This window comes from Moschus berezovskii, chromosome 9 (genome assembly GCF_049115385.1).
Source record: "Moschus berezovskii isolate FMDL1 chromosome 9, NW_MosBer_1.0, whole genome shotgun sequence".
Classification (NCBI taxonomy): Eukaryota; Metazoa; Chordata; class Mammalia; order Artiodactyla; family Moschidae; genus Moschus; species Moschus berezovskii.
Genome location: NC_142468.1, coordinates 17748702 through 18196770, shown reverse-complemented (window position 1 = coordinate 18196770; position 448069 = coordinate 17748702). Strand labels below are relative to the sequence as shown.

General features: G+C 42.8%; 10 protein-coding genes and 1 pseudogene across 26 annotated transcripts in view; 6 read left to right on the top strand and 5 right to left on the bottom strand.

Moving 5' to 3' along the window:
• The first annotated feature begins 50987 nt into the window (after window positions 1-50987).
• On the top strand, window positions 50988-77405 carry PTGR2 (prostaglandin reductase 2). 4 transcript variants are annotated; one of them, XM_055436487.2, is made up of 10 exons: window positions 50989-51143; window positions 54850-54934; window positions 56307-56425; window positions 66479-66670; window positions 69190-69360; window positions 70386-70595; window positions 72906-73027; window positions 73823-73910; window positions 75439-75478; window positions 76355-77405. In XM_055436487.2, exons 2-10 carry the CDS (start codon window positions 54898-54900, stop codon window positions 76429-76431), a joined length of 1056 nt encoding a protein of 351 aa, XP_055292462.1. In that variant the 5' UTR covers window positions 50989-51143; window positions 54850-54897; the 3' UTR covers window positions 76432-77405. The 4 variants fall into 4 exon arrangements, with proteins under 4 accessions (XP_055292464.1, XP_055292462.1, XP_088695588.1 ...); XM_055436489.2 differs by lacking the exon at window positions 66479-66670 and having other exon boundaries at window positions 50988-51143; XM_088839461.1 differs by lacking the exon at window positions 54850-54934 and having other exon boundaries at window positions 51000-51143.
• Window positions 63927-64763, bottom strand: LOC129562969 (eukaryotic translation initiation factor 3 subunit J-like; annotated as a pseudogene).
• A 1807-nt stretch (window positions 77406-79212) lies between the features above and the next one.
• ZNF410 (zinc finger protein 410) lies at window positions 79213-118696 on the top strand. Of its 4 annotated transcripts, XM_088839459.1 has the most exons (13): window positions 79217-79505; window positions 88589-88800; window positions 92853-93038; window positions 94569-94704; window positions 98028-98246; window positions 99737-99928; window positions 103320-103470; window positions 103953-104134; window positions 108213-108302; window positions 110844-110969; window positions 111701-111841; window positions 113240-113367; window positions 117931-118696. In XM_088839459.1, the coding sequence occupies exons 3-13, from the start codon at window positions 93006-93008 to the stop codon at window positions 117967-117969; spliced, it is 1437 nt and encodes a 478-aa protein (XP_088695585.1). In that variant the 5' UTR covers window positions 79217-79505; window positions 88589-88800; window positions 92853-93005; the 3' UTR covers window positions 117970-118696. The 4 variants fall into 4 exon arrangements, with proteins under 4 accessions (XP_055292461.1, XP_055292460.1, XP_088695585.1 ...); XM_055436484.2 differs by lacking the exon at window positions 88589-88800; XM_055436485.2 differs by lacking the exons at window positions 88589-88800; window positions 111701-111841 and having other exon boundaries at window positions 79214-79505.
• Window positions 118697-119087: 391 nt separating this feature from the next.
• On the bottom strand, window positions 119088-133152 carry FAM161B (FAM161 centrosomal protein B). Of its 2 annotated transcripts, XM_055436483.2 has the most exons (9): window positions 133038-133152; window positions 129895-130208; window positions 128035-128588; window positions 125980-126326; window positions 125121-125248; window positions 122920-123084; window positions 122602-122701; window positions 121074-121216; window positions 119088-120297 (listed from the first exon to the last, which is right to left on the bottom strand). In XM_055436483.2, exons 1-9 carry the CDS (start codon window positions 133089-133091, stop codon window positions 120159-120161), a joined length of 1944 nt encoding a protein of 647 aa, XP_055292458.1. In that variant the 5' UTR covers window positions 133092-133152; the 3' UTR covers window positions 119088-120158. The 2 variants fall into 2 exon arrangements, with proteins under 2 accessions (XP_055292458.1, XP_088695584.1); XM_088839458.1 differs by lacking the exon at window positions 122920-123084.
• Window positions 133153-133387: 235 nt separating this feature from the next.
• Window positions 133388-149726, top strand: COQ6 (coenzyme Q6, monooxygenase). Of its 4 annotated transcripts, none has more exons than XM_055435778.2 (12): window positions 133388-133597; window positions 142362-142496; window positions 143824-143882; window positions 144188-144311; window positions 146072-146202; window positions 146904-147011; window positions 147102-147164; window positions 147361-147468; window positions 148446-148648; window positions 148725-148840; window positions 149007-149173; window positions 149594-149726. In XM_055435778.2, exons 1-12 carry the CDS (start codon window positions 133432-133434, stop codon window positions 149621-149623), a joined length of 1410 nt encoding a protein of 469 aa, XP_055291753.1. In that variant the 5' UTR covers window positions 133388-133431; the 3' UTR covers window positions 149624-149726. The 4 variants fall into 4 exon arrangements, with proteins under 4 accessions (XP_055291753.1, XP_088695582.1, XP_088695583.1 ...); XM_088839456.1 differs by having other exon boundaries at window positions 147310-147468; XM_088839457.1 differs by lacking the exon at window positions 149594-149726 and having other exon boundaries at window positions 149007-149230.
• A 124-nt stretch (window positions 149727-149850) lies between these two features.
• ENTPD5 (ectonucleoside triphosphate diphosphohydrolase 5) lies at window positions 149851-185745 on the bottom strand. Of its 5 annotated transcripts, none has more exons than XM_055435782.2 (18): window positions 185660-185745; window positions 183438-183516; window positions 178332-178397; window positions 175622-175731; window positions 166450-166522; window positions 164552-164831; window positions 163831-163910; window positions 161743-161886; window positions 161476-161551; window positions 161177-161212; window positions 160747-160835; window positions 160360-160439; window positions 159606-159667; window positions 158542-158643; window positions 157697-157837; window positions 156915-156971; window positions 156090-156205; window positions 149851-153451 (listed from the first exon to the last, which is right to left on the bottom strand). In XM_055435782.2, exons 6-18 carry the CDS (start codon window positions 164766-164768, stop codon window positions 153365-153367), a joined length of 1287 nt encoding a protein of 428 aa, XP_055291757.2. In that variant the 5' UTR covers window positions 164769-164831; window positions 166450-166522; window positions 175622-175731; window positions 178332-178397; window positions 183438-183516; window positions 185660-185745; the 3' UTR covers window positions 149851-153364. The 5 variants fall into 5 exon arrangements, with proteins under 5 accessions (XP_055291757.2, XP_055291758.2, XP_055291756.2 ...); XM_055435783.2 differs by having other exon boundaries at window positions 175622-175727; XM_055435781.2 differs by lacking the exon at window positions 175622-175731.
• Window positions 185746-185895: 150 nt separating this feature from the next.
• On the top strand, window positions 185896-218417 carry BBOF1 (basal body orientation factor 1). The gene is made up of 12 exons (XM_055437160.2): window positions 185896-185984; window positions 188057-188285; window positions 194154-194219; window positions 198540-198683; window positions 205783-205863; window positions 206594-206664; window positions 207753-207897; window positions 208940-209433; window positions 211552-211653; window positions 217695-217769; window positions 217930-218044; window positions 218382-218417. The coding sequence occupies exons 1-12, from the start codon at window positions 185911-185913 to the stop codon at window positions 218415-218417; spliced, it is 1632 nt and encodes a 543-aa protein (XP_055293135.2). The 5' UTR covers window positions 185896-185910.
• ALDH6A1 (aldehyde dehydrogenase 6 family member A1) lies at window positions 216469-238767 on the bottom strand. The gene is made up of 12 exons (XM_055436328.2): window positions 238613-238767; window positions 230806-230865; window positions 229157-229231; window positions 228824-228985; window positions 228536-228614; window positions 227844-228146; window positions 226636-226757; window positions 225065-225254; window positions 224685-224866; window positions 223231-223410; window positions 222865-222963; window positions 216469-221067 (listed from the first exon to the last, which is right to left on the bottom strand). Exons 1-12 carry the CDS (start codon window positions 238667-238669, stop codon window positions 220963-220965), a joined length of 1614 nt encoding a protein of 537 aa, XP_055292303.1. The 5' UTR covers window positions 238670-238767; the 3' UTR covers window positions 216469-220962.
• Window positions 238768-239142: 375 nt separating this feature from the next.
• LIN52 (lin-52 DREAM MuvB core complex component) lies at window positions 239143-365941 on the top strand. Its single transcript, XM_055435493.2, has 6 exons — window positions 239143-239273; window positions 244512-244586; window positions 245305-245342; window positions 249249-249315; window positions 251776-251859; window positions 363123-365941. The coding sequence occupies exons 1-6, from the start codon at window positions 239243-239245 to the stop codon at window positions 363176-363178; spliced, it is 351 nt and encodes a 116-aa protein (XP_055291468.1). The 5' UTR covers window positions 239143-239242; the 3' UTR covers window positions 363179-365941.
• A 38374-nt stretch (window positions 365942-404315) lies between these two features.
• VSX2 (visual system homeobox 2) lies at window positions 404316-423817 on the top strand. Its single transcript, XM_055437296.1, has 5 exons — window positions 404316-404685; window positions 405999-406083; window positions 409853-409976; window positions 422566-422746; window positions 423492-423817. The coding sequence occupies exons 1-5, from the start codon at window positions 404316-404318 to the stop codon at window positions 423815-423817; spliced, it is 1086 nt and encodes a 361-aa protein (XP_055293271.1).
• Window positions 423818-436128: 12311 nt separating this feature from the next.
• ABCD4 (ATP binding cassette subfamily D member 4) overlaps window positions 436129-448069 on the bottom strand; it is a 14803-nt gene continuing 2862 nt past the window's right edge. For 2 of the 3 annotated variants that reach the window (XM_055436690.2, XM_088839453.1), the window contains 16 exons: window positions 448015-448069; window positions 446354-446470; window positions 445873-445998; window positions 445188-445238; window positions 443346-443440; window positions 442963-443084; window positions 442773-442864; window positions 442501-442590; window positions 440443-440651; window positions 440193-440284; window positions 439454-439490; window positions 439036-439085; window positions 438533-438585; window positions 438136-438212; window positions 437190-437305; window positions 436129-437031 (listed from right to left, as the gene is read on the bottom strand). The exon at window positions 448015-448069 is cut by the window's right edge and continues 85 nt beyond it. In XM_055436690.2, coding sequence (XP_055292665.2) covers window positions 436963-437031; window positions 437190-437305; window positions 438136-438212; window positions 438533-438585; window positions 439036-439085; window positions 439454-439490; window positions 440193-440284; window positions 440443-440651; window positions 442501-442590; window positions 442773-442864; window positions 442963-443084; window positions 443346-443440; window positions 445188-445238; window positions 445873-445998; window positions 446354-446470; window positions 448015-448069 — 1451 coding nt within the window. In that variant the 3' untranslated portion in view covers window positions 436129-436962. Of the gene's footprint in view, window positions 437032-437189; window positions 437306-438135; window positions 438213-438532; window positions 438586-439035; window positions 439086-439453; window positions 439491-440192; window positions 440285-440442; window positions 440652-442500; window positions 442591-442772; window positions 442865-442962; window positions 443085-443345; window positions 443445-445187; window positions 445239-445872; window positions 445999-446353; window positions 446471-448014 lie in introns of those variants that run through there. The other variant, XM_088839454.1, reaches the window with a different exon arrangement.

Below are 448069 nucleotides of genomic sequence, written 5' to 3'. Positions count from 1 at the left end.
GGCATAGAGAAAGAGGCAGGGTCCTAGACCAGTCCTAAGTGTAACAAGCAAACCCTAAGAACAGAAGACCCAGGGGTCATCTTTAACTTTAAAATAGGTCAGAGAGTATGTGTTGCTGCTTAGTCCCTGGCAGCCCTGGTATTGAGTGTCATCACCCTGCTAGGAAGAGCAGATGTCTTTGTGTCACAAGAATTGACATCTGCCCAGATGTCTTCTTCCTTCTCCTCAGGGCATCTGCTCTGATCCCCAAGGCCTTGGCACACCCAGTGAGTGTGGAGTCGGACCCTGGTCCTGGAAGGGAGCTCGAAAGACAGGCCTTCAACCCTGGCAGCCAGAAGAGATAGGTCCAAATGTGGGGACACAGAAGGGATAGGGGATTTCAGCGGGGGGTCTAAAAGAAAGACATGAGGTCCTGCTGTCGTAGGGCAAGCTGTGAACTATCTCTGATAAGAATTGTCTCCACACTGCTTCCAGGACGACCAAGAACTTTCTGTCCATGTGATGGCTATCTTTCTCTCAGCATCACTTCCTCTCTGACTGGAGCTAATTATTTGAAAACACAAAACAAAATTTTAGGAAGCAGGAAAGTTGTTCTACTCCTTTGCCCCTTTCCATGGCATCTACTTAGGGCTGCTCCCTGCCCGCCATGTTCCCCTGCCCTCAGCCAGTCCCACAGAAGCTGGCAATTGTAGAAGCTGTTTCTGTTTCCCTTGCAGCGACACTAAGCTCTGATTCTTCTCATGTGCAGTGGCCGCAGCTGCTGTGTTGCCATGCCGTCATCCGGTTGCTATGACTTATGAGGTTGTGGATGTGCCAGAACGTGAATCTATTAATTTAACAGGAACTAGGCTCAGCACATACATTCCTTGTTAGGTCATTTGCTTTGCTACCTAAACCACATCCAATGTGTTCAGCAGTGGGAACGTTTCCTAGAGCCTGGCTTTGCAAAAATGCTAAATGCCCTGAATTTTGCATCTGCACAGTCAGTTTTATATTATGAAATTTTTGTGGAGGACATAAAGACCTTCTAGCAGGGGTATGCAAAGAGATTAGCTCAGGGGAAAAAATTAAGGGGAGGGAAATAGTAAAAGTCTCTAGTCTTCATCCTCTACTCACTGAGGTCCTTTCTGCAGGAGCTGTCTGTCCTCACTTCTGTAGAAATCCTGTCCTGAGCCCGGGCTGCTCAGTGACAAGGTCTAAGCCCTGGAACACTGGTGATGGGTGCCACAATAAGAGAAACTGCTGTCCTCTTCTGGGGCGCCCGCAAGCAGGCATTTTTCATTCACCCCTTCAGTTAACACTTACTGAATGTCTACTGGTGGGTGTGCAAGAGAAACAAAGATGAAAAGGACAAAGTCTCTCCCTAGTGGAAGAGAAAGACACATAAACTAGAATGCAACCTAAGAAGTATAATAATCGAGTTCTACCTCAGGTACTATGACCTTCCAGAGAAGGAAGCAAGTCTGTCTGCAGAAGTGGGTTATGGGTCACTGCCAGTGTTTTTCTTTTTAAAAAATTGTTTTCAAATTATCAGATGCATTGCATTAAGTAATAACAATATTATTTTGTATAGCTTTTGCTTCACTTGTGTACAATAATACATATTTTTGCATGGAATCATAGTGTAAAACATATTTCCTGCATGCAGTCAAAGAAGTGTGAAAGTTCTGGGTTTAAAGAGTAATGAAGAACTATCAGAACTGCTGACGGCCTACGATGGGCCAGGCCTCAAGGTGTTGTCCCATTAGATAGTTGAAGAGACAGTCATGACTTGAGACAGTCTCCAGATCCTTCTGAATTCTCCTTTAGTAAATCAAGGCCAGGCCTAAAGAACCAGCTCCTTGAGTCCTCTCTGAACAGAGCAGAGACCCCTTCCACCCAAGCCAGTTAGGCCACCTCTAAGGCAATGAAAGAGCAGCCACTGCCTTTCTGGCCTGCCAGACGGTGGGAGGGGAAAGAGGAAAGTGAGAAGAGGGTCAGAAACGCATCGTGGAGACTTCCCTGCTGGTCCAGTGGCTGAGACTCCATGCTCCCAATGCAGGGGGCCAGTTCAATCCCCGGTCAGGGAACTAGATCCCGCCAGTTCCAGCTAAGAGTTCACATGCCACAAATAAAGATCCTGCATGCTGCAACTAAGAACAGGTGCAGCCAGATGAATTTTTTTTCTTTTAAGTATTATGCTTTTCCTTCTCTCCAGGTCTCAGATGGGAGTGGGGAAGGTACATCACCTAATGAGTGCACTTCAAGCAGGGGCTTCCTAGGCGGCACTAGTGGTAAAGAATGCAGTACAGGAGACACAAGAGACGCGGGTTCGATCCCTGGGTCGGGAAAATCCCCTGGAGGAGGGCACGGCAACCCACTCCAGTAACCTTGCCTGGAGAATCCCATGGACAGAGGAGCCTGGCGGGCAACAGTTCATAGGGTTGCAAAGAGTCAGACACGACTGAAGCAACTTAGCACACACGTACAAATGCAAGCACGAGGTGGGAGGGAGTGGTTCTCACCCAGCACCCCCCAATGGAACTCTGAGATGAAGCTGCCTCCCAAGTGGTTTTGTACCCCATAGAGGGCAGCCATTTCAAAGTGAACCTGGTGGTCAAACTGGGTAGGCAGAGCCAGGCCTGAGGCTTAGTGCTCCTGAGTTCCCACGGTTTCCACGTGGCATAGCTAGCCGGTTGAGAGCCAGCAGCCTTCCGTGGAACTGCCCTGGTGGAGCAAGGTGACCCTGCAACAAGCTCAGGGGAGACATGGGTCCACAGTAGGGAAAACACAGGGGAAAATGAGCACCAAGTTGCAAAGCGGGAGATGCCAGTGCTGGGAGGCAGGGGGTGGCTTTACTAAAGAATCCACAAGTTTATGTGCTGTAACTGGTACCATCAGGGGCCTGCCCAGCCAGCAGAAACCGAGAGGACGAGGCATCTTGATATGATGGTTGGGAACAAGGATCTGGGGCTGCCCACACACTGCCTGGTTTCAAGTCCCATCTCTGCCACATGCTACCCATGTGACCTTGGACAAGTTACTTAGCCTTTTTGCCCCTCAGATTTCTTGTCTATAAAATGAGGATAATTGCACATACTTGATAAAGTTGTTATAAGATTTAAATTAGTTTGATTTTTTTTTTTTTGACTGCACCAGATTTCAGTTGCAACGCTTGGGATCTTCAATCTTCAGTTTGTGGCATGTGGATCTTTAGTTTTAGCATGTGGGATCTAGTTCCCTGTCCAGGGATCGAACCTGGGTTCCTTGCATTGAAAGTATGGAGTCTTAGCCACTGGATCACCAGGGAAGTCCCAAGAATTAGTTTGTAAAGCTCTTACATATGTGTTCCTTGCTGCTGCTGCTGCTGCTGCTAAGTCACTTCAGTCGTGTCCGACTCTGTGTGACCCCACAGACGGAAGCCCACCAGGCTCCCCCTTCCCTGGGATTCTCCAGGCAAGAACACTGGAGTGGGTTGCCATTTCCTTAAGTGTCAGTTATATAAGGAAATCATTCACCAAGCAAAAGGAATTCTATAGGGATGTCATAGGACTCCAAGGCCTCCGAATAGGATTTTTAGTAAAAAATCCCCCCAATCATCAGCTCATGAGCAAAGTTGGATCAGCTGTAGACTGTACATTTAAGATATGGTGTGAGTTAAAAGGTTTGTCCCCTCTGCATAGTCTGGCTGAAAAGATAGACACAGCAGTTTTTTAAGTAAGACATTACTTACCTTCAATTGTCCAAATGTAATTCAAGAGGGGATTGTGGTTGGTTAACAGAATAACAGTCCTCCCCAAAATGTCCATGTCCAAATTCCTAGAACCTATGAATGTTAATTCAGGGGGAATTAAGGTTACTAATTGTGCTATGCTGTACTGGGTCACTCAGCAGTCTGACTCTTTGTGACCCCATGGACTGTAGCCTGCCAGGCTCCTCTGTCCATGGGGATTCTCTAGACAAGAATACTGGAGTGGGTTGCCATGCCCTCCTCCAGGGGATCTTCCCAACCCAGGGACTGAACCCAAGGTTGCTAATTAGCTCATCTTAAAATAAGGAGATTATCCTGGATTGTTGGGATGGGCCAATGTAATCACAAGGATCCTTAAACATAGAAGAGGGAGGCAGAAGAGGAACCAGCCAGAGGGAGATTTTGGAAGAATGGTCAGAGAGATACAAGGTTGCCAACTTTGAAGATGGAGAAAAAGTGTCATGAGCCTAAAACAGAGGTGACTTCCACACACTGGAGAAGGCAAAGAAACAGATTCTCTCAGAGACTCCAGAAAAGAATGCAGCCCTACTGACACCTTGATTTTAGCCCATTAGATAAAAATTTAATAAATTTTTAAAATTTATAAAATTTAAAGCATTGCTTTAAGCTACCAATTTTGTGGTAATGTGTTACAGTAGCCATAGAAAACTCTTACAGGAGCATTTTCTAAGTGTAGTATTTTCTGGGAAGTATTTGCATCATGTGTTAGACATATGTGTTACAATGTGTATTAGAGCCCCCAGTTTTCAGATTACAATTTGAGCAGGAAGTCTGGCTGGGTGGGCCAGGCACAGTACCAGAATGTCAGCTCCCTGGGAGGTTCCCAGAGTAACAGGCCCCTTGAAACTCGGGGACAGGTCCTTAAAAGTACAATGGTATACAGTTTCATCTGCTGCTTTAGGGATGAACTCCCAACATCTTGGAGCTTATTCTCAGAAGTGGTAACTGTTGGTGCTCGCAGGCCACAACGTGGAGGGCAAGTGTCGAAATGGTTAACGAAAGTAAACCAGAGTCAGCTGTCAAAAGCTGCTGTGGAAATTCTCTGTGCATTTGATGACCACACTTCCCCAGCAAGGTTGTGTTACCACCCAGAGTTTGTAAATGAATCTTTCTTTTCACAATGAAGAGGAAAACACAAACCCAAGAGTCAAGGCGGTTTACACAGCATTCCTGGGATCTGGGTCAGCCAGCAATGCCAGACTTCATTCACTCTGCACAGGTTGCTTTTTCCTGTTCATAGCTCAAAGGTTAAGCTCCCTGCATGGTGGGGAGGAAGTCTTGTCACAATCCTTTGCCAGTAATAAATATTGGTCCTGGGACATCAGTCTTAGCAGTAACGTAGGAGGTGTCATTCGAGTTCTCAGGCCAAGAAGTTGCTAGACATTCATGAGATTATCTTAGGTCTCATGAATTATGGGAAAAGGAAGTCCTCCTATTCTGGGTGTGGTAATATCTGGGGATTACCACATAAGGGACCACATACTGTGGCCATATATAGAGTCTGTGAGCTCTTTGGGGAGTCTTTGTGAACTGGAATTTTTTACAGTATCTCCAAGGAACTGTGTTAGAAAAGCTGTAGTTTGTGGATTTCTTACATAGGGCACAAGACCCTGTGGACTCCCTAATGTATCCCCTTTTATTGATACATCCTAATTTCAAATAGTTTTCCAGAGGGCATTAAGGTGGAAGGACCACTTTGGATGACCAGGTCTACACTTACATTTAGAGCAGCCCAGGCCATCAGCTGGACCATTTGTGGCCTCTCTATCACTCTTGTATTTTTCTTTTTTTGGCTGCATTGGGTCTCTGTCGCATCGTGTGGAATCTTTCATTGAGGTACATGGACTCTCCAGTTGTGACACACAGGCTCCAGAGCATGAGGGCTCAGTAGCTGTGACATGTGGGATCCTAGTTAACCGACCAGGGATCGAACCCACATCCCCTGAATTGCAAGGCTTATTCTTAACCACTGGGCCACCAGAGAAGTTTCTCTAGCACTCTTTTAGAATCACTCTTGAAAGCTATCCCATTTGAATAGCTTTGCCCTGCACTGTGGGACTTTGCCTGTTTCCTGACATAATTTTTCCCTTTGCCCCTAGTAGGAGGGTGTGGTCACTGACTCACCTTCCAGGCTCTCCCCATCTGAGTTCAGTGAATTGTTTAACTTCCACCTAATGTGGTTGCAAAGAACTGGAGGCCCTATAGAATGCCACTGAACCGCCATGTGGACCCATACTCCAGGTTCCTGGTGTTCTGACTATGTCTATGAGCTCCTGTCCTGAGCTGCATTGACCTTCCTTTAGCCTAAGAATTCATCCTCCCCTAGGCAGAGTACCCAAACCAACAGCCCTGATGCATGTAACAATTAAAGGCGGATTTGGTGACCCATCTAGTCCTGGTTTCAAATGAGGGACTAGAACAAGTTGGGGGGGGGGTCTTGTAGACTGTATTGTGGTGACTGGCAAACCTTACCTCATTTATTATAGGTATTGATGGATATAGTGCAAGAGATGGGTATACATCGATACTTGACTGCAGTGTGGCCCTCACGGCTCTCCCAACATGCCCTATTTCCAGGAAGCTGATTTGGAAGGCCACATTCTTCTCCCTTCTGTGAAGTTATGGAGCATCTAGAGGTTTCTAACAGCTGTGCAAAGGAACACTTTGAATTGCCTAAACCCTGTCAAGGCAGTGAATCAAGGGCTACAGGCATCAAACAGTGAGACATGTGCCAAAATCCACAAACAAACCTCCACATGTTCTTTCCACAACTAAAACCAATAGGAATCAATAGAGCAAGGACAGGATTAACTGACCTGCTCTTCCACTCGCCCGTCTTCCCCATCCCTAGCCTTCTGGTGTAGCTAGAGGACCGTGAGCTCACGCACATCACATTGAGCTCAGGCACATCACATTTCTGCATGCCTTGTGTGTGTCCCTTGTGAGCAGACTGCCCTTCGTCCCAAGCTATCTTTTTCAGATAGTGTCTTTCTCAGAGCAAAGTACAGGCCTGCTTACTAACTACTACTTCAAATCTGGTTTCCTAAAGCTTAGGATTCCTCTCTTGCAATGGGCCTCACTGTATGGGCAGGTCACCTGGCCCTTTTCGTCTTGCCTTTGGGAACTGGGACTCAGGAATCACCACAGGAAAATGTCCATACTCTTGCTACTGTTGCTGTGGATAAAGAAGTCCTTTGTTTCTGATGCAGAGGTATTCTGTGTTCTGCCAGCATCCGTGTGGCAAGTTAACAAGTTAACTTGCAAAGTGGGTAAAAAAAATCTGAGAGCCTTCACAGTTATTGACAACTTATTTTTTTTTTTTTCCCTCATATAACACTCCTCCTGACCCACCAGCTCATGCCCCTCAGGCCTGTGATCCTTAAAGCCACTTTGGTAGTTTGGAGCCAAGGGGAAACTACTCCTACAGAGGTGGAGACAAACCAAAAAACCAAATTAAAGAGCAAGGTTGAAGTTAGGGCAGGACTGAGATATCAAGAAGTTTGGTTTAAACCCAAGACTGGGGACAGCTTGTACTTCTGGGCTGTTTATAGCTATATCGTTGATTATATATTCCAGTCAACTGACAGGCAATTCTAAACCTGCTTAGGTAAACAAACTCATTGATTTTCTCATATGTAAAATAAAATGAGTTGGATTACATTATTTCTGAGGTTCTTTCCAGCTATGATATTTGTGCTTTATGAATGTATAACAGAGCTACCTAGTGCACACACTAGGCACTCGACCTAATTTAAAACAATGATTGCAAAGAAGACTGTGATATAGTAGAAAGAGCATAGCATTATAACTTAAGAAATCTGAATTCCAAAATGAAAGGTAATATGTTCTGTGCTGTGTGTTTAGTCACTCAGCTGTGCCCGATTCTGGGACCCACGGACTGCAGCCCGCCAGGCTCCTCTGTCTAAACGTGTATAAGGTCTTTTAATACTCAAATAACCCATTTTTTAATTTTTTGAGACAGAAAAGAAATATTTATAAAATCTAGCTAAAAAGTGGATCACATTGTCTCTGGTTTGGGTTTCGATGAAAACACTCCTTTCTGCTAATAAAGTGAATACACTGTTGGGAAAAAAGGAAACCTGAATTCCAGGCCCATTGGAGAAGTGACTTGGCTTAGATTGAGGAAGCAAGATGCTTTTAGGTGGCTCAAGAGTGTGCATTAAATCACAATGAAAAAGTAAGTCTTTTTTCAATTCTCTTTTTATTTTTCTGATTATGCCAAAGGGAGTGAGTGAATGAAAGTCACTCAGTTGTTTCCAACTCTTTGCAATCCCATGGACTATACAATACATGGAATTCTCCAGGCCAGAATATTGGAGTGGGTAGCCTTTCCCTTCTCTAGGGGATCTTCCCTACCCAGGGATTTAACTAAGGTCTCCTGCATTGTGGGCAAATTCTTTACCAGCTGAGCCATGAGGTCTATTTACTGTTAGCATGTCTTTGTGTTTAGTTGCTAAGTTGTGTCCCACTCTTTTATAACCCTGTGGACTCTAGCCTGCCAGGCTCCTCTGCCCATGGGATTTTCCAGGCAAGAAGACTGGAGTGGGTAGCTATTCTCTTCTCCAGGGTGTCTTCTCGACCCAGGGATGGAACCTACGTCTCCTGCACTGCATTCTTTACCGCTGAGTCACCAGGAAAGCCCTAGTGTGTCTTTAACAGCTTGTTAATATGCACTAATTTTGCTTTTCACAAAGAAAGAGAGGTCTCAAGCTCAGACACTTCACAGACTGCACTGTTCCCTGACCCACAAAATGGAAAGAGTAATAATATGTCCCTCAGTTTGTTAAGAAGGAAATAACATAGCACCCGAAACCCTCAGCCCAAGGCCCAGCTGGTAGATGGCTTCTGATAAAGAAGAAAGGTTGATAACTTGGCTCAGCATCCATCCCAGTGCAGCCCTGGCCCTTCACTCCCACATCCTCATGATAACCCTGTGCGGTGGGCACTGTTATTCCTGCTCAATAACCCCACGAAGTAGATATGGTTCTCCTAGTGGAACAGATGAGTGAGCTAAGGCTCAGTGAGGTTAAGTAACTTACCTGGAGTTTTAGAACTGGTAAGTAGCTCCAGGTGAGGTTCAAACCCCACTCTCTCTGCCCATAGAGCTCTACTCTTTCCCTTCCCACCAACTGTGACACCAGACCTGATTAAATAGAACCCCCCTGGCTAGCGGGTTCATTCTGGGAACAGGGGGTCACAGGAGGAACTCTGAATCCCTGTCTCGCTGGTGAGCATCCTCACTTCCACTGGGACAGCCTCAGGGACCCTGGTCCATGGGCCTCTTTGCCCAGTGTCTCCCCTGTCCCCGTTTGCCCAGTGGAAAATTCTGTCTTCAATAAGTGATCGGAGTTCTTTCATTAGCCTCTTAACTGTGTTGCTGGGTCTCCACCACCTTCTGCTGGGCTTTTACTCTACAGCCATCTTGCCTGTTTAGACTTTGGCCAGTTGCCTGGGACTGGATCCATGGAACCTCCACCTCACTTTGTTCCAGTTTGTCACAAGCAGGTGTGCGGGCAGCATCTCGTCTGCTTCTCTCTCTGAGTCCACAACTCAAGCCACCATTGGCTCTTGACTGAGCAACTGTAAGAGACTCCATTCTTGCTTAACTCCCTTCCTTCTCCAAAGTACAGCTAAGAAAAGTTTCCTGACATGCCACCCAATTGTGAAACTCTCCTGTTTATCCTTCAGCATTTCCTTTGGATTAAAATCTCGACCCCTCAGTCTGGTTTTTAAAGACCTTTGTGAACTGGTGCCTGCTGAACCCTTCAGCTTATTCTCTCTGCAGTCTTCGTTCCCTATGAGCTGGTCATGTTGTCACTAGGCTCAGCATGCAGGCTCTGAATGCTTCTGGATGTCCTTGGCACACAGTCAGTGCACCTTTACATGCTCCAATAGTATACTGCATCATCCACTATTGTAGTAAGGCAGAACTATTCTAGTGGAGGAGCTAGGAGCCTAGGCTTTGGAGTCAAAGTATAGATTGAAATTCTAGTAATGCCACTTGCCTGAGCTGTATGACCTTGGGCAAGTCACTCAACCTCTCTGTGATTCCATCTCCTTGTCTGTAAGAGGAAGATAATAATAGTATCTACTAATAGGATTCTTGTGAGGACGACATGAAACAATGCATGGTCGATGACTTAGCGCAGAGTCCAGTGCATAGTGAACATTCAATAAATACTAGTTATTGTTATGCCTTTCCCTTGTAGCTCAGTCGGTAAAGAATCTGCCTGCAGTGCAGGAGACCTAGGTTCGATCCCTGGGTTGGGAAGATCCCCTGGAGAAGGAAATGGCAACGCATATCCTTGCCTGGAAAATCTCATGGACAAAAGAACCTGGTAGGCTGCAGTCCATGGGGTTGCAAAGAGTCGGGCATGACTGGGCGACTAACACTTACTTACTTATTGTTATGTCCCCACACTCTATAATGTATTGTAAAGATCAGTCCCCTGTTTTGTCTTTTTTCCAGTGGTCATGTGTGGATGTGAGAGTTGGACTATAAAGAAAGCTGAGCGCCTAAGAATTGATGCTTCTGAACTGTGGTGCTGGAGAAGACTTTTGAGAGTCCCTTGGACTGCAAGGAGATCCAACCAGTCCATCCTGAAGGAGACCAGTCCTGGGTGTTCATTGGAGGGACTGATGCTGAGGCTGAAACTCCAATACTTTGGCCACCTCATGTGAAGAGTTGACTCATTGGAAAAGACCCTGATGCTGGGAGGGATTGGGGGCAGGAAGAGAAGGGGATGACAGAGGATGAGATGGCTGGATGGCATCACTGACTGGAAGCACATGAGTTTGGGTGAACTCCGGGAGTTGGTGATGGACAGGGAGGCCTGGCGTGCTGCGATTCATGGGGTTGCAAAGAATCAGACATGACTGAGCGACTGAACTGAACTGAACTGAACTGAAGCATCTTGAGGGCAGAGAATGTCTCATTCACCGTTAAATCTTTGGGTGCTGTGAGGAAATTAACAAGATGGCACCAGTCAGGCTCTCTCAGCTCACCTTCTCATGCCTTCTCGCCCCATGTTCTGTAAACAATGACTTTGCACGGCTATGTAACAGCTGAGATCACTTATAGCACTGAGCATGTGTGTCACGAGCTACGCACTTGGTCACGAGCTACGCACTTGGTCACGAGCTACCTTGTGCCCTAGACCTGGATGAGCTTCACCATGAAAGCCCTGGCTGCTGCTGCTGCTACATTGGAATGGCATCACGATTATGTTATATGAGGTTATGTTATGGCTCCATTATGGTTATGTTGTGGCTGCTGCCACAGCTGCTGCATCAGCCAGGAGAGAGGCTGTCTTATGGCTGCCATGCCAGCCAGGAGAGAACAAATCTGTCTGCAGTTCCTACGGCTCCTCGTCTCCTTCCAGCCTCTTAGGTCAAGCCTTGCCTACCATGGGTTCAGTGAATAAGGCACACAGTGTGAACAGCAAGGCAATTGGCATCATGAACAGGATCAGCAATACATGTGACCAGCATAGAAGCTGACACTTAGGGTACTCAGTACATATTTACTGAACAAACGCATGAATGAATGGATGTCTCGCTCCCTGGTTTGGTTAAGTCAACTTTGCCTGATCCCTCTTAGGTGGTGTTGGACTTCCCTGGTAGTCCAAGGGTTAAGAATCTACCTGCAGAGATCTGGGTTAGGTCCCTGCCCCTGGTCCAGGAAGATTCCTCATACTGCAGAATCATATTGAGCAACTAAGCCCATGCACCAAAATGACTGAGCCCACCCTCTAGAGCCCAGGAGCCTCAACTACTAAGCTCAGGTGCTGCAGCTACTGAAGCCCTCAAGCCCTGGAGCCCTGGAGCCCACGCTCTGCAACAAGAGAAGCCATGGCAAGGAGAAGCCTGTGCACTGCAACGGAGAGTACGCCCCACTCACCGCATCTAGAGAAAGCCCGCATTCAGCAAAGAAGACCCAGCACAACCAAAATCAATAAATAAGTAGCGTCAATCAAGGTAGAAATACCCCCCAGGAAGACTAGAAGGACAATCTCTCACACCGTTTGTCCTCTCAACCTCCACCTCCCTTTGCTCTAGTTTGTCATGACGAGGTGTGGGCAGCACCGAAGCAGACCAGGCCAGTCATGCCTTCGATGGGGGTTTGCTGGACCACTCCCTGTTGGGTGCTGAGGATACCCAGGGAGGGGGGTAGGGTATGAGCTCTGCCTCCAAGAGCTTCCTGAGGGGTGGCCGGGTCTCAATCTGACTGGCCAGGCAAGGAGATGGGCAGTTCCAGTGCGGGATGCACTCAGCAGACCAGAAGAGCTGACCTAGCTGCACAGCTGGGAGTCAGGGCGTAAATGCAGGACCAGCAAATCTGGTTCCCAGGATCTGGAGCAGCAAGTCAAAGGTTAGGGCAGAAGGTTAGCCACACTGAGAAGAAACAGAGTTGAGGCCAGCAAAGTTTGGAGTCCAGCAGGCAAAGCCCTGCATCAGTGTGGGGGCTATGGTCTTCTTGCTCTTTATTTGTTTTGTTTTTCTTCTTCTCTCAAGGCAAAGAGAAAGTCACTCAGGATCTCTCATCTCAAAATTAAAGTGAAAGTGAAGTCACTCAGTCGTGTCCAACTCTTTGCAGCCCCATGGACTCTAGCCTACCAGGCTTCTCTGTCCATCGGATTTTCCAGGCAAGGGTACTGGAGTGGGTTGCCATTTTGTTCTCTCATCTCAAAAGTTCAGTTCAGTTCAGTTCGGTTCACTTTAGTCGCTCAGTCGTGTCCGACTCTCTGCGACCCCATGAATCACAGCACGCCAGGCCTCCCTGTCCATCACCAACTCCCGGAGTTCACTCAAACTCATGTCCATCGAGTCGGTGATGCCATCCAGCCTTCTCATTCTCTGTCGTCTCCTTCTCCCACCCCCAACCTTTCCCAGCATCAGAGTCTTTTCCAGTGAGTCAACTCATTGCATGAGGTGGCCAAAGTATTGCAGTTTCAGCTTTAGCATCAGTCCTTCCAATGAACACCCAGGATTGATCTCCTTTAGAATGGACTGGTTGGATCTCCTTGCAGTCCAAGGGACTCTCAAGAATCTTCTCCAACACCACAGTTCAAAAGCATAAATTCTTCGGCGATCAGCTTTCTTCACAGTCCAACTCTCACATCCATACATGACCACGGGAAAAACCATAGCCTTGACTAGACGGACCTTGGTTGGCAAAGTAATGTCTCTGCTTTTTAATATACTATCTAGGTTGGTCATAACTTTCCTTCCAAGGAGTAAGCGTCTTTTAATTTCATGGCTGCAATCAGCATCTGCAGTGATTTTGGAGCCCAAAAAAACAAAGTCTGACACTGTCTCCACTGTTTTTCCATCTATTTCCCATGAAGTGATGGGACCAGATGCCATGATCTTTGTTTTCTGAATGTTGAGTTTCAAGCCAACATTTTCACTCTCCTCTTTCAAAAGTAAGGGTAATTAAATGAACAGCAGCAGTCACAGGCCAGTATTCAAAAGCAGCTTTGGGTCTTCCAACTCCTCAGGAAGGCAGTAGCTGTGGGGTTGGCCCCTGGGACCTGCTCCTGGGCTAGCTGCTGGCAGCAAGGAGATGCAGGAATGCTGAGTCCTGGAGCATGAGGCTGGGGGCCTGATGTAAAGCAGCTCTGCAGCCTCGTGTAAGTCACTGGACCTCTTGGGCCTCCATTTCTCCACTTAGAAAAGGAGGGTTTGGACAATGAGAAGGCATTCCAACCTTCAAATTTAAATACTTCTTTTTCCAAGCAAAAAAATTTCAAACACTCCACAGGATGGCAGTGGTCATTTTGGTAGCTGTGGATCAATGCAAAATGATAAAGAACAATCACTTTGCTATCTTTTAAAGGAATTTGCATTTTATCAACCACAAGAGCATCTGCTGTCATTTACAGGACTGCAACACCTTTAAAGGCCCAGAGTCTGATCCTTAATGAAAAGCTTCTACCCAGACTCAACCAGCAGAGTTGTCATCTTCCTTAGGACTCATGGAGATTAGTCACCTATACCTCTCACTTGAAAACTGTGAGGGACACCACAGCACTGGGTGAAAGTTTTTCAGACTTATTCATTATGAAGTCCATCAATAATGTTAATATGATGCAACAAAATTTGTGAAAGCAGGGGTGATGGGTGACGTTTGTCACTTTTTGGCTGCCCAGCTTCAGAATCCCTTCGCGGGTGTGTGGAAGACTTCATCTTAAGTCTTAGTAGACATTAGATTATCATATTGTGCTTGTAGTCAGTCATGTCTGACTCTTTGGGAACCCCTGGACTGTAGCCCCAACCGGCTCCTTTGTACATGGGATTTCTCAGGCAAGAATACTGGAGTGGGTTGCCATTTCCTCCCCCAGGGGATCTTCCTGACCCAGGGATTTAACCTGCATCTCCTGCTTAGCAGGCAAATTCTTTACCACTGAGCCATCAGGGAAGCCTGGAAATTAGAGCCCACTGTTCAACTCTTGACTGAGCGACTTCACTTTCACTTTTCACTTTCACACATTGGAGAAGGAAATGGCAACCCACTCCAGTGTTCTTGCCTGGAGAATCCCAGGGACGGGGGAGCCTGGTGGGCTTCCGTCTATGGGGTCACACAGAGTCAGACACGACTGAAGTGACTTAGCAGGAGCAGCAGTTCAACTCTCACCACAGAGGCTGAAAATGCCAGATGCTTGCTTCCCAGCTTCGTTTATAGCCAGAGCTTAGACATGTAACCTGGACTCAGCCAATCAGGTGCGGTGCCCTGAACTCTGAATAAGAGACCACAGAGTCAGCTCCTCAGATAACCTTTTGGGGTGGGGTGGTAATGGCTGCAGGGACCGTGTCTAGATCCAAGGGTATCAGGAGCAGCACGGTCATCACTCAGGCTCTGACCCTGGTTGTGCACAGGTCTCCCAGGTTTCTGAGGCCAGGCCCAACTTCTGTGCTACGTTCTGGCCATGTTCCTGGCTACTTACCCACATCCCTGGTCTCATTCACGCCCTATGCCTGGCTCTCCTGCCTTCCCAGAGATTCTGTGGGTTATTCAATACCCTTCCCATTAATTCCTCTTTTGTTTCACTTGTCCAGAGTCAGTTCCTATTGCATTTTTAAAGTTAGGGTGCATGCTAAGTCGCTTCAGTCATGTCTGACTCTTTGCAACCTCACAGACTATAGCCCGTCAGGCTCCTCTGTCCATGGGATTCTCCAGGCAAGAGGATTGGAGTGGGTAGCCATTCCTTTCTCCAGGGGCTCTTCCTGACCCAGGGATCAAACCCAGGTCTCCTGCATTACAGGCAGATTCTTTTACCGTCTGAGCCACCATGAAAGCCCTTTACAGATGAGAAAACTGAGGTACCAAGGAGTGGAATAATTGGCCCAAGGTCAAGATTTAAATCAAGGCAGCCCCTGCACCAGGGTTTGTGTTTGTAACTCCTGCTAACAGTATTTTTTCAAGTTTGTTTTTTGAGATTAAAATTAAACCACCTTAGAAAGTAGAAAGAGAAGTGGAAAATTTTGTTTCAAAATTGAATGAGTAAGTATCAAAATATCCAACAACTGTTCTTTATCGTCATCATAAATGTAGAAGTCAGGCAATTAACAACTAAAACTTACAACATGTACTAAACAAACACGACACTTTTATCACTCTGTATGCACTGTTACAAGCCTGCTGGTTTATGGAGTCTCGTGGACCCCAGAGCAGGAAGTACTCAGCTCTTCATTGCTCTGACTTGGTAAGCAGACATGCTCAGGCTAGCACGAGGCACACCCACTATCAGGACCAACCTAGGCTTAGAGACGCCAGGAGGAACTTGTGCCAAAGTCCACACAAAAATGAGTTTACTAAAAAGTATACTGCAAGGAGATCCAACCAGTCCATTCTAAAGGAGATCAGTCCTGGGTGTTCATTCGAAGGACTGATGCTAAAGCGGAAACTGCAATACTTTGGCCACCTCATGCGACAAGTTGACTCACTGGAAAAGACTCTGATGCTGGGAAAGGTTGGGGGCGGGAGGATAAGGGGACGACAGAGAATGAGATGGCTGGATGGCATCACCGACTCTGTGGACATGAGTTTGAGTGAACTCCGGGAGTTGGTGATGGACAGGGAGGCCTGGCGTGCTGTGATTCATGGGGTCGCAGAGAGTCGGACACGACTGAGCGACTGAACTGAACTGATCACATCAATGGAGGTGTGTCACAGGGCACAAGAGTTAAATGAAAGACCTCGAATGGCCAAAGCTTGAACAATTTGAGGAACAAAATTAAGTTGCATCAAATTATAATCCAAAGTATAAAATAAATATCCATGAGTTCATACCTGCATAAAATCTTTAAAAAAAAGACTTTATCATGGGGAAATTTAGCAAACATTACTTTAGGCAGGTATGGACATGAGTTTGAGTGAACTCGAGGAGTTGGTGATGGACAGGGAGGCCTGGCGTGCTGTGGTTCATGGGGTCGCAAAGAGTCGGACATGACTGAGCGACTGAACTGAACTGAACTGAACTGTACTTCTGGCACGATCATTGTCAACAGTCATAAATCATATTGATAGCATGTACCTTTGATATGATGTGATGTAAATGGCACTTTACCTCTGTGAGCATCCTCCCCAAAACCCATAACCCTAGTCTACTCACAAGAAGAATATCAGACAAATCCCAACAGAGGGATTGCAAATAAGATAAAAAGCTCAGCTAGTACTCACAGGCAACAAACACAAGGGAAGTCTGAGGAACTGTTACAGCCAAGAGGAGCCGAAGACATGACACTTTAATGTGGTTTCCTAGGTGGGATCCTGAAACAGCAAAAGGCCATTAGGTTAGAAAAATAAATAAACAAACCAAGAAAATCTGAATAAACTATGGACTTTAGCTAATAATAATGTCTCAATATCAATTCACCAATGGTGACAAATATACCATACCAATATAAAATGTTACTAATAGGGAAGAGTGAGAGCTGGAGACAGGAGGGTAAGTTGAGAATTCTATTCTGTTCAATTTCTTCATAAATCTAAAATTTTATTTTAAAAGTCTACTATATAAAAAGAATCATAAAATTGACTAAAAGTGAAAAAGCAAAAAGTGTTAGTCGATCATTTGTGTCCAATTCTTTGCGACCCCATGGACTGCAGCCCACCAGGCTCCTCTGTCCGTGGAATTCTCCAGGCAAGAATACTGAGGTGGGTTGCATGACCCACTCCAACTTTTTTGAAGGGCCCTCCCCTCAAAAAAGTTCATTTACCTGACGATGCAATTGAAATCACTGAAGTCTTGACGGGCCAAAATTGTCTATTTAATGCATTCATGTTGTTATAGACTGCTGCTGCTGCTAAGTCGCTTCAGTCATGTCCGACTCTGTGTGACCCCATGGACTGCAGCCTACCAGGCTCCTCCATCCATGGGATTTTCCAGGCAAGAGTACTGGAGTGGGGTGCCATTGCCTTCTCCGGTTGTTATAGACTAGATACCTTTTAATAGCAGTTTTAAAAATACTTATATATATATATATATATATATATAGGCTGCACTGGGTCTGTTTCTTTAAGTGGGCATTCTCTAGTTGCAGGGAGCTCTTTTCTGTGCAGGGTTTCTCATCAAAGTGGCTTCTCTTGATGTGGAGCACAGGCTCGAGGGAGCGAAGGTTTCAGTAGTTTCAGTGCATGGGCTCAGTAGTTGTGTTTTGTGGACTTAGTTGCTCTGTGGCATGTGGAATCTTCTGGGACCAAGGATTAAACCTGTGTCCCCTGCATTGGCAGTCAGATTTTTATCCACTGCGCCTCCAGGGAAGGCCACTTTGATATTTTAAAAATGAAATTTGAATCCTCATATTGCATTCCTGAATCTCCTTAGAGTGGTTGAGCACAAGGTTGAGCACAGTTTGACCTGCTCTGACGGAGGGGAAATCAGAGGTAATGTTTTTGTTTCTGTCCCTAAAACCTTCTGGATCTCTGAAATGGAGAGAAAACTCCTTACCTTCAGGCGAAGCTCTTCAGTAACTTCAGGCGAAAACAACGCAGTAACTTCCCATCCCCCCAGCTCCACCCAAGACATTGTGTGAGCAACTGTTTGAAGCCAAGGCTGCAGTTGTCTTTGTCCTGCATTTGCCTGTCAAGCCCAGTCCTTCTCCCCAGTGGGAAGGGCAGAAGGCTGGTATGAAGCAGGGCAACAGATGGCTGGGACATGTCCTCTTGAAGTTCAGCTGCCCAGGCCAGCCTGCCAAGCTGTGTACATTTCAAACGTTTGAGATTCAACCAAAAGAGACAAGTAATGATTTTAAATCACTTGTTGAAACACATGGCTAATCCTTGGGTAGCCAGAGAAGAGCGCTTTAAAAACTCACTTAAAGCCAGTGTGGGGGACAAGGAAACTGTGCTGTTTTGGCTTTGAACCCAGATCGGGTCATCCTGGGGGCAGCTGAGCATTTGTCCAGGATCCCAATATGCATCCTGCTTTCTCTGCTTTTGGATAGGGTGTGATGTTTCGGTACATGTGCTTATTTGGGGTGGGAGTGAGGAGGGGAAAGGCTGTTAACAGGTAGGTTTGGATCCTGAGAAATTATGCACCCAGGCATTTGCCTCTGGTCTAAAACTGGGAGCTCTCTAAGTTAGCTTGCTTTGTAAGTTCAGTCAGTTCTATTTTGCTGTCTGGGTTCAGGTCTTTCTTATTACTTGGCTGACTTACACGAACAGTTTCCTACAGTTGCTTTGCTGTCCTGCATCCTTAGAATCTCCCGCCACATAAGTCATCTCCATCATTATACAGCGACTCCGATTTTGAACATATTTCCCGTGCCCCCACATCTCCCTCCAGCTACTGCTCCCATTCATTTCTCCTTTCACCACAGAGCTTCTTGAGCCAGTCATCTGCTCTCCCTGGTTCCAGTCCTCACTTCCTGTTCATTCACCTGTTCCTCCTCTACTACTGAAACCTCTCATGTCAAGGTCACCGGCAACTTCTGTATAGAAAACCCAGTGAGTCTGTCTCTGCCCTCATCAATGTTGATCTGCCAGGAGCATCTGCCACAGTTGACCACTTCCTCCTCCCTTTCACTCTTCTTTCCTGCTTTTAACAATGATACTCTCTCCTGATTTTCCTTCAGTTTCTTTCACCTCCTCTTCTCAGTCTCCTTGGCAGGCTTCTCCTCCTTCTTCCGGTCACTCCACATTGGGATATCTCAGGAATTGGTCCTAGAACAGCTTCTAGTCTCTGTCTAAAGCTCTCAAGATGACCTCATCAGGTCACAGAACTCTGAATGCCACGCTAATACTGAAGACTCCTGATTTTACACCTCCATCCCTAAGCCAGGACTCAACTGCCTGCTTTATGTCTCCACTTGGCTGTTAATAGACATCTTAAATGATATAGTTCCAGGATGGAGCCCTTGATTCTCTTCATTCTCGAACTCTGCCCCCTTCTCTCCTCTCTTACCCCTCTTAGCTTCTTTATCCTTTTGCTCAGGCCAAGATTCTAGAAGCCACCTTTCGTTCCTCCTTTTTCCTCAACCCCTACATCCAAGCCATCCCTGTGTCCAGTCAGTTCCACCTCCAAGACGGTATAACTAGTCTTTTCTCTCTGTCTCCACAGACACCTTCTCAGCTTTAGCCACCAACATTTATCACCAGAACGACTGAAGGAGATGCTTGCCTGGCCCCTCTGCTTCACAGTGGTACCTCCCCAGTTCACTTTCTCATGTTCTAATGTGAGAACCTGTAATCCAACGACATTCTTTCACTGAAGGAATATCTACTTAGTGCCTACTAAGTACAGGCAGTGAACAAATAAAAGTTTCTGCCCTCAGAGAGTTTACAATTTAGTGGTGAGAAATGGGCAATAAACATGACAAAGTAAACAATGTGATATGTTAGAAGATTGATAGATTGTATGGAATAAAATAAATCAACACAAGGGGATGCCAGGGGATCCCAGGAAGCATATGTTTTTGTTATGGGAAGTTGTTATAACTTTAAATAAGGGAGTCAGAAGTATTGGATCTCTACATATCATTTCCCACTAAAGGGGACTGATTCTAAGAGAGATGTTTGATTCCAAACTTGAATTTGGGTCAAAAATGTGTAAGATAAGTCTGGAACATCTCATTGCATCAGAAAGCAAAGAAGATGACAAAGACATCAAGGATGGCATTACAAGGCCTCAGAAGTCAAGTTCAAGGGGCTCCCACTGGCTGAAGATGGGACAACTTGAGTATTTAAAAGAATACTGATGGCAATGGATCAAAAGACAAACCTGTCAAAATCCCTGAGTCCATAATGACTCTTTGAAATCAAAGAACCCAACTCATTGGTCACCTTCCTAGGATGCTAGGAACCAATTATTCTGAAAACTTGCAAATGAAGGAAGTAAGCAGGTGTCCTGCCTTTCCTGTGTGAAAGAGCCCAGGTAAATAGTTGCTAAGGGGAAGTTTCTCTTTATAGCCATATTCCATCTAAGAAGTGAAAAAGAAAATAATTAGAACATCACGATTTTATAACCCCTAGGGAAATAACCAATCTAGGTCACGATCATCAACAGCTGCTAACACTGCAAAAAAAAAAAGAGCAAGCAAGATACTATGTGCCTCTTGCTGGACAGGTACAATGCCTCTTATAAAGTAGTTAGAGGTGAACTTCAGATAAATAAAAAATAATGCTTAGTATAAATAGATCTCAAATATTCCATGAGGTATTTTTATACTAAAAACTGTTCATTATTTGTATGAAATTCAAGTTTAACTGGGAATCCTGTACGTCTATTTGCCAAGCCTGGCAACCCTAGAAGTAGTCTAGCCAAAAAAGTCAGACCTAAATCTCATTAAACCTCAAAATCTAACCACCAGGAAGTACAGTGAGACAGTGAAACATGCTTAATGATACCATCACGGCAGTGTCATCAGTGATATATGAACTGTAAGCACAGACTGTCCAATTTTTTTTTTTCAACAAATAGGGGAGGAAGGAAGAAGGAGGCAGAAGAAAAGTTTATTGGATTTTTGTTGAAAAATCAAGGGTAGTTGCAGCAACTGTGAAAAATAGTCTGACTTCTAAAGTCCACATTACTCTGACTCCCAGCTTGGTCTCTGGTCTCACGCCCTGCCTTACACTTTATAGTCCAGCTGCTGCTGCTACTAAGTCGCTTCAGCCGTGTCCGACCCTGTGCGACCCCATAAACAGCAGCCCACCAGGCTCCTCCGTCCCTGGGATTCTCCAGGCAAGAATACTGGAGTGGGTTGCCATTTCCTTCTCCAATGAATGAGAGTGAAAAGTGAAAGTGAAGTCGCTCAGTCGTGTCCGACTCGTAGCGACCCCCTGGCCTGTAGCCTACCAGGCTCCTCCATCCATGGGATTTCCCAGGCAAGAGTACTGGAATGGGCTGCCATTTCCTTTTCCATTATAGTCCAGCAGCACCAGACATATTGAATCAAGGCCTCCTAGAAGCAATCTGAGACACTTGAAATCAAGTCTTGTGTTCCTAAGCCAGGTTGCTAGTGGAGGGGTCATGTGGGGAGGAGAGAAAAAACTAAGATCCTACTTTGAGGGTAAGACAAGATGAGAGTTGCTTTGGGAAAGTAGCAGAGATGCATCAGAGAGGTGAGCAGGAAGTTTTCTTGGTGATGAGTGGTGTATGCCTCTTCCTGGCCTGCTCGTGAAAGGCCTTTGAAGCAGGGTGATCTGGATGCAGGGATAGTCCTTCAAGGTATTGCAGGGTGGTTCAAAGTCCTGGTTACATTCAGACCACATAGCGCTAGCTTCTGTTTCTAGCTCTCTCTTCTCCATGAGCCCCTCAAGACTAGAGACTGTGTTTCCAGCTTTAGCTTTCCCACTGCCTGTCAACATGCCTGTCGCTTCATACTTCTCTGGTGAATGAATGAAAGAGTGAATCCCCCTGTATCCTTTGCAGAGACGGTTGTCTTCTTCTGATATAAAGGATTATAATTTATATATATATATACAATTGGGCTTCCCCGGTGGCTCAGGGGTAAAGAATCCACCTGCCAATGCAGGAAACACAGGTTTGATCCCAATGCAGCAGAGCAACTAAGCCCATGTGCCACAACTACTGAAGCCCATGCGCCTAGAGCCCAAGCTCTGCAACAAGAAAAGTCCCTGCAATGAGAAGCCTGGGCATGGCAACTAGAGAGTGGCCCCTGCTTACCGCAATTAGAGAAAAGCCCACTCAGCAACGAAAACCTAGCACAGCCAAAAATAAATAAAATTAAAAAATTTTGAAATAGATATATGATTGCGACATGGAACACTGAATTTAATCTTGGCCATTTCTAGACAGCACAAAGGAATATTTTAAACTGAGAGCTAAAGGTCAGCTTCCTGAAGCAGAAGCTTAGGACACTCTCCCAGGCATCTTGAGATGTTTCCCTCCGTAATGGAAAGCCCAGCTTGCTTCCTGTTTTCACTTGCAGCTTCAACTCTGAGCATCTGCTCTGAATGTGTCTTGTGACATGTTGTGGCAGCTGTGATGAGGCTCACATCACAATGAGATGAAAACCTTGGAAGAAGATCCCTGGACAAGTCAAGAAAATTAATGAGGGCAATCAAGAGTCTCACCCTGGGATGCGCTCACTGGCTGTTTTGAAAGTTCTGAGCCCTGCATTCATCACCATCTATTTACTCAAGATCAACATTCATTCTAAAGGAGATCAATCCTGGGTGTTCATTGGAGGGACTGATGCTAAAGCTGAAACTCCAATACTGTGGCCACCTCATGTGAAGAGTTGACTCACTGGAAAAGACTCTGATGCTGTGAGGGATTGGGGGCAGGAGGAGAAGGGGACGACGGAGAATGAGATGGCTGGATGGCATCACCAGCTCAATGGACATGAGTTAGAGTGAACTCTGGGAGTTGGTGATGGACAGGGAGGCCTGGCGTGCTGTGATTCATGGGGTCGCACAGAGTCGGGCACGACTGAGCGACTGAACTGACTGAACATCAAGATAAAAAAGAGACAGGGAGGAAGAAGAGACAGAAGACCCTGCTCCTTCACCCGGCCCTCTATCTAGAGCAAAGGAACGACAAAGAAAGGTGAGTGAGGCTACTGAGTGAGGACTTGAGGTAAAAGCATCTTCTTATATGACCATGATGTTATATGATATTTCAAAAATATCCAAATAGCATTGTTCTTCCACATCATCACCTTCTGAGTTATGAAGCTATCCCATTGTTAGCAAAATTTGGGGGTTTTGTTTTTTCTGAAGTTATTAGGGGAAAAACAAAGACCTAGACTTTTTTTTTTTTTTTTCAGTTTAATTATACACCTTGTTCCCCAGACACGACTATGAGGACTCTGGGTTGTCCAAAAATTCATCTCTTCATTTCAGAGATCGAATTTGTCACCACTGATACACTATGAGTTAGGTAGGTGTTCCTCAGTGAGGAAGCCTGGAAGGGTTTACAGACAGCATCAGCAGCAGTGGAACCATGTGAGACTGCCCCTAGACAAGAGCAAAGTCCTATCTGCCCATCACTGACACGCTGCTGGTATGCAGTAAGGGTTTAATGAATGACTGAGTGACCGAGAAAGATTACCAATGCGTACAGAAGTGTAAGTTGGGCAACGTGTGTGAAAAACTAGAAAAAAGAAGCCCAGAATCGTAGAACCTGAAATTGGCATTTCCAGGTGCTTCTCCAGGAAGCTGAGCCCATGTCGTGAGAGTAAGAGGAATTAGAGCCAGCACTGGACTGTATCTTGACATTCCAACACTTTCAAAAGCAGCACTGAAGTCCTGGGGGGATTTGAAAAAAAAAAAAAATCAGGGAAAAAAATGCCAAATTTCAGCCCTTCAAACAAAGACTACAAGCTGTTTTTTTGTGCATACTGAGAAAATATCAGCCTGGGGAGGATGTATTAGTTTCCTAATGTTGCTGTAACCAAGTACCACGGTGGCTTATAACAACAGACATTTATTGTCTTATAGTTTTGGAGTCTGGAAGTCCAAAATTGAGGTCTCAGCAGTGTCACACTTCCTCCTAAACAGGCAGAAGAATCCCCCCAGACTCTCCCTTGCTTCTCGGGGTTTGCAGGCACTCTCTGGCACTCTTTGGCTTGTGGCTGCCTCTCCAGCCTCTGTCTTCTTCACATCACCTTCTCCCAGCACATCTGTCTTCACGTGACCATCCTCTTAGAAGGACACCGGTCGTCTTGGATCAGGAATCCTTCCTACTCCGCTTTGACATCTTAGCTAATCACACCTGCAGTGAGCATTTTCTAAATAAGGTCAGATTCTGAAGTGCTGGAGTTAAGATTTTAACATTTTTTTAAAAAATAAGAAACCTCTAACTTAAAACAATCTGTTTATTTTTAATTGAAGGAAAATTGCTTTACAATATTGTGTTGGTGTCTGCCATACATCAACATGAATCAGCTGTAGGTATATACATGTCTCCTCCCTCTTGAACCTCCCTCCCACCTCCTAGCCCATCCCACCCCTCTAGATTGTCACAGAGCACTGAGGAAACCTCTAACTTAAATAAATATATATATTCATATATATTTATTTATTTTGACCGCTTTGGGTCTCAATTGCAGCTCGCAGATCTTGCCAGTGGCTTGCAGGCTCAGTTGCCCTGTGGCATGTGGGATCTTAGTTCCCTGACTAGGGATCGAAACCATGTCCATTACATTGGGAAGCAGATTTTTATCCAGTGGACCACCAGGGAAGCCCTCAACATACATTTTTGAGGGGAACACAACACAATTTCTGACAGGATGCATTTTTGGAACATGGCACAATTAAAATAGGGTTCAGGGACCCAATTGACCCAGAGAATAAAATTGTTACCTGCTTGGCCACTACCTCCTGAAAGTCAGCATGAATCACCAGGTCCCAGTTGACCAAATTGCCCAGTGGATTAGCCAAGCCAAGCCTGATTGGACAAACACTTCTGGCCTGCTGGTTTATAGAACTCTAACCCCAGGGTCATGCTAACTGTAGATAATTCTCTGCTTTCTTCCTAAGCAAAAACTCTATGACCAAAAATGCATCACTAGGGCAAAAACATTTACTTGTCAATTTTTGGCCCTTTGTGGAAAGAAATAGTTTGAGTTCTAAGGTTGGCAATGCCACTGATGGTAGGTCATGCTTCCCCTTCTTACTTACATCATGACACACAGAGGCAAGAAAGGTAGCATTTATAACGCTTGGGGAAAGGGACAGGCAACTCTAGCCACCTCAGATCCTGTCCAGCTTTCTGAAGACTAAAGAGATGACCACCCCAGGCCACCAGGCATCTACTGACTCATGGACCCTGGGAGGGAAGCCTGGGTCTAGACAACTGGACTCAGATGTCCTAGGGGCAGGACTCTGACTCCACCACCACCATTCCTCACCTCGGTGGATCTTTTCTGTTTCTTTATCTGGCTGTGTTGGGTCTTAGTTGCAGCACACAGGACCTTCGCTGGGTCATGAGGGATCTTTCGTTTCAGCACACAGACTCTCTAGTTGTGGCTCGCAAGCTCGGTAGTTGCAACGTGTGGGCTTAGCTGCTCCGCAGCATGTGGGATCTTAGTTCCCTGACTATGGATTGAACCCATGTCCCCTGCATTGCAACATGAATTCTTAACCACTGGACCACCAGAAAAGTCCCTCAGTGGATCTTCATTTGGTGATTCTAGACTTTCCTCATATATATGAACATCTGACTCACCTGAATAAAAGGAAAGAATTGAGCAAAATAAAAGGAAAGAACTGACCTCCATGAAGAATGACCACAGTTCTTATTCCTTAGGGGAGGAAATTGTTCACAGGTAGAATAGATCTGAGGTGTCTAAGATCAAAAAGCAGTCCAATGCCTGGATCAGGACTCACAGCTAGAACCCATGGCCACATTCTTCTTCTCCAGGTTGGAGCCCTTTCTCATGGAAGATAAAAGTTGCAGCACAGGAGAGATGGCTGGTTTGTGAGCCGGGAATGGGCTCTATCTTGGATCGTCGGCTTCCCAAGGCTGCGGTTTCCTGAAGTAGCAGTACCTCTTGAAAGGCATGGATTCCTCTCAAGTGCTTCCTCCTCCAAGCAGCCCTCTTTGACCCTCCTGCCTGAATCTGGTGACCTGTCTCTGTGCTCTGGAATTTATTTTCACCACGGCACCTATTGTACTATAGAGTAGCTGTCTGTCTCTTCCCAGGCAATGTGGTGAGCTCCTGGCTCTTACTTTCCTTGTATTACCGGCAGTTATCCCTGGGAGGCACACAGTCTTACTGAACAAAATGAATGTCACAAATCACTTTGAGGATAGTGGATGCCTACTTCCACAAATCAGCCTCCCTAAAAACCACACAATTTCTGCTTGGTGCCCTTAACCTCTCCCTGTTTGCTCACAGCTGGTTCCAGGCAGCTGTAAAACTGGCCGTGCTTTTTATTTAACTCAGAGAATACCCTGCCTCCTCCTCCTACCTTTCTGCCAAGCCCTCTTGTTCAGTTCAGGTTTTCTCAGTTTCCATGGGTCACTACTTACCAGGATCTTTACACTGAAAGGCGACGTCCTGAGAGGCACTGGTGACACCTCTGCCCGTGGGTGTCTTCTCCTGCTCATTCCTCCCTCTTCCCTTCGCAAGTTGCACATGGGCTAGAGCCTGGCTACCCCACCCACGTCAGCACCCAGGGCCTCGGGCTCTTGCTTATCGGGGAGAGGGAGCTGAACTGTCACCGATCTCCATTCACTTATTCATGTCTTTCCTAATTTATGTATCCACTGTAATAACTTTATTGAGGTAGAATTCAGATACCATAAAATCCACCCTTTTAAAGTATGCAGTTCAGTGGTTTTAATACAATCACAGAATTGTGCAAGCATCACCACTATCTAATTCCAAAATATTTTCATCACCCCCGAAAAGAATCCCCACAGCCATCAATAGTCCCTTCCCATTCCTTCCTCCTGCAGGCCTTGGCCACCACTTGTCTACTTTCTCTAGATTAGTCTCTATGGATTTGCCTATTCTGGATCTGTCATATAAATGGAATCATATTTGTGGCCTTTTTATGTCTGGCTTCTCTCACTTAGCACAATGTTTTCAAGGTTCATTTACTGTAATATTTATCAGTAGTTCATTCCATTCTAGAGATGACTAATATTCCATTGTATGGGCAAAATGCATTTTAATAATTCATTCATTAGTTGGTGGACATTTAGGTTGAAACAACCTGTTTTTTGGCTATTAGAGTAATGCTACTATGAATATTCATGTACAAGTTTTTCTGTAAACTTATGTTTTCCATTCTGTTGAGTATATACCTAGGAGTGGAATTCCTGGGTCACAAAGTAACTTTTGGTTCAACTTTTTGAGAAACTGCTAGGCTGTTTTCTAAAGAGAAAACATTTCACAGTCCCATCAGCAATGTATGAGGGTCCACTTTCTCCAGATCCTTGCCAGTATTTGCGATTATCTGTCTTTATTATTTTAACTATCCTAGTGATACGAAGTGGCATGTCATGTTGCTTCTGATTTGCCTTTCTCTGATGGCTAATGATGTTGAGTGCATTTTCATGTGCTTATGGACATGTCTATTTAACTCATCTGCCTACTTTAAAAACTGAGTTGCTTTTTTATTGTTGAATTGTGAGGGTTTTTACATATTCTGGCTACAAATCCTTTATCAGAGATAAGATTTGCAAATATTTCCCTCCATTCTGTGGGATATCTGACACTTGTTTGATGTCCTTTGAAGCACAGAAGTTTTTATTTTAATGAAATCCAATTTTTTTTTTTCTTTCGTCACTTGTGCTTTTGATATGGTATCTAACAAACTATTGCCTAACCCTTGGTCACAAAGATTTGCTTCCCTCTTTTCTAAGGTTTTTATAGTCTTTGGCTGTAACGTTTAGATTCATGATCCCCTCCCCTCACTGGTTTATCATCTCCCAAGGATGAATGCATTTTACAGCACATAGGCTGTAATAGGCTATGCAATAGGCTCTGCATCGTCTGTTGCCTTTATACTGGGATGAGACAGTTCCTTTATAAAGTTATTCATATTCAGCAGTTCTGTGAAACAGACACTTACCTTCAACAACCTTTGGCTTCCATTATGCCAAAAACAAACATATATGTAATAAAATAGGTCTTCCAGACTCCAATCAGGCTATGCCCTACCACAGAAAAAGACTAGAGATATCCTAGACGTTGAAAACTTTGGAGGTGTTTGGGAGCTTGGCAGTTTAAACCAGCTTGAATAATCTCCTGTGACCTCGATCCTGAGGAAGAAGGAATGCAACTTGCAGAACTCTTCATCTGGGGGCTTGATGCTTGCCAAGCAGTCACCTCACCACAAGCCCGACCACCCAGGCCCTTTTTACATCCGCCTGTGGTTCATTGCTCCAGCTGTTCTGATTATTCGATTCAGCCATTGTCTGGGCCATTGTCTACCAAGATGTTGGGGTTTGGAAATCCTTCATTATACCTCTGAACAAACGATATCTCATTTTCTTACAAATCTTGCAACTGTCTTTGACAGTTGGTGACAAAACTACTTGTAGTTTCCTTGGACATTGGTTTTGTGTGGTTGTTGATCTTCAAAGGGTATGTTTGTTCCCCTCTTTGTCAGCGAATCCTTTGACTTTCTATTTATTTGAATTCCTTCTGAAACAAGAAAGAAATTCGTTAAAAAAAAATCAAACTCTGCTTTTCATCTGGTTAAGTTTCTTGGGATTTAGATTTAGCAGGACTGGAAGAATAGTGCCAAAAAGAAAGACAGTATAAATCCAACTTATCTTTACTTTATCCTTTTTTGCATTAAACCTCCACCAAACAATGTAATTAGCCAAGGGCTTACATTTATAAATTCCTACAATGAGATAATTACCTTCCCTAGAGAGAAAGTGAAAGTGAAGTCGCTCAGTCGTGTCCAACTCTGCAAACCCATGCACTGTAGCCTACCAGGCTCCTCCGTCCGTGGGATTCTCCAGGCAAGAGTACTGGAGTGGGTTGCAGTTTCTTTCTCTAGGAGATCTTCCCAACCCAGGGATCGAACCCAGGTCTCCTGCATTGGAGGCAGACGCTTTACCATTTGAGCCACTAGGGGAGCTCCCTAGAGAGAAACAGCTAAAAATCTGGCCATCCAAAGTCTTCGCTTTCTAGTAATTCAGCCCACACAGTAGGCAGAGACAGCTTGGTCATCCTTCCAAGAGAGATTTTGAAACTGATCTGTGATTATCTTCTGTTATCCAATAAATAGAAATAACATTTATCACCCAGGAAGCCACGTGTAGGGAATCCTACAAAAGACTACAGAACACATAAGCTCTTGGCTGGCAAAACTCCATGCCATTTTGAGGTGTAGATCCAGAGATGGACTTGGATTCCTCTGCTGTTGATTTTCTCCTAGAAATGCCAGGCTCTCCTGGTCAGAACAGAACCAGACCCAAATCCCAAACAATAGCATAGGATCTTGTTTCCTCTCAGTGTCAGGATACTTTTTAACAGAAATAACTAGGTTAATAACATGTCTATAAACTTCATTTAATATTGAACCCTTAAAAGATGCCTATGAGATCATATTTATCTAATTAAAAGGAGCAGCTACAAAACATATATGTATATCATATGTATATATGATGGCCCTTTTAGTAAAGTGTTTATATATGTTTATAAAAGTCTAGAAAAGAGATACAGTATTTTCTCCAGATAAACTACATGTTTTCCACTTTTACTTTAAAAGAAATTGTGATGAATATATTTTACTTTCATAGTAAAAAATTAATTTGCCAAATCTATTTTTTTAAAAATAGATCTTACCCTGAACTCAAATGCATGTTCAGAATTTTTAAAATATTCTGCAAAGAGTGCATATTCTAATCTGCTACTCTGCAGGAAAACTTTAATCAGCCTTTAATGGTGGAGAACCAGGCCAAATGTCTGCTGCTCAAGCAGGCCGGGCCCAGCCCTAAATTCCAGGTCACTGGGCAGTTTGCCAGGGCAGCTGGCTCATGGTGCTTTTGCCCCCTGCTGGATAACTTAGGGAAGGGCGGTCTCAGGTCCAGAGTTTCTCCAGGGCTAGGACAGTGGAGAGATGAATGTTGAATCCAGTGGCACTCGGAAAAACTGGCCTTATTCCTCAAAACTATTCTAAAAGGTCTTGTCACAGGGAAATTAATCATGTAGCAACCTTTTCAAGTTCCTTCCCTCCTTCTCCCATCTCCCTTTTTTAACACGTATATGTATCTTTCAAATGTCCCAGACCTCATTCTAGGTATTTACATGTGCATAGAACTTAGATTTGGTTTTGTGCCCCCCTGTTTTATAACATAAATTGTATTGCATTGTACTTTTGATTTTTACTTGCTTTTTTCAGCGGTCAATGTATCCTCGCAGGGTTAGGACAGGTCGACAGAAAACTGCATGACTGACAGTGGCCTCCGCATTTTGTGTCCTTTGTCAGTGCATACAGGCAAGCTTCACTCTTTTTGACCCCTAAAGAGTATTCTATGGTATGCTGCTGCTGCTAAGTCGCGTCAGCAGCGTCCGACTCTGTGCGACCCCATAGACGGCAGACCACCAGACTCCTCTGTCCCTGGGATTCTCTAGGCAAGAATACTGGAGTGGGTTGCCATTTCCTTCTCCAATGCATGCATGCATGCTAAGTCGCTTCAGTCCTGTCTGACTCTGTGTGATCCCATGGACAGCAGCCCACCAGGCTCCCCTGTCCACGGGATTCTCCAGGCAAGAATACTGTAGTAGGTCTATGGTATGAATAGGCCACAATTAACCATTTCTCGCCTGATGAACCTGTAGGTCCTTTCCAATTTTTAGCTATTGCTGAAATACTGTGTTGAAATCCTGATAGATGCCTCCTTGTGGATATAGTCAAATTTAGAAATTTTCCTTTATCAGTTCAGTTCAGTTCAGTGGCTCAGTCGTATCTGACTCTTTGCAATTCCATGGACTGCAGCATGCCAGGCCTCCTTGTCCATCACCAACTCCTGGAGCTTGCTCCAACTCATGTCCATTGAGTCAGTGATGCCATCCAACCATCTCATCTTCTGTCATCCCCTTTTCCTCCCACCTTCAATCTTTCCCAGCATCAGGGTCTTTTCAAATGAGTCAGTTCTTTTCATCAGGTGGCCAAAGTATTGGAGTTTCAGCTTCAGCATCAGCCCTTCCAATGAATATTCAGGGCTGATTTCCTTTAGAATGGACTTGTTGGATCTCCTTGCAGTCCAAGGGACTCTCAAGAGTCTTCTCCAACACCACAGTTCAAAAGCATCAATTCTTTGGTGCTCAGCTTTCTTTATGGTCCAACTCTTAACATCCATATGTGACTACTGGAAAAACCATAGTTTTGACTAGATGGACCTTTGTTGGCAAACTAATGTCTCTGCTTTTAAATAAGGTGTCTAGGTTTTCCTTTATGGTTTGTGTCTTTGGGGGCTTCCCAGGTAGCTTAAATGGTAAAGAATCTGCCTTCATTGCAGCAGACCTGGGTTCAAGCCCTGTATCAGGAAGATCCCCTGGAGAAGGGCATTGCAACCCACTCCAGTATTCTTGCCTGGAGAATTCCATGGACAGAGGAGCCTGACAGGCTATACAGTCCATGAAGTCGAAAGGAGTCGGACACAACTGAGCGACTTTCATTTTCTTGGGTCTTTTATGTCTTAAGAGGCCTTAGCTATTCTAAAGTCACACAGTGTCTTCCTATATTTTCCATTCTTTTTTTTTTTCATTTTTGAATCTCAGGTGCAGAGCTGACTTAATCATACTCCTTGCCTCCTCAGTTCATACTCCACATAGTCCTCACTGGTTTGTATAAGACAAATTTTTTTAAAGATTCCCTTTTCTCCCTGTTTTCCACTCCCATTCCGCCTCCCCACTGTAGACATTTGTTTTGATATGTTTAATAGCTATAACAGTATTTGTTGTTTCCTTATAAGATATGTAGTATACATATGGAATATTTATATAAGTGATATTGTGCCATATTCCACTGTTTTACAGACTATCCACATGGCTGTGGTACATGCAATTTCTTGCTCCTAATTGCTCGACTCATCCTTTCCCCCAGTAGTGAGCCCCTGGAACCTTCAAATCCCAGTAGCAGAAACAGCCCTGCAAGGGAAAACCTCATGTATATGGTTGGTCCTATGTGATTGTTTACAGATTGCTTACGTTCTCGTCTAATATATTTTTAAATTTATTTATTTATTTTTGGCTGTGCTGAGTCTTTGTGGCTGCTTGGGCATTTCTCTAGTCGTGGTGAATGAGGGCTACTCTCTAGTTGTGGTGCGTGGGTTTTCCATTTCAATGGCTTCTCTTGTTGTGGGCTCTAGGGTGTGCTGGCTTTAGTAGTTGCAGTGTGTGAGTTCAGTAGTTGCGGCTCCCAGGCTCTAGAACACAGGTTCAATAGTTGTGGCACACAGGCTTAGCTGCTCCGTGGCATGTGGGATCCTCCCGGACCAGGGTTTGAATCCGTGCCTCTTGCATCGGCAGGTGGATTCTTTACCACTGAGCCACCAGGGAAGCCCTCGAATACTTTTTTTTCTTCTATTCATATGTCCATCCACATTTGGTTAGTCTGTCTGAATGCATTTAACTTTTGCTATGATCTTGACTCAATTAATTCTTGAAATTTTCTTTTGGCAAAAAGCATTCTTAATTTCCATTTTGGTCATGTTTCTTTGACAGGGTTTAAGTTAGGGTCTGGGGTGGGGAGGCATTTGTTTGATTTGGTTAGGTGATAATAATATGACTTTGTCTGTGCTCAGTCGCTCAGTCATGTGACTCTTTGTGACCCCACGGGTAGTATAGACCTCAAGGCTCTTTTGTTCACGGAATTTTTTAGGCTAGAATACTGGAGCAGGTTGCCATTTTCTGCATCAGGGGCTCTTCCTGACTCAAGGATCCAACCCATGTCTTTTGTGTCTCCTGCCCTGGTAAGCAGATTCTTTCCTACTGCACCACCTGGGAAGACCCTTATGACTTTGTTTGGGTCCCTCCTAAAGCAGAACTGAGACAAAGACTTTGGTGACGATAGTTTATTTGAGAGGATATCTTAGGAAGACAATGGGGAACAGGGGGGACTGATACGAGGGAAAGGGAAAGCCAGTGAAAGATGCGTTCCTGAGTTGCCTATCACTGTGAGCAATTGGCACAGTCTCCCTAGAGACTCTTTGAAGAACCAGGTAGAAACCACCCAGAATTGTCCCTCTGAAGAATGAAGGGTGGGACATTTATCTGTCAACCTTCATTCTTCATTGGCTGAGAGCTGCTCCTTAGGACAGACAGATAGGCAGACACACACACACCCTTTGCCGCTGTGGCTATGCCTGCAAGTGGAATGACCAACTTCTAAGTTAAGAGAAAAGCTGAGTGACTCACTGGTACTTGAGATGGGTGGCCATCAGCTCCCACAGGAGCAGTGACTTTCAGCCGCTCTGAGGGTGTGCACGCCCTTATCTGTTAACTGCTGTCTGCCCCACTTCTTTCCCTGCAGTTGCTATTCATGTATTGACTCTATCTGACCTCTCTGTCCTGACCTAGCAAGACCTGCTCAAACGTCTCCCTGGTCTGGACCTGGCCTCCTGCCTCCCTGGCCTCAGGCCTTCCGCTCACACCACTGGCTGGCCTTCAGCAGCCCCCACTCTGAAAATTCAGCACTTTCCTCCCACCTAGCAGATGTGCCCATTTCATGTCTCACTCCAGCTTCACTTTTGCTTTCTTTTCCTCTTCTCTCCCCTTTGCACTGTAAGCTTGCCAGGATCCCCAGTAGCATCAGATCATTTGCTTACTTGCTCTCACAGAAAGAACCCCTGCTCAACTTCAAATAATAAAAATATGCAGAACAATATCTAATACTATTTGAGCACTTTATTAAGTGGCAAACACTATGTGAAATGGAATTTAGTTGTTTCCTTATTTTAGCTTTGCAACAACTCCATAAACTAAGTACTACCATCATGTTGATTTCACAGTCAAGGAAACCAGCTTGGAATAGATGACTCACTTAGCTGATGGAGCTGGGCCTCAAGCGTGGGCATTTGGCCTTGAGGATTTCTTTTTGACCACTGCAGTCAGCTCAACCATTATCTGCCAACTGACCCTTGGAGAAGGGACTTGACTACTTGTGCCTGGTTTTTGACTTTTCAAACAGAACAGTCTTTATGGTTCTTTTTTCCTCTCACAAGATTACTGAAAGTATGAAGTGATATTAAAAAAAATAAATCAATATAACACCTTGGCGATTTTTTTTTTTTTGCTTCACAGCATTATCATTATGTGATACTTTCTTCCTAGGGCCAACCCTAATGAATTTCTCCCCTGGCCTCCAGATACCTGAAATTCTACAAGTAGAAATTTATTCATTTGCTGTCAGCTCACAGTTCTATGAGAGAGGATAGAGAGTAATACTTCTCAGCCATTCCTACCTTAGCATGAGTGAATTTATGACCTTTTCTGAGGGCTAGTTTTGAAAGAGGAGACAGGCAAGAAGCATGAATGCACTAAGGCTGGATTAAAGGGAAGTCACACTAGGTCATCACCCTAGAAAAGCTCTTGCACCTGTGCACCAGGATTTATGTGCAAGAATGTTCTTGGCAGCTTTGTTCCTGGTAGCCCCAAACTGGAAACAACACTCTCCATCAAGAACAGAATGGAACAATGCACTGTATCGTAGTCATATGAGGGAATACAATACAGCCATGAAAAGGAGCAGCCTATAGCTACGTGGCCAGTGACTTGCTTCACTTTCATAAACATAACGTTGAGGGAAAGAATGTTGACACAGAAGAATGTATTCAGTAAGAATCCATACGCATAAAGTTCAAAGATAGGTGGTAACATTACAAAGAATAAGAGAGCAGTTGCTATCAAGAATGTCAGGATAATAGCAGTCAATTCTAATGGGGAGAGAGGGGGTTGTGACTACTCAGGGGACATACACAGGCTTCTTGGAGGCCAATAGTTACTATTTCTTGATCTAGGTGTTGCTTACACAGAGTTGCTTTGAAATTATAGTTGGTCCCTCATTATCCATGGATGTTGAACCGCAATCCAGAGGGCTGACTATACTACACCACCTTACATCAGGGAACTTTGCATCTGAGATTTTGGTATCCATGCTGAGTCCTGGAACCAATGCCCTACAGATACCAATGGACAACTGTGTGTTAAACTGTCCAGGTATGTTCTATGCATTTTACACATGCATGTTTTATCTCTCTCTTTTGAAAAAAATGAAAGAGAAGGATGCGAGGAAAGAAGGGAGGGAGGGAGGGAAGGAAAACCAGTCTTCCAAACCAGACCTCATTTCTTCATATAGCTAAACCAGGTCCAACAGGTCCTCAGAGACCTGGAAGATAAGTGGTCAGGTTTGGGACAGATGGTGGAAGGCTCTGTACTCAGCATCTATGCATATTCAACTTACTAGATATTGTCAAAGGGCTTTTCCGAATTAAACAGATTTATTCTCTAACCAGCCAAGAGTTCCCATTGTTTTGCATCCTCAGTATCATTTGATTTTATCAGATGTTTTATTTCTTGTTTCTTTTGTAAGATGTGGAAAGGTGTCTCGTTATTGTCTGAAGTTGCTTTATTCTAGTAATTAATGCACTTGAGCATCTTTTTCACATATTTTTAAATTTTATGAAATGCCTATTCAAGTCTTTTGCCCATTTTTTCTATTGGGTTATTTTTCCTTTTCTTACTGACTGACTGGAGTATGTATATTTTGGATATCAGGGCTTTGCTAGTGAAAATATCTTTTCCCACTTGACAACTCGTTGCCTGCATTTTTCTAGGTGGGATGGAACAGAGGCACAAGCATTTGCTGCCTCTGAATTCCTTTGCCTATTGCTTGGGTACCTTAGGGAGTTTGCTCAGCCTTCATGGGCAGTGGCTGCCATTTCTGATGCAACTTAGAGTTTCTGTTCCCACAAGCAGTGGCCTTGCTGTCCCCACCAGAGGCAAGCTGCCCAGAAAGCAAGGGAGCCCCTGTGAGAAAAACAATGTGAGCCCTGTTTTTGTGTTTTCTTTTCTCCGCTTCCTCTCCAGTAACAGAGAAAATGAAATTTTGGCACTGTCTCAACTGCATAAGCCTTTACTTCATACATCAGTGCCAAAGAGAATAAAATAGGAAAGGACTTAGAGGTCGGCCAGTTTCAGAAGGCCTGTTGTAGTTGCCTGGATTTTACTGTCTGGCCAGTAGTAAATGCTACCTGAGAACTGTGAGCACGGCTGTGCCATGGTGAATAGAGACACTCACATCTTGCCAGGGGGCAATGGGTCACGTTACCTGCATCAGCTGGTGAAGCCGACTTAAAGAATGTTAGTAATGGGCTAGGAGGTCATTAGCAACCCTCCCTGTGGAACCTATTTGAACTTAGAACTGGCTTCCAGAGGAAGTGAGAGGAGCTTGAGAGGTAGATGTGCTGTTTTTTTTGGTCATTTTTATTTTTTTACAATTTTAATGGGAGGGTAATTGTTTTACAATGTTATGTTGGTTTCCGTCATACAGCAACATGAATCAGCCGTAAGTCTATGCTAATTGTCCCTGAGAGGAGGCCTGACTTTCTGGTGAGGAGGGTGTGGTGAATCCTGAATTTATGGTCAGTTTAAAGCATTAATTGTCACATGTGACAGGGACAAAAACTTTTGAAGTATAATTCGTCAGCAAACCCTCCTCCCATCCTTACTCCCCTACAACATTATCCATTCTCTTACTCAACCTCTTGAGGACAAGTCTTGGTTTATGTGATTTGGAAACCCCACTGGCCAGTGCAAACTAGGTGACTGGGAGATGGTAGAAGAGAACCCAGCATAGGCTAGAGCCCTGGAGATCTTCCTTGGGGCAAGAGAAGTTGCTGTCATTCAGGTAATATGGATAATGTTACTTCTTCCTCAACTGACCTCTCTGAGGAGGTTTAGTAAAGGCTTGGCAGATCGCAGAGATATTTAGTAAAGTCTCTGTTGCTTTCAGGGCTGTCTGGAGTCAGATTTGTGTTTCTTCTTCTGTTTTCTTTTTTTAATAAACTTTTTTTTTGGCTGCACTGTGCAACATGAGGGACCTTATTTCCCCCACCAGGGGTCAAACCTGCGCTCCATGCAGTGGAAGCCTAGAGTCTTAACCACTGGGCTGCCAGGGAAGTCCCTTGGGTTTCTTCGGACCAGGATATGGTGCTAAGGTAGGTCTTAAGGAAGGAAGAGTGTGTGTGTTAGTTGCTCAGTCATGTCCAGACTGTAGCTGACCAGGCTCCTTTATCCATGGAATCCTCCAGGCAAGAATACTGGAGTAGGTAGCCATTCCCTTCTCCAGGGGATCTTCCTGACCCTGGGATAGAACCTGGGTCTCCTGCACTGCAGGCAGATTCTTTACCATTTGAACCACCAGGTCTTTAGGAAGGAGACGGGGACTCAGATGACTCAGATGGGTCACACTCAGGTGCCTCTCCTTATCTGCACCAGTAGGACCTCTACACTAACAACACACATTCTACTGGAATGCTGGAAGGGATGTAGAATTCTTGGAGACCTGGGACCCATGGACACCCCGGGACTTTCCCACAGGCAGAGCCAGAGGTCAGCTCCAGCTCTGAGACCTACAGCCGCCCTGGTGTCACCCACGCTGCAGCCATGATTAGACCTTGTGGGCATCTCCCCATACACATGGAGATGGTTTCTAAGACCTTGGGACAGAAGTTTACCTTGAACCTTGTCTGACTCAGTACATTGCTCCATTCAATGAGGGCTGTTTTAGGTTGGTTTTTCTCGAAAGCCACCCCAGAGATGAGGATTTGAGTGCAAGTCCTTTATTTAGGAAGCACCCTGGGAAGGAGCAGCAGGCGCTGGAGGAAGCGTGGGCTCAGTTGCAGCCCCTCAATAGTGAGGTGAGCCAAGGAGGTCGGCAATCGGGAGTGTGAGCCCAGCAGCACCCAGACCCCAGACCGACCTCCAGAGCATCTTGGCCACCACTTTGCGTCTGCTTTCCAAATCTCTCGCGATTTTTCTCTCATGGCCAAGCCTAATGTGTACAATAGAAAGGGAGGAAATTCTGGAAAATGCAGTTCCAGCTGAGCTATGTCGACAGGGTACAAAACCCTGTACAATTCTCCCAATGACTGTACAGAGAATACATGTTCTCAGTCCACAAAGTCCAACTCGCAGTCCAGCAGTTTCTTTGTTTTCCAGATCAATGGAGTTTCTGCCTCTGAGAGCCGTTCTGACAGACAGGCCAAATACAGTTGTCCCTCGGTATACCTGGGGGATTGGTTCCAGAACCCCCCACAGGTACCAAAATCCATGGATGCTCAAGAGTCTTGTATAAAATGGCTAGCACAGCTGGCTCTCAGTGTTCCCAGGTTCCACATAAGGTGAAGGTTCCACGATCTTCCCCAGTTCCAGTCAGTGACTATGGAAGGTTAACACCGAGGCAGACGTTGTACCATTCCCAGGAACCCCTCAGATCTGGTGACACCTTTGTTCCCCTGCCCCACCTGGGATATGGGACCTGTGTGCAATGCTAAGGGTCCCGGTGCCTTTCCTCTCTGGGGCTTTACCTCCTTCCTGCAGCCCTGCCAGGAAGCCAAGACTAAAGGCAATCAGTTCCCTTCAACTTTCTTACTAAAGACATTCCACTGTAAAGCAAGATTGCCTTCTGCTCTTTTATACACCTTCACTGAGGCAATAAAGCATTAAAGCTCCCTGCTTAATGGGAAAGACTAGCCAGGAAGAAAATAAATTAAACTTTTAAGATATTATCCAGGGACCTGGGGCTGTGGTGGCTCATTTTTCTTTTTAAATTTATTTTATTATCTATTTTTGGTTGTGCTGGGTCTCCAGTGATGCACACAGGCTTTCTCTAGTTGTAGTGAGTGGGGGCTACTCTTTATAGTGGTGTGCAGGTTTCTCATTGCAATGGCCTCCCTTGCTGCGGAGTACAGGCTCTAGGCACATGGGCTTCAGTAGTTGCAGCATGTTGGCTCAGTACTTGCGGCTCGCAGACTCTGGAGCGTAGGTTCAGTGGTTGTGGCGCAGGGGCTTAGGTGCTCCTGGGAACGTAGAATCTTCCAAGACCAGGGGTCCAACCCATGTTCCCTGTACTGGCAGGCGAATTCCCATTCACTGTGCCATAGGGTAGCTATTCTTCTGTGTCTAGATGAGGACATTAAAGTGACAACAGCAGCTGGAGGCCTCCAGGAAAAAAGCAGCAAGTTTCCAGAGTTCTAATGACGCTGATGTGCAGTGAGCTGGGCCTCATGCTATTGTTTACAGTAAGAGATAATGCACTGTAGGTACACACTGTAGGTACACATGTTCAGTTAAGTTGCTCAGTCGTGTCTGACTCTTTGCAACCCCATGGACTACAGCATGCCAGGCCTCCCTGTCTATCACCAACTCCTGGAGTTTACTCAAACTCATGGCCACTGAGTCGGTGATGGAATCCAACTATCTCATCCTCTGTCGTCCCCTTCTCCTCCCGCCTTCAATCTTTCCCATCATCAGGGTCTTTTCCAATGAGTCAGTTCTTTGCATCAAGTCAAAATATTGGAGTTTCAGCTTCAGCATCAGTCCTTCCAATGAATATTCAGGACTGATTTCCTTTAGGATGGACTGGTTGGATCTCCTTGCCGTGCAAGGGACTCTCAAGAGTCTTCTCCAACACCACAGTTCGAAAGCATCAGTTCTTCGGTGCTCACTTTTCTTTATAGTCCAACTCTCACATCCATACATGACTACTGGAAAAACCATAGCTTTGACTACATGGACCTTTGTTGGCAAAGTAATGACTCTGTTTTTTAATATGCTGTCTAGGTTGGTCATAACTTTTCTTCCCAGGAGCAAGCATCTTTAATTTCATGACTGCAGTCACCATATGCAGTGATTTTGGAGCCCCCAAAAATAAAGTCTGTTACCGTTTCCACTGTTTCCCCATCTATTTGCCATGAAGTGATGGGACTGGATGACATGATCTTAGTTTTCTGAAGGCTGAATTTTAAGCCAGCTTTTTTACTCTCTTCTTTCACGTTCATCAAGAGGCTCTGTAGTTCCTCTTTGCTTTCTGCCATAAGGGTGGTGTCATCTGCCTATCTGAGGTTATTGATATTTATCCCGGCAATCTTGATTCCAGCTTGTGCTTCTTCCAGTCCAGCACTTCTCATGATGTACTCTGCATATAAGTTAAATAAGCAGGGTGACAATATATAGCCTTGACGTATTCCTTTCCCGATTTGGAACCAGTCTGATGTTCCATGTCCAGTTCTAACTGTTACTTCCTGACCTGCATAGGGATTTCTCAGGAGGCAGGTCAAGTGGCCTGGTATTCCCATTTCGTGAAGAATTTTCCACAGCTTATTGTGATCCACACAGTCAAAGGCTTTGGCATAGTCAATAAAGCAGAAGGAGATGTTTTTCTGGAACTCCCTTGCTTTTTTGATGATCCAACATATGCTGGCAATTTGATCTCTGGTTCCTCTGCCTTTTCTAAATCCAGCTTGAACATCTGGAAGTTCACAGTTCATGTACTGTTGAAGCCTGGCTTGGAGAATTGAGCATTACTTTGCTAGTGTGTGAGATGAGTGCAATTGTGCAGTAGTTTGAACATTCTTTGGCATTGCCTTTCTTTGGGATTGGAATGAAAACTGACCTTTTCCAGTCCTGTGGTCATTGCTGAGTTTTCCAAATTTGCTGGCATATTGAGTGCAGCACTTTCACAGCATCATCTTTCAGGATTTGAAATAGCTCAACTGGAATTCCATCACCTCCACTAGCTTTGTTCATAGTGATGCTTCCTAAGGCCCACTTGACTTCACATTCCAGGATGTCTGGCTCTAGGTGAGTGATCACACCATCGTGATTATCTGGGTCATGAAGATCTTTTTTGGACAGTTCTTCTGTGTATTCTTGCCACCTCTTCTTAATATCTTCTGTTGCTGCTGCCGCTGCTGCTAAGTCACTTCAGTCGTGTCCGACTCTGTGTGACCCCATAGACGGAAGCCCACCAGGCTCCCCCGTCCCTGGGATTCTCCAGGCAAGAACACTGGAGTGGGTTGCCATTTCCTTCTCCAATGTGTGAAAGTGAAAAGTGAAAGTGAAGTCGCTCAGTCGTGTCCGACCCTTAGCGACCCCACGGACTGCAGGCTACCAGGCTCCTCCATCCATGGGATTTTCCAGGCAAGAGTACTGTTGCTGTTAGGTCCATACTATTTCTGTCCTTTATTGAGCCCATCTTTGCATGAAATGTTCCCTCGGTATCTCTAATTTTCTTGGAGAGATCGCTAGTCTTTCCCATTCTATTGTTTCCCTCTATTTCTTTGCATTGATCGCTGAGGAAGGCTTTCTTATCTCTCCTTGCTATTCTTTGGAACGCTGTATTCAAATGGGTATATCTTTCCTTTTCTCCTTTGCCTTTCACTTCTCTTCTTTTCACAGCTATTGTAAGGCCTCCTCAGACTATCACTTTGCCTTTTTGCATTTCTTTTCTTGGGGATGGTCTTGATCACTGCCTCCTGTACAATGTCAGAACCTGCCTCCACAGTTCTTCAGGTACTCTATCATATCTAATCCCTTGAATCTATTTGTCACTTTCAAATAACAGGGAAGGAACACAGCCCTGCCCATCAACAGAAAATTGGATTAAAGATTTACTGAGCATGGCCCCACCCATCAGAACAAGACCCAGTTTCCCCCTCAGTCAGTGTCTCCCATCAGGAGGCTTCCATAAGCTTCTTATCCTTCTCCATCAGAGGGCAGACAGACTGAAAACCACAATCACAGAAAACTAACCAATCTGATCACATGGACCACAGCCTTGTCTAACTTAGTGAAACTATGAGTCATGCTGTGTAGAGCCATCCAAGACAGACAGGTCTTCGTGGAGAGTTCTGACAAAATGTGGTCCACTGGAGAAGGAAATGGAAAATTATTTCAGTATTCTTGCCTTGAGAACCCCATGAACAGTATGAAAAGGCAAAAATATAGGACACTGGAAGATGAACTCCCCAGGTCAGTAGGTGCCTGAATTACTACTGGAGATCAGTGCAGAAATTACTCCAGAAAGAATGAAAGCCAAAGCAAAAACAACACCGAGTTGTGGATGTGACTGGTGATGGAAGTAAAGTCCGATGCTGTAAAGAGCAATATTGCATAGGAAACTAGAATGTTAGGTCCACGAATCAAGGAAATTGGAAGTGGTCAAACAGGAGATGGCAAGAGTGGACGTTGACATTTTAGCAATCAGCCAACTAAAATGGGCTGGAATGGGTGAATTTAACTCAGATGACCATTACATATACTACTGTGGGCAAGAATCCCTTAGAAGAAATGGAGTAGCCATCATAGTCAACAAAAGAGTCCAAAATGCAGTACTTGGATGCAATCCCAAAAATGACAGAATGATCTCTGTTCATTTCCAAGACAAACTACTCAATATCACAGTAATCCAAGTCTATGCCCGAACAGTAATGATGAAGAAGCTGAAGTTGAAGGTTCTATGAAGACCTACAAGACCTTCTAGAACTAACACCCTAAAAAGATGCCCGTTTCATTATAGGGAACTGAAATGCAAAAGTAGGAAGTCAAGAAATACCTGGAGTAACAGGCAAATTTGGCCTTGGAGTACAAAATGAAGCAGGGCAAAGGCTCATAGAGTTTTGCCAAGAGAATGCACTGGTCATAGCAAACACCCTCTTCCAACAACACAAGAGAAGACTACACATGGACATCACCAGGTGGTCAATATCGAAGTCAGATTGATTATATTCTTTGCAGCCAAAGATGGAGAAGCTCTACAAAGTCAGCGAAAACAAGACTGGAATCTGACTGTGGCTCAGACGTGAACTCCTTATTGACTGTTTCTCAGATTAAGCACATACGTACATACATGGTACATGGGGACTGTGTATGCACAGGGATCTCTGTAGCACTGCAGGCACCACAGAGCATGGAGAACAGAGTTGGGTGCTTCTATCATCTATTGATGCTGATGCTGAGAAAGACTGAAGGCAAGAGGAGAAGGGGACGGCAGAGCACAAGGACAAGGTGGTTTGACGGCATCGCCAACTCAATGGACACAAGTGTGAGCAAGCTCCAGGAGATGGTGAAGGACAGGGAAGCCTGGCCAGCTGCAGTCCATGGGGCTGCAAAGAGTCAGACATGACTGACCGGCTCAACAACGAAAATCACCTATTGAAACACCTGTCACTAAAGAGCTGCTTAATGAGTTTCTTCTGACTTAGCTGTAAACCAGCAAATTCTTAACGATTTACTCAGAGCGATACAACTTCCAACACACAAAAATGCTTACATCTTTATACATATGTTAATCTATCCATTTTGACTACATAGCTGTCATTTAGCTGTTTCTCAGGGTGATGTTCAGCAGTTTGCTGCTTAGCCATCCTTTTCCAACTAGTTTCTGAAAATAGTGGCTTAATTGAATGTTCTGAAAGTAATTTCATCCTGTTGCCAAGGATTTGGCTGCACATTGTGTTTTAGACTACTTACACTCGACACCCTTTTCAGTTTATTTTTATTCCTGATTTTATTGCACATACCTCTTCCCCTTGCTCTTGCCTAGGTATACTCTTCACCTCCCCCACATCCCGTCTGTGTACTCAGAGGCTTTGTGCTGTCATAAGATGCTACTGTGAGTGAAAGTGAAAGTCGCTCAGTCGTGTCCAACTCTTTGTGCCCCCAAGGACTGTATAGTCCATGGAATTCTCCAGGCAAGAATACTGGAGTGGGTATAGCCTTTCCCTTCTCCCGGGGATCTTCCCAACCCAGGGATCAAACCCAGGTCTCCCACATTGCAGGCGGATTCTTTACCAGCTGAGCCACCAGGGAAGCCCACTGTAGTACTAGTTTAATGATTCTCTGGTTCAGGTTGATGAAATCAACTAAAGGAGGTACATTTATAACAATATTTTTATTAGTGATATCAGAAAAAAAAGAAGAATGACTGTAGTTGTGAAGGGATAACTGATTACAAACCTGAGTTTGCTGCTTGTGTGATACATGTGCTGCTCAGGGGCACACCAGTGAGCATGTCCCAGGTCCAGCTACTTTTCTCCTTTTGAATAATGACAGCATCATTCAGGCATAAAGACACCTAAATGGTACTTTAAATTTAGTCTTTAGCTATTTGTACTTCTATATAATCTTTATTGGCATCCCACATGGCACTAGTGGTAAAGAACCCACCTGCCAACTCAGGAGATATAAGAGACATGGGTTTGACCCCTGGGCTGGGAAGATCCCCTGGATGAGGGTATGGCAACCCACTCAAGTATTCTTGCCTGGAGAATCCCATGGACAGAGGAGCCTGGCAGGCTATAGTCCATAGGGTTACAAAGAGTTGGATACGACTGAAGCAACTTAGCACGCAACACATAATCTTTATATCTCTACATCTTTTTATTGTCTCTTGCCATGATAAACACTGAAGCAGGTGTTGATTGCCTCACCAGTGAGTCTGGTTCCAATGAGAACACATGCTGAGGTGTGAATCAGCAGCTCTGAGTTCACTAGCTCTTGCCCACTATTTTCCCAGCTGCAAGGAGGAGTTGCTGGGCAGTCCTCTCCAGAATATAGGCGGGTTCACAAGCACAGCCTCACAGGATTGGTGGAGGCTTGTTTCTCAGGGAGAAACAAGAACTATTTAAAAGAAGTGTTTGAGGGACTTCCCTGGCAGTCCAGTGGTTAAGACTCTGAGCTTTCACTGCAGCGGGGCACAGATTCCATCCCTGGTTGGGAAACAAAGATCCTATATGCTGCACCATGCAGCCGAAAAATAAAAATAAAAGAAGTGTTTGACAAATGAATTTATCTACAAAACAGAAACAGACTTACAGATAGAGAACAGACGTGTGGTTGCTAAGCACGGAAGTGAGGGGGGAATAGATTGGGAGTTAGGGATTAGCAAATACAAACCATTATACATAGAATGGATTAAAAAACAAGGTCCTACTGTATGGCACAGGGATCTATATTAAATATCCTGTGATAAACCATAATGAATATATATATGAATATATATGAATCATTTTGCTGTACAATAGAGATTAATACAACATTGTAAATCAACTATACTTCAATAAAATAAATTAAAAAAAAAAAAAAGATGGAGAAGGCAATGGCAAGCCACTCCAGTACTCTTGCCTAGAAAATCCCATGGATGGAGGAGCCTGGTAGCCTGCAGTCCGTGGGGTCGCTAAGGGTCAGACACGACTGAGCGACTTCACTTTCACTTTTCACTTTCACACATTGGAGAAGGAAATGGCAACCCACTCCAGTGTTCTTGCCTGGAGAATCCCAGGGACAGGGGAGCCTGGTGGGCTTCTGTCTATGGGGTCACACAGAGTCGGACACGACTGAAGTGACACAGCAGCAGTGACTATATAACATCCAGGGGGGTACTCTTTCTGCCCGCTTCTGATGTCTATGTTAGAAGCTTTCTCTATCTCCTTTGTACTTTTATAAAACTTTATCACACACACACACACCCCCAAAGAAGTATTTGAGACTAAAGGATGCCAGGCTTACTCTTATCCTGGCTTCCCGCAAATCAAAAGTGGAAAAGAAGAGAAAAAGGTAAAAACAAAAAACAATAGTATTTAAAGATGTTCCTGCGGCACATGCCTTTCTTCTGAAGGTTTCTCCTCTAAGCAATAATTCAGCCAAACCCTGGTTTTAAGATTCTTGTGAAATGACAAGATCACAGTGAGGATACTATTACTGCAATAATGTACGCTTCATTTTTCCATTACTGAAGGAGAAAACTCTTTGGGGAGTGAAATTCAATACTCAATTTAACAAAAGCACTGCATACTAATTCACAGTGAAATGTGAAACCAATTCAATGAAGAAAATGTCCAGATAAAATAAAATGGGCCATGATAATGATATGGTCTTTTAGTTATAGGTCTCATATTGTGAGGATTACAAATTCTGTCCTAAATGTTAATTAAGATTCTCAATATCTCTGGCGGTAAATATAAAGGCAGTCACTTCACAGATGAGAAGATTAAGACAAGGGTCCCTGTGACTGATCCAGAGATGAATAAGAAGTCCCAGAGAGAAGCATGCACGCGTGTGTGCTCAGTCATGTCTGACTCTTTGCAACCAATAGACTGCAACCTGACAGGTTCCTCTGTCCACTGAATTTTCTAGGTAAGAATACTGGAGTGGGTTGCCATTTCCTCCTCCAGGGGATCGGTTCCTCTGTCCACTGAATTTTCTAGGTAAGAATACTGGAGTGGATTAACCATTGGTGATGGACAGGGAGGCCTGGCGTGCCGTGATTCATGGGGTCGCGGAGAGCCGGACACGACTGAGCGACTGAACTGAACTGAACTATTTTAATTAGCTACAATTATTTAATTAGTTTGAATTAATATAAATATAATCTGAACAAAGACTGCAAGATAAATACATAGAACCTTGAATATTTCAAGGACACGAGACTCCCTGGTTGTATTTTACAGTCAATACCTACTTCCTAGAATGAACTCCTCTTCCATCTTCTATCAGTATACATTATAGTTACGTTTTTTTGTATTTTGCACATACATTGAATCACGCATTTAAATAAAAGAGTGTATAGTGTGTTACAATAAGGAAGGCGAATGTGGAGCCTAGGAGAAGGGAGGATGGAGAGGAGGAAGCTGGAAATGAGTCTGATTGAAACCCCCCAACTACTTAAATTTTTTATATCTTACAGTGGGTGTAGATATGGTCTTACTCACAGAAAAAAAAATATTTTATTCAGTTCAGTTCAGTCGCTCAGTCCTGTCCGACTCTTTGCGACCCCATGAATCACAGCACGCCAGGCCTCCCTGTCTATCACCAACTCCCGGAGTTCACTCAAACTCATGTCCATTGAGTCGGTGATGCCATCCAGCCATCTCATTCTCTGTCGTCCCCTTCTCCTCCCGCCCCCAACCCTTCCCAGCATCAGAGTCTTTTCCAGTGAGTCAACTCGTCGCATGAGGTGGCCAAAGTATTGGAGTTTCAGCTTTAGCATCAGTCCTTCCAATGAACACCCAGGATTGATCTCCTTTAGAATGAACTGGCTGGATCTCCTTGCAGTCCAAGGGACTCTCAAGAGTCTTCTCCAACACCACAGTTTAAAAGCATCAATTCTTCGGCGATCAGCTTTCTTCACAGTTCAACTCTCACATCCATACATGACCATGGGAAAAACCATAGCCTTGACAGCTAGTAATTATATTGGAGAAGGCAATGGCAAACCACTCCAGTACTCTTGCCTAGAAAATCCCATGGATGGAGGAGCCTGGTAGGCTGCAGTCCGTGGGGTCGCTAAGGGTCGGACACGACTGAGTGACTTCACTTTCACTTGACTAGACGGACCTTTGTTGGCAAAGTAATGTCTCTGCTTTTTAGTATATTATCAAGGTTGGTCATAACTTTCCTTCCAAGGAGTAAGCATCTTTTAATTTCATGGCTGCAATCAGCATCCACAGTGATTTTGGAGCCCCAAAAAATAAAGTCTGACACTGTTTCCACTGTTTTTCCATCTATTTCCCATGAAATGATGGGACCAGATGCCATGATCTTTGTTTTCTGAATCTTGAGCTTCAAGCCAACCTTTTCACTCTCCTCTTTCACTTTTATCAAGAGGCTCTTTAGTTCCTCTTCACTTTCTGCCATAAGGGTAGTGTCATCTGCATATCTGAGGTTATTGATATTTCTCCCAGCAATCTTGATTCCAGCTTGTGCTTCTTCCAGCCCAGCGTTCCTCATGATGTACTCTGCATAGAAGTTAAATAAGCAAGGTGACAATATACAGCCTTGACATACTCCTTTTCCTATTTGGAACCAGTCTGTTGTTCCATGTCCAGTTGTAACTGTTGCTTCCTGACTTGCATACAGGTTTCTCAAGAGGCAGGTCAGGCGGTCTGGTATTACCTGCTTAATAAAAGATGTTTTTACATTTCCAGTTTGAGGGCAAGAGGAGAAGGGGGCAACACTGGATGAGATGGTTGGATGGCATCACTGACTCAACTGATATGAGTTTGCAAAAACTCAGGGTGATGGTGAAGGACAGGGAAGACTGGCATGCTACAGTCCATGGGGTCACAAAGAGTCGGACACGACTTAGCAACAACATCAAAGAGAGCAAAGAATCAAAGTTCAAAATCGATTTTTGAAAAAGCATCTAACATGGAGGAGCAAAAAGAAGAGAGCAGGAGGGAAATAATAACAAGACCAAATAATTCCAACGGGCCAGCATCTTAGCCAAGGAGGAGTTGCCTCATGTGTTCTGTAATATGTGTGGTTTGACAGAAATGGGAGTCCTCTTCCCTCCTGTTAAAGGATAACTATTTTTTAAAAAGTAAAATCATGACTCATATAAATGTAAAATTAGCATATGTCCAAGATTTATTTAAGTGAAAGTGAAAGAAAGTTGCTCAGTTGTATTCGGCTCTTTGCAACCCCATGGACTGTAGCCTGTCAGGCTCCTCTGTTCATAGAATTCTCCAGGCAAGGATACTGGAGTGGGTTGCCATTTGCTTCTCCAGGGGATCATCCTGACCCGGAGATTGAACCTGGGTCTCCTGCATTACAGGCAGATTCTTTACCAACTGAACCACCAGGTAAGCCTGTAAGATTTATTTAACTCATTAATTAATGAAGAAAATAGTAAGATATTAAAACTGATTTAAAAGATAATCCAGAGAGTAGACACATACAAATTTTAGCAACACTGAAATTAATCTACTTAACAGACACAACACTGGTTTTTTAGGTGTGGGGGAGAAGGGTCAATTGTACTCAAGGAATAACTTGCATTTATATTTCTATGGACAAGAATCATTTAGACTGTTATCAGTTTTTTTTTACAGCTCACAGAGTTGGAAATTAGCTCAAAGACAATAAAAGGTGGAGATATGCTGAATGACTGGGTACCTAGTAACCTTTCACACCAAGTTCCAAGTCTTTCACATTTTTTCTTGACGTTAATAAACCCTGCAACTTATCCTCCAACATAAGGCTTCACTGTGTGAAGTGTTCTGTTTTTTTTTTTAAGATTAACCACACAAAGCTAAAGTTTCTGGGCTACATGAATACAATAACTGAGTGGAATAAAAATCCCAGTTCTATATAGATGCTTGCTGCTGCTGCTGCTAAGTCACTTCAGTCGTGTCCGACTCTGTGCGACCTCATAGATGGCAGCCCACCAGGCTCCCCCATCCCTGGGATTCTCCAGGCAAGAACACTGGAGTGGGTTGATATTTCCTTCTCCAATGCATGAAGGTGAAAAGTGAAAGTGAAGTCGCTCAGTCATGTCCGACTCTTAGCGACCCCATGGACCGCAGCCTACCAGGCTCCTCTGTCCATGGGATTTTCCAGGCAAGAGTACTGGAGTCGGGTGCTATTGCCCTCTCCATATAGATGCTTATCTGCCCCAAAAGCCAACATGATTTTTTTTAATATAACTCTCATGTCCTCCTTAAAATAATATATCTGGTATTTAACTTTTTTGTTATAATGAAATATATTATGAATACAGCAAGTTTACAGGATAATATAAGAAACATCCAGGGAATTCCCTGGCAGTGGTTAGGTCTCCATGTTCTCACTGCAGAGGGCCTGGGTTGGGAACTTAGACTGAGCAAGCCCCACAGAGCAGTCAAAATGAAAAAATAAGAATGAAAAAAAGAAATATCCAGATACTCTTTACTCAGTTTGAGAAATACAATTATATTTTCCCCTTTTCTGGATGGTATTTCTCTCCCTCCAGAAGTAATCATTCTTAATGTGGATTGGGAGTTTACCATTCCCTTGCATGTTTCTATGCTTTTTCAACAGAAATTGTACCCATAAACAACACACAGTATTGTTTTGCATGTTTTAAAACTTTAAATGGAATCATACTGTTGTTTCTTTCCTTCCTTTCCCTGCTTTTTCTGTTCAACATTATGTTTCTGAGGTTTTAGATTTGATATTTGCTCCCCTCCATGCCTCTTTTGATGCACACAAAAACCTCAAGCCCTTCTTTAAAATTATTTGGAACTAAAAAATAAAACTAAATAGACTTCCAGGGACTTACCTAGTGGTCCAGTGGTTAAGACTCCAAGCTCCCAATGCAGGTGGCACAAGTGCGATCCCTCCTTGGGAAACTAGGTCCCATGTGCCACAACTAAAGATCTCACACACTACAGTGAAGATCCTTCACAGCCAAATAAAAATAAATAATATTCTTCTGATTATAGAAAAATATGAGATTGGCAAATCCACTCCCCACAAAACCAAACTATAAAGTGGGACAAAATTAACATAAACAAGCAGCTTGTGCTCTGGAAAGTGACCAACGGCATATAACAATCTGAGAAACATTTACACTTGCGGTAACCTGCTAAAGTTTCAGGTAAGAACAGTGGAATCTGAAGTGTTTCGTCCGGGAGCTACTCCTATCTCCTCCACCACCGCAGCTCAATTTTTGGGAGGTTCTGCCAGGATAGGGCAGGCCATTAGTAGCTTTTCTGCTGTGGCTGAAGGGAGACACTTTCTCTGGAATAGTGGTCCTTCCAGCGCTTTCCAGAAGCTTTTCCAAAGAAGTAAAAAGCTCAGAGGTGCAACTACCAAGCGCTCCAGCCTGTTTAATGATTCTTATACCCGTGCTCACCATCCTAGTCATCTTTCAGCTTCTAAATACTGTGATTTATACTGAGCTATTAGCTCTGACTTGAATAAAATATAAATAGCAATCATTTCACCAGTCTAATTTAGAATGGGCTCCCTTAGGGTTTGAAGTCCTTGGAGATCCCAGGTCTCCCAGGAACAAGCCTTGCTCAACCTAGTTCAACACAAAACAAGGTAATTAAGAACTATGAAATTGAGAAATCAATTCACGCTGCGTAATCCATCTTTCAGCAAATTGGGATTCTTTGGGAAAGTAAAGACAGCCCTGTTGTAAGGGAAGGGGTCCTGGGCCAGCTGTCTGGAGAGACTATATATAAACTCCAGCACTGCCCCTAACCAGCTGAAAGGTGGATGATCCAATCACAGCAGTTCTCTGAGTCTGTTTCCTCAGTCTATAAAAAGGGTAGACTTGTCAGGCCTGTGAACTGGCTGTGATTTTTCAATCCGAGGCTCAGGGAGAAATCCATAAAACAAAATTCCTTCTAAAGCCTGCTGGAAATGAACCCACTGGTCAAGAATGAACGGTTTGTTCTTTGTGTCTTGGCAATAGGGGCAGCCACAGGGCACCAATCCCGGTTAATTTATTAATACACTTCGCCCAGACATGTGACTAGTTCCCAGATCTCCGCGCCGTCCCAGCCTAAATTCCAAAAGCCCGCCCCTGGGCAGGGACAGAAGTGAAGAGCCGAGGTCTAGTCTTGCGCCTGCGTACTGCGGCCGGAGGGCAGCGGTCGCCCGGCTAGACCCCTGCGGATTTCCGCAAAGCGCGCGAGACTTCCTCCCGAGCTCGGCAGCGGTGAGTGAGGCGCTAGGGGCCGCCGGCCCCGGCTGTTAAGGGTGGGGTTCCCGCGTGTGGGTCGGGCCTTATGGGGGAGGAGGATCAGGAAACAGGGGCGGCGGGGCGGGCCCCTTACTGACCGGGAGGACCTCCCGGCTTCCTACCGGGGCTGCCGAGACGCTGGCCTCATTTCGTAGGTCACTGGGATAGGGAATGCTTGAGGAGAAGCAGGGCTTTTCTTTTTCTTTTTTTTAAAAAAGAATTGTTGGTAGTGAGCAACTGGCGTGCTGCAGTCCATGGGGTCGCAGAGTCGGACACGACTGAGCGACTGAACAACAAAAGCCACTTCAAGTTTGGCCAGAGCCGTGTCTAAGGTGCCCTTGGGACGTTCATTTAGCAGATATTTAATGGGCACCTGGGCTTCCCTGGTGGCTCAGTCAGTAAAGAAAGCACCCGCAATGCAGGAGACCTGGGTTTGATCCCTGTGTTGGGAAGAACTTCTGGAGAAGGAGATGGCAACCCACTCCAGTATTCTTGCCTGGACAGCCCCCATGGACAGAGAACCTGGCGGGCTACAGTCCACGGGGTCGCAAAGAATCGGGATACAACTGAGCGACTAACACTGATGGGCACCTACTATGTGCCAGGCAGAGGGTGAATATAAATCACTGAACTAAACAGGCATGAGTCCCTTGTGTTCGTGGTGCTAACATTCTGGGAAATCAGTTTGGAATTCTGGGCTGAAGATTTTTTTTTTAGTAATTTACATAGGAGTGAGGAGATCCAACCAGTCCATTCTAGAGGAGATCAATCCTGGGTGTTCATTGGAAGGACTGATGCTAAAACTGAAACGCCAATACTTTGGCCACCTCATGCGATGAGTTGACTCACTTGAAAAGACTCTGATGCTGGGAGGGATTGGGGGCGGGAGGAGACAGGGAGGACAGAGAATGAGATGGATGGATGGATGGCATCACCAACTCTATGAACATGAGTTTGAGTGAACTCCGGGAGCTGGTGATGGATAGGGAGGCCTGGCGTGCTGTGATTCATGGGGTCGCAAAGAGTCGGACACGACTGAGCGACTGAACTGAACTGAACTGAGTGGTAGGTGGTGGGAGCCCTAGAGGAAGTTGAGAAAACAAAATCCAATCAGGAATCCGTACGTACTAGACTTGGGGAAAGGAAGAAGGAATCCAGAAATATCAAAGGAGAGGAGAGCCGCCATCTCAAAAAGTGGAGGAAATCCCAGAGATTTACACCTTTGGTAATAATGCCCCAGGCAATAGTCATTTGTGGTGGAATAATTGAGCAAGATCATGATAGTGAACCTTTTTTTTTTTTAAAGGAAAGGTTAGGAAGCTCCTGTTATGACAGTGGTGTGTGTTACATTTGCAGCCTGTTGGGCAGCAGTCTATGGGGTTGCAAAGAGTTGGAAAGGACTGAGAGACTAACACACTAGTGTCTTCGTTGGGTTTCCTGGGTGGCGCTGGTGGTAAAGAACCTGCCTGCCAATGCACGAGACATAAGAGACTCCGGTTTGATCCCTGGGTCGGGGATCCCTGGATCTCTCCTCTTAAAATACATGGAGGAGGGTATGGCAACCCACTCCAGTATTCTTGCCTGGAGAATCCCTTGGACAGAGGAGTCTGACCGGCTACAGTCCATAGGGTCGCAAACAGTGGGACAGGACTGAAGCGACTTAGCACATGCAGTGTCTTCATTATCAGTTGTGTGATCATGGGCAAGTTATTCAACCTCTGTGCCTCCTTTTCCTCCTCTATAAAATGGGAACAGTGATAGTACTGTCTTCAGAGGGTCGTTGGATAAGCCAATGGCTATTAAGTCCTTAGTCCTGGCACTTAAGAACATTCAGGAAACAGGTTGAGAGAAGGAACTTTCCCCAAATCCCAAGTGATTAGAAGCAGGATATGTAGTCTGCTTTTCCTAGTTCAGTGCCCTTCCCTTTATATTAGGCTGCCAGGTAGACATTCAGATAACACTCTCTTTTTTAGGGGTGCTAGACTTTTTCGGTTGATAATTGATCTTGTATTATTTTGGAATATTGTGCTGTGCTGTGCTTAGTCGCTCTGTCGTAACTGACTCTTTGTGACCCCGTGGACTGTAGCCCGCCAGGCTCCTCTGTCCATGGAGATTCCCCAGGCAAGAATACTGGAGTGGGTTGCCATATCCTTTTCCAGGGGATCTTCCCAATCCCGGGTTTGAACCCAGGTCTCTTGCATTGCAGGTGGATTCTTTATGGCCTGAACCACCAGGGAATATTGCTTACCACCAATTAAGAACCTACTTAATGTCATACCTGGTGAATATGGTTTGCTTGATGTCAGTCAATAAGGACTTCTGTTTTTCTGCTCCCATTTGGGGTGATTTTAACACCACTATCACCCTTCCTTTCAGATCTAGAGCTGGTGTATCATATTTTAGATTTTAATTTTGGAATTAAATATCTTTATGTTTTAAATGTGTTGTTTGTTGTGCTATTGAGAAATACTGCACGATTATCCTACATTAGTTAATTGTAGTGTTTGGCACTTGAAAACTTTCTAATTTAATACAAAGGGAAAGACTAGTAGTTTAGTTGTCATGCTGATAAGTAGTATTTGGTCAAGTCTACCGTGTGCCTCATTTGAAGAAATAAAGCATACATTGGAAGTAATTAGAGAAAAGGGTGACAGATATGAAACCTCATTTGAAAAGACTGGTTGAAAATTTAGCTATCATGGTGCTGTTAAACACCACTTAATGTCAGTTTTCTTTGGATCCAGTGTCAGTTTGGAAAACTTTGTTTTTTAATCCCTGCGTAATTTATACAAAAGGTGATTCAACAGAAGATTTTCTTTTAAAATAGAGTTCCTGCTGTGATGAAACAGAGTGCATACAGCACCAGCTTAGAAAAGTGCTTAAACCCATTAAGACTCATTTTCCTCATCTATAAATTGGGGATAATAATAAAAACATCTAATAGAATTGTTAAATATATTAAATACTATATGAATATGTATATGCATGTATATATGTATATTTCATAGCATAACAGCCCTTGGCACACAGAGGAACATTAACAGTCAGTTCGTTTTTAGTGCTGGATAAAGTAAGAAGGTCCAAGTCAGATAATGCCAGCACTGGAACTTCATTTACTTCTTTCATTAGTTCAAATTGTAAACCCAGAGTAAATTGATCTTTTTTCATTTACTTAGCCATCCTGTGTTACATAACTTCCTAGAAGGTGAAGATTTTAAAATGCTTTTGATATGTTACTTTTATAATCAGCAAAACTATTAAGAAATTTACATTTTGTTAAATAAAAGAGTTTTTGAAAATGCGGTTCATCTCATTTAAGCAGTAGATTAACTGGCTAACTCCAGAGGAATATATAATATTGTTTTCTTTTAATCAAGCCACAGTAGGAGCCTTAGTCATGATGACATGAAGATAAGTGTGCTTGAATTATGAGGCCAAAACATTTTGTTCCACTCAGTCTTCAGTAAATTTGTTCCTGTTAGCCAAATACTCTAATTAGATTTAGTCTTTTTCACATACTTGCTTTAGGAGGCAAACTCTGACAGGAAACTATAATCTTTTTTGGATCCTAAATATGATTTTTCCTTTCCTCATTCAGAAACACAAGTGTACTTTTTTTTTAGCTTTTAAATTGTTGAATATATCATTACTTTCTTGTGATTTAAGACATTTCTGTTTATAGGAGTTATTTTATACAGAAGTCTTGTGAGACCACTGTGCAAACAAGGTGATGATTGTACAAAGAGTGGTATTGAATTCCAGACCTGGTATGTCTTTGTGATGTCTGTGATGTATTTGTCTGTATTTGTCTGAACAGCTGTGGTCCTTAATAATTATTAATGCAAATGAAACTCCAATACTTTGGCCACCTCATGCGACGAGTTGACTCACTGGAAAAGAGTCTGATGCTAGGAGGGATTGGGGGTGGAAGGAGACAGGGACGACAGAGAATGAGATGGCTGGATGGCATCACCGACTCGATGGATATGAGTTTGAGTGAACTCCGGGAGTTGGTGATGGACAGGGAGGCCTGGCGTGCTGTGATTCATGGTTGCAAAGAGTCAGACACGACTGAGCGACTGAACTGAACTGAACTGAATGCAAATGGAGTAACAAAAAGTAAAAATATAATGTCGATGTGGTAAATGAAGGAAGGAAGATACTAATCCTAGTTGAGATCTTAGAGGAAATTCTTTAAACAATATTATCATTTTTAAAATAATTATCAAGGCCACTTGCTGAAGAAATAAGGTATTTTAAAGTTATTACAATATTTAGAAGATTGTATTACAAATATATTTGGCTTTTGTTTTTTGTTTATAACGTGTGATATTGATTCTTAAGATGTGCTTTTCTGTTTTACGTGAAAAGCACTAACCTGTTGCATCATAAGTCAGCTACCAGACATCTAACCTGAACCACAGAAGCTTAGGTGTGGAAGTAACCTGAGAGGTTTGGGCCTATGCTCCCTTGGTTTTGGTGTTTACCTAGCGTGTGGCCTAGGGAAGACACTTACCTTTTCTCAGTTTTAGAAAGAGAGCCATTTGATTAAAATGTCTGTGTTCCGTTTTCGTTTTGGAAATTTGATGATTCAATGAATAGGAAGTTTTTCATGTTGATGTTTGATAGACACCAAAACAATACTATAAAGCAATTATCCTTCAATTAAAAATGAATCAATTTGAAAAAATGAATAGGAAGTTTTGATTATATTCATTTAAGTTTCTGTTTTCATCTTAAAATGAGGCAGGATAGTTTACCAGTTTACTTTGGCTAATGTGGTGTTTCTGCTATCTTGTAAATTTTAATTTTCCTAGTTAAAAAAAAGCTGGCTGTGCTTTTATGCTTTTTGAAATCCTTTTATAATTTTGTAACAGATGAGGTGATTTACCTGTTATCACCTTAAAAAAGATTTTGACATTGACAGCAACATGCCAAAGGAACTTATTGGAGAAAGCCAAGAGCAGTTGAAACTATTTGAAGAATTTATGCTGAGCTAAAGAGAAATTTCAAAGCAATAGATTTATTCACGTGTGTATTTAGGGAGTGCTGTAAGTCCTAGAGTGACCATGTAAAGAATAATAAATAATTCTATGGGAAAGTACCTTTTTGATTTTATATTTTTGTCTAATATTTTAGGAAAAAATGGTCATCCAGTGGCAGAAAATTTCCGAGTAGAAGAAGTAAACTTACCAGATTGTGTCAATGAAGGACAAGTACAAGTCAGAACTCTTTATCTTTCAGTGGATCCTTACATGGTAAGAATCAGGGTTTTGTGACTTTGTGAAAATAATTTTATATCCATATTTTTTCATGTTGCATCTGAATTTTATTTTATTTTTAAAACTTTATTATTTTTATTTTTAAAATATTTATTTATTTTGACTGAGCTGGATCTTAGCTGCAGCATGCTGTATCTAATTCCCTGACCCAGGTTCCCCTCATTGGGACCGCAGAGTCTTAGTCACTGGACCACCAGGGAGGTCCCACATTTGAATTTTATTGTATAATCCTGATGATTAATAAATATTTGAGTCATATATCTTGATACCTTTAAATTACAAATTCAGTTCAGTTCAGTCGCTCAGTCGTGTCCGACTCTCTGCGACCCCATGAATCACAGCACGCCAGGCCTCCCTGTCCAACACCAACTCCCAGAGTTCACTCAAACTCATGTCCACAGAGTCGGTGATGCCATCCAGCCATTTCATTCTCGGTCGTCCCCTTCTCCTCCCGCCCCCAACCTTTCCCAGCATCAGAGTCTTTTCCAGTGAGTCAACTCGTCGCATGAGGTGGCCAAAGTATTGGAGTTTCAGCTTTAGCATCAGTCCTTCCAATGAACACCCAGGATTGATCTCCCTTAGAATGGACTGGTTGGATCTCCTTGCGGTACAAGGGACTCTCAAGAGTCTTCTCCAACACCACAGTTCAAAAGCATCAATTCTTCGGCGATCAGCTTTCTTCACAGTCCAACTCTCACATCCATACATGACTACGGGAAAAACCATAGCCTTGACTAGACGGACCTTTGTTGGCAAAGCAATGTCTCTGCTTTTTAATATATTATCAAGGTTGGTCATAACTTTCCTTCCAAGGAGTAAGCGTCTTTTAATTTCATGGCTGCAATCAGCATCCGCAGTGATTTTGGAGCCCAAAAAAATAAAGCCTGACACTGTTTCCACTGTTTTTCCGTCTATTTCCCATGAAGTGATGGGATCAGATGCCATGATCTTTGTTTCCTGAATCTTGAGCTTCAAGCCAACCTTTTCACTCTCCTCTTTCACTTTCATCAAGGGGCTCTTTAGTTCCTCTTCACTTTCTGCCATAAGGGTAGTGTCATCTGCATATCTGAGATTATTGATATTTCTCCCAGCAATCTTGATTCCAGCTTCTTTCAGCCCAGTGTTCCTCATGATGTACTCTGCATATAAGTTAAATAAGCAAGGTGACAATATACAGCCTTGACGCACTCCTTTTCCTGTTTGGAACCAGTCGGTTGTTCCATGTACAGTTCTGACTGTTGCTTCCTGACCTGCATACAGGTTTCTCAAGAGACAGGTCAGGTGGTCTGGTATTCCCATCTCTTTCAAAATTTTCCACAGTTTATTGTGATCCACACAGTCAAAGGCTTTGGCATAGTCAATGAAGCAGAAATAGACGTTTTTCTGGAACTCTCTTGCTTTCTCCATGATCCAGCGGATGTTGGCAATTTGATCTCTGGTCCCTCTGCCTTTTCTAAAACCTGCTTGAACATCTGGGAGTTCACTGTTCACATATTGCTGAAGCCTGGCTTGGAGAATTTTGAGCATGACTTTACTAGCGTGTGAGATGAGTGCAATTGTGCGGTAGTTTGAGCATTCTTTGGCATTGCCTTTCTTTGGGATTGGAATGAAGACTGACCTTTTCCAGTCCTGTGGCCACTGCTGAGTTTTCCAATAGTTGTTCTTAGGATTGCCTTATAATCCTTCCTTAATTCTGAAAGGTAAGTAGTAGTAATGTCCTTTCTTTCATTTCCTGATTTTAATAATTGAAATCTTGTTTATTTTTTTCTTTGTCAAGTCTAGCTAAAGCTTTGTCAATTTTGTTAGTCTTTTCAAAGGACCAACTTATGGTTTTGTAGGTTTTGTGTAGTGTTTTTTTATTGCCTGTTTCATTAATTTCTGCTCTTCTTTGTCCTAGTTTTGTGGTACAAAGTAGTGGCTGTGAGTATTTATTAAAATAAAAAGAGAATATCATAATTGCTTATTCAATAAACTGTGTTAGATCAGTTGACTGATTTGGGGGAAAAGATTACATCCTTCGCTTAACTCCTGCATCACAATAAATTCCAACAGATAATGAAAAGTTAAAGGAAAAAAAGAAACCATGAAGAATTTTAGGAAAAATATAGCTGAACAATTGAATAATGTTGGAAAATGAGAGACTTCCTAAAATGACAGCAAATCCAGATAATATGAAAAAACATGATTGATAAATGTGACTTTTAAAAAATACTGTATTTAAACACAATAAAACAGCACGTACAAAATCAAAAGTTAAATGGCAAACTTGCAGTAAAAATAACAACGACAAAAAGATAATAATGTCTGATATGTAGAAAGCTCCTATACATTGATCTGTGAAAAGTAGAAGTTGGGCAAAGAGCCTTACAGTTTCTGTGCATATGTTTTGCTTCTTCATTTTGGCTTCTACAGTGCCCTTGTAGAAGATAAATAGAATCCTGGCTTATCTCTTCTCAGGCTGCACTTACAATGGGGACCCAACTGGCAGTACCACCTTGTGCCAGAACAGTTGGAGCCTCTGGAAGGTTCCTCTTCCTTGGGATCCATGACTGTAGTTCAGGCTTTATCTTCCAGTTTTAGACCTGTCACACTTGCTTATGCTTACAGTGGACTGCATCTTGATGACTTCATTCAGAATTCTTCCTGGGGCAGCAAGTTTTTCTTTATGGGCTAGGGAAATGAGGTGATTATTGGCCTAATACGTTCTAAATAGACAAATTTTCAAGTTGAAACAGAGGAGTTAAATAGGTCACTCATTTCCCACAGACGTAAAGATGTGCCCTCTTTCAGCCAAGGCAAGGTCAGGCACGCTATGGGCCTTGTCACACTAGACAGTGCAGAGTGGATCACGTAAGGAGACTAATTATCACAAATTCATAAGGAAAATGACAGTGCAGTATCTAGTATTCAGAGTCAGTTCCTGATGATGACTGGCTCAGATTTTTTAAGACTTTTTTATACTTCAGTGTATAAACACCTAGCTCAGAGCATCTAAGTATTACTCGTGCCCTAATGAACTGAACTGAACTGAATGAACACAGTGTAAAGAATATCACTTAAGCCCAGGATAATAAATACAAAGTAAATTAAGAGAATAAAATAAAATTTCCAAAATAAAGCCCAGGTTCCAAGTTAGAAGTGTTTGGGTTTTTTGTCTTCTTCTTTTTTTTTTAGAAATGTTTTAAAAATCAAACAGAGCAGATAGTAGTACAGTTGATCCTTGAACAACACAGATTTGAGCTGCAGGGGTCTACTCATGTGGGGATTTTTTTCCACTAAATATGTACTGCAGTACTACACAACGTGAATCCAAGGATGCAGAACCACAGCTAGAGAGGGCTGACTGTAAGTTACAAGTGGATTTACATGGATTTTTGACCTAGGGTGTTCCTAACCTCTTGTGTTGTTCAAAAGTTAGCTGTAGTTGAAAAACAAAAAAGGAAGTGTTCTTCACAGAGTTTTTTGAGTTGGAACAAACTTCCCATTTAGCAGAATTTCCTCTGAGACTCTTAGAGTGAGAGAAATTTATGACCCAAAGATTTTAGGTGAGGGGAAATGATGACACAACAAGGATTATGACATAAATTAATGATTTTTACTTCTAAACACCCCAAACTCAAAACAGCAAGCAAACAAAACCTCTTTTACCTCCAGGGAAGTAAATAGCTCCTCCATCTACTCATTTCATGCTAGAAGGCACTGAATCCTTCTTGAGAAGTTTGTCTTTTCGTTCTCTGGGTCCGTCTCTCAATCTTCACGTCCTGTTCAGTTCAGTTGTTTAGTCGTGTCCGACTCTTTCTGATCTCATGGACTGCAACTCGCCAGGCTTCCCTGTCCATCACCAACTCCCGGAGCTTGCTCAAATTCACGTCCATCTAGTTGGTGATGCCGTCCAACCATCTCATTCTCTGTCATCCCCTTCTCAGGTCCTGTAGGTCCCCTGTAATAAATCTTTCTCAGTTCAGTCCACTTCTCAGTAAACTCGAAAGATATCTACCTAGTCTAAATCACCATTGTTTCTCTCCTGTTGGGGTATCCTTGCATAGGCTCTTTGACCTCTTAAACAGTCTTTCACACTGCAGCCAGAGTAATGTTTTTGTAATAATGTTTTGTAATAGCAACTATTCATGTCAGCTTGCTTAAAATGGTTTAATGTTTCCCATTAAACCATTAATAATTGTTAGTCTTTATTAATGGTTTAAATAATGGATAAGTTACTTAACTTATATGATAATGGTTTATAAAATTTATAAGATTATAAGTTACTTAACTTATAAGATAATGGTTTAAGTAATGGTTTACATAATGGTTTTAGTAATGGATAAAGATTAACTTTCTGGATATGGTCTAAGACCCTGGCCCCTGTTTGCCTGCCCAGCCTCTCCATATCCTTTGACCCTTACCTCGTTGGACTTCATTCTTGTGTAACACACCAGTATGCCTTTTGGCTTAGACCTTGTATTAATCATGTCTTTCTGTATTTTATGATTTATCATAAAATCATTTTCTGTATTTTATGATGTTTTGACATCTTGGGGGCCTTGCTAATCCTGGAGAGACTGCCCCTCCCAGTGCTAGCTGATTTTTAGAGATAATAAACAATTTTCGTGGGACACACCTTTCATATGTAAACCAGTCAACTTAAAACACATATTTCCAGCCACTTCCTTCATCTCTCACATACCACATCAATATTTCCACCCAGCCCTGAATCACCCAAGGGCTAGGTGCCAGACAATAGGAACACCTCCGTGAGCCAGAGCCCACTGAAATTATTCAGTCTGTCCAATTCTAATGTACTCAAGCTTGCCTACCCTACCTTACCCACTCCTTTTCCTGGAAGCCCCAATAAAGAGTGGGCCATGCTGTCCTCTCCCCTGCTTTTGCCTCCAAACTCTGGTGCTTTCCCATGTGACCCTGTGTGATATGATATGCCTTTTCTCTAGGGTGTTATAATACATTCTTCTTTCAAGGCAATTGTCAGTTGTATCTATATCTGTCATATTACAAAAACTGAATAAAACAACATTCTGGGAACTTCCCTGGTGGCTCTGCCTGCCAATGCAGGGACACAGATTTGATCCCTGGTCCAGGAAGATCCCACATACCTTGGGGAAACTAAGCCCAGGTGCCACAACTACTGAACCCACACTCTAGAGCTTGAACTCTGCAGTAAGAGAAGCCACCGCAACTGGAAAAAGCCAGCATGCAGCAATGAAGACCCAACACAGACATAAATAGATAAATAATAATTTAAAAAACCCAAAATTCTGGGTTTTTTACAAATTAAAACAAGCCTCCATATCTGAAAACTCCTTTGCCTGTACCTGACCAACCCCTCTTATTCCCTAGAAGCCTGCTTTATGTTTTAAAGAGATTTACTTTGGCAAATCACCCTTAACCCTCAGACTATTCCACTCTATTAGATTTTCTCGAAAATACCTTGACCTTCAGCATGTATCCTAGTTTTAATTAATAATTATTTGTTTAGTTATCAGATGTTTGTCTTCCCTAATAAAAACTTATTAAAACAGAGGTTTTATTTATCCCTGTATCTCCAGTGACTAGCATAAGTGCTTATTAAATATGAATTAAAAGAAGGAAGAAAATTACTTTGGTTGCTTTCACTAGACACTGTTCATAAAAAAAAAAAAGACATAAGTGGGACTTCCCTGGTGGTCCAGTGGCTAAGACTCTGAGGCTTCCTGCAGGGAACCTGGGTTCAGTCCCTGGTCAGGGAACTAGATCCCACATGCCACAGCTAAGACCTGGTGCAGCCAAATAAATATTTTTTTAAAAGTATTCTTAAAAAAGACATAAGGATTTTTAAAGGGAAAAAAGGAATCTGCTGAACATTAAATTATTGAAATTTTATATCATTCCAAATTTATGACTGATTTTAATCACTGTGTATGTACTATATTTTACATGGATATATTTAATATGTATATACTATTTTGATTTCATATTTATGATTTTATATTCATATCTTCATATGAGAAATTAGTCCAAATATTATTTTGCTGGCTGTATAACATTTTATCTTATTGACATCATTTACTTACCTATACTCCTTTCCATTTTTTCGATTAGCCTTAAGAATCAGGTACTTGGTGTGGCCAGTATCCAATGGCTGCTATACTTGCTTTGAAGAATATATGGGAACTTTCCTGGTAGTCTAGTGGTTGAGTGTCTGCCGCCAATGCAGGGGACATGGGTTTCATCCCTGGTCTGGGAAGATTCCACATACTTGGGGTAACTAAAGCCCGTGCGCCACAACTACTGAGCCCACATGTCCTAGAGCCTGTGCTCCACAACAGGAGAAGCCACAGCAATGAGAAGCCCACACACCGCAACTAGAGAGTAGTCCCCACTCTCTGCAACTGGAGAAAGCACCTGTGCAGCAACGAAGACCCCGCACAGCCAAAATTAAATAAATAATTCCTCTTTAAATCTTAAAAAAATTAAAAGGATATATGGGAGGGGCACACAAGAAGAAGTGTAGTATATTCCCACAGGAGCTTTGGCATCAATATGCCATGTGGTCTTTTACCCTGGTGAACTGAACCAGACCATGTAGGTCCCCTTGATGGAGCAGCCTTCCATCCCTTCCATCTCCTGGACCACACTCTAGGCTTGTACATCTTGGCCTTCGTAAGAGAGGCAAGAATGAGCCACAGAGAGGAAGAAAGCCTTGATTGCCTCCCAGAGAAGTCTTTAGCCCTATGAAAGCCTTCTATGGAAGGGTGTGGTACTGTGGTGACACTTTGTCTTTGAATAAAGAGAACATCCATCTGAAGTTAGGGGGAATGATGTAGTACTTGGTCTGAAGTTTGATGAACAGCTGTATAAAAATTGTTTCTCTTTTGGGTTATTTCCATTGTGGAAGCAGTATTGCTTAACTGAAGAAATGAGTAGTATTATGGTCTATATGTTGCAGGTCTGTTTTCTATTAAAAATGGATGTTTTATAACATTATCAGCGACATGTCAGTGTACCTGATTTGCTCCAACCCATTGAAACTATTGACACAGAATCTTGTATTATGCTAGCATATAGGACATAAATTTCTTTAATTATTTAAGAGGGGCTTCCCAGGTGGCACTAGTGGTAAAGAACCTTCCTGCCAGTGCAGGAGACATAAAAGACATGGGTTTGATCCCTGGGTCAGGAAGATCCCCTTGAGGAAGCAAGGGCAACCCACTCCAGTATTCTTTTTTTGTTTGTTTGTTTTTTGTTTTTTAAAACTATGATTTAGTAGCAACAGAGGTTCCCAATTTTAACCCCTTGGCAACAAGATCCAAGTTCCCTCATTTGCACACTAGCACCTAAGTGTCAAGGGATTAAATAACCAGCACAAAAGATACTGCACTTCTGATTGTAGCATTTGGCAGAACTGAAAGGAAAGGAAGTTGTGCTACATGTTGAAGGGACTGTGGGCAACAGAAAGAAGACAGAGAAAGGAGAAGATGAAAGGTCACATGAAGTTTTCATTGTCTTGTACATATCTGCCATCATAACCACCACAATCTGCCAGATCATCTTTCATGGTGGCCTTTAATCCCCCTCCGGGAACCACACCTTTCTTCTTCTTTTTGGCTTTGCTTTGCTTTTCTTGCTTCTGTTTTTCACTGCAGAGTACAGTCAGTGAATTGGTAATCTTTTTCAAGTCATCAATTTCCAATGAAATACAAACATCTCGAACTAAGGCTTCCAAAAAATTGGCATAATATAGTGACTTCTCATATTGTGTAATTTTATCTTTTAGTAACTTTCCAAACTCTGTGAAGTCATCTCTTGAGGATGGGTTCATAGCATCTATTCCATAAACTGTGTTATTAACACCAAAAGTTTCTTTGGCTAATTCGAGGTCAGACTCTTCCTGTAATTTCTTAAGCCGCAGTTTATCTGCTAATTGTTCTTCTGGTGTTAGCACTTTAGGTTCTTCAGGTTCTTCTAATCTCTTTTTAATTTCTTCTTGCCTTTTCTTCTGCTGCCGTTCTTTCTCTTTTATTTTCTCTATTTTTTTTCTTTCCTGAAATTTTTACTTCTGGTTTTACTTCTGCTGCTTCTTTTTTTTCATCATCATCATCATCCCAGTTATCCTGAATCCTGAAGTATAAATGTCTGAGAACTAGGTCCCTCCACATCAAAATTGTTCTTTCAGTTAGTCCTGGAATGGAGTCCCCTTGACGTCCTCGTCCTCGCCCTCCCAGCGGTCCCCGCAGGCGGTGCCGCCGCCGCCCACTTTCCGCACCGGGTCCTCCACCGAGAACGCGTCAGCGTCCCAGGAGTCCCCAGCCGCCGCCGCCATATCGAGCCGGGCGTGAGCGTGTGTGAGGGAAGACGGGGGAGAGTGAGCGCGGCGGGGACGAGTCACCGGATCCGCGCTCGCCCGCGCGGGGAACGCTGGGACCGCGGCTCCACTCCAGTATTCTTGCCAGGAGAATCCCCATGCACAGAGGAGCCTGGCAGGATATAGTCCGTGGGGCCGCAAAGAGCTGGACACGACTGAGCGACTCACACACACAATCTACATGTCATACGGTTCACACATTTAAAATGTATAATTCAATAGTTTTTAGTTCATTCACAAAGCTGTCTGTTTACCACAGTCTAATTTTAGAATGTAAATTCTTTTTTTTAAAGGGCATAGAATTTGCATAGAAGCTACACATATCCTCTCAAATACTTTAAAAATCATTTATTAATTCATTTTTGGCTGTGCTGGCTCATTGTTGCTGCACAAAGGCTTTCTCTGATTGCAGGGTTAAGAGTGGGTTTGTGGTGTGGGGCAGCAGGCAGGGTGTTGGTCTACTGTTTGTTGCAGTACTCAGGCTTCTCATTGCGGTGGCTTCTCTTGTAGTGGGGCACGGACTGTAGGGTGCTGAAGGCTTCAGCAGCTGTGGTAAGTGGGCTCAATAGTTGCTGTTCCTGGGCGCTAGAGCACAGGCTCAATAATTGTGGCACACAGGCTTAGTTGCTCCATGGCATGTGGAATCTTCCCGGACCAAGGATCAAACCCTTGTCTCTTACGTTGGCAGGCAGATGCTTCACCACTGAGCCACCAGGAAAGCTCCTTAAATTTTTTTTACTTTATTTTAAAATTTTTATTTTCTTTTTAATTGGAAGATAATTACTTTTCAATATTGTGATGACTTCTGCCATACATCAACATGAATCAGCCATAGGTGTACATATGTCCCTTCCTGCTTAAACCTCCTTCCCACCTCCCTCCTCATCCCATCCCTCCAGGTTATCACATAGCACTGGCTTTGGGTTCTCTGCATCTTACAGAAAATTCCCATTAGCTATCTCTTACATATCATAATACGTATGTTTCAATACTACTCTCTCAAGTCATCCCACTCTTTCCCTCCTGCACTGTGACTGTCTGTTCTTTACATCTGTGTCTCCTTTGCTGCCCCCTAAATAGGATCATCAGTACCATCTTTCTAGATTCCATATATATATATGCGTTAATATATGATATTTGTCTTATTTATTTCATTCTATAAAATAGGCTCTGCTGCTACTGCTGCTGCTAAGTCGCTTCAGTCGTGTCCGACTCTGTGTGACCCCATAGACGGCAGCCCACCAGGCTCTGCCGTCCCTGGGATTCTCCAGGCAAGAACACTGGATTGGGTTGCCATTTCCTTCTCCAATGCATGAAAGTAAAAGTGAAAGTGACATCTCTCAGTTGTGTCCGACTCTTAGCGACCCCATGGACTGCAGCCCACCAGGCTCTTCCATCCATGGGATTTTCCAGGCAAGAGTACTGAAGTGGGTCGCCAGTGCCTTCTCCAAAATAGGCTCGAGGTTCATTAAATTCTTTTTAAATTTCACTTCTTGTTTTTTTTCAGGATAAAAAATAACTGAAAGGAAGAGAGAAATTAAGATGAGTTTTGTTTGGCTAACACTGTACTTAATATTACTGAATTACATACTTCCTTTTAATCACTGGGTAAATATGTAAACTGGTTCAGTATTATCAGACAGAAGTACCCCAATCTGTGCTTCTTTGTTTAGCGTTGCAGAATGAATACAGACACTGGCACTGACTATATAACACCTTGGCAGCTGTCTCAGGTGGTTGATGGTGGAGGTGTTGGGATTGTAGAAGAAAGCAAACACACACATTTTACGAAAGGTGATTTTGTGACTTCCTTCTATTGGCCCTGGCAAACCAAGGTTATTCTGGATGGAAATATCCTTGAAAAGGTGATGTACAATATAAAGTATCTGATTTTTCTCTCTTGTTATTCCTTCTTTGTGCATTTGGTGTTCGGTTTTGTTTGCTGTCAGGGAAAAAATAAAAGCATATGTTTTCTCTTTAGATAGCTGTCAGAATGTGAAAAGACTTTATTCCTCTTCTACTGTTGGCTATAACTATATATGACAGTTCTTAGATTGCCAATGAGTGATGATTTCCATATTTAATTCTCAAATTTTACATGTATAAAATAAAACCTGAGCTATAAGCATCACAAACTGCTTTATACTAAGAACCAGAATGCCCTTTATAGTTAAAAATTTCCTAAGAAAGCTCCAATACTTGGTCCACTTGATGCAAAGAGCTGACTCATTGGAAAATACCCTCATGCTGGGAAAGATTGAGGGCAGAATGAGAAGGGGCGGACAGAGGATGAGATGGTTGCGTGGCATCATTGACACAGTGGACATGAGTCTGAGCAAACTCCAGAGGTAGTGAAGGACAGGAAGGCCTGTCATGCTACAGTCCATGAGGTTGCAGAGTTGGACACATCTAAGTGACTGAACAACAACAAGCAGTTACCGCTTGACTCAAGAAATCCATTTGGTTTGTGCTTGAAATTCTATCTTGTGACAGAAATCTTGAGTTCGGTTTCTACTGTTTGGTTGAGTCATGTGAAATTACCAGTATTTGTCTGTTTTCACCTACAAAAACTGGCAGCTTCATGTAATTCAGCCTAATAATTGTCATCAAGGAAGTTACGGTATGTCTCTAACCTCAGTTTCCTCATGTGCAAAATGAAAACAATAGCTATCTCACCAGTGAGTGTGAGAATTAAATTAGAATTAATTTAAATTTAGTTTTAATAAATGTGATTAAGGCTTTGTAAAAAACTTTATACGATTTTACTATGTTTTATGATTACAAATTCTTACAGTTAGTTAAAGGTCTCTGTTAAGATACAAGTGATATGGGAGACATTACACAATCATTTTATCAATGGTACTAATAAATGATGTTTAATTAGAAATTTCTTAGTAGGAAGTGAAACAGAAACATTCAGCCGTTTCTAGCTTTCCCTGTCACAGTGATATAGTGGGAAATTGAGCAGTTGGGGAGAGCTTAAAAATGTTTGGGGAGTAGGTATTAGAAATGAGGAAGAGGAATTCAGAAAGGATAGAAAAATGATATTTACTAAACACAACTTATCTCACAATGTTTTTTTTACTGGCTTTACTAATAAATAACTGCTACCTACAGGATACATTTCTATGTCTGGAGAAGGAAATGGCAACCCACTTCAGTATTCTTGCCTGGAAAATCCCATGGACAGAGGAGCCTGGAAAGCTACAGTCCATGGTGTCACAGGAGTTGGACACGACTTAGCAACTAAACCACCAAACCACCATATTTCTGTATAGTGTACTGTAGACCTTTCTGTGTATAGTAGACTTTAATATTTACATTACCTTTATCTACACATCAGACTTGACTGATAGCCATTTAAAACTGATTACAAACTGCCATTTTTTTCTTTGTGGCAGTTTAATTGCAAATCAAGGTGGTGAATCTTGATTACTTTTGGTGGTTTGTTACATTTTTAATCTCTAAAATTATTATAAAACTTTTATGGTAGAGAGTCTTTCTATATAATTTTTTTTTCATTTTCCCTTAATGTTACAGATAAGAAAACAGACAGAAAATGTAAGAGATGTACAATTAACTATTGATTGGGCCTGGTAAACATATAAGTGTAAAATGGTGAAAAGCTGAGAGACCTCATTTTACTCTGTAATTATATGGGAAGAAATTGTATCACACCTTCCTTATATTTTCATGAAACATTTGAAGTATCAGTCACGAGAACCGTTAAAAAGTTTGAACTGACTTTTATGTAGTTAAGTGTTTACTCTGAAATTGCTCAGAGATTTTTAAACCTTCCAATTTTGTGTATAGTGTTTTCCTGTTAGGTGTTTCTTCTCTTTTGATACATTTGAGACACTGGCAAGAATGAAAAATGGTTTACTGTTCATGTTGGGTTGTTTATTAGTCTGCTTAAACCGCTTGAACTGTTGTTACAAAATACAATGGACTGAAGTTTATTATTACAGCAGAAATTTATTTTCTTACAGTTCTGGAGGCTAGAGGTCTGAGGTCAAGGTGCTGGAAAATTTGGTTTCTGGTGAAGCCTCTCTTCCTGGCTTTCAGATGGCCCTGTTCTCCCTGTATCCTCACACAGCATCCAGCCTTTCTTCTGTGTAACTGCTGAGAAACAGATCTCTGGTGGCCCTTTCTCTTCTAAGGCCCTAAGTCCTATCAGATTAGGGCCCCTCCCTGATGCCCTCATTTAACCTTAATTATCTCCTTAAAGACCCTATCTCCAAATACAGTCACACTGAAAGAGTTAGGTCTTTAACATATGAATTTGGGGAGTTCATGTTCATGAAGTCATATGTTGTCTCTACTTTGTTGACTTAAGACAGAAATTCTTAATACTATTTTTTTAAAGGTATATATTTTATTTTAGGTAGACCCACAGCTTGTGGATGGACACCTTTCATACTTTCTTGGAGCTATAGGGATGCCTGGTTTGACTTCCTTGTTTGGGGTACAGGAAAAAGGTCATATAACTGCTGGATCTAATCAGACAATGGTTGTTAGTGGGGCTGCTGGTGCTTGTGGATCCTTGGCTGGGCAGGTAAGCTTTTGGAGAATTATGTGATATTCTAAAAAACTGGTCATAACTGAATCTCTGGATCTGTATATATAGTTTAAAATACACCGTTGAACAAATTTGTAATGTTATTTTACATATATTTGGTAGAAATGATATTATTGCATGCTTAGACTGTCTTCCTAACAATGTAGAAAAAGTTGTAGATTTTTTATATTTTATTCTCTTTTAACCAAAAATGACATGGTAAATGCTGGAACATTGTTCTAATCTATATGAAGGAGAAAAATCACAGAGGACCTGTCTGGAATTCCATGAATTGAAAAAATAAATTTATATTTTAAAAATATCTTCAAATAAGAAAGCACTCATTGGGCTCTAGAGATAGGTTAATACATTCCCAGGTGACTCAGTGGTAAAGAATCCGCCTGCAGTACAGGAGACGCAGAGACATGGGTTCAATCCATGGGTTGGGAAGATCCCTTGGAGAAGAAAGTGGCAACCCATTCCAGTATTCTTGCCTAGGAAATCTCATGGGCAGAGGAGCCTGGCAAGTAACAGACCATGGCGTCGCAAAAGAGTCAGACATGACTTAACTACTGAAAAACAGCAACAGAGATATAGTAAACATGATACAGTTTTATAAAGTACATTATTTTCTGAATAATGCCTTCAAAGTGTGAAACCACAGAAACAAACATTTTGTCTTAATAGTGATTTTAGTTCCTCCCAGGCCCAAAAAATATTGAATTGCAAGATAGAGATGTTTTTGGTTTGACTGTTCCTTTTATGAGCTCATCTTTAAATTGTGAGATTTTAACATTCAAACTAAGTCTAATTTTTTTCAGTCTTAATGTTTTTAAGAATGCTGTTATATCTGTTCTCAGTTCTTTTGGTTTCAAATTACCTTTCTCGAAAAGACTTACAAAAGCCTAAATTGTGATGAACACTTTCATATAGGTATTTGTATTATCTTTCATATTTTCACATTTTTACACTTAAATTGTGACAAGAGAAAGTTGTTTAATTTTCAAAAATTTCTCCCCTAGATTGGCCATTTGCTAGGCTGTTCCCGAGTCGTGGGAATTTGTGGAACACCTGAGAAGTGCCTCTTTTTGACTTCAGAATTGGGCTTCGATGCTGCAATCAATTATAAAGAGGGGAATGTTGCAGAACAACTCCATAAATTATGCCCAGCTGGAGTGGATGTTTACTTCGACAATGTTGGCGGTGACATCAGTGATACAGTGATAAGTCAGGTTGTTTTCTGATTTGTTGGTTATAAATTTGAATGCTACATTTTATTTGATGTCATATCTTTTTACCTGATAGAAAGAAAAAAAACTTTATAAACTTGTAGGGTTTATGGTGAAAAACAACATGATGGTCAGTATTCTAATTAAGTGATACAGAAGAGCTTGATGACACTGTTTCCATTTGTTTGCAGATTTGCACTATGAACATCAGTTTTAGTTCTTCGCTAGCAATGTTGTATTTTCACCTTTATTTCTGTGAAAAATTACAGTTGTATTATACAAGTGAAGTTCTAAGCTCTAACTCACTTCTAACCATCTCCTCTCAGCCATCATGCTATGACTTTGGGTTGGGAAAGGATTTTTATAGTTTACAGGTATTTGCATATTTTAATTGACAGCTTTATAATTTATCAACATTAGCTATTGACACTGCCTTGTCCTTTCCTATATGTAAAATTATTTTCTTTTTTTTAATTTATTTTTTATTTATTATTTTTTTAAATTTTTATTGGAGGCTAATTATTTTACAATATTATATTGGTTGGTTTTGCCATACATTGACATGAATCCGCCCCGGGTGTATATGAGTTCCCCCTCCCGAACCCCCCTCCCATCTCCCTCCTCCCCTTATCCTCCCTCTGGGTCATCCCCACATACCAGCCCCGAGCATCCTGTAACATGCATCGACCCTGAACTGGAGATTCGTTTCACATATGATAATATACATGTTTCAGTGCCATTCTCCCAAACCATCCCACACTCACCCTCTCCCACAGAGTCCCAAAGACTGTTCTATACATCTGTGTCTCTTGCTGTCTCGTATACAGGTTTCTCATTTGCATCTTTCTAAATTCCATATATATGCGTTAGTATATTGTATTGGTGTTTCTCTTTCTGGCTTACTTCACTCTGTATAATAGGCTCTAGTTTCATCTACCTCATTAGAACTGGTTCAAATGCATTCTTTTTAATGGCTGAGTAATATATAATCAGAGAAATGCAAATCAAAACCACAATGAGATACCATTTCACACCAGTCAGAATGGCTGCTATCCAAAAGTCTACATGCAATAAATGCTGGAGAGGGTGTAGAGAGAAGGGAACCCTCTTACACTGTTGGTGGGAATGCAAACTAGTATAGCCGCTATGGAGAACAGTGTGGAGATTCCTCAGAAAAAAATAGAACTGCCATATGATCCAGCAATCGCACTCCTGGGCATACACACCGAGGAAACCAGAATTGAAAGAGACACATGTACTCCAATGTTCATTGCAGCATTGTTTATAATAGCCAGGACATGGAAGCAACCTAGATGTCCATCTGCAGACGAATGGATAAGAAAGCTTTGGTACATATACACAATGTAAAATTATTTTCAATTGAGGTTGAATTATTTAAACCCAAAGAAATACTCCACCAATAATAATGGAAGTAGCAACAATGATGACAATGACAACTAGTGAAACTCTTTTGCAGATTACCAAAATCTTATTGTTTACCTCTGTATTCCTTTCAGTTCAGTTCAGTTCAGTCGCTCATTCGTGTCCGACTCTTTGTGACCCCATGGACTGCAGCACACCAGGCCTCCCTGTCCATCGCCAACTCCCAGAGTTTACTCAAACTCATGTCCATTGAGTTGGTGATGCTACCTGGCCATCTCATCCTCTGTCGTCCCCTTCTTCTCCTGCCTTCAATCTTTCCCAGCATCAGGGTCTTTTCAAATGAGTCAGTTCTTCGTGTCAGGTGGCCAAAGGATTGGAGTTTCAGCTTCAGCATCAGTCCTTCCAATGAATATTCAGGACTGATTTCCTTTAGGATGGACTGGTTGGATCTCCTTGCAGTCCAAGGGACTCTCAAGAGTCTTCTCCAACACCACAGTTCAAAAGCATCAATTCTTTGACATTCAGCTTTCTTTATAGTCCAATTCTCACATCCATATGTGACTAATGGAAAAAGCTTTGGGGTAGATTTATTTGCTAGCTAATTAAAACTCTTTGATACATATATTGGGTGAGTCTTTAGAACAAGATCAATTAATTGGCATTAAGGGATTAAATACTATAGGGAATTCCTTATAGTATTTAGTCTTAACACACAGTGTTGTTAGAACTGTGCACTTTCGCTGCCGAGGGCACAGGTTCAATCCCTGATACAGAAACTAAGATTCCACAGACCGTGTGGTGCGGCCATTAAAAAAAAAAAGAAAGATTAAATACTAGCGTCAAGGAGGCTTTCACTGAGGCAGCCATAAGATCATTAAATACAGGGAAGGTATATATCTTAAGGTATAATCATCAATTTTCTCTGAACAGATGAACCAGAACAGCCACATCATCCTATGTGGTCAAATTTCTCAGTACAACAAAGATGTGCCTTATCCTCCTCCACTACCCCCTGCTATAGAAGCAATCCAGAAAGAAAGAAACATCACAAGGTATGTTCTACACTTTCCCCATGTTACCAGATTCAACAGGTTTAAAGATCACAGATGTATATGAAATATGTTGTTCTTCATATATAATTGTTTCCTATTAAATAAAATTTGAAAATGTACATTTTAAGGTAGTTCAATATTTAGGTTTTGGTTAACTAGCTCCCTGGCGAAAACTTTTTGAAAAATGCGCCTGTTCAGTCCATCTTTTTTTGTGAGTGTTAGAAATTCAACTCATATTGGCTTAAGTGCAAAGGACATTTATTGGTTCATGTATTGAGAAGTTCAATATTAGTACTGGCTTAGATTTGGCTGGATAAAACGTTGGCATAGTGGTGTCCCGACTCAGTTTTTCTTCACCCGGACTGTGCTTTTTCCTGGGTTGGCGTGGCTCCCTGTGGACTCTCCTCTTGCAGTAGCAACAGGATGACTGTTATCTTTGCTCTTACATTTCACCAGGTTAGCAATCCAAGCAAAAAGAGAAGAGCTCTCTTCCTGCAGTTTTATCAAGTCCCAAAGCTGATATGTATTGGCTTAGACTGGCCTGGCTTTCATCACATGAGGGTGGGGACAAGATGCAACCCACAAAGTAAAACCACAGTGTTACTATTACATGGGACTGTAGATCCTGAGCAGACAAAACAATAGAAGTCCACTATATGTATGCTTGTAATTGCACCTAAAGCTGTATTTGACCAGACTCTATGTGATTAACAAGTTTCTGAATTCTGGAATTATTTGATATGAGCTTTCTCCCTCCCTAGTCTCTGATCATTATCCTTTTCTTCCCCACTACAGAGAAAGATTTCTGGTGTTAAATTATAAGGATAAATTTGAATCTGGTATTCTCCAACTGAGTCAATGGTTTAAAGAAGGAAAGCTAAAGGTAGAGCTTACATCTATTCTTGATCAATATCATTCTTCCTGCTACTTGATATACTTTTGTATTATTTGAATTTAATATTAGCTTCATAATAAATATTTCTGTAAAATAAAAGTATACTGAATATCATAAATTAACTTCTTCTACCAGAGGGGTGTAATCCTCCTGATTGACAAAACTTCTCATCATTCCCTTTATCTAAAATTTTATTAAACTTTACTTTTCTCAGATTATATGACAAGATGAATAGGCTTTTATCTTTTCTAAATTGTAATATTCATTAGCAAATATTTATGGAATATTTCTATGTGTTAGAAGTTCTTCTTTCTTGAAAATCTTTTGAGCATTTCTTAGTACCTCTCCACCGCCCTACAGCCTGCCCCTCCTGGACCTTCTGATAGGTCTCTTGGTTGTGGTTGGAAATCAGCAGTTATCACCCTGAGGTCCAGAGACCCCTGACCTAGGATGTTGTTGAAACATGCAAATGGCAGGCAAAGGTGTATGTGTGCTTATATAGTCTGTTTTTTGAAACGAGGGTGTACAGCATATGACGTTACGAACTGAAGATTAGACAGTGGGAAAATAGGATTGTATTTTTTTTTTTAATGTTTTACTCCACACAATTTATTCCACTTTGTTCCACTAGGTAACAATAGACAATGGCAATGTAGATGCACACAGCTAAATATAGCAAGCCACAGAGGAATACAGTACTGTATAGAATAGCCATGATTGATCCAATGTTTTTCTCTTGCCTTGATCTAGCCATGTCCTCAGTCTAAGAGATGGAATTCTCCCTGATATTTGTTTATTGAATTCTTGTCTCCATAAATCAACAGCCACAACTTGTTTTTTTTTTAATTGGAGTATAGCTGATTGACAATGTTGTGTTAGTTTCAGGTGTACAGCCAAGTGAATCAGTTATACATAAATCAACTCTTTTTTAAGATTCTTTTCCCATATAGGTCATTACAGATAGTACAGTACAGGAGGTCCTTATTAGTTATCTATTTTATATGTAGTAGTGTGTGTATTCAACTTGTTCTTTTTTTTTTTTTAAGGGTACAGAATAATTGGGTGTCAAGAGCATTTCACTTGCTCTTTTTTTTTCTTTTTTTTGGTAGTTATTTTTTATTGGAGGCAAATTATTTTATAATATTATATTGGTTGGTTTTGCCATACATTGACATGAATTCGTCCCGGGTTTATATAAGTTCCCCCTCCTGAACCCCCCTCCCACCTCCCTCCTCCCTTTATGCTCCCTCTGGGTCATCCCCGCACGCCAGCCCCGAGCATCCTATAACATGCATCGACCCTGAACTAGTGATTCGTTTCACATGTGACAACATACGTATTAATATTTTAAAATCAATTGATAGGAAACTTTTCTGATCTTGCTATATAAAATGAAAAATATCTGTTTTTAGACAGAAAGTGCTAGATAATATTGCTGCCTTTTGCAAAAATGCAAACCATTAAGTAGAAACACTGAAGTCTAAACAATATAAAATATACCTATTTCGATTTACAGATCAAAGAGACTATGATAAATGGATTGGAAAACATGGGAGGTAAGATGAATGTAGATTTATTTACTATACACATCAGTTCAGCACAAATACTGTCTTTTTTCTTTTAACTCTACTTTTCAGTTGTTTTTTTCTCTTTGAATCACATTTCTTTCTTGTGAAACCTTAGATATCTTAAACTCTATGAAAGTTCAACTTAGTGGTATTTAAGAGCTATTGTTTTCTCATTTCAAATTGTAAAATTTTCTTTGTTTTTGTAAATAATTATTAAAAATGGTAAGAATTGTGAAAGTTATCTAGCCTCTAGGTAACTTTCTCAGATTCAATGGTTCTAAGTAATCAATCATTAGATTACATTAAGCAGATTTTCAGTATTTGGGTTGCTTTTTTTTGGCTAACATACAGATTTCAACAACCTCTTTTATTTTAAATGAAGAGAATTAAATCAAACTGCTAATTTTTCCTTTTTGAGAAAAAAATTTAATGTATTTGGTTAATGTGTTTACCAAGCTGAAATATAAAATTCACTCACATGATAGATGTTCATGTCACTTAGTAAAACTTTATGATTAGATTTCTAATATTTTTTAAGCTATTAAAATTGTTTTTTCTGACATTTATCCTCGTACTTATTTTGCTGTAGTCTTCAGACTCTGTAACATTGAACATGGATGTAGATGCCAATTAAACACTTATAGTTTGGGTAAAAAACACATTTTTAAGATGTTAATTGGGTTGGTTTGTCCTGTAACTTTGCTAGTGTTTTACTAGCAGTTTCTTTTCATGAAAGTTTACTTCGGTACTTAAAATCATCAAAGAAATTATTCACATTAATCATATGTGCCTGGTCTGCTGACAAACATGTATGATGATGACATTATGTTGTCAGATAACTTCATTTTTTTTTTTTCTTTCCAGCTGCATTCCAGTCCATGATGACAGGAGGTAACATCGGAAAGCAGATAGTTTGCATTTCAGGAGATACCTCTTTGTAATCTCCATAAACATCTTCATCAAGGAAATACACGGATTTCTTTCCATTCTACTGCAAGATTTCAAGATACATTAAAAACACCCCTTAAGAGTATAGATAGTCTTTAAGTGTGATAATAGGTGATATCTTCTTAGTTGCACAACATAATTCACTCCTATATCTTCAATATCATATATTTACTCTACATCCTATGATTATTTACAATAATAGATTGATGTCAACATGACCTATTTTTCCTTCTTTTGCTAAAACTAATATTACATTAAATTTATATCAGATATTCAGAAACTGTTGGAGTTTTAATGTAACTTTAATAGATCATACAAAATATTTTTTAAAGTTTTTATAACTTTATAATGTTTAAAATAGAATGCTTGAAAAGACACTTACAATTACGTATTCAATTGGAAATGCTTTACATAATTCTTGAACTGTAGCTTGGTGCAAGAATAAATGGGGTGGTGTTTCCATATTGTGTTGATGGAAGAGGGACTTAATGGCAGGGTGTGTGTGTGTGCAGGAGTTTGGGGAAATTCCGAGCTTGTGGAACAGTTTTTGGAGTAGAATAGAGGCTTTGTGTTGGAAGTAGTATAAGTTAAATAACTGAGGCTGGTTAAGTTGATGGAGGGACTTACTACAGAAGATGATCTATTTGTGTTTTGCCAAGTAGTCCACAGTATAGCCTAAAAACCCAAATCTATATTGATAAAAGCCTATGTTTATTTTAGGTTTGTAGGCACATACTCTCAAATAGTTACAAAGATTTCAAGAGAAATAGGTATAGACATCACTTCAAGTTTTAAGTGATGAAAAAGATTTAAACAATATAGCTTCAAAAAATGATAGGACTGAGCAAAAGTAACAAATGGTTGTAAACATGAATGTTCAGGACCTATTAATGTATCTCTATGTAAGAGCATTTGTTTTATTCATTGTAATCAACCCTTTAATACAGTAAAATTGAGGATTTTTTTTTCTGAGTGTTGTGCTGGTTTATGGTCAGCAGTTTACAAACTGTAGTATACTTTTGTGTAGATTTGAACTGTGTTATAATCAGTCACTCCAGTTGACCTCAGTGGCCTTCAGTTTTTTCTGTTGTATATACTTTTCCATTTCATCTCCAGAGAGAGCTTCATCTCTTGTCTAAGTGTTGATAACTCCCAAATCTGTATCTTATTTCCAGTCTCTTGAGCTAGGTAGGCCCTTCCCTGGTGGCTCAGACAGTAAGGAATCTGCCTGCAATGCAAGAGACCCTGGGTTTGATCCCTGGGTCAGGAAGGTCCCCTGGAGAAGGGAATGGTAACCCACTCCAGTATTCTGCCTGGAGAATTCCATGGACAGAGGAGCCTGGCAGGCTATAATCCATGGGATTGCAGAGTCAGACACAACTAAGCGACAAACACTTTCGCTCTTGGATATTTCCAAGTAAATATCCCGCTTGCTCCTTAGAAGAAAAGCTATGACAAACCTAGACAGCATATTAAAAAGCAGAGGTGTTACTCTTTCGACAAAGGTCTGTATAGTCAAAGCTACGGTTTTTCTAGTAGTCATGTAAGGATGTGAGAGCTGGACAATTAAAAAAGGCTGAGTGCTGAAGAACTGAAGCTTTCGAACTGTGGTGCTGGGGAAGACTCTTGAGAGTCCCTTGAACAGCAAAGAGATCAAACCAATCAATCCTAAAGGAAATCAACTCTGAACATTCATTGGAAGGACTGATGCTGAAGCTGAAGCTCTAATACTGATGTGAAGAGCTCTGATGCTGGGAAAGATTGAAGGCAGAAGGAGAAGAGGACAACAGATGATGAGATGGTTGGATGGCATCACCGATTTAATGAGTTTGAGTGGACTCCGGGAGATGGTGAAGGACCAGGAAGCCTGGTGTGCTGCAGCCCATGGGGTCACAGACAGTCTGACAAAACTGAGCGACTGAACAACAAAAAGAAACCCATAGGCACCTGGGATAGATAAACTCGGCTTATCTAAGGAGGAATTACCTTCCCTTGAAAGGTGTTGCTTCTTTTCAAATCACCATCCTTTGTGTAGGAAACTACTGGTTTCTTCAACTCTGTATTCTTGAAAACGCCCTTCTTAGAAAATGCCTTTTATTCCCAGGTGGCTCAGTGGTAAAGAAACTGGCTGCGAATGCAGGAGATGCAGGTTTGATCCCTGGGTGGGGAAGATCCCCTGGTGAAGGAAATGGCAACCCAATCCAGTATTCTTGCCTGGAGAAGCCTGGTGGGGATAGTCCATGGGGTCGCAAAGGAGTTGGACATGGCTGAGCACGCTGGCACGCCACTATCTTAGCCGAGTCTCTCCATCCTTTGGGACCCAGCAAGTATTCAAAAATTACTAATCTCAAATACTCAAGTCAGACACATAAAGCTGTAAGTTGTGGCATCCGGCCTGAAACTCAAGGGTTCTAGCCCCCTGTGGACATCCGAGAGCTGTTTACATCCGAATGTACTGACGGAACGAAGACTCTAGGGAATCCACATTACAAAAAAAAGTTATACACCTGAGTCTCAAATTTTTACGCCGCCCGGTATGCAATGCAGAACTGTTCTGGAAGTTCCCTTCTCTGGCACTTAAGCTTCAAAGTCCTCTTCACTGAGAGAACTCTGATAAATGTTTAAGTAGTGATCTTTTCTTTCTCGCTTGCCTCCACTGCAACCTGCACTGATCTCAGCTGACAGGAAAATCTACCCCGTCCGTTGCAGCAGGGAAGCAGTGACGTCACGACTAGAATTGCCTGACCCCGTTTTTGCGGGCTTCGCAGACCACAGAGCTACAAAGGCCGAGAGGAAATGAGTGGGATGCGGGAGAACGCAGATCCTACCCTCACAGAGCCCAGCCCTGCGCTACCAGCGTGGCCCGCACAGGCCTGAGGACCCCTGGAGGGAACCCTCTTCGGCGTTACCGGCGCCCGGCGGGGAGGCAAGCGAGTGGGCGTGTGCGTGGGGGGCGGCCAAACTTCCTGTCCCGCGCTCAAACTGCTTCCGGCAGGAGCCGGAAGACGCTCTGTGTGGACAGAATTCGGGACCGACTGACGGCCGGACTGCTGCCCAGGACTGGAAGGTGAGTTCTGGGGTGGTCCCGACCATACCCGCCCGGCTGGGTGGCCTCCGAGAAGGAGGAAGTCAGCGCCGGCTTCTCGGGGCCGGGGGCCGAGTTTGACCCCGAGAGGACCGGGAAACTGCCCCCGGGGCACCCCACCCGGATCTGGAGCGGCGGGTCTGAAGCCCTACGGCTTCGGCTTTTCTCCTCGAGGGCTTCTGGGGCCGGTGTTTCGGCTCCTTTCCTTGGTTTGGGGGCCGGGGACATGGGGACAAGACCGACCTGAGAAAGCTGGAGCCAGCGAGTGCCCGGGGTGGGGGCTCGCAGACTGCACCCGCGGCGAGGCCCGCCCGCCAGCCTTGGGGCCCTTCACTGGGCCGTTGTAGTCGGGGAACGATGATGCCAGGGCAACTCTGCCCTGGATATTTCAGCCCCAGATCTACCCTCTTCTTCTGTATGTCCACTTTCTGGGACTAGAAGAAGGAAGACTGCCGACTCGGAGGGGCTGGGCCGCCGGTTTCTCCTTCGCGTGTCATTTGAAGGCGAGGGTGTGGGACTGTGAGTGTTTACCGCCTGTATTCGTTTCTAAGGTTGTATTTATCCTCTGAAGTCTCTTCGGAAAAAATAATTCAATTAGTTTATTAAAGTTTGTCCCTCTTGCTCATGAGGCTCTCAAATGCACTTAGGATTCATTTGAAAGTTAAAATTATTAACTTGGAAGTTAAGAATTTGTACTTCTTCCTCATTTTGACCCAAGGGTCGATGCAACATATTTGTAAAGAGGATGAAAGAAATATTTTAAAATAAAACCAGGGGCATTTTGTTATTGTTAGAGAGTGAAAAATTTCACTGTCTTCGTATGAGACAAAGTGAGGTCAACTAAGCTCAAAAGATTTAGGTTCTAGTTTTTTAAATTTTGCGTCTAAGTAGAGGTCTCATTTTTGGCAAAGTACTTAATCTCTAGCTTTGACACCCCCGCCCGCACCCCCTGTAAATAAAGAAGGTTACCTGTTCTTTCAGCAAGTATTTCCTAAACGCTTAGTTTGTGCAAGCACCTTGCTGAGTTAATGGGAGGATGAATAAATTCAGTGAACCTTAACCAGTGAGAAAAACATGCTGGAAGACAACTAACTCCCAAAGCAGGGTGAGATAATTGTTAAAGAGGGGTTAAACTGTGTTGTGGGAACACCAGGGAAGGGTAGATTTGTTTTGACTGGAGGGAAAAGATGAGTCTTTATGGAGAATGGCATATGAGTTAGATTTTAAAGACAGGAAAGGATTTCAAAGATCACAGCTGGATTGCAGTGTTTATTACTGGAGGGTCTTATTACTGAAGAACTATCCCAAGGGAAAGATCTTGAACACTGAAATAGGTTGGAGTGTTCATTTAGTAGCCAATCCAGTGTGTACTGGAGAAAAGGGTTCATTGAGGAGTATAGTGGATGCTTTAACTGAAACAGTATTTGAGGACATATTGTTGAATATTTAAAATGTCATGCTTAGGGATTTGACTGTTAATTCTGAGGCACTGAACTTTGGGCAAGGGAAGTGACATAAACTTCTCTGTGTTTTGGAAAGATAACTCAAGTGGCTGCATAAAAGATGGATTGGAAAGGGGAATCTTAAGGGCAGGGTGGCCAGTTAGAAGCTTGTTTTCATGTTGGAGTTGAAAGATAATGAAAAACCTAAACAGTGCATTATGGTAGGAATAAACTTGGAGGAATCAGAACCACTGGGATTATTTAGATATGGAGGATGAGAGAGATTGTTCAAGACCTAGAGTTTGTAGCTGAGTGGGAGGAAAATTGGGCAATAACTGAAATGGATAATATGGGAAGAAGAACAGGTTTGGTGGGGAAGATGACAATCTGGATTTTGGACATTGTTAAAATTGAGATAAACATCCACTTGGATATACCTGGCAAGCAGTTAGAAATAGTTTGGAGTTCAGAGAGAGGTCAATAATAGAGACAAAAATTTAGGTATCATTTGTGGTGTCATTCATTCAATATGCAGATATTTATTTAGTGCCTGCTGCTGCTGCTGCTGCTAAGTCACTTCAGTCGTGTCCGACTCTGTGTGACCCCATAGACGGAAGCCCACCAGGCTCCCCCGTCCCTGGGATTCTCCAGGCAAGAACACTGGAGTGGGTTGCCATTTCCTTCTCCAATGTGTGAAAGTGGAAAGTGAAAAGTGAAAGTGAAGTCGCTCAGTCGTGTCCGACCCTTAGCGACCCCACGGACTGCAGCCCACCAGGCTCCTCCATCCATGGGATTTTCTAGGCAATAGTACTGGAGTGGCTTGCCATTGCCAAACCCACTCCAGTACTCTTGCCTGGAAAATCCCATGGATGGAGGAGCCTGGTGGGCTGCAGTCCGTGGGGTCGCTAAGGGTCGGACACGACTGAGCGACTTCACTTTCACTTTTCACTTTCATATTTTGGAGAAGGAAATGGCAACCCACTCCTGTGTTCTTGCCTGGAAAATCCCAGGGACAGGGGAGCCTGTTGGGCTAACGTCTATGGGGTCGCACAGAGTCGGACACGACTGAAGCGACTTAGCAGCAGCAGCAGCTGCTTACAGCGGAGAAGGCAATGGCACCCCACTCCAATACTGTTGCCTGGAAAATCCTATGGATGGAGGAGCCTGGTAGGCTGCAGTCCATGGGGTCGCTCAGAGTCAGACACAACTGAGCGACTTCGCTTTCGCTTTTCACTTTCATGCATTGGAGAAGGAAATGGCAACCCACTCCAGTGTTCTTGCCTGGAGAATCCCAGGGACAGGGGAGCCTGGTGGGCTGCCGTCTTCTGGGGTCGCACAGAGTCGGACACGACTGAAGCAACTTAGCAGCAGCAGCTGCTTACAGAGAAGCTTGTATAAAAGCCCTTAAAGCTCATAGTAAAGACAATCTCAGAGCTTCATAGTATCAGAAATGACTCTTGGAGACCTAAATTCTTCATGAATTACATACAGTACTCCGCCAGGCACCAGGTGTTGGGTTCTGGGTGCTAGGAGATAAAAGTAGTGAACAAGACAGACTAGTTCTTGTCCTTGTTTATGGAGCTTACAATTTGTAAACAAGCTTGCCCTTTTTTATGACAGCTGACAAAAAGTGAATACTATATAAAAACAAAAGAATTAGAAATTGTGATGGGTGCTGTAATGGAGACAGTAGGGATGGATAGAAAGTAAAACTGGGGTTATGGGGAACCTTCCTGGGATAAAGGGATCAGGCATACATAACCTTTTTATGTGAGTTGATTGTTGAACAGAACCCTAAAGAGTAAAAAAGCAGCTAACCAATTGAAGAGAAAGCATTCCTAGGTAGAGGAAATGACACGTGCAAATCACTAGCATAGAAAAGAGCTAAATGTGTTCAAGGAACTAAGGGAGAGCCGTTTGGCTGGAGCTTGGTGAGCAAGTAATAGAGAACAACTCTGGAATGTCTTTGGAGAGGCAGGAATGGATCACATAGGTCCTTATAGGCCTGGATAAGGATTTTTGATTTTTTCCTAGATATATTGGGAAGCCACATGAAGAAAATGTGAAAATTCATAGTTTAAGATGATATTGAGTGATGTGAAGAGAACAGAATGAAGGGAGTCAAAGAATAGAAGTAGGGAGACCAGTTAGGAGGCAGTAACGGTACTTTAAGGCAAAAGTTGATGGTGGCCTGGAGTAGAGTAGAGGCAGTAGAAGTAGGTGGGTTAGAGATAGACTCAAGTCCAGACTTGTAGCTGAACTGCATACTGGGAGCAAAGGAAAGAAGTTATCAAAGTCACTTCTAAATGGGGTGAATGATGGCCTTCCCTTGAGTGGAGGGTTGTAGTCAGAGGGGCTGGCAGGGGATGATGGGAAACAGTTGGGAGAGAATTCATTTTGAATATGTTAAATTTGAGATATCAAAACATCAGGTAGAGATGTCAAATAAACAATTATATGTACAAGTTTGTAGCTCAGAGGAGATATCTAGGCTATAGGTTACAGTTTTGGAGACCATGTCATTTAAAGCCATGCGTTCACACTAGGAAGAGAATATAATATAGTAAGAGAAGAAGGCCTGCAAACTCCTGAGGAGCATTAGTATTTAGAAGGTGAGTGGAGGAGGAATATAGGAGTTATCAGAGAAGACTGGAGGAGTGGCCAATGAGGTAGAGAGAGAATGAGAATCTTAGAAGCAAAAGAGAGTAAGTAAAGTGTTTGTGGAAGGAGGCAATACTTCTAAGGGAAAGTATCAGTTACGACTCTGGTTGCAAATGACCAATGTACTTGAGGAGAAGAGGAATTTATGACAAGGATGTGGGAAGCTCACAGGATCAAAAGAAATGCTGAAGGCCCTGGCTTTGAAAAGGACAGAAATCTGAGCAGCCCCCGGGGGAGACTGATAATTGCAGTACTGGAATGAACAGGTTGCTATAGCAGTTTTCACCTTTTAGTTAGTTAACTTCTTTTAGAATTCATGTTCTAAGTCAAAGTATATGATGAACAAATCAGTTGAATGCCCAACAGTTGGTTAGGATAGGAAAGAACACCTTACTCTACAGGCCTACCAAGAATGTATCCAGTGAGAGAGGGGTAGATCCCCAAACAAAATGTAGATCCTGTCACCTAAACGGGGAATGAATGTGGAACAATCAAAAATAATAGTTGTCCCTTGCAAAGGTTAAGTAAGATGAAGATAGCAAAGTATCCATTAAATTTGGCAGCATGAAGATCATTGGCTTTAAATTTGTCTCTGAAGGATTGCAGAGAAATGGGGAGGTGACTGGAATAAAAATCAGGGCTGTAGGAATGGGGCAACCCAGAAGATCCCAGGAAGAGAAGAAGGAAGGCCCAGGATGGACGTTACAGTTTCTGAAATTCATTCTGGTTTCACAGTTCTGTGTTCCTGATGTTTCAGATCAGTCCTCATTACCACTTTATCATTAAAATGTAATTAACTCTCATGCTGTATCTTATACTAGATATGATATTAAAAATAAAAAGTTGCTTGATTTTTTTCTTTCTCTACCATTTTATACCAAAACTTAAACTGCTCTTTTATAAATTTTAATTTTTGGTCTTTGTAATTCATTAGCATTAGTAGAATTTTGTTTTTGTTTTATAAGTATTACTGAGTATTGTTCCCTTCTGTATCTGTGATCAGCCACAGGTAGAATCGGAGGGAGCTGAGAAGCAGATTGGGCACATGGGGAGAGAGATTAGTCTTCTCAGTTGAACTTTTGTGCTTTATTTTAACCTTTGTGAGGAGTGACCAGCTGAGGGAGCACAGTGTTTTGCAGTTTCTTCTCTTTTTTGTCATCCTCTCTCCCTCTTCCCCTTCTTTACCAAACCGAGTTAAGGTCAAGGCATTTTCTGCCTCCCTCAGAGGATAAGAACAACGCTGGTATTCTGGGCTTTGTATTCTAGAGTGGAATCACATTGCTTTTTGGAGGCTGGCACAATGATTTTCTGTTTCCTTCATGATGCAGAGTATTAAAAGCCCCTGGTCATCTTTCCATTTGGAATACATGCCCTTCTGTATGGCAGTCAGGACTGAGGCAGGAGACCTGTATCAGCTCTATTCCTGTATTGCTTGCTTAGTTTACTTTGGTCTGGTTTTCCTTCCCAATATTTCTCTATGTAGCCTGCATTGGTTATGGGCCATATCTAATCTGGGAAATGGTGTTAACACTAATTCCTGTCTAACATATGAGAGTTCTTCACTGAGGTGTGGGACCAAAAACTGGTTAATTATAAAGATATTTTATCTTTCTTTGCTGATTGTTGTCTAGTGTGTAGTATTTTCCTTTGCAGACGTTTAGGGAAGTTTGAAACCACTAGACCATTCAGGTATGACCTAAATCAAATCCCTTATGATTATACAGTGGAAGTAAGAAATAGACTTAAGGGACTAAATCTGATAGAGTATGTGATGAACTATGGACAGGGGTTCGTGACATTGTACAGGAGACAGGGATCAAGACCATCCCCAAGAAAAAGAAATGGAAAAGAGCAAAATGGCTGTCTGAGGAAGCCTTAAAAATAGCTGTGAAAAGAGAAGCAGAAAGCAAAGAAGAAAAGGAAAGATATTCCCGTTTGAATGCAGAGTTCCAAAGAATAGCAAGAGATAAGAAAGCCTTCCTCAGTGATCCATGGAAAGAAATAGAGGAAAACAACAGATTGGGAAAGACTAGAGATCTCTTCAAGAAAATTAGAGATACCAAGGGAACATTTCATGCAAAGATGGGCTTGATAAAGGACAGAAATGGTATGGACCTAACAGAAGCAGAAGATATTAAGAAGAGGTGGCAAGAATACACAGAAGAACTGTACAAAAAATATCTTCACGACCAAGATAATCACGATGGTGTGATCACTCACCTAGAGCCAGTCATCCTGGAATGTGAAGTCAAATGGGCCTTAGGAAGCATCACTACGAACAAAGCTAGCGGAGGTGATGGAATTCCAGTTGAGCTATTTCAAATCCTGAAAGATGATGCTGTGAAAGTGCTGCACTCAATATGCCAGCAAATTTGGAAAACTCAGCAGTGGCCACAGGACTGGAAAAAGTCAGTTTTCATTCCAATCCCAAAGAAAGACAATGCCAAAGAATGCTGAAACTACCACACAGTTTCACTCATCTCACATGCTAGTAAAGTCATGCTCAAAATTCTCCAAGCCAGGCTTCAGCAATACGTGAACCGTGAACTTCCAGATGTTCAAGCTGGTTTTAGAAAAGGCAGAGGAATCAGAGATCAAATTGCCAACATCCACTGGATCTTCGGAAAAGGAAGAGAGTTCCAGAAAAAAACATCTGCTTTATTGACTATGCCAAAGCCTTTGACTGTGTGGATCACAACAAACTGTGGGATATTCTTAAAGAGATGGAAATACCAGGCCACCTGATCTGCCTCTTGAGAAATCTGTATGTAGGTCAGGAAGCAACAGTTAGAACTGGACATGGAACAACAGACTGGTCCCAAATAGGAAAAGGAGTACATGCTGTTGCTGCTAAGTCACTTCAGTCGTGTCCAACTCTTTGTGACCCCATAGACGGCAGCCAACCAGGCTCCCCCGTCCCTGGGATTCTCCAGGCAGGAACACTGGAGTGGGTTGCCATTTCCTTCTCCAATGTGTGAAAGTGAAAAGTGACAGTGAAGTCGCTCAGTCGTGTCCGACTAGTAGTGACCCCATGGACTGCAGCCCACCAGGCTCCCCTGTCCATGCGATTTTCTAGGCAAGAGTACTGGAGTGGCTTGCCATTGCCTTTTCCGATTCGGCTGTGTCAAGTATGCAATTTGTGGCATGACACAAACTACCACAATCTGTCTTTCCAGAGCGTAAAACATTGCATTTTAAGGACGTGAGATATTATGGCAAAGAACTCTCCCAAATGGAACCTCGCATCTCATCACTAACTTTAAAATCTCCAACCAGGTAGCATCCAATCTACTTGCAAGTTAATCAAAACAACTTTCATTTAAACATACTCAGCTAAAAAAAAAAAAAAGACACCCATGAATCAAATAATACCCCTCACCTCCGTCAGCACAACTGGTCATTAAAGATAAATGTCTAAAATAGAAACTACTAGAGAACACAGATTTCCTTCAACATCTGCTGCTGCTGCTGCTGCTGCTGCTGAGTCACTTCAGTCGTGTCCGACTCTGTGTGACCCCATAGACAGAAGCCCCCGTCCCTGGGATTCTCCAGGCAAGAACACTGAAGTGGGTTGCCATTTCCTTCTCCACAACATCTGCTACTCACATAAAATGACTGGAACAAAAGAACCTCTGCAGTCAGAGTGACTTACTGTCACAGACTTGAGAGTCATCCCATAGTAGGTACCCATAGTGTCAATTTTGAAACCTTCTGTTTCTTCTTTTCCTTTGAATCTTTTTGCATATTGTCACCCGGCTTATTTAACTTAAATGCAGAGTACATCATGAGAAATGCTGGGCTGGAAGAAGCACAAGCTGGAATCAAGATTGCCGGGAGAAATATCAATAACCTCAGATATGCAGATGACACCACCCTTATGGCAGAAAGTGAAGAGGAACTCAAAAGCCTCTTGATGAAAGTGAAAGAGGAGAGTGAAAAAGTTGACTTAAAGCTCAACTTTCAGAAAACTAAGATCATGGCATCTGGTCCCATCACTTCATGGGAAATAGTTGGGGAAACAGTGGAAACAGTGTCAGACTTTATTTTTTGGGGCTCCAAAATCACTGCAGATGGTGATTGCAACCTTGAAATTAAAAGACGCTGACTCCTTGGAAGGAAAGTTATGACCAACCTAGATAGCATATTAAAAAGCAGAGACATTACTTTGGCAACCAAGGTCTGTCTAATCAAGGCTATGGTTTTTCCCGTGGTCATGTATGGATGTGACAGTTGGACTGTGAAGAAAGCTGAGTGCCGAAGAATTAATGCTTTTGAACTGTGGTGCTGGAGAAGACTCTTGCGAGTCCCTTGGGACTGCAAGGAGATCCAACTAGTCCATCCTAAAGGAGACCAATCCTGGGTGTTCATTGGAAGGAATAATGCTGAGGCTGAAACTCCAATACTTTGGCCACCTCATGCGAAGAGTTGACTCATTGGAAAAGACCCTGATGCTGGGAGGGATTGGGGGCAGGAGGAGAAGGGGACGACAGAGGATGAGATGGCTGGATGGCATCACTGACTTGATGCACATGAGTTTGAGTGAACTCCGGGAGTTGGTGATGGACAGGGAGGCCTGCTGTGCTGCGGTTCAGGGGGTCACAAAGTCGGACACGACTGAGTGACTGAACTGAACTGAACTGAAGGAAGTTTGAGGATGGGCGTCAAGTAATCTCAGTTTCACCAAGACTTTCATCAGGGATAATTGCTGGTTGTTGGATAATATATATTTATAGCGGGTTTGTATCTATGGCTTTATATTTTTATGACTGACTCTTTGTTAAACATATGTATTTTAGACACTTGAATGATTTTCAGTCTTTGGAACATAACCTGTTAATAGCTTTGTGAGATAATTTTAGTGAATCTTATCATTTTAAAAAAAGTGCATGAGATTAGTGTACTTTAGTATTTTATTGTTTTATGAAAATATGCTGTTTTTGTGTACCTTTGTGTTTATTTTAGGGCTTCCTAGGTGGCACAGCGGTAAAGGATCTGCCTGCAATGCAGGAGATGTGGCTTCAATTCCAGGGTCAAGAAGATCCCCTGGAGGAGGAAATGGCACCCCATTCCAGTATTCTTGCCTGGAAAATTCCATGGACAGAGGAGTCTCGTGGGCTGCAGTTCATGGGGTCGCAAAGAGTTGGATATGACTGAGCGTCTGAGCACGCACGCAGGCATGCTATGTGTATTTCACTCTCTAGGTTATGATGGAAAATGTATCTTATTGTGGGTTGCAATCAGAAAAGTTTGAAAACTACTGCTTTATAGGAAATTTGGACTCAAATTTCTTAACAGTTTATAGTATACTAAGGATTTGATAGATTTGCTTGTTTCTTAAGCACTTATGCAAAATTTTGCTTCTGAAGAATTTTATCATTATTTCTGTTAACTGATACGTAAGTATGCTTCAGTTCAGTTCAGTCGCTCAGTCGTGTACGACTCTCTGCGACCCCGTGAATCACAGCACGCCAGGCCTCCCTGTCCATCACCAACTCCCGGAGTTCACTCAAACTCATGTCCATCGAGTCGGTGATGCCATCCAGCCATCTCATTCTCTGTCGTCCCCTTCTCCTCCTGCCCCCAATCCTTCCCAGCATCAGAGTCTTTTCCAGTGAGTCAACTCGTCGCATGAGGTGGCCAGAGTATTGGAATTTCAGCTTTAGCATCAGCCCTTCCAATGAACACCCAGGATTGATCTCCTTTAGAATGGACTGGTTGGATCTCCTTGCAGTCCAAGGGACTCTCAAGAGTCTTCTCCAGCACCACATTTCAAAAGCATCAATTCTTCGGCAATCAGCTTTCTTCACAGTCTAACTCTCAAATCCATACATGACCACAGGAAAAACCATAGCCTTGACTAGACGGACCTTTGTTGGCTAAGTAATGCCTCTGCTTTTTAATATGCTATCTAGGTTGGTCATAACTTTCCTTCCAAGGAGTAAGCATCTTTTAATTTCATGGCTGCAGTCAGCATCCGCAGTGATTTTGGAGCCCAAAATAATAAAGTCTGACCCTGTTTCCATTGTTTCCCCATCTATTTCCCATGAAGTAATAGGACCAGATGCCATGATCTTAGTTTTCTGAAAGTTGAGCTTTAAGCCAACTTTTTCACTCTCCTCTTTCACTTTCATCAAGAGGCTTTTTAGTTCCTCTTCACTTTCTGCCGTAAGGGTGGTGTCATCTGCATATCTGAGGTTATTGATATTTCTCCCGGCAATCTTGATTCCAGCTTGTGCTTCTTCCAGCCCAGTGTTCCCCAAAGAATAGCAAAGAGAGATAAGAAAGCCTTCCTCAGCGATCAGTGCAAAGAAATAGAGGAAAACAACAGAATAGGAAAGACAAGAGATCTCTTCAAGAAAATTAGAGATACCAAGGAACACTTCATGCAAAGATGGGCTTGATAAAGGACAGAAATGGTATGGACCTAACAGAAGCAGAAGATGGCAAGAATACAGAGAAGAACTGTACAAAAAGATCTTCATGACCAAGATAATCACGATGGTGTGATAACTGACCTAGAGCCAGACATCTTGGAATGTGAAGTCAGGTGGGCCTTAGGAGCATCACTATGAACAAAGCTAGTGGAGGTGATGGAATTCCAGTTGAGCTATTTCAAATCCTGAAAGATGATGCTGTGAAAGTGCTGCACTCAATATGCCAGCAAATTTGGAAAACTCAGCAGTGGCCACAGGACTGGAAAAGCTCAGTCTTCATTCCAATCCCAAAGAAAGGCAATGCCAAAGAATGCTCAAACTACCACACAATTGCACTCATCTCACACGCTAGTAAAGTCATGCTCAAAGTTCTCCAAGCCAGGCTTCAGCAATATGTGAACCATGAACTCCCAGATGTTCAAGCAGGTTTTAGAAAAGGCAGAGGCACCAGAGATCAAATTGCCAACATCCGCTGGATCATGGAGAAAGCAAGAGAGTTCCAGAAAAACATTTATTTCTGCTTCATTGACTATGCCAATGCCTTTGACTGTGTGCATCACAACAAACTGTGGAAAATTCTGAAAGAGATGGGAATACCAGACCACCTGACCTGCCTCTTGAGAACCCTGTATGCAGGTCAAGAAGCAACAGTTAGAACTGGACATGGAACAACAGACTGGTTCCAGATAGGAAAAGGAGTACGTCAAGGTTGTATATTGTCACCCTGAGAAAATATCTGAAGAGATAATGGCTGAAAACTTCCTAACAGGGGAAAGAAAGCAGTCACCTAAGTCCAGGAAGTGCAGAGAGTCTCATACAGGATTAACCCAAGGAGGAACATTCCAAGACACAGTAATCAAAATGACAGAAAGTATAGATAAACAAAATATTAAAATCAACAAGGGCTAAGCAACAAATAACATACAAGGGAACTCCCACAATGTTATCAGCTGACTTTTCAGTAGAAACTGCTGGTCAGAAGGGAGTGGCATGATACACATTAAGTGAATAAGAGGAAGAAACTGCAAACGAGAATCCTCTACCCAGCAAGGTTCTTGTTCAGATTTGATGGAGAAATCAAACTTTATAGGCAGGCAAAAGCTAAAGTGATTCATCACCACCAAACCAGTTTACACCAAACACTAAAGAAACTTCTCTAGGTGGAAAAGAAAGGACCACAACTAGAAAAAAAAAATTACGAAATATGAAAGCTCACTGGTAAAGGCAAACATCCAGTCATGGTAGGAAATCATCCACACACAAACTAGTAGGGAAGTTAAAAAAGTAATGAAATCATCTGTATCCACAATAAGCAGTTAAGGGACACACAAAGCAATTAGGTGTAAAATATGATATCAAAGCCAGTAATCGTGAGAGGAGGAGAGTAAAAATGCAGGATATCTAAAATGCATTTGAAATTAAGATATCAACAACTTAAAGCAGTCATGTGTGTGTGTGTGTGTATAGAGAGAGACTACTTTACCAAAGCCTCATGGTAGGGGCTTTCTTGGTGGTCAGGTGGTTGAGAATCTGCCTTCCAAAGCAGAGGGTGCAGGTTTGATTGCTGGTCCAAGAACTAAGATCCCACAAGCCGTGACAGCTAAACCACGAGCTGCAACTAGAGAAGGTTGTGCTCTGCAGTGAAGAGCTTGCACACTGCAGTAGAGACCCAGCACAGCCAAAAAGCAAAATGAAATGAAAACAAAACAAAAACAAACCTTGTGGTAATCACACACCAAAAATCTATAATAGATAAATACACACAAAAAATGAAGAAGAAATCCAAACACAACACTGAAGATAGTCATGAAGAAAGTAAGAATTTAAATTAAGTAGGGGAAACAGCTTCATTAGGGTCCCAAGAGTTCTGTTTTTTTTGGAAACACTGTTCAGATTTTGACCGTATAACTATCTTTTATACAAAATTGAGAAATTAAGAAAAATGTTACACCAGTCTACCACAACCCACCCAGTACAGTGACTATCATGGCTGTGTGAATTTCCTTTTACTTTTTCCTGTGTACTTTTTCCTGTGCATGTTATAACTGGTTTTAATGACAGCGAATGTATCATTTTGTATTTTGTTTTTGTAATTTAATATCATTAGCATTTTTTGTTGTTGCTTTGTTTTCATAACTATTTTTAAGTGACAGTGTCATACCATAATCAGCCATTACTTAAATGAATATATATGTGTATTTATATGTTGCTTATAGTGTTATTTATTATCACAGATGATAAGGTGAAATTCTTTGGACATATAGCTTTTTCCATACCTTAAGCCTTTGCTTATTTTTTATTTTATTTATTTATTTAAAAATTTATTTTATTGAAGTATAGTTGATTTACAATGTTATGTTTCTGCTGTAGAGCATAATGACTCGTGTATATATATGTATATATACACGTGTGTTCATATTTCTGTTGTGGTTTATTACAGGATATTGGATATAGTTTTGTGCTATACAGTAGGACCTTGTTGTTTATTCATTCTGTATATAATCGTTTGCATCTGCTAATCCCAATCCATTTCTCCCCTACCTACTTCCCACTTGGCAACCACAAGTCTGTTCTCTGTGTTCTTAGAATAGATTCTTAGTAGAAATTCTGCCTTGAAGTATGACTTTTTATAGGTTTTGATACATGTTGGTCTTGTTCTATTTTAAAACAAGTTTTTGGGGCTGAATTCTTTACTTGCTGTTGTGATTTGGGGGACTATAAAGTAACTTTATTTTTTTAGCTACATTTTCCTCCTGCTCTGAAGTCTCTTGCTCTCTTTTTTCCTTTTTTAGGCGGCATTGATTCCCCAGCCAGCACAGCGTCTTGCAGGGAAAGCTTTACAGCACTTCCTAGAGGAACATGAGCACAGCAGGAAGGCGTCACTGACTCTGAGTTACAATTTTAACCTGCCCCCTGAACAGCTGCAGAATTCGGAAGCTGAATCAATGTTATCAGATGAGTTAGAATCCAAACCAGAGGTGAGACCAGACCCCTGGTTTCTTTTTCTTTTGTTGGGCTGTGTTAGAGAGTTTGTTCTTAGTTCAAGAGTCAGCGAACTTTTTCTATAATGGGCGAGGTATTAAATATTTTAAGTTTTGTAGGTCATATGGTTTTGGTTGTAAATACTAGTTTGTTATTTTTCTATTACTAATTACTTTCTCAAAAATTTAAAACTTCAGTTCTTACCTTTTATGACTTTTTATATTTGTTAGTTTTGGGGCTTCCCTGGTGGTTCAGCTGTTAAAGAATCCGCTTGCAATGTGGGAGACCTGGGTTTGATCCCTGGGTTGGAAAGATCCCCTGGAGAAGGGGAAGTCTACCCATTCCAATATTCTGGTCTGGAGAATTCCATGGACTGTTTAGTCCGTTATTCTGGCGTGGAGAATTCCATGGCCTGTATAGTCCATGGGGTTGCAAAGAGTTGAACACGGCTGGGAGACTTTCACTTTCATACTTGTTATTTAAATAAGTATAAATTATTATACATTTAGATAATATAATGACATAATTTATTTTTATATGGCATATATATATATACATATGTAAATCTTTACTACCACAAACCATGTTAATTAATTTTGTTTTCAGTTCAGTCGCTCGGTCGTGTCTGACTCTTTGCGACCCCATGAATCACAGCACGTCAGGCCTCCCTGTCCACCACCAACTCCCAGAGTTCACTCACCCTCATGTCCATCGAGTAGGTGATGCCATCCAGCCATCTCATTCTCTGTTGTCCCCTTCTCCTTCTGCCCCCAATCCCTCCCAGCATCAGAGTCTTTTCCAGTGAGCCAGCTCTTTGCATGAGGTGGCCAAAGTATTGGAGCTTCAGCTTTAGCATCAGTCCTTCCAATGAACACCCAGGACTGTTATATTGATTATATAATTGTATATATCAATAAGTTTTCTTTTTAAATGTGATTAAGGGATTTAAACACTTTTTAATCATTTTTCTCATTCTAATTTTTTTTTATTCTAATTTTAGAACATTTGTGTTGTTTAGTAGAAAGATAGCTAAATTTGGAATCATGTTACCTGAGTATGAAGACTGACACTGCTCCTAACGAGTGATGTGACCTTGGACTAGTGACTTAGTGTTTTCATCTTGATTTCTTACCTTTAAAATACATGTTTAATTTTACTGAGTTCAGTGAGGATTAAAAGAGTCAATACACAGAAAAGTGCTTTATAAGGTATATTATAATCATACACATTGTTGCAGTTGAATTTGTAATAACCACCATTTATAACTATAATTACTTTTATCATTTCTTTGTTTTGTGGAAGGCTATTACTTTCCATATCATTCAATTTTTGTCTAGAATAGAACATTTATTAAAAATAACAATATTTTTTAGTTAATCTGGTTTTGCTATGAATAAGGCAGATAATAGTGAGCAGTCAAGACTTAATTATCAATACATAGTCTCCTTTTGGTAAATTCAGAAGTTTAGATATATTTCTGACAACCTGTATTATTTGTTGTCTCCACCTCCCCCTGTCCCCTCCAGCTCCTGGTACAGTTTGTTCAGAATACGTCCATCCCCCTGGGACAGGGGTTAGTAGAATCAGAAGCTAAAGACATAACTTGCTTGTCCCTACTTCCAGTGACTGAAGCCTCAGAATGCAGTCGACTAATGTTACCAGGTAAAAATTAGTGTCATCAAAGATAAGATAAACAAGACTTAAAAGAACTTAGCCTTCTCTGTGGTTCTGGTGGAATGGGATAACTGACTTTATAACTGACTGGTAGAAACAGTAAAAATTAGAAGAGTCATGGTGAAAGGCAACCACGGGAGTCATAAGTGCACTGGTAGTTTATTTGTTTAATTTTTTGGCTGTGCAGTGCAGCCTGTGGTATCTTAGTTCCCCAACCAGGAACTGAACCTGGGTCCTCAGCATTGAGAACATGGTGTCCTAACCACTGGACTGTCAATTCCCTGCAACGGTAGTTTAAGTCATAAGAACAGATATGAACACCCATAGAGTGAGAGTGAGAAGAAAAGGAGGCCAAGGCAGAACTGCATGGGACTTAAGGTACCTGTTCAAGGTACAGGGTGAGGCAGGAGAGCCTGTGAAGGAGGGGATAACGAGAGGCTAGAGCAATAGGAGGAATACTGGCATGAAGTGCAGGCTTGGAACCCAAGGGAATGGTCAAGTTGACAAATGCTTCTAAGAGGCTAGGGATACAGGGACCATCCCAATGAGATAGGCTTCCCTCATAGCTCTGTCGGTAAAGAATCTACCTGTAGTACCGAAGACCCGGGTTTAATTCCTGGGTGGGGAAGATCCCCTGGAGAAGGAAATGGCAACCCACTCCAGTATTCTTACCTGGAGAATTCCATGGACAGAGGAGCCTGGCAGGCTACAGTCCATGGAATCACAAGAGTCGGACTAAACCACCACCAGTGCCATAGGATCGGTGAAGTCATTATTGCCCTAGGCAGGACATGTTCCTTGGAGAGGGAATGGAAAGCCAGGCTGTAGCAGGTTGAGATATCACTGCAAGGGTGGGTCTAGTTGAGGAAGTATACTTTCTAAAGTTCGTCTTGCTGTGGGAAGGAAAAAGAGAAGGACACGGAGTAGATTAAAGAGGTAAATTTTTTTAGGATTTGAAGTACTAGAGGGTGGTTTTGTGTTAAGGGGAAAGAACCCATTAGAGAAGCTGTGAACAGAAAGAGTGGGTAATTGGTAAGGAGGCTCCAGGAGAGGTAGGAGGAAGTAGTAGAATGCTGAGCATGAGTAGTGAAATTAGCTTTGTATGAGAAGGAGATCCCATCACTTGACTACCAGCAATTTAAGTATTATTTTTGGATGCAATGAATTCTTTATTTTCTGGAAATTGAAATATTTAAAATTTGGAATATTAATGTTAAATCAGGGAAGGGTCATCTGTTGTGACAACTCATTTGTTGTAAAATCTTTTGGTTACTATCCTCTAGCGGTGTTCTTTTCTCTTTGATTTTTTTTTTTCTCTCTGATTTTTGAAATGACTTAAGGGCAGATATATTCAACCAGTTTGATTTAAAGTGTTTCTACCTGGCTCCTATCTTTCCCACATCTTCTGTCTCTCAACTCCCATTTTTCTACTGGTATGTTGGTAGTCTTTCCAAATCCTTGTGGATTTTCAGTATGTGAAAATTTCCATGTGCTAATAAGTGTCGATCTTCATTAGGCTTTTCCCCCTAAATTTTCTCTCCTAATTTTAATTTATTGAATAAATATTTTTTAACAATAATGAAGTGAAAACAGAAACAAGAGCATCCATATTCCTTTCTACATTACCTTCTTTTAGTTTTAACTTTAATTTAAAATATTTTAGACAGCCAGATATAGATAATAGTAAAGGAAAACCCAAGTACTCACCTCCCAGCTCATGAAACATATTATTAGAAACACAAACATATTTGTACATACCTCACTAACCTCATTCCCCTCCCTCCTAAATATATGTGGATATATAACCTACATATTTTTAGTTAGGATATGTGCTAGACCCAAAAAAGCACAAAACTATATATGGATATACATTTTGAAGAGTTATTAAGGAAGGAGATAGCCACCACCCAGTCAAGAAGGAGAACATTGCCAGCTTTCAGGCCTTCCATGGGTTTCTCCTTGATAAAGAAAACCTCTGTTCTTCCATATGTCACCACTGTCCTCAATTTTTTAACAATTAATTCTTTGTTTTCTAAGTCCTAGAGAAGGGAAAGGCTACCCATTCCAGTATTCTGGCCTAGAGAATCCCATGGACTGTATAGTCTGTCGGGTCACAAAGAGTTGGACACAACTGAGCGACTTTCACTTCACTTCACTTTTAAGTTTAATCCCCCAAGTCTCATTCCAGAAAATAAAGAATTCATTGCATCCCAAAATAATGCTTTCCTTGCTAATAGTCAAGTGGACTTTAAATGAGTGGAATCATATGAGTGTATCTTGTTGTACCTTTCTTCTTTTACTCTATATTTGTGAGATTCATCCTGTGTATAGCTGTCGCTTGTTTGTTTTCATTGCTGTATACTGTTCTATGAGTGTACCACAACTTCTTGATCCATGCCACTGTTGATGAATATGTAGTTATTTTCCAGCATCATATTATGGCAAACAGTGCTGCTATGAACTGTATTTAAGAACAGGCTTTTTGTGTGTGTGTGGTAAAATATATATAGAATAAAACTTAACATTTAACCAATTCACTGGCATTAAGTTCATTTACTTTGCTGTGCAACTTCATTAGGCTTTAGAATGGCAGTGCTGTGCCTAGGCTTCTACTATATTCCTATAATCTTATCGGTTACCTCCTTCAGAAAGAGAAAAATGTAACCTGCATTCTATGAAGATGAATGAAACCCCTGAAAACATTGGATGCTTTAGCGCAGTAGTGTAATTCCTCATTATGTTGCAATTAGAATCTTTGGAAATTCATCCCCTCCCCTAGAATAGAGCTCTGGAAGCAGGTCTTCTGAATTATTTCTTTACATCTGGTATAAGTCAGAACCCTAATGAGACATGTTGGTGATTCTGTACAGTTTCAGTTGTGTTGCAGGCTGCGATTTTTCCCTTAGTGACTCACCAGACCTCGCATCCATGTTATAAAAATTAAAGAGTGGCATCTTTTCCCAAGAAAAACAGTTTAAAATTTAAATCCTATTCTTGAGTTAATATTTTCTTTGCTTCAAAAGGACAAAGGTCTTTAATGTCCAAATGTGGATGGTTTTTTATTAGTTACTGCCAATCGCCAGAGGAGTCTGCCCCTCACGTTCTGATTGATGTCCTTTAGAGCTTTAGCTGCCTTTCACACTCTGTTCTTTTCTGAGCAGATTTTATATTCATAAAATGAAAATGCTATCTGCTCCTGTAAGGGTGTTAATTTCTAAGTGATGTTACAAGGGTGTTAGGTACTGTGTATCAAATGGTGAACTCCTTGGAGATAGCTACTACATAAAGCTGTGGTATTTTCCCTTTACTAGATGATACTCCAAATCATACGAACTCCTCCAAGGAGGTTCCTTCCTCGGCTGTGTTGAGAAGCCTTCAGGTGAATGTGGGTCCAGACGGAGAAGAGACGAGGGCTCAGACTGTACAGAAGTCTCCAGAGTTTTTGTCCACTCCAGAGTCCCCTAGCTTGTTGCAAGATCTACAGCCAAGTGATAGCACTTCCTTTATTCTTCTTAATCTAACAAGAGCAGGTATTCTTTATTTTTTTCTGACCTCTACTCATGCTTAAGAAAAAATCTTGGAGGCGGGGCGGGAGGGTGGGGAGGAATAATTAACTTAGTCATACTTAAAATGGAAAGAAGCTATTATTTTATTATTTTGGAGAATTGGTATAGTTTGGTGATCAATTGAACATATAGAGGGAAAAGGCAGACTCTAAGATGACTTAACATTTTCTTCTTTGGGGGAGTTAAGTGGTGTGTTTGGCTAGATGGTGCACACAGGAAGAACAGGATGTGGGGAGAATGCTTTGTGCCTGTTGATGTTGAGATTGCACAGGAACACTTAGGAGGAGGGTTAGAAACAGGAATCCAGAGTTCTAGAAAGGGGTGGTGTGAAACAAGTAGTTTTTAGTGCTTACCAGCATTTGGGAGGTATGTGAAACAATGAGCATGAATTCTTTGATTCAGGAGTAGTCTGGAGCGTAAACAGAAACGAGGGCACATCCGGGACCCTGAAAAAAGTTTTAAGGGCGTGATAGAAGAATGGGAAGGAGCCGGTAGAGAGGGATCAAGAAAACTGGATGAGAATGATGTGGGGGAAACCACATTTAATATCTTTTTTTCTGTAAGTCATACCAAATAACTACAAATTGGGCCGGTGAGTTGAGGACTGGGAAGTGTATGTCTGGTGAACTTAGCAAGAGTAGTTGTTACTGAGGTGGGAGAGATGGAGCCTAGAGTTAAACGAGGTGGGGAGTGGACAGCAGGTGAGGAAGTAGATACACAAGTTAGAAGTTAAGAAACTTCAAGAAACATGACTTTGAAGGAATAGGTGAGAGGGTGATATTTAGAGTCATACTTGAGATTTTCTATAAAAAAGAAAAATGTGGGAGAGGCTTGAGCTAAGACAGATTGAAAGGCTGAAAGGGGAGCTGTAAGGTGGCCACTAAGGAGGAATGGCGGAGAAGGCAATGGCACCCCACTCCAGTACTCTTGCCTGGAAAATCCCATGGATGGAGGAGCCTGGTAGGCTGCAGTCCATGGGGTCGCTAAGAGTCGGACACGACTGAGCGACTTCACTTTCACGCATTGGAGAAAGAAATGGCAACCCACTCTAGTGTTCTTGCCTTGAGAATCCCAGGGACGGGGGAGCCTGGTGGGCTGCCGTCTATGGGGTCGCACAGAGTCGGACACGACTGAAGTGACTTAGCAGCAGCAGCAAGGAGGAATGGGTTGAAGGTGGAGAGGAGATAACTAAAAGATAGGATTGGATCCTAGAGGTAAGGGTTAGCCGGGTTGCTGGGAAACATACTTTGCCTCTGAAACAGGAGGAGGTAAGATAAAGACTAGTCTCTCAGCTGGGAGTAGAGTTGATAACCTAATCTTGCATGAGAACAGAAGCTTGAGGTGAGACGTGAAAGTCTGGATTAGCTGATTCAGGACATGGAGAGTTTCTGAGCCAGGTCAATCAAAGGGATTACTGGATGGCTAACTTGCATATATCCTCTTGTTTCTTCCAGGTCTGGGCTCTTCAGCCGAACACTTGGTATTTGTACAAGATGAGGCTGAGGATTCAGGGAATGATTTCCTCTCCAGTGAGAGCACAGACAGTAGCATTCCCTGGTTCCTCCGGGTTCAGGAGTTGGCCCATGACAGTTTGATTGCTGCTACTCGGGCACAGCTGGCAAAGAATGCAAAAACCAACAGCAATGGTGAGACCCCTGTGTTACTTTCCTTTCCAGTATTCAGAGATTTTGGTAGAGAGTGGCTATCTTTTGAGTTGCATATAATCCAGATTACTTTATTGATGAGAGAAGAAGCCTAGAAATGTGTAAATTGCTTATCTTATTTTCTATAAAATAACTCAGCCATGCCAGGTTCATATGCAGAATCAACTAACAGTTGTCAGCTTTAAATAATATTACCGAAGCCTTTTTAACAGAAAAAAATTTTTCACAGATCTTGGTGTTATCTTTAGTTGATTTTGTACTGTTCTTTATACTTAGAGATTTTATACCATTATGAAATCAAATGGCTTTATCAATAGAAATAAAACTATAAAACATTAAAATGAAATTAATATTAAATCATTGTGGCAGATGGCAGTGTTTCACTGAAACTAAATTGTTGCTCATGGCAGTTTAGCAGTTATCATCTACCACAGTGCTGCTTTTGCGGGGCAGGCAGGGCAAGGAGGGTGGAACCAGTTCATCAGAAGACCTCTGAATATCCAAATAGGGTATAGTGTGGTTTTTCTTGAGTTCAGCATGCCTGTACTATTTACTCTGGGCCACTTTTTCTCTATCTAGTAATTTTTCAAAGTGTGGTCGCTAGGTCATCTGCATCACCAGTGATTTAGAAATGCACGTTATCAGGTCTCATCTTACTGAATCAGAAACATTTTTAGTTTTTAGTAAGCCCTCATTATAGTTAACAATGCATGTTAAAGCTTGAGGACCATGGCTCTATTCAAGCCACTCCTAAACCACTGCAGAACCTTTGCCATAATATTTCTTATATTAGATCTGCCTCTGTCTTTTCTCATTAACCTGTGACAATTAAGGTAATATAACAGATGGTTGAGGTAAGGTACATACTGTCTTTACCACAAACATACGATCACTTTCATCTAAGTTGAAATACAGAAATATTTTAGTTTTGTATGTGGTGCTGTGTATCAGGAGTCAGCAAAGGGCCAAATAACCACCTGTTTTATAAAGTTTTATAAATAAAGTTTTATTGGAACACAGGCATGCCCGTTAGTTACAGATTGTCTATGGCTGCTACTATGGCAAAGTTGAGTAGCTGTGACAGAGACCATATGGCCTCAAAGCCCATAATATCTTCTGTCTGGCCCTTTACAGAAAAAGTTTACTGATTCCTGCTCTGTACAATACTACTTTCACTGAAAATTTTATCCCAAATGCAAAGACCTTACCCACATAACTGTAGAGTCTTTGAAGTGTTTACAGTGTTCTTCAATATGTACAATATAAGGGGTATTGAACTTCTTTGTCTCTCTTGCTCTTTTGTTTGGGGTAGTGTGCAAAACCAGGTCATAAGACAGTTCTTCAAACAGTGCTTTGTTTTCAAAAACAAAGTAGTTTAGAGAGCACTTCTTTGGGAAATTTTTTAATGACTTAAATACAAGGCAACTCACTCTTTTCTGAAGGATTTTTTCCCCCTATTTTATGATTATATATATGCAAAATTGAATGCACAAAGCCCTAACTGTCACTGGTTTAAATCTCTGGATTAGCATGGGTTTTTACAGACCTTTTGTTAGAAATTAATTAGCTAGAGTTCTGGAGTTATTGGAAAATTTTCTTTATGGTATATGCACTTGTGTGCTGTCTGAAATTTACCCATGTTTGGATTAAGCAAACAAAAAAACTGTGGGACAGTATTAAAAAGGAACAAGTTAATTAATATTAACTAGCAAAAGTCATCTTGGGTTCTGCTTCAACCTGGGAGCAATTAGTTCTACAGTTAGTATTTGGTGAAGTGCAGCAAGGAAAATGTAAGATGGGAAGAAAATGAGATTAATAATAGATGGGAAAGATACTGCCTTTGATCAACTGTCAGTTTCCAGGAAGTATGGTAGATATAACATATTATCCTACTCTTGGGTTTTGACAGGGGAAATTTGGAAATATGAATCTTATTCCTAAGGTATTTGTAATGGAAAAATAAACTCCATATTTTTATAACAGAATTAAGTGGTTGTGAATATATTTCTCTAATGATGTCTAAAATCAATGCGGACACTGACTGCAGCCACAAAATAAAAGATGCTTGTTCCTTGAAAGTTATGACAAATCTAGACAGTGTATTAAAAAGCAGAGACATCACTTTCCTGACAGAGGTCCATATCGTCAAAGCTATGGTTTTTCCAGTAGAAGACTGGAGCACTGAAGAACTGATGCTTTTGAACTGTGATGCTGGAGAAGACTCTTGAGAGTCCCTTGGATAGCAAAGAAATCAAACCAGTCAATCCTAAAGGAAATCAACCCTGAATATTCATTGGAAGGACTGGTGCTAAAGCTGAAGCTCCAGTACTTCAGCCACCTGATGCAAAGCGTCGACTCATTGGAAAAGACCCTGATGCTGGGAAAGATTGAGGGCAAGAGGAAGGGGCGACAGAGGATGAGTTGGTTGGTTGGCATCACCGACTCAATGAACATGAGTTTGAGCAAACTCAGGGAGATAGTAAAGGAGAGGGAAGCCTGGCATGCTGTAGTTCATGGGGTCACAAAAAGTTGGACACGACTTAGCAACTGAACAACGACAACAAGTGGTTGTGAATATTTTTCTCTGTTGATGTCCAACTGTGTATTGAAGAAAATGAGAGAAAGGATGCACCACCTGCTAATCTTGAATTTATTTAAAGATTTAGTTAACTAATTTCATTTAAATTTAAGGAAGTCACTGAAGTGTATGTTCCTCTCCTCGCTGCTTTTTATTCTACTGAACAAAAAACTTGATCAGGTACTATCTCTAACTTTTAAAAATATGATTAGAAAGTTTAAAATGCACTGAGTTTTTGCATTCTTAAATATTTCTTAACTGAGGAGGAGTGGTACAGGTAATGAGAAGGTGGTTCTTATTCTCTAGAGTGACAAAAACAGCCAACGTGACTTCAGGAGATAGAAATCTTAGACTGGTTGTCTACAAAAGAAATTACTACTATAAGTCCATGATTAAGCCAGACTGACTGCTCCTTCTTAAAATACAAGTTTTGATTACTTGGAGCATCAGGTGATCTTCTGTAGGACTCCACTTTTGGTGTTGCCATACCTGCTTTCTCACCAATGTGTAATGCAAAATAGGTTGAATGCAGCTTTTTTTTTAATTAAACTATTTTGGATATTTCTTACATTTGTCAAAGAGGCCTAGTATCGTGGCATTTGGTAGTTCTGTGGAGTAAGTAAGGAGATGGGGATGCAGAGCACAATCACTTTCTGTTAAGTGATTATGCAAAGATCACTGGGGAAGGTGACGGTAGATATGTGATTAATGATCACTAGCAGTGGTTTTATTGTTTGAACCAAAGTATCTGAGCAGACTCCTTCCCTGGATTACAAATATGTAACTCTGTTACAGGAGAAAATGTCCACCTTGGTTCTGGTGATGGGCAACCCAAAGATTCTGGGCCCCTTCCTCAAATGGAGAAGAAGCTCAAGTGTACAGTTGAAGGCTGTGACCGGACATTTGTGTGGCCAGCTCACTTTAAGTACCACCTCAAAACTCATCGGTGAGCAAACCCGAAATTCCATATTTGGAACTCAAGAATTTTGGTGTTTCTGAAGGAACTTGACAGAAATCCCCCCACTTGACAGATTAAAGGAAAACAGGGGCTCCAGCTCACTTGTGGTTAAGATGTCTTTTGTTCTTTAATAGAGACATTTGCATTGTCTCATTTACCTTGTTCTTGACAAATATTTAATAAGATATTTGTCACCTAAATGTCTTACAGCAGGAGTTCTCAAAATCTCATCGTAAAATATAATTTCTTGGAGAACTTAATAATACATAAACTTAAACTCTACTCTGAACTTATGAAATCAATATTTTCAAGAAGTAGGGCATCTGTAGTTTTTAACAAACTTAAAGTGATTCTCATACATTCAGATTTGGGATTTACTATATTTTGAGAGTCAATAGGAGCTTTGACTTGTTCTCTCTAGCAAAGAGCATTTTCAGGCTTTGCTGATTATGTGATTTTTTTTCCTCCAGAAACGACCGCTCCTTTATCTGCCCTGCAGCAGGTTGTGGGAAAAGCTTCTATGTACTACAGAGGCTGAAGGTGCATATGAGGACCCACAATGGGGAGAAGCCCTTTGTGTGCCCTGAGTCCAACTGTGGTAAGCAGTTCACTACAGCTGGAAACCTGAAGAACCACCTGCGCATCCACACAGGTGTGTGCAACCTCAGCACTCCCGCAGGCCATCTGCTGCTTGGCTCAGTGCTTGCTGACTCTCCTTAGTAGATGAAGATTGGGGCTGTTGCTAGAATTCTGAAGATGAAATTTCTTTTTTTCAGATGCCTCAGGGCACCTCTTCGTGAGAATGAACAGTTTGATTTCTGCCTCTAGTAGCCTTAAACAGAAAGGGGATATAAGGCCTTCTCTAATAACAATGATTTGATGAGATATGGACAGAAGTGAGTCTTTCCAGATATCCTTAAACATTACACAGTTTTAATTTTATTCATTAACATTTACTGAGTTACACAAACTACACAGATCCTATTTTAGGCACTAACTGGGGTAAGGTGAGGGGAAGTACAAAAGCTAAGATTAATCCCTGATTTTGAGTTAACTTTTTTGTTAGAGCCTCACAGCCTGAGAAACAGAATGGAGAAGGGCCTTGTTCTGGGGCAAACAGCATGTTAATATCAAAGGAGCAGAATAAAGATACCCTGACTTCTCAATCTAAAAGTTTAAGGGTGACTTTCCAAACCCTTGACCAAGCTGTGCTAACTCTCTTGCCACAGCTTAATCATTAAACCTAAACTACTACCATAGAATGTGTAACTATTCTTCCCACTTTCTTGCTATCTTCTCTTTGTCTTCCTTGTTTATTCTTGCATTGCTAAAATGACAGCAGGTACAAATAAATGGCATTTAGAAAGTGAAAGCCAAGGTGAAGCCACATATGTTCTGGGGATTTCCTCTAGATTGTCATTACCACTGGGATATGTTTTAGGAAAGAATAGTTCTGTTCTCAGCTCGTTCTTGAAAGGATAAACTATTCTTGCTCCAAGAAAGCAGTTTGAATAAAACAACAAGAAAAGCATCTAGCTGAATAGCTAAGGAAAGTAGAATTCACTATGCCTTATTAAATTCAGTAACCTCTTTATCCTTGTGCCTCTCATCTTTGTAGCATTTGATAAAACTGAACATCATTTATTCAGAGTGTGACCTGATTTTCTCTCTTCATTCTGACTCTTGTTAGCTCTCCCTTGTTAATCCAGTTGTGGACCAGTTTCAGAATTTTGAGTTTCTCCCAATCATTTCTTCCTGGATGCCTCACAGATCTGATTCTCAATAATTAGCATAGTAATAAAAATTAGGATTTATTGAGACAATTTAATATATACCAAGCACATACACATTGTCTTATTTAATTTTCAGTGTACCTTCATGCTTTAGATATTGTGTTTATTGATGGAGAAACAGAAGGATAGAGAGTTAAGGAACTTGTCCAACATTATGCAACTTGGAAATGGTAGAGCTGGGATTTGAATTCTGGTATGACCCCAGAGCTCTTCCAAGTATTTTATTTTTAAGTGCTGACAACTCATTTTATCTCAGATGTCAGAATTGACCTCAACTCTTTTTTAGTAGTAACGATAGTAATTAAAGCTGCCAGTTTTAGTGGTTTAACATGAAGACTGCTGTGTACCAGGCACTATGCTTAATATATTTAACTTGTATCATTTCGTTGAATCCTCAAAGTAATCTTTTGAGGTTGTATTATGTTAATTTTATAGATTTTAAAAAAACTCATTCTCAGAGATTTTAAATATTTTCCCCATACTGATAAGTGGTCATGGCAAGACTGGGACTCAGGATTAACTGGCTCATGCTCTTTAACCATTCTACAGCAATGTCTCTTGAACCTCCAGTCTTTATCTCAGCAAAATCACCATCCTCTCAGTTTCTGAACAGGAGGGCCATCTTACCTAAGCCAGCTTGATGAAGAGATTTGTGCCACTAGATTCTGGTGAATCGTTTTTGAAATCCTCTTTTTCTTAGGTTCTTGAGTTCATCTTGTTAAACATCTAACCTTATTTGTTAACTGGAATTTTCTGTTTTCCTGATATTCTATCATATATATGAGTATATTTTTTATTCATTTGGCAACTTTTGGAGTGCATAGCATTCTGAGGTTAGTGTGAGTATACAGATACGCTTTCCAGAAAGTTACAGACCACTGGGAAATCATAAACCTTAAACTGTGTGGTACAGTCTGAAAGAACAGTGCAGTCTAGAGCTGTGCTCCTCCTTCCGTCAGGGCCCAGCTCCTGTCTTGTCACCATGCCAGCCTTACTTGCTGAGTTTCCATGTTTCTCCTTTACTCTCTCACACTGTCACACTCATAACATTTCTGATACTGGATGCATTTTCCTAAACCAAGGAGTCCTCTGCAACACCAGCTGGGTGTCTACAACTGAACAACTGAATTCTGACACTATCTGAAGATAGCGTCAGATCCCACATGCTCAGCCTCACAAGACTGCCCCTTACTTCAGATGTCAGTTTCAACCTCAGTCTGACTTGGCTACCAGTTGGAGGTTCCCATGACAACCTCCTCCCCCACTTTGGATTTGATTATTTGCTAGAGCAGCTCACAGAAATCAGGGAAACATGTTACCAGTTTATTAAGTAATAAAGGATATGATAAAAGATACAGATGAGTAGCCAGATAAAGAGATGCATAAGGGTGAAATCCAGAAGAGTCCCAAGCACAGGAGCTTCTGTCTCTGTGGAGTTGGGGTGTACCACTTTCTTGGCACATAGACCTGTTCACCAGCCCAGAGGCTCTCTGAACCCTGTACTTTTGGGATTTTTATGGAGGTTTCATCATGTAGGCATGATTCATCATTAACCCATTTCCAGGCTGTCTCTCCTCTCTGAAAACAGGGTGGAGCTGAAATTCCCAAGCGTCTAATCTGGTGACTAGCTCCCATCCAGGAGCCCACCAAGAGTCATCTCATTAGAACAAAATACATTCCTATCATCTAGGAAATTCAAGGGGGTTGGGAACTCTGTCAGGAATCATGATCAGAGATCAAATATTAGAACAGCAGATTATCCTAGTGCTGTTATCACTGAAAAAATTACAAGGGGTTTAGGAGCTCTGCGTTAGGAGCTGGGATCCAAGTCTAAATGTTAGAACAAAAAGTTCTCCTAGCACCGCTGTGTACAAGTATTTTAAGAGCTTTATGTCAGGAACCAGGGGCAAAGACCAATATATATTACTTATTTCACACTTGGCATTTTCTGAACTTGCTTTGGGCACTCTGAGTTTCAAGGCTGTGTTCATACTAGTTCTTGTGCCTGAAATTTCCTTTCATCCTTGTCACTTTTTAAGAGCAACTTAAATTCTGCTTTTTAAAAAAATTTAACCACAATAGGAATTTCTTCCCTTTATAAATACATGTAAGCAGTTTTTTATAAAGGAATTTATATTAAAGTTATTTATGAATACATTTATTTTGTCACTAGGTTGTGACCCTTGGGAAATATGGAATGCATCTCTTATTTTTTTTATTTTTTATTTTGAAATATTTATAGATTCATGAAGAGTCACAAAAAAAGTACAAAGAATTCTATTTGTGCTTCACCCAGCTTCTGCCCAAAGTGACATGTAGCCATAGTACAGTATCAGAGCCAGAAAGTCAATAGTACCGTCTGTCTTCAATTTTCACTATGCATCTTTCATTTTTAAAATAACAATAATGTAGAAAATGAGAATTACAGAAAAGCACAAAGAAGAAAATAAACCATAATACCACTATCATGATATAACTACTGTTAACACATTGTAACAGATTTCTGTATATCTCTGACTAGACAATTGTTTTTATAAGATGGGATTATGTAATACCTATTTTATAAGCTTCAAAAATATGTGTTCTTAATCTTAAAACTGAATCTTGAAGAACTGATGTAAGGTAAAAATTCTGAGAGCATATATACTGTTTTCTTGATTTCCTCAGAAGGGATGGGATAATGTAAGAAGGTGGCTCAGTGCAGCTGGGGCTCAGCCCTTGAGGAGGGAGAAGGAGGTATTACGTTCAGAGGCAGCCACTCTAAAGAAAATGGGGGTGGTGGGGTGGAGCTGTGTACCAGAAGATCACTGAGAGTTGATATATATAACGTGAGTTCAATAAATCAAAGTGATTGAAAACAGGAAAAGATTGGTGGGAAAAGAGAATAAAAGTCATTTCATCAAAAGACTGAGTCTTTATCTCATTTTCTGTCTCTAGGAGAGAAGCCTTTCCTTTGTGAAGCCCAAGGATGTGGCCGTTCCTTTGCTGAGTATTCTAGTCTTCGAAAACATTTGGTGGTTCACTCAGGTACCATTCATAGATTTCAGGGAAGATGGAGAGCCAAAAGGGTAAAAGGTTAGGGTAGTAGTATAAAGAAATCTAAAGAGAAACAGATGCCTTGCTTTCCTCCCTTTCTTGACAGAATCAGAAATCAAGGTCCTTGATGCTTACTTACATCAAAGGATCATATAATCAAGGGGAAAAGAACCTAATTATTATTTTCAGCTGAGCTATTGAACTGCGTTCTCTTTCTCTGAGGAAATCAATAAATTTACTTGGCAGTACGCTGGGCACTTCTACATTACCTCAGATATGGTACATGGAGTTATTCAGAGACTTGCCAAGGCAGAAGTGAACTCGAAGTAGAATGAGATTCTAGAATGGAATCAGGAACTTGTTCAAATGGCTAGCCATGGAAAGCAAAGGGAAGCCAGAATGGGAGAAATGGAGAGAAGGGACTGGAAGTTATTTGTCATGAAGACAACAAAGCAGTTAAATGGGAGCAAGGGAGTTGGAGAGGTATAATAAGTCAGGGATGTGAATTTCAGAGCTGAGATCCTAGGTGTAGAGCAGGGTTTTAATATGACAAATTCTAAGCAGAGGTAGCAAACTAATAGTGGGTTAGATGTAGACTTCCAGGTGTGTTTTGTTTGGCTTGTAGAGTGTTTTCATTTTAGTGTTCTTTATTTTGTTATGTAAAATTTTGTTAAACTTACATAAAAATAGAGAAAAATACTTTTTTACGTAACAATAATGCCATTACCGTAATCTATCAAAATTAACAGTAACACCTTGGTTTTATCTCAGACTCAGTCCATGTTTAATTTTTTTCCAATTGTCTCAAAAACGTCTTTTAAAGTGGATTTGTTTAAATCAGGACCCCAAAATGGTCCAGTTGTTGCACTTGACTAGTGTAGATCTATCTATACTTTCTGATTTTCACGTTCTAGATTTACTGCACAACAGAGTCAGTCAGGTCCTATAGCTCATCTCATGTTCTGGATGCGTTGGTTAACCTCATTTTGTGTCATTTAACTTGTTCCCCTGTATTTCCTAAAAGGTTCAAAGGTTTTGGCAAGGATATGTTATGTGTGGTTTTATGTGTTTCATTTTGCATCACCTCAGGAGGCACACAGAGCTTGGTTGTCACAATTGATCAGTTGGTTCAGGTGGTTAACACGTTAATCCCCTCATTGTAACATTCCCTTGCATCCTTTTGACTTAATGATTTCATCTTTGAATGATGCCTAAATTCGTTACTTCATCAGGGTTATAAAATGTTAATTTTTCTAATTTTGTTATTCACATTTGTTAGCTGGAATTAGTCTGTATAATAGATCTCTATTGACTAGGATTATTTGGTAATTTGCCCATGAAAGGATAAATATGTTTTCTTTTAGCTGAGCTTTCAGAATAAGAAGTTGGTGCCCTGGTTGCTTCTAGTAGTGTTATTTTCACTGCTTTCTCTCTCTTGCTAGCATCCTTTTGAATTCATGTGTTTCTGTATGTTCGCTATATTCAGTCTGTTATAGTTATTTTTAAAAATTAATTAATTTGGCTGCACTGCATCTTAGCATGCAGTCTTCGATCTTCACTGCAGTATGTGGGATCTTTAGTTGTTGTGTGTGAACTCTTAGTTGTGGCATGTGGAATCTAGTTCCCTGACCAGGGACTGAACCAGACCCCCTGCATTGGGAGCTTGAAATCTTAGCCACTGGACTACTGGGAAGTCCCATTATAGTTACTTTTTAACAGCTTTTGGACCTATAATGAGTATACCTTAAAATTCACCTATTGTAAATATACACATCAGTGATTTTTTAGACAATATATAGGATTATACGGTCATCCTCACAAACCAGTTATAGAACACTTGTATCACACCAAAAGTTCCTTTGTGCCCCTTTGCTGTCAGTTCCTCCTCCCACCCCACATCCAGGCAATCATTGACCAGCTTTGTGCCTCTGTAGATTTTGTTTCTTCTGGAAATTTTCTGGTCATTTCACTTAGTTTTTGCTATCTACTACTTATATGTAGGCCAAGAGTCTTTGACACTGACCTCAGTGTGGTTGTCAGCGTAGGTAAAATGTACATTTAGGGTTTCAGACTTGAGGACATAGGGGATAGTTCAGATCACCGTGTACAAGAACCACCAGTGTGAACGTTGAAGACTGAGAGTTGTGGCAGGAAATGAGATAAAGGTATATTATGAATCTAGGGTTGGAATCCTTGAGGATAGTGCATGTCCTTGAGGTTCATGGAAGACTGTATCTGAAAGGAGTAGGAAATGTTCTGTCTCTCCCATGATCTTATACCAAAGAGGTTGTTTTGTGGAAGCAGCAGTCCAGGGGGTCTGGAGAGCCTCGGAGGCTGGGAGCAGTGAGTATGCTAAGCCCGCCTGGTGGCTTCCAGCCTTCCCCCGGGGACTGACGGTTGAGAGCCTGGGGAACGCGAGAAGGAGCAGCCTCTTTGTGTTTAGTTTGACATCCTCTGGGCTTCTCCATCTAGGGCTTGAGTCCATTCTCTTGCTGTCAGAAATGCACCCTGTCTTTCTGGTCTGTGTTTCAGGAGAGAAGCCACATCAGTGTCAAGTCTGCGGGAAGACCTTCTCTCAGAGCGGGAGCAGGAACGTGCACGTGAGAAAGCACCACTTGCAGATGGGAGCAGCTGGGAGCCAAGAGCAGGAGCCAGCTGGTGAGGGGGAGATAGAGCGAGGGCTATATTTTGGGGGTTCAAAGAGGCAAATAACTGGCCTGTCTAATATGGAAATGTTCTGCTTCTGTTTTGGGTAGAGAGACTGGTCTCATTTGGTAGACTAGTGGTTGCCAAATACAGCTGTACAGTAAAATTCTTTGCAGGTTTTTAAAACATACATTTTATATTGCTTGTCCACCCCTCCCATCCAGCAACACCAAACAACCTGATAAATGAGATTCCTTGGGAGTAAAACCCGAGTCTATAGTTTTAAAACTTCTTCTAGTGAATTTGGTGGTAACTGTGCTGATGCACGAACCAGCACCTGTGGTGAAGATTTCTGTATGACAGTAGTTTAAGCATTTTTTACTTATCAGTTATGACTCCCTTTTTTTTTAACCCTGACTTAAATTTGATAATACATTTTATTGTTACTCCTTTCCATGTCTTTCTTTAATCATTTTATTCTGAGTACTCCTTTTTAGGGATGCACCAATCCTATTTCATGTTAATTATCCAGATGCTGATCACAAGGGTATTTATCTGTGAGGCTCATTTCTTCCCTTCTAGGTTTATTTTTGCTTCCCAAAAGTAAGTGAAATAGGAGGTGGCATCCAAGATACAAGTTAACTTTTAGTTCTGAAAGAAAAGGCCAGCTTTCCCTGAAGGAAAATGGGGACCAGGCACAGCCTTGAGTGCTGTATGTCTCTCACATCCTATTCTCTGTGCAGCTGAGCCACTAATGGGCAGTAGTTTGCTTGAAGAGGCTTCAGTAACCAGTAAAAACCTGGTGTCTATGAATTCTCAACCCAGCCTTGGTGGAGAGTCCTTGAACCTACCAAATACCAATTCTATCCTAGGAGTTGATGATGGTAAGACTTTCAACTCGCCTTTATTTGGGGAAACTGGCTGCAACTAGGGACTAAGGAATGGGGTTGTCTCCGAAATGGAGGTTTTAATTAATTTCCTTTCTTGTGAGTAGAAATGGCATGATTGAGTACCATTTGTGTTGTCTCTGAAGTGGATAAGTGAATCTTTAAAAAAAATTTTTTTTTTCATTGAAAAGATAATGTAACAAAAGAATAAAAAGTTTTAAGAAGAAAATTAATCCTAGCATCCTAGCCCAACTATTTCTATCTTTCCTATTGCAGTTATGGAAGAACTTAACTTTTAAAACATTTAAACAGAACATAACCAGGTTTTACAGAGGAGAATTAAAGCAATTTCTCCATACCTTCAAAAGCCATATCTTCTGGAGAAAAGAAAGGGCTCTGTAGGAAACAGTTGCTCCTCTCTGGTATAGAAAGTTCACCCAAGTTACACAGGCCAGGCCCTCTTCTCTGAAAAACTTAACAGGTGAGGTCAGCATGCATTTATTCAGTGCCTACTTGTGTACCTGGCACCATGGGAAAGATAAAAGTAGAAGACAGGGACCTTTAAATCTAGTTGAGAAGTCAAAACTTACATTTGGGAAACCACACTGAGTGAGTAGAAAGTAGTGTTTTAGGCAGACATTAAGTTATGTGGTATCCTGGAAGAGCAAGGTTAACTAGAAAACCACTCTTAATTTATTTCAGAGCTACGTGGTTTATGTGTAAGCTGTTTCCAGAAGATCTTAGTGGTGATTTTGCTGATAAACATTTTAATAAGTCAGATCCTGTGTTTTCCTTACTCATACCCCAGTCAGTTTTGGGTATAAAGACCATGTTTGTGTAACTTACGTATGGAGTGTACAAGGCCCAGAGTGTGCTTCCACAATAAGCCTCTTCTGTTTCATAAATGATACTAGTGGATAACTGAAGCATGAGGCATAGAAATGGCATGGAGCTCCTTAGCCAGCCTTAAGGAAGGTCTCAAAGGAGGAAGAGACAATGAGCAGGAACCTTGGAGCCAGGTTTAAGCGCTTGACCAGCACTTACTGTGCTGTTTCCATTACTGGTGACTGCTTTCAGGTTGGCCCTGGTTCCCTGATTCATATGCAGTTTAGTCCAGTTAATAGTGCTGAAGCCATATTACTCAAAATTTGCGTATTGAGAAATGGTCAGCGGTTTTATATCAAGATTTTTTACTTTTTCTTCCCATCACCCTTTTGTAATACTTTCCAAATTCACTGATAATGATTATCAGGCAGGAATTAATTTGGAAGAAACACAGGAATGTGGGGTTCAGTTTTTCGGGAACAGTTTGAGCATTCTTAATGAGAGAATTGATAATAAAGGTAGGGAAATCTTTGGATTCACTTGCACTGAGACCTTTTTCTGCTGTTTCAGAGGTGCTTGCTGAAGGGTCCCCACGTCCCCTGTCTTCAGTGCCTGATGTGACACATCACCTGGCGACCATGCAGTCAGGGAGGCAGTCGTATGAGGTTTCTGTCTTAACTGCTGTAAATCCGCAGGAGGTAAATCTGTCTCTTGCCCTTTGTTTCTGTGGAGAGTAAGGTGGGGAATGATTGGGAATCTACTTCAGAGGATCTGAAAAACATTACTGTTTCCCTTTCCTGGAGACTTTGACTGGAATATCTTCCTTTAAGCTAACCTGAGTGTTTGGGTCTCCTGAATTGACAAATTGGTCATTCACATCTGGGGCTGTCAACTTTAGTTTCCTTGATACACATGCCCTAATTTATCATTCATTTTGCCAGGGTTGTTTGTCTGAGAGATAACCAGGCTGAACCAACTGAGCATGTGGGAATGTGTCCACTTGCTTGTTGAGTAAGAACTATTACCTAAATCAAAGAGGGCTTTCAGGTTGATTCTAAGCACCCCTTACTCTGTTTGTTTGGTTCTGATCCAGAAAACAGAATGAAAACCAGTCGGGCTTCTAGAATCTTTGGATTGTCCTTTTACTGGCCTTGTGTTGTGGAGGTAGATGACTTCATCATGAGCTTATTTTATATGCACACGCTTTTCCCAAAGCCTGTATATCCTGGCTTTGGCATTAGAGTATCTTTTACTTTTCATTATAACTTTTAGACCACAGTCCACCATTACAGCGTTCAAATGACCCTGCCTCCTGTTTGAGTAGCCTCAATTTTTCTGTAATGTTTCTGAGGATACCCAAGTTCACAAGGCTTGAGCATGCTGTTTTTGCCAGAACCCTTCCTTCTATTTATCATTCTGACCCATTGTTTCATTCTTGCTTATGTTATATTGAAAGCTTTTGTTATTTGTTATCATTGGTTCTTTCCTAAGTCTCCTTCTCCTGGTGACTGCTTTGGAACATGTCTCATGTGGAGCCTTCCTTTATTTTTTCCCTGCTTCATATATCTGTCTAAAATTTTTTATTATGGAAGTTTTCAAAAAGTATATATACTGAGGAAGAGATTAGTATAATGAACCCAGGAAGGTATCAACCCATCTTCAACAATTAACTGTCTACAATTCTTATCACTTCCCTCCTACTGTTTGCTGCTGTTGATGTTTTTATTTACACTGGAGTATTTTAAATCAGATCACAAGACATTTCATCTGTAAATATTTCAGTATATACCTCTAACAGATAAATAGTTTTTCATAATTATATCTGTATTATACCCAATAAAATTAACAACAATTTATTGATATCTTCTGATACTTAGCCTTTTAAATTTTTTCTCAGAAATACCTTTTTATGGTTGGCTGGTTTGAAAACAAAGCCTATATATTGAATTTGGTTAATAATTCGTTTTTTATTTCTAATAGTCCACCCCTCTTTTTTTCAGTATAGCTGTCTATTTAAGGAATTGGATTATTTGTTCAGAATAATTTCCCACACTTTTATTTTAGCTGGTTGACTCCCTTTGTTGCTTGATACATTTCTCTATCCACAGATATCCTGGAAACTGGTAGTTACATTTAGGGGTTTGATTAGGTTCCTGTTTATTTTTCCCTTGGTAAGAATATTTTGGTGGTGGTTCTCTCACTTCCTACTAGGTTTCATCAGGAGAGACATGATATTCAGTTGTTCTCTTACAGAGAAGATTGACCACTGGGTTATGTAAAAGCTTTCGCAACCATTAGTTATCATGGCCTAGATCTGTTTTTTCATTAGGGCTTAAACAGTGATATTCTGATTCTCTTTTTTCCTTCTTTTATTAACTGTGGTTCTTCTATAAAAGAAATACTTTCATTGACCATTGGGTTGAATAGTTCAGGAAAATCATTTCCTTCTCTTTGTACTTAGTACAAATTACCTGACATACCAATCCACAACACTCAGTGTTTTCTTTTTTTTAATGTTTGAAACTTTGGAGCTTTTCTCTCCCATACTACTAAATACCATTTTTAATTGAAGCACTCCATATTACCCCAAATAAATGCCAAATGTATGAAGACTTAATTCATTCAACAGATACTAATATATGTATCTGTAAGTATTTCAGTATATACCTCTAACAGATAAATAGTTTCTCATAATTATATCTTTATCATACCCAATAAAATTAACAATTTATTGATATCCTCTGATACTTAGCGCAAGGCACCCTGCTGGGTACTAGTTATACAGTAGTAGATACAATCTCTGCCTCAAAGAGCTTATAGTCAGAGTTAGGACCTCTACCTTTTATAACACCATAGCTATATAAATAATGCCCCTGCAGTTGTGCTCTGCAGAGAGTTTAGAATGGGAAGGGCAATAACCAGCAGATTTTATTCAGGGTAGTGGTGCTAGTCTTGGGGGAAGTCATGGAATAAATTTTAGAGCTTAAGTTGAGACCTGAGGGATGAATAGCAATCATCTTGATGCAGACGTGGGAGGGATTTGGAAGAAATTTAACATGTGTAAAGGTAGCAGTATGTACAAAGGCAGAAGGTGAGAGGGAGCATGCCCAGCTATGGAACCACAATGGGTTGAGTGTAATGGACTTGGAATGGAGAGAAAGGTGTGGAATGGAAAAATGAGAGCAGGAAAGAGAAGCTGGTTCCTCTCTTGGAGGGTCTTACAGGACATGATTTTATCCTGGGGGCACTGGGGAGACACGCCATGTTTTTAAATGGGGTATGACATGGTCAGTTTTGTGTATGCATAAAGTCCAATAATAGTACATTTGTTCTCTTGAACATGGAATTGGCTTCAAATTGTCCTTGTCTGGGTGATGCTCACTGACAGCCTCAGGCAGACACAATAACACAAACTGTCTGAAAAAAAGAAAATTTGGCCTTCACCCCAGGAGAACACAAGGGCCTATAATGGAAGCCTCAGACGCTTAATTGTGGATGCTGCCAGAGGAACGTGCCACTCTTAGATGCAACTGAACATCCTGCACGGTCACGTTTTCCTCACGGATCCTTGTGTGTATACAAATATAACTTCTGTCTGAGCCTCACTTATTTTATTTTCCTTTACCACTGTTATTTTCCTGTCATCAGGGCATTTCCATTGCTCATCCCCTCCTTTTCCTTGTCAAGGTAGGCTTCTCACATTCTCCAGTACCTTTCATTTTTTTTCAGGCTATCAGCCCTCAAAGGTTCCAGGCTTCATCTTTTTCCTCATCCAGGGTCTAGCTACTAACTGACCATTCTACCAGTGAATGAGGAATATTGATTCCTTAGGGATTATTCTCAGATGCCAGAGCAGGAGAAGGCAGTAGCAAATCTTAAAACAACATATAGCCATTCCAAATTGTTTCTTAAAGATCACCATGCATTGTAGATCAGACCTATAAGAATCTGTTGATGGAGTTCTAATTGGATTCCTGTAAATATGCTCTAAAAATAAAGATAACTTATCAAGAATATCAGAGAACAACCAAGTCAAGTATCAGAAATTGTCATGGAAAATATATGAAGAACTATAAGTTAACTCTCACTCAGATGGTTCAGATTGGACAGTTTTGATTTTCCCTCAGTGTGACCAGGTCTTCTGAGAATCAGAGGGTTCACTGTGCAGACCCAGCAGAGACCCAAGGGCTTTTGACCTCTTATAGACTAAAGGTCTTCCCAAATGGGGTTCTGTAGCCCCACTGAGTTTACATTCTTGAACTGAAGAACCAGTATAAATGATTGCCAGCTAGCTTTGACTTTATCTTAGAATATTTCCCAATTAAAAAAAGAAGGAAAACAGAAATTACCAATTCTTTAACATTTCTCAAAAGTGCCATTGCTAAGTTTGAGTGCAAACATGTGGCTCTTGGTCTAGATTAAATACATACCATTCTTAATGTCTACCACACATCTTCAAATCAGATTTGTAGTTTCTTTCTGTACGTTTTATGCTTTTCTTTAAACTTCTTTAACTTCCATACCATTAAATCCTACTATGTAAATTACCTTCATCTAAATTAAGATCACCAAATATATCTCCAGCTCAGAATTTGATTAGATTTTATAACAAACTCAGTGTTTATCCTGTTTTCACTGTATTATTCCCATCTCATTTTGTTTTCATAATAAAATAGAACTCAGTTTCATCAATTATTATACAAAACCACTTTACAGTAGGAACCCTGGGTATAGAGTGGAATGTCCATCCTATTGGAGACTCTCAGGCTTGTCTTCCTCATCACAGGAAAGGTATTTTAAGGCCAGGAAATCTCTGATTTTTCATGACTGGGTTGTAGTTTTCATGCAGAACCCCATTCCTTTTACTTCTACTTGAACCTGCAGCCTTTGGTTAACTGACTTTGGATTAATAGTACTTTGGTTAACTGATTGATGTAAGATATTTGGTTCCACCAGTTCTGATTTGCCTGAATAGTGAGTGTGATTACACAAATAATAATTTGGCTTATAGAATATTATCATCAGGATATCTTACTGCCATAGTGGAAATGACAGCATCAAGTGGTCAAAGTGCTGTCCCAAGGTCAGTATATAAATGAGATCTATCAGTCTGTGCATGTCTCTTGCTTTGGAACTAGCTGTCCCTGACTCACCCTTGTAGTGTATTCCCCACCCCCAGTTGTAAACCTTTCACTTAGTATGAGTTATTTTTCCTATTATTCACTGGTAACTATTCCAGATTTGTTTTTAATCTCTTACAGTTACTAAACCAAGGAGATTTAACTGAAAGACGGACATGAGCCATGGGTGCTGACTCCTGGAAGAGCAGCTTTGTCTAATCCCAGAGTGCATTCAGTGGGAACAGGATCGTTATGGCTCACAATTTGCCAGAACCAAAACAATAAAGGACCCCTCTTTGTCTCTGTTCATCTTTCCTGGCCTAGAAAATGAATGTAGGAGAGCTTCTCTTCAGTTACCATCCGATGCAGACAAGGAAGAAAGCAGTGAATATGGGCTGGGTAACTGGACCTACCTCTCTTCCCACTGCACAGTTTTGGGATAGACTTCTCCCAAAAGTGAGTTTGATTACGTGTTGGCTGTGGTTTCTCAGTAAGACTGTTGAGGGGAGGTTTTCCTTTGAAGAGTTTTCATCCCAGACTGAGCTGTCTTTTCACTTGGGTGAATTGAATCCTGCCACCAACCATAAAACTTCACCAAGAAGTTCAGCTTTCAAGATGCCTTGTTGCTTTGGAGAAGGGTGTGATGTCAGTCCTGTTGTGACATTCTCCCTTTAGCAACCTGAGTAAGAGACTCTCCGCCACTGGGCTGCAAAAAAATAAATTACTTGAATCCCTGCTTGGCCCAAGCTGAGGTACTATCTTGTCCTAATCACCTCTACTTGGCCACTTTGCTTTCTTTGTTTATGGAACATACAGTAGCATGTTGAGGTTGTTTTTTTTTTTTTAAGTTAAAAATATGATTCAGAGCTTCAATTGTTTTTCCTTTAAATAAAACAGCTGGTCAGTTCTTTGGCTCCTTGTTTTAAACAAATTTGTTTTCTTAGTAGATTAAGAAAATAATTCAGCCTTTCCCTTTAAGATGGGGCACTGATTTACCCTTAGGAGTCCATGCAGGTAAAACTGAGCTCAGAAGTCTTGGGGCACCTCATATGAGCATCTTCATCTCCAACTAACAAACCCAGATGGTAGTTACTAGAGTATCACTCTTGTCATCACCAAAAGGACCATGTTTGAGTCTGGAAAAATGGCAATAATAACATATATTCTTGAAACATGATCAAAATTCTCCTGTTAGAGCAGGCACTCTTGCTATCATCCTGTCTTTATAGTTACTGAACGAGAATATCTAATTATTATTGCTGAGAAGAAAAGCATCCAAAGATCACCTACTAGTAATGTCATGGCTGTCAGAAGAAGTTTCCAATTTATTAAAATGAACCTCATGCTGACACAGTACATACATGCACACAGTGGCATATTCTGAGCAGATACAGCAAATAATTAACTGCTGTTTTAAATAATTACAGTGATAGTTCTTAGTTTGTTAATGACATGCATAATTACCCTGAGTTCATACTTCTAAAATGCCAGTTTTATACTAGAACTTACACTTATCTTTATACTAGAACAGTGATCTTCGACCAAGGACATTTTGCCACCCAGGGGGCTTTGCAATATCTGGAGACATTTTTGGTTGTCAAAACTGGGGAGAGGGATGCTATTGGCCTCTAGTAAGTACAGGCCAGGGGTGCTGCTAAACATTCTACAGTGTATAGCTCCCTCACCCAAAAGTGTCATCTGGCTCAAAATGTCAGTAGTGTTGAGACTGAGAAACCCTGTATTTTGGGTTGCAAAGGTGTCATCCCCCATGGGCTGAATTTGATACACAAATGTGAATTGCTTTGCCCACACATTATTTCCAAATAATTTTTTTTTTGGTGGGGGTGGCCAGGCCATGCAGCTTGTGGGATCTTAATTCCCTGACTAGGGAATGAACCTGCATCTTGGCAGTGAAAGCAGAGTCCTAACCACTGGACCACCAGGGGATTCCCAGTAATTTTTAAATTAGTTGCCAACATGCAAATTTCTGGTTTCTGTTGAAAATGTGGTTTATCTGGCAATGCTAGGCCGATAGTCCAGCAGGACAATATTTCGCAGTCTCTTTTCTATCTCCTGCTGTCTTATAGTTATCCCATATGACCCATTTGTTTCCTAACCAGGAAGGCTTAACACCTTTTTTCTGTACATATGCTCAAGTGTGAGGCACAAAGAATGAACCATTAATCAGCTCTGATCTGTCCATCTTGAACTTCTCACTTTGATTTAACTTGGATCATTCTCTGTTATCTACTTTTCTTTCCCCCATTCTCCAGAAGTAACCATGACTCAAAATCCAAGTTTTGCCCGCCTTGACTCAACCCCAAGTTTGCTGCTTGATGTTATTCAAAAGCAGTATTATAAGTATCCTATTAAGCAAGTGTTCTGAGATTATCTGGTAATTCGTAAGACAGCTCCTCCAGTTCTTTCTTGGGACTTGAAAGCTGTTCCAGAGATTCTTCTAAATCCTGCTGTGGGTTCCTGATGCCAAGTTTTATAGTTTCATGAGTGCTGCAGAATAAATTAAAGCATTATACAATTTTAACTTTTAAAGGAACCATCATGTAAGGCATAAGCATGGTTTCAACATTATTATTCTGTATGGGGTAGAAAGGCAAATTTCTAGGGGGAAAACTGAGATAGGAATTAGGGGAAGGGCTGCTAGGACTTAACAAAATTTGAGAGTAATGGAGATACTATACTTTTTCCCCTTTGACTTAGATGATATCAATGGAGGAGTTGGTGCTAATGAGTTACTTTTTTAAATGCTAGATTTGAACAAGCCATGGTGACTATGCTAAAGGGAAAATAAAGGCTTTGATCAAGATTTTACAGCTTTTATTGGGCTCTATAAAGGTTTCTACCTTCACTTGTCAAAGAGAGTAATTTAACACATGAGTTTGAGTGAACTCCGGGAGTTGGTGATGGACAGGGAGGCCTGGCGTGCTGTGATTCATGGGGTCGCAAAGAGTCAGACACGACTGAGCAACTGAACTGAACTGAACTGAAAAGTATACATGATTTTTCTTCAAACGTGAAGGCATTGGACTGAAATTGGAAATATGATCTGTTTCATATTGAAGGAATCTAGACCTAATATACAATGGCTGTTACATTTTATTCACAATTGTACTACGCACCAAATTTAAATGTGTTACTTGGAGATCCCTGTTTTAGTATACTGTTAGTATAGGATTGTGACCTCAGAATATGAATGAGTGTTCTAAAGCTTCCTCCCAGCGGCACTGCTAGAGATGCAGCTTGAGAGCTGCAGGATGACCCCTCACCTGGGACAGTCACCGACTTCCCACTGCTCCTTCCACTGTAGAGCCTGGCTGCCCTGACCCTTGTTCCTCACAAAGTCTTCATCCAGCCCAGCCTGCTTCAGGGTGTCTCGATACCGCTGTTCTGCTTCCTTCCTGGCAAGGTCCTGTGGAATAGAAATGAATCTGCTATAGCTGAATTACCAGAGTAATTCTAAACTGCCTGTTTAATCTGTATGCTTTAATACTTTTTTCCCACCCCACCACCCCACTGTTAATGCTGTACACAGATTTGTATGAAAATTACTTAGAGCCTCGTTTCCAAGCTTCAAAGTACATCGGAACTACCTGAAGATCGGATTACAACGCAGATACTCATTTGGTAGTTCTCAGATGGGGCCTGCAACTCTGTATTTCTAATACTCTCAGGAGATGCCAATTGCTGTTTTGGGAACCACACCTTTGCCAGCCAAGGATTCAGATTTTTGGAAGACCAAGTGAGACAACAATGAAAAAGATGGACTAAAAACATTTAAGATTCAAAAGCAACCAAACCATCATCAGGAACACTTACACATAACAGACTGAAAATAAGCTGTACTAGTAACATTCTTAACAGGATGGATGGTCTGTATGTAAACCAGAAAAGGGTTATTTTTTGCTTATTTAAGTGATATTTTTCCCAGGGTGATGAAAGATCTTTTGAGATCTAAGAGTGAGCTTCCTAGGAAAAAGCTAACATAAAGAGCAAAAGTCATTATGAGAAATTTTTACTTAGAAATCTAAGTTGCTAAGTAAATCTAAGACAATCCAGTGTATGTGTGTGTATGTGTAATACGCAGGGAGCTGGGGACGATTGGACCCAGGAAATGCCTCAGTAATGCACTGATAATGCCCAGCATTTGGAACCAGGTCATTACAGAAGGCCAACTTTTGTTTGAAACTCTGGAGAGAGAGAGCTACAGGGCCTGATGCATCTCAAAGCTGTCTGGGATGGTGGCCTTTCTAAGGCTGTTCAAGTAACCCCAGAACTTCCTTAGGGAAATCTCAACTGAGTCCAACTTCCCTAAAAGTCTCGAGAACATCTTAAAGAGAATCTTGTAGTCGGAAAGCCACTTAACCTGGAAGAGGCCCTGTGGGGTACTTGCGAGCATCCCAGCCCCTGAGGACCTATAAATGTGCCACAGCTCTAGAGGCTGGGGATGCCTGGGGCACCAGCGCTACAGAAGGAGAGGTGACGTTAGCAAGTTAAAGACACTTCCACAGCGCCAGGCCATCAGTTGTATGTCTAGGATCTAACCTCCATTCTGATTCAAACTGGAAACTATAGTGAAAACCCCAGGAAGAGAAACAGCCCTTTATAGATGCCTTTGGATCCAGTCTTGGATGAAATCAGTCCAAACAGTGTTCACCAATGCACTGCTTACTTTGGGAAAGATAGTAGTAATATAGAATCTTCTGAGCCTAAGGGAAGTGTTTAATACCCAGATATTGAACTGTTTCATAATTTCTAAGAGCCATCTCATCCAAAACACAAAATAAATAGATTTACCTTGGTAACCTGTTCAAAGAGATACGGCCGCCTTTGTATTCTTTTCTTCATTTCCTCCAGTTCTTTCTTATACTCTTTAGCTCTTTTACGGTCATTGTTCCTGAAATTAACAAGACTTTTAGAGTGAATTCCAGGTTTTTCCAATCTGGAATACCTTTAATTCCAGTTAAATGGAATAATACCCATAGACATTGGAAATTCCTAACTGTGCCTGGCAAAATTCTTGACTATGATTACAGGAGCCTACTGTAATAACCCCATTTTCAAGGCAAGTGGCTCCCAAGATAGGTATCCCTTTGACACATGGGGGACACTGACCGATTCTCTTTCAGCTTTGCTTTGAACACCTCCTCCAGGCTTTTATGGGGATCCATGGCTTTTGCACGCAAGGTGACAGATTTAGATATTGCCTGACACTTCTTTTTGTGCATCTCCAACCACTGAGTACTTTCATCTGCTTTGTCCTTTTTCTCAAGTGAACATCTAAAGGGAAGAGGCAAGAAAGAAATACAGGTGACTAACCTGGTGGCTCAGAGGTTAAAGCATCTGCCTCCAATGTGGGAGACCCGGGTTCGATCCCTGGGTCGGGAAGATCCCCTGGAGAAGGAAACGGTAACCCACTCCAGTATTCTTGCCTGGAGAATCCCATGGACGGAGAAGCCTGGTAGGCTACAGTCCATGGGGTCGCAAAGAGTCGGACACGACTGAGCGACGGAACGAACGAAACGAACGAAACCTGGGTATAATTTAAAGCAATCTTAGTAACCTCTCTGGAAAGTCAGTTGGTTTTTTCTATGAACAGGTGACTAATTTACCACACTGGGATTTCAGAAAGAATAAGATTCTGTGGTTAAATGCACTGGCAGATGAAGCCTTTCCAGCACCATGGACAGTGAGTTTCTACCCTAGGAGAAATTCATCAGTTGAACTGGAAAACATGAGATAAAATACTCTTACACTCAGGCTTCCTGCTATCTGGAAACAGTAATACTAATAACCACCATTTGCTGAGCTACCTACACTGACCCAAGTACAAACAGGCACCAATAAGTACTTTATAGTCATTAGCTTTTGTAATCCTAACAGCTGCCATCTGAGGTAAGGACAGTAGGTCTCCCTGTTCATAGGCAACAAGACTGGGCCTCAAGGAGGGTAAGCTACTTGCTCAAAGCTACCCAGCATGCAAGTGAAAGCCAAAGTTAGAAGTAGGATGTCTGACTCCCAAGCCTCTGCCCTTGACAACTGTGCTGTAAATGGTAGATCGGAAGGTGCCTGAGTTCATGGTTCTTTGGGAATACATATCTGCGTTTCCACAGAGACCTGGAAATGGGTCTCCTTCAATGCACAGACAATTTGGGGTCAACGTGCAGCATTTAGTTGGTATAAATATTCTACAAGGTACTATGGAGAATTCTACAAAAAAAGTCAAGACTCTTGCAGTTGGATGTTTATATTCAAATGGACATACTAGGAAGGAGGGTGGGAAAGTTTAATCTGCTAATATGTCAAACTCCCTATTGCCAGAATGCAGACGTGGACATCCTCTGCGGGTGGGCCACCCTCTGGTTCATGAGACCTATCATAGTGAGACCTCAGAATACTGATGCACTGAGCCTTGATGTAGCAGCTCTGACTGAAATTTGAGGAAGAAGGGAGTATCCTTTAGATTCTAAATACATTTCTAAAATCCCTGTTGTGGGTCTTCAGCAGCCAAGTAGATTCTGTGCACTCCTTGAGCCCCACAGGAAAGCACTGAGATGCCAGTCCTCCCAGGGTTAAGCCACCTATTAAACTGTGACCGCTCCTGCTGTCTTCAGCTCAGAGGCCTGGTGGAGGAACTCCTGCTGGGGGCACCGGCTGGATGAGACCACCACCAAGACAGTCAGGTCAATTAAAGAGTTAAAAATAAGGAGGCTCCTGTTTCCCAACTGACTTATAATAAAGATGAATCAGAAAATCTCAAATCTCCGCCATGGATACCTCATCTTCTTTATGGCAGGGTCACACACACAGGTTCAGGCTTCTCTGAATTCCTGTTCTGTAGCGTCCTCTTTCACCAATGGATCTTCATCTGTTTGGAAACTTCTTTCTTTCCAGCCTTTGACTCCTCATTCTTCAGGTCTCACCTTAGACATCTATTACAAGAGACCCAGGCTGCCCAGTGCCCCTAAGTTCCCCATATCCCCCATCATTATACTGCTCACAAGATGATAATAGTTGCTTCTTTGCTTTTCTGTATTTCAGACTAGATATTACACTGTAGGTTCCATGAGGTATCTCCACCTTCATCACTGTGCCCAGCACAAAGTCAGTCCCCCAAGGCTGACTGAGTGATGGCTAGGCATTCTGCAGCACTCATTGTGTGAGGGTCACATGAATTCCTGTCCTGATCAGAGGTTCCCCTTCCACCCCTTTCTCGGTCTCTCTGATAACAGGAGAGGAGGCTCAGCAGATGGGTTCATTCTAGCATTTGGGCCAAGATCCGAGCACCATGAGCCTCATGTAGCCTGACCACTCACCGGACCGCAGATTCCCGCTTCCTGGTGGCGTCTGTGATATGTACGGGGAGGGTGTTGGCAGAGAGGGAAGCAAGGCCATTCAGAGAACGACTCCTCGACAGGCGTGTGGCGGGTGGCGGTGGAGATTCCTAGAAGAAACAAAGGCTGATGGTGGGACAGCATGTGCAATTAGTTTCTTCACTGGGATTCAACTGCAGTGAAGTACTAGTCAGTCTTCATTTCTTTCTTGGGATTAAAACAAGGGTATGGAAGGACTGATGCTAAAGCTGAAACTCCAATACTTGGGCCACCTCATGCGACGAGTTGACTCACTGGAAAAGACTGATGCTGGGAAAGGTTGGGGGTGGGAGGAGAAGGGGACGACAGAGAATGAGATGGCTGGATGGCATCACCGACTCTGTGGACATGAGTTTGAGTGAACTCTGGGAGTTGGTGATGGACCGGGAGGCCTGGCGTGCTGTGATTCATGGGATCGCAGAGTCGGACACGACTGAGTGACTGAACTGAACTGAACTGAACTGAATGAGATCTAAGGGCCAAGACTTGGATATCAATCCCAAAGTTTTTAATTAGATGAGAAGAATTCTTTGGAATTGGTACTGGGACATGGCTAATGGATCCCAACTCCCTTGCTTCCAGACTTGCTTGGACTTCTTTCTGCAAAGTCCCTCTATTGAGGGAAGGAAGGGAAGTATTCTTGTGGTCTTAAATTTTTAGGATCTGTGAATCTGCTTACAGCTGAGCCAGTATCTTTTTTTTTTTTAAAGATAGAAAAATGTTGAGAGAAGTGCCTTCCATTGAGACTTGGCCCCTCCTGTGTTTTGTGCCTTGGCCCTGGCTCTCCTGCCTGAGCTCTCACCTTTCTCCCTTCAGAGGCGGCGACATCACAGGGCCTACGAGTGTGACACAGGCTGGCGGTTCTCAGCAAGAAGGGCTTGTTGCGCGTTGCCTCCCAGGTGTCTCTCCTCTTGGCAGTTCGCTTCTGGAAGGCCTTGTAAAGTTCTTCGTAATCAGGGACAGCAGGATTCACCCGAGGCTGGAATCCAAAGTCAGTGTGCAGAAACCCAAGCTTTTCCTCCCGGGTCCGTGTGGCTGTTCGAGGCTGTGGGTCAGCCTGGCTACTGGAGGGGGCAATTGGGGAGGAGGCCTTCTGGAGCGTGTCTAGGGCTCTCATGTGGATGCGAATTTTCCTAAGGAGCTCAGCTTCTGTGGAAGAGAAGTCAGGGTGGCAGTGGGTGAGAAGGGACCAAGCTTCATACCAAAAGGTTTGGAGAGCTTTCCCTCTTAAATACTTGCAGTGATGGAGTGTAACGAGGCTGAAACCCGTGATTAACTTTCCAGGAATTTGCAAGCCAGTTGGCACCGTGTGGAAAGCTTGAAATTGGCCAGGATAGGAGTATTTACTCCATGAAAATGGCAAACACTACAACTTCCTTTTTTTTCTTTTTTTCTGGAGAGTGCCCTAATGAATGTTGACTAGGACACTACTGCTATGTGCCAATCAGGCTGCAGAAGCAGCTACCATTTACACTTACTGAGCACTTTCTACAGTGCCTTCTTCAGAGATGAAGCAGGAGGGGTGGGCCAGACCCCGGCTCCTCTCCCAGGTCTCCCTTCTTGGGCAGAGGTCCCACTGTCCACTCAACTGCCCAAGCCCACATCACTTGTGCTGCCTCCTCTCTCATTTCAATCAGACACAGGTTCTGCCATCTCCTCCTCTTTAACCTCTCTCTGGGCCAGCCTTTTTTCGTCCTCTCTGCTTCATAATTTCTCACTTGAGTCACTGAAATAGGCTTCTGTAGTTCACAATCTCTCTGGACTCGCCCATCCCCCTTTATTATCCCCAGAGCAGAGTGAGCTTTCTGAACTGTGTATCTGACCACGAGCCACCCTAAAACCCTTCAATGGGGACTTCCCCGATGGCTAAGACTCCACACTCCCAACGCAGGAGGCCCAGGTTCAATCTAGATAACAGATCTAGGTCATAGAACTAGATCCCACACGAAAACCCTGCACAGCCAAATAAATTAAAATCTGAAAAACAAAATGCAACCCCTTCAGTGTCTCCCTGCTGCCTTTGGGATGAAGGCCAAACTCCCTCCCGTGGCCTACAAGGCCGCAGGCCTGGCCTGTGCCTGTCTGCCCCACCCCTCTGTCCCCTCTACATTTCCATGCCTTGAATGTACTCAGCTTTCTTACCCTCAATGCTATTGTCTCTTCCCGATACACTCTTCATTCCTTTTCTTCTAATTCCCCACGGCTCCTTCCTCAGGGTCAGCCCCCACGCTCACTTTTCTCTGGGGACCTTCCCTCACTTTGCACGCCTCACCACACTCTAAGTCAGGAACTCTGTTACATGTTCCACAGGATCCCCCAGGCGTCCCCCTTCATTCCCCGCAAGTGACTCGTCACATGTGTAATGATTTGTCTGTCTTCCTCCTTTGTCCACAAACTCCATGTCTGTTTCTTCACACCTGGGGTGTGGCACGTTGTTACTCAATGAGCGAATAAAGCCAGAGTCCTTTAACTGAGCTTTGCTTCTTGAAATAAGTACCTCACAGGAGGTGGGAGGGGGCCTTTCCTTGGGGGCAGCTGGCCTAGGCTGGTCCCCGGGCGTCTCAGTGGTTCTCTGCCTTGCTGCCGCAAAGGTTTTGGCATCCACTCACTGATACAGACGAGGTCATCGGGATGAACCTGGGGCCTCCCACCCCTCTGCTGACCAGGCACCCCCATTGTACCGGCCGATCCAACCCCACCCGTGGCCTGGGCCTGCACTGAGCAAGGTCTCTGGTGGGTCCACCCCCGAACAGACCATCTCCAAGCCAGGCTGACCCCTGACCCCGACTCACTCCCCAACAGCACCCGCTCTGTAACTCTGTGCGGGAGGGGGCCAGGAGGTTAAGGATGTCTTTACCCTGGAGTTTGTCCCCGAGGGCTGGCTCCAGAATGGACTTGGGGATCCTCCTGGTGGCCTTCTGCTTGGGGACTTTGGCTGTAGCGGCAGCGGCAGCCAGGTCCCTCTGTGAAGCAGCTTGCTTTCTCTGCTCCTCCTTCTCCAGGAAGCTGAAGGGCTTCAAGGAAGAGAGGAGCAGCTCCTTCCTTTTCTGGATCCCCGCCCGCCTGCGCGCCTCGTTGCGCTCCATGACCTCCTGGTAGAGGGGCAGGTAGACGTGGGCGGGCACGGGCTGGGCCCGGAACTGCCGGTGGCACTCGGCCTCCTCCCGGCCCTGCTTCTCGGCCTGCTGCCTCTCGGGTTCAAAGGAGGCAGGGGAGGCCAGCCACTGCGCCTTTTTCCTGGCCTCACGCAGCGTCATGCGGAACGGCTGAGGGACGGTGATGGACGATGCCCAGGAGCTGATGCTTCTGTGCCGGGAGGAAGGCCTGGAGCCGGATGGTGGCGGCGGCTGAGCCTTGGTAGTACGGGAGGGCAGGGTACCCCAAGAGCTGCAGCGCCTCACGGAGCCACACCTGGGGGACAGAGCAGCTGTGTGCGTGGAGGCTGGGGCAGCCAGGATGCCCGGCTCCTCCAAGGTCCTCCGCCTCCCCCGCCCCGACTTCCAGCAGGTCACACCTAGTTTCTCAGCCTCACGTCACAGCCCCACAGGCCTCTGGTTTGGTGGCTGGTGGTTTTAGTCGCTAAGTCATGTCCAACTGTTGCGACCCCATGGACTGTAGCCTGCCAGGCTCCTCTGTCCATGGGATTCTCCAGGCAAGAATACTGGAGTGGGTTGCCATTTCCTTCTCCAGGGGATCTTCCTGACCCAGGAATCGAACCCAGGTCTCCTGCATTGCAGGCAGGTGACTTACTGACTGCCTCTGCTGCTGCCGCTGCTGCTAAGTCGCTTCAGTTGTGTCCGACTCTGTGCGACCCCATAGACGGCAGCCCACCAGGCTCCCCCATCCCTGGGATTCTCCAGGCAAGAACACTAGAGTGGGTTGCGATTTCCTTCTCCAATTCATGAAAGTGAAAAGTGAAAGTGAAGTCACTCAGTCGTGTCTGACTCCTAGCGACCCCATGAACTGCAGCCTACCAGGCTCCTCCATCCATGGGATTTTCCAGGCAAGAGTACTGGAGTGGGTTGCCATTGCCTTCTCCAGGGGATCTTCCCGACCCAGGAATTGAACCCAGGTCTCCTGCATTGCAGGCAGATGACTTACTGACTGCCTCTAGGCCTGCCTTTTTCTCAACCCGGCCTCTCTCCTTCCCACAGGCCAACCTGGCAGCCCTAGGAAGGAAGTCTCAGAACTGATCTAAGAATTTTCCACTTTGCACTCTAATCTTTTCATTTGGTAGAGAGAAGAGGGCAGTGATGAGGAGGAGGGCTTTAGAGTCAGGCCCAGGTTCAAAACTTGCTTCAAACAATTACCAGCTGGTGACCTCCAGCAAGATTCTCCTGGAACCTCAATTTCCTCATCTGCAGAATGGCAAAAATGATACCTGCTTACAGGATTATTGGGAGGAGAAAAGAAATACTACAAGAGATAAAGTATAAAGGCACAGAGCAGGGCTTGGCAAGGTAAATGGACCTTGGTGCCATTCTCAGGGAGGCAGCATATTTGGGAAAGGCATCTCTTTAATCGATCCCAAAGTTTCAGTTGACTAGGGGTTACCCAGCGTGATTAAGGACTGCTGGATAGGAATCACAACACATGGCTGATGCTGAGCTGGAGCCCGGGTAAGTGGCACTTGCAGAAGGAGGTCTTTGTTTTACTGAGGAGGAAAATGAGGCCTAGAGTCACAAGGTGGCTTGGCCAGAGCTGTGCACTGCCTTACCTCGCAGATGGGGGGTACTGCACCTGTGGCTCCCCTCTGTCTTTGTCTTGGAAGAAATGCTCCAGGTCCTCATCCTCTTCAGAGATGCTCTCATTACTGTCTGGGTCCGACGGATAAAGGGATTCCAACAGGCACCACCTGTCTTTCTGCCTCAGTGCCTGCAGAGTCTCGAAAAAACTCCCAGTTGAGTCAGAAGTAGAGTCTGTCTCCTCCTCTGGACCGAGGAACTCACTGAGTTTGCTGGCCCTGGGCAAAACCAGCCCATTCCCGTTCAGCTCCTCGTCTGTGTCTGAGGAGGACTGGGGGGAAAATATCTAAAACAAAACAGAATAGACTGTGGGTCAAACTATGATTTCAACACGTAACTATTACTTTCATGTTAAATAAATCTATATATTAGGGACTGGGGCAGGGGACCAAGGAAAATGTGTTACTTGCTTTAAAGAAATTTCATGTCTCAGGATATAGGCTGTGCTTGGTTGGAGGGCAGGAAAGGGAATCAGAGCTGAAGTTGGTTCATGCAGTGTGGTGAGCATTTGTGGAGTACCTACCTTCACCATGCACCCCTGTGCTCCAGGAATCCTACCTGTGACCTTGGCCACACTCTGGGACCTGCCCTTTGGGGGTTTTACCTACTAGTTGCCAATCTCCCTTTTCCTGCTTCCCCTGTCTACACCTCTGCTTTTCTCATATGCTAGCTAATTCCCACCCTCTTACTAGGAATGAGTAATTAACAGGAGAGACAGTGTTGTTTAGCTGAAACAGTCCTAGAAAGTGGGAAATCTAACTGGGTTTAAACACTCCTTTCATTCACAAAATATTTACTGGTGTCTAACTGAACTGAATGTGCAATGCTGGGAAAGACTGAAAGCGGTAGGAGAAGGGGACAGAGGATGGATGGTTGGATGGCATCACCGACGTGATGGACATGAGTTTGAGTAGGTTCTGGGGTTGGTGATGGACAGGGAGGCCTGGCGTGCTGCAGTCTATGGGGTTGCAAAGAGTCGGACATGACTGAGCGGCTGAACTGAATGCGCGTTGGGCACTGGGTTGAGAACAAGACAAACAAGGTCCCTACTCTCATGAAGCTTACATCCTAGTGAAGGGAGAAAGACAACATAAGACGTTAATAATTCAGTGAAAGCCACAAAACTGTGACAGACTGAGATAAAGACCACTAGGAATGTACCTGTGATCAGAACTAGGTTTATTAACTTGTTACAGAATACCTTCTGAAGGGGCTTCCCAGGTGGCACTAGGGGGAAAGAATCAGCCTACCAGTGCTGGAGACGTAAGAGACGTGGGTTCGATCCCTGGGTCGGGAAGATCCCCTGGAGGAGGGCATGGCAACCCACTCCAGTATTCTTGCCTGGAGAATGCCATGTACAGAGCAGCCTGGTGACCTATAGTCCATAGCATCGTAAAGAGTTGGACATGACTGAAACAGCTTAGCACACACTTTGGGAAATTAGGGAACTTGGTTGGGGTGGGGGTTGAGGGCTTTTTCTAGGGTTGGTTTGTCCTGAATGATTCTGAGGAGGGTTAGGGGACACAGGGATCAACTCTGGATGGATGCTGTCATGAAGACGGCAGTTTAGTAAGTGGGTGAATGAGCCATTTTTATTCAAAGGTGGCAAGAACAAAGTAGGACTGGGTAAGCAGTTGGTAAGTAAGCATAATGATTTAGAAGTACAGGGTATTAGTTGTTTTGCAGGTACAATGTGGCCCCGTGAGAAATACTGATTTCTGCTGATCTTGCTGCTGGCCTCATCTGGGTCTATTACAGTCTGAGTTGTACGTTCTCAGTCCTGGGACTTTTTTCACTTTCTCACTGTGGAGGACTTTCAGGTTGACACCTGATTGGTAAGAAAAATGTCAGACTTGCCAAGATGTGGGGAAAGAGGGTTTGGGGTTCAAAAAAAAAGAACAGGTGCAAAGGCCTTGAGGCAGGGACCTGAGGCAGGAACAAATGACTCTTGGAGAGGTAGAAAGAGGGTCAATGTGGTTGGAGGACAGTAGCAGAGAAATCCTTAGAGAGGCAGGCTGGGGCCATGATGAGTCGGCACAGGCTAACTGGCTGCAGTTGGGGGAAGGGTTGTTTCCGGCCTCCAAGTGACACCTGGCAACGGCTGAACTGGGTACTCACAGATCTGGCTCTTATGCTGAAAAAGAACACTGGATTCTGAGTCAAAGGTATGTGTGCCCTAGCCCTCATTTTGCTACTGAAAAGCGTGTAACTTTAGGAAAATTCTTTTCTAAAAAACGACTTTATTGATATAATTCATAAATATTATACAATTCATACAACTCAGTGTACAATTCAGTGGGTTTCAGTATATTCAGTTGTGCGGCCATCACCACAGTCAATTTTTAACCAATTCTCAAAACACCTCATTCCATTTAGCAGTCACTTCCTATTTTCCCTAACCCGTCCCCACTCCTCAAGCCCTGAGACCACCAATTTACTTTCTGTCTCTGAATTTGGAGGGCTTCCCTGAAAGCTCAGTTGGTAAAGAATCCCCCTGTAATGCAGGCGACCCCGGTTCAATTCCTGGGCCGGGAAGATCTCCTGAAGAAGGGATAGGCTACCCACTCCAGTATTCTTGGGCTTCCCTTGTGGCTCAGCTGGTAAAGAATCCTCCTGCAATGCGGGAGACCTGGGTTTGATCTCTGGGTTGGGAAGGTCCCCTGGAGGAGAGAAAGGCTACCCACTCCAGTATTCTGGCCTGGAGAATTCCATGGACTGTAAAGTCCATGGGGTCGTAAAGAGTCGGACACGACTGAGCTACTTTCACTTCACTTCACTTCTGAATTTGGGGGCAAATTTCTTAATCTCTCTGTGCCTGTTTTCTCTTCTATAATACAAAATGGAGACAACAATCCTGGAGGTGGTTGAAACAATAAGCGAAAACTGAGGGTCACTGCTACGATTCTATGAAGAGCCTGACGCAAGGGGCAAGCGGTTCATGTCCCGGAGTTAAGAGCCCGCCTTCGCGTCTGCAAACACTGCGGGCTAGAATCCCACGCCCCGGTGACACGCCCAGGTCGTCTGTCTCCAAGGCAACGTTTCAAACAGCTCCCTTTCTCAGGGTTTCCTTTCCGGGGTGCAAATCTGATCCCTCTCCTTCTTTTTCTCCCCTCACCTGATGGCTCCACTGAGGGCCGCCGGAGGCTCCTGCAGACCTCCCCACGGTCATCTCCTCAGCCGGGTAGAGAGACAAACGGCGGTGACAGCGGCGGTGGAGGAGCAAGCGACGCGGCTCAGGTTCCGCCCCTTTCTAGCGTGGGCCTCTGATTGGCTCCCAGGCGGATACACGAACCATTCCCCTTCCCAGGCAGCCTCTCATCTATCCCGCCCAGGCAAGGAGGGCTCGCTTTCTGATTGGCCTATTCTCTTCGCACTTTATACTTCCGGTTTTAAGATCGTAGGTCTAGCGCCCGGTGATTGGACGGCTCGTCTCCGGAAGTGCTGCCTAAGGCGGGCCTGTTCAGTTCAGTTTCAGTTCAGTCGCTCAGATAACGTCGCAGGTCAGCGACATGGCGGCCCAGCTGGCTAGGGTCCGGTGGGGCGGTGTGTTTGCCGCTGCCCAGAAGGGCCCTCGGGTCTCCTGCCGGAGGTGGGCTGGCGCCTCGGCGGACAACGTGTACGATGTGGTGGTGTCAGGGGGAGGCCTGGTAGGCGCCGCTATGGCTTGTGCCTTAGGTAAGCGCATCTCCAGGCCGGTATTTGCGGGAAGCGAGGCCGTGAAGGAAGATTGAGGAGTGTGGGAGCCCTGGCACTGTTTGCCCAGAGCCTGAGTGGTCCATCTTGTGGTCCATTCCCTGCCCAGAGGAACCGCAGGACCCCGGGGGCAAACGTTTGTTCCTTCGGAATTCCGAAGGGTCAAAAGTGGGAGGGACCGTAAGAGTCCTTCCAACACGTGGGGACACAGACCCGTCCAGGGTTATTTCGGTCTGGACACCGAAGTCATCCGGCAGTTGTCTACTGAGCTAGGTTCGGCGGTTTTCCTGTTGATGTTTTTAGACCGGCTTCATTGAGATATAGTTTGCATACCATAAACTTCACTCACTTAAAAGCAAAGAATGTAATGATTTTAGTTTATTTGTAGAGCTGTGCAGCCACTGCCACAATGAAGCATAGAACATTTTTATCACCGCCCCAAAGAAACCCGAACCCGTTAAGTAGTCACTGCCCACGCAGCCCGCCCTCTCCCCCATCTCCTCCACCCTAGTACCCTGCTGCTGCTGCGTCACTTCAGTCGTGTCCGACTCTGTGTGACCCCATAGACAGAAGCCCACCAGGGTCCCCCGTCTCTGGGATTCTCCAGGCAAGAACACTGGAGTGGGTTGCCATTTCCTTCTCCAATGTGTGAAAGTGAAAAGTGAAAGTGAAGTTGCTCAGTTGTGTCCGACCCTTAGCGACCCCACGGACTGCAGCCTACCAGGCTCCTCCATCCATGGGATTTTCTAGGCAAGAGTACTGGAGTGGCTTGCCATTGCCTTCTCCGCCCTAGTACCCTAGACAACCACTTATGTACTTTTTCGTCTCTATAGATTGGCTTTTTCAGGACTTTTTCATATACGTGGAATCTGCTTAATGTTTTCAGGAATCATCCAGGTTGCAGTATATGCCAGTGTGCGTGCTCAGTCGCCATGAACGCTTGGCCGCCACAGGCCAGTTATCCCTGTGGTAACTTTTCTGACACCTCCTGCTTAAAACTCCAAAGGTCAGAAGGATCGTGAGGCCCCGCCTTTGCGATCCCATGAACTGTCGCCTATTAGGCTCCTCTGTCCATGGGATTTTCCTGGCGAGAATATTGGAGTGGGTCGCCATGCCCTCTAGCGGATCTTCCCAACCCAGGGATCGGTCAAACCCGAGTCTCCTGCATTGCAGGTGGATTCTTTGCCGCTGAGCCATGGGGGAAGCCCAGGATGTGCCATTACTTTGTTTCTTTTTATTGCCAAATAATAAGTAATATTTTGGGTAGATATATATATATAGCATATTTTGTTTATTCATTCACCAAGTGATAGACATTTGAGTCGTTTTCACTTTGGAGCTGTAACAAATAATGCTACTAATTTCTCTTACATGCTTTTGTTTGTGTAAACATGTATTTTTGGTTATCTTGGATATAATCTTAGAAGTGGATTTTCTGGGTCATTTGGTAAACTCTGCTTAACGTTTTGCAGAACTACCAGTGTTGTAGAGCGGCTGCACCATTTTACATTCCCACCAGCAATAAATGAGAGGTCTCATTTCTCCACATCCTGGACAGCACTGTATTGTCTTTTTGTTACTAGTTATAATAGTGAGTGTGAGGTAACATCTGGTTTTGATTTGTCTTTCCCTAATGATGGACAGGGAGGCCTGGCGTGCTGTGATTCATGGGGTCGCGGAGAGTCAGACACGACTGAGCGACTGAACTGAACTGAACTGAACTGAACTGAATGCCATGAAGAGGCTTTTTAGTTCCTCTTCACTTTCTGCCATAAGGGTAGTGTCATCTGCATATCTGAGGTTATTGATATTTCTCCCGGCAATCTTGATTCCAGCTTGTGCTTCTTCCAGCCCAGCGTTCCTCATGATGTACTCTGCATATAAGTTAAATAAGCAGGGAGACAATATACAGCCTTGATGTACTCCTTTTCCTATTTGGAACCAGTCTGTTGTTCCATGTACAGTTCTGACTGTTGCTTCCTGACCTGCATACAGGTTTCTCAAGAGGCAGGTCAGGTGGTCTGGGATTCCCATCTCTTTCAGAATTTTCCACAGTTTATTGTGATCCACACAGTCAAAGGCTTTGGCATAGTCAATGAAGCAGAAATAGATGTTTTTCTGGAACTCTCTTACTTTCTCCATGATCCAGTGGATGTTGGCAATTTGATCTCTGGTGCCTCTGCCTTTTCTAAAACCTGCTTGAACATCTGGGAGTTCACGGTTCACATATTGCTGAAGCCTGGCTTGGAGAATTTTGAGCATGACTTTACTAGCGTGTGAGATGAGTGCAATTGTGCGGTAGTTTGAGCATTCTTTGGCATTGCCTTTCTTTGGGATTGGAATGAAGACTGACCTTTTCCAGTCCTGTGGCCACTGCTGAGTTTTCCAAATTTGCTGGCATATTGAGTGCAGCACTTTCACAGCATCATCTTTCAAGATTTGAAATAGCTCAACTGGAATTCCATCACCTCCACTAGCTTTGTTCGTAGTGATGCTTTCTAAGGCCCACTTGACTTCACATTCCAAGATGTCTGGCTCTAGGTCAGTGATCACGTTATCGTGATCTACCCTTATGGCAGAAAGTGAAGAGGAACTGAAAAGCCTCTTGATGAAGGTGAAAGAGGAGAGTGAAAAGGTTGGCTTGAAGTTCAACATTCAGAAGACAAAGATCATGGCATCTGGTCCCATCATTTCATAGGAAATAGATGGAAAAACAGTGGAAACAGTGTCAGACTTTATTTTTGGGGCTCCAAAATCACTGCAGATGGTGATTGCAGCCATGAAATTAAAAGACGCTTACTCCTTGGAAGGAAAGTTATGACCAACCTTGATAGTATATTAAAAAGCAGAGACATTACTTTGCCAACCAAGGTCCGTCTAGTCAAGGCTGTGGTTTTTCCAGTGGTCATGTATGGATGTGAGAGTTGGACTGTGAAGAAAGCTGAGTGCTGAAGAACTGATGTTTTTGAACTGTGGTGTTGGAGAAGACTCTTGAGAGTCCCTTGGACTGCAAGGAGATCCAACCAGTCCATCCTAAAGGAGATCAGCCCTGGGTGTTCACTGGAAGGACTGATGCTAAAGCTGAAACTGCAATACTTTGGCCACCTCATGCGACAAGTTGACTCACTGGAAAAGAGTCTGATGCTGGGAAAGGTTGGGGGCGGGAGGAGAAGGGGACGACAGAGAATGAGATGGCTGGATGGCATCACCGACTCTGTGGACATGAGTTTGAGTGAACTCCGGGAGTTGGTGATGGACAGGGAGGCCTGGCGTGCTGTGATTCATGAGGTCACGGAGAGTCGGACACGACTGAGCGACTGAACTAACTGACTGACTGATTGACTGACTGAATGCCATGAAATTAAAAGACACTCCTTGGAAGGAAAGTTATGACCAACCTAGACAGCATATTAAAAAGCAGAGACATTACTTTGCCAACCAAGGTCCGTCTAGTCAAGGCTGTGGTTTTTCCAGTGGTCATGTATGGATGTGAGAGTTGGACTGTGAAGAAAGCTGAGTGCTGAAGAATTGATGTTTTTGAACTGTGGTGCTGGAGAAGACTCTTGAGAGTCCCTTGGACTTCAAGGAGATCCAAACAGTCCATCCTAAAGGAGATCAGCCCTGGGTGTTCATTGGAAGGACTGATGCTAAAGTTGAAACTCCAGTACTTTGGCCACCTCATACGAAGAGTTGATTCACTGGAAAAGACCCTGATGCTGGGAGGGATTGGGGGCAGGAGAAGGGGACGACAGAGGATGAAATGGCTGGATGGCGTCACCGACTTGATGGACATGAGTTTGGGTAAACTCCGGGAGTTGGTGATGGACAGGGAGGCCTGGTGTGCTGTGATTCACGGGGTTGCAAAGAGTCGGACACGATTGAGTGACTGAACTGAACTGAATGGCTAATGATGAATATTCTTTCATGTGTTTATTGGTTATTTGTGTATCTTCTTTGGAGAAATGTCTGTTCATAACTTTTACCCATTTCTAAATTGGACTATTTGTCTTTTTATTATTGAGTTGTGTTTTTTATATTGGATTGGACAAAAAGTTCATTTAGGGTTTTCCATAACATCTTATGGCAAAACCTGAATGATTCTTTTGGCCAAGCCAGTATATTCTGGGTACAAGCCCCTTATCAGATAAATGATTTACAGATATGTTCTCCGATTTTGTGAATTGTTTTCTCACTTTCTTGATGGTTTCCTTGGAAGCACAGAAGTTTTTAATTTTGATGAAGTCCAGCTTATCAGTCTCTTACCACTTTTACTTTTGGTATCATGTCTAAGAAATCATTATCTAACCTCAAATCAGGAAGATTCGCTCCTGTGTTTTCTTCTAAGAGTTTTATAGTTTTAGTTGTTACATTTCAGCCTGTGATCTACTTTGAGTCCAACCTTTGCAAAATGTATAATTTAGACTGCTCTTACCTTGTGAAGTAGATATTTTCATCTTTTATATGAAGAAACTTGCTTGGCAAGGTTTAGTAATGACCAGAGTCTCACACCATGCAGAGACAGAATTTGAACCTAGGCCAACAAATTCTTTTGCTTTTAACAATTGTACAGTGACTTTCAGAAATTGGATTTGAGTTTTCTGGCTTCCATGGTGGCTCAGACGGTAAAGAAACTGCCTGCAATACAGGAGACCTGGGCTCAATTCCTAAGTTGGGAAGATCCCCTGAAGAAGGAAATGGCAACCCACTCCAGTATTCTGGCCTGGAGAATCCCATTGACAGAGGAGCCTGGTGGGCTACAGTCCATGGGGTCACAAGAGTCGGACACGACTTAGTGGCTAAACCACCACCACCAGTATTCTTGCCTAGAGAATCCGTGGACAGAGGAGCCTGGCAGGCTATAATCCATGGGATGGCAAAGAATCAGACACGACTGAACAACTAACACTTTCATTTTTCAATAGTGAGAAAGTCTTTGTTGATTTCAGTGTGAGGTGATAGTCACATTTTCCCTAGGAAGTGGGGAAGTATCCTCTTCTAGGCGACTGGTGGCAAACAGTGCTTTATATAAGCTAATGGGCTTGAGTCTCAAAATCATTTTATAAAATACAGTTATTAGCACTTGCTATAGGCATCTTTTAAAAAGTATCTTGCATATACTTTTTTTCCTCTGTGCCAAGCAGCTTGTGGAATCTTAATCTTAGATCCCTACTGAAGGTTGAAACCTGGGCCTGGCCGTGAGAGCACCAAGTCCTAACTATTGGACTGCCAGGGAATTCCCTATATTCCCACAGTTTGAGAATAAGAAACAGAGAAGAGCTTAATTGTCTTGTAGTGACTTTGCCTCTTAACTTTTTATACAATTTTGTATGATATATACTTGAAAAGTTTTTTAGTCTTACTGAGTTTTTGCTAATTTCATTAATATTTCGTGTTGTGCTGTTTTCTTTGTTTAGGTTTTGTTCTCTTTCTCACCCTATTTGCCCACATCCCAAGGATGGAAAGTTTTTATAAGCGTAGAGAATTCTGTATTGTAATTGTTCATTTTTCTGTTTTTTTTTTCCATAGAAGTATAAATTCCTTAATTCAAGGCTGACTTTAAGCAGATACTTGCAAAACAATTTTCTGTGTAAGTTTACGAAAGAGAGGTCATAGGCTGAGTACACCAGGTTATGAGTCGCTGCCTCTAAATAACTCAAACCTACCGAGCGTAGGTTTTCCCTAAAAAATTCACACACCAGCTAATTTCCTGTTTTAAAAGCTCAGAGAAAATACTGAATGTTAAAACATGAAAATTGAAGCTCAGAGGGAGATTTGTAAGTCTTTGGTACAGTTTATTCAGTGAGCAAGCCTCTACTTTTTTCATGTAAAATATGAACAGAGAAATAAGGAGACTGTGTCCTTGGGCAGGTCCTACTGAGTCAAGTAAACAACCTGCTTGAGATTTTGTGCTTGCTAGTGTCTCCCCTTGATCATGGCCTGTATCCCCGAAAGTATTCTTTGTTAATAGTTTATTTGGTGATCAACTTTTACATTTTGACATCCACTTAATCTTGGATAGCTGCTTTAAAAGTGAAAAATTTCCATGGCCTCTTCACATTTCTTTATAGACCAGTTTATGTTTTCCTTGATTCTTTTCTTCTTTAAACTCAGATTAGTTTATGTTTTAGGCTTGAAATGTGTATTTCCCTCTCAGCACTGTTACTTGTAAATTATATTCTCCAGTAATTTTTTTCCAAGAGAGTTTCCCAAAACATGATATTAAATAGCTAAAAATAAAATACTGAAAAGTAAAGTATTGACCCTAACTATTTATGTGCTTGGAGATCTAATTATTTTGACCAAAAGAAATTTATAAAGTGCATAATGTATACATAAATTTATGCATGCATTCATAGGTGATGAAAGCTAGAAACTGTGAGAGTTGGGATTAAAATTCAGAGTTTCTGATTTTCGTTTCCAGTCCAATGATTGTTTTAAATAAGAAGGAATCTTCCTTTAAAGGAAGTTAAATGATGAAGTGACTGGTCTCCATATGAGATTGCATGTATTTAAATCCTTGGTCTTGTCTGTAATTCTATCTGGGTAGAATTGTATAAATTACAATTTCTGTACATTGATTTTTCTCATCTCTAAAATTAGGACAGAATAGCTTTTTATTCTTCATAAAATTTTGTTATGGATTATATCAGAAAGTACTATACTAAACCATATATAATTGCACCAGGCATATAGGAGTTAATAAACATTAGCAGTGATGATAACGATGATAGTGATTCTATGGAACTTTGCGTTTAGATATGCCAGAAAAAGTAAACTATTAATGTAATCTTGTTATTCATAAAAGTGACAAATTATTATGGCACTCGGTTGTCATTTGATAAAACTAACTTGAATTCTTTATAGAGTGAAATGATTTCAAGGTTAAAATTTAGATATTCACCTATAATTCATAATTTCATTTAATTGAATCAACAGCTAAGTCATATATGTTTATGCTTTAACATAAATATTATAGAGGCTATAATGATATTATAGCCTAAAATATGTATTTTTATTATTTTTTCTATTTTTTTTCCCCTGGACAAGTATGGGATGGAAATCTGACTTCCTAAATGTTTCCTGGTCTCTCATTGAACAAAAATGTCTGTTAAGACATTGAGTATCTTTGTGGGTTGAGGAGATAACAGCGTATACTGCTGGGGACATTATCGCAATAAGAAAAGAATTCCTAGCCCCCAAGAAGTTTAGAATCCAGCAAAGGGGAACGATCTGTAAATAACGAACAGAACAAAGATTTAAATGAAAGCTACCCTAGAGGAACAAGGAACTGACCTCTCCTGGGGGCGGAGGTGTACGGGCACAGTATGAAGAACACTGCTGTGGAGGCGAGGCTTCAACGAGTAGGCTCCACAGGGAGCAGGTGGCTGGGGCTTTCGGTGGGGGAGCGGCTACCGTTAGATCAAGGCCGGAGAAGTGATGGACCAGAACCACCCGCTCTGCTGAGCATGGCCATGGCCAGGGCTCCCATCCTTCTAGCAGAACCGCTGCCGCACGGCAGGGGGCGCCATCCGGGCTGGTGGATTCAGCGCTGCTCACTTCCTTTCCCACTGGAGCTGCCCTTGATTTTCACCCTTTCTTTGTTGTATGTTACAATAGCGCCTTTTTTTGTCATTTACATTCCAAAATAAAAAGAGGAGTCAAGGTTTGTGGGGTTTCCCTGACCGTTACTAAGTAAAGCCTGCAGTGTTTCTTCTCTGGTAATCCCATCACAGGTGTTTTCTCCTTTCTTGGCAGCAGCTCACTGCTTATCTTTTCCCTGCATCTTTTTTTAGGCCCTGTGGAGGGTCTTGTGTCTGTGCTAGTCACCCAGTACCAAAGTCTCCAAATCCTCTTTGTACTTCACTATACATATGTTTTTGAACTGTGGTGTTGGAGAAGACTCATGAGAGTCCCTTATACTGCAAGGAGATCCAACCAGTCCATTCTAAAGGAGATCAACCCTGGATGTTCATTGGAGGGACTGATGCTAAAGCTGAAACTGCAATACTTTGGCCACCTCATGCGACGAGTTGACTCACTGGAAAAGACTGTGATGCTGGGAAAGGTTGGGGGCGGGAGGAGAAGGGGACGACGGAGAATGAGATGGCTGGATGGCATCACCGACTCTGTGGACATGAATTTGAGTGTACTCCGGGGGTTGGTGATGGACAGGGAGGCCTGGCGTGCTGTGATTCATGGGGTCGCGGAGAGTCGGACACGACTGAGCGACTGAACTGAACTGAACTGAACTGATACATATGTTTTAGGATCAGAGTTTTCGGCACCACTGGTGTAGTTTTTGGCTTTCTTTTCTTTTATAAGCTCTTTTATCTTTGACAGTCTTGAGGCCACGGTGAATTTTGTTTGTTAGCTTTATTTTTCTGTTGAACAGGATTTGTCATTTTTAGTGACTTAATACTTTTAAGGTTGTAACTATCTGGTATCTAAATACTGCTGGGGCATTCTATTCCCTTGTTACGGGTTATGCCATTATTTGCTTCTTTGCGCATGGCAGGGGTTGGTCTGGAGAGTTCTTATTGCCACGAGCAGGGTGGTTTACATGACTGAAAATGTGCTGTATGTTACTGCTTAGGACTCCGTATGGTGTTCCCTTTTTATGTGTCCTGTAAGAAATTGTTATTCTAAGCACTAAGGAATTAGTTAATATGATACTTCTCTTGGAAATGAGAGAATAAATTGATTTTTCTAAAATGATATCACATTTTTTTGTTTCTTTTTTTTTTAGGACATGATATTCACTTTTGTGACAAGAAAATCCTGTTGTTAGAAGCAGGTCCAAAGAAAGTACTGGAGAAATTGCCAGAAACTTACAGCAACAGGGTCAGCTCCATCTCCCCTGGCTCTGCAACCCTTCTCAGTAGTGAGTAGAAGATCCTCTGACACAGTGCCGGCCTGGCCTCCTGTCTTGACTTTCCAGATGTCCCGCAGGGCAGAGTCAGCGGGGCACCTGCCTAGGAAGGAGCGCACCAAGATGCCTGGGAGAGGAGGGTGGGGTTGGTAAGTCTAGTGCACAGCTGAAGATCCCAAGAATTGTTCATGTGTCAACTTCTAGTCTGAGGAAAACTTCCAGCAGACATGTGGGCCCATGTAGACATCATTTGTGATGTTGGGTCATTATAAATTGGTGGAATTGAAACTATGAACTAATTGTGACCCTTCACTTAGTAACAGCATCCTCTTTATTCCCAGAGTCAGCCTTCTGTGGGGCTGGAGAGCCTGAATTCTAAATGCTTTTAGGGTGTAGATGGATGTGTGCACATTGTCTTCAGGTCTCTGCCAGATGTTATTCCCTCAAGCCAGCCTATGTGGAACCATCCCATCTAAAATGAGACTCTTGCATCATTCTCTAGCCCATTATACCGCTTTATTTTTCTTTATGACACTTAGTACCTGATATTATGATTTTTTTTTGGGGGGGGTCTATCTCTCCAGCTGGAATGTCAGCTGCGGAACGGCTGAGATTTGTCTGGTTCCCCACTTTGTGCTCAGTGCCTGGAAGTGTATCTGGCACATACTAAGTGCTCAGTAAATATCTCACTGAATGAATTGCTTTGGTTCTCTAGATTTAAACAAAAAATCATCTTTATCCAGGAAGTTTGTAACCTCAGTGGGCTTCCCTGGTGCCTCAGACAGTAAAGAATCTGCCTGCAGTGAGGGAGATCTGGGTTCAGTCCTTGGGAAGATTCCCCTGAAGAAGGGGATGGCAGTGCACTTCAGTATTCTTGCCTGGAGAATTTCATGGACAGAGGAGCCTGATGGACTAAAGTCCATGGATTCATAAAGAGTCAGATAGGACTGAGTGACTAACACTTTGTAGCCTCGTAGGTTGATTTTTGTAACACTTTTTTTGTACCTCAGTAGGATGACTTGATAACACTTTGTAACCTTAGTAGGATGGTGAAGAGAAAGTACAATATGGATTTAATTTCCTTTATTATTTCTCCCTCTTAATGTGATTTGACCTTTGATCATGAAAGCTGGGTCTTTTTTCATGCTGTGTAATCAAAACTGGGAAACAGTAGCTTAGCTCCTAGCACCAAACAGGTTAGAAGTGGTGAGTATTTCTCTGTTATTGAACACTGAGAACAATCTCTCACTTAACAGGAAGAAGGGACAAAGGGAGACCCAGGAGGGATGTAGGTCCCATGAGATTGCTCTGGTCTATATGTAGCTCTTTTCTCTCGTAGGTTTTGGAGCCTGGGACCACATCTGCAACATGAGATACAGAGCCTTTCGGCGAATGCAGGTGCCTCCTTTATCACTTTTGGCAAGATATCTCGGTCTGTCTTGAGTTAAAATAATGGAGTACACATTCTCAGGTTTTCTGTAAATGTGGGAAGAATTCAGGCAGAGTTTACACTCTGTCTCAGGAAGTAGGAGGGAAGCATTCACAAGAGAATTTTCTTCTTTACTGTACATCTCCCACTAGAGGGACTGACACCTTGGGGTTTTTCTGCTTCATTCCCTTGGGAAAGCAGTGCTCAGTTTCTGATTAGAGTAAGACCTCCTTTCCCTTGGACTGTAATACATGCTTTCCCTTTGTGTTTCCAGGTGTGGGATGCCTGCTCGGAAGCTCTGATAATGTTCGATAAGGATAATTTAGATGACATGGGCTATATAGTGGAGAACGATGTCATCATGCATGCTCTCACTAAGCAGCTGGAGGCTGTGTCAGGTGAGGCCCCTGACTCTCCCATCTTCCAGTCACTCTTTGGAAGGAGAACTGTCTTAGAATTATTCTGGGACTAACTGGAAGGATCCCTCCTACAGATAACTGATATTCACCATAAAGAAGCCCTCTGAGGGTTATTTCAGGGTTGTTCTTTCTCTCTCTTTTTAAAACAGCTTTACTCAGGTATAACTTACCTACCAGTAAGTGTCCAGCCATTTTAAGTGTACTATTCAGTGACTTTCTGTTTTTCAGAATTTGCCTCTTCTGGACATTTCATTTAAGTAGAGTTATACAATGTGTATTTTTTGTGTGTCTGACTTCTCTCCCTGAATATATTTTTGACATTTATTCATGTTGTAGCATGATTCAATACTCCAGTCTCATGTGCATATATCACACTTTGTTTATCCATCCATCAGCTGGTGGTCATTGGGTTGTTTCCACTTTTTAGTGGTTGTTAATACAGCTAGGAACATTTGTGTACAAGTTTTTGTGTGGATATATGTTTTATTTCTTCTGGGTGGATACTTAGGACTAGAATTGCTGCGTCATGTAATAATTCTACGTTTAACATTTTCATAAATTGCCAAACTTGAAAGAGGCTGCACCATGTCACTTTACTGCCAATAATTTTAAGAATTCCAATTTCTCCACTCCTTGCCAAAACTTATTCCCCTTAGCCTTTCTTTTTTTTTTTTTTAAATAGCCATCCTAGTAACTGTGAGGTGGTGTCTCATAGTTTTGATTGTATTTACCTGATGACTAATAATGTTGAGTGTCTTTTCAGATGTTTGTTGGCTATTTATGTATTTTTTTTTGGAGAAATGTCTATGCAAAATCTTTTGCCCATTTAGAACTAGATTGTCTTTATTTTTTTAGTAAAGGGTTCTTTGTGTAGTCTGGGTATAAATTCCCTTTACATATATATATATATATATGTTTTATAAGTATTTCAGGGTTCTGGAGGGAGAAAAATTGGAAGCAACTTAAATGCTTTTTGATATGAGATAATGGTTCATCCATGGAGTGAACTTCCATGTAGTTTTTAAAAATCACTGAGATCTAATAGTCACTTGGAAACATGTCCCACAATCTACTGGTGTAAAAGTCTGTGTTGTATGATCCCACCTGTATGTGTGTGTGTAAGGGGGAATGGTGTGTGTGCATGTGCAAACATAGGAAATTACCTGGAAAGCAATAGAACAAAGCTTTGACTATAACTCTATCTGAGTGGTATGATTAAAGGTGATTCTCCCTGCCCCCCACCTTTTAAACCTTTATTTGCAGTTCAGACTTTTACACCAAGTAAAAGTAATAAACATAATTTTTATGATCAGGAAAGTAAAATGTCTTCCAGGGGCAAGGAAAACCTTATGAAATCTAGAACCTGTTTGAGCCTGTGGTATTCCCCACCCTGTTTGCTCTGAAAGCACATGTGGGTTCATTTGGACACAGAGTGAAAAAGAAACTAGAGGAGCAGGAGTGTGGGGAAAAAAGAGTGCCTGGTCAGGTGATAAGTCTGAGAGATTCTCCCCTCAGACACACACTGATTCATCCCTGTGGCCTCTGTCTTTTATTAGCTGTTAGACCATAACATTGATCATGTGGGGTTTTTTTTAGGTCTTTACCTTTCTTATTTAGGAGTCATTGATAAGATAAAGATAAGCTGTCTTGTGACCTTGCTTTATTTAGTTACTGAGTTTTTTCCTCAGCCTGTGGGCCAACTGTCTAATGTTTTGTTTTCTCTCTTCTGACCTCCCTAGACCGAGTGACCGTTCTCTACAAGAGCAAAGCAGTCAGCTATACCTGGCCTTATCCATTTTCCATGGCAGACTCCAGCCCTTGGGTTCATATTACCCTAGGTGATGGCAGAACCCTCCAGACCAAATTGTTGGTAGTTGAAGATTCTTATTTTGCCAGGGGTCTTGCATATCCGCATCTTATTAGAGTCTGTGGTCTCTCGTTTTAGATCTTAGCTATAGTTGAAGTTGATTGGAGGCAAAGCTTTTGGCTATAAGGACCTGGACCCACTCAGACCAGCTCCAGTTAGGATGGCCCTATTGTAAATGCTGTACAGGAGGCAATCTCTCAGACCATCATATGTCTTGAAATAAAGGATAGCTGGCCTTACAGGAACAGGAATCAGAGGGTCAGAAAATGAGCCCTTTCCTTACCTGTCATGAATCCTGTGGTAAACTCATCTTGCATGTCCCATTTTTTTTCTTTTTCTGCTCATCAGCTTCCCCTTTTACATGGCAGCCATTCTCAGCCTTACATCAGGACTGTTCGGCTCCAGTGTCTGCCTTACTGCTTCCTAGTTCAGTTTGAAGAGACTTTGGCTGAGTTAAACCTACAGCTGGCCCTTCTTTGGTCAGATGTCCGGCTGTGGTCTGTTCACTGAAGCTGGGATTGCTTATGTAGGGCTTCTCCTCTAGGGGCTGGGAGTGAGGCAGGCGTGATAAAGAGTTGCCTGCCCCAGATGGGCTTGCCAACAGTTGGAACTAGAGAAAACTTTTAGGAGGCAGGGACAACCTTCTGGAATAGTTTTGTTAATTAAGAGGTTGGCAGACTCAGCAGGCTCTTGTCTGCACGCAGATTGGGGCAGACGGTCACAACTCAGGAGTGCGGCAGGCTGCGGGAATCAGGAATGTTAGCTGGAACTATGACCAATCTGCTGTCGTGGCTACTCTGCATTTATCGGAGGTAAGATCCTGAGCCCACCATCGGGAGCCCTGCTCATGCCTAACTGGTACCAGGCACTTCTGACAATTACCCTTCTCCTGTGTGTTGTAGGCCACCGAAAATAATGTAGCTTGGCAGAGATTTCTCCCCTCTGGGCCCATTGCTCTGCTTCCGGTAAGAAGTCCTTCTGGCTTGTCTTCTTAAACATGTCAACCCTTCTCCTTCTAGAACCTCACTTCACTTAGCCTTTTGCTGGTTGCGATGGACTATGCCCAGACTAACTTTGTTACCCCTTCTTATCGTCTCTTGCGCCTGAGAGCTCTCAGCAACCGAAGTGTCAGCCCTTGGCATTGATGTTCTTTCGACACAGCTCTCAGACACTTTGAGTTCCTTGGTTTGGTCCACATCCCATGAACATGCAGCAGAGCTGGTCAGCATGGAGGAGGAGGAGTTTGTGGATGCCATTAACTCCGCCTTTGTGAGTATCACCTGCCGATGATGTGTTGAGGGGATAAATACAGAAAGGTGGTTCTGAGTAAGAAGAAAGGAATAATCAACACACTGCTCCTTTGGACCTGTACCACTTGATCTGGATTACATGGGGGAGAGGCTTCAGGAAAACGTAAAACCACAGAAATTGGCTTGTGTGCCCTTCTGAGGGTTGTGGGCTGCTGCTCTGCTGACTGAAACAGCTGCCTGGGTGGAAGTTACTTGGATAAGTAACTTTTTTTGAAGCGATAATACTTTAATTTTTAATAGCAGGCAGCAAGAACAAAAGGAACTAAATGTATTAAAGGGGCTTCCAAGATAAATGATGACCCTTTCTGGGTCACTTAGTATATGTTCCTGGCATAAGGCCTTTGCAGTACATTCGTCCAGCAAGTTATGAGTGCTGTTCCGTAGATGGCGCTGGAGTCAGACAAGTGAGATACAGTCCCTGCGTTCAGGAAGCTCCAAGTGAGGAAAGGACACAGAAGTGAGTTAGGGCCCAGTGGTAGAGTTTGCATAGGGAGCGATACTGTGGGGCTTGGAGAACGGCAGATGGCAGCCACAGAGCACCGTTTGGAGGGAGGCTTACAAAGCAGTGGTGGCTTCTGGATACTCCTAGGTGTTACCCTGGTGAACGAGAATTGAGGGGACATTCTAAGCAGAGGGCTGTGTGGGATCAAGAGCATGCTGTAGAGAGAGCTGCTTTGTGGCTGGCACGTGCATTTTGAGGGTCAGGAATGGGGAAAGATGAAGCTCAGAGATAGGCAGGGGCAGCTCATGAGCAGTTTGACTTGATCCTACAGCTTGTGGGGAGTGATGGGGAATTGCATTTTGCATTCGAGGGGCTCGTCACTTGTGGTGCCACTCCCCATGGCTGTGGTTATAAAATGGTTGCCTTGAATGTTTTAATTCCCTGCTGGAATCGCTGATGAACTTTCACTTTGTTTTGTGGTCGATGCTGCTCAGTGGAGTGACGTGAACCACACAGACTTCATTGACTCAGCTGGCTCCATGCTGCAGTCTGCGGTTGCCTTTCTGAAGCCCGCTAGAGTCTCAGCTCGCCAGCTGCCCCCCAGTGTAGCCAGGGTGGACGCCAAAAGCCGAGTCCTGTTTCCTCTTGGGTTGGGACATGCTGCCGAGTACGTCCGGCCTCGGCTGGCCCTCATTGGGTAAGACGGTTAACAGCAGAGCTGCTCCCTTTTCCCTCTGGCTGGAGGCCACACCTGAACTCTGCTTTATTCTTAGGGATGCAGCCCACAGAGTCCATCCACTTGCAGGACAAGGTGTCAACATGGGCTTTGGGGATATCTCCAGCTTGCTCCATCACCTCAGTACTGCAGCCTTCAATGGCAAAGACTTAGGTAAGGATTCAGTGTACCTTGGAGAAGTATCCTGAGCTCATAATATGGGAAGATCAGGAAGATGGCTTCTCAGGAGCCAGATATAGTGGGCATAAATGCATCTGGTTTGCTCAGAAAGAAAACAGCACCACAGAATCAGGGAGGTAACCTTGCCTTTTCCCTCCAGGCTCCATGAGCCACCTCACAAGTTATGAAACAGACAGACAGCGTCACAACACTGCTCTTCTGGCTGCTACGGACCTACTGAAAAGGCTCTATTCCACCAGAGCCACCCCCCTCGTGCTGCTCAGGACCTGGGGCTTGCAGGCTACAAATGCAGTGTCTCCACTCAAAGTAAGAGAACTCTCCCAGATCGCCAAGAATCTTGCTCACTGAGGAATGACTTGGCCAATGACTCTTTAATTTCCTTGGCCATTAAATTATCATCTTTATCTGAATACCTTCCCCAGTGGTTATGAGCAGAAATGTCCCTGCTGGGCTTTTTGGTACTAGCCGACATGGAAGCAGTAACTTTATATAAAATAGTGAACAGGGACTCTTAAAGATTCTTATACTCCTTTTGCTGCTGTCCAGCTTCTTTCCTGAGAAACCTCCATTAAAAGTTACTTTGGAGGGACTTGGAAGGAGAATCTGTCTGGAACTTTCGCCAGTTTTTGTTTCAATCACTTTAAATATTTTAAAGTATTATCTTCACCTGCCTTCATACCTTAAAATGTCAAGAGTATCACTCATTTGACTTCATTTTATCTCTAGGAACAGATTATGGCCTTTGCAAGCAAATGAATACTCTTCTTCTGGAGATTATGTTGATGAAAAATGAATATTGAACATCTTTTTCCAAGACCATCACATCATTTCAAAATTTAATAAATTTACATTAGAATTCTGGAGTCTCTTCTTCTCCTCTGTTTAATGAACTTTTGGAGCCCAAATAATGAGTGATAATTTATGGTGAGGAGGGTATATCAGCCAAGCCAAGGGGAAAAAACCAAAGGACGACTATAACTTACTTGGTTGAAAAGAAATTTTTATTACTTAAAAATTGCTAAGGTGCCGTCTCATTCACTTTGACTCGTTAGCAATTTTTTTGAGAAAGAAGATTTATACAACTTAAAAATGCTGGTTGTAAATTTATACAGTTTTTTTGATAAAGACAAGAATTGGAAAGTCAATTGGTGCATTTTTGTTAGAATTGCTATTTTAAAATTAATAATGCTAGAATGCAAAATAAGACAAATTGCTTTAACCTTTGTTATAGGTATATTAGACTTTCTTAAAAGGAAACCAGATTTTAAAATGCTAGTTATTACTTCCTTATCACAGCACCATTTTTCATCAATGGCTCCTCTGTGGGACACCACTGTATTCTGTCATAAAACAATAAATAATTTCATTGCACAGGTTAAAAGACCTCAGGAACCAGGTCAAAAGAAAAGAATCTGATTAGCAGCAGAGCAGAATTTGTTCATGTTTGATTGCAGACTGCTGGCCGACCTGGGCAGGTGGCAGGTTGCTTTACTCTGCAGTTTTGAAGGGCTTACCTCACAGTACCTGAGATCCCTATCAAAGAGATTTTTGGATCCATTGGATTTGTATGCCATAAAGAACATCTTGCCCAGAAGTCTGATTTGACGATGAAAGGAGAAGATAACAGTCTGCTTTTGACCCAAAGTAAGCTTTTTTGGGGGAAATATTTTTGAAGGAGTGGGAAATGTGTTACCACGGGGGAGCTTTTCAGGTAAATGCAGAAAATTTATAAGATCCTAGAGTAAAAACGTGAATGTTGCAAGTCTTCCTGGAATCTCAGGGAAAATGTGCCCAGAATGAAAGATGGCAGCTCTGGGAAAAGCTGGGTGACTACTGGCAAAGTCCAGAAAGGTCACTGTAGGGAAAAAAGGTCATCTTTCATAAGAAAATGGAAAGGTAAAAAGAACATGGACTCTACAAAAGTACGCAAACAAAATCAGGCAAGACGTGAATTTTAAGGCACACCTTGCAAGGACCTCCATAACCCACAGAGGATGTTTTGATGAAAACACACAACATCCACTATGTGCCAGGCCTTGTCCTAAGTATTTGAAATATATAACATATTTACAGAAAGGAAACCTAATCACCAATATTAGACCCTGTAGGACCTCTTAGTAAGAGGCTCAAAAAGTATACTAGCAGCACAAAGAATACTACAGACAAATTTTTTTGTAGGAAATAAAAATTCGCATTCCAAGTTGCTCCTATAATGGATAAACTGGTTAATTCTCCAGATGTTCTAATCAAGATTATCAGAAAATATGTAGCTACATTTCTGGAGTTATAATGCATCTACCCAAGAGTTCTGAAAGTATTTGGGATGACTCAAGGAGTCAGCTGAACAACTTGTGGCCTTTATAAAAAAAGTTTCAGAGATAAACTGGTGATAAAAGACCAGGAAATCTTACTCTTCTGAACCCATCAAGCTGGAGGAGTCTTTAGTGAACACAGCTTATCTCTTGGGAAAACTTGGTTTCTAATGTGAAATGGTCTCCCCCAGTGAAGTTTATGGGATTTCAATTCTCAAACCAGGAACTGAACCTGGGCCCTTAGCAGTGAGAGCATGGAGTCCTAACCACTGGACCACCAGGGGATTCCCTGTCCCTAATCTTGAAGAATATTTAGTGTATGAAGATTGGTTCTAATGGCCTCTTTGGACAAAGATGCGAAGGTCCAGAGGTCACATGGTATGCTAAAGAGGGTGTAAGGGATTTAGGAGGTGTTTTCTTCAAAACACCAAAAGACTGTGGAAGGAGAGATTAGAGCAGAAGTGAGACTATGGAGGAGGGATTTATTTTTAACATCAGTGCAGTCCAAAGTGGAATGAGTTGTCTGGAAACATGCCTAAACAGAAACAGTGATAACGAGTTAGAAGCTTAAGGGACTGCAGTGGGTGGAAGACTGGATTACATTTTTCAGCTGTTTCCAACTCTAAAGATTCTATTATTTCATTCTGTTTTAGCATTTTTGGAGGAACAGAATAGGTACAAAGGTGACCTCAGTATAATTTAACATTAGTGTGAAGAATGAAAAAATGCCACATAGAATTGAAAAAACAAATTTGGGGGGGATAAGTATACAGAAATTGGCCTAGTTGCGCATATCAGATGTTAAATATTTCTTGACTCAATGGAATACCTTTAAAAATAAGGTTCCCCGGGAACTGGTATGAGGCTGAGTATATTTATGTGAAAAAGCTGAGTCTACTGTGGAAGCTACAAGTGTGTGAAGATACAATTCTGCTGGTAGGAAGCTGGAGGTAAAGAGCCAGACTACAGGAAGATCTTCCAAGTCCAAGAACAATCAAGTGGGTAGACAAGCAAATGATGGTCATGCGGGAGAGAACAAGATAATGGCCTTTAGGGGAAATAATTCACAGAATCGAATGCTGACTATTTAGTGAGCACCCACTATATGGATGTGGGCCACGATGGCCAATCAAGTCAATGTTAGGTATCACCAGGAAGGGCATCAGAAACCCGGGGACTAGACAACTATGTAGAGGATGCTAGCTAAAATGATCAGGGGGGCAGCGCAGAAAGAGACACTGCTATAAAGAGACTAAAAGGGCAAGCTGAAAGGGGCTATTACCAAAATCTAGATCCTTAGAAAGCACACCCACAGGCCTCTTACTAGAAGCCAGGGTATAGCTGTATTAGAAATGCAAAGAATATAGGTTTAGGATGCCAAATCAAACACGAGCATAGGAGGAGGTATTTGCACTGAAAACACACACATACTCATATAAGATTGGGTTGACTGACAAAAAGTTGATTAAAAGGTGGTTTGTACAAGGCAGCCACACCCTCCCAAAATGTGTCCCCTTAACTGGATGTCCCCCTTCTGGCCAGTGAGGAATTGATCTCCATCCTGCTGAGATTTAGAATGGCTGCTCTCAGCTGGCTGGGTTGGCGCTAACACAAAGTGGATTGAGTTACTTCAGATACGGTGTTTTTCTCTTTGAATTACACATGGAAAGCAAAGCCTTTTTTTTTAAGGGCAGGTGAGTGGAAGTAAAGGTGGGATAGGGCAAAGTGTAGGAAAATACCGGTGTCAATAGGTCATGGGACTGTCATCAGTTTAACATTAAGAGGATAATTAAAATGTTCAAAGGGATGAGGCACTAAAGGGCTGAAATGAGATTTTTCTTTGGTTGCCACGGTTCCATCCCTGGGTTCCCCAAGGTTAAGTTCCAAAGCTGTTACTTTTGGCTCTCTGATACACAGGGAACCTCAAAGATTTAGATTCTGGTACCAGCTGTGCACGAAGAGTGGTTAGGAAAGAGTTCACATTTGATGTGTAAAATTAATTAAACCCAAATCTCTAGACCCAAGGGCAAGACCTGTCTACAAAAGCCCCTTCCTCTTGGTGAAACCAGCTGCTGGGCTTCAGTCCAGGTGGCCCCCAGACTAGCTCAGAACACAACAGAATCCTCTCCTCTCTCATTCTCCCTTTAAAAATGGCAAATGCAGGCCTCAGAGGAATGCTGTGGCCTCAGTGGGAGATGCCCAGAGACTGCAGCAGGTGAAAGGTGGCCCCTAAGGCCCAGCCGGTCTCAATGTTGTTCACTTTCTTCGTGAGCTGTGGGGAAGGAGAAAAAAAGCCTTCACATTTTTGTTCCATTTTCATCTCTAGCAAGCACAACAAGCAGAGAGTATCTTCCCAGATCATCTACATGGCCAAACCAAGGCAGCAGTAGGAGTAGCCAGTCTCTGGAGGTCTCCCAACCCTCCCGGCAAGTTCTCCTCCCACCACTGTCCACCGCCCCTACACCTGCCCATCTGATCCCTGAATCTTCTGGCCCAGGAAGTGGTCTCAACTCAGGACTTCTGAAAAGGACCTTTTAGATAGGCTTCTGAACTCTCCCTAGTCCTGAAACTAAATATATAACAGGAGTTAGCAGTAGATTTAGGGGTAGGAAAGAATGTATTAAGCTTCTCAATTCATACTTGGTAATTAACCTCCTCTTCTTAAGCACTCGTTAATAACCAACCCAGGGATCTGAGGCATTCTAGGCCAGATTGTGCTTCAGTTGGTTCAGTGACTTTTGGCAAAAGTTTTTCTCAACTACATAACAGGATTAGATTAGCATTTATCAAATTGTTTCTTCAGAATCCTAGGGGTTCCTTAGAAGTGCTTCAAAGGAGAAAGGAGGCAAATGGTGGTGCTCCAGGCTCCCTACCTCTGCTTCAACCAGATAACTCCATTTTTATCAGTTTTACTGGAATGCTGCATAAGCTATTATAAAGATGATATGCCCAGGTTTGCCAATCAGTGGACTGGTTTTAATTTTCTAACTTCTATGACACAATACTTCTGTGTTAACTTAATAAAATTAATTCAACAGTCAATGTGCCAAAAGCTGAGAAGAATGGCGTGTGCATCATTATCTTGAGATTTAGTCTGCGATGCCCAAGTCACACTGGGAGTGCCCCCTAGCCCCAGCACCCTGAAATGTCCCTCTGTCCTCAGGACCTCGATGCCAAAGTGAAGCCATCTCTGGAATAGGGGACTGCCCACCCCTGATGCAAATTCTGCTGCCACTGAAATGAAGACTAAAAGGATGCCAGAAATGGAAATGGCAGAAAATTGTCCTTGATGATTTGGTTACTGTTGATGCTTAAGTACAGGTAGTAGTTAACTTAGTATTGAGGGCTTAGGATGACCCCAAGCCTCCCACTGGTGTGAAATGCCTACACTAACAATAACTTACTATGTGCCAGGCACTGTACTTTATCTCCGTTTTCATAACAGCCCTAAGAAATGGGTACTCTAAGGACCCCCGTGTTTTGAATGAGGAACTTAAAAGAGGAAATAAGTCATCTAGGGCTACAGAGCTAGTAAGCTTGCAGAATCAGAGCTTCAACCCAGATCTGATGGAGAACAGAGCCCATGCCTTTAACACTACGCTTTACTGACTATGGGCAAGTAACTCCTTAAATGCCATATTCTCAGCGGGTATAACAACACATTAAATCCAAATACCTTTGTACAAATGAATTTCTGAAATCTGTATAACACAAGAAATGAGGCACTATAAACTGATCTGGAAATGAAGAAACAGGAAGAGGAAGTGACACAAGAGAAGGGAACTTCACAAAGTACAATCTACGAACTTGACCTTAGAATTCAAAGTTGCCTTGGGGCATAGTTGTATGTTACATCTCCTCTAGTGGTCTGTACACTATTACTATTTGAGGACAAAGATTACATCTTAATCATCTTTGTAACTAAAATGAGCAATTACTCAATTATGGTACAGAATATAAAAAGTACGGGATGGGTGAAACTTATAAGATGTGTTTGGAACAGATAACAAGCTGCTACAGATGAAGTAAGGAAGACAAAGGGACCCAAGACGCAAGAGGCACTAAATGTATGAGACACACACAAAATACAATGACGCCCTGCGCAAGGCGTTCAGTACTCATGAGGTCCCAGTAAGCCACTCACTGGTGACACCCTTTGGCAGAGGTCCCTCATGTCCTCTGCCAAACAAAATCATCAAACGGACTAATGAGCGAGCTGATGCTACTGACCGGTGTACTTGCCCCCTGCCCCTTCAAAAAGGGCAGCTTTGCCCCAGGCACCCTGTCCTTATGCTCCCTTGACCAAACTTTACCTACAGTACTTGAAACCACATTGTCAGCAGCAAAGACAGGCAGGACATATGAACCCAGAATTCAGGAAGTACAGCTCTGCTTGCACCCCATCCTGTGTGTTCCCCTTGCTTCTTCTGACTTTTGAAATTGATTTAATAAACCATGTGACTTGGGCATCTTAACTTGGGCCGCAAGTCACTCTGCTCTATGACCTCTGGGATAGCTTGCCTGGTAATATAGAGTCGACCCTTGAACAACAGGGGGTTATAGGTGCCAAACCCTGTGTAGTCAAAAACCTGCATATAACTGTACAGTCGGCCCTCTGTATCTGTGGATTCAATGAACCACAGATTGTGCAGTACTGTAATACTTACTACTGAAAATCCATGTTATTCAGCCTGTATTATTCAAGGGTCAACTGCACTTAGAAGCTGCTCCTGCATCAAGCTAATTTCCCATATTCATGGTGCCTTGCACACTGCCTTGTCCATAGCCTGAATAAAATTATCTCAAAATTCCACCTGCAGCCACTTTGATTACTAAACAAGTTTTTAACTCTTTATCTGCAACTGTGAAGTGAGAGGACTGTTATGTGACACTGGTGTCCTCTCTCTTACCTGTAAGACAGTGCTGCTTGCAAAGCCAAAGCCATCCTTCAACAAGGCTGTGATGTAACTGAGATCCATGCACAGGAAAGGACTGCCTGAGGTGAAGTTTTCCAGGTTATCACACACTGGTGGTGAGAGAAAGAAGAGTGCAATTCAAGTCTGCAGCCATCTGAGTGCGATTTTCTTTAAATACGGACTGAGAATAAGCACAGCCAAATCTTCTCCCAGATGCCTGGGAGTCTCAGGGGCTAGAACTGTGCACTGACAGCCTCTGCAGGACCCCAGCTCATCAAGAACCTGCACAATTTTGATGTGACATCTCATATACTCAAAGGTACATGGGTCCTACCTAGTTCATTTGCTATGACATGTATTTCTATGACCTAATGTTGGGGCTTAATTCAACTAAGTCCCTTATACAGTGTTAACGCTGAGGCCCAAAAGACAGGGAAATACCAGTTAGTCCTATTTCACGGCCTCTGGGTGAGATCAGTTATTTGCATTTATGATGGACTCCTTCAGGGAAGCCTCTGCAACTATTTCTCGTATATTCTGGTGGTTAGAGTTTCATTACTACTGATAACACTATTTCAACCTCTTTTAAAAAAGGAAGAAAGAAATGTAGTAAGAAGAAAAGGTTTCCACCATTTGTCCAAGTTCTTGTATTCTCATTTTTTCTTTGACACTTAATGCTTTTAACTCCTGGCAAAGATAGGAAACCAGCCTGCTGAGTGGCTTTCTGCTGGCTGAGGTGCATCAGGTGACCTTAAGGTCACTGGGGTTGGCAGGCACAGCCTCACGGGCTTGCCTTCAGTGGTTTCCACTGACACTCACCTTCCCTTGCTTTTCTCTCAAAATCTTCAACTTTTAAAACACCCCCCTTTTCATAATCTGAAATGAAACAGAACAGCAGTTGAAGTCAAAAGGCCTTCCAGGAAACATAAGAAAATTTATCCTAGTGATATTTATAATAATGAAAAAGTAAAAAATTTCCAATATTAAAAATGAGATAAACAAACATGGCATATCCCTACAATATAATCTATGCTATTTATTTTATTTATAATGTTATGTATGCTTAACTACAGCTAAAAACACTGGCCCATTAAAGAGGGGCCATTAAATAGAGTAGAAAATAAAAAATTAATTCATATCTCAGGCCATGACTGATCACATATATGCACTATCACAGCTAAATAAAATGTGTTACTATTATGATAAGAAAAACAGTTATAAAGCGGAAAGAGGAAACATTTTGGGGTGATGAATACGTTCATTATCTTGAGTTTGGTGATGGTTTCGTGGGTGTTTACACGTGTCAAAACTTACCCAATCATATACTTGAAATATGTGCGTTTTATTTTATGTCAATTATACCTCCATAAAGATGTAAAAAAAAAGACTTCATGTATACTTATTTAGTATATACTTCAAGTATACTTGTTTAGGCCACCTAGCCCCAAAAGATTCTAAACCATACTCTCCCACTTGAGTGACTTGGGAGAAAAGCAGGGTGACCAGCTCAACAAAGCATTGCAAATACTCCCTTGTCCCTTCCCTTCCCCACCACAGCCTTGTCCAGTTCCCCGCTGCACTGACACCCGGCGTGAACTTACCAATCATGTCTGTGTCCACGGCTCGGTCATAGTAGTAAGAGAAAGCGTAGAAGGAGCCTCTCTGGACCTCATCTGGTTGATGCAGTTTTCCTTGCACCACCCTCAGCACTTCCGCATAGCAGGGCTCAAAGCCCACCTCTCCTGTGGGGCAAAGGCGCATAGGGGCAGGGTGAGCAAGTGAGAGGCAAGCTGCTGAGGGAGGAGCAGGAGGAGGACGGAGGCGAGCTGAGGCTTGGGACAAAGCACTCACAGACAAAGAAGAGCAAACTTCTGTGGCTTCATCCCTCTGGAGAACCGGTACCTGCTTCTCCACAGAGGCTCCCTCCCTATGCTGTGTTCACCAAAGAAGCCACGGCCCACCTTGAGCTGCCACCCAGCACTGTGTTTCACGGTAGTTATGATAAGTATGCACAGGCTCACCTGCTTCCTTCACTGGAAAAATTAGGTTGCTCCCTTGAGTTGAATGTCTATGCCTTTTCCAATACCTAAGATCAATTACTGTTTTATCATCTCAATTCTCTAACTGAAACAGCTAAACATTAATTGAATCTGAGACAGTTTCACCCTGCTGAGGGCCGAGACCCTTAATGCGTTAGATGCCAGCTGAGAAGAGGTTTCTAATGGAGCCACACACTTGGGCAGGGAAAGAGCTGCCCAGAGAGTGACAGCTGCCGTGTTCACTGTCATGATACACTACTCCTGGAGGCACACCAGCATCTCCTTGGAATTAGCTCCTGCAAAAGACAAGCTTCTCTTCTCTTGAGCACCGGAAGAAGTTTCCCATGGGACTTTCCCAGACTTCTATTATAAACGTAATTTCAACCAGTGGAAAATATACCACTTGCCTTCTTGATTGCCACCATACTGGTATTTCACGCCCCCAAAGATCCATTCTGCTTCCAACCATCTCGGCAGACAGGCACTTCGGAAAGTGTGTCCATCAATTCCTGGAAGAAACCAGACCACAAAGTAAGAGGCAAGGGTGTGAGAGAGAGAGAGAAAGGCAAACAAGAAGTCAGTAAGGTTAAAAGCTATTATCAAAGTGGCTGAGCCTTAAAATCATACGGAATTAGTTCCATGACTGCATCCTATGATATGAATTCTTACTCGGGGTTCACAGATGGGCTTGGTGAACCCCCTGAAACTCCAGGCAAATTTTCATGCTTATGTCTATTTGGCAGAGGGGTCGTTGGCTTTCATCATATATTAAATCTAAAACCGATAATGGAATAAAGTTCCCTCATTTCTAAAAAAAGGGAAAAAAATATTGGTCTACTCTTCTCATTGGTTGTTGTAAGACTTAATACACCTGAAAATGTTAACTCTGAAATGTCAAATCGTCATCACAATAACAGCTTACTGTGAACCACATGCCATACAAATTGAATTAAATGCAAAATCTCTTTTAAGGTGAAGAAAAGGGGCACAAGAAGTTTAGTTAACTGGCCCCAAATCACAAGATTGGTACTGAACCTGGTTCTGCCTGACCCCAAAAGCTGAACTTTTGACCCCTTTTCTGCCTATGAAGAAAGGAATGGAGCTGTTCGGTTATTCTATCTGGTAAGTGGACTGGTGCCTGCACCTCCCACATAAAACTTAAGGGCCTGAGCGAGCTCCTGCCAAATTTACTCCTTGAGTCTTAATTTCTGCAGATGCTTCAGCCTTCTGGTCACAGACCCTCTATACCAACAGACTTCATGCTGGAAATGGCTAATATATATCTATAAAAATATCTGAACTCATAAAGTAGAAAGGGAATTTGCCATTATTATGTCCATTATACAACATATGTCTCCTACTTCAGCATAACCCCTTCTGCCACAGAATCACTGCCAAGGTAGGGAAAAGGCAAGCTGAATACTGGTGTTGCTATCACCACACCCCGACCAGTACAGGCACCCAGACGAACCTTCCGTCTCCAGGGCTCCCAGGGTTGCTAGTCTTGCAGCTTTCAATCCAAATCCCAAGTAACTGTAAAATACAGGATTGACTAATTTCATGCAGGTCCTGAATTCTCCAGCTTAGAAAGATCCTTCTTCCAAAAGTAATATGGTTTCTCCATCTCCCTTTGGAGGGAGGAAAACCTTGTTCTCTGTGACCTATTCATCTCATGCGGACAACATGCAGTAATTCCTGCACAGTTCAGATCAAGGCTCTGCAGTAAGAACTTTCCATGATTTAAAGGCCAGAGATAGTGACACTTCCTAGGCTCCCACCCTGGGAACCATCTGCAGAAAAGCTCTCATTATCTTAGCTTCTAGCCCAACTGTGATGAAATTCTAGGCTGGATTTTGAGCATCTGAGGTCAGTTTAAAAGAAGCTGACACAAAGCTTTGGCTGAACCTTCTCTGAGTGTTCTGTCTCTAGAGAAAGCTTGACTTATATTACTTTCACTTTTATATTACTTCTCTTTTACTCTTTATATTATTTTTAAAAGCCTTATATTATTTTTTATTTTATTACTATTACATGTTTTTAGGCCAAGAATAGAGAATCTTGGGTCCCCTGGGCTTTGGTAAGTGGCTTGGGTTTCAGTTAACGCCTTCGGGGACTAGCAAAGATTTTGAAAGGCTGGTCAGGTGCAACAAGATGTGAAAATGCTTTGAAAAGTTAGGAGAATCATACAAGGCAAAATATTATTGCTCCATGTCCCTCTCCCTCACCTATGTGTATAGAGCTTATAAGTGCTGTTAAACATCTCAAAGGAAGTGAGGTAGCCCCTAGGGGTTTTTTCCAGGGTTTTCTGCAAAACAGAAAAAGCAAAAAGACTATTCAGGATCCACAGTCGTCTGAAGATGTTATCCTCAGTATTCCCTCCCTCTCCTCCCCTCTAAAATCAGAGATGAAGAAGACAGATTACACTGCTCATCTCACAAGGCTTGAAGAATCAAAGGGACTCTGAACAGTGAAAACAAGTTCAGTCAGTCATTAACTGACACTACTCAGCCTGCTCATGGTGGAGCCTCTGTCTGAAATGGGGCCCTTTCTCAGCACCATGATATGTCTGCCAAGTGGAATGGTAACCAGACCCTTGTATGTATATGACTCACCTCGAATTGAGGCAGGAACGTGATTTGGGTGGAGGCCCCTCCCAGGTCCAGGGTCCCCACAGTCTCCTGGTTGTGGCCGTGCAGCTGACCTGTGAATGACAGTCAGCTCTGAACATCTTGTGCTTCCTGGATAGCCCAACACCCCTCTGTCTGCAATTTCTCTCCTACTGGCATATACTGGAGGCATTCTGTAAACACTCCACTGCTCCCCAGCACCTAAGGCTGCAAGCAAAGGCTAACCAGGAAGGACTCTTGCTGCAGCTGAGGTCCTGAAGGCAGGTAATAAACATTAACTTCCTGTCTTTCCTCCCCATCCTCCTTTTTTTTTTAACAAAAGAAAGAACAATATGAAGAAAAAAGGTATTGATATTTGTTCCCTACCATGTGTGAAACCCAGTTAAGTTCTTAGATAAATGTGAGAATGTGTTACCTGTCAGAAAATTCACAGTAACCCAAGCTAATATGCCTAAAAAAGGAGAGAAAGACAAGATTACATCCAGAGCATTTTTTCCACTCTTCCTGGGCCCAACCTTTGTTCTTTTTATCTCTAAATTTCGTGTCTAAAGCACACAATTTCCTGCTCCCCATCTTTCCATTTCCTGCTCTCCCCTTCCTCCTTGCTTTTTTGTTCCTTTTTCTTCAGCACCCCTACCCGTCTCCCCAGTGCCTTTAATCAGATATTTATTAACCTTGGCCCTCTCCCCCACCATACATCAATACCTCGCCCACCTTCATAGGATCCATCCATGATGCTAACACTGTCATCTGGTACCAGGAAAGGTGATTTCTTGAAGATCTCTTTTACCTAGCAAAAAAAGGAAAGCAATCTAGATTCCCTAACGCAATAGAACAGATTCCGAATATATAATACTTAGAAAACCACACTCTTCATTTTCCCCGGATAAAGTTTTAACAGAACTCATTCCTTTTCCCTAAGAAACTAGGTAAGCCATCACTGGTTTCTTGTAAAAACAAGCAAACAAAACAACAATCTACCTCGAAGAGCAGTGCCTCAGCTTTCTCTTCTGGCAGTAAGCGTAGCCCGGCTGTTGCCTTCAGGACCACTGGCGTTCTCTTCCAGTGACTTGAAGGGATTGAGTCTTTGGCCACCTCTAAGAGTTCTTGAACAGTCTCAGCACCCTTTAAAAGACACGATTCATGTATCATGTGAACAGTGCATTTAGTGGAGCATGTCTGCTCCCTCGGCATGCTCTGGGACAGTACCAGGAGCGAGGGGGCCGAGGGCTCCCATCAGCCTTTTCCACTCTGAAGAACAGAGACCCTGAGAAATGGGCTTCTTTGAAGGAGGAGAAGCCATTTCATTTTGATTAAGCCCTAATAAAAATGATTCTTTTATAGTGTGGTCATTTTAATTGTTCTTTTGTGTCTCATATAAAAATTAGCTACATGGGGGCAGGCAGTTTCCTGATGGCCGATTGGTTAGGATTTGGCACTGTCACTGCTGTGGCCCAATTTCAATCCCCAGTCAGGGAACTGAGATCCTGCAAGCAGCACAGCACAGCCAAAAACGGAAGAGAAGAAAAATGGTATCTGATATTAAAGAATTTCATATTCATTCATTAATAAAAACATTTTTAAAAAGTAGCGTCAGGCCAGAAAGTTGGTATAGTGAAAGAAACAAGGCTTGGAGTTAGATGGCTTGCTTGCTAGTCCTGTGGCCCTCCTGGGGTTTGTGTTCTCAGCTGTGAGATGGAGATAACGGTCACATAAAACTGCTGTGTGCATTAGATGAGGCAGACTGGACTTCCCTGCTGGTCCGATGGTTAAGAATCCTCCTGCCAATGCAGGGGACATGAGTTTGATCCCTGGTCCGGGAAGACCCCACCTGCTGTGGGGCAAAGCCCATGCGCCAGAACTACTGAAGCCCACACGCTCTAGAGCCTGTGCTCTGCAACAAGAGAAGCCACTCCAATGAGAGGTCTGCATCTGGAGTGTAGCCCCCTGCTTGCTTCAACTAGAGAAAACCTGCGTGCCACCACAAGACCTAGCTCAGCCAAAAATAATAAATAAATGTTACAGTTAAAACAATTTAAAAAAAAAAGCAGAGCTGCCACACAAACGCTAGCTGCAGCTGCCATTATGCTACACTGTTTACGAGTCCTGGCAGGACAGGACACATCAGGTTCATTTTTGCATTACCAGCACCTACATGCATGGTACACATGTTCAAATTACGATAAGTTAGAATCCATTATTTTAAATCCATTGTTTTTCTGAGTAAGCATCTGTTCTGACAACACACTGCCTCTTAAACATTATAACCACAACACAGTTTTACTCTCCAAATGTCAAATCAATTTCTAATGATGCAATTATTTTCAACAGCTCCTAGTTTTATATAGCACATTTGCCATTTCATAACAGCAAACTGAGAAAATAAACATCCTCTTGGTTCTTCAAGTTCAAGCCATTTTTAGCATCAGGTTTTCCTCTGGTTAATGATTACACTTGTGACACTGAACAATATCTTTAATATATGCTACCAGAGTTCAACATTCTGCCTTATTCTATTTTATATCAGTGTGGCCCCTGACACATGCGGTGTTGTATGCTCTGAGAAATCACATGTGAAATACAGCTATGACAGAACTCTACATTCATCTTCTATTACTGAAGACTTTTTGTCAAAGGTTTTGCCCAATTTCTAGAATATAACCATGGTTCTGTGCTGTATAAGGGCACTCTGAAATGGAGTTCACCTCAATTGCCATGTGTATACCTTCTACTTTATAGAACTTCACAACCATTTTCTGCATCTACATTAATTAATGCAGTTGATGGCTTCAAATAAAAATCTTAAACAGTTAATACAAATAGCACAATCTCCTGAAAGATGGTGCTCTCCCAGCGTGGTGACAAGCTATTTACACACCTCCTTCCCCCAAGCCCTGGTGAACCCAGGGTATACAATTACTGTTATCCAGGAGATTAGCTGAGGACAGAAAACTGATCTCACACATGACCTCAATATCAGCAGTGAACAGCATAAAATATTTAACAGCAGTGGTGTGGTCAAGCTATCAAGGCATTTGAGAATCTAAACATCTGTTGTAAAAAACTCACCTGCTTAGGTTGATCTACAAAAGCAGAAAGTCCTGGCTTCACAGAATCAAAAATTTCCCCTTCCAGAACTGGAAGCTGTCCTATGTTGTCCACGAGCAAAACAGAAGAGAGATGGCCGGTTATCAACAGTCAGACTCTTCCTGATCCTGCGCTCTGTATCATACTAACCTGTTATTTCCCCCCGCGAATCCAAGTCATCCCACCTGCGAGGAATGGCTTGAAGGAGTATTGGGTAGGGGGAGAGAGGATGAAAGTAATCACCGAGGGTCCCACTACCATTTCCCTGGTGGGCACCTCACTTTTACTCCTTTCCCTAGACTCTATGTGTAACCTGAGAAGACTGACTATTCAGAAAACGTTCATCTTCGGGGTCCCCTCATTCCCTTTTTCAAGGGTGGTAGTGGTTTTCTTCTCAAGACCACTCTCAATATTCTGAACCCTGGAGTATTAATTCACCTTTGGAGAAAAGTAAAGACAAATTATAACTACACTTCTTAGACACATGGGTTCAGACTACAGGCAGTCCTAATCGCTTTTAATTTTACACCAAATTAAACCATATGTGTTCAGTTATAGTCCAAAGTTTTATCTGAAGAAAGACATTTAGTGACTGTAAGATTCTGTAACTGACATCACACACTCTCAGCACATCTGTTTCTATAAGGAGGAGATGCTAAAGTGTGGATTTAAATGTGCTGGTGAGGGTACCAGTTGTACTCACCTGGTACTTTCTGCACAAATGTGTAAACATGAATTCGTGTTCCAGTGCTCCCTGCATCAAACATAATTCCATACAGGGTGCCGGCGCTGACATTGACAGGGCACATGGAAGACAGGAAGACCCCCTCAAACCAAGTCTGCTGCTCTCTGTGGAAGGCAGTGCTGCAGACACAGGACGCTGCCAGCATGAGAAAGGCTGCCCCCTGGGAAACGGCCATTCTCCTCCAAGACGCAGCGAGGCTTCTGTCACAGAAGCGATGCTGCTAACACACCTGCAGTGGCTTCCAGGACAAAGACATGCAAGGTTAGGCCAACCGGCCTCTTTGTTTACATTTGTAAAAGATGAAACACCCATTACAGAAATCCCACCCCTTTCCCCAAGCTGGTCCTTCTGTTCCCAAACACCTGCATAACAAGCCAGACTAGGGTGACAGAGGCTCTGAGCACCTTTTCGGAAGGGTATCTGGTTGCAAGAGGAAACTGGGATTTAAAATATATTTCCCCATGCTCTTTTTTTCCCCCTCTATTTTTTGGCCATAAAAAATCTTAGTTCCTTGACCAGGGATCAAACCTGCATCCCTTGCCCTGTTTTTAATAGTAGGATGGATCACACATACTCAAAGGCTCTCTCTGTCATCCTGCTCCTAATGTTGCATCTTATTTTTTTCTTTCCATTTTGACAATTTCGTCTTTAGATCATGAACCATGTGCCTTGCAGGATCTTAGTTCCCCAACCAGGTGTCCCCTGCAGTGGAAGTGTGGAGTCTTAACCAGTGGACGCCAAAGAATTCCCTCTTTATTCTTTTTGATTGATAAATAGAAGCTTCAATTTCTGAATTAAAGTTATAAAGTTACCAAAAAAGTTACAAAGTCCCTGGGGGCATTGGGGGTGTTCACAGCCTTTAAAAATCAGGCCACATGTGACCAATATTGAATTGGCTTGCACATTCAACCACATTTTAAGGAAATAAATCAGTCAGGATGGCCGAGCGGTCTAAGGCGCTGCGTTCAGGAAATAAATCAACTTAATTCAAAAACACTTAAATAGACCATTATGGTTTTTAAAACATGCTTCACAGGTTTCAGGCCATGCTATCTCCATAAGCACTTAAGAGCAGAAGGGCAAATAAAGACAGAAAGGCTCAATGACCTGCTGAGTCATAAAGTGATGCGTTATGGCCAGTTACTGCCTGTATTTCTTAATGTGCTTATAACAAAGACAAAAAACTTATAAGTGCTCAGCATTATTTACTTTGGATTTTAGATACAAATGATGCAGAAAAACTAGAGTAAGGTTACATGGAAAAATGTCTCCTGCATAGGGTGCGTTTTCTCCTGGTATTACTGAGGAAGGTCACATCTATATCCTCCAACATTTCAGGCTTCCTTAGTTGCCTCTTATGTACTTTGCTCAAAACAGTTCTGGGTCTTCTGATTCACCTTTCACCTCTGAACTTCTTATGTAAGTCATGGTTACTAGTTAAACAAGATCTAACTCCAAAGTCCTCATTCCCCCGTCCTTGAATCTCAATAGAATACTCAGTATGCTTGGAGTACAGATGAGGACTGTTTATCATTCTCAGATTTGTTGATCTGCCAGGATGCGTTTTATCAAAATGTCTCTCTCCCTCCCTAGGTAACATACTACATAAAATAAAGCAAATTCAAGTTAACTGCATTTGGAATAAAGCTATTTGAAGTAGATGGAGTTGTTCTGAAGCACCTCAAAGACAGTGTGAGAATTACCAGTTTGAACACTCTTCAAGACTGAACTTCTATCCTGCAGTGAAGAATGAAAGCTATTGGCTAAGGAAAGCAAAGCTTAGAATCTCAAATGAAACTCGTCTCAGAAAATCAACCACTGCAACAGGTCAGCTGCCGGGCAAGATTCATACTCACATCTTCAATCACTCCCTCTGGTGGATTTTTCCTTTGCAGCAGCCAGGCTGGTCGTGTAGATCAACCAGAAGAACTAAAGACAAAAACAACCTTTCAGATTCTGAGTGTTAACAGACTGTGGCCCTGTCCAAAGCCCAGACCACATTCCACACTCTCCGGAAGTGTATTTAGGGGCTCTCCAGACACCAGCCCGCTTCCACCACTGTGACTGACTGCACAGCAGCTTCTTCAGGGCTCACTCATATTTTTTTCTATTATTGTGGTTTCTGGGAAAAAACAAACAACTCTCCAGCTTCTATTTCCATTAAGCAAACCTTTGTTTTTCTTCCAAAAGAAATTAAGGGGAAAAAAAAGGATACCAGATATCCCTTTTCACAAAGTGAAAACTGTAGCGTCATACCAGGTGTTCAGTGTAGAAGTAAACAGTAGATTTTAGAGAAAGCAAAGGATGAACACAAACTGCACCATCTGCTCTCAGCATTTACCTTCTAACACCACTTCAAATCTCACTTTTCTTTAAGATTAGCTACTTTAAGGTTGGCTTTAGAAAGGCTTACAACAAACAGCTTAGAGCACGCAGAAAGGCACCCTATTTCACAGGACACCAGCCTACAGGCTTGCTCACTCACTGCTGGTCTCTGCTCAGGTGTCACCTTCTCAGAGAGCCCTTCCTTGTCTACTGTATTTAAAATCGCAACCCACCTGGTCACATGCATCTTCTATCAATACCTTCCTTCCCTGTTTATTTTTCTCCGCAGCACTCCTCGTCTTCTAACACACTATATAATTTACTACTTCTGGGGTTGCTTCTCATACTCCCTGCTCCTGATTCCCCCTGTCCTTCATGAGCTATACATAGGCAGATAATTTTGTCTGTTCACGGATGTGTTCCTGGCACTGGAATGATACTGCCACATAGTAGGTACTGAATATATTCTCTGAAGGGATGAATACGGATCCAGTGATTCAAGGACTGGATCTCATCCATTTAATAAGAATATATAACAAGTGACTTATTTCCTAAAGGAGATTCATTATCCACCCACTGGAAAATCATGATTCCAAACTTCCAGGATGGATGGTTTCTCCAAATGTGTCAATTATATAACAAGTTTTATATGCTACTCAAAATAATGTACGTAGACTGGAGAGAATACATCAGTGTATTTAACTTCACTCCTTCAGAATTAGTCTTCTCAACCTCTCCTGCTATCTCCTTATTCACCCCCAACAAAGCCCTCTCTTCAATTCTTTTGAGACTCTGGTGCCAGCTAGGGTCAGTCACTATGCCCATCTCTTTCGAAGGTCTTTTCAGTGCATCTTTGTCTCTGTAGTAAACACCAGTCTCCCTCAACTCAGCCTCCCTGGAGCATCACACTCTGGATTCCCTTCTTCCATGTCTCCCAGAGCTTCAGAGACCACAATCCCACAGGACCTGGGCCCCCACACTGGGTACTCACCTGCTCGTGTCTGCCCAGTCCCTGGGATTCCTTGCTTTCACTGTTGATTGCCTTTTGCTCTTTGCCCCTATTTCAGCCTTTTTGACTCTAGCTAGTTTCATCTGAATCACTTTCACCTTTGTGCTAGTTTGCAACCATGTGGCATTTTGCTAACTCACTCCCTTCTTTATTCTTCACTCCTCCCTTATCCACCTTTATTCTGAGTATACATGATCGTCTGATTCATCTACTTTTATGATAGCTAAGTGCCAACTGGCAGAATTACTGCTTATAGGGCTTAAGTTGCCAAGGAACTGAATTCTGTGTTGTTTTTACACAGGAGATCAAAATTTATGTTTTTACAACATTATTTAGTTATGCTAAATTTACAAAATATGTAGCCTTGTAAGAATATTACCTATCCCCTACTAATTCATGTTTTTACAATATCATCCCAATAGTAGAGAAGTGAATAGCACTCCTCAAGTTTCCATCTCTGTGATGAACTTAGGAGACTAGCATTGGATTGTCTAATTTATAAGCATCACTGAGTGTCTAATATATACCAGACACTGTGCCAGCTTCTAGATACAAAGTTCAGTTCAGTTGCTCAATCATATCCGACTCTTTGTGACCCCATGAACCTCAGCACACCAGTCCTCCACGTCCATCACCAACTCCCGGAGTTTACTCAAACTCATGTCCATTCAGTCGGTGATGCCATCTAACCATCTCATGCTCTGTCGTCCCCTTCTCCACCTGCCTTCAATCTTTCCCAACATCAGGGTCTTTTCAAGTGAGTCAGCTCTTCGCATGAGGTGGCCAAAGTATTGGAGTTTCGGCTTCAGCATCAGTTCTTCCAATGGACACCCAGGATTAATCTCCTTTAGAATGGACTGGTTGGATCTCCTTGCAGTCCAAGGGACTCTCAAGAGTCTTCTCCAACACCACAGTTCAAAAGCATCAATTCCTCGGCCATCAGCTTTCTTCACAGTCCAACTCTCACATCCATACATGACCATGGGAAAAACCATAGCCTTGACTAGACGGACCTTGGTTGGCAAAGTAATGTCTCTGCTTTTTAATATGCTATCTAGGCTGGTCATAACTTTCCTTCCAAGGAGTAAGCGTCTTTTAATTTCATGACTGCAATTACCATCTGCAGTGATTTTGGAGCCCCCAGAAATAAAGTCTGCCACTGTTTCCACTGTTTCCCAATCTATTTGCCATGAAGTGATGGGACCAGATGCCATGATCTTAGTTTTCTGAACGTTGAGCTTTAAACCAACTTTTCTACTCTCCTCTTTCACTAAGAGGCTTTTTAGTTCCTCTTCACTTTCTGCCATAAGGGTGGTGTTGCCAGGCTATCTGAGGTTATTGATATTTCTCCCAGCAATCTTGATTCCAGCCTGTGCTTCATCCAGCCCAGTGTTTCTCATTACGTACTCTGCATATAAGTTAAATAAGCAGGGTGACAATATACAGCCTTGACGTACTCCTTTTCCTATTTGGGACCAGTCTGTTGTTCCATGTCCAGTTCTAACTGTTGCTTCCTGACCTGCATATAGGTTTCTCAAGAGGCAGGTCAGGTGGTCTGGTATTCCCATCTCTTTCAGAATTTTCCACAGTTTATTGTGATCCACACAGTCAAAGGCTTTGGCATAGTCAATGAAGCAGAAAAAGATGTTTTTCTGGAATTCTCTTGCTTTTTCCATGATCCAGCAAATGTTGGCAATTTGATCTCTGGTTCCTCTGTCTTTTTAAATACCAGCTTGAATATCTGGAAGTTCATGGTTCATGTATTCCTGAAGCCTGGCTGGGAGAATTTTCAGCATTACTTTACTAGCATGTGAGATAAGTGAAATTATGCAGTAGTTTGAGCATTCTTTGGCATTGCCTTTCTTTGGGATTGGAATGAAAACTGACCTTTTCCAGTCCTGTGGCCATTGCTAAGTTTTCCAAATTTGCTGACATATTGAGTGCGGCACTTTCACAGCATCATCTTTTAGGATTTGAAAGAGCTCAACTAGAATTCCATCACCTCCACTAGCTTTGTTCGTAGTGATGCTTCCTAAGGCCCACTTGACTTCACATTCCAGGATGTCTGGTTCTAGGTGAGTGATGACACCATCGTGATTATCTGGGTCGTGAAGATCTTTTTTTTACAGTTCTTCTGTGTATTCTTGCCACCTCTTCTTAATCCCTTCTGCTTCTGTTAGGTCCCTACCATTTCTGTCCTTTATTGAGCCCATCTTTGCATGAAATGTTCCCTTGGTATCTCTAATTTTCTTGAAGACATCTCTATAGTCTTTCCTATTCTGTTGTTTTCCTCTATTTCTTTGCACTGATCACTGAGGAAGGCTTTCTTATCTCTCCTTGCTATTCTTTGGAACTCTGCATTCAAATGGGTTATCTTTCCTTTTCTCCTTTGCTTTTTGTCGCTCTTCTTTTCACAGCTATTTGCAAGGCCTCCTCAGACAGCCGTTTTGCTTTTTTGCATTTCTTTTTCTTGGGGATGGTCTTGGTCCCTGTCTCCTGTACAATGTCAAGAACCTCGGTCCATAGTTCATACTCTATCAGATCTAGTCCCTTAAATCAATTTCTCACTTCCACTGTATAATCATAAGGGATTTGATTTAGGTCATACTTGCATGGTCTAGTGGTTTTCCCCACTTTCTTCAATTTAAGTCTAAATACAAAAGACAATTCATATACAGACCCAGCTCCTGGGGAAGATTTCAGCTTACTAGAAGAAACAGACAGATAAACCAATAACTGTACTATACCGTGGAAGTTCTCTGACAGAACTATGTACAGGTATAGTTCTGTGCATATGGCAGGAGTGGATATAAGGGACAGGTAACTCATCATAGAAGAAGGATGGAAGTGGGAAGGCAGTAGGAAGCTTTTTAAGAGATGAGAGGTATAAGCTCGGTCCTGAATCAGAGGCAGGAATTACCATGTGAAGTGACACAGGAGAATTCTGAGAACTTCAACTACTACAAGTTCAGTATGTCTGGAATGCAGAAGTGTAACAGAATAGAGGACAGGCGTGAGAAAGAATTGTTCTGGAGGTATCAGATCAGATTTCCAAACGAGTGGCCTTGTTTTCCTTAAACAGTTCCCTGGTGACACCTGACTGCTATTAATGTCTTTCTAGTCCCTCCTTAAGCAAATATCACTACTGACTAACAGTATTTCCCAACAGTGTAAAATAATGGAATGAGAGAGGTGATTAGGAAGGTCTACCGAAAAGTCTGAAAACACCGAAATGTAAAAGCTCCCACTGCCAATTCTTCTGAGTTCCACAGCAAAGTTGACTGTAACAAAGTAAAAATTGAACATAAAGCAAGCTTAAAATGTAACTGAAGAAATTTTGAAACAATAAGCTGATTGGAATGAATTAGCCCAAACACCTAGAATATAAGTTAGGTAAAATAAAACCAAAGTGGGTCTAACTGGGTAAGTCTGGGACAGATTTCAGCACAGTGAGCAATGCCTCATTTGAGGATATAACTTAGGACTTACAGATCCAATACCAAGGGCCAAAGCCCCAGAACACCTTGCTATTTGAAGGGTGTATAGGGGAAGGAAAGAAATAGCTTTCGTACTCCTAAAGCCAACTACTGAGCCTGGAACATGTCAGACTTCAGCAAATACATTCTGAATGAACCTGGGACAATTGGGCTGATGGTATCTACAGACAGGAGCACTGGGGCAGGGAGCACCACTTTCCCCAGTGTCTTACTATGGCTATGTATCACATCCCCAACTCTATTCCCTCCAAAGCAGCCCACAGGAGCGCTGTTCTGGGAAGTCTATTCACATATGTATTCATTCAGCCATTCCAGAAATGATCAGTTGCCTAATGCTACTTACAAGTACAGCATGAAAAGATGAGTCATCTTAGATCTGTCCTTTAAGAGACTAAAGTAAACAGGAAAAATTTAATTACCTTTGTGAAGTTAAAATGTGACAAGCAGCACAGTTCTATGCTCTGAGATTTCAAAGCAGGGAGAGATTATTTCGAGCTGCATGGTCAGAGAAAGCTTTGTGAAAGGGGAAGCTTCTGAGAAGGGTAATGAAGAGGGGAATTAGGACATGGGAGGAGTGCTTTTCAGGAAAAAAATAAAATATGAATCAAGACCTGGATGTAAAGAGGATGGAGGAACCCCAAGGGATAGTAAATAGACCAGACTGTTGTAGAAAACAAAATTGGAAAGGCAAACTGAGATCAGATAGTAGAATACACCAAATGCTCAGCTAAGGAATTCAGACTTTACTTTGCAGGCGATGTGAAGCCACTGAAAATTCTGAGCAAGGGAGTGTCACAAATATGAATCTGGCAGTACATGTAAGAATCAGGGTGGGGAGCCTTGGTAGGTTCCACTCACTTATCTAATAACCACATCTTTTAAAGTGAATAATAAAAATGGTAAAGGAGCCCAATGCACAGATGACTAAATCTAGAGGATTAGGAAAGGCATCATGAGATGACATTTGAACTGATTACAAAAAGTGAACAGAAGTAACTACATAAATAAGAGAGACATGTGGACAAAGAGCAGAGGGACTATAGAAAGATGAAAACAGCAAGGGAACTATGGATAGTTTGATTTCATTTTTAAATTTCCTCAAGAATTTCTTGTCAAAGGTTGAGAAACAAAATGAAAATAAAAAATAGATTAGAATGGAAGAGATTACAGGGAGGTTAGCATTTAATGCAGAGTGATCATGTATGGATGTGAGAGTTGGACTGTGAAGAAAGCTGATCGCCGAAGAATTGATGCTTTTGCACTGTGGTGCTGGAGAAGACTCTTGAGAGTCCCTTGGACTGCAAGGAGATCCAACCAGTCCATTCTAAAGGAGATCAATCCTGGGTGTTCATTGGAAGGACTGATGCTAAAGCTGAAACTCCAATACTTTGGCCACCTCATGCGACAAGTTGACTCACTGGAAAAGATTCTGATGCTGGGAAGGATTGGGGGTGGGAGGAGAAAGGGACGACAGAGAATGAGATGGCTGGATGGCATCACCGACTCGATGGACATGAGTTTGAGTGAGCTCCGGGAGTTGGTGATGGACAGGGAGGCCTGGTGTGCTGTGATTCATGGGGTCGCAAAGAGTTGGACACAACTGAGCGACTGAACTGAACTGAAAGACTAGCCAAAGGAAAACAACCTGAGGTAATAACAGCTATCATTTATTGAGATCTTAACATCCGCCAAGCACTATGTGAAGTATTTCACATGGGTTATCTCATTTAATTTCACAATACCACTCTGTGAGGCAGATTTTATAATTAACATCCCCATTTTAGAAATAAGAAAACTGAGGCTTATGTAATTTAAGACCACGCAGCAGTTAAAAGGGTCAGAAATCAAACTCAGATGGTCTAATTCTAGAGCCCAGTGTTACCTGCTAGGTCACAGGAAGGGTCAGCTGATATGGCACTAGGGAAAGGTAGCTGTCCGGTGGGGAAGAGCACAGAGCCGAGAAGGATGGTCAGAGATTAGTTGGAAGTTAGACTGGCACCAGGATGTGAAAGTCTTACAGCAGCTTGGTCTCTTTCCTCTGTATGACCAAGAACCTCTGATTTGTGTCCTGTTGCTCCACCTTTATTATGTTTCCAGAATCTGTTTCTGACCTCTTCCACCACCACTGTCTTGGCCCAAGCCACCGTCATCTTTCATGTGATTTATTCTAACATTCTCCTATTGGATCTCTGCTTTTACCCTCACTCCCCTAGGGTTTAACACACCTTTCTATTGCAAAGTCCAGCAATCATTTCCCATTTCCCTCAGAGTAGCAAGGTCCAAACAGGATTCATGGATCTACCTGCTCTGCCTCCCACTTCATTACCTCTGACCTCACTAATGGTTTTCATCTAACTCGCGCCACCCACACTGACCTCTGTGCTTAAATGTCACACATGCTCCTGCCTTAGGGCCTTGCTCTAGCTGACCCCACTCTCTGGAACCATCTTTTCCCAAACATTCACTTGATCAGCTTATTGTTCAGATGCTGTTTCCTTATAGACATCTATCTCAACTACTATAACTATCTCCCTCATGTGTCCCCTACTTCCATCTCCTTTCTCAATCCTCCTTACACTGATTTACTTTTTTTCTCCATACCACTCATCAATTCTAACACACTAGATGGCTTATTTACTATGCTTGCTATATGTGTTTCTCTGATATAAACTCCTTAAGAGCAGAAATCTTTTTTTTGTTTGTTTTGATATAACCCAAGCACCTAGACGGAGAAGGCAATGGCAAACCACTCCAGTACCCTTGCCTGGAAAATCCCATGGACGGAGGAGCCTGGTAGGCTGCAGTCCGTGGGGTCGCTAAGGGTCGGACACGACTGAGCGACTTCACTTTCACACATTGGAAAAGGAAATGGCAACCCACTCCAGTGTTCTTGCCTGGAGAATCCCAGGGATGGGGGAGCTTAGTGGGCTTCCGTCTATGGGGTCACAGAGAGTCGGACACGACTGAAGTGACGCAGCAGCAGCAGCAGCACTGACACATAAACACTATCATGTCTAAAACAGATTAACTAGTGGGAAGCTGCTATATATACAGGGAGCCCAGCCATGCTCTCTGTGATGACCGAGAGGGATGGGATGGGAGGGGAGAGAGCAGTACAAGAGGGAGGGGATATATATATATATAAAAAAACTGACTTAAGCTGATGTATCGCAGAAACCAACACAACACTGTAAAGCAATTATCCTCCAATTAAAAAATAAAAAAAGAAGTGACACAGTAATAACAAAGTGACATAAAAAGGGAGAATACTTTCATAAGTAAACATTTAAGAGGGAATATAATGATTAATGAATACCTTCAATTTGTGTTAGGAGAAACTATAATTTTCTTTTTCTGAATCTGTAAGTTCGATAGCTAAACTGAACTTCTTTAACCAAACACATTCAACTGTTAAAACTGTTATAAGGTGGTACTAGTGGTAAAGACGGAGAAGGCAATGGCAAGCCACTCCAGTACTCTTGCCTAGAAAATCCCATGGATGGAGGAGCCTGGTAGGCTGCAGTCCACGGGGTCCCTAAGGGTCGGACACGACTGAGCGACTTCACTTTCACTTTTCACTTTCATGCATTGGAGAAGGCAATGGCAACCCACTCCAGTGTTCTTGCCTGGAGAATCCCAGGGAAGGGGGAGCCTGGTGGGCTTCCGTCTATGGGATCACACAGAGTCGGACACGACTGAAGTGACTTAGCAGCAGTGGTAAAGAACCTGCCTGCCAATGCTGGAGACCCAAGAGACATGGGTTCGATCCCTGGGTTAGGAAGATCCCCTGGGGAAGGAAATGGCAACCCACTCCAGTATTCTTGCCTGGAGAATCCCATGGACAGAGCAGCCTGGTGGACCACAGTCCACGGGATTGCAGAGTCAAACATGACTGAAGCAACCTGGCACAAATGATAGTAAGCACTGTTTACATTGTCCAACTTCTCTTCTACATATAAAACCAGTAAGTATTTTAGAACACTGTACCTTAGTTATCTATTGCTGCACAACAAACAACTCCAAAACTTAGTTGCTTAGAATGATAACAGACATTTATTATCTCATCGTTTCTGCAGGTCAGGAATTTGGGAGTGATGTAATTGGATAGTTCTGGCTCAGGGTCTCTCCTGATACTGTAGTCAAGATGCAGGCTGGGACTGCACTCATCTGAAGGTTTGGCTAAGGCTGAGGACCCACCTTGGTGGCTGGCAAGCTGATTTCTTGGCTGTTAGAAAAACGCCTCAGTTGCTCCCCACGTGGACTCTCCATAGGGCTTTAAATGTCTTCATAATATGGTGGCTGGCTTCCTCCAGAGTGGGCAATCCAAGAAAGGGCAATGCAAAGGCAGTAATACTTTGTATGACCTTGCAGGTCATAAACTATCACTTCCCTGTATTTCATTGGTCAAACAGAGCAATGCTGATACAATGTGCAAGGAACTACACAAACATATAAATAAGTGGGGATCAATGGAGGCCATCTTGGAGACTGGCTACTTCCAATTATAACCAGTATTTGTATAATATTTTGTGTTCAGCTTTTTTTCACAGTTTATATATATTTCTATTAACACAACTTACATACTTCTTGCTTTAGAAACTATGTTATTCCAATGACATGAACCCTTGAAAATTAAAAATGTCATGGACTTTTAACTGTTCTGAAAATATCATATCCCACCAGTTGAAGCCATCCATTTATGTTACAGTTCCAATATTTTACTTAAGGAAAAGAATTAAAGTCAGAAAAACCACAACTCAAACAATGTCCTGCTTGTTCCTAAGAGTGAAAACAAATTTAAATACTTCAAATAAAAGTCAAATAATTTTAGAAACAAGTAGGAAGAAAAGAGTCACTACATTTCAGATTGCAGACATCAGTTAATAACTGAATAATAAAAATTAAATACTGAATTAAGGAAAATAGAGAGTGAAAATAATTATACTAACAGAATAGCAACTTAAACAGAGAAAAAAATCCTAACACAATGGTAGCATTAGTTATTAATACGTAGGTACTGAAGACATATTTGGTAGAAAAGGTTAAGACTGACAACTAGCATAGATTTGAAAACCACAGAAAAATTTTATAACCAGCATTTTTTAAATATTAACTAGATAAAAGAAGGTTTATTAAAAAAACAACTTTTGTTAGATCATTGCCAAGGAGCTATAATAAGACCTGTGAGCATGGAAACTAAAGGGGAGCAACTGAACAGTAAGAAGAATTTCCCAATAATATGCACTGTCTCATGTGATGGGAAGAGGAGAATTCTGACCCGAAGGCTCAACCCACATCTGATCACATTGTCCAGATGGATTCACAGATCAGAAGGCTGGTGGAATGAGAGTTCTTTTAAAGTCCCTCCAACACTAAGATCAAATACTCTCCTGAAAAGGAAGTAGAATTCACGCACTGGTAGTTACCAATAAATATAAACTTATTTCCTATGAACAGATTAGTTCTTTCTATACTTCATTCCATTTTAATCAAAACATTATTAGACATGTGTCAAGAAGGGCAGCTCTGTACAATGAAACATCTGAGTCTAATACTGAAATGAGATGAGGCAGTGCATGACCTCATTCTTCATTGTCTCAGGCCTGACTTAGCTACAATAATCACTGTACAGGGAGAGCTCTTGCTATTGCTGCCTTGCTTTCTTCACAAGTCACAAGGCCTTTTTTCACCCATTCATTATAAGTAGAAACACCTTTAGGTAAGAAGATACTATTAATCAGGAGGGGATTAATACTGCCCCAATAAGCAAATATAATGAAAATCTACAGTGATAAACTATCTCTGCCTCCAAACCCATATCCACCGTGGGAGGCACTTATTTGCAGAAGAGTAATTACAAGGATCAGTGCCATTTGTCACTGGTTATATTGGAGTCTGTGAAAAGTGAAAACGTATTTCCCTTTCTTGTTATTAAGTGAAAAACAGCTACTCCTTCAAACATGTTGAATCAAAATGAACAACTTGAGAAAGGTAAATATTACAATGACATCTCATGAATAAAACCAAGAACAGGGGCTCCACATATGTACATTTCCTCAAATATGTCTTTATGATACATCTTCTCTAAATACCACAACATTTTTATTTTAATAGCGTTTGGTAAAAATGTTCCTAAAGTGACATATTTTATTCATGGTCCAGAGTTATGATTTTGACCATCAGTTACATTTTTCTGTAAACTTGGGATGCCTCTGGGGACTATAGGTCTAGAGGACTGTTTGCCCTTCTGTCAACAAATAGTCCCAGACTGCTATGCTTTATGAGCTAGTTTTCCTCCATATCATGCTATCTATTATCACTGATCAGTGCTGTCATGTGCCTGCCTCCATCGGTAAGCTGCTACCATCTAATTTTGAAAACTCTTTTGTGGGACATGAATCAAAGAGTCACAATTACTAGACTTTTATGTCAACTTACACAAATGAGGGCCTCTCCAACAAGGATTGTGGAATTTGTGACAGTTTTTACTGGCTCATTAATCTCTTCCCATTTACTGTGAGCTCTCAGCTAGGAATAAAAAAGCAGAAATCTGACCTATGGGACTTCCCTGGTCCAGTGGTTGAAAATCTGCCTGCTAAGGCAGGGGGTGTGGGTTTGATCCCTGGAATACTCTTCATGACTCGAGGCAACTGCATGTACCATGTACCCATGTACCAAGTCCTTGCTCTAGAGTCCATGAGCTGCAACTACTGAAGCCCACAGCTTGCGCTCCACAAGAGAAGCCACCACAATGAGAAGCCCACTCACCACAACTAGACAGAAGATCCCGCTTGCTGCAAGCAGAGAAAGAAAATGCCTGCATGTAGCAACGAAGACCTAGCATGGTCAGATAAAAAGAAATCTAACCAATGGAAAAAGAGGGTATTACTTTATATAAATTACTTACCAATATTTTCTTTTCCTTCTGGGCTTTCCACTTTGTTTCCTTTAACTAATGTATCACTTTTTCAACCTGGAGAAGATGGATACAGATACTCATAAGAGCAAAGTTCTTTTTCCTTTTTTTCCTTTCTCCTGTTTTTGATGCAATTATCTCTTTCTGTATTTCTATTTCCAATCTATTTAGGCTTTCGAAAGTGGATCATCAACCTAATCTCCTAACTTGTAATCTAGTACTCTTGGCCTCTTTCTCTTAAAATTTCTTTTCATTCAAACTATAACTGTAGCCACTCTAATAAAACCACTTGTTTACAAAATCAGCGATAACAAGAGAAGGCATGTTACACTTCCTGTAAAAGCTAGAGATATATTTTTGAGTTTATGCTCTTTGTGAGTTTTTTTTTTTTTTTGCTGTGAAGAACTCAAATACCAGTTGTGTCTTCCACAATATGACTGAGAGTGGCACTCTATTACAAATGAATATGTGGTCAAAAGGGACCTAGTCAATCCCAGTCACAGGTACATACCTACAAGACTGAAAACAGGGACTCAAACAGTATTTTTACATCAACGTTCACTGCAGCATTATTCACAATGGTCAGAAGTGGAAAAAACCCAAGTGTTCATTAACAGATGCACAGATAAACAAAATAGGACACATACACAAATACAATGGAATATTATTTAGCTATAAAAAGCAAAGACTTTCTGATACATGCTACAACACGAACCTTGAAAATGTTATGCTGAGACACACAAAAATACAATTCCACTTACATGAACTATCTAGAAAAAGCAAATCTGTAGAAACAGAAAGTAGATTAGAGTTTACCAGGGGTTGTGGTGAGAGGAGAATGTGAGCTATTGCTTAACAAGTCCAGAGTTTCTTCTGGGGTGATGAAAAATGTAAATAGTTAATAGTGATAACTGTACAACAGTGGTGAAAGTAATTACACCACTGATCTGCACACTTAGAATGGTTAAAACAACAATTTTTATGTTATATATATTTTACCACAGTAAAAAAAATTCTTTAAAAGCAGAGGGAATAAAGTACTGCAAATAAGCTCATAAGAGGAACGACCTGGGCTATTATCTCAACATAGCAACAGTTATGACACTCCTCACCCTTGAACTACCTCATGAGCCAATTATGACTTAAATTCTGATACTCAGAAAATGTCTTTAAGCATTTTAAGTTTATATAGTATCTTCTAGTCTCTCAGAAATACAAAGTTAAACTTACCAATGAACATAAACCTGAAAACTGTATATTCAAGAGAAGATAAAAACAACGTAATAAATTGTAACTATAGGGCCTCCAAAGCAATTATTTTTAATAAAGATCCTCTTATAGGTTGTTGCCTACAACTTTAACACTTCTCCACATAGTCTCTTGGTTTCCCAGAATGGAATGAGTGACATCTACCCCTACGCATGCAATCCTAACCACAGTTCTATTACGTTTTCTTTTTAAAAACACTCATATTGTGTACATGCCAATACCCGAACTCAAAACAAGAGACACCTCATCTGGTATCTCCATACAACTCCATTCCTCAGTGCCCCTGCCCAATTAAGAGAGGGTTAAATGGATTCTCTAATTTCCTATTCCTGTTAATGGTACCACAAGTTTCCTAATTTATGATGCAAAATTTTCATCATCTTTGCATTCTCCTCTCTCACACCCAATCTCTTATCAAGGACTAATGATTTTTGCTTTGCAATATCTTTCCCATCTCTTTCTCTTTCTTCCCTCCTAGCCTCTTACTGATTATCTAAAGTCTGGTCTTTATCACTTCAGACTTTAGACCACTATAGCCTCTTAGCTGGTTTTCCAGTCACCAAAGTCTCTCTTCTCAAACCCATACATGATTGTTTCTAAAATGTTATTTGCATCATTTTCCCACTAGACTGTAACTATATCATGGTAGGGATTCATTCACCTTTGAACACTGAACAATCTGGCATGTAATACATTTTTAATTCATCAGTGTTTATTGAATGAATTGATGAAACCCTAAGTCCTAACACTTTCCTTCTAAAAACTTTCAATTTTCCACTGCCCATAACAGAAGTTACAAACTCAAACACTGAAATACCTACTGGGGCCAGGCAGAAAATATAAGTGAGTAAAGATGTCTGTAATCAACAGGAAGTGGTAGGGACTGTGCAAACTGGAAAGCACATGTCCCATCTAAAGGGTAAGTTACTTGCTGTTCCCACAAATTGCTGCCATGATGAAATACAGGCCTAGTATGTTGCCAGGTCTTCTGATTTTCCAAGATAAGGAAGAGAACAGATTTCTATGTAGAATCTGGTTTTTAAATGTGTGTATTCGTCGCTCAGTGTCCAACTCCTTGTGACCCCATGGACTGCAGCCCGCCAGGCTCCTGTCCACAGAATTCTCCAGGTAAGAATACTGGAGTGAGATGCCAGTGACAACTAATACCATTTAAAAAAGACCAAAACACCATGCAGGCAAAATGAAACATATCTATGGGCCGAATCCAGTCCTCAAGCTATAAGTTGGTGACTCCTTGCTCTGTAGGATAAAAAACTTCTTGCCTAACATTCTAAGTCCTTCTAAGTCCCAGGCTATTCTGCCAAAGTTTATGCCCACTACTTTCACACAAGAACACGCTGCTCTAAGCAAGCATCAGAATCACCTGCAGGGCTTGTTAAAATATATAACTTGATTGCAGGCTTCACTGTCAGGATTTCCAGTTCAACACAGTAGGTCTCAAGTAGGGGCTGAGAATGTGCATTTCTAACAAGTTACCAGATGATGCTGACACTTACAGGTGCATGGACCATCCTGTGGAAACCACTACTCTGGTTAAATTACACTCTGTCTCAAACACACTGATTCTGCTCATTTGTTTCACCTTCCCAGAAAGTCTTCCCTTTTAATTTCAGCCTACCTCCTCCTGTAAACTTCCTGTGACAGTCTTTCATGCCTCCAAACTGCTGTAGCATTTAAAGTTCACACCATCTCCCCTAATTCATCACTGCTTGGTGGAGATGCATAGCTTCCAATTGAGGTTGCATAGTCTCAGAGATCAATGATCAGGTCAGCATCTTATACACCTGATTGTAAGCCATTTGAAGGCTGGGGCCCTGTCTTCTCGAGCTATCAGAGCCTGGTATTCAGTTGGTACTTACTAAACATTTCTTAGGAGAAGGCAATGGCACCCCACTCCAGTTCTCTTGGCTGGAAAATCCCATGGGTGGAGGAGCCTGGTAGGCTGCAGTCCACGGGGTCGCTAAGAGTCGGACACGACTGAGCAACTTCACTTTTACTTTTCACTTTCATGCACTGGAGCAGGAAATGGCAACCCACTCCAGTGTTCTTGCCTGGAGAACCCCAGGGACAGGGGAGCCTGGTGGGCTGCCGTCTATGGGGTCGCAGAGTTGGACACGACTGAAGCAACTTAGCAGCTGCAGCAGCAGTAAACATTTCTTAAACGAATGAAAACTGGACAGGCCCATCAAATGAAAAGTGCAAAGAAGTGGACCTCAAATTTGGGTATATAACCTTTCTTAAAAAACTGACTTTAAGTATTGTGTAATGGTTTTTCAGAATGGACAATAAAAACTAAACATTTTGCAAATAAATTGTCAATAGATAATAATCATCTGTGGCAACAGATTTTCTATGTAAATAAAACAGTGAATGTTAAAAAAAACCCTGAAAATTTGTAAGATTAAATTTTTTATTTGTACCATATGGCTTCCCTGGTGGCTCAGTGGTAAAGAATTTGCCTGTCAATGCAATGAAATGCAGGAGACATGGGTTCAATCCCTGGGTCTGGAGGATCCCCTGGAGTAGGAAATGGCAACCCGCTCCAATATTCTTGCCTGGAAAATCCCATGGACAGAGGAGCCTGGCAGACTGTAGTCCCTGGGGTTGCAAAGAGCTGGACGTGATGAGACTGTGCATGCATGCAACAACAAAAAACAATGAAAAAGTAAGATGAAATTAACTAATCCTCCATAATATTCAGAAATAGTGATGAGTCTCCTTCAGATAGAGTTTGGATGACAATATATTTATTCAAGATTCTAGAGGCTGTGTAAAAACAAAGATCAGAAATGGTTCACCTAGCTTCTCCAACTTATAGAACAGCATCAGTACTATCAGGCAATTTCAAGGATGACTTACGAGTAGAAATGATACTGTGCAGGCCCTATAAGGCTCCTGGGCACAAGGCCTTTCTGTGTTCCCCATTTCTTTGATGATAAGAAACAGCCTTCATTCACCCTCCTTGACATTCCCTGAGTTTCAAGGGGCAGATTCAAGAAGTAGTTAATTAGGGAAGCGAGTGAATGAATGTGAGACCGGGGTTAAACAGCCAGGAGCAGCCTTGGGTCAAAGTCTTGTTTCCCATCAATGGATACACGCAAAGATATCGTCGAGCTATTGTGCAGATATTGAAACTCCCTCCAGGTGGGAGAAGTTATGATATGCTGCCCACCAGCATGTAGACGCCAGATCAGTTAAACTTGAGGCTGACGGATGTTGACTCCTACTTACCAACTCACCACCAAACCATCAGAAGAATGTCCACAAGCTGATCACATCCTCTTTTACTATAAAACTTGTCACTATCTGCCCCACAATGGAACACATGGTTTCAAGAGCATAAGCCTGCTGTGTCCCCCTTAGACTGGCAAAGCAATAAAGCTCTTCTTTTTTACTTCACTCAAAACTCTGTCTCCGAGATCTGATTTGCACAGGTGGAAAGAGAATCTGAGAATCTGGTGTCAGAAACTCGGTCTCCAAGCTAAACCAGAATAAAGCTACAGAGTAAACCTAATTTTGGGAACTACTGGTAGAAAAAAAAAAATTAGAAATAATAACATGTAGTTTTAAAATAATTTTGAGATAAAGTCTTAAGTTTTTATTTGGCTTTTTGAGCAACTCCACACTTGATGATATTAGAATCAATGGGACAACAGAAAAGTTGACATTATTTGGCAAAGACAGAAAATTCAATTTGGGAAAAACAACAACAACGACAACAAAACAACCCAGGAGCAAAAGAAGCACATTTACAGCTGTAAGATAGCAAGAGATGTTACCTTACATTCAGATACCTGCCCTACCTACCAGGACCATAATGATCTTGTCTGCGTGAGGATTCAGCCAAGACACTCCGCATTTCTATGTTAACCAGGAACTATGCACCCTGAGCAGGGGGAAAAAAAAAGAATTACAAAACCCAGTAAAAAAAATACCAACTGCTTATCCCAAGTTTTAAAAGCATTAGCATTCTAAACAATAAAACAAAGCAAATTTATTTAATGAAATAAACCTCATAGTAAAACTACAAGAATATATGAAAGGAAATGCTACCAGATGAACTGCTAAATAGCAACTTCCTACAGATGATTGAATAATAACATCTAGTTCTTTGGCAGCGAATGTGGAGGTTCAGAAGACTGTAGACTCTAGAACCAGCTCTACTACAGTGTGAATCTGGTCATTTCTCTTAGCCATATTCAAGTCACAACAGTTTTAACTACAAAGTCAAAAACTTAAAGTCAATAAAAAATATTCTGTATGATAAAATAACTAAGAAGTACATGTAACTAAAGTATTATGCACATATATTAAGAAATAATCTTACTACAGTCAAGTTTTCATGTTTATAAATGAGTCTACAGGCAACAGATGACTTGGACTGACTTTCAGGTTCACAGTAACCAGTTTTTTAGAATGAATTCCATCGCTTCTCGGCCTTTTGGCTAAGATCAAGTGTAGAATGAATTCCAAATATAAAGCGTCTAACAGGAGATATCCTACACTCTCTTTTCTGCAAGTTATCAGTAGGGTACATTTTCAGAACCCTGGACATATCAAGTGGTAAAGAACCCGCCTGCCAATGCAGGAGGCATTAGAGAAGGTGTGTTCCACCCCTGGGTGGGTAAGATCCCCTGGAGAAGGGCACTCACTCCAGTATTCTTGCCTGGAGAATCCCATGGACAGCGGAGCCTGGCCGGCTACAGTCCATGGGGTCGCAGGGTTGGACAGGACTGAAGCCACTTAACACGCAGACATATAAAATCAATCATAACTTTATAGATTCTATATCAGAATAAACCCCTTCAATGTATGGTAATTCCATCACGGACCCACGGAAGTGTGACCTGCAAATGGCGGGGGGGGGAGGGGGAAGCACCAGGAATAGAGTAAGCCACTATCATGACAGCAGATGGCATGGCTAAGATTTTCAGTGCTTGTTAATATTAACAATCAGCAAGTTCCCTCATAACCACTCAATTCAGAAACATCAACGACGTAGCTGGGAAAAAAAGAAGGTGAGGGGGAAGGTTTGAATCAGGGACATCTGGAAAGGCTGCAGGGATTAAGTTCTCCTTAGAGAAATGGAGAAGATGCACAATGAAGTTTTTAAGGAAATTTTTACATTCAGTTTGAAAGGGAGACTAATGCACAGCAGAGCTTCAATCGCAAGTTTCCTAACTGTTGTCTCGGCCCCCAGAATTCCGTCTTCCTCGATGACTCACGGACAAACTCATTGAATGAAGACGGCATGATCACAGAGCTCCTCCTCTGAAAAAACGCGAACCACCCTTTTGAGTACTACACCTTTTCACAGGTGTGCGCGGGGTTGGCTGGGGCGGGGGGGGGGGGGGAGGTGACGACACCAAAGCAAAAACAACACAGCAAAAGGCCAGAGCTTTGAACATCACACGACTCGCGGAAAAGGGAGGGCAGCACGCGCAGGAGGTTATTAGCAAATGGGAATCTGGGGACCGCAGCGACAGGACAGAACGGGACCTGACGCCGGGATACTCCTCTCCAAGGATTCTCCAGGAGGCCCCCGAGCCTCTCCGACCCCCAGGCTCCCCGACACCCGCGCGCCGCCCGCCTCACACTCCAAACTACCCACCCTCGGACAAGTCCTCAACCGCCTCATCAAAACATGTTTGGCCTTGGAAGCCCGCTGGCTGCGCCATCCCTTACAGAACCAGCAAGGGTTAGGAGCCAGGAGAGGGAGAAGGAAACCAAAAGAGCCGGGGTGGCCTCGGGAGGGGCGGAGCCGGGACGAGAGCTGGGCGGCCGCGGCCACGCTGGCTGCGGCGCGAGGGAAGGAGAGGACTTGCTGGCGAGACGCGAAACGCTGTGAACCCGGCGGAGGCGGCGCTCCGACGAACGGGGCGCGGCGAATCCAGCCTCCTCAGAGGAGAGCGCCCCGACGGTCGCGCCGCCGCCGCCGCCGCCGGCCAAGGACTGTCCGGCTCCGGCCTCCTCGCCCGCCCAGCCCAGACCCCAGTCAAGCACCGGCGCGCCTACGCTCGCACACTCACCGGGCGCGCGCCGCCACGGCGCGGCCGCCCGCCGCCCTCAGCCGGTCTCCGCCCCGCCCCCCGCGCCCGGCCACTGGACTGGGCCCCGGGGGCGGGGCGGGGCTACGTCACGGGCGCGTGCGCTCTCTGCGCGCCCGCAACGGCTCGCGTGGTTCGTTACCTGCGCGGCTCGGTGGTGTCCTTGGAGACGAAGCCGGGCCTGGGTGGCGCGGAGACAAGACCACGGCAGCGGGGCCCCGGGAGAGGCCAGGATGCCGGCTAAGGGGAAGGACAAAAAGAAAGGGAAAGGCAAAGACAAAGGCAAAGATAAAGACAAGAAGAAGAAGTAAGGGGAAGCACGCTGGGGTCCCTGCTCCAGGGCCTGCCCTCCGGAGATTCGCAGGCGCCGGCCAACTGGCGCCCTTTCCCCGCTCCCTTCCCGGACCCTCCCCTCGCACTCCCAGCTTCTGAGAAGGACGGCTCCGTTGCTCAGAAATTCCCCAAAGGCATGCCATACCCGCCACTGCTTCAACTAAGACCGGAGTGTTGAGATTTGGGACCCTGAAATCTTTTAGACACAGCCCCTGACTATATGGAGTGTAACGAGGAGGCAGATAAGTTCCCCAAGAACAGCAGTAACATAGGACCGAACTGACTCATTTGAAAAAACCCTGATGCTGGGAAATGTTGAAGGCGGGAGAAGGGGACGACAGAGGATGAGATGGTTGGATGGCATCACCGACTCAATGGCCATGAGTTTGAGTAAACTCCGGGAGTCGGTGATGGACAGGGAGGCCTGGCGTGCTGCAGTCCATGGTGTCACAAAGAGTCAGATACGACTGAGCGACTGAACTGACTGACTGAGGACCGAATGAAATAAGTGCTGCTGCTGCTGCTAAGTCACTTCAGTCGTGTCCGACTCTGTGCGACCCCATAGATGGCAGCCAACCAGGCTCCCCCGTCCCTGGGATTCTCCAGGCAGGAACGCTGGAGTGGGTTGCCATTTCCTTCTCCAATGTGTGAAAGTGAAAAGTGAAAGTGAAGTCGCTCAGTCGTGTCCGACCTTTAGCGACCCCACGGACTGCAGCCTACCAGACTCCTCCATCCATGGGATTTTCCAGGCAAGAGTACTGGAGTGGGGTGCCATTGCCTTCTCCAGAAATAAGTGCTAGTGGAGGGGAAAAGAACTAAAAGTGAGGAGGAAGGGTTAGTTCTGACACTGGAATTGAAGGTCGGAGATCCTCTAGACCTCTGCTGTCCAATAGTGTCGTCACCGGTCATGTGTGGCTATTAAGATTCGTTAAAATTAAACTAAAAATTCAGATCCTCGTTTGTACCGGCTACATTGCGTGTACTCAGTAGGCCTGTGTGTCTAGTGGTGACAGTATCGGACACTCTAGATAGCATTAACGTCGCAGAAAGTTCTATTAGATAGCACTGCCCGCCACCAGTGATTCTTAGCTGTGGAGGGGGGTAATTTTGCCTCCCTGAGAACATTTGTCAAGGAGACATTTTTGGTTGTCACATCTGGGGACCCCTAGTGGATAAGAGACCGAGTGAAAGTCGGTCAGTTGTGTCCAGCTCTTTGCGACCCCATGGATACACTCTATGGAATTCTCCAGGCCAGAATACTGGAGTGGAGGAGATCCCTTCTCCAGTGGATCTTCCTGACCCAGGAATCGAACCGGCGTCTCCTGCATCCCTGGCAGATTCTTTACTAGCTGAGCTATCAGACCAAGGATACTGTTAAATATCCTACAGTGTACATTAACAACCTCCAGCCCCACTCCAGACAAAGAATCATGTGGCTCAGAATATTAGTAGTTGGGAAATCCTGCTCAAGGCCCCAAGATGCTCTAGAATAGGCACTAAACGTTATTCACCTTATCTCCAGCACCTGGAAGAGAGTCGGAATCATAGAAGAAGCTTAATATTTGTTAAACAAATTAAGATGTCTGCTCCTGTAGGCTTCAACTTGGATCTCCCCACCCCCACCCCCACCCCCAGGCCCCATCCCTGCAAGAACTGTGCTGTAGTTTCTTATTTTTTGCCTGACCCATCTCAGCTGTGTTGTTGAGAGGCATTTAAACATCCTGAAGGATAAGTATTCTACAGTATGATTTAAATAACTGCATGGTTAGCCTTGCATTTTCTGAAAGTGCCAATGGCTTGTCACATTCCTAGAACTCACTAGCATGTTTTCTATTTTTGCCCATTCATCTACAGTGCACATATCCACAATGAGAAACACTGAGGGCAACAGACCATATATATTTCTTACTAACTCATTCATCCAACAATATTTGCTCATATGTGCCAGGCAAATGCCAAGCAAAATAAATTCTAATAAAGAGAAAGGTATAATACTAATATAGTAGAGAAATAGTTATATGCTATTGATGTCCTCTTCCTGTGCAGGAAGATCATAAAACTTGAGGAATCTGTTGTGGAGAGAGCCAAGGCCAATGCCTCCCTTTGGGAGGCCAGGCTGGAAGTCACAGAACTCTCTAGGATTGAGTATCGTGATACTTCCCGGAGACTGGCAAGATGTAATGAAGAGTTAAAGAGACAGCAGTATAAAATGGAGAAAGACACAATGTCTGTATTGAACTATCTGAAGAAACAGGATCAGGAGAAAGATAATCTGGTAGGTAGGTAGAAACCCTCCCAAGCCTTAGTAACTATCTCTTTTGTTATACTGATGTGGCTATGTATTTCCAGTATTTTAATTCCTTGAAACCTCATCCCACAGTTAAGACATTTCAGTTGACTTTTAACTCTCCTTTGAAGCAACATGTTATTTCAGAACGACTTTACAGTCAGAATTGACTTTTATTTTCATCCTTGTCCCATGTTTTCTTGGCTGAAACAAAGATGATGCTAATGGAACATTATGATTAACTTTGTTTTAAGAACAAGAGCATGGTGTATGATCTATATATTTTTTTATATTGATAACTATGAGTAATTAATCTATAAAGCAATTCATTGATAATCCATGATCACGTGGTTATGAACCCAGAAAATTGATTCTCTTCTGTTGGACCTGTTGAATCTTTATCTTATTGAACCTTGTTGAAATGTTGAGCAAAGAGCTATCATTTTATTTTAGATCTGTGGAATGAAAGGAAAGGAACTAAAATTTTGGGACTCCTGTTTGTGCCAGGCACCATGTTGGGTACTTTACCTCTGCTATCTCATTTAGTCCTTTTAATAACCCACGGTAGCCACAAATTGTCATTCCCATTTTACAGATAAAGAAATTGACTGTCAGGGCAGGTAACTTGCCAGAGTCTCACAGCTAGTGGGTTTTAACGTGTGAATTTAGGTGTGACTTAAATTCATCTCTTTCCTAGCTGCCTTGGTGACCCAAGGAAATTTGTATCATGCTTCATTCCCATGTATGTTTTTTGTATTTTTACTATAATAAATAGTAAAAACCTCAGATATGCAGATGACACCACCCTTATGGCAGAAAGTGAAGAGGAACTAAAAAGCCTCTTGATGAAAGTGAAAGAGGAGAGTGAAAAGGTTGGCTTGAAGCTCAACATTCAGAAAACAAAGATCATGGCATCTGGCCCCATCACTTCATGGGAAATAGATGGGGAAACAGTGGAAACAGTGGCAGACTTTATTTTCTTGGGCTCCAAAATCACTGCAGATGCTGATTGCAGCCATGAAATTAAAAGACGCTTACTCCTTGGAAGGAAAGTTATGACCAACCTAGATAGTATATTAAAAAGCAGAGACATTACTTTGCCAACCAAGGTCCATCTAGTCAAGGCTGTGGTTTTTCCAGTGGTCATGTATGGATGTGAGAGTTGGACTGTAGAGAAAGCTGATCGCCAAAGAATTGATGCTTTTGAACTGTGGTGCTGGAGAAGACTCTTGAGAGTCCCTTGGACTGCAAGGAGATCCAACCAGTCCATTCTAAAGGAGATCAGTCCTGGGTGTTCATTGGAAGGACTGATGCTAAAGCTGAAGCTCTAATACTTTGGCCACCTCATTCGATGAGTTGACTCACTAGAAAAGACTCTGATGCTGGGAGGGATTGGGGGCAGGAGGAAAAGGGGACGACAGAGAATGAGGTGGCTGGATGGCATCACCGACTCGATGGACACGAGTTTGAGTGAACTCTGGGAGTTGGTGATGGACAGGGAGGCCTGGCGTGCTGTGATTCATGGGGTCGCAAAGAGTCAGACACGACTGAGCGACTGAACTGAACTGAGGCACTTATTAAAAATATTTTTGTATGCATGAATGAATGAATGGGTTGTGATTCCACTGATGCTTTGAAAAAGCAATCAAAACTTAAGTTCAAGATGATTTGGAAGCATATTAGGGAAATCAGACAACTGAACACTTGTGTGGATTTTGTTTTATTAAAGTAATTTTTTGGTACAGTATTTTTTTAAACCCTCTTTCCTAGACAACTTCCATTTTTAAAATTACTCTTTGATAATAGCATGCATTATCAAAATTATCTGCTATAAAGTATTATTCTAAAATAAGCCTTTAGGCCAGCCATGCAAATAATTTTCAAAATTCATTGTATAAAATATTTGTGGACTGCATTAGCTAATTGATATTGGTCTGCCTTTTTCAGTATCATTTGTATTTCTTGATTTTCATCTGCCTCCATGTATCATAAGCCAGCATCTACTGTGGCAAACACATGATTTTCTTATAGAAATGGATATTCATTAAAACCAAAGAAACTTTCTTTGGGAGGAAGAAACAAAATAAATTATTCAATATACCCTGGTTAACTAGCTCTCTTATAGTTTTGTTACTCCATCAGTTCAGTTCAGTTCAGTTCAGTCGCTCAGTCGTGTCCGACTCTTTGCGACCCCATGAATCACAGCACGCCAGGCCTCCCTGTCCATTACCAACTCCCAGAGTTCACTCAAACTCATGTCCATCGAGTCGGTGATGCCATCCAGCCATCTCATTCTCTGTCGTCCCCTTCTCCTCCCGCCCCCAATCCTTCCCACTATATCCTAGAAACGCATTATTTGCTTAAACTTTATTTAAGCTGTTTATAGTCTTCATGTTAATTATAGAAATATTAGAAGTGAAATGTGTTTTAGAAACTATCATATTTTAGACAGAATTAGGAGATTTCCCTTATGGTTTTTGTATTTAAGGCTTTATTTAGTCAGCACAAAATAAATCTATTTTACACCTGTTCTACATGACTTAGGTCTGTCTGTATTTCTTTTAAAACATTTTTAGGTTTCCCTTGAGCTATTCTAAGATTATTTACAACAGTATTTCACTTCTGTATCCTCTGATTTTTTAACCATGTCAAGGAACCTTTAAAAACTACAGTATTTTGGCCACCTGATGTGAAGAGCTGGCTCATTGGAAAAGACCCTGATGCTGGGAAAGATTGAAGGCAGGAGAAAGAAAATGATATGGTTGAATGGCAACACCGAATCAATGGACATGAGTTTGCACAAACTCCAGGAAATAGTGAAGGACAGGGAAGCCTGGCATGCTGCAGTCCATAGGGTTACAAAGATTTGGACACGACTTAGTGACTGAACAACAGCAACAACAAAAAGCTACTCAGATTTCCTACTAAAACATGCCAGCATCCTTGGAGAAATGATGGATTATAAGACTTGAGCAAGGAGAGTAAGAGATGAACTTGAATATCTTATTGTGACAGGAAGTAAGTAACAAAAAATTAAAGGACACAGAGGGTAACTTGAAGGGGCTTCCACTGGCCAAATCTGGGATGGTCAAAATAAATGACAGTAATCAGTTATAGCTTATTGAATAAAATGAGATCATGAGTATATAAAACTGATAAATATATACCTTAATAAATATGGGAGAATAGAATGCTTTTCGTTAAAGTGGAATGTAGTAAGTAAATTTCCAAGGAATGATGCAATAAGAAAAATCACCATTTGGCATCAGAGTAATAATTGATTCAGTCAAGAACAGAGTGGATGCTGAAACTAGTGGGTGAAAGTTTAATGAGCAAAAAGATATTTGCATAGTCTTAAAATATAGTCTTCCAAATTTATTAATAATTATAAAAGGGAAACTTTCAACTGGAGAAACCTGGCAGACACAGGCTTAACCAGTTGATTACACTTAATGTCAGTCACCTCATGCTGTGATGCAGTGACAAGGATACATCATCACTTAAGCAGTGTATGCTTGCTGAAAAGCCATAACCTGAATCTTCTGATGAAGAAACATCAGACAACTCCAGCCCTGGCCAGTATTCTTCAAAAACGTTGGTGTCATGAATGACAAAGACTGAGAAACGGCTCCAGTTTAAAACTAGAATATATGACAACTAAATGTAATCATAGTCAGGGATTATATTCTAGACCAGAAAAATGAAAGTTACAGTGAAAGGACATCATTGATACAGTTGATGTTAAATTTAAATATGGACTATAGATTAAATAATAGTATTTTATCAGTGTTAAATTTCCCAATTTTGATCATGTACTACTAAGAGATTGTTCTTTTTCTTAGGAAAGACCTAATGAAATATTTAGTACAGGAGTATGATGTTCTAAACTTATTCTCACATGCTCCAGAAGAAACAGCTTCAAAGTCTACATCATATATATATATATGTATGTTGGGCTTCCCTGGTGGCTCAGAGGTTAAAGCATTTGCCTCCAATGCGGGAGACCCGGGTTTGATCCCTGGGTCGGGAAGATCCCCTGGAGAAGGAAACGGTAACCCACTCCAGTATTCTTGCCTGGAAAATCCCATGGACGGAGAAGCCTGGTAGGCTACAGTCCACGTGGTCACATAGAGTCGGACACGACTGAGCGACGGAGCGGATGTATATACACACACGTATATATGTATATAGACCTATCATAAAGGGAAAACAAATGTGGCAAAATTGAGTGAAGAGTATATGAGAATTCTTTGTACTCTCCTTGAAACTTTCCTTTAAAAATTTACTCATTTAAGAGAAATGCAAATCAAAACTCCAAGTTATCACTTCACACTTATTTAGATGGCTACTGTCAGAAGAACAGAAAATAGCAGGTGTTGGTGAGGATGTAGAGAAACTGGAATCCTTGTGCAGTTTGGTGGCAATGTGAAATGGTATAGCCGTTATGGAAAACAGCACAGAGATTCATTGAAAAATTAAAAATAGAATTATCATATGATGCAACAATCCCACTTTGGAGTACATTTCCAAGAGAATGTAAAGCAAGATCTTGACAAGGTAACTGCACACCCAGTGTTGTTGAAACCCTATTCATATAGTCGAGAAGTGGAAACAACCCAAATATCTGTTGGTTGATGAGAGAATAAAGTAAGTGTGGTATACAAATACAAGAATATTATGCAGCTTTAAAAGGGAAGGAAATCCTGTCGTGTGCTACAAAATGAATGAACTTCAAGGCCATTATGCTAAGTGAAATAAACCAGTTACAAAAGGACAAATACTGTATGATTCTACTCATAAGAAGTATCTGGACAGGGAGTGTTGCCCCACATTCCAGTAAAGAAAGAATGTTGGCCACCATTCCAGTTCTACAAGAATCAAGCCATCAGCCTTTGCAGCCCCCAACCCTCGCCTGCCATCTGCCTCCTTCCACAGTGCGTCCTGAGGGGAGGAAATTCAGGCTGGAGCAAAACAGGAAGCATTCTGAGCTTTGGATACTTGGCTCTAGATAATTAACATACATATCTAAGGAATAATTTCAACAACCCCAGATCTTTGCATCTTCCCTGACACAGAAAAGCACTAAAATCATTAACTCAAAATACCTTTTCCTTGTGATTACTAGTAACATTTTGATGTCTGACTACATGTTTTTTTCCAGCAAGAATCTGCTATATATTCTGCCTGCTCTCTTAACTCTTCTGAGCAGTTCCTCAGAGCTTTCTGAGAGGCTGTTTCCCAGGCTATAACCCTCAGTATAATCCTGGAATAAAATTTCATTCACAACTTTTGGGTTGTGTGGTTTTTCTTTCGTGGACATACCTGAAGTAGTCAAAATCATACAAACAATGTAGAAAGGCTGGGGAGGGGAGGAGGAGTTAGTGTCTCATAAACATAGAGTTTCAGTTTTGTAAGGTGAAAAAGTTCCAGAGATCTGCTGCCCAACAATGTGAATTAAAAATTGTTAAGATGGTAAATTTAAATTTTTTTTTAACCATACACGTTACCCAGGCAATTATGATAGCCGAGTTTTGGAAACTGGCAATAGCAAGTTAACAGTATAAATAATGTCCTCTCTTCTTGTCTTCCCACCTTACTCCACCTCTCCAACACTATGGTTTATTTTATTCCATTCTGTTCTGTTCTATTGGCTGTGCTGTGCAGCGTGTGGGATCTTAGTTCCCTAACCAGGAATCTAACCCATGGTCCCTGCACTGGGAATATACAGTCTTAATCACTGGACTACCGGGGAAGTGCCCCTTAATGGTTTTAATATCACATGAAAACTGAGCTATATAATTAAGTTAGGACACAGAGAAATTTCTTTACCTTCCTCTTTATTTTCATTTTCTACAGATTGAAAAACTGAAACAGCAATTGAACGAAACAAAGGAAAAAGCCCAAGAAGAAAAGGAAAAATTGGTATGTACACTGATGCCTCACTTATTGGTGGTCAGGTTTCTGGCAAGTTCAGATATTTAAGACACGAGAATAAGTAAGTCCTCTTGAGAACTCAGTGATCTTAAAGCTCATACACTTGATTGTACAGAAGCTCAAAAATAACATAAAACTATGTTATTGTCGAAAATCATCTCATAGTAGTGGTAGCTTACTGATCTTGAGCTCTAGGGCTTTTCAGTGGACAGCACTGGGAAACATATTTTTTGAAGATTAAAATATATCATGAGCTCATGCTAATACTTTAAATTCGGATGCAAGAGTACAGGATTTTTACTTAACCCTATCTGTGTCTTCTTTCTCCCTCACACAAAATCCTGGTCCTTAATGATACCAATGTTACTGTGTATTTTCTTCAAACCTCAATACATCATTAGGCACAGAATACTAATATGATACCAATGTAACTGTGTATTTTCTTCAAACCTTAATACATCAATAGGTTCAGTTCAGTTCAGTTCAGTTCATTCGCTCAGTCGTGTCCGACTCTCCGCGACCCCATGAATCACAGCACGCCAGGCCTCCCTGTCCATCACCAACTCCCGGAGTTCACACAAACTCATGTCCACAGAGTCGATGATGCCATCCAGCCATCTAATTCTCGGTCGTCCCCTTCTCCTCCCACCCCCAACCCTTCCCAGCATCAGTCTTTTCCAGTGAGTCAACTCGTCGCATGAGGTGGCCACTAATATTAATACTACTACCCACATAAACTGGTGGATACAGTTTAGGATTTGAGTTGGGAGGTGGGACTTTTCCCATTAGGATATATACCAATAGTGATCTACAGTCAAATTCAGTTCAGTTTAGTTCAGTTGCTCTGTCGTGTCCAACTCTTTGTGACCCTACAGACTGCAGCACGCCAGGCCTCCCTGTCCATCACCAATTCCCAGAGTTTACTCAAACTCATGGCCATTGAGTTGGTGATGCCATCCAGCCATCTCATCCTCTGTCGTCCCCTTCTCCCACCTTCAATCTTTCCCAGCATCAGGATCTTTTCAAATGAGTCAGTCCTTCACATCAGGTGGCCAAATATTGGAGTTTCAGCTTCAGCATCAGTCCTTCCAATGAATATTCAGGACTGATTTCCTTTAGGATGGACTGGTTGGATCTCCTTGCTGTCCAAGGGACTCTCAAGAGTCTTTTCCAACACCACAGTTCAAAAGTATCAATTCCTCGGTGCTCAGCTTTCTTCACAGTCCGCCTCTCACATCCATACACGACTACTGGAAAAACCATAGCTTTGATCAGATGGACCTTTATTGATAAAATAACGTCTCTGCTTTTTAATAAGCTGTCTAGGTTGGTCATAACTTTTCTTCCCAGGAGCAAGCATCTTTTAATTTCATGGCTGCAGTCAGCATCTGCAGTGATTTTGGAGCCCCAAAAAATAAAGTCTGACACTATTTCCCCATCTATTTGCCATGAAGTGATGGTACCAGATGCCATGATCTTTGTTTTCTGAATGTTGTTTTAAGTCAACTTTTTCACTCTCCTCTTTCACTTTCATCAAGAGGCTCTTCAGTTCCTCTTTGCTTTCTGCTGTAAGGGTGGTGTCATCTGCATATCTGAGGTTATTGATATTTCTCCTGGCAATCTTGATTCCAGCTTGTGCTTCATCCAGCCCAGTGTTTCTCATGATGTACTCTGCATATAAGTTTAATAAGCAAGGTGACAATATACACCCTTGATGTACTTCTTTCCCAATTTGGGCCAGTCAGTTGTTTCATGTCCAGTTCTAACTGTTGCTTCTGATCAAATTCAGTTCAGTTCAGTTGCTCAGTTGTGTCTGACTCTCTGCGACCCCATGAATCACAGCACGCCAGGCCTCCCTGCTGCTGCTGCTGCTGCTGCTAAGTCGCTTCAGTCGTGTCCAACTCTGTGCGACCCCATAGATGGCAGCCAACCAGGCTCCGCTGTCCCTGGGATTCTCCAGGCAAGAACACTGGAGTGGGTTGCCATTTCCTTCTCCCAGGCCTCCCTAACAAGGTCTAAAAACAATTTGAAATAATTCCTTTCTGTGAGGTTATGCCACCAACTCAGCAATACATTTTGCTTTTGATTTTTTAGGAGTTGCTTTAAAAAATTAATCTTAAATGATGTAATTATATAATTGTAATTATGTAAAATAATTCCCTGGTGATTCTGTGGTAAAGAATCTACCTGCCAAGTAGGAGACACCAGTTTGATCCCTGGGTCAGGAAGATCCCCTGGAGAAGGAAATGGCAACCCAATCCAGTATTCTTGCCTGGGAAATCCCATGGTCAGAGGAGCTTGGTGGGCTACCATGAGGTCACAAAAGAGTTGGACATGACTGAGAAACTAAACAGCAGCAGCAATTATGGAAAATATTTATGTGTTTACAAAGTAAAATCTATCAAACATGGTCTATTCTGAGAAATGTAACTTCTGTCCATGTCTCCACAGTATACCAGAGTATATTGTCAAAATGGGTTTCAGTCAGCATGATAGGTAAGAAATGATATTTTAGTGTATTTCAGTTTGCATTTCTCTTATTCTGAGCTCGACTGAGCATTTTTTTCACATGGTTAAGTGTCTTTTGCATTTCTTTGGATAGCTCTTTTCATTTGTTAGTTGTGTTATTGGCCCTTTTTCTCCTCCATTTCCCTCCCCCTCTTTTTTTTCTCTTTACTCTCTCCTCTTCCTTTTCTCCTCATCTCTCTTTTTCCTTCTCCTCTGTCTTCCTCCTTCCTTCCTCTTTATCTCACCTTCTTCTCTATGTATTTAAGAGATATTGGCCCTCTCCTTGTCTCTTTGCTTACTGATTTTAATTTAGGATCAGTTCAGTTCAGTTCCGGAGAAGGCAATGGCATGCCACTCCAGTACTCTTGCCTAGAAAATCCCATGGATGGAGGAGCCTGGTAGACTGCAGTCCGTGGGGTTGCTAAGGGTTGGATATGACTGAGCGACTTCACTTTCACACATTGGAGAGGGAAATGGCAACCCACTCCAGTGTTCTTGCCTGGAGAATCCCAGGGACAGGGGAGCCTGGTGGGCTTCCGTCTATGGAGTCACACAGAGTCGGACACGACTGAAGTGACTTAGCAGCAGCAGCAGCAGCAGTTCAGTTCAGTTCAGTAGCTCAGTCGTGTCCGACTCTTTGCGACCCCGTGAATCACAGCATGCCAGGCCTCCCTGTCCGATGTTATTTATCTCTCTTACCGATTTTTGGGCTCCAAAATCACTGCGGATGCTGATTGCAGCCATGAAATTAAAAGACGCTTACTCCTTGGAAGGAAAGTTATGACCAACCTAGATGGCATATTAAAAAGCAGAGACATTACTTTGCCAACCAAGGTCCGTCTGGTCAAGGCTATGGTTTTTCCAGTGGTCACGTATGGATGTGAGAGTTGGACTGTGAAGAAAGCTTATCGCCAAAGAATTGATGCTTTTGAACTGTTGAAGAAGACTCTTGAGAGTCTCTTGGACTGCAAGGAGATCCAACCAGTCCATTCTAGAGGAGATCAGTCCTGGGTATTCATTGGAAGGACTGATGCTGAAGCTGAAACTCCAATACTTTGGCCACCTCATGCGAAGAGTTGACTCACTGGAAACGACTCTGATGCTGGGAGGGATTGGGGGCAAGAGGAGAAAGGGACGACAGAGAATGAGATGGCTGGATGGCATCACCAGCTCGATGGACATGAGTTTGAGTGAACTCCGGGAGTTGGTGATGGACAGGGAGGCCTGGCGTGCTGTGATTCATGGGGTCGCGGAGAGTCGGACACGACTGAGCGACTGAACTGAACTGAACTGAACAGATTAAAGATTTGTTTAGTCTTCTCATGATGATTTCCCAGGTGGTGCTAATGGTAAAGAACCCACCTGCCAATGGAGGAGTCATAAGAGACGTGGGTTCAATCCCTGGGTTGCAGAGAGCCCCTAGAGAAGGGCATGGCAACCTACTCCAGTATTCTTGCCTGGAGAATTCCATGGACAGAAGAGCCTGGCGGGCTATAGTCCATAGGGTCACACAGAGTCAGACACAACTGAAGCAACTGAGCATGCATGCAGTCTTCTCATACCTCTTTTAAATAATATCTACTTTTCTATACATTGTCAGGTCATTTTAGAATTTTCTCCTTATTCAAGGCACTTGGTCTCTTTTAATAAAAATTAAAACTTTATGTGAAGGTAAAAAGGGAGATTTTTCTTCAAAGAAGGAAGACAAATAGCTTAAGGCTTCAAATGGAACAGGACTTTGTGTGACCTCTATTCTTTTTCCTATGTCATTTACCTTTTTTGTTGTTGTTGTTAATACAGGAACAAAAATTTACTATGCAAGTAAGTGAGCTGGAGGGACAGTTCCATCAAAAGGCCAAAGAAATTGGCATGATTCAGACAGAGCTCAAAACAATAAAACAATTCCAGAAGAGAAAAATCCAAGTGGAGAAAGAATTAGATGATGTAAGTTTCTTTCATTCTTTCTTTCTTTAAAAAGAAGACATTAGAATTAACTATTTATGTCTTCAAAGGCCTTCATAGACATTGACTCCTGTGAGATGGTAAAGGATTCCCTTTGACATTGTAGAGATTATCTGAGAAAAACAGGGACGACATATCAGTGTAGGACTGAATGCAGAAAGTCTTAATAGACTTTTCTTTTTCTAAGCATTGATTTATTTGTGAATTCACCAGATCTTAGGCAACACACCCTCTTGCATTTATCACCAGTTAAACCTTTGGAACTACTACTGCTGTGGAGAAACATTAGCGGCAAAGTAGTGAAGTCCTAAAAGAAAATATATATAGACTGATGAATGATAACTTCAGAAAATTTTAAGACACACTGGGTAGGGGTGGATGGAGTGAGAAAACCTGAGTACTTTCAGAAAGTTTCTCTGACATTGCATACTCTTTCTGTTCCCTCAGTTCAGAATATAGTTTTACTGCATTAATGACAGTGCAATAAATGGCATAGATGAGGGCTGGACACAAGTAGCTGAAATCAGTTTTGAGGTTTGGGCAAGTTAACCTTCTCTATACCTAGGGCTTCCCTGGTGGCTCACAGGTTAAAGCATCTGCCTCCAATGCAGGAGACCCAGGTTTGATCCCTGGGTCGGGAAGATCCCCTGGAGAAGGAAATGGTAACCCACTCCAGTATTCTTGCCTGGAGAATCCCATAGATGGAGAAGCCTGGTAGGCTACCGTCCACGGGGTCGCAAAGAGTCGGACACGACTGAGTGACTTTACTTACTTACTTACTTACTATACCTAGGTTTCCTCATCTCTAAAAATTGGGGGTGATAAGAGTTACTGGCTCATAGCATTGCTGTAAGGATTAAATGAGTTCATATTTGTAAAGTGAAGTTGGTCAGTCATGTCTGACTCTTTGCAACGCTATGGACTCTAGCCTTCCAGGTTCCTCCATCCATGGGATTTTCCAGGCAAGACTACTGGAGTGGGTTGCATTTCCTTCTCCAGAGGATCTTCCCGACCCAGGGATCAAACCTGGGTCTCCCACACGTCAGGCAGACTCTTTACTGTCTGAGCCACCAGTGCTTAAAATAGTGTATGTCACATGGAATTAACAGTGATGTATCACTTCAGTTCAGTTCAGTCGCTCAGTCGTGTCCGACTCTTTGCAACCCCATGAATCACAGCATGCCAGGCCTCTCTGTCCATCACCAACTCCTGGTGCTAAGTCACTTCAGTCGTGTCCAACTCTGTGCTACCCCATAGACAGAAGCCCACCAGGCTCCCCCATCCCTGGGATTCTCCAGGCAAGAGTACTGGAGTGGCTTGCCATTGCCTTCTCCGACCAACTCCTGGAGTTCACTCAAACTCATGTCCATCGAGCTGGTGATGCCATCCAACCATCTCATTCTCTGTCGTCCCTGTCTCCTCCCGCCCCCAACCTTTCCCAGCATCAGAGTCTTTCCCAGTGAGTCAACTCGTCGCATGAGGTGGCCAAAGTATTGGAGTTTCAGTTTTAGCATCAGTCCTTCCAATAAACACCCAGGATTGATCTCCTCTAGAATGGACTGGTTGGACATTGGTGTTGGACAATGGACAGTGGTGTAAAGCTCTCTGCAAAAAAACCCCCAAAAAATCCTGATTTGTAACATTTACTGATTTCCTTGGTATAAATACTTATACTATGGCCAATTTCAACCAAGCCACAATGCAACCAAAAAAAAAGAAACTGAACTCAGAGTGGTTACTTGTGCTGGAGGAGAGGGGAAGGAGAAATGGGGAGATGTTGGTCAAAGGGTACAAACTTTCAGTTATAAGGTTGATAAGTTTTTAGGAATCTAAAGTATATTGACCTTAACTAATAATACTATATTATATACTTGAAACTTGCTGAAAGAGTACATTAAAAGAGTTCTCACCAAAAAAAAAGTAATGGTAGTTTTATGACATGATGGAGGTGATAGCTAATGCTATGGTAGTATTCATTTTGCAATATAGTGTATCAAATTAGCAGATTGTACAGCTTAAATGTACATACTGTTAATATGTCAGTTATATTTAAACTAAACTAGAAAAAAGAAAAAAATAAAATGATTAGCAAAAAAGTGATTTTTTGTGTGTTTCCATGTCTGCCTGCAATGTGGGAGACCTGGGTTTGATCCCTGGGCTGGGAAGATCCCCTGGAGGATGGCATGGCAACCCACTCTAATATTCTTGCCTGGAGAATTCCCATGGACAGAGGGGCCTGGCCGGCTATAGTCCATGGGGTCGAAAAGATCAGACATGACTGAGCAAATAAGCACAGCACATAGTGTTTTGTGTTTCTCTTATACCACTTAGTCCAATCTATCTTGATATTATATTTATCATTTGTCTTATCTCCCCTGCTAGATGGTAAATTTTTTGAGGCATGAAGAGTATTGTACTTTGTATTTATTGAAGTACAAGATACAGAGTAATGCTCAATAAATCTGTGTTGAATACTAAGTGCATCTTTCATTTAAAATGTAATTGAAGGAATATCAAGTTTTCTACTAACTAGATGGGAAGAATCCTTTCACAGTGTATATGTATATCAAATCATTGTGATGTATACTTGAAATAGCATACATTTGTCAACAATGGGTTAGGAAGATCCCCTGGAGAAGAGAAAGGCTACCCATTCCAGTATTCTGGCCTGAAGAATTTCATGGACTGTATAGTCCACGGGGTCGCAGAGTCAGATATGACTAAGCGACTTTCACTCACTCACTCCTCGATAAAGCTGCAAAGTTTTCTAGAAAGAATATCTGGTTTTGTTTTATATGAAAATATAAAACTGAATCAAGTTAAGTTCCTTAACTTTTCAGGAACTCTCAAAATAGCCATCGTAAGGTGTAGGTATACATTCTGAATCAAAGTGAATGAAGAACTAGTTCATATTTGATTGGGCCTTGGTGTGAATTTTTTTTTTAAAGAACATTGTTGCCACCTAGTGGAGAAATGGATTTCAGACCTTTCAAAAGAGGGTTGGTTGGTGGGCCAGGAAAACTTAAAATTCAAAAATAAAAGATCCTTGCTAATGTGAATCATAAGGTGGTTCTGTGAAATCCCAAATATGGAAGAATTAAGGCATGTGTGGGGCTCATGACTCAAGGGAGGAAAATTATACTGTGCATATAGGATTCAATATACAAATTTAAAAGAGGATTAGCTTTAGATTGCCAAAAGGTATTCAAAGCATAAATTTAAAGAAAAAGTAATTTCCATCTACCTGATTAACAAAAGGAACATTAACCTTATTTCTGCACTTTACATATTGTGAGCTATTATGTATTTTTCAATAAAACCTTTTGACTGGATGCATGGATTTCCATTGGGTTGATATATCATGATTTATTAATTGGTTCCTTGTTGGACATTTGGAATTTTTTTCTAATTTTTCCCTATTATAAACCAAGGGACATCTGAATAACAAAATATTTTTCTACATTTTTAATTGGTTTTTAGGATAACTTCTTGGAAGTTACAGTGAGATTTATAGATTAAATTACATGAACTTTAAAGTTTTTGATATGCATTGCCTAATCATCTTTCAAAAGATTTATTTATTAATTTATAGATTTTGGGGGAGTCCAATGGCAAATGAAAGGTTTACTGCACCCTACCCTACTAAGACGGTAGACTTCTCCACACATTTATATATTGATAGTAATTCTGAAAGTCTTTGACAGTATAAGAGGCCTTTTTTAAATGTATAAAAAATACAAGAAGAAAGAAGAATAGATGAAAGATCATATGATATGGATCAAATGGAGATTTAATACTGTTACAACAGAGATCACAGTAAGGAAAATTGTTAAGTATAAGGAAGGACAATATTGGAAACAATAATAATGATTCTGTGAAAACCTACAAGACCTCCTAGAACTAACACCAAAAAAAGATGTCCTTTTCATCCTAGGGAACAGGAATGTGAAAGTAGGAAGTCAAGAGATTCCCAGAGTAATAGGCAAGTTTGGCCTTGGAGTACAAAGTGAAGGAGGGCAAAGGCTAACAGAGTTTTTCCAAGAGAACACACTGCTAATAGCAAACACCCTCTTCCAACAACACAAGAGACGACTCTACACATGGACATCACCAGATGGTTAATACTGAAATCCGATTCTTTGTAGCCGAAGATGGAGAAGCTCTATCAGTTCAGGGAGAAGCTCTATATAGTCAGGTAAAACAAGACCTGGAGCTGACCATGGCTCAGATCATCAGCTCTTTATTGCAAAATTCAGGCTCAAATTGAAGAAAGTAGGGAAAACTACTAGGCCATTCAGGTATGACCTAAATCAAATCCCTTATGATTATATAGGAGGTGATGAATAGATTCAAGGGACCAGATCTGATAGACATAGAGTACCTGAAGAACTATGGACAGAGGTTTGTAACATTGTACAGGAGGTGGTGACCAAAACTATCCCCAAGAAAAAGAAACGTAAGAAGGTAAGGTGGTTGTCTGAGGAGGCCTTACAAATAGCTAAGAGAAGTGAAAGACAAAGGAGAAAGGGAAAAATATACCCAACTGAATGCAGAATTCCAGAGAATAGCAAAGAGAGATTTAAAAAAGCTGTCTTAAGTGAACAATGCAAAGAAATAGAGGAAAACAATAGAATGGAAAGACTAGAGGTCTCTAAGAAAATTAGAGATATCAAAGGAACATTTTATTCAAAGATAGGCATAGTAAAGGACAAAAACAGCAAGGACCTAACAGAAGCAGAAGAGATTAAGAAGAGGTGGCAAGAATACACAGAAGAACTATACAGAAAAGCTCTTAATGACCCAGATAACCACTATGGTATGGTCATTCACCTAGAACCAAACAACCTGGAGTGTGAAGTCAAGTGGGCCTTAGGAAGCATCACTATAAACAAAGCTAGTAGAGGTGATGAAATTCCAGCTGAGTTATTGTCACCCTGCTTATTTAACTTATATGCCGAGTACGTCATATGAAATGCTGGGCTGGATGACTCACAAGCTGGAATCAAGATTGCCAGGAGAAATATCAATAACCTCAGATATGTAGATGATACCACTTTAATAGCAGAAAGTGAAGAGGAACTAAAGAGCCTCTTGATGAAGGCGAAAGAGGAGAATAAAAAAGCTGGCTTAAAACTCTACATTCAGAAAACGAAGATCATGGCACCCGGTCCCATCACTTCATGGCAAATAGATGGGGAAAAAGTGGAAACATGTCAGATTTCATTTTCTTGGGCTCCAGAATCACTATGACAGTGACTGCAGCCACAAAATTAAAAGTCGCTTGTTCCTTGGAAGAAAAGCTATGATAAACATAGACAATATATTAAAAAGCAGAGACATCACTTTGCTGACAAAGGTCTGTCTAGTCAAAGCTATGGTTTTTCCAGTAGTCATGTACAGATGTGAGAGTTGGACCATAAAGAAGGCTGAGTGCAGATGAACTGATGCTTTCAAACTGTGGTATTGGAGAAGATTCTTGAGAGTCCCTTGGACTGCAAGGAGATCAAAGCAGTCAATCCTAAAGGAAATCAACCCTGAATATTCATTGGAAGGACTGATGCTGAAGCTTAAGCTCCAATACTTTGGTCACCTGATGCGAAGAGCCTACTCATTGGAAGAGACTCAGATGCTGGGAAAGACTGAGGGCAAGAGCAGAAGCGGGTGACAGAGGATGAGATGGATATGGATGGTATCACTGTCCCAGTGGACATGAGTTTGAGCAAGCTACGGGAGATGGTGAAGGACAGTGAAGCTGCAGTTCATGGGGTTGCAAAGAGACACAACTTAGTGATGAACAACAACCACAACGATAACTAACCTCTGCATTAAATGGTTATTACTATTCTAAGTATTTTATGTGTATTATTTGTTATTTAATCCTTGCCACATCTCTATGAGATAGCTTCTATTATTATCTTCTTTCTACTCTGGAGACCTGAGACTTAGAGAAGATAGTGATTTGCCAAAACAGCTGGTGAGAGAGGTAACAGTTGAACCTTGGGTCTGTCTGATGGAAAGTCCTCTATTGCCTTTTTTTGTGGCATGAATGTTAGATTGAGCATACCTATTTTATCTGATTTGTTCTTACCAGTAAATATAACCTTCAGAATCAGAGTTATTTAGCTCAATTTTTTCTTTTTTGCCTCGAAGAATTTTATGTTCTTTTTAGTCTATGTAGTTTTAGAGGATAGAAGGATCCATCTATGAGAATCATAGGGAGATACTTTTTAGATTTATACTAGGAAGAATTTTCTAAAAATGAGAACTCTTAAAGGGCGGCCTAGAGAATTAATATGATTTGAAGTATTGGTACTTCCGTCTCTAGATATTTTTCTCATAGAAAAGATGCCTGTTAAGTGGGAGATTTGTATAGTCTGACTCCTAAGATTCCTTCCAACTCTGAAAATTATGATTCTGTGAGTTCATATGTTTAAAATGAAGATATTTTGTGGGGATGAGTATTATAATAACTTATTTGAATGTTCTGAGAACTATTATTCATGAAATAATAGTTTTAAGAAACTCAGTACTAATCTTGTAAGTGAAAGTGTAAGTCGCTCAGTCGTGTCCAACTCTTTGCAACCCCATGGACTATACAGTCCATGGAATTCTCCAGGCCAGAATACAGGAGTAAGTATAGCCTTTCCCTTCTCCAGGGGATCTTCCCAATCTATAGACATTTATAAGAAGTATGGTACTCAGAGGGAGGGCATGAGGTTTTTCTGTGTGTTCAAGATTAAGAGGTAATGTGTGACAGAGAATGTTTCTTGATAGAGAATGTTCCAGGGATATGCCCCAATCTGGGGCTTCCCAGGTGGCTCAGTGGTAAAGAAGATACATGCCAATGCAGGAGGTGCAGGAGACATGGGTTCAGTCCCTGGGTTGGGAAGATCCCCTGGAGAAGGAAATGGCAACCCACCCCAGTATTCTGGCCTGGAGAATCCTATGGATAGTGGAGCCTGGTGGGCTACAGTCCATGGGGTTGCATAGGCAGATGCGACTGAGCAGCAGCCACAGCATACCTCAATTCACCCCATTTCCTACTGACCATTCTTTCATTTTTTGGTTATTTTAATTTTAGCTAAAGGAGGATTTAAGGAACACAGAGCAGAAACATCAGGAGACTCTTAGAAGACTGGAAGGCAAGTTTTTTGAAGAAAAGGTACAACATATTTGCATTCATTAGTAAATATTGTTTGTACTAGAACAACATAAGTGTATTTATATGTATTCTGAGACATAACTTTTCATTTGGGCATTTTATAATAAAATGCCTTCTTATAATAAGAAGAATTCTTATTCTTCCCCACTCACCCTTAGTTAGACATTGTTGAAATCTTTGAGAGGGACTGTCATCTGAGCAAGGCTTCAGGACACATTCCCCCTCACCCCAGCTTGGTGTCCCCTGGTGGAACTAAAGCTTCAGGTGCCACTTTCTGTAGGGGAGGCGGGCTTGGAGAGGTTCCTGTGGTACATGTGAAGGCCTTCCCTTGGTCAAGTTAACTACGGATATTAATAAAAGGGGCTCAAAAGTATTCTTTAGCATCACAAGTTTCCACATTTCTCTGTGCATCTAAAGTTAATTCTCCAAATTATGAGAAGTGCTTTGGAACACATGTAGAATCTTCTCAGAATCCCCATGGTTTTTCTTTAATTCTTTTAATTTTTCTTCAATTTTTCATCCTTAGGAAAAAATTAAATAGATTTTTTCACAAATTGCTGGGCATGTAGGTAAGTGAGGGTGAGGCAAATAAGTACTCATGTCAGGGTTATATAAAAGGATTTGCTTTAAAAAGTGGCTCTCAGTTTCTAGTTTGTGTACTGAATAACCTGGGAGTGGGATAGAAGCAGAATCTAGATATAGCTGTATTAAAAGAGCCTATTTCTTTTAGCATAGACTGGAAAAAGAGGCTGAAAAGAAGATAATAATGCTGGCAGACAGAGCCCACCATGAAGCTGTTGCGTAAGAGACCACCGCTTCCTTTCTCTTTCTAGCAGCCTCTCAGCTCTTTGCTAGACTTTTCTGTTCTTATCATGTTTTCTGCCTCTTCTCTCTAGCTTTGCTTTCTGTGGATTTTCTAGTTTACTTTCCTTCTCTCTGTGTCTCCGCCCCTTTTCCTTCCATCCTTTTTGTAGCAGCAGAGTCTGGAGGAGAGAGCTTGGGCTTTGAAGTTACACTTTAGTTCTCAACATGTATACTAACTGACTGTGAGAAGATTTCTTAAATTTTTTGAAATTAAATTTCTTCATCTAAAAATGGTATTAATAATGCCAGCTGTGCATGGTTATCATGAGGTATATTAGTGGAAGTAACTGCGTTGTGTTAATGCATACACTAGGTCTCAATGTGTTAATGTGTTTAGTTGCTCAGTTGTGTCCAACTCTTTACAACCCCATGAAGTATAGCCAGCCAGGCTCCTCTGTCCAAGGAATTTTCCAGGCAAGAATACTGGAGTGGGTTGCTATTTCCTACTCCAGGGGCTATTCCTGACCCAGGGATCAAACCTGAGTCTCTTGCGTCTCCTGCATTGGCAGGCACTGTGCCACCTGGGAAGCCCCCCAGGTCTCAATAGTTTATTTCTAATCTAATGTGGGTCTGACAGCTGTACTCCACAGGTGGTTCAGGAACCTGAGCTGCTTCCATTTTGTTCTTTATGTCCAGTCACATGGACAAAGAGAGAGTATGGGAAACACATACGTGCCCTTAACTGCCTTGGACTGGAAGTAACATATCACTCTTGGCTTTTCCATTGGTGAGAACTTAGTTTTTTAAGATCCCCACCCAAGTATAGAGTACCTACCATAAGCTAAATAAGTGTTAGTCATTATTTTTTTTATTATTTATTATTTTTGGTTGCCCACATGCCTTACAGGATCTTAGTTCCCTGACCAGGGAGTGAACCTGGACCATGGCAGTGAAAGCTCTGAGTTTAATCACTGAACTGCTAGGGAATTCCCAATGATCATTACTATTAATGTTAGGGGATAAAGCAGTCACTAATCTAGTTTGGTAATATGTAAAACTTAGGTCTGTGTTTTTGGGTCTTTTAGGCAATTGAACAATGCTGGAAGAAGTGTTTTTAAAGAGAATATTTATCTCCAGAAAGCTCTCGCATACCATCTGAAGGAAGCTGATGCTCTACAAAAAAACTCCCAGAAGTTGCAAGAGACTCAGACTTTTCTTTCACAGCAAAAGGTTCCCATTCTCATTTAAACTTTCTTGATTGTTTTAAAGATTGGGTTGGTGAATAGTAAGAACTGAGTATAGTAATGGTATATAAGGACAATAGGACTATTTTTCTTCTGTCTGGTTGATGTGTTTTTCTTACCTGAAAAGTTAATTACTGAATAATTTATAAGAAACTTTAGATTTGGCTTTATAAAGAATATCTCTGAAACATAAATGTAACTCCTGTCCTCTAATACATTTGTATTCATTTTATGTTGCTTAGAGTTGGTCCCTGAATCACTTAGGAATAGGTTCTCAGCTGTGACTACAGTGGTCTCCCCATGTAAGGGTGTATTCTCTTCCTAAAGGAAGTCTGGAGGCAAGCAGTCCAGAGCTGGAATGCCACAAAGTTAGCAGACACTCGGGTTCCTTAACTTTGTTCTGCCGCACATGGCTTATCTCCACCCCATGGCCTCCAAAAGCTGCTGGAGCTCTCACAATAGGGAGGGAGAAGAACAAGAAGGAAGACAGTATGCTCCTCCCTTCAGAGGTCTACCTGAAAGTTCTATACACATTTCTACTTGCAGCTGTTTCATCAGAGCTTAGTCACATAGCTTTGCTGAACTACTAGGGAAACTGGGAGTTTTCATCTGGGCTTAGTACTTTTCTGAATAAAATTAGGGCTTTATTATGAAGTAGATAATGGAAAATGGACACTGGGACAGGCAACTAGCAGATTGCCACAGTTGGCAGTATGTCGTTGTTAAAACTACTATAGTAATTTTACTGTATAGTCTTATTGGGATATTCTTTTGATAATATAAAATACTGAAGCTTTCATAATTTTAGAAGAAGGAAAATGCCTTGATTAGTAAAAATTTGTGGTCTTCATAAGTCCAGAAAAGGACTCTTGATGTTTCTTACTCTTTATGTACAGAAGAGCAAAAATATCACCATTGCAACCTGGCCTCAAACTCAAACCTCTTAAAGTAATAGAAATTAGTGAGTAAATTTTATGTTCAGAAATTTATTAAAAAAAACTCACACCTCCCTCATCTTTCTATTTTAGGAGATCAATGATCTGTTGGTTAAAGAAAAGATAATGCAACTTACCCAGCAGAAATTACAAATCCAAACTCTTCAGAAGAAGGTAGTAAGCCTGGAGAATGCCCTGGTTTGCATGACCAAAGAGTTTGAGACTGAAGTTTTAAAACTGCAGCAACAGGCAATGGTAGAGAACCAAGCAGGTCAGGTTGAAATTTTCAAGCTGAAGCAACTTCTTCAGATGAAGGACAAGGAAATGAATCGAATAAAGAAGCTGGCCAAGAACATACTAGATGAGAGAACAGAAGTGGAAAGATTCTTTTTAGATGCTCTACACCAAGTAAAGAAACAGATCCTATTTAGCAGAAAGCATTATAAACAGGTAGCACAAACTGCTTTCAATCTTAAAATGAGACAGGCATGTGCAGGAAGAATGGAATATCCCAAAATCCGAACATTTGATGGCAGAGAACACAGCACCAATAGCGTGAATCAGGATGTTATGGAGGCTGATAAATGGTACTAATGATGCTTTAATATTTTGTCTTTTGTACTGCTTTTTTTTGCCCTTTAGAGAAATAAAAATCCTGACAAGTTTGACAGTATCTAAGTATTAAATAGATTACTCAGTAAGTTACTTGAGAAGAGAAACTGTCTTACTCATCTTTGTAACCCCTATGATTAGCATAATGTGTGGGGTCTTCTTAGTAGATTGTCTCCCTTTTTTGTACGACAGAGACTTGTCAGAGGGATTGTTTGTTCCATTTTGAATGTCACTGTAATATCTTTTAACATGTTCCTTTCTTCTGTTTCCTGTAAATTTGTTTCAAAGGTTTGATTAGATTCAGGTTAATCATTTTTGGTAAACATACTTTCACAAATAATTTGTAATATTCCCCTTACTATTCTGAGATGAAATTCGTAGGTAATAATATCTAACCAAATCTCTAATTTAAAGAATCAACATAACTCTCTGTTGAACAGAACTGTCCTGTGGATTGGAGGACATACAGTAGTGCCCCTTCCACCACTGTCGTAACCAGAAGCCCCTACAGGTGTCTAGAAGAGATCTACTGCCACCGTGATGAAGGCAGTAGAATGACTGAGACAGTTGTAGACTATACACCCCTGGAGAAGGAAATGGCACCCATTCTGGTATTCTTGCCTGGAGAATTCCATGGACAGAGGAGCTTGGTGGACTACAGTCCATAGGGCCACAAAGAGTTGGACATGACTGAGTGACTAACAAGCACAGGCTGTATACAATAATTAACTGTTTCCTGTTAGCCTGTTTGAATACTTTCACCCTATAAACCATGGATTATAGTACATTTTAAATATTACTCTGAAAAAATTGTTTATATCCCTATGCAATTAGATTCTTCAAGGGCCTTAAGAAAGTTTTAAAAATCCCTACTACCATGCACTTAACATCTTATTAAGAGGGGCTTCCAAATATATTTTCTGTTTTAAATTATTTTTTAATAGGCTAATATGAAAGTTCTTTTAAATTATATAGCTGTCAGGAAGGTTGGACATGGCCAGTGACTCGTCTTCAAAAATGTCCATACTATAATTTTTATCTTTTTGCCATATTCAGAAGTCTATTAATAACATTATTACTATTACTCTATTATAATAATAGACTTATTATAATAACTACTACCAGAGGTTCACTGTAATTTTTCTATTTCAAGTTGAGTCCCCATCATACATAAGGCAGTTTCTTTTCATTTTTTTAATCTGCTGTATATTAAGGGTATATAAGTTTTCAGAGGAAGGTACATAAAATGACTCTCAACATTATTATTGCAGAAACTGAACTCTTCCTATTCTGCCTTCTGAGCAATTAATCACCTTAACCCTAGTATTCTATTGCTTCTACCAGGAAAGCAGAAATTATAGTTAAAATATTACAGTATCTGCTGAAGAGGCAGATTGGGAAGGACAAAGTATACGGTGATCACAAGGCAAAATCTAAACTTAACTAACCCAATTGACATATATGCAAATGTTTCTTACATTCTACATCTATACTCTATTTACATGTTAGCCAACTTTTGTAAATAGCAAGTAGACTATAAATCCTTTAGAAAAGTTATGGTATAGATAGATAAATACCTGCCTGGAAAGATTAGCTATAACCTTATTTGGAGGTAAGAAATAGACTAGATAAGTTACATGTTATTTTATATATATACTTCTCATCACTCTATTTTCATAGCAAAATATCTAATACTAAAGACATGCTAAAAGGAATTTATCAGTAATAGCACCAATTTTTTCTTACTTCTTTTGTCTTTGTGTTAATCTGGATACATAATTTTGCCTCACAATTTTCTATTCTGCTTATTTGCTTAACGTTTGGGCACAGATTTTTTTTTCATGTTGTTACAGTTTTTATTTTATTTTAATGACTATGTAAAACTTCAAATTGACTAGCATATTGATATGCTTTTCAACTATGATTTTGTAATAGACATAGTTTACTTTCTAGTCATTACATTTGGAAACATCATAATATTCAGTTATGATTTGGAAATGTTCTTTTTTCATGTTTACATATTTTATATTTTTAAAAAAGAGATGCTTGCTTTGATCATACATTTTTCCATTTTTTTCTTTGAAATTCTTTAGGACAGATATTCAAGGAAATGTGGATATTGGAGATTTGACCTGGGAGCAGAAGGAGAAAGTCTTGAGACTGCTCTTTGCAAAAATGAATGGCTTTGTTCCTAGGTACCTCCTTATTTCAGTAGTGAAATATTAGTTTTCTATCAAACCTAGAAACATATAGAAACAGTGAACATATTCTTATTTAGAATTAAGAGAATGGAAAACAAGCAGAAAATAAAGCAAGGTCATATTGCATAGCTACTGCAACTCCCAGAGCTAAAGAATGGGAGATGTGTAAGTGAGCACCAAAATGAAAGAGGAATTAGAATTAAAGGGGAGAGAAAAACTGATTAATCTTAGGTGTTTAAGCTAATGCTTCCTAAGAAGGTATAACATTGCTCAGCTGAATGAGTGGTAACTAAAGAGAAGCATAGCAATTGTTAAGATTCTATTGGTCTGCAAAGATAAGTAAATGATTACAAAGCTGAATATTAATCATGGGACTCTTTAATACAAAAAAAAAAAAGACCTAGAAAGGAAAACAGAAAACCACAGTTACTCCAAATAATTATTTTTAATGTAGTTTTACTCTCTTTCTTCATGTTTTGTCAGTGACTGTAACCCTGGTAATGAACTATAAAGTGGCTGAAATAAATCAACCAGTTATCAACTGATTGTTAAATGCTTGGCACCACGGTACTGTAGGGATTCAAAAGAATTAAAGGACATTGCCTTTGATTTCAAAAGCTTACAGTTTGATTTCCCAAACAAAACCAAGCATAACAAGGAAAATTAGGTGGCACAATAAAGTGTAATTGGAGTGCAGACAATTTGTCAGTGGGCTAGAGTTGTCAGGGAAGACTGAGAGGGCAACTTTGTGGGTGCCTTATAGGATAGTGGTAAAGAGTGAGGAGGGTAGAGAGAGTGAGGAGGGCATATTAGGCTAGGACTTAGTAGACACCATGAGAAAAAGCCCAGAGGGAGGACTGGGTGGAGGGTAGTTCAGTTCAGTAGCTCAGTCCGATTCTTTGGGACCCCATGGACTGCAGCATGCCAGGTCTCCCTGTCTATCACCGATTCCCAGAGTTTACTCAAACTCATGCCCATTGAGTCGGTGATGCCACCCAACCATCTCATCCTCTGTCATCTCGTTCTCCTCCCGCGTTCAGTCTTTCCCAGCATTGGGTCTTTTCCAATGAGTCAGTTCTTCACATCATGTGGCCAAAGTATTGGAGCTTCAGCTTCAGCATCAGTCCTTCCAATGAATATTCAGAGCTGATTTCCTTTAGGATGGATTGGTTTGATCTCCTGGCAGTCCAAGGGACTCTCAAGAGTCTTCTCCAACACCACAGTTCAAAAGCATCAATTCTTTAACTGTCACATCCATACATGACTACTTGAAAAACCATAGTCTTGACTGTAGGGACCTTTGTCCGGAGGGTATTTAGGCAACACTAAGGAGAAACTTCCTGGCTTGAGGAAATTTGGTGATGATAGAGAGTAATTCAGTTCAGTTCAGTAGCTCAGTCGTGTCCGACTCATCGCAATCCCGTGGAGCACAGCATGCCAGGCCTCCCTGTCCATCACCAACTCATGGAGTTTATTCAAACTCATGTCCATTGAGTTGGTGATGCCATCCAACCATCTCATCCTCTGTCATCCACTTCTCCTCCTGCCATCAATCTTGCTCAGCATCAAGGTCTTTTCAAATGAGTCAGCTGTTTGCATCAGGTGGCCAATGTATAGGGAGTTTCAGCTTCAACATCAGTCCTTCCAGTGAACACTCAGGACTGATCTCCTTTAGGATGGATTGGTTGGATCTCCTTGCAGTCCAAGGGACTCTCAAGAGTCTTCTGTAACACCACAGTTCAAAAGCACAATTCTTCGGTGCTCAGCTTTCTTTATAGTCCAACTCTCACATCCATACATGACTACTGGAAAAACCATAGCCTTGACTAGATGGACCTTTATTGGCAAAGTAATGTCTCTGCTTTTTAATAAGCTATCTAGGTTGGTCATAACTTTCCTTCCAAGGAGTGTCTTATTTCATGACTGCAGTCACCATCTGCAGTGATTTTGGAGCCCAAAAAAGTAAAATCAGCCACTGTTTCCCCATCTATTTGCCATGAAGTGATGGGACTGGATGACATGATCTGTTTTCTGAATGTTGAGTTTTAAGCCAACTTTTTCACTTTCCTCTTTCACTTTCATCAAGAGGCTCTTTAGTTCTTCACTTTCTGCCATAAGGGTGGTGTCACCTGCATATCTGAGGTTATTGATATTTCTCCCGGCAATCTTGATTCCAGCTTGTGCTTCTTCCAGCCCAGCGTTTCTCACGATGTACTATGCATATAAGTTAAATAAGCAGGGTGACAATATATAGCCTTGATGTACTCCTTTTCCTATTTGGAACCAGTCTGTTGTTCCATGTCCAGTTCTAACTGTTGCTTCCTGACCTACATACAGATTTCTCAAGAGGAAGGTCAGGGGATCTGGCATTCCCATCTCTTTCAGAATTTTCCACAGTTTATTGTGATCCACACAGTCAAAGGCTTTGGCATAGTCAATAAAGCAGAAATAGATGTTTTCCTGGAACTCTCTTGCTTTTTCCATGATCCAGTGGATGTTGGCAATTTGATCTCTGGTTCCTCTGCCTTATTCTAAAACCAGCTTGAACATCTGGGAGTTCACAGTTCATGTATTGCTGAAGCCTGGCTTGGAGAATTTTGAGCATTAATTTACTAGCATGTGAGGTGAGTGCAATTGTGTGGTAGTTTGAGCATTCTTTGGCATTGCCTTTCTTAGGGGTTGGAATGAAAACTGACCTTTTCCAGTCCTGTGGCCACTGCTGAGTTTTCCAAATTTGCTGGCATATTGAGTGCAGCACTTTCACAGCATCATCTTTCAGGATTTGAAATAGCTCAGCTGGAATTCCATCACCTCCACTAGCTTTGTTCATAGTGATGCTTCCTAAGGCCCACTTGCCTTCACATTCCAGGATGTCTGGCTCTAGGTGAGTGATCACACGATCATGATTATCTGGGTCATGAAGATCTTTTTTGGACAGTTCTTCTGTGTATTGTTGCCACCTCTTCTTCACATCTTTTGCTGCTGTTAGGTCCATACCATTTCTGTCTTTATTGAGCCCATCTTTGCATGAAATGTTCTCTTGGTATCTCTAATTTTCTTGAAGAGATCTCTAGTCTTTCCCATCCTATTGTTTTCCTTTATTTCTTTGCACTGATGACTGAGGAAGGCTTTCTTATCTCTCCCTGCTGTTCTTTGGAACTCTGCATTCAAATGGGTATATCTTTCCTTTTCTCCTTTGCTTTTCGCTTCTTTTCACAGCTATTTGTAAGAGTAATTAGTAATTAGAAATAAAGTTTAATCTATGGGTTGAATTATGATGAGCCTTAAAAACCATGCAGAAAATTCTGAACTTTGTAATATAGATTCTGGAGTAATGCAGCATAGTTTTCTTCTCTGCCTTGGAGGAATACAAAGAGCAATAAGCCACACTGTTAGATTCTCGTACTGGAAGGGTTTGCGTCATTGTTCTCTGAGCTGACCTTAACCTAACACAGTGACATGTATGATAGATTGAAGGACATACATAGAACGGGGACCGGCAGAAGCTGCTGCACAGCTCTGGGCATGTGTGGTGAGGGATTTAAGCAAGAGTGGAGGCAGTTGGAATAAAGAAAAGAAACAGACATAGTAAGGAAGGAGAAGCTGGACGTGGCGATAAAGAATAAAAGGAATATAGAGAAGAAAGTAAATGTTTAAGATTTTTAGCTTAAGAGGGCTTCCTTGGTGACTCAGCCAGAAGATCCCACGTCTTGGAGCAACTAAGCCCATTTGCCACAACTGTAGAGCCTGTGCTCTAGAGCCTGGGAGCTGCAACTGCTGAGTCCACGTGTCCCAACTACCAAAGCTGTGTGCCCAAGAGCCCGTGCTCCACAATAAGAGAAGCCACTGCAATGAGAGGCCTACGTACTGCAACTAGAGAGTAACCTCCACTTGCCACAACTAGAGAAAGCCCACACAGCACACCAACGAAGACCAGCACAGCCTAAATAAAAAATTTAATTAAAAAAAAAGATTTTTTGCTTAAGAAATGAAGGTGGTATGAAAGGCAAATGAAAAATATGGAAAACCATACTTTCCATATGAAAAATATGGAAACATTGCCATGCGGGGAGCCGGCCTGAACAAGGCCCCAAATGTTGGCCCTGGGAATGCCTTGAAAGTGCTGTTCCCTGTCCCGCCACCCCTTAAGAGAGTCATAAAATGTTTACCAGGCCTTATTTGTTCTTCCTTGAGAAAAACAGAGCAAATAATCCTTTGCTAGGTTTGTTTATTCCCCAGATTTATGTAGGTATGTTTTCCTTATCTCTTAAAATAGATTAAGAATGTACCCCCTAATATTTATAGCCTGCTGACTAGTTTTTCTTATCTTGTGAGCATTAGTCTAAATGCCAAACTTGTCTTAGAAAGCAAACAAGCCTTTGTAATCTTCTATAGATGCAATAACTAACCTGGTAAAAGACTTGGTATTTTTATGTACCCTGTTCCCCGTCTCACTTGGTATAAAAACCCTGGCCCTTTTCAATAAAGTCGCTGATTTGCCTCACGAGCATTCAGTCCTCTCGACCCCATTCTTTACTCCTTAATTTTTTTCTCAGGCTTCTACGTCGTTGCGGTCCGGACCTGTTCTCTTTGCCGGCTGGCACCGGCATTTCCATAAACATTTATGGAGATATTTAAATTTTTATTTAATCCATCAATTCATTTACCATAATACATATTGAATGCCATATATATTGGAGAAGGAAATGGCAACCCACTCCAGTATTCATGCCTGGGAAATCCCACGGACAGAGAAGCTTGGCAGCTATGGTCCATGGCGTCAAAAAAGAGTCGGACACAACTGAGCGACTAAACAACAATTTATTGAGGATATCTTGACTGGAAAATCCCATGGGTGGAGGACCCTGGTAGGCTGCAGTCCATGGGGTCATGAGGAGTCGGACACGACTGAGCGACTTCACTTTCACTTTTCACTTTCCTGCATTGGAGAATGAAATGGCAACCCACTCCAGTGTTCTTGCCTGGAGAATCCCAGGGACGGGGGAGCCTGGTGGGCTGCCATCTATAGGGTTGCACAGAGTCGGACACGACTGAAGTGACTTACCAGCAGCAGTGTTAAGCAAATAAAGACATCATGCTTGATTTCAGGGAGTTTATGATCTATGTGGGAAGAAAAATACTGTTCAAGTCATCACACAAAGAAAAATACCACTCTGACATAGGTTCAAAGGAGTGGTAAGAGAGCCTAGATTAGGGGAGTCTGACCTAATTGAGATCAGGAACAGTCTCGGAGGAAGTAAAAGCTTGAGCTGATCTCAAAAGGGAAACAGGCACAAAAGGGAGGTGGAAAAAGCATTCCAGGCAGAAGAAATACAAGTAGTATTTTCAGTGATGAACTGGAAATCAACATCATTCTGATTTGAAAGTGGGCTTCACAGAGTTACAGACAGTTTTAGTAGGTTGATTTGCAAGCAAATAAAGACACACCCCACTCCTAAAACTTGTCTTCAATTAGATCCATATGAAAGCAGCATAACCCCATTCAAAATCTGGCTATATTAAATAGTCCAAAAATAAAGCAGATTCATTCAGGGAGAAATACAATACTCAGATAATCAATAGACAGAACGTGAGCCATCTCAGAAGGCGAGAGGGCCTATTTTCCTGTTCTTAAACTAGATTTCCCAAAGTATTAGGGAAAATTTTCCTACTGGGTCTGTCTCCATTGGGTAACTTTCTTGTGTTTTGAGATTCTTTTTGTGGGAAGGGAATTTTTTGGGTTTGCTTTTGGTCAGTACTGGTTCAACCTTGCCCATCACGATTAATATCTGTTGTATGAATATCATGATTATCTTCATAAATATTTCCATTTCTTAGAGTCAGTGTCTCAACTTTAGAAGAACGTAAGTTTTAATTAACTTGCCTAATATACTGCCTCTGTGTGTGTATAATAGAACTTTTGAAAATTAGAAACGCATCCAACTGAAACTTTTCCCTTTAGCAGTTTTAAAACTGTAGTTGAAATACATGGCATGTGATGACGCTGCCTCATTGTTAATATATCCCCATTACAGGAAATACAGCCAGAGTTCTAGACCTCCAGTTCCAGACTATGTTGTTCCTGACGATGAAACAACAAAGGAGTTTGGGTAAGCTCTCTTGACAGTCAATGAATGTGAGCCTGATCGCAGTGGTGGTTGTGGACATCTTAGACATACAAGAATTGAGTGAGAATAATGTAAGTATTTTTTTGAACCAAGTTCCATGTGTGTACAGTTGTTGACAAGTCTCACTTTGTCATTATTGTAGGGATGAAAGTAAGCTTCAAGATCAAACGTTCATCACCCAGCAAGTGCCAGTCTTAAACTCTACTGGTGAACTGCTGATACGCAATATTCAGAAAGGATCACAAGAGTCTGACACAGTAAGGAGCTGTAATCTAACCAAACAATACATGTAACTGTTCCTCTTCCTCATGCAGCTTCTTCTAAGTCACAGTTCTTTTCTCTACTAGCCAGTTCCCAGGGATCCGTGAAACGAGTAATAACATTAGTATGAGATTGTGGACATTTTTTTTTGTTTGGATGGTGGACATTTTAATAACAATGTCCATATTAAGGAAAGCATATATTTAATACAAATGCATATTTATGCTTTTAGTATGGAAAACCTATAAACTGCCTTTTGAAATATATAGCCCAGCTAAAATGTACTATCATTTATGTAAGAATAAACATAATGACCATGTTGGCTTTGTACAGAGCTGGGAAGCTGAGTCACTACAGGCTAGCAGATAAAGGCATTATAAGGAAGTATGGTACCATAAAAAAACAACAAAACAAAACAGGGTTTCTTTTCAAGAGCTTTTTACTTGTATTTGTTGTACATAATCAATTAGTACAATGTAGAATCTGAGAAATTTCAAATGAGGCCACTTTTTTAGCTGCTACTAGCATGAACTGTACACATTTTTTTTTTTCCATCTTAGAAACTCTTCTGAGTAGCAAATAGCTAGCCAAATGAGTTGATTCTAATTATAGCAACATGGTTCTGATGAGTTAGTATTTCTTAAAGAGTGATTTCCCTTAAATGTAAGGAAAACTTAGGTGTCTCTGTGATTATATTTAATTCCACTTGGAATTTAGACAAAAATGACCTTTCATTCAACCCAGCCTGTAGTTGTTGGACTGGATTAAGTATTACTATCAGATGCCAGCTGTAATAAGAGATAAAACAAGGAGCATTCTATTACAAAATTATAAATTTCTATTGCCTCACCTTTAGGAAGGCAGACCTACCCCCCTAAAAAAAAAATGGGCCAGTAGGGTCATAAAACATATTTTATTAAAGTTCAATCACCTTAAGTGATTGAAGGTTGTGACTTTCTACCTAGCAGATGGCAGTAATATTAAGCCTAAAATCCAGACTGCACAAACATTTTCAAGGTTTTTATCATCCTTAATTCATTAAATAACCCCCATGGAATAGGCTAGTATTATCTGTGTAACTAATGAGGAAGCAGAAAAATTAATGACCCACATCATCTGCCTGACAACCAGAACTCTATTAGAAATGAGAAGCCTTCTCCTAGTTGAGTGGGTGAAGACCGTATCAGAAAGACAGGATTCAGCCAGCATGGTAGAGCAGAAAGAATCTATTCTGTTTAGTACATAAATTTCTGTTCTGACTTAAAGTTGAGCTATAGCAAAGAGACAAAAAGCATAAAGACGTTTGCAGAAGAGCTGTCAATGCATTTACTATCTCACACATAGAGAGCTTTGAAATTTCTTAGACCTTAATCAATTACTTTACATTAAGGGTTCTTTCATTAAAAAGTATCTCAAATGAGAAATGCAGGCAAGAGAAAAGCACAATATAAAAAATTCAGCAAGTAGTATCAGGTTAGACTTACTTTAGGTAAGAATCTTGCTCACACTTGGAGAACACTTGAGTTTGAAGGTTTTGGGTCCCTACTCCAGAAAGTAGGAATTCTGTTTTTCCCTTCCAAACTGGAAGAATATTTTCAGGAAGAATTTTTGTCTTGCAGAATTTAACAGTGTTACCCAAGGTTGTATCTTTAAGGGTGGTTCATTTTCTCTGACCCTTTGTTACTCAAAGTAGAGTACCAGGATTCCTAAGAAATGTTCTTTTCTTGTCCATTATACTGATTTGCTGCTGCTGCTGCTAAGTCACTTCAGTCGTGTCCGACTCTGTGCGACCCCACAGACGGAAGCCCACCAGGCTCCCCCATCCCTGGGATTCTCCAGGCAAGAACACTGGAGTGGGTTGCCATTTCCTTCTCCACTGATTTAGTCAGGATTAATTTGATTTCAAAGTGCAGAACAGTGGTTAAAACTTATTTTCAGAAATAAATTTTGGAAGAGAAAAATATTGTAAAACATACAGGTAATGTTTCTTCAGTTTCTTGTTCAACCAATGAGAAAAGGGCATTGCCTTTTTTTAACCATTAATCATTTCTCAATAAACGTGAGATCCTGTTGAACAACAGAAAAAAAGAGTCTGGCTGACTTTCATGGTTGGAACACCTCTTGATTTCTGGGCCTAATATAACTTTTGAAATAGTTTTCTTAAAAACAAAACCAAACCTGCTGGCATCTAAATTAATGACTTAAGCACTAATCAATGATTACTGAAGCAAACCCTGAAATTTAACACTTGGCACAAACAACAAAAAGTTGATTTATCCAAAAAGTTGAGGTATCCATAGTAAGTGGTTTTAAGAAGCAGGAACAGTGACAATGGCAGAATTTGTGATCATGAATCATTAGGACAAAGTGGCATTCAGCAGGAAAGAAAGCAGCAGTTGTCACAACTGTGGGATAAGCAGAGATGGATTATGTCTTTGTAATGTGGGATAAATGAGGCTCCGCAAAGCCTGGCAGAGGGGTCTGACCCACTGGCATTTATGTAGGACTGTGTTTGAGGATCAACCAAAGGGTGAATTATTTTTGACCTATGTCTTCATCCAAGAGCTCCTCTTCCTTCGGAGATCTTCTTTACACACACTAATGTTCCCTTCACGTAATTCATCAGAAATGGGGAGAATTTTTAGAAAACATGTCTAAGCTCTTATTCCAGAGAAGCATTTCACAGAACAGTGACCTCAAAAATAAAATTATGAAGAGCAAATGAAAATCTGGTTTCAGAGTTACACTAGGAGTCTCCCTATTAGCAACTTAACAGGGTCAAAGGTCCTGAGAAAGAATTTAGTTACAAGGTATTCCAATCCCAGGGATCTGATCTGAGTAAAGTAGGCAGTTGGAGTTGGTCAAGAATAAACAGTGATTACTCAGTATGCACCGAGTCTGAACAGACTTGTCTCTAACGGCCCATGGTAGGCATGACTACAGCAGGTGAGGAAAGAGAAGCGTCTTCTTCTTTCCACTGAGAAGTGATAGTCTTTAGCTGGGTGTAGAACTGGATGCCCTACAGAGAACAAAGAAAACAGAGTTACCATATATGCCTGGAGGTTTCATGATTCTTCTTTTAATCAACTTTTGAAGGAGGTATTGTGAAATGCTATTCATGTTCCTACTTGCAGAATAGGTGCAACCAGAATTCAATATATTATTCATGAGATAATCTATGTAAAACACTTAACATATTACCTGGCACATAGTAAAGAGTCAAATCTTAGCTACCATTATGCTAAAACTAGCCAAGAACATCTAAATGGAAAAACTGGACAATGTAAACTATTAAACTTTTATTTTATAAGAATAGGCTTGAGCAAAAGAGAATAGAGTATGCAAATTTAACACACAAAATTACTAGCAAGCTAGAAGAGTACTGTTAGAACACAACTCACTAGCTTGATTAAATTCACCTCTAGAATTAATAGACAAAATCTGGGCCATGTTAATATAGTGAAAACAATTTTAGAGATTATTACATACTTTCAATATAAGTTACAACTAAAGTTTACATTTTATTATGTAAGAATGATACCTTTATGTCTTCTTATAGAATGCAAAATAGCAATTTAATTACCTAAGGATTTAAGACTTCAAACTCTGCATAAGGTCAGCTTTTATTCTAGGAAGCCTCACTTACTGCTTCACTTACTAGAGTAACTTACAGTAATTAAACAAAGGCATGGGAGGGGGTTGAAAAAAAACCCCAAACCAACAAACTTTTAAGCAACAGTTTTACTCTGCTTCCCTTGAAAGAAATGTTTAATAGTATCAAATTAATCATTTTTACAAAAGCTGTGACTAATGCACAAATTGGATAATCCATCTTGAAATAAGTGTTGTCTTAACCAGTTGGCCACACTGTCATACTCTGCTATGTAATCCCACTATTAATTTTTTATTACTCTATAGAGAGAGACCTGTATAGAAAACAAGTAATTTTTTACTGAAGGTACCAAAATGGCTGCATTTCTATGGGACTACAAAGAACTTTTCACTAGGCCATTTGTCCAACACGTATTTAGTTACTTGCTCTGGTGCTACATCCTTCAGATAAATAAATAATAATTACAGTGTGATAAGGGCTTCTTAACATGAGTTAAATAGTTCCAATGACTTGCCTCTGTCTACCTCTCTAACCTCATCTCTTACTACTCTCTCCATCATTCACTCACTGGGCTCCAACCCATTTCTACTGTTTGATCATGCCATGCCTGGTCTTGCTTTAGGGTATATGCACAAGTTGAAGGATGGGACAATGGTGGTAATTTGGTTCCAGATCTGCTTTATATAGTTATTTTTTATTTGATGATATGCTTATAGCATTTATTATATTTAGAATATTGTTTAATATACAGAAGGAGCTCAATAAAATTTTTAGTAAATGAGTGACTATAACAGGAAATGTGTGGTGGGAGCAGTTGAGGGACATACCCCACCCAGCACTGGAGGGGATGGTGGTGAGAGGTGACTTTCTTTAGCAAGTCCACACTTTAAACTGGTGGTTAACAGTCAGATGAAGGAGGGTAGAAAGGGGATGTAGGTATAAAGGGTCATAGGCAGAGGAGAGGGCATATACAAAAGCTTGGACTTACTCATGCTCTTCCCCCAAAACTCTTGTTGCCTTGAGTTATTCAGGAAACAGCGAACTTTTGTATCTTTTCTAGGGAACCTATTGACAAGCACTGCTGAACAACATATAACCTCACAGAAGCTGCCAGCAGTCCCTTCCTTGCAGAATCCTTGTTCCTGAATATGTTCAAGAGAGTTTCTTAAGAGGAAAAATATTTTTTTTAAAACTTGAAGTTACCTGTTTGCCATAGAAATTGGTGTCTCCTCTGAAGGAAGCGCGAGAGCCGGTGAATGAGAACATTGGCAAAGGCACTGGAATGGGCACATTCACCCCAACCTAAAGCAGAACAAAGCCACATCAACCACTAAGAAAAAGATTCTGTGAAAGAACTCTCCATTTAGAAGCACAAGTGCTGGGCATCAGAGAGACCAATTTAACTACCCACCTTCCACCCGATCCTCCATCCCATGAACTTTTATTCCTGAGGAAGAAACAGGGCATCAAGGGAGAGCGAGGGCAGTGACTGATCACTGTTTACCTTCTCCCCTTACACAGCAAACTATAAATGGCTACAAGAATCTCCTAAAAACTCTGTTCACAAACCTGTCCAACATCCACCAGGTGGGAATATTTCCGAGCAGTGGCTCCATTGGTGGTGAAGATGGCTGTTCCATTTCCATATGGGTTGTCGTTTACAATCTTGATGGCTTCATCCAAAGTGTCTGTTTCCAGAACTACAAGAACTGGGCCAAAAATCTCCTCCTTGTAACAGGTCATGTTTGGCTGCCAGGAGTGATGCATCGGAAAAGAAGTCAGTATTTTTTGCTTATTTGGTATTTTATTACCCACAGCTTACATGCACAGTTTTTAGGTTAGTAATCTCTTTTCATTTTAAATCACCTGTAAAAAAAAGTCCTTTCTTGCCATGTTCCATCTTCCAAGCTACCAATCATAAGTAACTTGAAACTTGTATTTCTATAACAACATAACTACACTCCTTTCCTTTATGCACTGTATTTTTTGATCTCATGACCCATCACTAGCTTCCTGATTTATGCCTGTATTACTTGTTTACACAACTGTTACGTTACACTTGAAAATTCATATTAAAAATCAAATATATATTAAAAACATAACAGGAGAATTTTTCTATTTAAAGAAATCCTGTGGTAAGTTTTCTGTAACATAAATAATTCTTTCTTATTCCTTCCTTTGCCTCCTAAATGAGTCTGTCCATTTTTATTTTGGTATCAGGTCACATTAAACATTCAAAACATCTTTCAACACTGCAGCTGTTTGTAGCTGGATAAGTGGATTTTTCCTCAGTGATCCTGTGGCAAAAAATCTCATAATTTCTATTAGATTCAACTCTTGATTATTCAGGATTATAATAGGAATAGTGGGGATATATGAACTTCAAAAAAAAACCCAACCTTCAATGTAGTCATTAATTTTAGTTTCAGAGTTTTGATAAAAATTGACACCAATTCTTTTTCTTTTGTTGCTTTCTGGTGAAGATGCAGGTATTCAATAAACATTGAAAGTGAAGTGAAAGTGTTAGTCATTCAGTCGTGTCCGACTCTTTGCAACCCCATGTACTCTACCCTGCCAGGTCAATCTGTCCACGGAATTCTTCAGGCAAGAATACTAGAGTGGGTTGCCATTCCTCATCCAGAGGCTCTTCCCAACCCAGGGATTCAACCTGGGTCTCCTTCACTGCAGGTGGATTCTTTACTGCTGAGCCAGTACTGGGAGGGCTCAGTAAATACTGGGTGGTTGATATATTTGTGACAGAGGCTATTTACTGCAAAGCCAAAAATATTTACTCTTTATCCCTTAACGGAAAGTTTTCCAACCATTGATATAGTGGAAAGAGGTTGAGAGTCAGGAGGGGTGACTCATTCAGACTTGAGATAAAATAATTGAGTAATTCTGGCAAGAGATAAGGTCTCTAGTCATTAAATGTCTTCATTTATAAATTAGAGGAGTGAGATTCTATTGTCTCTAGTGGTGCTTTCAACTCATATTTGTGACATAAATAATTCAGAGTTGTTCACCTTGACATTTGAAATGATGGTTGGCCCAACAAAGTTCCCATTTTCATAACCTTTGACTTTAATACTTCGCCCATCAAGCAGGATGGAAGCTCCTTCCTTTGTTCCACTATCAATCAGATTACAGACACGCTCTTTTGCCTGGGGAGTGATCAGAGGGCCAAGATCAGCTCCAGGCTGGTCTCCTGTAAAACAATACAGAAGTATTTAAGGTCTTTATGAAAATAAATGATGAGTGATAACTAAAGATGAATCTAAATGACAAGTAGTACAGTACAAAGAGAAGTAGTGGTAAGAATAAACATGATTGCTCCCACTGGACAAGGCCAATGCAAAAACCCAGAGCTTAGTACCAGAGGATGCAAAGTCTAAAAATTGGTTACCTGCATTGACTCTTAGTTTTTTGGCACGTTCTACCAGCTCTGGCAGCCACTTCTTAGCTTCTGCCACAAGGATTGCTGTTGAAAGAGCCATGCAGCGTTGACCAGCAGCTCCAAATGCTGCCCCAACCAACTGGTTCAGGGTATTTTCCTTATTCGCATCGGGCATGACTACTCCATGGTTCTTGGCTCCCTAAGGAAATACAGAAAGTACATGAATATTCCTTGGTAAAATACAATTAGGCTAAGAAATTAAAGAATCTAAGTTTTCAGATGAGAATTTAAGAAAAGGACTTGAGAATTTATCCTATGCTGCTTTGAAAGGAGATTTATTATCATTCTAATATTGCTTAAGTCCTGGTAACACTGAGTAAGTCTCCAAGTTACTTTTTCTTCACTCTCTCAGCTGAAAAGCTGACAGGTGTTTATTTAGATCAAAACTATTATTTTTTTTAAAAAAACCCACCCGAAACAAAATACTGTCTCAGTCACATTCAGATTGACAGGGTAAACACTTCTTCGAGGAACCAAGCAGAACTCCCTTCTCTTTTCTAAGTTAGGTAGGAAAGAATCTGTTGTTTGTTAGGGTTTCCAGTTACATGAAGAGCAATGTAAACAAAGGGTTTCCAGTAGCCAGCTGAAAGGCAAAACAGGAGGGAGACCTCCTGATAGATAATTTGTAGAAAGAAGTTCCCCTAATTGACTTGCTTCTAGATACACAGCCTCATAAATTTCTATGTAAAATGATACAGGGCCATTTCCACATATTTACAGATACAGCTATAGTTGAATACATGAATAGATAGATACCTTGTCTGCTATTTGACTGTATCGCGTTACACAGAGTATTAATGTTAGACACAAACACATTGACGAAATATGTAGTGAACTGGCAGGGGCATAAATCAAATTGGCCAAAACACATCCAGCCATGAAAAGAAATAAACTGGCATATCACGAATAGTTTCTAAGCCTGTGGATAGGTGGCTTCCCTTTCTGCAATATTAATGGAAGAGTAAGAATGGCAACTGGACATTATATTTAGTATCAAATGACCACAAAGTATTTGGCAAGCATCTAGTCACTAAGGAACAGCAAAACTGTGTAACCAAGTAAACCACACTCAGATATCATACAGGGATATTTGGTTCTTTATTAAACCACCACCACCACAGTGCCTTAAACAGCCTGGACTCTTAGGGAAGATCATATCTTTAACATTACTAGTTAGGATTTGCCTTAAAGGCAGGAAGGATGAGGGCTAGCTGACAGCATGGGACGAAGGAAGAAACAGGGCCAGAAACAGAATTTTGGGCTGAAGCCCAAAGAATCTGAATATCTTTCTTAAGGAGAAATGTGACTTTATCACCGAGATTGCCTGGTTAAATTAAAAGATAATTAAAGTGAGAATAAAACTCATCACAAGGTTTGTGGTTAAAGGGAGGAAAACCAGGATGAACTGTGAATAAGGAAACACAGGCATTATAGTGGGATGAGTGGTCCCTCTGCTGAAGGGCTTTTTCTAGATAATTTTAATACATCAGAATTTGGGGGAAAAAGGAATAAGAAGTCACCATATTGGCTTGAACTCTCTTGCCATGTCTTGACCCTCGCTCGAAGATGTACTCTCCTGCCTGGTTGGATCCCACAAAGCTGATTGCTTTGATATCCGGATGATCGCAAATAAAATTTACAGCTTTAAGAAGAAAATAAATGATTATCACAAAGGAAAAAAGGGCTATGGGCTTCTCAGAATAGCAAATTTGTCCTTTTCTCATTGTTATGAATGAGAAGTTTTATACTTTTGTTTTCTTGCCCTAGAATCCCCTTTTGGAGTTCTGTCCTTGTTCCCTTAAATTCTTTCATTTTTTTTTTTTGGTCATGCAGCACCGTTAGTTGGATCTTAGTTCCCCAACCTGGGACTGAACCTGCACCACCCTGCCCTGCAGTGGAAGTGAGAAGTCTTAACCACTGGACTGCGAGAGAAGTCCCTCTCTTAAATCTTTAAACTACAAATTCTATTTAACCTCTTCTCTTTCATTATTTTTCCCAATTGCTAGTCCAGAATTTTTACTTTAACTCTGAAGGCTACAACTCCTATCTTCCTCCTTTCAATACTCAACTCCTCCTCTTGTCTTTTATGAATATGATATTTCCTCAACTGTCACTTGTACTGGAACTCTGAGAGGCAATAGAGCATAGTATTTAAAAGTAAAACCCATGGTTGGCCTGTTTAGGTATACACATCCCAATTTTTGACAGTTTCCAGCAACATGACTTTGGGCAAAATCAGCTAATTTTATTATGCCCCAATTTTCTCATCTGTAAAATGGGAAGATAATAGTACCTACCTGAAAGAGTGATTGTAAAGATTAAATGAGATAATAGATGGAATGAAACAAGGAAGCACTTTTTAAGTATTAGCCATTATTACATGAATCAGAAGGACTTCGGTACCTCTGTGGTCTATAAATTCTGAGTTAAATAATGTAAGTCCCCTCAGTATTGAAATGAAAACTTACTCTTTAATTTTACCTATCTTGCCCCAACCATAGTTCTTTGTCCTAATATATTCTGTAGGGCAAGACGCACTGCTACTCCCCAGATAGTTACCTTAGCACAGTGATGGCAAAACAGCCAACAAACATTTTCTTCAAACATGGAGGTTACTTATTATTAGTAAATCCCTTCATCCCTAAAACACCCTAAAACACCCCATCACTGACTTGACACCTTGGTTTTTGGTAGCCAGATTAAGTGCCAGATCCAGAGGGGCAGGTACCTTCATGTTGTCCATGGATGATATTCAGTGTTCCATCAGGGGCACCAGAGTCCTGAAACAGCTTGGCGAGAAGCATAGTTGCTCCAGGGACTCGCTCTGATGGTTTCATCAGGAAGGTATTTCCACACACCATGGCCATGGGAAACATCCAAAGGGGGATCATGGCAGGAAAATTGAACGGAGCAATGCCTGCGCACACCCCCAGAGGCAGACGGTAGGAATAAAGGTCCATGTCTTTGGTGATGGATGGCATGGTCTCCCCCAGCATGAGGGATGTCACACTGCAGGCATGCTCAACCACCTCTGGAACAGACAAGCAGCAGTCAGGCAAGCAACTCTTCACACTGCCCAGTACTTAGCTCAGTCATGCTCTAGTCAGCCCTGAGTGGCAAGGCCAGTGACAGACGGAAAAAGCACTGATTCGCTATGTGAAGAGGTTGCATCAAGTGAGATCATCTGAATGGGAAGAAGGCAGTGAAATGCATAAACCGACTGGAAGATCACTGGAGTACAATAACGAAGTAAACCAACAGCATAGATACCCAGGTACTGTCATTTCCCACAAGTATTAAGATACCATGGGATAGCAAAACCTACATAAAGGAAGCAGCAGTCCCCACTCTGGGGGACTCTTATCTTCCTTTGCTTCTTCCCAGTGTCCCTGAACTCCCCCAGAGGGACTCCCTGCTTACGAAGGCCTCGAAACACATCTCCTTCAGCATCTGCCAGGGTCTTCCCTTGTTCCAGCGTGATCAACCTGGCAATTTCTTTCTAGAGAGAAAACACACAAATAGAAACCAACGCAAGGATGTGCCTCCCTTTAGTTTTCAGCAGCCAGAAAAGAATAAAAGTCAAGGAGTTGTTGTTGGGGGGAGAGAGCCGTGATCTATGTCTCTCTGGATTGTACAGTTAGGGAGGGCAGCTAACAGGGCCTCTATAAGAGTAACACTTTGGGAAATTATACCATTCAGCTTTCTTACCAAGTTTTCTTTAATGAGTTGTTGATAGCGGAGCAGGACCTGCTGACGGCTTAATATTGAAGTGTCTGCCCACGCGGGAAAAGTACGTTTGCAGGAAGAAACTGCTGCATCCATTTCAGCCTTGGTGGACTGAGGGACCCGACCAATGACCTCATTGGTGGCCTGATGGAAAATGCAGCACATCAATCATACTTTGTCCCTGGCCCACCTTCTTCATATAGTCACAGGGGAAGCGATATGTGCTTCACAAGAGAGACCCAGGTCTTTATTTTTCCCACCATGTTCCCAGAAATCTAGGCTAGTAAGTTCAGGCCCCAAAGCAGCTTTCCTTACAGGATTGTGGATGTCGATCCATTTGTCACTTTTGGATTCAATAAATTTCCCATCAATGAAGAGTTTTACAGTTGGCTGGGGAAGAAAATAACACAATAGTTTGTATTAGTTAACTTCTTTACTTCTCTCTTTCCCTTTCACAAGAAGAAAAGAACTGGGGTTGATAACTGAATTTTCTGCTTTCTAGTCACCACTAGGAAAGAGATACACAATATACTCTTCCATAGAGCTTATTAAGACAGGGCAGAACCTCTCGATACTATGATCTCTCTGTAAATGAAAAATGCCCTGTAATCACACAGTGGAACTTCATGAGTAAACATATGTCACTGAGGAAGTGAAAGTCGACTCCATTGACTGTAGCCCACCAAACTCCTCTGTCCATGGAATTCTTCAGGCAAGAACACTAAAGTGGGTAGCCATTCCCTTCTCCACGGGATCTTCCTGACCCAGGGACTGAACCTGGGTCTCCTGCACTACAGGCAGATTCTTTACTATCTGAGCCACCAAGGAAGCCCATGTTGCGGACAAGCTTATACTAAAAAAGCAGAAGACTCTGTGTTAACAAATGTTAACTATTATGATTTGTTGGCCCAGCTGACTTTCTGGCACATTACCATGAGCATGCCTTATCTTTATGATCAAAATATTTTTAAAAACATTTCTGTGTATAGCTTTTCTAAGAAGCAGCTTGTTTTCATTAAATGTTCAAATGTGGTCTGTAGGCCAAAAAAGGTGAAAGCCTACTATGTTATAATATGTGCATGCTTCTACCTACATAGGATTTTGAGCACCAGTCCTTACAGATCAGGTTTAGTTACTGTAAATGGCTAACAGACAGGAGGTCTCTTAAAACAACTCCAAAGTTTGGAAAGAAGACAACCTTTGAGGCAGGGTCAAGAAAACCTCTAGAAGTCATGAAAATGTTTGTATCTTTTGACACAGGAATCCCAGTTCAGAAGGGAAATAATATAAAAGAAGCAAAAATAACAAAAAAAGATATAAATAAATGTTTTATAATACTGAAAAAAAGGAATAAATTTAAATGTTATTTGTGAAAATTATTAGTTAATTCACACAATATCTACTTGATAGAATATTACATAGACATTAAAAGTCATAGTCATGGTGGCTCAGGGGTAAAGAATCTACCTGCCAATGCAGAAGACATGAGTTCGATCCCTGGTCTAGGAAGATCCCACGTGCCATGGAGCAACTAAGCCTGTGTGCCACAACTATTAAACCTGCACTCCAGAGCCTGGGAGCCGCAACTACTGGGCCCATGTGCCACAACTACGAAGCCTGAGTGCCTTAAAGTCCGTGCTCTGCAACAAGAGAAACCATGGCAATAAGAAGCCTGCGCCCTGCAACTAAAGAGGAACCCTTACTGGCCGCACTAGAGAAAAGCCTGTGCAGCAACGAAGACCAGCACAGCCCCCAATAAATAAAATTATTAAAAAAAAAATCATAGCCATAAAGATCACTTTCCAATACTGGAAGTGCTTACAACATAACAGATATAATACAAAATAAGAAAATCAAGATAGAAAATTTCAGATAAACTCTGATCACAATGATGTAAAGAAAATACTCCCAAACTGTACTGGATTCCTTTTCAGAAGTCAACCTTTATTACCAAATAAACTCACCACTGAAGACGAAGAGAAGGAGGATGCTGGCTGCCAACTGGAATTCACCTTGGAAGAGACCTGGGAGGTAAAAGAACGATTATTTTGATAAATGAGAGCAGAAAATTATTAAAAACTTAGTGAATGGCCACTATCTGCTCAGTATTCTACTAGTTACTATGGATATATGAAGAAGGACTTGGTGTTTGCTTTCAAGGGTCATATAGTCTTTAAAGAGAAAAGCTGTGAGGCTGTGAGACACAGCCAACTATGAGAGAACAAAAATTCATAACAATCACGTGTTCAATTTCTAGGATAGTCCTGATTTTAAAAAGATGTTTTTTGGTCATTAGACTGTATTTTTCTAGTTTTGGCCTGATAAATGTAGTCACCTTAAATCTAAAAATGAGAAAACACTTAAGATGGTGTCTAACACAATAGGTGTTGAATATAAGACAGTATATAACCAAGTGTCAGATGTATGTATAATACGCCCACACAAATACTTAAACATGAGTGTTCACAGTAGTTTTACTGGTAACAGTGTAAAATTTGGGAGCAACTCAAAGGCTAGATGGGTGAATAGGGAAACTAGTATGGTACATTCAGATATCAGAATACAACTCAGCAATGAAAAGGAATCAACTATTGATAATGCAACATGGATGATTAAAATAGTTATACTGAGTGAAAGAAATTAGACTTAAGAAGAGTACCTATATAAAACTCAAAAATGTAAACAACAGGGTCAGAAAGCAGATCAGTGGTTACCTAGAGATGATGGTGGAAGAAAAGATGAAGGTCAGAGGGAAATATTTTGGGGCAACTAATATATTCACTATCTTGATTGTGATGTTTTCACAGGTGTATACAAATATTAAAATATTATACACTTTATCTTAGATCAATTTTTATTTTATTAAAGCTATTTTTAAAAGTGCCATATACACCTAAGAGGAAAAGAATGTGTTATATTTAATAGAATTTAATCACCAAATGGTTACGGTGGGGGGATCAGTTAAAATAAAGTCACTCCAACCCGGGGCGGATTCATGTCAATGTATGGCAAAACCAACCAATATAATATTATAAAATAATTAGCCTCCAATAAAAATAAAAATTAAAATTAAATAAAATAAAGTCACTCTCAAAAAACAGTTTGCATACATGCTAAGGAAGTTGATTTAAGAAATACAGAAGTCTAATCGAAGTGAGCAAACAAATACTCAAGACTGGGATATAAAAGGAAGGTGCAGTCTAATAACCTATTACCTTATCTGAAGAGAGACCACGTTAACCAAAGAGTTTAGGGCTGCATAAAACAAGAATTTGTTTGCATGCCGACAGCACTATCCAGAGGAAAAGGTGCTGGTCCTTCGGGCCAGCAGTCTGTCAAAACGCCTAGTCTGTGGATTCTCCTTTCACCACAAAAGCTATTTCAAACCAGCAACACCCTCCTGGAGACCACATGTCTTATAGCCACATTCCCAGTACCAAATTAGTACCCGGTACACAATAGGTGTTCAACGGCTATACTGCCTGATGTTCCCCACCCCAGAATTGGTTAGGTGTATTTTTCTGTACACCTAGCGTGAAGAGTCGGGCACGACTGAGTGACTTCACTTTCACTTTCATGCATTGGAGAAGGAAATGGCAACCCACTCCCGTGTTCTTGCCTGGAGAATCCCAGGGACAGGGGAGCCTGGTGGGCTGCCGTCTATGGGGTCGAACGGAGTCGGACATGACTGAAGCAACTCAGCAGCAGCAGCAGCAGTCAGTATTTCCCTACTGAGTTTATTTGTCTGTGTTGTAATAGTCTAGGTATTTGTTTTTTACCCCAAGACTATAAATTCCATGGGGACAGGTACTGCATCTTATTTACCTACTTTATAGCATTACGAGATCAAGACTGTTCAGGTATGAAAAACAGCTAGCAAGTAGTTGGTGCTCATTAAACATTGCTACTATTATTGCATAGATGGCTGGAGGGCATCACCGACTCTGTGGACATGAGTTTGAGTATACTCCGGGAGTTGGTGATAGACAGGGAGGCCTGGCGTGCTGTGATTCATGGGGTGGCGGAGAGTCGGACACGACTGAGCGACTGATCTGATCTGATCTGATAAATACTTATTTGCTCACATTCCTTGCTACTTCAAAATATACCAATTTTCTTAAAATTTTCAACTCTGTTCCTTTCCCTCTCACTGAGCTGATCTTATTTTTTCTACTTCAGAGGAAACAGAAATCATGAGATGGAAACTTCTTCAACTTCCTACTAGCAAGCCTACCAAACTAACCAATACTCATCATCTTTTCCTTTTACCTCTTACAGAGAAGGCAGCTACCAAGGTTCATGAAGACAGAGTAACTAGGAGACAGAGGTACACAGTCAATGTCTGACTGAAGAAGTATGTCTTCCAATTTAAGACTAACCTCTGAATCTGTGAATCTGTGCTCTGAAGTCAACTGTTCCTCCTGCCCCAGACACTTCCACCAATTATCCTTTCTTTCCTGTATCTTAAAACCTCTCTCCATCCAATAGAATGTGTTCTCTATACGAATTACCATGATTTCCTCATCTCTCACTAGCTCCTCAATCAACTTCTACCTTTATGACTGAACACCAGAACACCAGTGACCTCCTCCATACCATGGACTCGTCCCAGTCCTTCTTGTACTTGACCTCTCAGCAGAGGTGAAGAGTTAACCAGACCTTCTGTCCCAAATCCCCTTTCCACCTATATTCTGTGATGCCCTGGTATCTTTTCTATCTCTCGGGCCACATTTTCTCTGCCTTCTTTGTTGATTCCTTCTCCCATACCTGGCCTCTAACTGCTTGAGTTCCTGAACAAGGAGAGGTCCCAACTCTCCTTGGGTGATTTCATTAACTCCAGTGGCTTAATTAGCTAGATCCTGGTGATGCCCAAATCTTTAATTCTTCACCAGACTCTTCCTCATCAGGTAATACTTACATAACTGTCTTCACCACATCTCTACTTGGGTATTATTTAGGTCCACGTTGGAAAAAGCTGACTTTCTCATTGTCCTCCCACCAACCAGCTCTATTTCCTACAACCCACCTTTCAGTGAATGGGGCTACTATCCACCTAGGTGCCCAACCAGATACTTAAATGTCACCCTAACTCTTCTCTTTCTCCTCAGTGAATCAAACAAGTCCTGGCAATCTGTCCTCCCAGAAGTCTTAGAAATTCAACCCTTTTCTTGCTCCCTCTTCCCACTCTACACCATCATTGTCTCTTACCTGGGTTTCCGAACAGGTAATGATTCCTAACAGGTCTCTCAGCCTTCAATCTTAAACCTCTGATTCTTGTTTCCCCTCCAGAGCCAAAGAGCCTTTTTAAAACACAAACCTGGTCAGATCACTCTTTCGTGTAAAACCCACCAATGGCTTTCCGTTGTTCTTGGGATAAAGACTCACTTCACTTTCACTTTTCACTTTCACACATTGGAGAAGGAAATGGCAACCCACTCCAGTGCTCTTGCCTGGAGAATCCCAGGGATGGGGGAGCCTGGTGGGCTTCCGTCTATGGGGTCACACAGAGTCGGACACGACTGAAGTGACTTAGCAGCAGCAGCAGCAATGTTGCTTAAAGAGTCTACATAGTATCTTTACTTCTCTAGTTTCCCAGTTTGCTGCTCTCCTTGCTCTCTCTATGCTCCGGGCACTCAGAACATGCTTTGTGCTCACACTGCCCTTGCACGTGCTGCTCCTATTTGCCTGGAGTTGTTTCATCCCATTTGCTTGGCTCATGTCTATTCTTGAGCTCCCTATCACTTTGGGTACAGGTACAGGTCAGTTCTGTAGGCTTGCTAGTAGGAAGTTGAGGATGTTCTCATCTAATGGTTTTAGTTTCCTCTGAAGTAGAAAAAACAAGGTTAACTCCTATAAGTGAATGGTACAGTAGAAGAGCTGGAAGTTTTTAAGTCTCAGTCTCAGGTTGAGGCTAAGTACCTGATTATGGAGTTCATAACACACCTGAATTCCTCTAGTTCTCTTATCACACTAGAGAATAGCATTATTAAGTCTGTTTTCCCTTAGAACACTAGACAGTTGTGTCCTCATCACCTGGTAGCATTCCTGGACTAGAGTAAGTACTCAGTAATATTCTGCAGAATGAAAGGATGAGTATACACCCAAGCCATTGTGCGATATTAATTTTGTTTCATGTAAACTCTCTTACTGGCATCTCAGGTGGTGCTTCAGTTCAGTTCAGTTTAGTGGTAATGAACTTGCCTGCCAATGCAGGAGACTTAAGAGACGCGGGTTCAGTCCCTGACTTGGGAAGATTCCTTGGAGGAGGGCATGGCAACCCACTCCACTATTCTTGCCTGGAGAATCCCATGGACAGAGGAGCCTGGTGGGCTACAGTTCATAGGTTCGCAAAAAGTTGGACACAGCTGAAGTGACTTAACACACACGCAAACTCTCTTATAGGGCAGAAAATGTACAGATCAGCCAAAATTTTATTCTGTCACATGCACATAGCCTCCCTGCTGTCAATAGGGCATAAAAGGCACTACATCTGGTATAATAAAACATTATCATTTAGTTTTTGACTAAATGATAGTCATTTAGTCTTTCTTCATTTTCCAAGACACACTCATTAGTACTGTTACTGAAAAGAACTATCCTATGTCCAGTCACACCAAACTTCTTGATCTCTAGATGTTTATTTCACACTTGCGATTTTCCTTGGCAGGAACTCCCTTCTCTGGCTAAAGGCGTCCTACTCTGGCAGTACTCAAAGGGAGATGAACTCCTTTTGGAAGCTTTTCAAGAATTGCACAGGTTGAGTTTGGGGCTCTTTCCATAGGTTCCTGTAGTACTGTGTGCAGTCTTATTGTTTAGCACTTATTGCATTACAATAGGAAGGCTTTCAGGGAATATTTTACTTTCTCTCCTTTCCCAAAGTTTGGGCCAGTGTCTGACACAGTAAGAGATGCTTAGACTTAAGTCCTGAATTCTCAGCAACATCAGTTACTAGGTGGGAAACCTTGGATGACCTTTAAGATTGCCAGGAGAAATATCAACAACCTCAGATACACAGATGATACCACCTTAATGGCAGAAAGTGAAGAGGAACTAAAGGGCCTCTTGATGAAAGTGAAAGAGAGTGAAAAAGCTGGCCTAAAACTTAACATTCAAAAAACTGAGAAGATGGCATTCGGTCCCATCATTTTATAGCAAATAGATGGGGAAAAAATGGAAACAGTGACAGACTTTACTTTCCTGTGCTCCAAAATCACTGTGGAGGGTAACTGCAGCCATGAAATTAAAAGATGCTTGCTCCTTGGAAGAAAAGGTATGAGAAACCTAGACAGCATATTAAACAGCAGAGACTCTACTCTGCCGACATAGGTCCATCTAGTCAAAGCTATAGTAGTCATGTATAGATGTGACAGTTGGACAATAAAAAATGCTGAGCGCTGAAGAATTGATGCCTTCGAACTGTGGTGTTGGAGAAGACTCCTGAGAGTCCCTTGGACTGTAAGAAGATCAAACCCCAGTCAATCCTAACGGAAATCAGTCCTGAATATTTATTGAAACGACTCATGCTGAAACTGAAGTTTCAACACTTTGGCCACCTGATGCGAAGAGCCAACTCACTGGAAAAAACTCTGATGCTGGGAAAGACTGAAGGCAGGAGGAGAAGAGGACAGGATGAGATGGTTGAATGGCATCACTGACTCAATGGACATGAGTTTGAGCAAACTCTGGGAGGTGGTGAAGGACAGGGAAACCTGGCGTGCTTCAGTCCATGGGGTCACAGAGAGTCAGACACAACTTAGTGACTGAACAACAACAACTTACTTCATTAATTCTAATCTTCACAAATATTCTCAAAACTAGGAAGTGGTGGAGCTGGAATAGAATCCAAGTATGATTGTGAAGCCTGTGTTCTTTCCACTGTATCACCGAAGAAAGTCACTGAGTCCTATTAAGACCAGTTTTCTTTAAATGGGAGTGATAATATCTGGATTGCCAGACTCTAGACTACTCTCAAACTATCATGTTACAGTAACTCCTAATTGGCTTAGAATTATTATCTCTGTCCTTTTTCAGGTCAATGCAGAAGTTTCTGCAAATGAATCAGAAAAAAGTGTTTATTTCCAAAATAAAGTACTTGGGGAAGGAGATTCTTTTCCTTGATACAAAGGACAACATAGTTTTTTAAGGCTCTCAATGACCTGTGATGGCGGGAAAGGCAAAGGAAAAAACGCAAATTTAATAAAAGATTTCCAGGAGAAGATGGTAATGGAAAATATAGGGTGGAAATTTTGTTTTCTGACTACAAAACAAAAAACAAAACCAAACCTAGAAAAACATAACCAGGATTACAACAAAAAATATGAGTTAGGCCAGATCATTTGACAAATCCTTCCAATCCATTCACACTGTCCCATTAAAAATAACATATTTAAACAGGAATCTTTGCGGACTCTGCTAAGACTCTTAAAAATGCATAGTCTCTGGAGTAGAACTCACTGAACTTGATAAATACTAATGTTATCTATAAGCTGAGAAATACAGAGGAAGAAGTTCCCAAGCTGAACATGAGTAAGAAAAGCAAAGCTGTTCCTTGCAGGTTTGATAATGTTGCCTCATAAAGTAAGTCCTTGCTAGGCTTGAACAACGGGAAAGGCTAGGAACAGCTGGAATCACTACAGGCCTCAGGCATGTAGCTCCTGCAGTTCAACCACCTGTCCTTAGGCTAGCTTCAGAGAAGACCCAAACATCCCCCATACACACACACTCCAACCCCAGGGGCAGAGTTGAATTACACTAAGCTGACTTGGGGCTTCGCTGGCGGCTCAGATGGTAAAGAATCCACCTGCAATGCAGCAGACCTGGGTTCGATCCCTGGGTTGGGAAGATCACCTGGAAGAGGGCATGGCAACCCACTCCAGTATTCTTGCCTGGAGAATCCCCATGAACAAAGGGGCCTGGCAGGCTACAGTCCATGGGGTCGCACAGTGGAACACGACTGAGCAACTAAGCACAGCACAGCACAAGCTGACTCTGGGGTGGGAACTTGGAACTTACACTTTTTGTTTTCCTTGGTTCCCATTTTCTATCACCTATTTTAGAGATGTTTAATTCTTTGGACGTGCTTGGAACAAACTGGCAACATTAACTATGTGTCCTTATTCAACGCCAACAAAACACTGTAACTCTGGCAGAAAGTTAAACAACGTCTTGGCGAGCAAAAGCACAACAGTCCAGAGCCTGTGGAACATGCAAAGAGCCACAGCTGGGGAAAACTGCTCAGCAAATGACTGCTTTTGGGAAAACGGAGTGAACATTCCGAGGAGATTCAAAGTTCATTCACTGACCCTCGCCCCTCGTGTGCTTCCTGCCCCCCGCCCCCTTGGCCTTTACCTAGGATTGCAGACCGTGAATAAGGGTGGGGGAAGGGGAAAATTTGAGGTTCCCAGCCCAATGCTAAGAAAGGTGACCAAAGGGGAGTTTCTGGGGCAGAGAGGTGGCTGGTGCAGAGGTGAAAGGGAAGACTGTGGGCAGACGGACAGAGGTGAGGCCAAGAGAGTGTCGGCAGGGACCGGGCAAGCCTCGAAGAGAAGAGTGGGCCAGAGCCAGAAAAGGGGGGAGGCTCAAGAATAAAACAGCCAGGGCTGAGAGTCCAGGGCTGGATCCAGCGAAGGCGGGTACTGAGTGAGGTGTGGGACAGGGCCGCACAGGTCCCATGGGCACAGAGAAGGGTCAGCGATGAAGGGGCTGGCTCAGAGAGCAGATGGAAAGGACGAATTTCGAGCTTCGCAACCCCTTGGCACCACCCTCACTCGCCTGCAGGATCCGGGCCCGCAATGCCGCCGCGGCCGCCGCCACCACCGCCACCGCCATGGCACCGGGCTGCCTCTTCTCAGCACCCCGCACCTCTACCGTCTGAGACCGTCTCTACTGCGGCCAGGCCTCGCCCCTCCATCCTGCCGCACCTCCTCACTGGCGGAAAGGACAATCTCCCCTAGCCAATTACTCGCCCTAACGCCTGACTCCGCCCCTCAGTCCCAGCCCTGGGGGAATACGATTGGTCAGAAGTGATAGCGCTCTCGCCCTGCTCTACCTCAACAAATTCTGTTGGCGGAAGTGTAGGCGCGACTCGCGGTGTTCTATATCGAGCACGTGAGGAAGACGCCCCCGAACCCGAAACTGCGATTGGTCAAAGGCACCAACCGCGGCCCCGCCCACTCACTAAGGGAGGTAAATAAGTTCCTGCAAGAATTTTTGCAGTAGCTCCGCCTCGTCCACTGCGCGAGCGGAGGTGTGGCTAGCACCGGGGGGCGGGCCTATGGAAAGATTGTCCCTATAGGGGCGGGGAGACGAACCCGGCTCTAGGGTTTGAGGGTAGGGTTTCTCTTTGGGGGCGTGGTTTACGGATCCAAGCTTTCCCGCCGACGGTTGGCCACGTCACGTGACATGGGTTGGAAGATGGCGTCTCCCACGGACGGTAAGAGCCGGCTTAGAGACCTTTCGCATGCCAGATCCTTCTGTGCTCTCCTGGGAACTTCCAGTTTCCATCTGCCATTCGAATTTACATTTCTTTCGTGGGCTCCTCTCCTTTCCCTTCCACTTCTTTTCTAAGCGATGTGGGTGCTTCTCAAGCTTGCCGGTACTTCACAGCGGCTCCAGAGGTGCCTGGTTTCTTCTCAGTGTATCAGGCAGATGGAGGAGGGCGCCCGCTTGGGACCTTTTCTGGGCAAAAGGACGAGGGTCGCCCTGGTCCGCCTTCAGCCGCCTTTGGGTGAGGCTGATGGCGGAGGAAGAGATACTGATGAGGAAAGGAGGCGCCTTAGTGTAGCTTTCCCCTTCGGGCGCCTCACTGAAAAAGGTCAGATCTTTTCTCTTTGAGCATCTGGAACGATTTTTTGATTCTCTTAAGCGCTAGCTAGGCTTAGTGGCTGACCTCATCCCGGGATTGAACCACAAGGGAAAAATGATTCTCTCCTGTCTCCTTAGATTGGGACCGTTGCCCTGGCAGCTAGGGAAGCAGGAGACCCTCTCGGTCCCTAACTGTGAGTGAGTCCGGAGGAAAATAGAACTGTGCTTTTTAGCGTAGTCATGTACACGTCTCTACCTCTCTGCTTTATGAATTGTTTCTTAAGGCTGAGTGATTGAACGATTTCTGCTTATATGTTGTCTAAGATGCAACTCATCTCAGATAGCAGTTGAGTGGTTTTGGTATACCCCCAGGCTTTTGCTCATCGTTCTGTTTTAGGATTAAGGTCTTGCAGTCATTTCTGAACTGTTTTTGCTTCGACTATTCCATCCCCACGTCCATTTCACTGATATGTAGTTTTCTCTCATTTTGTGTTTGGAAGGAATCTTGAAAGTTCATTTCAGGAATGAGGAACTTTTGGCCAGAAAGCTATACTGAGATCCTACTTTATGAAAGGCGTTTTAGTAGGTGCATTGGGAGAGAAGATTAATCAAACATGTAAACACTTTGGCAGTTTCAGGTCTCATTTAAATGTCACCTCCCAGAGAAGCTTTCACGGAACACAGTATCTGTACTTGCCCCTCTTCACCTATTCACTCTCTCAGTAGTACCTTTAGCGACAGAATAGTTTATTATGTTAAGTTTGCCCTTTTCAGTCCAGATTGAAAATTCCAAGTCTGTTTCGTTGGTAGTTGGATCTCAGAGCTTACCACAGTGCCTTGCTTACTGGCAAGCAGTAGGTCTTCAATTCATGTTTATTGAAAGAATGATTAGATATATGCTTAAATAATATTTTAAGGTTTTTGAGCATGGGTACATACTGTATGGGGCTTCCCTGGTGGCTCAGCAGTAAAGAATCAGCCTGCCAATGCAGGAGACATGCGTCCCTGGGTCAGGAAGATCCCTTGGAGAAGGAGATGGCAACACGCTCCAGTATTCTTGCCTGGGAAATCCCATGGACAGAGGAGCCTGGTAGGCTACCATCCATGGGGTCGCAAAGAGTCGGACATGATTTAGCTACTAAACAACAATGACAAGCAACCACATACTGTGTAAGAAATTATGGGTATTGAAAGTCAAAAGAGATTCTTGATCCCGCCTGAGTGCTCTCTTGTTAAAAATGAAATGTCTTTTTTTTTTTTTTTGGCCAGGAAAAAAATAAAGAACATTTAAAAAGTTAGCCAAGGGAATATGGAGTTGTTATTTATTTAATGGTATAGACTTTCAGATTGGGAACATGAAAAAGTTCTAGCAATGGATGGTGATGACGGTTGCAAAGCAGTGTGAATGTACTTAATGCCACTGAACTGTACACTTTATACTGGCTAAAATGGTATGTTTTATATATATTTTACCACAGTTCAAAAAAAATTAGTCAAGTGATAGAAGTAATGGCTATGAAAATTTTTAGTTTATGAGTTGTCTTTATATTTTTGTTCCTTATGTTTGATTTTTCCCTTGTCTTTTCTCAATTTCTTTTCCTTCTTTTGGCCAGGAAGAATATTGGAAATGTATTTTTTTGCCTTTTAACCATATCCACTCTCACTCTATTTGCACGCTTGACTATAAAAGTTTTCATGCTCATCTTTTGCATAGCTTTATCCTTTTCCCTCTAATCTTTTTAATATGACAAAAACAGGTTGAGCACTGTGAACTTAAATTTTGCATCTAAATAAGTGTCTTATCCTAAAATATACTACTGCCTGGCTCTCTCACTTCTATTTTTAGAGTTCCACCTGTTTCTGTCTATAATTTTTAATTAAAATTATCTTGCTATGAAAAAAAGTTAAGATCTTTTACTGTTTCTCTTTTTAATGCTTAATTTGCTGGGACCTGCTTGAAAAAGAAAAAATTGAAATCTAAGTAAAGTCATTTATTACTTAATGTATGAGAATGACACAGTAGAGTCAAGATATGCCCCAGACTGTGGTATCATAAGGTCATGCTTGTTGGTTATTGAATCCTACCCTCAATGAGTTTATTTTGGTTATGCTTGAACTTTCCATAAGTAGCATTCCTTGGAAGCTTGAAAACTGGGATTTTGTGTTTCACATATCTAGTTAAGGCAGTTTTTTAGAGTTGAGTTTGTGGCTCTTTGGTAAAGAATCCGCCTGCAGTACGGGAGACCTGGGTTCGATCCCTGGGTTGGGAAGATCCTCTGGAGAAGGGGAAAGGCTACCCACTCCAGTATTCTGGCCTAGAGAATTCCATGGACTGTACAGCCCATGGGGTCGCAAAGAGTCGGACACGACTAAGCGACTTTCACTTCACTTACTTCACTTCTTTACCAATTAGAATGCCAGTGGAAATTTCCTTAGAATAAATAGATTGGTTCAGCTAACATCCGTCTTCTCACAGCAGTACAATAAAAAGGAAAGAAGAATAAAGACAAAAATTTTTCTCCTTTTGATGAAAACACTTAAGATTTACTCTTAATTTTCCTGTCTGTCTTAGCTATAGTCATCATTATAGCCCTGATACTTATTTACCTTGTAACCTAAAGTTTGTACCTTTTGACCACTTTCCTCTAATTACCCCTCTTCTTACCCCCCACTTCTAATAACCATGAGTATGATCTCTTTTTCTGTGAGTTTGTCTGTTTGCTTGTTTTAAACTGTACTCATAAGTGAGGTCGTATTATATTTTATTTCATTTATCATAATGCCTTCAAGGTCCATATAGGTTGTCACAAGTGACAGGATTTCCTCATTTGTATATGGCTGAATAATATTCCATTTGTGTGTGTGTGTATTTTCAAACTTTCTTTATCCATCAGTAAACACTTAGGTTGTTCTCATGTCTTGGATATTGTAGATAATCCTGCTGTGAACTTGGGAGTTCCTTAGACCATTAGGAGGAAATTTTGTTTAGAGAAAAGGACATGTTGAAAGATTTTATAAATGTGTACATTTTCTGGGAAGTGAGTTCATAGCTTTTTTTTTTTCAGATTTTCAAAAATTTGGCTTACCCAGAACATGTTAAGAACCACTGTTTATATCATTAAATTAGCTAATTTATGCAGCTAATTAGTATACTGAGCTCGAAGTATGTACTCAACAAATGTTAACTGTTGTTAATATTAAACACCTTCTGTGTTCCAAGGCAAGAGTGGAGAAGAAATGGTGTCAACAAATTAGGCAGGGGCTGGATCATATAGGATTTTATAGGTCACAATAGGTATGCATTCATGAATTTAGCTGGGAAGAAGTCTTTTAAGCTGGAGAGTGGCTTGAACTGATTGACATTTAACTTTTTGGAGAGTAGATTTGAGCGTAGAGACGGGGAGGGGTAAGAATGGGAGCAGGGAGACTGGTAAGAGCCTATTGAAGTGGTTTAGGAGAGAAGCGATAGTTCCTTGGTTAATTAATGAAATTTCAGAGTGTATTTTAGATAGAAACTACTGGATTTATGAATAGATTGGTAATGGAAGGATGAAAGAAAGGGAGGCATGAAGGATGACTCCTGGGTTTTTGGATTGAGAACTGGAGTTGGTGGTGGTGCTATTTACTGAGATGGAGAAGTTGGGAATTGGTTTTTCACACATGTTAATAGAGATGTCACGTAGCCACTTACATATATAACTCTGAAGTTTGGGAAAATATTGGGGCTGGAAATAGAAATATGGAATCCTTGGCATATAAATGGTGGTAAAGGTTATGAGACTAGATGAGATTTCCTCGGGAGACTTTCAGTAGAGAGTGAAGCCAGCCTCGGGTGGGCCCTGAGTGGAAGTGGGGGGAGACTGAAGAATCAGTGAGGAAGGAGAAGAAACAGCATAATGGTTTTGTAGAAGCTGGAGTGTTTGAAGGAGAGTGGTCAGTGAGTGGGTACTGCAAAGAGGTCACATAAGAGAGAACAGAGAAGTGACCACTGGATTTAGCAACACAGGTGACCTCCGTGACAGCTGTTTCCATGCATGTAGGGGTAGAAGCCTGTTTGTGGTAGGCTAAAGAAAGACTGTGAGATGAGGAAGAGGAGACAACAGGATGGACAGCTAAAAAACTTTCGCTGTGAAGGAGTAAGGAAGTCATGGGGTCAAGAGTTTCTTCAAAGAAGGTAAATTCCAGAGCAGACTTACTTGTTGAGTATGAGCCAGTAGAGAGGGTAGAAACTGGTTGTGCAATAGATTATTCATGATGATGTCTTTGACAAAGCAAGGGAAGGTAGAATCCAGAGCCTGAGCAGAGGAGTTTGTCTTTTTTGAAAGCAGGGACTTCAGTTACTGGAAGGAAAGTCTGAGTAAAGATGGGCTTCCCTGGTGGTTCATGTGATGAAGAATCCCCCTGCAATGCAGGAGACCTGGATTTGAGCCCTAGGTCTGGAAGATTCCCTGGAGAGGGAGGGGAATGGCAACCCACTCCAGTATTCTTGCCTGGAGAATTCCTTGGACAGAGGAGCCTGGTGGGGGCTACAGTCCATAGTGTCACAGAGTCGGACACAACTGAATGACTAATACACACACAGACACTCACACACACACACGAGTAAACCCACACAGGTAGGTTGTGAACATTCATTTTTCCCAACACCCTACTAAAATATTGTTTCCCTTTTTAAAGATGGGGAGAGTAAGGAAATCGTTTATTTGTGTAACATCATGGTTCAGTAGCATCAGTAATCATAGAACTCAAATCTCTAGACTTCCAGGTGAGTGAGTGTTCCAGTTTATGTTCTTTGAGATTGATATGTCATAAGATGTAAAATACGGTGTTTTGTTTCTTCTTGGCTTATCTGGGTGTTTTGTTCTAGGGGCAGATCTAGAAGCATCTTTGCTAAGTTTTGAAAAACTTGACCGGGCTTCACCAGACCTTTGGCCAGAACAGTGTAAGTTTTTGGTTTCTTTATGTCAGAATTGATGGGAAAACCAGTGCTACTTTGAGGAACATTTTTGAAGAGTTATTATTTAACTGTAATGATTAAAATTTTATTTCAGAGGAAGAGAGTGAATTCTGTGGTCTGGTAGTAAGAATAACTGTTTATAAGTAGTTCAGTTCTTTCAGAGCACAGTGTGACTCAGAAAATGATAGAGAACCTTTAAAAAAGAATTATTTTTAAAAGCTGTATCTGTAATAATGCAGACAATATGAGATGTATCAAGTAATTCCTTGCCTCCTTTAAGTGCTGTTAAAGTTAACTGCTGTTGTGGTTCAGTACAGAAATTTTGTATTTTTTTTTTTAATGCTTACATAAGTAAGCAAAAATTTTAAAGTATATAGAGTTTTTTTGCTTTGTTTTGTTATGGGTTTATATGATTAGTGATCTACAGCTTAACTTAATTTAATGCCTAGTAATTTATCAGTGGATCTTTCCATGTTGATAGGTATAGATTTACTTCATTTTTTAATTTTATTGTCTAGATCTACTACAGCTTATGAACTCATACCCTATTTGGAAATCTAATAATATCCGAGTTTTGATATTACAAACAATTTCACACTGTATATCTTTGTGCATATGAAGGAGGATGACTATGTATGGGAGTGCCCATTTCCTTACATACTAGCCAATACTGATTGACTAATGTTCTGTTTTTTCTTTTTAGTACCAGGTGTTGCTGAATTTGCAGCTTCCTTCAAAAGCGTAAGTAATATCTCACATAATGAAGTTTTTCCAACTTTTTGCTTCTGGGTAAGATCTCAAGTATCTTTTTATTTCTTTATTTTTAAGAATAATGTTATTGCCTTCATAGTATTTTGTAACTACAACCCTGGAAGTCTGTTTATATCATCATCATGTTAATGATGTTAATGCTCTGTTTTGATATTTTGACCTTTGGCTATTTGCCTCTTCTCTCAGCTTGAAAGATTTTAAGGTAAAGCAATTGAAATATTTAATGTCATGCCAATATTCTTTTGGCCTAAACTATGATTTTGAAGTGTTTCTCTCTTGTTTATGTGATGCATTATGACTTGAACGTATACCTCCCTGGAGGATTTTGAAGTTTCTCAGTGGCTCATCAGAAACTGAAGAAAGACATTCATTAGAGCCGCAACTTTTCCATTTCCTGGGGCAGCAGGCATTGTGCTGGATGCTCTAGATATATTCTCTTATGTATTCCCACTACCAGGAAGATAGGATGATTATGATGTTAGTTAGCATGTACATGCTGTGTACCATATGCCAGGCACTGTTCTAAGCACTTTATGTACATTATTTAGTCTTTACCAAACCACATGAGGGGGATTTCCCTGGCAGTCCAGTTGTTAGGACTCAGTGCTTTCACGGTCCTGGCCCTAGGTTCAATCCCTGGTTGGGAAACTAAGATCCTGCAAGCTGTGTGATATGGCCAGGAAAAAACAAACAAACAAACCCATATGACATATAGGTACTATTATTATCCATATTTTACAGACAGATAGGCACAAAGATGTTAAGAAGTTTACCCAAGATTATAGGCTATAAATGGCAAAACCAGGCTTTGAACCCATAAATCTACTTACTAGCATCCATGCTCATTATACATACTTAGAAGCGTTTGTGCCCCAAGTTAGAAGCACTGACTAGCAGAGAAGCTTAGAAGTTAAGTTACTTGCCCAAGTCCTAGTGAGTGATAGGCTAGGATTTGATCAGAGATCTGACTCCAAAGCTTATGCTGTTTCTATTAACAGATTAGGGATTTGTAATTAACTCTCTTAGTACCTTACCATATGCTTAACATTCTCTACTCATTAGGTTAAAAGTTAACCTAGTTAGGGTTAAAGATACTGATTTAAATATTAAGGCCTGTGGCTTTCAGGTTCCATGAGCATATTTGTTCAAAGGGACCTTTTTGTAGCTTCTTTTATTTTTCCAGAAGGTAGGGTTGTATGAAAGCTGGAGTGTATGACTTTAACATCCAGGAAGGCCTGAGCATGAGTGAAGAATAGCATAGAGTTTTAAAGGCAGCCACACTTGGATTTGAATCCTGAATCTGTTACTTCACTATCTGTGACCTGAGCAAGTTTCCTAACATTTTTGAGCCTTAGTTTTCTCATATAATATTACCTCATAGGCTTCTTACTATAAAATGGCATATTGCATGTAAAATGCTTTGCATAATACCAAGAACTAATAAGCAATATACTGCTGCTGCTAAGTCACTTCAGTCGTGTCCGACTCTGTGCGACCCCATAGACGGCAGCCCACCAGGCTCCCCCGTCCTTGGGATTCTCCAGGCAAGAACACTGGAGTGGGTTGCTATTTCCTTCTCCAATGTGTGAAAATGAAAAGTGAAAGTGAAGTCGCTCAGTCGTGTCCGACTAGTAGTGAACCCCATGGACTGCAGCCCACCAGGCTCCTCTGTCCATGCAATTTTCTAGGCAAGAATACTGGAGTGGCTTGCCATTGCCTTCTCCGAAGCAATACACAGTAGCTAGTATTAGATCAGCTTTTGTCTAGTAGATTAAATAGAAAGACTTGATTTAGTTTTCATAAATTCTCATTCATACTGAATTTTTAATTATATTTGTTACAACTAACTACTTTGAGTTGTAAACATAAATAAGTGGTTTTTAAAACTTTTATTAGAGCATGGTGTATTTTGAAAATCTGGTTAAGTATCTAACTTTTCCCTGAAGTATGCATATACGTACTGAGTTTTGTTTCTAGGGGTTCAGGGCCATCCCAGGACCTCAGGTTAAGATCCCCTGGAATATTCTGATTCCCTGCTAGGGGTAAAAGTGGTAAATTTAACCTAAAACCTTCAAGGGAAGGTAGAGTAGTGGTTTTGGAACTCAGACTTCATGGGTTTTGAATCATGGTTCCAGTAGCTTTGTGACTTGAGGCAGGTGATTTATAGTCTTCCTAAACATCTGTTGTTTTTTTCATTTGTAAAATGAGGAGAATAATAATACCTTTTTCATAGGGTTGGTTTTGAAAATAAATGGCATGATGCATGTAAAGTGTTTTACTTGTCACATAGTACCAAATAAAAGTGAATTTTTTAAAAAAGAAAAGGCATAAATGAGTCCTGGAGATATAATATACAGCATGGTAACTACAGTTAATAATATAACTGTAGTTAATACTGTATTGCCTGTTTTAAAGTTGCTAAGGAGATCAATCCTGGATGTTCATTGGAGGGACTGATGCTAAAGCTGAAACTGCAATATTTTGGCCACCTCATGCGACGAGTTGACTCACTGGAAAAGACTCTGATGCTGGGAAAGGTTGGGGGCGGGAGGAGAAGGGGACGACGGAGAATGAGATGGCTGGATGGCATCACCGACTCTGTGGACATGAGTTTGAGTGAACTCCGGGAGTTGGTGATGGACAGGGAGGCCTGGCGTGCTGTGATTCATGGGGTCGCGGAGAGTCGGACACGACTGAGCGACTGAACTGAACTGAACTGAACTGAACTGAAGCGATCTTAAAAATTCTCATTACAAGAAAAAAATTTTTGTAGCCATATATGGTAATGAATGTCAACTAGACTTCTTGTGGCAGTCATTTCCTAATATACACAAATACTGAATTCTATGCTGTACACCCAAAACGAATATAATGGTATGTGTCAGTTGTACTTCAATTTAAGAAAAGGAAAAGGGCTCAAAGGTGAAGGGAAATTTCATCAGGATTGTTCATATACCAGCTCTGGAGCTTTTAAAAAATAGGTATGTAATGCCCTTGCTCTGTTCTTCCCACTGGACCCTCTCCCACACCCTGATATTCTGAATCAGTGCATTTGGGTTATGGCCTAGTTATTTGTATATTTTTAAAGTTACACAGCTGGTTTTCATGTGTAGCCTGGATTGAAAGCTGTTATGCCAAAGCTGTTCTAAGAATGAGCTCTCTTTCATATTTTGTAAGTTCACTATCAGGAATGAGAAGAAACTTAAAATTCTAAAGTTTTCTATAACATTTACAATACAATGAAATTTTAAGTGATGAGCATTCCAGTATTCTCTTGTTCAGATTGAAGATTTTCTTATTCTTGGTTCTTCTTTGAAAATCTTCTCCTCTGCCAGCAAATGTTACTTCCTGATTATTGTTTCAAACAGTTTAGTTGGAGGCTTTCACTAGTCACGAATTTTCAGTAGTTTCTTTCACGACTATACCAATCTGTTATACATATAGCAGTAACAGTAGTCAGACCTGATTTTCCAAGATCATTTCTTTAAAACCAGCTTTTAAAGATGAAGAGTATTGTTTTGTAAGGGTTCTCTGTGTAGGCCATATCTGAACCTGGAGAAATCTGGGTATTTGAAATTACAATTTGCCAGTGTTTTCAAGGGTTTCCCTGGTGGCTCAGGTGGTAAAGAATCTGCCTGCAATGCAGGAGACCCAGGTTTGATCCCTGGGTTGGGAAGCTCCCCTGGAGAAGGGAATAGCTATCCACTCCAGTATTCTTGCCTGGATAATTCCATGGACAGAGGAGCCTGGAGAGCTATAGACCATGGAGTTGCAGAGTCAGACAGCTGTGTGAAAAGCTCTTTTTCTTATAAGAAAGAAGAGTAGGGTCTCTTCATACTTTGCATTTGTCTGAATGGATATATTATTTTCTGACAGCCTATTACTAGCTCTCCACCCAAATGGATGGCTGAAATAGAACGTGATGACATCGACATGTTGAAAGGTAAGCAGTGCTGGTGACCTTTAACTTTTGACCTGACATTTGCTCCTCCACATACCACCTTAACTGTTTTTCTCTCACTATTCCCTTACAAGTATTCTTGGCTTCAAATTGCCTATTTAGCCATCATACTCATGTTTGTCATATCTAAATGCCCTTCTCTACTTTTTCATGTGTAGAAATATTACCAATTCAAGACTCAATCATAATGATTGCTGCTGCTGCTAAATTCCTGTAATATTAACTTTATTTTGTATGATGCTCAGAGTTAATTAAAAGCTCTCATGTAAATTTTCTCATTCTAATTCTCATAAAGGTTCTTTGAGTTAGGTATGATATCTAAGTTTCAGAGGTTAACTTAAACCAAGGTTTATTAGAAAGAGTTAAAATTTAAACTCTGATCTTTTTAAGACTAGTCTGTTATTGCTATAACACAAGTGGCTTATTTAGGATTTACTGCCATCTATTGTTTCTAGTACTATTAATTGAAAACCCTGGAGTGGGTTAAGACCTGTCTTTTAGTTCTTTCTGTCTCATCAGTTTCTCCAACAAAGAATACTGTAAGTGGTGAATATTTGATAAATGACTTGGAACTCAACCACAAAGTAGAAATTTAAATTAAAAAACATTAATTTTCCTTGATTTTGCTCTACTTTATTTAATTTTTTATCATCCTAGTGGTAAGATTCATGATGGTGGTGAAGTAATAGACTGAAGTTAAGGTAGAAAATCCGGCATTCTTGAGCTGTTTAAGCAGCTGAACAGATTGAGAAAATCTACTTATGCCACATATAGATAATAATTGTGGCATGATAAGTTGCAGAAAATAACACCTCTATTTGATCTTAGAAGTAATTCATCCCCTCCTCCAGCCAGGGGAAAATTAAGTCTCAAGGGCATCTCAGGTTCATTGCTCTAATGTTCCAAACAGACATTTATATAATATTCCATCAGCATGTATTTTCTAAGGAAACTTCAAAGTTTTAGTAAAGGATCAGAGCATTATGTTTTATGCAAATTGACCTGTGTCTTAAACCTAAAAGTAATTGGGTGCTATTTAAATGAAAATCTCGGAAAGTAAGTTTTTACTTTAAGTCTACGATCTTCTTTTCTGGTAAACTTTAACAATTTTTATAGGCACTTGATTTGAAGGAAAAGTTTTGATTAATATTTAATCTGTTTTTTCCTAAACAAAGTATACCTTTTATGATAGAGTTGCTAGAATAATTACTGAGTTTACTGGATTATAAGTTATTTTTCTCTGTACAGTGAAAGTATATTGGAAACGGTTAGAGTTTTAAGTGATAGAATGTCAAATCAAACTAGCTTAAGCAAAAGGATTTTATTCACATAAATAAAAATTCTAGGAGTAGAATAGCTTTGAGCCATATCTTGATCCTTGACTCTTATTTACTTTTTATCGCTATTTTATTTAGTGTTTTATTGATATTTTATTGTTAATTGAAATATTGTGTATGTGTGATCAGTTGTGTACAACTCTTTGAGACCCCATGAACTGTAGCCTGCCAGGCTTCTCTGTCGATGGAATTTTCCAGTCAGGAATATTGGCGCAGGTTACCATTTCTTACTCCAGGGGATTTTCCTGACCTAGGGATTGAACACACCTCTCCTGGGTCTCCAGTATTGGCTGGCAGATTCTTTACCACTATGTACCTGGGAAGGGCTTCCCTGGTAGCTCAGCTGGTGAAGAATCTGCCTGCAATATAGGAGATCCTGGTTCTATTCCTGGGTAGGTTGGGAAGATCCCCTGGAGAAGGGATAGGCTACCCACTCCAATATTCTTGGGCTTCCCTGGTGGCTCAGCAAGTAAAGAATCCACCTGTAATGTGGGAAACCTGGGTTCAATCCCTGGGTTGGGAAGATCTACCTGGGTTGGGAACAGCTACCCACTCCAGTATTCTGGCCTGGAGAATTCCATGAACTGTATAGTTCATGGGGTTGCAAAGAGTCGGACATGACTGAGTGACTTTCACACTCACTTTCTTTTCACCTGGGAAGTACCAGCTGGACCAGTGAGGACTTGTGAATCACAGTGGAGATGGTGTCCATATTGAAAGTCAAAGATGTGTCTGTAGGCTTTCCCAATGCTGCGTCTGATCACAAGGTTCCATATTTTAGTAGTGTATTCATTTTGTATGATAGGCAAAGCAAATGTTATAAAAAGATCCTCAGGATAAAACATGTAATTGCTATTGTATTTATGCTAACTCTCTTCTCATTAAGTGGGTAAGTTCATATGAGGCATTTGCAGTGGTGGAAAAATTCACTGATTTGTGTGTCTGTGTGTTTAGGGTGAGTGATTAAAGAGAAGGTATGGATCCATTTTTATTTACTCAATAGTAATTAAGTTTGAAAACTTTTATAGCAAGGGTTTGCAACCCACGTGAGTTGTTACTGGAAAGAAAGAAAGAAATGGTATTGAAGTGAATGATTCTGTTTCAGAACTGGGGAGCCTCACCACAGCTAACTTGATGGAGAAGGTACGAGGCCTTCAGAACCTGGCCTATCAGTTGGGGCTGGATGAGTGTGAGTACCCAGATCACATTTATTCAGGGGCCATGCTGTGTATTTCATGATGCATTTGGGCATAATTCAGGAAGTATCTTTATTAGGTGTTCTAAAGGTAAGAAGCCACTGTAATCTATGAAGTAATAAGCCTTTTACGATAGAGTGTGCTGGAATAATTACCAAGTTTACTAGGTTGCAAGTTATTTTTCTCTGTACAGTAAAAGTATATTGGAAACTCTTTGAGTTTTAAGTGATAGAATGTCAAATCAAACTAGCGTAAGCAAAAGGGTTGTATTCACATACATCAAAATTCTAGGAGTAGAAATAGTTTTGAGCATATCTTGATCCTTGACTCTTACTGACTTACTTTTTATTGACGTAGAGTTGATCTATAATGTTGTGTTAATTTCTGATGTACAGCAAAGTGACTCAGTTATACTCATATATACATTCTCTTTTATATTCTTTTTCATTATGGTTTATCACAGGATGTTCAGTATAGTCCCCTGTGCTATATAGTAGGACCTTGTTTATCCATTCTAAATGTAATAGTTTGCATCTGCTAACCCCAGATCCCCAGTCCATCCCTCCCCAGATCCAAGATGCTTAGTGGCATCTTAGGAATGTGCTTTTGTTCTTGCTTTTGTTTTTCATTGCAGAGTTCTGCTTCACTCATACACTATTATTATTCTTTGACCTTGCACTCAGGAAGGTGACCAATAGGAACTCCAGTTTATATGTCTTTGAATCTTATAATCCCAAAAGAAAGATGTTTTCTGAAAATTCCCCAGAAAGGGTCCTGGGGAGGCCTCTGACTATTCCATCTTAGGTTCCATACCTTTCCTGGAACCAGTCCTTTAGCCAAGTAGCATAGAGCCCTGAGATGGGCCGGCCTGGGGCCGGGGTGCACATGCAGATTGGAGCCGTTAGTCTGACTCAGATCAGGTGGAATGCATCTGGGGAGGATTGCTTCCCCAAAGCAAGGGTTTTGTAACACACCAAGAATGTAATCTGCCAGGATGAGTAATGCTTTTAAAATTCTGGATTCCTGTCTACTCTCCAGTCTTTTGGTTTAAAATTATTTCTAACTCTATTTCTTTCCATACTCTGTTCATTATAAAACTGGAAAAGGAGTTGTAGAAGATTTTCACTTTGTAATTGAAAGAAATCCTCAACATAGAGTGTTAGAACTTTGTTCTCATTGGGTAGGTACTTCCTGAGACCTTGATAAATGCACAATTTTGAGAGACTCCTGTAGCTTATAACTTTCTTCAAAACTGCTTTGTACTGATTAATGTAATTCCCAACAGCAGTTTAACAAATTGTTTCTCTTGCGATGGATTTGTCCATATCATTGATTTTACTACCAGTTCAACATTTCACTTTAAAATTTAATTTTACCAATTTTTGACTAATAGCATTTCCTTAGTCCTGTTTTTGTTTTCTTTATTTCCATTACTATCATTAGCAGTTGACGTTTGTTTCCCAAGAAAACATTTTAAAGTCACTTCATGGTTCAAGGAGCAGAGAGCCACAGACCACTCTGAGACGTGGTTGCTAGGTGATCTGTGATGTACACTTGTTGTTGCCTAACTTTTGTGTGTACTAGTCATTTATTTCTCGTGACTGAAGCTTGTCTTGGCAAGATTACTCTTTACCATGTATTCATAGACCTCAAGGGTTTATAATGAAAACCCCATGATTATTAAATTCATAAATGCGAGCTTATACAGTGTAGAACTTGATTCTGTTTCTAGCTCTGGATAATACATGCTGTGGTGATCACAGTGATCAATCCTTTATCTATGTCAATTTTTCTTATGAAATAAATTTTTTCAAAAGAGATAAAATTTTATGCTTAGTATATCAAGAAGATGCTATATTACTGAATGTATTTATCAACATTGTCTCTAGTTAGTTGTAGATGAAATTACTATATTCCCTCTGATTAGTTTTTCTTTTTCCTATTTTCCTGCTGAGAAAGATAATGAAGTATTTTTTTCTCTACTTTTTATTATGAAAAATTTCAAACATATACCAAAGGAGAGAAAGTAGAATATTGACCTTATGAACTGACGACTTGGTTTTATAGTTAGCATCTGGCCAATCTGTTTCAACCTCTGCCAACCTACATAATTAAAGCAAATCTCAGGCATTATATTGTCTCAGTCACTACTAAATAACTTCATATATGAGTCCAAAAGACAAGGACTCTTTCCTTTTTTTTCCCTTAAGTATAATTGTGATTCTATTAATTATGCCTAAAGAATTTTAACAGACTTGTTTAATATCATCAGATAGCCAATCAGAATTCATCTTTCCCTGGTTCACTCATAATTGTCTTTATATAGTTGGTTGGTTTGAATCAGAATTTAAGTAAGGTACTATATTTGATTGATATGTCTCTTAAGTTTCTTTTAATCTGGCATAGTTCCACCTCCCTATTATTTTCTTTTGCCATTTATTATTGTTACTTTTTCTGTGGAATTTTCCCCATTGTGGATTTTGTTGCTTTTATCCCTGTGGTAGTGCTTAATATGTCCATCTATCCCTTTTTATTTCCCAGTAATTAGATTTAGAAGCTCATACAGATACAGGATTGATTTTTATTTTTATTTTGATAAGAATATTTCATAAATGGTGTTGTACACATCCTTCAGAAGGGTACATCCTGTCTGCTTATCTCTCTTTGTGATGTTAAGATTAGTTCATTGATAAAGGTATTGTTTGCCTGATCTATTACTCATAAAATTCTCTATAAGCCTTACAACCAGAGTTTTAGCAGCCATTGAAAACTGCCTAGATTCACTATTTTATTATAGGCTGTGAAATGGTATTACACTAATTCTGTCATTCCTTCTTATTAGCTAGGATTTTTCTGTGAAGAACTTTATCTTAACCAACTCTTCATTATTTATTACCTTGAATGCTGTTCTTACTGGATAAATGATTCTTTATCAGTTTTTAGAATAATGAATTGGTTCTCTGACCATCAGTAAATCTATTTTAATGTCTTTCCACAAAAACATTAACTTGGTGTGGTTTGTTTCAGTTTTTATTCCACACAACTAAGATCATCATTATTATTAATTAAGTGTTTATGTTTCTAAAACTTAAGGCTTTGAAGGTAGGGGTTTGAAATCACCTAACTCAGTGATCTTAAGCAGGGAACCAAAATTCTGCAGTAGAAATGCTTGTTTCTGCCAGATGAGTTCTATGAGCACAGCTGAGATTTCTCAAAATTATTTTCTAGTTCAAAATACAGCTTTCTTTCAATTTCTGTAGCAGTGCTTTGCTACTGATTGTCATTTCCCTGATCATAATAATTAGTTGACATGTAGAAAATAGTTTTCTAATTTAGAATTGGTAAGAATCACATTGATATGTAGTGGATTTCTTGGCTATAACCTCTTTGTTTTATTGTGTATAGGGTATTTGCATAAAAACAAGATCCTTTTTGTCCTTACAGATTATTCATCTACTCTAGGGGTTGACATTTACTTGACACCCTAATCTGGTGTTTCGATATCTCAATCCTCCTTCCTGCATTAATTGAGTGGATGACATGGATGAAAAATAAGCAATACGAACTGATGAATCCCCAAGGACCCCGATCCTGTTTTCATGCAAATATCTGTAACTGATAAAGATGACGGAAAGAAAAAAAATGCAAAAAAATTTGTCCTCAAAACATGATTGTTTGTCACTTCCCTGGAGCATTGTTAAGTGTTAGTATAGAAAAAATGTGAACCTTCTAGGGCTAATGGCAACTAGATTGTATCTTGTGGAAAATGAACCCTGCCTCTTGATTTAGTACATGATTATATCTCAGATAACCCTTTTGGTGTGCGGGTTTTGGAATGCAATAATGTTTTATATAGGTATTGATAGCTTTTCATGATTGGGGCCCTCAGACTTCATATGGGCAGTTAATCTATGTGAAATTCCCGTGAAATATATAGAATTATAAAAAACTACCTTTACTGTATGAAGAATTCCATTTCTGTTGCTTCCATCTGAGTTCTGTGACCTTCTTGTCTTACCAAAACTATTGTAGTCACCTTCTAACTGCCCTCCTTGTGTCTCAGCTACCTCATATCAGTCAATCTTGTTTACTAATATGAGGTCCAGTTCAGTTCAGTCACTCAGTCGTGTCCGACTCTTTGTGACCCCATGAATCACAGCACGCCAGGTCTCCCTATCCATCACCAACTCCCAGAGTTCACTCAAACTCATGTCCATCGAGTCGGTGATGCCATCCAGCCATCTCATTCTCTGTCGTCCCCGTCTCCTCCCACCCCCAATCCTTCCCAGCATCAGAGTCTTTTCCAGTGAGTCAGCTCGTCGCATGAGGTGGCCAAAGTATTGGAGTTTCAGCTTCAGCATCAGTCCTTCCAATGAACACCCAGGATTGATCTCCTTTAGAATGGACTGGTTGGATCTCCTTGCAGTCCAAGGGACTCTCAAGAGTCTTCTCCAGCACCAGAGTTCAAAAGCATCAATTCTTCAGCGATCAGCCTTCTTCACAGTCCAACTCTCACATCCATAATTTTTCTAAAATAGCATTTGCTTTCTCTTTGTCCTTTACTCTTAAGTCATTAGTAATATTTCATTACCCATACAATAAAATTCAGATTCCTTAACATGGCTTTCAAAATCCTCTTATTCTGGGCCGAGCCTAATGTCTAGCCTTCTTACTGCCCCCGTACAGAATATTGTGCATCGTCTGCATTTGAAATTCTCTTCCTGGGACACTTCCCCATCTTAATTCAATTCATGTTGTTCTTTTTCTCAGGAAGCCCTCCCTGACCTATTTCTAATATAGGAATTTTATTTGTCCTTCATTATTTAGCCAGAATCTACCTCTTTCATCAGCCTTTCCTTTTCAAACTTGATCTAGAAAGTAAACTCACTTTTTTGACTTCCCAGATAGCTCCTAGAGCAGTTTATTTGTTTCATTTTTTTTGTCACTTTTACCATTCTGGGAGACTTTTGGTTTGTGTCTTATCTCTTTGATTAATTGTAGCTCTTGTAGGTAAGAATCATATTTGGAGCTGTCTTTGTAACCCACAGAGTACTTGCCATATGGTAGATGTGCAGTATGTATTTGCTGATTGGATGACTGAATGATCACCTCCTTGATGCCTTTCGATGAAATGGACAGAATTTTTTTAAATGAAATCCATTCACTTAAAACTGAAAAAGTGGAGCTTCTGGAAATTGTTCTTTTTCTGGATAGTTTGTGTTTTAATGATGAGTAGTAATTTCATTTTTAAACATTGGAGAAGGAAATGGCAACCCACTCCAGTGTTCTTGCCTGGAGAGCCCCAGGGACGGGGGAGCCTGGTGGGCTTCTGTCTATGGGGTCACACAGACTCGTACATGACTGATGTGACTTAGCAGCAGCAGCAGCAGCAGCAGTCACATTTGAAGATCTCATAATGTCTGGAATTTTTCTCTTATGACAGTGGATGATCAACCACACATAGTAAATGTAATGTGAAGCTTGTTGATAATGGTTTGATTTTGTCTTCTACCTGACCCCTACTCCAGTGTTATTATGATCTGGGCAGTGGTTATCATTTAGTTGCAGCAGCACATCTCTTGTTTTATTCCTCAGACCCATTGAAGTGTCATAAATCTTACTGAATATTGATTCTCAACAGTTTTTTTCCTTTAAAAAAAAATTTACCCCTGTCTTTGTAGGCTACAAACATTTTAGTAATTATGTGGATGACCTGCTTGCTGGCGATATTCAAAATAATTTTAAATGGAATGTGAAGATTGGGAAAGCAGCAGATCATGCCATTTGAAACTAGAGCTAAAGCTTGGAGTTCTGATTCATTTCTTCCCTTTCCTTTTTTTTATGACAGCTTTCAGTTCAGTTCAGTTCAGTTCAGTTCAGTCGCTCAGTCGTGTCCGACTCTTTGCGACCCCTTGAATCACAGCACGCCAGATCTCCCTGTCTATCACCAACTCCCGGAGTTCACTCAAACTCATGTCCATCAAGTCGGTGATGCCATCCAGCCATCTCATTCTCTGTCGTCCCCTTCTCCTCCCGCCCCCAATCCCTCCCAGCATCAGAGTCTTTTCCAGTGAGTCAACTCGTTGCATGAGGTGGCCAAAGTATTGGAGTTTCAGCTTTAGCATCAGTCCTTCCAATGAACACCCAGGATTGATCTCCTTTAGAATGGACTGGTTGGATCTCCTTGCAGTCCAAGGGACTCTCAAGAGTCTTCTCCGGCACCACAGTTCAAAAGCATCAACTCTTCGGCGCTCAGCTTTCTTCACAGTCCAACTCTCACATCCATACATGACCACGGGAAAAACCATAGCCTTGACTAGACGGACCTTGGTTGGCAAAGTAATGTCTCTGCTTTTTAATATATTATCTAGGTTGGTCATAACTTTTCTTCCAAGGAGTAAGCATCTTTTAACTTCATGGCTGCAATCACCATCTGCAGTGATTTTGGAGCCCCCAGTCTGACACTGTTTCCACTGTTTTCCCATCTATTTCCCGTGAAGTGATGGGACCAGATGCCATGATCTTTGTTTTCTGAATGTTGAGCTTCAAGCCAACCTTTTCACTCTCCTCTTTCACTTTCATCAAGAGGCTTTTGAATTCCTCTTCACTATAAGGGTGGTGTCATCTGCATATCTGAGGTTATTGATATTGCTCCCGGCAATCTTGATTCCAGCTTGTGCTTCTTCCAGCCCAGTGTTCCTCATGATGTATTCTGCATATAAGTTAAATAAGCAAGGTGACAATATACAACCTTGACATACTCCCTTTTCCTATTTGGAACCAATCTGTTGTTCCATGTACTGTTCTGACTGTTGCTTCCTGACCTGCATACAGGTTTCTCAAGAAACCTGGTCAGGTGGTCTGGTATTCCCATCTCTTTCAGAATGTTCCACAGTTTATTGTGATCCACACAGTCAAAGGCTTTGGCATAGTTAATGAAGCAGAAATGGATGTTTTTCTGGAACTCTCTTGCTTTCTCCATGATCCAGCGGATGTTGGCAATTTGATCTCTGGTGCGTCTGCCTTTTCTAAAACCTGCTTGAACATCTGGAAGTTCACAGTTCACATATTGCTGAAGCCTGGCTTGGAGAATTTTGAGCATGACAGCTTTACTGAGATGTAATTCACATACCCTACAATTCACTTATTCATAGTGTACAATTCAGTGATTTTTAGTATTTTCAGAGATGTGCAGCCATTACCACAATCAATTTTAAAACATTTTTGTCACCCCTCAAAGAAATCCTGTACTCGTTAGCAATCACTCCTCATTTTTCCCTAAACTCCATAGGCCTAGGCCACTACTAGTATACTTCCTGTCTCTATGAATTTCTCATGTAGACATGTCATATAAATGAAATCATATTATGTGGTCTTTTGTGACTGGTTTCTTTCACTTATCATAGTATTTTCAATGTTCATCGGTGTTGTAGCATGTATCAAGACTTCATTTCTTTTTAGAATTGAATAATATTCTACTGTATAGGTGTATTTATCTACTAGTTATTTACATTATATTTATCCACTAGTTAGTGGACATTTGGGTTATTTCCTTTATTTGGCTAGTATGAATAATGCTGCTGTGAACATTCATGTACTAGTTTTTATATGGACATATGTTTTCATCCTCTTTAGTTTATGACTAGGAATGGAATTTCTGGGTCACATGGTAACTCTATATCTAATGTTTTGAGGAACTGTCAGAATATTTTCCATACTGACTGCACCATTTTACATTCCCATCATCAGTGTATGAAGGTTCCAATTTCTCAACACCTTGCCAGTACTTACTATTTGTTTTTTAAAAATTATTACAAAATCTGTCCTAGTGGATGTATTACGAGAGTGGTATTTCACTGTGGTTTGGATTTGCATTTTTCCTAATAACTAGTGATATTGAGTATATTTTCATGTACCTATTGACTAGTTGTATGTCTTTTTTAGAGAACTATATTCAGGTCCTTTGCCCTGTTAAAAATGGAATTATTTGTTGTTGTTTTTTTTAATTATTGAGTTTTAAGAGTTCTTTATGTGTTCTCGGAACAGGTTGCTTTTTTGATATGTAATTTGTAAAAGGTTTTCTTACAGTTTGTGGGTTATCTTGTTACTTTCTTAATGATATTCTTTGAGACACATAAGTTTAATTTTAATGAAGTCCAATTTATCAGTTATTTCTTTTGTTGATTGTATTTTGGTGTCATACCTAAGAAACTATTGCCTAATTATAAAGATTTATACCTTTGTTTTCTTCTAAGAGTTTTATTCTTTAGCTCTTATCGTTAGGTATTTGATCCATTTTAAGTTAATTTTTTATATATGATATGAGGGTAGGGATGCAAATTAATTCTTTTGAGTGTGGATATCCAGTTGTTTCAGTTCCATTTGTTGAAAAGACTATTCCTTTCCCACTGAATTGTATTGGCATTTTTGTAAAAAATCAATTGACCATAAACATGAAGGTTTATTTCTGGACTCTCAGTTCTATTCTACTGACTTGTATATCTATGCCTACGGCAGTAGCTCACTGTTTTGATTACTGTAACTTTGTAATACTGCTAAGTCGCTTCAGTCGTGTCTGACTGTGCGACCCCATAGATGGCAACCCACCAGGCTCCCCCGTCCCTGGGATTCTCCAGGCAAGAACACTGGAGTGGAATTTGGAAATTTGGATCTGTGAGTTTTCCGACTTTGTTTTTCTGTTTCAAGATCTTTTTTTTTTTAATATTCTGGGTCTCATGAATTTCCATAGACATTTGAGTAGGAATTGTATTGAATCTGTAGATCAGTTTCAGGGAGAGTATTCCCATCTTAATGAAACTAAGGTCACTCATGAATGTGGTATATCTTCCTGTTTATTCAAGTCTCCTTTCATTTCTTTGAATAATATTTTGTAGTTTGCAAAGTATAACTTTTGCACTTCGTTTGTTAAAATTTATTCCTAAGTGTTTTAAATTTTTGATGCTGTTATAAATGGAATTGTTTATCTAATTTCATTTTCAATTTGCTCATTGCTACTGTAGAGAAATACAATCAATTTTTGTATATTGATATTATATCTTGCAACTTTACTGAACTTATTTATTAGTTCGAATTGTATTTTAGTAGATTACTTAAGATTTTCTATATACAGAATTGTCATATGCAAATAGAGATATTTTACTTCTTCATTTCCAATCTGGATGTCTTTTCTTTCTTTTTTCATTCCTTCCTTTTCTTTCCTTTCTTTTCCTTTTCTTTCTTCTTATTTCTTTTTTATCTAATTGCCCTGGCTAGAAATTCCAGTATGGTGTTGAATAGAAGTGGCAAGAGTGGACATCCTTGTCTTCCTCTTGATCTTAGGGAGAAAACATTAAGTATGATATTGGGTTTTTTGTACATGCCCTTCGTCAGTTTGAGGATGTTATCTTTATTGAGAGGCAAGGTGCTGGAGAGGGCACACCATTCAGCTTGTAGGATCTTAGTTCCCCGAGCAGCGACTGAACCCAGGCCCTTGGGAGAATCGTAGAGTCCTAATCATTAGACTGCTGGGGAATTCCCTGAGGATGTTATCTTTTATTCTTAGTTTATTGAGTGTTTTTATCATGAAGAGGTTGAATTTGATGCATTTGTTCTTAAATACACTTTACCATAAACCATATAATAAAAATCTCAATTTGATTTATATTCATTTACTTGTTCTGGTTTGAAATTACCTTGTATTATACAGGAAAGATTGGTTAAAAAATTGTTAAGTAAAGAAGACCACATTGAGTATATTACTGCCTAAAAAGCTTTAAGAAATTTAGCTTACTTTGATATAAGTAGTTGCTTCTGCTAATCCCGTATGTTCATTTAGCTATTTCAGGAAGAATTCTTGTTGTTGTTGTTCAGTCGCTAAGTCGTGTCCAGCTTATGAACTGCAGCACGCTAGGCTTCCCTGCCCTTCACTATCTCCCGGAGTTTGCTCAAACTCATGTCACTGAGTCAGTGATGCCATCGAACCATCTCATCTTGTGTCACCCACTTCTCCTCTTGCCCTCAGTCTTTCCCAGCATCAGGGTCTTTTCCAATGAGTCAACTCTTTGCATCATGTGGCCAAGGTATTGGAGCTTCAGCTTCATCACCAGTCCTTCCAATGAATATTTAAGGTTGACTTCCTTTAGGATTGACTGGTTTGATCTCCTTGTTGTCCAAGGGACTCTCAAGAGTGTTCTCCAGCACCACAGTTCAAAAGCATCAATTCTTCGACACTCAGCCTTCTTTATAGTCCAACTCTGACATCCATACATGACTACTGGAAAAACCATAGCTTTGTCTTTATGGACCTTTGTTGGCAAAGTGATGTCTCTGCTTTTTAATACACTGTCTAGGTTTGTCATAGCTTTTCTTCCAAGGAGCAAGTGTCTTTTAATTTCATGGCTGCAGTCGCCATCTGCATTGATTTTGGAGGCAAAGAAAATGAAATCTGACAGTTTCCACATTTTTCCCCATCTATTTGCCACAAAGTGATAGGATTGGATGCCATGATCTTCATTTTTTGAATGTTGAGTTTTAAGCCAGCTTTTTCACTCTCCTCTTTCACCTTCATCAAGAGGCTCTTTAGTTCCTCTTCACTTTCTACCATTAAAAGTGGTGTCATCTGCATATCTGAGGTTGTTGATATTTCTCCCGGCAATCTTGATTCCAGCTTGTGATTCATCCAGGCCAATATTTCGAATGATGTACCCTGCATATAAGTTAAATAAGTAGGGAGACAGTTTACAGCCTTGATATACTCCTTTGCCAATTTTGAACCAGTCTGTTGCTCCATGTCCAGTTCTAACTGTTGCTTCTTGTCCTGTGTACAGGTTTCTCAGGAGGCAAGTAATGTGGTCTGGTATTCCCATCTCATTAAGAATATTCCACAGTTTGTTGTGATCCACACAGTCAAAGGCTTTAGCATAGTCAATGGAGCAGAAGTAGAGTTTTTTTGGAATTCCTTCTGCCTTTTCTAAATCCAGTACTGTGCTCAGGCTAAATTTAATCAGTTACCAGTTTTTAAAATAACATTTTATGGTAAAAAAAAGATTGAGGCTTCCTCATTCAAACATGGTGCTTCATTCTGGTAGTCTGCATTGATGAAGTTGTTTTTGTACTACAAATTATTTGGTACAAATTTTCTTTCTTTTCTTTATTTTTTGACTATGCACTGTGGGATATGGGATCCTAGTTCCACAATCAGGGATCACACCTGTGCCCCCTGCAGTGGAAGCACAGAGCCCTAACCACTGGACTGCCAGGGAAATCCCTGATGCAACTTTCTTTGGTGGATGGAGAAGGGCATGGCAATCTGCTCCAGTATTCTTACCTGGAGAATGCCATGGACAGAAGAACCCTGCGGGCAAACTATAGTCCTTAGGGTCTCAAAGAGTCTAACATGACTGAGGCAACTTAACACACACACATGCACACACACATGTGTGTGTGCACAAGCAAACTACAGTCCATAGGGTTACAGAGAGCCAAACATGATGGAAGCGACTTCATACACACACACGCACACACACACACACACACACACACACATTTCATAGGGTCACAAAGAGTTGAACATGACTGAAGTGACTTCACACACAAAGTTCAGTTCATTCGCTCAGTTGTGTCCGACTGTTTCCGACCCCATGGACCACAGCACACCAGGCCTCCCTGTCCATCACCAACTCCTAGAATTTATCCAAACTCATGTCCATTGAGTCAGTGATGCCTTCCAACCATCTCATCCTCTGTCGTCTCCTTCTCCTCCTGCCTCAGTTTTTCCCAGCATCAGGGTGTTTTCAAATGAGTTAGCTCTTCACATCAGGTGGCCAAAGTATTGGAGTTTCAGCTTCAGCATCAGTCCTTCCAATGAATATTCAGGACTGATTTCCTTTAGGATGGACTGGTTTGATTTCCTTGTAGTCCAAGGGACTCTCAAGAGTCTTCTCCAACAGCACAGTTCAAAAGCATCGATTCTTCGGCGCTGTCCAATTCTCACATCCATACATGACTACTGGAAAAACCATAGCTTTGACTAGACGGACCTTTGTTGGCAAAGTAATGTCTCTGCTTTTTAATATGCTGTCTAGGTTGGTTATAGCTTTTCTTCCAAGGAGCAAGCGTCTTTTAATTTCATGGCTGCAGTCACCATCCACAGTGATCTTGGAGCCCAAGAAAATGTCTGTCACTGTTTCCATTGTTTCCCCATCTATTTGCCATGAAGTGATGGGACCGAATGCCATGATCTTAGTGTTTTGAATGTTGAGTTTTAAGCCAGCTCTTTCACTCTGCTCTTTCACTTTCATCAAGAGGCTCTTTAGTTCTTCTTCACTTTCTGCCGTAAGGGTGGTGTCATCTGCGTATCTGAGGTTATTGATACTTCTCCCGGCAATCTTGAGTCCAGCTTGTGCTTCATCCAGCCCAACATTTCGAATGATGTACTCTGCATATAAGTTAAATAAGCAGGGTGACAATATACAGCCTTGACGTACTCCTTTCCCAATTTTGAACCAGTCAGTTGTTCCATGTCCAGTTCTAACTATTGCTTCTTGACCTGCATATAGATTTCTCAGAAGGCCAGTAAGGTGGTCTGGTATTCCCATCTCTTGAAGAATGTTCAAACTACCACACAATTGCACTTATCTCACATGCTAGCAAAGTAATGCTCAAAATTCTCCAAGCCAGGCTTCAACAGTATGTGAACTGTGAACTTCCAGAAGTTCATGCTGGATTTAGAAAAGGCAGAGGAACCAGAAATCAAATTGCCAGCATCCATGGGATCATCGAAAAAGAACTGTTACCTTTGTTAATTTCTTGTTTCAATCCATGAAGAAGGGCAGGGAGAGAATAACTGGGATTCTTATACCCTGGACGGTCTTCTTTGTGGCCTGATATCAGGTTTACTTTATAATTCGTGTACTTCTGTTTATTTAATTGTACTTGATTGATTAAGGAGCAAAATTATTTTCACTAGCCTTTAACCTCTAGATGGCAGCATGAGTCTTACTGTACTTCTGGCTTTTTCTCTACCCATATCTCTTGAACTGGGTTTCTGATTGAGATACAAATTCTTATGACTTTACTGGACTACTTGCCTAACTTTGTTGATGCCTTACTTGAGTTTTAGCTTTTTTATTTTCCTTTTCATCTCTCCATATTTAAAAAAAGATTCCTTTCTTAAGCAGTGTGTATTTTTGATGCTCAGTTTCCCTGTTGTCAAAAATAACATTTTGCTTTTGATTAAGGAGATGGGTAGAAAAAAACAAAAATGTGGTAATTTAATTCAGTAACTTCCATACCTGGATCTATGACCCTCAAAATGGCTTCAGCTCTCTCATCTCAGATTGTCTTGTTCTGTCCTTCAGCTCTCCTGGTTATCAAGTGGTATCAGACAGTGCCTTATTAAAGTAAGAATGTTAGCTAAAATTAATGAAATAAACCTAGATTTTCAAGGAGAGTTTGTTTTAAAATAAAGTTTTCAAGTGCTTAGCCATTTTGAGTGATGAGATAATAGCAAAAGAAGAAAACATTCAATTCAGCAACTGTTTGAGTACCTACTTCCTACAAGGCTCTATAGGGAATATGAAGATGAATAAGACATAATTACTGTCCTTGTGCAGATTAAAATCTAGTAGAAAATGGAGAGAAGACAGTTAAGTAAATGATTCTTAATGGAAGGTAGAGGAAATAGCTCTGTTAGAGTACTAAGAAGTCTGGAGATAGGGGAGAAGTGGCAGTTACATTTGATTGCTACAGAAATGGCAGATAAGTTTCATATTGTATGTCAACACAGATTGATTAGTGAGGATTTCCTAGGGCTGTTGAACTGAGAATTCTGAGGAGTCTTGATTCAGAGAAGTCCATTAGTATGGTCGGCTGTGGACCAGGGAAAGGGGTGTGGTAGTACTTAACTATTTCTGGATCATTGAAGAGAAACTTTTTAAAAAACACAGGTTTTTGATGTGGAAATGAAAATTCCACATCATATTCCAGGTGGAATGAACATCTGGAGCAAGCAGAGTTTGAAAGAACAGTTATGCTCTAGGAACAGTGTGAGTGATTTAATATGGTCTTTAAGAAGCCCGGGTTATATTAGGGCTCATAAGAACTAAACGGAGGGAAATAGGAGCGGGGCTGAGGGATGAGGAAGTAGACTCATAGGTAATGGGAAGCGTGTGAAATGTTCTTTAAAAAGTATTTTAATGACTGTAACATTAACTAATTTTCGTTATAGATGGTTTTACTTTTCGAAGAAGGCAATGGCAAGCCACTCCAGTACTCTTGCCTAGAAAATCCCATGGACAGAGGAGCCTGGTGGGCTACAGTCCATGGGGTCGCTACTAGTCGGACAAGACTGAGTGACTTCACTTTCACTTTTCACTTTCACACATTGGAGAAGGAAATGGCAACCCACTCCAGTGTTCTTGCCTGGAGAATCCCAGGGATGGCGGAGCCTGGTGGGCTGCCGTCTGTGGGGTCGCACAGAGTCGGACACGACTGAAGTGACTTAGCAGCAGCAGCAGCAGCAGGGATACTTTATTTACTGAAAGACCGTTTACCACAAATTTGTTTACTATAAAGATAAAGAAGAAAGTAAAAATAACCACAGCCTTACCGGTAGGAGATGGCCACTGTTGATGTGTTTCCTCGTCCTGGCCCTCCCTTTTCTATTTGTGTAGGGGTGTGTGTTTACATTTCTACTTGGACCCATACGTATACACAGGCATGCTTTTTAATGTAACTGAGGCTATAATGTATGTATAGTATGTAGTTTTTCCCTGTGCTCCCCCTACCATTCTTTCTATCTTAAGCATTTTTCTGCGTCATTAGAAGTTCTACCACTGAAGATTTCTGAGTAGGAAAGTCATGCACCTTTAAGAAGCATCATGCATAGGATAGAATGTAATGGTAGAGACAGGAGGCTGGAAGCTAGCAAGGACTGTGAGTCCAGCAAGAAGGATTGAGGGCTTGAATGAATAGTGGCAGTGTTAATGGAAAGAAGCGTACAACAATAGATGTTTCAGGTATATCATTTTCAGTACTAGATGGGTAAACTGTCTCGATGAGTCTTGGGGAGTAAACTGTAATTAGAGTTTACCATGATGTTTTGAGCCTGCTTAAGGTCAGGGAAGTCAGAAAGAGAAGAAAGATTTGGTTAAACTAACAAATCAGGGCGCCGGGAGAGCGCGCGCCGCCGGCCCAGTGATTTTTGGGAGAGACGCCCGGCTCCCGGCGGCGCAGACGCGAGAGACGCCCGGCTCCCGGCGGCGCAGACGCGAGAGACGCCCGGCTCCCGGCGGCGCAGACGCGAGAGACGCCCGGCTCCCGGCGGCGCAGACGCGAGAGACGCCCGGCTCCCGGCGGCGCAGACGCGAGAGACGCCCGGCTCCCGGCGGCGCAGACGCGAGAGACGCCCGGCTCCCGGCGGCGCAGACGCGAGAGACGCCCGGCTCCCGGCGGCGCAGACGCGAGAGACGCCCGGCTCCCGGCGGCGCAGACGCGAGAGACGCCCGGCTCCCGGCGGCGCAGACGCGAGAGACGCCCGGCTCCCGGCGGCGCAGACGCGAGAGACGCCCGGCTCCCGGCGGCGCAGACGCGAGAGACGCCCGGCTCCCGGCGGCGCAGACGCGAGAGACGCCCGGCTCCCGGCGGCGCAGACGCGAGAGACGCCCGGCTCCCGGCGGCGCAGACGCGAGAGACGCCCGGCTCCCGGCGGCGCAGACGCGAGAGACGCCCGGCTCCCGGCGGCGCAGACGCGAGAGACGCCCGGCTCCCGGCGGCGCAGACGCGAGAGACGCCCGGCTCCCGGCGCAACCGACCACGTGCAGAATCGTGGCTGAGAGGAGCTTCCCCGCGCCCAGGGTTAGGGCGGTGGCCGAGAGGAGCTGTACCACGTCCAGGAGGCGGTGGCTGCTTGGGCACCGGAGGGCCGGGAGGAGCTGATCCACATTCAAAGCAGGAGGGGCGGCCTTGAGGAGATACCCCTCGTCCAAGGTAAGGTGCAGCGCCTGCGCCTTGCTGGAGCAGCTGGGAAGAGATACTCCACGACCAAGTGGAATATAAGAATCCAGTGTTCTGGGGAGGAAGGAACAAGACGGCGAGACCACTTTCTTCCCCACAAATTCATCAGAAGAACATTTGAACGTGGAGTAAAGTCCACAAAACAACTTCTGAATACTGGCAGAGGACATCAGGCTCCTAGAAAAGTAGCCCATTGTCTTCTAAAGGAAAGAGAAGAAATCCAGCTCCACCCACCAGAACACTGACACATGGTTCCCTAACCAGGGAACCTGGACAAGTCACCTGTCCAACCCCACACACAGCGAAGAAACTACATAATAAAGAGAACTCCACAAACTGCAAGAAGAGGGAAAGGACACCCCAAGCAAAGCAATATAAGCAAGATGAAGAGGCAGAGAAATACCCAGCAAGTAAAGGAACAAGATAATTGCCCACCAACACAAACAAAAGAAGAAGATATAGGGAATCTACCTGATAAAGAATTTCAAATTTTGATGGTGAAAATGATTCAAAATCTTGAAAGTAAAATGGAGTTACAGATAAATAACCTGGAGAAAAGGATTGAGAAGATGGAAGAAAGATTTAATAAGGACTTAGAGGAAATAAAAAAGAGTCAATATACAATGAATAATGCAATAGATGAGATCAGAAACACTCTGGAGGGAACAAACAGTAGAATAACAGAGGCAGAAGACAGGATAAGCGAACTAGAAGATAGAATTGTAGAAATAAATGAAACAGAGAGGAAAAAAGAAAAATGAATTAAAAGAAATGAGGACAATATTAGAGACCTCTGGGACAATGTTAAACGCTCCAACATTCGAATCATAGGAGTCCCAGAAGAAGAAGACAAAAAGAAAGACCATGAGAGAATACTTGAGGAGATAATAGTTGAAAACTTCCCTAAAATAGGGAAAGAAATAATCACCCAAGTCCAAGAAATCCAGAGAGTCCCCAACAGGATAAACCCAAGGCGAAATACTCCAAGACACATATTAATCAAATTAACAAAGATCAAACACAAAGAACAAATATTAAAAGCAGCAAGGGAAAAGCAGCAAATAACACTCAAGGGGATTCCCATAAGGATAACAGCTGATCTTTCAACAGAAACTCTTCAGGCCAGAAGGGAGTGGCAAGATATACTTAAAGTGATGAAAGAAAATAACCTACAGCCCAGATTACTATACCCAGCAAGGATCTCATTCAAATATGAAGGAGAAATCAAAAGCTTTACAGACAAGCAAAAGCTGAGGGAATTCAGCATCACCAAACCAGCTCTCCAACAAATGCTAAAGGATCTTCTATAGACAGGAATCACAGAAAGAGTGTATAAACTTGAACCCAAAGCAATAAAGAAAATGGCTACGGGATCGTACTTTTCAATAATTACCTTAAACGTAAATGGGTTGAATGCCCCAACCAAAAGACAAAGGCTGGCTGAATGGATACAAAAACAAAACCCCCATATATGTTGTCTACAAGAGACCCACCTCAAAACGAGGGACGCATACAGACTGAAAGTGAAGGGCTGGAAAAAGATAGTCCATGCAAATAGAGACCAAAAGAAAGCAGGAGTAGCAATACTCATATCAGATAAAATAGACTTTAAAACAAAGGCTGTGAAACGAGACAAAGAAGGAAACTACATAATGATCAAAGGATCAATCCAAGAAGAAGATACAACAATTATAAATATTTATGCACCTAACATAGGAGCACCGCAATATGTAAGACAATTACTAACAAGTATGAAAGGGGAAATTAACAATAACACAATAATAGTGGGAGATTTTAACACCCCACTTACATCTATGGATAGATCAACTAAACAGAAAATTAACAAGGAAACACAATCTTTAAATGATATAATAGAAGAGTTAGACCTAATAGATACCTATAGGACATTTCACCCCAAAACAATGAATTTCACCTTTTTCTCAAGCGCACACGGAACCTTTTCCAGGATAGATCACATCCTGGGACATAAATCTAGCCTTGGTAAATTCAAAAAAATTGAAATTATTCCAAGCATCTTTTCTGACCACAATGCAGTAAGATTAGATCTCAATTACAGGAGAATAACTGTTAAAAGTGCCAACATATGGAGACTGAACAACACGCTGCTGAATAATGAACTAATCATAGAAGAAATCAAAAGAGAAATTAAAATATGCATAGAAATGAATGAAAATGAAAACACAACAACCCAAAACCTCTGGGACACTGTAAAAGCAGTGCTAAGGGGGAAGTTCATAACAATACAGGCATACCTCAAGAAACAAGAAAAAAGTCAACTAAATAACCTAACTCTACATCTAAAGCAACTAGAAAAGGAAGAAATGAAGAACCCCAGGGTCAGTAGAAGGAAAGAAATCATAAAAATTAGGGCAGAGATAAATGCAAAAGAAACAAAAGAGACCATAGCAAAAATCAACAAAGCCAAAAGCTGGTTCTTTGAGAAGGTGAATAAAATTGACAAACCACTAGCCAGACTCATCAAGAAACAAAGGGAGAAGAACCAAATCAATAAAATTAGAAATGAAAATGGAGAGATCACAACTGACAACACAGAAATACAAAGGATTATTAGAGAATACTATCAGCAATTATATGGCAATAAAATGAATAACCTGGAAGAAATGGACAAATTCCTAGAAAAGTACAACTTTCCAAAACTGAACCAGGAAGAAATAGAAAATCTGAACAAACCCATCACAAGCACGGAAATTGAAACTGTAATCAAAAATCTCCCAGCAAACAAAAGCCCAGGTCCAGACGGCTTCACAGCTGAATTCTACCAAAAATTTAGAGAAGAGCTAACACCTATTCTACTCAAACTCTTCCAGAAAATAGCTGAGGAAGGGAAACTTCCAAACTCATTCTATGAGGCCACCATCACCCTAATCCCAAAACCTGGTAAAGACCCCACAAAAAAAGAAAACTATAGGCCAATATCACTGATGAACATAGATGCAAAAATCCTTAACAAAATTCTAGCAATCAGAATCCAACAACACATTAAGAAGATCATACATCATGACCAAGTGGGCTTTATCCCAGGAATGCAAGGATTCTTCAATATACGCAAATCAATCAACGTAATACACCACATTAACAAACTGAAAAATAAAAATCATATGATTATCTCAATAGATGCAGAGAAAGCCTTCGACAAAATTCAACATCCATTTTTGATAAAAACTCTCCAGAAAGTGGGAATTGAAGGGACATACCTCAACATAATAAAAGCTATATATGACAAACCCACAGCAAACATTATCCTCAATGGTGAAAAACTGAAAGCATTTCCCCTAAAGTCAGGAAGAAAACAAGGGTGCCCACTCTCACCACTACTATTCAACATAGTTCTGGAAGTTTTGGCCACAGCAATCAGAGCAGAAAAAGACATAAAAGGAATACAAATTGGAAAAGAAGAAGTAAAGCTTTCACTGTTCGCTGATGACATGATCCTCTACACAGAAAACCCTAAAGACTCTACCAGAAAACTACTAGAGCTAATCAATGATTACAGCAAAGTTGCAGGATATAAAATCAACACACAGAAATCCCTTGCATTCCTATACACTAATAATGAGAAAATAGAAAGAGAAATTAAGGAAATTATTCCATTCACTGTTGCAATGAAAACAATTAAATACTTAGGTATATATCTACCTAAGGAAACAAAAGACTTGTACATAGAAAACTATAAAACACTAGTGAAAGTAATCAAAGAGGACACGAATAGATGGAGAAATATACCGTGTTCGTGGATTGGAAGAATAAATATTGTAAAAATGAGTATACTACCCAAAGTAATTTATACATTCAATGCAATCCCTATCAAGCTACCAACAATATTTTTCACAGAACTAGAACAAATAATCTCACAATTTGTATGGAAATACAAAAAACCTCGAATAGCCAAAGCAATCTTGAGGAAGAAGAATGGAACTGGGGGAATTAACCTGCCGGACTTCAGGCTCTATTACAAAGCCACAGTCATCAAGACAGTATGGTACTGGCATAAAGACAGAAATATAGATCAATGGAACAAAATAGAAAGCCCAGAGATAAACCCACGCTCCTATGGACACCTTATCTTCGACAAAGGAGGCAAGAATATAAAATGGAGAAAAGACAGTCTCTTTAACAAGTGGTGCTGGGAAAACTGGTCAGCCACTTGTAAAAGAATGAAACTAGAACACTTCCTAACACCATACACCAAAATAAACTCAAAGTGGATTAAAGATCTAAATGTAAGACCAGAAACTATAAAACTCCTAGAGGAGAACGTAGGCAAAACACTCTCCGACATAAATCACAGCAGGATCCTCCAAGACCCACCTCCCAGAATATTGGAAATAAAAGCAAAAATAAACAAATGGGACCTAATTAAAATCAAAAGCTTCTGCACAGCAAAGGAAACTCTAAGCAAGGTGAGAAGACAGCCTTCAGAATGGGAGAAAATAATAGCAAATGAAGCAACTGATAAAGGATTAATCTCCAAATTATACAAGCAGCTCCTGCAGCTTAATTCCAGAAAACTAAGTGACCCAATCAAAAAATGGGCCAAAGAACTAAACAGACATTTCTCCAAAGAAGACATAAAGATGGCTAATAAACACATGAAAAAATGCTCAACATCCCTCATCATCAGAGAAATGCAAATCAAAACCACAATGAGATACCATTTCACACCAGTCAGAATGGCTGCTATCCAAAAGTCTACATGCAATAAGTGCTGGAGAGGGTGTGGAGAGAAGGGAACCCTCTTACACTGTTGGTGGGAATGCAAACTAGTACAGCCACTATGGAGAACAGTGTGGAGATTCCTCAGAAAACTGGAAATAGAACTGCCATATGATCCAGCGATCGCACTCCTGGGCATACACACCGAGGAAACCAGAATTGAAAGAGACACATGTACTCCAATGTTCATTGCAGCACTGTTTATAATAGCCAGGACATGGAAGCAACCTAGATGTCCATCTGCAGATGAATGGATAAGAAAGCTTTGGTACATATACACAATGGAGTATTTCTCAGCCATCAAAAAGAATGCATTTGAATCAGTTTTAATGAGGTGGATGAAATTGGAGCCAATTATACAGAGTGAAGTAAGCCAGAAAGAACATCAATACCGTATATTAACGCATATATATGGAATTTAGAAAAATGGTAACCTGAACCCTGTATAAGAGACTGCAAAAGAGACATAGGCATTTAGAACAGTCTTTGGGACTCTGTGGGAGAGGGTGAAGGTGGAATGATTGGGGAGAATGGAATTGTAGCATGTATATTATCATAAGTGACCAGTCCAGGTTCGACGCATAAATTTTCCTCTGTTCATTTCTTTGATTTTTTTCTTTATTTTTTATAATTAAAAAAATAAAAAAAATAAAATAAAAAAATAAAAAATCACTTTCTTTTACATGTTCCTTAGTAGGTGGGCTTCCCTGGTAGCTCAGAGGGTGAAGTGTCTGCCTGCAATGCAGGAGACCTGAGTTTGATCCCTGGGTTGGAAAGACCCCTGGAGAAGGAAATGGCAACCCACTCCAGTACTCTTGCCTGGAAAATCCCATGGACAGAGGAGCCTGGTAGGCTACAGTCCATGGGGTTGCAAAGAGTTGGACATGACTGAGAGACTTCACTTTCACTTAGTAAGTGGGCATCTTAATTGTTTTAGAAATAAGTAAAAGTCGTTTGTATAGGTTAGTGTTATTAATAGGATGAAAACAATGCTTTTACCTAGTTTAGTCACATTACTTAGGTAACAAGTAATGTTTTAGTTATTTGTTTTCTCAGGGAAATGCATGTGTGAAATAAGATATCCATAACTTCAGAAATGGGTTTTTGGGGTCTCTATAACCTTTGACAGATCGTTACACATCTCAACTGAATAGATTACTTTTGCATAGTTTTCTTGCATAGTAGTGCTTTTCCATTCGGTTAGCTGCCTAGAGCTATGAAGGGAACTGTTATGTTCTTTATATATGGTAGACATCCAAATCTTTGTTAACTGGAAAAAAATATCAACATTTTAAACTTGAATAATGGCAATTGGCCCAAAATATTTGATGTTGATGCATCTATTTTGTTGTTGTTTTTCAGTCACAAAGTTGTGTCTGACTCTGCAGACTATGGATTTGCAGCTTGTCAGACTTCCCTGTCCTTCACTATCTGCCAGAGTTTGCTCAGATTCATGTCCATTGAATTGATGATGCTATCTAATCATCTCATCCTCTGCCGCCCCCTTTTCCTTTTGTCTTCAATCTTTCCTAGCATCAGAGTCTTTTCCAGTGAGTCAGCTCTTCACATCAGGTGGCCAAAGTATTGGAACTTCAGCTTTAGCATCAGTCCTTTCAATGAATATTCAGGGTTGATTTCCTTTAGGATTGACTGGTTTGATCTCCTTGCGGTCCAAGGGACTCTCAACAGTCTTCTTAAACACCACAGTTAGAAAACATTCATTCTTTAGCACTCAGCTAAAGAATGGTTGAGCTCTCACATCGGTACATGACTACTGGAAGAACCATAGCTTTGACTGTGAACCTTTGTCAGCAAAGTGATGTCTCTGCTTTTTAATACACTGTCTGGGTTTGTCATCGGAGAAGGCACTGGTGACCCACTGCAGTACTCTTGCCTGGAAAATCCCATGGACGGAGGAGCCTGGTAGGCTGCAGTCCATGGGGTCGCTGAGAGTCGGACACGACTGAGCGACTTCACTTTCGCTTTCATGCATTGGAGAAGGAAATGGCAACCCACTCCAGTGTTCTTACCTGGAGAATCCCAGGGACGGGGGAGCCTGGTAGGTGGCCGTCTATGGGGTCGCACAGAGTCGGACACGACTGACGCGACTTAGCAGCAGGAGCAGCAGCAGGTTTGTCATAACTTTCCTTCCAAGGAGCAAGCATTTTTTAATTTCATGGCTCCAATCACTATTCACAGTGATTTTGGAGCCCCAGGAAATTAATTGATGCATCTATTAATTAATAGCAAAGTTTTGATTGTATCTGCATCAGTGTTAAGTCTTCCTGTGAGTGAAGATTGCATTTTACATGTAGTTGGAGAACTGTGGGATCTCTAATTAAGAAGAAAATATACTGCCAAATTGTCTTCCAGAAAAGTGTTTCTTACCCCTACCCCCTTGCTAACACAAAATATTACATTTTTAAAAAATCATTGCCAACTTTATAGGCAGAATATTAATACCTTGTGTTAATGTTTATTTTTCTTCGCTTATGATAATAAACTTTTTCGTTTCTTGACCCTCTCCATTAACAAGGACTAGAAATTTCAGAAAATATAAATTTAAATTATTTTAACGTGAAAAATTAAGCTAGCAAACTTGATTCAAAAGTGCTTTATGGGCAGTATTGTAATCTTCATTTTTCAAATACCAAATGAAACTTATCTTTGTTTTCTGTATTACCATACCATCTCGCCATAGTCATTAGCATTTTATCCTATTTAGGTAGTAATACAGTATAAAATCCAGAAATCCCACTTTGAAGGGATCAGAGATATTCCTCATAATTAGAAATTGTCAATTTAGCCTTAAGTATTTTGTTTTTAAAAAATGTATTATGATAATGGGGAAAAATACATGCCATTATTTCTCATTTTTCCCTTGGTTAACAAATTAGGATATACAAAGCCTCAAATTACCTTTAAGGCTTATAAGCATTCATATCTTTTATCCATTAGTCAAGTTATTTCATAAACCCAGCATTGCCTCTGCAGTGGTTTTACACACAAAGAGGATTTTACCGTAAAATTGCTTGTAGTGTTTTATTCTCTTCTGACTTTGGGGTGGGGAAGGGAAAGATAGAGATAAGCAGGCAGGGCTTAAATTAATTTTTTTGAGGTTGTTTTCAAAATAGTATTCTGCATAGTTCTACAAAATGTGTGATAGGTTAGGGGATGTACATGGTCAAAGAATTTAAAGTTTAGCAGTGAATAACCAAGTACAGTAGATACTCTATTCTATATTTGTATTGTAGATGACAATGTAGCCAGTAAAAATCATGTTAAAGCAATAAAGAGCATTTAAGGACAGAAGAATGCTCATTATATGTAAAGATAATTGCAAGTGAAAATGCAAGTGAAAAATTGCAGCACACAAAACAGCTTTTTTCCTTCTTTTTTTCCCTTTTATTTTAAGAGCACGGGTGTAGGCATGACTGGAAGGAAAAATACTAGTTTTTTTTTTTTTTTTTTAGTTTTTATCTTTTAAATTATGAAAGTATGATAGTTCATTACGGGAGACTTGGAAAAAACAGAACAAACTTACATTAGTTCCCACTATATATTACAGTTATTTTTTAAGTAGATAAATTAAGATTTTTGGTTGGAGTTTTAATATCAAACTCTCAAAATTAATAGAATGAATATACAAAGAAGCAGAAGAATATAGTAGACCTGGAAAGCACTGTGAACCAATTCAACATAATTAAGATTTATACGATTTTCACACAACAGTAGGATACAAATTCTATTCAAGTTCCCATAGACTGTGAACTAAAAGGTGGAACATATCCAGGGACGTAAAGCAAGGTGCAAAAATTTCATAGTCTAAAGGTACTGAAACCATACAGAGTCTGTTTTCTTATCACTGTGGATTATGTTAGAAATCAGTATCAAAAGATATTTGAAAATAACTCACATATTTTCGAGTGTACACGACATTTACTGAGAGATGTCTTCAACTTAGCCATCAAAAGTCTCCATAAAGTTAGACTGAAAAAAAAACCCACAGAGGGTGATTGCAGAGAAGAAAGCATTTAAATGAGAAATTAATACTAGTATGTTTTGATGGCTATCTTGAGTGATTTTTTTAAAAGTTTTTTCTGAAATTTATAAATTATCAATGGTGACCACATTCTGTTCTGAGTAGGGAAAAGCTATCTTAAAAAATAAAGAAAAATTATGTGCCATTCTAGAAACAAAATTATAGTTACTTGAAAGATCTGTGTTCTTAATTTCCTACACGGTTAAAACTTTAAACTCTTTTCCATTAAAGAAAAGAGTTATTTGCTTTCTAAATAAAAATTACTAGATCCATTAACAAAAATTGATCATTTTAAGCAAGTGATGAATAGCAAAGTGAAAGTTAATGATATTAATACTTCATTTCCCATCCTTACCATGGCCTTCCAGAAGTAGAAGTTGGGTAACAAAAGGAGTGGTAAGCTCATGAGTCAGGGGCAAGAGATGATTCAGTTTGTGAAAGAGGCATCTTTTCATAAGCAAACATTGGCCAAGATTTTGTTCAGCTTTATGTTTTCAGCCTTTCTTCTTTGTAACTGAAGAACTGAACTCAAGTCATAAGCTACTCAGTAGGAGCAAAGTCCCATGTAGATTGTATATTAGTCTTAAATGGAATTGCAGCTCTTTGAGAAGTAAAATGGACCTGGTAATTTTTTTCCCCTTTGGCTTGGAATACTGTATATGGTTTTGTTAGTACAAAGAGGAGAGAAAAACTGAATAATTGCGGTTATTAGGTATGCGTGCAAGTTGAGTTTCTTTCCAGGCTTTGGGTATAAGAATGACTGTTTCTGCTCCTGGGGAAGTAAACTGACATTTTCTGATATTTTTGTTTGACTCTCTATTTGTTTCATTTTTGATACTCTAGAGATTTCAACAAGATGAAAGTTTTTTTTTTTTAATGTAATATCAGTTCCTTTTCTTCTTTTCTTAATTCTCAACACTGTTTTGTGTTGGAAATATGATCTGGGAGGGTGGTGATATTACATGAGAATTTATAGGTGATGAGAGAGTACTTTGCTGTGGGAAGTCTACAAAAATAATGACTTGTGGTATCTAGAAGTCTTTATCTCTAACCATTAAGTCTAAATTCAAAGCTTGGCCAAAGCTACCAATGTTTGGTGTAACTGAAAAAGACTTGAGAAATATAATAGAAAAAAGAATGGTGTTTTTAAAGGAAGAACGGTTATATTTGATTGACTCTGTTGTAGGAGAATACATTTAAAGTTGGTTGGATAATAGTGAAGAAATCCTTTGAGACAATAGTTGAATTTGACAGGTTAAAGTTTTGGATACTGAATACAAAAAGAACTAAAATGAAACTTTAGATTCAGGATATAAAAATATTCCACTGTTCTATCATTTTTTGTTCTTGAATACACTTTTAAAAATGGAAGGTATACATGGAGAAAAGAACACAGATTATGTACAGCTCAATGAATTTTCATAAAACAACACTTCCGTATAACTGCGACCTTGAACAGATAAAAAAATAGAACCTTTCCAATATATAATACCTCCTTCATGCCTCTCTCAGTCACTACCTGCCTTTGGCTCAAAGTCATGCACTGTTATGACTTACAATATAAAAGAGTTTTGCTTGTTTTTAAACTTTAAGTGGAATCACCAACTATATATTCTTTTGTGGCTGGCTTCTTTTGCTCAACATTTTGATTATGACATTCATGCATGTCATTGTCTTTAGCAGTCATTTTCTGTTTTTGAATTTTAGTTTGGCAATATTTTCCTTTTGTGTTAATGCTGCCCCTGTCATTTTAATTTAGGTTGTGATAATGTCACAGCTGTAGTATTTTAGAAATAAATAGTAAATTACTTCCGTAACTTGGGGTGGTTGATTTCTTTTCCCACTTCTCCTCCATGGGAATATCAGAATTGGTATTGAATGAAAAAATTCAAATTGAGACAATGAAGGTACGTTTTCTTCAACTCACTGATTTCCTGATTTGATGTGTAACTTTTCTGACACCCTTGTTGAGTGATGCATTATTATTATACATAATACCATTTGTTATTTGCAAATCCTTGGAAACTACTTTCCTAGAAAAGCCAAAGCACTTTTTTTTTCCCCCACTGTGTGGCATCTGGGCTCTTGGTTCCCCTACCAGGGAATGAGCCTGTGCCCCTTGCCTTGGGAGCATGAAGTCTTAACTACTAGACCACTAAGGAGGTCTGTCAAAGCATCTTTAAAAGCATGTTTTCTTTGTTGACTAACTTGGGCATTACATGAGGAAAGAACTTGCATAATGAACTAACAACGCAGTTGATACATATTTTGATACATATCTTGATACATATTGATACACAGCTGATACATATTTTAGAATGAAATAGAAAGAATAAGGAAGATTTTAGTTTTGTGTTCAGTTCAGTCGCTCAGTTGTGTCTGACTCTTTGCGACCCCATGGACTGCAGCACGCCAGGCCTCCCTATTCATCACCAACTCCTGGAATTTGCTCAAATTCATGTCCATTGTGTTGGTGATGCCATCCAACCATCTCATCCTCTGTCGTCCCCTTCTCCTGCCTTCAGTCCTTGCCAGCATCAGGGTCTTTTCAAGTGAGTCAGCTCTTGGCATCAGGTGGCCAAAGTATTGGAGTTTCAGCTTCGACATCAGTCCTTCCAATGAGTATTCAGGACTGATTTCCTTTAGGATGGACTGGTTGGATCGCCTGGCAGTCCAAGGGACTCTCAAGATTCTTCTCCAACACCACAGCTCAAAAACATCAATTCTTCGGCCCTCAGCTTTCTTTGTAGTCCAACTCTCACATCCATACATGACACTGGAAGAACTATACCCTTGACTAGATGGACCTTTGCTGGCAAAGTAATGTCTCTACTTTTTAACATGTTGTCTAGGTTGGTCTAGGTAGGTCATAACTTTCCTGGTTTTGTATTATTAAAATTTCCATCCCTTAATTATAAAAACACCAGACAGATCTTTCGGTATGTGTTTGGACACCGATATGGCTAGTGGTATAAGAAATACGGAGTGAGTAATATAAAATGTAAGCAGACGATCTAAGCAATAGAGAATTGTTAGAACAGAGAAAAGTTGTTTGGATGGGATGGGAAAACCACAGGGAATTACCCTGGAACCATTGATTTCAGATGGATTATTAATGACATAGTTAAGTGCTATGCTTATACACCTAACAATTTGCCCTGGAGTGAGAAATCCACCTTGTGCAGTTGATTATGTTTAGAAACAGTTGAGCCTGCTAGATAGGCTTCTTTTGAGGAATAGTTTTAGGTGTTAAAAAAAATGAAGCAACTTCGTGGGGACTGGAGCTACATCTTTTGAAAATCAATGTGTTTACTTCCCCAGTCAACTGGAAAGGAAAGGCAGCATGAAGAAGAAAATGCCTGCGGAAAAAGAACTTTTTTGGGCATCTTTGCTGTGACGGTTTGGGAAATCAGCTTTAGCACTGTACATGATCTTTAGTGGCTTACCGATTAGCATAGTTTTTCTTTTTTGGTTCATAGACGCTTTGTAGAAATGAGTACATTGTACCTAATGTACGTGTGAGCAGTGACTTTATGGATGGATTTCATGATTCAAAACACGTCCACTGGAAGACTAGTTATAATTATTGGTATCACTGGACATTTTGGGAGACTTCTTTTTAAGACAAGATTCTTAAGGTGCCAGAACCAAGGAATTATATCTTATCTATAATTGGTAGGATGCTAAACTTGTTTGTCTGGTTTAAAGAAAGCTTTGGAAGAGTATACTACCTTATTATAGTATATTCAGTTCAGTTCAGTCGCTCACTCGTGTCTGACTCTTTGCAACCCCATAGCACACCAGGCTTCCCTGTCCATCACCAACTCCTGGAGCTTGCTCAAACTCATGTCCATTGAGTCGGTGATACCATCCAACCATCTCATCCTCTGTTGTCCCCTTTTCCTCCCACCTTCAATCTTTCCCAGCATCAGGATCTTTTCCACTGAGTCACTTCTTTGCATCAGGTGGCCAGCGTATTGTTGGAGTTTCAGCTTCAGCATCAGTCATTCCAGAGTATTCAGTACTGATTTCCTTTAGGATGGACTGGTTTGATCTCCTTGCAGTTCAAGGGACAATCAAGAGTCTTCTCGAACACCACAGTTCAAAAGTATCAATTCTTTGGCACTCAGCTTTCTTTATAGTCCAGCTCTCACATCCATACATGACTACTGGAAAAACCATAGCTTTGACTAGACGGACCTTTGTTGGCAAAGTAATGTCTCTGCTTTTCAATATGCTGTCTAGGTTGGTTATAGCTTTTCTTCCAAGGAGCAAATGTCTTTAATTTCATGGCTGCAGTCACCATCTGCAGTGATTTTGGAGACCAGAAAAATAAAGTCTGTCACTATTTCCATTGTTTCCCCATCTATTTTCCATGAAGTGATGGGACCGGATGCTATGATCTTAGTTTTCTGAATGTTGAGTTTTAAGCCAACTTTTTCACTCTTCTACTTTCATCAAGAGGCTTTTTAGTTATTCTTTGCTTTCTGCCATAAGGGTGGTGTCATCTGTTTATCTGAGGTTATTGATATTTCTCCCAGCAATCTTGATTTCAGTTTTTGAATCCCAACCAGTCCATTCTAAAGGAGATCAATCCTGGATGTTCATTGGAGGCACTGATGCTAAAGCTGAAACTCCAATACTTTGGCCACCTCATGAGACGAGTTGACTCACTGGAAAAGACTCTGATGCTGGGAAAGGTTGGGGGCGGGAGGAGAAGGGGACGACGGAGAATGAGATGGCTGGATGGCATCACCGACTCTGTGGACATGAGTTTGAGTGTACTCCGGGAGTTGGTGATGGACAGGGAGGCCTGGCGTGCTGTGATTCATGGGGTCGCGGAGAGTCGGACACGACTGAGCGACTGAACTGAACTGAACTGAGTATATTAACTTATAGGAATTGCAGTATAGCTTAAGAAATACCTCTGTCTGATGAAATTCAGGCTAGTGGGGAGATTGATGACCTGAAGATAACATAAGGGAAAGAACAATTACCTGAAGATAAGTGGATAGGAGCCAAGTGATAAATAGCTAATATTAATAAGAAAGGACAAAATAGTAATTAAGAGCTTAGGTTCTGGTAGCTTTATTACAGCTTTATTATGAATCTCAATCTACCACTTAAGCAGTAACTTGACTTTCTTAGCCCTGATTTCTTCATTTGTGAAATGGAGATGAAAATCTTAAAATAGTGGTTCACAAACTTTTTGGTGTCAGGACTCCTTTGCAGTCTTAGAAGTTAATGTTGATCACCCAAAAGCTCTTGTTTATGTGGATTATATGTGTATTTTATGTATATTTAATTTCTGAATTTAATTCAGAATTTAAACAGCAAATTTAAAAATACTTATTAGTTTAAAAATAGAAACAAAGCCATTACATGTTACTATAAATATTTTTATGAAGAGTATTTTCCAAACAAAAAGTATCGATGAGTGGTGGTTTTTACATTTTTCAAATACCCTTAATGTTTGGATTGATTAAGAGCTAAGTTTTCATATCTCCTGCTGCTTTCAGTATGTTATGATACCTTTTGTTAGTTAGGCTCTAGATAACTTCAATGTTCACTTCTGAGAGAATAAGTGAAAAAGCCATCTTAGTATCATACATGTAGTTTGAACTCATGGACCCTCTGAAAGGGGCTTAGTGATCCCCAGGATTTTCCTGACCATTCACTTTGAGATTTACCTTAGAATATTGTTCTGATGATTTAATACAATATTATTTATAAAAGCATAGTATATTAGTACTTAATAAGTGCTTAAAAGCTATTAACTTTTGTTATCATCATGGGCAGCATATGAGAAATTTTAAGCATAATAAGTGTATAATCATATGTATTTTCTTAAAAGACTCACTTTGCCAACATGGTAGACAATGGGGTAGTAATAAAGAAAAGTGGAAACATGGGAGGCAAGTTAGATTTCTCTTTTTTAAATTAAATTTTCTTTTTATTTATTTATTTTTCTTTTTTTTTAAATTTATTTTAATTGGAGGCTAATTACTTTACATTACTGTATTGGTTTTGCCATACATTGACATGAATCTGCCCTGGGTGTACATGCGTTCCCCATCTTGAACCCCCCTCCTGCCTCCCTCCCCATCCCTTCCCTCTGGTATCCCAGTAAACCAGCCCCGAGCATCCTGTATCATGCATGGAACCTGGACTGGCGATTCGTTTCACATATGATAATATACATGTTCCAGTCCCATTCTACCAAATCATCCCACCCTCTAAATTAAATTTTAATTTTAATTGAAGGATAATTGCTTCACAGTATTGTGTTGGTTTCTGCCAAACATCAATATGAATCAGCCATAGGTATTCCTAAGTCCTCTCCCTCTTGTCCTCTTTTCCAACAAGTCAGCTCTTTGCATCAGGTGGCCAAAGTATTAGAGCTTCAGCATTAGTCCTTCCAGTGAATATTCAGGGTTGATTTCCTTTGGGATTGACTAGTTTGATCTCCTTGCAGTCCAAGGGACTCGCAAGAGTCTTCTCCAGCACCACAGTTCAAAAGCATCAGTTCTTTGGTGCTCAGCTTTCTTTATGGTCCAAGTTTCACAACATGGGTGAATCTCAGAAACATTATACTAAATAAAGGAAGATCACGTATTATATTATTCCATTTATATGAACCATCCTAGGTATGTAAATTCATAGAGACAGATGGGAGATTGGTGATTGCCAGGGGCAAGAGAAAGAGGGAAATGGGGGCTGTCTGAGTAATGGGTAAAGGACTTTTTTGGTGGGTGATGAAAATGTTTTGTAACTTATTCAGGTGGTAGTTGAACAATATTGTGAATATACTAAATGCCATTGAATTGTACACTTTGAAAACTCACTTTAAAAAATGCAGATTTGATTCAGTTTTTAAAAATGCATAGTATGATATTTGACACCTAGAAAGCTGTCGATAAATCTTAAATTTTATTACTGCCTAGTGCACCTTTATCAGGAATTTAGCTGTGTGACATTGAGCATCAGTTTCTTCAGTTGAAAAATGAAGTTGTTGCACTAAAAGACCTCTCCAATCCTTACAGCATTAAAATTCAGTATTTTAAGGCATAGTATTTAATTCTTGACAAAGGCTGAATCACGGGGACTTCCCTGGTGGTCCAGTGGCTAAGACTTCGAGCTCCCAATGCAGGGGGCCCAGGTTCGATTCCTGATGAAGGAACTGGATCCCCCATGCCACGGCTAAGACCTGGAGCAGCCAAATAAATAAATATTTAAAAAAAAAAGACTGAATCATGTAAGACTTCTTGGTTATATTAAGGATATTGGATGTTATTCTAAGATCTCTGACAAGTCAATGGAGGGCATAGGCAAGGAATATTCACGTTTTGGCTGTGTTGAGACTGGTTTGGAGGGGGACGTGAGAAGTAGGGAGACCAAGTAGGAGGTCATTGCAATAGTCTATAGACTGTGGTGCTGGGACTTCCATCATGGTCCAGTGGCTGAGAATCTGCTTTGCAATGCACGGGACGCAGGTTTGACCCCCGGTCAGAGATCCTGCATGCCTCAGGGCAACCAAGCATGCATGCTCAAACTACTGACCTGTGCACTCTGGAACCAGTGAGACACACGCGGTGTGTGGAGTCCATGTACCGGAACGAAAGATCCCACATGATACAATGAATATTCCACATGCCATGTAGCCAAATAAATTGGAAAAAAAGACCATGGTGCCTCAAACTAGAATGCTGATAGTGTACAGGGAGCGATGTCCTTGAATTTGAGAGCCATTTAGGACAAAGAATAACTCTTGATTGATTGGCTAGAGAAGATCAGTGGAGGTGGGGAGGAAGAGGGTGTCAAGGATGACTCCTAGATTTCTCCTCTGGGCGAGTAAGTCAGTGGCACGCAGACAACAATGGAAGGATTTTTGCTTTTGACTGAGATGGAATATCAGGGACTGGCTTCACCTTCGCACCTGAGACAGTTTTTTTAAAAAACTACAAAAGATATGAACAGTGGTTTTTAGCACACTGGATGTCAGGCAATAGAAGATAGTGATCCCTGAAAGTTAGGAAGTAAAGGAGGTCAGTGCTGTGATTGTCTCAGTTTACTGTTTTGAGAGAGTTTCCAGGCTGCAGTGCTGGGAGGGGGAACTCAGGCAGGGAGCGGCAGACTCCACGAGTTGAAGAAACAGAGCTAGGAGTCTGGAGAGACCAAGGTAGCAAGAGGTCAGAAGACAGAGTACCAGAGGCAAGAGGGCAGCATGGAGAGAGCCCTGGAGATGCGCAGAGGGTTCTGCTAATGTATCAGCTGCGTACTTGTCAGTGCAGTCTTGTGAGGAAGCTGCTATACTTGAGGCTGAGGAGAGAGCCCCTCAAAAGGATTACAGGAAGGAACACTGGCTGGCACCACAGGGCCAGTAATAGTGCCTGCTTCCCCATCCAGACTGCAAAGTTCTCGTCAGTCATAGCACTCAGAAGGGTTTGCCTCAGTAGTGGTGAAAATGTTTGTCTTCCCTTCCAAACTTGATGCGTGCCACAACTAGAGAGCCTGTGTGCTGCAACCCCTGAGCCTTAGAGCCAGCGTCCGTGCGCTGCAACTAAGACCCGATGCAGCCAAATATATTAAAAAGAAAATCTTACCAGACTGGACACTGCAAGTATGTGCAGTTGATCCTAGATGAATTATACCTCCAAAATCACTGTGGATGCTGATTGCAGCCATGAAATTAAAAGATGCTTACTCCTTGGAAGGAAAGTTATGACCAACCTAGATAGTATATTAAAAAGCAGAGACATTACTTTGTCAACCAAGGTCCGTCTAGTCAAGGCTATGGTTTTTCCCGTGGTCATGTATGGATGTGAGAGTTGGACTGTGAAGAAAGCTGATCGCTGAAGAATTGATGGTTTTGAACTGTGGTGCTGGAGAAGACTCTTGAGAGTCCCTTGGACTGCAAGGAGATCAATCCTGGGTGTTCATTGGAAGGACTGATGCTAAAGCTGAAACTCCAATACTTTGGCCACCTCATGCGACGAGTTGACTCACTGGAAAAGACTCTGATGCTGGGAAGGATTGGTGGCGGGAGGAGATGGGGACGACAGAGAATGAGATGGCTGGATGGCATCACCGACTCGATGGACATGAGTTTGAGTGAACTCCGGGAGTTGGTGATGGACAGGGAGACCTGGCTTGCTGTGATTCATGGGGTTGCAAAGAGTCGGACATGACTGAGCGACTGAACTGAACTGAAGGACTGATCTGTCAATCAGTTGACTGAATTTTTCTCCCTGTTCTCTTAAGGGTTTCTTCAACAAAAGTAATTTAAAGTAACTAAAATGAGCCAACTACTGTGATAAAAATTGAGGCTGCATCAGTAAGCAAAGCAGTTATGAGAAAGACACATCAAACAGTTACAGAAATAATCTGTGGTGAGAGGGTTGTGATGAGTGCTGTGAAGAAGTATAAGATTCCATAACAACAAATCTCTGTGAGACCTCTTCTGATCTGTAAGGGGTGATCAGAGAAGGAAGTCTTTTATGAGGATGAGACAAAAGGATGCTACAATCTGTCACTAAAGCTTGTTTAGAAAGAACAGTAGTGGAGGAACAAGTTTGTAAGGGAAGACAATGAGTTTGTTATTCTTTTTATTTGAAGTATAATTGATACAATTTGTATTAGTTTTGGGTGTACCCAAACTAATAGTGATTCAGGGTTTTGCTTTTTTTTTAGAGTATATTTCATTATAGGTTGTTATAAGATACTGTCTAATTTTATGTGCGATACTGTACATCCTTGTTTCTTATCTCTTTTGTGTAGTAGTTTGTATCTGTTAATCACAGACTCCTCATTTCCCCCTCCCTCCCTCCCCTTTGGTGGTAGCCATAAGTTTGTCTTCTATGTCTGTGAGGCTGTTTCTGTTTTGTATATAGATTCATTTGCATTATTTTTTAAATTCCACAGATGAGTGCTATCGTACAGTTTTTGTCTTTCTCTGACTTCACTTGGCATAACATTCTCTAGGTCCATCCATGTTGCTGCAAATGACAATATTTCTTATTTTTTATGACTGATTAATATTGCATTACACACATATTTATTATGGGCACTGGGGTTGCTTCCATGTCTTGACTATTATATATAGTGCTGCTGTAAACATTAAAGTGCATGTATCTTTTTGAATTAGAGTTTTTGTTTTTTTCTGGATATATACTGAAGAATGGGATTCCTGATATCTGGTAGCTCTATTTTTAGTTTTTTAAGGAACCTCCATACTGTTTTCCATGGACTTCCCTGGTAACTCATCTGGTAAAGAATCCACCTGCAGTGCAGGAGACCATAGTCTGATTCTTATGTCAGGAAGATCCCCTGGAGAAGGGATAGACTACCCACTCCAGTATTTTTGGGCTTCCCTGCTAGCTCAGTCAGTAAATAATCCGCCTGCATTGCGGGAGACCTGGGTTCAGCCCCTGGGTTGGGAAGATCCCCTGGAGGAGAGCATGGCAACCCATTCCAGTATTCTTGCCTGGAGAATCCCCAAGGACAGAGGAAACTGGCAGGCTGCAGTCCATGCGGTCACAAAGAATTGGACACAACTGAGCAGCTAAGCACAGCACATACTGTTTTCCATAGTGACTGAACCAATTTATGTTCTCACCTACAGTGTATAAGGGTTCCCTTTTCTATACATCCTCTCCAGCATTTATTATTTGTAGACTTTTTGATGATAGCCATTCCATCTGGTATGAGGTGATACCTCATTGTATTTTTGATTTGCATTTCTCTAATAATTAGCAGTGTTGAGTGTCTTTCATGTGCCTGTTGTCTGTCTCTGTCTCCTTTGGAAAAATGTTTAACAGGTCTTCTGCCTATTTTGGGGGCTTCCCTGGTGGCTCAGCGGTAAAGAATCCACCTGCAATGCAGGAGACACAGGTTCCTTGCCTGGGTCGGAAAGATTCCCTGGAGAAGGAAATGGCAACCCACTCCAGTATTCTTGCCTAGGAAATCCCATGGACAAGGGAGCCTGGCGGCTACAGTCCATGGGGTTGCAAAGGAGTCAGACACAACTTATCAACTAAATAACAACAGTCCACTTTTGATTGGGTTGTTTGTTTCTCTGCTGTTGGGTTGTATGAGCTGTCTGCATGTTTTGGAAATTAAGCCCTTGTCAGTTGCATCTTTTGCAGTATTTTCTCCCATTTCATAGGTTGTCTGTTTATTTTGTTGATAGTTTACTGTGCAAAAGTTTTTAAGTTTTATTAGGTCCCATTTATTTATTTTTGCTTTTATTTCTTTTGCCCTGGGAGAGTAATCTCAGAAAATATTGCTACGATTTATGTCAAAGAATGTTTCACCTATGTTCTTTTCTAAGAGTTTTATGGTGTCATGTGTTACATTTCGATCTTTATTGAGTGGGATTTTTGACATGGGGTTTGGCTTTGGGTGTGAATTCTCCATTGTGTCAGCTGTTGAATGCATGGGTGAGTGAGGAACCAGTGAAATAGGAGATGGAAATAGGATTTTGGCTATTAAGAGGAAGAAAGGGTATTCGCAAGAGGAAGAAGTGGTCACAGTTTCTTGTTTACTTTAGGACAGTGGACTTAGATATGTTTAAATTCTAGTGGCAAAGATGAAAAGATGGCAGAGAGAGGGGAAAAGGGATAAAGTGTAAGCAAGGTCCCTGAGAGGGCTTGAAGTGTTGGGTTTAGAGCACAGGTGCACTGGCCTTAGATTGATCGTGTGACTGGATCATAACAAGAGGAAAGAGAGATGGAGATTTCTTCACTGGTGGGAAGGTGAGAGAGTGCCTCTATGTTTAGATCACAGACATTCCTTTTCTTTCTCTCTCCACACTTTAAGTTATATGTCAAGAAATGAGTAATTAATTAGGTTTTTAAAATATTGCTTATTTATTTTCGGTTGCGCTCATTGTTCATTGCTGTGCTTAGGCTGTAGTTGCAGTGAGCGGGGGTTACTCTTTTCGGTGCACGGACTTCACGTTGCAGTGACTTCTCCTGTTGCAGAGCACAGGCTCTAGGCACACAGGTTTCCTGAGGTACAGCACTTGGGCTTAGTAGTTGTGGTGCACCAGCTTTAGATGCTCCGCATCATGTGGAATCTTCCCAAACCAGGGATTGAACCCTTGTCCCCTGCATCGGCAGGTGGATTCTTATCCACTCTGCCACCAGGTAAGTCCTTTAATATGCTTTTAATTAATGCTGGATGGCATCCAAAATTTTTAACATGATTTAGACATTTTTTATTTTTAAGTATTCTGGTTTCTTGTTTGCCTATGCAGGCCATCCTGCAACAAATAGCCAGTCCAAATCTCATCCCTCATTGTCCAGTGTACTTAGTTCCAAACAATGGTGCCTCCCCTGGTTTCAGCAATCTTGAGAATATTCCTAATGTCAGCTTGGAATTCCTATATGCAGGAGTGCTTCTAATTGAGATTTAAACGATAACCAAGAATAAAATCTGTTTGTATTTACGTTTTTTTTTTTTTTAATAAAGAGAATTTTCTGGCCTTAAAGATCTCAGTATCTTTGGAGTATCTTATTCTTTTCAAAAATAACATCTATTGTGGGGGAAAACAGCTTCTAAAATGCAAAATCTCTGCTAGGTTTTCTTTAGAGTAAAATTGGTCTTACAGCATTGTAGAGAAGATTAGAAATGGTCTGTGAGAAGTGCTTAGTATGTCTAAGTAAGCAGCTAGATTGTGGTGTAAAGATGCAACTGTGTACATGGTTTATGTCATGGACTATAAGAACAAGGGATACTGCTTAGTAACTGAAAAGAATTGTTAAAGAGTCATGGAATCTTTTTTGTAATATTCATTTTAAAAGTTAAATATGAACTTTAATTTTTTTTTGCTATTATAAAACAGTACATATTCATTGTAGAAAATATAAAGAAAGCAAAAATCACCCCAAATCACAGCATCCTAAAATAGTAATCACTTTTAACTTTCTGGTGAACACTCCTCCAAATCCTGCAAACATTTCTTGCTAAGAGGTATTACACACACACACACACACACACACACACACACACACACACACACATATTTTTTTAAACATACATGGTGTCATGCTATTCCTGTTCTGCAACCTGCATTTTTGACTTAGTGCATTGTGAACTTCTTTCAGTACCCATGAAAACATAGCAAAATCATCAGTTTTGTGACTGTGGAGAATATGATTATAATATGGCTCAGATGGTAAAGTAAAGAATCTGCCTGCAATGCGGGAGACCCAGGTTTGATCCCTAAGTTGGGAATATCCCTTGGAGAAGGGATTGGCTACCCTACTCCAGTATTCTTGCTCAGAGAATTCCATGGACAGAGGAGCCTGACAGGCTACAGTCCAGGGGGTCGCAGAGAGTCAGACATGGGTGAGTAACTAACATACACTCACACAAACAGCCAACTCTAGATATCATGAAACTTTTTAGTACTTGCCCATTTTATAGGTGAAAATTTTGTTTCATTGATTTTTATATGTATTTCTTTGATTGCTAATAAGTAAAGTTATGTTTACTAGCAGCTTGTTTTTCCTCCTCCTACAAATTTACCATTTAAAGGTGAGGAAGCTGAAGTCAAAAGAAATGAAGCGACTTAGACCTAGGTCATCCAGGAATTTAGTGACAGACTTGGTAATCATAGCTTGTTAGAGTTGAAAGGGAATTTTAGAGATCGTTGGGTCTCAACCCTCTAATGTTGCGGATGCAAAAATAGAGGCCTAAAGATATTGGGTGACTTGCCTAAGGAAAACCACACAGCTCATTGGTGACAGAACCAGAAATCTGAATCATGTCTCACGAAGAGGGAAAGGCAAGTAAAATTTTTGAGCCTACTATTTCTTTTTTAAAAAGTTTATATGGCTGCATTGGGTCTTAGTTGTGGCTTGCAGGCCCTGTGGTTGTGGCAAAAGGGCTTAGTTGTCCCACGCATGTGGGATCTTAGTTACCCAACCAGGAATCAAACCCGCATCCCCTGCACTGGAAGACAGATTTTTAATTACCAGACCACCAGAGAAGTCCCTAGCCTGCAATGTTTCTTATATGTACTTTCTCATTTAATTCTTTCTACTATTTTGCTGTTATTCCCATTTGAATAAATGAGGTAACTGAGTTTCAAAGAACTTCAGTGATTTGCTCCGTCACACACTTAGTTATTTGCCAAACTGGACCTAGAATCCAGGTCTTCTGATTTTTAATCCAGGGGTACTCTTGCCTCATAGAGTAGTAACAATAGATATGTTTCTTGGTTTCATTCAAATACTCATTTGATAAAATATTATTTGCCTCTTCAGTTCAGTTCAGTTCAGTCGCTCAGTTGTGTCCGACTCTCCGCGACCCCATGAATCACAGCACGCCAGGCCTCCCTGTCCATCACCAACTCCCGGAGTTCACTCAAACTCATGTCAATCAAGTTGGTGATGCCATCCAGCCATCTCATTCTCTGTCGTCCCCTTCTCCTCCCGCCCCCAACCTTTCCCAGCATCAGAGTCTTTTTCCAGTGAGTCAACTCGTCACATGAGGTGGCCAAAGTATTGGAGTTTCAGCTTTAGCATCAGTCCTTCCAGTGAACACCCAGGATTGATCTCCTTTAGAATAGACTGGTTGGATTTGCCTCTTAGGAGCTTTTAAATAAAATTCGGCCTGTATTTAGTAATTCTTAATTGGTACTGGACACCAGTCTGACAACGAATTAAAGGAACTGATCATTGTAAACAAAAGCTAATCAGAAACCATGTCTAATGCTTACTGACTGACTAGAGTTGAGATCTCTGAGCTAGATATGACCTGAGTTTTGTATGGTGGTGATGTCTGAGTTGAAAGTCTTAGTATTATCTTGGAGTTATTTTTATTCCATAGAGAATAAAATCTTAATATATAAATTGAAAATGACATTTGGGTTCTCTGAAGTGTAAAATGGATCTCAAATCATCAAGGGGTCAAACAGGAACAAAATCGAAACCTTGTCAAATGCATCCTCCATATCTCTAAAAAGACCTGTTAACCTTCATTTCTTGACAGGGCTCAGAATTTCAAAATCATATTAGAGCTAATTTGGTAGGGTTTCTTCCCATAAAGATGCACAAAGATGAGTATCTACTTGTGTATAACTTTGTTGACGCTGTTAGTTCATTCAATTATGTAGAAGTTAGCTGGTAAAATCTGTGTTCTTCACTTCTGCTTTCCAGACAGATCTTGTATTTGGGTTGGTGTTTTTTAAACCTGCTAGTTTCATGTAAGTGATTTGGGGAAAGTAGAAGAGTATAGCATGTGATAAAATCATTTTTTCCTTCACAGAGAATTTTATAGGCTTATAGAATAGAGAGGCCAACAATTAACTCACAGTATTCTAGTCTTCAGTACTATGGATCTGTTAAACTTGTTATTTAAGAAACAGACATTATTTCTTGTCTTTGGTATTTTTCTGATTTACTTTATTGGAGTAAGAGTTAAACATTAATTAAAACTTCTAGATTCTGGTAAAGTTTGGAGGTTTGTTTTTGTTTCACCTTTTTGTTTTGTTTTTCCCTCCCCTTTTGTAACCTTTATCATTAGATAAATATAAAAAGCAAAGAGCTGGGTAGTTGAGGGAGTGGTAGAGCTAAAACTGGACCACTTTGAAGCTTATGCAGAGGTGGTTATATAAAGAGTAGAGAGCATTGGTTCAGTCTATTGACAAGCAAGTATCACCAGAAGTAATTCTTATTCTAGTATCAAACATAATAGTCCTTTAAAATCTCTTTTGGAATGTTGAAAAGAGATCAAATGAAACCTTCAGAATGATTATTTATAGAGGAAGAAGAAAACTCCAATTTCATTCACCCGTTGTAGCTCCACTTTCTCATTTTAATGCTCAGTCCACAGTGGCGATGGTAAAAGATGTCCTGCACCTGCAGAGATGGCAGTGGGAGAGGGGACATCACCTTTCCGTTTATTGCTTGTTGCAGTTCGTCCTCTTTACAGACAGAATTGCTGTGTGGGTGCTTCCAGTGGAGAGTGAAGGGAATCAAGGTAGCAGGCAGCAAGAAATCAGCATTTACACACGTCCCGTGAATTGGCTAATTTTTAACATGCAGTTAGTTAAGAAATGATTACAGCCTGAGGAGTCATGACCTCAACTTTTCATCAGCTCCATTGGATTGTGCCTCAGTTTGGAAATGAAGGAGGTATGTGGGAAGTTTTAATTGTACCTATGTGATTTATCCCTAGTCAGCTCTTTAATTTCTTCTGGCTGTCTGAGGTTTCCGACATGCTGTAAATTTCCCCAACTTTTTCATTATCTGCAATTTCTTTATGACTCGTGAATCGGAGTGGAGAGAGAGAGTGGATTTACAGCGGAGATAAACATGTCCATAAAGTCTGTATCTGTGTCAGTAATTGTACTGCTGCCAGTGACTGTCCTGTTTTACAGGCCTCTCTTGGGAAAGGAACCGCTTCACTACCAGCAGCAGTGAAGTGCTTGCTTTGATTTGCATTAACTCGCTGGGAGATTAGGTAGGAATGGTGGGGTAGGAATTGATACTGCATCTTGGCCTCTCTTGTTTGTTTGTATGTTTGTGTGTTTGTTTAAGGTGAAATGACTTTGTGTTGGATAACTGTGAGTTGAAAATAGAACATGAACAATGTTTATTTCCTAAGTGCAAGTGCACTTATTTTTGGGTATGGCATGAAAAATCCTTTCTAACTTCATTTTACACAACGCATTTGATGTACTTTTCTTTTTCTGTTACTACTAACTGATAATTAAACTTGGGTCATTTTTCATCTTTCCATTTTCCTTTTCTTTGAGTGAAAACATGGGGTTTCTCTCTTAGAACGTTCATTCCTCTTCAAGAGTGGGACTAGCCAGAGTCTGGATGATGACTACATCTGCCATGTCTTAATACTCAACTGTTGATGGTTCCTTCTTGATGGCTTGAAGTGGTGTGCCTGTGACCATTTGCTGTGAGAGAGGAAGTCTTAAAATAGAGAGGAATTCTCATATTCCTGTCTTCAAAGACCCTTCAGGAATCCTGTAGTGTTTTCTTTGTTATAGCAGTTGTGAAAAGAAACTGAAGTTAAGCAAAGATCTTTTAAAATAGATGGAGAATCAAGTATATACTTTTATTTTTTATATTTGATATTTGAGCAGATCCCTCAAAAATAAAACTGTCCTTGCATATCCTGAACCTTCTGTGAAATTTTGTGAATAGCAGGTGACAGTACAGTTTAACAAAGAGAGGATAAGATGCTTAATAAAGCTCAACCTTCAGTCAGCCCATGAGCCCAAATGATATGGAACGTTATCTTGTTGATAACTTTTATCTCCTTTAACTTCTCTTCCTTCTTCTGCTAGCATTCTTTTTGCCATCTTTCTACCAGCAGATGGGAGAGGGAAGATTAAAGGAGATGCTATAACACGTAATTGTTTGGCTTTTTTCCAGAAGCTGAAGACAATGGCAACCCACTCCAGTACTCTTGCCTGGGAAATCCCATGGATGGAGGAGCCTGGTAGGCTACAGTCCGTGGGGTCGTGAAGAGTCAGACACGACTGAGCGACTTCACTTTCATTTTTCACTTTCATGCATTGGAGAAGGAAATGACAAACCACTCCAGTATTCTTGCCTAGAGAATCCCAGGGACAGAGGAGCGTGGTTGTGTGCCTGGGGGTCGCAAAGAGTCGGACACGACTGATGTGACTTAGCAGCAGCAGCAGCATAGGGAAAAAGTATGGTTAGAGAAAACTATGGCTGGAATGAAATTTGAAATTATTTGTGGGTTTAATTCTTTCTCCTCTTGCCATGATAGGGTTTCTGCTTACTCAACAGGGAGAAACATCTTTGAGTGAGAGAAATAAGCTACTCAGAACCTTTAGTTCCTATTAGTGAACTTGCTCTCCTTTAGAACAAGGACCCTTTACCACTCATTTTTGTCTTTCCCATCATTTCAAGCCGTGTTCTTCATGGAATAAGCTTGTGAAATTACATTGTTAACAAATTCTAGTTTGGGGAAACATCTAGTATATGGCTTACTCAGTCCAACTTAACAAACACACTCACAATAACCTAAAACAACTGACCAAACAAAACTTCCAGTTATCACCTTAACTTGGTGCTGTGTGCTGTGCTTAGTCGCTCAGTCATGTCCAACTCTTTGCAAACCCATGGACTGTGGCCCACCAGGCCCCTTTATCCATGGGGATTCTCCAGGCAAGAATACTGTAGTGGGTTGCCATTCCCTTCTCCAGGGGATCTTTCCTACCCAGGGATTGAACCAGGGTCTCCTGCATTGCAGGTAGATTCTTTACTGTCTGAGCCACCAGGGAAGCCCAACTTGGTGCTGTAACATCCTATTTTGTTTTATGAGTGTAAAGAATTGTTTCCTTTAGTGAATGCAATATTGGAATTGTTTGACATCCATTTTGCTGTTGACCTTTATTTTTTATCTTTTATCCATTTTGTAGAGTCTGACTATAAGCAGATTGAGTTTGGACTAAGATAGGAGCTTCATTTCTATGCCTGCCCAGTTAGTCAAAAGAAGAATGAGATGCCTAGCTAGGTCTGACCATAGAAATAAGCTTTCTGATAGCTCAGGTTGAAAGGCTTATTATTGCTCACAGTAGCTCCTCCCTGAAAATACTTAGTTTTATAGGTGTAGAATTCTAGAGTTCTTCCTGGAACTTTGCAGAGGAAGCATTTTTCTCCTGATTGAAGAGAAAATAGTTTATGGTTGTCTGCTTCTATTTCTGCTGCTGTAAGCTGTCAAGTTCGGTAAAAACAAGGGTTTTAATTAGCCAGCAATCTCAGTGTTGGAACATAATGACATTAACAAAAAAGAGAACAGCACAATAAAAGATTACTTGAATATTAAGTTGTATGCCTGCTATTCTCTGAAAGGGGTCCACAGCAGGGATTGGTAACATTATCTTAAATGTTTAGTAAACATAGGCACTGGATAGCATGGTTCAGTAACTGTCTTCCACTTGAGAAAGCACAGGCAGTGTCTTCCTCCCTCTCCTTAATCAGGAATCCAGGAGTAGCCAGGCTTGAAACTAAAGGTGGGGCTGGAGCATGATTGATCTGTTAGCTGTTTGTCTAAAGGATAATTCTTAGGTGACTATCCTCATGTGGTGGTTTACATTTTAAGATCCCAGACTTCCTTAGAGATGTAGGTTAAAAATAACTTATTTCAAATTAGCAAATAAATGAATATCAATGTCATGAATATATCAGAAAAAAAGCCCCTTTCTACTAGCCTAAGAAGAAATTACATTGTCTTCTTTTCCTCCACTGGTTCATCATGAAAAACTTTTAAGCATCCATGAGCTCACCATAGCCATAGATGTGGATATCGATGTGTGTGTATGTGTGTATGTCTTTTTTTCCCCCTCTCCTTGAACTATTTTGAAATAAGTTTCTGACATCAGGCACTTTACCCCTAAATACTTCAGGATACATTTCCTAAGAATAAGGACAGTTTTCTGTTATCACATCCAAGAAAAATTAACAGTAATTTTTAAATACTTCATATCCTTCTACATTCAGAATTTTTCATTTGTCTCAAAATTTTGTGTAGCTTTCTTTAACCAAGATTCAATGAAAGTTAAGGCACTGTAAATGCCAATACATTCTTGATAGAAGAACATTTAGTACTGAATTCTGCACACTAGCTTTTTGAAAAAACACTAGTTTTTTTTTTTTTCCTATAACGAACATGTACTTACTCAAATGACTATCATTTTCCTCTAGAATATTGAGTTTCAAGTTCTCCATCTACATTAAGCCTGCTTTATCCAGCTTCTTTAATCAGTTTCTGGTATTTTCCCCTTCTCCTAGCAGAATTAGCTGTAGAATTGATCTTTTCTCCAATAACTACCTCACTCCACAGTCAGAGTAATATTTTTGAAACACAAATTGACATGGCCTTATTCTCTTTTTAAAACCCATCAATGACTTTCCACTGCTCTTGGAATAAAATAAAAAAAAAACCCCAACAAATCTTTACTTTGGTATTATAGCTCTGCATGGCTTGGCCTTTTTCACACCATGTTCATCTCACATGATTCTTCCCTGTCTGAGGGAAACTCCTAAAGAGGAAAAAGTGAGGTAAGAATTCAAGGAATACTTCTTGGAAGAGATGAAACTTAAGTAGAAGTTAATGGCTAATATTTGTAGTATGTGGTAAGAAAGAAGATGCTTCGGACTGAGAAGCAATTTGGGGGTACGAGGACTGTGGTTGGAAAAGTGAGGAGTATCTAAATTATGGAAAGCCTGAGGAATCATTTTCAAAAGTGTAGCAGTAACCTCCAGAGAGAATTGAAGGGTGTGGTGATGGGGCTGAGAGACCAGCTAGGAAGCTGTTTCAGTTCAGGAATGCAGTAACTGCTTATACTAGATGGGATGGTGTGAATGCAAAGGAGGGGACAGAGAAGACATATTTGTGTGCGGGGGGTACTAGATATGAAATTGTAATAAAAAACTGGAGAGACATAGAGTAAAAACAATGTCAAGATTTTAAGCCACTGTGACCAGGGGAATACAGTTTAGGGTGGAAGTGAGGTATGCATTATAAAACTTCAGTTTTGTTTGCCAAAGTGCCATTAAGGCATCAATGAAATGAATAACTTAGCTATCAGGGTTATAGGCTAAAAGATTATGGATATCAGGTCTATTAGTTAGGATGAAGTTCAACTACATACAACTGAGGCTTCTTTCTTTTCACTCCACTTTATTAGTACCCAGTTTCCATCCTATAGGATACCTCATGGTCAGAGATGATTGCTAGAGACCTAGCCATTGGGCCTGAGTTGTAGGCCCGAAGAATGTGAGAAGCGAGAAAGACAAGAAGGAGTATCGTACAACTACCTCCTTCCCTCTTGAGCAGCCTTCCTTGAAATCCCACAGAATTTAGTCATTTGAACTAACTGACGTGACTAGCTGCAAAAAAATGTACTCTTTTATCCTGGGCTGTAATTTTGCTGGGTAAGAATTGAAAGTGTGAAAGTCGCTTAGTCATGTCAGACTCTGTGACCCCACAGACTATACAGTCCATGAATTCTCCAGGCCAGAATACTGTCGTGGGTAGCCTTTCCATCTCCAGGTTATCTTCCCATCCCAGGGATTGAACCCAGGTCTCCTGCACTGCAGGCGGATTCTTTACCAGCTGAGCCACCAGGGAAACCCAAGAATACTGGAGTGGGTAGCCTATCCCTTCTCCGGCGGATCTTCCCAACCCAGGAATCGAACCAGGGTCTCCTGAATTGCAGGCAGATTCAAAGTAAGAATTGGGGTTCTTTTAATAAGAAGGAAAGGGAGAAGAAATATTGGGATAAGCAACCAACATTCTCTGCCACAGGGGACAAGAGACCTGTGGAAGAGCGATGATTGGTCAGTAGATATGGAAGAATGTGAGGTGATAGTTATATAGAAAAAGCTCAGAATCACTTTTTTTGTATGGATGGATGTTAATCTGTGAATTGGACTTCATTCTTATAATTTGTTGATTATCTTGTGTGAATTATAATCAAAGTTTAGGGAGTGATTCTGTTTTCTTTATTGTATGTTTGGTATTCTAGAAATGAGTGAACACATGCCCAGCAAGTCTTTTGAGATCTTGCAGACGTTTTTGTCTTTCTGAGGTGTGATTGCCAAGGAAGTGAATAGATCTCAACTTTTCTTTAATCTTTAGGAGGGAAATCACTCAAGAAATGGTCAGCGTTTAATATTGACAATTTTTTAATAGCTTTTAATATTTATGTGCACTTAGCAGGTTCTGAGTAGATATTTCTAGTTATGAAGAGAAACACTTTCCATATATTTACCAGGATTCTAAGATACAAAAAAAAAAAATGTTTAAGTAAAATTTTGTTTTATACAGTTAACCTGGACTAGGGAATCTAAGGGCTAATGGCTGTTTTCACTATGTCTTACATAGCCTTGATTATAATAGGCTATCATTATTATTGAATGAATGATTGAATTATTTCTAAAGCTTGATATTATGGAGGTTCTGGGGATATTACTGTTTAACATAATAGAATTTGCTTTGTAGCCAGTAAAAAAAAAAAAACCCTATAACACCCTTCATTACATGGTTAATGTAATATAATTATTATAACTAATGCAATATTAATATAATAAGTTATTTTCATAATGACTATATTGCTAGTTTAAAAAATAATCTAACTCCTAAGAATACTTTTTGGCAAAATACATAAATAGATTCATTTAGAAGCATTTTTTTAAAATTTGGCCCCAAATGCCAGATAAAGCTATTAGACTTATGCTGCTTAAGATGGTAAAAATCAGCATTTTAACTCTTCACGTTTAGAGACAACTCCTTGCTTTCCTTGCAGCACTGTCTGCTGCAGAGTGTGCATGATTTTGGCCTACTTCTGGTGCCTGGATTCTCATCCTCTCAGTGGCATCAGTGTTAAGGCAGCCTTCTTTACCTCCTCGATCCATATTAAACCTGTCTTGGGAAGAGTCTGTTTATTGGATAATATAGCTACACTGGGGCTCTATGACAGTATCTTTTGCTGCCTCATTAACTCTGGAGCATTAGAACAAGATAAAAATGCCCTAAAGCCTCTTATCTGATGTCTGGTGTAACCTTCTCAGAGCGGGGTGCCATTAGTTTATGTTAGAAATCAAATGGCCCTCTCCAGTGCGGGAAGTACTGATTAAACCTGAAGTGTCCCTGGAGGAGTCTACAGCTGTCATAAGGGTGGTGGCTGTCCCTCACCAAAAGGGAAATCTGGGCCAGAGGTCCCAGTGGGGTGGTGCTTTAAGTACGTGCACGTGGCTGCCCCAGCTGTTCTGCTTTGCCTAATGAATTGTTTTACAAAAAGAGGCTGGGTATTGTCATCACAAGCTGCCTTCCTTAGGGACTGGAGCAGGCCAAATAATAAGTAATGTTAGTGATGGTAATTGAAATGTGATGATTCTCCTGGGATCTTTATAGCCCAGAGTTGGTTGGCACTTGTGGATTCTCTTGTCCTACCAAGGCCCTATATGGAGTGTGTCTTTTTTGTTTTTGTTTTTTTCCAGTTTCATAATAATGTTGCGGTTTTTTTTTTTTCCTCTCCTTGCCACTAGAGAATTTTAATGACCGAGGCAATCTTAGGAATGTTATAGTGGCTTTAGGTACAAAAGGAACAGCTTTGACTTTTTCATTCAAATTATCAAAACTCCAGTAGTAAAGAAGTCTTTTGGGGAAGCACTGCAGAGATCTCACCAGACTTTTAAAAAAACATTTTAAACTTATACAAGTAATTCAAGCTCTTGATTTAAAAAAAATTTTTTTCATAGTATGGGAGGATATGAAAGTGTTAGTCACTCAGTCGTGTCTGACTCTTTGTGACCCCATGGACTGCAGCCCACCAAGCTCCTCTGTCCATGGAATTCTCCAGGCAGTACTGGAGTGGGTTGCCATTTCCTTCTCCAGGGAAGATATGAAGTGAAAAGTAAAGACCTTACCTGCTGAACTTATTCAAGGTAACCATCAATGGTTTCTCCATGAACATTTCCAGACATTTCTATGTATTAATGAAGTTTATATATGTTCCCTCATACAGATGGGATTCCCTGGTGGCTCAGACAGTAAAGCGTCTGCCCACAACGTGGGAGACCCGCGTTTGATCCCTGAGTTGGGAAGATCCCCTGGAGAAGGAAATGGCAACCTGCTCCAGTGCTCTTGCCTAGAAAATTCCATGGATGGAGGAGCCTGGTGGACTACAGTCCATGGGATCGCAAAGAGTCAGACACTGAGCGACTTCACTTTCACTTTCCACACAGATGAGCTCATAATATGTATGCAGGTTTTGCAACTTGTTTTTTCCTCCTCACAATTACCTTGGATATCTTTCCACAGCAGTACAGATAGATGCACCTCATTGTTTCTCAATTGCTTCATGGAATTTCATAGTGTGGGTATACCTATACTATGCTCTTTTATTTGAAAAAAAATCATTTATTTTTGGCTGTGCTGGGGCTTTGTTGCTATGCCAACTTTTCTCTAGTTGAGGCGAGCAGGGGCTACTCTAGTGGTGGCGCACAGGCTTCTCCTTGTAGTAGCTTCTCATTGTGGAACATGAGCTGCAGGGTGCATGGGCTCAGTAGTTGTGGTGCTCGGGGTTAGTTGTCCCACGGCATGTGGAATCGTCCCAGACCAGGGATCGAACCCTTGTCTCCTGTGTTGACAGATGGATTCTTAATCACTGGACCCCCAGGGAAGTCCCAATGCTAGACTCTTTGTGGACAGTTTGACTTGGACCTATGAGTGAATACTTACTGAACCAATTGGTTGCACTTACTGATTTGTGTTCCACGGTTCAACCGATGATTTTTCATGAAGTGATTTCCCCTCTGCAGGAATGTTGCCTTTACTTGCAGGACTGTTTTACAATAGAAATATTAGAGGCCAGACATTTTTGGAGGAATGGTGTGAGTGTAGTCATGGATCATCAGCTGGACATAATGTAGTGATTTGCACCCTGCTGTGTGTTTTAAATTCTTTGCTTAGTTAAATGAGATGTGTTCTGTCCCAGATAGGTGCGGAAAACAAATAGCCTTTAGTGGATGTTGTCTAAGGCATTGACTGGAGGCTTCCTCTGAAGTTGAATGAGTGTTTTTCTCCCCTAATTTTCTACCTCACAAGTTCTAAGAATCAAGTTATGAATGGAGTAATGGACTTGGAAAATGTTTTGTCAGCACGTGAAAATGAGGACTTAGGTTTCTTGTGTAACAGCTTGGCTAACAAAGGAAGTTTGTGCCTCATGAACTTTAGGGCCCTTGCTGGGAGTGGCAGTGTGATGAATGAAGCAAAGCAATTTTCTAGGAGCATTTCAGGGCAGTTATGGGAGAAATCAGTTGTCTTCTCAGGCTAACAGAAACCTAATTTTAGTTACATCCATCTTCAATAGAATCTATGCAAATTGAGTGGTAAAATTTTTCATTTCCATCAAAAGTAGGAACATTGTAGGTCTTTTAAACTCAAAGATTTAGATTAATTCTCTCAACACTTTAAAGTTCTGATTTGCCCAGGTATGCAAGAGATGTCATTCTAATAAATTGTGAAGTGCCAACGAGTTTTGTTTCAAATTTCTTCTATCATATTTTTCCTCCTTGATGTTAGTCATTTCAATTGTTATACAATGCTTAATACTTGGAGGCCATTATTATAACAATTACTGTTGATACCCAACTTACTTATTGTCCAAGTCTTCTACAGTAGATTCTTGGGAGACATAGGTATCCAGCAATTTCCGGGGCTCTTGTGTGCTGTTGGAGATCCTCTAGACCTGTGCTGTTCAAAATGGTAACCACTAGCTGCATGTGACTGTTTAAAGTTAAATTAATTAAAGTTAAACACAATTTAGAATATTAACTCCTCAGTTACACTCCTCAGGAAATGCTCTTGGTAGGCACCTGCAGCTGGCATCTACCACTTTGGATGGCACAGACATAGGGCAGTTGCATCCAGTGGCACTACTCTAAATGTTGGCTCATTGTGTATTCCCTGTGAACCAAGAATCATTTTTACATTTTTAAAGAATTCTAAAAATAAAACAAAAACTGGAAGAGTATGAGACAGAGACTGAATGTGGCCCACAAAACCTAACATATTAACTGTCTAGCCCTTTACATGAAAAGTTCGCTGACATTTGAATGCGTGTCCACTTCTCTTGATAACGTTTCAGTTTTCTGATCAAGTTAGATTAGGGGTTTCCCTAAGCCACCAGATGATTGTGAATCTATTAAGCAAATTAGGCAAGTTTGGAACAGAGTTTCTTATTATAGACAGAACACAAGTGAGATGAGATTCTAAATAGGTGAAATTCTTTGTACTATAAATGACTGACATCCAACAAACAGCTTTGTGAATAATGACTATGGTGTAACAGAACATCATTCTGATTTAAACACTATTTTGTGTCTTTAAAGTACGGTGTTCTCTTATCTTACTCTGAAAGAAATGGAATGAATATGAATACATTTCAGCAGATGTGTTTGACCTTTCAACAAAGAATTTACCGTAAAGATTTTTAACTATTCAATTTATCTTTGACTGTCAAATTATTTCAGTCAATTTCTCCTAGGAAAAATGAAGCAAAAAGATGCTTCTGCTGTTTTTCTCAACATCTGAGAGAATCTTCCCTTGCCAAATGTCACTCTAATAATTCCTCAGTAAATATAAAGCTTATGAAATCTGCCTGTAAAATAAGCATCTGGCATTTCTGTGGTAAATTAGAGTCAACTTGTTGCTTTCGGGGTAGGACCTTGACACTCATGGAGGAACTTTATGAATTCCCAAGTTTGTGATAACCTTATAGCATATCATTTTTGCTGTAAAATGCAATAAGATATGGTTGAAAAAAATTCAGTTTACCCCTTTAGGCTTTTCATGTGAATTATTACATAATTAGAAGTAATTCTTCCACTAAAACAAATGCTATGCTACAATATATTGAATTATTAGCAGAAGCATTAATTTGGATTTGTCTGAATCTTCATATTCAAAGTAGTGATACCAGATTATTATAGACTGGTGAGATCATAAAATGTATTGAACTACAGAAAAAGTCATGTTTCAACATTAGCTTTGGAGAAAGAGGTAAATGGTAGAGGATGTAAGAGACAAAATTTTAAGACGGTGTTCTGAGGGGGAACCTTCCTAAAGTGATAGATTTTTTTCTAAAGAACACTATGAATGGTAGCTGTTTATTGCTTTTATTCTCTGGTATAGAATCAGTGCAAATTTTATTACCTAAAGCTTTATTCACTGATCATAACTTGTTTTGATGTCAGTTAGCAGTTTTCCATGTTAGAACTTTGATTAAATTTATGAACCCCCCCCCCCAGATTTCTTGTAAATCTTCAATGTCATCCTCTTTGTCATTCTTTGCGAAATCATCTCTAAGTCTTCTTGCTCTTCTAATTCTTCCATGTCACTTTTATGTGTGCCCACCAAACCTTTACCACGCTCTTGTCTTGTCATCATTAATGCTATACTCTATTACCTGTGACAGTAATCTCCTTGAAGTCGTACAATGCCTTCTTTCATAAGGCACAGGAATAAACATTTACCCTTTTGGATCACCCAATCTCCAGTAAGAGACTCCATAGTATTTCTTACATAATCAAGGATGTGCCTCTTTTAAAGCTGAAAGTTACCAAATTTGAGATCTTTGTTCACAACACTTTATGATGCCAGTGAAAGTATAGCAAAGTCATATACCTTGAGCTTGTATTTTACACTCCACTTGAAAAGTCAGAAGCATTAAGTGGAAGGAGCATCACCTTGACTTAGAGTTGCAAACTATAGTCATTAAGGACAACCTTGTACATTGTCCGTGACGGGGAGAACTGAAATTCCAGCTTTTTAGAAATTAGATACTTCTCTATTTCTGGCATAAACTATTTATAAAACCAGTCCAAAAAGACATTGCCCTGTATCTGAGGTGTTTTTATTAGCATATCAGTATTTGGAAGAGAGTTCTTTTTATGTCCGGAGGCTCTCAGATTAATAGGGCAAACATAATTTTTCCATAAAATCTGCACAGTTACTACCCAGTAGATAAGTCAGCCTGATCTTAAACTCTGTAAACTCTATAAGGATATGTGAGCATCTGAGTCTTTCACCACTCAATTCCCAACACTTATATAATTTGGACATTACAAATATCTAATTGTCTAATAGGAGCTTACCTTTCCTCTGTCATGATTTATGTTTATAAAGGCATTTTCTTTTAGTGTATGTCAATTTTATCTATGTTCAACAATTTCTTGTTATGACTTACTAATTCTTCCTGTTTATGAACCCTTTACATTTCTCCTAAATCACATTGTGATCACGAGTTCCATTTTCCAGTATCATTCTCAGTGCCTTATCAGCTTTCATTAAAGTTCTTTTTTTCTCTCTCTCTCTGTACTAAAGAATGTTTTGATAAAAGCTGGTGTCCTTTCTGTTAACATTACTATACGCCTCAGGATATGTGATGAAACTATTCATTTCACAGATCTGAGCCAGCCCCAAGAGAAGTATTCCATCCATCCTTTATTCCAAATTTGTGGAAGCTTTTAGTCCTTTCTAGTTTCCAGTAGTGTTATTTTTATTATGTAAACGAGTACCACTAGGGAATGTCAGAGTCATGGTGAGATGCAGGTGATGGGTGGACTGCTAGGCTCACTCAGTATCTGAATGACTTCGCTCCTTCAGTGTGTTGAGAGTAGTTCCTCAACAAAATTGCAAGTAAACACCAGTGTTATATTGACTTTCATGCTTTCATGGTTGAAATCTCACAGGTATTAAAAGACTTGAATTTAGATATACAACTCATACATTTATGAGCTGTTCAGAATAACTTGTTTTCCTCTTTATGTATAAAGTATAGAAAAATTCAGGTTTTTTGGTAATGGCATTATTTAGCCTTGTGTTTAAAGTAGCAGTCTCATTTTCTCTGAAATTTTTGTGGTACTGTTAGAAGGAAATAAATGGTTTTTGGCCTCAGATGAGATCTAATGATTATTTTCTTTAGTTAAGAATTCTACCGTTGGGAATTGCATTGGATTCTGTTTTCATTGTTCAGCATCATTGTGTAAATTGAGTGTATGCCAGTATAGGTTGTTCCTACCTACATTAGCTTTGGTGTTAGGTGAGTGTAAGCGGAGAGGAGATCCCATTATATTCCAGTTTGCATGATTAGCCATGTGAGGATTATGGATCCTTCCATACAGGAACTGCCCGTGTACTTTATTTAGGTCAAGAATGAAACTGATTTTGCAGAAATTAACAAGTAAATCTTAAAATTCACATGGAAATACAAGAGACACAGAAGAGCTAAATAATCTTGAAAAAGAACAAAAGTGAAGTCTCATACTTCCCAGTCTCAAAACTTAGTACAGAACTCCGTTCCGTTCCGTCGCTCAGTCGTGTCCGACTCTTTGCGACCCCGTGGACTGTAGCCTACCAGGCTTCTCTGTCCATGGGATGCTCTAGGCAAGAATACTGGAGTGGGTTACTGTTTCCTTCTCCAGGGGATCTTCCCGACCCAGGGATCTAACCCGGGTCTTCCGCATTGGAGGCAGACGCTTTAACCTCTGAGCCGCCAGGGAAGCCCAGTACAGAACTACCAATAATCAAAAGGTGTAGTACTGGTATAAGGTTAGCTATGTAGATCATTGAAATAGAACTGAAAGTTCAGAAATAAATCCTCACATTTATAGGCAGTTTTTGACAAGGGTGCCAGATCATTCAGTGGGGAAAACTACATGGTCTTTAACAAATGATGCTGGGAAAATGGGATATCCATATGCAAAACCCCAAAATTAAACCCCCTACCTTACACCATATACAAATGTTAATTCAAAAATGGATTATGGACCTAAACGGAAGAGCTAAAGCATAATACTCTTAGAAGAAAACATAGGCATAAATCTTTGTTGCCTTAGACTAGGCAGTGTTTCTTAGATATGATACCAAAAGCATAAACAGAAAAATAAAATAATAAATTGGAGTTTTATGTTTCAAAGATACCATCAAGAAAGTAAAAAGACAGCCCACAGAATGAGAGAAGACTTTTGCAAATCATTTCTGTATTGTTTGATATCCAGAATATATAAAGACTTCTTACAGCTCAACAATAAAAGACAGTCCCATTTTTAAAGTGGGCAAAGGATTTAATAGACATTTCTCCAAAGAAGATACACATGTGGCCAATAAGCAGATGCAAAAAGGCATCATTAATCATTCAGTTCAGTTCAGTCGCTCAGTCGTGTCCAGCTCTTTGCCACCCCATGAATCACAGCACGCCAGGCCTCCCTGTCCATCACCAACTCCCGGAGTTCACTCAAACTCATGTCCATCGAGTCGGTGATGCCTTCCAGCCATCTCATTCTCTGTCGTCCCCTTCTCCTCCCTCCCCCAATCCCTCCTAGCATCAGAGTCTTTTCCAGTGAGTCAACTCGTCGCATGAGGTGGCCAAAGTATTGGAGTTTCAGCTTTAGCATCAGTCCTTCCAATGAACACCCAGGATTGATCTCCTTTAGAATGGACTGGTTGGATCTCCTTGCAGTCCAAGGGACTCTCAAGAGTCTTCTCCAGCACCACAGTTCAAAAGCATTAATCATTAATTATTAGGGAAATGCAAATCACAACCATGAGATACTACTTTATGCCCACTAAGATGACTATAATAAAAAGATAGACAATAACACGTATTGGTGAGGATGTGGAAAAATTGGAACCCTTTTGCATTGTTGGTGAGACTGTAAAAATTGTTCAGCCATTATGGAAAACAATATGGTGGTTCCTTAAAAAAAAAAAATTGAATTAACTGCAACCCAGCAATTCCAATTCTGGGCAAATACCCCAAAGAATTGAAAGCAAGGACTGGAAGAGATATTTGTACATGCATGTTCATAGCAGCATTATTTGTAATTGCCAAAAGGTGGGAACAACCTGAGTGTCTATTGATCGATGAATGGGTAAACAAAATGTGGTGTATTCATAGAATGGAATATTATTTAGCCTTTAAAAGGAAGGAAATTTTGATATATACTACAACACAGATGAGCTTGAGGACATGCTAAGTGAGATAAGTGAGTCACAAAAAGAAAAATATGTGCGATTCTACTTATATAAGGTGCCCACTTAGATGAAAACAAAAACAAAACATAAACTCCTTTCAAGGTGCTGATTAATCTGATTAGGATGGCAAGACAAATGTGTACAAGAGAGCATGTAGCAAGTGCCACTTTCATATCATAGGAGTTCAGAAGTGAGAGATCATAGCGGACTGGAGGTGATTGGGTAGAGTCTTGTTTAGAAAGTGACAGAGTAAGTCAGATTCATAGAGACAGAAAGTAGATTGCCAGGAGCTGAGGGAGGGGAGAATGGGAGGTAATTATTTAGATGGGGATTTAATTAAATGTAATTTATTGCGTTTTACTAAAAAAAGGTCTGGACATTGGTTGCACAACAACATGAATATACTTAATGAATAGTTATGATAGTGAAATGTATGTTATCGGTATTTTACCACAATTTAAGGGGTGAATTTTATGGTATGTGGATTGTGTATCAATTTTAAAATGAATTGTATGAGAAAAAGAAGAAAACAGAAATGAAACCAGTCAAGGAATCCCAAAAGGATGTAAAGAAGTCCATTTCAGGCCTACTCCTAACTGAACGGTCTTTATGATGTATTGTTGGTCCTTAAACAACTACAGGTTCAAACTGTGTGAGTCTACGTATAACGTCAGCTGGTTTTCAGTAAATACGTACTATAGTACTATATACCCTGTAAGGGCTTCCCAGTGGCACTAGTGGTAAGGAACCCTCCTACCAATGCAGGAGACTCAAGTGATGTGGGTTCAATCACTGGGTCTGGAAGATCCCCTGGAAAAGGGAATGACAACCCACTCCAATATTCTTGCCTGAGAAATTCTGTGAACAGAGGAGCCTGGCAGGCTACAGTCCATGGGGTCACAAAAAAGAACTGGACAGGACTGTGCACGCACACTGTATAGTACTACATAACCCATAGCTGGTTGAATGCAGATGCAGAACTGCAGGTACTGATGGCCAGAAGTTCTACACAGATTTGTGACCCTCACCCCTACATTGTTCAAAGTTCAACTGCATCTTGATTTTGTATTCCACTTTCTTCAATTCATCAATGAGTCCGGCCTCTACTCTTCCCTTCGTTCTTTCCCAAAGTAGATTTGAAATAGCCTGATCATCCTTGGTATTTATTTTAATATCCTGACCCTACCAAGGTTCACATCTATTTCTTAGGATTTAGATATTATCGTAATAAATAAACTGTGACCAGCTGTGAAAAGCAGTGTTCTCAAGTTTGGTTGTCAAAAACAAAGCATGAACTCCTCTCAGGGTGCTTATAATCTGATTAGGATGGCAAGGCAAATGTGTACAAGAGAGCATGCACCAAGTGCCACATGAGTACCACAGGAATTCAAAAATGAGAGATCATAGTGGGCTGAAGGTGTTTGGGTAGAGTCTTTTTTAAAAAATGACATTTAAACTGGAGTGAAAGAAACACTGTATATCATCTTTGGCAAATTGGTTTCCTTCTCACTGTGAGATATCATGTAAAATGTAGCATTCCATGCAGCAGTTACTGTTTGATTAACCTGCACAGATCCTTTTTCCTCATATCATCATTTCCCTTGCTTGCAGTGTGCTGGTATAGTAAAAAGGCATCAAGGACAGGGAAACTTGGAGTGCTGCAGTCCCCCGGGTCGCAAAGAGTCAGACACAACTTAGCAACTGAACAACAAAATATTTGCCTTATTTGTCCAGTAGTCAAATAAGGAGGCAGAATAACCTTACATTATAATTTGGCCACCAAACCATGTAGCAGCCTCTCCGGGTTTACCCCATTAAGCCTGTGAAGTGGCAATAAAGAGAGATAGGAAAGTGGTCACCGTCAAGCATTTCTGGAGTGAGCTGAGTTTGACCTGTACCTAGGAAATGATTTTGATTATTTCTGCTTTCTATGCTGAATGGGTTTACTACCCATGAGAGTCTCAAAGATCCTTAATTTAAAAAAAAATACTGATTTTTTTTCCTTTTTTTAAAAGTGTGCATGTTAAATGTTAACCTCCTTGTGACATGCAGTGATGAATTCTGAATTTTCATTAGGCACAGCTCATTGTTGAAGCCCTGAAGCAGTTGGTTACTATTGCAGCTAATTCTTATTTAAATAAACAAACAGGAGTCCTTCAAAAAGATTAGCCAGAACAGTTTTAAAAATTCACAGAAGCACTGATGTACATCAGCTCTGGTTTGGCAGACTGTGACCCAGGGCTGTGCAGTGTTTTATTACCCTCAGCTACATAAAGACACATCCTTATAGCACCACTTTTGTAGCAGATATTTTTATAACTCCACAAAATGATTAGACTGACATAGGGCAATTTTTTAAATTCATAGGTATTAAAATATTCTGGCAGCTGTCTCCTTTTTGCCTTTAAGTTGAGACATCATGATGAGATAAGACAGCACCAGGACCATCGGTACATGAATGAAGTTAAGCAAGGGATTCTTACATTATTGACAAGTCTTTGTCACGCTGCTGCTGCTGCTGCTGCTGCTAAGTCACTTCAGTCATGTCCGACTCTGTGTGACCCCATAGACGGAAGCCCACCAGGCTCCCCCATCCCTGGGATTCTCCAGGCAAGAACACTGGAGTGGGTTGCCATTTCCTTCTCCAATGTGTGAAAGTTAAATAGGGGAAATCTTGGAGGAGGGATTCCCATTATAGTAATTCCAATTCAATTCTAGTAATATCGTTAGGTTTCTTTTTTTGTTGTTGTTCTTTTATTTTCTGAAACCTCTTTACTTCAAAATGCATTCTGTATAATCTGATAGGAAGGAAAAATGTCTAAATTCTAACTAAGACAACTTAGCTTGTGCTCAGAAACATACAGTATCTTTATTGGGAGTTTGAGGTATTGATCGGACAGAGTTCAGAGAGTGCTTAGGAGAACCTGGATGGGAGAAACCTGCTGATAAATTGGTATTGGGATACAGTTACATGGGAGACAGACTCTTCTGTTCTCAAAATAGGCTTCTAGGGATCCTGAACTATAGGTCATAGAAGGGAAAGTGAGAGTCTGGGAAGGTCTCAGATTGTGAGTTCAGAAACTGACCTCCCTTCCCCAAAGTACTCTACTTGCTTCCAAGTGTCTCAGATTCTTCTAAATGGGGACAGTTTACAATTGAAAGATTGGCTGAGAAATGTATGAGACTTAAAATGGCATGTGATTCTCGGTACAACATTTTGGAACGCTGTTAGGCAGTGTCTACTAAGGCTGATTATACTAAATAGCCTATAACTTAATAATTCCAGTGCTAGATACATACCCCAGAAATTGTATAACAGAAGATGCATATGAAAATACTCCGAATGATTCATAATAGATCCAAACTAGAACAGTCCAAAAATTCTGTGATGATAGAATCAGTAGACAAATTAGGGTATATTTCTAGAATACTATGTGCTGTGTGTGCTTAATCACTCAGTTGTGTCTGACTCTTTGTGACCCAATAGACTATATCCTGCCAGGCTCCTCTGTCCATGGAAATTCTCCAGGCAAGAATACTGGAGTGGGTTGCCATGCCCTCCTCCAGGGTATCTTCCTGACCCAGGAATCGAACTGGGATCTCCTGCATTTTAGGCAAATTCTTTACCACCCGAGCTACCCCGGAAGCCCTGTAGGATACTACACAGCTTTGGAAATGAACAAACTATTGCTGTATGAAGCAACATGAATGAGTCTCAGAAACTTCAGTTCAGTTCAGTCATTCAGTCGTGTCCTACTCTTCGTGACCCCATGGACCACAGCATGCCAGGCCTCCCTGTCCATCACCAACTCCCGGAGTTCACCCAAACTCAGGTCCATTGAGTTGGTGATGCCATCCAACCATCTCATCCTCTGTTGTCCCCTTCTCTTCCTGCCTTCAATCTTTCCCAGCATCAGGGTCTTTTCAAATGAGTCAGCTGTTTGCATCAGGTGGCCAAAGTATTGGAGTTTCAGCTTCAGCATCAGTCCTTCCAGTGAACACTCAGGAGTGATCTCCTCTAGGATGAACTGGTTGGATCTCCTTACAGTCCAAGGGACTCTCAAGGGTCTTCTCCAACACCACAGTTCAATAGCATCAATTCTTGGGCGCTCAGCTTTCTTTATAGTCCAACTCTCACATCCATACATGACTACTGGAAAAACCACAGCCTTGACTAGACGGACCTTTGTTGGCAAAGTAATGTCTCTGCTTTTTAATATGCTGTCTAGGTTGGTCATAACTTTCCTTCCGAGGAGTAAGCGTCTTAATTTAATGGCTGCAGTCACCATCTGCAGTGATTTTTGAGCCTCAAAAAGTAAAATCAGCCATTGTTTCCACTGTTTCCCCATCTATTTCCCATGAAGTGATAGGACGGGATGCTGTGATCTTAGTTTTCTGAATGTTGAGCTTTAAGCCAACTTTTTCAATCTTCTCTTTCACTTTCATCAAGAGGCTCTTTAAATCTTCTTCACTTTCCGCCATAAGGGTGGTGTCATCTGCATATCTGAGGTTATTGATATTTCTCCTGGCAATCTTGATTTTGGCTTGTGCTTCATCCAGTCCAGGATTTCACATGACTCTGCATATAAGTTAAATAAGCAGGGTGACAATATACAGCCTTGACTTACTCCTTTTCCTATTTGGAATCATTCTGTTGTTCCATGTCCTGTTCTAACTGTTGCTTCCTGACCTGCATACAGATTTCTCAAGAGGCAGGTCAGGTGGTCCGGTATTCCCATCTCTTTCAGAATTTACCCCAGTTTGTTGTGATCTACACAGTCAAAGGCTTTGGCATAGTCAATAAAGCAGATTTTTTTTTTGGAACTCTCTTGCTTTTTAGATGATCCAGTGGTTGTTGGCAATTTGATCTCTGGTTCCTCTGCCTTTTCTAAAACCAGCTTGAACATCTGGAATTTCACGGTTCACGTATTGCTGAACTCTTGCTTGGAGAATTTTGAGCATGACTTTACTAGCGTGTGAGATGAGTGCGATTGTGCGGTAGTTTGAGCATTCTTTGGCATCAGAAACTTAACCTTAAGTAAATAAAACTAGACACAAAACAATATATATTATACTATATCTTTATATAAAGTTCAAAAACAAGCAAAGATAATTAATGGCAATATAAATTAAAATAATGGTTGCATTTGGGGTATAGTGGTGGCTGGAATGGACATGAGGAGAGAGTCTTCTGGGGTGCTGGCAGTGGTTCTCTATATATTCATAGATGTATGTGGTTCCTACACAGATATGTTCCTTTTTTGAAATTCCTCATATGTATACTTAAGATTTGTTCTTTTTTCTATGTATATGTTATACTTAAATTTTCTTAATTTGAAATTAGTGAGTAAGATAAAAATGGAAACTAATTCACTCAAGTCTTATTGCCAGTCTGTCCTTGAATGGAAATGATAGCTCTCACAGCCTCTCATATGGTTTCATATGGGAAGCTCATGAAAGATTATCAAGCATTAGTGGTTTTCCAGTCAGGTAGGAAAGAGGATGTTGAAGAGGAAGGGAACCAACCCCCCAGATTTCAAAGTGTTGCTTAGAGCAGGCCTTATATATTGGATGAGAGTAATAGGAATTGTTTCCTGGGGTATCTTTGTCAGGGTAGCTGTGAATGTATACAATATTTTATGCCTTAAAAGTTTACTTTTAACATAAACATCCTTAGTATTAAAATTTTTGGTCCCAGAGAACCATTAAATTAGGTATCACTGTAATAGAGAATGGTGGTGAATGTGGTTCAGTAGATGGCAGTGTTCCCTTTAAAGTTTTTAGTTAAAATGTGGGTACATAGGGGATAACTCTTAGAAACTTTTTTAGTAGGACTGATAAAGGGTCACATGTTGGGACAAACAACAGCAAGAACATTTTAATATTTTTTCTATATGTGTTTCATGTATTACTATTTTGAATGAACCAACAACATTTTTAGAGTCCACAAATCTAGAAGACATATTTTCCCACCTAAAGCACTAGAATGATAGCTTGCAATAAGACATTGCTTAATGTACTAATTCTTTTTTTGGGTGATAATGGACAGAATATTCAGGAAGGATTTGAGCCTGTCTTTGTTCTGTCTTATATTTGGAAATGTGTATATGTCAGAAGTGAGATAACATACTGCTTTGGACAAAGATGTCAGTAAAATTTATTGGTGAGGAAATTAGGTTGTACATGAGCATAAATTAAAAGAAAAAGTGATTGACCAATCTGTGTTGATAATTTAATACAAATAGAATGCTATTTGAGTAGTTCTTTTTTCATTTTGAAATTTCCTTAACATTGTAGTGCCTGAAGAAAGCTTCGGGGTTTAGGAAATCTTGCGACATTATCGGGGGTTTTGTTGTAAGGAATTTGACATGGGTTAGAGTGATATGCCAGAGAAGTCAGTTGTCTGCCAGAGGACAAAACGTGCCTGTGCTGTAGAATGGGAGACCATTTGGAGTCAGAAGTATTCAAGTCTTGGCTTTGCTTGTATTAGTTATTGACCTTGAGTGACTCACTTACCTGCCTAATTTTTCCTTTTTCTCTTCCGTGCCATATAGGTGATAAATAGCTGCTTTGCCTTCCATATAGGTTGTTAAGTGGGTCAAGTAGGAGCATTGACTTTTCAAGGGTGCTGTATTAATGGATTCAACAGATGGATTGTTTTTAGATTCTCAATTAACTTTCTGTTTTCTCAGGTTTTCTGCCTAGAGTCATCAGGTACCTACTGAGAAACATTGATAATCATAGTTTCAATGGGTATATGAATACCTAATAATAGATACTATGCTAAATGCTTTAAGTTCATAGTTTCCAAAGCCTAACAACTGGACTTGAGTAAGTTGGACCATGACCTCATTTTATAGTCCACAAATGTCTAGGATAGCCCAGGAGCTGTGACTCAGATTCTCTGACTCTGTAGCAGTTCTTACAAACATGCCTGCCGTGATGCATTTTTTGCTTTTCTCCAAGTATGATAGAAGTCTGAGCCATACATAGTATTTTTATGTATTGGACAGTTCAAATAAAGACATTGAATCTTTAAAGAAAATTATGTTTGTTTCACTTTAGAATTATTAATAGAATCCTATTGCATACGATTATTTATTTGAGAGTGGGGAGAGCTAGTGCTTCTGACTTGACTTTGTGTTTCATCTCTAGCCAAAGCACATTCAAGTCATTTCTTGATGGTTCAAACTCAAGGAGAGAAACATCAACACATTCTGAAGAGTGTTAATATTGAATTGAGGGTATATTGATTTTCTTTACAAATAGTTCTCCTAATTATATATTAGTTTAATATTACAACTGGTTTACCTTTTTCTTTTTTGTGTATTTGTGTGTGTGTGTGTGTGTGTGTTGGGGAGTTTCCCATTGTAATTATAATAGTTATTAACATCTTGAATGGAGATAACATTTTCTGGAGAATATGTTTAATAGCTAAATATATACTAAATATATTTTTGCTATTCCTGTCAAGTAAAAACAAATATGAAATTTTTAAATTTATTAATGTGTTTATATTTCAAAGATATTATTAATGAAAAATGATCTTTTAAAATCTTCTCTTATAAAAATATAAAAGCTACTTATGTTTTGGCCACTTTCTAATTTAGTTTATAAATTGCCACTTTTTGTTTTTTTAATTAATTTAAAATTTTAGAACAGTTTTAGGTATAAAAATCGTAAAAGAGAGTTCCCATATAACCCATACCTAGTTTCCCCTGTTATGGTTATTGTGGTACACTTGTTACAAATAATGAACTATCCTTTTTCACTTTTCCCCATACTTTAATTCAGATTTCCCTAGTTTTCCCCTAATGTTTTTCTGTTCCAGGGTCTCCTCTAGGATGTCATAATTACATTTAGTCATATCTCTTCATTGGTTCCTCTTGGCTGTGACAGTTTCTCAGATTTTTTGTTGTTGATGACCTTGACAGTTTTAAGGAGTACTGGTCAGGTACATTGTAGAATGTCTGTCAGTCGGAATTTGATATTGTTCTCATGATTATGGTTTGCCTTTCACGTCCTAGAGCAAATTATATGGGGAGGTTGCTCTTAATCATAGTGAACTGTGTGAAGAAAGCAGAGCAGGATTTGAAAATATTGGCTGTGGATAACCCATAGAAAGATAGCATTAACAGCCTTCTTCATTGGCATTGAAACACTGGCTACATTTTTTACATTTTTTAAAATCATTTTCAGAAGAAACTGTCCTATAATTCTAGCTGAAAACAAGAGTCTAGTTTATATGATCTGCTCATGTCCCATAAACAGTGTCTTTTCTAATTGCACCTATTGGAACAGTTAGCATGGGTTTTAATGCTACTCGTAAGAGCTTTATTTAATCTGTATTGGCCTTTTAATTAGTAATGGGCAATTTTGTGTGAATTGCTAATTGATTAGAATTGTGGAAATTACGCACAAAGCTGTTTTGTCACTGCAGCCTAGAACAGTACAAAATTAAAACAGGATCTGGTTTAGCTACTAATCTAAAAGGAATGCTCAAGGAGTATTATTTTAGTGGTTTTGGTTTGTATTCCAGTTTGGTGTTGGTTTTAACTCTGAGAAGAAGGATTGTCTTTTAGCTCACTCAGTTCTACTCCATTTAGGGCCACTTTTCTGCCAATCAACAAGCAGCGTCCCAGGGATTGATTTTTGTTATGGTGGATTGTAATGGCTGCCTAGTGACAACATTTCCAACTCTTTTATGTAAACAGAAAGCAATCAAATAAGTACTGATCCAAGGATTACGTGGATCCAAATCCCGTGGCCAAGGGAAGAGTCTCTGCATGTACATCCCTGGCTCTTTGCCTCCTGGTGGCCAGCGGCTGTGGTCCTGAAGGCACTGCTTGTGCTGCCGGTAAGACTGCAGCGTTCTAAGACCACAGCGCTCCTGCAGCTCCTGAATGGAATTCAAAAAGACACTTACATTTCCATAAATAAATTAGGAATTCAGTGGTTTCTTCGGGCTAATCAGGGCAGGCTGATAAACCTTGCTTGCTGTTTAATAAATGAATTGTGACTGATTACCTATTAATATGGACGCCTCAGGAATTCACCCAGGGGGAAGCAGAGCAGTGAAATAGAGAGGGGCATAGCCCCTTGGGAAATCAGGGCTTCATGTTTGCAGCTTAAATATCTCTGTGAAGTATCAATAAGGAGGTAATTGAATTTTGAACACAAACATGAGTGCCGGATGGATGAAAGGGGGAGGGGGATCTGAGCATCTCTTTTCTGCTCCTTCATTCTCCCCTCCCCTTCTCCTTAGAGACCACTCTAGTGAAGATAGATGCTAAATCCATTAAATAAAGATTAGACTCTGTCCTAGTAGAAAATGGCAGCTTAGCTAGATCCCTGGGCAAATTGGGGCCTTTTGCAATACAGAAAATTAAAATATACATTTTTAACAAGGGTGCCCTCTTCCTAGCAATAATGCCAGGCTAGCTTGCGGTGCTGGTGCCTCCTTCAGATTGGCTTTTGTTTGGGCAGATCACTTTCTCTTGTATTAATGCCAGTCTTTTCTGTATTCCTGGAGCAGAAGGGGCTGGATTTATTTATTTATTTTTAAAGCTTCAGTTGAGGCTTTTCCTCTAGCATCCTGCTTGCTTGTAATCAGAGGAGTGGGAAGGAGATTAGTGTCCCATGAATTGACGGTAGATAAATGTTCCCTCCCCTTAACTGGTGGGTCTAGAAGAGCCCAATCGCTTGTATCTCAGGGATGATTGGAGACTGTACAGACAAGCAAAAAAAAAAAAAAGGGCTTACAGACTGAAATAAACATTGATGTTTTAGATGCGATTTTATTTGGCTTTATTTCCTTCTCTAGATAAGGTTATTGATTTGCTTTGTCCTATTTTAAGCCAGATAAAGTCATATTAATGTGGAAAAAGAAGAATTGGCATTATTTGGTTACAGATCATAATACTTACCCCATTTTGAGCAAAAACAAAAAACAAGCATTAAGCCTTAAATACTGCTGTTTCTTTATGTGAATACCCAGGATTGCCTTTTTGGACTAACCCTTATTTATGTGTCAGTCTACAGTTCTGATAACCCTTTCCTAAGGCTTCAGTCAATCAATCAACAACTGTTAAATGAGCATCTGTTAGGTGTGTGACCTTGTTAGTTGCCACGGTCAGTGGTGAAAAAGTATCCTCTACTATTGCAGATACTTCTTAAAAAACAAAGCCAGTTATGTCATACTTCTACTTATTCTTTGTTCTTTGGCTCCCTGGGTCTTATAAAATTCACATTCCTCGGGCCTTCTCAGAAAGACTTTGCTAACATCAACCTGGTTTTTCCCATTTTATCTGGAAAACTGCTGCTGCTGCTGCTAAGTCACTTCAGTCGTGTCCGACTCTGTGTGACCCCATAGACAGAAGCCCACCAGGCTCCCCCGTCCCTGGGATTCTCCAGGCAAGAACACTGGAGTGGGTTGCCATTTCCTTCTCCAGTGTGTGAAAGTGAAAAGTGAAAGTGAAGTCGCTCAGTCGTGTCTGACCCCTAGCGACCCCACGGACTGCAGCCCACCAGGCTCCTCCATCCATGGGATTTTCTGGGCAAGAGTACTGGAGTGGCTCGTTCATTTCAAATCCCACCCTCTCCGTATAATGTCTCCCTGTTCCCTCAGGCAGAGTTAATTTTTGTTACCACTCAGTGTGAGTTCCATAACTCAGGATTTCCTAAGGAAGAAAATATGTGTAACTTCTTAGTCTCAGTAATTAAGGATTTTGTGTATCATTTGCCATGTGGTTTTGCAGATGTTCCCAATTCTTTGTTTCAACTTCAAAGGTATGTTAATGATCAAATTTTCAATGATTTGTTCTTATGACACTTCACCTTATAATTTAACTTAGTTTAGCAGCAACTTGTAATGGTAGAGAGGAAGGAAAATGTCTGTTTGCTGTTCTTATCATTGTTGTTGTTTAGTTGCTAAGTCATGTCTGACTCTTTTGCAACCCCATGGACTGTAGCCCGCCAGGCTCCTCTGCCCAGGGGATTTCCTAGGCAAGAATACTAGAGTGGATTGCCATTTCCTTCTCCCTGGGATCTTCCCAACTCAGGGATCAAACTTGCATCACCTGTATTGGCAGGCGGATTCTTTACCACTCAGCCACCAGGGAAACCCATTCTTACCATTACTAAGCTTCAGCTTCAGTATTGGCATGACAAATGCTGAAGCTGAAGTTCCAATACTTTGGCCACCTGATGCTGGGAAAGATTGAGGGCAGGAGGAGAAGGGAACTACAGAGGATGAGATGGTTGGATGACATCATCATCTCAATGGACATGAGTTTGAGCAAGTTCCAGGAGATGGTGAAGGACAGGGAAGCCTGGCGTGCTGCAGTCCATGGGGTCACAAAGAGTTGGACGTGACTTGGCAGCTGAACAACACCACCATCTTGTTTATCTTTAGAGAACAGAAATCAAACTTATTTAACCTGATTGTCACAGTTTACAATGGCCCTTAATGATTTTGAATGCTATTCTTCAAAGCCAAATAGCACAAAGTTCAGAATTTTTTAGTTCTTCACATGTTGGAAGTTACATTGATATTGCACCCAGATGATTACAGTTTTCCTTCCATTTCTCTCTCACCTTTGCTTCCTGCCAGTTTGCTTGGTCCCAGAGTTCCTTCCAACCTTACTGACAATGCAGGTTTGTTGGGCCATGGAAGTGAGCATTTAAAGGCTCTTCATTCCTGGTGGTTAGATCTCAACTATTTTAGGTTTTAAGACTTATTTAATATTAACAGATTAATGCAAATTAAGTGTGTTTTCTCTTTGTACTAATACTTTTCAGTGTAGATTATATATTTTCATTTAATTATAAGAAATATTTCTTTTTTCTTTTTTTGGTCATGCTGCATGGCTTGCAGGATCTTAGTTCCCTGATCAGGGATTGATCCCATGCCCTTGACAGTGAAAGCATGAAGTCCTAACCACGGGATCGCCAGGGAAGTCCCTGTAAGAATGATTTAATGCTAGGAATTCTGAGGTAAAACAGTCTCACCCAAATTATGCCTAAAATTTTCAAGTAAAATAAAGAATATTATTGACTTTATGCCTTTAAGAGAAGACTATCTTGGTAACTCCCTTTCCTAAAGTTTTCTGGTGATCTTAGCATAATCTCCATTTAACAGATTATCTCTTTCCTCTTTTATGTATATAGTCAGCCCTCCATATCCCTGGGTTTCATATCTGCAGATTCAACCAGGCACAGATTGAAAATATTAAAAAAAATTTTTTTTCTAGGAAGTTCTAAAAAGTAAAACCTGAATTTGCTGCAACTGTTTATATAGTATTTATATTGTATTCACAGCTGTTTACATAGCATTCATACTGTATTAGATATTTATGTCTAGAGATGACGTAAAGTATACAAGAGAAAGTGCATAGGTTTTATGCAGATACTACACCATTTTATGTAAAAAAACTTGAGCATCCATGGATTTTGGTGTCCTAAGGGGGTCCTGGAACCAATTCCTCAATGTTACCCCTTGATGACTAGCACAGTACCCTTAGAATTACCTGCAATATAGTGTTGCTACTTAGGCAGTTACTGATTTAAGCTTCTGTATGTGTGCAGGTAATGCTCAAGTGTCTCTCTTGTTCAGGAAGCTACTTTAGCTGAACTTTAACCTAAGAGTCCATGAATCTCCTGAAATTATAAACAAAATTGGATGTGTGTACATATACATGTATATTTTTCTGCAGAAATATCCATGACTTTCACTAGATTTTTTTAAAGGTCTCCATTATGGGTTGAATTGTGTTCCCCTAAAAAAGGTACATCAGAGTTCCAAAACCTCTAGTATTTCAGTTCAGTTCAGTTTAGTCACTCAGTCATGTCCAACTCTGTGACCCCATGGAATGCAACACGCCAGGCTTCCCTGTCCATCACCAACTCCCAGAGTCTGCTCAAACTCATGTCCATCAAGTCAGTGATGCCATCCAACCATCTCATCCTCTATCTAGTCTCTCCAAGTATGAACTTACTTGACCATAGGATCTTTACAGAGGTAATCAAGTTAAAATGAGGTCCTTAGGGTGGGTCCTACTCCAGTTTGATTGGTATCCTTATAAAGGGGGGAAATTAAGCAGAGACAGACATGTATAGAGAGAAGATGATGTGAAGAAACACAGCTAGGTGACAGCCGTCTAAAAGCTAAGGAGAAAGGCCTGGAGCAGATCCTTTCCTCACAGCCATCTGAAGGAAGCTACTCTGCTGCCCCCTTGATCGTGGATGTCCAGCCTTCAGAACTGTGAGACAGTAGTTAAGCCACTCCGTGTGTGGTAGTTGGTTACCACAGCCCCAGCAAACCAATATACTGTGAGTCAGGTTGCTTTTGTCTGCAAATTACAGAAAGCCCAATTACAGTGGTTTAAAGGATAAAGGTGTTCTGTGTAACAAGAATTGCAGAGATGTGTCATTTTTAGGGTTGGTTAATTTACTGGCTCACCATTAGCATCAGAGACCACTGTTAGTTCCATCTTTCTGCTGTGCCATCTTTGATGTGTTGGATTCCTTCTTAGTTTGGCTTCCATCATATTTACTAGATGGCTACTACAGTTTTTGACATCATATACCAACAATAGGGATTTCCTAGGTGGTACTAGCGGTAAAGAACCTGTCTGCCAGTACAAGAGACATAGGAGACACTGGTTTGAATCCCTGGGTCTGCACGATCGCCTAGAGGAGGGCATGGCAACCCACTCCAGTATTCTTGTCTAGAAAATCCCGTGGACAGAGGAGCTACTGTCCATGGGGTCGTAAAGAGCTGAACATGACTAAAATGACTTAGCGTGCACATGCGTACCAACAATAGTATCCTAAGGTAGAAAAGGAAATTGTGTCCCTGTGGCCCCCAGTCTTCTTATCAATAAGAAAAACCCCAGAAGCTCTGAAGGATATTTCCCCTCACATGCTGTTGAATGGTATTAGTCACATTCCTGTGCCTAAACGAATTTCTGTCAGGAGAAATGAGGCTAGCACAATTGGTTTGGATGGACCTGTAATGGTTCACCCTTGGGGACTGGGAAGGAACCCAGCCTCCCCTAAGCACATGATCACCCTGTACGTGAATAAAACCAGGGTTTTAATAACATAAATGGGGGGAATGGTTATGAGTAGACAGCTATGTCTGCCAGTCTGTGACTCCCAAAAAGTTAAAAACCACTGGCTGGTTTTAAGACGGCTTCCTAAAGTGAGATACATAATCAGAGTTAAACTCTGTTCAAGTATCAGAGTACTGACCCACGTTTAAGAATTTCTAAGTTAATAGTAACTGAAAGGGCTGGTTTTGTTTTTTTTTTTCTCTTAATCATACGGTATGATTATTTTGTACCTACTATGTAGATGTACTCTGCTGAGCACAGGGTTATAGAGAAGAACATTCTGGTCCTGAGATAACAGTTTATTAGAGAGCACTAGGGAAACTTACTTATCTCAGACAGGGTCAGAGAAAGTAATCCTAAGTAGTCTTTAAGGACGGGCAGGGAGTAGGTGGGGGTGAGGGTGGTGATTGCTGCCCAGAGTGGGCAAGGAGTAGTCTGGGCCTAAGCACCAGTACTGACCTGGCGTGCTTCAGACAGAATGTGGTCCACTGGAGAAGGGAATGGCAAACCACTTCAGTATTCTTGCCTTGAGAACCCCATGAAGACTATGAAAAGGCAAAATGATAGGATACAGAAAGAGGAACTCCCCAGGTCGATAGGTGCCCAATATACTACAGGAGATCAGTGGAGAAATCACTCCAGAAAGAATGAAGGGATGGAGCCAAAAACAGTACCCAATTGTGGATGTGACTGGTGATAGAAGCAAGGTCCAAAGCTGTAAAGAGCAATATTGCATAGGAACCTGAAATGTTAGGTCCATGAATCAAGGCAAATTGGAAGTGGTCAAACAGGAGATGGCAAGAGTGAACATAGACATTCTAGGAATCAGTGAACTAAAATGGACTGAAATGGGTGAATTTAACTCAGATGACCATTATATCTACTACTATGGGCAGGAATCCCTTAGAAGAAATGAAGTAGCCATCATGGTCAACAAAAGAGTCCGAAATGCAGTACTTGGATGCAGTCTCAAACATGACAGAATGATCTGTTTGTTTCCAAGGTAAACCATTCAATATCACGGTGATCCAAGCCTATGCCCCAACCAGTAACTCTGAAGAAGCTGAAGTTGAATGGTTCTATGAAGACCTACAAGACCTTTTAGAACTAACACCCAAAAAAGATGTCCTTTTCATTATAGGGGACTGGAATGCAAAAGTAGGAAGTCAAGAAACACCTGGAGTAACACGCAAATTTGGCCTTGGAGCATGGAATGAAGCAGGGCAAAGGCTAATAGAGTTTTGCTAAGAGAATGCACTGGTCATAGCAAACACCCTCTTCCAACAACACAAGAGAAGACTCTACACATGGACATCACCAGATGGTCAGCACCGAAATCAGATTGATTATATTCTTTGCAATCAAAGATTGAGAAGCTCTGTACAGTCAGCAAAAACAAGACCGGGAGCTGACTGTAGCTCAGATCATGAACTCCTTATTGTCAAATTCAGACTTAAATTGAAGAAAGTAGAGAAAGCCACTAGACCATTCAGATATGACCTAAATCAAATCCCTTATGATTATACAGTGGAAGTGAGAAATAGATTTCAGGGACTAGATCTGATAGACAGAGTATGAACTATGGACGGAGGTTCGTGACATTGTACAGGAGACAGGGATCAAGACCATCCCCAAGAAAGAGAAATGCAAAAAAGCAAAATGGCTGTCTGAGGAGGCCTTACAAAGAGCTGTGAAAAGAAGAGAAGCTAAGAGCAAAGAAGAGAAGGAAAGATATAAGCATCTGAATGCAGAGTTCCAAAGAATAGCAAGGAGAGATAAGAAAGCCTTCCTCAGCGATTAATGCAAAGAAATAGAGGAAAACAACGGAATGGGAAAGACTAGAGATCTCTTCAAGAAAATTAGAGATACCAAGGGAAAATTTCATGCAGAGGTGGGCTCGATAAAGGACAGAAATGGTATGGACCTAACAGAAGCAGAAGATATTAAGAAGAGGTGGCAAGAATACACAGAAGAACTATACAAAAAAGATCTTCATGACCCAGATAATCATGATGGTAATCACCTAGATAATCACCTAGAGCCAGACATCCTGGAATGTGAAGTCAAGTGGGCCTTAGGAAGCATCACTACAAACAAAGCTAGTGGAGGTGATGGAATTCCAGTTGAGCTATTTCAAATCCTGAAAGATGATGCTGTGAAAGTGCTGCACTCAATATGCCAGCAAATTTGGAAGACTCAGCAGTGGCCACAGGAATGGAAAAGGTGAGTTTTCATTCCAATCCCAAAGAAAGGGAATGCCAAAGAATGCTCAAACTACCACACAGTTGCACTCATCTCACATGCTAGTAAAGTCATGCTCAAAATTCTCTAAGCCAGGCTTCAGCGATACATGAACTGTGAACTTCCAGATGTTCAAGCTGGATTTAGAAAAGGCAGAGGAACCAGAGATCAAATTGCCAACATCTGCTGGATCATGCAAAAAGCAAGAGAGTTCCAGAAAAACATCTCAGTTCAGTTCAGTTCAGTTCAGTCGCTCAGTCGTGTCCGACTCTCCGCGACCTCATGAATCACAGCACGCCAGGCCTCCCTGTCCATCACCAACTCCCAGAGTTCACTCAAACTCATGTCCACAGAGTCGGTGATGCCATCCAGCCATCTCATTCTCTGTCGTCCCCTTCTCCTCCCTCCCCCAACCTTTCCCAGCATCAGAGTCTTTTCCAGGGAGTCAACTCATCGCATGATCTATTTCTGCTTTATTGACTATGCCAAAGCCTTTGACTGTGTGGATCACAATAAACTGTGAAAAATTCTGAAAGAGATGGGAATACCAGATCCCCTGACCTGCCTCTTGAGAAACCTGTATGCAGGTCAGGAAGCAACAGTTAGAACTGGCCATGGAACAACAGACTGGTCCCAAATAGGAAAAGGAGTGCGTCAAGGCTGTATATTGTCTCCCTGCTTATTTAACTTATATGCAGAGTACATCATGAGGAACGCTGGGCTGGAAGAAGCACAAGCTGGAATCAAGATTGCCGGGAGAAATATCAATAACCTCAGATATGCAGATGACACTACCCTTATGGCAGAAAGTGAAAAGGAACTCAAAAGCCTCTTGATGAAAGTGAAAGAGGAGAGTGATAAAGTTGGCTTAAAGCTCAACATTCAGAAAACGAAGATCATGGCATCTGGTCCCATCACTTCATGGGAAATAGATGGAGAAACAGTGGAAACAGTGTCAGACTTTATTTTTTGGGGCTCCAAAATCACTGCAGATGTTAATTGCAGCCATGAAATTAAAAGATGCTTACTCCTTGGAAGGAAAGTTATGACCAACCTAGACAGCATCTTAAAAAGCAGAGACATTACTTTGCCAACCAAGGTCCGTCTAGTCAAGGCTATGGTTTTTCCCGTGGTCATGTATGGATGTGAGAGTTGGACTGTGAAGAAAGCTGATCGCTGAAGAATTGATGCTTTTGAACTGTGGTGTTGGAGAAGACTCTTGAGAGTCCCTTGGGCTGCAAGGAAATCCAACCAGTCCATCCTGAAGGAGGCCAGTCCTGGGCGTTCATTGGAAGGACTGATGCTGAAGCTGAAACTCCAATACTTTGGCCACCTCATGTGAAGAGCTGACTCATTGGAAAAGACCCTGATGCTGGGAGGGATTGGGGGCAGGAGAAGGGGACGACAGAGGATGAGATGGCTGGATGGCATCACTGACTCGATGGACATGAGTTTGGGTGAACTCCGGAAGTTGGTGATGGACAGGGAGGCCTGGCGTGCTGCGATTCATGGGGTCGCACAGAGTTGGACACGACTGAGCGACTGAACTGAACTGAAGCAGCAGTAAATGCAAAGGCCTGAGGTATGCCACATTTGGCGGACAGCTGAGTAAAACAGGAGATGAAGACAGAGACCACTGGGGCACCAGGGAATCACTCTGTGTATTTGTAAATGTACAAATCCACATATAAAGGAAGTTCTGGTATTCTTAACTGCTGGATAATAGCTGTGCGAAGGACTGTTTATAGATCCAAACACTCTTCTCTCTCTGAGTTTATAACCTCTATAGATGGAAAGGAATTAGGTCCCCTAAGGTGGATGCTGTTGTTAGCCCAGATAAAAATCTTTGTTTCTTCACTGATAACTTCATATAGCCCATATGCATATGGAGGTCTTGAGATCACTAGGTGAAATTAATTTTTTTACATTATTCATAGTAAAGAGAAAGAGTTTACCTTTTGTACATCTTTCTCACTTTTTAAAATCTTTTATACTTTAGACCATACTGGTTTTTACAAATCCCTTCTAGTCTACTAAGTATTAATTTACTTACTCTTTACTTTCCCAAGCACTAATGGAAATACTGGATTATAACCAATCTAATACTCTCCAGACATTCTACCAGACACTTTCCTCAATGTGATTTAAAGCAGTTTATAATCACTCCTTGCGGTCTTGAGGCCAGTTTTCAATTCATGAGACTCATATATCCTGGCTAGTTTTAATTAATTTTGCAAGGAAGATGCCAGGAGAAGCAGTATTAAATGCTTTCTTATAATCAGGTTCTTTCATCTATTGGGTTCTTGTCAGCCACTAATCTTGTAATTTTATCACAGCAAAATCCAAAAGTTTTTCTGCAATAGTTTGTTCTTTACTCTTGCTCTTCAGCGCTTGGTACTCATGGTTTGGGGAACCTTATATTTATGGTTGTCTTGCTCAGAATTGATGTTGGGGAATGTCTCTAGATTTGTTACAGTAATTCCTAGAATTCCTTTTTTAACATTAGGATTTGAAAATCGGCTTTACTTGGCATCACATGCATTCTGTTTATTTGGTCTTTTGGGGTAATTGTATCAGCCAGAATCTAGTTAGGAGTAATTTGAATAGAACGAGTTGAAAGGTGGTTCACTTGAAGGGGTAAAAGAAGACTGTAAGGTGAGCAAGAAAGCTCCTCCTCTACCTCCATCACCCTCTCACCCCAGGTGCAAGGATAGTGAACATAGAAGAACTTAGAGAGATGTCCTCAAGGCAGAGATTCAGCCCTCTGAGGAAAGGACCTTCTGCCCACTGCCAGAGGGTACTCTGCTGGTGAATGCAGAAGCAGCTGCCCGGGAGGTGGTGAAGAATCTTAGCTTGGGGGCACTGAACTGAGGGCAGCCATTGGCAAGATGAATATTTCTGGGACACCCCCCGCCTCCATGCCAACCTGCTTGTCCTGCACAGAAAAATCACACATTGCAAGAAGGAAGCAGCTTCCCTGGAGGCGCTAGTGGTAAAGAATCTGCCTGCCCGTACACAAAATGCATGAGGCACGGGTTCGATCCCTGGGTTGGGAAGATCCCTTGGAGTAGGAAGTGGCAATCTGCTCCAGTATTCTTGCCTGGAAAACTCCATGGACAGAGAAGCCCAGCAGACTACAGTCCATGGGGCTGCAAAGAGTCGCATATGACTGAGTGACTGAGCATAATAAGGAAGAAAAGTTCCTTCTTGCAGTCTCCCACCTCTCTGTTGGCAAGCTGAATGTCAGACCACCTGACTGAAAGAATGTAGCCTGCTGCAGAGTCCAGCACCAGTATTGCTAAGCAGGGCAGAGAAGGGGAGTGAGGAGCCTAGAGGCAGTGAGTGAATAACCGGCGTGGAGAGTGAAAGCTTTGTGGAAAGTTAAATCTTGCGAAGTAAATGATCTCATCGTGCCTCATGAATAGTTTGTGTCTTGTTAATAGATAGTAATTTCTCTCAAAGTAGAGTACACCTGTAATTTTTGCAGTTGGCTGGGTAGCACTTTCCACCTAGACAGTGCCATGTGAGCCAATGATTGACGTAGCTATAAATGTCCTGTTCGCTACCTTTTACAAAGGGGTTTAATAAATATTTATCAATAGGTTTTAACAAACTTCCCCCCAAAAAGAATCTGATAGTAATTGGAAGACAAATCATGAATGTGAATAGAAGATGACTTTTAACCTTTTAACTACTTTGAATTTTCCTAATTTCTTTTATGATTATCTTCTAATCATTTCATTTCTCTTGAGTTGTTATAATTCTCTCAGTTGTTTTTAGCCACATTGAGCCTTCCTGTTCTTGACTTTCCTTCAGTTCAGTTCAGTTCAGTCGCTCAGTCATGTCCGACTCTTTGTGACCCCATGAATCACAGCACCCAGGCCTCCCTGTCCATCACCAACTCCCAAAGTTCACTCAAACTCATGTCAGTTGAGTCGGTGATTCCGTCCAGCCATCTCATCCTCTGTCGTCCCCTTCTCCTCCTGCCCCCCATCCCTCCCAGCAGCAGAGTCTTTTCCAGTGAGTCAGCTGTCCGCATGAGGTGGCCAAAGTATTGGAGTTTCAGCTTTAGCATCAGTCCTTCCAATGAACACCCAGGACTGATCTCCTTTCCGTTCTGTTCCATTCCATTCAGTCGCTCAGTCGTGTCCAACTCTTTGCGACCCCATGAATCACAGCACCCAGGCCTCCCTATCCATCACCAACTCCCGGAGTTCACTCAAACCAGTTATTATTGATGCTTATTGTCCCAGCTGAATTGTAAGAGTCTTGCTATCTGGGACCATACTTTATGTTACTTTTGATATTACAAGCCAGTAGTGTCCAAAAGCCTGTTGAATAGATGGAATCTTTTATTTACAAATGAGAAACACAAACATAGCCTTCAAATGGATACTTCCCCATTTCATCTTCATTGCTACTTTTTCAGAAGCTATCCTTGCTCTTTAGAATGACTAACTAACACTAGGAATGTAAAGACAGAACCAAGGTAGGAGTGGGGAGCTTGACAAAACAGTTGGAATCATGGAGAAAACTGGAAGTATCTATAGTGGAAAATAAATTTGGAAAGAGTGCTTCTAGGGTAATGATGGTTTTAATGCACACATTTGTTGTCCTTCCCTTCCCAAACCCTCAAAAAAAAAAGATGTAATCCCATAAAGAGGATAGAGGTCAACAACAGCAAAATTTTGGTAGCTGATAGGCTTGTGAACCTAGGAGATCTAAGAAAAACAATTCTGAAGTGAGAAAAGCCAGAAATGAATTCAGTCTATACTTCACAATATTCCAAGGGGCTAAAGATTGGTACCAGGTGGAGAGAGGGATAATTTAAATAGGGCGATTAATTAAAGTCTGTTTAAGAAGGAGTCAGATGTCTACGTCACCAGCTTTATTCTACCCCACAGCAGATTAAAGCTTTATTTTCTAGAGATGATAAAACAAAGTGATTCCTCAACTAGAACCAACCAAGAATGGAGCTTCTGTAGTGAACTATGCCCAATGTAGGCTGAGGTTCCCCCCTCCCTCCACACCCAGGCTTTCACCCTTCAATCTGAAGGTTGGAAGAGACTGCTGGGAAATCTGACCAGCCCAAGAAGAATAAAAGCACTGATATTGAAAGTTCTACAACTAAAAAGCCTGGTCACACTGCAGTGAAGCTCAGTTGACATGCTCAACTCCTACACTCAGACTTTTCAAGCAGCTTTTTAGTTTTTTGTTCTTACATGTGATAAAACAGTGGAAGATTATCAACATTGGAGAAAAGCCTGTAACATTTTAAAAAAAGACCTAAGACAGCAAATGGAAAAAATCAACTAAGAGAAAATAGCATATGCAAATCTGTCTAATTAATATTCTCAGGCAGATAAGGTATTGCAAATGTAGTAAGAACAGATGCTATTAGAAAGGACCATACAGAGAACAGGAAAGAGCTCATGGAAACTTAAAAATACGATAGAAATGAAAAACTTGAAGATTTTCAGAGTTAAAGTTAAGGAGATCTTCAAAAAATAGAGCAGGAATACATGAATGAAAGAGAAAAGATAACCAATCTATCAGAGCCCAAAATCTGAATAATAAAAATTCTAGAAAGAGAGAAAAAGACAAAGGAAATTGCTAATGAAATACTTCAAACATAATTTTCCCCAAATCGAAGGACAATACATTTCTGGTCTGAAAGGTTGTGACAGGTACCACCAAAATAGATGAAAATAATCCAGGGCACATCATTTCATGATTTTAGAACTCTGAGGGAAAAGAGAAGTTCCTGAAAAGCAGCTTCTAGAGAAGACAAAAAGCAGGTTGCAAGGATAGAAGTCAGTGTCTTCAATATTAGAGACCATTGGAGCAATATCTTCAAAATTCTGAGGGAAAATTATTTTTAACTTTGAATACCAAATCAAATGAAAAGATGAAATAAAGATATTTTTCCACATGGAAGATCTCAAAAAATCGACCTCCCCAAAATTCTTATGCACTATTGGAAGTCATGCACCAGCCAAACAAGGGAATAAGCCAAGAAAGAAAGTGACACAGGACACAAAACAGATGAGAGAGGAGGAATCGAGGGTGGTTGCTGTGCATCAGGCCTTGAGGACAGACCATCTTGGAGACTTCTTCAGGAAGATGAAATTGATAAATTACGTGATACATCTCAATATCTTAAGATTGCGACAACAGGCAGTGAAAGAGTCTGTGGTTGAACTTGAGATAAATATACGGAAAACTAAGCAGCCTAAAAAACTCAGGGAAAACAAAAAATATGCAAGAAAGGAAAGGAAATCATAGTTGATTTTATGGCTTAGCTTTAAGTAGCTTTCATATAATCATAATAATGTAGAAAGTGAATTGGTCTAGGTGAAGTACAATATATAACTCAGAAGATAGGCGATAGATACTTGTATTGTGAGGCGGTAAGGTGGAGGGATGGGAAAAGGAAGTCAATCATCACTTTCTATATTGGGAAAATTCTATAGATAGTGCCCCAAATTGAAAAATCAAGAAATAGTAATACAAGCATATTATTTAGTCATGTAAAGACAAGGGTAATATAATCGGCTAAATAGCGTAAAAATGGTTCCCAGTGAGGACTACAGTTTTTCATAACAAACCTTATAGAATTTTATTTGATTTTTTGATATATGTACATGTATAACTTCAGTTTTTTTAAAAAAATAGCTTAATCATTAAAAATAGATGAAATATGTAGTAGGAAGAACAGAGACTCTGTTGTAACATTTAGAGAGAGAAAGCTAAGTAATGTTTAATAGGAAAATAAGTGGAAACCAAAACAGGAAATGTATATGAATAGGCCAAATATAAAGGATCTATACTTCTGTTTGCTGATGAAAAGGAAGCTAATTACTTTGAATGAAAATGTGATTGCTTACATATTCAGTTTTTATGTTATAAAATCACATGCCCAAACTTACTATAATCCAAAATAAGTAATTCACAGTTTTAGGGTAGGAAGCAATTATATTTCTACCCTATCATAAGAAATAGAACCCAAAACTCACACCCTTAGCAATAAATTGGTGACACAATTTAATTAGGAATTTCACTCCTTTCCATCTTTCTCCCTTTGATATAAGTGGTACTTCTCTGAGTATTTAGTTGGATTATGGTCCAGTTGGGGAAAAAAAATAAATTTTATGCTAATTTCCATTATTAGGGTCTTCATTTTAAATATTGACCTCTGGTAACTGGTAGGTTTTGGTGGGTGGAATTTTACTTTTTAACATGTCATTGAACTGTACATTTAACACTAGGTCTGGGTGATCTCTCTGGGGAGAATGGAATTGATGGATCCTTTTCCTGTCAGTCCCTGATGACCTGTCAGGAGAGCAGGTGTTGCTCGGATGGCTCATGTATTCAGGAGTCATAGTGCAAATCTGATCAAGGCATATATTTCCAAAACCACTCAGCCTAGTGTCTCTCATGGGGAAGAAGCCAACGTTGGCTTCCTATGCTTTAAAAAAAAAAATGAAAAAGAAAGAAAGAAAAACTAATTATCAACCTACAGCAAATGTCATTCAACTCAAATCCCTGAAGGATAAAGGCGTAGGTGACAAATGTTCCTGGAGAGAGAGTTGAGCTGTCACTTGTCTTCTTAATGGATCATCCATGTTTGGCTGTAGAATCACATGCTGTTTCTCCTTATTGTGTGTTTCATCTGAAGAATTGCTGAATATCTGCAAGTACAAAAGAATTGCACAATTTCTATAAACCTCTTGGGTTTGAACAGAACATTAGTGTCAAGAAAGATGATAAGGGGTTAGTTTTATTGCTCTTAAAGTATTCAAGGAACAGCTGTCATAATGTTTCCTAAAACAGCAACAAATAATACACCTATTTTTCCTTACTTTTGATTAGGTTCATTACATCCCATTTGGTCTGCATTGACTAAACAAGGGCATTTATCCATGTCCTGTTCCAGAGGACAGAGTTAGGAACAACAGGGAGAAGTTAGAAAGAGGTTTGTTAGCTTTATTTTTGCCACAGTATTAAAGGATGTACTTTCCAAATGTCCAGAAATTAAATGGACTCTCAAGAAGTAGCAAGTTTCCTTCCCATCATGGGGAGCTCTTCAGGCAGAGCTCTGAAACCAGCTCTAGAATATTACCAGATACTGTTTAGAATTTGGTGATCTCTAGTCTTTTCAACAATTAAGAATTAGGATTCTGTTCACAGTTATCAATTGAGCTTATCCTATGCTCTATGCTTAGGACACTGTTAGATTCTAGGACCTCAAAAATAAAGCAGACATCTGTGAATAAGTCATCTCCCAGAGGATGATATGCATGTAATTAAATAATTGTAGTTCAGTGTAAAAGAAGTTTGTGGTTCATGGCTGACATGAAGAAGGGAACAAACAACTCTGTCTGTGTGTGGTCTCATAGAAGAGAGACACTTGAACCTGAGTCTTGAAGAGCACTTAAAAATTTGCCAGATGGATATAAAGCTATATAGGACTACAGAAGAAACTATGGGCTGGTCTAAGTAATTTGAATAATGTACCTAAGCACAGAGGTAAGAATTCAAATGGTACACTTAAGGAAATGCCAGTGTCCCTGTGTAGCTGGAGTGCTAGGAGACTAGCAGGAGATGACAGTGTCCATGACCAAGCTTCATGAGTGACAGTACCTTTTCTGAGTTAGTCATCATTGTATCCATATTATCTAGCACATAATGTTAATAAATGCTTAGTAAAAATCTGATTAACAAAGAAATATAGAGGTAGACAGGGACCTTGTAAACATGAAAGAGGACTTAAAGACTATTCTGAAGATTGTTGGAAGTAACTGAAGATTTGTTTTTAAACCAGGAATAATATGGTTAGATTTGGCTATAGAAAAGTTACTTAAGCTGTCACGTGGAGAGTAATTTTGTAAGAGAGTAAAGTTGAGATTGGGAGATCAGTTAGGTTATCAGTAATAATGCAGGGATGGAGAAGACCTAAACTAAAGCAGTGGTGAGGCAATAAATGTGACTGAAATGAGACTTTGGGGTTAGAGACTCAGCAATATTTGGTGACAAGTTGAAGATGAGAGTTGGACTGTGAAGAAAGCTGATCGCCAAAGAATTGATGCTTTTGAACTGTGGTGTTGGAGAAAACTCTTGAGAGTCCCTTGGACTGCAAGGAGATCCAACCAGTCCATTTTAAAGGAGATCAATCCTGGGTGTTCATTGGAAGGACTGATGCTAAAGCTGAAACTCCAATACTTTGGCCACCTCATGCGACGAGTTGACTCATTAGAAAAGACTCTGATGCTGGGAAAGGTTGGGGGCGGGAGGAGAAGGGGACGACAGAGAATGAGATGGCTGGATGGCATCACCGACTCTGTGGACATGAGTTTGAGTGAACTCCGGGAGTTGGTGATGGACAGGGAGGCCTGGCGTGCTGTGATTCATGGGGTCGCAGAGAGTCGGACACGACTGAGCGATTGAACTGAACTGAAGTGAAGATGGGAGTGAGTGGATCCAGCATAATCTTCCCAGGTTTCTAATATGGGTGACTTGGTAGATTTGCTCCCATTGCCTAGAATTGGGATACAGAAGATAAAGGAAGTTTGAAGGGGAGAGAGAAATAAAACCAGTCTTTAACTTCCTGTTGTGGCAGTTTTGAGATACTACTCTGATTTCCTTTTTTTTTTTTTGAGTATAGCTTCTAGGTCACCAACATTTTTCTTATAACAATGAAAATTGAATACAGCACTCTATTTGTGGACTGATCCCTGAGCAATTAGTGTTGTTTCCTTTGATCTGGAATCTGCATCTAAAAATAGAAACTAAGACTTTTGTTTCTTGGTTAGCACTTGCATCTCCTGGAGTTATCTCAAAATGAACTTGAAAATCAACCAAAAACCTCAGGTTTTTCAGTTATCAAATCATGTGCCCTTCCTGTCCCGCACAGTTTCTTTAAAATTAAATATCTGGTTTTAGATTTGTCCTACAGCCTTTTCTAGCCTCATTAATTTTTGTACACGTCTCTGACTTCTGGGAGCCTGTACTTCCAAACTGTATGCTTTGCTCTGAATCTTCAGTTGTGAGTATTTCTGAAGGTGGTACCTCATTTCTCTTTCCCAAAGCACCGTATGGTTTTGTCGATTTCTGTGCTGCCAGATGGAGAGCCTTGGCCCCTCCTTTCACCTTGTGTGCGTCTCCTTCACACTTGAAACCCAGCTCAAGCTTAATGCTGTCAATTTTTAGTCCTTACTATGCTGTTTCCATCTTGGACTCCTGTAGTATTAATATTTAATCTTTTCCCATCTATGGTACTTGTCACACTTTATCTTAAAGGTTGTTTATTTTGGTCTACTATAAACATTCTTAGACTATCTTCTGTATTATCAAAATTTGTCTTTGTAGGAGAGAATCAAGTTTTTATGTTATAGGTTATTTGCCTTGATAACTTAATAAGTTCTTATAAAGATAGGTGAATAGCTTATAGAACCTCCAGAAAACTTTGTGTTCTTAAGATTTTTATAGATTTTCCCAATCTATAAAATATAAAACTTGAAATTGTATGTGTATATTTATATATATATAGCTATTATGTAATAGTTTGAAATTCCATCGTACCTTTCCAATAGGACTTTCATTACATTAGAAAGCTTCTTGCTGCCCTCTTGTGAAAAGCTAGGTAATATGACCAATTAACACTCCTCAGAAAATTAAAGTATTTTTCATCTAAATTACACTAAGATCAGCCCATTTCACATTTTTAGAATTTTTATATCTTCTATAGATTTTCAAGTATAATTACTGATGAGCTTTTCTTTTTTGTGTTTATCTGTGGTGAATATGAATTTATTTGATTACCCGTCAGAATTCATAGTGCTTTTCTTGCCAAATTACGAACCTCAAAGCAAAAGAAAAATGTAATTCTTGGGGAGATAAACTCTAAAGTATCCTGTTTAACATTTTAGAAGTTGCTTTGGAGTTTAAATGTTCCATTTTCTTTCTGATTAAACACAGAAGAGGTTGAAAAGTTACAGAGTGGTGAAGTCATAAGACTTGATAATAAAAATGAATGACTAATAATACATACCATAAGCTCCCCTTCTCTTCCTTCCTCTCCTAAATTTGAATAATCTTTAGTCCTTTTCATTTTTTAAAAACCCAGTCATCTTTCTACAAACCACAGGAAAGATAATAAGCATTCTGGATTTATTGGTGTTGTTTTTCAGTCGCTCAATCATATCTGACTCTTTGTGACCCCATGGACTACAGCATGCCAGGTTTCCCTGTCCTTCACCATCTCCCAGAATTTGCTCAGACTCACATCTGTTGAGTCACTGATGCCATCCAACCATCTCATCCTATGTCGCCCTCTTCTGGATATATGTCTGTTGTTAAAATCCATATGATATACCTAAAACCAAATGAATTTCACTCAAAAATGAATTAGTTGAGCAATTCTACTCAACTTGAATAGCAGTAAAAACTATAGAAATTGATATAAACTATCTAAAATAAAAGCATGAAGAGAAAAATGCTGAAACAAAATTATATAACCCCAGTGGAATGATATCAAGCAGTCTAACAATGTATGTGATTGGAGTCCCAAAGAATGGAATCCGGAAAAAGTATGTAAAGAAATAAGTGGCCAAAATTTTTCCAAATATGATATAAAGAAGGTCATTTAAACACAAACATGAAGAAAACTGTACCAAGACATATCATAAATTGTTGAGTAATAAAGAATGATAAAGAGAAAAATCTTAAAAGCAAGCAGAGGGAAAAAAGACATGTAGAGGAACACAGAATGAAAGCAGACTTCTCATCAGAAAATATGCAAACTAGTAATAATGGAATGAAATCTTTAAAATACTGCAAGAAAAAAAAATCTTGTCAACCTAGAATTCTCTGTCCTGTTAAAATACTCTTCTATGATAAAGACAAGATAAAGATATTTTCTAGACAAACAGAAGCCATGATAATTTGTCTCCAAGAAACATACACTACAGGAAATGTTTAGGGGCATTCCAGACATAGCTGACAAATCCATAATAGAAATACAGATAGAATACTAAAAAATGCCTTGTTGCTCCAAAAGGAGGCTGGAAGAAAGGAACAAAGGAACAAAACACGGGACAAATAGAATTACCACCAAGATGATGAAATCATAAATATAAATCATAAATGATCAAATGTACTTGAAAGTTAAGAGTGTAGATCTTAAATGTTATCACCACATACACACACACTTGCCATTATGTGAGGAGACAGAGGTGTTAACTAGTCTTACTGCGGTAATCATTTTGCAATATATACATTTATCTAATTATCACATTGCATACCTTAAACTTACATATATGTCAAAAATAGCTCAATAAAGATGGAGGAATATATAAATGGTCTAAACACATCAATTAAAAGACAAGGATTATCATTGGATAAAAAAATGAGACTCAACTATATGCTGTATATAAACTTAAATATAAATACATGGATATAAAACTTAAATATAAATACCTGGATACAAAACTTAAATATAAATACATGGATACATTAAAAATAAAAGGATAGAAAGAGATATTCTATGCAAACATTAATAAAAAGTAAGCTGGAGTGACTATACCAACATCAAAGTAGAATTCAGAGCTAGGAATATTACCAGGAAACAAGAATAGCATTTCATAAAGGATAAAAGGGTCAATGCATCAAAAGATAAGAGCAGAATCAGTGAATTCAAAAAAACCACTCTTTGAGAAGATAAAGTGGATAACTGTCTCAATTAATCAAGTAAAAGAAGGCACAAATTATCAACATCAGAAATGAAAGAAGGGGTATCATTTCATATCCTACAGACACTAGAAGGATAATGAGATAACTTTATTCCAATAAGTTTGATAACTTGGTTGGAATGGACAAATTCCTTGAAAGATGCAACTTTTCAGAATTGACTCAAAAAGATATGGAAAACTTGAATAGCTCTACATCTAATGAAAAAAAATGCATTTGTAGTTAAAAACCTTTTTACAAACAAAACTTCAGCCCAGATGGCTTCACTAATAATGTATATTATCATAAGTGACCAGTCCAGGTTCGACGCATAAATTTTCCTCTGTTCATTTCTTTGCATTTGTGCTTTTTTAATAAAATTCTTTTTTAGAAATTAAAAAAATAATAATAATAAATTCTATTAAATTTTTTTTCTTCCAGTTTTATGGAGATATAATTGACATACGGCTCTGAATAAGTTTACGGTATACATTTTATGTACATCATGAAATGATGACCACAATAAGTTTAGTGAACATCTCATATAGATACAAAATTATAGTAAACAATTAATGAAGAGTTAAACTATAGAGAGGGAGAAAGTATTTCCCAGCTCATACTATGAGACCAGCACTATCTTAACAGTAAAATCAGACAAAGATTAGAAAATCACACTACAGATACTACCTCATGATCACAGGATACAAAAATCCATAACAAAATGTTGGCAAATCCATTCCAGCAATATACAAAATAATACATTATGATGGAGTAACTAGTAAAATAAGGAGAGACAGAAATCAAAGGCATACATATTGGAAAGGAAAAAGTAAAACTGTCTTTATTCATAGATGACATGATTGTTTACATAGAAAACTACAGAATCTGCCAAAAAGCTGCTGAAACAATAAGTGAATTAAAGCAAGATTTCAGGACGCAAAATCAAACTACAAATATCAAGTTTTATTTCTATATACCAACAACAAACAATTGGTAAATGAGTTTTGTTTTTTTTTCCCCCTTTTTTTTTGTAATTAATTAATTTTTTATTGGAGGCAAATTATTTTACAATATTATATTGGTTGGTTTTGCCATACATTGACATGAATTCGCCCCGGGTTTACATAAGTTCCCCCTCCTGAACCCCCCTCCCACCTCCCTCCTCCCTTTATCCTCCCTCTGGGTCATCCCCGCATGCCAGCCCCGAGCATCCTATAACATGCATTGACCCTGAACTAGTGATTCGTTTCACATATGACAACATACGTGTTTCAATGCCATTCTCCCAAATCATCCCACCCTCACCCTCTCCCATAGAGTCCCAAAGACTGTTCTATACATCTGTGTCTCTTTTGCTGTCTCGTATACAGGGTTATCATTTGCATCTTTCTAAATTCCATATATATGTGTTAGTATACTGTATTGGTGTTTTTCTTTCTGGCTTACTTCACTCTGTTTAATAGGCTCCAGTTTCATCCACCTCATTAGAACAGATTCAAATAATGAGTTTTTAAAACAAATACGACATGAAATTCTTAGGAATAAATTTAGCCCTGTGTGTAAGATGTGTGTACTGAAACCTACAAAGCATTGCTGAGAGAAATTAAGGAACTAAATAAATGGAGATGTATACCATGTTTATGGATCAGAGGCCAAATATTGTTATCATGTTAATTCTCTCTAGATTTATCTATGTATGCTGCTGCTGCTGCTAAGTCGCTTCAGTCGTGTCCGACTCTGTGCGACCCCATAGACGGCAGCCAACCAGGTTTCCCCATCCCTGGGATTCTCCAGGCAAGAACACTGGAGTGGGTTGCCATTTCCTTCTCCTTTATCTATGTGTAATCAGTGCAATTCCAATCAAAATCCTACCAAGTCTTGTTAAGAAATTGAAAGCTAAAGTTTATATGGGAGTTCTAATCCTGTCTCAACCACTGTATAAACTTGAGTCAATTATTTAATCTCTCTGTGCCTCATTTGTAAAATGGGAATGGTAAATGGCACCTATTTATAGGATATTGTGATGATTTTAAATAATAATGGGTTAAGTGCTTTGAATAGTACCCAACATATAATCACCATTAAGAAATGTTAACCATTGTGCACAGACTCTTCACTGGCTGCTCTAAATTTTGAACGATGTAGAATAAACATGTTAACATTACAGTGATGTCCAGTTAGGTGGAATCTAGGGCTGAGCAGGTTCTATGTAATGTGTGGAGCAGGTTACAGTTCGTTTTGAGCAAGAGGTGAGAAGTGTAACATCAAGTCAGTACCGAGGAAAGATGGTACTAATTAGAACAAGTAAGAACTTTGCTTTGCACATATATTTAGAATGTAAGCATGTGTTCAGATCAGAAAATGATCCTACTGAAATGGCTACACAGGACTGAAGGGCAGCAAAGTAACTAGTGAGACAATTATGGAGACTTTTACAGTCTGTGAGAAATTATACTATACACATCACTCGTGTACTGATTTTCTGAATTTTTTAATCTCTTCAAAAGATGAGACTACAAAAATGAGCGTTACTAATCCTGTATGAACTTGTATTCAATAAATACATACTGAATGAACCAATTGACTTTCCTGGTGGTCCAGTGGTTAGGACTGTGTTTCCAACCCAGGGAGCGCAGGTTCAGCCCCTGGTCAGGGAACTAAGATCTCACATGCCACATGGCATGACCAAAAAAATGAAATAAATTTAAAAATTTTTGTTTGCTTACTATTATTTGTTTATTGAAGTATAGTTGATTTATAGTATTGTGTTAGCTGCAGTATTTTTGTAGATTATATTCCAATATAGGTTATTATAATGTATATAATTTCCTATGCTAAGCAGTATATCTTTGTGTTGCTGCTGCTGCTGCTGCTAAGTCATTTCAGTCGTGTCCGACTCTGTGTGACCCCATAGACAGAAGCCCACCAGGCTCCCCCGTCCCTGGGATTCTCCTGACCTTTTTTTATTGGTTTCTTTTTAAAAATTTTTTAAAAATTTTTATTTGAAGGATAATTACTTTACAGTGTTGTGTTGGTTTCTGCTGTACAATCATGTGAATCAACCATAAGTATACACATATCCTCTCCCTCTTGAGCCTCCGTCCCACCACCACCCTCTGATTCTACCTGTCTAGATTGTCACAGAGCAGCAGGCTGAGCTCCCTGTGTTGTACAGCAACTTCCCACTAGCTATCTATTTTACACATGGTAATGTATGTATTTCAGTGCTGCTATCTCAATTCGTCCCATCCTCTTTCCACCAGAGTGTCCATTGTGTGGAAAGTCCATTATCCACGTTTGTGTCTCCATTCCTGCCCTGCAAATAGGTTCATCAGTACCATTTTTCTATATTCCATACATTAAAAAATCAGTATTCTTCTTACCTTCAGAGACTAGCACAGTAGTGAGCACATGAAAAGTCTACAATTAAATGCTTTTGTGTAAGTGAAATTATCTACATTGTTCATGATCTGTGTTAGGATTGCTAATTCAGTTGTTACATTTAACCAATTATTTACATGTACTGAGGATTACTTAGTTTTCATAGAAATCTTAATCTTTCAGTCATGAATTTTGATAGGTTTAAGAATATAACTTTGTTAAATGTTTCTGCTTTTAATGCATTTGCATTAATCTAATGTACTTACATTAAATTTAATTGCATTCTGACTTCCTGGGATGAATATTTAGTCATTAAACAAAAGGAACATTTTTCAAATAGTTATTCATAATGTCCAAGTAATCCAAGTACCATACTTATTTTAATTCAAAATATATACATTGTCTTTGCTTTCAAAAGTACATCATAAATACAAATCTGATATTAATCTGAAATTAAACAATTGAATTTAATGAAGTATTTTTTTTCTTGAAGTATATTTGATTTTTTAAAATCAGGAACAATGATTGGTTAGATTTCAGTCAGTTCTTTACCAAGAACGAAGCCAGGAGGAAAGGGCCATTTTTCTTTGTGCCTCAGGGTAGAGGTAAAAACTGGATGCCTGAGCCTTTAGTAGAGAAACCCAGGTTCTGTTACCTTATTTCTTCACTGTGTGGAGTCTCTTTATCATGAGTTTCACTTGCATTCAAGGGCCTTTTTATACTTCTGCATTTAATTTTTGCTCAGCTCTTACATACCACTTATTTTAGTGAAAACAGCATTATTGAGATATTTTACACAGACTGTAAAATTCATCCATTTGAAGTGTACAATGAGTTTTTATTAGGTTGGCACAAAAGTAATTATAATTTTTGCATTGTTGCAATTTGGCCTTTGATATTGAAATACATTCTAAATAAATGGTTATGTTATACATCATTTTAATGCATATTTCTTGCTTTGTGTTTTTTTGCTAATGACTTATTACTTGCTGTTTATTTTCTGTTTATTTTAGACTAGGGAAAAGATGTTAGACAAAAAGCAAATTCGAGCAGTTTTCTTTCTTTTTTCTTAATATATATATTTTATTGAAGTATAGTTGACTTATAGTGTTTCAGGTGCATGCCTAGGTGATTCAGTTATATGCATACACATATATTATTTTTCAGATTATTTTCCATTACAGGTTATTGTAAGGTATTGACTATAGTTCCATGTGCTATAGAGTAAACCTTTGTTGCTTGTTGCATATCTGCTGCTGCTGCTTCTGCTGCTGCTGCTGCTAAGTCACTTCAGTCGTGTCCGACTCTGTGTGACCCCATAGACGAAAGCCCACCAGGCTCCCCCATCCCTGGGATTCTCCAGGCAAGAACACTGGAGTGGGTTGCCATTTCCTTCTCCAATGTGTGAAAGTGAAAAGTGAAAGTGAAGTCGCTCAGTTGTGTCCGACCCTAGCGACCCCACGGACTGCAGCCTATCAGGCTCCTCCATCCATGGGATTTTCCAGGCAAGAGTACTGGAGTGGGGTGCCATTGCCTTCTCTGTTGCATATCTAGTTTTTTTAATTAGAAATCTAGCATTCAGTTCATACTAAGTCAAATAGTGGAATCAAAATGTTATAGAATTTTATAGTTGGGCCAAAATTCATAAGTTTTCTAAAGTATATGTATTATACATACTATTTATGTATATATATGTATACAAAAGGTTTCCTACTACATCAAGCAATTTTCTTATTCAAGTTCAAAATGGGTGATAAAGCAGCAAAGACAACTCGCAACATCAACAGCGCATTTGGCCCAGGAACTGCTAATGAACGTTCAGTGCAGTGGTGGTTCAAGACGTTTTGCAAAGGAGAGTCTTGACGATGAGGAGGGTAGTGGCTGGTCATCAGAAGTTGAACGCAACCGAGAGGATCATCAAAGCTGATCCTCTTAAACCTACAGGAGAAGTTGCTGAAGAACTCAACATCGATTCTACGGTCATTTGGCATTTGGAGCAAACTTGAAAGGTGAAAAAGCTTGATAAATGAATGCCTCATGAGCTGACCGGAAATTTAAAAAAAAATCATCGTTTAAAAGTGTTGTCTTCTCTTATTCTACGCAACAATGAACAGTTTCTCTATCAGCTTGTAATGTGGGACAAAAAATGGATTTTATACCATAACAGGCAACAACCAGCTCAATGGTTGAACAGAAAAGAAGTTCCAGAGCACTTCCGAAAGCCAAACCTGCACCAAAAAAAAGGTCATGGTCACTGTTTAGTGGACCTGCTGCACATCTGATCCACTACAACTTTCTGAATCCTGGCAAAACCATTATATCTGAGAAGTATGTTCATCAAATTGACAAGATGCACCAAAAACTGCAATGCCTGCAGCTGGCTTTGATCAACAGAAAGGGCCCAACATCATACAACCAACACGTCAAAAGCTGAACAAATTGGGCTATGAAGTTTTGCCTCATCCAGCATATTCACCTCGCCTCTCAGCAACTGACTACCACATACTTCTTCAAGCATCTCAAAACTTTTTGCAGGGAAAATGCTTCCACACCAGCAGAATGCAGAAAATTCTTTCCAAGAGTTCATTGAATCCCAAAGCACAGATTTTTATGCTACAGTAATAAACAAACTTATTTCTCATTGGCAAGAATGTGTTGATTATAATGGTTCCTATTTTGATTAATAAAGATGTGTTTGAGCCTAGTTATAGTGATTTAATATTCATAGTCCAAAACCACAGTTACTTTTTTACCAACCTGATAGTATATTCACAGAAGTATGCAATTGCTGTGACAATCTAATTTTGTAATATTTCCATCACCCTAAAAAGAAGCCACATAACCATTAGCCATCACTCCCATTCCCCCAGTTCTACTCCCCAATCAGCCCTAAGTGATTATTAACCTACTTTTGCCTCTGGATTTCATTCCTTTTTATTGCCAAATAATACTCCATTATGTGGATATGTCACATTATTCATCAGTTGGTGGACATTTGCGTATATCCACTTTTTTATGAAAAATGCAGCTATGAACATTCGTGTACACGTTTTTGTGCAATCATTTTAAACTTTCTTTTGATGTGGGATGTGTTTGTGTAAGTTTTGCATTGGACTCTGTGGCTATAATTTTAACTAGGTGTGAGTACAATATATATCACCCAATATCTAAATCAGTTCGGTTCAGTCACTCAGTCATGTCCGACTCTTGGCGACCACATGGACTGCAGCACACCAAGCTTCCCTGTCCATCACCAACTCCCGGAGCTTGCTCAAACTCATGTCCATCGAGTCAGTGATGCCATCCTCAGTTGACGATGGTGATACCGTCTCATCCTCTGTCGTCCCCTTCTCCTCCTGCCTTCAATCTTTCCCAGCATCAGGGTCTTTTCCAATGAGTCAGTTCTTCACATCAGGTGGCCAAAGTACTGGAGTTTCAGGTTCAGCATCAGTCCTTCCAGTGAATATTCAGGACTGATTTCCTTTAGGACTGACTGGTTTGATCTCCTTGCAGTCCAAGGGTCTCTGAAGAGTCTTCTCCAGCAACACAGTTCAAAGCATCAATTCTTCGGCGCTCAGCTTTCTTTATAGTCCAATAATATCTAAATACATTTTGCTTAAACTTAGAGATAACTTAACCATTTATTGATCTCTCCTTTGTCTTCTTGAATCACTCAGAAACTGAGTAAGCAAAAACATAAGTCTTTTTGATTTCATCATTCTCAGTATTGGATTCCATTTTGAAGGACTCTAGAGTTAGATATTTCATATCTTGACCTAGAATGGAGAATAGCATATTGTGGATCTGTTTACAGTTGGCTGACTATAATGGCTAACTGACAATAGGTCATACCCTCTGGGTTTTTTTTTGTTTCTTTGTTTTGCCAGCACCAGGTCTTTGTTGCTGTGCATGAGCTTTTTCGCTAGCTGCAGCATGTAGGCTTCTCTCATTCTGGAGCACAGGCTCTAGAGAGTGCGGGCTCAGAAGTAGCGCCTCGTGGACTTAGTTGCCCCATGGCTTGTGGGATCTTAGTCCCCCAACCAGGGATCAAACCCACGTCTCCTGTATTGGAAAGCAAACTCCTAATCTCTTGGAGCACCAAAGAAGTCCCATGTTTTGTTGTTATTTTTAACCTTGGTCATATATTCTTATTTGGTTTTTGCGTAGAGTAAAACTTTGAAAGAATAGAATGCGTCTGGCACATGGAGATTCATTTCTTTTTTGACATTTAACCTCAGAGATAGATACTACATCATTGATTATACAGATGAAGTGAATGTACCCAGTAACTCAAGCTGAACTTGGGCAATCATTAAGAAAGTAATTCAAAGAATGTGATTAATGTTACGAATATTTAAGTGTTTTATTCACATTGTCTTCTGGCCTTTGACTCAACTCTGAATTTATTAGAAATAATACTCCTCAATCAAATCAGAACTAGATTACTAGGGACTTAATAAATAGTCTTTATTTAAAATAAACTTTTTAGCACGCTTCTCTGCCATCCAAAAAAATAAGTGTTAGGTTTGTTTGGTTACAGGAATGCTAGTTTATTAGAAACAACATGAATAGAGAGGAAAAGGATAATCTGAAATGCGGTTTTTAGGTAGAATTAGTTCAAGTTGATCTTAGAAGCACAGAATTCTTAACTCATTAAGGTAGTATCCTGAACCTTGGATTTCATAAATTATGTCTTTTGAATAAGAAGTAAAAACGTTTAAAACTTTTAAGGGAGGAGAATGAAATGGCAACCCACTCCAGTATTCTTGCCTGGAAAATCCCATGGACAGAGAAGCCTAGCGGTCTATAGTCCATGGGGTCACAAAGAGTCCAGATGTAGCAACTAAACAATAACAATATCTGTTAGTTAATTTGGTGGGGGGAAGTTGTTTCACAATGTACTATACTTAAAATATCTTACAATTTTATTTGTCAATTATACCACAGCAAAGCTGAAAAAAAATTTTTTTTTAATTTTAAGGGAATTCCCTGGCAGTCCAATGGTTAGGACTTCACATTCTCGTTAGTGAGGGCCCAGGTTTGAACCCTGATAAGGGAACTAAAATCCCACAAGACCCACAGTACAGCCAAAAAATTATTTACCAAATAAAACTTTTAAAATAAATGCATAGTAAATGTTTCCATTTTTTCAAAAATCTTATGAAAACATCAGTCTTAAAACTCGACTTGGGAACAAATCACTTGACTTAATTGTGGTTTGGTTGACGGTCACGACTTTTTGCTTAACCAAATGTGGTGAATAGTTATAATTAGTTTGTTTCTGCCAGATTTGTGTAGATCAAATTTGTGACTTGTGGTTTAATTTCTTAAAGCAGGGCCATTTCTTTTACTACTTTGGTAGCCACAAGAAATCCCAAATGGTCCCGGGAATTAAGAAAGTACTTAGAGTTTATTCTAAGATTTATTTCATAATGTTCACTTGCATTTTTACCCCAGTGGCCTAGTGGAAAGCATTTAAAAAGAGCTGTCCTTAGCTTGCCAAGTTGTTCCTAGATACTATATTCCTAAAGGATCAGTTCAAATATCACTCCTTTTCTAAAGCTTTTCCTGTCTATCCAACCCAAACCTTCTGCAAATTTAATTGTCCCCATGTCTATCTTTGTAATGTGTTGTGTACTCCTTTAATAGCTTGGATGGCATTACTTGATAATTATTTTCCAGTCTGTCTTCTGCCAGATTCTCAAGGTTCAGTTCAGTTCAGTCACTCAGTCATGTCCGACTCTTTGCGACCCAATGAACTGCAGCACGCCAGGCCTCCCTGTCCATCACCAACTCCCGGAGTTCACTCAAACTCATGTCCTTTGAGTCGTTGATGCCATCCAGCCATCTCATTCTCTGTCGTCCCCTTCTCCTCCCGCTCCCACTCCCTCCCAGCATCAGAGTCTTTTCCAGTGAGTCATTTATAACCCTAAGTATAATGCATGGCACTAGAGATTGAACTGAAGTTTTGATAAAAAATTCTAATCCTTGGCTGAATTTTAATTTCTCCCTTTGTGGCTCATAGAGAAGATAGTGTCACTTTTCCACATTTAGGTTTATGGTAAGAAGTATGCTTTATGATCATAATTTTAACCAATTAAATTTTTATGAATAATTCTTTTAGTAATGAATTAGAACTGGAGACAAAATCAAAGAGTCTGGGTAAGACAGGTTACTGTTGTATTCAGTTATGTCTGATTCTTTGCAACCCATGGGCTGTGGCCCACCAGGCTCTTCTGTCCATGCGGTTTTCCAGCAAGAATACTTGAGTGGGTTGCCATTTCTTCCAGGGGATCTTCCAGACTGAGGGATCGAACCTGCATCTCTGGTATCTCCTGCATTAGACAGGCAGATTCTTTATCACTGAGCCACCTGGGAAGTCCAGGTAAGATAGGTTCAGTTCAGTTCAGTTCAGTCGCTCAGTCATGTCCGACTCTTTGCAACCCCATGAATCACAGCACGCCAGGCCTCCCTGTCCATCACCAACTCCCGAAGTTCACTCAAACTCATGTCCATCGAGTCGGTGATGCCATCCAGCCATCTCATTCTCTGTCGTCCCCTTCTCCTCCCGCCCCCAATCCCTCCCAGCATCAGAGTCTTTTCCAGTGAGTCGGCTCGTCGCATGAGGTGGCCAAAGTATTGGAGTTTCAGCTTTAGCATCAGTCCTTCCAATGAACACCCAGGATTGATCTCCTTTAGAATGGACTGGTTGGATCTCCTTGCAGTCCAAGGGACTCTCAAGAATCTTCTCCAGCACCACAGTTCAAAAGCATCAATTCTTCGGTGATCAGCTTTCTTCACAGTCCAACTCTCACATCCATACATGACCACTGAAAAAACCATAGCCTTGACTAGTTGGACCTTTGTTGGCAAAGTAATGTCTCTGCTTTTTAATATGCTCTCTAGGTTGGTCATAACTTTCCTTCCAAGGAGTAAGCGTCTTTTAATTTCATGGCTGCAATCAGCATCTGCAGTGATTTTGGAACCCAAAAAAATAAAGTCTGACACTGTTTCCACTGTTTTCCCATCTATGAGTGGTCCTCAAACTTTGAGCATGCATCAGAATCACATTCAGAAAACTAAGATCATGGCATCTGGTCCCGTCACTTCATGGCAAAAATAGATGGGGAAACAATGGAAACAGTGACAGACTTTATTTTCTTGGGCTCTAAAATCACTGCAAATGGTGACTGCAGCCATGAAATTAAAAGATGCTTGCTCCTTAGAAGAAAAACTATGACAAACCTAGACAGAATATTAAAAAGCAGAGGCATTACTTTGCTGACAAAGGTCTGTCTAATCAAAGTTATGGTTTTACCAGTGGTCATGTATGGATGTGAGAGCTGGACCATAAAGAAAGTTGAGCGCCAAAGAATTGATGCTTTTGAACTCTGGAGGAGACTCTTGAGAGTCCCTTGGACTGCAAGATCAAACCAGTCAATCCTAAAGGAAATCAGTCCTGAATGTTCATTGCAAGGACTGGTGCTGAAACTGAAGCTTCAATACTTTGGCCACCTAAGGAGAAGAGCCGACTTACTAGAAAAGAGCTGCCACAACTCTTGAAGCCCACACACCCTAGAACTCATGAGCTGAAACGAGAGAAGTCACTGCCATGAGAAACCCACACACTGCAAGGAAGAGTAGCCCCTGCACTCTGCAACCAGAGAAAGCCTGCACACAGCAAAGATGACCCAGTGTAGCCAAAAGTTAACAAATAAATAATCTCTAAAAAAATTAATAATGGGCATGTCATAAGAACTTGTTGATTAGTTGAGGAAACAAGTTTAGAACTCTGACCTTTGATTTTTGAGGCCAGTGGTATAGCACTTATAAAATGCTTCTTTTCTCTTTCACTTCTTTATTGGCTTGAGTGCAAATAAAATAAATGAAAATGTGTTTTAAATTTAATTATTAAACATTATAGTAAATGTTTATATACTGTCTAACCAGATTTCCCCTTATATTTTGCCATGTTGATCACACATAAGTTGTCTTTAAGATCTTAAATTATCACCTGTGCTGTCAATGAAAGAGTGTTTTTTCATTCAGCGTATGCTTACTATAGGGCTTCCCCGGTGGATCAGTGGTAAAGAATCCACCTGCAAATGCAGGAGACATGGGTTTGATCCCTGGGTTGGGGAGATTCCTTGGAGAAGGAAATGGCAAACCCACTCCAGTATTCTTGCCTGGGAAATCCCATGGACAGAGGAGCCTGGTAGACTGTAGTCCATGGGGTCACAAAAGAGTCAGACACAACTGAGTGACTAAACAACATGCTTATTATGTTAACTATATATAGATTAAACTCTATAACTATAATATAGTTATTAAATATATATAATAACTATATATAGTTTAATATAGAGATTATATATAGTTTGATATATAGATTAAACTCTGGAGTTTCCATGAAGTGTAAATTTCTGGCTGAGGATATTTTTATGTTCTAATTCACAAATGTAAATAATAACTATATATATAGTTTAATATATAGATTTTATATATATAGTTTAATATATAGATTAAACTCTGGAGTTTCCATGAAGTGTAAATTTCTGGCTGAGGATATTTTTATGTTCTAATTCACAAATGTAAATAAGATTTTTCAGAAACATCAAAACTGGATATTTGAAAAACACAGAAGGTTAACTAGCTGTAATTTCAACTCGCAAGTAAACTAACCACTATCATATTGTTATGGACCTGGGCCCTTGGCCTCTTTAATCAATAGAAACTGATACAAGGTCAGATAAGAATTCTAGTCAGGGCTTCATTAGGGCTGTGCTGCAGCATGAGGGAGGGAAAACAAGGAGCAGGTACTCTTGCTTTCTTCCCAGAGGAGCTGCTTGGGTCCTTAAAGGGGATAACAACAGGGGCAGGTCTGTGGACTGGGCAGGAGGCATAGCTTAGGTGATCTGCCCACTTCATGGTGACGCTGTGTGCAGGGATCCTGCACAATACCCTGCTTTTGCTCTCAGCCCCTCAGAAATGGCAGTTGGTCCCAGGTCCTTTTTGTATCCTCTTGTTCATAACTGCCCCTGCAGCACTCCTGCAATTGTTTTCAGTCCATTATTGTTTCTTTGTATTCTGTTGCTCAGAGATGTCAGTCCAGGTGCAAGCACTCTGGTTAAACATCCAGGTCCCTTTAACATGACTTCCTAGGTAGACACATCATACAATTGAGTTCTCACCTTGATGTGATGTTCTTTTGCAAGAAATTCAGGGATTTTCCTGGTGGTCCAGTGGCTAAGAATCCACTTTGCAATGCAGGGGACTCAGGTTCAACCCCTAATCGGGGAGCTAAGATCCTGCCTGCCATGGGTATACTAAGCCTGCTTGCCGCAACTTATGACCTGATGCTGCCAAATAAATAGTGTTTTTCTTAAAAATTCATCATCAGGTGAAAACAGTAATTGTTGTACATTTGTACTACTACATGATTTTAAAGGAAAAATATTTTTAAATTAAGCCTTGCTGGATCAACATTATCAGTGAAATTCGCTTGGTCCTATCTGATTCTTTGTGACCCCATGGAATTCTCCAGGCCAGAATACTGGAGTGGGTAGCCTTTCCCTTCTCCAAGGGATCTTCCCAACCCAAGAATCGAAACCAGGTCTCCTGCATTGCAGGTGGATTCTTTACCAACTGGGCTATCAGGGAAGCAAATACTATATATTGGGTATTTTTTCCAAGTCTTTTAAGGAAAATATCTTTAAAAGTCTCTTCCATTGATGAGTTTATTGTCTGGTCAAATTGAGAACATGAACCATACATATGTGAAACTACATTGCAAACAATTAAAATCAAATTATTAGAACAAGCAGTTTGTTTTAAATTGGATAAATCATCATCTATGAAGTAAGAGTGATCCAATTAAAGTAGGATTAGGGAGGTCATCATTTATATTCACAGCTGTTGATGGTGTGAGAGCAGACTAGCTGAAATTTAGCTGGACTAGTGAATCGGCTTCCCTGGGGGCTCAGACAGTAAAGAATCTGCCTTCAATACATGAGACCTGGGTTCAATCCCTAAGTTGAGAAGATCCCCTAGAGAAGGAAATGGCAACCCACTCCAGTATTCTTGCCTAGAGAATTCCATGCACAGAGGAGCCTGATGGTCTTTATAGTCCATGGGGTCCCAAAGACTCAGATATGACTTAGCCACTAACAAACACTCTAATGAATGTTTAGATTAAGCTATTCATTTTTGTAACTTGTTAGCTATTGGACTGGTCTAGACCTTAAAGTTACTCTTACTACTGACCCTAAAGCTTTATTTTTATTTTATTGAAGTGTAGTTGATTTACAATACTGTGTTAATTTCTGCTGTAGTGGCCCTAAAGCTTTTTCAATTCAAAAATTTCAATTCAAAATTCAATACATGAGTAACCAAGGACTTATTCATTCTACCTCCCAGAGAATTTTGTAGGAGCAAAATGTTGAGCAAGAGGGCTGCACTTGTAGCTATTTTATGAATAAATTGAAAATTGTGCTCTTAGATTTGTCAGTGTGGTTCCTTAAATAATTAAGAAAGGTTGGAAGGCAGCAGGTTCATATCATTAGGCTTAACCTGAGTAAGATTTGGTGGACTTTAAAAAATGTTATCTGCTTTTGATCGTTTGGTCATGTGTAATTTGTTCCTCATCCAAGGAATTTAACAGTGGAAATAAACATTCATGACATAAAAACTCACCCCCTTTCTCAAGCTTTTTCTGTCTATCCATTTCCAAGCCCTCTGTATAATTAATTGTCCTCATCACTGTTCCTGGCCTACTCTTCATTGTATTATGATATGCAGTGATAATGAGAAAAAGCTATATTTCCAGAAAAGCAGTTGGTGAAGTTTGCTTTTTATTATTAAGATTTTGCAAACGTTACTAAAGTAGTGAATGAATTCCACATACCCATCCCCAGCTTCATTCAGCTTTCTGCTATTCTTGTTTTATCTCTGCCCTCTTATATCACACTTTTGTTGTGGTTGTGTTGTTGGCTGGAGTATTTTAAAGCAAAGCCTAATGCCATGTCATTCATAAGTACTTTAGTATGTATCTCTAACCAAGAAGCCCTTTAAAAAACACACAATTATTACACTAAACAAAATAAAATAATAATTCCTTAATAACATAATCCTTGTCCAATTTGGCTAAAAACTGTTTTTCACAGTTGGTTTGTGTGAGTTGGTATCTGGAGAAGGTCTGCACATTTGCATTTGGTTGACATCAGACTTCAGCCCCTTAATCTTCTCTATAAATAGGCATGCTCTGTTCTTCTAGAGCTCCCCCAACCCTGCCAGTGCTATTTAATTGTTGAAGAAACTAGGTTGTTTGTTTGGGAAGATCTCCTGCATTTTAAATTTGGATGATTTTTATCCTAGTGGTAGCATTTCATGCTTTCCTTTCCCCCGCCAAATTTCATACTATCTAGTAGAGTTAGAGAATAAAGTGATTTTGGAATCAGTCTTTTTGGAAAGAATGGTTCATACATGTACTTGCTATTGCTGCATATCAGAAAGCATAAGACCTTCATTTGTTCCAGTTTGAATGAGGATCATTGGGTTTCAGTTCAGTTCAGTTCAGTCGCTCAGTCGTGTCCGACTCTCCGCGACCCCATGAATTACAGCACGCCAGGCCTCCCTGTCCATCACCAACTCCCGGAGTTTAGGTGGTATAAATCTGATCTCTTTCATAATAAAAATGGTAATTATCATCAGCAGCTATTTGGTTTTCCTCAAATATAGTCCAGAGAGGAAAGGCAAGAAAAAAAGATTGATTTTCCCCCCTTTTACTTACTGATTTTCAGAACATGAGATGAGTTGAAATAACTAAGGACTTTTAAGAAACATTGTATGTATTTATATTTAATATATTTCTAACTACTGTAATTACTGTTCTTTCTGACAGTCAGAACTGTCCCATCTTTAGTTAGTGGACACCCCTTTTTGCTGACTCCTGTGTTGTTTGACATGACTCTAGTAATCTTTGGTCACTTCCTTCCTTTCAGCATGTCAAGATATTCTGTGTTCATTTACTTCTTCAGACTTAGAATCTCATCCATATCTCCAAGTAACCTTGGTTCTTTTTAGTAGAAATCTAAGTGTTAAGAGTATTCATTAGTACTGAACTGTCAGGCTTCTGGGCCTTTTCCATGGACAGAGTTTATAAATGAGTGTTGTTTTGTTTTTTAAAAGAAAAAGAAGTTGTATTCCTACCAATATGGTAGTTCAAATTTAAAATGTTTAAGGATATTAATTGATTTTAAAAATTTTAATTTTATTGAAGTATGGTCGATTTACAGTGTGGTAGTTTCAGGTGTCAGGAGAAGGAAATGACAACCCACTCTAGTATTCTTGCCTGGAGAATCCCAGGGACAGAGGAGCCTGGTGGGCTGCCGTCTATGGGGTCGCACAGAGTCGGATACGACTGAAGTGACTTAGCAGCAGCAGTAGCAGCAGTTTCAGGTGTATAGCAAAGTGATTCAGTTATACTTTCTTTTGTAGATTCTTGTTTCATTTATAACGTTTTTGATTTTGAATTTTTTGAAATGTGCGGGCTTCTCATTGCGGTGGCTTCTCTTGTTGCAGAGCATGGGCTCTAGGGCATGTCGTCTTAGTAGTTGCGGCTCCGAGGCACTAGAGCACAGGCTCAGTAGTTGTGGTGCACAGGCTTAGTTGCTCCTTAGCATGTTGAATCTTCCTGGATCAGGGATTGAACCCATGTCTCCTGCATTGGCAGGTGGATTCTTTACCACTGAGCCACCAGTTCAGTTTAGTTCAGTCACTCAGTCGTTTCTGACTCTTTGCGACCCCATGGACTGCAGCCCACCAGGCTCCTCTGTCCATGCGATTTTCTAGGCAAGAGTACTGGAGTAGCTTGCCATTGCCTTCCCCGTGAATCAAGGCTAGACCCATCTAATTCCAAAGCCAGACAAGAGAAATCCTTTTTACTGTATACATTGCCTCTCTTTACCAGAAAGAAAGCAGAGAACACAGAGTTAACATCGTAAATGGTTTAGTCTCTTGTTTTAACCTGGCAGAAATACAGTGTTTTGTCTTTTTTTCTGTTCACATTTACTACTGAATGATTACAAATTCAAAATACATGTGCTTATTTTCTGTGGGAATATTTTTTATGTAAGAAAATAGAAAAACATGTCTTCTTGTCTAAGTTAAGTAAGACAATTTCAATATCTTTTTATTGTTTTCAATTTAATTATGGTTCTCTGTTTAAAATACTATAGCAAAAATATCCCCCAGATATATCTAGCCTATTAAAATGATGCCCCTTCTAAGTATCCTATTTATTTATTTCACAAATATTTGTTATAATCTATATTCAAGGTATTTTATAGTGTGTATTTGAAATAACTTCACTAAATGAAATAACCAAAACATGCCAGGTTCTGTAAATAGCCATTAAATTTTAGGGGGAAATTTTTTTTCTTGTACCAGCACTTACTGAGCACCTAAATGTACCATCTTAAGTCTTATAGCAACTGACTCAGGTAGGTACTAAACCCCCATTTTACAGATGAAGGAACTGAGGCACAGAGAGGCTACATAGTTTACCTGAGATCACTATCTAATAAGTGATATCAGACCTAAAGTTCAAATCCTTTGCTATCTTAAGTTTTTCTATATCATATATAATATATTAAAAAGTCCTATCAAACTACAAGAAAGTAGGGAAATATATTTTTCCTTGCTGGTGACTTAAGTCCATATGAACCACGTGTGAAGATGCATAGACATTTTCTTTGGTGTCTTAAACTGAAACTGCTGCTGCTGCTGCTAAGTCACTTCAGTCGTGTCCGACTCTGTGTGACCCCATAGACGGAAGCCCACCAGGCTCCCCCGTCCCTGGGATTCTCCAGGCAAGAACACCCGTTAAAACTCAAGATTCTAATTTTACAAACAAGGCCACCTCTAACAAAATTAAAATAAAATTACATTATCCCCTGGCTTAAAGAAAAAATTTCCACTAACTATAGAAGTGCTTGTGGTATGAAGACAGCATCTTAAATCTCCGTGTAAGTCATACACAAAGTGTTATTGCGGTGAAAAAATAGTAGCGTGAATAATACCTGCTCACAGCCCAAGACACTTGATGTATCTTGGGCTTCAGCGTTTGTTGGATTTTGCAGTTTCATGAGCAAGATTTGTATTTTTTTAAAGTTCTATATTTCTGTGTGTCCCACTTGATGTCAAATCTGTATTCTTAGATTGTAGTGTTCCATTAAAAAATAGAAATAATCTCAGCCCCCCCTCCCTCCTCCCCCTCCCCCCACACTCATTTTGTATAATATGGTAATGATATCACCGTAGCAGTAATTACGGGTCATCTTCATTTCTTTCATCTCTGCCTGTTCTGATGGCTTCATTCCTTTGACGGAAAAGATTTGGCTCTGGGTGCTATGATTATTTTGTTAAGCATTATTCGAATAGACAGGAGTGAGAGAAATTAATCAATCCAAATGCAATTAGCATCATGTTTAACCCAGTGATGGACGTCTCAAGGTGAAACAGCTAGGGGAGTTTCAGACATTATTATTCAATCCAGTGGTTCTTATCTAAATTATAATCAAGAGAGGTTTTTATTGGCCTCACAGTGTGGAGATGTAACTCTTTCCCTGGCCTGGGGGTCAGTAAGAAGGGCCTGCATCCTCTGTAGATGTTTGCTACTGCCAGCACCCTGAGGTGGGGATGTTCCCAGTAGGAAAGTTGTCTTAATGTCCAAGTCCTTTGAAATTTTATCTACGCTGGGATCCTGGTCTGATTTTCCTGGGAATGGGATATTGCCTGTGAATAAATTACTCTAACTTGGGGCAAAATATTTTGTGTCCTGATGAAGTCACTTTGACTAGTCACTCTTTCTTAACCTTACATGATAGATTATTATTGCTGTCCTTACTTTATGAATGAGGAAATTAAGGCTGTGTGAATCTACTAGCCTTTGGCCATAATAAGTGTTTGACCACAATCTATATTAAGTACAGGCCCTGAAGTGTGAATGTTCTGTGAAAATTTATGAATATTTAATAAAAGTTTGCCCCAAGAGTATTAATCCATTGCTTTGATCTCATTGCCTTTCACTCAGCTGAGTTCGCCCTTGGAAAGGGAACCAAGTGAAATAGGCCTGTGGGCCCTCTGAAGAGGAAACAGACTACAACAAGAAGTTGTTAGGTCTCATTTCTTGAACACAGATCTTTGGGGTTGCTTGTTGTTTTGGTTTGTTTTTTAGTAGGGAGAAGGATGATAAAAAGGATTGAATATTTGAAATCTTGTCGTGTTTTGCTTTTGAAAGAGGGCAGGACAGTTGATGGAGAAACACAGGCTTTTGCTTGAATACATTTTTCAAATACCTGACAATTAAGATTCTTCTACTTCTGCTTTCAATCTTCAGGCATCATGGCTGACACTTACCATATTTTATGTTCCTGCTTGATGTTTTATATTCTGAGAATAAATCTGTTGGCTGGATATTTCTGTCTTTTTTTCCCTCCGTTGTGAAAAGCCATTAAAATTATTTTCCATATTGGAACTGTCTAAATGCGTTTACCTGTATGTTGAGTCCTGACTTTTCTTTTTTATATTACTTCTTAGATAAAACAGTCTCTGGAAATGACCCTTACTTTGAGTTGGAAAAAAAAATGTTTGACATAAAATTATCTTTTTCTGAATTCAGTGGAGAGAACACTCTTCTTAGCCAGACCACCCTTTTTGGAAGAAAAAATCCTGTTAGGGAGACAGAACACTCTATAGAAACAGAATCTGAAAGTGTGCCCCCAAAAGGATTTTTTGAGAATTCTTAGGATGAAGATTTTCATAGTCAATGATAAGTTTGGTCACAGAGGTAGCACCCAGGCTGTTCTTTCCTTAGATACGTATTTCATTGTCCTTTTGAAATGCTTATGCCCAGGGAATTTTGGGCAAAGGCCTCAAGGTTACTCCGTCTGCTTTCAAATGCTGTTTTTATATATTGTAGAGAAAAGAGAGATTTCTACCACGTACTGTTACTTGAGTTGACTCTCACATGAGTTGATTGAGGATGATCTGTGGACCTTATTACAATTATACCATTTTCTGAGGGCCACCAGTGTCCTAATGAGGTCCCAGGAGCCCTTCTCATCCAGGGACTTCATGCCCAGTTCATAGCACCTTCTGTTCTTGACAGTGGCCCTGACCCCTGCTGCTCTCATATCAGAGGCATTATAAAGTACTTAGTCGTTGACTTGAATTATCAGTCACTTAGTGGTAGGTTTTGTGCGGAGGTCTGACTGGAGCATGTGAGGTATCTCAGCCTAGCAGCCTGCTTGGGCACTGCCCTGCTGTATGCCAGCTCTATGCCAGAGTGACAGGAAACCCTCCCCTCCCCGTTCCTGTGAGAGAGACATCAGCTCTGTGAATCACATCGGTTTCCTTGGTTCTCCTCTGATGTACCAGGATACCTGTGAACCACTAGCTAGCTAGCTGTCTCCATGGCCGCTTCTCATTTATGTGAATTTCCCTCATGCCTGGAACCCTGTGGGTTGGGTCTCTACGTGACTAAGCTGTTCATCTACCCCCTTCGTGCTTTTCTCGTGCACCGTGCACACTGGTGACTGCCAGGTCCTTCTTCATTGTTAGAACACTTTCAACCGAAAAATATTTGTTAAAGAAAAGTCAAAACTGTGATCATAACAAATGGCACATCATTTCCACAAAGTATCTTCTATAAATCTAGTTAAATAGATAACCATTTAACACAGTGATTTAAACCAAACTAACTAGGGTTTTATGTGCTCCTTTCTGCTAGAAGGAGCTGCTCGTACAGTTCGGGAAGGTTGCTGCCCCAACTAGTACCCAGATTTGAGCCTCCAGAGTACACCAGTTACCCAAATGCAAGAGAGTCGTGTTTCCCTTCACGATGAGATCTTTTAAAAAATAAATAGTTCATCCCCTTTTTGCCACTCCTGGTGCTGCTTGTGTGCTCAGTGGGGACTGACCTGGTACCTCTTTTGTGACGTGGCAGCTGAGAAGATGCCATTGTTTCTTGTGACCGATGGACGCCCAAGGAAGGTGTCATCATATTAATGAAAACTAAGAGCAGTCATTAAGAGTGTTAATTTGAAGGTGGCAGGGCAGGACAGTTCTGTGGCACTGTCTAAGCATATACCGCTTAGTAAACTAATGAAGGTTTACTGTGAAAGATAGGGTTTGTCAATCAGGTAGATTAGATTCCAGTTTAATGGGCAGCCAATTCATGAAGCAGACACACTGTAAGAGCAAAATAACTTACTGGAATATGAAAGACAAGAGCTGAATGAGCACGCCACTGATGAGGAAGGGGGGACTGTCACAGAACCAGAATTCTGCCCCATTTGTTGTCAATCAAAACATAACATTGGTCATTTAGGGGGGTTTTTTGTTTTGTTTTAAAGGAATATGCTCATGTACATCACCAGTTACCTGAAGTTCAGTAAAGAAGTGAGAAAGGAGCTCACAAAAGAACAGAGAAATCCATATTGTACTAGCCAAGATGCAGTCGGTGTGTTCCAGCAGCAGACGGAGGTGTCTGCTTTGAAGGGAACTTACTCTTTACTCTAGAACTCAGTTCCCTCAGACCAAGAAGACAGGCTCAGCTAGAAGACTGCAGTTCAGTTCTCCCGCATCCTGACTGCTACAGTATGACTTTTTCTATTTATTCCTGTATGTCTTCCTCACTCTTTACTGTACTTCAAGTAACTGGTGATGTGGATGAGCATATTACCCACTCCCTTTAAAAAAAAAACTAAATACAATGTTATGTTTTGATGGACAACAACTGGGGCAGAATTCTGGTTCTATGACAGTCCCCCTGCTTTCCTCCATCAGTGGCGTGCTCATTCAGCCCTTATCTTTCATATTGCAGTAAGTTATTTTGCTCTCACTGTTTAACAGAAAACAAACAAAAAGACTTGCATACAATTCTTCTGTTCAGTTGGAGAATTTTTTAATATTTTTCACTTTATCACTGTAAAACCCAAGGCGGTTTTTAACTTTTTTGTCCATTAGCTGTTATGTGTAGGGCAATCTGTCTTAAAGCAGGGATAAATTGCTCTAAGAGAAATGAATCCTTGATAATTTTCCCATTAAGAATCTTGTGGCTTAAATAAACTTCCTGTTTGACACGAAAGAAAGAGTCATTTAGTAGCTGCTACTGCTGCTGCTGCTAAGTCACTTCAGTCGTGTCCGACTCTGTGTGACCCCATAGACGGCAGCCGACCAGGCTCCCCCGTCCCTGGGATTCTCCAGGCAAGAACACTGGAGTGGGTTGCCATTTCCTTCTCCAATGTGTGGAAGTGAAAAGTAAAAGTGAAGTCGCTCAGTCGTGTCCGACCCTTAGCGACCCCACGCACTGCAGCCTACCAGGCTCCTCCATCCATGGGATTTTCTAGGCAAGAGTACTGGAGTGGGCTGCCATTGCCTTCTCCACATTTAGTAGCTAGCATTTACCAAATGCCTGTGTGACCCTTGTATTAACCCCACCTTGAACAGAAGAGGAGTTTGAAACACAGAGAGATGACTCTGGTGACTTGCCCGCAGTGGCTCAGGCTCTGTATAGGAGCTGGGATTTTGAATCCGAGCCTGGCTAATGCTAAAAACCCTGCTCTTGGGAATTCCCTGGCAGTCCAATGGTTAGGACTCCACGCTTGCACTGCTGGGAGCCTGGGTTCAGTTCCTGGTCAGGGTACTAGTCCCGAAAGCTGCATGGCGTGGCCAAAAAATTAAAAAATATAAAAGCCCTGCTCTTTTCACAACATTGTACTGTCTCCTTTGTTTCCTGGCCACTCATATTAGAGTCTCCTGAAGAGTCTGTTGTTCTTCAGGATGTGAGAGAACCAATGAAAAGTAACTCTCCTCCACCTCACTAATATTTTTAATTATATTGAGGCACAGAAATATTTAAAATAGTTTGCATTAGAACTGAAAACCAAATGCTGTGAGTTTCTTCCATTTCATTAAAAGTTACTTAGTCTTTCGATTGTTTCCTGTCTTAAAGCCAAGCAGAATTTTATCAGGCAATTGCCTCAAAGTTATAATCTGGAAAATCTTTCCGTAATGAAACCCATATGTCATGGGCGAAAGGTGCAGAGCCCTGGCAGAGAGGGCTGGTCTCATGAGAGCTTGTACACCCAATCTCGTTAACCAGGGTGCCTCTGGTAATCCCTCATCCCCTCACCGGTGAGAAATCAATCTGTACCACTGAAATCTTTTTCAACCAGCCACCAGAAAATTTACTGCAGAGAAGGCAGTTTGGGGATAGTCATTGTGAAAAGGGAGCCAGAGGCAAGGCTGAGTGTAGGCTGGAGGAATTGGAGAGTCTAAAGAAGAGATTACATTCAAGCGCACACCACCTTCACCGCAAGCAGGATGGAGTCCTCCCTTCAGCCCTGACCTCTCTAACGTGTACCCAGGTATTTATAACTGCCATGAACCTGACAGCCCTAGGGAAACTGTGAAGGGGTAATAGAACCGGCGTCAACCTGGAAGTTGATTTTAGTTTATCCATTTGTCGTCTTTAAATGTGTACACGTTGTCCCTTTTCGCTCACTCCGCAGCAGTTCACATGTTCACCCTTTGGTGAGAGTCTTGATTGTGGCTTTCTCAGTTTATGGTCTGTGCCCAGCCTAGCAAGGCCCCTAAATCACAACTTGACGTGGAGGTCGTGCAGCTCTTCTGCACAGCACACACTGTGGTGGCTGAGGACCAGTGGGTCCCTCTTGGCTTAGTGAGTAGACTGTGGTAGCAGTGTTGCCTTTCTGTTGAGTTTTATAATCTTAGAGAATTAATCCGGAGCTAGAAGATAGTTAAGAAATGGTGTTGACTCCAGATAGAACTCTCTAGCAATTTTATTGTCCCCAGGACGGTCTTCTGACACATTGTGGGGGAAAAAGAACCAGGAGAGAAGGGAGAAATCAGAATTGCCAAGCTGAGGAGCGTATAATCTTACCCAGACTATTAATGCAAGGATTATACTGAGAAGAAGGGATGGAACTAGGCAGAAGGACTTAGAAATAGCTTCATCTCCTCTGTCAGCAAGCTGTCGTCTTCTCTAAAGGCTTTTCCCCAACAGGATTTGAGATCCTTGGTGGGAGTTTTTAGTAAAATATATTTACATATAAAACCATACTGGAAGGTGTGTGTGTGTGCGTGAGAGTGTATGTGTGTGTGTGTGTGTGTGTGAGAGTGTGTGTGTGTGTGTGTAGCAGAGGAATACGGAATAGTAGCAGAAGGCTGTCTCTCTACTCCTAATGGGATTTTGTAGCAGCATGTGCGAGTTTGTTTCAGAAGTCAAAAATGAACAGATGTTGGTATAAATTACCTCTGTGATGTCTTGCAAATTAAAAGCGCGGTTGGCATCACTAAACAATTTCACTAGGTTTGAGGGGTGCAGTTAGCAGGCGGTGATTACTGTAGCAGGTTGGTAAGAATCTTCATACTGCAGTAGAACAGGAGAGCCAAGGATAAAGAGATGAGGAATAAAACCAGGGGTATATGAATTAATCAGAGATGTTAACATCGCTGATGACAAGTGAATAGGAGGGCACGTGCTCTGGAGCAGCCGCTGACCCACAGCAATTTCTCTGTGCACAGAAAGGGGTTGGTGCTTAGGATGTGATTTATAGGGTACAGCCCTCTTTTAGGGAGCAGCTATGTCAGGAATTCGTATATCTCCTATATAGGACCAGCGAGTAGGAAAACTTTCTCCCCTCCCATGTAGAAGATGATGTCTTTTGAATTACTTCTACTTTTACGGTGGTTTTGCTGCAGCTCTGTGTACTTAGATTAGGTTGAAGGGGGAGGAATGATTGAGTGGAAAGGGGGTTGTTAAAAAGGATTGGTTAAATTCAAGGAGAGCTTGCCACTGAGAGACTTTGGAATATCCATTTATTTCTCTTTTTAAATCCTTTTGATCCCTCGAATAGATTGGATCTTGTAAAATTTTAGGTCTTAAAAGATTGGTCATTTTCCCATTTGGGGAAAAAACAGTAAAGAATTGGGTTATATGAAGTGCAAGAGGCAGAAATAATTAGTAAGATCAGTACAGTGCTCTTAGCCCAGGATTTTTGGAACAAGGCTCAGTTCTACCCACTGAGTTTTTTTTTTATTACCCAAGTCTGATTTCTAAAGCACCTGCTTCTAGCCGTGCTGCAGGATGATTGGATGCTGTGTTTAAAGTCGTTAGTAAGCACTGGAGAATAGACAGAAAACCTATCCAAGAAGAAATAAATGATGAGACCCACTCTGAACAAAAGTATAAGTAGTCATTTCCTATAAGATCAGGCTGAGGGGAAGATTCCAAGAATTGGGATGTTTGAGATTGCTAGTCTGCCTTATCACAATCCACTCACTTATTCACTCAGGAAATACTGCGTACAAGGGAAGCAACAGACTACCAACTTCTTCTGAAAGGTGATGTGTTAATAATATTACCATTGCACTAAGCATGATCATGGCTGAATACCCAAGAGGGCAGAGCAGGTGGCATTAATATGCTACTCATTTTACAGATGAGGAAACTGAGGCTCAGAGAGCCTACCCAACTCAAGGTGTCACCCAGCTGACAAATACTGTAGTTGGAATTTAATTCAGATCCTGTATTCTCTGAAAGAAGTCCATGCTGCCTCCCCTGGTCAAGAAAACACTTGTTTGGATTTCTTCTAGAGTAGTTAGTCCTGTGCCTGGATCTCTCCATAAATCTGGTATTCCTTTCATCAAGGGAAATGACTTTCCTGCCAAAAAGCAAGGTAAATTTTAAAGGAATCCCACAATGTAGAGAGTGGAGCAGTGAGGGTCACTAACCAGTTTTACTGTTTGTCTGTGGAAGGGAAGGAAACTGACTTTACTGTTTTCCTACTTGGTTCCAGTTCTTCTGTGTATCATCATTCATCCAGCCAGCATTTATTCAGCAGATACTGGGTTCAGTGCTGTGCTAGGTGCTAGGGATATAAACAATAGTAAAATACCACTTCTGCCCTCAGTTCTTACATTTCCATGAAGGAAGACAATCATATTAACAAGTAATTGCAAGTCTTATAGGAACTTTGTATGTATGGAGTTTGGCATAAACCCACTGAAGGAATGGTCAGTTTGATTTTGGCCAGGGTAGGGTTGTGGGCACATGAGACAAGACCCAGCACTGGGGCTTCCATTCCTAGTTAATGGGGTTTCCTTTTCCTTTGTTGGAGCTTTGAACTTGTGAAAGATAGGGAATGAGTAGATTACAGTTACCTAAAACTTTCCTGTAGTTACAAAGTTTGTACTGTTTTACTTCTTTCTTGTAGAACTAAACCAAGAACTATTCAATGTGGGTGGTAGGGGTGGGAAGTGGGCACGCGTCATCTAGCACAATTTGCTCTGCTGGGAAGGAAAGCACAGAGCCTAGGGTGAAGGTCCTTCTCATCCCAGCAGGTGCCTCCCTAGTCATCTCTCTCTTTTGGCCAAGATGGAGACATGTCCTTGGGAGGCCAGAGGGCACCACAGCCTGCTGTGTGTCCACTGTGTGGTTCCAGACTTCTGGACTCCAGGGCCAGCTATAGAAAACTTTCAGCACTGTTATATCATTTAAGAGACATAAAAAGAGGGTCCATTTAAGAGACATAGGGATAAGGATGAAGGGGGTTATGCCACATATGACTTTTGAGAATTTGCTTGACCGAGCTAAAACTGGGGACTTCTGGAGTGGGTCTTGTAATTGAGAAATGTTTTACTTTCATTTTCAGGGCCTCATATGTAGGAAAGTAGCTGTATAACTCTCTTGTAACTACACCATTCAAAGATTGATGGTGCTGAAAGTCAGAGAAAGACACATAAACCTTGCCTGGCTATATTAAATATCTAAGGACTGACAATGCCAAGAGAGAGAAGACCAAAGCTCTATAAACCCTACTTTATTACTCCATCCACAGATGAACTGCACTGAGGGAATATAAACCCTGTTATATTACAGTGTCCGGGACTGCCACTCCTGAGAGATGGGGTAAATGATCTCTAATTTTGATTTGAGATTATAAATGTCCAGAGACCAACAATCTAGAAAACACTCTGATCTTGGTTGAATTTTAGCCTCCAGAAGCAAACCTCCTGAGACAATGAACATGAGTCTTAGGTTACATTCTTGAGGGAGAGAGGGATTTGGGGGGAGCTCCCTGGTGATTTTTTTTTAAGGGTAAATGATAAAGATTTCCCCAGTTGGCCTGCACCTTATAGTAATTACCAACTTCAGGACAGTGTTGGTAATTACTATAGTTGTCAAGAGTGTTTTGTGTTTCCCTCTTTTTGGAGGTTAGCAGGGATGGAATCTGTTAGGATAGCAACTTTGTATACAGTTTATGTCAATGCGCATTCTCAAATTAAGTCTTCCTGTGAACCCTTTTTCAGAGTTTAGGTGCTCATTGATCTTTCATGTACTTTGTGATTCCAGCCAGAGAGATGACACGGGGAAAATTCCTCAACATTCTAGAGAAGCCCAAGAAGTAGCAGCTGTTTGTGGACAGGATGTCCTGGGGCCCGGAACCATGCTTCCTTTCCAGTGCAGCTTTGAAGATGCACACCTCACTGCTTCCTGACCAGAAGCCGGAGGGTGCACTCCAGAATTCACCCTCTCCCCTGCTTCTGGCACTCTGTGCCTCTGAGGACGTTCGGCAGCAAGAGAAGAATCTGCTCTACCCAAGGATTGGTGCAGTTATTCCATCAACTTCCAGACTTTGACCGTCTCAACCTTGGATGCTGGTGACACCAGAGAGCATATCATTCTCAAAGGTCAAAGTCCTGCTTTCTCGTTTCCACGAGTGATTCAGGAGCTCCAGGATCTTAGAGTTGATTTTGATTCAGTAATGGCAAAGTCAGTTGAGACATGTTGATTGGACGAGTTCCTTTGAATTGTACCTTATCTCTTAGGAAGTATTTATGAAGCTAGGAGACCAGAGACCAGTTAGATTCTGACCAGTTAGATTCAGGTCAAGGTGCAGTTTGACCTGCAAACCCACCAATGTATACTAGGTTCAGGAATCCCCAGCTAGAGAAATGCTTTTGAAATTCTACACCTCTCACGATAGTCGCATCCCCCAATGCCTTCTGTTTCCTACCTCCAAGGGCCCCCCCATGTGTCTGACTCCAGGGAGTGGGATCCCTGTGTACCAAGTCCCTCCTGGGATTAGCTTGTACAGTGAAAGGTGCATGCAGGGTTGCATTGGGTTCTAGATATCAAGACTAGCTTAAAGATGATGGAAAGGACATTTGAGTTCTGGTTAATCTGTTACAGATTCAAGTGAGAAAGTAAGTATGGCCTGAAAGATAGAAGGGGATTGAGTGCAGGAGTTCCCATTTGATTAAAAACTAGAAATTGTAATTGCCCTTAAGGGAATGTGCTGTGGAATGGTGGCAATATTTTGCCTGCCCCGCTATCGCATCTCATAGCACAGATTAGATAGTTCACTTATAACAGAAATACACACACACAAGAAAAACAATTTCTTGACTCTACAATTCTTATGGAGCTCTTTGCCCATTATCTATGTTAAGACCTGAAAATCTAGCCCATGTTTAAAATTGATTATAAGTATTCTCCTTATTTTGTCTTGTAAGTTAGCCCCCAGCTTCTGTTATTTTGAGAAGTTCATGGGGTTTCCTAAACTTTATGAAAAGAACATCCATGTGGCAATAGTATGTTACTGTTAGACACTAGGGATGTTGTGGTCAAGCTTTTGATGCTGAGTGTCTGGCTAGGGTACAGCACTACTCAGTTTAATAGCTGGTCCATTAGCCATTTTCTGACACTTCTGCCTTGTTTCCCATGCTAGAAGTAAGGTTTGATTTTTCTTTCATTTGCTTCCTTTGACCATCCATGCAGTTTTACTTATTGATCGGGGTGGGTGGAATTTAACACAAGACATTAAAAGAGAGTATGAGAAGGCAAACATTCTGTTTGGATGAGATATATAAGGTTAGGCTAGAGAGGTTTTGCTTTTAAGTAAGCTTATCATTGACATTCCTTTATCTTAAATGCGGTTAAAGAATATAAAAGATGGGGAGAGAGAAGGAAGGAGGGCTGTGCAAAAAAAAATGCCACAATGTCAGATTCTAACTTTGCTCTGTTTTTTGAGAATTGATGGTATCAGGCACTTCTAATTGCCTGGGGAAATTGAGAAATAGATGGAGAACATTGGGATACCTCCCTCAAACCAACTCCAGTCTGTAAACTGGTTTTGGGGTCTGCTTTGGCCTCTTTTTTTAACTGTCATCTTATCCACCAGCACTTAATATATGTAGATATTTTAGAATTGCAATATTTATTGGTTTTGTATTTGCTGTCCTTAGAAATGTTATTGATGTATTTTTATATTGATAATATAAATTTATGTACAATGTGTGCATGTATGTATTTTAGGGTGTTAGAGGATTGTGCTTTGTGTATGGTGGTTTCTGTGTCGTCATAATAAATATGTCCCTTTTATTAGGAGAGTGAGTTTTTCCTCGAAAGGCCAACTTGCATATTTAAAGCACAGACCTCATCGGAAAGCACAGCTCTAATAGCAGATGACCCACTGTCTTCCCTTTAATATCACGTTGGGCGATGTGGGGCTCTGTGATCATCTACTCCATGGTCTCCAGCTACCAGCCACCCAACTCATTGTTTCATACTTCCCCTCGTCTGCTGAGAAAGTCTAGATCCATCCTCCTGGCATTTAAAACTCTCTACATGTAACCCTAAATAACCCTCCAGTTTGGTTTCCTTTCTCTCCAATATATGAAGTCTCCATCCCAGTTAATCTGAATAGTTCCCAGTTCCTCACTTACGTGCCTTTGTGGATGCCATTGAGCTCCTAGAAGCCTTGGATCCTTTTCCTGCCCATCAGCCTGTCCTTCCTATAAACCCCATGATCCCTGGTCATAATCCTTCCCGCTGCGTTCTCACAGCATGTATGTATACCATCCTTGTGACTCTTATTACTACAGTCTACCTTATATTTAAGTGATTTGAGTACATATCTTAGAGCCCCACTAATTTATCTGCTCCCCGAGATTGTGGCTGTCTCCCACACATCAAAGTTCTTCTTCAGTGGCTTCTTTGAACTGGAGGTTCATGACCTGTTTGTTTGCATGCTTCCAGTTAAACATGACATATCAAAAGCAAATATTTCTCTGCCACCTGCTATAAACCCTTTTATGCATTCAAAAACAGAAGTACTGATTTAATCAGTACTACCGCTGTCGCTCTTGATACTGTTCATGGGGTTCTCAAGGCAAGTATACTGAAGTGGTTTGCCATTCCCTTCTCCAGTGGACCACATTCTGTCAGACCTCTCCACCATGACCCGTCCGTCTTGGGTGGCCCCACACGGGATGACTGTGTGGATCACAATAGACTGTGGAACATTCTGAAAGAGATGGGAATACCAGACCACCTGACCTGCCTCTTGAGAAACCTGTATGCAGGTCAGGAAGCAACAGTCAGAACTGGTCATGGAACAACAGACTGGTTCCAAATAGGAAAAGGAATACGTCAAGGTTGTATATTGTCACCCTGCTTATTTAACTTAAATGCAGAGTACATCATGAGGAACGCTGGGCTGGAAGAAGACAAGCTGGAATCAAGATTGCCAGGAGAAATATCAATAACCTCAGATATGCAGATGACACTACCCTTATGGCAGAAAGTGAAGAGGAACTCAAAAGCCTCTTGATGAAAGTGAAAGAGGAGAGTGAAAGGTTGGCTTGAAGCTCAATGTTCAGAAAATGAAGATCATGGCATCTGGCCCATCACTTCATGGGAAATAGATGGGGAGACAGTGGAAACAGTGTCAGACTTTATTTTTTTGGGCTCCAAAATCACTGCAGATGGTGATTGCAGCCATGAAATTAAAAGATGCTTACTCCTTGGAAGGAAAGTTATGACCAACCTAGATAGCATATTAAAAGCAGAGACATTACTTTGCCAACAAAGGTCCGTCTAGTCAAGGCTATGGTTTTTCCAGTGGTCATGTATGGATGTGAGAGTTGGACTGTGAAGAAAGCTGATTGCCGAAGAATTGATGCTTTTGAACTGTGGTGTTGGAGAAGACTCTTGAGAGTCCCTTGGGCTGCAAGGCGATCCAACCAGTCCATTCTAGAGGAGATTAATCCTGGGTGTTCATTGGAAGGACTGATGCTAAAGCTGAAACTCCAATACTTTGGCCACCTCATGCGACGAGTTGACTCACTGGAAAAGAGTCTGATGCTGGGAAGGATTGGGGGCGGGAGGAGACGGGGACGATAGAGAATGAGATGGCTGGATGGCATCACCGACTCGATGGACATGAGTTTGAGTGAACTCTGGGAGTTGGTGATGGACAGGGAGGCCTGGCGTGCTGTGATTCATGGGATCACAAAGAGTCGGACATGACTGAGCGACTGAACTGAACTGAACTGAACCGCTGTCGCTCATTCATGGTTTACCTGCTCCAGACCAGAGCATGCCCTTTTAGAGAAAACATTCCCTTTTGAGGAAAGCAAATTGCTTAGCATCATTGGTTCATCATTGACTCCCACGAATACATCTGGGTGGACAGTAAATTTCTCTGATCTAGAAAAGCACGACTGGGGCTTCCCTGGTGGCTTAGTGGTAAAGAATCCGCCTGCCAATGCAGGAGACATGGGTTGGATCCCTGGTCTGTGAAGATACCATATGCGTTGGAGCAGCTAACATCCTGCACTGCAACTATTGAGCCTGTGCTCTAGAGCCTGGGAGCCACAACTACTGAAGCCACCGCAATGAGAAGCCCTCAAACTGCAACTCGAAAGTAGGCCCTACTTGCTGCAACTAGAGAAAAGCCCACGCAGCAATGGAGACCCAGCACAACTAAAAACAAATAAAATTATCTTTTAGAAAAAAGAAAAGCATGACTGATTGACTGACTGAAAAGGTATAGCATGACAAATACACTGCTGTAAATCTTCAGAGGTGGTTTTTCTCATAAATGATTATTTGTCTATAGTTTTGTTTTCCCTTTCCTTTTGCTGTTCCAAACGCCATCCATGCCTCGCATCTGTTGGCTGTGAGCAGAAGCATAGCGTTGGTGCCTGGAGACGCATTTTCAAATCCTACTCTACTCTTCTCACCAGGAGTCTCACTGCTGCTTGCTCTCTTCAGTCTCTGAGGTCTCGGGCCTCAGCTGATTTGCTTGACTTTCTTTCCTTTTTGGAGCGGTAGAAGTTCAGGGATATCAACTGCATTGATATAAAAATGCTGTGATTAATTTTTCTTTATCTTTTTGTTACCTATTTTCATTGTGTGTGTGTGTGTGTTTAATGGACAACTGCTAATGGCTCCTTGTTTTTGGCCCTCTGCCGTCTGAACTCACCAAAATCAGAGCAGTGCAAATGGAGCTGGTGAGTCATTCCATTGCTTCCCAGGCTTCTGCAGGGTATTTGGACTTCCATTGAGGCTTTATGATAAAACCAAGAAATTGCATTTCCAGAGGGATGCTCTCTTCTGTTTCCAGCAGGATTCAGGCACCACAGGAAGGTAATACGGAGTGGGAAGGGAGGACACGGGCAGTGGGCTGAGGTGGATGGTCCTGGGGGGTCAGGTGACAGGATTTCTTACCAGCTCTCAACTTCTGCACAAACTCCATCTCCAAGCATTTGGTTATGTTCTACAGTATCTGTTTTTTCCCTTCTTTGAGAGCTGCAGGACTGCCTGGCCTTGCATGGGCTTCATTTTATAGGAGGACCTTGTACCCTCCACCCCCGAAGAGTGGGCAGTCAGCCGTCTCTCCTGGTGTGTGAAGCTCTGACTGGCCAGTAACTGACTTTTCCTATCTATTTAGGCTTCAGGGCACTTTAAAGATATGAACCTGACTCTGAAAGGCCACCAGCCTTCCCACCCTTTGCCCAAAACTTTCTTCCCGAGCAGGGCTAGTTGGGGGCTTCATGTGGCACCAGGTGCACGGGGAGGCTCCCAAGTGCTGGCAGAGCCTGTTAATTAGCACATGAACACCCCAATGCTCCATTAGCCAGGCCAGGCATTCGGAACCTTCCCCTCCTGTGGCCCCTTCCTCCTAATGAGAGCTGGAAGAAGGGCCCTCACAAAACACTGCCTCAGAATAATATTCCGCTTTGTCCCCACCAGTAACCAGGGCTGACAGGATCACTCTGTCCATTTCTCTTCTAATTAGCACAATTCCAGCATAGCCTGAGCCAGCAAACGGAGAAAAGCGATCAAAAGCGATCGGACAACCGTACCGAATCACAAACACAAAGAGGGCCATTCCCTGTAATTAGGTGAGACAATTCCTCAGTCTTTTCTCGGCTGGAGTTTGCCGCTAAGACTCTTGCTGTTTGGGTCCCAGCAACACAAGTTACATGTCTCCCTGGGACACTAATAAGCCCCAAATTGTCTTCCGCTTCACACAACTCTAGCCAGAAGACAGATGCAAGGGGAGGGGGCACAGGGAGGGGATAGGGGCTCTAAACGAGCAGCTGCCACAGTTTCCCCAACTCCAAGAAGCAGACACTGGGTCTTCACAGAGGGAGTTGGCATGAGAGAACCACCCTGGATCCTGCTTGGTCCCTGAACTAGGGTCTCAACGCCTGAGAACTCCTGACCCTCAGGTGATGCCCATTCTGCCCTGTTTATTCCCTATCTTCTGCCTTTGGTCCCCCTTTGGGCTTCTCATCCCTTCTCAGTGGTGGCCTCATGGGCAGCTATAACTATGGCACCATTCCCAGAATGTTGAAGCCTTATGCAACTTAGTTACCATCTCAAGGACAGCAAACCCTCAGAGCATGTGTGGATTCCACTGTCAGCTTATGACCTGGAAGGGGCGTCCCTTCCAGCAACCATCTCCTGTTCCCCTACTCCCGCCCGCTATCCCCATTCTCTCTGGTGGAAGATCCCTGGTTTTTAAAACAGAAAAGTGGCCCATCAGCTGCCAGGGCAGGAAGCCACGACTGACCATACTCCATGTGGCTCAGAGGTTGGCCATTTAATAAACAGAAACAGTTCCCCCAGGATTGCAACCCATTACAGGGATTACTAGGAGGTGATACAGCCATGAACTTGGTCAGGGACAAAGGAATGTGGGGCAGAGTGGCAATTGGAATCTCAATTAAACTCAAGCTCTGAGCTGAGTTGGACTCACACACGTTTTCATCTTTATCCTGCCCTCTGCTTTCTGTTTTGATCTATACTTCATGCTTCTGAAAGTGACCTCCAAAACCAGAAAACATTCAATTATCTAGAATCCAAGGAGCCAGAAAACTCAAAGAATCAAAGTTGCTTTGTTGTTTTTCCCCATTTGTCTCTATCCGAGACACAGAGAGGTAATGAGATGATTTGACTATTTTACTTTTGAGAGATGTCAAAGGATTGATTCAGATTTGTTCAGTCTCCTATAGTTTCTTTGGTTATAAACAGAACTGAGAACAGCATCTGGCACATAATAGATATTTAATAACAATCTGTTGAAGGAATGATCTGCTCTGATGCTCAGTGTTCATAGCCTTGTTGCTGGTCTAAAGTATAGTAAGAGCTTGGATTTGAGAGAGGAAGGATGAGCTTGTCAAGTCACTTCTCTCTGAGCCTCAGTGTCCTCGGGACTGCTTCCATTTTAAAGAAGCAGGCTAGCATCATGGCTAAGGGCAAGACCTGGATGTCAGGTCGCCTGGGTCCAAGTCTTATTTCTGCTATCTGCTATGTCACTTTGGGTAAATTGCTTAAGCTCTCTGTCTCCATTTACTCATTTATGTAATGGGTCCAATGCACCTGACTCCTCGGGTTATTGCGGAGACTAAATTAGTACTTGTGAGTATTTAGAACAGTACATGGCATATCTTACCCATGTTTAATTTTTTTATTATACCTGTAGATGTTAGAAATTGATAATCCTGTGACTTCCCTGGTGGTCCACTGGCTAAGATTTCCCTGCTCCCAGTGCAGGGGGCCCTGGGTTCAATCCCAGGTTGGGGAACTAGATCCTGCATGCCACCACGAAGAGTTCGCATCCCGCACTAAGCAACTAAGATCTGGCACAACCAAGTAAATACTTTAAAAAAAAGTGACATTCTTGCGGGGAAAATATGATTACTTTTGATTACCTTGAATAGCCAGTTAAGCTGAAAACCCACTTCTCAACTCTTTGGGAGAATAGATAGTTTACCGAATACCTCTCCTACTCCCATCTTTCGGCTCTCTGAATCAGCCTGTGCCAGCGTGTTTCTGCGGGAAATACCACTGTTGCCTGCACAGACAGGGGCCCCTGAAGACCAGATGTGGCCTTATAAGCAAGGGAGGGGAGGGGAGGGTATTCTTTGTGACCCTGGCATATTTCCTAGCTGATGCTGAGCTTGGCACAAGCCCTGAGGCCCGTGCCTCCTTAGGCTTGGTGGTCCTAACGCAGGCTAACCATCCGTGGGATTCTAATCACTTCACAGCAATGCTCCTCCCCATTTTGCTCCGTGCTTGTCACCTCTGCCCCCATCCTACCACCCTTTCTCCAGATGCTCCCTGTCCAGAGTTGAGCGAGGTCCTCTTGGGCCTAAGCTCCCCAGGCAGCCTCTAGGAGTCTGTAGAGAGCAAACAGCCTGGCCTGACTGCACAGCCCGAGGCCTCCGGGTCAAGCAGGGCTAAAGGTCACATCCCAGGGCCTTCCCAGATGCAGGCAAGTCGGCCCAAGCCAGCGGCTTCACACAAAGGAGCAGCTGAGAAGAGTCAAGTTGGAAAAGTCAGTGACTTGAGACTGAGTGGAAATGAGAAGCCGTGGGCAGGGCCAGGAGGGTGTGCAGGGGTCAGAACCTGAAGTGGTGTCAGAGGGACAGGGGCATGTGGGAAAGCAAGCCCCGAGAACATCTTCCTTGGCTCCTGACCCCCTCCTTCTGTCTCTGCTGCCGCCGCCTCCATCAACCGTAACTGCTGACTGTCACCAGCCTTGCTCACCCAAACCAGCTGGCCCGAAGTTCCCTCCAACCTGTCTGCATCAAGTATGTATGGTCTGTTCACATAGTGAACTAGTCGGCAGCCACTTAGTAGGTTTGCAAAGGTGTGATGGTATCATGGGAGAAATGATTCATCTTAAGAAGTGAAATAGCATGATATAAAATTATAAATGTGGCATGATATCGAGTGTGTGGAGGAAGAAAATAGACCGAGGTTGGTAACAGTGCTTGCTGTCTAATTGGAGGGTTACGAGTAATTTTCATTTTCTTCTCCATTTTCTAAACTCCTTCCCAGAAGCTTGTACTGTTTCCATAGTATAGGAAGGAAAGAAAACCTCTGAAGCTGGGTATACAGCGTTTAAAATGCCTTATCAGTCCAGCCTACTAACAAGCGTGTGTGCATATGTATACACACACACACTCAATTCATTAATGGCATTTCTTTATGGTAATTACATTAAATCTTGTTTTTGAAAATGATTTGTAAACCTCTAAGTATTTACTAGGCACCTACTGAGCATCCAGTCCTGCCCTAGACTGTCCACTCCATCACATGTAAAGTGTATAGAACGACTTTTTCCCTAACCAGCCCTGTCCCATGACCTATGCCCCCTCATTATTCCGCTCTGGAACAGAAAGATCTTTACTCAGTAGGTGTTTGGTCAGAATTGCAAAATAATTTTTTCTTCAGTCCCTCCTTACATTGAGAAAACTACATCTAACCTAATTTTGTTGTAGACCCTTTAAGCTGAATTTCCCCATCCCCATCTCCCCAAACACTACGTCAGATGTGTGTGTGAGTTTCATTCACTGTTTTCTTTCTGTTCACTTTCTTGTTCCCAACTGGGAGAGAACATAAAGATGATTTAGGAGTCAGAGGAGTAGGCGTGGGTCAGGACAGAGTCTGAAGTGACACCCATGTTCCCAGACAGCAGACAGAGGTACTGTACCATTGAGAAAGGGAAATCTGCAAACTGGGATCTGAGGGACTCACGGAATGTGTAGGAGGTGGTTCTCATCTTTATGGGCAGACAAGTGTGTACATAAAGTCAGTTTTTCTGCAAAAGGAGATTTACAGTCATGGAATTGATAAAAGATGAAAGCATCAGGGCCAGAGGATATAGAAAAATCATAGACAGGGACTTCCTTGATGGTCCATCCAGTGACTAAGATTCCATGCTCCAAAAACAGGGGGCCCAAACTCAACCCCTGCTCAAGGAAGTAGATCCTGTGTGCTGCAACAAAGATCAGAGATCTTGCATGCTGCAACTAAGACCCAGCGAAGCTTAGTTAACGAATTACTTTTTAAAAATCATGGACTATTGGTGACATTTTTGAAAGAGCATTTGCTCACTTTGTGTTTCTGTGTTACATCTTGGTAATTTTTGCAATATTTCAAACTTTTTATTGCTACTATATTTGTTACAGTATTTCATGATGGATGATCTTTCATGTTTCTATTATAATTGTTTTGGTATTTTTTATCGATAAGTTAGAGAAGGAAATGGCAACCCACTCCACTGTTCTTGCCTGGAGAATCCCAGGGACGGGGGAGCCTGGTGGGCTTCCGTCTGTGGGGTCGCTCAGAGTCAGACATGACTGAAGCGACTTAGCAGCAGCAGCAGCAGCAGCAGCATCAATAAGGTATTTTTATATTCAGATATGTATTTTTTAGACATAATGCTATAGAACACTTAATAGACTGCAGTATAATATAATATTGTGACTTGCAAAAAATAAATAGTTAAATAAACCTAAAAAAAATAAAAAATAAAAATCATGGAGAAGAATAGACTGTCCCTGAGGAATGACACTCATCCCAGCCTCCGGCAGCCGAAACATACAAGCCGAGGCACCTGACTAAGCCTTGGAGGGTCCAAAGGAGTCTTGCTCCTCATTTTCCTTCAGCAGAAATAGATGTCATGATGAGAATGAAAAATTTTGTGCCTGCTGCACCCACTCCCTCCTCCACTTTGCTGGTATATACACTTGTCCATCCTGTTTCCCAAAAGAGGGGCTACTTTCTGTCTATCTCAGGATGCAAAACAAATGGAAAATGTCAGCCACGTGCAGCTGTGAACCCTGCCTAAGTGTTCCGTTAGCACTGGGGCTTTCAGCTGTGTGGGCCAGACCTGATAACCCTCTGAAGGAGAGGAGGAGCACTCCAGAACAGACAGCTGAAGCCCTTGTTACAACGTGAGGATTGCAGGGCAGGCGACACTTCACAACATCACCAAAGATTGATGCAAATTGGTTTGGTTCTGACCCTGTCACACCAGGAAGGATAATGATTCTAGCAGCGCCGGGAAGGGGAGGGGGCATGTGGTGGGGAGAATTGGTGTCTCACTCTGCATCTTCATTAATGATCTGAAAGACAGGGGTAAACAGCATGTTAATGAAACCTACAGATGATTGGTGTTACAAATCCCAGAGAGGACAAAGAAATAGCACGGCAAGACCCAGAGAGCTTAGAAATATGGGCAGGAGATTGTCAAATGAGATTCGCCCTAGGAAAATGAAAGTCGACATGTCAAGAAGGGATGATGAAGGCATCTCTGGGTGGGGACCACAAACACGAAGAGCAGAGATGGGTGGGTGGCAGGGTCAGGTGGCTGAGAGGGGATGAGGTCTGGGGTGTGCTGGGGAGACTGAGAAGCTGGCCTTGAGGACTCAGGAGATGGGTACCCTTGTGTGTTCCTGGCAGGACTGACTACAGCAAGAAGAGAGGGGCCAACTCTGTGTGCAGCCTGGGGGCCAGGCAGGTTGCCCTGTGTCCGCTCCTGTGTCTCCTGCAAGGCTCGGCTCTGACTTCACAGCCACGAGCTGTGCTTATTTTCACTCGTCACTGAGGCTAACAATGCCATTCTGACCTGAATGACTGAAATGAGACAAGCCAAGACACATTTTTCAACTTTGCCCAGAATGATTGGGAATAGGATATTCAAGAGCAGAGGAAAGAAAAATTTCCCCCATCTTCAATTGTTTCCCATTCAATAAACACAGCTTTGAGGTATAATTCACTTATATTAAGTACAAAAATCTTAAGGCTATATGCATACAATTCAATGAGCTTTTTTTTTTCCTTGAGCAAATCACTTAACCTCACCAAGTCTTCCTTTCCTCCCTCAAATGGGTATAACTGCAGTTATATATCGGAGAAGGCAATGGCAAGCCACTCCAGTACTCTTGCCTAGAAAATCCCATGGATGGAGGAGCCTGGTAGGCTGCAGTCCGTGGGGTCGCTAAGGGTCGGACACGACTGAGCGACTTCACTTTCACTTTTCACTTTCCACTTTCACACATTGGAGAAGGAAATGGCAACCCACTCCAGTGTTCTTGCCTGGAGAATCCCAGGGAAGGGGGAGCCTGGTGGGCTTCCGTCTATGGGATCACACAGAGTCGGACACAACTGAAGTGACTTAGCAGTAGCAGCAGTTATATATGTCACAGCTGTCTTGTGACGATTAAATGAGATAGAAGAGGTAAGGCCTCTGGTACACAGTAAGCACTCAGATATTGATGATTATTGTTTGTTACCCTCTAATTTTATTCCCTATGTTTTACTCTTCACTGCCCAGAGAAATTATAAATTTCTTGAAGTCAGGGACTGTCTTAAAATTATTTTCCAATGCATGGATACTGGGGGAAGCAATAAAACCTTCTTTGGGAGATTGATATGCTAGAATTCTCTTACTGTTGTTTTTTTTCTTTTGCCCTGTTGCACAGCATGTGGGATCTTAGTTCCCCAACCAGGGATCAAACCTGTGCTCCCTGCACTGGAAGTGCAAGCGTCTATACCACTGAACTGTCAGGGAAGTCCTAGAATTCTCTTTGAATATGAATAATTTTATTTTTACCCAACTATGATTTACTTACAATGAAATCTCTTTCTTCAAAATGGAATAAACCCCCACCCCAAAAAAAGGAAAAAAACAAAAAAACAAAATCAAGTAAAATTCTGATATTACAGAGGTTTTTGAGACAAAACATTCCCCATGAGATTGTGCTAACAACACATACAGTGTCTGGTGAAATTTTAAGCCAAAGGAAGAGATCCCAGGCTGATGATTACTCCAATCGAGTTTGAATTAGGGTGGCTAACCAGTTTACTTGGGACTCTGGGATTTCCCAGGACAAGGGACAGTTCCACTAATGTGATGGTTGTTGACTCAAGTTTGAATCCAGGCTCTGCTTCTCGATAGGTTTGTGGCCTCGGGTAGGATTCTTAGCCTTGTTGAACTTGGTTTTCTCTCCAGTTAAAGGGGGAACAAATTGTTGGAAGGATCAAATGAGGTACCATTTGATAGTATTAGCAATGTGTTTAATGCATAATAAAAGCCTGTTAAAAGTTGACATAAACTGTCGGAATATGTGTAAATAAAGTTTAAAATAGGCACAAACAAGTCTACGATGATAGAAATCAAAAGAGTGATTACTCATGTCAAGAGCTAAAGGGAGGCTTCTGCAAGGCTAGAAACATTCTTGGAGGCAAATACCGAGCTTTGTAGTCTGTTTGAAGCAAGTATGATATTTGGGTTACCAAGAAGATAAGAAATTAAAAGAAATTTATTTTCAAAGGGGTAAATTAAACAAAAATCCCCTGGGAACTTTAGTTGTTCTTCCGTCTTCCTTATACCTTCTCCACCTTACAAGGCAAAGGCTTCTGTTTTCCTAGGCTCCCCTGTCCTCCCAGCCTTCATTCATGTAGACACATTTCTGATGTCATTGTCATATGGCCCTGATTTGCAAACCATGTTGTGATTCTTTGCTTGACTCTCTCCCTGCCTCCTCCCCCTCCCCCGCTTTTTTTTTGGCCATGCCACGGGATCGATCTCATTATCCCAACCAAGGATTGAAACTGTGCTCCCTGCAGTGGAAGTGTGGAGCCCTGACCACTGGACCATCAGGGAGTTCCCCCCTCCTTCTTTTCTGATATGAGCTTCTCTCCTCTCTGCAGCCAGTGAGGGCACACAGTTTCTCAAGAGAACTCTCAAAGCTGACTCCCTACCCCTACCTCAAAGCCCCACTGCTGGGAAAGTGGAGTTACCACGTCCTGTGACCTTCAGAAAAATGCAGGCTTTGTTAACTCCACTCACAGGGATACACCCGACAGAAGTGAGTGCTTTCTTGCACCAAAAAATGTGCAAGAATGTTGGCAGCAACTTTCTTCATGTGAATCAGAAAATTGTCAGACACCCGAATGTCCATCAATAGGAGAATGAATAAACTGTCATATATTCCTCTAATGCAATACCACTGACAATAAAGAACAAGCTGCTGCACTGCCTCACAGAATAACATAGATGGCTCTCACAAACAAGAGTGAGGAGCCAATTAAGGCAGGCACAGAAGTGCATAGTGTATGATTCTATATGAAGTTCTAGAACAGGTAAAACTAACCTCGGGTGGGAGAGGTCAGAATAGTGGTTACCTGGGGACTGGGAAGGGGTAAGAGGAACCTTCTAGGGTATTGGAAATATTCTCTATTTTGATCTGAGTAGTGGTTACATAGGAGTAGATGTGTGAACGTGTGTGTGTGTGTGAACATTCATCAAGCTGTACATTTAATAGTTATGTGCTTTACTGTGTGTAAACTCAATTTAAACAAATGAATTTAGGGTCATCTGAGCTTCTAAAGGAAAACTGATGAAAGTTACCCTAGCCCTAGGGAGGTGATTTGGGCAATAACACAGGCGAATTATCTGACTTCTGGGCTGTCGAGGCAGAAGGAACGGTGGAGGATGGTCAAAGTGTTCCTTTGGCAGCTACCTTCCACCCTCCACCAGCAGCTGAGCATAGGGCTTTGAGGCTGTGGACTGGAAGCCTCATCTGTGCCTTTGATACAGGGGAAGGCTGTCAATCAAGTTCCTAGGGTCCCTGACACCTCATTGCTTGGGCTCTTTTGTAAAGGAGCATCATTGTCTACAGCACAGGACCCCAACCTCTGGGATCTAATGCCTGATGATCTGAGGTGGAGCTATGTAATAATAATAGAAATAAAGTTCACAATAAATATATGTGTTTAAATTATCCTGAAAGCACCCCTCACCCCCACCGTGTTCCATGGAAAAATTGTCTTCCATGAAACTGGTCCCTGGTGCCAAAAAGGTCGGGAACTGCTGCTCTACACCCCTCTCTGTGGATTCAGTCCAAAGACTGTGGCCTGCTCCAGGGCCAGGACCTGGTCTGTGCATCCCTGTTGCTCTAGACCCTGACACATCTTAGGCTTTCAAGTGAATGCCCAAATCCATTGCCTCCAATCACCTACGGCATTATTAAATTATTCCCAGCTGGAACTGACCACTGAACTCAAAGCCAAAGATGTGCTTTTTGATACCTGGTTATTCAGGTGATCTTTCCTAAAAGAACTGGCATCCAGGTAAGCTACAGGCATCCCTGACACACTTTCCATCAAGGACTGTTCCAGTTCTGCTAGAAGAGTCCTCCAGTTCTCTCTATAACCAAGTTTTCCAGCAGCATCCACTCTGGGCAAAGAGGCCATGCCTCTACTGCAAGTAACTGGAGTTCTCAGTCATGTTGACAGCAGTCTCTCTGGGTTTGGTCTTCCCTTAGATGAAGGTTGGAATGACTGGGTTGTTTGGTTCCTTGAAGAGATTTCTGTGCCATCCAAATATGTAGCCATTAGCCACATGTAGCTCTGTGAGGTCACACAGAGTCGGACACGACTGAAGTGACGCAGCAGCAGCAGCAGCAGCTTTTAAATTAAAAATAGACAAAACTTAAAATCCAGGAAGGGGCTTCCCTGGCAGTCCAGTGGTGAAGTCCCCACACTTCCACTTCAGGAGACATGGGGCTGATCCCAGGGATTGATCCCTGGTTGGGGAACTAAGATCACACATGTGAAGGGATGCTGTCAAAAATTTTTTTCTAGGGACTTCTCTGGTGGTCCAGTGGTTAGGACTCTATGTTTTCACTGCCAGGGGTGTGGATTCAATCCCTGGTTCAGGAACTAAGACCCTGCAACTACGTGGCATGGCCAATAAATAAATAAGCACATTTCAGAAAACACATTTTCTTCCCAACCTCCTACCCTCAGGCTACTGGTTATCAGCTGGTGAGGGCTAGAACCTGCCTTACGTCTTATTTTCCCACTTAATTTATCTTGGATCTTGTTCGGGCTCGTATATCCAGTTTTCACAGCTATGTATTGTCTCACTCTATGGATGTGCCATAATTTATTTAACAAGTGCCTGTGATGGACATTAAGGTTGTTTCTAATCTTCTACTACAAACTATGTTGTGATGGACAAATATTGTATTTAAATATTTGTGAGTGTACAAATGTATCCTTAGAATAGATGCCTGGAGAAGGAAGTGCTTGCTCAAAGTCCATGTGCATTTAAAATTTTGATATTGTATATGAGTGTGTATGCTTAGTCACTTCAGTCATGTCCAACTCCTTGTGATCCCATGAACTGTGGCCCACCAGGCTTCTCTGTCCATGAGATTTTTCCTGGCAAGAATACTGGAGTGGGTTGCCATGCCCTCCTCCAGGAGATCTTCCTGATCCTGGGATCATATCTATGTCTCCTGTGTCTCCTGCATTGCAGGCAGATTCTTTACCACTGAGCTACTGGGGAAGCCCCAATATTATATATATATATATGTATATGTGCATACAGTTAATATTGAATGTATTGAGTATCTTTTATGATATATATAATGTAATATATATTGCTGTATTGCCCCCCTAAAGTGGCCTTTTCCCATCCCCTTCAGTTCAGTTCAGTCGCTCAGTCATGTCCGACTCTTTGCGACCCCGTCCCCTTAGCAGCGCTGTTAGGCACACAGGTTTCCTGCAGAATAACAGTGGCTCCTCTTGCACAGGGTCTCCATTGCCTCCGCACAACCCACCCCACCTACCTTTCCTTCTTCTCACTCCCCTTTTTCTTTCCTCTCTTTTTTTCTCACTGCTTGCTGCCGGAAGTGGTTGGCATTTACCGCAGCATTCACCCCCCCTCCAAGTACCGGCCTAAATTTTTTTACTTCAGTGACTCATGCCTCGTGGACTCTCTGCCGCACTCTTGTGAGGTTGCTACTATTATTACTCCCATTTTCCAGATGGGAAGCCTGAGACTTAGAGATCACTAACTTGTGCATGGTCACCTAGCTGGTTAGTAGCAGAGCTGGGGTGTAACCCCTGGATTATCTCACTTCCAAGCTTCTTGGGAACTAAATGCTTCCTGCACCCCTCCCTGACACCATGGGCTCCCCTCCCGCTGTGAGCAGACACCCGTCTCGCTTCAGTGCCTTTGCCCCTGTGCCCGTGAGCCCTCCAGCCCCGCTCACTCCCTGCTTCCTGGGGTCAAGGCACACAGCTCTCCCTGTGACCCTTCCTCCTTCACCAGGAAACAGTGCCCAATTTCCTGCATCCTTGGCCTTGGGACTGTCGCACCTGACCAGCTGGGTCCGCCCAGGCCCCCAGGTGATCACCTTGGCCTACTGGGGCGCGGGGAGGGAGAAAGCAACGGCTTCCCTCACCTGACCCTGCTCAGCCAATTCACGAAGACAAGATGTCAAAGTTAATGAGCCTGTGGGCCTCTAATTAGCTGTCAATTACCTCAAATTAATCAACTCCTCGCCTAATTAAGCATTATCGGCAGGTGGGCACAAAGCAGACCATTGTGTGGGAGCCCTGAGAAAAGCCCGGCTGGCAAACTTGGTTAGGATCAGCGCGGTGCACCGCGCCCGCGCCCCCACCGCGAGCACGGGGGCCCTCTGCCCACCGCTGCCCCCCAGCACCGGGGCCCCGGGCACCTCCCGGGCGTCGGGGTAGACCGGAGCCTGGAGGCCGGAGGGATGTCTGCGGGGAGGTGGGGCAGCGGGAGCCGTGTGACCAGGCAGGGGAAGGCCACGGCAGAGGGACAGCGGGCAGCAGGGCCGAGTGACCAGCTCCGGGCGCTCGCTGGAGCCAGGGAGAGGGCTGGGCCCAGAGCTGGGCAGACTGCAGGCCTGGTCAGGCCCGGAGTTCAGGCCTGGGTAGGCGGGCAGCTCCACTTCCGAAAATCCTGGCCCTGACCCTCTGGGCTCTGTGACCCCAGGAAGTGACTTTGCTTCGGTGAGCCACAGTTTCCATCACTGATAAAAAGAAGAGAATGACTTTGTTAAGAGATCTTCTCGGGCCTCTGTGAGGATTAAATGAAATTGTGCCAGCGAAGTGCCTGCCAGGCGGTCAGCGCTCAGTGGACTCAGCAGTAGTGGCAGTGGAGGCAGGTGAACCACTCAAGCTATGTACTGTGTCCCCAGATGCTGAGCCCCCAGGCCGCAGTGCACCCCTGATACACGTGAAGCCGCTGCCGAGGACACACTGCGGCCTGGACGTTGGGATGTCCTGGCCACCTCTTCTCCACCATCTCCCAGTGCCTTTGAGGGTGGGGACCATATGGAGCTCAGCTGAGGTGACAAGTCTGACTAGTGGCCAGGAAACAGAGAGCATGCATACTGACCCATCTCCCGTTGTGTCTTGGGGCTGCAAGCCCAGAGAAGAGGGTGTCTCCGTGCAGCCCCCAGGCACCGAACTCGTGCCCTGACCATGGTCCTGAGGTCGAACTGCTACCCACTTTGCTTAACACAGGGCAGGGGGAGGCTGGGTAGATCTCTACACCCACTGAGGGTCAAATGGCACCACACCCATGCCAGTTCTGTCCCCTTCCCCACTCCAACCATTTCTTGTTATCACCCCACCAAATTTCTCATCTGCTGTTGTTTCTGTTGCTAGTCATATCTGACTCTCTGTGACCGCAAGGACTGCAGCATGCCAGGCTCCTCTCTCCTTCACTGCCTCCCAGAGTTTGCTCAAGTTCATGTCCATTGAGTCGGTGATGCTATCTAACCATCTCATCTTCTGCCACCCTCTTCTCCTTTTGCCTTCAATCTTTCTGGCACAGGACACCCTCTCCCTGCTTCCTGGGGCAATGGACATCCTCAGTCTCACCTGTGAAAGCTTGGAGATATCTTTCCCCTCCCCATTTAAATCACTCAGTCATTTAGCAAACATTTATTGTGCCTACTAATTAAAGCTCGCTGTGCAAAGGGGAAATGGTTGGATAAACACAAATCATTAATGCATGCACTAGAGATGTGAGGAGCAGAAGGGAGCAAGGATTGGTTATGTACCTAATGCAATGCTGGAAGGCGTGGCACAACCGGACATGGATGCCAGTGCTTCTGACTCCCGTCCACCAGGAGAGATCAGGTCTGTGCCCAGGGTTGGGAGTGGGGATGGGGGGAGGCAGGTGGATGCCACCTCCCTCTGTGCCTGGGCAGGTGAGGCCTTCCAGACAAAGGGAAGCTGGAGCTGAGGCTTGAACAAGGCGATGTATTTTAGATGAAGGGAACAGCGTATGTGAAAGCCCAGAGGCGTGCAAAGGACATGGAGAGTTCAGCAAACAGAGGAGACCTCCTGAGTACCCCAGACCTGCCGCAGAGGCTCCAGAGGCACAGTGAGGAAGAGCAGGATTTCAGAGGGCCTTCAAATAGGGCCTTTCTAGTAGGGATTTGAAGACTTCCCTACACTCTGACCCCTCCTAAGAAAGAAAGAAAGTGAAGTCGCTCAGTCGTGTCCAAGTCTTTGTGACCCTGTGGACTGTAGCCTGTCAGGTTCCATCCATGGGATTTTCCAAGCAAGAATACTGGAGTGGGTAGCCAGTTTCTTCTCCAGGGGATCTCCCTGACCCAGGGAACAAATCCGGGTCTCCCACACTGCAAGCAGACTCTACCATCTGAGCCACCAGGGAAGCCCCTGATCCCTCCTAGAGGAGCTGAATTCTGCAGGAATCGAATCCATAATTGAACGAAATGAAGCTGCTTGTGTGCCTCCAGAAGGAAACGGAAGCATCAGGGGAGTGGACCTTCCCCAAATCAGCAAAAACACACTACTGTGTGGTCCACTTCCTGGGAGAAAAGCCCGATTCTCTCCTTCTGTGTCCCAAAGCGCCCAGAAGGGAACAGCACCCAGCCAGGCTTATGAATTACTGCAGAGAGTTATTCATCTCTCCCTATCACATACTGACATGTGCATGGATGCAGGGACTTGCATTAAGCCCAGACATATTTATCCCTCTGGAAAAATGTTCCATCTGGCGTGAGTGGAGGAGACATAAGTTTGGGAGGTAAAGGGCAGCCATGGGACTTAGACAGCCAGGCTGCAGGGAGGAAGAGGAAGCAGCAGTGTGCAGGAGAAGCCGAGGTTCCCATCTCTCTGGGGCCCATCCCATCCCAGATCCCACAAGGCCTCCATACATCCTTGTGGTTCTTTCTAACTTAAGCAAGTTCGAGTTTCTTTTCCTGCATCCCACCTAGAGTTTCCCCACCCCAAAGCACCCTGACATATCTGGCCCGGAACAACCAGAGAAGCCCCAGCCCCCACATGGAAAGGCATCTTACAGACCAGCTAAGGCAGTGGTTCTGATGGAGCCATAGGGGCACCCAACTCCAGGGACACCCCACAGCGTCCGGCTGGCAGATGGCTTTATTCCACAAACAGTGCAGGAGCCCAGTATGTGACAGAGACAATGCACATATTATACCCATGTGTACTGTTATGTTTAATGTTTGGTTGTTGTTGTTTAGTCGCTAAGTTGTGTCCAACTCTTTTGCGACCCCATGAACTGTAGCCCACCAGGCTCCTCTGTCCATGGGTTTCCCAGGCAAGAATACTGGAGTGGGTGGCCATTTCCTTCTCCAGGGGATCTTCCAGGGATTGAACCCATGGCTCCTGCCTTGGCAGGCGGCATTTATGTTTATGTTTATCAAGTTAGATAAAAACCAAATGAACACAAAAGTGTATAGAATAAAATATAGGCTTCCCTCACACCCCTCTTCTCCAGTTCTCTGATTCCCTTCCCCACAATCAACCACAGCCAGTTTTTCCATTACCCTTCCAGAAATTAAGATAGTTATATATACTTTTCTTACATATAAGTTATATATACTTTTCTTACATATAGGATAGTTATATATATCTTTTCTCTTTCACATGTGGCAGTAAAATAGACTGTCCTGCAGCTTCCTATTCATGCTAATATTGTTCTTGGAGATTGTTTCAGATCAGAGTGTGTAATAACAGCCCCACAGCGTTCCACTGCCTGAATGTGTACTTTTTGTTTTCTTGTTAAAGTTATACAAAGTCATCACAGCCAACAGGAGGCTATGGAGACATGAAGATTAGATGTCCTGTGATCTTCTGGGACAGAAAAAAGGACACACAGTGAAAGCTAAGGAATATGAATAAACACAGACTTTAGCTAGTAAAGTATCAATTTTGGTTCACCATCAGGTTTACCATACTAGAGAGTTCCCTAGTGGCCTAGTGGTTAGGTTTAATGCTAGCGCATATGTGCTCACTTGTGAAGTCAGGGCCAAGTTCAGTCTCTGGTCTGGGAACTGAGATCCCACAAGTCGTGCAGAGCAGCAAGAAAAAAAACTATATATATATATAGTATTAGTTGATCAGTCGTGTCCGACTCTTTGAGACCCCATGGATTGTAGCCCACCAGGCATCTCTGTCCATGGAATTCTCCAGGCAAGAATACCAGAGTGGGTTGCCATGCCCTTCTCCAATATATATATATATATGCTGCTAAGTTGCTTCAGTCATGTCTGACTCATGTGCGACCCCATAGACTGTAGCCCACCAGGCTACTCCATCCACAGGACTCTCTAGGCAAGAACGCTGTGGAGTGGGTTGCCATTTCCTTCTCCAAAATACATATATAAGTATAGTATACATATATACTATACTAATGTTAGATGTTGACAATGGGGAAATTTGGGGTGTGGGGTTTACAAAAATTTTACAATCTCCACAACTTCTCTGCATGCTTAAAACTGTTCTAAAAAATGTTTATTTTAAAATCATTTTAAAACATACAGATGTTGAGATTAATAAAGTATCACTTCATGTAAAAGCCTTACTGACTGCCTAACAGTGCTGGGTCATGATGTAGGTTTCTTAGTCAGACAAATACAAGCACTTCCCGGAGGGAGAATGTGCCCCTGAAATGGTGGACCCACCATTCCGTTAATGGCACCCTGTCAGTTTACCACGGGGAAACGGAGGCTAGAGGAGGGGTGTCTGGTGCCCCGTCTCAGACTACCACCTCAAGCCCCACCCACGCCGGCACCGGGCTGGGTGGCACTCCGCTGCCCGCACTGGGTCAGCAGTGGGTCAGACGTCCTGCCACGTCCTCCCTCCTGGGAGGTCATTTCATTTTAACAGGCTGACTCACAAGCTGAAGGAAAGACGCTCTAACGATGGGTGTCATGCACTGGTTAGCAGAGGAAGCCTCTTAGGACCCTTGGCATCCCTCCCCTTGCTGCCTTCCAGGAAGGCGGACTGGGCGCGGGGTTCCCGGGGACACAATGACCGCAGGCCCTCCTTCCCGGAGGGCTATCCGCGCCTTCACCGCTAGAGGGAGCGCGAGCGGCCCCCACGGCGCCCGGCGCCCCTCCCCGGGCCCGGGCCGCCGCCGCCCAGGCTCCGCCCGCAGGCGAGGCGCCTGGTCCAGTCTTGCAGCATCAGGCCCTCTGCCGCCCCGACTCGGGGACATGCCCAGCACCCTGAACCTCGCTGTGGGACCCACTCTCAGACCACCCCGCTCTGAAAACCCTCCTGTGCTCAGTTCAGTTCAGTCGCTTAGTCGTGTCCGACTCTTTGCAACCCCATGGACTGCAGGACGTCAGGCCTCCCTGTCCATCACCAACTCGCAGAGCTTGCTCAAACTCATGTCCATCGAGTCAGTGATGCCATCCAACCATTTCATCCTCTGTCATCCCCTTCTCCTCCTGCCCTCAATCTTTCCCAGAATCAGGGTCTTTTCCAATGAGTCAGCTCTTCTCATCAGATGGCCAAAGTTTCAGCTTTATCATCAGTCCTTCCACTGAACAGTCAGGACTGATCTCCTTTAGGATAGACTGGTTGGATCTCCTTGCAGTCAAAGGGACTCTCAAGAGCCTTCTCCAACACCACAGTTCAAAAGCATCAATTCTTTGGCTTCTCTGGTGCTACTGTCGTCATTTTATAAGTTAGGACCCAGAGAAAGTAACAGTCATGCCCAAGGGCACCCAGCTAATGTTTGTCAGAACCAGATTCCAAGGGGGTCTGGCCCTGACCTCCATGCCTCAGGAGTTCCCTCCCAAAGGGTCGCAAGCATTCTCACTGTCTCCTTCTATCCCGATGGGGAAACCATGGCACAGGGCAGTGCTAGGTAGGGTGTGTTAATATACACTGTGTGTGTGTGTGGGTGGCCCGGCCTGTCAAGGGTAGACAGGAGGCTGAGGTTGGGAGGCCAGCCCCCTGACAGATGATCACTGCGGGAGAGCCTGTGGAGGGCTGAGGGTGCCAGCCTGCCCAGAGTGGGGGGCGATGCTGGTGACTCGGTCCTGTGGATGGGTGACAGCTGTGGCCTCGGGTGGGAGGCCAGAGGCCCCACACGCTAATAACTTTCACTCACTGCCTGAGGGCTAATCCCATTACTGTCCTGGACCCCCTGGGACCACCCTCTCTAATCCCCTGCCTCCCTCTGGGAATGGTCCAAGGCCCTACCACGGGCCCTTGCCAACCTCAGTCACATGTAGACCTTGGGCCCTGTCCATCACCTGTGCCTACCCGTGCCCAGTTCCCGAGGAGGTCCAACCTTCTCCACCTGCCTCTCCTGCCAGCCCTGCCCCTGCCTGCCGGTCCCTAAGCCACCTGCCCAAAATGGCCTCCAGCTGTACTCCAGGTTTTGTGCTCCCTCCTTGCCCTTTCTAAACAGGCTTCTGTTTTAGTTTCTCATCAGGTGAGAGCCTGGGTCCACAGTGTTTTCATCGGTCAGATGGGGACAATAGTGCCCATTTCATACTGTTGTTCTGACCACATGGTGAGGTGCCATACAGCAAGTGTTTAGTTTACTGCAGTTCCTGGCACAAGGGACACCGCCCATGTCAGTTGCTGATGTAATTAACATCAGTGGGATGGATACCTCAGCTACGCAAGGGAAATGGATGTGTTCTGTCATCGGAAGGAAGCTCCGTGGCCTGGAGGCAGTTGTTAGAGGGATGTCAATATGACCCAAGTGCCTAGTCCTCACACTAGTGATAGGAACCACTGTGTACACTGGGTTTCAGGCTCTTTCTTTTCTTCTGCACCAAGTTAAACCTCTGCACCCCTTCATGAGGCAGGCACTAGCCATACCTCCATTTTGCAGGTTGGAAACTGAAGTTAATAAACAGTTGGGAATTCCCTGGCAGTCCAGTGGTTAGGAGGACTCTGTGCTTTCACTGCCAAGGGCCCAGGTTAGTTCCCTGGTGGAGGAACTAAGATCCCACAAGCCTCGTGTGTGTGTGTCACTCAGTCGTGTCCGACTCTTGGCAACCCCATGGATTGTAGCCCGCCAGGCTCCTCTGTCCATGAAATTCTCCAAGCAAGAATACTGGAGTGGGTTGCCAGTTCCTGCCTCGAGGGATGGACCAAAAAAAAAGAGAGAGAGCGAGGCAGTTATGAAGTGGTGGAGCTGAAATCAAACACAGCTCTGACTCCAGAATTCTCTGCAGCATTCTACTGCTTCTCAAGACCCTCTTCTAATGAGAGCTGATGTTAGAGAGATGCCCGGCCCCCCAAAAAGTAGTGGGCTTCCCTTTTGCCAGAAACATTGAAGGCGATGCTGAAGGTCAACCAGTCAGGAACCCTGAGGTTCCATGCCAGACCCCAGTCCCCACAGTGTCCCCAGCCACCCGTTTCCAGGCCAGGTCAAGCCAGGTCCCTCCCCAGCCCTTGGTCCTTGGCCTCCCACTTCCCTACCTTCTGCTGCTCCTCATTTACATAAATTATCTCTCCCCAATTATCTATCCAGCTGTCCCAACCGTGATCTGTGAATGAATTAAAAACGGAATATAATTTAATAATGGCTGATTAGAAGGAGATTAGTTGTTATATAAAAAGGAAAAGCCAAGAGCCAGCTAGTTGCCCTTAATCTGAGCCAATACCATCGTTATTCAGGAAAGGCTCCCCTGGCTGTCATCAGGCAAGAGAGGCATGAAGACAAGGGTCAGGGGAGAGACCAGGGGAGGCCAGACCACCCTAGAGAGAAGATCAGGGCACTAGGGGCTGGGAATTTGAGCTCCAGGCAGCTCCTGTTACTTCCCTGGGCCTTGTTCCATTCTTCTAAGTGGGTTTGGGTAGTTTCTGGGGTCCCTTCTTGCTCTGAAGTATAGATGCCCTCAAATCAAGGCCCTAGGATTTCCCAAGGCAGCCTCTGCCCCCACAACAGACTCTGTTCAGCCCTCACTGGCATATGAACTAGGGTTTCAGGAGTCTGGTGTCTTCTTGGAACACACAGGAGTTGGGGTTAAAGACCTCCCCAGGAGGGGACCCTGTCTAGGGTAGATGGTAGAGAAGGGGCTGGGGTTGGTTGTGTCAGGAAAGCTCCATGAAGGAGAGACTGGCTGAGACAAAGAGGCCCCCTTGCCCTCAGCTTAAGGACTGGATGTGTCTCTGAGGTTCCCGATCATCCTTTCAGTCTCAGCTCATGAACCCCTCCTCCAGGAAACCTGTCCTGATCTCCCGAGCTTTGGGGTCTCCCCAGTGGTCCCATATTTGTCCATCAGAGCCCATAGCTCATCTGCTTGTGGGACATTATGTCCCCGTTTGTGAGTTCCTTGAGGGCGGAGACCAGCTTTTCATCTCTGTGTCACCAGTGCCAGATACACAATTGTTGCCCAACGACATCACTGACTAAATAAAGATACCTCCTCCAGATCACCCTCGTGTGAATTCTGTGCTCCCCAAACACACTGTGACTATGCCTTTAAAAGTAAAGCAAATCAGAGACTTCTCTGGTGGTGAAGCGGATGAGAATCCGCCTGCCAATACAGGGGACACGGGTCCAGGAAGATCCCATGTGCCACGGAGCAACTAAGCCCATATGCCACCACTATAGAGCCCACGCTCTAGGGCCCGTGAGCCACACTACCAAGCCCGCATGCTGCACCTGCGGAAGCCCATGCGTCTAGAGCCTTTGCTCCACAGCAAGAGAAAGCACTGCAATGAGAAGTACAAGAACTGCAATGAAGAGTAGCCCCTGCTCACTGCAGCTAGAGAAAGCCTGTGTGAAGCAATGGCTACCCAGTGCAGCTAAAAATTTAAACAATAATAAAAGAAAAAAATAAAGCAAGTCACCTATGGAGAAATAATATATTAATACACAAACAGTTTTAAGGGTGGATAGACAGAGGGCTTGGAGTCAGACTGCCCGGATATGAATCCCAGATCCACCACTGATGACTGTGTGACCTTGGGCATGTGACTAATCTCTCTGTACCTCAGTTTCCTCATTTATACAATAGATGCATTTAATATTTCCCACCTCATAGGGTTTTTATGAGGATGACATGGATGAATAGAGAAAAGCACATAAAACTGGGCAGTGAGCACTTAGTAAGTGTTCGTGGTGTTACCCCTGCAGCTCAAACAAAGAATCCACCTGCAATGCAGGAGACCAGGGTTCGATCCCTGAGTTGGGAAGATCCTCTGGAGAGGAGAAGGGCAATCCACTCCAGTTTTCTTGCCTGGAGAATCCCATGGACAGAGAAGACTGGTGGACTACAGTCCGTGGGGTCACAAAGAGTTGGACACGACTGAGCGACTAACCGTTCATGGTGTTACAATGCATGTCACACTGGTTTTTGCCAGTGGTGGGATCTCTGAGGTCAGGACTGGACTTCTCATCTCTGTGGATGGTGTTGGGTGGACAGACAGGCTAGCTCAGCAGTCCTGGCTGCTGCTTTCACACCGAAGTTTCCGAGGGGGCGCACGCTGGCCAGGACCAACATGTTTCTCCCACCCTTGATGGCTGTCTGCTCAGTGTCAGACCCGGAGTCCCAGCCCTTCCCGAAGAGGCTCTCAACTTCATGGGGGAGCAACACGGCCATGAGAGGGGTCTGACCCGAGGTTCTGGTCTGGGTCGCCTGCCCCATGTACTCGATATCAGAGGATGTCTGCCCAGCCTGAACTTGTCATGGAGCGGCTCTGGGAAGACATGGGAGAGCTGACCAGGGAGAGAAGGCTGAAGAGTCCTCTGCAGCAGCTGACTCAGGGCCTCAAGGAGCAGATGACAAAGGGGCGCATGGTCTCCAGGGCCAGAGGCAGGCACAGTGGATGCCAGAGACGGACTTTCTCAGAACGTGAGGAGATGCAAAGTGTCTGCACGGCAAGTGTTTGCTGATTAACGGCACTACTCCAGAAGTTTCCAGACCTGCTCGGTTATGAACACCTTGATTCCTCCTGTGTGGGGAGGGGCCTGGGAATCTGTGTATTTGACAAGACTTTAGGTAAAGTCTCATGAACAGGTGATTTCCTCCCCCGCCTCCTCCCCCAGGTCTGGGAGCTGCAGTGCGCTCCGGGGACAGGGGCTGACTGTGACCTCACCCTCCCCAGCACCCTCAGACAACCCACTGAGCTCCCCACTGCACACACACACACATACAGCCCAGAGTAACCTCCCTGGTGGGGCCCAGAACACATCCATCCATCCTGCAGTAGGAGGCCTCCTGGGGCCAGCCTGGGTTGTGGGATAATTTGATATTCAAATCCTGGCAAAGACCTGCTTCAAATTGCTGCAAATTAAGCTGATTTTGTCCCTCCGAATGAGGGATTTGCTCCTGTGGATCAACCCTTCCCAGGACTTGATGAGGTCAGGATTAGAGCCGGAGGGCCAGGGAGAAAAGCCTGAGGTGGGAGGCTGGAGGGCTGGTTGTTGGTGAGAGTGGGGGAGGCCGGCCCCTGAATGCCTCTGTCCCCAACCCCAGAGTCACGGAAGTTTCCCAGGGTCTCAGAACTCAGCTCTTCGCAGCGATGAGGGGGCCTCTGGGACCCTGAGGGGCTGGCCTTGCTGCCACCCCTGTCCCCCACTATCCTCAAGAAGAATCCAGCCCTGTACCATTCCCTGTACCGCATCGCGTCTTTCCAAGCACCTGAGACCCAGGGCCCCAGCTGAGCACCCCCATATCACTGATGAGTAAACGGAGGCTCCAAGAGTTGAGCTGAGGCTTTGCTGGCCTAAGACAAGCTGGACTCAACCTCTGCCACCAACTTGCTGTGTGATCTTAAGCAAAGGGTTATTGATGGTGTGTGCATAGCGCTAGGCACAGCAGAAGCATATCAGTAAACATCAGCTGAAGTTACAACCCACACAGCAAGCCCTGGCCAAGGCCCTGAAGCTAGGTGGTGGCAGAACAAGGATTGGGACCCCAGCCTCTCTGACCTGAAGCAGAGTCATCCCCGGCTTCTCCTGGAGGTCTGTACCAGCTCCTGACTGAGCCCCTCCTGACAGCCCCCCTTCCTGGAAGAACCTCATTTCCATCTGCTTTATCAAGGTCTGCACTGTATATTGCAGCCATTTCGAATTGCACCATTAAAGATTTTATGCTGGAGACGTTAAAATTAAAAAGATCTATGTGCAAAGAGTCACAACGAATTTAATCAACTTGATTTAATAGAAAACAGCAAATGGAATTTATGATGTTCCAAAAGACAAGGGAATTTTTTTCAACCCAAAATAATAAAAAGCACTTTGTGGAAAACAGAAAGTGGGGTGGGGTGGGGGTGGGGGCTCCCCATCTGAGAGTTTATCAGAACCTAATCCGCGGGGAACAACCCCAGTCAGGGCTGTTTGCCCGCTAATCCCAGCTGCCATTAAAATATTAAAGATAAATCTAATCGTCTCTTTATCCAAAATAAGCGACTTTTGTGTGGGGAGAAAACATCTAACCCTTTGGGAGGAGAATTAGTCCTAATGCATCAAATGGAATTCGGTCCAGGCTGGGGCGAAATAGGGTTTAGAGGCAAATGAGATGGTAATAGAAATAAAACCCAGAATAACAAATTAAAAACCCTCATTTACACGAATTAAAAGGGCTCACAAAAGGGCTGGAAGCCCAGGCCTCCCGTCCTCATCCCCCAGGCCCACCGCCCCCTCCCCTGGTCTCACGCCCACCCCCCCAGCTGGTCACCCACCCACAGGCGCCCAGGAGAGGAGCCGTGGCCTGACCTCATCCTCTCAACTTGGGCCTTTCTGCAGACGCCCAGCTTCCCCCGCTGAGCCCGAGCCCAGGCTGGGATCCTGAAGCCTCTGATTGAGTTAGGCATCACCCATAGCCCTGGCTGGGGATGGGGGTACAGTGGGGGGAGAGGGAAGGGAGGTGGGGGGCAGTCTGGGGTCAGACAGAGCTGGGCCCCTGTCCCAGTGATGCCCCTCACTATGTGAGGTCTTGGTTTAACTTCTTAAACTCCCCAGGACCCCCACCCCGTTAACTCAAGGGAAAATCTGGATAATGCTAGTCTCCACCCTTCTGCAGCCCCTCTCCATGGACTTGACCTCCTTGCTGCCCCCTGACCCAGCTCCCCTGGATTCAACAAGGTGACGTCGGGACAGCCCTCACCTCTGACCCAAGGTGACCACTCAGTAGTAAACTCTTGTCAAACCCTCCTTCAAGGCTCCCTAGGCAGCTTGGCCACCTCCCTGGGGAGGTCAGGCCTGTGCCCCAGTCCCCCGAGGGGAAGAAAGCTCAGCAGTGGGTCAGCCTGGAAGGCAGCAGGGTAGCCAGCAGCCAGTCTGAAGAACTAACTGGGGTCACCCCTGAGCTGTCGCTCGGGAGGGCTGAGGCCACGCCGGATTTACAAGCTTCTCACTCAGCAGCTCTCTGTCCCCTGGGTGGACCCAGGGTTGACCTGTGGTTCCTCCATCATGGTGGGATCTGGGGGCTCTGACATGTACCTCGCCCCACCTAGGACCCCCCCTCCCCACCCTTGGGTCCAGGTCTGAATTCCCCACTTAAAAATCACACTTTCTGCCTTCGTGGCAGGATGCTTTTCAAAGGAGACACACTCAAATAAAAAGAAAAGAATAAAAAAAAAAGGAGACACATGCAAATAAAAAGTAAAGAAGAAAAAAAAGGAGACACACTCGGAAAGAATTTAAAAAAAAAAGGAGACACACTCCCCTCTGCGGGACTCTAGGGCCCCTGTGTGAGCCATCATGGACTTGACGGGTACAGACAAGTATGACAGCCCCCTTTCTGGGAGCTTCTTTGGACAGCAGAGGGGAAAAGGTGAGAAGGGGCTCTTGTGCCTGAGGCATCCCCCCACACGCACATAGGAGGCCGGAACACATCTCTGACCTGCCCAGCCTTCTTAACAAATCCACTTGAACAGGAAACTCATGTTGACAGCATTTTATTACGGGACATTAAGTAGAATTGGATTGTGGGGCTAACACTTTTGCTGACTGACTTTCCGTGTTGTGCTGGCCTCTTCTCCTCTGCACCCACCACAGTCCCTCCACCCTCTGGGGAGTCCTGGGATCGGGGCTGGGGGGTCTTTCTTTCTATTTTCTTTGACACCTACCCCACCTCCACCCTTGGACTATGCCAAGTGGTGATTCTGGGAAATTGGGATGGACTGGAAGATATTCCTGGCCATGTGGGAGTGGGTGACCATTTCCCCAGGATGACTGACTGGAAACGTGAGGAGGTGCTGGGTGGGATGGGATTTTTCCAGAAAGGTGTCCTAAAGCCTGAGGTCTGATGGACAAATGTTGAGGAAAGACGGAAACAGGTACAGGACTTGGGGGAGGGGGGCCATTGCTGGAACCTGTTGTAGCACCCAGGGAAGGTGATGGGGTCTCAGAATAATACACAGTTCTGGGCTAACAGCTAGCGGACTTCCCTGGTGGTCTGGTGGTTCAGAATCCACCTTCCAATGCAGGAGACAGGGGTTCGATCCTTGGTCCAGAAACTAAGAGCCCACATGCCGAGGGGCATCTGAGCCCGTGCGCCACGACTACTGAGCCCAGCACTGTAGAGCCCGTGCTTCACAACAAGAGAAGCCCCTGCAGTGAGGAGCTTGCCCACCACAACTAGAGAGTAGCCCCCCGCTCACCTCAACCGGAGAAAGCCTGTGTGCAGCAGTGAAGACCCAGCACAGCCAGTAAATAAATAAACAGCACCATTACACAAGGTTGTTGTAAGGACTAGGAGTAAGTACAACAGTTGTGAGTGCCTACCATGTGCCGGGAAAAAGCATCGCCGACTCTGTGGACGTGAGTTGGAGTGAACTCCGGGAGTTGGTGATGGACAGGGAGGCCTGGCGTGCTGTGATTCATGGGGTCGCGGGGAGTCGGACACGACTGAGCGCCTGAACTGACTGAACTGAACTGAACCATGTGCCGGGCACCATGGCAAAGAGTTTATGCACATTCTTTCATTTCCTTATAACCCTATAAAGTGGATTCGTTACTTATCCCCATTTTGCAAAAGAGGAGACTTGAGGTCTCATAAATGCCTGAGACCGTACAGCTTGAGAGTGTTGAAGCCAGGGTCTGACCCCAGCCATCTGACTTCAGAACTGTGCTCTCAGCCATTGTACCTAATAGCTCATATCAGCTGCGGTACTAGCCCCTTACAACAAAATAGCCAATGTGTGGATTTTGGTACGAGATAGCTGCTCAGATACTGTAGGTGTTTGTCCACAATCCTTCCTTCCCTCTCTACCCTTGTCAGGGCTTCCCTGGTAGGGGGAGATCATGGTCCAACTCCACTGCCTCTGGTCTTGACGATGTGACCAACTTCAGCCAGTGGGGAGTTAGCCGATATGATGCAAGAAGAGGCTTTGAATGGCTTTGTGTGGTTTGGCTGCCTCTGTTCATCCTGAACTCTGCTAGAAGAGCATGGCTTGGTAGCCACAGTCCTGGAAGAAGATGTGTGAAACAGACCTGGAACCAACCCACAGTTCACAGCTAAGCCTAGCTGTGCCTGGGCCTCCAGGACCCAGAGCAAAAGATAAACCGTCTGAGTTGTTGTTACACCTTATTTGTAGAAGCCATGGAGCTGCCCTGATTGGACCCCCCTTCAACTTGCTGTTGAGGTGCAGGAGTGTGGATAGCAGAGAGCCAATAGCTGTTGCCTCTTCCAGACCCGCTACAGTGCTTTTTTTCTGCCAGCTTTATTGAGATATAATTGACACATAACTCTATGTGAGTTTAAGGTATATACCCACTCCAGTGTTCTTGCCTGGAGAATCTCAGGGACGGTGGAGCCTGGTGGGCTGCCGTCTATGGGGTCGTACAGAGTCGGACACGACTGAAGTGACTTAGCAGCAGCAGCAGCAGCAGCATGTTAATTCAATACATTTATAATCTGCAAAATGATTATCACCATAGCATTCGCTACCACCTCCATACCATCACATGGTTACCAGCTTTTGTGTGTGTGTGGTGAGAGTATTTAAGATCTACTCTCTTAGTAACATTCAAGTACATGATCCAGAAATACTAGTTATAATCACTCACTGCAGTGTTTGAGTGACGGGGCATGATAAACATATGTCCTAGGGTCTAACCATTTCTGCCCAACTCAAGGCTCCTCTTAGGGGCAGTCTTTGCTCTGGAGCTCCCTGTTAGATCGTCTGAGACTTTGTCAGATCTTCACTGTGGTTTGAGACTCTCCCGTCCAGTCCTGCTCCCCGTCTCCTTTACCTTTCACAGGTGTTACCCTCACCTCCACCCCCAATGAACCATCGCGTTCCTAACCCAGTCTCGGCATCTGTTTCCTTAGAGTAGTTGAACTGACATAGCCTTATTGCCACCAGACTTAATTCACCTGGGTTCAAACGCTGACTACACAATTCACTAACTGCCTGACCGTAACCAAACGATGACTCAGTTTCCTCATCGGTAAAAAAAAAAAAAAAAACACAAACAGAAACACCCATCTCATAGCTTTTTTCTGAGTATTGCTAAGATAATCCGTGTACAGTGCTGAGCACTCGATAAATGCTAACGGAGATCGCCAGAGGTAGTTGTAAATCTCAATAAATAAATGCGACTATCTATGAATGATGCACAGTAAAATATCAAGTCAACAGATATAAATCTAGGGCAGATCTTAAAAGACTGAAGAGTGAGGAAGGTGGGCAGATGAGTTGCAACTGTGGACAAGTATAAAGTAGCAAAAAGAATTCAAGCTTGCAAATGAGATGGTCAATATATTCTGAGCCATCATTTGTAACCAGAAAAAAGATTACCAGACTTCTCTGTGATCTTCACCGTCTTCTAAATACTTTCATGCATATTTTCCTCCAAGAGCTCTCCAAGAAAGCCAGGTCAAGCATCACCATCTCCATTTTACAGGTAAAGGAACTGAGGCACAGAGATGCTAAAAGTTCACCCCATAGCACACAGTAAGTCCTGGAGGCAAGAGTGGAGCCATGTTTGCAGATCTACCTGCAAATAGCATGCTGGGCATCATGGGAAAGCACCAGAATAAAAAGGTAAGGGGCTTCTCTGCAGCAAAGGCAGGTTGGTGCTACCTCAACCACTACAAAAGCGATTCTAGGGTCTACCACTCAAGAAGGTATTTTAGATTGCAGAGAAGAGGATCAAATGAACACCAGCATCTATGAGGTTGGAGAGGAGAGACAGATCCTAGAGAGGTTTTCATCTGTCAGGACTTGGAGATAAACCAGATCTCTGCTTTGATGACAACCCCTTAAATTACCCCCCAACCCAGGTCAAAACATTTGATTTCAAACGCTTCTCTGTGGTATCAGTGAACAATCACTTCCAGCCTCTAGTAACAGAGACCCCACCAGTGGCTTAGACACTGGTGGGTAGAGGGAGATGGAAATTTTTCTCTCTTTGGAAAAAAAGCTTGTTGGGGGCGGAGCAGGGCTGATATTGTAGCTCCTCAGTCTTCAGGTACGCAGACTCCTATTATTCACTCCACTTTCCTAATGTTGACTTCCATCCTCAGGGTCACCTCACACCCCAAAGCAACTGCTGAAGCACTAACTATCATGTCTGTATTCCAGGCAGGAAGCTGGAAGAAAGGCAGAAAGAGCAAAAAAGGTATGTACAAAACATCTTAAGATTTCTGCTCATATTTCTTTGACTACAGCTTTACCAAATGGACACTTAAAGCTGAAAAAATCGGTTGGAAAATGTAGTATTTTAGCTATGGACATTACCACTCTGAATAAAATGTGATACCAAGGCAGAGGAGAGAATATAAATTGAGTAGGCAACTAATAGTCTCAGCTATACCCATAGAAACAGATTTTATTAGGAGATCTGTCTCCAAAGTCCTGCTCTTTATAGTCCCATATTATTCATAGCTCAAATTTGACCCAAATTAGATTATTAAGGGAAATTAAGGTTCCCAGGTAGGACTGTGTTGGGATTAGGTCCTAAACCTACAATTTTGATAGCTTGGTTTCAGGTTTATAAACAACTCTGTCTGATTTGACCCAAAAACAAATTTACCAGAATGATACTGAGTAGTTCAAAATTCCTCCAGGAGGTTTGGAATCTATAATCAATGCCCCAAAGCCTGTCACAGCACTGGTCTGGTGTAGAAGCCACTGCAGTTACTGCACTGCTTACTGGATCCTGAGTTGCTGGACCTCCCACTGCTGCTGCCACCAACCCTGACCAAGGATCTGCTGCAAACCTGTCACTCTGCAGCTCAAGTCTCGCTGTAACCACATTGCTACCAGAGGAGATTCTCACACAGTTTTTGCTTCTTTGTGTCATGGGCTTTGGATTCAAAGTCCGGGGTGTTTGCTTCTGACTGGTACAGCCCAGGTCACATGGCCATGTTCTAGCTGCAAGGGAAGCTGGAAGGCAAGTATCTGGCATTTCCAGTTTTGTTGCAGAACTGGGGCTCTGTCTTCCACTAGGACTCATATGTTGAGGAATTCTCCCAAATAGGGATCAAGTTCAGATGGTGGGCAGCCTTCAAAATTGTAAATGACTATTATAGGATTTTGTAGAAGTTTCATGTAAACCTCACAACAACTCATTTTATGCATCATAAAATTGAAGCTCAGAGACGTGAAGTAACTTGCTCAAGTCATGCAACTAGTAAAGACAAAGCTGCCCACCCCAGAGGGTCAATAAGTAAGGAATCTGGAAACTTCTTTGTGGGATGAGACCTCAGTGGCACCTCTGCACTTCCATTTCTCCTCTGTGATTGGATGTAGCGTTGCCATGGTTCCCTTGCTCCCACCTGCCTCGTGGATCTGTGGTAAAGTCACCCTCAAGGACATATGCCTGTTGCCTCCCTTTGTGAGCCTCCTTCAGGCCATTTCCTCCCATTTACAATAGCTTAATATTAATGCCTTCTGTAGGCAGCTCTACTGATCACAAAGACCTGCCTGAATCTGACCCTCCCTCCCAATTCTGATCAGTAGATGGAGGCTGAACGTCTGGGCAGGGATATGCCCTTGAACCAGATCAAGATCCCATGGGAAGAACTCTGAGCATAATGAGGTGGCTGCTGGGACTCTAAGGATAACAGAAGCATCAGGGAGACTTCTGGGCTCCAATATCTCTGAGCTTTAAAAATTGCACTCTGCCTAGGAAAGCTCTTGCTGCTCTCAAATTTTTGTTAGTAATCCCCAGTCCATCCCCCTCTCTCTCCCCTCTGCCACCTTCATATCCTAAAATGGACCAATGCTTTCTCTGGCTTGGGCTGCAGAGTCCACCTCCTCACTGACTTCTTTGTTTCACAACTGCTAGCAACTTCTGTTCCCTTTGGGGATACCATCCAAAGTCCCATGAAGTCCTGCAGGCCCAGACCCCTTCCGACCAACTGAGCTCCCCTCAAAGGTTCACCTGAACTTCAGCCCTCCCTTCTAGTCTCCCTTGCCTTCTTGATGTTCCTTAGAAACACCTACCTGATTCTTCTTCAGCTAGTCCTCCAATCCTGCCACCTGCCTCAGCCCCCAACCTGGCTGGCTTCCACTGCTCAGGTCTCTGCCCAAATGTGGACACCCCAGAAACCCCTCTCTGTCCTGCATCCAAAAGAGATCCCTCTTGCTGTCGGTCTAAAACCCCTCACCCTACTATGTTTTCTCTTTAGCACTTCCGATTCTTAAATTATCTCATTTGCTTACTTATTTGCCTGTTCGTTAACCATCTCTTAAACTAAAATTTAAGTACCATGGGGGCTTTGCTTTCTTTTACCCCCACTGCTGCTGCTGCTAAGTCACTTCAGTCGTGTCCGACTCTGTGTGACCCCATAGACGGAAGCTATGACAGTATTGCTATTACCAGTATATGGCATACAGTAGGTGCTCAGTAAATACTTGCTGAAGGTTCTTGACTAAATTATCTCACAACATTCCTATAGGGCAAAACAAACATCCTCTCAGGGCAACAGAGATGCAGTCACTGTGTCACTGGCTCCAGAGTCAAAGTCCCCAGGCGGTTGCTTCTGATGGGTGGAGCAGGTCACATGACCATGTCCTAGCTTCAAAGGAAGCTGGGAAAGCATGTTTCTGGCCCCTCCTGTTTCGTTGTGGAATTGGGGCTCCGAGACCCACCACTTGAGACAGCAGGGAGACTGGACACAGTCCAGAGGCGTGTGGCAAGCTGGTAGTGGAGCAAGTCCTCTAAGCCTTGCTCTTTTTCTTTGTTCCGCACTGCCCATAGGTGAACACTGGGGAAGAGACAAGGGCAATACATGTGAGATGTTTTTCTTTTTCCTCAAGAGGCTACGGAATGGTTACAGCTGAGGGAGGGCATGGGCAGGGAGTTGTGGGCACCTGAAACTGGATGGGTGGTGTCCCACTGGGATAAGATCCTGGCGAGCAATAGATGACACCTGGAACACCTACCGAGAGACAAGACCTTCTCTAAGGCTGACTTGAAGGCAGTGTCAGGAGTCTATTCCTTCCTTCCCACTCCCTGGAACCCTCCAAGAAAAATCCAAAAGGTATAGATTATATCGTGGAGAACTAAGGGAAGGAATCCAGCCCAAGTGTTTGAGGTAAGATGCTCTTGTTAGCGGAGAAGGCAATGGCAAGCCACTCCAGTACTCTTGCCTAGAAAATCCCATGGATGGAGCATCCTGGTAGGCTGCAGTCCATGGGGTCGCTAAGGGTCGGACACGACTGAGCGACTTCACATTCACTTTTCACTTTCACACATTGGAGAAGGAAATGGCAACCCACTCCAGTGTTCTTGCCTGGAGAATCCCAGGGACGGGGGAGCCTGGTAGGCTTCCGTCTAGGGGGTCACACAGAGTCGGATACGACTGAAGTGACTTAGCAGCAGCAGCAGCAGCAGCTCTTGTTAGACCAAGGTTCTGGGGATTCAGCAGCCTTGACCTCAGTAGCCCTTGTTAACCCCTTGGGGGTATCCCTTCCTTTTCTCTCTGGGGTAGGGGCAGGATGGTGGCTCAAAGCATTGCTGGGGCACCATTTGCTTCCCTATACCCAAGGTCCTTTCCTCTGCTTGAGGCTCTGGTTCCATCTTTAAGAAAATAAGAATACAGTAGCTTTGGACTCTGATTAGCCCTTGGCAGCTGCAAATTCCTGGGGAGGTCACCTAGCCTCTCTGAGGTTGCTTCCTCATTTGAAAACTGATACACATCTTTCAGGATAGTTGGGAGGATTTGTTGAGGCAGTGTGAAAAAGTCCAGAACTTAATAAAGGTTCATTGTGTATAACTTCAACGTGAATCAAAATTGCTCCTGTTTTTCTCCTAGCATCAGCCCCTTACTGCACAGAGGGGATGGGATATCTGGTCCAATGTCTGACGACAGGAGGATGAGAGAGCTGGATCTCAGGGACTCTGTCAGGACACTCTCTCAGAACAGTCCAGCACAACAAAAGACAAGGTTTACTCTCGGGGTAAGCTCGAAATACACAAGAGCATTAAAAAAAAGTGAAACACATCCATGGGTGACAGATTCATAATGGGATTATTGATTCAAACACAGATCCTTTCTCTTCCTTGTATTTCCCACCTTCCTCCCTCCAAAAATTGTTGCTGACGGCTGGGCAGTGACTCAGGGAAGCAGCTAGCAGGGGACAGTGACTCGGCTGCAGCTGGTGCTAAAAACGACCAGCATCACGGCAAAGGCGGGAGATGGCATCATCTCTCAACCTGATCTCCCTCCCCGAGACTTAGTGTCTTATATTTGCAACAGGGGGGAAAGAACTTGAGAAGATGAGTGGATTAAACGCCATAAGGGGTCTGACACCCATTAATAATAGTGACGAGAATCATGATGTATGGAGTCCCCAGGGCCGGACACCATGTTAAATGCTTTAAAAACAGCAGCTCCTTCAACCGTGGACTCAAACTCCATGAGGCTAGGGCTAGGTCTGTTTTGCTCCTTGCCATATTGTCAGTCCTGGGTATGGAATCTTCCTGTAAGATGATAATAACAACCAACACTCCCAGGAACCTTCTATTGTAGCCTTATTTTGTATATTCATGGTATAACCTTACTCACTATTCTTAGCACTGTACATTTCTAATCTTCAGTTTTAAGGGGTAGGTACTACTATTATTCCCATTTTACAGATGAGGAAACTGAGGCACAGGAGGAAGACAGAAGCTGGGTAGATTTCCCAAGATCACCAACCAAGTGATAGAGCAAGGGTCTGAATCCAGGAAATCTGGCTCTAGAGTCCATGCCCTTGACCCCTATGCTAACTCAAGGGGTCAGGAGATGCTCACAGGTCCACTGTCTGGCTCTTTAATAGGTAAAGCAATTGAAGCCAAGAAGGAAGTTAAACGATTGGCTCAAAGTCACAGAGCTATTAGGGAACACATGCAGGATGTGGATGCAGGGTGACCAAGCGAAATGTCTCTGAAAGGCATTTACTCCTCCAGCCCAAGCCCTGGGGGCCTGCCTTTCCCTGTAGCTTGCCCCCACTCCAGAGTCCACAAATGTCCTCAGTCTGGATCTAGCCTCAGTAGGGCAGCTCAGAGACAATCCAACCAGGAGTCCTTCCAGAGTCCAGTTCCAAGGGTGGGGCTGGCTGCAGGCTGACACTGCGTCCTCCCTTCACTGCAGCTTCTGGCAAGTGTGCCTCTCAGAGGGCCTGGGGTTGTCCTTGTTCCCAGCCTCCTAAGGTGGGCTGGAGACCGTCTCACTGAGAGTGGGAACTAGCAGCTTCAGACACAAGGTTTGGTCAAGAGATTTTTCATTCTCATCTCTTGGCAAGAGCTGAGTTTCCATCACTCACATGCTTGTTTTCCATCACTCACGTCCTTGCCCATTGGCTGGCATCTGGCTCATCGTGGATGTCCCGTGATAAGTCAGGGATATGACAACTGCCATTTATGAAACATTCCCATTTATCCTCCCAGGGCAGGCTGGCGTAGAAAGGAGGCCAAGAGAGGGATGGAGTCAAAAGAAAACAGCTTTTGACACTAGATTCATTTGATGTTGAGTCTGGCCTCTGCTACTTACAAGCTAGGGAGCTTGGGACAAGTCACCTAACCTTCCTGGAAACTTAAGTTTTCACATTCAAGAAATGGGGATAGAAATTCTTATCTGGAAGGCAGAGCCACTGATTTGCACAGCTCCAGGGGGCACCATTCACATGGTTGTCTGTGTGACTGGTGCCACAAGGAACCCAACTCCATAGAATAAAGGTGAAGAATGCCTTTGAGACTGCATATCACTGAGTCTACACCTTCCAAGTAAGAATAGCTATGACAGCTTCCAAATGGGGAACCAAGACACTAATTGGGTTCTTGTGAAGACCTGATATCATGCTGTGTAAATGGACTCAGGAACATGGGTGCACAGTAGGCAAGGCATTATTATGGGATAAGGAGGAAATCGTTGGAGTGAACAGTGCCTGTTTCCCAGACAACCCGTGCAATGAGGGATGTCCCTGCCTAGTTCTGGCTCCTGTGTGGACCAGGCCAGAGCAGATGAAGACCCACCTTCCAACAGCCCTGTTGGCAAGGCCTCAGTTCCCATATCTTATAAGGTTTCCTCTTAGATTGGCCTCATGGTGACCAGAGAGGGCACTGGATACTCTGGCGGTAGGCTGGGAGACTTATGGGATTTCAATCTATTTGGGAGTTTGTTGTTGACTAGCCCAGAAATCCTGAATGGAATTTCTCCCCAGCCTTGTTTTCTAGGGTCTGCCCAAAGCAACTGACCCTGTCTTTATTTCCCCTTGTAGAGTGCTTTCAAGTCAAGAAGCCCTTATTTAAAGCCTATCATATGCTATGCTAGGCACAGTGGAGAGGGAAGTATTAAATACCAAGGTGAAGAGACAGTCCTCAGCCCCAAAAAGCTCACAGAAGAATTAGCTGAGGAGATGGAGTGCAGGCACTCTGGGGACCATGGTGCATGCATGCATGCGTGTGTGTGTAGAATCGCCTTCACTTAATGCTGCTGCTGCTGCTAAGTCGCTTCAGTCGTGTCCGACTCTGTGCAACCCCACAGACGGCAGCCCACCAGGCTCCCCCATCCCTGGGATTCTCCAGGCAAGAACACTGGAGTGGGTTGCCATTTTCTTCTCCACTGTGTGAAAGTGAAAAGTGAAAGTGAAGTCGCTCATATCCGACTAGTAGCGACCCCATGGACTGCAGCCCACCAGGCTCCTCTGTCCATGCAATTTCTAGGCAAGAGTACTTAATACTTGGATCCAAAGGAGCCCTCCTCCCTGAAAGCAAGGAATCAGTAGCTCCACTGCCTACCTTTGGAATTCAGGCATTTCTTGTTTCTCTGGGTGAGGGTCCTGCCTGCCTAAAGCAGTTTCCTACGGCCTCTCATGGACCAGTTGCCTTTCCAGCTGGCCCAGTTGGGTGCAATTCTGCAGCTTCCAACACAGGAGTTAGTCAAGGGATCCCCTGTAGACTGGGGGCAGAAGCTCACCTTTCGGTTGCCCCTCACACCCTCCTCCTTCCCTCCACATCGACAATGCTGTCCTCTTCATCTGTCTGGTCAGTGCACTCTGAGTATAGCAGACCCTCTGACTTGTCCACCTGATTGGGAACCCCTAGCTCCTAGCTCAGAGCTGGTAAGGGCTCAATACTTATTGGTTAAGGGAAATGGATAGAAGGGCAAATCTTTTGGGTGAACTTCATGCTTTATTCTAGGAGAATGTTCAGATGTCCAGTGTTGTCCTCCAAAAGCAGTCACCACCACTCCTCTTTACCTCCAGGGATCCCTACACCTGACCCCTTTATTCATTCATTCATTGGGGGATACTTACTAAGTAGCTCTTCTGAACTAGGCATTGTATCCTGTGCTTTGGAGATCCCCACATCTCCCACTTCAAACCCCAGGCCCTCCCTTCTCCCCATTGCCACCACACAGCTTGCCCAGGAGGCTTGCTCCTTCTTACTCTTCCTTTTCCCCAGGGGTCCCATATTTGGGCTCCTTTGACCCTGCCAAACCTGAATAGGAGTTGAGGGAGGGAGGGAGCAGGGCTCCCAGTCTCCAGCATCTGCCCTCAGCCCACCCTCCCACCCTACTCCAGGGACAGTCCAAGCTGGCTCTGCCCAGAATCCCCAGCCACCCACCTCCTGGGACTGCCCTGGACCTTGTTGCTTCATCTCAGTCTCTGGGGGCCTCTGCCCGTGGGTGTCCTACAGAGCCCACCCAGTGCCCCGGGCCCCCAGCGCCCTGGCCCCTCAGGGCTGCCTGCAGCAGGAGCTGCCAGCTTTTTGGAATTCCTAATCGCTCTTGGCCCCGGTGATTGGCTGCTCAGCTCTGACCCCACTTGGGCTGCCGCCTGGTTGGATAAAAGGGGAATCTCCTTGGGGCTCCAGAGCATTAGACATCGCAGGGGGCACCTGGGACCAACTTCGTGAAGTGGGGAGCCATCTGGGGGGGTGGGGGGAGCACAAGACTTGCGGCCTCGGCCCCTCCAAAGAGCCGAGAGATGACCGGGAAAGCGGGGGAAGCGCTGAGCAAGCCCAAAGCCGAGACAGTGGCCAAGAGTACCTCGGGGGGCGCCCCGGCCAGGTGCACCGGGTTTGGCATTCAGGAGATCCTAGGCTTGAACAAGGAGCCCCCCAGCCCCCACCCGCGTGCTGCCCTCGACGGTCTGGCCCCCGGGCACTTGCTGGCTGCGCGCTCCGTGCTCAGTCCCGCAGGAGTGGGCGGCATGGGGCTACTGGGGCCCGGGGGGCTCCCCGGCTTCTACGCACAGCCCACCTTCCTGGAAGTGCTGTCCGACCCGCAGAGCGTCCACTTACAGCCGCTGGGCAGAGCGTCGGGGCCGCTGGACACCAGCCAGACGGCCAGCTCGGGTAGGTGAGGGTGAGGCTGTGCGGCTTGCCCGACTGGGGTGAGAACGGGAACCCCACGCCGTCGGCTCTGGCTTGCATCGCCAGGCCTGCTCCTCCGGGTGCAGAAGTTGGTGCCAGGCCGAAGGGTCGCAGCGCGGGCCTGGGGCCGGCGCCCCTGGGCTGGCGGGCCGGGAGGATGCTCCCCGCGGTGGCCGGCTTTGAGCCCCCGTTTCCCGCAGCCGTGCTGTCCTGTGTGCGCGTTGAACCCGGTTCTGCGGCAGCGCCCGGTTGGGGCCCCACTGGAAAAGGGGCTTAGGGTGTCGGAGCCCGTGGGCTCAGGCCGGGGGTCCCCCTTCTCTGCTCCACTTGGGCCGCGGCCTCTCAGAGGAACCACGCTCCGACAGCCCGATTCCGTTCCTGGCGTGAGCGCCCGGGGAAGCCGATGCCAGCTTCGGGCCCCGGCCCTGAGGCCCAAAGTTGTCTCGCCTTCTTCCTTCTCTCCGTTCCAACCCCCCACGCACCCACCCCGCACTGGTCAGCTGGGCTTGATTTTTCGCCTCGCGAGCTTCAGGACCACCTGGCCACCGCGGCAGCCCAAGCGGTCGGCATCCGCGATCCCACCTGAGCGTCACCGTATCCGGGATCCCGACCCTCGCGGGCTGGGGGGCCACCGAACCTCCGGGCCGTTTTCCCGGCCGCACCTCTCCGTCGGCTCGGCCCTCCGCCTCTGGTTCGCGCTCTCCGATTCCCCCGATTTTCCGCTCTCGTTTTATTTATTTGTTTTTATTAATATCTGGAGGGGCAACGAAAAGTGGCGCGCCCAGCCTCTCCAGTCCCGAGCGGGGCCGCACGGTGCGGGCAGTGGAAAGGGGACTGTGCCCGGGGAGCCCCTCTCTCTTCCCCGAGTCCAGCTCTCCGCGCCCCGGGCTCCGCTCCGAGCGGATGGGGGGCCACCTTCTGCGCCCCGGCGCCGGGGCTGCAAGCGCAGGGGAGGGCGCCGAGCCTCGAGCACCGCCGGAGGGGGACCCTGCGACCCGGGAGGCTGTCTCGCTCCCCCGCCGTCCGCGTCCCAGGCGTGTCGGGGCCTTTGCTTCTCTTACAACGAAATCCGTCCACCACCTCCGGATTCCGGCGCCGGCCTGGGTAGAAACAGCCTCGGCTTAGGGATAGGGTCGCCCTCGCCGAGGGCTTCCCGGGAAGACCGAGCAGGCCGGGCGGCTCCGCGAGGCCGCCGGGGGTGGGGCCCTCGCGGGGCTCCGGGAGCCCGACGCGCCCTGGGGCTGCTGTGCGCGCCCCCCTCCATTCTGCCGCCTGTGCCTCCGCCCGCTTTTCAGATTCTGAAGATGTTTCCTCCAGCGACCGAAAAATGTCCAAATCGGCTTTGAACCAGACCAAGAAACGGAAGAAGCGGCGACACAGGTAAGGCCCCTGCAGCGCTTTCTGTCACCTTCGTGCTCACGCCTCCCTTGCGGTCCCCAGTTCGGGGGATCGGGTCCCTGGGACCCGAATCTTGCCGGCTGTAGATCTGAGGTCCGCGGCTGTGCCGGGACGAGGAGGTCGGACCGGGAGACCAGGCCGTGGTTTGGGGACATCCTCCCGGGGCCCTGGCGTCCGGCCATGCCGGGTGAGGATTAGAAGAGGCCGCCGAGGAAGCCGCACTTTTCAGGCTTTCTCCTGCTTCTCCGGGAGAAAAGAGAGGCCTCAAATAGGGCCAAACCCTACCCAGAGAGGGGCTGGAGACACCCACATATCATCTCCGCCTTGGCATATTCGGAGAGTCGCGCACACCACTGGGCGGGCAGGTCGGCCTCACCTCCCGCCCCAGCCGGTTCCTCTGCCCCCTGCCCGGTCCCCCATTCCTCCCCGCTGTCGCTGTCAGCGCCGCCCAACCCCTGTCTTTCTGCTCCCATCGTTGGCAAAATCTTGAGCGTGATATCCGCATGGATGGCAAATTTGCTTTTGGCTTCTGCTCCTTTGTGATCCGTAAGCCTCAGTTTCCTTGTCTGTAAAATGGACTGGATGCCCCCACCAGCCCTGGCTGGAGTGGAGTGGGCTGCATTGGAGCATACAGACTAAAAAGAGAGAGGTTATTTGGCTTTGTTTTCCTTTAAATATTTTAAAAACAGACATCACTTGCACAAAGTTAAAATTCAGTCCTGCAAAGTAATGCCCCTGCCTGAGACCCGCGTTCTCTTCCGTGGCCCGCACCTCCGCTACCAATTCCTTGTGTAAATTTATCAGGAGGGTTTCAAGAAATAAAGGAGTGAGAAACAAAAATCGGCCAGACTTTCTGCAGAGGCTGCTTGCAGGCGCGCTACCCTGCGCTCACCCTGGCTCTGTTTTCCCGATTCTCTCTCCGTCCCAGTGCAGGGGGGCTCCCCTTCAAGGGTTCCCTCCCACCCTGTGGACGTTTCCCCCTGGGGTGCTCGCCTTCTCCCCACCCCACCTCACCCTCTTCTCCCCAGTTTGTTCTCATCCTCTTTGTATACTGTCTCTGGGTGCTTGTCTGCGTTTCTTTCTTCCTTCACCCCTGGAAATGACCCCACGTTTTAAATTGGCTCTTCCTGACTTCTCAGACCCCTTACAGGTTTCCACTTGAATGGGGGTGAACTTTGACTTGGTTTCTAGGTGACCTTGGTTTGTTCCCTTCAGGCAGCTGTTTGCTTTTGTTTTGTTGTATTTTATTGTGAACAGAAACGCTGTTCTTGGGTCATTTTTTTATATTCACCGGTTCAACAAATATTCATTAAAACAGCTCCTATGCACCCAACTCAGGCTGGTGCCAGGCTAGGGGACAGGTTGGGGGGCGGGTGGTAATCCTGTCCGCCTTTGGAGCCCAGCAGGGACCTCCAACAGGGACAAGGAACGACTGGGAGGGCAGGTGGGAGTCTGGCTGACCGGCTTCTGTGCTGCTGCCCGAATTGGGGTGGGGGAGAGATTCCCCGAGCAAGGACAGTGCTTCTCCACAGGGGCATCTCCTTGTGTGGCTTTTGGAGCTGGCTGACACACAGCCCAAAGTCCATGCTTAAGGTTCTCGACCTTCTGTCCTCACTTGATACCCTCTCCACTAGGGAAAACTTTGGGTACTTCAGAGGGATCCCTTAGGAGACAGGACAACTAGTCAACTGCACTAGGTTTCAGGCGATTTCTAATGTGTGAGGGGAACAGATTATTGGAGACAGGAGAATGGCTGGTGCCATTTTTAATTAGTAAAAAAAAAAAAAAAAAAATCTGAGCATCTCTCATTTGGGGAGTTCAGGTGAGAAACCTCGGAATCTGGTGATGATGAAGATCCCTTAACCTCCCAGAAACATAGGGGGCTTGGAGGAGTTAGAGAGGGGAGTGGGGATGGAGTTCTCTCCGATTTTCTTCTTTCCCTGTGAGGCTCAGCTCCGATAGACTGGTTACGATGGGAAACTGAAGGGTCTGGTGTGTGTGTGCTCAGTTACTTCAGTCGTGTCTGACTCTTTGCGACCCCATGGACTGAGTCCGCCAGATTCTTCTGTTCGTGGGATTTTCCAGGCAAGTCTGGGGATCTGAGGCATCATTTCATTTCATTTCATTTCTTAATTCCTTTCTTTCTTTCTTGTTTTTGTTTTGTTCTTTTTTTTTTTTTTTTTTAATGAGAGCTCTCCCAAGCAGAGTCTGGTACTTGAACCACTGAATGATATGCCATCATCTCTCTTCTTTGGCTTTGGCCAGGCCACAATAGCTGTGGGTCTCATTTTTCCTAGTTTTGAAGAAGATGTACACGTTTTGATTGTTTATTTTGACTGTCTGTTCAGGGGCCCTTTCAGTAAGTGGCAGGAGAGAAATGGAAAGCAGCAGATCTTCAAAATTCTGAAGAATTAACTTTCTGTATACATAAGCATTCCATTCCCCCCAAGAGAATAGGAGCAATGATTTAGAATCAAACCAGTCGTTTTCCATAAACAGCAGAATCTTTCTCTCTCACACATCCCCTGTATCATCCTCCAGGATGCCAAAGCCGACACTGGCAGGAGGAATACATGGGGTTTCCATCCCGTACTTTTTCCTTGGGCTGGGTGAGGGCAAGGGCTGCAGTGAGGGATTTTAACCTCCCCTCATGCTGGTCCCAGGGTTCAAATCCCAGGCTCTACTTCAACCTTTGTAGAAGCTGAGTCTGTAAAATCTGGACCATATTACACCCTAGCTTGTTGAGGAAGGTGCAGGATAAATGTTGCCTAGAACTTGGTGAAATTCAGGTCTGAAAAGAGAAGAATTTATGTTGGTAAGGGGGTGTGTAGTGTATTTATTTGAGAAAGGGGGATTACAAACCCCCTAAATATCGGAGGTGGAAAACTGTGTGTGTTGGAGCATATCCATTTGCTAGCGGAGAGGATGTAGCTTTTACTGGACTCTTAAAACACTTTATGTTAATAACTCAAATAGGTCGATGTAAACTGCTCTGTGGGGGTTGGGGGCTGTGTAGGTAGGCTCTCTTGGGATGACCTGAGTGATCTACCCCTAAATGGGGCTCCCGCTGGATGAGTGGCTGAACCTGGGTGTGGTGGGATGGTAGGAAGGTGGCCCCTCCCTTCGGAGAGCCAGAAAGGACAGAGCACCCCCCCTGCCCTCCTTCCCTGCCCCCAAGACTCTGAGGGCAGCTCTCAGGAGCCGGTGAGCAGGGTGGGGTGCGGGGCTGGGAGGTTCAGTTAGTTCTCCACTGTAGAAACCCTGGGGCGGCGGCTGCATTTGACCTTCCGGTGAGTCTGAACACTTGAGTACAATTTAAAAGATCAACTCTCCTGTCTGTGAGGGGAGCCCGGAGTGGCAGGTCCTGCCTGGGGCTGAGGCGCTTATTTACCTGGTGAGCCCCTTGTTCCGTGCCCGGGAGGAGGAATAGGGCCTTTCTGCAGTTTCCTAAAACTTGAGTCTTAACACCCTTCCCTGAAAGCACTTTCAGGAAGATTCCCCGTATAAAATGTCTCTGAGGGCTGAAATAATAATGCCCTAATCACTGGAAGAGAGTGTGTGCCCTCAGACTGGAATGAAGAAGAGTCCAGAGGGTGTGTGGGGATGGGGGCGGGAGAGAGGGGTTGTATTCGACTGCATTGGCCCAGGCTGGGTTTGGGGGCTGTTTAGATAGGGGAGGGCTATTCTGTCTTCTCTGGGACAAACTTTTTCCATTTTCGGGGTCCTGACTGTTTGGGTTTGCTCCCCTCAGGACAATCTTTACCTCCTACCAGCTAGAAGAGCTGGAGAAAGCATTCAATGAAGCCCACTACCCTGATGTCTATGCCCGGGAGATGCTGGCCATGAAAACGGAGCTGCCCGAAGACAGGATACAGGTAAAACAGCCCTGAGTCCCTCTCTCACACTTTCTTCACCCTCAGGGACATTGACATACCCCTCTCTCACCCTCCTGCTTGTCTGTAATCACCTTCTCAGGCAACAGTTCATTTAAGCAGATATTAGCTGAATACCTACCACGTGAGATGGGTCCTGCTGGAGGGACGGGAGACTTGGCAGACAAGACGTGGTCTGTGGCTGCAGACTGTGGGCTTCCTGAGGAGTATGGCAGACCGTGAGGGGCACTTGTGGTTGCAGATGGAGTTCTGGGTGGGTCTAGGGTTCTGAGCAGGGTCTCTGGTGCAGCAGGTGAAACGTCTGCTTCAAGGCCTGGGTGCCTGGGGGTGGAGGGGAGCTGCCTCCCCCATGAGGAAGACCTTGCCCACTCCCTTCCTCCCCACCGCCTCCATCCACCTGAGGCTCCTTACTTCTCACAACCCAGCAGCTGATCCTGCCCAGGGCTCCTGCTCCAGCCCAGGAGGCACTCATTAAGTTGTTCCCCTCACCTCCTTACTGGAGAGTTTTGTGGAGAGCCAGCCCTGACTCGGAGAAGGCAATGGCAAGCCACTACAGTACGCTTGCCTAGAAAATCCCATGGACAGAGGAGCCTGGTGGGCTGCCAGTCCGTGGGGTCGCTACTAGTCGGACACAACTGAGAGACTTCACTTTCACTTTTCACTTTCACACATTGGAGAAGGAAATGGCAACCCACTCCAGTGTTCTTGCCTGGAGAATCCCAGGGACGGCGGAGCCTGGTCGGCTGCCGTCTATGGGGTCGCACAGAGTCGGACACGACTGAAGTGACTTAGCAGCAGCAGCAGTAGCAGCCCTGACTGGTTGAGGCTGTCCTCAGCTGTGCTGGGTACCAGGCCTCCTTTCAGCAGCAGCAGGATCCTCCCAAGCCCAGGACTCCCCTCGGCAGATAGGAATGGGTTGCTTAATCATTTCTCCAGGAGGAAATGAAGTCTGATGATTCTCCAGACAGGGCCTCCATGAGGAAGAAGGAGGGTTGGGGTGGAAGAACACTTCCAGAAGATTTGAGGTCGCCATAGCTGAACCAGAGCTGCTTCTGTCGGGACACCTGAGTGGCCCAGAGTAGTTGACCTGCCAAGGCTGGGAAAGGCAGGGAGGGTCCCGACTTCCTGAAACCCTTCCACTCCAAGTTTCCTCCTCCTTTGTGTCTCCAGGTGTGAAGTGTGTTGGCGGGGGGAGGAGCATGGAGGGGACAGGTCCAGCGAAAGGGCCAAATAAGGTGTGTAGGTTCTTTGCACTTGCTTACTGCAGAACCAGAGAATGGGGAATGAGGCGAGAGCTGCTTTTCCAGAAGAGCCTTCCTCTCCCCTGGAAGTCTATTGGGAATTTCAGCCAATGACTTTAGATGGTGACACTAACAATAAGCTCAATTATTCATAAGCAGATTATCTGTTTGGTGCATTATCCACAGTGGCCTGGATCCATCATCCCCACCCAAGAAAGTTCCAGTGGGGAAAGGCTGGATGTTGATTTTGAATCCTGTGTGTGTGTGTGTGTGTGTGTGTGTGTGTGTAAGCCAAGACCCAATCCAATTCACATGTGGTGGTAACCCCTACCTGGCCTTTTTTGGGTAGAGCTGGTCCTTACAACAGCCAGGGTTGGTGAGGTTGCCAGACTTCCCCTTTGGTTAGTTGCACATTTGCAGTGTTGACTAGTAGAATGGAACAGCTCGTCTCTTGCAGTGGGTTGTCCTAAAATCTGGCTGTGGTGGTGGTAGAGGTGGGTAGGAGAGTCCGAAGGCTGTAAGGAGAGCTTGTCCTCAGCTGTAACTGCATTGCTATAAACGCTCAGCTCGCAGACTCTAGACTTCTTAAAATTGTCTGAGGGGTTGTCTACAGGTTGGTGTCTGAAATCACCAGCACCAGCATGGAGGAACCAAGGGTGTGGAGCACATTGATCTCCTGGACTGCAAGGATTGACTGTGGAATCTGTGGCTATCGGTGAACCAAGGCAAGGGTCTCTAACTCTTCCAGCACTGCCTAGTTCTTCAGCTAAATGCTGCCCCCAGAAGGTGTGAGTTATCAAATGGCCCAATCCCCAAATATTTTGAGGCTTCCCAGGTGTCATTTGTGGTAAAAGAACCTGCCTCCCAATGCAGGAGACACAATACAGGTTTGATTCCTGGGTCAGAAAGATCTCCTGGAGAAGCATACAGCAACTCACTCCAGTATTCTTGCCTGGAGAATCCCTTGGGCAGAGGAGCCTGGTGGGCTACAGTCCATAGAGTCTCAAAGAGTCAGACATGACTGCAACTAGCACGCATGCCCAACCAAATGTTTTACCAAATGGCCTGGGAAAGGACTTCACATCTATTAGTGACAACTATCTATCAAAGCTCCAACCCGCAGAGCAATTCCCGTGTGTCTGGTGTTCTAAGTATGGGGCATGCACAGGAGAGGCAAGGTGGTGCAATGGTTAGGGATACTCACTGCAGAGTTGGACCATCCTGGCCTCACCAGGTACCAGTTGAATGACTGTGGACAGGTCGCACTTCACCAACCTGAGCCTCCATTGCTTATCTGTAAAATGGACATGACAGGGCAGTTGCAGCTGTGATGAAGTCGTGTGTGTTGCATTTACCAGTGGGCCCAGCGTAGGGCCCAGCTGTCCACCTGGGGCTGACCATTCCACCAGTGGATGCACTTTGTTGTTGTTTAGTCATGGCCGAATCTTTTGTGACCCCCATGGACTGTAGCTTACCAGGCGCCTCTGTCCTCTACTATCTCTTGGAGTTTGTTCAAATTCATGTCCGTTGAGTCGGTGGTGTTATCTAACCATTTCATCCTCTGCCACCTTCTTCTCCTTTTGCCATGAAAAGAAGGAAGGGGGGAAAGTTATTAGAGGCTCCAAGTCTGAAGTTAGACATCCTCAGGTGGAATGGAACGGTTAAGGGACTAGATAGTTCTGGCTCTGACACCAACCAGGTATGGCAGAATCCAAGTCACTTCCCATCTGTCATCTGTAAAAGGAAAAGGGGGAATCCCTCCCAGAGAGTCGTCTCCTCAGGGTCACCTCTCTTATTCCAACTCTGGGTTGCCATTGGTGGAATGTTCGGCCCCAGGTGGACAGCTGGACCAACCCAAGGAAGCCCCTGGATGTGTCTGAGACCTAGTGTCTAATGAGAACCCAGTGTAGATGTGAAAAGTCAGACATGTGTTGTGCTTAGTCACTTTCCATACCTTTTTTCATCCCTTCTTCACAACAATGAGATGAGTTAGATGCTATTCTTATCCCCACTTTCTGGATGAGGTAACTGAGGGGCTGAGAGGTGAAATAAGTGGTGGACTGGGATTCAAACCTAGTACCACTCAAGTGCTATCTCAAGAGAGCAAGTGAAGGTAAAGGGAGCACTTATCTACAGAAACTGGAATAATTAATGCCAATTGCAGTGATGAGGGGTCAGCCCCCTTAATAGTGGCTGATTTCCTTGACCTTTATGCTTTGAGGGCAAGCACTTCCCCCCTCTACATCTCTCTAAGTTGGGGTGAAGGGCTAAGTTGCACTGTTAGGGGAAGAAGAGATTTCTAGTCTTCATATCAGTTCAGTTCAGTTCAGTCGCTCAGTCGTGTCCGACTCTTTGCAACCCCATGGACTACAGCACACCAGGCTTCCCTGTCCATCACCAACTCCTGGAGCTTGCTCAAACTCATGTCCATTGAGTCAGTGATGCCATCCAACCATCTCATCCTCTGTCATCCCCTTCTCCTCCTGCCTTCACTCTTTCCCAACATCAGGGTCTTTTCCAATAAGTCAGTTCTTCGCATCAGGTGGCCAAAGTATTGGAGTTTCAGCTTCAGCATCAGTCCTTCCAGTGAATATTCAGGACTGATTTCCTTTAGGATGGACTTCATATCAGAGCCAGACGCAAAGTCCTTTCTGTGTCTCTGAGAAATGCTAGTATGTGGCATTCTGGAAGCCCCTGCCAGATGTCAGCCCTGGGGAAGAGGAAATGGTTTCCAGACTGAGTTTATTTCCTCTGTGGGTCATTCATTCTCAGTATTTTGATATAGTCACTTATGTGTTTACTGTATTTTTTTCTGACAGAAGTTATACTTATTTAGAATGCCTACATTACAGATGTGCAAGTGAACAGAGCCATCTCACCTCCACTCTTAGCAACCTGGTATGTTTGGAAGGATGAGGTTTGGATTCTCTGACTAGGGCTGTTCCAGTCTGTCTCTTTTAATGTGGTCCCTGCCCAAGGGTGGGAAACAAAGTTTTAGGGGCTTACATCCCAGAAGTTAATAGATAACCACATGGATGGGTAAAGAGTGCAGTGTGTTTCAGCCTGGGAAATGGATTAGAAACACAGGGCAGCTTTCAACTGATTGATTGATTTTTTTTACTTTATTTTTTAATTTTTTAGAAAAACTTTTGGCTGCACTGGGTTTTTATTGAGGCATGCAGGCCCTTCAGGGCTTCCCCAGTGGCTCAGCATTAAAGAATCTGCCTGCGATGCAGGAGATGCAGGAGACTCACGTTCAATTCCTGGGTGGGGAGATCCCTGGGAGGAGGGCATGACAACCCACTCCAGTATTCATGCCTGGAGAATCCCATGGACAGAGGAGCCTGGTGGGCTACAGTCCATGGGGTTGCAAAGAATCGGACACAACTGAAGTGACTGAGCATGCAGGCTCTTCGAGGACTTACCCTGAGACATGTGGGATCTTAGTTCCCCAATCATCCCTTCATTTAGAAAGCAGATTCTTAACCATTGGACCACCCGGGAAGTCCCAGGGCAGCTTTAAAAAATTACTCATGCCAGTGACTTCCCTGATGGTCCAGTGGCTAAGACTCTGTTCTCCCAAAGCAGGAGGCACAGGTACGATTCCAGGTCAGAGAGCTAGATCCCACATGCTGCCACTAAGAATATGGTGCAGCCAAATAAATAAATAAATATTTAAGGTAAAATAAAATTACTTGTGCCAGCCTCCCACACCTAGCAATACTGATTTAATTGGTTTGGTGTGTAGCTATGGCATCTATTTTTTTTTTTATTTTGGGGTACACTGGGTCCTCATAGCTGCACCAGGGCTTTCTCTAGTTGTGACAAGCAGTGGCTACTCTTTTTTTTTCTTTCTCAAAGCTCTCAAATGCCTTTATTTTGAGAAACTAAAAAATTGAAAATATAACTTCAAGATTTCTAGACTATTGTATTATTTTTTCCTTTTAAAAAATGTATTTATTTTTAATTGGAGGGTAAGTGCTTTACAATATTGTGCTGGTTTCTGTCATACATCAACATAAATCAGCCATAGGTATACATATATCCCCTCTCTCTTGAACTTCTCTCCCACCTCCCACCCCATCCCCCCCCCCCCACAGGGATTAGTCTTTAGTTGCCATGAGCAGGTTTCCCATTGCAGGGGGCTTCTCTTGTTGTGGAGTACAGGCTCTAGGGCGCAAGGGTTTCAGTTCTTGCAGCACATGGGTCAGTAGCTGTGGTGCACAGGCTTAGTTGCTCTGCAGCATGTGAGATCTTCCTGGGCTAGGGATTGAACCCGTGTCTCCTGCATTGGCAGGTGGATTCTTAACCACTGGACCACCAGGGAAGCCCTGTCTGTTTTTAAAGCTCTCTAGGTGACTGTATGTAACCAGTGTAAAAGTGCTGGGTCAGAGGTTAAGGGAAAGTGTCTCTGTTTTAAGTGAGTTAATATGAGTGGAAGAAAGTGGAGTATTGGGTGACACAGTGGAATGACCTGTCCAGGAATTCAGGGAAGGATGCTCCCTGTGCCTGCCAGGAAACATAGGCAGAGCTGCCCTCTAGTGGACATCAGAGGCTACAGCAAGGCCAAGCTTCTCTGAGCCTGAAGCTGGAACTGGAAAGGGTGTGCTGAAATATGTTGTCAGAAGTGCTGAGTGCGTGTGGAGTGCGAGGTCGTTAAATCACGCCAGCAACTAGCGCAGATTAATCAGCTTCCAGTCAGAGGAGAGGAAAGACGGTAGGTGAACGTGTTGAAAACTGCCACGGGGCCGAAGAAGCAGGGCCTGATAGCCCAGGGCAAGACGGGAGGGCAGGGTCCGGGGGTAGCCAAGGGGCCAGAATGCGCAGAGTATCTATTATGCATGGTGTCTCCTTTGGGGGGTGACCATGGAGGGACCTCAGAGGGAAGGAGGCCTGGGCATGTCATCGTGTGGGGCTAGAAGGCTGGGAGCTTGCAAGGACAAGAGATGCCCTGGTTACCCACAAAAGGGACAGAGGGCTGACAGCCTGGCCAGCTTGAAGAGTGCCCTGGACCAGAAGAGCATCCCTCTGGCAAGAAGCCCTTTTATGGATCCGGTCCATCTGTGAAGACACAAGTTTTTGGGCCCCTCTCTCCGGGTGTGGAGGTACAGGCTGTCGACAGCCAGAGGCCTCCTACCTGGGCTGAGTGCTACCGGGGCACCATGTGTGAGAGGAAGTGTACCAGGAAACCCAGGCTCTTCCTTGAGCTGGAAGACCTTCCCCACTCCCCCTTGCCTGGGACTCCCAAGTTGGTGACCCTTGATGCCCCTGTGAGCCCCTTCTCAGGCACTGGGAGGCCTGGAAGAGGAAGGCAGGGCTCTGATCCTTGCCAGGGTCTGCATGCCTGTCCTCCTGAAGAGTTCCAACCTGATTTCCTTGGGCGTGGAGTAATGGCTTCTAGAAAGTGTGCAGTCTGGAAAGGAAGAGAGGAATTGAAGGAGTACTGTGGGTTTGCCAGAGCTAAGGGACCAAGCGGGAAACGGGGCCTAAATGAAGGAATCTCAAAGGTGGGAGATGGGAGGACCCGGCTTTATGTGAAGAGTGTCACCGAGCATTTATTTGGTCATTTGTCCGTAGAATTCATCCAGCACCAGGCCAGTGTTTTCCAGTTCTTACAACATGCTGGGTGTTTCCCATGCACTATTCTATTGAATTTTTACAACAAACCTGCAAGGAAGTGGGATCATAGGGCAGACAAACAATCAGAAGCTCAGAAAGGTTAAGAAACATGCCCAAGTTTACAAAAGCAGTTGGAGGCAGAACAGAATTCTCCAGTCCAGGTCTTTCAGCTCCCTCTCCTAGCCGTCCGCATAGGTGGTCTCTTACACTTGAGCCTCAAGGGTCTGGGATACATTAGAAATGCAAGGAGTGTTGCAGGGGGCATCTCTTTGGCCCCTAGAGGGGAGGTCTAGTTTAGTGTTAGTCACTCAGTCGTGTCTGACTCTTTGCGACCCCATGGACTGTAGCCCACCAGTCTCCTCTGTCCATGGAATTCTCCAGGCAAGAATAGCAGAGTGGGTCGCCATTTCCCTCTCCAGGGGACCTTCCCAACACAGGGATTGAACCCGGGTCTCCTGCATTGCAGCAGATTCTTCACTGTCTGAGTCACCAGGGAAGCCCCTAGAGGGGAAACTAGAGACTATCTGTATTAAAATCTTACAGCCTGGATGTTAATTCTGTCCCCGCCCTCCCCTCCCCCGCCACCACACCTTCTGGGGTGGTGGTTGTTGTTATTATTTGTCAGTCCAGCCTTGCTGCAGGGCATGTGGAAGAGGCCAGAGGAGCAAGTAATGCCACTAATGAACCTGCTCCCTGCACAGACTACCACTGACTTTCTGTGCCTCCACTGAAATAATAATGAAATTGAAAGTCGCTCAGTTGTGTCTGACTCTTTGTGACCCCATGGGCTATACAGTCCATGGCATTCTCCAGGCCAGAATACTGGAGCGGGTAGCCTTTCCCTTCTCCAGGGGATCTTCCCAACCCAGGGATCAAACCCAGGTCTCCCACATTGCAGACGAATTCTTTATCAGCCTAGCCATAAGGGAAGCCCAAGAATACTGGAGTGGGTAGTCTATCCCTTCTCCAGTGGATCTTCCTGACCCAGGAATCGAACTGGGGTCTCCTGCATTGCAGGCAGATTCTTTACCAACTGACCTATCAGGGAAACCAGAAGTAATAATAAGTAGCATCTATTGATGCTAGGATGAGATGAGATGAGGATGAGATGAGATGAGGATGAGATGGTTGCATGGCATCACCAACTCAATGGACATGAGTCTGAGCAAGCTCCAGGAGTTGGTGATGGACAGGGAGGCCTGGTGTGCTGCAGTCCACGGGGTCGCAAAGAGTTGGACACGACTGAACAACTGAACTAAGCATCTATTGAGCACTTTCTGTGGGACACACACTGATTTTAGGCTGCTGCTAAGTCACTTCAGTCGTGTCCGACTCTGTGTGACCCCACAGACGGAAGCCCACCAGGCTCCCCTGTCCCTGGGATTCTCCAGGCAAGAACACTGGAGTGGGTTGCCATTTCCTTCTCATGGCATCACCAACTCAATGGACATGAGTCTGAGCAAGCTCCAGGAGTTGGTGATGGACAGGGAGGCCTGGTGTGCTGCAGTCCACGGGGTCGCAAAGAGTTGGACACGACTGAACAACTGAACTAAGCATCTATTGAGCACTTTCTGTGGGACACACACTGATTTTAGGCACCCCTCACTTATTTCATTAATCCCCAAAACAACCCAGAAAAGTAGATATTCTTATTTTATGCTTAAAGAGACTGAAACTGAGGGAAGGCAAGTAACTTGTCCAAGATGACCTAGCAATTTTTGTCTCAGTTGGGAATTCCAGTTCAGGACTACTTTCAATGAGTCTGGCAAATGTTTAAGTTCTGCACACATACTGGTTGCTTCCCGGAAAGGAAGAGAAAGGCAAATATGAAGAGTGGTTAGGGTTAATTCTAATTCCTTGTCCACTTCCCTCCAAGGCACCAATGCCACAGCTTCTCTGCCAACTGTGCTAAAGAGAAATTGTTTTGGCTGTACAGGTTTCTTCCATAAATTGGAGCAGCATCTGGTATTCAAAGAGAGCCAGGCGTTTCAGGAACCCATAACCAAGAGTCCGAATGACTCCTGGATTGAACGACCAGCTGGCGCCAACCCCTCTGGGAGTGTCTGTGGACAAAATCTGATCCGCAGACCAGTTATTCATTTGTCCAAATCAGGAGACTGGGGAAAATGGTTCTGTTTACAGGTCTCAGAAATGTTCTGAATCCCAAGTCGGCACCCCCTTCTTTAGTGTTTCAGTAAAGATGCTGTTTCCATCTGACAGCCCTGCACCCCCTCTCAAGCTCATGGGATCCTGGGGAAGCCAGGGCAATGCATCTTTCCAGGCATCAACACTTGTAAGGGATGGGGTGGGGGGGGGGTGGTTAATGAGCATCTCTGCCTTTGCTTTCTCCACAATCCCTTCTTCAGGATACCTGATTCTAAACCGTGGTCAAACACCTTCTTCCATTAGTTTGTCATCAAAACTCATTCTTGGCAAAAACCAGATGGTATTTCATGCTCTTTATTTGTCCCTCATGCATATGTGTATGTTTTGCTGCAGAAATCAGAACTGATGGATTTGACTATGGGGAGGTGCTGCTGCTACAGAATGTTGCATAACACGTAGTATATGCACCACATATTTTTTCTAAAATCCAAAACTTTCTGCGGTCTGGCCCCCCATGGGTTCCAGCAGCCGTGTTGTTCTGTAATGCACTATATTCAAGCAGGAAGGTCATCTCCTGCCCAGGAGGCAGAGGGCTTACTTAAGATTCATCAAAATAGCCTTCTCAACCCTCTGTGGTCAGACTCGAAATTCCACAGTGGAATTCCATCACCAAGGGGTTCATGCTTTGCATCTTCTCTGTCAGGTGGATGAAACCAGAAGCCACTTATCCCTTTCTGTGGCTTAGCCCTTTTAGATGCTTCCCCTGTGTGAAAATGTAGCTTAAGACATGTGGGTACTTGTAGAGGACGACCAAGCACTAAGGGGGAAGAGGGAACAGGACAGAGGTCTCAGACAACCGCAGGCCTTGGGTATTGCAGAGGGCCTGCTGGACAGGCAGGGCCGCTGGGGACAGATATATACACAACGCAGAGCCAGGCCAGGCGGAGGGCCGAGTTCCTCCGAACTCCATTGCGCACCGCTCTGCGCTCCTGTGCCCAGAGCGCAGCCATCTAGTAGCCTTCTGGTGACATAAACCCACTCCTTGACCAGGTTCACTCAGTGCGCTCTGAGTCCAGACCGGGGTTGGGGGGAAGGCCTTGCATTGGTTGCACAGCTTTCCAGGAGGTGCCAAACCCAGTGGTGGCAAACGTGCGGCTCACCGGGGGGCGACGCCACGCAGGGGACTGAGGAGTGGTCGTTTTCTAACAGGCGTGGGCAGGTGTGGGGTTGCAGGGGCCGGGGGGCAGTCTGGGGCCGCTTCTCTTCCATTTTTAGAAGTTCCTAGTTATTTACAAATGAGAAAATGCCCAAACAAGGCACACGCAGTCCGGGTCAGTGTAAAGGTGGGCACGGATCACGCGGTCTTTCCGCAAAGCGCCGGTGACCGCGGAGCCCTTTGAGGACCGGCCTCGCGGGAGCGCGGCTGTGTGGCCGGGGCGCCCCTTGCTGGGTGCGGCCGGCCACGCTCCGCCGCAGACGCCGGGCCCCGGGAGCTGCCGGGGCGCTCACTCCGCCACCTGCCGGCGGCGGCGGGAACCGCAGGAGCGCGCGGGTTCCGCGCGTCCCCCCACCTCCCACCCCCGCGCCCAGGCCTCCCCGCGGCCGAGGCAGCAAAGGGTTAAGCTGTCAGCGGCGCGATGTTAAACAGGTGTCAAAGGCGCCCCATATATCTGCAGATTGAAATCAAATTCTTCGCCGTATAAAAAGATAAATTACCCAGGCGCTGCCGCGCGTCCCACTCATCACGCCAGCGCCAGACGGCAAGCAATTTTTTTTTTTAATGTGCTAACGACCTAATCAAGCAATCAAGTCGGAGAAGATTGCAGAGTGACCGGGGCAGCCATCTGCCGGCGAGCCCCGCATTCATTTCCCGCGCCCCCGCGCGTGGAGAGGGGGCCGGGAAGGGAGCTGCCGGGAGGAAGGGGAGGGGGGAAAAATCCTAAACAAATTAACACCCAATTTTCCCCGTCTAATTAGTTAAATGAGGAGTGTTTGGGGTTCCCGGGGGAGGGGGAGCGGCTCGCGGCGCGCTTCGCGCTGCCTCCCCAGCATTAATTAGTGCGGGTCAATGCCGTGGATCCCGGGAGAGCAGCCGCTTTAATTTCCCGTGATATTTCAGTGCCTGAGGCCCATCGATTCAAACAGAAATTAACTTATTTTTCAATCAGCCCAGAGCTGCCCCTGGGGGTAACTCTTCTTTTGCCGCCTCCTGAATAGAGCTGGAGCAATTTTTCATCAAAAGCAGAAACCTCCGCCGCCCGGGGGGCGGGGGGCGGGGGCGTGGGCCCAGAGGGAGGGGCGGGGACCTGATCCAGGCGAGGGAATGGAAATCGCCCAGGAATCTAATAGATTTTTCCGCACCCGCCTCTGCCCTCCCCTCCCCCCACCCTACCCTCTACTTCTGGGGTGCTTGGGCGTCTCACCACCACCACCCCGGGGTCAGAGCCTGTGGAGCGGCTGTGAGGGGAACACGAGGGGGCCACCGGGACCCCAGGTCCTTCCTGCGTCCACCCGTCTCCCACGGGCTGTTCACCAGCTTGAGGGACAGTGCAACTGGCCCTGGCCCTGGCTCCTGTCAGCTGCCAGAAACCTCAGGAAAGCTGCTTGGGGAGATCAAGACATTCCCCCCTCCTCCAAGCATGGCCGGGACCTTGGGATCGCCTCCAAAAACCCGGCTGGGGTGTTGCTGATAGATCCAGCGAACCCCATGCTCATTCCCACCCTGCCGCAGACAACTTCGGGGCCAGAGAAGCGTCCCCTAGCGGTTATCTCCCACCGCGGTCTTCTAGGTCCCCACCTTCACGTGCTCTACTCTTCACACACAAAGAATTTTATCTCCCCTCCCTGACGGAGAGATGGCTGCCCAGCTCCTCCAACTATCACTTAGGGTTAAAGTCCAAACCTGTGGAAAGTGGGTGAGCGGAGGCCCTGCAGGGCTTGACCAGGACAGGGCAGAGAAGGGAGGCTGACTCAGGCCTCCTGGGAGGGTCCCCTGCCCGCGGCTCTGGATAGGTTCAGGCTTCCTGACACCTGGATGAAATGCCTTCTGCTGCCTGAGTCCACACTTACCTTGCCTGCCTGAGACTGCCCTGGCCTCTGGAGTTCTGGTGTGGAGGAAGAGCCTGAACCAAAAGGACTGCTAGCTCATCCCCTGAAAAGGACTCTGTCCCTCTGCAAGTCAGACAGGGATGCTGGAGGTGTGAATCCTTGTATGAGAGCTATGAGGCTCAGGTTTCTCAGAGGCAAACTGAGGACCACATGGGAACTGCCCAGTCCGGGAGGCATCCTATTGCATCACCCTAAACTGCTTTGATTGAAAAAAAAATCATTTTGCCCATCATATTCTCACAGAATTTGTATTTCACTCTGGATACCCTGAACCAAGAGAAACCCCAGGGGTACCGAGAGGTGGGTGAGCTTAAGTAAGGATGCCTTTACTTGGAGAAACCAAAGTCACCAGGGAATGGGGCCACTGGCAATCAAAGAGGTGTGGCCTTTAACTCCAGGCAGATATGGGGTGGGGGCTGTGTGTGTGTGTCCGGGAGGGAGAGGCCTGGCCTTTGTCTCATAGAGGACGCCCCTGACCTGTTCCTCTGCACTAGCAGGTCTGGTTCCAGAACCGCAGAGCCAAGTGGAGGAAGCGGGAAAAGTGCTGGGGCCGAAGCAGCGTCATGGCCGAGTATGGACTCTATGGGGCCATGGTGCGCCACTCCATTCCCCTGCCGGAGTCCATCCTCAAGTCGGCCAAGGATGGCATCATGGACTCCTGCGCCCCGTGGCTGCTGGGTAAGAGCCCACACCCTCCCTGGGGTCCTGCCCCTGGGGTGAGGGGAGCGGGCTCCCAAGGAGGGGACAGAGCCCTGAAGCAGGAATGCCTGGTGGCCACAAGAGCCTGGCGGGAGAGAGGCCCTTGGAAGCTGGCCTCCCAGTCTCCCTTGGGGGTGGGGGGGCTCCGAGGGCAGGCGGCACCCAGGGCAGGGTGTCTGTCCCTCGGTGCCTAGGACTCTCATTCTGTGGGTTCTTTCGCTCTGTGAGGAGAGGGTGGCTATTGCCCCAGGGGATATATCCTCCTATTCCCTTGCCAAAGCTGGAATTGTGGTGAATGAAATAGCCCCTCTTGGGGACCCCCGAGGTCCCTTTGGCCACCATTCTGGCTTTGCCCAAAGGACTTCTTTCCCCCTAGATCTCCCCACCTGCCACGGGGGCCTGAAGCAGTTTCTCTTGGGGTTCAGAGATCTGGAATCCCAGAGGGAGGGCGGGGGAAGCAAGTGCTGTGCTGGTGAAGGGACAGACGGGATCCCCGGGGTGGGGGGCCAGGAGCCCAGGGACGCGGCTTGGAGGAGCCCTCTGCCGGGCCTGGTGGTCCGCCGCAGCCTCCGCCGCACCCCTGGGGCGCACGTGACAGCGGTGTGTGCAGTAAGGCTTTCTGCTCGTCCTTAATTCTGGCCTCTCTCTATCTTTGCCGTTTTTTCAGTTCAAGATGGCTTTCCCAGGCGCTTTTCTAAACCCGAATACCAACAATTCTTTTTAGGGATGCACAAAAAGTCGCTGGAGGCGGCAGCCGAGTCAGGGAGGAAGCCCGAGGCGGAGCGCCAGGCCCTGCCCAAGCTCGACAAGACGGAGCCGGAGGAGCGGGGTTCAGAGCCCCCCGCTGCCATGTCCCAGGAGGAACTGAGGGAAAACAGCATCGCCGCGCTCCGAGCCAGAGCGCAGGAGCACAGCACCAAGGTGCTGGGGACTGTGTCTGGCCCCGACGGCCTGGCCCGCAGCGCCGAGGAGCTGGAGCGAGAGGAGGCCGCGGACGAAGACAGGCCGGCGGAGAGGCCGAGTCCCGCGCGGCTCGAGGACATGGCTTAGGTCAGGGTGCGCGCAGACGCCGGCGCCCCAGGACTCTGCTCTCCTCGGGGCCCGTGGTGTTGGGAGGTGTTCTCCCAGGCGAGGCCCCGGCCCCGCAGGCCCTCCGTGCACCACCCCCCGGGTGACTCCGGGCACAGCTCGGTTGTGGCTGAGGCTTTGGGCCACGCTGAGACATCCCTACCGAGCCCTGACCTGTCCAGCACCTTCCTCATCCTCACAGCCCTGCCTGAGGAGCCTTCCTGCTGCCCCAGACCACCCCTGCAGGCTGCTTTCACTCAGTTTTTCGGCTGCTCTCAGTGAATCCACCTCTGGTCTCTTGCTCCAAAGCGCCCTCCTTCCCAGCTCTGTACCCACCGGTGGATTCTGTTCTGCCCAGACCCAAAGCCCTCGGCTGCAGACACTGCCACCGCGGCCCCAGGGATGGAGAACCTGCTCTCCACGCTGGGGTGCGGAGCGCCCCAGCCCCCCAGCAGAACTCTGCACCCCCCTTTCTACAGTGTGGGTGTCCTGTCCTGCCAGCCCCCCGGGCACCACCTCTGCCTGTCCCCAGCACTAGGGCCCAGATTCCAGATTATACTTGGGAAGCCTCGGCCTTGGGCCCCTCGGCCAGCCTTCATGTCATGCCCTTCAGAGTCAGCGTCAGGAACCCGCCCTCCACACCCACCCTGTCCCACTGTTCCTCCCTGCAAAGATGCCAGGGTTGCAGGGGTGGGGTGTACAGTACCTGCAGTTGAGGCCAGGGTGGGCCCTGCAGCCAGGGGGCACCTCTCACAGGTGCTCTAGCTACTGCCCCTTTGGGAAGCCAAATCCTCCAGCCGGGACCCTTGGGTATGTGTTTTGGAACATACCTCTGATACCCTGCCTGTGACCCTGACTTGCTGTGCAAGGCATCCTTCCCCTAGAGCTTCTTGCAAATTACTGGCTTGCTTGTGCCCTGCCTTGGAGCCACCCAATCCAGCTGTTAAATGAACACACAGGAAACCACAGATCTTGACTCAACTTGATCCAGGTCATTCCTGGAGTGGGCCTGGGGCTATAAATAGGCATCATGAGTTGATCACAAGAAGGGTTTGAGAAAAGCTGAAAGGAGAGTAGGCAAGGAGCCAGTGTTAGACCCAAACTATAGGCACACACACCTTCAGGCCAGGTGTGAGCCGCGGAGCGTGTTCTCTAGTCAGGCAGTGTTGGTGTTAGAAGAGGGGACGGGGGTTTCTTCCTGTCCGCTGATGGGAGGACTCGTCCATACAGATAGCGTCTTTGCAGTGGTCCCTTCCACCCCAGGCCAGACACATGTCCCTCTCACTCCCATGGATTTTTCTTTATCATCCCACCCACCTTTGCAGGGAATCCCTTGCAAGACAAAGGCCTGAGACAGTGAGTTGGGATTTTAATTTCATATCAGAAGTTGATTTCTTATTCATTCCGTTCATGGACCTTTCCCCTAGTTCTTCTTGTCTTTGTCTCCCTTTGGTTTGAAGAGTTAGTTGATAGCCCCTGGTGTGTAAATAATGTACATAGAGTCGGAAGAAAGAAACTTGATATTGAAGTGTTTGAAATATGGAACTGTAATAACTTCTAGGTATTCAAAACCTGTGATTTCTGTGCCATTTTCTGTAAAGATACAAGTAAGAATAAAATTGATGTAAAAACAGCAGGGGAGGGATTCAGGAGTCCTCTGTGGATGAGCATAGTGTCTGTGTGTATGGGTGGTATAAAAAGTATTGGGTTGGCCAGAATGTTCGTTCAAACCCTGACCAAACATTTTGGCCTACCCAATAAATCGGTGAAGTCAAGTTTAGGTCAAAATGACTAGATTCCTATTTTAAAATTACTACTACTGTAGAGGCACGGTGGCCTGCCTTTCTCCACTAAGCCGACATCACCATTTGTCATTGCAGTATGGGACCCTCCTCCATTGCAGGCATAACTGGAATATCCCAGCCAGTGAGCCCCTAAGTTATTACCTCTGACTCCTCCCTGTTTCCCACACAACAGATACATTGACTCTTCCCTCTGGTCCTTACTTACAAACAACCCTAGTTCCTTCACATCTCAGGTGAAGCCCACAGCCTACCATGGCCCCCAAGAGCATGGAGACCCTTTTGTGTACACACATGCACTCGAATATTTCACCTACAACTCAAACGCTAAAACAATCATGAATGGAAAAGGCAGAGGCATCTGCAACTGAAAGTCAGATAAACGTCGGCTAAATCCCTGGAAAGGAGAAGCAGAGTAAACAAGGGACACAGCGAGGACAGAGCGCCTGACATGGCTTGCAGACACCTGCGCCCCGCTGTCCGGATGATGTGTTGGGTGGAATTACAGGATGAGAGACCAGAGGAAGCAGACTTGGCTTACAGTTGAGCTTTCGGCTCAAGAAATCTTACAAGATTGTTTCAGATTGGCTCAGATGTGCAACTCTCCTCTCGGAAGAGGTTTTCCTGGCAGCCTGTCATCAAACCAGAATGACAGGGGCTGGGCGGTCCCTGCATCCCAGACTGGGCCCAGGTATAACCCCCCCAGCCTGGATCCGGAGCCAGGGGGCACACGTGGGAGATCTCTGACTTCCATATGCTGAAGGGAATGGCCAAGAGCCTGGCTTCAAATGCTGCCCACCCAGGGCTCCCCTGGGCACTCCCCTGTGAGACTCACTGCCACTCTGGCTCTAGGTAAGCCTGCCCTCACGAGGCCCACCCCCCACATTCCTGCAGATGCAGTTCCTCTCATCTTTCCAGACCCTCCAGGCAAAGGCTACCACCTGTTCTCTCACATAGCACTTGAAACAGTCAGTCTTCCACTATGGCATTCTATGCACTGTGCTGTCATGTTTTTTAAGCTTCAGAAAATTTTTTTATTGTGAAAAGTTTAAGCCATTACAAGCCCCAAAGCACCAGAATTAAGAAGATAATTTTTTTACACATAGTTTTTTATACACATACTTTTCATAAATAGTGAAAAAGTGAAAGTTGCTCAGTCATGTCTGACTCTTTGCGACCCCATGGACTGTATAGTCCATGGAATTCTCTAGGCCAGAATACTGGAGTGGGTATAGCCTTTCCCTTCTCCAGGGGATGCCCCCAACCCAAGGATCGAACTCAGGTCTGCTGCATTGCAGGCAGATTCTTTACCAACTGAGCTATGAGGGAAGCCCTTTTATACAATAATAGGTTGATTTTCACAGGAATTTAAAATAAATAATCTGAAAATCAGTGTCACCGATTGCAAAATAAGTATCTGGTTCTTCGATTCTCTCAAGGTGACCAGCCTCCTATGTGGCCAATAGGTGAGGATTTTGACGTCTGTTCTGAGCCTGGGTGGCAAGTCTCTGGCAGAGATTTCTCACTCGTGCTCTAATTTCTTATTTATAAGTGAATCTTCCCCTACAACGAGGGTATCTTACTCATTGTTTATTTTTAAATATTTATTTATTTGGCTGTGCTGGGTCTTAGTTGTGGCACATGGGATATAATTCTATGACCAGCGATCCAACTGGGGCCCCCTGTGTTGGGAGTGTGGAATCTTAGCCTTATCCCCTTGGGTGTGGCTGGTTCATCAATTGGAGCGAAGATACCACACTAATGTGAGACACTCAGCATCCTAGGGAAACTGGGAGAGGCTTTACGAGAACTGTCTGGATGTCTTCACTGTTTTTCTGTCCATCTAAAAATTCTGTGTAAATCATTAGCTTAAAAAAAAAACAAAACTAGTTTGTTTTCTAGAGGGAAAAAACAGAAGGCTCCTGAGGGTCAGAACAAGCGTGGGGGCTGCTCCTTTCTCTGTTTCTGACTGCAGGGCTCTGCTCACTGGGTGTCACATTTCCAGTCTCCCCAAGATCACCCTCTAGGGAGACTGGGTCAAGAGAGCTGGCCTCAACAGCTTCCGTCTCCTGGTGTTTCCTTGCCACCTGTTTCTCCCTTGGGTCTCCCCTGTGTCCCCCCTCCTGCCTGGCTGCCCTTGACTGAGGATGTAGTGAAGTCTCCGCTTAGTCACAGCCAAGCGGGTGCAGCATGCTCTGCTCCAGTAATTTCTCACTCAGACCAGTCCCCCAGTATTGGCTCTTCTCCGAGGTAGATGGCCTCCTCCCCTCCCTGATTCCTCCCCTCTGAGCCAAGGCCCCCTCTGATTTATCTCCCTGGCTCCACTCCCAACATGTCCACCTCAGGGAGGGGTTGGGAAGATGAGCTGGCCTTCCATGGAACTGGAGAATGGCACAAACTGTAATATGTGCCCAAGAGTTGAAAGTGAAAGTTGCTCAGTTGTGTCCGATTCTTGGCATCTGACTCATGGTCTATATTTCTGGTAAATGGAATTCTCCAGGCCAGAATACTGCAGTGGGTAGCTTTTCCCTTCTCCAGGGGATCTTCCCAACTCAGGGATCAAACCCAGGTCTCCCTCATTGCAGGAGAATTCTTAACCAGCTGAGCCACAAGGGAAGCCCAAGAATACTGGAGTAGGTAGCCCATCCCTTCTTCAGCGGATCTTCCCAACCCAGGGATCAAACCTCTGTCTCCCACATTGCAGGCAGACAAGGAGAGATGAGAGGGAAAAAGAGGAAAAGTTCTATTTCCTCCACACAGCCCCAGCGAGGGTGGACCAGAGCAGTTTTTATCTGCCCAGAAGTAGAAACAAGCTGAATCCAGGCTCAGCCAACAAAGCTTTGCAGTTGAGATGGCAATGCAATAACTAAGTAAGCAGAGACCTTTATGAATGAGAAATAGTGCTGGGCTAAATGGATAAAGTAACAGATACAGGCGAGTCTTCTGGGACAAACGTGTCCTTTAACAAGAGTGCCTCTCTCTCCTCCTCCACATCTTTGTCTTCCACAATGACTTGTTCAGGAGTCTGTCCACCTGTGGTTTCCACTCAGGAAGAGCAAGAGCCCAGGAAGGGGGTGGTGGACAGTGTGAAAGGTGGGAATGGGCTCAGGGCCAGGTCTATGGCCCTCCTTCATCTTCGGATCATCCCTGTCTGACTACAAGGCCCCATCACTCAGGCATGACAATTCCTGATGAGAAGAGTGCAACCTGAAAATGGGAAGAATATCAAAGTGCATCTGGAAGGCCTGGTTCTGGGTCAGAAGCTCTTCTACTTTTTTTTTTTTAATTTGGCTGCTCTGGATGTTAGTTGCAGCAGGCAGGATCTAGTTCCCTGGCCAGGGATGGAACCCAGGCCCATGAATGGGGAGTTTGGAGTCCTAACTGCTGGACCACTGGGGAAATCCCCAAACTCTGCTACTTTCCTAACTTCCTCAAGCATTGGTATACATTCAAATGCACTGCAATCACCATCTGCAGTGATCTTGGAGCCCAGAAAAGTAAAGTCAGCCACTGTTTCCACTGTTTTCCCATCTATTTGCCATGAAGTGATGGGACTGGATGCCATGATCTTAGTTTTCTGAAGGTTGAGCTTTAAGCCAACTTTTTCACTCTCCTCTTTCACTTTCATCAAGAGGCTTTTGAATTCCTCTTCACTTTCTGCCATAAGGGTGGTGTCATCTGCATATCTGAGGTTATTGATATTTCTCCCAGCAATCTTGATTCCAGCTTGTGCTTCTTCCAGCCCAGCGTTCCTCATGATGTACTCTGCATATAAGTTAAATAAGCAGGGTGACAATATACAACCTTGACGTACTCCTTTTCCTATTTGGAACCAGTCTGTTGTTCCATGTCCGGTTCTAACTGTTGCTTCCTGACCTGCATACAGGTTTCTCAAGAGGCAGGTCAGGTGGTCTGGTATTCCCATCTCTTTCAGAATGTTCCACAGTTTATTGTGATCCACACAGTCAAAGGCTTTGGCATAGTCAATGAAGCAGAAAATTGTTTTAGCTGTTATCAAAAAAAAATTTCCCACCTTTTGCTAACTTCTTGAGTTGAACACATTGCATTCATTTTTTAAAACTGAAGTATAGTTTATTTACAATGTTATGTATCATTCATTTTACTCTTCTTTACTAAATACTTAAAATATACTTAATGCACTTAACTATACTTAATACCTAAGATACTTTGTCATATTCTTAATTTCAGTATGCGGCATTCTAAAAGGCTTACATGTAGAGTTTTTCTTTTCAGTTTTGCATATTTACTAAATCCCATTTTTTCCCTCCTGAATATTTTAAGTGTTTAAAAAGTTCCAAGTATTTGGGATTTTTGTGGAAGAAGAAATTATTGACTTCTAATTTTATTGTATTATGATCACAGATCGTTGTTTGCATTCTCTCCATCTTTTGGTATATATTGATACTTGGTTTAGGTTAGTATGTGGCTAATTTTTGTAAATAGTCCATGTATTATAAAACATATGTTTTCTCTCATTTTGGAGTGCAGTGTTCTGTGTAACTATTAGCTGAGCTGTTCAAATATACATGTTTCAAAATTTGGCTGGGCCAGGTCTTAGTTGTGGCCTGCAGGACCTTTAGTTGTGGCGTGTGGGATCTGATTCCCTGACCAGGGATCTAACCTGGGCCCCGGGAATGAGGAGTGCAGAGTCTTAGCCACTGGACCACCAGAGAAGTCTCCAAATATTTCACATTACTCCTTTTTTTTTCTGTTAAAAACCTTACACTCTGGTTGTGGATGTGCCAATTTCTCCTTGAAATTCTATCTTCTGTTCTTGCATTTGCTGACGCATGGTATATTCTCTGCCTGTGCATTCTGTAAGTTAATATGACACGGTTCTCTCTTAAAGTGTTGTTAGTCACTCAGTTGTGTGTCTTTGCAATGCCACTGACTATAGCACTCCAGGCTTCCCTGTGCTTCACCATCTCCCGGCGCTTGCTCAAACTCAAGTCCATTGAGTCAATGATGCCATCCAGTCATCTCATCCTCTGTCACTCCCTTCTCTCCTGCCCTCAATCATTACCAGCATCAGGGTCTTTTCCAATGAGTCAGCTCTTCGCATCAGGTGTAAAGTGTAAAGGGTTGTAAAATGTGAATAACATGATCACCTCTCAAGCCTTTGGCTTCTGTGCACCCTCCCCACTACAAGTAGTCCCTGTCCCACCTGACTCCCCATTAGGATACTTTCCCCAATCCTAACATTGGGTTATCTTCTTGCACTTGTTTCTCTTGGTTCTTGTCAATCCCCTCCAACCACTGGCAGCCTCTTCTCCATTTCTGTCCTCTTTATGCAGAAATGTCAAGTGAGCAGTGGAGGAGGAAAGATACGTGGCATGTACCAGCACTAGCTCTAGCACAAGCTCCAGAGCTAGAGCCAACAATAGAGCCCTTGGCAAGTCCAGAGCTAGGACCAGCTCCAGCTGCCGCCCTAACACCAAAGCCAGAGCGAGGGCCAGCAACAGGACAGAGCCAGTGCAGAGGCACCGCCAGTTCCTGGACCAGCTTGCACACCAGCTGCAGGGCCACATTCAGCCGTAGCTCCAACTCCAGTACCAGTTACAGATGGAGAGTCAGTGCGAGCTGCCAGCTCTAGCACTACAGCCAAAGCTAGAACCAGCGCTAGGGTTTCCTGTAGCGATTTGAGCATATTACAGTCGCTTTAAAGACTTTGTCTAAAAAGTCCAATGTTTGGACTTCCTCACGGATGGTTTCTGCCCATTTTCCCCTGCTTTGGGTGGTCAAAATCCTGTTTCTTTGTATATTTTACTTTGTTGAAAACTGAGCATTTGAATATTATGGTAACCCTGGAAATCAGTTTCTGTCCCTTTCCCAGAGTTTACTGTTTTTGATTATTGAAGACTGCAGTCATCTGTTTAATAACTTTCCCCAACTATGTTTGTGAAGACTATCATCCTTGTCATGTGTGTTCATTTGAAGTCTCTGTCTGACTAATATTTTCACAATTTTTACCAGAAGCTAAAAACAAACAACCCATCTCTTCCAGTCTTTATAGGCTGGCTCTTTGCTGTCCATTCCTGTAACACTTAGCGAGCAGCTTATAACTCTGCCTTAACCTTTACTTCCTGTTTTGACCAAGCCCAGCGACCGGCCAGAGGTGAAAGCTTAGGGTCTTCTCCGGTCTATTTTGAACATGTATCCTGTCCTGGCCATGCGTGTAGCCTTCTAAATTCCCTAGTACACAGGGTCATCTTCAGTTCAGTTCAGTCGCTCAGTTGTGTCCGACTCTCTGCGACCCCATGAATCACAGCACGCCAGGCCTCCCTGTCCATCACCAACTCCCGGAGTTCACTCAAACTCATGTCCACAGAGTCGGTGATGCCATCCAGCCATCTCATTCTCTGTCGTCCCTTTCTCCTCCCACCCTCAACCTTTCCCAGCATCAGAATCTTTTCCAGTGAGTCAACTCGTCGCATGAGGTGGCCAAAGTATTGTAGTTTCAGTCATTTTAGAATACGCCAATTTCTCAAAGAAACCTCCCAGTATTTCTTCCCAGGCTTAGGTGGTCTATTGCAGTGAGTTGCCCAAACTGTTCATTCGGGTAATTCATTCCATTATTTTCTTTCAGTAACTGTTTTTCTTCTCACAGCATGTGGGATCTTAGTTCTCTGACCAAGGATCAAACCTGCGCCCCTGCAGTGGAAGTGCAGAGTATTAACCACCGTACCACCAAGGAAGTCCCTCAGCAGTGTTTTTTATTTTCAGAGTACAAATCTTGCATCTCCTTGGTGAATTTTATTCTTTCTGATGTTATTGTAAATAAAATTATTTTCTTAATTCCTTCTCACTTTGTCCATTGCCAGTATACAGAAATACAACTGATTTCTTGCATATGTATCCTGCAACCTTGTTGATTTTGATATATTTTGTGTAGTCTTTTTTCCTTAGGATTTTCTAAATATACCATCATGTCATCTGCAAATAGCTTTATTTCTTGCTTTCCAACTTTGATGCCTTTTCTTGACTAACTGCTCCAGCCAGAACCTCAAAGATGAAGAGTGGTAAAAGCAGTCATTCTTGTCTTGTTCCTGATCTTAATGGGAAAGCTTTCAGTCTTTCACCAGCCGAGTATGATGTAGGGTTTTTATATATGTCTTTTATCATGTTTTGGAAATTTCCTTTCCTTCTAGTCTGTTTATTGAGTGCTTTTATTATAAAAGAGGGTTGGATTTTATCAAATGCTTTTTCTGCACCAATTGCCAATTGAGATGTTCATATGGTTTTTCCCCTTCATTCTATTGGTGTATTACATTGATTGATTTTCATATGAACTATCCTGCCATGCCTGGGCTAAATCTCTCTTGATCATGATGTATAATGCTTTCAATATATGGCTGGATTCTGTCCACTAGTATTTTGTTGAGAATCTTTACATCTATATTCATAAAGGATATTTGTTTGCAGTTTTCTTGTAACGTCTTTATATGGCTTTGGTGCAGGGGGATACTGACCTAATAGAATGAGTTAGGAAGTGTCCTTCTGCTTCTATTTTCTGGAATATTTTGAGGACTGATATGAAACACTGTTTAACTGTTTGGTAGAATTTACCAGTGAAGCCACTGGCCTTCAGATTATTGGCTAGGAGGTTTCTGATTACAAATTCAGTCACTTGTTACAGATCTATTCAGAATTTGCTTCTCCTTGAGTCAGTCTTGGGAATTTGTGTGCTTCCAGGAATGCATGGGGAACAAAGCTCCCAGCAGAAGCAACTTGGCCCAGCCTGGCCCATCCCTGACGCAGAGGCCAATGGGCTCCTCTGCAGAGGTCAATGGGACAGGGATGAGAATGCAGCCTTGCAGGCTCAGTATTTTGGACCTTAATGTAACGAGCAGCTAGTCTGCATTTTTAAGGTCCCTCAGGCTGCTTTGTGGAGGATGTGGTTGGGTGAAGTGCCAGGGAGACCAGGGACGGGGCAGCCACAGTTGTCCCAGTGGAGATGCTGAGGGCAGGAGTGGACGTCAGATGTATTCTGGAAGCAGAACCCACGGGACATAGTGATGGACTGGATATGGGGAAGGTCTGGAGGTCTCAGGTCTCTAGCCTGAGCTCGGGGTTGACAGTGGAAGTGCCATCCCCTGAGATGGGCAAGATGAATGCAGCAGGTGGGGGCGGGGCAGGGGCTCAGGAATTCTTCTTTGAACTGGAGATTCTTAAGTCATTCATTTCAGGCTCTGGAGCTGACCCTTCAACAGGGGTAAAAAGGAAAGAAAAGGAAGCATTTTCCTCACAGGGTTCTTAAGAAAATGTGGTGGGAGCTGGGCTTCCCTTAAGCATGCAAGCTCTACACGAATCCCTTCGCCAGTTCAGGACTGAGTCTTGTCTAGTTCCTCCTTTAATCCCTTGGGATCTGGCAGTTCTGGGCCTGGGACCTGGTCTGAGCTGTCATAGGTAAAAGTCTCTGCCCTGTCTTCAGACTTTCCCATGGAAACTGCCCCCAGAGGCATCTGACCTTCAAAACCCTTAACTACATCAGTTCAGTTCAGTCGCTCAGTCGTGTCCGACTCTTTGCGACCCCATGAATCACAGCACGCCAGGCCTCCCTGTCCATCACCAACTCCCGGAGTTCACTCAAACTCATGTCCAGATGGGCAAATTCACTAGCCAGTTATCCAGCCTCACCCTGCCAGGGATTTAAGGACAGTGTTCCCCAGCACATGTCCCCTGACTGAGCCCTGTCCACACTTCCCTACCTCCTTGGCAGGGCAGTCTCGACAGCCCCCCAGTCCTGGGCTCCCTTTCAGCTAGCTTATTCTCCAGGCACGGGTTCTCTTGACAACTCCTTGTGCCTCCAGGGGTTCCTTCCTGACCTAGGCTTTAGCCCAGGCCCACCCATCATTCTGACACCTAGACAGGATGTCAGGAACAAGACAATGTTTCTGGAAAGGCAGTTTTTACAGAGGGCGCCTAGCATGGCTCTTTGGCTTCCTGGGATAGCGTCCCCAGGACACAGAACACCGTTCCCTGCAGGCTGTGGCAGAACGGAGTCTAGTCTGTCATCCTTCATCCCAAAATGACTGGAGTGGTACACAAGTGGATGTGGTAGGGAAGCAGATACTTGATGAAGATGACAAAAGACTGCGTTTCTGCCCTGCCCCATGGCTCCAGGACTCTTCAGAAGAGTGATGTCTAGAACATTTCTATGGATTATCCACGTGGGTCTGTGGAGACCCCCGGGCAGCAGAATGAGACCTAAGTTTGGGAAATCATCTGTCTGGCTTATTTTAAAACATTTAAAATAAACACTTTGGTCCTCTTCATAAGGACACAATGTCTGACTTCTCCTCATGCAGGTTTGTATCAATTCATCTACAATTCTCAGTAGCCACCATCTCTGAGATGGGTGATGGAGAAGCACAGTTTGCCCCTAAGAACAGCCTTCTCTTGGCAGACTTTCTGCAAGGGAGAACACTGGGTACTTGAGTATTAAGAACAGAAATCGCACGGGAAACATCTTTGAGGCAGAGGAACAAACCTGGTCTCTATAATTATCTGCTAGCAGCAGCACTTGTGAAAAAGGCTTAGGAGTTGGAGCTTGTGAGGACGAAGTAAATCAGTGAGGCTGTCACAGAAAGGCTGAGGGGCGCTTCTGCTATATTGAGAAAAGTCCAGAAATTAAACCAGAGAGGGAGTCCTCCCACACCCAAACCCCACAATTTAAAACACGCCCAAGGGGTGGGAGTCAGGGCGCTCCTGAGGGAGACAGCCTTCCCCTTGGCCTAGGGGAGAGCTCTCCTCAGTTGGAGGGGTCTGAGGATGGACGTCCCCCAAGGCTAGCGGCGTCTGAACAGAGGCCAGAAGAGCGCTCAGCAGGATATGGTTTGGGAGAGTCAAGTCTGGGAAGGTTCCTGAAGCAGACACTGACCTTGACGGTCCCTTTCAGCCACGAGAGAAGGGCTGCCATGGGCCTTCTCAGCACTGACATCCTGTAGGTTCCTACGGAGGCTTCACTGGGGACCGGGCACTTCAGGTGTCCACCCCAGAGTTCTCTCAGCCCCTCAGCACCTGGACATACTGCTTTAGTGCCCTCAAGGGGTGGAGCTGAGAATAGGCTCCAGGCCTCTGTGCCAGCTAAGCCATGGGGCGGGGGCGGGGGGATGACTTGTTACCTGGGGCAGCATCTCCCCATGTTTGGGACTCTACCCCATGTCTGGGATCATTTCCAGTGATATCAACAGGCATGAAATAACCTCATCTTATACAAAGGAAATCATCCCTTGTAGCCTTGTGGCTCTTATTCCATTTCCCCACATCTGTAAGGGGAAGAGTCTCAGTTGGGTGCTAGTTGTGTCTGACTCCACGGTAACATCCCCTAACCTCCCTGTGTACAGACAGCAAGCCTCATGTGTAGGCACAGTATTGGGCTGTCATTTCATAACACCATTTGTATTAATTTTTAGTTACTTTATATCAAGTGTAAACTTTCCTTTAAAAATGCATTTAAGGAAATGAATTAACTTAAAAAATTAGAAATTTTATTTTCATCTGGGTTAAGATTAGAACAGCAGAAGGGCCCCCGAGGTTAGTGGCTGAAGGACAAGTGGCAGCTGGGGAGATGCCAGTGAATGACCGGGGCAGGAGGCCCAGCACAATGGGGAGTCCTGCTCTGGCCTCCAGGGCCTCAAAGCCAAGTCTGGAGAGTCAGCTAAAGAGATCCTCTTAGGGACCTCTCAGAGGTCCAGTGGTTAAGACCTGGCACGTCTACTGCAGGGGACATGGGTTTGATCCCTGGATGGGGAACAAAGATCCCGCGTCCTACATGGATCCCGCATCCCACGCGCTGTACTGTGTGGCCACAAAAAAGAAAAAAAAGATCATCTTATGATGAAGAAAGAGAAAATGGGAAAGCTGCAAGTTGAAAAAAAAGGTTTATCTTTTCTTTAAAAAAGTCATAAAATTTACAGAGCTGATTAAAGTCTCCTATGGCAAAACTGAAGTGATCTAAAAGACTTCTGGATCTCTTGACTCCCAAGTCTAATACACTCTTTCATTTCGACCCTTCGTCTCTTACAGATCCCACACTTTCATGTTTTCTTTAGAAAACACCATCTGAGGTTACAGGTAAGTGATCAGCATTTCAAGTGTACAAAGCAGTGGCTGAGGTAGCAGGAGGCAATCTGGCAGGATGAGGGGTGTGGAGGCTCACACATGGGCTGAGCCCACTGCCGCCGGTATTCCCCACACTGCGAGGCAAACCTGGGGCTCCTTCCTCGCCCGCCAGCCCTCCTGGTCTCTCCTGGGGACCCGACCTCCCGAGCCTGGCTCTCCTTCCCGTGCCCAGCCGTGGCTTCATTCCACTTTGATTCTGGTCAGCTCCCACCTTCCATCTCCACAGAGTCTCAGAACCAAGGAGTGAAACTACAAGAGACCACACCACCACACAGGGATCAGGCTGCCCTGGCTGTGACCGACCCCCTGCTCACTCTCCCATCCCCACTCCCCATTCCGCTGGCCCCCCGCCAGGCCCAGCCTTGGGATTCTTCCTGGTCCTCAGGCCATCCTGTGGGCACAGGTACCTTCTCGAGGCTGCGCCGGTGGCCCACGCTGATAAACGTCATGCCCAGCTGCTGGCCGATGCGGTACAGCTCGCTCTCCACCTCCTCGGTCAGGGCACTGGTGGCTTCATCAAGCACTGGGGACAGAAGCCAGCGAGAAGATGTGGGGGCCTGCGGTCCATCCACCTCTGCTGCTCCTCCCACCCACGCCCACTTCTGGCTGGGACCTGATGAGAGGCTGAAAACTGCTCTGCCTTCCAGGAGCCCTGCCTTGGGGAGACCATGGGCCAAAGGAACAGAGGGTGAGGCTTCATGTGGGAAGCCACTGCCAGCTGCGGGACAAAATCCTTCAGCTTCCTATGGATGAATACCAGCCACTGCCTTGGACCTCTCAATCTGAGGAATCCTAGTTCCCTTGAGGACGTCAGTTCCTAGAAAAGTTCATACCTGCCATCCCTCTGCCAGGTACAGCTGGGGAGATGGCAGAATCTGAGGACCAAAATCAGAAGCCCTCTCCAGGCTGCCTCCAGCTGCTACACTGGCTTGGTAAGTTTAATATACGGGGGATTCCCAGATGGCTCAGTGGTAAAGAATCTGCCTGTGATGCAGGAGACTCAGGTTTGATCTCTGAGTGGGAAGATCCCCTGGAGGAGGAAATGGCAACTCACTCCAGTATTCCTGCCTGGAGAATCCCATGGACAGAGGAGCCTGGTGGGCTACAGTCCAAAGTCACAAAGAGTCAGACACGACTGAGCGGTTTTATATACACCTGAGGATGCCAAGCACTGCTGCCTCATGGGCAGAGTTCTGCTGTCCCCATTGGCAGGGACAGAGAAACCTGGCCAGGCACAGGTGTGCTCTCCTACCCGTACCCATGACTCTCCAGGTGCACTTGAACGACACGCTGCTACACCTGTGAGCACACACGGTCCCTGGATGGCACACACACCTACAGGGCGAGCCTCACCTGCGTACTTCGGCTGCAGGTAGAAGAGCCGGGCAAAGGAGAGCCTCTGCATCTCTCCCGGGGACAGAACATCGTACCTGCGGAAAGGCAAGGGGAGAGGCTGGCTGGAGGAAGGGACATATAGCTTGGCTTCTGCACAGAATGGTCTGGGCAGGAAGAGGCTCTCACTGTAGACAGACTGTCCCAGACCCCCCGCCCCCCGCACTTTCCCACCAGAGCCCCACTGCCCACACGAGACGAGGCCAAAACTCTGTATGCAAGGAAATGAACCAGGCCCCTAATGGGCCAGCAACGCCCTGGGATTTGGGTTCAGGAGTCAGTTCATCCCTTGCCAGGACCCCTGGGAGCCACTGTCTTTGGGGGAGCTGTCTCTGGAGCACCCCAACCTCCTCCTTACCAGTTCCAATCGACCTGCTGGTCCAGACCCTCTGTCCTTGCCACCAAGCTGGACTGTAACACACCAGAGGGAGCGATGGGTCCATGGAAGGGCCCATCCCTGCCTCCTCCCATCCCAAGGACTGCCTCAGTCCCACCACATACATCTACCCCTGGCAGCATAGTAAGCAGGGGCTGGGGGAGCAGTCTGCCCCAAGCGGAGAGGAGCAGTCCCTTAGCTACTGTTTAGACTTGCTGGAGCGTGGGGACCAGAAAAAGCAACCTGACATGGTGTTATCATTGTTTTAAAAATTGCTACAGAGTGAATGCTGCTTGTTTCCCATACTTGGCCAACAGCTCCCACTGCTGATTTATATGCCCACCCCTGCTCCCCTCCCTCGCCCCAGGTTCAGACCTCCAGACCCCGGCCAGGGACAGTAGGGCCGGCCCCGCTGGGCCAGCACCTATGTAGTCAGTCGGTGCTACCAGGTGAGCTTGGACCTCAGGGTCCTTGCCCTCACTTACCAGGCCTGCCAGCTCCAAGAACCTCATGATCCTCTCATCATCAGCAGAACCTGCAAGACATAGAAGTCAGTGCCTCTGGGTGGCCAGAATAGATGGGGTGCATCACGACAGGGGGCGGGCAGAGGTGGGGGCACCAGAATGGGGGCTAGGGCTCTGAGCGACAGGTTATAGCACTTAATAAACAAGGGCAGGGCCGGGGAAGGGTGCGACCCGTCCCTTCCCTCCCATGGGTGTCTCTCCTCTGCAGGGGGGAGACAGAACAAGATGAGGTCAGGGTACAGACCCCAAAACAGTAACCAGTCAGAGGAGGCAGCGGACAGGACTCAACCAGAAACCAGCAGCCAGGCGGGGGGCCTCCCTCAACAGGCAGAGAAGAGACAGCGGGATGGGGGACGTGTCCCGAGGGGGCCCAGCTCACCTGAGTCCGGGTAGATCTCCTTCAGGGGATATATCACCTGATGAAACAAAACCACAGGGGCCTGGGGTAAGGGCCAAGGAGAGGTGGGACGGCACACAGCCCACCCTCGCTCGAAAACAGGAACCGCCAGAGACCAGGCTCCTCTCCACACGAGAAGAGGAAGAAGCATTCTGGCTGAGGAGCTGGGCTTACAGACAGCAGGGAAGGCCCCCAGAATCCAAGCTGGTGCTCAACAAATACATGTGATATTTGGCTTATGGCCCCCACAGGTTAGCCTGCCTCCGGGAGCTGTCCTGAGTACATGGCCTGACTCACAGATATGAATATAAAACAAGAGCAGTCTGTCAGTTACCGTTTAGACCTGCTGGAGCATGGGGACCAGAAAAAGCAACCTGATGTAGTGTTATCATTGTTTTAAAAATTGCTACAGAGTGAACCTTACTTGTTCCCCGTACCTGGCCAATAGCTCCCACTGATTTACATGCCCACTCCAACCCCCTCCCTCGCCCCAGGCTGAGACCTCCAGTCCCTGGCCAGGGACAGCAGGGCCGGCCCTGCTTGGCCAGCACCTATGGTTGGTGCTACCAGGTGGGCTTGGACCTCGGGGTCCCGGCCCTCACTTGCTGGGCATGGTTCATTTATGCCCTGCCTGCTGCACCAGCTCTCTAGGGCTAAGACCTGTCAACCTACCAGGAGTCAGGTTGGGGGGTGGGGTGGGAGGAGTGGGCCCCGGGCTGACCTGCTCCCGAAGGGTCCCGTCAGTAAAGAAAGGCTTTTGGGGCAGGAACAGCACCCCGTGGGGTCCAAAGTCCACCAGCATCTGCACCGAGCCTGCAGGGCCCACAGAAACCTTTGTTTGGGTATCTTCCAAAAGGTAACTGCCCCTCACTCTCCTCCAAGAGAATTGATCCTTACAGACAGATGCACACATATGCTCCCCAACCTCCCAGGCCAAGGCTGGCTCAGAGACGGGGCAGGCTGGTGCTCACCCCGTGCGCTCGCCCAGAGGCCGCCCAGAACCCGGAGCAAGGAGGTCTTGCCGGTGCCCGTGTTGCCCGTGATGAGCAGGCTCTGCCCCTCAGAGATCTTCAGGCTCAGGTCGTTGATTAAGGGTTTGTGAGAGGAAGGGGCGCAGATGCAGACCCGCTCGAGGAGGAAAGCTGTATCTGATGGCTCTGTCGCTGGCCCTCCCGGGCCCCTGGGGTCCGAGAAGGGAGGAGGTGAGGGGAAGGTAAGCACTGTCAGTGCTGCTGGAAGCAGGGGAGCCCCTTCTCCTCAGGGGCAAATCACCTCTGGACTGGGGGAGGGGCTGCCATGGGCTCAATTGTGGCCTCAGAAATCATATGAAGTTCCAACCCCTGTACCTCAGAAGGTGACTGCATTTGGAGACAGGGTCTTTAAAGGGGTGAGAGTCGCTCAGTCCTGTCCGACTCTGTGACTACACAGTCCATTGAATTCTCCAAGCCAAAATACTGGAGCGGGTAGGGTAGCCTTTCCCTTCTCCAGGGGATCTTCCCAAGCCAGGGATCGAACCCTGGTTTCCCGCATCGCGGGCGGATTCTTTACCAGCTGAGCCACCCAGAAAGCCCAAGAATACTGGAATGGGTAGCCTATCCCTCCTCCAGTGGATCTTCCTGACCCAGGAATAGAACCAGGGTCTCCTGCCTTGCAGGCAGATTCTTTACCAACTGAGCTATCAGTGGTGAGTATATTCAAATGAGGCCGTGAGGGTAGGGCCCTAATCCTGCAGGACTGCTATCCTTTTAAGAGGGAGAGACACACCAGGGGGTGTACAAGCAGAGAAAACGCCATGGAAGGACACCGTGAGAAAGTAGCCGTCTACAAGTGAAGGAGCAAGGCCTGGGGAGAAACCAATGCTGCTGCCATCCTGACCTTGGACTTCCAGCCTCCAGAACTATGAGGAAATAAACTTCTGCTCCTTAAGCTACCCAGTTTATGGTGAGTAGCTATGATAGCTAGGGGTGTCCTATGGTAGCCCTGGCAAACTGAGAGAGGTGGTCTGGGCATGTGCTCCGTGGCAGGCTGGGCCAAGTCCTGCCCTTGCCTGATCTTAATCAGTCTTACCAGCCAGGCACCACAGCGGTTATCCCCTCTTGGCCGATAAGGAAACTGAGTCCGGTGACTAAGTAACTGCCTCAGGGTCACAGAACTGCATCTGTCCAGTTCTAATGTCAAGAGGTTTTAACAGCATCACAGTGCGATTGAAGGTCAGAAGGGGAATGCAAATACTAACCCATTCTGGAGTTTCTGGCTCTCCGCGTATGCCCATCTTCCCCACAGAACAGCAACTCCAGTTTCCTACAGTCCCTGCCCTAGTAGCCCACCCTGGTCCCTGGGTTCAGAGATGCATGAAGTTTTCATTCTTAACAGAGGCAACAGTTAAGGGGTTAGCTCCAAAGAAGAGAGCTGAGTATAGCTCTTGAAATTCAGCCTGTTTCCATTTCTCAAAGCTTACTCTGTGGCCTCCATCCAAACCACCTCCTATAAACTAGGAGACCCAATCCCCACAACAACCCTAAGACGAAGGTTCCATGAACATCTTCCTTATGGATATGAAGATACTGAGAGCAGGCAGGTAAGCTGCTCAAGAAAAGTGAGGATGTGAGACATATCCGCGATGCCCAGAAAGGTCAGAAACATCCCAGAGCCTGCAGGGATACACGAAAGAAGACACCTCTGGGCCTGAACGGGGACAAAGAACAGACAGGCCCCTAGGAAAGGGGTGGGTGCAGCAGAGCTCCGTAGGAGGAAGAGGGAAGGAAGGAAGAGGAGGGATGCTATTTGGAGTTTCGTTAGCTCAGGCCCAGGCGCCCATGTGCACTTTGCTTCCGTTGGGTGGGAAGATGGTGCAAATGAACACAGATGCCGCGGCGGCGACAAGGATGGTGAACACTTAAAACGTGCCTGCACACGGGTTTCTTTCATTTGCTCCGCCAGACTCTCCTGCCCAGCCGGCAAAGGGCCGGGCTCCGGGGCGGCTCCGTGGCCCACATGGTCCATCATTGTGCTGCCAGCCCAGGGCTTACCTGGCCAAGTCCCACTGGCTCTCATCCAGAAACTCCCCATCCTGTGACTTTGGGGTCATGTCCAGCAGGGTCTCCTGAAGCTCCCCGATCCTGGGCAAGAAGTCAAAGCCTGAGGCAGGTCTAGAGGCCCCGGTGAAGGTCTTCCTCCTTTCTTCCTCTCACGCCCACGAGTATTTGGTGAGGTTTTCTCTGCTCCTTTATTCTCCCCTGGGCTACTTCTCCCAGCGGCACACACTTTGCTCAGGACCCAGCGGGGACGGAGGCAGCCTCACCTGTGTGTGTAGCCCGCCACATCGGAGAGCGTGGTGGAGAGGTCGATGAGCTGGCTGAAGCAGCTGATAAGATACATGCACACGAAGGCGTTCTGGGCAGGACAGAGAGCCCAGGCCTTGACTCCGATGCCGAAGGGCAGAGGAGCAAGTGTGACCGCGGTGGGGGGCGTTCCCCAGGAGGGAGGCTCACCTTGCTGACCAGGCTGCTGAGCTCCGCGGGGCTCAGATCTCCGTAGACGCCACTGAAAATGGGGATCGCAATCACGACGTAGCTCAGGATGCTGCCCAGATAGTCAAACATGTTGATGCCGACTGCGGGAGACGCAAGAGACCCAGGGTGAGAGGCCCGGGCATTGAGTGTGTGTGCTCCAAGGGGAACAGGAGGACAAGCAGCGTCAAGCAATTTCCTGGATCCTCACTCTCCTGAGGACACTCACAGCAAAGGCAAACCAGTGAGTGCAGAGAGGGAGGAGGGGCTTGCAGGGGTGGCCATGGACTATCCCCGCCCGTGGTTCCTGCCTCCTGGGCTTCCTGCCTCCTGGGCTTCCTGCCTCCTGGGCTTCCTGCACCTACTGTACAACCAGAGCTCCTTGGACATCAGCTCCCTCTGGGTCTGAAGGAGTCGCTGCAGCCTGCGGTCTGTCCTCATGTGCTCCACGTGCCCAGCCCTGATGAGAAAGGCCGGGATGTCCACCGGGTCTGGAGAGCCTCGGCCAGGCTCCTCACACTCCCCTTTTGGGACCAGGCCCACCCAAGTGATCTTTCCTGCAGACCCTTTTGGCCACTAGCAGTCAGCCATTGCTGCATTCATTCAACCTGGTATTGCCTGCGGAAAGAACAGGAACTCTATAGAGTAGGCAGACCTGGTTCAAATTCTGGCTCTGGCCAGTGACTAGCTGGGTAACACTGACAGGTTATTAAGCCTCTGAGTCAGTTTACTCATCAGTGAGATGGAGCTTATAATACCTATGTAATAGGCTAACGTGAACATTTCTGAATTTAAAGTGCCAGACATACGAGTGGCTCCCGATAAAAAACTGCTGTTATTAAACAAATATACACTGAGCAGTCACTAGGTGGCAGGCTTGGTGCTAGTCAGCCAGACAGAGGTGGCTAAAACAGCCCAGCGGGCAAATGCATGCCTTCTTCACCTGGAACATATAGAAAGTGTTACATAAGCCGTGTGTCTGCAGGACTATGGAAGCAAACAGGCCTGATCATTAAGGGAGTCTGAGAAGGTGCCCAGGAGACAGTGACTTCAAGCTTCAAGGATGGGCAGAATTTTTCCAAGTAGAAAGGTTAGGGGAGGACAGAGAAGGAGTTTCAGATTTAGCATCAAGGACAGAGAGGCTGCAGGAGAACAAACTCAGAGCCCCAAGAACCAACCTGCTTGCCCCAGGGCCCAAAGTCATGAGCAGAGGTTGCAGAATCCACAAACAATTTAGCACAGGCTCAGCCATACCTGCTCCCCACAACAAACCTCTCTCAGGCATGCTGAGTGCATGCTAAGTTGCTTCAGTTGTGTCCGACTCTTTGCGACCCTATGGACTGTAGCCAGGCTCCTCTGCCCACAGGATTCTCCAGGCAAAAATACTGGAGTGAGTTGCCATGCCCTCCTCCAGGGGATCTTCCCAACCCAGGTATCGAACCCACATCTCTTGCATCTCCTGCATTGACAGGTGGGCTCTTCACCACTAGCATCACCTGGGAAGCCCCTCAATCTCTCCTAGATTCCTGAAACTCTTGGTGCCCCCCACGTGGTGGCAGCTACACACTGCAGCAGAGATGGACAGAAGAGCAAAGTCCTGGGGCTATTAGATCCAGGTGATCCAAGGACAAACTTCCATTCCTTAAACACAAACTTCTGGGCCCTCACTATCAATCCAAACCGAGTCCAGAGTCCTTACAGGAGGCAGAGTTCAGGGACCTGCCGTGGCCTCAGGGGAAGGAATGGGATTTCACAACATGGCTGTCAGGACAGAGTCTGCGGGGAGCGGGTCTTCTGATCTGAGAGGCTCCACTCCCTCCCATGCTAGAGACGCAGGATCAGCTGTGGACATCACTGGGCTTCGGGCACTGGTGGAAAGCCATTTTTTACAGACAGAAAGGCAGAGGCAATGCCTTACAGTCATCAGCAAGATGATGAAGCAAGCACCCATTATACTCTAAAAACAAATTCTGCCCCACGTTACACCACTAGAAGGACTTGTTTCAGAAGCAAAGCCATGAACAGAAGAATGAGGCAGACGAGGACAGTGAGAGACTCGGGGAGAGGGTCACAGCAAGTGGGAGGATGCCTGGCCCCTGGCCTTGGCGATGGTGGGAGGGTTGTATGATTCACCTTGCCTTCTCTGCCATCTATCTCCCTGATCAGTTCCGATGAGGCAGACGGGCAACTATCTCTAGGAGACTCACCTGAAAAAAGCAGCAGGCTCAGCATTCACCCGGATCTGCATGTGCTTGAACCTGGGGGGACCAGAGGTAAATGTGTGCTGACGGTGGGCAGGACTGGGCCCTCTCCTTTCAGAGTCCTGGATCAACAGGAGCTCCAGGCAAAGAGGAACACAGCTCCCCTTCAACACTGTGGCTGCTTCATCCCAACCCTTCCCTGAACTGTCACGGTAGGAAATCCCAGGCCTGGGTGGGGTGGCAGGAGCCCGGCAGACAGGGCAGCCCCTCGCCTTGCTCCAGAAAGGACAGGTGCATGCCTGCCACCATCCCTTCTCCTCCCAGGGCCGGGTCTGAAGGAGGAGGCCAGGAAGCACAGAGCAGGGCCCAGATCCACAGGCCGACATGAATGAGGGTGTCGGGAAGAGAAGCACGTGAGAGGGCCAAGGGATGATGGTGACGAGGGCCAACCAGTCACTCTTCTCACTGCTGCTCATCTCATTAATTCCCCTTACGATTCTCTCCGTCACGGACAGTACCATCTCCATTTTAGAGATGGGAAGATGGAAGTTTAGAGAAGTTAAAGACCTCCCCCAAGAGCACACGGCTAGTGACTGGCATAACTGGGATTTAAACTTAGGCAGCCTTTTTCCAGATCCCATTCCTTACGCCTTATGCCCGGCCCAGAAATCCCCGAGCAAGGGAGACACACCTGAAATCCCCCTCCAGCTTCTCTTGCTGCACAAGCTTTGCCACAATGGGACCCATTAACACCCTGTTCACCACGGTTCCCAGGATGAAATACCCGAAGATGCTCATAGGCCCGAGCCAGCCGGTGCTGAAAGGCAGAGAGAGGGAGGGTGTGGAGAGGGACATACGCCCGCAGGCCTCGGCCCTGACTCCTGCCCCCGTTCTGGGCAGCCCCTGTCCCATCTCAGAGCCCCGGGGGGCCTCTGCTCCTATGTGGGGGCACCCAGTGCCTTGACAGTGACACATTACAGGGCCAAAGGGAGGGCCGGGGTCCGAACACACAAGATGGGAAGACTTCCTGGGGTGCAGGTGGGAAGGAGGGAAGACCTCTCTGGACCCTGACCCGGGAGAGCAGACTCCCCTCTGGCATGTGAGTGAGGGGCTTGGCAGAACCAGCAGGCAGGGGAGGATGGGGGGCACGCCAGCAAGAGGAGAGGCTTCACCTCCGGAAGCACTGGTTGGTGTAGTAGACGAGGGTGAAGGGGGAGATGATCAGCTTGCTGGCCATGCTGCTGAGTTGCCGACAGAACCGCTCCACGTCCTGGCTGATGCGCTGGTCCCTGGAGCCAAAGACACATGGTGACTGGACCCAGGGAGCTGGGCTTTAGGGTGAGAGCTAAGGCAGTTCCAGGCTACCTCTTATTCTGACCTTGCCTTGCAACAACCCCATGGGAAGAGGGACCCAGACAAGGGCTGGTCTCCTAAAGGCAATGAGACCCTTAGGATCTTCAAACAGGGTTGTGGAGAGTGGCTTCTTATGGCACTTCAGTCCACCCCTCAGAAAAAAAATGGCAACTGAAAGGTCCAGCACCCAAGGGGCCTGAGCTGGTTCTGAGCGGAGCCAGAGAAGGACTTGAGGCTGGGTGACCCGAGTTTCTGGACGATCAGGAAAGCTATCCGGCTTATCTCACTCCTCCTAATCTCTCCCTCATGAGCTGGAGCCCGCCCCCATTTTAGCTATGTGGCTGTGGAAGCTCTGTATGGGTTCAGCCATGGAGAAGATGCTTAGAAGAGAAAGTCAAGAAGCATCAGGGCGGGACTTCTCTGGTGGTCCAGTGGTTGAGAATCCACCAGCTTCTCAGGTTTGATCTCCGGTCAGGGAACTGAAATCCCACATACCACAGGGTGACTAAGCTCGCATGCCTCAACTAAGATGCCATGGAGCCAAATAAATAAATAAATATTAAAAAAAAAAGAAGCAAAAGAAGCCGCATCAGGGCCTCCCAAGAGCCTTTGCTGCAAAGCTCTGCATAAGCTGAGGAAAGGTTACCTCAGGCAACGAAGAGCTTGGAAGGGTGGTGAGTGGGGAGGAAATGAGTGTGAAGAGAGACTCCATACGTCCTATCCCAACACCAAGGCCACGATGACTCCTAACTCCCAGAGAGGCGTGAGCTTGGGCAAATCCCTTGCATTCTCTGGGCCTCAGTTTCCTCACATGTAAAGGAACCTGGGACTCAGTGAACCTAAGAAAGGTGATAAAAATGGGGACTGGCATCCCAGACCAAGTCCTCTGGCTGCTGCTGCTGCTGCGTGCTTCAGTCGTGTCTGACTCTGCAACCCCACAGACGGCAGCCCACCAGGCTCCCCCGTCCCTGGGACTCTCCAGGCAAGAACACTGGAGTGGGCTGCTATTTCCTTCTCCAACGCATGAAAGTGAAAAGTGAAAGTGAAGTCGCTCAGTCATGTCCGACTCTTACCCCATGAACTGCAGCCTACCAGTCTCCTCTGTCCAGGGGAGTTTCCAGGCAAGAGTACTGGAGTGGGGTGCCACTGCCTTCTCCGAGACTGAGTCCTAGACAGCAGCAATTTTTTACTGCTGAAAATCAGAGCACCGGTTTCCTTGCTTTTTTTAGCAAGGACTGTTATCTCTGTCTTCAGAGGGCGCCGTGTTTGGAAGCCCAGGATATGAAATGGACAGAAGGAAGCTCTTCTTTTCGCTCCCTGCCCTCAGCCCTGCAGTGCGCCCTCCCCCTGTGGCTCCGGGCCACATTTGCAGATAACTACAGATGACCTCACGGGGTCCCAGCAGGGCCTCTCCTGCGCTGAGTCAGCCCAGATGGATGAACCCCGTAGAGGGTGGCCAGGACTGAGGCGGGGCGCCTACGGGTTATCGACGTCATCACGCAGCACGTTGAGGGTGTAGTACACGCGGCCCCGGA

Excerpts from the sequence above, each read along its gene's own strand:
- PTGR2 (XM_055436487.2), top strand. The coding sequence starts at position 54,898 with ATGATTGTACAAAGAGTGGTATTGAATTCCAGACCTG. Across the intron at positions 69,361-70,385 it reads GTGGATCCTTGGCTGGGCAG|ATTGGCCATTTGCTAGGCTG; the intron begins GTAAGCTTTTGG and ends TTTCTCCCCTAG. Across the intron at positions 70,596-72,905 it reads GTGATACAGTGATAAGTCAG|ATGAACCAGAACAGCCACAT; the intron begins GTTGTTTTCTGA and ends TTCTCTGAACAG.
- ZNF410 (XM_055436484.2), top strand. The coding sequence starts at position 93,006 with ATGTTATCAGATGAGTTAGAATCCAAACCAGAG. Across the intron at positions 99,929-103,319 it reads TGCAAAAACCAACAGCAATG|GAGAAAATGTCCACCTTGGT; the intron begins GTGAGACCCCTG and ends ACTCTGTTACAG. Across the intron at positions 113,368-117,930 it reads CTGCTGTAAATCCGCAGGAG|TTACTAAACCAAGGAGATTT; the intron begins GTAAATCTGTCT and ends AATCTCTTACAG.
- FAM161B (XM_055436483.2), bottom strand. The coding sequence starts at position 133,091 with ATGACCGTGGGGAGGTCTGCAGGAGCCTCCGGCGGCCCTCAGTGGAGC. Across the intron at positions 130,209-133,037 it reads GCCCTCAGTGGAGCCATCAG|ATATTTTCCCCCCAGTCCTC; the intron begins GTGAGGGGAGAA and ends GTTTTGTTTTAG. Across the intron at positions 128,589-129,894 it reads CAGTACCCCCCATCTGCGAG|GTGTGGCTCCGTGAGGCGCT; the intron begins GTAAGGCAGTGC and ends TCTGTCCCCCAG.
- COQ6 (XM_088839456.1), top strand. The coding sequence starts at position 133,432 with ATGGCGGCCCAGCTGGCTAGGGTCCGGTGGGGCGGTGTGTTTGCCGCT. Across the intron at positions 146,203-146,903 it reads CCCTCCAGACCAAATTGTTG|ATTGGGGCAGACGGTCACAA; the intron begins GTAGTTGAAGAT and ends GTCTGCACGCAG. Across the intron at positions 147,012-147,101 it reads CTACTCTGCATTTATCGGAG|GCCACCGAAAATAATGTAGC; the intron begins GTAAGATCCTGA and ends TGTGTGTTGTAG.
- ENTPD5 (XM_055435782.2), bottom strand. The coding sequence starts at position 164,768 with ATGGCCGTTTCCCAGGGGGCAGCCTTTCTCATGCTGGCAGCGTCCTGT. Across the intron at positions 159,668-160,359 it reads TATAAGCTCTATACACATAG|TTACTTGGGATTTGGATTGA; the intron begins GTGAGGGAGAGG and ends TGTATTTTACAG. Across the intron at positions 156,206-156,914 it reads TGAGAGAAAAGCAAGGGAAG|TGTGTGATAACCTGGAAAAC; the intron begins GTGAGTGTCAGT and ends TCTCACCACCAG.
- BBOF1 (XM_055437160.2), top strand. The coding sequence starts at position 185,911 with ATGCCGGCTAAGGGGAAGGACAAAAAGAAAGGGAAAGGCAAAGACAAA. Across the intron at positions 206,665-207,752 it reads GCCCACCATGAAGCTGTTGC|GCAATTGAACAATGCTGGAA; the intron begins GTAAGAGACCAC and ends TGGGTCTTTTAG. Across the intron at positions 218,045-218,381 it reads GATCACAAGAGTCTGACACA|AGCTGGGAAGCTGAGTCACT; the intron begins GTAAGGAGCTGT and ends GGCTTTGTACAG.
- ALDH6A1 (XM_055436328.2), bottom strand. The coding sequence starts at position 238,669 with ATGGCGGTGGCGGTGGTGGCGGCGGCCGCGGCGGCATTGCGGGCCCGG. Across the intron at positions 228,615-228,823 it reads AACTCATTAAAGAAAACTTG|AAAGAAATTGCCAGGTTGAT; the intron begins GTAAGAAAGCTG and ends TTTTCTCTCTAG. Across the intron at positions 223,411-224,684 it reads CCATCATTTCAAATGTCAAG|CCAAACATGACCTGTTACAA; the intron begins GTGAACAACTCT and ends CACTCCTGGCAG.
- LIN52 (XM_055435493.2), top strand. The coding sequence starts at position 239,243 with ATGGGTTGGAAGATGGCGTCTCCCACGGACG. Across the intron at positions 239,274-244,511 it reads GATGGCGTCTCCCACGGACG|GGGCAGATCTAGAAGCATCT; the intron begins GTAAGAGCCGGC and ends GTTTTGTTCTAG. Across the intron at positions 251,860-363,122 it reads TCAGTTGGGGCTGGATGAGT|CCAGAGAGATGACACGGGGA; the intron begins GTGAGTACCCAG and ends TTGTGATTCCAG.
- VSX2 (XM_055437296.1), top strand. The coding sequence starts at position 404,316 with ATGACCGGGAAAGCGGGGGAAGCGCTGAGCAAGCCCAAAGCCGAGACA. Across the intron at positions 406,084-409,852 it reads CGGAAGAAGCGGCGACACAG|GACAATCTTTACCTCCTACC; the intron begins GTAAGGCCCCTG and ends TGCTCCCCTCAG. Across the intron at positions 409,977-422,565 it reads TGCCCGAAGACAGGATACAG|GTCTGGTTCCAGAACCGCAG; the intron begins GTAAAACAGCCC and ends CTGCACTAGCAG.